This window comes from Corvus cornix, chromosome Z, assembly GCF_000738735.6.
Source record: "Corvus cornix cornix isolate S_Up_H32 chromosome Z, ASM73873v5, whole genome shotgun sequence".
NCBI classification, from domain to species: Eukaryota; Metazoa; Chordata; class Aves; order Passeriformes; family Corvidae; genus Corvus; species Corvus cornix.
The window spans coordinates 50,845,113-51,421,828 of record NC_046357.1 but is presented as its reverse complement, the minus strand read 5'-3'; the positions used below and the strand labels follow the sequence as shown (position 1 = coordinate 51,421,828).

Below are 576,716 nucleotides of genomic sequence, written 5' to 3'. Positions count from 1 at the left end.
ATTTGGTACGTGCTGCACACTTCTCAGAACAGGAACAGAACTATCTGGTCTCTGGTTTTATAACAGCCTCCCAGGATGGTGCTGGTTTTTTACATTGATGGCAATGTTTTAATTCATTAGAAATGCATTCACAAAAGATTTGGGTGGTAAAATCTAAGTGCTGATGAGTTATTGCAGTTTTCAGACCTTTCTGCTAGTCAAGATGGTATTAGTTAAATGTATAGTTTACTTCTTCATTTTGTATTTGGCCAAGTCTGTCATAGTGTGCTGCACAGAGAAAAGCAGAGTATTGCATGCCTTACTTATCAGAATTCTGTTTGTATTGTATCAGAATTCTTTTTGTGTTGTAGTATCATTTATAGTTAGCAACAAGCTTTAATAAAAGTTTCTTCCTGTCAGAGGTTTTGTGGCCTCCAAAGTGATGGGACACAAACCACATGCTTGGAGCCAGAACAGGAGGGTGGACAAAAATGTATGAGTTCCTGTTCTGCTGTATTTGTAGATCCCAGCACTGTCTCAGTTTGTCCATCATAGCAGGTGTGTAAGAGATAACCTGTCATTATGTTACTTACGATTCCTAAACAAGAATTTGTGTCTTGGTTTAAGACAACTTGAAGCAGAACACTCTGGACTGAGGTGCCTTCCTTTATACGTTCAACCAATCCCTTTCCACCAATAAAGAATGAATACAAGTAGATGTAAGGGAAAAGGTAAGTTTACTAACGGTGGGGACAACAGTCAAGAAATAACAGCTAATAACCACCAGATACAAAAGTGCCAAACCTCGCAGACTCCACAGAACAGAGCGTCCCAAAATGCCAGGGACCACCCCCCCCCCGGGGTGACGCTCCACAGCTGAGTTCGTGGTTCGAAGGACAAAGGGAAAGCTGGTGACAGTCTTTCACCACCGTCCCCCTGCGCTCTGCTTATCTCCAGCTGGAGCTCCGGCTGGTGTTCTGCGGATCAAGGGCTGGAAACTTGCGGAGGGACTCCCCCTTTTTCTCGGCAGGAGCAGTCAAGGTAATCTCTCCTGGAGCGGGGACCGATGAATCTGGACCGGCTTGCTGGAGCGGGGCCGCCCCCGCTCGGTGCCGCAGTGTCAGGCGACACCTGTGGAATCCGCCTCCATGGCAGCTCAAAGCTGCCAGCTGCAGACTCTCCAAGACGAGAGAAAAAAGCCAAACGAGAGCACCAAAAGGAAAAGGCTCTACCTGACCAAAGACCAGGAAGCCAACAAGCCAAAATCCACGTGGCCAGAAGGGATGAGCTGCCTGTGAGAGCCGACTTTAAAAGTGCCCACGATAGCACTGCCCAGCCCAGCTTCCCGGCTGCAGGGTCTGTGAGAGACAGGAACAATTTAGGGCACAAATAGATACAGACTGCAATAACATTTTGGGTTACCGATGACAGTTTGAGTCATGCCAGAAGTTAGGATGATACGGAGGCTGTATTTTACGTGTTTCTCTCTAGTCACAAAACCTTGAGGGTTCTGTTTCAAGGAAAAGTTGAGATTCACTTGTCAGTAACTAGAGCTCTTCAGAGACATGAGATATCACAAGGCATGATAAAACCACAAGGACTGGCAAATCTGAATATGCAGTCCTGGAGGCAACTCCAGAATAATGCAGATAAGGTAAACATTAAATTTAATCTGTGGTCATTTCAGACTGCTGGTACAATGCATTACTGTCCTGCCACATTTTCACTCTCTAATATAAGGAAATTGATTTATGCAAGGCATTGTTCATGCATAACAAAATCTCACTGGGTTTTCCCATGTGTGTCTGATCTGTGACATTTAGGTCTGCTTTCCACAGAAGTTTGCATCAACAGGGTTTTTTTACACGGTTCAGTCTCTCCTTCCAAATAGCAAGTAATAGGAAAAGAGAAAATGATCTCACGTTGCACCAGAGTGGGTTTGGATTGGATGTTAGCAAAAATATCATCACCAAAGAAACTGCCAGGCTTGGAACAGGGATTGGAACAGGCTGCTCAGGGAAGCGGTTGAGTCACTTTCCTGGGTGTACTTAAAAGACAAGTAGACACAGCACTTGGGGACATGGGTTAGTGGTAGGCCTAGCAGTGCTGTGTTAGTGGTTGGACCTGATGACCTTAAGGGTCTTTTGCAGCTTTAACAATTCGATGAATTCTATGGGGAGTAGCTATTTTAACAAACAATCATATATGAACAATAGCATTCATGTGAGAACAAAGCATTACTCAATTCTGATTATTGCTTTGTCAGTGCTCAACAGATGTTTTGGGTCAAATTGTCTCTGTTTGTGGCATGTGAGGACATGGCCATAAAAATGCATGTGTTTAATGGTAATTTTTTTGTCCTTTTGTTTAAACTTTATCACTTGTTCTGAATTGTAGTTAGTACTATATGACTTCAGTAAACAATTGGATTTTATAAGCGCCCAGGAATCACTAAGGTGTGTTTGTTTAAGTACTTAATGTTTTGAAATATACACATTTCCGTGTGCCATGACCCTGTTGGACATACAGCTACTGAATAATTGTATACTTTTGTTGCAGTCATGTGATCATTTATGGTAGACAACAATTGGATTCTTATTATTAGTGAATCATTCAGCTGGCTGGAGTGCTTTTCTATGCTTCCCTTTTATGGTTCATAGGAGTTTTTTCCTGTGACAAAGGTCTAATTAAAGAACCAATTTGGTTATGATGCTGGGAGCTGATCCGCTGCATTGAACTCACAGGAAACATGGAAACATCTGTTTCCACATCTAAGTTTCACTTTGGTGCAGCTTTATGCACAGTGTAGACTGCATGTAGAGCAGGGATAGGGGTGGGCAATAAAGTTTCTATTCTATTCTAATATCTTATGTGTCAGTTTTTCTGCAATAACCCTGTGACACACGATATGCATGATTACTTATGCTTTTCTTTAATTGTATCACATTTTCACATGGTTTAGAACATGCAAACAGATTAGCAACTAGTGCACAGTAAAAACTTTTCTTATAGTAAATTCTCTTTAAAAGTGCTGTAATGTGTCAAGTAAGTTGTCCATCTGTCCCAGCACTCTCTCTGCAACATTGCTAGTCAAAAGTGTGATTTAGGAACAGCTTGTAGACTGGGCACTCTCTGTTGTCATATCTCGTGCTCCATTGACATCTTAAACTAGAGAACTAGAAATGTTAAAGACTACATCCAAACCTGTGTCCTTTAAAATCTTTAGTGTATTATTGTGTTTATTGCCTTTTTGAACTTCTTGATACTGTTGTTCCATGGCTACAAATAGAACAATTTCATCACTCTAAAAGAAGTACTTTCTTTTCTCTGTTTTTAAATCCATCTTCTTAAATTTTCACTCCTAAATGAAAGTCCTCCCTTTTCTGTTTGCAGGATTTAGTGAACAGTTCTGCCACCATCTTGCCCAACTATTCCCTAATGGATTTGATTATTTTTCTTGGTAAAGGAAGTACTCCCCCTCCTTAATCATTTAGTTGTCCTATTCTGTGTCCTGTTTGAGATGTAGTGCACACTTAGGGTACACTAAGAAACTGCATTACTGAAAATATGTTCTCATGCTTTCAAATAATCTGATAAAAAGAAACAACATATGTATTATCTACAGAAAAACATAGTGTATAAATATATAATTTAGCCATTGTTATATTTTATGGGTCAGTATTTCTGTAGATACTTTTATTGACCTTTGAGACCATTAGTGTAGAAAAGGACATGGTATTTATAGGATGTAGGTGCTGATACTGTTCCTGTGACAGAATATTTAAAAGAACATGTTATTAGAAGAAACCATGTCTCCAAAGCACTTAGCCTGTTTTTAGCATAGTTAAAGCAGTGAAACTAGGTACCAGCAAACACTTCGAGAACTAATGTAAATGGTCATCTTTAGTAAAGTTAGTAACGTTTTCTGATATGTACTATAATACATAGTTTGATGTGATAGTTTTGACAAAAAAATGTGCATCTACATTGGTAATTCCTGTAGTGATCCTTTCTTTTAACTCAAGGGATTTTTCTAGGAGGAAAAAAAACATTAAGTGTCATAGGTATCTACATCACTTATTTTGGATTACGCTTCACTGTGACTGATAATTTCTTAGGCCGTTGTGTTAATAGGTTAATAATTAACTAGGTAAATATTTTTTTTGAAAAGTGCAGTAACAAAGAAGAAACTAAATTAAGCAAGCTTATTCCTGCTTTCATAAGGGAAGGTTTGTTGCCAAGTAGCCGGAAGGCCAGAGGAAGCAGAACACTACAAAAGCTTGTCTCTGCTCCTAAGGATTTCTCTTCCATTTTGTTGTGGGAAAAGAAAATAACAGGGAAGAGAGGATGTGGAAAATAGGAAGTTCCACTGGAGAAAAAGAAAAAAGGTTAAGGTAAATGATCAGCCTGCTGAAGGCCCAAAGATGGATCTGCAGATCAGATGAAAGGAGTTTGTAGTTAGGTAGTGGAGGGCAAAACCAGCAGAATGAGACAGAAAAAGAGGAGATGCTGGGAGAAGCAAGAGATTTTGACAGCAAAATGAGGAAAAGGAAAAATGAAAAGAAAAATACAATAGGCGCTTCAAGCTTTTGTCCTTACAAAATAAAACTTTTTGAAAGAAAAATAATCCAAATAGGAGTGGAGAAATTAGTAAATGGAGAAGTGCCAAATGTAATGAAAAAATAGAGAGGAAGAAGGAAAATGGAAAAATGAAAGGAAGTGGAAAGAGGGGGGAACACCCTACATTACTTCTTGTTTTCCAATTCCTTTGTTTTATCATACGTCCTTGGGAAATCAGTTTATTGTGATAAAAGAATTTATGTCTAGCAATGGCATATCTTCTGCTTTTATTCACTCATACTGTACTAGGACTAGACCAGTGATCTCCAAATGTTTTTGATCATGCACCTTTATCAGTAAGACCTTTTTTAGCTTGCACCCATAATAGAGGCATATATATTTGTTTATAAACTGTATACATGTACTGTTCTATTAATGTATTATGTACATTATAGAACATATTTTAAAAATAGAAATTAAATCAATGTGGGATAAAGAGGAAACAAACACTATTTTGAAAATATTTTATTTTATTTTATTTTATTTTATTTTATTTTATTTTATTTTGCTAAAATCTGTATTCCTTCACTCCAGTGGATTGTCTGGCACACACCCTGGGGGTACTTTTCCCTGCCACATGCATACTTTGGAGAGCACTGGACTACACCCTAATGCAAAGCCTAAAGCTTTGTGATGAGCTCTGTCCACAGCTATTGTTTACATTTCTGATGGCCTTGGTGAGGAGGATAAGGAGGTGGCCTCCTTATCACAAGATGCAGAGCTGCCTCAGCTCTTCTTAAGTGTTTTACAGTACTGCAGAAAAACAGATTCTGAAACAGCTGGTTAGGACAGTCAAAATCATTGATAAAAATGATCATTCAGCCTGACCACATCTGAATTTTCTAGGTTCTGTTTTCTTATATTTACCAGCTACAGGGAAAAAAATGTCAGTTTTCAAAAAAACCCCAAAAAACCCCCACAACTTACTGAAAACAGTGGCCATGACTTTAGAAGTTTCTAACCCATTTACAGCCAAAGTAGACCTACAACCATTTGATAAAGACATTGAGAATTTTATTTAGTCTTTTATATTGTCCTAAGTTTCTTTTCAAATTAGGATCAGCAAACTGAGGATTAGCAAATGCGCACATTCTTTGAATTAGACCTGCAATCATGCTTTCAGTTGTACTGATAAGATTAAACCCACTGTTTCAGGCATAACTTTATTTACATATGCTGACTCTTGGTTTTCAAATGTGTTTAATGCAACACATTTGAAAGTAGTGTGACATTCAAATCTTTGTTAATAAATTATGCTGGGCTTTCTTGAGAAAGGTAAACCCACAAACACCTGCCTTTGTTTTGCCATTTTCCTGTGTGCTTTCCTGTGGAAATTCATATAGCAAAGGTTTTGGGAAAGTAAGAGCTGTAAGAATATAAGCATGAACTTGTATTTAAAGAATAATTCTTTATAGCTGTTTAACAACATTTATAATTAAAGTTTGTTTAATTCATTTTCTTGTGTCTAGAAGCAGCAATTTGAAGCAGTAACAGAAAGCAAATATTGATAGTGAAACAAAACTATGATAAAATGCTGGATTATTTAAAGGTATTTTCAGACTAGTTTACATTTGAAAGCTTTCTGACATTCTTTATGCCCTCTGCTGACATATACCTGAATTACCAGACAATTAGTACATTTAACATGCTAGTCTAATGAATCTTCGTTACTGGCAGATTATCTAACGCAGTCTGCAGTTCGATGGAAAGGCTCTGGGTTTGAGTGCTCTAGAAATGTAGGAATTTATGCCAGCACAAAACCTGGCAAATTATGTTAACCCTTTTGTTTGAATTTATACTTATATTTCAAATATGTAATTGGATGTCAGTGTTTGGGGGTAGGTTTCTGACTTTATATGTTTTCTTGTAAGAGTCCCTCAGTGCTATTGACTGGCCATGTTAATGACTTAAGGACCAGAATGCATAGATCCCCAAAAGACGTGCTTAATCGTCTTGGGCTGCCCAGCACCTTTCTGCTGGAATATTAGAAGAGACAGTAATGATTACAAAACAGACACTGGTTTGCATTGACTTGGAATGAGAAGATTGCTTGTCTTCAGTTTGCTTCCCCCACGGTGGCATCAGGCAATTCCTCCGTACTTTGTTTTCAACCCACTTTATAAACACAAATCCATCATTCTTTTAATCTGCTGGAGTGCTGGTTGAAGTTGACTCAAAGATAAAAGGGTCTGTATCCTGTTGGGTCTCTGCTATCCTTTAAGTAGTATGTAATGACTGTACTGTTGGTGAGACAATACTGGCAGAGTCATAGGAAGACTGTACTGCATTGTGACCTAGATCATTATCAATCAGATAAAAAAGAAAAAGAGGTGCACAGAGCTCTTTTTTAGATTTAGTTGTAAATAGAATGCATTCCATAGAGTTTTGTATGAGCTCTGTTTTACAGAGGATGTTTATGAGTCTTTTCAACAAGGAAGGGCCAGTAAAGTCTTTACTATACCAATCCAATATATTGAAAACATATGTTGAACCACAAAAAGTCTTGAGTTTATCCCTCTCCCACAACACAAACTAATCCAAGCCTGGTCTTTTTAATTTATCTCCTGTATTTTGAACCATCAACGGACATAAAAGTTATATTGCCAAACTCCAGCTTCAAAACAGAAGCTAAAGTACTTCATTTTTAAAAGAAACCTTAGATTTTGATGTAATCATAGCATTCTAAAGAGAATAAGAGAGTCTAGAGACTGTAAGGCAAATGTTATTAAACTTTGAGCTAATGAAAGAGTCATGAGAGCTGACAACACCAAATGAGCTTGAGTTTCCACATTGATTGATGGTGCTGCTACTTGCAGGACCAATTATGAGGTTCTGCAAGCTGGGTCTTAAGGCTGTCAAGGACAGGTGCCTGAGGTTGTAACCAATGGGTACCTTGCTGTATATAACATGGGAGATCATAGCTTTGGCCTCTATTCACAACTTCTCTGAGTTTAACCCATTTGTATTTCAGAGGAGATTAAAAAGAAAGATCAAATATGTTTGTGTCAGCCAGACATCAAATGTAGCAGTCTCCTGCTTTAGATTTACCCAGTCCATAGTAAGGTGCAGCTAGTGTTATTTAAATGTTCAGAACACCCTTAAGCCACAGAGAACTTTGTGCTAAAAGTTCTGTTCATTCTAGTTCCTATGGAAAGTCTATGAATCATCTTTTTCAGTGCTATCTTATTCCATGGCCATGTGTTGGGGTGTCCTCCCCCTGCCGTGTAGCCCTGGGAGAGGGGCCCTGAGGGCACAGACACGGGGTTTCCCTGCCCCTGCTCAGCCTCGTTCCCATGGGTTGGTTTGTGTTCCCTGCGCGGGCAGAAGGACCCTTGGTCCCGTGACTGGAACAGTTCCTGGGCAGAGCCCCGGCCATGCGGCTGGAGAAATAAACATCTCTGAAACATCTAGCAAGAATCTGTCCATATAGATTTCCTTTCCATGGGACTCCTGGTTTGATATATGCATGTTACAGTAATCCCCACTGTAGCAGCCATGTTCACATCCAAGAAAATGGAATTCACCTGACAGTTCTATTCAGATCTTAAATCCTTCTCTAACTTGAGTTCTAGCTCAAGACTAGTCTAGTCCAAGGAGAGGAGCAAGCCTCCTGTGAAGTTTTGAGTGTTATCAACTGCATATGAAAAAGTCAGCATTTCTTTCACAAAATAAGAAAGAGAAAGGTTGTAGCTGTCTGCCTTCCTCATTGAGGGAACACTTGAAAATATGACTAGTGAAAAGGACAGCATGTATACCAGAATGAAAATGAAATTCCTTTAAAGGGAGGAAGACACTCCATTCCCCTGGTAAGCAATTCAAGTTAGCAAGTAAGTATATGTTCCACTCCAGGTTTCAGTTGGAATATGGCACTAACCAATAGTGGTGAGGAGTTATCAGTCACACTAACATTTTTTTTTCTGATTAGTAATAAAGTGTTTACTAATATTTCCCTTTAAAGTGTGGTTACTCAGTTTCAGGATTAGCACCCATGAGACATACGGGAGCCATTCACATCTCATGTCTTTTGTTGTACCAGATATGCATATTTTGAAACCTAATCGTAGAGCTGCAGGCCTTCCAAGGCAGATATTAAGATTGTTTGAATATATGTGTATAGTATCTTGCAAGAAACTTAGACACTGAATTGTAAATACACCAAATAAAATAGGCTTCCTTTTTGGGGGGATGAGAGATGAATAGTAAACCAAAGCTTAAACTCTGAAGACCAAATAGAGCCATGCATTGAAAAAAAAAGAAGAGTCATTACTACAGAATAATACTTTAGATTTATATATTGCAACATATTCCTGAGTATTTTCTACACAAGATAAGTGGATCGGGTAGTACTTTTTCAAATTCAACAATATTCTATCAGAAGAGGTCCAAAATAATAGCATGCAAAGATATTTGTGCCCATTTGTGTCTAGTTTTAATTCATTATCTGTACATGAAGTCAATATTTTGCACTGGCGAATAAGTTTTAAAAGTGAATGTTCTTTCTGTACACTCCGGCTTTCAGACAATTTATGATTTGTTATCACATTTCTCTGATTCCAAAAAAGTGTCTTCTTTCACTGGTTACATGTGAGAGACTTACGAAGTTGACCAAAGGTAAGCTGTTATCAAAAATGCAAAAGAAACAGGCAGAAGCCTCTTTTAAAGTATTTCTGTTAAAATGACATGCCACAAAGATTAAGTTAATATGTAATTGTGGTGGGTTGACCTCAGCTGGATGTCAGGTGTCCACCCAGCTACTCTATCACTCCCCTCCTCAACTGACAGAAGCCTGTTCCAGCGCAGGATTCCCACGGGATGGCATCCTCCTTCAGGCATCCCCCTGCTCTGGTGTGCGGGTCCTTCATGAGCTGCAGGTGGATCTCTGCATCACCATCAACCTCCAAGGGCTGCAGGGGCACAGCTGCCTCACCATGGGCTGCACCGCAGGCTTCAGGGGAATCTCTGCCGCAGCACCTGGAGCATATCCTGCCCCTCCATCTGCAGGTCTCACATATCCTCACTTCTCCCCAGTGCAATAATTTACATACATGCTTTGATTTTTATCTCCTGAAATGTGTATGATCTAAAACAGTAATGTCAAAAGTTTTAATTACGTAACAAATTAAGTAAAATAACAATCTAGAACCACATAGTAGTCCTTTCTGCATAGCAAGAGATTTGACTTAAAGCATCTATAGCTTTGGGAAATGACTGGATCCCACTCTGTCTTTTTGGTTAGCCAGAACATGAGTGTCTAAGAGTTTATGTCCAATTGCTGAGTGCTTCAACGAGAGGACAAAAATTTTCCCAGTCTCATACAGCTTTTTGTTCTGACCAGTCTGTCCAGCATGAATCTGGTCCATGTGCAGGTGGAGATTTAGTCCAAAGCCTGCGTGAATCTCACCCCTGCAGCAGGGGCTGATGAAAGCTGCTGCATTGCTTTGGCCTCATGTGAATTTTAGTCTGAACCCATGAAAAGGTCTAATCGTTGTATCAGCTCAGCACCATTGGTGATTCCTTATGCTTGTAAAAACCGTAAATATATGGTGGGAAACACCAGGCTTTATGGAAAATATTGTCCAAGTAAGTTTTTTAGACAGGTTCTGTCATACATAAAGCCAGCAAGACCTTTTCTGCACAGTCATTACCTCTGATTCTCTAGAGGCTTGGTTGTGAGGTTTTTCTTTTAGACCCCCCCAATTGTAGCATTGTTTTTTCCCAGGAGTTGGCTTCAGTTAAGTTTTTAATCTCTATTAAGTCTGTGCTCTGCCTAATTTGGAATGGAGACAATTGCTTCGACAGTTGTTATACCTTCACTATGCTCAGCTTGAAGTTTCAGCTAAGAAATCATTGTCTAAGTTATCTTTTCTGTCTGAGTTTTGGATGCATTATGTACAAACAAGAAGTATCTTTCTAGCTGTAGTCTTCTTCTTTCTTTTTTTCCTGTGTTCTCTTTTCCATGCAGCTTGCTGCATGGAATTTTGCAGAGGTAGGACTTCACTATAAAATATTGGTGCCAGTCCAACATGTACATCTGCCTGGCTTAGTAAATATGCTTCTACTGCAAAAAAAATAGGAAACAGGCTAAGGGAGTGGAACCAAAAAGCAAGAGGGAAACATAAGATTGGTAGCAAAAGAACTTGAAGGAAAATTAAAGGGTCAGCAGAAAAGAACTTCCCTGACTGAGTAGCTTTATGTGTACAAAGAATGGCAAGCTTGCACAGAGAATGCTGTCTTGCCTTGAGCACGTTATATATTTTATTAGGTATTTTTTCCTGTCTTTTTTTCCCCTCGTTGCTTACCAAAAATTAAATGACGGTATTTAAGGAGACAATAGGGAACTGATGGCCTCTTTTTTTCAAAGGGCTAGTTTATTACAAAGGTTATCATTTTTGTGTGGCTCCTATTTTGCAATTGACACAAAACAGGAACTTGCTGAACAAAACACGAACAATCTGAAATCCAGCTCCTCCTTAAAAGCTTACTGATGTGATTGTGATAGCATATGGTACTTACAGGTTTTTGGGAAATCCCAAGTACAGTTTAGGTACACAATTACAGATTCGAAACAGTTACTGTTCAGAAATACTACTAAGGAGACATCAGCTGAGTACTCAGTGGTGACCAACAAAGCAAAAAGACTTTAGATATGACTTAGGGAGAAAGGAGAATGAAAACACTTTTTTTAATCTAAGGTACCCATATTCTGGAGTATACTGCAATTCTCCTGTCCTCTTTAAATAAGTGGGCAGCAAAATTGGCAAAAGGAAAATAAAGATTCTGAGAAATGCAACCATTTCCATGAAAGGGACAAAGAAATATGTTTTGTTAATACATTTATTATTATCTCAAAAGAGATAAGCATGAGAGACCATGATGGAGTGTCATGGAAAAGGTAAATAAGGACTAACTTTCAACATCAGAACTACAGGGTATCATATGAAATGAGGTAAGTGAAACCTCTGAACAAGAGAAAGAGATATTTCTCATTACAAGAAGCAGTTCTGCTACAGAGCTCCTTGTCACAGGGCATCATGGATGTTAGGAACTTACATAGTTCAGAAAGCAACAGATTCTTTAATAGAAGCTGGTAAAAAGAAGCATATCAATGGTGACACAAAGCTGCAAATCACTTGAAGAAGGGGAAGTAGTCTATCAAGTTTTGATGTATGTTTACTTTACTTTTTTTAATATATTCTTGTAATTTCTTGTCATCAGCTGTCGGAAGGAGTCTACTTTGCTAGATGAACCTCTGCTTTAGTGTAGAGAGTCTTATTTTAATGTTAATTTATGGTTTTTGTAAAGAAACAGATCTGCAAAACCAGTAATGATCATGGTGTTTTCACCTCAAGCTCTTGTTTAAAGAACTGACTTTAAAAAAAGTAGCATAATTTTTAGGATTATTGAATATCTCAATCAGAACCAAATGCTTAAGGTCCATGTTCTGCAGGACTACAAATGCATCTCAGAGAATCAAAGTATTCATTTCTGTCCGGCAAAAAAATACTTGTTTTCACATTTGGTTGTCATTCATATGAGACACTTCAGTTCCTGGGGCGTTTTTGTAAAAAATACAAAAGGTCAGGATGATGTCCTATGCATGGAATCCAACAGATAACTTTTCCTGTAACTGTGATTCGCCTTTGTATTTGTTCTTCCAAAAAGGAAAAAGGTTCCGTCAGTCATTTGGTGACATGCTGTGTTGGCAGAAAACTGAAAATTTACTGGAAACAACCCCCCCTGCTTTTACATACGCATGTTGTTGCTTTCTTACAAAACAAGGTAAGCATAACTGCCTTATTCTACGACATCACTTAAACATGTGTCAAATGTGTTCCTGCTGAATTTTACAGAAGTTTTTATAAAATAATGAAATTTTGAGGGCTACAATCTAAATGTGAATAGGGAAGCCCAAAGCTTTGCAAGAAGGCTTGTATTAATGAATCATCATGTGCAATAAATGTATCTTGTGATTGATGGAGAGTTCTGTTTTGAACTTGGTTTTAATGCCATGGAAAACAATGTTATCTTAGTGTTGTAATGTTGCAGTTGGCCTTTTGTATTTTCAAATACACAAAGTGTATTCCTACCTACATATGTTTCTTCTGGGACAAAATGAGGTACCAGCAAATACAGGCTTTTAGAACTTTCCATATCTGTTTTTGGCACTAATTTGGAAGTATTACAGCTTTGTTATTTTCCAAATGTTTTAATTATTTTAAAATACGTAATATTCCTGAGCATTTCACCTTTTCAATCAGATACATAATAAATAACCATAAGAGCAGACCACTTAAAATGCATTTCTCTACAGTGGAAGTCAGACACTCCGTCCTTCTCAAAAATTAAAATAACACAATTTTGCCATGTTTAATGGCTTATTAGTATGTGAATGCAGATCAGAAATCTGTGCTTTAAGCTGTGCTCTTCTTCTCATAAAATTCACAGAGTTTTAACCAAAATCATTCTCTTTTAAGAGAAAAACAAAAAATTCAGGACTTAAATTTATCACATAGAAACGTGCATAATTTAAAAGCAATTACACCAGGCCCATGAGATGAAATGCAAATGATCATAGGCCTTTCAAATAGTCTCAACCAAAGTCTAGCAGGCAATTTGTAGGAAATTATGCATGTAACAATTTTTAGTCTGCCTTATGGACTGTGGAACGTCTCATAATCAAAGATTTCTGAGAGATGTTAAAAGGTCTGTAGACTGTGGCTCTTGTCTCTTGAGCACAGCACTCCAAATTTAACTCTCATGGACCTGACTAGCCTAACAGTGTATCTGCTTATATATTGCTTATGGTTCTTGACCAAACAAGCAACTAGAACCAGTAGTCCTTGCAGCTGTGTTTCTGGTCACTCATTTACAAATGAGTTTCCATCAATATCTACTTTAAATGCAAGGCAAATTTACTGTTGCACTTAGCTTGTGAAATTAACATAAATGTCAACCCAATTCACATTAAAATATATATTGAAGTGACTTGGAAGGTGGACACCTGCCGTGAGAAGCTTTCCCAAGGAAAAGTTTTTAAAATACATAAGACAATCACAATCACAAGTTTTTTAATAACGTTGAACTAAAATCTAAGCACAATGAGAAAGTAGTACCTGTGTTTCTTAACCGTTGAATTGATTTGGTAGGGAAATGTGACTTTTGTTCAGATGATATTTAAAACTAATGCACTATGGCTTTGTTGCATTTTGGTTTTCATCCAACTGCACTTTAGAAGTGTAAAAGGCAAAATACAGCTTTCTTGTACTCATATCTGCTTTGTGATTTTGTCGGGGATTTTTTCTTTTTTCCTTTTGTCTCAATTATGTGCTCCCCTTCATATGTTCCATCTGTGTATATCTGCTTCCCCCTCCCATTCTTATTTGTTCTTTATACTTATTTTCAACTATTCTTTTAAAACCTAGTTTATTAATTCTCCTTGTACCCTTCAGTGCAGCCTATGCTCCTTTCATTAACAGAAGCTTTAAAATTATTTTGCTGATTCACTATCAACTTTTGATTACAGAGGAGGAAATCTAAAAGCCATTAAAAATATATCAGTTTTTGTTGTTGGGTTTCAAGAGTTTCTCATCTTTATATGACCCAGAATCTTGAAATTCTGACAAGTTTCTCCACTGTAAAATTTTTGGGAACAGACAAAGTAAGGGAGGAGAATGACAGGTAGGATTCAGCAGAACTCAGAAATAGGTCACACTTTTCTGTAAACCTGAAAAAAATAAATTAGTTGCATATGGGTTGTCTTGACATACAGAAAGAAAAGGGCATTGGCTCTTCAGTGAGCAGGGGAAGATGGTGCACTGAAACTGCTCCCAACTAAATTTGGTTAAAAATTACTTCTACATTCCCCCAATATGCATTTTACACTCTTGTCTTCTCCCTTATTTTATTAACTGCTGTTACCTCTGGTTGAAGCACAGTATGTCAAAGTAAGATCAGGCTTTTACTGAGAGCAAACCTTCCCCCAGCCTAGGCAGCCATTGTACTCTTTCAATAATTTAACTTTTATTTTGCTACATGTGCTAAACTCCCAGAAAGTTAATTAAAAATCTGTGTGTTTTTTATGATAATTTAAAACATGGCTACTATATGGAAAAAGTATTACCACAGAGTACCTGGAAGATATGCCAGAAAGGCTTAAGTAAGGAAAGAAATATGTACATTTGCTCTCTTATCTCAATAGACCAACAGCAGTATTTTCTAAGGACTTCCACGGGAATTGAGAGGACACAATTTTAACTGGTAACTACCAATACTTACTCCCTCCTGTTGCTTCCTAACTCACTCCCTCCTCTCTCCTAGTACCTCTTTTTATTCAGAAGGACAAAAGCTGCTTCATTCTCACTTATTTTGAAATCATTAGACCATAGTGATGGCATCAATCATCTCTTTCAAGTCCATCTTTTGCCAGTTTTAAACTTTGGTTTATACACTTTACCTACCTTTTGTCTGCTGAAACCCAAAGCAGCGTGAAGAAACTAATCATATCAAATGCAGAAGCACTAATGCTTTAGTGTACCATTTGGGTTTGATAGAGAGGTTTCAAATACTCAGGTAATTTCAAAGTCTAATATTTTGCATACTTACAGGGTTAGGGATTGTTTTATTCAAATGTATCCATCACTTAAAGACATTGTAGTTGTTTGGTGATAATTCCGTTCTGTAAGAGATCTACAACTACCTGTAAGGAGGTCATAGTAAGGTGGGTGTCAGTCTTTTCTCCTGGGTAACAAGTAGCAGAATGAGAGGAAATGGCCTCAAGTTGCACCAGGGGAAGTTTAGATTAAATGTTTGGATTTTTTTTTTCTTTTTTTTTTTCACAGAAAGGGTTGTAAAGCGTGGAAACAGATTGCCCAGGGAAGCGGTGGGGTCACGATCCCCAGATGTGTTCAAAAAACCTGTGGGTATAGCACTTGTGGACATGGTTTAATGGTGAACATGGTGGTGGTGCTGGGTTGACAGTTGGACTTAATGATCTTAAACGTTTTTTCCAGCCTTAATTTTTCTATGGTCCTATGATCTAGTACTTTCACAGCTCAAAGATGTTTGGGACTTGCCGGAGACTGAAAGAAACGTATTATGTCAGTTGTCTAAAATATACACACACGTGCACTCCTACACACACACACATACATAATGCAATACATTTTGTTTCAGACTATTTAAGCGTCTAGAAATGTTTTACTTTATGCCCCTATATAGTTGTACTGGCAAAAACATCTACATGGGTATCACTGAAACAAGCTTGTTTTCAGGCTTCTGGCTGAGAATGTTGATCAGCAGTCTGTATTTCTTCTTTCTTTACACAAGTATATAAAAAAGTGAATACTTTCTGATCCTGGACAGAAATACAATAATAATATCTTTCCAGTAGATAAGCAATGCTTACTATTCAATTTAATTTTAGCCAAAGTAATTGGCAAATCTAAGTATTCAGTTTGCATATGTTTGTTGAAAAGAGGCAAAGATTTACAATTATATGTGTTAGAATGATTGTGCTCCTGGGCTGGCAAAGAAAGAATAGAACCAGAGAAACACTATCAAAGCCAAGAGGAAACTGTCTTATTCATACACCTAAGGGCTTTCCTCTCTGTGGTTTAGTGGCAAGGGCAAGTTAGGAACTGTCTCAACACCTTTCGTGTCTATACAGGCAAATCTCTGTCTTGAGTCAATTACTGCTGTAAATCTCAGGCCTGAAGCTCAAGCTGTGCAGCAGAGCTGCAGTCACAGCTCCCTCCTGAGCTAGTTCAGCTGCTTATTCTACCACAGTCCCTGCCCACGGCAGCTGCTATTCAGTGGTGTGACAGTTTGCGGTAAAACCGCTCCGCACCCAGCAGTCCTAGGGTGAAATATTGCAAGCAATGGATTCAGCTGTGTTCTCCAAGATTTCAGACTAATGAAGCTGATTTGCAGTCTATTATTTAGGCGCTAGATGTCTCCATATGCTATAAGCACACCACACAGGCTATGCTTATTCGTAAACAAAGAGGAAATCGCTAGAGCCAAAGTAGGGCAGTGTTCATAGACACACAAGTGAGTTATTACTTTGTATTCATCTGTTTGTAATATTCCCAAGGAAATAACTATGTTGGGAAACGTTTGTATTTCCCGAAGCATTTCATTGAAGCATCTTGAATACGATCAGGGTGTCTTTTTTGGTTTTTGGTTTTGTTTTTTTTTTTACTGTCTCATTAGTAATGAGTGTGGCCCAACCTTGGTGCACGGAAATGGTGGGAGGTCCCAGACTTAAGAGAAGTCCGTTGTCAGACTTACATCAAAGCAGACAGCCTGAGAGGCTGAGGTGCCCTGAATCTTCACAGTTCCTCTGAATGTCTACACCAATTGATGCTCTTTGCTGTGTAACAGCTACAGGCAGGGGTTCTCTGAAATTCAGAACATTTTTTGGGTTTAGCTTGATTTTACTTAAAAAACATTAAAACCTGACACAAAATTTAAAAAAAAAAAAAAAAATCAGAAAGTGGAGTCAGGTTTTCCAGTCAGCTCTTTGCCCTGGTCAGACTGCCCGGACTACAACCGCCGTAAGTAACTTAGTTCAGCCTGCACGTACCGACAGCTGCCGCGTGTCTCTGCTCTCTGCTACTGTCGCCTCTCATGCGCTCCGGGTGTCTCTCCATCGCTCCCCGCTGCCCCTCCGGAGACAGCACACTATCTTTCCTCGCTGCCGCCTGGCTCTTCAACTGCTCTCGTACCTCGCGCAAATTTCACACCGCCCAGGCAGCACCTGCGTGCTTATACTGTGCATTTATTATTATTTTATTATTGTTATTATTACTACTGCTACTATTACTATTATTACTATTACTTTAACTCGGACATCGGTATCTAACGCTGTGTCCAGTATTTGAGCTGCCAGTCAGCTCTTCTCCACACTGCCCAGAGGAGAGCCGTAGGTCAGGGCATGGATGCAAACTACCCTGTGCCTCCACTTGCCCACCCCAGGCCCTGGCGCTGCAGGAGGCGGCACCTGGTCCCCCAGTAGCAGCGGGAGGGCCTAGGCATACAGTCCGGCGGGGGAGCTCCAGGGGAGAGCCGGGCAGCGCAGCACCCGGCGGAGCGCAGAGCTGAGGTGCGGCCGGGCCGGGCGAGGGGCGGGCGGGCGGCCCCGCTCCTCCCCCGGCGCGGGGGCGGTGGGAGCGTGGGAGGCGGGGCTGCGGCGGCGGGGCGCAGCCGCCTCCGCTCGGGGCCCGCGATCTGGGTAGCCCCGCGGGGTTGCGGCCGCTGCCAATTGCGTAAGGGCGGCAGCCGAGGCGGGGAGCGGCGGAGTTAGAGAGCAGCCGGCGGCCTCCCGCCGTCTCCGGGGCGGGGAGCGCTATGCCGCCGCCCTGAGCGCGCCGCCACCGCCCTGAGCGCGCCGCCGCGCCGGGCCCAGGTGAGAGCGCGCCCGGCCCGGCCGGGACCAGCGCGGGGCCGGGCCGTGCCGGGGCGAGGGCCGGGCCGCCGCGCCTCGCCAGCCGAGCTCCGCCGCACTGGCGTCTTTTGTTCCCGGGGCCGGCAGGAGGGGAGGGAAGGAGGGAGCGGGGGCGGCAGCAGCCGACGGCGGGGCGGGGAGGGCCGGGCGGCAGCCGGGGGCGGGTGCGGCCGCCCTGAGGAGTCGCGCGTGCCCGGCAGGTGTGGGCCTCGCTCCGCTCCGCGGGGTCGCGGCAGGTGCGGCGGCGGGGCCGCGCTCCTCGGGCCGCGGCTTTGTTGGCGCGCCTGGTCGGATGCTGCCGGGATCGCGGTGGAGAGCGACTGGGCTCAGGTCCGCATCGCGGCGTGACTGCGCTCGGACTTGTCATAGGCATACGCGAGTGCTTGGGCTGTCGTGGAATGCCGTCCTTGTGACTGATAACCAGCAGCTGCTTTACTTGCCCCGAGGCACGGAAGAAACACTGAGTTGTACATCATCGCAGCTCCTCTAGGAAAAGCGGGTGTGCAGTGATTAATGCGCTGCATTTGTGCGACATCACATCTTAGATGAGGGCTGTGTGCTGAAGATACTACCCTTATTTGTATTTTACATGTGTATTTTACATGTGTATTTAGTGGCACGGTTTCCCTAAAAAAGAAGAGATTTTATGTTTCTGAGTAGTTCTAAAAACAAAATAGGAGCTGGGGCTTGACAAAGACAATGTAATAAGGAGTATAAAGTAGTACTTTGTATTTTTGTGTGGCGTTAGTCTGTTTTAATGAATCACAGAAAAAGATTGCCGTGGCTTGCTGGTGGTGTGAAATGGCCCATGGGTAGCAGTAAGGAGGAGGGAGGTTCATCTTTGTTCGTAGGAGTCTATAGCTCTTCGAGGTGCTTTGTCTGCGTGGATCCTGTGCACTGCCAGCATGGATGTGAAATCTCCTACCAGATCAAGTTTGTTGGGCCTGCTCCTCCTGCACTCTCTCTACTAATACAGCATCCAGCAGACTGTATGCCAGGGACTTGAGCTAGGCAAAGAGGCCAGAGAAGTAAGTTATATGTAAAGCACAAGTAATGCCTCCAGCTACAGAGGGATTCAGGAAGAAAAAAGAGAATGTGGAGGGGAAGAGGACAAAGACAAGGGGTCTTGTGAGGTCTGTGCTAAAATGAGAGTGTCTTCTGAAGTTCAGCATCTCAGCAGGAGCTGTGGTGTGTGCTGTTTTGAGATGTGGATAGATGTTTCTCAGTGGCACACTGTAGGTTTTTTTAATTACGAATATTAACACATTAGCCCCACAGTATTTTGTGGGGAATGTGGTGTTGAGGGTTGGTTGGCAGCTTTTAGCAAGTTCATCTGACTTGTTGTTAGTAGAGACACTAACTAGTAGGATATGGTGGCGTCTCTTGTAAAAATCATTGTTTTCAGAAGGCCCTGTGTAATCCACTAAAGGTCTCCCAGCTGTTACAACTCCTGTGACTGGAAGCACTGGAAGCCTTTTGGTGGCACAGTTCACAAGTTGACAAACCAGGGGAACAAATAAGGTTGTTTTTCCTCTAAGGCATGAATATAAAAATAGGTAGAGCACAAGCTGTGGGACTGCCTTGGTTATTTTGCTCAGGGTTTTTGGGTTTTTTGTTTTTTGGTTCGGTTTTTTTTTTTTGGTGTTGATACATATTGGAGTAGCTTGTATTTCAAATGAAGTTAGGAGGTTTATTTCCTTGATTAATGACAGGGTCCAGCGGGACAGGTGCTTTTCAGTCTGACTTAAATACTTCAACATCCTTACCACCAAGGTTGCAAAGAAATGTCTGCATGCTGATGCCATGAAGATTTTTTGCCTTTTCTTTTATACCCATTATACCTTTTTTACAACTTCTGTATTCTTAGTGCTTTTTGCCTACATTCTTGGACTTGTTTGTTCAACTAGGAGACTAAATGTTTTGGAAGCTCCATAGGTAGGGGTAGTGTGCCCCAGACCCCAAGGTCCTCTCCAGAACACATTCTGTAAACCAAGATAGAACCATCCAGGAGAAGGTTCCTTGGGGAGGAGGGGGGGCTCATTCAGGCCTCTCATTGGGGAATTTTTGATAGATATGCTAATTAGTAAAGACCTATAATGTTATACCAGATCTTTTGGGGGTGCATTGCAGTGTGCATTGGGGTGCATTTGACCTGGACGTAGTGCACCTAAGGATCCTTAAAATAAATACCAAGGTTAAAATGCTTTTTTCCCTCCTAACCATGTTTGACTCTTGATTTTAAGACCAGGAAAAGGCATCATTGCCTTGGACCATCAGGACTAAAAATGTTTTTTAATTACAGATAACTTTTAATATGCATTAAATACAAAGCCCAGTCATTAAATTCCTTTCTTATATGTCCAGCATGTTTCAGAAAAGTTTTATTAAACAGTTTTAGCATACTGTTTTTGTGTGTTTTGAGGTAAGTCAATTCAGCTTCTTGCTGGGGAAGTCTTGTTTGCAGAAAAGGAGCAGTGACTCAATTTTGTCTTACTTGTTGGATAGGAGGGAGCTGTTTGCTTCTCTACATGTGGGAAGGCTCCAGCTACTCTGTGCTAGGATTGGAGCTTCATCTCCTCTTAGTTCTGCCTTGTACTGGAGCTGGGGGAAGCTGGGGAGGAGAGGGAACCTGTCCCCGTTGTCTGCTGGAGGCCGATGCTGCAGCCTCCACAGCTGTAAGGGCACACCCCTGCTACCCCTGCCCCACGGCTGAAGGAGCTCCCTGATGGGTCACATCATGTGTGACTTCAAGGGAACCTGTCCCACAGTGCTTGCGATGAACTGTTCTTCACCTTCTGTGTGCATGCACCAGTGATTTAAAAATTTCAGAAACTAGTGGGAAAATTTTTGCCTAGTAAATCTCACTTTCTGTATATTAAAAAATTAAACCATAGGAGTGTAGTCTGAAGTATATCAGTAAGGTTCATGCTTTGCATTAATAAGGCTGTTCTGTAGAATCACCTACAGTATGCATCAAAACATGGTTAAAGTCTGTATTGTAAATTGCAGTTTCTTGTTTGGAGTCAAATTGTGACTAGACTTGATCCATTCTCAACTTACCGAAAGGGATTTCACTATCAATTTAATGGAGTTATTTTTGGCAAGACAAATGGGAATGAATTGTTTGTAGATGTGGGTGTTTTTCCACAGAAGTATTTTCTTGGAATAGTAATACTGAGAAAGAAAGTGGAAAAAGAGTTGAAAAGTTGAGCAAAGATATGAGGGAGAAAAGCGATGTATTTGCCAATACGGAAAGGAAATACTGAAGGCATTAAAGAATGCATACTTTAGAACTTGTAACTGGTTTTATTGCTTTCTTGTGAAGTAGGTTAACGGAATGTGCTAGTAGCTCTTCTATCCTTTTCGCAAATGGGATTAAGAAGAACATGATAAAAAGAGTACTGCAGTCATGTAAGATGACTAGCTATACCTGGCAGGATGTTGCAGTACTTGGCAGTTGGTTGCAGAGTTCTTGGAGTTTCCTAGAATGGAATTTACTGTAGTCAGCCAAAATACAAATGTAGCCACCAGCTCAGCAGAATGCATACTTAATGGTGGATTACAGGGCTTTGTTTTGCTGTTTGAAGATTGATATTTTGAGATATCCCAAATATGCTGTTTGTGTTTTTAATAAAAGGACAATGATAGAATGTTTTTTCTTTAATAAAATTGTACGAACATATCACATTGTCAGTTGAGAGCCTGATGAAAAAGGAACAGTGACTTAATTTACACATAGTTCTGTGATTTCTGTGATACCTTAGAGCCATGGGGTATGCTAGCATTCACATATACAGTCAAGTTATTCTTCTTTAGTTCATCAGTAGACACACTTTACACAAGACCTTGTGCCCTCATGCATTTAGCTGGCAAGTGCTGTGCCCTTCTGCTGGATCGCCACAGTTCCTACAGCAAAATGAAAATTGTACTATGTTTCGGCTACTGTGTATCAGTTTGGCAGGTAGTGTACACAATCAGGTGAGGGTGTATTTTGTGCTGCTGATCTCAGCAGGCAATTGCAGCAGCTGAATTGAGGGGGATTTGGTCCTTAGAGGAGGAGAGGGGATTTTGGAAAAGTGAAGGCAAAAGACAGTTAAATGAGATCTTAAAGCATAGTAGAAGAGTGACCACATCACATCAGGCAAAGTGGCCATCCAGGCAATTACCGAGTGTTTGACAGTCATGAGTAATAGCCATCTGGTGAGGCTGCTGCATGGTGATGCTACTGCTCTCAGCCTCAAAAAGCTTGCATTCCAAGGACTTCCTAAACTCAAAAGTGTTATTTATCCAATAATTCTCAGCTGACTTCTCTTCTGCACCCTTGTTGCTCTCTGAACCTATGTAAATTCTTGAAGTCCAGAGCATACAGCACTGAGTCAGGTTCACAGACTTCTCAGTGTCATCTTTTTTTTTCTTTCTTGGAAGAGGCATGAAACATAATTTGCATTCTGCCAGCTACTTCTGACTCTATGGACCTGTGTCATATAGCTTCTCTCTTAAGTCATCCATTACCAGGATGAAAAATCCTTTGGGAGTTCGAAGAGCTAAGAGGTGCTGATGTCACAGCTGTGTTCACACTGGATGTGATTGGATGTGATTTGGAGCTCTTAATTATTTTTTAATGCAGACTCATTTAACTTGGCTCATACAAATGCAAGACAGAAGAATGTGGGTGTGCAGCTGCAACAATTCAGCTTTTCAAGCAGCATTGTTTTTTTGTGGTTGATGCAGTTAAAATCTGCAGAGACAGTCCTTCAAGTATGCAGAATAAGGGGTGACATGTCATTTACTGAAGCTTGAGTTGGACTGAAGAAAAAATTCTAAGAACTTAACAGCTTTGCCTAAGAAAGAAAGAAATCCACATGCTGATATGGAAGAGAGCATGTTATGATACCGATTCATGTTTAAAATAATTTAAACATGACAACCCTTTGATGATTAAGTGATCGTATGAGTACACTCAGGAGTATTTTTGCATATGTCGGTTAACCAAAGCTAAGTATTGGATCTGACTCTTGCCCACACTTCCTGTTATATTCTGTGCTTTCATATATGCTTATGATGTATTTACAAGAGCTTTTCTAATTTGGTAATAAATATCTAATCTTACTACCTTTCTCTTTGGAGGAGGATTGTAGGCCTAGTGATTCAAGGTAGTGCCAGAACTCAGCTTTACCTTTCTGAAGTGTAATACCATTACACAAAAAATTTTCCACTTTGAAGTCCTAAGGTGTAGCTGTTTTGGTTGGGATTTGGGTTTTTTTTAGAGACTACAAATACCTGTATTCCACTTCTTATTGTCAATATGAGAAGTAGTTTAAGTGTTTTTCCCTGGTTTTCATTTGGTTTTTTCCCCTACCATCTTACTCAGGTTCTCTAAGGTGAATTTGCCTTCTCTAAGGCAAATCCGTCACTTTCGGGTGAAAGTTGTTGACTTAAGTGTAGCTATTTATTTACTTAAAAGTAGGCTGGTACTCAGATGCATCACTGAGCTGAGGCCAAAGCGTTCTCTAAACTAACCATCACAAAGTCCCTGTGAGGCTAGTGACCACTTTTTTTCTCATGTTACAGGCTTGGGGCCCAAATATGCTGTGACTCATGCAGCAAGCTAATGGCAGATGGGTGATTAAAATGCGAGTTTCCACTCTTGATCTCTTACACAAATTATTGAACATTTCATTTCTGAAAGTGGAACAGTGAAAATGATTCCATTCATTTTTCCTATTTCAGTATGTGCCATATTTCCTAGTGTGCTCTTGGATGTGCTGTATTTAAGTTGTTGATAATTCACTTGTTTCTGCATGGTTTCCTCCAGCAGAATGTGCTATTTTTTAAACAGTGAATGAAAAACAGAGTAGAGCTCTCCAATTTATAAGTAACTTATAAAGATAAACTGTGTCAAAAAGAAACAAAGGAAGGAAAAGAGGGAATTCACTGGAAATGTCAGACACCATTTTAGATACACTGACTACAGTTTGCTGTGGCTTCTGGCTTACATTTCTTTGTTTCAGTGGGCAAGACCTGATGCTACTACAGTTGTATTTGAGCAGACTGAAAATTGCAGTGTCTTCGGGTGAATTAAGAATTCTTGAAGGCTTACAGGATGATGTTTGGTGTCTAGGAACTGGAAAAAAACATGTCCCTGCAGTTTCTGCAGTAAGATGCATCTCTGCAGCACTACAAAAATCCCTAAGTTTTGTACGTAAACTTTCTGCAAAATTACATACTTCATCTGCTGCATCAAATGCTCTGTAAGTGAAACCAGGTGAGTGCTGCAGAGCTTGTTCACACAAACTGTATGTGAAGGACAAAAGCTCAGTTGTCATTGGAACAGGGAACCATTTTTCTTGTACAAATACCATCTGAGCTTTGTCTCATCCTTACTAGTGATCTGCCAAACACCTGCACAGGAGGGTAGGAATGAAATTCATGGCTCTCCTGTATGCTGTCAGCCATGGACATGAGAATGGTTTTATTTGACCATAATTTCATACTTATTCCCACAGACAAATTCTATTCCAGAGTGTCTGTTTACCTATTTCCCTTGGAATGGACTCTTCTGACTATTCTCTCCCCCTCACCTCATCATCCTTTCTAATCCATGGATAATAGCTTAACTGTTTTGCATATCACCTAAACATATGTAGTTCAACTTTCCTTTCTTGTATATAAGTTTGAAATTTGCTTCTGAACTGGAGAGAGACTTGTGTTCTCCTAGAGTTCACTAGACCAGCTGATGAAGTTTATTTCTATCTAAAGGCCTTCTCTCTCACCATAAATATAAGGCATGCTTTCACTTCTGTCTCTCGATGTGTGGTACTGAAGTAATTCTGTGATTCTGTACTTTGAAAGATTCGGTTTAAGAAATGTGGACCTTGGCTCAAGTGGTTTCCAGTGGTTGTGTATCATGGAATTTTACATGTTTTCTAAGTGCCAAGAAATTCACTAAAAATTAGTAGTTGCTATGCAGGTAATTCAGAAAATCTGGTGCAGTAAAGCTTATCTTTTAAGTTTTGTAACTTCTACCATTCTTATATCTCTGTTTCTTGCTGATTTTTGCTCTGATTTTCTTCTGAAAGTGGTGGGCAAGGGAAAAGACTTGGTAGTGGCATGCAGAAAACAGCATATGTGTCTAGATGTCAGTAGAGTTTTTACAGATTTTTTTTTTTTTGTAACTCAGCTAAGATTTTCAGGCTTTTATAAATTTTGTGATTTCCAACAGTTACTTAACCGTAGCAGTGCATCTTACTGTGTACGTATTCTTTCCAGCTTTTGTGCATGGGTGGAAAAGTAGGTTCCTTCCAATATGCTGTTTATTGTCGTAGTGAATAGGTGTAATTTCAGAATGAGGCAGTATGAGAAAATGTGGGCATGGAAAGGAAAGCATGTGGGCACCCTGTTTGGAATCATTCTTACTGGTGAGGTTGAGATTTGTTGAACTGGGGACTTCCAAAGCACTTGAGCATTGACATTAGTATCTCTATTGTAGTTGACCAGCTTGAAGGTCTGTAAAGGTGTGTATGTCATACTTTAGGAGCTTGCTTTACATCACTTTCTGTTCAATAATTTTTTCTACTTAGGAGCTTTTTAATACTGCGTTCTTGTCCCTTTCCGTTTTCATGGGTTTCTCACTGCCCTTTGGTTTTATACCAGACAAGTGCCTCTACCAGGAAAGTAGTAATAACTTTTGTGGTACTATGTTGCATGGGGAAATATTTTTTTGTGTATGTGTTGTTTTCCTCCACCCTTTGCTCAGTCTTTTCCTTAGCAGGAATTATATACTCTGAGGCTAGACAGTGTGATGATAGGTCAGCTGGTGGTGTTTGGTGGCCCAGATCAACAGAAGTGTGTCATTTCTTCTGGTTTCTCTTTTGTTTTACTTTTAAGACCTGTGATCCTTAAAGCATGCTTCAAGAGAAGCATTAATTTCTTTGCACTGTATGAAATAAGCAAACTTTCTTCACTAAGTTTTCAGACAGTGCAGGAGTGTGGGAGTTTTTTAGCACGTTTGACATGTTTTTTTACAGTTAGCACTTGGCAACACAGAAATGTAAAATATCTTGGTATTTTTCTCACTTTTTGGGTGGTGTCAGGTGACGTTTTGAATTATCTGGTAAAAGAAGCCGATTTCCAGCCCCAAAATGAACAGCGGATAAGCATGATGCTTGCTTCCAAGCACACAGTGATGTCTCAGGAGGTTCATATGTTATCCCCTGGTTGTACAGTGTGTACATGTTTCCAGTTTCTGACCATGTGGAGCAATGTGGGCTTGTATGAGTGTGTGGTAGCAGCACATGTTAAAAGTGGTGAAGGAATTCTTGAGGAGATGGGAGATGTTGCAGCCTGTTCAGCAGCTCACTGCTGTCTGCCTGCTGGGATTTGCTGTCCACATCTGTTTGCTCAGATGCTCTGTAGACAGATCCAGGCTTGCAGGTATTCACTGTTTTCACTTGGAAGCTGTGCAAAATAAACCTTTAATTTTTTTTTTTAATTTAAGATGTGTTGCCTGATATGACCAGCATGAGAAGTACTTGTTTGCTTGCTCATGCTGTAAAAAGGGGTGCACGAGCAGAAACCTGGATTGTGTGGAGTAGCCCTCCTCTTGCAAAAGAGTGATATGCAAATAGTGCAGTCATCCAGCAGATGGGTGGCGATACTCCAGATATATCGTGGGCTGAAGCATCTGAGATACTCCAGCTGAGTCTGTGCACTGGAAGCTTCCCTCCTACTGATGGGCTGGAAGCACACGCTTGAGTGTGGCCCTGACTAAAAGCTGTGTTGAATCTTGCATAATACTCTGATGTGCAAGAAGTTTGGGAATAGTATAACAGCAGCATTAGTAAATGGTGTTACAACACATTTGTACAGATACAGCTCTGTATAAATGCTAAGTAATTGGTTTTATGTGGTGTGAGAACTTGACTCTTATTGAAAGCACTGTGAAGCAAGCAGCAAAGTAAAATACTGCATCATCCTGTGTACCACAGTACGATTGCAAAAGTGTGTGGTGTTCTTGTCTGGGACTGACCATCAGGAAGTGATGCCCAGATCATGAGTTCCTGTAGGGGACCACAGCATAGGCACAGGTCAAAGGGAAATGTGGAAAAATTCAGGTGCATGGGAACTTGCAAGCAAATGTGGTGTTTACATCATTCAGGTGTTTGACTATTTTGTCCTGCATTTTACTCTGTAAATTCATTTGCAGAGTAAAATTTGTGTTGTATTTGTGACGCACTGTATTTGTGCAGCCAAATAACTGCATTCTTTGGGTCATAACTGGCCATACAGCTAATTACTATACATGCATTTATGTGGTGCTCTCTGAAGGCTTCCTCAGAGTGGAAATAAAGAAGCCAATAATTTGAATCAGATTATCAGTCTGTCTTTTAAAAAAACCAGTAGCTGCTCGACAGGATATAAGAGATCCTTTTTCAGCAAGAGACTTTCAAATAACACATGAAGAGGGAAGGGAGTATTGCAATGGTTCCTCCTGTTGTAATGGAAAACTGTATGGTGAGTCTTTAGAATATGCTAAGTATCTCCTTATGTCTTAGTTTCATTATTTTTATTTTATAATGGCTAAGACAGCAATTCTGCCGTCTCTTTCCCACCTGTCCTTGGGGTGACCTGTGTTTTCACTTGAGCAGGATAGTTGAAAACCTTTTACAGTTGCCAAAATGAGGTTTGCAAACGAAGCGCAATGCTTTGTACAACAAAAAATACGCTTGAAATATGACACAATTGTTTCCAATGGCTGCTGTAATGAATGTTTTTTTGTTTGTTTGTTTTTTATTATTTCTTTAGAGGTCTGGCAGTACTTTAAGAGGCTTTGGTGGGCAAAATTGTGGTAAAATTATTTTGTAAAACTATTTCAAGTCTTGCATAGCCAATCTGAATTTAGTTGATACAGCTGAGTAATTAACAAACTTTTTAACTGTTGGTATTACACTATAATGAGCTCTGTAGTAATTTCCTCAGTGTCACAGATAAATGTCATAGCTGAAAACTTAACCAAGTTTAAGGTGTTGGGGTTTCAAACCATAAAAAAACCCCTCAATGCTGGATCAGATTTCTTAAAATGTTTTATTAAGAAGCTAGTCCAGCATTTGTTTAGCGAGACATAAGTACTGTCTTTGAATTAGCTGAAAAGCTCCATCTCTAGTCAGCTTTTAATACATCTAAAACACAGAAATTACTTTCACTGCTGAGAGATGACAAGTTGAGTGTAAAAGCACATGAGGTTAAAGCAAACTGTTCCACAGTACACACGACGCATTGGGCAGTTAAGTTTGAGAGCAGAGGATTAGGTTTGGGAAATAGTTTGTCAAAGAACAACAAGAAAATTAATTTGTTATAATGAGCAGGTGCAAGAAGCACTTCTGAAGGACTCGGAATAATTTTTGCATTCTGAGATAGCTACTCCAGTTAATGTTTCAGTGCCTTCATTGTCATTGTGCACACGTCTGGGGGTGCACTGTCTCCCATGAAAGGGTAATCTAGCCTGTTCAGTAGTAACAGCTCTTTTTCCTTGAAACAGTGACATATCAGATTTTGCGGCATGTGGGACAAAAGGTTCCTTTGCTACTTCTCAGAATAAGATTACAGTTCTCACATTCCTCCTTCATCAGCGTGCCTGACACTTCAGAGTATGGCTCAGACTGCCCTTTGTTAATGGAACAGAAAGAGGATCTTTATACTCCCCCATTATCAGTAGTTTTTATTTTTCCTAAACTTTGCTGTTTAATACATGACTTGTGCCTAAATCCCCTTCAGGGTTTGGTTTCAAAAGTTAGGTTTCAGTTAACTGAAACTTGAGCATCTTTATCCAAAAATTCCATCTATAAGAAATGTTAATCATTATGAGGAAGAAAAATTATACCAGCTTTGTGAATACTCTGTACAACACTGTTGACTGGAAAACCAGAGAAAACAGTCAAATGCAGGTTTGTCTCTTAAACTAGACAAGTGTGGTGAGTTAGAACTGCTGCTGAGGATGGGCGAGGCAGTGATGGCACTGGTACGCTTTCCTCTTGATGTACTTCAGAAGATGGAAACAGTACTAGTAACTGAAATAAAAGCAGCACTCACTTCTGCGTGGTAGGTACAAAGATCTGAAGCAGTCATGTTGCTTCCAGACTTCGTGTCCAAAGCCAGGCATCTCAGCAGTGAGAAAAATTACAAGGTTTGCTGAACAAGATGTAGGTGACTTTCTTACAGAACCGTTCCTGATGCACCTTTACTAGCAATTGAATCGTACTGTGAGTAAGTTAAGAGTTTGACGGCTCTATGCACCTCAGCTTATTAAAAGGGTTCACAAAGTTGCATCAGCATGACTAGAAATAAAATAGTATTTGGTATTTTGTATATAAAATTTAAATAGCTTTTAGGGCTTCCAGTGTAGAAGGCAGGCTTGTCTTTTTCAGCTTCTTTTCCACAAGGGAAAGTGGTGAGTTTGTTCAGCTTCTGTGTACAGAAAAAGTACATTTAGACATTCTTCGCATAATTGTGGGGAAGCAGGAGTTGCTAGCTTTGTCATTGTTCAGCTGATTTCTTAATCTCATACTACAAGTTAGCTGTGAAAATAGTCTGTGAAAAATACCCACTGGAACTATGAAGGAGTGGTGTGTGCTGTACTGGGTTCCCACACCACATGCTTTTGAATTTTTGTTAAAGACATATGCTATTGTTCGATGCAGTTATTCCATGGCAAGTGACCAGTAACAGGTGACTGATACTTTGTAAATAGTCCCAGCTTCAGTGGCTGTTCGTGACATATGTGGCTTAAAATTGCCTTTTGTTGTTCTTTTTTTTGTTTTATGCATTTTGATGTGTGTTCTGAAAGCCTGTCTCTTTATTTTTTCCCTCTGTGTGTGTGTGTGCGTGTTCCAGTGACTTTATAACATGCAAGGCACTGATACCAGGGGGACCTCCCCTGCATTCCTCCGTCCTCAGAATGGGAGCAGTCACAGGTCTTCGGGATATGTCCCAGGGAGAATTGCCCCTCTCCGTCCCCCGCCGCCTTCGCAGAGCCATGCTGCAGCAGAATTTACCTCGGCGAGACAAGAAGCCCAGACAAGACTCCCGTCCCTACCAGTGGAGCAGCACCGCCGACAGGCAGAAGCCAACAGGCATAAAAATACTCTCATTTGCTCTGCCATTTCTAGCCTTTCACTTTTTGTTGCACTGGGGATTTTTTTGGGAATAGCTTCAAAATATGCTCCAGATGGTAAGTTCTTTTGCAAAGAAAATAATCCCTAGAAGTTATGCTACCTGTGAGCATAATTCAGTAATTCAGCATCAGGATTAATGTTGAAAGTTAAGTGCAAAAATAGGACACTTACTGTGATTTTAACATCGAAGGAGGCAGAGTTTGGGGGCAAAGATCAGCTCCCATTTTTGTTATCTGTGTTGTTTTTATTATGCGTGGTTTGATTTACTTACATGAAATAGAAAGGCATAGCAGTAAATAAAGATTACTGGTGAGGGGGGAAAGAGGCATGAATGCTTTATAATTATTTTTGTCTGCAGAAGCTGTCTCATAGGTTCACAAATTGTAGACCACACTAAATCCTATCTGTTTAAGCAGTAACTAAGAAAGATAGTAAAAAAATGTTAAAGTAAAATCACTTAAAAAAATCTCTGAGAACGTATGCTAATAGTATGTGTTTATTTTGTTTATATGCAAATTGGGCAGGGACCTTTTTTGATCTATGAGCCCTGATTTTTTGTTTTCAGCTCATTTTAGAAAACAAGGCAGCTTCTGCGGAATTTGGAGAATCTCTGAAATGTGTCAGTGGTTGTAAAGCATCAACAGGTGATGTGATCACAAAGTGTACATCCCTCTAGCCAGTTACTCCTAGAAGATGCTATGAGGTGCAGTTGCTAAATCTTGGTAGTACAGTTTGCAGTATGGGTTGTTTTGGTGAGTTTGTTTAGATTTTTTAAGGCAGTAGTCAGGTTTCTAAAAGCTAAACAGGATTTCGAATTGAAACTGTTGGCTGTTGTAATAAGAGACTTCTCAGTGGCTTTTGACATAGTAATTAAAAAGATGCTGTTTCCAAAGTCAGTGCAATACAGGCTGAACAAATCAGATAAGCAGCTGAAGACTTCAGATACAGTACAAAATGCTTCCAGCTGAAGTGCTCTTGGTGGTGGCTTGCTGATATACCTTCCTTGGATGAAGACTGAGTTTTCCTAATAATTTTGAAGGAAATCAATAAAACCTTAGGGACTAGTAAATGGAAGGTTATTCCTGTTATGATCTAGATTGCTGTTAATGGGTACATATGCAGTAAGTACTTTGGTTACAGACAAATTCCAGAGGAGACCGAAGGGTGACTTACCCAAATGACTCTCTGAAATACTTTAGGGTGGAGCCAGGCTCTTCTCAGTGGTACTGTACAATAGGACAAGAGTTAATAAGAAGTTCCACCATAATATGAGGAAGAACTTCACTGTATGAGTGACTGTGCACTGGCGCAGATTGCGCAGAGAGGCTGTGGAGTCTCCCTCACTGGAGATACTCCAGAACTGTCTGGACACAATTCTGTGCAATGTGCTCTGGGATGACCCTGCTTAAGCAGGGAGGCTGGACCAAATGACTCACTGTGGTCCCTTCCAGCCTTATTTATTCTATGATATTGTGAAACCCTGACACAAGAGAAACTGCTACAGGCACCAGGGAAAGTCTGGCTGATGTTTCAGTCTTGCAGTATGGTTGTTGCAGAAGCTCCCCAAAAGTTCCCCAGCAGGTTGAAATGTTAATGTGTTTACCTCTGACCCAAGCACATGTGGTACTGCAGCGAATGACACCAGTTCCTGTTAGATGTGCTTTTCTTCAGGGCTAATTGGAAATCCGTATTGTCAGAACTTGTAATGGCTGTTTAAAAGGCAGTGGAGGGAATGTGACACTTGGTAGTAAATGCATGTAAATCCTAAACCTCCACCATACTTTCCCTGAAGGGAGGATGCTGCTTGTCAGCGTTTCTGTTCCTGCTTGTCAGCTGGTTTCTTTTTCCTCCTTGCTTCTGTATTCCTGGCATTTACTCCTGACTCATCTAAGGAGTCCTGAACACTGGAGATCAGGGAGAGCAATGGAAATGCAGTTTCCTTCCCCATTTCCCCAGGCTTCTGATGCAAGGTTAGAATGGCAAGCTGGGGAGACTTCCAGGGAAGAGTTCTTCACTCTTGAAGCTCTCAGCTGGACTTGGCCAGGGTAAACAGAATCCTCAGAAAATTTAGCTGCAGAAGTCTGATAAACTTCTGCTGAGCAGAATATAGCACTGATTACTTTTTTCCAGAGGCCTTAAAAGCTACAGATGTGGTGTCTAAACAGGTAGAAAGGAACTGTTTAGTTATAGCTCAAGAACTGTTTCCTGCCTGTCTTTTTCTCCTGTCAAATTTCATTTGCTTACTCCATGAAAAGTTCTAGCATTGGGGTTTTTTTTGTCAGGACATTTTCTCATGAATGGTGTACTTTTCCTCCACCATTTGTAGAAATTTTACTTTTCCCCCCAACTCTAATAAAAGCAACTAAACCTTAAGGAATGCTTCAGGTTCCATTTTTACAGAAATGTTTTGAAGCAGAGGCTTGACTTGAAAAATTTTCAACATGAGTGGCTAAATTTGGCAAGGTCATCACTACCTAACAGTTTCTGGTCTGTGCTTCTGTTTTTATTTAACTTTAAAGGCAATAACTATCATCTGTAAAATCTACTCAGTAATTTTGGAGATAACATATGGTGAAGTTCTAAATATTTTATGTTTTCATGAAACCCACCACAATTGCTAAGGGAGAATTTCAAAATACTTTTGCTAAATACATATGATCTGCTTGCCAAAAAGTTGACCCACTGTGCCCCAAAAGCATGTTTGCATTACAGGAGTGCCTGTTTCTGATTCTGATGGCTTTCTTGCTGGATTGTAATGTACAATAGATTTGTAAACTATAATTTTTTTAGTTACTGTTCTATACCTCTTCTTTCTGATTCAACAGAAAAATACATGGTCACTAGATCTGCTCTTCTGTGAATCACACTAAGCAGAAGTCATCAGGTTGCTGACTCATGGTTTCCTCACACTGCCCTTTGCTACCAGCCAGGAAATAAGTGTTTCTTCACAGTGCTTGTGTGTGTGGTGTCTGGGGAAAAGGGATTAGGGACTCTGCATGAATCAGGCAGTAGACTTGCCTTTATCTGGTGTGTGCTCAGCAGTCTTGCTGATTGCAGTTCTCCTTGCTTTTTGGCTTTCCCTCGTGTTGAATTACATTTTCTAAAAGATGTCTTCATAGGATTCTCCCAAAAGATTTTATTTTGGTTTTATTTTTATAATACTACTTGTATGCCTTTTGCCCTTTCTGCAGTTTGCTAATTTTTCCCCAATGGTAGTCAAATCTTGGTTTATGTGGGTTTCCTGAGTTGGGAGGGATTTGAAATGTGGAGAGTTAATAGCAAAGGAAAAATATTTTGGTTAGCAAAACTAAGGCTGGCTTGTATTAAACTTGTGGATATTAATTTCTTTAGATGCTGCAAGAATGGACTATTTCTGACAGCTTTTTGCATTGAAGGAGCATTTCAGAAGTGTGGGTGTATTTCTCCAGAAGATAGGATGTGAAAAGGTTATTTTGGCTGTTACCCTCAGTTGGCCTCCTAACATGTTTATTTTGGCATCTTTTTGATTGTCTTTTGCATAAGAAAAATATCTTTAATATTTTAATTTTTTAATATTTATTTTTAATTTTGGTAAGATAATCCAAGGAATATGGCTTCCAGTTTTTACAGTATGTCTAGGCTTCCACATTACTCAGATGCTTAATTTGCTAGAGGTGTGTGGTATAAATACTACATTGCTGTAACTTTGTCTGAAATCACGCAAGCCTGACACTTCTTGCTGCTGCCTCTCCTTCTCTGGCCTTGTAGCTCGGTGTTACTGCCTGTGTAGTGCCAGGGTTTCCAGCAAGGATTGCCTGTGTCTCTGCTCTTGTGTAGTTTGTAGCCTGGTATTTAAGCTGACTTCCTGAGGGATACAAATGTTTAAGTTTAGACCCAAGTGTTCTATCTCCTGGGAAACTGCTCTAGGTAGTTAGGTTTTATACTAAGTATATTAAGGGTGTCTTGTCCCTCCTGCAAACTTCCCCTTAAATAATGATTTGGATGCTTAAAAGTAAGAAGGGATTAGCCTTTCTGACACGGTTGAGACCTTGAGGAGGTGAGATTCTTAGATGCTTTACAACCATGTTAGTTATCCTAGTTAGTAGTGTAAGACTTCCAGTGCTCAGCATGGTTGCTCTGTGTCTGACTGCATTCCACTTATCTCTGCTCATCTACTACAGGTGATCCAGCAAATAAGAAGAAAATCAGTTGGGGTTCAAAAGTATCTATGGTCAACAATGTGTGGTCAACAGTAGTTTAATTCGATAAAGGAATACCTTCCTACCCCTGAGACTTTAGCTATTTTTCAGGTGTCTTTTTGGCTATTCAAATACAATGACTGTAGTACTGAAACCACAGAAGGAGGTGGGAGTCCTTTGTGGGTGACTGACTCTTTCTTACTTGTGTTCATCCTAATGCTGCCTTGACTGATATGATGATGCTTGTTTTTTAAAAGTTGAATTTCACACTGTGTTGCAGAGAACTGTCCTGATCAGAACCCTCGCCTTAAAAACTGGAGCCCTGGAAAAGATCCTGAAAAACGAGTTATTATCAGAAAAGGGGATTTGTTTCGTCTGAACTCAGATGCTACAGTACACTCTGTAGTTATACAGGATGGAGGTATGAAATAGCAAGATGAACCTCTTGCTTCAGTGTTTGCATATTTTTCGCTTCTGTGATTACATAAAAATATGTTGAAACTTTATCTTGCAGCTTATTGACCAGTTCCCATGTTTTTTACTTTTCAGCCTGCTGCCAGGTCAGGTATATAATTCAAAAGATGAATAACCACTCTAGTATCTTTTCAGTGCAGCATTGGTGTAATTTTCTGTGCAATATAGTAAAACAAGGTTGTTTAGTAGCCTTTCTGGTACTAAATCTGTTTGTCCTCCAATGGTAACTGTTGTATATTAGTAATCCTATCAAAAGGGCAGAAAAAAACCAGGAATAAACCAGCAAATTCTTAGAAAGATAAATCACAGTTGGTAGCAGTTACTTTCCCAAATACTCCTAAATACATGTAAGAACATAACAACTTAATTCATGGGTGTGAAAAATAAATCTGTAATTTTTCTGTTGTTGTTACTGCAGAACTTGGTTATTTGAGTCTTTCTGAATTTTGCTTTGATGTGCAGAAATATTTCCTTTCCTTTAGGTTTACTTGTTTTTGGTGACGATAAAGAAGGTTCTAAAAATATTACCTTGAGAACTCGATTTATCCTGATAAAGGATGGTGGAATGCTTCATGTTGGAGCAGAGAAATGCCGCTACAAATCCAAAGCAACTATTATTTTGTATGGGAAGTCAAACGAAGGTGCTGATGTGCCAGAATTTGGCCAAAAATTTATTGGCGTGGGCCCTGAAGGAACGCTGGAGTTGCATGGGCACCAGAAGGTATCATGGACTCTTCTGTCAAAGACTGTATATTTCTCAGGGCTGGCCTATGGTCATTATACATTTAAAAAGAATTTTTCCCGAGGACTAAATGTTAGAGTGATCGATCAGGATACAGCAGAGGTTTTGGAAGTGCTGAAATTTGATACTCATGAATTTGCTGAAGAAAGCTTAAAACTCCAGAATTTACTGAGAAATGGACATCCTGGTCGCATTATTGCTATTGCTGTAGGAGATTCAGCTGCTAAAAATCTTCTGGAGGAAACCAGAGTGACTATTCAAAATCTTCTGGGAAGTAAGTTTGTCAGAGGATTAAGTTACAGGTAAGTAATTTATTTTCTCATTTGTTCTGAGTGAAGATGACATGCAGATTCTCCTGTGGGGGATTTTATGAACTTTGACAGTTCATAAAGTATTCAGAGAATTCTTGTTGTTGTACACAGTGCTGCAGTAACAGTATTCAGTTAGCAGTACAGTGCGGAGACTGGTATCTGTGTGACAGACTTCATTACTTACTTGTAATTGCTTGCTTTCACTGTTCATTATAGAAATTAAAACTGGGAGCAGCAAGGATTTTTTTTTTTCTTGTTCTAAGACATGGATAGATAACAGTTGCTAGGTGAAGCTTTTAATTTGTATGACTTTGGAGGAGCAAGGAGTGGAACTAAATGATCTCTAAGGTCCCTTCCAACCCAAAACATTGTTTCTAAGGGTTGCTAATCCCAGGTATCGAACATCTTATTCATACTCCTGCACTGTTGAAATAAAAGTACCTTACCTCTCCATTGAGTTTTCAAAGGAACTGACCTGTAAAACTGTTTTGTAATTGAAATGCAGTTACAAGGTGTTTCTATATCTTTTGGCCATTCTTTTCAGTTGGTCAGGATTTGGATGGTGAGTCAGTAGAAGAGATAAAACAGGAATTATTACAGCAGGAGAGTTGTGCTCTTCATTTAATTGTTGCGAAGGCTTTTTGTAATGTGTGTTCTGAGCTTGGCTTTGTGCTGCAGAAGGTTGTCCACACTACTCTGGGCAACACAAAGCAGTGTGCCCTGGGAGCCAAGAAGGGCAATGGCATCCTGGCTTGTATCAGCAATAGTGTGGCCAGCAGGACAGGGAGAGTTCTGTACTGGGCACTGATGAGGCCACACCTTGAGTCCTGTGTCCAGTTCTGGGCCCCTTACTACAATAAAGAGATTGATGTGCTGGCTTGAGTTGAGAGAAGGGCAACAGAGCTGAGGGAGGGTCTAGAACGTAAGTCTTGAGGAGCTGCTGAGGGAGCTGAGAGCGTTTAGCCTGGAGTAAAGGAGGTTCAGAGGAACGTTATTACTCTCTACAAGACAGGTAGGAGTCGGCCTCTTCTCCTAAGCAACCAGTGACAGAACAAGAGGATGCAACCTCAAGCTGTGTCAGGGGAGGTTTACAGTTGGACATCAGAGGAATTTCTTAATGGAAGGAGTTGTTAAGCATTTGAACAGATTGTCCAGGGAGATGGTGGAGTCATCATCCCTGGGGGTGTTCAGGAAACAACTGGATGTGGCACTTAGTGCTGTGGTGTAGGTGACGAGGTGGCCATTGGTCAAAGTTAGACTTGATGGTCTTAGAGGTATTTACCAGCCTAAATGATTCTGTGATTCCTGTGTTGGCAATACAAGTGAAAAGTATACCCAGTCTCCTAGCTGCCTGTCAGTCTGTTCTTCGTCTTCTATTGAGATGGTGTTGTATAACCTCTTTGTATTGTCCAGTGTTTTCCAGGAAATTGGTCACTTAGTTTTTCCATTCCATTCTTATCCCTCACTGTCCCCTGACATCTGGATTCCAGTTAGTTTCCTCCCTGTGCTTTGGCAGAAGCGGGCTGGGTGTCAGTCAGGATGGCATGTTCTGACCCCAGTTCCTGTCAGGAGTACATTTGTATCACTGGCTGTGTAAGCACAGGGGTGTGGGATGGAATGCTCTTGCTTCTGAAGCAGTTTGGCCAAAAGTGCCAAGACCTGGATGTCCTATAGTAGCATACCACTTCCTGAAAGCAGCAAAGCCTGTGTGGCTTCAGATTGTTCAGGGTGTGGTGCAGCCAGCCCAACCTGTCCTCAGAGGTGTAGGTTTCTGCCCGTGGCCTCTGCACCAGTTTGTCTGAAATGAGGAGCTTCTTCAACCTGTAACTGGGAAGAAGCAGCCTTTTTTCCTTCTCTGCTGAACTGATTCTTGTCTGCTTTCCTTAGTCAGTAGACGCTCTGTAAGCACATAAAATTATTTTGTTCTGCAGTGGAAGATAGGTGAGAAGCTCTCCCTGATGGCTCACTCAGGAAAAGCAGGGTCATTTTCTTAAACCTCTAAAGCTAGTGAAAGGCAGCATGGAAGTGAGTACTCCATTACAGCCCTCTCCCCTTCTCCCTCTTCTGCAACACATGGAATGCAAAATATGCATCAAAATAATTTTATTTTAAATGTCACTATGTGAGATGTTCAGCTTGTTTGCTGCTGCTGCTGAAAAACTGGCTCAGTTATCTACTACTCCTGTGAACATGTTAACTCTAAATTTGGCCTTTTTGTCCCAATCAACAAAAACATCAAGAAGGGTTAAAATAAAGGCAGCTGGATTGAAGGTGGTTTTAATATCTGCCTTTGAATCAACCATTAGCAACAGACTGCAGTCCGGCTAGCTGACACTGTTTTCACTTGGAGTGAATGATTCAACTTCAATGATGCAAAATTGTCTGGCTTTTTAATAGATGATCTCGACGTCTTCCTTTGCACACATGATTATGGCATGACAGAGCAGTAAAGGACAGCAAAATAAAGTTGTTTTTTTGAACTTAGTGGCAGCTTGCTGTGGTGTGTGGTTTGCTTTTAATTTCTAAACACTCACACATCAGTGATATCTTGTACAAAGGTTATGTAACAGCATGCATTTCCTTTTCTGGGTGTGAGCATCCTGAAAGGTGCAAAAGCTATTGCCTGTCCAGCACTGGGGCAACACCGGTGGCTGTTGCGGCTGTGTCCATCCCTCTTGGCCTGATGAAAATGTGGTCCACTGGAGTCCTGACTGCTCCTTTGGGGTGTTGCTGGCTGATGGCAAGGGTCTATGGCAGGAGCATTGGCACTGACTCCTGCTCTGCCTGTGCCCTGCTAAAGCTGTTTGGGAGTAGGATCCTGTGTGGCTTTTGTCACTCAGCTCTAGCGATTTGCTTTTGGAAAAATGTGTATCTTGTTGACTGTTTTACTAAAAATGTGTATGAAAGTCTTCTCCAGTAAGAGCTCTAGTATTTGCCAATTTGTGTATAGGACACCAAATCATTTTAAACTATTTTTCTCTGCAGTTAAGTTTGCCCATTTTCCTCTACATTTTGAAGTTGCATTTTAAAATTAGTTTGGAAGAGCAAGCAAAAGGGGTTTTTATGTCTTCTATGCTCCTTGTCTTTTCCCAGTTTTGTAAAGAATTTTTTAAGGGCCATTCTATTTAAACATTTACTTTTGATTTTCACAGGCAAGCCTGGGCTTTAGTTGGTGTCATAGGTGGTGGAAATTCTTCCTGTAATGAATCAGTGAGAAACTATGAAAACCACAGCACTGGTGGGAAAGCTCTTGCTCAGAAAGAGTTTTTCACAGTGGATGGTCAGAAGTTTGTTGTGAAAGCTTACAGCGAATGGAATGATGGTAGGAAAGTGTTTTGTGAAATCCTACAATTGGGGGAAAAAAAAATACTTTATGTGCTTTTTTTTTTCACTAGAACTGCTGGTTGCAATTTAAATTTTTGAGTACTGCTGTAAGTTGCATTTTGGATGAAATAGGAGGACACAGTTCTTCAGTACTACCTATTTTCTCACTGTTTGTATACAGTATGTGAGCAGCATAGTATTGAGTCTTAAATTTTAGTATATTTAGATAAAGGTAGGAGTCTTGTAAGTTCTGAAACTTTTATTTTAGTAATTTGGCAGTCATGGATGTTTTAAATCTAAGCTTCTTAGATGTTGATTATAGTACTAAAAAAGAAAAAACTTAATGGAAGCCAGAAGAAATGTTTTATTCTTGTTACAATTTTCTATTGCTGTTAGAGTCCTGAACTTCAGACAGCTGTTCAGATACAAAGTTGAATCTGTGGTATAAAAAGCTAGAAGACTTGCCACTTGCTTGCTTTTATCCTTTATTCTTCTTTTTAAATTTAAGCTATCTTTGATCTGAGTTTTTATGGGTAATCATCTCTGTATGTTTTTAGAGTTACTGAACGCTACTGTGATTTCCTCAATTTTTTTATGGTACTCATGAATTTATTTGTTAAGTAGTTGAGCTATTTCATACTACCCCTTTACTGTTCATTACAGCCCCATGAAAATATATGGACTTACATTTAAAAAAGAAATCTATCAAAATACATCTTTTACTTACTGGTGCTGTAGAATTAGGTTCAAGAGTTGGCAAAAGCAGCTGAACTTGGGCACATTCATCATAAGCTAATGAAATTCCATGTGTGTGTAATTTAGTCTGCCAAACTGTTCTATTAGTTGTGCTTAAAAAAGAAAGTCCTCTACTTTGTTTTCCAGGTCCTTGTTTACATCTGTACAGTTTCAAATGGCAAAAAAATGTCACTTGAAGCAAGCAGAGGTAGCTGGACCTACAAATTAGTGCCATATGATACTAGGGTTTTTTGGGGAAAAAAAGACCAAAAAACCCCCAAACATGGGTTTTTCCTGTCACCATTAGTTCTGTCTTTTTCCCTTTGTTTCATCTGAGATCCAATAGGTAAACAGGCTGTAAAGGCATCTCACACTGGCATGTTTGAGGTCAGAGTTGTACTTTAGAGGGTTTTGTGGCCTGCAAAATCTCATACATATTTTACTAGTATCACCTTGAGAATGGTTTCATATGAAGGTGAATATAATCTTATATTTGTTTCCTTTTCTTTTTTTTAATTAGGTGTCCCAATATCAGGCTTCCAGGTGGAAGCGGTGGGTGGAGTAGTACTGAACCTTCTGGATGATGTTAGTAGTTGGGAGCCTGGAGACAGGATTGTGGTTGCGAGCACAGACTATTCAATGTATCAGACAGAGGAATTCACCCTCCTTCCCTGCCCAGAGTGTAACAAGCATCAGGTTAAAGTCAAAGGTATGAGAGCAGTCACTGCATGAAGATCGGTGTGAAATATGTATTTGCTGCTGGACAGGCCCTTGCAGTGGAAGCAGTAAAGAGCAGCCTTTCTCCAGTTGCTGTATGGCTTTGTTGCCATATACACGGATGTGTAATTCTCTTTGCTATGAAGTGGCCCTGTGTGTCAGGTCTGCCTCACAGCTCACCATGCTAACTTTTCTTTCTCATTTTTTCCCAGGCTCATTGAATGCCTTATTTTTTTTTTTCCAATAGGGTTAGGCTTGTTTTCCTTCCCTGGCTCCTTTCTGTCTTTTCCCAAGTTCTCTTTATACATACTTGAATAGCTGTTGTGGTCATTACTGTTTCCCTTGCCTTTAGTGTCATTCTCATCTTTTGAACTGTTATCATTATAATTTTTTCTGTTGTTGTTAAAAAAGTAGAAGTAAAAGCAGGAAGAAAAAAAGAAAATTGCAGTCTGTGAACGTGTATCTTGTTTCTTTTTTTCTCCTTTTCCTCAGTCTCCTTTCTACCACCTCCCCAACAAAATGGTTATAAATTAAGTGGTCCTTCCAAGATGCTGCTCTCACAGGATATCCCCGAGTACTTGCAATCTGTTTTTTCCTTTGGGTGTGATGCACAACTAAATGGTCATGCGTGTTGTTGACCATTTCCTTTTTATTATCTGAGTCATTCTGCTTGGCATCGCAAGAGTCTCCCAGGGGACTGGCTTGCCAGCTGTGCTGGCGTCTCTGTTTTCCTTCTGCTGCTCCACACCTGCTCCATGCTGCCGCCCTCCTCCTTGGCGTCCTCCAGCTTCTGGTCTGGAGCTTTACCTCTCACTCCTGGTGGGCTGCAGCATCAGTGCGTAGCACAAACTAATGCGTGGTGTTTCACAGTGTTAGTTTGCAGCAGCTCATGGGTGTTCTTCTCAATCCGGTTTTGCCCCGTTAATTTCTTCACAGTGCAACTTCCTCTTCTTTAAACTGCTCTTCTCCTTCTTCATTCTCGGAAGTTTTCTGTCAATGCCCTCAGACTTCCCTGCCCACCTGTGCCTTAAGGGACTGTCAGTCTGTCTGCCTTTCTGGCAGTGAAATTTGCTTTTCACACATTTGTTAGCATGGTTCACATACGTTTTACTGCACTGAGAAGTCTCGCGTATGAAAAAAGCATATCTGCATTTACCTTATTATACATCAGAGAATACGCATTTGAGTGAAGCTGCAGAGCTAGCTTAGTGCTATTGAACGTGATATTTCCTCAACTTCATTCTTAAGTGTCATGTTGCATGTTTTAGTTTGCACAGTGTTTTAAAGAGCAAACTTAACTTGAAGATTGCAGTATGAAATTTAAGGTTTTTGTCACCACTGAATAGTGTGTGTGTAGACTATTTCATCTTGAAAATCATGTGCTGTGAAAAAGTAGCTGCTTTTAAAGGTTAAAAAAAAAAACATTTTCACAAGATTTACAATATGGCATAAAATACAAAATCTTGCCTTTTTTTTTTTTTTTTGGAAAGTAAATCCTAGCTAAACTATTAAAAAGATATTAAAGGAGGTAAACTTGCAGTCAGCTTGCCTGTTTCAGGTTCTTTGCCACCCTCAATAAAGTTTTCTTTGTCATAGTAATATATACAGTTTTAAAAATTCCCATGCTACCCTACATATTTGTTCCACAAAGAATGAATTTTCTGTGTAATGGTAAACTTGACAAGCTGAAGAATGTGCTGTCTTGAAATTATTTCATGCATTGTTTTGCTAGGTTTTTAGCTGGTTTCACCTTTTTGTAGAAGGAAAACTAAAAAGTATTGTGTTGTGGGAGCCCTGGTTGCTCTTTCTTCACTGGTTTACTGACTTGCTAGTCAAATATAGGGGTAAAACAATAGTTAAGCCTTAGGGAGAGGAATGCAGACATCTCTTGTCTTTTTAAACCCTCAGCAGCAGATACAGAGTTGGTATAACTCTTAGTTCTTCTTCATATTGTGAAGTTTAGGCTTGTATCATTTTTTTTAAGCCTTGAAAAGATAGTGATAGTCTGTATTCAGGGTATCATTAAATGCATAAATGCATTTTTTAAGGTTTACAGAATCAGATTTTTTTCTCAGTTTAAATAAGAAATTGGTTGGGGTTTTGAAGAAGAGTGTAAAACCTGATTATCTTCTTTTTCCTAATTTTGAGTTTATGCATCTTCAGAATAGCTATCTAAGAAAGAGGAAATTTAGTTAGGAAAGCAAGTCCTTTTTTCTTTTAGGAGGGAGGAATAGAGCATTTTCAAACAGTGTTTTGGCTTCACTTTCAGTTCTTAATTTGTCTTTGAAACAGATTAAGCAGCCAGCATCTTTCTTCTTTTAAAGCAAGTCTGCATCTGTGTTTCACTAAAAGTTTGATACATTGGATTAATTTCAACTCTTCTTTGTTTTTTTCCCCTTCTGTTCACAAACTATTTGATAGAAATTGAGATGCACTTGCAAATAAAATGCTGATATTTTTTGAGGATTAGTTTCTTATTAAAATGAAAAATACCATAAGAAAAGCTAAAAGGGAACAGCATGTTAAGGAGGAGGAACCCATGGGTTTTGTTGCCGCAGTTACCTTGTTTATTTATATAAGTTGATTCTGGTTTTAATCAGTGGTGACTTTTTTTCTTTCTTTTTCCCCCCACTTCAAAACTTGTTGTTGGACAGAAAACCCTCAGTTTCCTCATGTAGGAGAAGTAATTGATGGAGTGGACATGAGAGCGGAAGTTGGAGTTCTTACAAGAAACATCCTAATAAAGGGGGAGACAGAAAATACCTGCTATCGTGAAAAGGAGTGTCAGTTCTTCAGTTATGATACATTTGGTGGACATATCAAGGTCTGAAAAACATTTTAAATTAACTTTGTCATATAAAGGCGTATTAAGCACAAAAAGATGAATGTTAAACTTTAAGGGATTTGAAAACTCACTATCAATTCGTTCAATTGCTTTGTGTGGAAATGACTTTGTTCTCAGCTTTCCCCAAATTAGATTTAACTCCTCAAGACTTAGTCTGCAGAAGGAAGGGGTATAATGCACAAACTGTTCTAGAAATGCCCAGCAGGTGTTGTAAAGTTGTATGGCAGGGATTAAACTGTACAAGTGACATCCATGCATGTGCATCCTATAACATTACAGAATAAAGCTTGATCTCCCTTGTATCTCTCTTCCTTCCTTTCACTGCCTTCCTGCTTCCCCAGGTGATGAGCATTGAATCCTAAAGATCTGTCTCATCTGAGGTGAGCACTAGAGAGGCATGGAAAAGGAAGAAACTGACTTGTACCATGGGTTTTTATATTTAGTTTCTTAAAAATCTGAAAGTACTAAGGTTATGTAAAGGAAACTGCTTCTAATTTATTGTTTATGAATATAAACTAAGCTGAGAGAAAGTAGTGTTATAGAAACTAGTATTTAAAGTTGCGTTCACTTATATTTTTAGATGAAAGATTTGAACAGCAGTGCTTCACTGATGCTAAAGAAGTTTGAGGCCTCAAATTTTAATTGCAAATATATTTGTGCTCATTATATGGTCATCGCAGTTTAAATCTCTTTCTAATGTATTTGCATACAGATTTTAGTTTCGTAGTGGTGGACATAAGAGTGGGAAAGAAAATAAGCCCTTGCCTACTATGTGGCAGCTTTTGTTTTGTGGAAGAAAGTAGGTGGACTCAAGGCACCTTTTATATTCATATAACGTAATGAAAGAAGATAATGACAAGCTGTGAATCTTGCAAAGTGTGACCTTGATTGCCACAAAAGTGTAGATACAGCAGACCTTCAGTTGGCTGGAAGGTAGAAAACAAAAATTTTGGCTCATCAAAGTTAAATTGTTCCCAGGAGACTGTTCTGAATAGTGAGTGTTTGCTGCCAAACCTAGACTTCAGCACAAAAATGAAAGCATTTTTGGCTTATGCTAATCTTACATGCTCAAGCAGAGGGATCCTTGACGTTAAGAAATGTAATAGCTTTTGAACATCCTGGATTTCCTACTGTCACCCCTAAAGGGGGCTTAGTGGCAGTGAGGAGAGGCATTGGTTTGCAATTTTGGTGCTTTTCAATACTAAGCTAGAGATGAGGGATGCCTGGTTTTGACCATCCCTCTTTATGTTAGGCATGCAAACCCGAAGAGTTCAATTAGAGGAGGAGGAAAAAAATACTACTGATTTCCCTAGAGGACACAGTACATATGAAAATTGGTATTTTTGATAAATACTCAGTATAGGTAAGTTAATGAAATGAAGTTACAAAAAAAAAAGAAGTGAGGGTTTGTTTTGGTTCAGTTTCTGGTTTTTTTGTTTGTGTGATTTTTTTCTTTTCCCCCCCTTATGTTAGCTTCTTGCAGTTTAACTGTTGCATTTGGTTTATGCTTTCATAGCAGGTTAGGTGGAAGAAAATGCTTTCTCTTTCCTGCATTACTGGTACAACCCCATTATGATTTTACTTCATACATGGTAACTTTACTGTGAAGTTGTATGATTGTGAGGTAATTTCGTATATATTCCTTAATAAAGATGTTTCTCTGGAGCGCTGTGTCCAGTTTGGGGTTCCCATTGCAACAAAAAAGTAGATGCACTGGGGTGTGTCCAGAAAAGGTGGCGTATGGCAGTATGTGGTGGTGAGTGACGGGGAGCTGAGAGGAGGGATCTTGTTGCTGCCTTCAGGTACTGGTAAGGGTTCAGAACAGCCACAGCAGTCCTTGGAGGTGCACGGTGATATGACAGGAGGCAATGGGACCAGGCTTAAAGAAGGCAAATAATGCTCACATGCTGGGGAAGTGAAAGGATAGAACCAACTGACATCATGAGCATCTCTGTGACTGGAGGTATTTTCTGAGCAGTGTGCGGAGCAGCTGTCTTATGAAGCTGACCCAGCACCGAGCTCTCAACTGGACTAGATATCTCAACATGTTCCTGCATCATTCTGTGGTTTTTATCCAGCCAAGCCCGTCCCAGGTGGACTGTGCTGGTGCAGCTTCATTACAGACACATCCAGATGTGAGTGACTTCTGTTTGGTTGTACCTGTAAGGATATTTAACGTGCCACTTGGTAAAGACCAAACAGTAAAGTGTGGCAATATGTCTGGTGAAAATTCCTCTGTTTTAGCCACGTGGAGATTTAAATTTGAAATTTATTTATGAAGGATGCAGTTTTTGTGAGGCATCTTGTAGAGCAATACAGTAATGTTTGTTCTAACTTTTGTTATGGCCTGTGACAACTGTGTACATCTAGCTCCTGTACATCTGGGGTGGATGATGTATTAATTTAAAATTTCCATTGGCTAAAAAGCAAATAATTGGTTGTTCACTCGGGACTTCATTTTTTTTTAGATTTTGAAGAATTTTACATCTGTTCATCTCTCCTATGTGGAATTGAAGCAAATGGGCCAGCAACAGATTGGAAGTTACCCTGTTCACTTTCACCTCTGTGGGGATGTGGATGAAAAAGGAGGATATACTTATAAAACTTATCTGGAAGGTCTTTCCATTCATCACTGTTTTTCCAGATGTGTGACTGTTCATGCAACTAATGGTTTGCTGGTAGGTGCAAGGAGAGTAAAACGTACTGTGTTGAAATAAATGTTATGAAGAGTATTTAGACACCAAAATAATCCCATCCCTTCTGCAAATCCAGGGCTCAGCAATGGTTTTCTTACTTCAGTGAAAAAAAAAACTACTGCAAACAGTATTTTAACAGTTCTCACCATTCTGATTTTTCAGATTCTTACAGCAGCTAGCTGTAAGACAGCTGTAAGGCAGCTAAGCTCTCCAGACATAGCAGTGTGTTTGTAAGGGATAAATAAAACTGTGTGCTTGAATCATCTGAGCTGCTGATACTGAAACTTCACTCTGCAGCTGTGCCAAGACAGTAAAACTAGATGGTATTTGTCAAATAAATCTCAGTAAGTGCTGTTACTACTGACATAATGAACTTGTATTTCTGCAGATAAAGGACACCATTGGCTATGACACACTAGGTCACTGTTTCTTCATAGAAGATGGCATTGAACAGAGGAATACTTTGTTCCACAACCTTGGGCTAGTCACAAAACCAGGCACTCTTTTACCTACAGACAGAAACAGCAGCATGTGTATTGGGATTAGGGATAAGGTATATGGAAGTTATGTTCCAGTGCCAGCCACAGACTGCATGTGAGTATGTCATGGTGAAAAAGTAAAACCCAACCAGCGACAGCCGTTAAACTGCTGGTGGCCTCTTGACAAAATACAGATGGAAACATTTTTATCTATAATTTAATGAATGTAGTCCACATAGTATTGGTATTTAAAAAATAGTAATAAAAATTAGCATTTAGTCTTCAATAAAAGAAAAAAAATTGGTTTATAGGAATGTTGTTGTTTCGTATGATACTTGGGGCCTTAAAAGTCTATTGAACATTTTCACTGCTGCATAAATGCATATTCCCAAGCTATTGCCACTGTTTTTTCTGAATACTACTTATTTCTTGTGAAAGCTTCTTAAAACGGTTTATCATTGCATGGGATATCTGCACAACATTAAGTACAATACTGTTCACTGAACTAAAAAAAGGGCAATTTTGACTTGTAGATGTGGGAGGTTTTGTGATTTTTATTTTGAATGTGAAGTAGTTACTTCATCAGTTTAGCTTTTTCTGATGTGCTTATGAAAAAGGGGAGATATTTCTGTTGGGGCTAGAGGTTTTCTGTAGTAACTTGTTTCTGAATAATATTTCAGGGCTGTTTCAACATTCTGGATTTCTCATCCCAACAATCATCTTATAAATAATGCAGCAGCAGGCTCACAGGTGAGGCGTGTGGGTGTAATTCATGACAAGCTGCTCATGTTACTGGCATTTGTAAAATCTGTAACATGTACTGCCAGATATACATATATTTTTCTTTTTTTATATATGAATTTTTTTATCTTTGGCAGTGTATTGGCATTGAAAGTGCAGGATGTGTCTAGATGTGCATTTAAGAGATGCTAGAAATCTTCATTGTCGCTGGAACAGAGGCTATCTGAGGAGATCTCTTCTTCTTTGTAGTTAATAGACCTTACAGTAGTTATCGATGCGTATATGTAGAAATCCTTTTATTTTCACAGAACTGATGCATTTCATACTGAGTCTTCTGTGTTTTCTGTAGGTTGTCATGAGTTTAGTGACAGCTCTGCAAGAGCTGTAGTCAGTGGAATGAAAACTGACTACAAAAAGGTGTTCATTGTGTAAGAAACAGCTAAAACACTTCTTTTCTGCTAGTGGTTAGTCAGTTGTTTCCACCCAGTGACTGCTGATACGGTTTTGCTTGTTCTGAACATTGTATTAGTTCAAGTATCTTGCCATAGCTGCCTGTGAAGTAAAGCTCTGTACATATAGTGGAGGAGGGGACTGGAGTCTGTTCTATATTGGGTGAGAGGCTGAGATATGTAAGGTTTTCAACTGGATTTTTCTGAAGAGATCAGTCGGAATAGAAAACAGGAAATGTTGTTGGTTGTTGTTGCAAAGGCTCCAATGTTGGAAGAGTATGAGCCTGTGTGTTCTTAGCCACAGATAACATTTATCTCTAACAGATAGCATTTATATAAATAGGTAATTTATTTATTAACAGATAACTGTTATTAATAAATAGAATATCAAAATACTTAACTGAGTTGAAATAACTAGAGTATTAAAAAAAACTAGAAAATTTTATTCTGCTTTTTGTGTGGTCTAACTTTTGTTGCTTTTATTGTTGTGGGTTTGTTTCTGTCTGTTATGACAAACTTAGCTATTTGACTGTTTGCCACTAGGAAGGATCTGGATGCCCCTACCAAATTAAACTAGTTCTTTTCTGGCCAGCAGAATGTTTTTCTATTTCGCCTGCTTTATGTAATATACCTAGTTTAGGCATTGCCTAAAATTAAAGGCTAAAGCTAAGTTAAACAGCTTCTTTGATCTGGTGCTTAAGTCCTGTAAGGTTTTTTTCTGCCTATGTAGCTCATCCCAGTAGATGTCCCAATATGGTCCAAGCCTACACAGGAATGTAGCCCTCATGTCGTACAGGGCCATGGCACTGGTAGCCTTGGTTGTGCCCGAGTCTGCTGACGAGCCAGACTATGAAAATCCTGCTCCTCACACGCCGCGAGGCATGGATTCATGACGCGTCAATATAACACCAATTAACATAATACCGACTGTGACTCGGGTGGACAGGCCACCCTTACTTAACCCGGAGAAGGTGCATATACGTGTGGGTATGCTCATAAAATAGCAGGATGTGCCTGACAGGAGCAAAAAAACTGAAAAAACTTTTGTCTGTTGCAAAGTTTAGCCGCTCTGATACACCTCCCTTGCATGGATGTAAACTCACTAGGAAAAAGGGACCACAGCTTGCTGTGTTTCAAAAACAGTATAATTCAACTGTGTTCATACAAACTCTGCACTATAGAGCTTTTGCTGGTATAAACTAGGGCAATTCACAACGAAATAATTCCATTCCTCCCCCAGGTCCTTTATTATGCAGTTAAGCCTATTGTAAGGCTGTATAGGCAATAGATGTTTCTTTTGTTTTTGTGCGTATGAGAGAAGAGAAGAAAACGACCCCTTTTTCATATTTCTGAATGCTTGCAGATGCTTAAACAGCTTTTAAGTTTGTCTAAGTCTATTTTTCAAGCATCAGGGGGTGTTTTGGATAAAATTAACTTGAGTCTGCCAAGCACAGATCTGTACTTAATTATATGTGAGGTAAGATTTTTTGGTATTTTTATTAATGGAACATCCATATTTGCTTTGTAATGGTTAATCACCAGAAACGTCAGTGCATCATCATTACACACTGGGATGGGAATGTTACTGTAAAGTAGATTTTCCAGTACTGCTTGGAAAATTAGTATATTCTTGGAATGAAATGCATGAAATCTTTTAAGCCAGGGTGAATTTGCTTTATCCATGTTTCTTGAAAAGGTTGATGACTGTTTCTCATGAGATGGAGCACTCAGTGTGTCTTTAGCTACCATTTAACCCTTTAATGTGCCTTGTTGGGTGATTTTTTTTTTTTTTTTTAAGGGCACACAGCCTGTGGTCAGGCACAATTTTTCGTGTCTGTAGGTGTCTGCTGTGCAGGTGTTGTCATGATGTCACCTCTTGAGAACACAGATGTATGGGTGTAATTCATGACAAGCTGCTCATGTCACTGAAAGGGACATTTTGTGGGTCTCATTTAGCAGATAAATCTAGCTTCTTTAAGAACAGAGATATTAAAGTATAGAAAATGAACAGAGACTAAAATTATTACTGCATGTTATTGGCACAGTGCCCCGAACTGGCCAGATTTCTTGATGTGCTTTTGTTCTGTCTTCTGAAAGCTCTTGTGGGTTTTTTTGGCTGTGCCATTTAAATTTTCATGGGAGCAAGGATGAACCAACCTTAACAGACTGGAACAATAAGGAGAGGAGGAATTATTTTGAGTATCTTACTGTGAATAATATTCTCTACTAGTAAAGGAGAATCTAGTGTGTGGGATGGCATAACTGAAATACAAAAGTTACATTAACTTGGACACTTTTCTGCTTTGAAATACTAGATATGTGGTGTTAAAGGGCTTCACTGAGAAGTAAAACACTTTTTAGTTCATGTTGTCCACTAGAATATAGCCTTATTTGCAAAATCCCACTTTTTCACTGATTAAATAGTTGTTTGGAGACTTTATTTTAAAAATATATGTTCCATTGGGTGCACTTCTATTGGGCTATGTTTTTATTTGCTTCTTTACTGAAAATATCCAAGTTCAACTTATTGTACACTTTTTCTGTGCATAGATGTATCAGCACCAATAGTAGTATCAGAATCACTTACAAGTAGTATTATTCTCTCCTCTCTTGCAGGATGCTGGAATATGGTATTTGTTCCACAGGGTTGCTACAGGAGATTCTCATAGTTTAGCCATTGAAACCAAATCAGAGCTTACACCTCTAGGAATCTTCTATAACAACAGGGTTCATTCTAATTTTAAGGTAATGTAGTATGTTATTTAAAAAAAAAAGTGAAGTTTTTATTTCTCAGTATTCTATATTAGAACTTGTCTGTTTGCATTTTAAGCTGATCAGGAGAGAGTTTGTGCTGTGTTTGAACTTTACTGTAGAACAATTTATAATCAGTGTGGGTGTATTTTCTAGTTGCATTTTGAGTATTCGCTGTTTCAGATCCTTGTAAGATACAAACAACTAAAATCAATTAATACTTCTAATAAAATACTTTTTCTCTGAAGTAGCATTTCAGATGCTATTCTTTATAGCTTTGTTTCCTACTCTGAAGAAAGCTGATCCTTGAAGAATCAAAGTTTATTATAGTAAGGATTCATCTAATAGCTTGCTACAGTAGCTCCAACTTCTTTTTCTGAGTCTCCAGTGTATAGTAACTCAGGTGTTTGCATATGGTGACGCAGTCTCTGGCTAGAGATTAAGCTTCAATATTGCCTTCAGGAGCTCAGTTATTTGCAACAGTTATCTTGTGGAGTTCTCAGCCTACAGTCATTGAGGAGTGTTTTGTTAGTATGAATTTCAAACCTTTTCCACATCTCAGCTGAAGTTTCACTTCAGCTGAAGTCCTTAAAGTATTTCATTTGGAATCTAGCTGCTGTGTGTATATATAAATACAATGACATTTACAAAGCCACCTAACTCTAAATAAATACTTATTTGTGGTTGGTTGCTGCAGGAGAGTCTCACAGTTTAATGAAACCTCATAGAATCATTATTGGATTTTTTTTTGCCAAGTGGAACTGATGTTGCTTGACAGTTGGTTGTCTGGGATACCAAGAAGTGATGCAATGTTTTATGGAAGCTGTGTTAACAGTGTGTTTGGGACCGTAGGGCATTTTTTTCAGATTGGAATTAAAACATACTGAATAGGGAAGTGCATTGTGAAGAAAAGAGTTTCAGCTAGTATCATCTTTAAACAAGGGTAGCAGTTTGTGTGCTAAAACTCCGTGTTGAAAGAGAACTCCACCAGCAGGTCTGAGAATCTGCTTGTGTATAAGACTCAATTATAATCATAATTTGGATCAGAGGTGAAAGTAGTGTAGGTATTTGTATATAATTCAGGTAAAAGAGCCCAAATGCTTCCTCATGCTATTATTTTCTCAAGTAATTTATTTCGTACTGGATTATTGAGTTTCAAGCTTGTGACTGCTTGGACCAGAATAATCTTTACTATTAAAGGTAGTTTAGTTTTAAAGTGAAATACAAAGGCTTTTTCACAGTGGGTTTTGAGTTTTCCTTTATTTATTTATTTTCATTTATGAGAATAATTTGATTTCGCCACAAGATTGGCTTCCAGATTTTCCAGAACAGCATCTGGTAATAAATGGAAAACCTTAAGTAGATGTTGTGAAAGAAATTAGAAGTGAACTTTGATCATTTTCTTTTTTTTTTTTTTTAATCACAGATAATTCCTTTCCTTTTAGCACAGACTGGTTTATTATATTAATCAGCTAGTTTTCCCTTAGACAATATCCCAGTTAAAGCCAAACTGAAAGATCTAAGAGTTTCTAATATGTATGGAATGCAAAGCTTAAATTTTAAAAATTTCATGTTTACTCTGTCTTTAGTTTTGGATAGTATGAATTTTCTTTCTTTGCTTATTTCAGGCTGGTTTGTTCATTGATAAGGGTGTTAAAACAACTAATGCTAGTGCTGATGATCCCAGAGAATATCTTTGTTTGGACAACAATGCAAGGTAAAGGATATTTTCTTTCAAATGAGTGAAAAATGACAAAGTTTTGAGACTGCTCTCATATGGGGAAAAAACCTTTTAAAGCAATAAAATAATTTATAAATTATACCCAAATAGTAAGTTCATATATGTTCTTTTCCCTTATTTATTCATCTGTTTTGGAAACAACAGAGATGGTGTCTCTTAAAGGATTTGGGTTTCTTCTGAGCTTTTGCTCAGGATGGTTTTCATCCTCTTAGAAGACATTGTTCTAAACATACTCTATTGTCATGCTTAAAATGTTTTCTGGACTTCCTGCTAATAGGAAAAGAATCCTTTAAAACATGATCTTCTGATTTATGACTCAGTTTTAGCTAATGGTTAGAAAAAGGCTTCAGTAATCCATCCACTCGCCTTTCCTACTGCTGAATGTTTCTGCCTTTCCTTCTAGACTTGGAAGTCATAGCTCTGTGGTACAATTCTACTGGAGGCTCTTTGCAGAGGTGGTACAATCAACCACATTTTCTTTAGTTTACAAAGTGAGAGAAAGTAATGGAGAGTCTAGGAAAGTTCCAGGTTAGACTGTGCCTGGTTAGTCTTGTCCTGAGCTTCAAATAAAATAGCCTGGGATAGTGGTTAAATGAAAGCATTGGATAACTCTATCTGTCAATATTTTATTGTGTCAACTAAGCATTAGCACTGAAAATATGGGTCATAGGATTATCTTTATTTTCAACTGACCTGTGTTTAGGACAAGGACAGTTAAGTGACTGCTGCAGATGGAAAGAGGAAAGTTCCAAATTTTAATGATACTCAATACTTCATAATTTGGAAACGAACCTGCTAGTTCTGTGTTTTGACAGAAAGCCCATATAACCCTTGTGGTTTACCTCAGTCATTACAAGTAGTCAAGAGGAACTTGAGAGGGTCAAAATGCCCTCTGAGAGCCTGTAGTGTGTTGAGGATGCAAGAAACTCAGTGCATGAGATGGGGTTGTGTTTCATAGCAGAAGCAAAAGGAATGAGGCACTGCATAACTACGTGACGCCCCTAATCATTGTACATGGAACCAGACTGGAGGGGTTTAAGTGTTAATTGAGAAGACTGAGACTATCAAAACCTAATATTTACCTACTTTCCCTTTCTCCCTTGGATGGGGAGGGGGCAGATCCAAATCTGAACAAAAACATTTTATATGATTGGGGCAGCAGACATCTTTACCCACTCAAAATGCTTGTTTGCAATTTTTTTAAATGTATTACTTTTTTCTCTGGGGTCTTGGGGACAATGAAGTGAAAATGTCACCAGTTCTTAATCAGACTGTTTCTTCCTACTATGTAAACTAGATTCCAGTCCTAATTTACTGTACAAGACCATCTTTGTAGCAATGCAATTAAAAAAAAAGTCTCAGGCATGCCTAAAGAGGAAGCACTCCTGTATGTCAGAAGAGTTTGAAACATTTGAAGAACCAGTTATACAAATGTCCAGACTGTGCTTGCGTAACTAATGTCAGCCCTGTGTGTCCTTCCAAGGAGCTTTTAATTCCCTTCATCAAACTTTTACATTAATGCTTCAGTACAAGTGGGGAGGGCAAAAAGAAAAATGGGATAAAGGGAGGCTAAAGGCAGCTAAAGAAACTTAGGGAGACTGAGCAAGAGCCTGTGAGAGTTACTGGAAAAGAGAAGTTTCAGGTTCCTGCTTCATTATATCCCAAAGACTAGTGATTTTCTAGTAACAGAGAGCCAGACCTGTACTTGATTTTAGCTTCTTTCATTCCAAACATGAAACAGAGTGGAATTTGCCCATCAGATGAGTGTTTATCTTGCAGGCTTACTCAGAGCAACATATATGGCACATGTAAAATAAAAAGTTTTCTTGTACTGAGTGTTTATCTTTCCCAGGTTTCGACCTCATCAAGATGCAGACCCTGAAAAGCCCCGAGTTGCTGCTCTGATTGACAGATTAATCTCTTTCAAAAACAATGATCATGGGGCCTGGGTCAGGGGAGGGGATATCCTCATTCAAAACTCTGGGTAGGTATTCGGAAGCAAACAGCTGCAGGCTGTTAAGTTTTCCCCGAAGCTTTGTTTATGAAAGGACGTTAGAACAGGGTTGTAGGAGAGGGTTGATGGTTAACTTGAGGAACTTCTCAATATCATGACCAGCTTTCATACCATCCTATTACTTCAAATAAGTTTATATGTGATTAGATGAGAACCTGCCTTAAACAGCAAAAAAACAACTGTAGTAAAAAGAAGCCTAAGAGTTGGTAAAGATAGTCAATTCAGACTGGGATTTCTGTTGTCTCCCTGAAGCTCTCAAGTCCTTAAAATGTGTAGAAAATTATTTAATTACTTAACACTTAATTACAACAATGCTTTTAGAAAAGTTAAGTGTGTGGTGGTTGTAAGTTCCATTAATAGAAAAATTCAAGCTTTTTTCAATGCATAGCAGGATGTGCTCTTATATTAGCCAATTGTAGGATAATTCAGAAAAAACAACTGATGCTTTGGGCTCTCTTGTAGGTTTGCAGACAATGGAATAGGTTTGACATTTGCTAGGTGAGTACTTTGTTAATAGTTTCTGTGTTTCCTTGCTTAGAAGCTTAGAAAATCTACATGTATTTATTCAAATTAATATAAATACTTTCATAAGGCTGCAGTTTCGGTTTGGGGCCAGGTTGTATTTCCAGTCATGCAGATGATGTTATAGAGGCTGTAAACTGGCACAGCTGCCAAAGTTTCCACTTTAGTTCAACCTGTGCTTGGCTTACACCACAGTTTGCTGCCTCTTTACCAGAAAGGCTATATTTATCCAGGTATTCTTGGTAGTGCATGATTCCTTGGGCAGTATTTTATTTTCCAGCTGAAAGTGAGTAATGGAAAAGAAAGGGGCTGAGCATTTAGCTGGGGTAAGGCCTTTTTCTAATGAAAATATCAAGTAACTTAGGTAGTGAGCTAAAATTGCTGCTATTTAGATTATGACAAACTGGTTCTGAGATTGCAAAAGTGGGCTGTAAATAAAAAAGTGCTGCACTACAATGGGAGTTAGAAATTTTAATGTTTGGCTCTGCTGAACATTTCAAGGAGTTAGCCTCTATTAATGTTAATGATTAAATCTTATTTGTGTATTGTACATGAAGTCTATACTGCTTTGCTTGAGGAGGACTGTTAGAGAAGTAAAAGTAGCCTTGGTATTACCATCTGCTGGAGAGTTGTGGCTAAAGACTTATCTCTGATGTTGCTTTGATAGTGATGGGAGCTTCCCAAATGATGAAGGTGCCAGCCAGGAGGTATCAGAGTCTCTGTTCATAGGGGAGAGCAAGAATTACGGGTTTCAAGGTGGACAAAATAAATATGTGGGAACTGGAGGAATAGACAACAAGACACGCACTCTGCCTAGAAATCGGTAAGTATGTCATGAATGAAGGGAGTAGAAATACAAGAAATACTCTCTGTATCAGATGTAAAGACTCTTCATGGTTGAGCTGTGAGAGATTAAGACTCCATTGAAAGTGATGCTATCTTTTTTTTTAATGCTATGTGTGCAGCTGTGTCACTCTCACCTTTTGCTGAGGCAGGTTCATCTGATGCTTCCACAGGTTACTATTCTGTAGCAATTTAAATTTTCCTACTTAAATGAAACCTTAGTCTTAAAAGATATTTGGGTCTGGAAGAGAGCTTTCAGGTAAAAGAATTTCAAAGGTCAGTTTGGGACTATAGACTGCAGTCTGTCTGTGACAAATCACAATTTGTGACCATGATTCTTCTCATTTCTCTTTGACTTACACTGATGCTTGTTTAACATAGTACCAAGTCCTACTCTTGCCACAGGATAGGAAAGAAGACTGTTTTGGTTTAAGCCCAGCTGGAAATTGAGCCTCATGCAGCCACTCCCCTTTCCCCACCTCCACGGGTGAGAAAGACAAAAGGCAGAGATCTCGAGCTGAGATAAGAACAGTTTACTGGAAACAATGAGGTTAAGGAAATGAAGAGAAATAGCAACAATATTAATAGCAAAAGTATACAGAAGGAAGGTGATTTATGTATTAAAAGAATGCTTACCACTCTACCTGGCACTGGGTGGCCCCCCAAGACAAGGAACAAAATGGCCAACAGACCATCAGCACCCAACAGGTTTCTCCCAGCGGACAAAGTGTTACTCCACTGCTTCCCTGGAAAAGGAGCACTCTCCCTTGAGGAAATGAGAGAGACAGTCCTTTTCCCCCCACCTCCTTCTTCTAGCCATGATGTAACATGGTATCAAGTTGCGCAGTGTATTGGCCTTGCCCACATGGCTCCAAGCTCTGGCCCCTCACATCCTTGGCCAAGTAGGACAAAGGGTGAAGTGGGCCCAGGGCACCCTAGCTTTTTGCTGTTTAGCCATTTAAAGGGGAGAAGTTAATGAGGTGGTGGTATGAGGTACTCAGTCTTGTTGAGTGGAATCACAGAACCACTGAGGTTGGAAGGGGCCTCTGGAGGTCATCTTGTCCAAATCCCCTGTTCAAGAAATGTCACCTAGTGCTCATGTTCCAAAACCACATTCAAGTGTCTTTACTATATCTTCAAGGATGGATTCTCCACAACTTCCCTGGGCAATTTGTGCCAGTGCTCAGTCACCCTCTCAGTGAAAAAGTTTCTCCTGATGTTTAGCAGGGACCTCCTGTGTTACATCTTGTGCCCATAGCTCCTGGTCTTGTCACTGGGAATAGCCTGGCTCCATCTTCTTGGCACCCTCCCTTCAGACGATACTATACATTGAGATTCCTGCCTGAGCCTTTTCTGCTCCCAGTTGAACATGTCTCCAAGTGTTTCTTCCCATGAGAGATGCTCCTGGGACTTAATTGTCTTTGTGGCCCTTTGCTGCACTCTCCAGTATCTCCGTATCTGCCTTGTACTGGGGACAACCACTCTAGCTGTTGCTTCACCAATGCTGAAAAAAACGGTATCACTCCCCTGAATTTGCTGGTAACACTTCTCACAGTGCAGCCGTGGATACCTTTTGCCTCTTTGTGGCAAAGGCACATTGTTTGGCTTACGGTTAATTTGGTTTCCGCTGGGACCCGTAGGTCGTTTTCACTGACACAAAGGGTTGTTGCTCCCAATGTGCAAGGCCTTGCATTTCCCCATGTTAAACTTCATGAGGTTCCCATCTGCCCATTTCTCCAGCTTGTCAGGGTCTGTCTGGATGTTGGCACAACCCTCTGGTGCATCAGCTGCTTCACTCAGTTTTGTGCCCTCTGCAAACTTGGCCCACAGACTATACTTGGCCTAATCATTCAGATCACTAGTGAAGGTAATGAACAAGACTGGACTCAGTATTGACCCCTGGGGTACATCACCAGTTACTGGTCTCCAAGGAGACTATGCCATCACCTTCTGGGCCCAGCTATTTGTTTTCTCATCCAGCCCATACTTCATGAGGATCGTATGGGACACGGTGTCAAAAGTCTTTAACTGCAGTTTTGGTACACTGTGTCCACTGCTCTCCCCTCAAGCTACCAGGCCAGTCATTTCATCACAGAAGTTTATCAGCTTCTCCTTGGTGAATCCATGCTGATTATTCCTGATGACTTTCCAGTCATTCAGGCACCTGTAAATGGTTTCTAGGATTAGCTGCTCCATAATCTTCCTGGGGGTCAAGCTAAGCCTTACCAGCGTGCCATTCTCTGGGTTCCTTCTTCCTTCTTCTCTGGGTTCCTTCTTCCTCAAGTTAGAAGTGATGTTTGCTTTCCTCCAGTCTACAGTCACTTCCAGTTGCTGTGATCAATCAAAGAGTAGGTGGTATTACTTTTCTGCTGTATTTCTCATATTGGAAAAGGGGCACATTTGTGAATGGCCAGTGATATCTCTGCTAACAGGAAAATTTAAGAGTGGGGGATTTTTTGACTCATTAGAGAAGCGCAGAAGCCATATTTCCTTTACTAAAATCTATCTTGCGAGTCGTTCTCTAATTGTTGCTTTCTTGATTTCTCTGAGAGGAAATGTATTTGACACAGATTCAAGCATATCATGCGTTTTGTTACAGGATGGTATAAATATTTGCTTGCATCAACAGGACATTTCCAGTCAGAGGCTTTCAGATTTATGATGGACCTATTCACCTTACCAAGTGCACATTCAAAAACTTTGTGCCAACTCCAGATAGATTTACCAGTGCAGTTGGATTCTTGATGAAAAATCCATGGCAGATGACTCCAAAAAATAACATTTCTCTTGTGAAGTTTGGTCCAAATGTAAGTTTATTACAAGTTTCCCTTAAGCCTTGTAAATGGTTTTCTTTTCTTGTATTTAACATACACAGACAAGAGCTGTAGGTCATCCTTTCTATGCATAACTACTCCAGAGTTTTTATCCTGGCTGGAGTTCACCCAGAGTGTATCCTTTGTCTCCTGAGCAAAAAGCCAGTACAAAGAGAGGTGTAGGATATGTTACAATAAATGATTCATGGCTTGCGGTAAAGCTGAAAGGAAATTTTTTTAAAGTTTGGTACAACCTTAGTAATTAATTTCATGCAGTAAATACTAACACTGTTCAGAAGCAAGAGCTAGCCTGAGCCTATTACCTGAGCCATTACCCAGCATGTCTGTTTTGCAAGATTCTGCTATCTTTGCCTAGAAGTTTTTAATCAGCTTTGTCAAATTTCTGTTTTTCTGCAAATGTACAAATGTTAGTCTGTGTTTCACCTGGGGAAAAAAAAAAATTTTACTGTTGTTGTCAGGTTTCTTTGAAAGCCTTCTTTGGAAAGCCTGGTCCCTGGTTTGAAGAAGGAGATCTGGATGGTGACAAGAACTCAATATTTCATGATCTAGATGGTTCAGTGACTGACTACAGAGATACCTATGTGGGCCGAATGGATAATTACTTGATTCAACACCCCAAATGCATTAATATCACAGAGTGGAGTGGAGTGGTTTGCAGTGGGAACTATGCACAGGCTAGTACTTTTGGCTTTGTTGGGGCAAATCTATAATATGAACTCTTTGCAGAGTCAGGTAGTGTAAGAAATACAAAATTACCTGTCTTCAGATTTCAAAATTTTTTGCCTTCTAAAAATGCTTTTATTAATATTACACTTTTCAGCCAGTTGTGTATGTATCATGCTTCCTCTCAGCAGACTCAGGATACGGTATTAGGTGCTGCAAGATAAATATAAACATGTATGTTTGCCAAGAGTTCTATGTTGCAGCAGTATCTGCTAAAACATTTTTGCATTGAAGGTGTCTTCTTCCACTCAAGTTCTGTCTCCTTTTTTTTCACAGAGTGGATTTTAAGGCGTTTGGTTTGTTGTTTTGTTTCCTGGAGCTGTTAAATACCGCCTTCTGAATACAAGTCTTACAGGCTTGATTCCCATTCTGGTTCCTGTTCTGTGTGGCCAAGTGTCATAGCTGATTCTTTTTTTTCTCCTACATACCTTTTTTGGTCTGTAAAATGGGAAAAATTTATAATAGTTTTTTAGATAGTACTTTTATTCAGGAGAGATCTGTGTACTACATAACTCAGAACCTCAAATTACAGCATTTTGGTTAATAACGTACTGACTGTGCTTCACTATTTCATTTTCTTTTGCAAAGAGACCAAATCTACCTCTTGTCACCCTCTTTAATATCATGTAGGTTTATGTCCAAACCTGGAATGGACAGAATCTTTCCATGACTATTGCCCGAGATGAGTATCCAGGCAATCCCATGGTTCTTCGAGGTATTAATCAGAGAGCAGCTGCCTTCCAGCAATACCAGCCAGTAGTGATGCTCCAAAAGGGCTATACAATACATTGGAATGGAAGAGCTCCAAATGTCACATATCTATATCTCATTAACTTCAACAAGTATGTTTACTTTCTTTTGTGGCTTTGATCAATAAGGCAGTACTGAAGTTACGTCCTACAGAATTACTGTGCATGAGTTTGCAGCCATCTGGAAGACCAGAGCTTGGGTTTGGGATTTTTTTCATAATTACAAATACTAAAGTATGAAAAGTAATTACAGATACTAAGTATGAATAGACCTGCGCCTGAAGTTAAACACTTGTCCAGTACATTGTCTTTAAGCAAACACCTTTGGAGAAGAAAATGTACAAATAGTAAAGTTTGCAGAATTGCAGTTGAATAGCTTATCATACCTGATTTTGTTGGCAGATAAACTTATTAAATATCTCTGAAGTATATAATCAGATATATCCTGAGAGAATCAGAGTTACAAAAGTGTTTAATAAAAGTCTGTGCAGATTCAATCATCTGGTTGGGGATTTAGGAGCTTTTTGTATTCCTGTTTCTTTTTCTTGGAGCAATCTGTTTGCTCTGTATTGACACCTAAACTGTTCGTACGAGGACTCATACATTTTATTTTGGTTTTAGGAATGACTGGATTCGTGTTGGTCTTTGTTACCAACCAAAGACAGATTTTCTTATAGTATTGGAAGCCTTTCAAAGGCGGTCATCTGCTCTGTCAAGCAAGGTGGAGCGCTACACGCCTGTATCTTCGATGATGGAGCTTGAAAAGAATCGATCAGACAAGAGGTTTTACTTTGACAACAGTACTGGGTAACTCTTGTAATTTGACTCTACTGGAAGATGTTGTTTAACCTTGAAATGTCCAGTTTTATAATGTTAAAAGTAACTGGTTGGGACACCTGCATAAGAGGAAAGCTGTTGAGAAGGACCCCAAAACCCTTTGGAAGAATGTTTATGTGTCTTTAAATCTCCAAAGTACTGTGGTTGTCATTGAAATACTTTTCAAGAGCACCACAGTTGCCAAAGATATTTCCTACCCTATGTCTGGGGAAAATACAGTATCTGTGTGCTGCCTTTTAGGATTTAATTTCTTAGTCTTTAGAGAAAATGTGTATTTTCTTGTTAAACTAAAAATTCTAAAAATTTCCAAGAAGCTTTATCTTCCAACATTTAAAAATTATATTTCTGAAAATCCTAATCTGTTTTCAGCTGTCTCAAAAGAATTCAAAAGTCCTAGTCTCTCTTTCAGAAGTACTTCTGACAGAGGTCACTAAGACCCTTCTGAGAGGTTTCAGATAAAGTCAACTTTGAATAAATTAAGTCCTATGTACATCACTTGTGTGTTTTGCAAACGTTGCTTCTAAATTTATAATTTGTTATCTTATTTATTTTGTTCCATTACCTGCTGCTGTGCCTGTCTGTAATAAATACACAAATGAATGTTTTGAACATTTATATTGCTTTGTGTAAGAGCTGCTCTGATAACAGTCTAGTATGTAATAGAAGAACTACCAGTCTTCTGTGAACATTATTGAACACAACACCCTAAATTGCATTTCCAGGCATTTGAAGCAGCACAACTGTATTCTCCAGTGCTGCTGGGTGAAACTGAGTATTTCTGCTGTGTGTCTGCAAAGATCTGTGATCAAGGAAAAAATCCGTGCTCTGCAATTTGGTTTTTGTTTCCTGCAAGCCACTGATCTGAGGACTGGTTCTTCTCTGCAAAGCATCTGCATTTATATTGATGTCTCCTTTAATTGTGGGGAATTTTAGATAACTCTAGTAAACTGTAAATACTTTGAAACATTTAGATAGTAGTACAGAAGTGAAAACTGTGGTTTCTCTGCTTCTGAAAATCATGAACTACAACTGTTAAGATTGAATATAAATACCTATATTTCACCGGTTAATTTATATTATTTTTCCCCTTTCTGTGTAGATTACTATTTTTATTTCTTCAAGCCAAATATAATAGGGATGGTCACAGTTATTGCTCATCTCAGGGATGTGAAAGGATCAAGATTGTGACCAAAGATTCATCAAAAGGGATAAGTAATTGCATGGCAAAAGCTTACCCAAAGTACTACCAAGTACCAGCCGTCATAAAGCAGATGCCAGAAAAAACTACTGTACCATGTAAAAAATGTGGCACAACTCAGGTAAAATAAAATAAGCAGAAACTTTCATGAACTGTTAAATTGGTGATGCTGTCTACTCAATTCAAGTCCAAATTTCAGTCTTTCAGCACAGAATACTGCACTTAGCAATTTGCAGTGGTTAATCTTGCTTAATTTAATCTTTTAATTTGCTTGTTATCTTCTTGGACTCCTTGAAGGCTTGAGGTCCTTTCTGTAGCACAAAGGTTTCAGGGGTTTTTTTCTTCTTTTGTTCAACTCTTGCTCCAAGTCTACAGAAAAGGGACGTAGGTGGATTGGTGTCTTGCACTGCAGTATTGTCTGTGCCACATGGAGAGCTTTGCTGCAGAGATCTAGATGGCCAGCCTTCTTTCTGTTTGAATCTTTGCTTATTAGCATGAACTTTAAATTGTTGCAGCTATACAAACTGAGAAAAATATTGAAATTATGGGATGAAATAGGTTGCACTATGTATCATTATATTTATTAGGATTACTAGTACCATAAATAATGCTGCTGACAAATGGATACATTTGCTTTGGAGCACGGGCTGTCTGTTGTAAACTGGCATGATAAAGTGTTGAAGAAACATCAGTATGTGTACTTAACTTTTTTGTTTGATATCCAGATGGTATTCACCAGTGATCCTCACAAAAACTACCTCCTTGTGCAGATTAATTCATCTGATGAAAAAGAGTCAAGCAAAGGTCAGCAAGCATTTATATATGTAAGTATTCTTTATGATTTTCTTCTTAAATATCACCATAGCAGTTTGTATTATAACAGATGTACAGCTCTACATAATGCAGACCTCAGTTTTCTTCACTTGAATGAAAAGATTGGTTCATTGTTTAAAAAACAAAGTCAAAAAGCTGGTGTTTCAACTTTGGAAAGTGAGGCTTCAAAGCTCCATTTTTATATTTGAATCCTACCTGCTGAAGAGAAAAATGTTCCCTTTAGAGTTTAAAATGTTCAGTTTCATGTTTAATCTGTGTTGGTATACAGTTATGGCTGGTTTTGGAAATAAACAGAACACATAACCAATTTGTTAGTTAAATCCATTTCATTGAAATTGTCCTTGTGCAAACAGATTAGCAACTTAATGGGATGGGTCACACAAGCCATTAAGCTTTGCTAAAGTCCTCTAAGTGGCTATTACTAAAGAGTCAGTAGATTTCTGTATTTGTTCTGATGTGGCCCAAATAAGCCCAGTGATGTGATACTGTATAAAAAGTAGTTTAGTTTGCTTTTCCATTCAGATGCTGAAGTAGACTTGCACATGATGGTGAAATAACATTTGCAGACACCCTCACACCACAGAGCTTGGTCTGCACATGCCTCACATTCTGCAGTGGCACTGATGGCCTGACTGAACCTTCAGTTATCATGACACAGGAGCAGCTTAACCTTTGCAGCTGCAAACTTCTCCAGGAATGTGTGTGCCATATCCAAAGCAGTAAGAGCACTCAGTGGGAAGAGACTGGGCTGGAGCTAGCCTGCTGCAGGAATCAATTAACTGTATTATTGTCAAGGGCGTTCAGTATCTGAATTTTAGCTTCCCAAAGCAGGAGCAATGAATGAGGCAGGTAGTAAGTCAGGTGGAAGGTGCAATATTCCTATAGAAGCTACAGACTTAAGATTCCCATGCAATTTCCAAAGTCCCATTAAGCAGTCTCCTTTCAAAGGGAAAATTGAAGAGATGGTAGAGAGAAGCAAGTATTTATAAGGAAATTACTGTGTCTAGACTAGGATAAGATTAACACTGAGTGCAGTAGAATTGCTGTTTGCTTCATATTAACTTCCTTTTCTCTCTCTTTTTTCTTCCTATTCAGGTCAATGATACCATGTTTTCCTTCAAAGATAATGGAATACTTACTATTGTGGTGGATGCCTGCACTGGCACAGTGCTGGGAAACAAATTATTTTCTGGAGTAGACATTAGACGTGTAGATGGATATTTAAAATCTGGAATTCCACAAAGGTATGTGCAATGACCATTCATTTCCAGTATGTCCTGCAGGCTGTAGCTCTGCTCTCTGACAAGGATTTAGATAATGATGAAGAGATAATGGTACATGAGCACTGAAAGTGAACAAAACACATGTCTAAGTTGAGGCAAAAGGAGAAACATAGGAGCAATTTATTGGATAGTTTAGCCTTATTTAAGAAAATTAAGCAGATTTTTCACACTTAAAATTTTATGGTGTTGCCTTTTTTCTCAAAAATAATTTCCTTTAAGAAAACGTCATGTAATAACACTGCTTAAAACAAGAATAACTTTTTGTTTAATAAGGACACTGTCAAGGACTATGTGAAAGATGATATACTATTCTCTCCCTGTAGGGAGAAAATTCTTTAATCGCTAAATAAAGACAGAAAGTTAGTGTCAGAAAAAAAATCAGCATTTTAAATTTCTAATTTTGTATCAATATCTAAACTTGATTTTTTTGATTCAAAATATTAGACTGTGTTTAAATAACGCTTTCCAATGATTTTGAAGTTAAAGTCAGTTTAAAACTAAGAAATTCTAAGTACTGCTTTCAGAAAGGGTTGACTATTTCCATGTCATAAGTACTCATAAGGAATTGGACTACAAGGACAGCTAGCTGTAAAGGCATGTAGCAGAATATTAAAAAAATGTGTTTATAACAAGTGCTGTGTCTTTACTGTTCCTGTTGCAGGTCTATCATTCTGCTGAGCACAAGAGGTGATGTAGCAATTCCTAATAATTTAGCAGAAGCCTTAATGTCCCTGGGGATGGTGAAACCACCTTACCTTCAGAGCAATGGTTGGTGGAAATGTTGCACATTTTTTTGGCACCACCTTGGTCTTTGTGTTGGCGTGTGGGTTTCTCATGGGGTGTGTGAGAAGGATGCAGCTGGTGGTGGGTGGTTGCCAGTTTGCGCTAGTGTGGCTGCTGTGTGTCAGCTCTTGTTGAGAGAGGAGGTGGGCAGCTCTTCAGCAGATGGGGCAGAAAACCCCTTCACCCCATTGTGTGAAGCTTGTTGCAAACAGAAGTAACGAGCAGTTCTTTGTGCCTATGGATCACACAAAAAGAGTCCCAGGCTTTTTTTCCTAAAGCCTGTATGTTGTGCCTCAGTCAGAAAATCTATCTTTAAGCAATATCCTGTGCCTTCCTTGAATTTCCTGTTCTAAAAATACTTGAAGCTAGAAATGAGAAGCTATTGGTAGTTTGAGGGATTATGAGTTTATAGGTCAGATGGGATACCTCTCATCTGTTTAGAGTGATGGCACAAGTTGTCTGAGAAGGCAGGTTTTATAACTGTCCAATTAGCTGTGTTTTCAAATTAAGATTTCAGGGAATTTAATACTAAATATTGAAAAAGGAAATTGCAAAACATTATTTCCTTGTAAGGTGCATGTGAAGCTGAGTGTGAATTAATGTCCTGAATAATGTGGGGGAAGGAATTTCAGAGGAGCATGCCTTTTCCTACCTAGCCAGTCCTGTATTGTGCTGCAGTGAGCTTGGTTTAGTAATGCTGAGCTGTTTTTGTCACAGGAAGCTTGGCCTTTCTGGGCTTCAGAGGAAACATTAAGCCATCCTGGATTAAGCTGTTGACCAGTCCTGCTGGGCATGGGCTCGTTCAGATAGAGAAGTATATCCCTTTGCAACTGGAAGAGTATGGCTGTGCCAGAGCAATCAAAAGCCGTCGGAAAGACCTCGAGCTTCTGAAGAAGGCTACACGATCTCATTAAAGACTAAGATGTACATAAAATCTGGGGAAAAAATGTGAACTAACTTATTTTTTAATTTATGGCATTTTAAACTATATTGTTATCCAAGTAAATCATGTTGTTGTCTGACAGATGTTTGCCAGCATTGACTGCTTGAATGCCAATCTGTGCACCTTCTAGTTGTACAAAATATTAAAGAATTTATTAGTATTTGTATAAACAGGTTTCAGAGATTTTTCAGATGTTTGTATTTACTGTAAACAAGTTCCTTCTGTTTAATACTCCTTTTATATGTAAGAGGGTATTCATAAAAGCCTTAAGTTTTTAATAACAGGTGTTTGAGTGCGTTATGGGTTACTTGAAAGATTAACTTCAATGCCTTCATAAACAGCTTGAATTGGTCATTATAGCTTGTGCATTTTTCCCTCAGCTGTTTAGGTGTTTCCTTAGGAGTTTATTTATCAGTCAGCTTGGTTACATTCTCAGTCTGCTTTCCAGTGTGTTAAAACCCAATTTCCCCTATGCATGCAGCTAACTCAAGGGATTTTAACTGCAGTAAAAATTTTTGCTTTCCTGTGTAAAAGATGCAGGGAGGAATTCAAAGATCCAGCCTGGGGCTAGGTGAGGATTGTGTACCATTCAGCAGAGTTTTACAAGCCTATGTGTACAAGCATGGCATGCAGAGCAGGAAATTACTACTGTTCTTTAGGATCACTGTTTATTATTCCCTCTAAATATACAGGTGTGTGTGTAAGAGTTGCTTTAATAAACAGTCTAGAAGTTAAGGCTGCAGTCTTGAGTACAGCTTGACTTCAGCTTAGTCTTTTAAAGCTTTTACCCAGAAGGGCAAAGCTGAATTACTGTTATTCTCAATTTGTTAGGAAATTAAGCTTCTACTCTTGCAGTGGTGGTTTTTTTGGTTTGGGTTTTTTTTGTTGGTGTTTTTGTTTCTTTGTTTGTTTTTGTGTTTGTTTGTTTTGGGAGGGTGTCGGTTTTTCTTTAATTATTTTTAAGGCTATCTCAGCTATAACTTCTAAGTAAATGGAAAGTGCTCTCAGTTCATTCAGTCATACCTTCTGCCTTAACTTTGATTCTTTTAGTATACTCATGTTGTTAATTCCTATTGACTTTATGTTAGGTCCGTTTGATTTCATCTGGTTTTGTTGCAATTATTTGGCTCTTTCTGGGAATAGTGTGAAAATCATTCAGAACAGCAGCACAGCTGCCCTTTTTCAGGATCCTCATCTTTGAAATTAAATTTCAGGGACTGTAAAGATGCATTTCATAATAGGGAACAATAGGTGCCATAGGGCTAAAATGTAACCCTAGTTCTAATAAAACTGACATATTTCCTTCTTCTTGTATATGTTCTCATTCATTCGAGCTGGTATAATGTGTCCACCATTCAGAGATGCTTTGTGCTTTGAATTCAAAATAGAGTGGCTGTTGGAAATTAACTATATGCCTTCTTCTCCAAAGATGTTGAGAAACTGTGGGGATTTTTTTTTGTGCTTTAAAAGGAGAGGAGGCACAGTATCAAACATATTACTCTGTTCAGTTAAAATATGCTACCTCAGTGCTACAGTTGAACTGCCTGGTCTAGTGTAGTTTTCTAAGTAGAGAAGGGAGGGGTAAGGAGTAAGACACAAGAGTTGAAGTTAGCAAATAAATGACCGATACTATTTTTATTGTAAAACCAAGCCAAATGGATGATTGTGTATTTTGCAGTTGTTCTGATGCACAGTTCTCTTGTAATGTTTTAAAAAAAAAAAGTCATTTTGTTAGGGGAAGCTGTGATAAATCTTTAAAACTAGATGTAATGTTTGGTGGTGTTAAAGCAGGGCAGTGTGATTTAAATGCTCTGAGTGCAGTAGTGATAGTGTTTGGGGATTAAAATGGCTTTAAGGCTTCCTCTATTCTGTGGGTTATACTCAGCAGAGAAACAGTGATGAGATAGTGACCCTCAGGCTTGTGAAGTTGGCCATTATTTATGATATTCTGCTGTTCTAAGCGTCTTGTAAAAATTGTTCTTGGAAGTGTCAAGGGTGTTCTGATGTAGGGCTTACTGATGAACAATTGGACCTGAAGTTGAAGTGTTTGTCTTTTGTGTAAATTTAAACACTTGATAAATAGCATAAATAAATTTTGTACATCTGACAAGGCAATAAAATTTTGGGTGTCTTCTGTTCTTGGATCAAGTAATTTTATAATGTGTGCTGTGTGAATAATGCGAACTACCTTATTTCAAACACCAGTTTACTTGTAAAGTTTGGGGAGTATAAACCTACTCTTCATTCAGAGACCAAGTTAGCAACACTGGAAAGGAGACACTGATGGTGACTGAAGTTATGGGCCTATCTTGAAAGTCAGGTATCTCAAAGCCTGTCTGAGCTGCTGAATCTAGAGTCATTTCAGCTTGGGGGAGCCAGGCGTGCAGCATTGTTACTGACTGAGGGGCATCCTGTCCACGTCTTTAACTACCTGGTGGGGGAGTAAAGAAAATGAAGCCAGCCTGTTCTCAGTGGTGCCCAGTGGCAGGGAAGAAGAGGCTGTGGGCGCACATTGAAATGCAGACAATTCCACAAAAACAGAAGGAAAGTTTTTATGGAGTAGGTGGTCAAGTGCTGGAATTGATTGCCAGAGCGCCTGTGGAGTGTTTTGCTATCGAGGAGCAGCTTTAACTGACCTGCTTTGAGACAGCAAGTGTCCTGGGCCCTCTCCAGCAGTGACTGCCAGCCAGGGGATGCTGTGGTTGTGGCAATTAAAGCCAGTGATGCACCTTGGCCTCTCTTTTCAACCTCACAACCTGCAAAGGCTGAGCCAGACACTTCACCTCTGAAGTTCTGTGAGCCCCCAAACCCAGTCCAAAAGACATTGTAATTGCTTCTTTATGCTCAGGCTTTGTATACACATTGATTTCCATTCCTTGCTCAAGTGATGGCGTCCTGCAGTAAAGAAATATTTTAAAAAACCCCAAAAGAATAAACAAATTACTTGGAACCAGTAGTCTAACAAGTGTACTGTCAATAAGGCCCTCTCTCTGGCCAAAAGCACCACTGGAAATCCACTGTATGAGGGATGAGAGACCCACCCCCAAAGAGCTGGGATGATGGCAAGGACATGCCTAGGAAAACACAGACTTAATTTTGTGTGTTGTGGGACAGCAGTGACAGCTGAGGCCCCAGATAACTTCTGACCCAGGGCATGAGTCTTCCTGTTCAGGGCAAGTCCCATTATTTACTCTGCTTCCCTTCAACTCCTTTTCACCTTGTGTAGGAAGGATGTAGATCTAAGGATAGTCATCTAGCTCTGACTGAAAAGCCCAGTCAGCTGGGTTTGATGCTATCTGGATCTGTAGCTGGCCAATGAAGGTCTTAAGAAGGTTTGTCATGGTTGTATTTGTTTACGGTAATCCTGGTGTCACTTTAGTGCCAGAAAATCTGTGAAAAGCAGTAGCTTTTCTGCTTCAAAATGTGAGCTTTACACAGTCATTATTTTTCCACCTCTTCTGGTCATACTTGTTCTGACACTTATGGGAAGGTTTTGACCCTTCTTAGAGTTGACGAACATATTTTCTTTCCTAATGCCATCTCTTTGGCCTCTGTCTCGGGCTAGTTCAAATTCTAAAATAATACTCAGTATTGAATTACGTAAGGCCACCTTTGACTTGAGAAAATTCATGAGGTTTTTAGTTGTATGGCTGGGGACTACTGCAATTTTGCAGATTAAATTTGTACTAACAATTGTAACTTGCTAAATTAAAAAAAAAAGGCTTCGTCTGATCATTGACTTGCACGACTGGGAGTGATGTGACTGGAAAGTCGTAGACATCCCCTCCTACATTTTTTACATAATGAAATTCTGAAAAAAAAAATTTAAAATTAGTTTTTGGATATAATAGGAACAATTTTGGAGAGAGAAGCCACTACCACCGCCTCCCAGTACCTGAAGGTACAGGATTGCTGGAGAGGGACTTTTTATAAGGGCATGAAGTGATAGGACAAGGGGGAATGGCCTCAAACTGAAAAAGTGTAGCTTCAGGTCAGATACTAGAAAGAAGCTCTTTACTGTGAGGGTGGTGAGGCACTGGAACAGGCTGAAAGTTCTCTGGATGCCCCATCCCTCTAAGTATTCAAGGCCAGGCTGGATGGGGCTCTGACCAACCTGGCCTAGTGGAAGGTGTCCCTGCCCATGGCAGGGGAGCTGGAACTGGATGATCTTTAAGGTTCCTTCCAACACAAGCCATCTATGAATTCTGGGAGAGAGCAATCTCGAGATCTCCTGAGATTAGCCTAGCCTTTTTGATTCATCATCGTGTGCTCTTAACCCATAATGAAAAAATTTAGAGTCTTTTGCTTTTCTTGAAAGGTTTGTATCTGTAACGTTTGATACACTAGTGAGAAGTTGGCTTGGTCAGATCACAGAGAAATTTCGAAGTAATCAGTCTGTATAAACTTTCCCCTTAAAGGCGAACTTTTAAACTTTGATTCCTGTTGTATTTTCAAGTACAAATCAGACTTAATTGCCTTTCCTGGAAAGTGAATTCTTTGTTTCATCTTTTTCCAAGTTGAATAAGTCGACAGATGAATGTTCTAATTTATAGTCTTTTTTTGAGGAATTGTTCATACAAAGACCTGACTTTATATATAGTTTATTCTAAATGGAAAATAAAAATGAAGTGGTATTTCTTTGCTAGAACTTCTATAAGCAGCTGGAAACACAACTGTCTCTTTCCATGCAGCATTTCCAGTGACATTTTCAACAGATACACTAAAGTCAGTTCAGGGTGTGTTTTGTGTAATTGGTAGCTTTTGGAGATGGATCTCAGATGATATCATCTTTTTAATATCTGTGAAGTTCTTCAGCAAAAGATGGTTTATTCCATCTGTAGGGTGTGAACTATGATCTAACAGTTTTCCTCCAGCTCTGGTGCAAATGACTGGTGTATGTTCTTAGTAATAGCAGACAACACTATAGTTATCTGTGGTCTCATTTCTATTTCTGAAAAACTACTCTATGATGAGCATCACTCAGTAGAATATATTGCACATTTCTGCTTTTTAATTTCTTTTTTAGTAGTGTAATAGGAATTTCCACATGCAGCATGTTTTGGTTACATTCTTCTCTTTAACATTCATCTATTGATACCAGATTTTTCTGTCCTTCACTACAGTGAAATTCAAAGTGCTAGAAGATATGAGTATCTATAATTCTGTGAATCATAGCAGCATGCACAATTACTGCTGGGTTGATTCTGCTAGCTAGCAGACAAACATATGGTAAGAACTCCTTGTCAGGCTTTAATAGCTGAACATGGAAGAAAATGAAGATATAAAAAAAATTGTTTGCAGTCTCTTTTCCCTATAAACCATTCACACCTTTCTCTTTTTGCTTTGTAGGGATCCTCGCCACTTTCCTCCCAGTCCTTAAGGTCTGGAATGCTGCTCTGGTTAAGCATCTCATTCCCACAGAGTTTTCCATTTCTGGTATTTCCAACGTTTTGCTGCCTGCAAATTTTTCTGGGTAACTGTCAATCCTTTTCCATTAAATCTATTTACAAAGTTTCTTAGTGGGTTGGACCTGTCCTGTTTTCCCACCCTTTTCTGAGTTTCAGAATGTAGTCTGTCTCTTTGTGGTGGCGCATCTCTCCTGCTGCCTCCTCGAGCTGCATTGACTTCAGAAATGCTCAATAGGCCTCGGCCCTGATGTGGGAAATTACTGTGGCTGAAGCCAATTCTCTTGCGACCCTAAAAACAGTGGTGTCCAGTGGGACCCTTTGAACTCCCCTGGACAACTGTGGGCTGTCACCAGGAATCTCCCTTGGAGCAGGCACCTCTTGGAGCCCATGAACAATACTTGGGGATCACAGCGAACGGTGACCCCAACCTCCTCACAGCTCAACCCTTCACCCCTTGAGAAGGCGTGAAGGCATCCCATGTGAGTACTTCACTGAACTTGGAGGGAATTTTTCACAGGTATACACCTTGTACATACTCCTCTGGGTCTGTGTGCATACAAGGGTGAATACACTATAGCAAATGTGCTGTGAATGATACTCTCTTAGATGCTTTGGTACTTCAGATCTGTAAGTTTGACCTGTAAGGGATTTACTGCTGTGCTTGTAGTAAATTCTACAGAATAATCTGTCAAATTGTTTAAGTTAGGCTATTGATTGAGTGCTGTTGAGTGCTGTTAAGTTTAAGTGACATTAAACCCTTTAGGCCTAAACCTTTGGTCAAGTCCAAGACTCATTTTGGCAAGGGCGTCTACTCTGAACCTTGTTATTCGATAGGAAAATCTCCCTTACTCCTTTTAATCCTTACTCTTTCCCATCCTTACCCTTTTCTCATCCCAAGCTTCTGCGTATATAATTTAGAATGGATTTTATTTTTAGGTTGATTGATTCAGATTTTAGTCTGATTTTTCTGAGTGGTCTAACTATCCAGTAAATAATAGAGTGAACTTTGCCAATGAACTCTTCCACACTTTCACTTCTATATTAAACCTACTTTACCGATACCTTTGCCAGTGCTTCCTTGAGCAACCCAATACACTCCTTCATGACACTCTAAACAGAGTCATCACTCAAAATATACTTCTGTCATAAAATTCTCTGCTCCTTGTGACTCACATCATTGCAACATGTTCAAAATCAAAGAGATGCATAGAATTATCTTTGGCAAATAGGCATCAGGTGTGGGGACACTGCCTGTGTCCCAGAATCACAGAATCAGTCGCCTTGGAAAGGACCACAGTGCGTCATGTGGTCCAGCCTCCCTGCTCGAGCAGGGCTGTCCCAGAGCACATGGCACAGGACTGTGTCTAGACAGTTCTGGAATATCTCAAGTGAGGGAGACTCCACAGCTTCTCAGTGTCAAACTGAAGGAATTAATAGCTTGGAACTTGTGTAAAAATGTCTTGTGTGCAGTGTTGCTTGCTTAGCATCAAACAGGCCCTTTTGTAATCTGTGAATCAGGGTAGGTTGGAATTTTTCTGTAGCCATCACGTTGAATGAACCAGATCAAACACTTTGCAGTGCAGATGATGGAATTAGAATGAGTGTCAATATAAAGCTTAGAAATGTTGATATCCCCTCTTTGCAGGAATAATTGGTTGTGGTTTTTTCTTACACTTCATTACTTTCTTACTTCAGTCACTTTGCACTCTTTACCCCCCACATGCTCCCACCCTGGGCCGTCCTACACAAATAACATCATGGTTAGTAGTGACATACAAGCTCAGTTTCCAAAATGGAGCTAATAAATAAAGTTCACACTGATAAGCATATGTTTAACTGTTATTGATTTTATAAGTAGATAACAACGGTCCTAAGTTAATTGCAATTTCTAGATTTATGCGTGTTTAATACCTAAGTGGGTAAACAACTGTATTAAGCTGTTTTCCAAAGAAGATCCTAAAAATTACAAAAATATTTTTGTGTGCAAACAGTTCCTCTGTTTGCCTGTGAAAGCCTGAGCTGTGAAAGAGTAAATGATATTACAAATTGTCTAGAACTGAGGTTGTTAAGGAAGGTCACTGCTGGAGGGCCCCAGAGCACAAAGTCTCAATACGGAGCTTAATAGGGAAGCAAATGTTCTGTTACGAGCACAGTGTATGGTAAATTTGAGTAAAAATCCTGTTTTCTCTCACACAGGTGACTATACATACACTGTAACCAATATGTGAACCCACACCTACGGTTAACCAAATTCTGGTCATGGACTTAAAAGATTCAAACACTCTGTATCTTGACTGTAAACATTAAGAGTTCAGAAATGTTATGCAAAAATAATGAGGCTGTACTACAATCAGCCTGCAAAGTGAAAGTACCGAGCAAGATGAAGTCTCTCACTAGGCAGAGACGCAACAATGTAAGTACAGGTAAATCCTTGATCTCTAACTACAGTAATTACCCTGGCCATCTTTGTAATTTTTTTTGTCATCCAATAAATGCTTAACTTGTGAACAATCAGCTGTGTGAGGTTAAGGTCATAGCAACGAGTGTTTGAATGCTAGTGTGGGGTTTTGTTCATAATTGTTGCAGGAGTAATTTGGCAATTTGTACCTTAAGCAAGTGTTTAATTCTGCTTTTCTTTTTGTAGTCTGTTAACTCTTGCTTTAACTTCTACTCCTTGTAAACCAAGTTCTTATATTGGACCTGTGAACCTTCTTCATGAACAATTAATGAACCCAACTGCATGCAGAGAACCCACCAGTAAGATTCAGAGAAAAAAAAAAGTAAACAAAACCCCCCTTTCTCCATGTAACAGTGGGTAGCGAGGTGTGTGGGGGGATTGTGTGTGTGTGTTTTCACCGACTTTTCACAGATTTCTCTGCCCTTCCTTGGCACTGATACATTGCTATAATATGGCTAATTTTTCATGGACAGGTAAGTTACAGGAATACAATTGTATATAATTTTTTGGAAGATAGGAAGCCAATTATACTGGTACGAAGCATATGCAGTCCATATAATAATCCACTAGGAATGGGATATCCAGATCTTCAGGTCTGGTTTTGAAATCCAGTGCAGTAGTTATATATAGAAATATTTTATTTCCAGCAAAGTCATCAAAGCTCATCCTGAAGGCTTCTTTCAATGGGGGGAAAATGTGGGGAGGATCACAGAATAGAGAAAGAGGGTTGATTCATCATGGAAGAGAATTAGGTTAGGAAAGAAATGTCTGTAAATATTGGCATGATTTTTCTTTTTCAGATAAAGTATGTTGCAAACAGGAATAGGTTCCTGTGCGGGAAACAGCTCTTCCGTGAAAGGGGCAAGGGAACTGAGTGTGTTTGGCTAAGACAGTGGCAGAAGAGGCAAAACAAGTACAGTGGCTACTGATTTCCTTCCTCTGATTGCATGATTCATTGCAGAACTGCAGAGAAGCAAATTCTCCAGCTTTCAACGCAGTTATCACATCTGATTCAGATAGAGTAATGCACACTCTCATCCTAGCAGATACTTAGATCAAAAGGTAACAGATATGGAAAAGCAAATGCAGTCAGATGAACACATTTGCCAGCAAAATAATTTTCCCAGGAATATTACCAAAAAAAGGAAAGTTCTTTTCTGAAGGAAATTTTTCAGGAGGAGACTGGCATCAGGCTATGGGCTGCTTTGACCAGTAGAATTTACATTTTTGTGCCTCCAGTAAGGTCATGCTTGTGAAGCAAGAAGTGCTGTGATCTGCAAACCCCAAATTTACTCCTACTGATTTTACAAGCACTGCATCAGATGCAGAAAAAAATCCTCCATGCTTACTGTGGTCTCATACTCAGAGAAACTATACACAAACTCACAGAAGAGAAGTAGAGGTGTCACACCTGCCTGTCTGGAGCCAGCAGACAGAGAGAAAGGGTATGGCTGAGAACTTCAGAAATTCAAAACAATCTGTAGCCTAATATTTCTGGAGTGAAACATTTTGGAGTGAGGCTTCTTTGAAACACAACTTTTCTTCAGCCTTTCAGGAGTGTTAGCTAGTACAGGGTATCTCAGACCCTGGGAGGCTTGTGCTTGTTTGCAAAAGGTGTTTTTGGCGTGAGTCAGCTACAGCCTGTAATGGTGAGGGGTCACTTGCTGGGGTATTGGCAGCTCCAGCGTGCTTGGAGCCAGAAGAGGCAGTCCCAAATGGCAGGGATTGTGGATTGCTTTACCACTTGGCATCTGTCCAGCAGATACTGCAATTTCAGGAGATCTCCCTGCCAAGCAAAGCAAGGAAGAAAGGCTTGCCACCGCATTAACTGGTTAAGATGAATTTGCTGTAATAAAAAAGGTCACTTTAATTAATGGTTTAGTGTAAGCCTCTAAATTGAAATCATGATGGAGGGAATTAGAATAACCTTTGAGTGAACTTAGTAGGAGCTATCATTTGAGCATCACAATAAGAAACATAAAGCCTGCATTGCCATGGGCACAGATTAAAGAGTACCTTGGATGGGAGTGCTGGGGAAATGAAGGAAGAATTTAAAGAGACAACACAAGTTATTGAAGAAGAGGTTTTTCTTGCCTCTTAGCTCCCACTCCAACTTGAGCATTAAACTGCAGATGTTACTCACAGAAAACCTCCAACACGTGTCCATCTCCAAACACAAACCTGAGAGCAGGCTGTTGAGTAAAATCTGAGGCTGACTCTCAGCATGACTGAGGATCATGATTTAATCAACCAGCAGAGAAGTTCTCAGGCAGCTCTGCCATAGCTCTCACACCATTTTACATTGTAATTAAAAAACACAACACCTCAGAAGCTGTTGCTTCTTGTATAAAACATGGGAACAATGCGGTGGAGACAGGAGAAATTGAACTAGGTTGGGAGATAGGAATCTGGCTTTCCCATCTAGATAGCTGGGGGTTTTTTTTTAAAAGCTATGCCTTCATCAAACATTAGTGTGTGGATTCTGAAGACCAGATACGCATGGCAATAAAGATAGTTTCTGCCTTTCAGTAGCAGATCAAAAGGTACAGATGGAGACAGAGGACAGCAACTGCATTGGGTTATTTGGTGCCAGCTAAAAACTGGACAGCAGCCTGCTCCAAACATGCTTGTAGTTGAGCCTGTGGAGTTGTTTGTTCCTAACCCACGGCCTACACATCTTCTTTAAATACTGTGCAGGGGCTCAAGCCCCATGCATTTCCCAGCACACCGTATCAGGAGGGGCATCTGAATCCTTTTTTCCTTGCCTGTTACAGAGCTCTTCTTTCCAGATCCACTTTTTTTAAGAGATGTCAAATGCATAAAGCTCATTAGATGACATTAGTTCAGACTTAACCATCTATTAGGTATTTTTCTCTCTCCTGTTCTTAGCCATCGTTTTTTCCCTCAACCACTAAGAAAAAAGGCTCAAGAAACTGGCCAGGAAACCTGGGCTGACCCCGAGAGAATGTGTAGGAGTCAGGTGGGGACCCATCAGGTCACTGGACTGGCCACCGTGAGGGGGCTTCCGTCCCAGCAGTGACAGTCTCCGGCGGTGGGAGTCTGACTGCCAGAGTCTCATGAATGGTCAGGCTGAGAAGGTCCCTCAACAATGCTCTCTGTGGTTTTTGTTGTGAGTTGTGCTGCACAGTTTCCATAGCAGAGCAACAAAGTTGGAAACAAAATGTTTCCCAACAACATTGCTGTGAAGGGAAAGCCTAAGGTCCCAAATAACTCTTCAAAACTACTTTTTATCATTCATATTTGAATAGGAATTATGTTATTCTTATGCCTGTTTGGGTTTTTTAGCATTATTTTTTCCCGTAGAGCTTGCTTTACATTTCAGCAGAGGGCACTGTGACCATGCTAAGAATTCAATCCATTGATTGGGTCACATGAAAACGGAAAAATATTATTCTGTTTTTCCTCAGCATCAGTCCTTAAACCACTGGGCTATACATGTAGGATTTACTTATTCTCCATTTTAATCACTGCATCTTCACCATAGCTAAAAGACAGGAAGCAAGTGAGAAAAACTACTTATTGAATTAATATATTTACAAATAAAACAATCTCCTCACTTTTCTGTAGGGAAAAATTAGCTAAGTAAAGGCTGGGACATTTTTCCTCTAGGGTACCATAGTTCTCCCCAGTACAATGATGTACTGAGTAGGCATTTTAACAGTACACTGTAGGCATCTAAACAAAGAATTTACAGCAGCTCTGTATCAGAGGATATGAACACAAAGGGCAAAAACATCAAAGCCAGCACTGTGTCCCTGCTGTAGCCCAAGGTACGCTGGCCACTGCACCTCCAGCACCTCCAGCACCTCCAGCACTTCCAGCACCTCCAGCACCTCCAGCATCTCCAGCTGCCAGGCTGGCCCTCCTCTGTCAAGCACTGTGAATAGAAAGCAAAGGTGTTGCTATCAGTTGCACTTTGACTGATCCTATTCATTCATGCACAGAAAATGCCAGTAAAAGGGTAGCAGTAGAGATCTTTCCTATAAGGCAATTTAGATAGCTGATAATATTCCCTAAGAGATAAGTCAGTCCAATCTTTCAGGAGTGTGAGTACATTTGTATGAAAAAATGAAGTCAGGATAACAAAAATAAACTAATACAGGCTAGTAACACCATCCTTTAAATTTTCTGCATTGAGTTACTAATATCCAAAAATTATGTTTATTTAATGCTGTTTTATCCAAAAGTGGTATTTGTATTTCTCACAGATCACACATGACTTGGCAGGACTGCTTTGAGCTCTCCAGATAAGAAAGCTTATTCAAGGTATCTCCATTTGGTTTTGATGGTAGCATATGCCTGAAGAAAACCAATTTCTTAAGAATTACCTTCTTATTTTCCTTTCTTCTCTGGATTAAATAAGATGTTTTTGCAAAAGACAAACATGAGCACCTCATGGTTTAGACATCAGGCTTTTAATCCTGGGTTCTACAGGATGCTGTGTTGCTAGACATTTATTATTTTCTGTGATGTGTGATCCACTCCATATGGGGGTCCTGCTGGTGTTGGTTCTGATCCATTATACAAGGCTTGTAGAAAAAGACCTTGGGAAGGCTAGGAGAGACCTTGGGAGACCTTGGGAGGCTCTTTGTGGTTTACAGGTGTCTAATGCCAGTACTGCAAACAGGTAATACAAAATGGGGGCTTTCATGTGGGCTGTGTGGTAGAGTCCTGCCCTGCTGGAGTCATATGTCCTAAGAATATTTTCTGGCCCCACGGATATGCAATATATCTGACAAACACAATAGTTATGCACTGTTTTTAGCCAAAAGCTTATGGCACATTTGCCCACCACCTTGTTGACAGGTTGCCTTAACAAGAAGCTGTCAGCAGGATCCTTCTAATGACACAACTTTATTTCTTCAAAATGCACGGAATAAAAAATCTACCTGTTTGTAGAAGTCACACAACAGTGACCTCTATCTAATTATTGTTCCTATTCCACCCACAGAAAGAGTTGCAGTAGTACAATTTTTCTGAAATTTTTTATATCTTTGATTTGAGGGTAAACATAACAGATGAGGCTAACAGGATCCTCAGTGACAATGTGAGAACAACGCCCATTTTTTTACTTGTGCTTTTCATTTGACGTGTTACCACCCTTGTTGCTTTCAGAAGATTGATGGGTTTTACTGTGTGACTCCATTTGTCCCCCACTGCCCCACGAAAATAACTTCTGTGCCCATTCTGCCCTGCATGGCTAAACCAAGCAATTTCAAAAATATACTTACCCCTGTTTGTGATTCTAAATGATGCAATTCCCATTGCATTTTAAAGTCTCTCTTTGGTGTCTTCTTGCAAGCCTGGAGGTAGTGCAGGTCTCTAAGAAAGCAGTGTTGCCTTTGTACGCTGACATTTACAATATAGCTGCTACTTACTACTCATTCTTTTTGTCTTGTAATATACACAAAGAAATCCTACACTGCCTTTTACTTGTCACCCCCAGGCTTGCATAAAATGGGAAGCATTGAAAATAAGGTTAGATGTTTAACTTTTTCAGAAATTTTTAAATTATTTAACATTATGGTGAGAAGAAGGAGGAAAAGAGATACACTCTGCGTTTGTACTGGCTTGAAAAGAAACAGGTGATGACCAGAGTGATGAGAATAAACTATGGCATGACTGGCATAAACACTTCCCTTCATGTGAAGATGGAATTTATGTAGCCATATTTTCATTTATATCTATGGATTTAAAAAAACCCGAAACCAAACAAACATTTTTAAATTGAATTCTAATAATTTGTAACACATCCATTGCAACAGAAATGAGTTAGAACTCCAGTCTGCCAGTGTAAATAGCATTTCAGTCATGTAAGGTCATCCCCTTGTATTTTTTGTGGATAAAACTGCAAATTTCCCCCATGAAAGCTCAGCTGTGTCCTGTAAGACTTCAGCAGACTGCAGAAAAAAATGAGTTTGCTATAACTGCATTTCATGGAGGTGTGCCCTAGATGAAAAGCTGGTCTGAGAGGGGGCAGTATGGAAGATAAGAAGCCGTGAAGCAGAGCAGGTACAGGAGACATGGGAAACACATGTGCAGGTTAGAGTGGCCCCATCAGCCACAGGGGCAACTGGAGGGCCATAAGCAGGAATGGGGGAAGTACAGCATTGCTCACAGTGGCCATGGGTAGCTGGCCAAGCAGATTTCTGAGATTTCTCATCCACACACTTGTGGCACGCTTCTGCCATGGCCATTGGTAGACAAAGAAGACCCTGCAGGGCAGAAGAGAGGGTGGGGAGACTAAGGTGGCAATGTCAGGAAAGAGAAATATGATCTGGTTCATCATTTGTTCCCCATCAGCTCCTTTCTTCTGCCCATGTCCTTGGTTTCCTTACATAGTCCTCCTTGCAGGGGTGGCCTCTCTCCCTGTGTCCATATCAATCACGCTAGTTACACTGATGACTCTGGACAAACTGTTTAATTTAAACCATCAAGCCTATTTGATTCTTGCCTTGCAAATGGTTTAAATGGCTCCATTCTGAACTTAATGCTCTTCCCTTTAGAAATGTTGCAGGCTCTCTGAGCATGACTAGGTTTTGATTTAAAAGTGATAAAAGCATGTTACTAGAGTGTAATTACTTATTTCATAATCAATTTTACCTAATTTAAGTCAGATACCTCATATTTAGCATTGGCTGTGGCATTGCATTTAAATCTGTGCACAAATCCAGCAATTTTTGCTGATTTCATTCTGGTCTTCTCCATCTTCCAATCTTTAATGCTGATTTTTTGTTAGTCTGCTCAGCACTGGTTTTTGTTGCAAATTTTTGTAACATCTGCTGCTGTGTACACGCACCTAGTCTAGTTATTAGAAACTCTCTGTATGACAATGTATACATTGTATACAACGTATACATACATTTCACAGTGTCATAAAAATGGAGGTAGCTGAAAATTGCATACCTGTTTTCTTTATGCTGAGGTGCTAGTAAGTGTTCTCAGGCCCTGAATGTTGTGATCTGACTTGTTTCTCCGAGAAGACATTTTCTTCTCTCAGTCTAAGCTGGTTACAAGGCAATCAAGTCTTTATGAAAATTTGTTGAGATGGATATTTGTTAAAGAGAAGAATTGTCTTTGTGCTTAGGCTTGGAAACTTTGACCTGAAAAGAGGGGTGTGATAAGGTGTGATAAGGAGAGTAAAATCTTGAGTCAGCCCAACAGCAGCTGCTTACAAAAGTATGTCATTCAAACCCACTAGTTTACAATCTAAGCACATGTTTAGCCCAGCAGGCAACACTGTATAATAAACGCTCTCAAACACAGTTTACAGCCAAGAGCAGCAGACTCTGTTTACCTCAAGACCCAGCTTTGTTACCCTGCAATGCTGATGGCATGAAGATCTCCAGGCATGTTGACAGAGAATCAGAGAATCACAGAACATCTCAGACTGGAAGGGACCCATAAGGCTCATTGAGTCCCACTCCCTGGTCCTCCAAAGATTACCTAAGACTTAACCATATGACTCAGAGTATCCAGATGTTCCTTGAACTCTGTCAGGCTTGGTGCTTGGGACCACTTCCCTGGGGAGCCTGTTCCAGAGACCCTGTTCCTTCATCAGGATCTGATGAAGTTATTACATTTCAAAAAAACCTTTTGGTGGAAAAGGCACCCATTTTGACATGGGCTGCTTTGTAACATCTCTGTTTCTCCGTTAGTTGTTCTTGTTTTGCAATTCATGTTTTTATATTGCAGCAAGAGTTCTGATGGTTACTTTCACCAGGAGAAAACTGTTAAACAAGTAGTTATTACAATACAAGTATTTTAGAACATGTTACTTTCTGCAGTTCAGATACTGAAATACAGCCTGTAAGACAGAATAAAAATGTATGCAAATGTTTAGATATTCAAAGATACAAACACTTGGCAGGATGCTGGTGGTAACTTTGGCTCTCAGTCCTCACATTCAGCAGGTACCGCAGGGGCTCTTTCGGGCCCTCATTTGCTCTATTTTAAGTATTATTGGATTCATGAAATTATCTCCTGTACATGGGACATAATTACATGAAAGGGTTTGTATCCAAACTCCAGTTTCAGTCTTTTGTTGGTGCAGAAGGCTCTTCTCTGTTCATCCTCAATCCTCATGTATCACATATCATGTTGATGAGAAAACTTCCTTTCCCGAAAATAAATTTTTCTGTCATATCACTTTGCACCAAGTAAATATATATTGAACTGAGATTTTGGGGGGAAAATATTTTGGAGCAAGATTTATTTTTCATCAAATACGTTTAAGCTAGTCACGTTAACCATGTATGTCACTATTCCACTGCCTCTATTTATGTTGGACTTCATAAGTAACTGATTTTTTCTTATGATTTATTTCTGGGGAACTTAGAGAACAAATACTTTTTCCTTTTTCCCACCTTTTTTTTTGATTCTCTCAATTTTCCATTATTTTTCTATTGCTCTTCCTTTCTTCTTGTTTACAAAGGCGGCACAAAATAGACTTATACAGAAGACTGCGTTCTATACCTAAAATCTGACCTACCAACAAAAGTATTGGATTGCAAATTGTGCAGGTATTTGCAATACACAGGTCGTGCAAAGGAGCAGTATCAGCAGCCCTCACGTGCTAGCATTCTTCTATCGGGTAAGCTAACCTAATCAGCTGCAGAAGGAATTGAAGCTACTGCTCTGATATTTGAATAAGAAAAGGGAAAGGAGGCTCCAGGTGCCAGGGTTTAAATGCTGACTGCCTTTTGCTCCTCACCGATTTCCACAGATTACAGTCAGACAGCCCTGTGGGTTTTAATGGCAGTGACTCCATGACCATCCTCTTTTCCTTCTGACACGGGTGTCATGTTGCTGCTCAGCTCCTTGGCTGCTCCACCTGCAGCCCCACTGCTGCTTTCTGCTCACAGCTCCGTACGCTTTGACTCAGGTGCAATATTTTACCTGTACTGCAGCCACACTGCTGTTGCTGTCTCACGGCCTTGCCCATGGCCAGCCCTGTGCTGTTGTTACACCAGATTCTCCTGGGAAGCGGCTGCCGATGGGATGAGATTCATTCCTCTGTTTCCCTACCCTGCAACTGCTGCTTTGGCTTTCATTTGGAGACATAGGAGACCCAGTAACACACCAGCACAAAGCTAAACAGAGCTCTGCCAAATGTCCCTGTGGCCTGTAAATTCTGCATTCTTTGTGTCCAATATGATTGATACATCCTTCTCCCTAAGCTTTGTTAACTCCCACCTAGGACTGAGATCATTGAAGCATGTCAAGCCCTAAATTTTAACAAAGTAGTTCTACCAACAAATAATTTATCTTTTGAACACTTGGACATTAAAAGCACCACCAGCCAGCAGAGACTTTAAACAGGCCATGATGAAAACCTGTTGTGTTAGTATGGGAAAGTGCTTTGAGGTAAATCATCTGCTGCATGAGGGAGGAAGGACACCTCTTGGGAGGATGCTCCTCTGAGGACACCACAGCACTTTAGCTCCCTGCACTCCCCTCTCCCCAGTCCTTTTTTTTTTTGCCTGGTTTTCCTCTGAAAGTAACTTTGACCACTAGAATCATTAAATGCCACCAGTTACAGACCCTGCCAATATGTTTTTGTGCACGGAAATCTGTCTGAAGACATTTTGTATAGCAGCTTTCTCCCACCATTGTGAATTGTTGTGAAGAGTGTATTTGTGAGAGGCTTTACTTAAATTTTATAAGAATTATAAATATACTGTATTTGTATGTCATGCTTTTGCTGTGCCTGCAAAAGAAATACAGATTTTTGAAGCAAAATATAGTGCATCCATTGGAAATCCATCACATTCAAGCTTGTTATCTGGTTAAATGACACGCAGCACTGCTGCTCGCACTGGCTAGATTTAACACGTTAGCTTTGTAGCAATGCTTCTGCTCTTTCTCCTGCTAGGGGCAGCTATCTTATCCTCTCCTATGTGTTCCTTTCTATCTGTTAGAGTGCTTTAATAATTAGTACTTTAATTTGTGCTAGTGAAACCTTTTGCAACTCAATAATAAAAACAGTAATTTTGTTTAAATTTTTGTAGGGTAATCTTAATTGGTTTCAGTATAGCAATCTGCTTTTATATAAATGAAAAGGTACACACAGAAACACACATATATGTCTGACTCATCAGGTTTTTTCCTCAAGTACAAGTGTATGTGTAAAAAATTTTGTGGTGCAGCTATAGAAACCCTTTGAAAATTTGGCACCTTGTGCAGAAATTATTGAACTATCATTCTAGATAATCTGAATATGTTTATATTGCAGAATGCTTAAACTATACAGCTCATCACAGTCTTCTGTCTTTTACAAGCTAATAATATAATTTGAGGTCTTGGGTGAAGACAGAAAGGTAACACAACATGATAGTCTCCATTTGGTCTGATTTGAAGGTACACTTAGGATGCCTTAAGAGGCCTCCTAGAAACAAAGACCAGACAGGAGTAAAGGATTAAAAGAGGTAGTTATTTGAAAGGCCTTCAAAGGTACACCCTGGGGACCCTGAAGCTATTCTCAAAAATGGAGCCCAAGATGGACCCCAGATCACGAGTTCTTCACTCTTTTATAGGTTTGGTTCATTTGCATAGCAGGGTTAATTCTCCAATTAAAGCTTCAGTTTTCCCCTCAGCTTAGCCCCCCCCACCCCCATTAGCGGCTCTTTGGTTTATAACTTTTTGTCTAGGACACTCTAAGTGTCCCTGAAAAGCAAGGTCGCAGAGGCTTTGTTATGTTGAATCAGGGGGATGGGAAGCAGAAGAATTAGTTTGTTAGGAACAATGCATCTAGCTTGGTCAGCATACCAGCGCAGGAAGAAAAGATAAGAGACCACTGATAAGGGCAGGGGGAGTCTGGGACAGACATCCTGTGCTCAACCCAAAACTAGCTCAAACCAGTCTCGAAGCTTGAACTCGGGCCAAGGTTATAAAGAGCATGCACAGGGAGGAAAGGTGAAAAGTTCAGGATGATGAAGACTCCTGACTTCATCGAAGGAAGACCCTCGGAGACCCCTACCAAAGCCACCAGACCACACTGCACAGGCGCAACGCGGATGTAAATGACTTTTGGGTTCATTATAATACGAAGCGAGGCTGGGCGGGGCTAGGTGATGAATATGTATAGGCGTGCTGCGAAACTTAATGAATATGGAACTTGTAACCTGATAAATACCGAGCTGAATGCAGCTGTCGGCACGCTTGGCTTTGGAGGAGCGATCCCCCGTGCGTCCCAGCTGGAAATAAACATACCTACTTTACTGCTAATTCTAGTAGTGGAGTCTTTTCTGCTCATCAATGTCTACCTCGCATGAGAGAGCAGAAATTAACAGGCTACAAGAAACCTCAGAGTCACACACCAAGCAGTACAGAATTTGAAAAATATAAAAGTTAAAACCTAAAACATCACTTAAAACATTACCACAGAAAGAATATCAGGGAGAAAGAACATGAATGGCTTCAAAGATAAATCAAAAATTTCCAATTCTTTTTTCCTAGTAGATTTTAAATATCAGGAATTGCTACCTTGCGCATGGCTTTTAGAACTTTTCACTCTAATTAAAGTCATGAGATTTCTAGGTATCACTAGTTTTTATGTGGGCCCAAACCTTGAGTATGTGGTATAAGATCTATACATAAATGTTTCATGCATAAGCATTAATCAGAGTTATATTGCCAGTCCGGTTCTTCCATGGACAAACTTTCTTTGTTTTGGCTTATTTTTCTCTCTCTTTTAAAGTAATTTAACAAGAGCCAGAAAGCTGCATGCACTATTTCACAATCAGCATTCACTGTCTTGTTCTAATTTTTCCATAGCACACTGATAATCACAGCTGCATCTTATGCACAAGAAAGTTTTGGTTTCCTGAAGATATCTACCATAAGAAGGAAAACAGTGGAAATGAAACAGCCATAATAGTCTAGGTATGGGAGCGAGGCGAAGCTTGTGGAGACTGGTGAATAGTTTTGGCGGAGGGAGAACATAAACTACGAGAAACAAGGCCCCTTTGGGAGTCAAGGTTAGAGCAAAATGTGTTTACTGTCTTTCAGGAAATCTTTGGTTACCTGGAGAAGGAAATTTCTCTTCCTCCAGAGGTACTCTGTGAATAGAAAAGCATGTGCTGCATTGTCTCCTCTGGAGGGAATGAGAGGCCTTGTGTTGCAGTTGGCACATCCTCACACTGCACCCCTTCCATCACTTTGCTCACACCTTCTGAAGATGGTTTGTTTTCTGTACAGCTCCAGAGGTTTGATCTGACTTCCTAGTCTGGTTTTTCCACATGGCATGCTTATTTCAATTTTTTATCTCTGGATGTTACATTAGCCATCTTAAGTAATTTTATGGAAGGAGAAGGGATCTACAGTTGTTGTGTGGGAAAAAAAGGTGGCACTTTGAAAATAAATGAAGTATAAAGTAGAAACATCTGAAGACAAATGTCTGATACATTTCTTCATGCATTAAAACCTTCCAGATCAGTGGCATTTTTATATAGAATACTCTATAAGTCTATAATAAGGGGGACCCTTATTGTGGATCCAACTCTTTGTCCTCTTCTGTCAGCTGATTTTTGGTGCAAATTAACTATTTTCAACAGCACAATCTAGTTTTCTCTTTTGGGGTTTTATTCTACAATACCTGCAGTACCAGAAGCACCCTCTATCCTGTGACTAGATGCTGGAGAAGGCCAAACCATTTCCAATCTGTAATTAGACCTCACTTCTCTATGATCATTTAATCAGCAGAACCACATATGCAAAAGAAATATTTTTATGCCTAAGCATGGTCATGACACAGTGGATCTCTTATCATGCTAGTAAAGTACAAGCAGAGGGAACAAAAATGAGAGAGATACGGCATAAAACTCACAGAAGCCACACATTCTGGCATGCTGTTAAATAAAAGTGATCTTTGTGAACTTTTTTGCATGCAGGGTGATTTGGATAGCTTCTACTCAAAGACTGTCTTTTCCAATCCCTCCATAGTCATAAAGTAGTGGCAGGGAAGGTTCTTAAAAATATACAAAATTGATTGACTCTCTAGAGAACTAGGCAAGTACCTGTAATTAGTGTACAGAATGATGTTGAAATGTTATTAAATATTTTTTTTAAAAACTCATTCTGATCTTGTTAAATGGCCAAGTACTAGCCTAATTTTTTAATTAATCCATTATCAAGTAAGTTGTTCCATAAATCTCCAACTATTAATTTGAAGCTTAAATGAAAAACACTATTAATATTTTGTCTGTGTCCTCTCGCTTATGATATTGAGAAACATTTCTCTGAGAACAGATGAGCAATAAGACATGTGCAATCTGGGATTTCTTGAGGGATGCATCACTGATAATGCCAGCCCCTCTTGAAGATTTACTGCACACTGATGATGGGTTAGGACAGCTGCTTTTCTTGCCTCAGCCATGGGCAGTATTCTCCTTTTGCCACTCAATGACAAACCATAGGGTTTGAAAATGCTTTGATATCTTTTTGGAAGTCTGAATGTAAGAGTCTGTATGTGAGTGCCATTAAGAACCAACATGCCATCTAGCTGGCTCTTAAGTCTTGGTCCAGACTCATTTCTTCTTAAAGGATAAATTCGGTACATATTAAAACCAGGTAACATTGGCTTCGCAAGCAAATTTCTCATTTTAAAAGAATGGAAAAAAGTGAAAGATCATTAGTGACTCATGTTGTCTATCCAAGGGACTGTATTTCCTACTAGTTATGCAGTTGGAAAAATGAAGTATTTGAGCAATACAAGGCTCTGGCTCTGTTCAGAAGTGAGAACAGAATTTAACTTTCTGGGTCAAAGGACAGAGCAGCCCAGATAGGCTTTCTTGGGTAACACAAGCTATTTTGCTTTTGCTCTTTTAATATACATATTTTATTTGAAGACTTTAAAGTTACTTTATAAAGCAACACTACTTCCATGCTAGTGCTAGGAAAAGAAATCTTTCCTGCAGTCACAAAAGAAATAGAGTCTGTAATGTCCTTGTGCATCTCTTCTCCCACTGAAAGCACTGAGAATATACAGAGGTCCTGTCATTAGGAAAAATGTGAAATTCAAAACTGCATTGAGCAATTTATATTTTCCTTAATTATTAAAAAAGTTATTTTTTCTTTTTATACAAGATTAAATCCCAGTACAAAGGGAAACACACAGCTTTCCTCACTATTCAAACAGCTCAAGACACTTAACATCTTCAATCTCATTTTGAAAGTGTTTTGTGTTATGGCTCATGCACATGACTATTATGTGGATAATTGTATTAATAAATTTATTACTTTGATTATTTTAATTGCCTGGAGATGGGTCTTATGAATCCCAGACCCTGGGCTCTTCAGCAGCACACCCTGCCTTGTGCCTCCAGACTAGTTATGCTGCAGTAACAGAGACTCACAGACTAGAATAATGTTCTGAGAAGAGGCCTAGAGGTTTCTGAAATGTCGCCATAACCTCTGTAGGACACACATCATGCACGGATGGCATTCTGTTCCCATATGGCAGTACGAATGTGTCATTGGAGAAGTGGTCAGCTGTCATTAGCTAAAGAAGAAGCCAAACCCTCTGGCTGAGGAGGCTGGCTGGTGCCTTGCTGCAGTGAACCCCAGCTCTGCTCTGATCTTTCACACTCACCCGTGGCTCTGAGCACAACCAGCCTTGGGCAAGGCTCCTAGGAAAATAGAAGGAACGCCTGTCGGCTGGTCTACACGCAGATTTGGGGATATGTTTATGTTGATTTAGAAAGGTTTGTAGTTCTTTGGTTTGCATCAGTGAATTTATATTATCATCATGTGGCTTTCTAACACAATGGGTGATTGTTAAGATTCTCTGTTGGAAAATAAAATATGGAACATTGGCTAGCTAAAGAATTCCTCTTGCCTGCTGTTCTTCTGTTTGCCTAAGATTGCTGCAGTTTTTTATGAAAAAGGACACACCTTTAAAGTAAATCCCAGCTGTAATATTTTCACTAACTTTAAGGAAAGGAAGGGACAGGGTAGTAGCCTGGAGTTTTCACTGAAACTAATACAAGTACAAGCTCACATTGAGGGAAAGGCAATTTGAGGCCATGTGAGGAAGAAGCACTTGCCATTTAATGGATCTATCAGTTTCTCCCGCAGAGGTCAGAAAAAGACTCAAAAATGCATTTCTCTTTGCCATACTTCTGTATTTTTGAATAAGGCGAACTTGCAAGCTAGAATAAATGTCAAGGGTTTTTTGTTTATGCAGCAAAGAAAATTGGCGTAGCTTACTGATGATCCAAAAAGCATTCTTCAGAGGTCAGGGCAGGCAAAACAGCTGAACAGCAAGAATGCAACGCTGGTTTTTAAAACCATAATAAAGCCTTGGTCTTCCAGTACACCTGTTTGCACCTTCTTCATGTCATCTTTAAGTGTTCAGAGTAAGTTAGAGAGCTCTTTCCCTCCTGGTGCAGAGTGAACGCTAGGCAGGGGTTGTGTGATGGCATGATGAAATGTCTTGACAGCCTCAAGCCAAAGATAAAGGGATGGAGTAAAGCATATGTCAATATTGATAGGATTTTCTTTGAACTTAAGAAATCAAACTGTCAAGCTGAGACAATCTAAGTGTAAAAAACCTTCAGAAATCCTTCTCATTTTTCTGTCAACATCACCACCACCTTTGCAATCCCCAGGAAGACTGGTATGTTACAGCTTTTATAAAACTGTATTACGGTACAACAACAACAACCCCCCCAAAATGGGTTTTGTTGTTTTTTATTTTTTTATTCACTCAAGTTTAAACATGAGGATGTCCCTGTTTAATTTTGAAGCTCTCTGAACTTCATGGCAATTTTAGGTCTCAGCTCTCTACTCAGCTTCTCCTCCATAAAAGCCTGCCTAGCTAGCACTTTCCTTTCTTTCAAAATAGTGAGGATTCAAGTTTGGCCTCATCTTCAGAGTGGAACTACAGTACCTTATCTACACCCTCAGCTGTGTTTTTCTCCATGTAGCTATATTGAGTGGGCAGCTGGAAATACTGTAATATGTTTAACTGAGGAAATAAAGTGGATTTCAGCTTAATTATTTTATATTTACTTTTCTTGTCAAGTTTAAAATGTCGAAAGATAGAATCTTTTGGCCTGGAGCCTGACCAGGCCTTGCCTTCAAGACCTACCTACTTTCAGAACATCAAAGATAAAGGAAGAGAGAAGGATATTCATCACATCTAAATGAATTTCTGCTTCACTGGCATGTAATTTAAATGTGCTCTCCTGTTACAGGGGTTTTGCTTTTTGATTTTCATTACAGATATGAGCTATATACTAGTTGCAGAGTTTTAGCTCTGTGTGTCTGTTGGAAACAGAGATCTGATATGAAAATAGAGGTTTCTGGACAGAAATTATTGTTTTAGCTTTATGGCTCTGTAAGAACACCATATTCAATAGTGTCTTAAATAAAAGGTATTTACCCTGCTTGACCTATAACACAGTGTGAATCAACACATACAGGTAACCAAGGGCAACATCAAATCACAGCCAAAATGCTGAGGGTAGATTTATGTCATTACCTCACTAACAATGCTGGGCGGGGAAGGAGGCTCTTTTTCCCTTGGGACATGGGCTCTTATTCCCTGGGAACACAGGCTCCGTGTTCTCTGGGCACACAGTCTCCTGTTCCCTGGGGACATAGGCTCTTGTACCCTAAGGACACAGGCTCTTGTATCCTAGGGACATAGGCTCCCTGCTCCCTTGGGTCACAGGCTCCCTGCAGGTAGAGGAGGAACAACATTAGGCATAATAAGTGGCATTTTTTCATACCGGCATTTTTAGCATTCCCAGCTGCAAGGTCACTTTGAACAAAACTGTTCCTTCCTCCTCACCAAATCTTTTGGGTTTAGTCCTTCTCTCAACAAATATTAAAGCTTTTCCTCATTCTTTTTAGTAGCGCTTGAAATTGTCAACTATTCCTGTAACTTTTAGCTCACAAAAACCTCTTTCTATGTGTAATCATACATTCATGCAGCATCAAATTACTTTTACCTGCTTTAGGTTAATTTTACATTTTTTGTGTCTTTTTAAACATTTATGAGTGTTTCTAGAACAGTATTTGTCATGTGGAAATTACTGCTGAGTTTTAGGCTTGGTAAACAAAATTGTTTTGACCAAATTTGTTCTTAACAGGATTGCAATATATGGTATTTTGCTACATGCTACATCAGAACCCAACTGTATGGTGGAGAAAATGAAATATATATGTTGAAACTTGACAAGAGCAACAGGCAAAGCCAAAAGCCCTTGTCTTTTGTATCTCTTGAGGCCTGAAGGAAAAACTGGCTTTTCAGAATTGGCAAGACAAGTCGCCATGCAGGCAGGGAATTGCAGTGTGAACAGACAGGGTACAACAGCTTTCATTTGCTTCTCTTTACTCACATTCATCTTCCAGCAAGCTCAAAGGTTCTGTAGAAATTCTCCTTGTGGCATACATAGCTGTGTGTTCAGCTCCTGTTTTACCACAGTCCAGGAGTTTGCAAACATTCAAATGTCTGCAGAAACTTCAGTCTTTTTGTGTTGAAGCTCATTTTTTTGCACCCTCATTTTTGTTCTTGTCTGGAAAAGATCCCGGCCTTAGCTTTTTCCCCTGTTTTGCTTTTCTTTCCAAATGTATTGAGAATTGATTAAATTAGTTATAATTGAGTTAATCAGAACTTCAAATCACACCCAAGGGTTGAATTAAACACATCTTTTTCCATGTGTCACAGACTCCTGACCAGAAGCTGGATTTTGATGTCTGACTCAGCAGAAGCAGCCACAAGAGATTCCGATGTGCAAGCTGTTTACTCAAGGAGCCACAGCATGTTAAATACTAAACAAAGAAGTTAGGCAGAAGACACAAATTCAAAGGGAGATATTGATAAAAATAGTCAAACTGCAGATAAGATATAGTGCTACAGTGGAATCAAATCCGAGGGAGCAAGTGGGTTTGTGGTAATCTCAGAGCTCTGGGTATCCTTGAATTTCATCTGTGAGCTGCAGCAGGGCTGTTTGGTAACTACTGCCATTAGTGTGATACCAATGAATACTGTAATCCCAAACAGGCCCAATGTGTCAGTGTTGCAAAGTGCAGTAGAGTGTTGCTGGCTTCCCTCCCAAGCTTGCTGTGCTATGCTGTGTTGGATTTTTTGGGCAGAGAGGATACCTACAGGATCTCTCTCTTTGGAATCCAGGAGTGTGAAGTCTTCAACAGCTACACAGGAAACCTCATTACTTTCAACCACTTCCTGCAGCTAATGAACATGCACAGAGAGAACAACAACAAAAAAAAAAAGACACAAAAAATATAGGCCTGAAAAGGCTGTATTTGCAACAAATAAGAAAGTCTCCACAATTTTGTTTTCGAGTCACAATAAGAGGAAAAATGTGTGAACTAATGATCTGGTTTGAAATGAGGAGAAAGAGCTCAAAAAGGATTAAGATTGCTTTTTTCAGAAACCAGGCAGAACAAAACAAGTTTGCACTGGTATCTATGGGTCCTGCTCAGAGTCAGTTAAAATAATAAATGTCATTTTCACATCAAAGTTTTATTTCTTAGAAAATGTTCTTCCCCTCTTCTGTTGACAATTCTTTTTTCTCACAATACCTCTCTTGAACATCCCTTTCCTTTTATGTTCCTATTAGACTTTGAGGGAAAGAAGGTAACTTTCAGGTAAAAGTATCTTCCTGATTTTCCACCATGCTTATATCCAGAAGGTAACATATTTACCTTCCAAGGAAGAAAAAAAAGTGCCAAGAAATATGAAGACTGATTTTTTTTTTAGATTAGATCGGGCAAAGTCTGTCAGTAAAATTAGTTTGCAAGACTGTAGCATATCCAGTGGGTCCTTCCCTTTGGAAGGGCTCACTGTGGGCTCTGGGCTTGGCAGAACTTAATCTGGAGGCAGAAATCCTTCTCTGAGTGCCACTCTCTTGTGACAGAATGCAAGTTCAACAGTTTAGGTAACTCCAGCTGTGAAGCTGTATATTTCATAGAATCACAGAATCACAGAATGACCAGGGCTGGAGAGCACCTTAAAGATCCAAACTCCTGCCTTGAGACCTTCAGGTAGCAACCTCTCTGCAGATATTTGCTGACTCTTTTGATTATCCCTGTTCACACCTATCCTTGCTTCCTCTGTGCAGCTGATATCTGTGTCCTGAAACCTTCTTTTCTGCCCTCTTCCCTTGTGACACCCACGAGTTTGCATCGGCCTTCTCTTGCCTTTGTTTGTGTCCCATCTCTGTCAGGCTATGACCCTGTAATTGGTCACTCCTGCACAGTCCTCCCAGGGCTGAGGCAGAAACAAGGGGGTTAGTTTTTCCTGCAGCAATAAATTTGTTGAGCTATTTCCTCGGAAGCTAAGGGACAGGAAGCAAGGAAGGAGGATGAGCTAGTGGTGACAGGTTAAGCTTGTAGGGGGTAATTCACAGATTTGCATTTTTTTTCTGAGGTTCCAGTGATTCCTTCTTCATATGAGCTATCAGATAGGATTAAAAAGAGACAGGATAAATAATGCATGGTGTTATTCGCTGAAAAAATATTGCTAAAATTCACTTCAAACAGCATACTCTATTATATACTCAGATTTTTCAGAGCCCTTCCATTAGTGCCCATTTAAACATGTAATATTTTCCAATTAAATGTGTTGGTAGGAATTATTCATTTTAATAATTAAAGCATTTTCAGAGCTCCCTGAAGAGTGTTACCATGGAGGATTGGACCCTCTGCTGGGAACACTCACAGCATGTTAGTGTACACTGTAGGCCAGCTGCTTAATGTCAGTCGTGCAGAAGCATGAAATTCAGTCCTGAGGAACAGTAGCACTGGTTGCATATAGCTGTCCTTTCCGTGGCTTTACTAAAGTCGTATTTTTGAGGCAGTTTTTGAGTTCTGGGGCTTATGAAGCACCTTCAGGTAGGCTGCAAGTCTGTCTGTCTCCTGCTGTACCTTATGGTGATGGGTTCCTCATAGGTTTGGTCCTTTTAGATTGTTCATCAAGGACAAAGTGAAGGCTTTTATTCTCCAGTTATTTGCCTTGTCTCACTTCTGGAAGACTGCTAGCCCTGACTACTGACAAGCTGGTATTGCCCCTCCTTCCACTAAGTCATGCTCTTGGCATGGTCCTCTTCTTTAATGACCAGAAATTAAGACATCTGCTCCTCATGGGTAGTGAAAATCTCGTGACATGCTCTGCAGAGGAGGGTTTGACGTGGCATCCCTGGCCAGTATTCCCATTTGCCACGGCCATGCAGTGCATTGGTTGGCTACCAGTGGGCTTGTGTGGCTGTCACCCTCCCACTGGAGATGGCTGATGCTCTGTGCCTGTGTGTGGGCACATGAAATGAGATAGACAGACTGCAAAGTGCTCTAGAAACAAGACATATGATACAAAATTAAGTTTTGCTAACATCAGAAGGTCTCTGCTTCATATTCAAAACTTAAGTTAAACCAAAAGAAACCTGGCAAACAACAACTGAAAATGAGAATCACAAGGTCCATGTATCCTACGAATTTAAGAAAACTGTTTCTGTTCTTGTTTTGTATAAATAAAGAAGGAAGAGGATCAGGGAACAGGTTAAGACACCTTGTTGTTTCAGCAAGGCATAGAAACCTGAAGGGAGACTTTTTTTTTAGCTAAACCAAACAACTAAAGCAAAAAAAGAAAATTAAAGAGGCAAAGTGTCACAGAAAAGTTGTCAACAAAATCATTTAATTGTTGTTACAGATCTTTTTGCACTACTTCCTTATCCACAGATAGAAAAATCAGATTAATTAGAAATACTGATACCTCTTAAAAACGTGTCAGCAATCCAGACCACCTACATTGTCCTAGGGAATCAATAATGCTGTGAAATATTCAAATGTTTTCTTGATCTGATTTTCAAAGTTTTTTTCATGCCCTTATATCCTTGGAATGCTTACAAATAAAATTCACAGTTTGTGTCCTTCAGGCTGTGATTTGGAGATGTATGAAAGTTTATCAACAGTGGGAAAATTATCTGTGGTCAAAGATAAAATATTCTGAATAATTTGGCATTGAAAGAATCCTTAAAAAAAAGAGTTCTGAAACCAGCAGAATCCACTGGCAAGATCTGAGAGAATTTTTCATCTTGAAAATATCAACCTAATTACCTGAAACAAGCTGAAATCTAGACCAAATAATCAGGGCAATTATCAACCAGAAACCAAACTCTTGTCTGAAATTGGAATAGATTCTATTGAAAGGCTTGAAAGTTCACAATAGATAGGAACATAATTTTCTACCTACATACGATATATTTTTATTCACTGGAGGGTAAATGTAATAATAAAAAATCTTTCTGCTAGAAAGACCTTCTCTGCAAGTATAAGTAAGTTTAATTGGTCTTCTTTTCTGATAGCTCTTTTCTTTTCCCAGGAGAGTCAAAATATGGAAATGGATTAGCTGTTTACTTGTGGGATTTGGAATTCTTAAACTTCTCCTGTATTATAAGTGATGGTTAATGTGCATACAGTATATAAGTGGAAGTGTGGTTGTATATTTTTGTATCCAACAAGAGCCATTGTACAGTCAGTAATGACATAAAATCTTGCCCTATTTCGCCTGACAGAACAGGTGTTGGCTGACAGTGCACCATGGCAGCAACCAAAGCAAGTCAAGTCCTCGGCTGTCTCCCCTGGGACATTGCTAGAGACAGAGACAGGATCATCCCAATCTGCTCAGTGCTTTTCAGGCTGCACCTGGACTACTGCATGAAATTCTGGGCTCCACAGCTCAAGAAAGTGCAGAAGGACTGGAGAGAGTCAAAGAATATTATGAAGATGATCAAAGGCCTGAGGAACCTTACCTGAGGAAAGACTGAAGGACCTCTGCCTCTTCTTCCTGGAGAAGTGACTGCTCATGGAGACCACATCACAGTATTTTGATGCTTAAAGGATGGATAGAAAAGGAAAGGAAAGTCTCTTCATAAGTGGGCACATGGAGAAGGCATGACACAATGGGATTTGCACTGGGAGAGATTTCATACTGACATAAGAAAGAAATTATTCACAGTGAGAACAACCTATCACTGGAACAACCTCCCCACGTTTGTGGTGGAGTTCGCATTGCTGAAGGCTTTCATGATGTCTTTGGACGGTGCCAGATAATCTCATACAGCTTCCTTTTCCCACAAATATTGGACCGGGCAATCCTTTGAGGTCCTTACCAATCTGGACTGTTCTGTGATTCCAGAGGAATCAGAGAAACATTCAACAGACCAAAAAAAATTGTTTAGATAAATCCACTCATGTTTTGTTTATTTTGTATGTATCGAACCCACAATTTCCTCTAGAATGTTATCTTTTCTTCACATCATTGCAGAGTTACTTGAGTGTACAGGAGCAACCATGTATTTTATACTCAGACTGGTGTCTGTGAGACATCAGACAGAGCTAGATTTACTTACCAAATATATTCAGTAAGGATAGCCAGGATATAGCTCTGGATCTTCTCTTCTGTAGCCTGAATAAGTGTGGTCTGTATCTGTCCCTTTCTTCAATGTTTCTTTGCCAAGGAAGTGACAGTCCATAACTCTGCATAAAAACTGTGTTTACCTGTATTTTAATATCATTTGGTAATTCTTATGAAACTAAGTCTGGAAAGTGCTGGCACATAACACTTCATGTTCTTTGTGTTCCTTAACTTATCATTGACATTATCTGGTGAAAACAGATTGAGCTTCATAGCACTGAATGAAGTAACAGACAGTAAAACTGGCTTAAAATAATTCTCATTTACAATTATCTGTATTGCTAAAATGATGTGGCATTCATTGATGAGAGTAGTGCAAGCAGCTAACATCACCTACACATCTCAGTTTTAGCCTTGAGCACTGATTTGCACAATCAATTTCCATCTTCTCAGTGACTTGCCTAGCTGTGCAGTTTGTAGCTGGGGAGCTCATTTAATATATGTCCTGGGGTGACGTTGTGAAGCTGCTTTATTCCTTAACTGTCTGCTCAATGCCCAAGGATGCTGTGCCTTTAAGATGGACCGGGGGGGGGGCAGGGCCGGAGCCATGGGACCAAGTGCGGGGCGGTTGAACGGTTCAGCCCAACGGCTCAGGAGCTCCAGGGGCTCGGCAGGGCTGGGGAGGGAGTGCGCCGGGAGCGCTGTGCTGCTCTTTGGGTTTCTTCTGTGTTCCAGCTAGCTGGGAAAAGGTTCTGTTGGTTTCCCTTGTCCTTTTTTCCCTTCCCTTCCCCTTGCCTCACTGCCTCCCTTCCCTCCTTCCTGGTCCAGGGGGCCCATGGGGTGGCCCCGGCTGGTCCGAGCCCAGGTGTCTGTTCCCTCTCTGGGAATTTGTTGTATTTTGAAGTTTTGGGTTTTTTTCCCTGTTCTACCCTGTTTTGTTGGTGTGTTAATAAACAGTTTGGTTTTTCTACTTTCACTTGCTGTGACCCACTTGTCTTATTGGTGTAGGAAAAGGGGAGGCCCTTTTCCCTTCAGAGGAGACACTCATTCTGGAGTGTTTCCTCCTGAAGTTTTGTCTCCAAAACCAAGACAACACATAAGTTAACTGTTATGGAACTGAAAGAAATGCTTCAAACTAGGGACAAAAAAAAGCAATTGGTTTATAGAATTTACAAAAGTAAACCACAAAACTGTCTTACTCTTTTTTTTAAATTTTCTCTGCTTTTATTTTCTGAGTACTGCAGCTTACTTCAGAGCTACCTCTTATGACAGTACTCACTGGTGCCTCTGAACTGATGTAGCGAGGTCACAGGTACTTGGTCTTCTTGTGAGCCTCTTTTCTAACGGATGAGCATGAAAGTGGCCCCGTGACAGAGGAGTCCAGACTGACATCACTTAGGCAGCCATATGTTGCTAGTAAGTATGGTACAGGAGCACCAGCAGCTGAGTACTCAAAGCTGACTAACAAAGCAATGACCTCCCACCCACCTCTGGAAAACAGAACAGGACAATCAAACATTGCCTTCTTCAGAGTCCAGGGGCTTATTCCTAGTACACATCCCAGACCGAGACGGCTAAATCTAAAATCAGATCCTTTTCTATCCAGTACCAGGACCCCCTGCTGCTATTGTCCTAGCTGTCAGTATTCAATCTTTGGCATGTCATCCTCTCCCCTGTGCCTGTCATGACCACAATGAACTTCCCCAGTTCAACACGCACTAGGCTTTCCCTGCAGCTGAGACAAGATGGATTTCAGTGTCTCTTGGTTCAGACATGAGCAAGAAAGGCTCATCGGAAAGGGTGACAAGGTTAGTAACCCTCCAACCTGCATCTGGGAAGATCTAACTGCTTGAGAAATTACTCTTGAACCACTGAAGTTAACAGCACAGTATATAAAGGCAGACCAGCACTCATTTCACTGCTTCTGCCTTAATCCATCATAGCATGAACTACAGCCAATGAGGAATGAATTTCCAAAAAGTTAAGTCCACAGGACCAGTTCTGATTCCATGGGAACTCCTGGTATCTAGTGTCCTTTTGTAAGCCCAAAGCTTGCAAATGCTCTTGGTTTATAATTAGACCTTCAGACACATGAAGATGCATAAACTGTGACTTGGCTGAAACATAGGCAATAAACAAGCTCAGTGGCTGATAACAAATTTAAATATTTGGCAAAACCATGTATGTCCCTACAAATATTTTGCTTATCTTAGGTTCTCCACAACTCTTCGCCATGGGTTCCTTAAGGAGTCCAGGACCCCCAAGCCTACAAAGAGTTTCCTCACCTATGTGCAGTCTCAGTTTCTCTTCTTGTCCTCTCACTTCCCAATATTTTTCCTTTGACAGTCAGTCACATCATTAAACGAGAGCTCTGTACCAGGAAAGCACCTTTATTTGTCACTGCATTATCACTTCCTGGCTTGTAAGACTAGTAGTCATATCTCAAGCTTTGTGTAACTTAAAAAACCCCAAACATTATTTTGGACACCAATTTTCCTTGAAACTCCACCTGTCCTGTTTACACAAACTTCACCTCAGTGGGAGCTTTTCAAGAAAAGCGTGAGTGCACCATCACAGCTTGCATGAATGCCATTGTGTGGGAGAAGTTAAAGATGAAAAGCTTATGTTCTGACAGAATCAAACTGAATCAAACTGCATCAAAGAGACTTTTATAGCAGGCCAGTAAGATACCCTTAATGCTACTGCACACTTTATTCTCTTTCTTTCACAATCAGAAAGATGACAGTGGCACCACTTGTTGGCCAGAAAGGACAACAAATATGGGAAGTGTTTGTGGTGGGAATTGGGGAGAAGGGAGACAATCAAAGAAACTTGTCCTTCTTGCCAGCTCCTAGTCTCAAGCAAAAAATCTCTGAAGTTTGTCTGTGAAGGCTTTGAACCAGGTTGTCAGGTGCTGCCAGAGCTGGTCCAAGGAGACAAGATGCTCAAGCAAGAGGCCTTGGTCATACTGTAGAGCTGAAACATGCTTCTCTAATTCTCTTCTTGGTGTCTTTCCTGACAGCTAATGAGATAATTAGAATACATGTATATATAGTCATTACTTACACCTTCCCCCGACTTTGTGGTGCAGATCTGACCTGTTTCTTCTCCACTCACCTCCCACTCCACCCACCTCCAAATGGCTACCAATCTGTGACATTTTTTGCTCATTTGTTAACAGTTGTGCAAGCTGGCCTTCCTGTGCATGGAAAAACAAAGTGGTTCATTTCCTCTCTGCATTGCTACCCCATATGCACAACATCAACATGAGGCTCTCTTGAAAAATATTACTATAGCAACTGGTCTCAGCTGTCTCTCAGCAAAAGCACTCAATACTATATAAAAGCTATTCAGCTCAACATATTAATACATTTGACCTCATTTCCAGTTTTGCTCCTGAAAAGAAAAAAAGTTTTGAAATTAGAGAATTAATGAAGTTGCTGAATACGTGGTAACAAATGGTAAGACAAATATATGAATAAGCAGTCAAAAAAGAATCAGTATCTTTTACTCTCAAACTCTTACTTCAGGTGAAACATTCCACTTCAATTTCCAGTGTTCAATAATCCTATTCTAACAATCCTTTTCAAAGCTGTTTTTCACTGGCAATAATTGGACAAGCTATGACAAGGAAGACTAAGCTTCATGAATTCTTGAGGATTTTTTTGATTCTAAGTCAACTGCTCAGCCTGTCTCATGATATTTAGTTACATGATTGCAATGAATGTTTCTTTGAGCACATGAGGAGTCAGAAAAAGATGTATTTTTAGTTTTAAATCTAATATATGACTTGGCAGGAAAAAAGCTTTCTTAATGTTGTTACTGTAAAGTAAATACTTCTAACTGTAGTTGAGTATCTAATAAGATTATTTCAAAATTTTTTACTAATTACACTGGTGAATCAAAGGCTTTTTCAGCTGGTGAAGATCTCAAAAAAAATGTTGTTTCAGACTTGCATGCGCGTGTGCGCATTCACATACCAAACATAATTTAAGAAAAACAACATTGAACAACACAAGAAAAGCAGAGATTTATAAAACGGTAGTATAAGGAAGATTGTAACTTACTTCTACATGCCCAAGCTGCCAGTGGTCATTTCAGCAAATCTGGAAACAGTAGCAAAGTCCAGAGATAAATACAGTGAATGCCTATGTCTGCTTGAAAAGGGAATTGATTTTTGTGTGACTAAAAAAAAGTAACAGAGTGATTTATGTTAAATGTTGTCTCCTTGTTGTGTGTTACTTCTGCTGTGTTATGCTGCCATTGCATGCTCCTCACAATAGCAATGTGATTTTAGCAAGGTTTATGAGGTTCTGTGGGGTTACCCTGCTGCTTGCAGGGAAAAGAACCACCCTCATTTAAAAGCAAATATAATTTTGAGTTCTACACAAGAGTAACTATTCATAGCATTACGTTATTTTCATTTAAATCCAGAGAACAGCTAGTGGCAGTCTGTGCTTTCTTTCTAGAGTTTACCATGATATTTTCTTTCACATTAAAATTCCAGTGGCTACACTATAGTTAAGCCATTCTCATTATTATCTTGTACTCTATATTCCAAACAACTTAAAAGTCAGTCCACCAAAAAACGGAATTTTAAAAACAACCTCTTAAACACCCTAGAATGCTTTATTTTTTTTACTACACTGTAGAGATATATATATATGTAAAGCTGAAAACTATTTCTCAAATAGTAACACGTTCACAAAATGTTTGAAACCCTGACATTGCTGCATGACTGAAAGAGAAAAACATCATAAATCATACCATTGATTTTCTTCTATTGCTACAAATTAGAAAACTTTCAGTTGTAAAGAGCACACGTTTTGTCTGGAAAAATTCTTAGCATTGATTGACTTTAGACATATATGAAGTGGGAGAGGCAATGTATATTTTTGTATTGTAAATTTCTAAGCTTGTACTATAGCTTTGTATGTTAATGAAAAGTCTTCATGATATAATTTTTCTTACCAATCCTCCTGTCTTTTGTTTTAAAATAAACTAGATTGTAGTTGTTATTCTCTCCAGGATGAAATTTGGAGTAAGGTCTGACTCACACCTGCTGTTTTATCCACATGTTATCTTAGCTGTCAAAACCTTTATTGGAAGAAAGTAGTATGAGTGAGATGAAAAGGATAAAGAACCTTGTATGTCACCACAATAATGTCTTTCTTGGCTTTTTTCTTCAGTAATAATGTGATTTAGAAATTTTTACTTTTTATCGTAAAAAAAACTAAGTCTGCAAATAGACAAAAAACAAGGGCTTTGACTTTATTCAATCTTTGGGGAGAAAAGGGAGAAGAGAGGAGAGAAGAGGAGAGGAGAGGAGAGGAGAGGAGAGGAGAGGAGAGGAGAGGAGAGGAGAGGAGAGGAGAGGAGAGGAGAGGAGAGGAGAGGAGAGGAGAGGAGAGGAGAGGAGAGGAGAGGAGAGGAGAGGAGAGGAGAGGAGAGGAGAGGAGAGGAGAGGAGAGGAGAGGAGAGGAGAGGAGAGGAGAGGAGAGGAGAGGAGAGGAGAGGAGAGGAGAGGAGAGGAGAGGAGAGGAGAGGAGAGGAGAGGAGAGGAGAGGAGAGGAGAGGAGAGGAGAGGAGAGGAGAGGAGAGGAGAGGAGAGGAGAGGAGAGGAGAGGAGAGGAGAGGAGAGGAGAGGAGAGGAGAGGAGAGGAGAGGAGAGGAGAGATTTTTTTCTTATTTGAAATCCAATTTGGCATGAAAACTCTATGTATGGTACACCTTAGCCCCTAGTTTAAAGTCAGTTCACATTGATCAGCAAACTAACCCAGAACAGCAAACTGACCCAGAACAGCAAACCAACCCAGAACAGCAAACCAGCCCAGAACAGCACTGCCTAAAGTTAGTCAGGCAGAAAATGTCAATGTGAACAGGACTTTCATCACACCTTTCAAATGCTACACTCAAAACTGCAGAGAGGTGTATATACATGCTCCAGAATAAGTTCTTGGATGGACCTGGTCCTGGTATTCTGCTTTTTCAAGGCAAAACCCCCAGACTAACTTAAAGATGTAGAAAGTAGTGTTTGGGTCTAATTGTATGTAATAGCATCCAGAATTTCCTTAAAAGCAGACAGCACTGGTTCATCACTTTTCTCTGCTGTGGAGATGCACGCATAGAAATCCAAACATGTGTGAATCCATGTTGCCTGCTGTGGGGTGCAGATCAGTGGTAGGTGCCTGTGACAACCCAGGGACATCCCAGTGCAAACAGGCTGAAGAAACATTCAAGGTCTGCTGGGACAAGGGGATAGTTTACAAGAACAAGTGTTATGGAAGCAGGAAATTCTGCTCCCCATTTCTGGGACACCTAACATTTTTGGTCATTAAGGTGGCCACTGGGAAAAAAAGTCATAGCATATGTAATAAGACTTCATCTGGGAGTGAGAATCTGTACCTGCTCTGGGACATTTGAGCTCACTGCTGCACTGAGCACTGTCCTTAGTTTCTCTCAGTCCTGCGTCAGTCTTGACTCATGCACTGCAGTGAAGTGGTTAGGATAACAGCTGTGAGATGGAAGAGAAGTTTTAGATATGTAAAAGCAGAGAGAGGAAAGGAATTTGGTTTTGTTATAGAAGAGGTGACCCTGCTTACTGATGGAAATGTTTTCCTCCTTGCAAGCTCTCAGTGATTACTTTAATTGAGGGCAATTTGACAGCATGTTCTGAACAGAGAGAGGTTCCTGCTAAAAGGTATTTATACACAGTCTGAAGTACTGGTTATCTAACAGAGGGCGTTGCTATGGAGGCAGAGGTCAGAGTGCTTCTGGCTGAATGTCATGGTCAGACCAATGTACAAGACCTGTACCCAAGGTTCTTAGGCCTTCCTATTATCTAGAAGGTTCTAAAGGTATCTAGAAAGTTAAAATAAAAATTGAGGCATTTAAGGAACTTTGTCAATATTTGGAGAGTGACAGAGAAAAAAATCACAGGTCTGGGTTTACTGAGTAACTGAACTTTTTCATATTTGATAAAGTAAAATTAAATAAAGTCACATACAATGCATGGTAAAAAAAGACTCCTTCTTATTACTGTTTCTGCTCAGAGTGTTATTTTTTATACTTGTACTCTTACAAGTACATTCTTCAGTATTCTGAGACCTGTCTGAAGTCACAATTAAGCAAGCTTCAGCTTGAAAAAATTATTTTTTCTTTCTCTGACAGTGAGTTGGAATTTCTCACTGCTCCTTCACCTGCTTACAAAGAGGTGAAATGATTTCATGAGTTTGTTGCTTTTGGGGGCAATAAGCAATGCTTGAAAGCAGAGCTCAGGCTGTAGGGGTGCTTTGTCTGATAGCCCGTGCCCCTCAACATGATAGAAAACAGTACCTTCTCAGTCTCTCTATGACACTGGCAAAGCTGATTCAAGCCCTTATTTATACAGCCATAAATAAATAAAGTGAATTGTTAAGCAACCACCGACTGTTTTATTGTAGTTTGCCATTAGTGTGAAAGATTTGCCAATTTATGCATCTAGCAAGTAATGATATCAACTAGGAAAAGAGGAAGCTCTTCTCACAGGGGAAAGCTCCTATCCCTTCCTGAATTTAACATAATGTAAACAGCAGAAAATTAATCTATAAATAAGCCCAAGGAACTCATCTGCCACAATGCCTTTCACACCAGTTTTAATAATCACGGTCAGTGTCATTCATAGGTTGTGTTAAGAACCAGCTGGGATAATTGTCACTTGGCTTTGAATCCAACATTAGTACTAGAATAAGGAAATTGATCATTTTGTCCCCGGTGACAGGTGGCAAAACTTCTTTCCTCCCCAGGTATCGATAAACCCCCAGGAGTTGCTGCAGGAGACGGCTCGAGGTGTACAGTGATTAGCCTTCTTTTGCACTCCCCAGCTCTACAGGCAGCGATGTCAGAGGAGGGGAGATAGCTAAAGCCAGTCATAGGAACCTGTTCTGGCAATAACAACATGCCAGAACTCTTAAACTGCTGTGAGGGCTGATTTTTCTCCCTCCACCCCTGCTTTTTCCACCTCCCTGCTGTAGAAATGCACCAGCGTTACACTCTGCTGATAGACTTGAACCTGTCACATCTCCTACATCTCCTAGAATGAGTGAAAGGCATCTGGATTTGTAGCACCTCATCTGCAGAGAGTTGGCTGCCCAAATGAAGAACAAACAGGTGAATTTGGTGAGTTTCTTGTTCTATTTAAATGTGTTGAAATGAAGTAAGAGGTTTTTTTGAAAAGGTAATTTCAGACGTGATTGCTCTTTCCTAAGTCTCTAGAGTGTGGCACGACTAGGAAACTCTGGAAATCTACTTTAATAGTTCCCTCTGAGATCAGCTGCAGACTGGAGTAGAATGACTGCAAAGCCACAAATGCCTGAAAATATCACTCTTCTTGACTGATGCAGTGTCAGGATACTAGAGACATTGTATCATACAGCAATTAGCTGTTTATAGATTTGCTGTTCCAGAACTGGCAAACAAAGTAATGAATACAGAAAGGTTTCAAATGTCTTAAATAAACTGGCACTGTCATGGGAGGGAAAAGATGAAATTCAAAACTAATACCCAGTTTAATATAATATAACTTCATTAATTAAATAATAATGTTTTTAAATAATAAGGACAAAATGAAAAAAAGTTACATTTTTAAGTTATGAAAGAATACTAGTGTCTTGACTTCTCTGTTCTGATTGTCTGATGTTTAATTCTTGTACACAGAGTGTGTACACAGAGTGTGTACACAGACTGCCACTGTTTTGATCCTTGTTACCTATAGAATTTGTCTACTTTTCAGCAGCATTTGTTGTATGGGGTAGGAAGTATCCAGTTGATTAAATGACAGTTGGTTTCTGCACCCTGTTCTGGTACCAATATGTAAATGCATTTCAAGGGCTGATACTTAACTCTGTTGAGAACTTTGACCAACTGGGATTGGTTTTGGATGAGTGAGATGTTTTCATCGGGGGTTTTGCTTTGTTATTGTTTTGGACCTCGCAGTTCATTAGACTGAAGAGACAAGGGGTTTTTAGGTGCAATAAAATTTTTTATGTTACTTAGGTGATAAGAACATAGGATTTGCTTTCTCTGTGAAATGTATTTTACACAGAACATATCCTTCTGTGACTAAAACTATACAAATAAAAGAAATTTTCCCAAAGAAGGCTAAATTGGAAAGGTGTTCTGACTATGGTAAGTGATCTCACTACTTCCTAAAAGATTAACTGTGAAGTGAAATGTCTTGCTTCCTCTACTTTCCATGCTATGACTTTGGTTTAGAGGCATTCTAGGTGAGGTGAGTACTGAGAGATGGTGTCTGACAGCAGTGTTATGGGTGGGGGCAGAAGGAGCTTCTTTGGACAGAGCAGGGACTGAGTAAGTTGAAAAAAAAAAGTATTATACGGAACAACTATCACAGCCCTCTGGCATAGAAGAATGGGGACCTGCATTTTAGGTTTGTGGCTTGCTGTAAACATTCAAGTTGATTTATTGACAGCATGAAGACCTGTCTTTAAATGGCTGGAAATGATAACATTCTCATTATTGGGAGAAGGGACAGACGAAATGTGAAATGGATTCTCTGGGTCTTTTCCACTACTATTCAGGTTTAAGAGCCCAAATATTTTGAGATGCAAAAGGAGAAAGTACTAGGTCTGTCTTGCTTGTGTGCAGCTTCAGAGGCAGAGATGCAGAGGCTGTCATATTTTAAAGCATAGCACAGGAGATGAAGATATCCAGGAGTATTCCCACAGCAAGTGAATAATGTAAGATCTCAAGACTTCTGAAGGACTCTTAAAAATACATGCTGCTAATGTTGTTAGCTATGCTAAGTAAACATGTACGGGGAAGAGGGCTCGGGGAAAAGTTAGGACTGGCATTTTGGTTTGCAGTTTCTGGATCCCGAACACAGTTCTTTAGTATGGTAAAATGATACATAAAAATTATTTTAGAGATCTTATTTTTTATAACTCATTGATAGAAAAAACTATTTTTCTAATCCCCCTCTCTTCATGCAATTATAAATGTACAAATACCCTTTGAACATCACTGGCTTTTCATGAAGTTGTCTTGTGGAGATGTGATACACTTTTTGTGTATTTTTATATTTCCTCTATTAATGCAAAAAATTGCACAAACTTAAGGTATCTTGATTTTTAATGCCCTATTCCTGCTAATCTCAGTGTTCTCTGCAGCAATCCTGTGACTATTTTGTCACAAATGGTGAAGGGAATACATACATGGAGTACACTATTGCTAAAACAATAAACGCAAGTTCACTTGAGAACAAAATATTAAAAAAGAAGAAAATTAAAAACCAATGTTGTCTGATAGCAGGAATTCTTCTGAAGGACAAGACTCCTTTCAGAAAGACATCAGTACATTTTAAAATGGCTAGGAATGTAATTTGGAAGATATAATTTATAATAGAGATTAAAGGATTAATTGTTTGCAGGTTTTGTTTCTAGACATTGAAAATGATAGTTCAGCTGTGTAATGGCATTCTTCCCAGCCTAATATCTTTACTGTGAAAAGAGCAGGTGTAGCACCCAGCTGTACTGATGTATTTTTGATGTTCAGTGGTACTGTACAGTATTAGCATGAACAGTAGTGACCCTATCTTCATACATACACCCTAAAGCATATTGAAAACTGTTATTGTTGTTTAAAGGGTGCATCTTGGAAAAAGCCCTCCTGATGGTTGTAGCAGTATTGGCTGAGAACATGATTTTAGAACTCCTCCTGTTGCATGATATCTCTTCCCCAAGAGGTTGAGCTGTCAAAGTTGGCCAGGGAGGATCAAGCTGCCCAAGGTGGCTCTGGTAAAGCCTTCTTGTAACTAGCACAGAAGAGAAAATGATAGGCTTTTCAGCAGCACTGTGCATCTTTAAAGTAGATTTCTATTGCTTTGGCATCTTGGAGTCTGTTTCTATTGGTGACCTCCAGCTCCATCCCTGACCAAGACTCAGCAGCTCACAGGGGGCCCTTCTTCAGAAAATCACCCAGCAAGGTACCTCAAGGAACACATTTTTAGTGCAGTCAGGGCCAAAAGCATGTGTGAATTAGACGTCACAACACTTTCCACCCCAGATTTTAAAGGGATGGGTGTCTCCCTGACCAGCGCCAGGTGGATCATTTTCTAGACTGTTGGCATAGCAGCCTATTTGCTTGCAGTAATTGTTAACACTAGCATTTTCCACACATCCGCGTATCAATCTGCTCCACTTTCGGACACTCTGCTCTGCTGGATGAAGGACTGCCTTTCTGCCTTTGGAGTGCTCATTGCTGCTGAGGTATGTTTCATGGATCTTCAGTGCATACCAGATGATATCTCACTGGAAAATAAATGCTCTACCAAGAAGCTGACTCACTCTCTCAGCTGGAGGGGTGATATGCCAGTGACTGGGTCAGCAGAAGTTTGTTATGACTGAAAACCAGCTGTAGTGATGGGTATGTGAGTGTGATGTGGGAGCTGCTGGTTCTCTTGAGAAGCAGGTGTGAAGTCTTCATGGCATGTAACACCCTCTCCTCACTTTTCTATGAATGGCTGGTTACTGATGGCATTGCTGCCTGAGAAACCCTGTTCTCACGGAATTACTCCTGGAATTACATGAATTGTGCTGATCATGAATTGCTTTTGTCTGTTCATTAATTTTGTTCAGGATGAATAGGACAGAGTCTTAGTGGAGAATGTAAAAGCTTAGGAAGACACTGATTGAAAAGAGAAAAGGGAAGCAGCCTTTATGTGGAGCATAAAGTATAGTGAGATGCAGGTGGATTTTGGTTTCCCTTAAGTGAGACCTTCTCTTAAAAGATCAGGTGCATGAATTTTTGAAGTATATTTTGGGGACTGAATACTTTCTATGGAAGAAATGCATGTTTGCTAGGTTTTTCTGATCAGCTTCAAGTAAAAGACATCCTCTGACTATCATTTTAAATAGGGTGGGTTGTCTTGTGATAGCTGGCTACTCTACTGTGGTTTCAAATGTGCTATATGAACATGACGACAGAGTCTTGCTGAAAGGGAGACTGCATCCAGGCTTGAGGGCCACTCCAAGATAGAGCCAATGCTTCTAGAGATGAAGTTGTCTCTCTAAATAAATTTCTGGACCAGAGTATCTTTTAATGAGTTCAAAATTGAGGGTTGAAGTATCTAAAATGTGATTATTCCTTTAGTTTTTCTTATGTTGTTCTCCTTAATTGCCTATAGCAAAATTTTGGGGGTTCCCACAAATACTGAGAAAGGTTATTACAAGATGATGAAGCTGTTGTCTCATTATGCTGCCAGGCCTTTAATTCATATCCCCGAGATGCTGAGACCTTCCTAAAGACAGAGGGCTTTGGCTGGTGATTGCAATTCGTTGCAGTCGTGACATGTAGTATGTGAATTGTGATCGTGAACGTTGCTGACCGGCTAGTCCGGAAGCCCCATCACACTCCAGGCTGCAGGACAGAGCCGGGATGAGCTAGGATGTTACTGATCCGGCTTTGCCCTCTGGTGGTACTCACTTGAAAGATTCCCTGAGCTCGAGAGAGACAAAGGCTCTGAAGACCCTGAAAAGGTCTGAGGAAACAGCAGGTGTGTGTGAGGGGTGTAAAAGTACTAAAGGAAGAAGGAAAGGTCTTGCAGACATCAGTACTATGGATGTCAAAGAGGATGGCAAGGAAGTCAGAGGCAGGAAGGTTCAGTGCTCCTTCATCGAGGTAAGCCTAAAAAGAAGGAGCTTTTCTAACATGCAGTTCCTCACTGCTCTGACCAATCCTTCGACGTGAAAAATGCATATACTTGAAAAATATCACAACTGTTGTCTTTTTAAAGGTCAGTTCCTAACTTGATGATGAGGATACACCCCAAAAAGACTCTCCTGTGTCTCAGTAATGGAGAGAACTTTGGGGAATTGGGAAATTTAATGAGGCACGTCCTCTCACCAGGCTTCAGAAAGCTTTGAGTAATGCTAAAAAGCTTTCATGAAGTGGCCGCTCATTTAACTGGCAGATGCGTTTGAGGGGAGACAGCTTTTTTTTATTTTTACTACCTGGGTGTTTTATGTGCCAGAAGTTCTGCATGTGTGTGAATAAAATTTCTGTTTCACCCCTTGGAGAATAAACTAGCAATTATTTATAGCCTATAAGGGAAAGAAATGCAAAATGCTTATCTGAGAACACAGTTGAGGTGTAAATCAGGTGTCGAGCAGCAACTAGAATAAGGAATGTTGCAGTTTGAGGAGAATAGTTCTCTTAGGCAATATCAAAAATAGGTGCACATTTTGAATATCTAGATGTAGCTTTATTTAATGTTTTTGCTGTTTTTCTTTCTGCCTTAAATTAAGGAACAAAGAAATGAATGCTTTTCAGGGAAAGGATGGATTTTTTTCTCCTGAACAAAAGATTTTTAGTCTAGAGAAAAAAAGTTTGGAACAGTTGTTGCTATACGCAGTCATATAAAAAAGCAAAACAGATCCTCCCTTTTTACTTTTTTTAGCATTTACAAGCAGAAGGTTGCCAGTAAAAAGAAAATCAATGTACTTACAGTTGGATATGCAAATGTAGGCATAATCACTGCAATAATTTTGTGGAAATTTCTACTAATAAATTACTAAATAAAATCTAGGGCATGGCACAAGATTATGTATTTGGACATGTTTTTCATCACATTCTGAAATAGCCTGGGTATAGTACACAGGTCTTGCTTGGACATTGCAGTTATTGTATCCTGTGGCATGGACTTTCAAAGAAAGAGCAAGAAAATAATCCTTCCTATCATCTGTATGACCACATATACCTCCCTTCTTGCAAATATTTGTTTTCTTTTATGTTCTGGATCCTGGCTTTAATTATTTAAGCCTTGCAAAGCACAGTGCAGGAAATGGACAGTATGGTACAATTTTGTTATTCTGGCAGTATCACATCACCTGAAACCAAGGATCCCTATGCTCAGAAACTGGTGTCCTGAGAAAGATGTCAAAGCACTACTAAAAAGCCAAAGGCCATAAAACTCTGGAAAGCATTCCCCTCACACAGATCAGCAGTTTGTTGTTTTTACACCAGAAATTACAAGATTCCATGTACCCAAAATGATGCTCTCCATTCAATTGCAGCAGGGTTCTCGTGATATTTTGTACCCATGGTATAAGAAGGAATAAATTAAAACCTGAAATATACATATTTGTGAATATTTTCATGTCAAATGACATCTTTGTTGCTCTCATCTTCAATTCTGCTGGTGTTCAGCAACAAAAGAAAAAGTACTTTTCTGTTATCTCAGTGTAAAGGATCCACATTGCTATCAATTCTTATTCCAACATTCAGATTTTTGACACTCTATTTTAGTAAATTTGGTTTCTTCTTAACAAAACCATGCCTGCAATACCCTGAGATAAATAATTACTAGAGATATAACCCATATAATCAGAGTTGCTATATTGGTTAGCATCTGTATATTTGGGAAAAATAATTTGCATGTTTTAAAATGTTAAAATTTTCCAGTTTATTGCATTAAAATTCTGGACAAAAGCATGAATGACTTCTTTAAATAGTCCGTTCAAAACATAGCATTTATTTTTTTAAGAGAAATAAATTCAAAATGCTACTCGCTTTAAAAACATGCTTCTTCCTCTTCTTGAAGATGAATAAACAAAGTACTTCTGATTCTTCTTCTTTCTCTTAAAATTTCATGTGTTTACGTGGGCATTTTTCTCCTTCAAAGGATGAAGGAATATAAAGATGATCAAGAAGTGCATGAATATAGGCTTGTAAAGCAGGCGATAACTGGATTTCTAAAGTTAGATGGTAAGAATAACACATATGCTGTGCTTTGGGAGCACTAGATTTGGTAGCTAATATTTAGCCAATTCACTTCAAACAAAAATACAAGCTCTTTCTACTTACTATTTTATATCACTTCCGTTTTCTTAGTAGGTGTCTTTTAAATCACTACTAACAGTGGAGAGCTTTGTTATTTACAAGAAAGACTTTCCATGTTTAATGTATAGCATCCAAAACCACATAGAAATACATGTGAAAAAGGTAGAGAAAGGGGCAAATGAGACAGAGTAGATAGAAAATAAAGAGAGATGAAATAAAGAATTGAACTTAAAGTTGGTTTGGTATTAGGATGTTTACATCTTTATATCTGAGCTGTTGGAGGGGTAGAAGAATTAAAATATGGTAAAAATTGTGAATAACAAAAATAGCTTATGACCAACACTTGAGTAGGCGTGGGCAAGACAGTGAAGAAGAGAGAAAATAGAGACTGATACTGAGACCTGGAAGACCCAGACAAACACTTTGCTAATTGTGATTTGGTTTGGAAAGCCAAGTGCGTTCTCTCTACTGCAAATGCCTACACCCTTCTATTTGGTTGTAAAATCCCTTGCCATTTTCTTTAGCCCTGTTCTTCTTTCACTTCTGCTGGTTACTGTACAAAATAGTGTAGGAACTGTAAGTTCCCTAGTAGAGTCACTTAAGCTTAGTGATCATTTCCACATCATAGTTTAAGACATCATCCTGCATATTCCACCCAAGTATCCAAAAGCAGAATTGTCACAGTTCCCTGCTATTGAAAAACATTTGCGAAGACTTGAGAAGCATCTTATAGCTCAGCTGTTTAATCACAAAAGATTGCAAGTAGATTATGGGTTGGCATTTATATAGCATGTAAAGGAAAACTTCCTTCTCTGACAATCTGACTTAAACTGTTGTCAGCTTCTTAAATATCCTAATAGGTGTAAATCTCTTTGTCCTCATATGGTTCTTATTTTGTGCAGCTTTCCAGTTCATACCCTACATCTAATAAAGGGTATAAAAAAAATCTTATCTTTGAAGTATTACCAGTGTTTTGTACAACTCTGAACCTTTGGCTTCAGGATACTTTTGCTGATCTGAAATTCTAGCAATTCAAAATAGTCATGAGCAATCTGGAAAAGACTTAAGCCTGTTATAAGCATGTTGATAACAATAGTTTAGCTGTATTCCAGTTCTAGATGGCTTCAGCCCTACACAAGACTACAGAGATGATAATTTTCAAAAGATTTTTTGCAGTTCTGGGATAAAATGTCTTCTCCTTTTTTCCTGTACTGGAAAGGCTGACACAGAACTCAGTCACACTAACTAACTTAAATACTGTAAACTGTTCCTATTTTTGAATTTTTTTAAATTTTAATTTTCAGATCAATATTATGGTCTTAGAAACAATACTTTCAATTTGAAACTAAAGAGCCTTAGAAAAAACTAGATTTTTATTTTTTGTCACTTTGGAGTAGGGACAAAATTATAACTGAGGACTACACCAGCAAGGAGTGGATAAATAGATCTAGAGGTGCCTGAAGCTGCTCGCCTGACTGTTCTGGCTACATTGCCAGATTGTTCCCTGATCTGTTCAGATCTGAATCTCGCCAATCCATTTTCATGCCAAAGCAGGTTAAGAGTTGTGTTCCAGATGCTCAAGGATCTGGCAGGTCTCATTTAGTTACTCCTCATAGTAGTTATCACACAGACTTGCATGATTAGAGCCTTTCCAAAATACACCGGGTTTGAGCAAAATTTTCTAAGGTGTGTGATCACTAGAGATCAACACCACCAGTCATATTTGGAGTGTTTTCTCTGCCCAGGCTAAAATGTCTTGAACAACCCCTGGGAGAGCCCTGCTTCATGATCAGGAAAATTATTTGAGCAGGGGGCATGTCCTGCACCTTCCTTCAGACTGTGTAGGGTTGGCTTTATAGGATGTAGGATGTCCATGGGTGGGTTTACTTCCTACTTGGGTGTTTTATCGTAGAGATCCCTGTGCTCTCCTGGATGATGCTTTATCCACAATTCCACAGTTCTCTGCCTCCCTATAGAGGTGCACATTTTTACTTTCATGTTCTCTTTTAATATCCTGGTACAAACTGTTTTAGAATCCGGGAATGGACTTTGCCTCCAAGCAGAACAAGTTTAGTGAAACAAAGCTGGCTCTTTCAAATACATGTGCCATGAGGTATCTTCACCTTACTTGTAATAAACTAAAAAGCCTGTCAGACACAATACTGCTATTAGCTTCAAAAAATCCTCATCACAGAGGGTCTGGCATACATTCCGAATTAGACACTAAAATGGGTTTTGGAGCATTAAGTCTTTTGTGACTCATTAACCTGTTAGACAAATCCCAGATGTAGTAAAGTAACTTTTAAAAAGCTAAGCTATTTCTGCTTCAGGTAAAATGAAGATCTAAAAATCATAATTTTTTAAGTTTGTAAATTTTGGGAAAAGATAACTGTTTTATTAATATTAAGGATTCTGTTAAGTACATCAAACTGCGATGTGATATTAATGCATAATGATGTGAGCATAGCTGTTTGTCTACAAAGTAGGCAGATGCTGGAATAACACTTGAATCCCCTTGGAATGGGCTAAAATCTAGTAATAAAACCAGAAGATGAAAAATAAGCATATGGAGTGGCAACACATTATCCACTACTCTATGCTTTAACTAGAGCCAACTATTCAAAGTGGAAAGTTTCAGCTGTGGTGTCACAACTCTACATCATAATAATAAATGTGGACATATGAAATTTCCCATTTTCTGTGGCAACATGTTCTGTCACTTAAACTGTAAGCACACAATTACTTGTAGGTAAGACACAATAAAATGCAGTGAAATGCTGTTAAAAGAAATTTGTCTTATATGGACTGGGATTTTCTCTTATAACTTCTACAGTGATTGCAACTGTAAATAACTGAAAGCGCTTATTTAGGTCTAAGTATAAGAGGGAGGGAGAGAGTTCAGATCTTCATATAATTGGCTGTGAAATTTGGATAAGGTTTTTAAAATTTTAGTCAAAAGTGCTCAGTCTGCCTGCTGAAGAATGGCCTTGCAGGCAGATTGTTTTCCAAGTTGTGTTGCCAAATGAAGTCTGGGTAAAAGAAGTTGCACATAAGCTCCATTTATGTTGGATAATGCCACAAAATGTACTTGCAGATGACGCAGTATACTTACAGCTTTTTACCGGCTAGGCTCATAGTTCAATGCCTTAGAAAGCCTCAGGCAGCCTAGAGAGGTAGCACAGGCAATCCAGCATTTCAGTAGCTCTAAAACTGGCAAAAAGGTAGCTGCAAATCTGATACCACCACAGTAAAAGCAAAGCGGGAAAAGCATAGGTTTGGGTTTGCCTAATTTCCCGCAATTAGAAGCTTTCAAACAGAGACAGACGACACACAGATGTTCACAGAAAGGGTGCAAGCCAAAGAGGGCAGGCCCCCCCTTGGTCCTTTCTTTTATTTGGAGAAGGGGAAAGGGGAGGACTGGGGGCAGACCCGGGGTGATTGGCCAATCAGACACTGCTAAAGAGTCTGAGTTACATTTGGTTTTGCCTGCCCTTGGAACAAAGGGGTTCAGAGCACACGGCAGAGGCAAGTGTCTTGGGGAGGGGGAGGGGAAGCTCAGAACAGGCAGCAACATGCAGGTTTTCTAGTATGGCTGGGTTTTGGGTTGTTTTTTTCCAAATCAGAAATTTAGACATTTTTAAAACTGAACATTTGGGGATGAAGAGTTTTCTTATAAATTGGTACTGGGCATGCAATGTATATTTCAGGTTTTCTGCTCTCCTGCTGTTGAATAACAAAGAGAATGTAGTTGAGCAATTATGTTTCTTTCAGCTTTAAAACAAATGTGTCTTTCAAAAGTATTTCTCTTTCATTCTATCTATTAAGCTTGCCTGCAACCTTTGCATTTGGGTGGGGTTTTTTTCTCCCCCTTTCTCCTTTTTGTCTTCCAACACACAGCAGTAAGTTTGTCAGCGGCAGTTAATAGAGCAGTGTCACTGCTAATTTTGGAGAGCCCAGGTGGGACCAACAACTTTGCAACATGCTCCAGTAGTCGAATTTTCCTCTTTCTGACATCTTAGTAGCAGAAGGAAACAGCAGGTGATTCTTTCACATCAGAAATGGAGGAAAAAAAAGGTGGAAATATTTGTCTTGATTTTGGGATTTGAAATGGTAGAAGAAGATGTTAATTGGAAAGGTCTCTCCCACCTTCCCCCTTCTCCCACCTGAATAATAGGGGGTTTTCTGCCTCCACCCCAAAGCACATGGGTTGTTGGATCAGGGTTAGTAAATTAACATGGCTTGCTGAAGACATTCCTAGGGGTGGAGAGGACGTGAGTATCATGGAAACAGCAATCATACCGAGGTGGGAGGGAGGTCAGAGCATCAGTGGATTCATCTACAGGTATATACATCTACAGGTATATACATCTACAGAGCTTGATGTAGATAAGGGTTTATACAGAGGCATCTGTTTCAATAGCTATTATGATAATCAGTACCAATTTAATATTACCTGGCTACAGATTGTTTTGAAATCACCAAAGAACTGTTAAATCACTACATGTCATCTCTAAGACTGTAAACTATACTAAAAAAATATTATATTCTAGATGATGGTTGTTGGAGGCTAGGAATACTCATTGAGAGCATTGAGGCAGAGATAGAAACGAAGTCAAAGTATGTGACTGTTGCATGCAGGGACCATGAGAAATGACATGCATTCAGGTCAGAGAAGATGGTTGAAGATGACCCTTTAATGCCAAAACCCCATCCTTTTACAGCATGGATCGCAAAAGAGAAATTACATGATTGGCCCCTTGGCTAGCCACCCACCAAAGTGAGTGGCTGAGCAGTATAACCACCCACTTCAAAACATTATTCTCAGTGAACCAAAACCAATTCCACTATGTTCTCACAACAGCCCTGCACCTGCAAATGTTTACCAGATAGCAAACCGTCAGACAGCTAGCTTGCGCGAGAACAGAGACTTTCACATGAGACAGTAAAAAGTGGAGAATTTTTCTCTGGTAGCCTTCTCAGCATCTACAAAAGTACACTTTCCTAACTGAGCTGCATGCTATTACTGGGAGAAGTTTTCAGCCTGGAAGTGCTCATTCCCCACCCTGAGTGAAAGCTGCCTCATCCTGTTGGAGCAGGTCCAGAAGAGGGCCACAAAGATGACTGGAAGGATGGAGCACCTCTCCTATGAGGAAAAGCTGAGGGAATTGGGATTGTTCAGCTTCCAGAAAAGAGAGTGCTGGAGAGACCTTATCGTGGCCTTCTAGTATTTTTAGGAGGCCTTTAAGAAAGATGGGAACAAATGTTTTAGCAGGACCTCTTGCAATGGGAGAAATGGTTTTTAACTAAAAGAGGGTTAACTGGGAGCAGTTACAAGGAAGCAGTTTTTTCAATGAGGGTGATGATACACTGGCACATGTTGCCTAGAGTAAGTGCCGTATTCCTGGAAACTCTCAAGATCAGGTCGAATGAGGCTCTGAACAACCTGATCTACTTGAGGATACTCCTGCTAATTGCAGGGGCCTTGGACTAGATGGCTTTTAAAGGTCCCGTCCAACCCAAACTATTCTGTGATTCTGTGACCCACCAGCTAAGAGCTCTGCAGTAGTAGAGCGTCACCTTGGTGGAGGCAACAGGGCTGAGCAGAAAAGTCACAACAGACAAATAATAGACCTGACTTTATAATTTTCTCCCTAGGGGAGGCAAAGCTTTAAGGCACCTACAAGTAAGGGCAGCTTGGTTCTGCCTTGCTGCAATTCTATACACTCAGAACTGGAAATGAGAAGGCAAAAGGCTGTGGGGGCTCTGCCTGCCCTCCTCTCCCCTCCCTTCTTTGCTCTTTAGAGCACAATCTTTGTACAAGAAGAAGTGGGAAACAGCAAACAGTTGACGAAATAGTTGTCAGGTATCTTTCTGTAAAGTCTGGATACTCTCAGGAATTCTTACTAAAAAAAATGTATATGGAATGAGTTCATTATAATCACAGGAACCTGTAGGCCAACTTCTAAAAAGTGTCCAGTAGCTAATGACCCTTTGGTCAAATATATCATGTTGTTTACTTCTGTCATACTTAGGTTGTGCAGGGTTCCTGCTCCTGGACTTGTGTTGAGGTTTTAGTTTAGTCCTAGTTTTTTTCCTGTTAAAGGAATTTTTTCCCATATGCATGTTGCTAGGGGACAAATGGCCATACTTAAGGGAAGACAAAAGACCTGGCTACTCTTTTGTTTTCACCTGGGTGTGGGGGCAGTTCACTCTCGGCGTTCTCGGGGAGAGGAGCCTGGTTCTTTTCGGCCGTTTTTCTTTCTGCGGAGAAAGATCCCAGGACCCCCGGCCCACCTTCCCAGTCCAGCTGGAGGCCGGGCTGTGGCTGCCCTGCCCTGCCGCTGATTGGAGCCTTCGCTGTGTTGTAGCCGTGCTCAACCTGCCCGCCCAGACCTCCGGGGGGTTCCCCGCTTGGATACATTGTGTCTGCCACCCGGGATCTGTGCTCGTCCCTGACGTTCCAGCCTGCCGCTCCAGCCTGCTGTTTCCTGAGGCTCCAGCTGGACACCGGGGCCAGCTGCCCAGGGCTTTGTGAAGCCTTTGTTCCATCCCTTCCCGGGATCCCAGGCCACCAGGGCCGCGTGCTCCCCGAGCTCGCTCCGGAGCGCCCCCTGCAGCCGCGGGGGAACCATCGCACCTGCCCTGCTCACCGGGAGCCGCCAGCGCCCCTGCCGGCTGCGAGCGGAACTGCACCCGAGGGGAAAGGGCCTGACAGCCGAGAAGGCTGGGACTGGGTTTGTGATTGTTTGCTGTTACTGCCAGAGTTATTGTTGTTTTGTTTGACTGGTTATATATATAATAGTAAAGAACTGTTATTCCTATTTTCCCACATCTTTGCCTAAAAGCCCTTGATTTCAAAAATTATAATAACTCAGAGGGAAAGGGGTTACATCTGCCATTCCAAGGGAGGCTTCTGCCTTCCTTAGCAGACACCTGTCTTTCAAAACCAAGACAACTTGTTAGGATGGTATATCATTAATGTAACTCCTTTTCTGCTTCTCTTTCTTTCTTCTGAGTACAGACTATTTGCCACTGATTGGAAGTAATGGGGAAACGTATTTACATTTCCACTGATACGTATTTCCTGCATCATTATTCTCTTTGCTAGCAACAGCTCTATTTCTTTTTAAATGATCTGACTCATTGCTTATTTTCCATGTACCTTTGCTTAGGAAAAACTTTGTGGGTCCTCCTTACTTAGGAAGAAACATTGTGGTCTTAGGAAGAAACACATGCTCCAGCATTTCTTAGATCCAGTATCTCTTGTAACTTCCCATACAGAGTTTAACCTGCTCATCAAAAGAGTGAATTACCAGAGTTCCTTCTACTTCTTCCAGAAGAGGTGAGGAGAGGGGACAAGAGTGTCCTCTGGCACAAAAAAAGGGAACACCTCATGCCTATGAAAGCAGATCTGTGGTTGACAGAGGTTTCCATTTACCGTCATACTTTAGGAATCACAGAGACAAAGAAAATCAGCGCTATGACATAAATGGCTTAACCAAACCCACAAATGTTGGTGTGGCCCTCTAGAAAAACCTGTCCTGCTGACACTGTAACACGGCACTGAAGCTCAAAATACCTGTCTACATACACCATGTATCATGGCCCTCCAGTGCTTCACATCAGAGAGCTGATCCTGTCATTTGTACCTCCATAACTGCTGTCAGGCATCTGAGTCATGTTAGTCTCCAGACAGTCTGTGCTCACAGGTACAGTAGGATGTGTCCCGGTCTCTCTGTGGGCTTAGCCCACATTAAGAGGTTAAAGCTGAAGCAAATTGCTGTATATTTACCATGGCCTGCAGCTGAAAACACAGGCACTCACGACAAGCCAGCTTCACGAACCACAGCAAAGAGACCACATGCTGAAATTTAGCCTAAAAATGTTCCCCAAGGAGACAAATTTGGACCTGTTTTCTTGATTTTCTTCCACAACGAATTCTGGTTCCTGCTGCTGCAGTCACTTTAAAAGATACGGAATCACTAAAATCCTGTTAAAAAAACAGCGGTGGACTTCTCCCATTTAAAGATACCAGCATATTGCATCCTTTTTCTCTCCTACTTGAATGGCCATACAAGTAACACTTTTGCTATTCACTGAAGTAGCTATTATACTAAAATAATAATTTTGCCTTTTTGCCCAAAGTCACTAGCCATGACTCCCCTTTTCTATGTAGTGTATCACTCTTAATTGGCCAGTTAACTGTATCCTTCCCTTCTTCTCTGTGTTCTGAGTGAAAGGAAATCACAGCTCTGGGTGTATGTCACAATGTACCAGGCTGTTATCTCCACTGCCATTTAATTCTCATGCCTTTCTAATGCTCTTTTAAGAGCTTTTGCATATGATTGTCTTAACCTACATTTGCAAATTTTACCATGTTATAATAAAAATATTTCAAACTCTTTGCTTCGTTCTGTTGCTCCTACACTAATTGTTAAAATAGTCACATTTAACTTGCATTCAAGGTTAAGTGACCAGATGCATAATTTTCTTTTTAGTCTTTCAAGAGTTTTAACATAGGCCTTACTGTGTGCCTGAGATTAATCTGTGCTGGAGGTCAAGAAAATATGATTGTATGTAGTTGTTATGATAAAGATCTTACTAATGAAAAGGAACTGGGGAGGGCAGGGAAGGAGAGGTCATACTAACTCAGAGCTCATCTGTTTGGATGAATGGATTCTTCAGGTTTAGATTCACTCAGATACTTCAATTATCTTAGTTCTTTGTATTCTAAATCAATTTTAATATCATGAGACAAGCAAACCTATATTTTTCAATATCCTTTTTTTTTTTATGTATGTGAGTGAGAATTATCTTAGTAAACTCAGTACAGCTGCTGCTCATTTTGCCCAGACACATCTTTTTCTGCCTTTTTTTTTTTTTTTGAAGCATACTTTTTGGCGAGTCCTATGCACAAACATGGGGAAAACAATTTACCAGAAGGCTATTAAATTTTCAATGTCTTTAATATGGAAAGATAATCTTTAAAAGCAACTGGTTTGGAAAAGGACCAGCCTGAAAGAGACTCATGCTGATCCAGGTGCAAATGTCCCCTACAGTATGTGACCCAAAACACTCTGCAGTCTCTGTGAGAAATGTTCCTCTCAGCCAGCAGGTATCAAACCATATACAGTAGATTTTTTTCCTCAAATGTGGACTGTGGCAACTGGCACTCTCATAATGTATTTTCCTGAGAATTCTAAGGGAGTTTCTTAGATAAATTTAGTGATACTAAGGTTCTTAGTCACTGTAAGTCATACTTAGTTATATTTAGTCATACTAAGATGGCATTCTGCCTTTTTGTTACTCGGTCGGTATAAACTCCTAGCTCCTTTCAAGAAGGATTGCTGTCCTGCAGCTCCTAAAAGTCGATGATAGGTATGGAGGACCCTGATGACATGTAACTTTCCGCTTTAAATCAAGAACAGATGAGGTTTATTTCATTCATTTTCCTGTTTAAGTCCTTGCAAGTGAGGGCAGAGATCTTACAAGAGCAAAGCATTAAATATGTAAAAGAGTGGGGGATATAAAGATGAAATTGAGATCTCGTGTTCTGTGTTTGTAGAAAAGTATTTGAGAAATGAATTAAAAAAAAAAAATTACTGGAGCTGTGCTGAAGGCTTCCAAATGAGAAGTGTGTTAAATTAGAGTAGCTCAGTCAGTGCAAAACAATCCCCATGTTGACTACTACTTAAGTTTAAACAGTTCTCCATTTGAGGCCCATTGTCACCACCCTAGTGAATGCCCTTGCTGATGTCAGTCAGGCTCTGTGCTCTCGCTAGAGGCTTTAACTTCACCCACACCCTGATGTAGAAATGAAGATCCTGCAGCAGAGACACTTCCTGTAGGCAAAGGAAGATGAGAAAAGAGGAGATCTGAGGCACAGAAATCTCATGAATTGTTCTTGTGTACAGCTTGTTCTGTGTCATTTCACAACAAGTCCCAGAGATTTTAAGCAATAAAATATGTCTATGTAATGACCTACTTTCCAGAGATACAAATTGGTGGGGGGGTGGGGGGAACGTCCTCTTTGCTTCAGCAGGAGATTGCAGGAATCATCGCTTTTATTAAACTTACTGAAAACAGAATCTATAAGTTTCTCTGACTAAAAGCCACAATATGGTGCCCTTTACTGTGGCATTTGACCAAGAGTTTTTGGGAAAGCTGTGGGAAAATTTCACTTTTACCAGAGTTAGCTGTTAATCGTAACAGCTACACTGCTTCATTTTGCACCAGTAAACAGGCTCAGCAGAAGAAACACAGCCCAAGTCATCAGAGCTGGATTATTTTCACCACTTGGTTTTCAGCTGTGAGCCTAAAAATGCCAATATGTATGCAATTTTTGTTTAGTTTAGTTCTTTTGATCGCTCATTCCTTTCTCTTTCTGCAGCTGTAGGAAGGATAATCTGTTAGAAACATTAAAAATAAGTGGGTGGGATTGTAACAGGAATTGATCTGTGTAAACACAAAAGAACAACACAATGTATTAGTTGTGTGTGTGTCTACATGGGTGATTATTCTATATACAGAACTCTCTCATCTCCTATTTTCCTTTTACGTGTCTATCTTCTTTCTTTTTTTTTTCTCTTTGGACTGAAGTCAGTAAACTGTATTCCTCATGCTTTATTGCCAAAGTTAATTTTCTTCTAAATTAACAAATAAAAATAAAAATTAAAAGGGCGTATATGTCATAGAAGAAGAAAGAATGCAACCATCTTGAAATTATTAAAAAAGCTCTCAAATCCAGTCTTTAAACTCCTGTGAGTGCCTGGTGCTTCACCCCCACACACCTTCTGCACACTGAACATCTGTATAAGACATCTGGAGTTTTGTCAGCTTTGAAATATCTTTCTCTGCACATCAAACATGGGCTCAGATGTATTCTGGTGTGTATCAAGTTCTCCATTATTGTTAGTAACACAGAAACCTCCCATAATACCTAATTATAGAAGGCTTAAATTTCTTAAAATTTTTGCATGTCTTCCAATTCCAACCAAACTTACAAAATTTTTGAAAATGTTCTGTATCACTAAGTCACCCTCATCTAGTCCCAAAAAACATGCAGAGTACAGAGTTTTTTGCATTATTCTTTCAGCATTATAAAGTATGGCAGAAGTTTTGCAGTCTTCATGAATAGAATATCTTAATGTTCAATATAACAACATCTTTTATATTGCATCTTGTGTAATGGCAAGCTTGATTCTTTTTTATTTTGCTGCAAAAGACTGCAGTAAAATGCATGTTTATTTTACTGCAAACTCCTCTCCTCTCCTCTCCTCTCCTCTCCTCTCCTCTCTTTTGCTTAAGTATAGAGAAAAAAATATGTTCACAATGAGTAGTTTAGGTTTTTTGTGGGTTTGGTGGTTTTTTTACCTTTCGAGGGCTTCAGCATGTTCTCAGATCAACATACTAATTTTTTGTATGGGGATCAGAAGAGGTCAGACTAAACTATTTGCTTTGCACGCTACCATTAGTTCCCCAAACTGCTCAGCTACAGAGTCATAAATAGATGTTATTCAGAACAAGAGCAGGTGGCTAATTAAAAAAGTACTGTAGAAGGTGTCAGGGAGTTATGCAAATCAATGTGGGGGTTTTTTTTTGCCTGATGTAAAATAAACGCATAATTGTATTAGTAAATTTTTATTGGTATTTAGCAGAATCATTCAGTAAAATTAAAAGCAGGTTTATCACCGCTGATTAATGGATTTTCAAAAATAACTTGTGCTATATGGATTCCAGTGTCAGTGCTTGCTGGCATGTCTTAATCATAGCTTCACCATAAGCTCTCCTCTGTATTTTGGCAGGAGATTGCAGGAATCAATCCCCCAATCTCTATAATTGCCATGGAGTGGTTTACTGGCCGTACTCTGGACACGTAGGGCAATTACACTACCAGCAATGCAGTGTTAACCATCAGTTGCTCTGATTTTCACTTGTATCTATTGAGGAGTATGTACACAATCATTTCGGTCATTAACAATTTCAGAAACACCAAATATCCCTTAAAGAACAAATACCCATTTCACTTCCCTTTTTTATAGGATGGGTATTCTGGAGCATACAAGACCCCTTGAAGTCTGAAAAATATCACTTTCCTTACTCCTCTGCACCATGTATTTATGACAGCTCCTCCCTGGCATACCATTCTTCTCCTTGCCTCATGTAAAATTCTTTTGGCTTGTCTTCTTTATTCATGTGGTTTATCTTCCTTTCTTTCATCTCCCCATCTTCTCCCTCGTGGCCCCAAGCTCACTATTGTCTTAATAAACTAAGCTAAAATAGTACTGTCTTTCTGAATGTTGTCACACACCCCCCACCACCTCCCTTCCTTATTTCAGTAGATTTAATACAAGATTAGACCTGAAAGAAGTTAGCCTCAGTGCAATCCCTTTAAATGATCATTTATAACATCTGAATGGTTAAAATAACTTCTCCTAAGATGCTACTGGTGCTAGGATATATTTTTTTTAAAAAAAACAACCTAACTGATTAATTTTGTATCCTGCTTTTTGTATTCTGGCACTCTCTGGAAGAAAACTCTCACATGGTACATTTATAGCTCCATACCTGTAAAACAATGAATTGCTCCTTTTGTTCCACCCTCTACCAGAAGATCTTGTTCCAGCTTCATTTTATGTACATTGAACCAGATCCTTACACTCACGTGAACTGCTCATTTTAAACACTAAAATTCCTTGGCTGAGCGAGGTTTTAGCAAAAATAAAGATGACCATTTTTGCAGACTTTAAAGTGGAGGACTCTGGCACAGATTCTGTCCAGCCCAGGTCATCAACTGGCTACAGGTACTTTTGGATTACAAGTTCTATTTTCTCCCTTTCAAACAATCTCCAATATCTATGCATGCATGTTGCAGGAAAAGCAGTGAAAGATAACACAGCATGAAATCTTTTGGACAGAAAATGTGATACTTGTTTATGAAATCTTTAAGCAAGCTGGTTTTATGTATTCACACTTGTTCTGTCATGGTCTTCATTCACTCACTCTATTAAACACACACACACACACAGAGGCACTTGCAAGCACCAAGATGTGTGTGGTCCAAGGGGACATGCAGGTATTTCCATTCATACCAACTGCATTCATACACCAACTTTAATATTTCTGTTAAAAATCTACAGTGTCAAATGGTGAAGTATTTGGGGAAAAAAAAGTCTGGAGAACTTTGGTTTTTGTCTTTCTACTGTACAGTCTATGTCGTAAAGAGAGGTTAAAAGTGATTCATCTGTATTTTAATGTAACACATATCTCTGCTATAAGATCACACTGTCTGTGATTGCAGACAGTGACTGACTGTCAGTCATTGCACACAGTGACTGACTGTCACTTCGGTAGAAAATAAGGTTAGGTTATAGCAAACATTCCCCTGTTGATATAACTCATCAGTATTTTTGAGTATGTGATCATATTAAAAGACACAGAAGTCCCAAATATGGGAGAGAATTAAGCTGCTAAAAGAACTTGAGTACCATGGTAACTATTATTTCCAGAATTCACAAGTTACAATTGGAGTTAAAAAGGTATCTGTCACTAATTATGGAAGGTACCTTGTATAGGGTAATGAAATAAAGTCCAAGAAATCCATTTCTAAAAATTTTTTAAACTCAGCCCTGAAAAAAATTTTTAGTCTGTACGCTTAAGACTAAAAAAACCTTTTTACTTGTAACTGCATTAAAAGACCAGCTTTTTCTTGCAGTGTAACATTTGCTAGTTTAAGGCTTATAGATAGATCATTAACTAGAAACAGCCCCAATAGGTCCTTTACTGGCTTTGAAGTGTGTATAAAATACTGCTTTACTCTACTCATTATTTAAATACCCCCAAAGTGCTACAATCAAAGGAATGGATACAATAGAATGATGTTAGTGGGTTTATTTTGCAGAAGTTTGCAAAGGTTCAAGTGCTAATCTATTTAAACATGTGTATCGCTCCAGAGGTAAACGTACTCAAGCACAGCAAGTAATTCTTGTATCTAATAACACTTTAACTGAATGCAATATACAGGACCAGCTTTCTCATCTAAAACACTGGTGATATGAAAATCAGACCTTTAATAGCTGGCACATTACTCCATGTAGCAGTACTTGCATATTCAGCAGTACTTCAGGAAGCTTCAACAAAATCACTAGCAGTTCTACTGACTTTGAAGGTCAGTATAGGTCCCAGTGCTTTTTTTGGGCTAAGATCTTAATTTTATTTGAAAGAAAATATTATGATGATCCACTCAATAAAAGTCAAAATCTTTATGTATGTGAATAATAACTGAACTATTAAACTCCCATCTGCCAGGTGTCAGAAGTAAGAATTACATTAAAGGATTGTGAAATTCCTCTTATGTAGATTTAATAGCTAACGGTGGCTGGATCATTTCTATATTAATCCTCTTCAGGGCTTCTCTTCTGCAAAGACTGGTGCTTGGTTGCCAGAAGAATCAGTTCTGAGGTCATTGCCATTGCTTGGCAGTAAGACTGGCAGAATATCTAGAAGAACAAAGGCAAACCTTCAGAGATGGATAAGCATTATGATGTGGTTATCTAGAAAAGGGAATTAATAACTTTCCTGGGTGAGATAAACCAGTTCTATCTATCAGAAAAATATACACCTCATTCAAGCTTGGGAACTCTCAGTATTGGAAGGTTTTCTATGGAAAAGGGCATTAAGGTGGCCCTCACTAGGAATTCTCTTTTAGACAAAAAGAAAAATGAGAAAAAAATAATTTCTGTTTACCTTCAAGATTTCCAAAACTTTTGAACTGAATGTCTCTACTCCCTCCTTAAAAAAATTGGAAGGGCATTGCAGGGGCCACAGAACTGCTGTACACTGTACAGGAAAATCTGATAAATTAATCGAAATATACTGTCCCTCTCTCTTTTCCCAGAAACTTTACTTCCTTACTTCCAAATTGTTTTCTGAATTGTGTAGTGCTCTGCTACTCAAGTATTTGTATGACAGATTTCTACAGAGAGAACACAACAGTGAAGTATGATTTATGAACAGTGAACTATGAGTTATGATTTGGGGCACTAATAGTCTAACAGGGAAATGGAAATGCAAAATCAGAGCAAAGACTCAACGTTGAATAGACTAACCTGGAACCCCTTCTGTTCCCCTTGGTAGTTTAGTGTTTTATTCCTGACAGCCAACTACATGGTCATCAAAACCTCTTACTCACAATTTGAGTCGCAATTAATTCAGCAATCCAAAATTGTCACAGGATAGAGTCCAGCATTACCACCTGTTTCAGGCCAGTGTGTCCCAAAGCTTTGCACATATTTACTAAAATATAATTACAAGAGTGGGGTGCAAAAGGAATAGAGATAAATTTGCACAGGAGCACCTTAGTTGACTATATATTTTTTTTTAATTGAGAGGAATTGATTGAAAGATAGCTTGTAGGAAGGCCATGAAAACTACCCTCACAAACGCAGATGTTTTTCTCCATGTTGGTTGTATGGTAAACTAATATACCTGGGATCTTTAGGTAACAATATGGGGTGACTAATTTATATGCTGAGGAAACCCACTCAATTTTCAAATACTGACTTGGGATTTTAAAGCCAAGTAATTGTACTGAGACTAATCTCACTATACCATTGTGCCTTACTTGGTGACTGAAGGATTAATACTATGAACTTGTATTTGCACAAAATAGTTGTTTAAGGCTAGGATCGTCATTCAGCCAGCTGGTGAATGTATGATTTAATACAATGACTGTGTAAAGATAAACTGTAGTTCTTAAAGAAAGTGTCATTTTTAAAACTATAAATCTTATTCTCTTGAAGTTTTACATTGGTGAAGAAAAATTCATTTGTATCTAATAATATGGCCCAACTTTTGATACAGACCAGGGTACTTAGCAGATATTTGTAACCAGATCTTTATAATTGCTGGTATGCTTGAAGCCCAGAAAGCCAACCATATCCTGGGCTACATCAAGCAAAACGTGGCCAGCAGGTCAAGGGAGGTGATTCTGCCCTTTTAATGTGCTCTTGTGAGACCCCACCTGGAGTGCTTGCATGCAGCTTTGGGCCCTCAACATAAGATGAACATGGAGTTGCTGGAGCAAGTCCAGAGAAGGACCACAAAAGCTCAGAGGGCTGGAGTACTTCTCCTACAAAGACAGGCTGAGAGCTGGGACTCTTCTGCCTGGACAAGAGAAGGTTCTGGGGATTCATATTTGCAGCATAACAGTATCTAGAGAGGGGCCCCACAAGAGGGTTGGAGAGGGAATTCTTCAAGGGCATGTAGTGATAGGACAAGATGAAGTGGCTTTTAACTGAGAATAGGTTTATATTAGATATTAGGAAGAAATTCTTTGTTGTGAAGGTGGTAAGACACTGGAACAGCTTGCTCAGAGGAGCTGTAGGTAGCCCACTCCTGAAAGACTTCAAGGCCAGGACAGAGGGGTGCTTCGACCAACCTGGTCTAGTGGAAGGTGTCCCTGCCCATGGCAGGGAGGTTGGAATGAGATGAACCTTAAGGTGCCTTCCAACTCAAATCATTCTGTGATTTGATGACTAGCTATATTGACTTCTTTACTTGTCTCCATTAGTTGACAGTTGCATATTTTAAACAAAAATGCAAATTTTGTGAAAACGCCAGGGTGTATCTTGATATTTTATTTTAGGCATGAGGCCTAAGAGTAACATTGCTTCCATACATATCTGAACTCTAAGGGCCCCTCTCCTGAAGGCAGAATGAACATCTGTAACTGCACAAAAAATTGCTCACTTCTTTGGGTTACATGCAAGTTTCATGGTCTAAGCACAAACATGTTGTGTCATAAAATGTTCTCTTTATGCTGTACCACCAAGTGCCAAATATGTCTTGAAATGAATATTCAATTTAACATTTATGTAAAAAATAGGCTAAAATCCAAGCTGAGCAATTCTTTGTTTTTTTCTGAATTTGTTGCCTCTTTTTTTGCATAATGAACGGCAGCCCTAGAAAAAAATACTGTAGAGTATATGTTCATGGTGTCTGCTCACTTTCTAAGGTATCGCGAATGTTTCTGACAATATTGTAGTGGAGACTGTGAACTTTTGATGTGAACAGATGGGAGAAAGAAAAACTGAGTGTAATTAAAACTTAAATGTTGAAAGTTTGATCTTGCAGTCTGTGCTCAAAATGACTTCCCTGTGTAGAGAGAGTTAAGCTTGAATAAACACCACACTAAAGGCTTCTAAGAAACCATAAAAATTTTCCCATTGTTTGTCCTTTCATGCTTCAATGAGGTGACCAGGAATAGTTTAGAAAAAGGAGTTATTAATCACTAATGTTCTATACTGCTTCTTCTAGTGGTGACCCAGAAAACAATCTATCTGTTCCCAGTGTCAAGGGTGCTTAAACACTGCAAAGCAAGAATGATCAAGTGGCTAAGGCATTAGGCACAATTAAGAAAATGGATATTAATAATACCTGATTCAGTTTTAAAGTTACTGTGACACACCAGAGGTCACTTTAACTTTATTTTCCAGACATAAATTGGCAACAGTGCTTTTCTATTTAGTCCATATCCTACGATGATGACTGAGATAAACATAAAAATATATTTTCATTTTCTAGTGTTCTGGTAGAATAAAGCTCTACCTCCACAACTTTCACATCAAATGGAATAAAATAAACCCAAAAAACCAACCAACTCTTTTAATCTAATGTTTAGTCTGTTTTGTAACAAGAAACCTATTCCTATTTAGTTTATAATGTCTTTTTTTTTCTGTCAACGACACAAAAAATATTTAATTTAAAAGGTTTCACTTATAACCTTCAAAACCCAGAGACTGCTGTTGATTTGTGCTTTAGAAAACAAATTGTACTGTGGTAATTTCCAATAATTTCAATAGAAATAACTTTATGACCTAAATCTGGAATTTAAGATATTTTCACGGCACATTCAGACTATGTGAGTTTCAATGCTGATTTTATTGTCTGACTTGCAGAAAAGTGTATGAACACCATTCTTTGTGCAAGCAAGCTATGACTGGTCACTCCTTTCAAAATCAAAATTGTGTTGTGTTGGAGTCTTGCCTCATTCTGAACATGCTTTGGCTGAACTAAACAAGCATTTCATTACCATCCACCAAAAAATATTAGTATAGGACTTGATTTATCTGTCTCTCCACAAAATTGGAAGGTATAAAATAAGAAGAAAACCACCTGTGTTAGAAAATAAGAACAGTAAGAAGCAACTGTAGTAGAGGACTTCTGAAGACAACTCCTGCCACACTTTGATTCTAGTGTATTTAACTTTCTTAATTAAAATTCTGTGAACTGGAGAATAGAAAAAATCTTCCATAATGCAAGTTAAAAAAAAAGAGGTGTATGACCCACTCCAAGCAGTAGATACATGAAAGTAACTACAGCATTTTTCCCATTTTAAGGGAAGTGTATCATTCACATCAGCTCTTGGGGTTTGTTTTTTTTTTTTTTCCTATACTTGTACAAAATTTTGAGAGGAATTTGTTTCCTAAAAAGAAAGAAAGTTTAGCAGAGTACTTTCCCTTTGAAAACCTGTATTTTTATTTTAGGACCCACACTTTGAAAAGGAATCTCATGAGTTTGAAGCAAAAGCAGAAGTACTTTCAAGCCTGAAAAGCCCAAAAATCACTTGGCTGTGCTCTCCAATGTCACAGCAATGGCAAACTTGTAAAGATGACAGTCCCACGGAAGACTCTCAGTAACAACTCTGGCAGTACCATGCTGCTGTGACAGCAATCTGAGTGTGCCTAAAGCAGATATACACAAATAAATTCTTCACTAAGAGGACATCAAAAACTGTTCTCAGAAACATAGCCAGGAATAGCACATATTTACATGGTGCTTAAGATTGCTTTTGTGTTTCTTATACCACAGTTATGAAATATCCACAGGGCCTTCATTCACAGGCCTTTTCTCAAGACATCCTTGCCAGACCCAAAGCAGCTGGGCATCAGCTTTCCTGATGTCACCCCTTTGTGCTAGGAGATGCTAGGATCTCTGTATTCTTCCCAGGCTTCCTGCCACTGCCTTCACCTTCTGTATACTCTTTTTTACATTTGTGTTTTGCCCTGATCTCCTTGCCCCAATCTCCATGAAGATCTCCTGGTTTTTTTGCTTGACTTCCTTGCTCATCAAGATGGGCTGCTCTGGAGTATGGAGGAGGTGATCCTTTCCTTGAATAACAACCAGCTGTCTTGGACCACTCTTACCTTCAGGTCCTTGTCCTATGAGACTCTTTCAAGCAGATTCATGAAGAGGTCAAAGTCTGCTTGTACCTGGATGTAGTGTGCTTCCAGAGGATATTGGGGTGGCTGAACCTCCCCTGTGAGAACCAGGACTGAAAAATGTGAGGCTGCTTCCAGCTCTTTGCAGAGAGCCTCATCCATATGACTGATGAGAGTGGGAGGATAAGCTTGTCCAGCCTCAAGAACAGAGCCTACAGGGAGTCTAAATAGCTGCCTCTGTCTGCTGAATGGGAAGGAGTAGATAAGATGGAGCCAGGCTGTCCATGAAGTGGGATGATGAAGCAACAAGTGGAAACAAACACAGGCAAGAACAGGAAAAATTCCAGTTAGGTGTAATGGAAAACTTTGTGACTGAGACCATTCTTAAGCACTGAAACATCGTCCAAAGAAGAAATGAAATCTTCAGTTCTGGGGTTTTTCACGACCTTACTGGACAAAACCCTGAGCAAGCTGATCTACACGAACCTAGTTTAAGGAGACGCTTGCACCAGGTGACCTTCACTGGCCCCTTCCAGCATAAATCACCCTATAACTTTTGTCTTATTAATGGAAAGTGAAAAGAAAGCTTTTCATCAGCCTTGAATGACTGCTCCCAAGCCTCTCAGTAGTTCAAAATGTTCCAAACAGTTCAGTGGGTCTTGGACTCTGCTCAGCTAGATCTAAATCAGGCAAATGTCACCACTCTGTCACCACCTATTGACATGACTTCATGTAGTTCTTGAAAAATATTTGAATATACTAATGAATGACTGTGAAGAATAAGTTTGTAGGTGGAATAAGAAGGGCTGAAATGAGGACATCAGGCAACTGTACCCATAACATGCAGTCATGTCCTTCTCTGCTAGGGATGAAAATACTTTCTTGCCAGGCACACAGTATACCTGATAAAGACCATAACAGCAGCATTTAGAAGCATACATGGAACAGCCTTATGGTGTGTATAATACACACATGTGTATACATGTGTATAGGAAGTGGAAAACAAACCTGTGTAGTGGTCATTAAGCAAAAATATTGCTTTAAAAGTTGTCAGACCATGCAACTAGTTGAAACCTGCGACAGTTTATATCAATGCTGCTGGGCACTCAGATTGTCAGGTTCAATCTAATTATGGACAGAAGTAAGAAGAAGGAAGCTGTTTTCTGTGCTAAAAGTTTAATCCTAACATCAGAGAAAAACAATATTTTGTGTATTTGTGTGTTAATTGCTTTTCACAAAATTTGACTTTCTTATGTTACTCAAATGACCTGTGCTGTGTATTAGACTTACTGAAGCTTAATTGCTTTTGGCTATAATTTTGCTCTATTTTAGCTTGAAGTTTGTAGCTTATTTAAAAGAGCCTTTCTACTTTTTGCTGGGTTTGCTGTATTTATTTTAAATAGGAACATTTTTTGCTTTTCATATATCTTACATGGCACTATGAGCTCAATAAGTAGTATAGTGCTGTTTGTGTAACTAAAGAGGTGAAGGCAACATACTTCATATTTCAGCTGGCTAAGAATTAAACAAGACTAGTGACAAATCAGTAACACAAACATGTTTTTATCCTGTCCTTTAATTGTCTTGGAGATTCACAGTCTCCCAGCAAGACTCCATAAGAGTATGTCTTCTGTGTTTTATGTAATTTGACTTTTTAACTTGCTTACAGATTTTTGTGGGATTTTAAAATCACTAGATTCCCCTAGAGAATGTTTAAAGGAAAACATGGGGTTTGGGAAATTTGATAGTTACTACTATGAGATACTAAGAGGAGACATCGAGAAATTAATCTATAGATGCCATTAAAAATTATATAGCGATTAACATAAACAGCAAAGATGACCAAATGCTGATGTGCCTCAGAGAGGAATAAATGAAGATAAAAGCACTCATGAGAATAATTCACTGAAATGAAGTAACTTGCTGTTATAGTCACAGGTATTGGAAGAACAGACCCTCCTAATAATGCCTGTCTTCACTGAATGGAAGTCTGAAGTGTGATTAGGGGTTGGCAGAGCATTGGACTACCTAAAGTCACAACAAAATCCTTAATCATTTGCTTCCAACATACATTTATTAAAGAGTTTAACATGTTCTTTGGAAACTCCGACTCAGCTTTCTTGCTTATTATGACATTAGATACACTGTGAGGAAAATACATGCTTTCATAAATCACTTACCCTATAACTAGAATAATATAATTCAATATAATATCATACCATCTTTTTTAAATAGGAAGTTAAGCTACTTGAGAAAGCAGCATGGATACATCTGACTTTGTCAGTAAAATGGTCTTTTAAGAAATCTTTGTAGGAAATCATAAATGTAAATCAATGGTTTAATGCCTGCAAAACACTCACTGTGTTTTTAATCATGCCTGGAAAACAGAGATTAGCTGCCTTGTTATTTCAGCCGTGGGTGCTTGAGCATCCTCTCCCTTTGGGAAGAAAAATCAGCAGTGAGCTTGGAGGGCAGAGATGAGGCAGATTTCTTCTGTGGCACTGCACCAGGGTCCTGTGCTTAGCACGCACAGATGATGAACCCGTGTTCTTGGTCTTAATGCCTGGTAGGGCATAATGAATCAGGACCCTGAGCAACACTGCAGGAAACCTTTCAGTGTTAGTAGAGAGACTTAATTTCAGAGATGTTCCTTCTTGATCTTAAGAAAGAAAAGCAGGCCCCCCAAAGGTGTGTCACAGTACAACAGGTACTTTGCCATCTTTTGCTTGACTCGGTGCTTTCATCGTCTTAAGTGTAAACAGAAGGGAAAAACGCTTGGCTTAATGTGGAAGCTGTGCACTTATGACTGTTGCTAGACATTAAGAATGAAAATATTTTATTATAGGGAAACTACTAATTTATTTCCCTAGAACTGTCAACGTAGTGCACTTAGAAAAAGCCTCCTGGCAAGACTTTGGCACGATCTAGACGGGAGATGAACAGGTGTCACAACTTGTCATGTCTGAGCACAGTACGCCTACCTGGCCCTTTCTCTTTCCGTGCCCGTTTTCTAATTCACGCCGCAGATTAAAACTTCATTTTGCTGCGAGATACGCCACCCGCCCGGAGCCCCCGCGGCCCCTCGGGGCAGTCCCGGGCGGCACCGCCCCGCCCCGCGCCGCCCCGCGCCGCCCCTCCGCCCTGCCCGGCAGCGCCCATAAAGCGCCCGAGGCGGGCCGGGCTCGGCTGCGGGGCTCAGCTGCGTGGTGGGCATGGAGCAGCGCCGGCTGAGCCCCGGCAGAGCCGAGCGGGGCAGCGCCGCCGAGGGGCCGGCGAGCGGCGGCCGAGGGCGCCTGGCCGAGTCCTGGCGGCGGCTGAGCTCCCGGCGCGGCTCCAAGCGCGCAGGACCCTCCTCGCCCGCGCTGCCGGTGAGTGACCGCGACCGCGCTCCTCGTCCGGACACCTGCGCACTCCGGGGGCTGGCCGGGGGTGGTGAGAAGAAACCTGTTGCGCTCTGGGAAGAGGAATCGCCTTTCCCGCGCGCTGAACCTGACTTTGTAGTTGTTAACAGGTGCGGTTCCCCGGTTCGGCTCCCTCCGTGTGCTCCCTGCGGAGCAGCAGCTCGGCTCGCTCCCGCCGCCGCGCCGGGGCCGCCCGGGAGCGCAGCTGGCGAGGTGGGAAGTAGCTGCCTGCGACTCGTGCTCGCGTTGTGCAGCTGAGGGGACAGCGGTAGCAATCATAAGCGAAAGACCTGAAGGCAGGTAGGCAAAAAACACCTTCTTGGGAACCAGCGGTTTTCCTCTTAGGTAGGTGTCCCCTTGTTTGTGTATCTGCTTTCAGCCAGATCGATGGGATGTGCCGGGAATCTCTGGGTGGGTAGACAAACATTTTAATGGACATGCATGCTACAGCATAGATTACAAATCAGGAAGACGAACATCTTGGCCAGACATACGGGGAAATTGAGGTAACAAATTGAGCAGTCAACAGAAGGAGTGACATTTATTAGAGCGCTTGATGGTCTGTCTCTGTGGGATCAGAATCCTGTAGGTAAGTGCTGAACAAACACACACAAACACAGATTTTGGAAGATTGTCCAAGGACAATCTCAGTCCTCTTGTGCTTAGAAACAACATTGTGTATGCCTACTTAAAGCAGACTGTCTGAGGTCTGGAGTGATACACCTTATTCAAGAGATCAGATGTGTAATTTTGAAAGTAAACACATATTTATAAGCTTTTGACCTGGGTTGAATGGTAGTTGGGTGAAGAGACCTACGGTATAAAGGATGTCATGGCAACAGGAAAGCATCACACAAAGTAACAATATTATCTGGTGGAGGGGAAACAGGAGTAGTATTGCATTCATCTGTACCATGTTGTAGATTAAAATACTACTGTTTTGGAGTGGGGTTTTTAATCATACACGAACTTCTCTTTGCAATAGATGGCTTAAACCAAGATAAGGATTATATTACCAGAACTCATCAGAAGAATGTACAATGCAGTTGAGGGTTGGTGTTGGCTGGTTGGTTTGTGGGGGGTTTTATTTCATTTTTTGGGGTTTGTTGAGTTTCTGTTGTTCTAAACAAAGTTGTTGTTCTTGTGGCTTACAGCTGAGATGAATTCTTACTCCAGCCAGAACCCTGAATGAGATTCAGGTTGCAAGTGTTTCGCCAGAATTGAAAGGTTGTATTAATCTTTGCTTAATCTTTGCTTTTCCAGCATCTTTCTGAAAGTATGAGTAACTTTTCCCTATTTTCTTCTCTAAAGCAATACTATATTGGTGTTTTTATGTTACTGAATTTGCATTGCTTTAAACCCACTAAACTTTATAAAGTGGAGGACAGATGGGAATGACAGATTCTGAATTTTTTAGTTTGGTAATTTGTAGGGGTTTTTTTTAAATTTGTCAGGTTTTTTTGAAAACGTTTTTTGTTGAGAATGGATGACTATTAGTTTTTCTTCATTTATGCATGACTATTTTTTTTTAATGAGAGAACAGAGTTTCTGAAATCACATTTCATCACTAAGAATAATTCACTTGGAATAATTTTGCAAAGCAATGCCAGAACATACTAATTCTTAAGACATTTCCCACCAGCACTTTTTTTTTTCCTTCCCGCTTGCACCCACACTATCCCTGAGGGAAAAAAAAAGTGTAAGATTTCAGTCCTTGTAACATTAGTGTTTTGGCCTCATCTCCCCAGCTTTGCCCCCTGGATTGTATTTTTGTTTTAGTAACTTCTGTTGATCAGCCACAGTTGCTTTTTAAAGGTTGTCACTTGTATGAGGAGGATTTTTGGGGGTCAGTGCTGAAGTAGGAGTTTGGTGGAAGTGATGCTGTGCATGTGTACTATTTGGTTGTGTTTTTTCCCAAATCTGTATTTTCTGGCCTTTGTCTTCTTTCCACACTTGTAGAAATTGTTGATACTGATGTTTCACACTTACTCATTACTTGTTATATTTTCTCTGAATAATTCTAAGAGTTGGCTGCTGTTTTATTACTTTGTTAATTTCTGAAGAATAATTAATAGTCTTACTTCTTTGCCCACAGGGTGGGGAAGGGGGGGTTGGTGGAAGGGTCAAGATGGAGGGGTGTTAAATTTTATTTAACTTGTTCTGGTATTAGTCCTTGAGTTATAGAGGGAGAGTTGCTACACTGGCAGGAGCTGAAAAAGTGAAGGATATTTGAGCTAGAAAAGGTTTGCAAGAACCAACATTGCCTATAGCACACACGTGGCTGAATCCAAACAATATCTAACTGTAATTTTTGTTTAGAATAACCTTGGTTTCTTTTTGAGTAAAGGTGTGACATATTGAAGGAGTGAAGTATGTTATAGCTTTAGAAATTAAGCCTTTTCTGCTTTCTTTCTATATCCATCATCTGCTTGTGCAACTCTGGAAAGGGTGAGTGGAACCCCTGTGCTCAAACTGATAAAAATTTTGCCATGCAAACCAACAGAACACATTTTGGATCACGCTGAATTTCTGCCCATAAAGGGAATTGTCTGGATGTTTTCTGCCAGTACCTTGAGTATCATTTGTACTTATGGCCTCTGAATTATGTGAGTTTTCCAACCCATTTTAAGCAGATGCTGGACAGTGTTCTAGATCAATAAAAATGGAGATAACTAGCTGCTCTGCTCTACAGTTTCTGATCACAACAATTTTTTTTTCTCTTTTGTTCAAAGATAAAATTGCTTTTGATGTGAAATCTCCCCCAGGATATTTACAGTAGTTCAGATACAAAATGACAAGTGAGAAAAATATGAACACATGAAATAAAACTTTATTTTGCTGTGGCATCAGTGAAATTGTAGCTGTGAACCAGGTCATTGGTCCTGTCTTGGATACTGAAATTCAGATGGTCTGAGTACAAATGGCTGATGAGAAGTAATCATCTCCCTTTGTGGCAGAACTGAACTGTGTGTGTGTGGATGAGGAACATTATATGTACAGGTGTAATCCAGTGAATGAAGAGCTGGATTTGTCCTGGAGCAGATTGAACAAAACTTAGCTTGACCTCTTGAGTTTCACATTTCACTTAATGTATCAAAAGTACCTTTGCCATGAGGCTGGCCAGCCTTGTGAGGAGACTGAAACTAGCAGTGACATGGGAGACCCATTACAGGCCTGAGTTGTTTGAGAAAATGGTGGAGCAAGGACAGAAGGGAAAAAAAGGGTGTGGGGGGAACAAGGAAGAGTCTGGGCATGTTAAAATAAGGTGCAAGGTGTGTACCTGACTGGACACTGCTTGGGATTTGAGCGGGAGGGGCAAGAGCTCAACCTTTGGCTAGAGCTGCAGCATTGCTGGGTGTACTGGTTTGGCCAAATTTAGAAATATATGCTCTGAGAGAAGGCACAACCACCCCTCCCCCACCAGGTTTGGGAAAAAATAAATTTTCCTCGAAGGAAAGTGAAGAAGATAAAACTATTTATTTAACAAACACACAGGAAAGGAAAATAATGTTAAATGGTAAAATCTTTCGCTGTGGAGGAAAAACCTGGGAAAGTGTTAGAGTTCTCCCTTTGGTCTCTTCAGAGCTGGGGCTTGGCCCAGGGCCAGGCCCTCTGTGCTCGGTGGAAAGTCCTCCCCATGTGTTCTGATGTTAAAGCAATCAAGCAGTCCAGTAGAAAAGGGAGAAAATCCGAAATTCCAGAGAAGGAAAAATTCAACTGTCAGTCTCTCTCCGGAGAGAAAGCAGCTGAACCACTGGCCAAAAAACTGTCCTGGGAGCAGCAAGCCGGGTGCTTCCTCCCTCCCCTGCCGCAGCTGGGAAAACCAATTGCTATCTGTGTGTAACCTTGAACAAGCTGCAAACTGCTTTGAAAAAGTTTTGCTCAGTTTTTTCTTTCCCCCTCTCAGGCTCAGTTTAGAGGCATAGAAAGGCACAGGAATTAATTTCTGGGCATAGGCAGCAATATGGGATACACATCATAAGGTCAACCCAAGACACTGGGATACCTGTGATGTGGTGGGGTGGTGCTGTAATCGATGGAGACAAGCCCTTCAGGAGAGGCAGGCAGGGAAGAGGAGAAATGGGGCTGCCCTCCATGTGAAGGAGCAGCTCAGGTGTGTGGGGCCAAGGTCTGTATAGAGCTTGTGAGTCAGGGTCAGAGTGTGCTGGCATGTGTTACAGATCAATGACCAGGATAAGGAAGCAGATGGAACTTTCTCTGAACCACCTGAGGCAGGCTCTGGGCCACAGACCTCCATCCTCTTTGGGAAATGTAATACATCAGAACACCAGCCATCCAGGAGATGGCTGCAGGTTAAGGAAAACATTTTGTTACTGAATGGTGCTTGAGCAGCACACTGTGTCCCTGTCCATAGAAGGCTGACTTGTTTGCTCATTTGAGCTATTGTATGATTTTTTTTTCAATACAATAGCTCAAATGTGGTTTCTGCTGTCAAGCAGAAGCAATGTTCTTATAAGAACTTCTTGCTGCTGTTTTAGATGAAGGCAAGGTGATGCAGGTGCTGTTATTGCTGGTGATGAGGAGCTGTCTGCAGGCCCCTCTCCTAAAATGAGTTTGTCCTGCAGCCAAGGAATTTGTGTGACACTTCAAATGCAGCTTGAAGGCCAGGTCATGTGTGCAGTCCAGCACAGCACGGGCCAGGGTGTACTCGGGTTACCTGGTGTGTGGATCTCTCCTTTGTGTGCCATGGTCTCCCTGTCAGAATCCCCATAGGTGAAGGTGATACAGTGACAGCAGACACGGATAAGGCCGGTGCTCACCACCCATGTCTGCCAGGCCTGTGCATTCAGTGGCTTGGCTGAAGGAAGAGAGGAGCTGTAGGCTGAGATTGATGGTCAAGTAAGAGATCACTCAGGAGCACTTCACCCACGTGTCCCTGGGACCTGTCAGGCTGCACCCCAGGGTGTTGAGGGAGGTGGCTGATGTCCTTGTACAACCAGTTTCCATCAGCTCTCCAAGGCTGTGGAGATAAGGGAGAACCCCAAAGACTGGAGAAAGGCAAATGTCACACCCACCTTCAAAAAAGGCGTAAAAGCCACCATGGGGAACCACAGACTGGTCATTTGGCCATCAGTCTGAGGTAAAATCACGGAAGGAGACCTCCTAGAACCCACATCTGGGCATATGGAGGAGGCAGTGACAGGAAACAGTCAGCAAAGATTTACCAGTGGTCAGGTTATGCTGGACCTATCCCTTCTGTGGCGTAACTGGGATGAGAGGAGAGCAGTGGATGCAAACTACCTTTGCTCTAGCCAGGCTTTTGTAGCTGGGCTGTGACATTACAGTCTGGGAGGGATGATGTACTGGTGGGGGAGGACCAGTGGTGGAGCTAGGGCCCGGGGAAAGTGGTCTTTTTCTAGCCTTGGGGGTTTCACATCCCAGCTGGCTGAAGCCCTGAGCAGCCTGATCTGTCCTTCTCAGCAGCAGCTGGGACTAGAAACCTCCCTAAGTCCCTGCCAGCCTGAGTTTCCTTGGGATTGTGTAAATCAACATCAGAAAGTCCTCTGAGAATTAGTTTACAAGATGCACACTAGCACAGCTGGTAATTGTTGCTTGTACTTTGTCTGATTGAAAATCTTAAAAGTGTACGTACATTGGTTATCAGAAGTGAGAACACACTTCTTAGCATAAACAAAAATGGTAGCTCTAGCCCAGACCAGGGACTGGTAAAATAATTTGTTAGTACTTTGAAATACTTAGAGAATAACACTTCACCTGGCTGATGTCCCTCCTGCATGGGTGGAGGATCACCCCTCTCTGCAGCAGCCTGCCTGTCCAGCCCCAGCTCCTTGCTGCCTCCTCCTGCCAGAGAATTCAGCTTGCAGGAGATAGTTAAAAGCAGATGTCTATTACATTTGAATGCAGTACTTTCCTGGTGGTTTTGTTGTCCAGAAAGCTTAGCAATAAAGGGTCCAATAAGACTGGAAATGAGAAATCTCTGTCAGTGGTATGAGTGGGAGGTGAGGGCTTGGGCAAATAAGCCTACAAGAGGTGCTTGTGCAGGTTGCAGGTCAGATATTGTGCTGCTGTAGGACCTGCATCATCAGATGAGATATGATAAAGTTTACTACTGATTCAGTTTTACTGTCTTTGAAGGAAATATTTGTTTTTATTGTTAGTTTTTTGAAGTTCTTGGTAGTAGAAGGGAACCTAACTAAGTCTGGACATGAACATGTATGACATTTGTCATGTATGACAAATTGTTCATTTTATCTAGCTTTTATTTTAGGCAGATGCTTCTTTTTCTTAATTTTTGTATTTATAAAGTTGTTTTAAAAATTTTTATATACTGTTATAGCAGAGTGTTTTCATGGTTTTTTTTAAATTTGTTTCTGTGTGCCATGGATGAGCAACATTTTTCCTGACTGCTTATTTGGATGCTTTAGTAACAGAGCTAGAAATGACTATTTAAGTTTCAGTTTAAATGAGATTTCCTGAACCTAAACATGATGTTGCCTTTTTTAGACTCTCTGCTGAATATATTGCCTAGTGTCTCCCTGCAGCTGGCCTCCAGTGAGGAAACCTGTCAAGAAACTTTCTATAATAGACCAGTCCTAAATACTTGTCTGAATAGCTGATCTTGTGTCTCTTCCTTTAGTGGTGGTGGGAATGAAGTTATATTCTGTGCATTACTTCTTTGGTGCATGTGTGGACTAGTCGGTTAAGTAGTGTGGTTCTTGAAGGCTAGAAATTCATTATGATTTAAGGGATCAGGTTTTTATCAGAAGTGAAAATGATTTTGCTTGCCTGTTAACTTTCTTGTGAAAGTGCTCTCTAAGGTATGGACTTTGTACTACCTGATGCTGGATGAACATTCATAAACCTCTGTTTTTAGTATGAAGTGACTTTGAAATAGCTAAATTTTGTGCTGCAGGAAAAATTTCAGACTTTGGATTTAAATAATTCTGGAAAACCCTTATGAAAGACAACCCTCAGAAGTCCCTCCCATGCTAATTTTTTCTATGGCTTTAGCTTTCAAGAGTAATATTCTGTACCTGGTAGAGCAGAGTGTACTATTGCTGTCTACAAGTCACTGTAAAGCTATAATGTGATTTTTAGCACTAAAGATAAGAAAAACAGGGAAAAAAAATTCAAAACCAAATGAAGAGGGGAAATGAATTCTCATTAAAATAACAAAGCAGCAGTTCAATTTCCACAATTCTCATCTGCTTGTCTCCCCTGAAAAGACATAAGGGATTATTATATTGAAGGCAAAGTGTGTAAGAAAATATGAAGAACTGAAGTTATTTTGCTCTTTTTCTTCCTTTCTTATGGAGATAATAATCATTAATTATTAATATACAGCCTATTCTGTATCTGAAATGAAAGTACATGTATTTCTAAAGAAGGTGGTGGTTTAATAATTAGAATGATAGAGTCAAACTCCATGAGCAGAATTTAAAAATAATTCATAATTGAGGATTTCTGACTTTATCCCATTTACTTCTTTGGGGCCTGATGATTTTTAAGTGGTGGCTGACCTCCCTTTTTATTAAGAGATTGTTTTCAAACTGACTATCCAGAATCAATAGACGTCTTTTAAATCTTGAGCACTTGCAGTTGTATGCTGGATATGGATAAACTGTGAGTCTAAGAGTTGTTGATACAGAGGTGCTGTTTTCCCTGACCATTCCACAAAAGGCAAAACAGGCCTCTGAAATCTTGGTTTCATGTAGGGTGTTTTATCTGTTATCTTTCTGTACATTGGCTCAGATGCTTGGAAATGCTATAATTAATTAAAAAGAAAAATATTTTTAAATTAGACAATACTTAGGAGCAAGTGTAAAAAACAGTGTAAGGAGCTAAGAAAGCTCTAGACCTGTGACAAGGAGCATGAAAACTCCTGTCTAGATCAGGAGACAAGTTCACTCTTCACGACTTTTTTTTTTCTTTCTTCTCTATGGTTTTGTTTTTACCATAGGAGGCAGTTACTGTGAGGCATGTATGTAGGGTCATGGAATTTATCTGAGGCTTATGAGATGTTTTATTCATCACAACATAATGCTGAAAAGTACTTCTTAGTCTGTTGGAGATGGTAATATTGGTTATGAAAGCAGGGGCGCATTTTAACTTGCACAACTTGGTCTAACACTGGCTGGGCAGTGATAGATGTGTCCTGTTATAACCTATTTTCTCTGCATGTAGCTGAAAGCAGCTCTTTCCAGATATAGTTTATTTCTCCTGATGAGGCAGCATTTCAACAATCCTGTGACATTTCAAAATGAGTGTGGAAAAAAGAAGAGTCTTATTTCCTGGTATGTGTATTTTTTTTCCTGGTATTCTCATGTTCTTTTTGCTTTTAGATAACATAATTGCTTTAATGACATAATGGAAGTGTTTTGTGAAGAATATTCAAAATAGGTAATGTCCTGTTACAATTTTTTTAAGTTTGCTGTGAATTGCAGAGAAACTGACATGTTATGAAACCCTGTGAATCACAGTGACTGCAGAGGTAAAAGGAGAGAAAATTAGAATATTTTGTCTAAATAAACAAGTAAATGAAAACTTTCTGCTTATTACTTCTTGATGTTAAGTGCTTGCTTTCTAGAAATAGTGTAATAAGAAAAAGCATCTGATAGTAATATGCTAATTCATTACAGCTATTTATTCTGTCTTTATTTATCAATATTTCCTTTGAGCAAATCATAGAATATACTAAGTTGGAAGGGATCCATCAGGATAATTGAGTCCAATTTCTGGCCCTGTGCAGGATATCCCAAGAATCATACTGATGCCATGATGATTTTTTGCCTTTTTTTTAATGCCCATTTTATACCTTTTTATAACTTCTGTATTCTTAGTGGTTTTTTAGCCTACATTCTTGGGCTTGTTTGTCAAGCTAGGAGACTAAACATTTCAGAAGCTTCGTAGTTAAGGATTGGGATGCCTCAGACCCCAAGGTCCTCTCCAGAACACATTTTGTAAACTGAGATAGAACCATCCAGGGGAGAGTTCCTTGGGGAGGGCTCATTCAAGCCTCTCATTGGGGAATTTTTGATAGATATGGTAATTAGTAAGACCTATAATGTTACACTCGATCTATTGTGGGGGTGGGCATTGCAGTGTGCATTGGGGTGCATTTGACCTGGACATAGTGCACCTAAGGATCCTTAAAATAAATACAAAGGTAAAATCCCTTTTTCCATTTTAACAGTGTTTGATTCTTGATTTCAAGACCAGGAAAAGGCATCAGTACCATGTGCCTGACAGCATTGTCCAAAACCTTCTGGAACTCAGACTTGGTGCCACTTCCCTGGGGACCATGTTCCACTGCCTAACAGCCCTCTGGGTAAAAAAACTTTTTCCTGATATCCAACCTAAACATCCCCTGACACAGCTTCATGCTGTTTCCTGGAGTCCTCTCATTGGTAATGAGAGTGAAGACATCAGTACCTCCCCTTCCGCTTCCTTTCATGAGGATGTGGAAGACCACGATGGTGTCTCCTCTCAGTCCCCTCTTCTCCAGACTGAACAGACCAAGGATCTGAGCCACTCCTCACAAGGCTTCCCCTCAAGGCCCTTCACTGTCCTTGCAGTCCTCGTTTGGACACTCTCTAACAGCTTAATGTAATTTATATTGTGGTCCCCAAAACTGCGCACAATGTTCAAGGTGAGGCCGCCCAGTGCAGAGCAGAGCGGGACAATCCCCTCCCTTGCCCAGCTGGTGATGTTGTGCCTCATGCCCCCCAGGACATGGGTGGCCCTCCTGGCTGCCAGGGCACTGCTGACTGATGTTCACCTCACCATTGACCAGGACCCCCAGGTCCCTTTCTGCAGCACTGCTTGTTCCCCAGTCTATACACACATGCAGGGTTGCCCTGTGCCAGGTTCAGAATCCAGTACTTTCCCTTGTTAAACTTCATATGGTTGATGATTGCTCAGCTCACTAATTTTGTTGAGGTGTCTCTGCAGGGCCTCTCTGCCCTTAAGGGAATCAACACCTCCTTCTAGTTTAGTGTCATTGGCAATCTTACGTAATATTCCTTTGAATTCTGTGTCCAAGATGTTGAAGGGAAGTGGGCTGAGGATGGAGCCTTGTGGAATCCCACTAATGAGCAGACTTCAGTCTGATGTCACCTAATTCACTCTAACCCTTTGTGCCCAACCCATGAGCCAATTGCTCACTCATCAGGTAACATCCGGCTGTGTGCCGGACATTTTGTCTAGAAGGAGAGACAGTATCAAAGGCTTTGCTGAAGTCCAGAAAGATTACATCTACTGGTTTTCCTAGATCAACTCTGTAGGTTACCAGGTTGTAGAAGGAAATCAGGTTTGATAGGCAGGAGTTCCCCCTCATGAAGATGTGCTGGCTGTCACTGATGACTGTGTTGTCCTCCCAGTGTTTTTTCAGCAAGCACCTCCCAGAATAATCTTTTCCATGACTTTATGAGGCACTGAAGTGAGACTGACAGGCCTGTAGTTTCCAGAGATTTCCTTCTTGATCTTTTTGGAAATCAGAACAATGTTTCCCAGCTTCCAGTCAGCTGAGACCTCTCTGGATTCCTAAGACCACTCCAAAATCATTGAGAAAGGTTTTGTGATGGCATCAGCCAGCTCTTTGAGTATTCTCAGATGAATCTTATCAGGCCCCATGATTTGTAGGGACCCAGCTAAGTAGTTTAAAAGTAGAATTAAGGTGAATCCAACCTGGAATGTTGAAATTGTTTTCTCATTGGAAGAGCTGATTGGTCAGAATAGATTTCACTATTTGCTCTCACTTTTTTTTCCTGTTTTGAAGATACTGCAAATTTGGATTCTCCATAATAACTAACATTATGTATTCAGATTTCTCTGGTTCTGCAATGTAAGCCAGCTTTTGTTGTTAAAGATTTCCCAGGGACCAGAAGTTCTTAAGAGTCAGATGTGCTACTGGGTGATTTCACTAGTGGTCTCTCAAGAGAATGGGATAAAGAAAAGGAAATGCATGTGACTGGATGACAGAATTTCAAAGGGCCCGGTAGGAGCCTTTGTGTCTCAAAAAGTGGTCATAGAAAATGACTAAGGCCGTAGTAGTATCAGAAGTTGTGAATGAAGCTTGGAGACAAGTGGAAAGTTACTGAGGCAACAAGGCAGGCAAGTAGAGACTTTAATGAGCTTAGGGAAGGTGGATGCAGTGAGATTCACCTCTCAGTATGAGCTTATTTTTTCTGCCATTCAGTTATCAAAATTGTGACAGGGCTATATTTGATTCAATATAACTGTTTTGAAGATGGCAACCCTTTGATTTTAGATGTGCATTTGGGTTTCAGTGAAATATTTCCCTAATGTTTAGGTATTAGAGTTATTTTTAAGGTTAGTATTAGGACATCTGTCAATCTTTTACATTTGCAATGGAAGAACACAGATATTGTGTTGTATGGAAACACAATTTAATCAGAATTCAAGCATTCAGCCCATGTGGGCTGAAAGAACTACAAAGGCTCAAATTCATTTTTGATGCAATATGTTTGAAGTTGGTGGGAAATGCTCTGATGCTGAGCATATAAACCTTTAAATACAAGAATATGAAAATCTAGGGATCCTATAAAGTTTTTACGGGTTCAGAAAATTAATTCACATAAGCCATTAAGAAGGCAGGCTCCCTAGTTATGATTGTTCTCAGTTAGTAGAGATTGTACAACCTTACTAAAAGACAAGGTGTTTATTTCTTTGAAGTACTGAGAAGACTTTAGATATGTCTTGTTTCACACTGTTGCATCAAGCATGCCTTGATGCAAACACAGCAGTAATGATTTATTCCTCTGTCAGTGTTGGACTGTGACTGTATAGGTGCCATTTCACATTCCACCTAGGGGGACATTACTCAGACTACAGTACAGTTACACTGCCTACAGTTGCTGAAAATCTAAGCTGAATAATTAAGAAAATGCAGAGTACAAGAGGTGGGTTGCAGTGCACAACAGTCTTAATGGTGCAGAAGAAAGTGGATTCATTAGCTGAGATAGTGCTGTTAATAACATGAGTTTTCTGCAGTGCTTAACAAAAGTTACAACTAGCAAAATTGCAAAAAAAATCACAGAAGGGTATTATTGAAAACCTAACCAATGAATATCCATCTGTTAGTAGATTCTCAAGTAAGTACTGAATTTTGAGTCAGTAAGGAAACACACAAGTGATTTTGGTTTATCAAAGGTTTTTCTCATTCTTGTGAATAAGATGCTTCTAGGCTACAGAGAAGCTGGTTTGGATTTTGTTTCCTTACAGACACAAGTTAATCACTGCATGCCAACTAAACAATGACTATGAGATAGAAGCACAATTTACTACTTGCATCTTTAACCACATGACTGCTGCACTGCTGTTTCATTGTGCTGCCTCAATGAGAGGGCCAAATAGAGAGCCAAATATTCCCTCAATGAGAGAACAGCAAAGCAGGAACTTTGTACAAAGATGTCTGTTTAAGCAGAAGTTTGCCTTAGCTGTCTAATCTGTCCTTTTGGAAAGGGGATGAGGATAAAAACCAACATCCTCACCCCTGCATACTTTTGGAGGGGTTTCTAATTCGAAGAGGAAATTGGGTTCCTGTGCATGGTGACTTAATTTGGCTTAAGAAAAAGTGCAGCTCATCTATTCTGTAGGTTGCTTTTTGCACTCACAAAAATATTCTTGTGCTTCTCTTTTCTCATCATAAGCACCTCTTTTTTTCATGTTTCATCACATGTGGACTGTCATGAAACAATTCAGTCTGCTTTTTAAGGAATTAGTTGTATTTAATTGTATAATTGTAATTAATTGTATAAAAGATGTCAGGTTTTTCTTGGAAATCAGTAGTCTATCTGTGTGTGCCTTCTGTGGACTGTTCTCCTTGCATGTGTTAGCTGTCCTGTTCTTTCCTTCAGACTTTCTGCAACACTGAGACTGCCATCTCTATGCATATTTTCTCTTTCCACTCCAATTTTCATATATATGTATGTGTGTACAAATGTGTGTGTATATAGATATCCATACAAAGTATTTTTGAAAGATGAGTCGTAAGGATGTATTTATATTGTGCTATTTTTGAAGAATAAGCAGAAGTGCTATTAAACTGAAAAGCATTGATGGGCTCATCCCACTTTTTAATTGGGTTTCTTGTCTATAGACAAGTACAGGATGCCTGAAGCAGTAGCTCGTTACCACAAGTGATTCAATATCTCCCACCCACTAATCTTTTTTTTTTTTTTTTTTGTTCTCACTGCCTTTCCTCCTTTGTTTCATTTTCTTAGAAACAGCAGTGTCGTTAATATGATGCTCAAACTGCTACCTGGCTCTTTCTGAGTCAGGCAATTTGAGGCGTGGGCTGGGGCTTAGAGTTGTCTCAGACTCCACCTGCCAGAACTGAAAGGGCTGGTGAGAGTATCTGGTACTCCTATGTCTAGTCAGGGGTCTTATGACATAAAAAAAGCCATTTAATGTTGAAACTGGAGGCAAGGCTTAAAAAAGTTGCCTGTCCAAATATGTGTTCTGCCTGGCTTTTTCCTCTTTCATTTATTTATTTTTTAACTTCTGGCAAAGGTTAAAAAAATGTCGTGACAAATTTGTGTAAGGCCATTTCCTGGTCCGTTTCCAGCTGCTCATCTGGCATTGTAACAGGATAGTAAGTGATTCTCATTTCTAGGCAGAAATTGAGATAGCCTCTGATAGAACTGGTCTTATAGTTAATATTATTATTTTGAGGGTAATCTTTAGTTTTGCACTGAAAATATAAGGTATATTCTATTTGCATAAAATTTAAAATATTTTTAATTTCCTATTGGCAGTGACTCTAAAAAAAATTAAATCCTACAGTCTTATAAGAGTGTTTTGCTTCACTTAATAATGTGCCATTAGAAAGCTATAGCTGATTGTGCCTGCTGTGCTAATGACCCTGCTGCATATGATGATGTTGCTACAGGCAGCAAGGGAGATCATGGTTTATTGCTAGGTTTATTTGGATGGGTGTTCTATTAGCAGCTGCTTATCAGCATAGAGTCCATGGTAAAGGAAGGAACACTTAAGTCAAATTGATAAAGCTGAGGATCTTTCATTGCTCCAGTAATCTGAGTAGATGGGATGCCTGTACTGTCATAATCAGATCTAGAATAATGAGAGTATGGTCTCAGGTTCATTCTGTTAAAATCATTAAGTGTTTTCTTAACTCATTTTATTATGGCAGCGCTTCAGCTGCTGTAATTGCCAGGCCTCTGGATCTTCCAGAGGATCTTCCGATGTTCCCCTTAACTAGAAATCAATGATCTGCTGCCAGGTGCGGAGGAGATGATGAATCTCAAATTTTGATGTAAATCAGCTGTTAAAATGTTGATTCTGCTGGAATCAACTGTTGTACTGTTAGTGTGATAGTTGTGTATTCATTCACACAATGCGTAAAATTGGTGTTAAGGGCTGGTAATGGACAAACAGCTGATTCAGTGCATAAGGAAGTGGATATGAAAAGTATAGCTAGCAGGTGTTACCTGGGCATGTATTCTACTTGCCTCTACCTGTCCTTGTTCAGTGGAATTGTTTTACTTTTTAATGGTATTTTCTAGATATCCCACAGCTACTGTCTCATTCAGAAATCCAGTGTATCTGGGGTACACATGCAGGTAAGGAATCTAGCATATGCATGGTAGATCTGCTAGAAAACAAGTGCTTTGAAAAGTGGCTTGTGTAGATGTGGTACACTTGCACTTAGACCTCTCTGGGCTTTCATACATGTGAAATATGTGGCACAGCATGTCAACTGTTTTATTCTTGAAAAACTTGCAGTCTAGGACTGTCCGTTTCCTGCGTTTCACATGTCGGAGGAAAATAACTTTAAGGGATGGGACTATGCAATTACACGAATTTATTGTTTTAAATAACAAACGCATCAGTCGAGGCGTGAGGTTTTACAACACCTCCGAGTAATGGCGACTAGTCACAAGATTTAGGATTACATCGTAATTTATAACTTTCTAATCCAATAGATACTTAAAATGACACTTTGTTTTAGATTAGTGACCTATCACCTGTGGCACTTCTCACTGCAATGCAGCTATGTCTTGACCAATAACTTCTCATGTCACGTACACACAGTTGTCTCTCTTATACCATCTACATTCTTAACTTAAACTATATAAAATCATACTATTATATTTTAAAACCCTTCACCAAAACACCCAGTGTACAATTTTACTTATAATGATAGGAACACAAGTTTGTAATCCTTTTGCTTAAAGTCCACAAATCTCTGTCAATTAAGCCAGACCTAGTCTCTTCCAGGGTTGTAAATCAAAGCCTCCTTTAATTGCAGGAGTTTCTACTCCTCTGTCTCCCACATAGGACAGTTATAGTTCTCATTGAATAAAGAACCTTTTGTTCATTCCCAAATTTTAAGCAGTGACTGATATATTGGGAATGCGTCCTATTTTTTACACTAAAACTCCTGGAGGGCTGATGTAATATGGAAGAAATATGAGATTTTAACAGTCTCACAAATTTTTTGATACCAAGTTGCAGTAATGTAGGCAACTGCTCTTTTGATTTCTTGAATACTTGCTCTGAGATGTAATAGTTGTAGTCTTAATTTCAGTTAGTTTAAAGTTCAAGGCAAGCACCATTATTTTCACTTTGATTTTAGAAATATTTTTGTGCAGATGACTTTCTCCTTGTCTACTTCAGTATGGTACCAGGAGTGTGAGAGGTCAGAAATTCTGGCTTAATAATTTGCCTTATTTCATTGCAAGAGAGATCATAAATGAACTGCTGAATTGTTACCCCTACAGAGGCAAGATGAAATTAGGAAAGGAAATAATAATTAGCATATATTTAAATCATACCAGTTCAAAGATGATTTTTGTGGAATGCTTAAAGGGTCACTAAATTTAAAGTGTATGGATGTTATAGAAGTGTATTTGACTTAGTTAAAAAGAAGCGCTTGGAGTAAAAGTTACTCTTATATATTGCTAGTTTTTCATTTGCAGCCTTAGAAATATTTATGACAGAATTCTTTATTGAATTTAGAACCTATCAGCAGATGACTACAACACAAGGATAAAAATTCCAATTAATCTGTTCTCATCATGTAGCTAGGTCTGCCCTTTCAAAAAAGTACTATAGCTTTTGGGAGAGAAGAGAAACAAACAGAAAAAGTTAATGTTTTTGAAGGGCATGTCTCATGGCTATTTCTTTTCTCTCCACAAAGAGAACTGAAATTTTTGTTGAACACAGTCATCCATTTGCCAGACATTGTGGGATGTGTCTGGAGAACATTAGCAAAAAAAAATCGAGATCTTTCGTTGCTGTTGTAGAAAAACACACAGTTAAGACATGAATAAATTTTACAAGCTAGAGTCTACCTATTGCAGCAAGTGGACTTAGAAGCAAAATTTGTAATAAAAAAAGAGCTCAGTGCTTCAAGTCAAATGTTTAGGTTCTTCAATTCTGAATCAGTTCTTTATGTTGGAATGAATCTTGAGTGTGTGCAGTGTAAACTTGTACATCTGATTTTTGCATATCACATAAAATTTTTCACTGAAATGTAATTCCACTTGATAGCATCACATGAGAACTGATTCACGCACATAGACATACAAGATTAGATTACAGCTCATAGTAATAAAAATTTGTTTCAGCCTTGTTGGAAAACAGCTCCTAACTTGCAAATAAGTCTTGAACAGAGTCCTCAGGAAGAGAGCAGAAATAGTGTTGTAGTGGTTTGGTCCAAAATACTCATTACTGTTTATCTGCTGTGAGATAAGAATTAGGAGAAATGCAAAGCAGGCACCAAACTTGAAAGAATATAAAGAAGTTTATTAACAAACCTAAAAGAGGGAGGAAAAAAAAAATTATACCACCTTCAGAACTCTCCTCCTCCCCCCACCTTCCTCCCTTCTCCCACTGACAATGTGAAAAAACAACCCTTAAGATGTTCAGTCTGTTTACCACTGCCATAATAACCTTGTTCAGTCCATTTAGAAAGAGAAGTCTCTTCTTGCTCATGCTATGAATGAAAACATTATCACAACGAGACAGCCGCCCACTTCCAAATATTGTTCAGTCCATTTAGGAAGAGGAGTCTCTCTGCCTGCGTGTGAGTCCTTTCCCCCAACTTGCAGCTTTTCCTGCAACTGCTTTCGAGGGTCCACTCTTGAAGTTTTTTGGGGTACAATTTTAAGGTTGAGCCTTTCAGAAACAAAAACAGAGGCCCTTCTCCTTCCCTGGGAGCAAAGGGTCTTCATCTTCATCGTTAGGACTATCTCTGGGAGCATCTCTAGGGACTGAGGTTTTCTCCTTTCCCGTTTGGAGCAAAAGTCCTCATCTGGTCCATCTCTCCCTGTCCAAACTTCTCATGAAATTACAGCTGCGTCAGCATCTGCCTATCTCAGTGCAGGTGCTTTTGCTTACGAGTTGAACACTCCCCCCCCCATATCTTCATGAAATTACAACAGGATACTCTGATATATTATAGCTTCACAACAGAATTTCAGCTTTAAGCATCTCCTCTTTCTCTTCCCTCAGGTTTTCAGCTCTTCACAGCAATAAAAGGGTTAATCTCACCTCGGCCTTGCAGCTTTGCAGCTGGAATGTTGAATTTTTCTTATCGAAGTGGAGAGGGGGGAGAGCCAAGCCACTCTGGCTGCCCACGGCAAGGCAGTGGGGGGGGTTCCATGGCTGGAACAGGTCCATGGCTTCAGGATGGCCGTGGCCCGGCCCAGCCTGGCCCAAGCAGGGCCTGGCCGGGCCCGCTGGCCCCCGCACGGGCCCTGCAGCCACCTGTGCCAGCGCCGGAAACGAGAGAGAGCTCTGCCCGAGGTTTGTCTATTCTTAAATGTGGATCACAGAGGTGATCACAACTTTAAGTGGCTGAGAGAATTGTCCATATTCAAACTGGCCAGCTGATAGGTTCTATCAGGTCCCAGAGGAAACTGTAAGCACCCCTTAGCAAGGACGTCCCTTCCGGGACTATGCTTGCTAACCTATGACACTGATTCACACACATAGACATACATGATTAGATTACAGCTCATAGTAATAAAAATTTTGTTTCAGCCTTGTTGGAAAACAGCTCCTAACTTGCAAATAAGTCTTGAACAGAGTCCTCAGGAAGAGAGCAGAAATAGTGTGTCTAAGCAAATATTCATCTTCTGGATTTCAAGGGACCTATGTGAAGAATGTGATTTCAAAGCCTCTTGCCTATCATTTCTTCTGAATTTTTTGCTCTTAAAAGTGCTCTACAGCACTACAGGGGCTGGACTCCTGCAGAACTTCATTGTGTTTTCTTCTATGATAGAGGTTATTTTCTCAGATGGCAATGATTTATTTCATGAAGTTCTGTGTGTGACCACAACAACTCTTGATTTACCCTGAGTAACATGGGCTATGGTGTGCTGCCATCTCCACAAAGTCTTCCTGCCATGACATTTGGAGAATTTTGATTCCTCTTCAGCTGCATGCTCAGCTTGTTACTACAAGCCAGTTGGGCTATTGTTGCTTAGCCAGGATGGTACCTGGAAGTAAAGCGTAAGACTGTTTTGTTGGTGGTCAGGGAAATAGTAATAGAAGCTAAACACTCAAAAGAAAGAAATTCAAAAATTATTTGCCATTTCTGAATTTGGTTGTACTTTGTTTGCTGATATACTATGTGACTCGACAGTCTACATTGTGCAAAACTTGCCTTTGTCGTAAATACTAATCCTGGCATCATGTTGGGCATGTGTATCCTTGAATACATGGAGCTGTGCCAGATTATCTAGCACAAGAGAACAAGGGCTGATGCATGAGAGAAATGCAGTCTTGACTCTCATTTGGTCTTAGATGCATCCAGTAACAATCTAGAGGGGACTTAGAAAATTCCTTATTGGTTTCCAGATGACAGATAACTGTTCAATCAAGCTTTAGAAAATCTGTGGCTGTTTGTCATTTTAATTCTACCCTGTGATTCATCTTAGTCTCAAGAGCTCACTTGCACAAGCATGTTTTCACCTCTTTGGAGGATCAGTTTAAGGAAACGCCTGTTGTGGTAAGAGATGTTCTTCAGAGACCTGCTAGAGGAGATAACCTGCTGAGAGCTTGTTTAATGTGGACAAAAACTCAGCTAGTTCCAGTAGTCTGCCCTGAAACCAAAAAGGGCTGAAATTCATGGGACTTGTGGAAGGTATCTCTGCATTGTTTTATCTGCTTCCCCATTCTTCAGACATCTTTTTCACTCAACAGCCCTTCTTTGAGCTTACTCTAAAAAAAGCAAATCCTATCTCCCACCCCAGCCGCCCCACTCCATTTTCTTTTAGTACGTGGTTAGATAGTACAGTTTACTGATACAGAATTTCAAAATTACTTTCTCCCCTAGAAGAATATTTCTTGATACCTCCTAGGCCTTGGTGGCATATAGTTTTATTATCTAATCCCTCTTGTCACTGAACAGCTGTTGAGCATATAATCTTGCCCTATGTACTACCAAGTGATCTTTGTTCTGCTGACTAACCTGGATAGTCATCCAGGTATTTGTGTGACTGGTACTTTCCAAAATTCTGTCATTGAAAAATGTGACTGATGTTACCAAAACAGTTTTTTACATGAAGGCATTTTAGGAAGCTGTGGAATAAGACTGGGCTTCAGAATGATACATGAGGAAACCTGCTGGTAACTTCTCTCTTGTCTGATGCATTTTTATTCATAACTGTCCTTTCATGTAGTTTTGACTTTCTTTAACAATTTAATCTCCTGTAGTTTATCTGATGTCATGCTATGTGTCAGTATGTCCAATGTTTTATTACAGTCAGAAGAGTAAAAAATTATTTTTATGCTTCCCCTTTATTCAGAAATCTGGCTTTTTTTATCCAAGGAGGCTGTTTGGTCCATGCAACAAGCTTAATTTTTGCTGGACTCCTTACAATTATTAGTCCTAAATGTAATAGAAAGAGCTAGCTGCTTTTTCTGCACAACTGTTTAGTTTTTAGTTTTGGGGAGGATGATTTGGGAGTCTCAGGACTACCAGCTAACAGCATTAGTGATGGAGTTTAATCCTGCATTTACCTGTGTAAGAAGTTTAATTTTATTAAAGAACCAGGGAGACCATAGTAAGAATGAGGTGTCATTTATGTTCCTCAAGCAGCCTTTTGATTGTCATTTGCATTAAAATATCTAAAAACTCCCACATGTGTATCTTTTAAGTCTTCTGCTTCCAGTGGAATAATTTATAATTAAAAAATAGTCTTGAAACCTGACATATATTTGGCTTGACATTGCCGTTACATAAAATTCTAGACTTTTTGTAAATGCAGGCACTGTCATTTGTGATCCAAGTTTGACAACTTAGTTGAATCTTCCTACTGAAACAAAGGTTTTAAGCACTGAATGCATTTGACAAAAATTCTGCTAGCAGAGGATGGCTCCCATCCTCTCTTCTGGGGAGACCTTGCTTTCAAGTCTCCTTTTTGAGTATGTGAGTGTTCCTGGGAAGAGACCAGAGTAATTCTAGTCAGGGAGACAGAAGAAGAATTTTTTAAAGGGAGCAGATGGAAGAGCTTAAGTTGGAAGATCTGAACAGTTCAGGTGGCAAAGGGGGTTTATGTGCACAAGATAAACAAACAGAGGAGTCTTAGAGGACCATTATGACAGCACATGGTAACATCAAATATAACATCAAATGTAAGTGTGTGGGCAAAGCCTTGATGTGTCAGTCTCAAACAACATGAAAAACTCAGGCTTTTTGTGCTCCAAATACACATGGCAATCAATATAATTTACAGGTTTTGTCCTCATAGAAACTACCTTATTTATATAGCCAGAGGGGAGGGGAGAAAGTAACCTTTGTGGCCCTTGTGGCTGGTGGCAGAACCTAGCATTTCAGGAAGTTGCCTTGAGAGCCTGATGAAGTTAAACTGTGTTCCAGGTTCTACTCCCTGTTGTATTCTAAATGAAATACAATTTACATCTTTGCTTCCCTATGGTCACCTCAGTCATATCAATAATGTTCCTAGATACAAACTAGATTTTGTAAGATTGCATTATTTCCCCTGTTCCTGGCAAATGTTTGCTCTTATGCAACTCACTGCCACAGGTTTCCTTATCAGGGTTCAGGTTAATCAATGGTACAGCAGTAATTTTGACCGCTGTGTAGAAACACTTCTACACAAGGTTTTTTACACTAAGCAAGCTTTAACAGAAATGCTGGCGGTTGTCAGAGGTTATCTCTCTGGGTGTCTTTATCACTGCATGGATATAACTTGATGATTTGTGCAGTATTGGTAAGCAGAATCCTCTCAGAAGTCCTGGGGGAATGTGCTTGATTGTGGCTACATGATCTCCTAGTGGTCCCCTCCAACACTGAACATTGTGTGAAAATATCGAACCGAAACTACCTCCCTTACAACATTTCTCCCTCTTACATCTTTTTCTCAGCCTTGTGCTCTGAAGGCAATTTTTGTTTAAAGAAATGTCAAATAGAATTGCATTAATTGAATGAGTGGAATGGGCAAAGGGCAGAAACAGTATAAATTAGTGCATGAAATTATAATTAATTGAGCTGAGAAAAGTCTAAGATTCTTGTTTCAAAAGTTGTACAGGAGCTTTTAGGATTTCTATTACTATTTTAATTTTGATGTGTATGTTCTGTGTGTTGTTATATGCATCAAGCTACTGGAGAATTTGGAATAAAGATTTCAAATGTTAGGGCATTCTTAATTTTCCTAACTTTCCTCTCTGTATCTACTTGCAGTCATAAAATATAGTCAATTAAAAATTCCTGTATTACCAAGTGTTGTTACATACTTAGCTTTAATATTTGTGTTGTAAAGTAAATATGTTACATACTGTTTTAGAAGCACTGTTGCTAAATAATTATGAATATTAATCTGGTAGCACACTTCTCCAGAGCAGAGAGTGCCTGTTAAGGGCTAGTTGCAAGCAGAAAGCTCATCAGTGCATTATGTAGTTTAATTTAACCATCTGAATTACCTTGGCATTGCAAGAAATATTTATGTGATTTTAGAGTCAACTTAAGGAAGCTCAGCTGCCAAGATACAAGTTTTAAAGAAATCAGATAGTGAAAAGACAAAACACTGCTCTAAATGAGGAAGGTTTGAGGCCAGGTTGGGTGGGGCTATGAGCAACCTGGTCTAGTGTAAGGTGTCCCAGCCCACAGCAGGGGTGTTGGAAGGAGATGATCTTTCAAAGGTCCCTAACAACCCAAACCATTCTGTGGTTCTATGAATGGAGAGCAAAGCTTGGGAAAATGTTCTTTTGGTCCTGTCACTAAATAAAGTTGATGTTCCAATATCAGAAGAACTGAAACACAATTCTGCTTGGTTTGTTTTTAAATGATCAAGTTATGCCAACTACACAATCCTTTGAAAATAAATTCTGAACTAGTTGCACATGTGTGTTTATAAAAAAGGAAAAACAAACCAAAGCAATGAAAAAAACAATAGCTGACTGTTAAAGCTATAGTTTAGGAGAGATAGACTAGGTCACCTTCCATGGGTAGTTTCTCCAAGTAATGAAGGGCTGTAGTTAAAACAATATTACAGTAATATTGCATTTATTTTCAAGAATATTAGAGAGGAGATGGGGCTTTGTGGTTTGGTTTTGGGTTTTTTTGTCTCACTCCAAATGATTAAATACCAATTTTTGCTTTCTGGAGTATGAGAATATGCGTTATTTATGTAACAGAGAGGGCAAAAATTCAGAAGAAGATTTAAAATGCTGGCACTTTTTCAGGAAAAGACTAAAATCTAAACACTGAGCAGGTGCCTTGTGTAATTGGTGGGTTTGTTCTTTTCCAGGGCTTAATCTTGATATCTATAAAGGGATATCAATAATGCAAACATATATCTATGTATAAAAAAATTAGCAATACATTTGTAGTCCCCATATATTGTACAGATTACTGAATCATATCAAAACCAAGTGGAAGAAGCTTAGTTATTTGCATATTTTCCATTCTTCCTTACGATTGCCTCATCTGGAATGGGATCTGCCAGAGTCCTTGGAATCATTAGACCTCCACTGAGCACATGGCAAGAGGGATGTGACGGCATGATTTTCAGCACAATCTCTCACAATCACAGATGTGTTTAGACAGTCCTGTCTGTCATTCATACCATATCTGAACAGATTGGGCCCCTGAAAAAGTTTCTGTATTTCATTCTGCAAGCTGGCACACCAGAAACCAAATTCCACGTTGTAAATTTGTGCTATTTCCCCCGTGAAGGACTCATGGAAGGGTTACTTTGAGCTGTGCTGCAGTGACGTGTACTCGAGCACTGGCTTCCTCTGCTGACGACCCAAGGATCTCTGAAGTTATTAAGGGAGATAACAGGCCCTTTTGTGGTTTTTTTTAATGAACTTGTTCTACTTAGAGCATAGTGAGATTCTGTTCCTAATCTTCTCTGCTGTGTCAGGACTCAAATCATGGGACTCACAATAAAGGCAGAGGAGCCAGGTGTTTCAGGCTAACACAACCAGACTAGAGCTGTTTTCTTGCCTGAAATAAAAAGATGACCTCTGTTAAATGACTTTTTTTATAGCTTCAACATGATGTAAATTGGATTTTGAACACATTTCCTAAATGTGGTATGAAAAATTTTGTCATTTTAGAGAGACAGTTTTTGATCTTGTGGGGTCTAGATAAATACCTTGGAAAAACTGGGCTGTTGTTGAAGACCCAGTCAACTTTACCTTGGCCTAACTTTTCACAGTACCAACTTTCTTCTTCTGAAATGCTTCCTAATTTAGAGTTTGCAAAAGATCCTCAAAAGATTTATCTAGAAACAATTTTTGTTCCTATTTATCAATAAATAATCATGAAATGGCACCAAAGTCAGCGTGAGTGTGATGTTGGGGAAGTTGATCTGTCCAGCCCTCAGGTCAGAACAGGGTCAGCTGCAGCAGGTTGCTTAGAACCATGTCCACTTGACTGTGAGTTATCTCCAAGGACAGACACACCCCAGGACTTCTTTGGACAAGTTGTGCCAGTCCATAACCATCATCACCACTGCAAAGGCTTCTCCTTACTATTAATTTCCTGGACCTCAGTGTGTGCCCATTGCCTCTTGTCCTGTCACTGTGAACCACCAAGAAGAGCCTAGACCTGCATTCTTTTCTCTCCTCATCAGGTATTTATATATGTGGATAAAATCACTCTGAGCTTTTTCTTCTCCAGTCCAGCCCTCTCAGCCCCTCTTCCTATGATAACAGTTGTTTCAAGCCCTTTGCCACCTTAGCTCTTTGCTGGACTACCTCTGGTAGTTCCATGTCTCTCTTGTAGTCAGAAGTCCAGAGCTGAACATGGCACTCCAGGTACAGCCTTACCAGTGCTGAGTAGAGGTGAAGGACCGTGTCCCTTCACTTGCTGGCAGTGGTCTTCCTAATGCACTCAGGATGACTTTGGTCTTTGCTTTGTTGTCAGCCAGAACCTCCATGGCATTTCCTGACAAGATGCATTCCAGTTAGTCAGCCTGTGCTGGAGCTTGAAGTTATTCCTCCCCTGGGACAGGACTTGGTACTTCCCTTTGTTGAGCTAATTAAGGCTACTGTCATCCTGTTTCTCCAGGTGGTTGAGGTCCCTCTTGCTTGCAGCACACCCATTTGGTCTATCAGCCATTCATCCCACGTTTGTGTCATCTGCAGGTCTAATGACAAATAGGTCTGTGCAGAGAAGAACACTAGTTGTCTTGTTCTAAATTGCTGCATGAGAATGACTTCATTTCCTTTCTCAAAATGCTTCAAAATGTTTCAATTTATGCTGTTGCTAATGTGATTCTGTGAATTAATTTTGTCAATATCTTCAGCTCTGTTGGATACTGTCAAATTCCATGCTGAGAAGGACAAATCCTACTTCCACTGTCAGCTCAGAAGTCTTTGAATATGTTATTGAAACAGTCAGTCAACATCTGAAATTGTTAATGGTTTTCAGAGGTTCCAGGAGACTGATCATCTGATCAGATGTCCCCCTATCAGATCTAACCAATTTCTGAGCTCTCAGAGCCTGTAGGTTACAGGCTAGGAAGGAGGTTTCTTCTCTCTGGTCAGTAGCATGCCAGTGCAATGCCTTCTGTTCAAAATTTGATTGCTTGTTAAACTGCAGCAGGCTATATGAAATAGCTTTTTTTATTATTATTATTTTCTTTAATTTTTTATTTTCCTTGAAACAGGCCATTAATTATATGGTATGGAAACATTTGATGTGTATGTGATTTGAAGTGTGATTTTGATTTTTATTTTGAGTAAACAGTAGAACAACCCTTTTTTTGTGGTATGTCCTTAAATATAATCAAATATGTGGGTCATGAGGAAGGATATTCAGGGATTTTTTTATATTGCTCATGCAAGGAGAAATGAAGAAAACATGTCTAGCAGTAATTTACGCTGAAGAGTATGTTGTAATTCAGTTTGAGAGGTATGTAATACAAACTTTCCTTAGCAGCCCTTATTTTTCTTTCTTCTTAGAAGTTGAAGTCTGCTCCTCTTAATTTCAAATAAGCAATTCTAAACCAATTAAACTAAATTGCAGTGAAAGATTCATTGCAAATTCTTGGGATATGCTCCAGGGAAGTCTTTAGGTTACATCCTTCCTTTGTTTTCAAGATGAGAGATATGGTATTATGAGTTATCATTCTTTGAATAGAGAAGTGAGATTCTAATACTCAGTGATTCTTACTCCTGGTGAAGAAAAGAAAATATTTTACTGCATTGAATAGCATCAATTTGCACAAGTATACATGAAATTAGACTAGGCAGTTTTAAGTAAATCCTGCCATTTACATTACCTTCTTCTTGTATTGCCCTTTGATTGCGGGATTATTTCAAAGCTAAATGAAATTGCCTGAAAACATGTGGCTACTTTTATACTCAGTGTTTGCTTGTGCGCACTGCATGGCATTTTGCTTACACAAAGACACATTGCAAATTCAGTATACCATGAAGTAAGATTTTAGGTATGACCAGTCTTGCAGAACTTGCTGTTAGCTTTCTAACAAAGCAGCCCAATCTGTCTCCGTTGGCCACTGCAGCCAGCAGTGGATGTTGCTACTGAAGTTCCACTCCAAATCCAGCTCAAGGCCAGTGCAGACTGCTGCTGGATTACACCATGGCCCACCACTCCAACCCCCAGGGGAGCACTGCAACCTCCACCCCTCCCTCTATGCTCCTTCTCTTTGGGCATCTTTGAGGAAATATCTCAATGACTCTGTAGGGAGCTACCCTGTGCAGCTCCTGAGAAGTCTGGAGCCTATTTACATTTGCCCTGGGCCTGATATTTACAGTCAGTTACAGATAAAACACGCCTGTCAGCTTCCTCAAGGGCCTTCGCGCAAACAAAAAATGTAACTTCACAGGCTTTTTTCAGATAAAGTACTGGAACCTGCTGACTGGCAGATCTGCAGGAGAAACATGGGGAAAATGAAACCTATTCATTCAGGGGCTTCTAATGACTGCGATGAGAGTGGTATGCCTGTGGCTAATGCACAAAACAAAAGAAATGGCCCAAAAAATCATTTTGAAATGTAGAAAAGTGGAGAGAAAATAGTATGTGCCATGTTAATCCATACACTAGTGAGGAATGAAAGGATAAAATGTCTTAATGAACCCAAAGTAAATATACTAAACTGCAAATATTTCTTGAAGCTTTTTGTGTATCCGCAGGTATTGGCAACCTCATTTAGGACATATTTAAGTATTGTTATTTGACTTTGTTGACAGGTCTTTTTTATGCTGGTTAAAAATGTTGAAAGCTTCCAGCAGTAAATATTGAAACGAAAGAGTAGGTGGAATATGGCAGTGCAAGCAGGGTAAAAATTTGATATTGTAGTAGGCAGGGGCTTGTAGCCCTGTATCTCTGTGCTATAAGCAGAGAGGAGAAGTTAGGGAAAAATTAGAGAAATTAGTCTGTGTTGAATTCAGATAACAATTAGTGAATGAAGGAATGTTTCCCAAGTTTTAAAATTACATTTGCAGATTTTAAAAGATTTTCCTATGTATGTGCAGTTACCTTTGAAAATATTTTTTTCAGTGGGATGCTCCAAGATGTGCATGGACTCCATGGTCATGTATGATCCTGACTTGAGATAAGTTAGAATTGCAAATGTAACCCCAAAATAATCATTGCAGTGCCCTTTTTATATAGCGGAAAGATCAAGGTATTTCAGTAATAATCCCACAAAGGAATATTATTGTCATTACTTTAGTAATGAGATTCCATCTATGGTTTAGAAGCAATACTCAGAATTATGAGCAATTTACTGCAATCTGTGGGGAAAATAATATCTTTTTAATCCGGTGATGTTTTTTACAGCATATTGTTCATAAAGGCCCATAAAAAGCAAATGTTTTTCTAACAGTGTTACAGTTGTATTATGATATTTAAGACAATTATTTTTTATCCTCTGTAACCAAATACACATACTTTTAGGAGATACCTGGTTTATTCTGTTTTTATAAAGACATTATTGCAAGAAAAATTTACAATGTCAGTTGGGATGTTATACATTTTAGTGATAGAAGTCTAATTCTGCAAAACAAGTAAATCATTACAAAGCAGATGTAAGTTGGGAAAACCATTTGCAGCCTACTTAGTTTTTTCAAAAGCAAATGTGTCAGTGAAGATGACAGGTTTTGTGTGCACTAATGAAGTGAAGACAGTAGTAAGTGAAAGCATATTCTTCTGAAATATAATAAAGGTGGCTGGTGCCATCTTCTGGAGGTGGCAGTGATGATTCAGACCACCTAGGATTCTAGACTGAAAAACGTGGGGTTTTTTTAAAGGCAGTTCAGGATGTTTCAAACAAACAACAACTGTGTTATCTACAAAGTATGTTGAGAAGACACTGCACAGCTTGGTAGCACTTTCTCTGCCTGGGACAATACAGGGTGCTTTTCCAATGCTGGTTTTCCAAGTTTACAGTAAGCCCTGAATTCACTAAGCCTTGAATCAAGATAGCTAGAAGCATTTGTCTCTAACTCACAGAAAATGATCTTGTGTAAGTTATCTAACATCTAACACTATATGACTGGAGCGTTTTTGTTTTGTTTTTTTGTTTGTTTTTTGTTTTTTGGTTTGGTTTTGGTTTTGTTTGTTTTTGGGGGGATTTTTTGAAGGTTTGCTATCTCAGTCCTTTGGTGTTAGAGAAGTGTTCTAGGGTAGCTTTCCCAGGAGCAGCCTAAACCTGGAGCTGTGAGTGTGTACATGTGGCTGAATGTCAAGCCATGTAAGACCAAAATATGATATTCTCTCCAAGATCACTGGCAGGTTTTGTCTTTCCTGATGCACCTCTGATTAGGTGCACCTTTACTTATTTGTTCAAGTGAATGGATGATACATTCGACATTAAGAAAATCATGTCCTGTCTGTGTTTAAATGCTTCAGTTTACTCCTCTTTCTTCCATTCTTTCATTTCATTGGCAGCTGAGGGGGAGCTTGTCTTCACAGTACAGTGGTGAACCCTCCGTAACAGGGTCATGTCGCTTCTGTAATTCAGGCCTGCTATTGGCAATAAAGGGGCTTATAAAACAAAACAAACAACACAAAACACCAGAGGAAGACTGGGAAGGATGTGGCTCTGTGTCTTGGGTATTTTTACAATCAGAGTGGAAGATTAGTCATTTTCTAATCTTATTTCAGGCTTCACTTCAATTGAGCCTCCTTTTTTTTTTTTTTTTTTTTTAAGTTACCACTTTCATAGAATATATTGATTCTATCTTCACTTCTCACTGTGTTTTTGAGAGACAGACAGTAGCATCTTGATGGGGAAGCTGCTATGTTTGGCTTTTAGAGGAGGTACAGGGTGACTGAAGCCAATGCAACTTCAGAACTGCAAGAAAATATTTGCTTTGGTTTATGGACAAATGCTGCCAAAAGATGCACCCAGTAGTTAATACTGAAGTGAAATAATAGATGGATTTTTTTTTTTTTTTTGAAAAGCATAGTTTCCTAGATGCTTGTGTAGCTTTGGAGTTTTTAAAATTTCTATTTCAAATTAGTTGTCTGCTTGCTGTCTTCCCTTCGGTGTTGCTGTGACAGGATACTGCTGTGCTTCATTGGGTACTGGAAATCTACTGAAATAGGGGACAGAATATCTTACGTAAGTCACATCAGGGAGCCCACAATTGCTCTTTTATTTTTGTAATATGCAAGTATCTGACTGGTAATAAGAGAGTTGTTGCTAATTACCTTTCTAAGTACAGTGATGTATTTTCCCCCTCCCCCTAGATTATTGTGTATATACCTTGTCCTTAATCTCTGCATATGTTAGTGGTTGCACAGAGCTCCAAGCCCCCATTTTCCTTTTTGATAAAAGCAGGAAAGTCCCAGTAACACGGCTCAGCCATGCATAGTCGCACTCCTGTCCTGTAGGCTGATTTTGTGGTAAGGTGCCAGATGAAAGCTAAATGCAATATTATTTAATTAAAAACAGGTTCTTACTTACTTGTCGCTTTCTCAAAAGGTGTGTTTTTTTCCTTCAGTAGAAATTTGAACAAGAGGTGAAAAGACAATTTCTTTCCTTTGTGTTCTGAGGGAGGAATGGAACTCCAAAGTGCTCCTTGACTGTAATGTTGGTGTGTGCTCAGATAGTGATGACTTTAATTGATTTGTCTGAGGTTATAGTATAATCAGAAATATGTTCACACATTATTAAATAAATATTATGTAAATGAAAGCTACTGAAAACAGTGTATGTGGAAATATGAAAAATTGTTCTGCTTAATGACTGCTTTGACAGCTGCTACAAATGGTGCTTTCAGGTCAGATGACAAATCAAGTTACTTAATTCCACCTTAATAAGTATATATGCATAGAGGAGTGTCACCTCTGTACAGCCACACCAAGAGTTTGTTCTAATTTTCCATTAAAACACATCGTTAATATTATAGTTAGAATATATTGTAGTATTTGTCTGGTAAAAATTGCTTGTGTTATACAGGGCATCTATATTAAAATATGCATACACTCTACATATTTATTAAAAACACACACTTTCCTGCATATTTAAAATGCTTTTGCTAGGTTTTTTTAAATTTGCATCTTCAGGGAAAAATGTCACATTCTTCTGAAAGTACATGTTCAGTTTAATTATAAATGTAGTAATTACAGTGTTTACTTTTCAGTAGTATTTGGCATTTTATTAAAGAATACTTGTAACTGGGAAATTGTTCCAGCTGCTCATCGGTGAAAACTGTTCATTATGTTTATTTGCCCCGGTGCAGTAGGCTTAGGTTAAAATAACAGGTTAATTCTTTATTTTGAGAATTTGACAAAATGGGGAAACTTTGTGAATGATGTCATCATGTTCTATCTCAGGACTGCAATGCAAAAGCTTTACCTTATTGCATGACCTAATCCCACTCTTCTCCTCAGAAATATGGCCAAAATTTTGGCATATTTGTTGCTTTCAGCGCTTCCTATTCTATATTTTGTTGTCCTGGCACCTTCTGAATCACTCAGATTTCACATCATTCCTGGTTTTTAGTTCAAATGTAGTTCAACTGCCTAAATAGGGGGAGGTTGACAATATTTATCACTACTTCTTTCTGCTTTAATGAACCACCTTCAAGTTCATGCACAAATTTTTCTAACTTCCTATTTCACCTGCTTACTTTTCATTATTCTTGCCTCGTCACATCATAAATGAGGATTTGGCAAGCTGTTTCTCCTACAAATGTGTTGCTACCTCTGTCTATGAGCACAATATCTTAAACATTCTTCCTATTAGTCCTTGGGCACTCAGACTTAACTGCAGTTAACTGTATCTGTAGTGCTCCGTCTGGATCTTTGTAGATACACAGACAGATCGATGCTACATTTATTTATTTAAAAAATGCTTCTTTTTAAATTCTTTTTTTCCTACAATTTCTTGGATTTCCCTCTGAGCATATGTTCTGTGGGGAAGAACAAATTAGCCCTCTAGTATTTGTACAATATTTGGTATTCTGGGGTTTTAAAAATAAATGTGCTTGGCAGTGCCTGCACATAAGAGAGAAATCTGGTGCCAAGCACCTACAGTTTAACTAAATCCATTTTCTGTTTTGTTTCAAAGTATGTAGGGACAAGAGGCACTTAAGCATTGAAGGAATGTGGTCAGGATGTAATTCTGACATCACTAAGTTTGCAATGCTGCCCTCAAAGAAGTGTTGCAGGATACATGTTATATGTTTAAATGCATACTTTTACAGGCCAAGACAGTTTCTCATCATACAGTTCTGGTTGAAAATCTTGAATACATCCATTAAAACCACTGGAGTGGTCCATGGGCTTATTATATCTGTCTAACAGAGATCACTGTTCAATCAAAAAAAGCTGAGTTGGATTCATTTTGGTTTTAGCTTTCTCAGTGAGTTCACTTTCAAATTTTGGGCATTTAGGAATAGGTATTTTAATATGAAAGCTAGATTAGCTCCTACTTTGGAGAAGGTGTTAAGGCATAGGGAAAATAGACAGTGCTGAGGATGGGGCTTTAAAATTAATTTCCAGCACCTAAAGAAACTAAAAGAGGTCAGGAACTCCCTTATAGGAGAGAAAATCCTGCTCTGTCATAGGATACAGTGCACATTCTTCCGTCAAAGAAGCATGCAGGTATGGTTGACAAGATTCAAGACCAAGAGGAAATGCAGGTGCTGCCTTGGGTTGGGCCAAGATTTGTGCAGTATGTTGTCAACTCCTGCTGATGTTGGGACAAGATCAGAAAAGCTGAGATCAAGTGGGCTTTCTGTACAGAGAAGGAAATATTGTATTTCAAAGACCACACTCTGGACTGTTCAAAAATTAACTATTTCTCAAAGAATACAAAATATAATTTCAATTTTATCTTTTTCTCTCAGTGTTCTTTCCTTTTTAGCAGGAATAGAATATTTGAATTCCATAGTAAGTCTTCATTCTTGTGGGGTATATAATTTCAATTGAAAATATTGATACAGCAAACATTCAGAAGTGGAAAACAGTGAGAGAAAAATACCTATTGAGAATCTTGAAGGTCGATAGTAATTTTCATTCCTGTTTATCACAAATTGCCACATCTCAATGAAACTGACAGAAAGAGTTCTTTTATTGGATTTTACTCAATTATGCTTCAATAGCCCACAATAACTGTAATAATACTTAGAAAAATTATATACAAACTCAATAGAACTAATGTGGGACAAAAAAGCTGATATACTGAAAAAAAAGAATTTTAATGCAGACATCGCTGCATGTCTAAGTGATTAAGCCAGTGAAAGGAAAGCACCTGTTTTCAGTGAAGTTTTTTCAGAAACGTGATACAGTTGAGAATGGACCCTCTAATTACCAGAATGGGATTGAATCCTGTTCAGCAGTTCAGGTAAATGCAAGCAGCTTCTTCCAATAGGGGAAGGATAACAGTTCTGAGTTTGATCTTTTACCCCTAACATATGAATAGATAAGTTGCAATCCAGAAGTGTGTTGAGTTTTTGTGGTGCTTATTATTTAACCTTTGTTAAAATCAGTGGTGACTTTAATGACTATAACCAGATGTGCATATTCTTAATGAAAATTAATTGTGAGATCAGATCGAGAGATCATTTTGATGAACTTTTTTGTCCTGTCTAGCATAGGAAATGTGCTAGGACGTGCTCCATCAGGCATTGATGGGTGTTTAATCTACTGTTTAAATGTCACTGCCTCGCTGATGTTCCTGTTCCTCCTTCTTAAAAGTAGGAGGAGTGTATGTTCTTAGCTTTTCAGGAGCGATAATCAACCCTAATTGGTGAGTCATAACATTCTGCTGCAAGAAACAAAAAAGAGAAACTTAATTCTTCTGCCACTAGAATTGCTCATTCTCTAAGTATTTCCAAAGTTCTAATAGATCAGTGCAAGCATCCCTGTCCTCTTAATGCACAGTTTATCTAAATTTTGCGAGTCTTCAAGAGGCATCTGCTACTGTCAGAATCACCGTTCCAGTTCCCACCCATCTAGCATGCCTCTGATGCAGTGGAGGCGGGGAGTCACTGGACAGCTGAGGTCAGTCAGGACAATTTTGAGAGTCCACGCTGGTTGACCAGTATATGAATATCATCCCAAAGCTGCTGGAAAGTTTAACCTTTTATATGGATTTTTAGATCCTTTTGTCCTCTGGTTGAAGTGAAGATGTAGTGGACTACAGAAGTATATTCAAAATCCTGATTAAGACTATTAAAAAGGAAAAGTTATGAATGTTGGCTAAATGGATGTATAAATCACTGTTTTACAGATACTGTGTCTTTTGCATATCCAAGTTTTAATCAATCTCTATGTAGCATCTTGGTTTTCATTGCTTGTTTACTTCTCAGATGATACCATAGTTTTTAGTGCAATTACAAACACCTACTTAAAATCTACAACCTCTACTTCTAAAAAATTACTTGTTTTCCTGATGTATCTCTGCAATGTTTCAGTCACTTATTACATAAAATATTTCTATACTTTTTTGAATACTGGAGATAATTATCCTTTTGACTCCTGTTATTTCTCGGATACATTGCTTTCAATGAACTAGTGCATTTGATTTAACGAATTCTTAAAATAGTCTTGCATCGTAATCAGAAACTAACAAAACTGAGAAATAATGTGAACAAAGGATGTGTCCAGGCTGCAGATGAGACTAACGTACCTTGAATTAGCTTTATTAAAAACTGTTGTGGAAGCTTTCTGAAATAAAATGCTGACCTCTGTAGACTGAGATAACCCATGTAGAGGATATGATTTTTCCCTTTTCTTTACAGCACATGCTTGCAGGACAGTATGAGTTTGTGGAGACAGTTTTACTCTCAGCAGTGACTTTCCAGTATCTGAAACTGGTTGGTTGTTTGCTGCTTCAGGTAGGTGTGACACAGATCACATATGTCACTCCTTGCTTAATCTGAGCTGGATGACTCTGGACCTTCCTGTGTACTTCAGATTTCTCTGTGGCTCCTCCTATAATCTGTCATTGGTATCCAGCTCCACTTAGTGATGGTGAACAGCCAATGTTTCTCTCTTATTTTGCAAAACTTGTCAAAAGTAGGTGATACCACTGTTAAGAAACACAGTGCTGAAGTTAGATATTTTTTGGGGGGGAAGAGGTTTCATTAACTAGTCTAAACTTTGATGCTAAAAGAATAAAAATTTAATTTTGTTACTGCCAGGAAAAAAAGATGGAGGAACATTTCACAGGACTGCATCCAGATGGTTTTTGAATATCTCCAGTAAGGGGGAGGCTCCACAACCTCTCTGGGCAATCTGTTCCAGTGCATGATCACCTGCACACTAAAGAAGTTCTTCATGTTCCTTTTGTTCCTCAACTTCCGGTGGATCCATTTCTGACTGTCTTTTGTTTTGTTGCTTGGCACCACCAAGAGCCTGGCTCCATCCTGGTATCTTCCCCTCAGATACTTGTGGACATTGATAAGATCCCCTCTCAGTCATCTCTTCTCCGGTCTAAACAGACCCAACTCTCAGCTTTCCGCAGAACTGTAGAATCCTTTAGGTTGGAAAAAACCTCTAAGATCATCAAGTCCAACCATTAAGCTTTTCCTCATGAGGTGCTCCAGTCCCTTAATCATCTTTGTTGTCCTCTGCTGGACCTCTCCAGCAGCTCCCTGTCTCTCTTGTCCTGAGGAGCCCAGAACTGGACAGAGCATTCCTGATATGACCTCACTGGCCGCAAGGTCCCACACTTCTGGCTCATGGACAGCTTGTTGTCTGCCAGGACCCCCAGGTCCTTCTCCACAGAGCTGCTCTCCAGCAGGTCCCTTTCTGTCCAATGCAGCAGAAAGGCTTGTCAGAGAGGAACAACAAGCATGGGCTCTCTCTCCAGTGTCATCAGGGGCATTTTTTGCATTTGCAGCTGTTACGATTTTTAAAGTCCTAGATGTGCTCTCCTCAGCTTTCTCCCTTATGTACAGAACAGTTGTCCCCTCTTTAGTCTCTCCTAAAGGGCAGCAATTCAGTTCACTTTATCAGTCCCGTAATTATGGAATTATATTAGGTTTATGTGAAATGCACTCTACATTTCAATAAAATTTAAACTTCGAACTCATAGTCCTTTTCCAACATTTGATAGTGTTCTACATTGCTGGGTCTTTTTCCTCAAAAGATTTCTCAGATGAAATATCACATCACTCTCTGTTTCTCTGATCTATTTGCACATCAACCGTTAGGCATTTTTAAACATGTAAGTACTGTTTTTAAATACTAAGCTTAAAATTATTAGTATCTGTGAAAAAAATCTCTGAGTAATTTACTCATACTTTATACTATGCAGAACAAGCTGGGTGCTTTCCACAGTTGGCACAGTGATCAAATTTTAGAGAAAGCAAGCATATTAAAAAGAAAAATGACCGAAAATAGTCCATTCAGGATACAAGTCGGGACAAGAAACCCATTGGTCATAGACTGTGCAGAAAGAATGTATAGCTTTACATTCTGTGCTGTGAAAATACTGTTCTACTACATAGCATTTTTTTCTTAAGAATTTGGATGAAAACAAGAGCTCAGAAGGAATGTTGGGAATATTTTAATCACTGTATTACATTTCTTATCAGGTATTTAAAAGCATTAAACTTACTGGAAAAATTTTGATTGCGACTGGTTTTGATAAAATAAATTTGACTGAGACCTGTTAGGTGGCACATCCTTAGTGATCTAAAAGCAAGTTCTTAGAATGAAGTTTTCACTGTTCAAGGTTTAGTGACTGGGTATATTGAGTTGCTTGTCAGTTTTCTTAGTGTGGCTGATACAGTGGAAAGGCTCCTGCAGGATGTCCTGCCCTGGACCTTCATGTCTGTTTCTTGGCATGTGTTGTAAAGAACTAGCATGAACAGGAAACCATTGTGGGAAGTTAGGGGAATTAGAGGCCTGTGCAGGAAAAGGGAGAAGTGTGGATTCTCAAGCAAAAGTAGCGTGCTGAAAAGCAAGCATGAAAGTTGTGGTCATAGTTATGGCAGTGTTGTGTCCTGATAGTCACTCAGTTCTGAAAGGAGCCAGAGCCTCACACTGCCTGCAGGCAGCGCTGCTTGGCAAGAAGCACCCCTGTCTCTCCCACGGCATCTCTGCTTCAGTTAGGAGTGCCTCTCAAGGTTTTAAACAGGTGCATGCTGTTCCTTTGCAGCTCTCATGCTTATATACCTTCCCCATCTTTTGTCATAGGCATGATGTAAGGACTTAAAAACATGGGGTTTAATTATCCCTCATTAATTTTGTGGATATCTAAGTAGAAGAAATATGACGGTGTAAATCTTCAGGCTACTTGATCTAGCCTTAAAGGTAGACTTGCTTTGAGCAGGCTGTCACTGTGAGACAAGTGTCTTCAAACATAAGGAAAAAACTGGTTTTATCATTCCATAAGCTGTATCGCTTAAGTAATTTGATAGAGGTCAGGCTGTCTGAAATGGTGTCCTGTATACAGAAAAAGTGCAAGATCTTGGGTCTTAACAGCACTTCAGAATTTGTTTGAATTTATCAGAAGAAGAAATTGAAATCCAGTCATCTAATAAAAAGTTGCAATGGAATTTTGTGAAAGTGAACAGCGGGAGAAGCTCTTATGCAAAGGAAGCTGGTAAGGGGGTGTGTGAGTCTGTGCATGTTCAGTTTCTAGCTCTAGAACTACTTTCAGAATGCTCTTGTATTATATAAGACACGAGACAGTTATTGATATTGTATAATGCTAATTGTGTTTATATTATTTTATGGCTTGTCAAAAGGGAGGAAACTCCTCCTGATACTTGGCTATGTTACAGTGGCATGGAGCACTCATTGTTTACGTAAGAATGCTTTAATACTTTGATAACTCTCTCTAACAGAATTTAACTTCTAAACATAATTTGCTTGGACTAAATGAGAACTAGACACTTCGAAGATTTATGATTAAGTGACTTTCTTGGACAAAATACAGTATTTTCCCTGTGGGCATAGTTGTTTATTTGTTAAATACATGCCTTCGTTTAGTGTAGAATAGCCACATAGTAACTATTCTCATCAGTTCTCTTTCTAGATTCTGCTTCTTTTTTTTTTTTTTTTTAAATAAAGTTTATCTGTAAGTGGGTATGTCTACAAGGTTCAGTGGAGTGGAAAACACAGTGTCTGAAACTAAGGGAATACCTCTACAGGAAAAGAGAAACTTGAGGGCCTGTCTGTGCTTCAGTCTCCATTCAAGTAAGACCATGAAAGGACCTCCTTGACTTAAGGAATTTATTAAGCCTGGGTGCTTGACATTAAATGAAAAAGAGGCTGTACTGACGAATTGTTTTAAATTCAGCTTATTTACATGTAGTTCAGTGTGTGTGTAAGTATGTGGGTATGTGTGCATGTGTTTGTGTGCACACTTAAGATCTCCTGTGTTAGCAATTACAATGTAAAAATCAAAACCAGTCAATGTAAACACATTCAGATCAGAACAAGAAGATGAAGTTCAATTCCTTTCAATGGTGCAAATCAGTGAAAACGAAGTCTCCAAAGCTTTTTTTAAGCACAGTTTTATATACTCCACAAAATCAAGCTATTCTCCTGTGTCTAGACACGAGTTCTTCTTGGGCAGAGTACTGGAATAGACTAGTTATGTGGAAGTGCTGAATTATTATGGGAAATCCTGAACAGTAATACTAGGTGGACAAATATTTCCTATATTTTTGATGTCACAAATACTGCTAGGAAGAAATTTCCACAAGCAATTTCTTCATCTTGTCTTTCAAGATGCTTTTAGTGCTTTGTGGTGGAGGAAAAAGATGATATCTACAGGTGGAAAGGTTGAATGTATTAGAAGGAAGGGAAAGGCATAGAGGGGTCCCTAGTGTGAACCTTTGTTTTATTTACATTTTCCCATGGTAGAACAAGTCAAAGCAATATGGAGCTCATCCCAAATTCTTGCAGAATTTGAAGGAGGATCTTCATATATGGGGTTCAGAGGAATTTACATTTGTTCTATACCAAAAAGCATCTTGTTTTTCTCAGGTCACATTATCATTTTTCTGTCTTTATATTCCAGTCCTGTACCTCTTCCCCATGTTCTTACCACTCTCTTCAATGCACAAGCAGCTGCACCTGTAGTCAGAATCTTTCAGAGCAATTAACATTTAAAGCCTTGCTCCTTACTACTGCCTGTTCTCTATGTCAGTCTTCATGGTGACTCTGCCCTGCTGATTCTGCCAGTCTTTCAGGCTTATCAGCTGCTGGGTAGGCATACAAGTAGCTCACCAGATGCTCTTACTTGTGGCTCACCCACAGATCTGTTGCCCTATCCAGTTTTAACAAGCCTTATGCAATGCTCACCTTTTGTTTCTCTGCCTTTTCTTGTTAAAATTCAAAGGCCTCCTTGCTCTTGCTCTCTTTCGATTATGCTGTTTTATACGTTATCCTGGGCCTTGACTGACATTTGTATCCACCCACTTCCCTCCTGTTGTCTGAGAAGCTACCTCCACAAGTGTGTAAGTGCAAACATTTAGCCATCTTGCCTTTTTGTTCCTTATGTTGTTTTTCCTCCTCTTCCCTCCCTCCTTCAGGGACAGCTAGGTATGTGTCTCAACATGTGGTGTATATACTTAATATTATGTTTAGATGTGCTTGTTATTCCCTTTAAACATGTCTAAACAGAATAATAAAAAGTATGGCTCTTACTCATCAATTTCACAGTCTGCCTGGATAGATAAATAACTGAATTTCCACAATGTTTCAAAAACAAATCTTCCATAGTCACCTACTGAAATATATTGGGATTTTGGAAATCCTGTATTAATTGATGCTGTTTTGATTGCATTTGAAATGTGGAATGTATATGCATGTATACCCCACCCCAACCCTTCAATATTAGAATATATTGTCTATCTTCTATTCCATTTTACTGAATTAGAAAGCATAGTTTTAAAAATGTTTATACAAAATCTCTTAACATTTCAAAGCTACATGCTAGTATGACAGTTCCATAACAATTTTTTGAAAATGAAGACGTACACCTGGAACACTTCTCAGGCTCTGACTAGAGTTTCTTGAGGGCCCTGCTATAGTTTGCTGTAGATGCTTACATCTGTGGGAGGAAGACAAGCCAAGTTAGCATGCTTTACTACAGCAGAAGTATTCTTTGTCTGCAAAAGAGGCGGTGAGGCCTTATAAAGGATGAGACCTATCTGTCAACAGCAAAACCTTACTAGCCTACTCTAGGGCAGTCTAGGAGATTAATCTTTTAAAGAGTCACTTCCCAATAAGGTATTGTCTTAATAGCTAAGATTTTGGGCCACCTGCTGATAACCAGACAAAAGTTTCTTTTGTACAGTGAGAGAAGTTGACTGTGCTGAAAGAAAAATATTTCTAGTGCACTGAATTTATTAGGGTTTTTCTCATTGGTCTTTTTGATTGTGTAGTGTCATGATTTCTTTGAAGTCCAAAATGTTTTGTTTTGTGATTGACAGCTATTTCTATAGCAGCTGCTAGTGATTTTGTAAATGTTTTGTGCTAGATTTTCTTATGAAGATTCTGACACTTATGTGTAAATCACCCCCTTCCTCCCAGTGATACCCTCATCAGAAATTTTCTGGTTATATACGTGAGCCTACCCTGAATTCTTTTTGTTCTGGGGAACATCCTTGTAGATTGAAACTGATGAAAATAAAAACCTACAAGAGTGTAACTTGTTTCCAATATAGCACAAAAACAAAAGAAAAAATTCTATTTACACGGAGATCTGTTGGGTTTTTTTAAAATATCAGTCAGAATTTCATGTAAATCAACATGCTTTGAATGGATGAATTTTGAGGTGATGTTTTAATTATAGATGTATATATTCTCTGAACTTCTGTTGTGTCATTAACATGTCTGACATATCTCTTTGACACCTCCCATCTCCCTCAAAACTCAGTTCAGATTAAATTTATCACTTCATAATCTTAAATTATAGAAACAGTTATGACAGCCTCATAACCTTTTTTTGTTTGTTTCCATATAGCTTTGAAAAAACCACAAAATCCCCCAAATTATAGGTTAAATAAGAAATTCCTAGTAAACAGAAAGTACTTCACCACTCAACTCTCAGGTAACTTAGGGGTCAATGAGAGATTTGTTAAATTTATTAGGTTCACTGTATTTTGTCTCATACTTTGTTCTAAGGAGTCCCAAATGGGATGTAGCTATCCATTAATTTATTCACTTTCTGCTGAATTCCCTTCCTTCTTTTCATTATTTAAAGAAAATATGTAGTCCGATGATGTGCAAGTTAAGTCTGAGGAAGATACTGAATTTGTCTTTATTTGAAGTCAATAGTAGATAATGGTATTATTGTATGGTGGTAAATCAGCTGATGAAGAGATACATGCTTAGATTAGTGTTCCGAATTCTTTCTCCAGAATCTGTGTTTTGAGACATAGGGTTAATTAGAACTATATGAAAACTGTATGTCCATAGTAGGACACTGCAAAATCAATTAGTATTTCAGTAACAGGTTATGAAATGTTAAAAACTGCTGCTTTTGACACCTCTGAGGTGCCACATAGTGCAGAATAGCAAATACTAATAGTTCAAAAGTGGTCTGAAGCAGTATAAAAGTTAATCTGCTCACATAATATATACTGATAGCACAGGGGTGCTCCTTTAGGATATTCAGTGTTGTTATGGTAAGCATTCTAAAACAACCTCCTCTTCCTCCCTTGTATTTCTGGCCTGGTTTGGGTTTTCGTTTTTTTTTAATGCAAAATACCTAATCAACTGTTTGAGTTAAAATCAGCAGCGCTGTATTTTACAGTGAGTTCATGTTGTTCACATTATGGAATATAAACAATTATGAAGGAATATTAACTCCAGGGTAATAATTTCCTATAATTTGTGTCTCCAATCTTTGTAAATAAGCGAATTGATCTTTTTCAAGAAACCTAATTTCTTTATTATCTCTGTAAATTTTATATGCAGATACCTGGAAGCGAAGAGCAGCTGGAAAATTACCTTTTTAATCTCATACTTAAATTCTTGGTGTTGAATTACAGATGGTGTGTTTGTCTGGCGAACACATGCCAGTATGATTAGGGTCTTAGGAACTTTAGAGAACTTCTGCTTTGTGGTGAGTGTACAATAAAGCTGTTAAGTGTTCTTTCTAACTTTAATTTAAATCAAGTCTGAGGCAGATGCCACTATCTTGCTATGTTCTGCAAGATTGATAGAGTGAGGAAGGAGCCACGAGGCCAATGGTGCATGCTCCATCTTACAGCTGCAAAGAATGTGACCCTTACTGCACTTGTTGCAAAGCTGGGAATAGACTAGGATCTGAAAATTAAATTATCCAGATCCAGAGTATTGTTGGACAGGCTCACAGATTGGAGAGATGACCGATCTGACTGCTGTGGACTAACGGAAGCAACTCAGTACCACACAGCCACTCACTCAATTCCCCCTCAACCCCAGAAGAATGGGGAGAGGAATCAAAAAAATGGCGTAGAACTCATGGGTTGAGATAAGAACAGTTTAATAATTGAAACAAAGTAAAATACAGTAATAATACTGCAGCTGCTGAAAATGATAATAAAAATAGGGACAGAGAGAGAGAGAGAGAGAAAAACCTGATGCAAATGACCATGCAAAGAAGTGATGCACAATACAACTGCTACTCCCGAAGTGATGCCAGGCCTGTCCCAGCTGTACTCTACACCCCTTCTGGGTAACTCCTCCAGTTTATATACTGGGCATGACATTCCATGATGTGGGATATCTCTTTGCCCAGTTCGGGTGGCCGGTCCCAGCAATACTCCCTCCCAGCTTTTTTTGAAGCTCCTCACAAGCGGAATGTGAGACACCGAAAAACTTCTTGACTTAGAACAAGCACAACTTAGGAACAACCAAAGCATCAATGTGCTTTCAATATTATTCTCATACTGAATCCAAAGCACAGCACTGTATCAGCTCTTAAGAAAAAAATACCTCTATCCCAGCCAAAATCAGGACACCAACCCTGTTTTACCTTTATTTTATTGTAACTGGTGAGCTGGTCCTAAACTGAGAACAGTGTTTCTTGATGGGATACAGTCTAAAGTTTAAAACAAATATTTACAGATTTTCCCTGTGTAAGTATTTCATATAGATTTAAATACAGTTTTTCTGTTCTGCCTGGAATAATAGTCCACATTTTTTTTTTCCAGCTTCTGGTTTTGAATTTTCCTTACACTTCAGCAAAGATGACATCATGGTAAGATTGAAGTGCTCAAGTCACATGTTAGAGCAGCAACTTCAATATAAATTCTACACATGAATAAAGTGAAAGCAAAAATTCTGAGTGTATGTTTCAAAGTGATTTTTCTCGAACACATAAAATTTTAAATGTAGGACTCCATTAATTTGATTAACTGATTTAATGTAACATTGATTCAGACACCAAGCCTTTTCTACTCTGTTTTCAGTGGGCTTCAAAGTTTTTCTTCCTTAATATTTGCTCTGATGGTTGTTCTCTCATGGTCGTTTCAGGGAATTCAGTATTTTCAAAGGAGGAAGAGAGTGATTCTCTTAGTATTTTATGTTTTTAAAAATTTACTCCGAATTGCACAATTCATGTAATTCCAATAAAAATGAAGTCCTTGGTCTAAAGGAGTATAACCTAAAATGTGAATTTCTCATATTTGAGTAATTCTGTGATACAAATTTCAAACTTAGTATTACATTGTGAAAAGTGCAAATATGTGTGTCTCTTTGGTAAATGGCTATAAAATTTTAGTTCAGAGAATTTTAATTTCTATGAATGTAACTGAGGTGTGCCTTCATTACATTCACTCCTGTTCTTGTGGAGTGACATATTACACTGAATAATTAGGCTTTGGATCACAAAGTGCTAATATTAGAGACAGTACTTTTTACAGTAACATTTTAAAATATTTTTATTGGAAAACTTTCAGCAGTAGTTCCTGTAGATGCAATGGTTTCCCTACAAAGCATCTTTTAGATAAAAGATTTCCCCTCTTAATCATTTTGGTAATTTATTCCTTACTTAGCCTCTAGTAGAACACTTTGACTTCATACATATATTCCATGCAGGGAACTCTGTCTGCCCCTAGAGATGTAGACTAGTTCTATAGTCCATAAATAAGTGACACATGGCATGGGCGAAAAAACAAACAACCCTCCTACCGTCAGAACAGCCTTTCCTGGCAGGCAGGCTGTCCCTTCAGAGATGGACTCAGGTCATGACCAGCACCAGGCTGGTGTTGAGGATAGATTTTTTTGGATAGATTTATTTCTGCTTCATGACCACAAAAAAAAAAGTGTCCTTCAGTATCAGTTTTCATTGTCATTTTTCTTTCTGATGTTGACACACGGAGCAGGTTTGTAGATCATGCACTTAGCCCCCAGCAGGATTTTAGCTGCCTGCGGAGTGTTATATCCAGGGGAGCTGGATTTCTATGGCACATGGTTGTTAAATTTCGCAGTGAGTTGAAATCCTGTCTCTTTCTCTGGGTACCTCATCCCTGCTGAGTCAATCAGAACTAGCCGCACAATACTTCCCCTGCTGCCAATTGCACAGAGGGTGCAATAACCCGTGAAATAACGATGTTGTGTTGAAGTTAGGCATTCAAGAGCAAAACTGTATCGTGATGGTGTATATTTGCTCTCTCTTTATCCTGTGTCATAAACATTTAATAGCTCACGTACATACTGGTATGAAAAACAGAGATGTAAGTAAATTCTGTCTGGAATTGCTCAGCATCTTTGAGAACTTAAAAAGATTTCCAAGCTGTAGTAGGGAATCTAGATTCTGCAATACAAATGTTGTTTTAGTAATGTAAAATATACTTGTTCCCTAAATAGATTTGCTAAGGCAATAAGGTTTTGGTTTGGTTTTGTTGGTTTTTTTTTTTTCACTAAGATACACTCTTACCACGATCAAAAGAAAAGACTCCTCTTATTTTGTACTTTTAGTGTAAGGGAGGATATTACTTTGCTGATATGGTACAATTACTTTTCATTCATTTCATGCTTCTGTGGCTTCTCCTGGGACAGAGGCTCATCTGTATCTATGCCTCAGCCAATAATTGCTGTTGTTGCTCTGGAAACATCCAGCTTTATTTTTAAGGAGTGTAGTGCTCTTCCCTCTTGTCTCTTTTCAGCTAGCAAATTCAAGACTTTTAAGTGAAGACATAATTGCGTGTTTTGGTTCTTGAGTTGTCAGATGAAGTTCCATTTTGATGACAGCTAGGTATTATTGACTGAAGAGGAATTAGGGAATGCAAGTTGAAAAAATGCCTGAAGGAGACACTGAAGGAGCAGAAAAGCATTTTGTTTCAAGAAGTTTGTTCAGGTTCCTGGGTGGAAAACCCAGATGTTTTAAGTATCATCCATAAAGTCTGAAGCTGGTGGAGCAGAGGAGTTAAGGGTTTATTGAAAGGTTATGAATACTAAATGAAGAGAAAATCCAGACACTCTGATCAATATGTAATAGAATTAAACATCCTGAAGTGTATGCTGGAGCGTCATTTTTCTTCAGTTATATCTTATGGAGTGTGTAGAAACCCTGCATGAAAAATGAAAAAAGTAAGAGTTTGAGTTGATTTCTTTCTCATATTGAATAGCTGAAGGAAACAAACCCTGGAGATAGTTTGTAAAATCGGAGTAATTTTATTTATTTGATGTAGGTTTCTGTAAATATAAGGTAGATTCTTGTGAGTATATTAGTATAGCAAGAGTTATTATCCTGAATGTACAGATGGATTATATACCATGATTAATTTTCATTTGGGACCATCAAAAGTAGGCTGATAAACCTTTTTCTCAAGATAAATAATGAAGACTATTTGAGGCAGAGAATTCATTAGCTTCGTATGGTCTAATAATTAATAGGGAGGAAAGGGCTGTGTAGAAACAAACACAAAAAACTTTACTGTATTTATAGTAATAAAAACCACATTTTAAATGTAAATGGACAAAATATATTTGTGAGCTTACAGACAACCAAACAGAATAGCTCTGAGAGAAATGACCTCATTTATTTAGCTCTTGAGACACAGTTATCGCAATTTAAGGAATATTTTATTTTACAGCTTGAGAGAACCTTTTATTACACAAATTAAGCATGTTAAATATTAAAAAATGAGTCTTTGAGCAATTATTATATGGTCACAATTGAAGCAGATACAGTTTTCTACCCTTACATAGAAGAATTAAGATTTTTGGGCAAAATAGTCAAGTGCTTGCAAATATATTTTGGTAGAGGTACCAGAACCAGCAGAGTTCTGCTACCCTGTCAAAAGTTTAGAGAACTGTGCTCGTTCCTGCTGTCTTCATGTAAAGTCATTCTTTGTGTATAAGCAAAAGTAAGGGTCTTTGGATCAAAACAACTTACCTGTTCGTCTTTCTAGAACTTTGCTATCATTCTTATTTTCACTGTTTTTTTTTTCCTTATGACAAATTCTGCAATGCAGAAAATGTAATCCACTTAGAAGATTTTTGGTAGATTTAGATAAATTTAGGTAAGCATTTAGCAAATTATTTGGTTTAAACTAATACATTTGAAGTAATCACAATACAGCAGCTTTCATAATATGGTTGCATCTAATGTATTTAATTAAAATTGGATCTTGAGAGCTACAGCTGCTGTGTTCCATATATTAATTGAAATTATGAGGAACTAATTAACAGGAGTACATGCACAGGTGGAAAATTATATATAAACAGGGCTTCTGCTGCTCCAAGAATAGAAGTCCACAAACATTTTAAATTTTTAATAGAATTTTCAATATTCCAGTCTAGATCCTAAGGTTATTTTTAGTTTTGTGTTGGTTTTGGTTTTGTGTACTTTTGTGGTTTTTTTATGGATTTCTTTTTGGTTGGGACGCAGGGGAAGTTGGTTGGTTTTGTTTATTGGTTGGTTGTTTTTGAGGTAGCATGAAAAGAGGTAACAAAAAAGAAAGTAGTTTTACCAAACAATGTTATTGTTATAACAGGGGTGTTGCTGTGGTATTTATCTCAAAGAGCTATTTTTTTTTTAGTTAAAATTACCATACATCAAACAAATAAGTTGAAGGTGCTGCTTTAATATGTTTTTGTCTTGACGATGTGCTATCGTCTAGTGTGACTCACAGCTATTTGCAATAACCTAAGTCATTTACACAGTCATATGCACAATATCTGACTTGGTGAGGCATCTGGCACTCTCTGGGCTGCAGGAAATTTTACTGGAAAGTAAGATTTTTCATGTTTCAGTGCAGTTGCTGTCTCTAGCAACCAGCAGGCACAGCAGTCTACATATGCCTGATACCTGTCTCAAACTCTGAGACCTGGACACTTGTATACCATACAAATACTCATTCCCTGCAGTTATTTCTGACTTGAAAATGGTCTGAAGTTGTATTCCTGTGACCCTAATGTGTTTTCTTCCTTTCTGGTTTTGAAACAACACAGAGCTAGCCTGGTATTAACACCGTTTGTCATAGTTCCAACCATGTATGAACACAAGAGAGTCTTAATGACATGAACGGTTTCCAGTGTTGATACCATAAATACATTGAAAGTATGCAAAGGTGAGTTTAAATATCTACAGAGCAATTGTGGGATTGAGTTGCCTGTCTGAATTTGCACAGAGAAGAAAAGGGATTGACAAAACTGGTCAACTTAGAGCCTATTGATTGTTAAACAAATTTGTTTAAGTGGTTGAACAACAAAACCGGTGGCATTTCCTGCCACCAATGTCAGATAAACATCCCAATTTGACATGAAGTTCACTGAGATGGGTTTGAGTTCAGAGCCCTGGACATCTGCAGAAGTCTGGTTCTTTCAACACTGAACCACCACAGTCAAACTCAGAGAATGAGTACAGGGAACTGATAGCTCTTACCTAAGACAGAAACCTCAGTAAATGTGAGCAGTTCTTGGAAGAGCAACTGACACTCTCCTAACCCAAGTAAAGGGTGTAGAGGGGAAGATTTATGAGGAGTTGGGCTGAGGTCACTTGTTCAGCCTACAGGAGAGGAGACTGAGGAGAGAGGCCTTATCACAATCTACAGCTGCCTCAGGAGGGAAGGAGGAGGGACAGACACTGATCTCTTCTCTGTTGTGATCAGTGATAGGACCAGAGGGAATGGCCTGAAGCTGTGTCTGGGAGGTTAAGCTGGCTATCAGGAAAAGTTGCTTCACCCAGAGGCTGTTGGGCACTGGAACAGGCTCCCCAGGGAAGTGTCACAGCACCAAGCCTGACAGAGCTCAAGAAGTGTTTGGATGAGACTCTCAGGTACATGGTGTGATTTTTGGGGTAGTCCAGTGCAGGGCCAGGAGCTGCACTTTGGTGGAAGGGACTATGGGTCCCTTCTCACTCAGGGTATTTTATGACTCAGTGATTCTATGACTCATATCTTGGAGATATTAGGTTGGTGTCTTGGTTAGGAATTGGTCCAAGTCTTGTAATAACAGTTCTGTCTTCAACTGATAAGTTAATGAATATGACTCTTTGCCTACGTTGTACTTTTCCCTTCCATTCTAAATTGTTGTAAAAGCAGCAGATGAACTAATTAGAAAAATGAAAGATCTCAGCTTAGAATATCTGGATAAGCCGGCATTTTTAAACTGAATTTTATCTCAAAAAGAAGTATGTGTAGCAAATTGCATCTAAAATACATGTTATCAAAAACTAGGGACACCTTGCAGCTTTATTTAAATGCTATGCAACAGATACAATTTGCTTCTGACAGATGCTGATTTGCCTTAAATCCTAATAGGCTGTAGATTCCTTTAGGAACTACACTAGTACAAAACAGAAAAAGAACATTTCACTTGGACTGAAAAAACTTTATTTCTGGAATAGCTGGACACCAGGCACCCCCCAAAGCTGCTCTGTTAGGGACTGAGTCCAGAGAGCTGGCCAGATAAACGACACGTACACCAATACAATTTGAACATCGTTCTCCCTTTATTGTTCAACTATGCCACCTTATATCTACTTTTGCAAAGATTCACGCCCAGTCCCTCTAGGCACCCTCTAATCAGCGGGGGAGCTGACCAGTGTATACCTTGCCAGGGACTCTCAGGACTGCCTGCAGCCAGGTGCTTTCCAGGCCTGCCTGCAGCCAGGGGCCTGTTCAGGGGCTTTTCCTCAGCAACCCTGGGTTGTCCAATCTTTCCAGGGGTATCATATGCCCCTGTTCCATAAGGAATCCCTCTACACTGCTCTATCACTCCTGTTCCTCAGCTGGGCAGGGGAAAGAAAATATAATGAAAGGCTCAAAGGGCAAGACAAGGAGCAGGAGAGAACAGTCACCAGTTGCCATCATGGACAAAACAGATTGGAATTGGAGAAATTAGTTTAATTTATTACCACTCAAGTCAAGAGTAGAATAATGAGAAATAAAAACAAATACTAAAAATATGTTTCCCCCACCCCTCCATTCTTCTTGGGCTGAACTTTACTCCTGATCTCCTCTATCTCCTCCCCACTGGGGGATAAGGAATGGGGGTTGTGGCCAGTTCATCACATGTTTTCTCTGTTTCCCGTTTCTCACCAGGGGGAGGACTCCTCACACTCTTTCCCCTATTCCAGAACAGGAACCCTCCAACAGCAGTCAGTCTGTCATTAGTTTCCCCAGTGTTAGTCCTTCCCATGGGCTGCAGTTCTTCACAAACTGCTCCAGTGTGGAACCCTTCCTTGGGGGCAATCTTTCTGGGACAGGCTGCTTCAGTGTGGGTCCCCTGCAGGGTCGCAAGTCCTGCCAGCAAAGCTGATCCAGGCTGAGCTCCTCTTCCCATGGGGCCACAGGTTCTGCCAGAAGCCTGCTCCAGCCTGTGCTTCTCACAGGGTCACAGCCTCCTTTGAGCATCTACCTGCTCTGGCATGGAGTCCTCCAGGGGTTGCAGGTGAACATCTGCCCTCCTGTGGTCCTCTGTGGGCTGCAGGAGCACAGCTGTCTCACCATGGTCTTCACCATGGACTGTGGGGGAATCTCAGCTCTGGCACCTGGAGCACCTCCTTCTCTTTCTGTACCAGCCTGGGTGACTGCAGAGTTGTTCTTCTCACATTTTCTCACTGCTCTTACATAGCAACTTTCCCCACTTCTTAAATATATCATCACAGAAGTGCTACAATCATTGCTGGTCATCTTGGCCATGGCCAGTGGCGAGTTTGCCTTGGAGTTTATTAGCTCTTTTGCTACCAACACTTTGCCACACAAACTTAATACAGCCCATCTTGAAGGCTAAGAACAGTGGCATAGCGCAGTGGTTCTATTTCATATTCAGGTATAAGGAACCTGAGCATGTAATTTAGTGCCCAGAATTTGATGGGATGTGAGTATCCTTCACTGTGTACCAGGAAGTCTTACTGATACTCAGACTTCTGGTTCTGCTGTGTTTTACAGGAAAATGTAATAAAAAAGTAGGAAAAGTCAGCCCTGTACTCTCATAGCTATGTTGGTCCCACAGGTACTAGGTAGCCTAGAGAGTGGTGAATGCAAAATGATTTAAATGATGATTCTACCTTTTGGTATTGGGGGTGTTGACAATTTGTCTTGTTGCCTGGATTTGGAAGTTTGGCAGCCCATGTAATTAAAATTTTACATCTTCAAATATTAAAGCAGAACGAATCCAAAATCTGTTGTTTTTAAGCTTCATATGCAGATATGCTTTAGGCATGCATGCCTTGGTAAAACTAAATTCATAATGTTGTAGATGTACTGATTTTGTCATAAAGGCTGTTAATTGTTTGGGAAGGTCTCAGTGAAGTAGCACCATTTTTTATGGGATTGTGTCCTCTGAGTGTGAAAAATTGTAGTGATGTATATTACAGTATAATGACGGAGAGAGCATACTATCTAATGTGTGGACTCTTAGCCAGATGCCTAGAGGTACATGGATGCATTTTCTTTTGAATCCTTTGCATTTATTACTTGCACAAGTATTAGCTATCGCTGTGACTGAAAGACACTTCTTTTCCTACTTTTTTTCATTTTATTTCTTCATGCATTTCACAGAACAGCGTAGTATAACAGCAGCCACATTTCTTACTTTCCACTTGTCCAAGAGCATCTACTCTAACCGGCAAAAGTAAAACCAAGACACTGCAGGAACTGATGTGTATTGCAAAGAAGATAAGGGCAAAAAATGTTATGCAGTTGGTTTAAGCTGCATTCCGCCCCTAAAGCCCTTGTAGCTAGTCAGGGATAGCCAAAGCATTATGAATGTGTCCAACCTTAGCCTTACCCTGTGTCCTTATCCATAAGCAATTTGTTGGAAATACAGTCTAAGATAGTGTCCTGGGTTAGTTCAATCTACAGAGCACAGCAATACTATTATTGTCAAAGAACTCTTGTTCCTTTGGTTGCTGAAGTAAGTAAGTTTGAGTTGGAGCTAGAGCATAACACCTAATCTCACTTAAGATCTTAGCTGAAATAAAGAAAAATTTTTCTCGAATCTTTAGATTAAAATATATATGTAGTGCGAAATCTAATCTACAGCCGTCACATGGGAGATTTTGTGTTTAATGACACAACAGAGTTTTAATGTGCTGTGAGATTTGTACTGTGATGTGTAACAGGTATTCATTGACTAGAAGCTTATTGATCATTTATGAATATTTATATAATCAATTGAATTTAGGTTATATGTTATTAGAGTTAGTGTGCAGGCACTTGCTGTGCTTCTGTTATTTTCCTGATGAAAATATACTTACATGTTTTGAAGCAAATATCTAGAGTATAAGAAAAGATACCTTATTGAAATTTCAGGTTCAACCTAGTCAGTGAACTGAGCAGTTACATTATTGGAAGAGAAATAATCTAAAGTGCTTGGCTTTAATCAAGCTCTTTAGGCTCATTTGCATTTTGAATGTGGAATTGCAGTATACTTCTCTCAACAGTATTCTCCAAGTATTAGATATCTGACAACAAATTTCATGTTTCTGTAACAGTTGTTTCTGCTTAACTAGAACTTTCTTCTAGGGTAGGGACAGAAGAGTTTTCTGTATTTCAGATCTAAAGGTAATAGTGATTTCTAGAAGGACAGTAGAATATTGCATAGTCACTGACTATGCAACTATCTAGTTGCTTTAGTCCCCTAAGTGTGGAGTTAAAGAGCTACTGATGATTCATATAAGCTCTGTGGGGTAATTAGAATCATGAAATGGTTTGGGTTGGAAGGGACCTTTAAAGACCATGGAGTCTAACTCCCTATGACAGGCAGGGACACTTTCCACTGGACCGGAATGCTCAGAGGCCCATCCAGTCTGGCCTTGAACGCTTCCAGGGATAGGGCACCCACAGCTTCTCTGGGCAACCTGTGCCCGTGCCTCACCACTCTTGTAAAAAATGATCTTTCTCGTATCTAATCTAAACCTGCCCTCTTTCAGTTTGAAGCCATTCCCCATTGTCCTATCACTACGGGGCTTGGTAAACATCTTTCTCTGTTCTTTTATGCTCCCTGTTACATTCTTGAAGGCCGCATTTGGGTCTCCCTGGAGCCTTCTCTTCCTGGGCTTTATAACCCCAGCTCTTCTTCATGGGGCACCAGTCAGAGGTTTTTATTCTAACAGTCAGGTGCTAACTAACAAATGTCTTTCTTGTAGTGAGAAGTCCAGAGATGGATTCAGTACTCCACATGGGGTCTTGTGACCAAGTAGTAGAGGAGCAGATTAATCTCTCTCAACCTGCTGGCCACATTTCCCTTTTTGTGAAGCCCAGGATAAGGTTTGCTTTGCAGGCTACCAGAGCACATTGCTGGCTCATATCTAACTTTTCATCTGCCAGTATCCCTGAGTCCGTCTCTGCAGAGCTGCTGTTAATCTGTTCATGCCCCAGTTTGCATTAAAACTGGTGATTACTCTGACCTGGGTAACAGACACTGCACTCGGTCTTAATTAACTTCTCAAGGGTCACATGGTTTCTCTTTTCAAGCCTGCTCAGGTCCATCTAATGTCATCCCTCTGCTCAAACTTACCAGCAGTGCCAGCTCAGCTTTGTGTCATCCGCATGCTTGCTGAGGCTGTAGCTCAGTCCCTCTGCCTATGTCTCTGATGAAGATTTTGAAAAGCATTGGTGTCAGTATGGACCCTTGAGGAGTACCACTCATTACCAGTTTCCATTTGGACATTGAACCATTTCCTTCAACTGTTTGGATGTTACCATTCAGCCAGTTCCTTATGCATCTAATAATTCACCCATCAAATCCATAGCTCTCTAATTTAGCAGCTAGAATGTTGTGTGGGGCCATGTCAGAGGCCTTTCAGAAGTCCAGGTGGATGATAGCTTCTCTTCTATTGTCTGCTGATGCAGTCAGTCCATTGTAGAGTCTGTCACTTAGTGAGACATCATTTGCCAGTGGTGAGGCCATGTAGACTTTCTCTAATCACCTCCTTGTCTTCCAGATGTTTCAACGATCTTCCAGGAGGATCTATTCCCTGATTTTATTGGTCTCTGAGAGGAGGCAGACTTGTCAGCATTTCCCAGAGTTCTCTTTTTACCCTTTAAAAGTGGATGCAATATTTCCTTTTCCCCAAACATTTGGGGCTTTGTCTGACTGCTGTGACATTTCATGGGTGTCTTTGAGGACATCCATCAAGCAGAGGGGTAGCTTTGCATGCTGTTACTCTTAAAAATTGCTGGGCAAGGCTTTTTCTGACAATTTCACAGAGATAGCTGTGTTTCAAAACACAGTAAGAGAAATATTGGAGGTGTTCATGCTCTATGTTTAAGGAAATCTCAGACATGCCTCGAGAACACACTTTCCTTTCATTAGCAGACATGATACTGTTAAGTTCTTTAGATTTTTTTTTTCTGGTTCTACTTCTTCTCCTCCAAGAAGTAACAGACATGTAAATGTACATTAGTTCTGTGAAACTTACTTCTGCAGTAGTGGTCTTTGCCCCACTGTGTTCTGTAAGCAGGCTGTACTTTTGTATTTTAATGCTGCTTTTAAATGGTCATGATACGTAACACATGGAGGGAATTTACTGCCTTTGAGGACATCATCTTTATTCTGCAGTGTCATACCTGCCAGAATTGAATCATCCTCAAGCTGAGTGTTCAGCAACTAATTTTGTTTAAGAAAATATTTCCATAAGTTTTGTGGGATGGGGTGTTATTTTATTAACAACACTGATATGCTTTAAAATGTTCTTATTTGCAATGCATTATGTTTTATCATACATTGCTCTCTGACATGATCATTCAGTAGTGCTGTAATTAAAAGGTTTAATATTGGAAAGACTGCTCCTATTGTGAAGGCTTTTAGGTGGTTTGGGGATTTGTGCAGGCTTAAATAAAGATAATCATGAACTGAATTTCTTTTTATTTTTCTAGAATTAGTTAAAATTTTTGTTTGAATATTTGTCCAGATTAAAATTTAGCATTCTGCTACTAAAAGTAAGTAAATATTAGTGATGGGCAAATTAAAAGCACAGATAAGTGCTGGTCATTTTTTTGCAAGCTAATACTCTGAATTATTCACTAGTGCACTAGAATAATTCCCTTGAATTAACTAATCAGACATTAGCATTAATGCTGATCCCACTTAATTTAAGAAATATTCCTCTAGTTATTGTTAGAACAAAACTTCCAAATCCTGAAGGAATTATCTGGTTTTTTCTGCCTACTATTGCCTACTAGAGGTGCATGATCTCACTTTATTCTCTGGTTTTCAAAATAAAATCTGAGTATGTTATGCCAAAATTCAGTTCATTGGTAGAAAGCCATTGTTTCCAGATAGTGCAAACCTGGGTTAAATTGTAGAAAGCATGAAGATGTTTCCCAGAGGCTTTGTAAATTCTGTGTTGTTTTTCTGTTTATTGCATAACTTCAGTATTGCATATAATTGATTGTTGCTTCTTCAATAATGATGACAAAAATCTACAGTGCCTGTTTGTCCATTTTTTTAAAAAAAATTAATTATTTATTTTATTTATCACCTTTGCACATACTGACAGATCTAAAAGTCACTTCAGAAGCGAAATAATTTGTTTTGGAACTGAAAAAGTTCAAAACAAAAACACGCTTAATCATGTGGCAAACCTGTAGCTATTGGATCCAGGGTTAAAAAGATGCTTTTCTCCATCCTCTTGTTGTGTCATGAAGTAGCACCATTAAATAAGACAAGTTCTGTTCAAAACCAAGGATGGAAAATGAAAACTTTTCAAGTGGTGAGGGGGAATATTCTGAGCAGCTAGTCTGTTCACTTCACTATCATCTTAATGCTTTTCTGAAGCATTAAAATTATAAACAGACTTGTTTATGAAGGCACTGAAAATTCCTGCCTCAACTGCTGACTGAGTAAAGGGAAGGACAAGGCAGTTTTGAGAGTCAGACTTGGGTTTGGGGTTTTTTTGGTTTATTTGGGGTTTTACATTTGGTTAGGGGTTTTGGAGGGGCTTTGGTTAATGATTTGATTTTTTTTTTTAATGAAGATTTTGTAATACTTTTCCTCTACTGGTACATGATCCCTTTACTTAGCTTATATTTTATTTTTGATTGTCTTGTAGTAACAGTTAAATAAGATTTTTATCTCTTGTCCTCAAAAGTTTTTTTTCTCTTGAGAAAGTCCACCTTTCAGGGTAGTCAGAGTAATGACAAGGAGTTTTGTGTGTATAGTGATTTCATACATTTATCTAGCAATTAACTGAACGTCCTGTTTGGCATAAATACTCCATATATGGGAACAGTGGAGCTATTTGTAACTTAAACGTCATTCTGAACAGCTCCTCCAATGCTTAATGTTTCACATTTTAGACAGGGGGGTGACTGTGCTAGCTGATGAGAATCTAAGTGGCAGTGCTCATGGTTCATATATTCTGAAAGTACAAAATAATTTAGTTTCGAAATTATGTGATCTAGACTCCCATTCATGTTAGGACCAACTTTGAAAACTGAATTGAATTACTCACGGACATGGAGTTTTTGCTCATTTTGCAGGATGTACTTGTTCTAACTTTTTACTAGCAGCTAGGAATTATTCTGCCGCCTGAGTATTTTAAATTTCATTTTCTGTTTTAAAACAACAGGATAGCACCTTTTATACAGAACATTGACTTTCTATTGGAGTCATAGCAAGAAACTTGTGGGATTCTGCTTTCACAGCTCGAATGTTTCCAAGCAGATCCGTGCTGCTGATTTGCCTTTATCGTGAATAGAGCTAGAGACATCTAGTGGTTAAAATGAAAAAAAAAAAAAAACAAACCATCGAACAGGTAATTAATTGTGCAGAGCTGAAACTTGCATTAGCTGTTATCAAAGTAGCACTGCAAGGAGCATGTGCAAAATGTCATAATATCAAAATAAACACTGATAAATAATTAGAAATGTCAGTTTTGTTTTGAATGAATGGATTTAGTCTATCTACTTATTTATTTTGAGAATATTGAAAAGTTTCAAAGTAACTGGAGTTGCAAACAGACATCACCTCAGATCTAAAATGCATATGTTAAGTTTTTCACTTTTTAGTGACACAATGAAAATTGCTTCACAGAATAAAAAAAAATCATATACTTGTAATTTACAAAATGTGTCAACTGCACACACTTTTCATGTAGCAGGTCAGTGTAACCTGCTTGTGCTGTAGCAGTGCTCATGATCCCCTCATGGCCACTTCAAGGCAGACTTCAAGACCAGGGGTCCCTCTCCACGTATCTCCATTTTCTCTTCATGTCTGAGAGAATATCTGTACAGATATAGTTCTTAATTTGTCTGCAAAAATAAGTTTATGTCCTGAAGTACTTGAAAGTTTTGGTTTATCCAGTTGTTACCAGTCATAATGCTGCTAGGAAAACCTGTCCTCCCACTAATTTGGCAAAGAGATCAGCTCCTCTTTGGATTCACCTTATATGTCAACTCTTCAGAGTAATAACTAATGTGATTTCTGTAATATATATAATCTGTAATATATATTGCTGAGGGTCCTAAGTACTCAAAAATTATTTTAATTAGTTTGACTAGCCGAAATTATGGGGGTTTATGCCTTCGAAGTGTTTGAGTATGTAAAGTAGTTTCAAACAAATGTATGTACTGTCACCCAGACGGTGCACAAATTGTTTAAGGGGAAATTCTGTCTGGGTATAACGAATAAATCTTTGCCATGAAAGCAATTAAGCACTGGAATAGGTTGTTGTGACTTCAAACAACTCTCTACATGGTGGGGACGTAATGAAATCCATCTTCATTCATGAGTCAGTTCTGATTATTAAAAATGGACAGGTAATTTTTCTTCATTTTTGTGTACCTTTGGCAGTACTGTACTGCCTCATTTCTAAAGTATCTTACCACATAAAGGGCTGCTTTGTGAGGTTGATGATAGATCTTTATTCAAGTTTTGCTAGAAAATATGAATGACAGCCTTCAGGTGCCAGTATGTAAGTTTGTGATTTTGGTTAGCTTTAACTGTCATCCAGTGTTGGAGAGGATGAAAGTTTGGTAAGAAAGTTTCACAGGTATGTAGGCTTGGCAGAAAGATCTCTGAATGTAGAAACTGAGGATGAGATAGAAATGAAAGCAGGTTTTGATATAGAATAAAAGATGTTTTGCTGAACCAGTGATCACTGAATAACTGAGAAGGCAGAGGTTGGAGATGAGCTGGAAGGAGATTTTTATGATTAGGACAAAGGTATGTGACTACAAACAAAGACATGTTTTTCACCAAATAAATAAGTCTCAAGAAGGGCATATGTAAATAGAAAACATGTTTTTACCAAAAAAGAGAGATATCAGGCAAACAAGACGTGTCGATGTGGCAGGTAGAAGAAAGGTCTGAGAATTTTCCACTGTAAGCTTAAATTGTAACTTACTTACTCTTGTGATAGGATAATAATGACTATAATATGGTGATGGTAGTAGTTATGATAGGCTATAGGCAAATGTAAAGGTATTGTGTATGGTGCTTATAGGTTGTTATGTATTAAGATACTCTGCAAAGAAAAGTATCTAATGCTTTGTAACTGGAACAGCAAGTGGCTTCAGGTATGCTTACAGCTGGAGCTGGCAGCTGTAGGGCTGGCTCTGGATACCCACTCCCTGAAATGCTGTAACTTCGCCTATGCAATAAACAGCTTTCAAGAGAGCTGCCTGAAGTCCAGACATCCTTCGTGAAACTCTCTCTTATAATCCAGAAATTGTTTCTGTTTTACACTGGGAAAAAAAAAACCCCAAGGAACACTGGGCTTTCTGTGGAGAGCTGAGATAACTCTGCTGTTGATGGAGAGAAACAGAGTATTAGTTCTTTGTTTCATTAGGACGAAAATTGATCAATTAAATACTACCCTTCTTATTGTTCTTTTCCCACTTCTTGGTCCAAAATACTACTACTTACCCTTAAACTTATTACCAGTCTCTTTTGGAAAAAAAAACCAAGAAAACCAACCCAGCAAAATTAGGGCCCCCTTTGTGAGTTTAGAGGTACTGTCAGTTTATTTACTTGTATGTACTACTTGGACAAGCTAAATTAAATGTAAGAGGTACAAATTCTCTTTTGCAACTCGTGCTCATTATATCACAACTTTCCACTGTGAGACTTCCACTAACAGGAAATATTTTAGAGATGAATAGCAATTTTGTCCTTACATTAATTTCTTGACCATAAGTTTAATCAGCTCTGTTCAGTAACAGTCTTTCATTAGCAATCTTATTTTATGGCTGAAGATTCTTGTAACTTTATCACTGTTTACAGTGTTTTGTAATTTTTTTAGGAACTGGTGACTAATAGATCATTGCTTCCCAGCTCAAAAGCAGGTCTGATATGAAGACTGCTGACAAGACCAGGTGCTGAAGCTAGATCTAATAATATGTTTGCTTTTATAACAACACAGAGAAGCCGCCAGGAATTAAAAATACTGCTTGGTAGCTCTTCATTTCTTTATGTGATTTGGTATGATTTTAGATGGGCCTCAGTACATAAAGCTTGTTGGTTTGGTTGGGTATGATTGGAGCTTTTTAGTTTGGTTTGTGTTTTTTTAAGAGACCAAAAAAGATGTGGGTTTATTTGCAATTTGCTGGTGGCTATGGCAACGCAGTGGTCTGCACATTTTAAATGATCTGTTATTGTCTGCTATGTTTTCTAGCTGAACAGTTTAGTTCTAATCCAATTATAAACTGGACGTGGGAGCTGCCAGGCACGTATAAATAGGGTTTCTTTTGATGTTCACTTTGGTAACCAAAGTTTTATCTGTTTCCTTGCACATCAGTTGCAGCAATGCTGTACAAACAAAGATATTTACTAGCTTTTGATGAGTTTATTAATGTTGCCTCTTTAATGAATTCTCTTAGGCTATTCTATTTCCTCTGTTCCATGGAAAGCTTCCATGTGCCTAGAAGAGTGCAATAGATTTTGTCTTGCAACTGTAGTGAATAGCTGCTCATAACCAGTGAGAAACCAAAACATGTAGTGGCTCTCTTAATCTTCTGGAAGTCTTTCTTTGTATTCCTTTTGGCATGGTGTATCAACATATTAGTTTGAGTGGACAACCCTTTGCTTCATTGATGAACTGGATGTATTTCCTTCACTTGTCCATAACTGATGATAGAGCCTTTCATAAAGCCATTGATTTAACAGCTCCTTCTTGGTTTTAGTGTTTTGTGTGAAATATCTGATTTGTTTCAGCACAACGAACATTTATTTTACTTCCAGCTTTTGCTGTTTTAATTTTACTCACCTTTCTGGTTGCTGTTTTCTGGAGTTTGAGGACTTTAGTTTCTTCCTGATACTTCAAGGATTTCTATAAAGATGCTGTAGATGAAAATACAGAAATAAACAAGTGGATTGCAGCAGTTTTCCTAAAGCGTGAATATTCTTTCTTGTTTTGCTTCTGCTTCTAGCTATTACATTGTGGTTTACCTGTACTAGAATCTACAGTCAGAAAGTGTTCTCACATCAGTGCTGCTATAGTCTACTCCAGCTGCTTCTTCACAGCGTCATTAAAATGTGTTTTTAACAATTGGGTTAAAATTATATTCTTCTATGGTGAGCTGTAATTATCACTGACTAAGATTGAAGTGATTTACAATGCCTAAAAGGACAAAGAAATGTTCTGCTTCAGAAAGGTGGATTTATAGCTTCAATTTTTGTGCAGATGGTACAACAGATGTCTCCTGTCAATAGCTTCTAAACTTGTAATTCTGCTTTGAACTTTTCTACATATGTAGATAAATATGGAAGCACTTTCGGGGTTTTTTTATTGGCACACCTTGAATTGGGGAAAGACGTTGATCTATACAGGCAAGGTGAAAGTTGCTTTATGTTTATAAATTATTTTTGCTGCTACTTTACATCTTACCGACTAACTTCACAAAAATAGAGACAGCTTGCCTAAAACATCAGTGGAAGGTTAAATACCATGGCAAAATATTCCAGGAACACTTTAAAAACAATCTGTCAAAGCTTTCTTCAGAGACTGGTAAAGCAGACTGTTTTCCATTCACTGAACAGGTTTCCCACAATGTGATTTTTCCATCTGATGTGATGATAAGAGTTCAGACTGGAGTTCAAAATTCCAAATATGTTTCAATTTGTACACTTTCATAAATGACTAGTTCTGCTAAATATAGTTCAATTCTGCACATCTTGTAGGTTGGATAAAGCTTATTTAGTAGACCAGGATGGTTCCCTGTAGGTGTTATGGTACCTGTGTTGGCAGGTAGGACTTCCCACATGTATTCTCTGTGCTGGAGGAGGTGGCACCTGTCAGCAGGCCAGTAGAGATCCATCTGCTGTCTGTACCCTGGCCCTCCTGGCCCAGTGTGACCCTGCCACCAGGGGGATAGCACATCTCCAAGCCATATGCACAAACACATTCAGTTTAAAAGTGCTTCATTTAGTTAAAATCACAACTGTTCAGCCTGTCAAAACAGAGGTTGTGCCACTCGACAATTGCTTAGACTCTTAAAGATAAGTGTCTGTATTTATAAATTTGTGTAAGTTCAGAACTAATCCCTTTTTTTGCTAATCCATTTTCCTTTTTATTTTGTTAGTGATCTTTGTAGCCAGAGTGTGACTCTTCACTCCAAAGTTTACTCTTTATATGTAGAACTAACTCAACAAGTAGGTGTATAGAAAAATGTGCAGGAAGTCTCAGAATCCTGTGAGAGCATCACTGGCTGGGTACAAGGGTGCTTCTTTGATGCTTTAAGAGAAAACATTGATGGGAATCATGAGAGATGACAGTATAAAGAACAGAGTATTGAAGGAATTTGTGGTGAATGACTATGAACCTGGAGGCAAGCATGTAGCAAATGGGAACAGAGAGAGTGGTTGTAGCTGATGGTTAAAAAACCCCAAATAAACAAAAGAAAAAACAATGTTTCAAACATTAAGAAGCCAACAAGCCAGTCACTATGTAAATCTATTTTCTTCTTTTGCTGAAGTTTTGGTAAATTGTCTGATGGTACTTGTAAGGTCTTCTTAAACCAGAAGTGTAAGACCTGTGGAAAGTTTCATTATTATCAGATCACTTCTGATTTGACTACACAGTAAACTAGAGCTGTGCAGAGAGATTACAACAATTTTATTTTATTTTATTTTGCATTCAAGTAAGGAACTCCAAATTATGAAATGGTCATTGAAGGATTTTTTCGTTCATCTTAGATGATATTTGTAGAGAATTCATATCACTCTGTACCATTATGCAAAGATAAAGAAAAATATTTTCAAAAAATAGATTTTCCCTTTTCTTCTTTTTTTTTCTTCTTCTTTTTTTCTTAAGTTTGGTTTTTATGTTTATTTTGTTTCAGTGTGTTTTGTTTTGGGGGGGGGGATTTGGTTGTTGTTGCTGGGTTTGGTTATTTTTCTTTTCCCTTTTTTTTTCTCCGACATAATGCTTTGGAAATGCTGCAGATGTATTAAGTTTTGAAAATTAAGTCATCTCATTTAAAGAAAATAGATGTCTTTGTAACTACAGAAATGGGTATGTGTTTCAGATGGCACAAGTTTGCGTATGAAGCTGTATGCAACTATGACTAGAATAGCTAACAACTGCATTGGTCTAATGGTATTAAATATTTAAATGTTGCATGCAAGCATTCATGCACCTAGCTTGCTAGCTGGGAAATTAATTTGTGTTTCTCTTTGTCAGTTGAGATTTGAAGCTTTGTAGACAAAAGCTTTGCTGTTATGCTAAAGAAAAGAAATAAATTACAATTTAAGAGTCTCAACTTGTCAGAAAAGACCTTCTTTTTTCTTTTCATTTTCTCTTGCAAAGAATGAATTCTGCCCTGCATTACATTACATTATGTACTGAAAGAATGCAGTTCTTCACATTTTTCCATGAAAAGTTATTGAAGTAAATTGAGTACATTCATAGGCTATGGTGATGTGTGTACTACTTATCTCTGCAGAGAAAATTGATTCTGAAAAAATGTGTATCTGTCTCTATATGGTAATAGAGACATTTTCATTCTTTATACAGGTAATAATGCCTACACTATTATACCTTCTTGAAAGCATGATTAACTAAGAGCATTTTATACTGGACATGCTACCCAAATGCAAAGCTGCCCTACGAGATCTCTCTGTCTACCCATCTGGATATAGATATACGTGAAAAACATGAATCCTAGCTGGGCTGGGGACTCTGCCACTCAGACACATAATTTGGTCTTGATATTTTAAAGTATATTTGTGAACTTCACCTTGCTGCCTGGTTACATTCTAAATGTAAGTATTAGTAAAAAGAATTTTTCTTGAATACTTACCACCAGCCTGTTAAGTCTTTTGAAAACTGTGTATACTTGCGAATTAGTTGCAAGTCAAAACAACTCACGGTGCATTATTTTATTTATTGGTGTTCTGCCACGCACCTACCGTGTTCCTGTGGCTGAGTTTTCCTGATAGAAAGTCAGGTAGGATGATTCACTAAGAGACAAGACAAAGAGAGATTTGATTTTCAGGTCTCTGACAACCTTGCTAGATCTAGACCATAAGGGAAGGGTTGAGACATTTTAAAAAGATGTATAAATGAGAAGGTGGGAAAGAAGGAAAGAAAATCAGGAGCACTTTCTGGAGGAGGTGTTTGGTACATACTCATCTCTTCTCTGCTGGGTTAGGGAGCCCGCAACTAGTAAATAAATTGAACTTTTAGTCTTATAATGTGCATGAGCCCAGTATTTGTATTTTTCCTCATAGAGTAAACTTGCAGGAAGTTATATTCAAAGTTAAATTCATGTGGTCTTGAGAGAGGATCTGTCAGTCATCAGGAGACCTTGTTTTTGAAGCTGTGTAAATGGTCCTTTCCCTCCTGTACTCAGCAGATGTGATATGGTAGCAAACTCCTAGTGCAGCTCCTAGAAAGGCTCCTCCAGAAGTTACATTTTTCTTCCCCCAAAATGGCTTAAATTGTTTCTACATTTTAAGAGAAAACTTTTCATTTATCTTACTGTTTCAGTATTTCTGTGACATACTACAGCAGACTTGTTACGTGTCCTTGCAAACCTGCAGTGCTAGAAATTGCAGTGGTTTGTGCTTATCAAACACAATGGCAGATGAACTTTTTCTGGAACTTCCTCAGGAAGCATCGTGCAACATATTTCCAGAAATTAGATGTCCATGTTGTTTATTTTAAGATTCAGGGAAGAGAATGGTATCCTTAGAAATTGCTTGTGCTGACAGACACAATTGGTTACAATTTTTTTGTTTTCTTCGGAACATATTTAAAGTAGATCTTATGTATATAGTTTTTAGTTAATACTAACTTTTACAAGCAGATATGCTTTTTAAAATCAGTACTGTGGCTGGTTTAATGGCATGCAAGTTGGACTTTTTAAAATTTGCTTTGTTTTTTCCTTTTTTTTTCCCCCATGTGTATTGCATAAAGAACAGAAATATTCAGAAATTTTCTCACCTGTGTTTTGTGCCGACTTCTTGAGTGAAATGTTTTTGGAAACATTAGTTTTGATATCCTGATACTGAAACATTATCTCTTTTCTAACAGAAACCCACTTGGCAGCTTGTGTGTGTCTGGTTGACTTGGGAACAGTATTTCAGAAACAGTCTTGACATAGTCACACTTTATTGAATGTTCTGGCATTGGTGGCTCTGTCATTTTCATTTCTTGACCTGTGACCTGTCTCAGCTGCAGAGTCAAACTCTAAATCCCTAGGAGGTTCCTTAGAGGTGAAAAATCTTGAGGAGAATTCCTTGTCAGCCACTAAACCTTTTGGCTAAGAGGCACCTTCCTGGTGTGTTTGCAGTGGTGGCTTTGAGGATACTTTGATGAAGCCAGTGTTGAAATATTTCATGACATTTTCATCAGCAGACAGAGAAACTCATGGTTCTCATGCTGGCCTCCTGCCCCTCTCTCCACTCCTTATCTGACTGGGAAATTCTCCCCGTTCACAATGGTGCTGCAAGTAAGGATACAAAACAAAACTTTTGACAGTGGTATGTTTAGCCTATTCTAAAACCTTTTTAGAGCTGTGGCTAAGAAAGACGAGGTAAAGCCCTCTCATTCATACACTGAAGATGCTGGTTGCCAGTTCTCATTCCTCTTACAGTAACTAACCCTGATCTCTTGTGTTTTCTCTGCTTCATTCCGATTGGTTATAAGTCAGTGTACTCATCACAGTTACTGCATATTAATAATATGTAGAATTACACATAAGGCCCAAATCAACAACTAAAATCGCGAAGAAGTTGTTGAGAAAGTAGTTTATACAGATAGGCTGCTTAAAACAAAGAGAAGAAGCTTTTTTTTCCTGTGAGTGTTAATAGAAGAATGGATGGAAGGGATCTATTTCCAAGAGAAGCTTTGGGTGCTTGTCATTGAGTTTATAGAGATGCTGAGCAGGCAGTGCAGTTGGAACCATCCCAAATGTGCCCATCCATACCCTGCAACCTTATATTAAGACCACATCAAAGCACTGAAGTCCCCATCACAACATTCCTATTCCTATTTCTATTTCTCAATGCACACATATTTGTAGGCATGCGTTCATTTTAAATCCAGTAATTTTTCTGGTTTTCTCCAGCAGGAATGCATTTAAAACTGAGATTTGTGCTTATACCGGAAAACAGTCTGGTGTAAGACTGAATAGACTATCCCTGGGAGCATCTGTTAGCATCAAATGTTAAATGAAAAGTTAAAAGCGTTCAAATTTTGCTTTTCGTTCCTGTTATGTTGAAATCAGGATGTAAAGAAGGTGGAAGGAGGAGCCATTTGAAATAAAACAAAGCGCTGCAATGTTTTTTTAAGTATTTCTGAATGGAATAAATGGTGAGAATAAAAATATGTAAAATTAATAACTTCTTTTAACCAGAAATATTAGATACACAAGTCTACAAAGAACTTGTAACAAGCTGTTTCAAAAAATAACCAAAAATCTAATGTTTAATACCAACATATTTTAGTTTCATTGGTTTATACAAAGTGAACCTAAATTCATTTTAAGGGCATATGTTACTACTTAAAAGATTAAACTAACAGTAACAAACTGAGTATTGGACAACTCAGGTATCAGCACAGTTAAAATCTATGAAAGAGACTGAATATTGTGGAGAATATATTTAGTTTTGCAGTAGAGATAAAACCTAACCTTTTGACAGAAAAACACAACAGCAATACAACAGAAACTTCAAAGAATAATGTTAAAAATATAAAACAATTTCGAATATATATAATACTGTATCAGCAGTAATTAAAGTGGAGTTTTAAAAGTGCAGTTCTTGAGATTTTTACATCATAATTTTAAGTAATTCAATAATAATTTAAAAAAATATTATTTTTTCAGTCAAATAATTAACAGTATTTGACTTTTTGAAAGTACAAGATCATTTACCTTTTTGCACTCTACATAATACCACTGAAATTGTGAACAGGGTCTATTTAATTTATTGCAGTGTACAGAGCAATTTCTAGTAGGTAAATACAGTATAGCCAAGCACACAAAATATGTAGACTTAAGGCAGAGTAACATTTGTAAATATATAAGGTCATATGTTTGTACTGAGAATGTCAGTATCTTTCCACTCACCTATTTTGCTAAATTATAGGAGGAAAACAGCAGCAACTGTTTCACTCATTTAAAATATCAGTAACAGTAATACTGACACAAATACTATAGAAAGTATATTTTATATCTGGGAAGACTAGCTACAGAGAATAATCTTTATTTCTGGCCACCACTACTTTTTTATCATTGAATAAAAAGCCTTTATTCCAAGAGAAGCAGAAGTTGGAAATACACTTTTACCTAGCGCTAGCAATGAGTTGCACATTCATCTTATTATGGCCCAACAACTGCTTTCTTATGAAGTTTTAAGATCCCAGAGCCATTATATCAAGTTTTTTTATTACTATTTCTATAAGAAGTTATTGTAGGAGAAATATGAGAGGCACATTTATATATGAAGAGAGACTTCATTTTATAATCATGCAACAAATGCATGTGCTTGTAGGATAAGATCATAAGGATAATTATCATTGGCATCGGCTCCAGGAGGTCCTACTGCCTGCTCAATGCATATGAGGCAAACTCATCTTAAGGTATGTCCTAATATGAGAACAAGCAAAGGCTTCAAACCTTTTATTCCCCTCCTTCTTTTCCAGAAGACTCTCATTAGGTTTAGTAAACGTTTCAGAAGCACAATTAGCACTTAGCTTTTAATAAGTGCTCCAAATGATATTCGCAGTTCTTACCTGTGAATAGCAAGAAATATAGTTAGGGCCTAAGAATGAAGTGTATGTTACTGAATGGCTGTACCAAAGATCTCATTTGCTGGCTGTTGCAGTGTTAGGTGTTGAACATATTCTGAAATGATATCTCAAGATTTAAAAAAAGGCTTTGGTGGATCAGTCCTCTCATACAATACTTGGATTGTTTCCCCTCTGTCTTTTTATTCTTTTTCTGTTACACAAGAAACACTGAAAATAGAATAACCACTGGGTTGAAATTAAAAGAAAGAGAAGTTTCTTAACCGCATGTATACAGATTTCTTTCTTTATAGCCAGAGGAACTTTTCTAAGAATTTCCCAGGGGTGGAAATACAAGGAGCAACAATACTTTTTCCTGAAGACAAAAAAGTGTGTCCATGTGACTCTTTTCCTTTTGTAGTCTGCCCCATTTATTGTTTTTAGTATTATCCATCCAAACAGTAATAACTGAATCACAAAAAAAGATGCTGTTAAAAATGAAGAATTTTATTTATTAGAAGTAAATAAATTCCTTTCATTCTCTATTAAATCTAGTAACTATATTTCTAGGGATATTTCTATGTCTGAGACTCACAGAAACTTTTGAAAATGGACTCTTCTGCTAAACATTGATTTTTTTTTTTTAATCTCTGAATTATTCCCACTAATTCGATAATTTTTAACATTTTTTTCCTCCTTCGTGCCACTTATCACTATCTTCCACAAAGGTACTTTCATTTGTGCAATTTCCTTTTTAGATTTTGAGAATCTGCTGATAAGTAAGCAGCTAAGTTACTGGGAAAGACATGGTAAAACTGAGCAAGCAAAAAATCATTTGATGCCTGGTCATACTGAATTTCTGTTTGATTAGTAGTGGGCTTTTGAAGAAGTGAAAATTAGGGATTGTGCGAGTTGTTGCCTCCCATTCCCCCTTTTTCCTCCTATTTCTCCACCCAATTCAAGCTGCGGTCTGAAAACAGACCCCTGATGATTTTTCATTTTATTTTGGCTGGGAAAAAGCCTGTGTGCTACTAGCAAAGTGCACCACTCGTCTGCTGTTCTATTTTATTTTATTATCTTTTTGTATCTCATTCTGTGTAAGTGTAGAGATGACATATTTAATTTCTGTTGTCCTAAATATTTATATTGAGGTTGAACTTCTGCTTACCTGTAAGAACTGGATAACAGAATACTGGTTTCCTGCAAAATTTGGCAAGCTCCGAAATTCTGACCCATATATATATATATATATATATTTACATATTCTCTATGTACAATACAACTTCTTTTGCACCACCAGCTTCTAAGATGGTGTTTCTAAGTTTTAATCTGTTTTCTGCTCCTGTGTCACGTATGGTTCTGTTGTTCTTGGGCTGAGGTTGAAAGATACTTTAGACTGCTTAAGAAATGCTAGCTCATTTTTACAACTGGCAGAGGTCATGTTCAAGAAAATAGGTTTATTGAGATGAGAGAACTGAATATAGACAACTTTTAAAATTTTCTGAATAAATAGGACAGAGGAGTGCTGCAAGTACAGAAAATGAAAACACTGAGGAGTACCGAAGTCATCGCAGCAATCATGACTCACTTGACATAGCATGGTCTTGGTTCAGTAACCAGTATTGTATTAAAATATATAGGTTTAGACTGCCTCTTTCTCACTGGAACTTTTTTAAAGTGCTAGTTCTGTTAATTTCTATTAATTTTGCCACAGCTTTTATTTGAATATTTCAGAGTACTGACATGAGCAGTTGAATGTCTTATAAAATGACAAGAATGTGTAAAGTTCCCTTCAGCAGCCTTTAAAACAATGATACAAGAGAAGTAGCTATTTAACAACAACACACAGTAGCTTGGGAAATGTAGAAGAAAATTTGACTAAGGCTGTGAGAAATACTGATTCTTCCTTTAAAAGTGGACTTCACTGGTCACGTGGATTACTGTATTGAATACAACACAGGAACATTACTGTATTCCATGGACATCTATCTACACTGTTTTGTTGAACAGCTGCTCATACTTTGCTTATAAAATGGAACATTTAGATCTTCAATCAATTTGCATCTCTGTTTGAGATTTTATGTTTATATGATAAAAGTCATGCTGAAGTGGATTCTGAAAAACATATCTACACCAAATGTGACCTTTCAGAATCCTTTTTTTCTGTCTACTGCAAATGCTTTTGTTCTGATTCCTAAACTTTTTAAACACTTTCTCCTAATACACTGGTAAAATAGCATTCATTGTCATGAATGTGCAAATATTCAGTGCAAATCAATTATTTTTTGGTTTGGCCCACATATAAAAAATTAAGCGAAGTGTGACAGTATCTAGTTTTGTTCTTTTAAAAAGCTGAAGTTCTAATCAGAAGATAGGGCTCTTAAGCTGCTTTCCCAGGTTACTCACTCGCATGAATTTTTTTGTGTCTTGTCCTAGAGTTCTTTTTAGTTCTGTTGTTACTTTTAGGACAACATTTCGGCAACATAATTACCAACTCCTTCCAACACCCAAGGTTTTTTTCCCAAAGAAATCTTAAGGTAAATAATTAATGTGTCTAATATTTTGCAGAAAAAAGCAGCGAGACTGAATGAAAAAAACAGTGGAATTGGGGCATAACTGTTTCTTGCTTCCACATAAAGAAAATTCAAAGTCAGCTTTTGCTAAATTCATACTGAAGTAAAATATGAACTCAATTTCCATATGAGAGACTTGGGTAGGTGTTGCATGTTAGGCAGAAGGAACAACTTGTTCTGTTATCATGCAAATAGAATTTTGCTTTTTGACAAAATGCTTCACAGCCAGATTTTATCTTCTTATTCTAAGCTTCGGTCAGAAAAGAATACACCCACTCTCTGCTAAATTTTCCCAAGATTTCTGTGATATTTACCCCCTCATATTGTCTGTGTGTTGCACTTTTCAGCAAAAATATCTGTGCATGGTAATGAATGTCGATCAATTGATAACAACACTGTGTAGTGAAAGATTTTAAGAAGCACCTAATATTTATTTATGGAAAATGATACAGCTATGACAATTTAACATACAGAAATATATTTAGAACTATCAGTAGTGCTAAATTATTCATACTATATCAATTTTCTCAGTATTTTAATTTCCAAATTCACAACTACAGGAATGAAATTAAGCTTTTCTGTCTGGGGAAGACATTTAATGTACTTTGACTCACAAAATGGAGTTCAGGAATGGAGCTAGTCTGAATAACTTCGGAAATATGTTGCTAGTTGCAATGAGCAGGGACATCTTCAACTAGAGCAGGTTGCTCAAACCTCCATCCAAACTGGCCTTGAACACTCTAGGGATGGGGATACATCCAGCTTCTCTGTGGATGTGCCAGTGCCCCGTCACTCTCACAGTAAAGAATTTATTCCTACTATCTAATACAAATCTACTTCAAATCTGCTTCAGCTTAAAGCCGTTCTCCCCTTGTCTTATCTCTACGTGCACTTTAAAAAGTCCCTCTCCAGCTCTCTTGTAGTCCCCTTTAGGTACTGGGAGGTGCTCTAAGGTCTCCCAGAGACTTTTCTTCTCCAGGCTGGACAACCCCGGCCCTCTCAGCCTGTCTTGGTAGGAGAGGTGCTCCAGCACTGTGAGCATCTTTGTTATCCTACTCTGGACTCACTCGAGCAGGTCCACATCCTTCCTGTGTTGGGGTACCCCAAACTGGACGCAGCACTCCAGCAGCATCTTACAGAGGCAGAGCAGGGGGCAGAGTCATCTCCCTCACCCTGCTGGCCACACTGCTCATGCTGAAGCCCAGGACATGGTTGGCTTTTTGCCCTGTGAATGTGTGTTTTTGAGGCATGTCAAGCTTTTTGGCCATCAAAACCACCAAAGTCCTTCTCCTTAGGACCACTTTCAATCCATTCTTCTGCCTTGCCTATACTTGTACTTGGAATTGCCTTGACCCAGGTGCAGGACCTTGCACTTGGTCTTGTTAAACTTCATGAGGTTCACACAGACCCACCTCTCAAGCCTGTTCAGCTCCCTCTGAATGGCATCCCTTCCCTCCTTCCCTGCAGTGTGGATCATGCTTCTGAGCTTGGTGTTGTCAGCAAACTTGTTGAGTGTGTGCTTGGTACTGTCCATGCTGCTGACAAGGATATTAAACAGCCCCAGTGCCATCACCTGGGGAACACTGCTCATCACTACTCCCCGTCTTGATTACTGAGCCATTGGCTTCAACTCTCTAACTGCAACCATCCAGGCTATTCCTTATCTACTGGCTGGTCCATCCATAAACCAATGCCTCTCCATTTCAGAGATAAGGGTGTCGTGCAGGACAGTGTCAAATGCCTTGCACAAGGCCAGTTGCTCTTCTCTTATGTCTTATTTTTGTTTCTTTAAATCAATACTACTTAGGCTTGAGCATTTCTTTAAGTAAAATTAATAGTTTAATATAAAGAGCAAGTACCTCTGCTGTTTTTACTTTCAAGAAGAATGACACAGCTGATGTTCAGATAACTAGCTTATTTATATATGGTTTGACCTTCTATTAAGAAACGTTGCTCTGACAGATTGGAACATCTGCCACGATCAAAGACTGGCCCACAGAAATGCTTTTAGATGATGGAAGGGGTCTAGCATCAAGTTCCTTTGGCAACCTTCTTACACTTTTAACCTCTTTAATACAGCAGAGGTTTATTTACCTCTGAAACCATGCTGTGGGATGTGCAGTTAGATACAGAGTCTCAAGTCCTGTAAATAAGCGTTTGTATTGAAGGTGAGCTCCTTACAAAAGGACCATGTTTTTATGGGATTGTTCTTCTACAATGGTGATTCATTAATTTGAATGATACAGGTTCAAAGCTCCTAAAATATTAGCTGTATAGAACTGTGAGTGTGTAAGCTAGATAAAGCTTAGCTAAGCAAACTCCTGTTTACTATAATGGAACTGTTGTTTGATACCAGGTAGTTCGGATGGCCAAACTGTAGGATGTCCTGTGTTTGTGCTAAAAATCTGCCTGTTGTATTTTTCATCCTCCTCACCTCTGGTGCTCCTTTGTTCTTATGTTGATCTTTTTCCTTTTTTTTTTTTTTTTCTTGTGCGTGCGTGCGTGTGTGTGTGTGTTTTTGTTGGATTGTTGGGCTTTCTTTCCTGCATTTATTATGTATGCAGTTTGCTCTGTACTAAATCCAAAGCAAAAAATTCTGTGCATGTATATGAATATTATTTTTTCAGAGTGAACATCAGTGACAGGTTATCTGTTGTTCTTCAGATCTCTTATCTTTTTATTTTTCAACAAGATTATGTTCTTACTCCTGTGCTTTTACAAACTTGACACTTAAAGCTGAAACTACATGACTCCTCCAGGACTTGGTTCATAAATAGTCTGCTGTTCCTTCCATCTCCCATATTCCAAAAAGAAAATCACTGCACCTGCAGAACTGGTCTGTGTTTACAGCACTGGGCCACTGGGGACTGCTTACAGTGATGCCACGTCTCTGGCAAGAAAGCATAGACTTCCTCATTACAATTTCTTTATTTACACAGCATTTCAGCTGTGTAATGTGTTGAACTGACACTGTAATTCTTATAGATGATGAACCAGATCTTCAGTTCAGAGACATATAGTGGTTAATACAACATGTACATAGTTTGTACAAAATGTAAAGTCTATAAACAGAGAACCTACCACTTTCTTCTTCAGCTAATATTTATCTTTTAAAATGCTGTTCAGAGTACTTTGGTACTTCACTAATAGGTTTTTCAAAGTGTAAGGCCTTACTCACTGTTTCTCTAGGATCAGTATCTGTCAGGTTTCTTTTGTGCTGCTGTAAAATATAATCAGTATTGGTATTTTTTAGTTAAAGTAAGTAGGATATAAGCCTTGTCTCATAATGGAGCTTTTGTAAAGGTTTTTGATTCCTTCTTTCCCTCTTTCACAAGTGATGAACTTTCATTGAACATGATATTCTCGGGATCTGCAATACTTCCATGGCATCAACTCAGTCTCTTCTCTTTCCTTTAAAGGCTTTTATTAGAAACCAGAATAAAAGTTATGCAACAGAAGAAATAATATGAAAGAAACAATATAAAAATGCAAGAAATATGATCCTGTAGCAATGTAATTTATACAATATACCAATCCTTAAGAGTATTTTTAAAAGAGATTCTAAAGCCTCCGTAACTTGCATTCTACAAAGAAAGCTTTTGGATAAGAACCCAGGGGACTCAAGAACCAAGCAAATTACCTTTAACTGGCTTATATGACACTTAGCTTTACAAGCGATTCTAATTGAAAGACAAAGGGGTATTAGAATTAATTTTTAAATTTATTTTTGTGTTATTTTGCAAGTTTTAGATACTGAATGACATGCTGTGCCATGATTTTAATGAAAGAGAAATAAGATACAACAGAGTTAGTGGAGTGTATCTGAAGTCATAAGGTGGAATAACCTGTACTTCAGTTAAATTTAAAGGTAAGTATTATCGAAACATCCTTTTTTACTTTTTTACTTTTGCATTTTCAGAACTTGTCCAAGACTTGTTGTAAGATACCAAGGTTTGATATCTTACCACTAGATGTCATTGCAGTTGAACCCTCTCGCCCGTTTTATACTAATTCTATGCTGCCTTCAGCCACTGGATGGCATCTTACTATTGATTTCAGGTGCCAGGATTTTTAAGAGCTGATTCACGCAAAGCAGATTATTTTAATATTTCATTTAATGCCACGGTGTCTCTAAAAGCCTGTGTTCTGTTTTCAGACAACAACAAATAAGGGTGTTTGAATTTGAGACTTTTAATGAGGTCAGGAAAGATAAAGCTCAGAAGAGAATAGGGGAGATGTACATTTCAGTAGCTGTAGAGTAGTCTTGCTTGGGGGGAGGTTTCCTCTGTTTCTTGTGTTGCAGTTTCTGTGAGGGTTAGGGAAATTGTCTCTGAAGAATTCTCTGGACCTGTCAAAGAAATTCTATGTTTATTGAAAAGAGTGTGCAGTGTACTGTGCTTACTGTAGTGTGTGCATCTATGTACTTGCTCATTTGTCATCTACCTAGAACAGTAAGTGTAATAAAACCTCTTTTATTACTAGGACGGATAAGAAGGCAAAGGCTCTTTTACAAGTGTAACCTTTCAGCAACAGAAACATTTGAAAAGCATTTAGGGTTTGGTTTTGTTGAAGGATCTAAGGTTTTTCAAGGGTGGGTCCCTTCACATTTATTTCCTTTGCTTCTTCTCACTGTCCTCACTTGCCTGATTTCCTGCAAGCTCACATGGTACTAACAAGCAGACCAGGGAGTAAGACCCCAAAGCCTCCCTGCTGCAGCACTGTCTGGCCAAAGTGATGAGATCTCCTGCTCCCAGCTCTGGGTGTTCCACCCTTGCTCTAGCTGTGTGTGCAGGTGAGCTGATTGTGCCTAATGACAGTCACCTGCAAGTTGAGAGATGGTTGGCTTCCTTCACATGTAAGCGAAGCCCATCTGGCTGATTACGGAGAGGGAGGTTATGCCAGCTCCTTCCTCCCTTGAGAGGCAGCAATGAATTCTTTTCCCTTGTCTTGGCTTCCCTGTTAATCTGTGCTGCTCACTTGTTATGTTTGACTGTAGATTAACCCTATGCCTAACTGGGTGAAGTTTTGCCACATGGCACATGGGATCTTTCTCAGGCATATTGCTCTACAGCAACAGCTTTGCAAGAGCCTCTGCTTCCCTAAAATTGGAGTCAAGGGGACACTGGGGCTCCTCTTGGGTACCTGTGAGCACTGACAGGCTCTGACTCCTAGCAAAGGTGAACAAGAGGAGTGTGCACTGCTTTTATCTCAAGCCTGTTTCTGCTTATGGAGTTATTTTTGTAACACTCTCATGTTAAAGAATCATTTTATTCGTTGTTTAATATTACATCAGAGCAACTTTAAAGCCCATTGAGATAGGGGAAGATGATGCTTAGGTCTTCACACAGATTTTAACAAGCCCCATGGGCTACAATGCTAAATTCAGCCTGGCTTTTTAAAATTCAAATTCACAGAATCTATTAGTTATACATCTGTATTTCCTTCATTTACCTGCAGGGAAATGTAAAAACCCCTTCCTCCAAAGACAGAAATTCAACTTATCACTTGCCTTCACATACACGTTGCTTTAAGTGTACTTTTAAAATGTCTCTAAGATAGCAAGCAATTTAATTTCCAGCGTGAAACTAATCTTCTTAAAAAGTTCATGTTGATAGCTAGTCAAGGTAGGTGTTCTTAGTAAATAAGGGTGTAAAAAATGTCATATGCAGTTTGCTTTCAGGGACTTTTCTTACACAAAAAAAGTAATTATAGAAGCAGAAATAAAACTTACAGCCTGCTGTAAATTGGCATAGGTTTGTAGTCTGTTGGTGACTTTACACTTGAACAAGACCAAAACATTTGATGTTTTTAGCCCACACTGTTGTGTCAAGAGTCTTCAGGTCCACCTGTATGTAAAGTACATTTAGCCAGGCAGGAGTTTAGAATACAAAAATAATTGGAAAAAAACCTGCTATGGCTTTGTGGTCTGGAAGTGTAATGTACTCTGGAAGTCGCGTGTAAGACCTTGGTGACTGATCACCTGCCTTTAAAAAACAGAGCAAAGGAATTCCTTTTAGCCACTAAATAAAATACACTTTAACCCTGCTGCTGGAAACCAGGTATTTTTTCCATAGAGTAATCATGGCTGTGACTTCCTTTCCCTAAGAGTTAAAGTATGGTCTATTTTGCAATGATTTGTGTGTTACACCTAGAAGCAGGGGAATGCAGTTACCCTTAATTATTAACAGGAACACATCAGTGTACTTAATGGGAGAGGTATGAATCTGTCAAGTGCATCTCTTCATGTTTGAAGAGCCAGCATAATTGAGAATACCTGAGGAAATCAGAGGGATATTATGAAGCCTCAGTGGAATGCTTTCAAGCAAAAAGTTTCAATGAGCTGAGTGCATTAATTAATGAAAAGTTAAACAAGCAGACTGAATCAGCAGTTCAGTCACCGATCATTTTAGTCATAAGATCAAAGTAACTTAATCCATTAATTTATGGATTGTAGTGTAGTATCTGCAGTATTTCCAGTCTTCAAACAATTGAGCAAGATTTTGCTAATCCAGTCTCTTACTAAATCTAGAGTGATTTACTTTATTTTAGGCTGGTTGCTTTCTCCATTGTAGAGCCATAACCTGGCAACTCCCTTTGTGGCAAGAATGACTCCTTAACTTCTTTTTCTGTGTTCAGCTTTCCCATGCCCACTGCTTGCCACTCCAGCCCCAGCTATGGCTTCTCTCCCTCCACGAAGTCCTCTGTGCAGTACCAGTCAGAGGTGGTGTTGCACTGGGCAATCCAGGAATTATGCTGCTGGATCTTTCAGTTCTTCTTCTCCTGCTCCAACCTCCTGGCTGGGATTCTGCAGCACTCAAGGACACCATTCCCATCGTGGCAGATGCTGCATATAGCAAGCAGCTTTTGGACTGAAGGCCAAGGCCTTCCGGTCTGTTTCTTTGACATTACCGAGGTGTCTTGGGAGTGATGTGAGCTCTCTGTAACAAACTCTTTTTCTACTGTTGCTAACTCTTCAGCACAGGTAAATGCAATCTGCTATTTATTCTCTTCCTCCCCATATTTCTAAAACCTTGTACCCAATAAAATTGTATATATTTGTTTCACTGCCAATTTTAGATGGTAGATTTCATTTTTTGGAAATTGAATAAAGATTTCAAGAAGAAATGCTGGGTTTCCAAATAAATTCAGAAGAGACCAGAATTTTATCTGTTTTACTTTATTTTTACTAGCTAATAAACAGTTAAGTACAATAAAAAAATAACATTTATTTTGAGACAGAGATACCAGTCAGTGAATTGAACTTAATAATTGAATTCTCTGTGAAAGTCTATTCCGTGCTTTTTTGCAGCTTTTTTTTCCTTGCAGTTGTTCTGCAACTGCTCCACTATTTTGCTATAAAGAGAAACACAGAAGTAGTATTTGAGGCTAAAAGAGCTATATTTAAAATCTGGGATTTTGTAAGGTCTGAACATTCCGAGTTTCTGAACACTCCTACTTTGTACGATTTTTAAGGAAAGTTCAAGGTTTTAAACCATACTCTAATGTCTTTGGGAAACATTTATGTATACTGAATTCCCATCCGCTATGCAGGGTTAAATAGCACAATAAATATTTTTTACACAGTCTCACAATGCGAAAGCATGAATCATAGGAAGTTAATAAATAAAGATGAATACTTCAGTTTTCATTAAGAGAAATCACTTGAGAGCTCCCTGTGAAAAAGGGACATGGAAAAGAAATCTGGATCAACCCATTGTGTAGGGTGTGGTGTTTAAAGGTCAGAAAAATATCTTTATTCTAGCAACTGCTTTATGTTTGGTCACTGTTTTCATTTATTATCATGCTGTTTGATGTGCACCACACAGGACTGCGGTACTTCAGTGTCTGCATGAACCCAGTGTGTTGCCATACTGAATTATACTCTGGAAAGCAGCAGAGCTAAGGAGCTTTCAGGCAGCCTCTACTGTTCTGCCATGTTCTCATGCACTAATTCATAACAAGATGCCCTGAATGTATTCCATCAAATTTGATTTTATCATGTTCAAACATGTTTGCTGTTATAACCTTGAAACATTTCTTCATGTTGGTTTTAAAGTCCCTTGTGGGTATTGTAACTGACAGGTGCCACCATATTAAAATGGAAAAAAAAAAGCTTTTGCTAAACAAATAGGACACACAGAACCAGTTCTATCATATTTTTGACACAATTTGTGATTTACTGAGATCCAACAGTTGTTGTAATGGAATTTGTGTGAGAATTATTAGTTACTGTTTTCTGGTGCCTTTCAGAGGAAAAAAATCCATGATCATTATCTGCTAGCTAATAAATGAGAAACTAGGGAATTAAAAATCTCTTTAAAATATGCAGAGAAGAAAATGTGTCATTTGCATTAGTCTTTCATGTTTTATATGACTAAATAGTAAGTGATAACACAATAGTAAAAGAACCAAACCAAGCCACACTCAAAAACTGATTGCAGTTTATTTATTCAGGTAGGCTGTATTCCCTATATTAGGTCTTTTTACACAGGACATTGAAACAGTATCCTCAGATGAGTATCTTACTAGGTAATTACACTCTACATTGGTAAGGTTTCTCTGTTCAATGTCTTTCCCCATTTTAAATTCACTGAACACACCTTTTTACAAAATCTGTATCAGTAATGCTGTAGGAGAATTAAACTTGCTGGCTAACAAGGGTGCCTATTTTTTTCTGTAATTAAAAGGCTTTCTTAGGTGCATACATTGTGTGACTGCATTTATACTTCTAGGAACAGAACTAAGACTCCAAGCAGCCTGAGACAGTGTTGTTACCTTTATGACAACTGGCACTTATTGAAGGGCTTTGTGTGATGGTGCTTACAGCCAGAAAAGCATAATTCCTGTCCCAAAGATCTTTCTTTTTCTTTCCTTTTAAGGCTTGACTTTAGTGCACCTTACATTTCTGCAGTGAATCTTACAGGTACCTAGGGCTGCTTGGGTTTTTATGTGATTCTTTTGCAACTATTGTCTCCTTCCTTCTTAGGAATTTCATATATTCAATGCATTCCTGATAGTACAGGTTTTTTTTCCCCACATAAATGCATTTTCTGGCAATACTGAAAATACAGTGTTTGTATGATTTTTCAAGGATGCGTGCTGAAGCTTAGCTTCAGTATTGGCAACTGTCAGGATTTGTGGGTAAATGCTTTCAAAACCAGTGACAAAATTTACTTCATACAGACTGTTTTGAGTAGCTGCTCTCATGAGGTTTGGGAAGTGTGTGTTTCAATTGAGGCTTGGCTTTCTGGTTCCATAATTTAACTGCAGTGCTGTTTTATGCACTTATAATGCAGTTAAAAATAGAGGAGCAAAATCTAATGTAAGTGATATACACAAACATACACTGTACCAACTCAACTAAGAACTAAAATACCTTGTCAAAAATAGCTATTGTTTCCTATAGAGGATTTCCCCCCCCATGCTAGAATATAGATTGGCATTAAAGACCGTGAATACACTATATTATACAGTCATCTCACAAAGCTCAATCCAGCAGCTCCTCAAAGAGAGAAGTTGGGAGGTGATTTGACAAGTGGCAGGAAAGACATGGTAGCAGGTTCTAACAAGCAAGTATGTCAGGAGTTGTGGTTGAAAGATGGCAAGATTTCAGCTAATAAAAACACATCTTTGAAACAGTCAGAGCACTGCCCTTTGCAAAATATTGGAGTTTCCAGAAGCTACTCTGCTGCCAATTTTTAAATCAGAATTAGATGTTTTGTGTCATATATGCATTTCCAGGAAGCAGTGATTCATTCCAGAAAGAGCTGCTGTTCCTGTACATACAGGAAATGGAACTGAATATCCTTTTCTGACATTTCTAGATGCAGCATGAATCTGTCTGAACAGCAAGGCCTTGGTGCAATTCTGGTTGATTTCAATAATTGCACATAAAATTACTATCATTGCCCGCTTTTCCCTCTCTAGATGGGATTCAGCTCCATTAGTTGAGATATTTATGCATTTGGCAGGACTTGTTTACTTCTCATGTTCTTATGGGCGTTGTTTCATGAGCGGGAGAGTTGTTTTGGGGGAAGCCACCACACACAGGATGCTGCCAGAACAGACCCTGCCATGCACAGAGAAAGCCTAAGCGGCCCCTTTGCTATGAGTATCACATTCACAACCAGCACTGAGACCATAAATTGTAGTCAGGTGTCCAAGTTGTATCAGTGCTTGCATCAATCCACAGGGCAGAGGAGTGGTGAAAGAGTTCGTAGAGCAAAAGTGAAGCACATGTAAACACACTTTTAGATGGAACAATTGCCTTTACAGATACTATTACTCCAAAAACATGATGGTTTCTTGGATAGAAAATGTGATTTTACAAGGCAATAAAAATACTTTTTATGAAAGCCAGCTTAAATGCATTTTTAAAACATGAAATGGAGGGAAATGCTAAACTAAAGAAAAGGATGATCCTCAGGGATGACAGCACTGTTTGTTTAAAAGAAACAATATGGTTAGAGTAAAAATTCCAGTTTGAGTGGATAGTATTGTAATGCAAGATATTTTAAACTGCTCAGAAATTCCCTTTTGTGTTAGTATCAGGACTCTACAGGGCATTTATTTTAATAATGAATATTTTGTGCATGGTTGTCACATTGTTTATAAATATTTATTAACAAATTTTTGCTGTAGTGTAGATCCAAAATTGTTCAAGTTTTCAGGTGTCAAATTTTGGGAGATCGGCCAATGTCTGAAGGGTTTTTAAGTGTATGTTCAATTGATGTTCAATTACTGACACTTCTGGCTCTGATTCTCGTTTCAGGAAGGTTCTGAATTTATTTAAATTTCTATTTTTTGAACCTTAGAACATATCAAGGCTGAGTAAAGCTACAATAGATAATATAAGGGAAATCTAAAATTATAGTGGATGTGTGCAGGTTGTATGTAACTATTCAATTTAGTTGTTAAATATGCTACAGCATTTGCTAAGATAACTGTATTTTCCTGGCCCTTTTCAGTGGCTGAAGTAATATACTGGCATTATTTATTTATGCAAAGGGATGGCAGAATCATCCCATTAGCAATTACAAGCTACAGGAAAGGATTTTTTTGAAAAACAGACTTACGCTTCTCAAGTTTCATAAATACTTAAGGGATGTGGCTAGTTTAATGAACTCATTATCTGTTTTGGATCATGGCTTTCACTTTTAGATTTTTTAAAGAATCTTTACTGCAGCTTTTCACTCTGAAGATATGGGAAACTATTTCTGTTAAACAAAACATATTCCACCTGTCCCCAAGTATTTTGCATTTTAAAATTTGTCTCCTTATGGATAATGTGCTGTCTTTCTGGTCACTCGAGCTAAGGAGGATTTGCCTAAGTTTTCTGAAAAGCTGAACTCTATGTATGCCTCAAGCCCCTTGCAATAAGATGGATCTATTTAAGCATCTATATTCTAGTCAGCTGTTTTATGTTTCCCTTGGATGCTGAAATGTGTTAATTATTTTTAGTTGCCACAAAGATTTTATTTTCAGAATACAAATATGTATCAAAATGAGAAACTGACACAGTGTGAGATCTTAGGATTGAACTTACTGATGCAAAGAACTGGTGACTGAAAGGCTGAATGAACGCTGTTTCTGTGTAGGATGGGTGTTTAATACATACTTACTGTTCTCAATTTGAAAATTGTTCATGACCTAGGGTTTGCAGTGTTTCTAGTAGCAAATCATTTTCAAGGTTACTTCAAGTACAATATGATACCAGGATTCATCTGTTGGTGGGAATCAGGAAAGCAGAAATGGTTTTGAAAATTTCGGGATTCATGCTGCTCTATGAAATACAGGATTTCATATCTTTGCTATTGATACGCTTCTTATCAACATGAACTGCTATAAAACACTTGGTTAAAGAAACAGACACTTTCTATTAACATGTAGCTTACATGTGGGAAAAATGGGCATTTGTTATTATATATATTATTTATAGGTGAACAGGGAAGTCTCTCAAAGTAGAGATTCTTCATAACTTTGGGTGTGCATGCTAATTTGTTGGTTTTTTACCTTCTCATGGCATTCACACATTTGATGCTTGTATTTATTGTGGGAATGAGAGGAATGAGATGATGCTGAGCAGGATATTAGTGGTTTAAAAATTACTGTTAAAAAAAATCATATTCTGTTTCATATGCTTTTTCAGTACTCTGGATTGCTCTCATGGCATGTCATTCTTTACTTTTATCAGACATTGTAATACTGATAAAGTAAGTGATAAAAATGCTGTGAAGTTAAAAATGAAAAAGAAAAACCCAAAGCATTCTCTTTACATCACATAAATGAAATTAATTTTTTGGTATTATTTATTTGTATTTTCTGCAGGTCATTATAAAATTACTTTTATTCTATGGTTGGAGCACTAGGGCATATTAGATAGATAGATATTAGATTGATATCATAGATAGGTATCTAGGAGAAAATTGATAAAGTACAATAAGCAACCTGTATGGAGCTCTTACATAATAGAAATAATTTCATCTCAGTACTTCGGTGGAGCACATCAATAAAGCCTGATTTCCCCAGCATGATTTCTGTATGATGCTTATCACGTTTCTTTCTCAACTCCCAAAACAGTATATGTCTAGTGTGTTCAGTGTCCCTATACACTGAGCAAATTTATGGATATTAAGGTCCTGATTTAATGGTATGTTACTGATTTAAGGATGTTATATGAGATGTACATCTTTTTCAGTGGAATGAGGGAAATGATACAATGCAGAGATGGATCCCATCTACAGTTGTCACAGAAACCTGTTAGACTCTGAACTTCGCTCTACAGAGTTTCTCTTGTGAATCAAGAAACTCTCTCGGGGTCTCAGTGGGTGGATGTACAGATGTACCCTGTTTTGCAATCAACTTATGAAATCATTTCTTCCTCTTTTTAACAGATTACTGGGAAAAAATTTTGCGTTCATAGCCAAGCATGAACTTCCACTAAGCAGGTGTTAGATTTTGTGCCAGCAGACTGTCTGCTGCACGCTACCGGTAAATTTTGAATGATGAACCACCAAGTTAAGAAACATGGTAGTCTCAAAACAAAGTGATGCAGTGTTTCAGGAGAAGCTGGGGCATGACATGAATGTGGTGTATCTGTATCTATTATGCATGTATCACTATTATCAAGATAATAAGAACGCTTCACTTTTGCATTCTGTTTGCAGTGTAAATAAAGATGAAATAAATACTACAAGTTTAGTAGAAAAAGTCTGTGTTAGTGCAGAAGATCTGAGAACTGCATAGGCAAGAATTTGAAAAATGTTCTTGTCTTTCTGTTATTTGGGTAGATACGGTTAGATTGTTCACCTTTTTCCTGATATGAAATAATACTTTGAGCTAGAATATATGTTCAAGATACTCTGAAGAGCAGGCAGAGATCAAAAAAGTAATGATGTGGCCGGATTCCCTCTTTAGATCATTCAAAAGGAGGAGGAGGAAGAGTTATTTCATGGATAAATGTCCTTAGTTTAAACTTAGAATGTACTTTGTAATCCTTTTCATCCGTGTACCTGTGGGTAGATAAGAAAATAGAGATCTATCTGCTGCAGTTGTGCCATTAGAACTACTGTTATTCATCCTTTTGTCTTAAAGTAAGGAGTACTAAATCTCATTATTGATTTTTAGGCTGAAAACAAAATACAGTTTGTTTTTCTATTAATTTTCTTCATAGGACAATTAACAATATGTGGGGTTAAGAGCTTTGGTGTTATGTCTTGTTGTGCTGCTTTCTTTTTAGCATACCCTGAATTTCTTCCCCACTTTCCTTGGTTTTTGTCCTATTTCTTTTTTTGCTGATTTCAGTACAATCCTTCCCAATTTCCTGCTCTTACTTTGTTGCATTTTTATGAAGTTGCTGCTTAAAATCCCCATTCACAGATTTTAGTATTAGTCATTCAAATACATGCCAACACATTGTTCCATCCCCACCACCAACCCAAACCCCACAAAACTGAAGTGAAATGTATTGGAGCTATAATAATGAGTGAAAAGATGAAGTGAAAGAGTGAAATAATGAAGTGAAATTAATATAATTTATTACTTAAAAAAAAAAGAGGAAAAAAAGGGAAACTTGGAGTATTAATGGAACAAATGCAGTTAGGTTAGGCGGAGGAGAGCTGTAAGGACGTATTTAAAGAATCCCATAAGGAATCTTTAGAGTAGGGAGAAGTTGTTTTTGTTAGGGAGAAGGTACATCCATGTTTGCAAAGCAGCAAAGAATTGAAAAATGTCTGAAGAGTTATTCAGTGGAGAGAGAAGTCTATCACCTTGAGGCAGATCAAGAGATCAAAGTGTGGTAAGTTTATAAAGTAGGCAGTGAATACCAGTGAGTGGACCAGCACACAAGAAGTGTTTAATATGGTGCAGATAATGTAGCTTCCCCTGAGGCATTCAAAGTACCAGTACCTCCTGTTCAATTTCTTACAAGACTCAGAAACCCAGCCATTTTGTTGTTTTTCAAGACTGAGAGTTTCTCTGAAGAGTTTAATTGTCCCATTGAACCCCATTTTTACTAATTAAGTTTTACTGTATATACTGAAAATAATGTGTATTATGTAGACTATATTTTTACTGTCAAGTAAACTATCTTTTAACTACTGAGTGCAGAGTGCTCCATTCATAGTCTAACTTTTCAGGTCAGGTGCAACTAACAAGTAAGTAAATAGTATTGATTTCTTTTGATTCCACTTAATATTGTATGAAATTTCAGTTTCCGAAGAGCTCAGAAGTGTATTTTGAGTATAGAAATGAGGAAAAATTTAGTACTTTAAACAGACCAAGTTAGTGGGTTTTTAAAAAAGGAAAAAATGATAAGAAGTAAAATATTGGCAGACATATTTCTTCTTAGAAAAGATCATTCTGAAGGAAGCAAGAGCAGATTTCGACTTTTGAGCCTTAAGTCTTTGAGCATGGATGCAAGTGCTTGACCCTAAATATGAAAGAAGGTGGTTTGGTCCTGAGCATAGCAGTGTTATGCTTGTGCTTAAGGTACTGGATGGGGGGCTGCCAGGATCTGAAAGGTTTATTGGTGTGAGACAGTCAGTTTGTCTCGAGCTGGAAGAAACCAGATCGCATAAAGTTGTGAAAGCTAAACTTCAAGCTCCCAGGTTCCAGGCACAATGGACAGTGGGTGTGGTGATGTCTTTCCCTAAGAGCATAGTGGAATAAAACATTCGAAGAGAACATGTTAAATTATCTCTAGCTCAGAAGACTGTTGAACTTTACAGCAGAGAGAGGATAGAAAGATCCTTAAGGGAAACCTGTAAGCACCAACTCTTCCTAGGGTTTTCATATCTCCTGGTGAGAAAGGATGTTGGGCCAAGTAGTGTAGGTCAGCGTGACTCTATTTAGGGAGGGGTGTAGGTTTAGAGACGTAGACGTCTGAAACTTTCACCTGCTTTGCTACATAAGTTTGTCTTATCATATGCAAGAGACTTTCCAGTCCCAGATTTTTTATCCATTTTTAAGGAGCATATGCACTGTTACACGTCCTGATTATTGCTGTCTGCTATTTAAAGCTCCCCCATGATGCTGTGAAGCTTCCCGTGTTTCTTTTGCTCCATGCTAATAAGACTTTTGTTGCATTCCATGTTTCCTACTTTAAAATCTGCTGCCTGAATCCTGTGCAGTGACTGAAGGTGCTTGAGTGTTTTAGTGCAAAGGAGAGGGAGAAAGTGATAGGGAGTTGACGTGGTCAGTGGATACTGCACTGGAAACAGTAAGGAAGTCAGGAAAAAGTACTGACACATCTTGAAATTGTTTGCCTATTGCTGTTTATTAGGACTCTATACATTTGTAGGAGAAACCTACAAATTGGTTAGACTTTCCAAATGAAAGCAGCAAAAAATTTAACATCTGTTAAAAAAATAAGAGAGTAAGAGGGAATAAAGGTGTTGAAAATATGAATTTGACAGTTTACTTATTATTCTTGCTTGTAGAGATGTACTGAATTTTTTTTTAGTTTAAGAGATTCCTTCAGGCAAGACCCTTCTGACAGTAATTATCAAGGGCGCCTACCCTTCACTAATATAAAATGTGAAATTCCTCAGATTGCGTTCTGTTCTTTTTAGGTTTCATTTTCTCATACTTGTTCAGCTTCTCTTAGAAAAAGGGAAAATTGCCTTGATGAAGGATTATGTGATTACCAGTGGTTCTGTTATAGGGGAGGCACTTTGTAAAAGTCCTGTCTGACAGAGATTCAAATTAGACAGTTCTCCCTCTTAGTGGGTTATCAATAATGCAGTAAGAAATAGGTATTTTTACTGTCTTTACAAATATTTGGTACACTAAAAGATTTTTTTTTGCTAGTGAAAACTCTATATTTTAGTCTTCTCCTGTATTTCTGGCCATTGTAGCTCACTTTTTCTTTCTGATTCCTGAGTAGTTACAGTCACTGCGTTACAACAAAGTTGTTCTGCATTTACAGTCTTCCTGGGACAGTCTGTGAAGTTTCCTGTTTTTAATTCTTGAAAAAAATATAGTAATATCTGAGCATTGTTGTTTTCATTATGACCTATGGCAGACATATCAGACAGCTGTGTTTACAAATTCAAATTGCAGTTTAAAGTCTAAGACTTATGGTAATCCTTCTCATCTAATCAGATACTTATTTCAACAAGATTAAACTGTAGAACTCTTTACTCACCATCATTATTATTTCTGTAGATGTCTATGCAGCAATAAAGTAGGTTAAGAATTTTTTGGTGAAATATCTTTCCAGCAGAGAGAAATTTTTCAGTTAATTTAAACTAAGTTTGACTTTTGTTTTCCCTACTGTAGGTTCAGGTAAACGTTGATCCTTTTTTGATATGGGCTTTGTGTTGCAGTCTTAGTGGAATTTCTTTTTTTAATCTGGCTTCTGGTAACCTATAACTTTTACTTTTGCTAAACATTGAAATACAACATTTTTGGGTATGCTTAATAGGGTAGAGACCTAAGATATTCCACAATTTGCATGCTGAATGAATGATGCATTTATGGTGATGATTGTTACTGTTACTTTCAGCTTCTTAAAATAAATCTCAGTGCTGAGGTACAAGTTCATTAAACAGATTGCAGTGGCCCTATTATAGAGTTATAATATTTTGAATAGTAAATCTTGTGTCTTGTGACTCTCAAGTTGATTTTGAAGTAGAAAGACAATGAGTAATAAGTAGCTAAATGATAAATGCAGAATTTGGAATTAATATTACGACATGCTATACATACCTTCCTTAATATCTTTCTGTGTCAAAGATATGAATTCTAAAAAAGTGGAAATAATATGTCTTAACATGCAAAACCATTTTGTTTAACATGTTGAACTTCAATAACCTGATTTTTTCAAATAATACAAAAATAAAATGCATTGATTTTTGTAAGTGGTTTTCACTACTGAGGAACTACTAGTCAGCAGATGTTTCAGAAGTGAGCAAATTTTGGTTTTGTTTTTTAAAGTACCTCTCTCCCTTCTCCTTTTGTTACTTTCCTGCCATGAAATTTTGATTCAGGTTGATCCTGCACCTAATACCCACTCACCTCTTATCCCAAGAGGAGGTGAATACTAGAAAATATTTTCTGCATATGAAAAGTTTAGCTGGTTATTTTTGGTCTTGCCAAAAAATAATCATACAATATAAAAAAAAAAAAAAAATAGTTGCTGTTTTGCCCCAAACAATTTTTTAAACTATGTAATATTTGTGGATAACATAATTCACAAAATATTACATAGTTTAAAATAGTCCGATGTATTTCAGCTTAAATAGGACTGTCAAACAAGAAAAAAGCATGCACTGGTTAGGATTTTGAGCGACCTTTCCAAGATTTTCATGTCAAAATTGCTCTTAAGCTTAATTATTAAACTCACCCAAGAAATACATATTTAATGAATTGCTAGAGATTTGTCTTTAAAATGCACTTGTTCAAAGAAGTAAAAAGAGCAGTGGCAGCAGGCCTGGATTTCAGAGTAAATAAACAGAGCAACAGGAATAAGGCTTGCAGCCTTATTTTCAAGTATGCTGAATATACAGCTGTAACTCTCAGTGCTTGTGAGTTGCATGTGAGGTTGCAGCTGAAAATCAGGCTGTAAGTGAGCTCCAGGAAAAAAAGGGGAAATGGTGTTCACAAACTCTTGTTTTCTCTTTTAGTAGGCGTTGATATTGTGCCACTAATTTTTTTAACGTACTGCTTTAATTAACACTGTTTCCTGAAGCCTCCTGTTCCTGTTATTTTTGCTACTTTTACATAGACAGAAGGTAATATTTTTCTCAAGCGGAAGCAGAAAAGACTACTGTGCAAAGGCAGCAAATGTCTTTCTCAAGTGTCAAAAAACAAACCCCCAAGTGCTAGGAATGTGTGAAAGATGTTTGGTTTTCACAGCTCAGACTAAGCACGTCACTAGTTTATCTGTGAACCAGAGCACTGTAGAAAAGGATGCACTTTTAGTAGATGTGAAGTCAGATGGAAGCTTTTAGTAATTGCAAACTGTATCATTTTGAGCTCAACATAGCAAAGCTTGGGGACGTAGCTGATGCATAAGGTTAAGTGGACATGTTAAATGAGTATTGTTACCTATTTTCCAGAAAACACATCTGATCTGATGCTACACTGACATGAGTCAGATTCAAGTGTTTTCAAAATGCTTGGATACAGCAATCATCAGGAAGAATTATGTTTCATTTTATAAGAACCTGGTTAAGATTTAAAGATAATTATACAAAAATAAGTGTTAATTTCCAAGTAAGGTACACTAATATTTTTATCATGATGAATCAAATCCTAATTACATGGAGCATCTCAGGTGAAAACCTACTTGGAGTTGGTATAGACTATATAGGATAAATAACTTCTCTTTCACCTAATAATAATCTATTATTCAGAGAACTATTGCAAAAAAAGCTGGCTTTTAAGGTTAATATTTCTTTTTGATGCGGCTAGGTTAATTGGCATAAAAGCCATTGAACAATGGAGAGCTCTAATGGGTGTCCATGAGCATTTCTTGAGTGCAGTGAAGCTGGTGTCAGGCTTTTGAAATAGCGTATCCAAGTGTCACCAAAGTTGTAGGGAACACTGAGACTTGCTTAATTTACAGTAGTGATGGAAAAGATAAAATCATCCAGTATGACCCAAGCCAGACAAATTCATTCACAGATAAATCACAGCAGAGTTAGCTTGCACTGGATGATCTTCTGCAGGTGGAAAGCACTGCCAACAGCCAGAAGGAAATTCCTTTTTGGTTTATGTGCAGCAAGAATTATTTCAAATTTGCAGAGCATAAAATGAAGCAGAAGAAAACTCTTCAAATTATCCTTGATAGTGTTAAATAAATTATTTAATTTAATGGTAAATTGCAATGAAATTTGAATAGCAGTCCAAGATGATGTGTTTGTGATTCGTCAAGGAATTACACGTGCACAGTTAGTGCTCTGCAGGTAATTGAAAACCTTTGGTTTTCTGTGATATTGATAGGTCATGTGATTTGTGCTGCTTTCTTGAAGATTGACAAAACCACCATTTTTCAAAGGTTTCTGTTTCTGAGTTCTCACTGGAGTTGTATTTCAGTCTGTCAGATCTTTTGGGCTTTCTGTTTGTAACTTAACTAACAATTCTGATAAAATAATTACTGTCAGTGTATCTGTTTTCACACCTCTTTTTGGTTTTGTAGGGTTGGTATGGTAGTGGAAGGAAGGTCTCAATCAATTTGTAAGGTGGATGAGGCTTAGAAAGTTGTGATTGTGAGGGGCCAAATAAGAGAAAAAAGTTCCTGGATTTTTTTTTTAGGTTACTGCCTATGCTGCCTATGTTTTTTTTAAACATCACCTTTTTATTTGCAAACAATTTTTAATATGAGTATCCTTGAAGAAACATATATTTGAAACAATTGTCATTAACTCTTCATGCTCTGTCCACAAGGCACTGTGAGTGTCCTGGTTTAGAAACAGTACCCTCCAATTTAGTGCTCCCCTCCCTCTCCCCCCACCCCCAAGACTCCAAACTACACTGCTGGTCACCTGATTCCCCTTCCCCTCTGTTTCCCCACCTCCTGTGCGTGGCTGGAGGCACAAAAGGCAAAGATCACGGGGTTCAGATAGGAACTGGTAACAGCGATGAAATAAGAAAATGAACAGTAACAGTATCGATATTAATAACAAAAGTGTTCAAAAGAGAGGGGGTCATTGACATGGAAAATGTTCCCTGAGCCCAACCTGACTCAACTTGCAGCCAGCAGCATCCCACCCTGAATGCTCCATCCCCCTCGCTTGTTCCAGGCTCTGCCCCCTCATGGCTTTTGCAAGAAAATAACCCTGTCCTTGGCCAAAACCAGGACACTCTGGCAGTAGTGGTGATGGGAGAACTGCACAGGCTGTGAAGCACCCTGAAATACGGAATGTAATTCACAATATAAAGTGAAACGTAAACACATGTAAAAGTGTTTCTAGAGGGACCTGGGGAAAGTATGGTCTAAGCTTTGAGAACAGCATAGGTTGGTTTTAAATAACAGCACTGCTTAAAACCATTTAGAAGTATAAAAAAGTGAATTAATTTTAGGGATTTTACATCCATATTTTCATTGAGTGCCTTGATTTTATGCCAGTCATAATTAACACCTTATAATCTCTGAAGTAATTAATGATTTAGGAATGAATATAGATTGATGCAAAGTTGACGATTGAATTAGGAAAGTGGAACTTGCTAACGGTGAAGGACACACCAAAATTCACCTCCCTTCACCGTAAAACCCCTAAAGGAAAAAGATGTGTTCATAGATGTATCATATGTAAAAACAGTAATTTGAAAAAAAAGTCAACAAGAAAGCATGAGGAAAATATCTAGAGTTTTTTGAGAGCCACTCAAAATCAGTTTTTTGCATCACCACTTCAGTGGTGGTGTTGTATCGAACACTTGAGAGAGAATATAAGAGATCCAGGATGTTTCATAAATCTCTCACAGGAAAAGAGTTCAACCTACCATCGCAGACTTTAGAAGCAGGGGAAAAGATACAGCACTAGGTCATTTAGGCTAACCATGTTTCTATAAACTTTCTAGTGAGACCACTCATACTTTGGTGCAATTCACTGTCCAATAGTGTTCAACTGATAATTACTGAGTTTTTGCATTTTAAAACCCCATCACATTTCTCCTAATTAATTTGATTTTATTTCTAAAGGAAAAGTCTTGCATATGTTTCATGCCCTTTTCAGACAAAAAAAAACCCAACAAAAGCAACACTACAACCCAGCAACAGAACAGTCTTTCCTAGCTAAGCATACATATTGAAATGTTATCATTGAAAAAGGGGAGATTAAACAAGTTTATCAGAAGAGATTGAAGGACTTTATATAGAACAGCGTGCAGATTTGTGTTACCACGGTGGAGCATGAACTCTTCAAAGTTGCTGAATGTTCTTATGTGAGATACAAGACCAAAATAAAACAGTGTAGCTGTCCTGGTAATACATAAGACCTTGAAAACAGTAATCATGCCGACACACAGGAACTTTGTCTCCTGGAAATACTGATTTTCCCTTAGGATCCATGAATGTTTGATCATATGACTAGAATTAATTTTCTTGTCTAACCCAAATGACATCAGCTTATGGCTGTCATCTAGCTGCTTTCCATGCTGCTGCAGCATCTCTCAGCTGCCAATCTCTTTCCAAACCAGAGAGGGAGAAAAGGTTTGGCAGGAAAAAAAACTCTCCAAAGCTCGAGGCTCTTGGCACACTGCATGTAATCCAGGACAGATGGGTCAGGCTTTGAGTTAGAGCACAGACATGGGAATTCTACCCACAGGAAATTATGATTCTTCCATGCTGTAGTAGTAGTACTAGTAGTACCAAGGGAAGCTCATTAGGAATCTGGGTCAGTTGTCATAGAAACAGTATGCATAATTATTTTTAAAAGATAGAGAACACTTTAAGTCATATGAGAAGCAGAAGAACGTAGTGATGTGAGGGCTACTTAGTAGCTTAATTCCTGTTTTCCAAGTTCTGATTTGTGATTATTTTATTTTCAAGGTGAATTTAGGAAATATCCTTTCCTCTACTCTTCCAGAGAAAGTCCGGGTAAGAAGTGCAGGGATGGAGTAGGGAAGTACAGAGAAGAGTTCTGTGTGAGAGCCACACAGTCCAGTAAAGGTGCTTAGCACCCAGCTGGAATGGAAAAATGGTTGACATGTTATTGTAGGCACTGAGTCTACTTCAGCACCTATTTAGCATAGTTCCATGTTTTTCCTTGTTACTGGTCCACCTGTTAGATTTAGAGATCCATCTGTCTGGTTTTCAAAGGTCTGAATAACACAAGCTTCCAAGACCAAAATGAAATGGAAAAATGTTGAATGAAAGACAGGTGCAATTTAAAAACTTCATCTAGTATGGAAGTCTCCCCAGAATGCCACACTGGATGCTGGAATCCTTTGCTCTGCAGGAAAATAAACTAGCAGTGATAGTTCCAATGCTATTGGCACCTAGGTGGGTGTTCAGTTCAAACTAAGAAGAATAAGCGAAACAGCATTATGAATACTCAAGGAATTTATCCCTAAAAAGCATATTGATATAAAAATATAAGAAATAAGCTTTGGAATTTAAATGAGGTTAAAAAATGGAGAGAGAGTGGATCAAAGTACTTACATCTAAGAGGGAAGTCAAAGATTTATCAAGAAAAAGCTGAATGTCCCATGAAAGACTAATTCTGATTCAGACTGTGGGATAAAACATGGAGTGAGAAAGGCCTTTGTGGGGAGAAAAAAAATCGCAGCATTTCACCAAGCAGGTGCTTTGACATGCTTCAAAGCACAGGCTGTTTGACTCTGCCTAGTGTGGTTAAAGGCATCATCATCATCATCTCTTCCATCTCTCTGGTGCAGGAAGAGAATGATGAAATGTGCGAGGAGACTTGTGCCGAAATCAACCACTACCTCAAACTGCTGCTCTGAAAAAAATGACTGTGGGAGGTGATCCTGATGGATGGGGATTGAGAATTGGAAAAAAAAAAAAAAAGTTTGTTAAAATGCCATCTTAGATAATGTGGTTTTGAGGGACTTTTTTTTTTTTTTTTAATTTAAGCACAGGCTAGTGTTTAGAAGAAAGCGACTACAAGGCACTTATATACAGCCTGCTGAAAATCTGAATGTTATTAGCAATTGCTGTTATATTTTGGGGGTGTCTTGACATCAGGCAATTGCCTCAGGTCTCCAGGATGCATTAGATAAAAACATAATATATGTTAACATGGTCTCTGAAAGACTTGAGTCTCAGGTCTTTTTTGTTCCTAATGATCTTTATACAAAGAAGAACTGACTTCTGAAAACATTTTATTACAATATGATAGGTAGATACAGAGAGTTGCAGGTTTTAAAAAGTTGCACAGGCATTATCAATATTGTATAGAGCAAGAGTTTACACAACTCCACTACTTTTATAGCATCTAATGCATGTGTGGGGAAATCCTCCAAACTCTCATTTTTTCTGTGCTAGAAAACACACCTCTCTTTCCTCTTGACTGCCAGGAGAGCCCAGGTGATCGGCTGAGATGTGGCACCCAGCTGGTGTTATTATTGATGTACCCTTCTTCCTTCCTTTCTTTTTAATATAAGTTGCTACTTTGTTGCTTTGCTATCTGTCCCTTAAAAGAAAATGTTGTATAGGGCAGCATTAGGGATAAATAAAGTGCCTGTTCTGGATTTTTGTTCTGTTGCTGCTCCCATTGCTGCTACTTGTGCTGTTAGCAGAAATATTTACGTGGAACAATATGTGAACTGCTATGGCCATTCACCAAAAAGTGGCTTTGCCTACTGCATTTGCTTTCTTTACTATTTTTAACATTTGGGGTTTTCAGGTTTTTATTTGATTGGTTTGTTTGGGTTTTTTTAACCAGGAATACTGTAGACATGTTGTTTTTAAATAGCTTCCATAGGTGAATTTTCAAATACTCCAAATGTTTGGCAGTCATTAATTATTTATGTGGTGCAGCCTTGTTAATGGGAGCACTTAAAATGAATAATTGTTAGTGAGGTACTTCTGACATATCATTATCATTCCTTCACCCTATAGTTGTAATTTAAATTGTTCTTAATGTAAGTACTTTGCTATAATCCCTTTGAGTTTTTAGCCTGTGTCACCATGCCTCTTACGTGCAAAATTTATACATTTTAACAAAACTTGCTAGCAAAACAATAGCAAGGAGCTTTTAAACCCATACTGCCGTTATTTTCTGATACCTTTCAGACCTTTTCAGGTTATTTCTCTATCTGGGCTAGGGAAATGTGTATTTATTAAACAATAATATTGTTATGATTGTTGTAAAATTTCTCATTTGACTTTCTTGTAATGCCATGTTTACAGAGTAATCTTTAATGCCATGTATCAAAGTAATCTAAGATGCTCTGGGATGTTACCTCTGTCACTGTATTTAACCAATATTAAGGATTTTTCTACATTTTAGTTAAGATTGTTAAAAGATATAACTCCACTTTTTTGTTGTTGTTACTGTTTTGGTTTTAGTTTTACAGTTCTACTTGGCAGAACATTATTAAATTATATGTCTTCTGTATTATTAATTTACTTCTTGTTACTGGGCCGATCTTAACAGCAAAAAAAGAAAAACTAGCAGCAAAACATTTTTTAAATACAGGAAGTGTAATTAATCTAGAAAAAAACCACAAACTCACAGACACCTACAATATCTGATACTATATATAGAGAGAAGAATTGAGATTTTTTAATAACCAGCTTTAACCAGCTCCAACTTGTAGCTGAAATTAATGTTTCCCTGAAAATCTTATCCTACAGATTTTCCAATGGCCAACTAGACTAGGCTGAGTCAAGCAGAGGAGAAAAACATGTTAGCTGTAGAGAGCCAGGGCTGATTCACTGCTTTTAATGATCCCTACGGAGCCTCCTACTCTTTCCATATCACATTTCCTAACCGGACATAAACTTTCCACTCCTAAGTGAGCCATATTGATTGTAATTTGTTTATGAGAAAGGGAGCTTGGTAGCTTTCCCATTTGTGACAAGTATATTTGGTTTTAACTGTGACAGCCATTAGTAGTCTTCAGTGTCCTGGAAAGATTGAGGTGTTAATGCCCCTTCCTGATAATTTAAAAAAATCATTTCCTTTCCTTTTGGTACCTAGGTACACAGTGAATAATTTTGATGTGAGTCATAGAAACATAGAAGGGTTTCAGTTGGAAGGGACCTTAAAGATCATCTCATTTGAATCCCCACATCATTAGCAGGAGTGCAACCCATTGGACGAGGTTGCTCAGAGCCCCATCCAACCTGGCCTTGAACACTTCCAGGGATGGAGCTTCTCTGGGCAATCTGTGCCAGTGTCTTACCACCCACACAGTAAAGAATTTTTTTCCAACATCTAATACAAATCTCTCTTCTTTTAATTCAAAACATTCCCCTTATCCTATAACTGTTTGCATAAGAAGGTTGCTCTCCTTCTTTTGTAAGTTCTGTTTAAGTTGTGAATTGAGCTGCATCTCACCTTGGTGAGATGGCCTTTTGCTCTCCTCTAAATTTTGTCAGCTTAGTTCTCACCATCTATCTTTTGGAAAACATTCTAGAGATTCCAGGAAGCAGAACACAAACACTGAATGGCAGAGTTAAAGAACAGCCCTGCAGGTGCATGTTCTGGTGAAATATTAGTTCAGGACAAAGTACCTCACCCCAGAAGCCTATCTGTCTGCAGTTTTCAAAACAAAAGCTCTTGTGAGAGGTAACAACCTCTTATGAGAATGGCAACATCAATGTGAAAAAATGACCGGTCCTGTGGGCACATTTTTATATACCCATGAGCTCACCTGTATTCTTTTTGACATGCAGTTGATCTTAGAAATCTTCTAAAGCGTATTCATTCAGGGTAGGTGGATATACTCTGGTCAGAGGGACACGTATGACAGTACAGTTAGTGTCCTGTCATTTCACTCATCCTGTTCCAGAGCACTGCAGTCTGAGAAACAGAAGCTGAGGGCTGTAGCAGAGCTTAGTGCAGACAGTTCTGCTAGGGTGGCAATATTGCTACTCTCTGCTTTGAAGGCTGCTATATCAAATTGTATCACACACTGCCCCCAGCCGCTGACAGCTTCTCTGGTATGTGGTTCTGTAGCTGTTCCAGAAGGAGCAGGGCCATGGGTGTTTTCATGTTTGGCTGTTATTTTAGCTGCCTGTCAAAACTTTTTGAAAAGAGCCCTTGCAAGAGATTGGGTAAATGGAGCTTTTTTTTTAAGCTCAGGTGGTTGCAGTGCAACTTTGTGAAATAAGGCTATAACTGTAGTCTTGGTTACTCTGGTACTGCATTTAAAAGGCTTGCCTCTGATGATGGAGAATTTCAAAATATCATAGGAATTCTGCTGCCTGGAAAGTTAGAGGAAATATAAACAAAATCACTGTTTATTCTAGAGTTGTGTATGGAAAAAAGGTGGGTGTATTTTATAGAGCAAGAGGCTTTCTAATTAAAAATGCTCTTGGGGATCTGCTGCTGATTAAAGTTGCATAATTTATTGTTATTTCTAAACAAATAGACAGTACTTCAGACTTATATTTTGCTACCTCAGTGGGGGGTTTTTTGAGTAATAATACAGTGTTGGCAGAACAGCTAGACATTTTGTGAGATAATTCTTGCAGGAGTGTTTCAACAGCATGCTAACAAATCTTGTGAAATGGGAGAAAAACTCATTTGTATAAACAGCTTATGTCATGATACTGCGTAGATGTAGTGTTACTTGTTAATCTCTTTCGTAGCTTTCTGAATTGCTTTATCTGGAAAGCCAGTCCAGCATGGTCAGGGACCCAGGCCATTGCTGTTCAAACCATACGGACCATGGGTTCGGTGACTTGGTGTTGCTGATCCTCCCACTGAGCAATCCATACATGGGACTCCTTACATGCCTTTCACTGCTTGTGCACAACGGTTTGCAGAGTGGGGGCTTTTATCTGCTCCTCAGCATACTTCAGCATTCAGAGCACTCTGATTTAAATGTAATGAATGCCTCCACTCTCCTAAAATGCTGAAGAGAAATGTGTGCAGATAAAATTAATTTCTATTGTCTAGACATGAATGCTGTAGCCAAGTCACTGTCCTTCAGGGAGGAAATGTTGAGGATTGGTTTGTTTCTTTTTTGTTTGTTTTAACAATAAGTGAACACAAGATGGTTTTTTATTGTTTTAAGTATTATTATAATTTTATTTTTACGGTCCTCTCATGCTGTCTTCACTGTTTGTTTCCAAATCATTCACCCAATTATTAAACAAGTGATCTTTGAACTGTATAAAATTCAACAATATTCCAAAGTTCAATATTCATGGTCATTTCTGCATATCCTTTCCCTATGACATACGAAGTTAATGTAATCCTCCTACAATATCCAAGAAATTGCCAAATAAGCAAGTCATGAAACAGATCAGTAAGTCTTCTTATTAGGCCTAAATCCTTCCCAGAGAATGATGTTCTTCTTGGGGTTACAGGATAGTTTTATTGTAGCAGAAACTGAATTCCTGAACCACAGGAAACACTGAAATAGTAATTTATTCTTCAAAATAAGAAAAAGATATGTATTCTTTCATTTTCTTTGAAAAACAAATAGTAAAACCTATATTCTTTCAGAAATCAGTATGTGTTTTAATTTCCAATTTAATATTTGTTTTTATATTTTTCTTTTAATTGTTGTAATTTTCGGTTATGTTATTTTATTTTCGTTTGACCATGCACCAGTGAAAGTAGCAATATTTCCACTTGAATTTTTTTTTTTCAGAAAACTGTGCATTAAATAATGCAATACAGGAAAAAAATAGGTTAAGGGGAGACAAAGGTTGATTTTTTAAATTTCAATTCTGTGTTTTATAATGCATACTACAAAAAAAGAGAAAGGTTTTCAAAGTATAAAGGGTCTGGGATTTGTATAAAAGTGTCACACTTCACAAAATAGGTAGTTATTAAATTGTTGTCTAGTCTTCCCTTTCTGCCGTATTTTGTCTGTTCATGTTGCCAATATTTCGTACGCTTTAGTGTGCTTAGTAATGTGTGGTTTTGCTATGTAAGTTGTATTTTAAGATTTCTTGGTGTATTTTTAAAATGAAATTAAGCTGTAGAACAGCCCCCCCTGAAGCTGCTATGTGCATTCTCAAAACTCGTGCTTCACCATGAAATAATACTGGTGGTTTTGCAGCATGAACTCATAGTATAAGTATTGATTAACTAAGGTTTTTGTACAGAAGGGCGTTACACTGGGAAGCTCCATCCTGGGAAGGATCAAAGAGCCACAGTGATGAGAAATGCTTTGAGTGCAACGTAGCTGATGCTGAGAGCAATATGCAGGTGTAGTGGGTTGAGCCTGCGTTGATGGACAGATTTTTAGACCAGTAACACTTCTCGCAGGACATTCTGCTTTTGAGTGCTGCAAGTGTGCTCTGAAGTGCCTTGCAATAGTGAGTGACTATTAAAGCATAGTGGTTAGAAGTCAACAGATGCACGTTTAACTTATCTTTGTCTTCCTTTCGTCATTGAAGAACAGAAAGAAATGCAGGATTTTGTGGGGAGCTAGCGGGATGCAGTCTCTGTAACGAGAAATTTAAGAATAGGCTTGCAAAACAGTGACAGACATTGACAACAGGACTGGAAGTTCAGCTGTGACCTCCCTGAATCCGTCCTTTGCCCCATAAAGCCTGTATTTCAATATCCTTATACAATTTTTTGCTTTTCTCTGCCCTCTTATGCCTCCTGTCTACTGCTCCAGCTTCTGCCACTTTCTAAAGCTGCTAATGAAATCTGTGCACTCCATTCTTGAAGAAATGAAAATTTTAGATGAAGAATTTTAATGTTTGCATCATCTGCTTTCTTCCTTTCCTGTCTCATCTTTCATGTAAACACGTGACTCTGCAATTTTGTCTGAAAGAATTGATGGTGGGGAAGAATTAAAGAGAGAGAAACGCTGGCACATGAGTAAAAGTGTTGTGAAAATTGGGTAAATCTCTTTTGGTCATAGTTGGTCATATGGTGCTGTTCACTGGGAATTTGAGTACCAGGGCCAGAGGGAAGGGATTCCTTTCAAGCCCAAAGAATGACAGTAGCAGAAAAGGTCCCCTATGGAAGTTGTGCTGATACTTGGTGAAGATTTACCCTTAGAATACTAAAGAGATTCTATTCGAGAAGAAAAAAATAATTTGCAGAAGTTTCTTGATGTTTGTTTGTATTGTGTCAGTAGTCCAAATCATATTAAGATAAAGAGCAGCTAAAATAACCTAACAAAGTCATGGGATGACAAAAATATCTGTATTTTCAAATGTCACTGTATTTTTTTTCTGTGTCCTTCTTCGACGTTTCAATCTGCTTTAGATATAACATTTAATTTTAGAATTTGTTCTCTAAATATCCTGGGTGAGCCTTTCTATAATAGGACTCTGACATATTTTATAGTTAGGTGTTCTTGCCCTCTTCAAACATTTATCATTGAAACATATTTATAAAGAAGGAGCAATATGATATGTTTGCAATTATTTGCTATTGCAAATGCTAAGGAAATTATTTTGGTTAAATTTTCTGTGTGCTAGAGATGCTTTAATCTAAGTGGTCTAAGAAATTAAGCTCTGTACAGAAAAAAAGGCTATGGATTTTTTTAGATTGCTAGGGTATTTTTTTCTTTGGAGGAATAGAGTTCCCTAATGAGATGAAAGGATTTGAAGACTTTTTATCTCACTCGAAGACTTTTAATTTCATTTTTCTCAAACAGTGTACACTTGAGCGAAGATAGCACCTTTCCTATATCCTTCCTTAGTTTTTCATTAGTCTGTGTTCTTTTCATTTGCCAATCTATTTTGATCTATAGCTAATACAACCACAGTTCATTTAGAGATAATTATTGATAAAATTCAGAATTCATGCATTTATGCATCAATAACTGATTTTGTTAGGAAAAGACAAAATGACAGTATTCTGGGCTAGGTTGTAGGGGGGATAGCACAGATTGTCAATCTGCATTGATTGTCAGTCAGTGTAACAATACCTCATGTTGAATGTCTTCTCTAAAAATAAATATGAAAACCTAGCTACTTACGCATGTCTGATTTAACAAACAAGTGAACACAGAACTGGTCAGAGGAACCACAGTCCAAAGCATTTATTTGTTTGATTTACAGTAATTCTGATTAAAATTCTCTGCCTGAAGAGTCATTTCAACGTGTTACTGGGGAGATGGCTGAGGAATATCACAATTTTAAGATTAATTTAGTAAAGAAACACTGTTTAATAGGTGTAGTCATAACCTGTACAGAAACACTTGCAAAGCAAAAGGTAGTGACTTAATATTTGAGATAGATTTTATCCATTTGATGCTTGTCATTTGGTGAGGAATAGTGTCCCTGGTGAATATTCAGTTTCACTGCTCACTGGCCATTTCTCAGCTAGGCAGTCAGCTTGTCTCACACAGTGTTAGTTATGGGAATTCAGTGAAGGTGTGCAACAGTGTTGCAGCACTGACAGTAATCTTCCTTAATTCCAATGTTCAGAGAGAAAATACCACTACATAAGAACTGTTAGTAAATAGGGATACCAATAGATTCACACCTAATTACACATTTAAAACTGAAAGCATCTGACAAACTATATTTAGCATCAGAACCATACTATAATCTCCAAAAAAAGAGGTAGAAGATAATGTTTAAATCCCCAAATCCAGTATCATCTTCTCTTCATAGATAAAAGATGTCAGAATAATAATTTCAATAAATACTGCATTCTGACACAATTGGGAAATTATAGCAAGTGGTTTATACTCTGAAAAATTGTATGCAAAGCTCCTTATTGACTGACTCAGAATTTTAAGTGTTTCCCTCTGCAGGGATTCCAGCTTGCTCTCTCCAGATCAGGAGGGGTTTCTTGTAGATATCTGTGGAGGAGCGAAGTAAGAAAATTTCCCAGAGATTAGGGTATTCTTACAGGAGTACAAACAATATCAAAATGTTTTATGAACTCTTCAAAATATCACTGATAATCTTCATTAGGAAATTACAACAGAAGCCTGTGTGTATCCTCAGTAAATCTTGCATAATCCCCAGTGTATTGTGCATGTTGCAATCCATGGAAATACACCGAGTATTTCCTGACATCTAGTTCCAATATATCTCCACAGAAAGAAGAGCAGGATGACCTCAGCCCTATAAGTTAGGAACTGAGCAAAACAGAGAGGCAGAAGGAGGCTCAGAAAAGGCAAAAAAATCAGATGGTATGGATAAAGATTCATTATGGATGGATGAATGTGCTAAATAATTTCAGCTGTGGACAGATTTCAATGCCATCTGAGACCAAAGTTAATAGTTTTGCCTCTAAATAAAAAATGTGGAAGTGCATTTACTTTTAGCTCCAGCAGATGAAATCACTGCAGATAGGCTGATACTGCACTGCTTGCAGTGATTTTTCTTTTCTTTCTAACACAGTATGTTATTTAGCTTGAAAGACTATTTTCCCCTGCAGAAGAAAACTCCTCCTGCATTATTAGTCTTCATGCTTTAAAAATGGATGCAACAGGTTTTGTTTCTAGCAGACCATTAGGGAACTTTTTATATTACTTGTATGTGAATTTCTTCAGTGTATGCTGTCAGCATGAAAGTATGTAGACCTGTGTTTCAAGCAACTGTGGGACATGGTACCCTACAGAAACTCCATGACTTTGTACAAAGACCAGAGGGGAAAAATTATTCCCCTTTTTAATGGAATGGAGAGAGACCTTATAAAAGCTGCACAAAATGTACCATTCGCCTCCTGCATCTACTTCAGTTCAGGATGTAAACCACTTGTTACAACATGAGTGGAATTTTTTTACTAAGTGTTTATAGAAGTGATTTTTTTTGATAAAAATAATATCACATATAAAATATGAAACAGTCAAATAATTTCTCCTCCACACACATAACTGAAATATTGCAAACAAATTTCCATGAAGCTTAAACCACCCCTCCCCCCCCTCCCCCCAAAAAAAACCAAAAAACCAAAAACACCCACACCAAAAACCCCAAGAAAAAAAAAAAGCCGGAGCAAATTTTTGTAGGATTACAGCTATCATAATCAGTATTTAGACCTAAGAGATTAGACATCCATCTAAAGAAGTAAATTGCATTCCTCACTGCCAACCACCAGTATAAGTAACATGGCTGGTTTGGGCTGGAAGGACCCCCTGTATCTTGGATTGTTGTACAGTACAACTTTTAATGTTGGACTTGCACTGTAATTCTGTGGAGCTTACTTATGTCACTTCCTCATTTTCTTACCTTTTTACAATGGACTGTCCAGTGCTTTCTCTTGTTGTTTATCTGGTGGTGGCGATGAAATGCTGGGCTTCGAGTTCTGTTTTTGGTGGGGAAAGGAGAGAGTAGAGCCTTCTTTACAGCCAACTTCACATAAAATAATCCAGAATAATTCAGGCATTAATCCTATAACTTCATTAAAGGCATATAGAACAAAGTAAGTGTGCAGGGGGAATAGAAAGCATAACTGCAAAGAACTCTTGAGATGATCATCAGAGAGCTTTATGTGCCTTTTACTTACTAAATAGTAATAAGTAGTACCTAAATTTTTCACTGAAAGGAGTTTGGAAACCACTTCATAAAGATTTTCAGGACAGACAGGAAAACGTTATTTCTAGCTGGAATGAAACAGAAATGTTCACAGTTGCAGAAATAAACTCATTTAGTTATTGGCTTGATATTCATCTTTTATTTTTTCCTTTTGTGAATCCAGATTGAATTTGTAAGAGAAGACAGAGAAGAAGACATCTTTAAAAATCTAATTATCAGTATGGCATCTATTGCAGAAATGACAATCTTGTCATGTTATTAATAGGCAATCCATGTATAATGTTTATATAAGCAGCTTATTGTAAAAGTTATGTTCACAACACATAATGGAAAAACCCAAACAGCTAAATATATTTGTTCTTAAAAACAGAGGCATGGATTTCTCTAGGACGCTGTTACTATTATTCCAGGCTCCAATGTCTTTCAGACATTAGTTTGGTTTTCTGACTCACCGTGCCACACTCTTTCCTAACCTCCAGGGAATGCATGCCATGCTTGAGATGCATGGGAGCTGCCTTGCTGAGGCTGGCAGAGAGCTGTGGAGCTGCAAGCTGGCAAAATGCTGCAAGGTGCCCTGAGGAAAAGTACTTGTACACAGACTCCTGTCATATTTCTATCCCACCACTCCGATGCAAACAGTGTCCAATGCATGAAAATTGCAGTGGGGTATTTTTGTTGTGCTTATGTGGGACACGTGCACCTAAATAATATGGTAGCCCTAATGTCTGCCTACTGTAGCATTGAAATCTGAAACAGTGACTTGTACTTAGTGGTAAGCACAGTCTTGGCAAAGCACCAAGTGTCTTGCCAGGATGGCTGATAAAATTTTTCAGTGACTGCCTTCTGTTCCCTGGTGTCAACTTGTAAATCTTTCATTGCATAAAGAGATCACTCTTTCCTTTATGTAAACTTCATCCACAGAATGTGTGGGCAGTGCAATGTTCCCTAACTTCACAAGTTAATATTTGGGTTATAGTTTGAGCCAGTATCAGTGAGATGTCACTAATTAAAGTGAAAAGTTAAACTTCTCAAAGACTGTAGAGAAAAATCATGATGTCTAGTTCAGCCTTATTTTTCTTATATAACCTGCTCATGTCTAATGAAAGTTCTTATTCCTTCAAGGAATATGCCTTCCCACATGTTATCTGGGAACAAAGGCAGCAGTAAGCTACTTTGCACAGATTTCATTTTAAATAATAAAACTAATGAGGTCCTACCTTTCTGTGGGGGCAAAAGCCAGAAGTTATTACAGTGGGACTCTTGCTTTTGTATCAGCTTCTCCTTTTCACTAAGGAACTAACAAGTGATTAGTGTGTATCCTGAGGACTTTTTTCTTCAGAAAATAAAATAATCCTTTATATAACAGATTTTGTGCCAAAAAAACCTGTTTTCTATCCATCCTTTTAATCATCCATCTATTTTAAAAAACTCATAAGCAGTTGTTGTAATCAGGGGAAAAATATTGTTTCACAGGATTCAGCAACTGAAAGACCCTGAGTAAATACCTGAGATCTGAGTGCTCTTGTACATGGCTATTTGGAATGAGCTTTTACATATCTTTGGTTTTTCAGAGTAGCTTGGGTGTTTCAAGAGCCAGAAGGCTGACACTGTTTAAGTCAGCCATGGAAATCTATCTCCAAAGGAAAGAAAGTTAAACATATTAATTATTAAATGCTTTCATCTAGATTCTTCTTAAAAAATTTAAAGGAGATGTAGGCCATCTAGACCTGACAAAATAAGAAATGACCTTCAAACAAAATGCTAGCTGAACTAGAAACAGACTAGAAATAGAAAGAAAATTTTCCTTATAGGGAGGAAGATCAGAGGAGAGTGTTGATTTCTTCACACCTCTCTGGAACAAGTTGTATTTCTGTATCGCTGCAGATAATCTGTACGGACAAAGTCTACATGGATGTCTGTCAAAGACATCTGTTAGACAAATGAAGCAAATCACTCTTTTAGAATTAAATGCTATTTTAAATTACCTTCAGAAATTCTCTTGGACTCCTTTATCATAAAAATTGAGGTCATAAAAATCAAGTGGCTTTCCCTTCTAATTCTCTGTTTTCTGGGTATTTCTTTGTCTGTGTTATTATATGTACTGTTGGCTGTGTAAGCCCCAGTAATCAAGAGAGAAAGAAGAGTAGTCTGAAATTTCAATTCCACATTAGTGTTCCTAAATTATTTTGTTCCCTTCTATTTAGGCACCTGTTGTGGTTCAACCCCAGCCACCCCCTCGCTCAGTCTTCCCCAGTGGGATGTGGAAGACAATCAGAAAGTGGGAAAACTTGTGGCTTGAGATAAAAGGCAGTTTAATAGGCAAAGACAAAACCGTGCATGCAAGCAAAACAAAATAAGGAATTAATTCACTTTCCATGGGCAGACAGGTGTTCAGCCATCCCCAGAAAAGTAGGGCTCCGTCATGCGTAGCAGTGGCTTGGGAGGAAAAATGCCAGCTCTGCGAACATCCCCTCCTTCTTCCCCAGCTTTACACACTGAGCATGATGCCATATGGTCTGGAATATCCTGTGGTCAGTGTGGGTCAGCTGTCCCAGTGTCCCCTCAAAATTTCTTGTGCACTGCCAACCCACTCACTAGTGTGGAGGTGAAGCGCATAAAGGGCCTTGGCTCTGTGCAAGCACTGTTCAGCCATAACTAAAACATCCTTCTATTATCAATACTGTTTCCAGCACAAATCCCAAACACGGATCCATATAACTAGCTGCTCTGGAGAAAATCAATTGTATCCCAGCTAAAATCAGCACAGCACCACAAAAAAAACCAAACCAAAACCAACCAAACCAAAACCCCAAATAAATCAAAACAAAAATAAAAATAAAAAACCACAGTAGAATCCAAACAGAATTCTATTACATTATAATGAAAATTCATTTTTTGTTAATAAGCACAAATTAAATAGAAAAAGGGATGAGTCTTCTAGCATTTCTTTATGCTTCGTTTTTGTGTAATGTGCCAGAAGTAGGCTAGGCTTTTAACAAAGAGTAAGAAAAAATTCTTGTTACATCTTTCAGATGGCCGGCACAAAGGAAATGATGGAGTGGTGAGGCTTACATGTAACTTGCTGCTTTCCCTTCTTGAAAAATTTCTTTTGATCCACTTAACTTTGACAACTCGTATTGAGAGCAAGACTGTAAATGCACAAAAGAGAGAGAAAGTGGCTTGCTAATTACACATTTAGAGCTGAAATATGATACACTATGGACTCAAGATAATGTAGATCCTAAGTGGTAGATTCCCAGTAATATGATTTTCTCAAATACAGTTTCTCTTGTACACATTTTCATTGTCTGACACATTTCAGATGTCAGTCTATTATAATCTGCTTAGTTTCCCTCTTACCTGTACTGTATTTATGTTAATCACTTTCCTGAGAATTGTTTGGTAAAACAAGAATATTTTTCTAGGAAAAAAATGCATGTGAATAGAAGAGTACAATGAAGCTTTTCTCATTCTTGCATATGAAAATGCTAATTAATACTTTATAAGTCATATCCAGTGTATGCTGGTATCTCCAGTGGATTGGAAAATCCTGCCGCTCACTGTTCCTCAGCTCTCCTGCTCCCATGTTCGGGAGCAGAGGATTCTAGTGGGGGTAATCCAGTTTAGCAAGGTTACAGATACAGTGTCCAACTCTGCCTTCAAGCATCAAGGGGAGCTGTTTCTATAGACTTCTTACACAGGTCTTAAGTGCCAGAGAATCTGTACACCACTTTTATCTTTTTTAAAAACCCAGCCTAGACAATTAAGACTACGCTCTCTTTTCAAAAGCATTAGCACACTTTCAAGCATCTTTCATTAATTATATTTGCATGCCTAGTTGCAACATTTGCTAGGGAGAAAATTGAATCTTTTATGTGAATGTCCAGAATGTTGAAAATACTACTACTGGACAGTGAAACGTTTAAAACCAACAAGTTTTTCTGCAGCCCTTGTACTTGTCCATAACTGATTAGCATGAATCAGTAAAGTGTGATTGGCATGCGTGCATGTTTCAAAAAATCAAACTTCCTAATGGCATTCGTTTTGTTTTAATGGATATAAAGCATATATCTATATGTACCATATGTCTCAAAATACATACAGAGGCAGTAAACTAACTCTCTCTGAATCTTTCTAGTTGTTGCTCTTGTGAAACTTGTATGCCATATGCGCAACTAGTTCCTTTTATTGTGGAGGTCTACAAGGCTATATTTGTATGTACAAAGCTGGTTTTGTGCTAGTGCAGCTTCAGTGCTTCTGTAATAAATACCAATCCAATAGAAAAAGTGAATTAGGAATGTCTGGATGATGCTACTCGTATGGTTTAGATTTAAGTAGTCCTACGAGTAATGGAGAGTTTGACTTAATGATTCTTATGAGTCCCTTCCAGCTTGAAATATTCTCTAGTTCTGTAATTCTGTGAATGCACCAATGTGAGGTACAGAATTCTGCAGAAGATTCTTTTTGTTTCATCCATGTTTGTTATGTACCAGAAGTAACTACTGTGTCTCTCTTCACCATGTCCACGCTGAGCTAGGAGGAAGGAGCTGAAGAGAAGCTGTAGAATAGTGCAGCAGTTTGGGGTTGTCCTGTGGCATTCCTTTCACTCAGTGGTGTATAATATATTTACTGTCATGTAGCTAACGTAGTTTGTGCACACACACACACACACACACACACAAGTAAATATCATCAACATTGGACTGGACACCATGCAGTCTTCACAAAAAAAAATTGACTTGCTAAAGTAGTTTGCTTGTTACCTTACCACAGGTCAGGTAATCAATAACCTGGAGACTTAAAAGGTTTCAAGTCCTTTAATACAGGCTTACAAGGCATCTTCAAGTGCCTTACTCATCTGAGCATTAATGCAACTTCAGAACATTTGGATGGCCAATGATAGAGATATTCAGGAAGGCAAAATACTCCATAAACTAAAGTAGCCTCTCATATCACAGTAAGAGACTCAGTGAGCCAAAAGTTCCAATCTGTTTTGAAGTATGTTCCTGTTGTCAAGGCAGAGTGCTTTGTATCGTACACTGTCGCTGTTATCCCCAGTAACAGCAGAATCACAACACAAATCCAGGCTGTAAGGTATGGCCGAAGCAGAGCTAAGGCCTCATTTAATGAATAACTCATCTTTTATAGTGTGGTTCACAATAAAGAAATTACGTGATTGGCTTATTCACTCACCACCTCTCAAGGTGATAGGCTGAGCAGTAAGACACCCATTTCCAAATATTATTCTCACAAGACTGAAAACAATTCTACAGTTCCCATAACAACTTGCAGGTGTGGAAATGATCTACATTCTTACAAGCTGCTGTAAATCCAGTTCTCATGAGAATGAAGGCTTTCACAGAGAAGCTGTGAGAAGCTGGATTTCTCTGTTTCTCAGCTAAAGCATGAGAAAGGAAAAGCTTCACAAATGTTACAGAGGTGGAAAATTTCTCTGCTCCTGCCTTTTAGCATCGACAGTGCACTCTGCCAGCAGCTCTCTTTATGAAGTGGGAAAAACGTACAAAGGTGTCTGCAAACTGAATGTCTCATGGTAATACGTCATGGAGAAGGAAGCAGTCTTTTAAGTAGTGACGTATAAAGCTATTCTGTTTCATGCATCACACTCTTAAAATCCACCCAGGTAGCACCAAGACACTTCTGCATTCTTCTCCTGTATGACAAGTGTTCCCATTTTCTGCACTGTTTTAAACTTCTCAGTAGATGGAATCTGAATTACATTCTCTGATCTGAAGAGGCTTTAAAAGGCACAGTTTTACTATTAAGATTGAATGTGAATATTTGCACATTATCAGGCTTCTTTCAGAGTCTTCCATATAAACTCTTATTTATATTCTGTTAATAATGACAGATTTTGCAGTATGTTTATTCTTAAGAAGTCAGTGCTATGATAATTGTCTAGGTGTTTGACCAAGGAGAGTGAGGCCTTACACACAGAAATGATGTTATGTTGTTGGACTAGGTATCTGTAAGTCATAACTCCCAAAAGAAATGGGGTATAGGGCACAAACATTAGAAGCTTAATTATTATCCTGTTCACTCATCAAAATAAGTTGCTGAAGGGGACCTGGGCAAACTGAAAATTTGCTTTCCTTCCGAACTGCAGCTGTAGAGGGATATATAATCACAGATGTTCTGACCAGTGTTACTCCTCCTAAGTATTTTCTCATGCCTGTTGAAATTGAAGGGAGTACTCATCCAGGCTCAATAAGCTTTAGGTTTGACCTTTGATTATCATCTTTGTGTTGTTTTTCTGAAACCATGTAATCAGCAGTGGGATGAAGGGCAAGCTGCCGTAAACTCTTCTTTATTGCATTAAAAAAAATTTCTTCTGAAGAATTTCCTTTTCCCTACAATCTCATAATTAGTATTTCTGCAGTGTTTTATTTAGATTCCAAGTTTAGTTGAAAATAACCTTTTAAAATGTTTGTGATGCTGGAAGTTAATATACATATGCTACACAGTATTTAACATAAAGGCATATCTGTGTATAAGTAATTTGCTTTTCTTTGCAGATTCTTCCCATTTTTTACAAAGTTAAGACTTTTCTAAGTTTTTTATTGAAACTTATTAAATGTCATACTAAGATTTTTTTTGGTATCTCCACATAACTGACCTCTGACCCTTTGGGATTGTGTAAGTATTTTCAGGACTCTGGATCGTGCTGCTGGTACAGAAAGGCTAAATGAGTTTGGTTGGAGACTGGATAATGTTCACAGAACAGAAGCCACCTTCAGGGTTTCTAGGAATGTAGGCACCATCTCAAATCTAGGAAGCTGTAACTGTAAGGGTTCTAGGACACCATCACCCCTCAACATTGTGTGTATTTGCCCTATTACACTCTTCCATAGGCACTGCCTTCAGCAGATGTAGGATACTTTGGTCTGTCTTTCTGTTCTTATGCTCTTCATGTCTGTGTGCACATCGACGTGGTGCCCACACAGTCTGTAACGCCGATCTGTGACTTCATAGAAAATTCCCACTTTTCAGTTGTCATCCTTGAAATTTGAAATGTTCTGTATCACAGTAATCTTGGAGTGTTGTAGAGCTTGTAGAGTGTGTGCTCTGATCGGTGTTACTGAAAAATGCCTGCTCAAATAGAGAATAATCAAGCTGACTATCCAGCACATATTATTTTGATACTTTAAATAGCCTCGGTCACTGAACACAGTGCAACAATTATTAGTTGGACAATTTGTCTTAGATATGTGGCAGCCGATTGGAGTTACGGGGAAAAAAGTTGTTTCAGAAAAACTGGGGGGGGAAAAAAAAAACAAACACTTCTCCTCCTTGAAGTGTTTAAATATGCTTCTTTATTTTTTTCTTTACTTATTCTCTCTGCAAGTGCTTCTCAAATTCTCTTTTTGCTGCCTTTTGTTTTTAACCTACCAGAGTTTATAATCCTTCCTATTACCCTTTCTCAAACATGAGTTCAGCTTTTTAAAGATACACTCTTATTTCTAACATCCTCTTTTATCCCTCAAAGCAGACTTTTCTCAGCTTTACCCTAATGAAGTTTTTGGCTTTTTCTTCTCCTCATCAAGGAAGCTGAATCAAAGTATAATTTTGAAAGCTTTTCACTACCAACATTTTGAATAATGTCTTGTGTGCTACTGAGGATTGCTTTTTGTCTCAGGTTTTCTGTATCATTCTGCCTCAGCTTTAGACTTTGTTTTCATAAGGACTGAACCTAATTGGAGGTAGACCCACTCATCTTCTGTTACCACATTTCTTGACCTCCTAAACACACTGATCTCTCTAAAAAAAGTCACAATCACTTTTCTTATCTTGGTAAGATAAAAATAAAATTGTAGGTGTGAAAAAAAATGCTGCTTTGCTTATCTTAATTTTACAGAGAAAGAATTAATGTTGCAACCATAATCTATCTCACTCCTAATAATTTAAATTCTAAATCTTAAAAAAATTATATTTCTGGACACAATTCATTCTGTCTATCTAGATATACCATCAATCCACTAAGCCAACTAGATAGTATTTGGGGAAATTTAAGTAGACTCAGAATTCTCCTTTTGGCACATTTCTAGGTTCCTTATTCACGAAACATTAAATGCATATTACTGCTGGTTCTGTGATTTTTTTCCTGAATAGCAGACTCATACTGGAATCTGAATTTGCTCCTTCTGTTCCCATCCTTGTGCACAGCAATGTAGCAAAGCTAGCTCATCCATGGACACTGATTTACCAACCTGAGTGCTGCTACTGGTGATCATTTCTGGTTAAGGTGAGATTCATACTCTTCCTCACATCGGTGAATTTCTAAGCCATTAAATCCTTACTTTAGAATACAATCCAGAGCTAAAACGGAGGTTTGAATCAAGCCTGCAGGGTTATAGTGGGTGAAGGCATCTTGTAAGCAGGCACATAGTGCTCACCCAGGTCCTTGAGAGTACATGCTCTGGCAGCTGTGCCAGACAGGCTGTACTAGCACAGGGAATGGTGTGGGAATGGTATTTGCTGACTAGTGGTACAGTTCATACACCAGGGCCAGTCTGTAACTCACAGGAAGCTGCAGAGCCCAAAGATAACTGCAGAACTAGTTAGTTCTATACTCTTTCAGTATAAATACTTTTTGCTCCTTTGAAAACATTAAATACATATGTATATACAACATATATAAGGCAAACCACCACTTTTTACAAAGCACCATCAGTGACTATTTGAGAGCTACAAACTGAAGAAGATCTACAATTTATAAGTTAACTAGGGCTCTGATGTGAATAAAATCATCAATATTATTTTTCACTACATTTTTATTAAACAACTGCTTAATTGTAATGGTAAACTTACGGGCTTCCACTTATATTTATTTATCCTCATTCCTCTCCTCAAAAAAGTCAAAGCACATATAAATCCTCCTGGTCTTTATTACCTGATAGCTATTTAATAAACTGCAGCAATCTCTGATATTGAAACCTATGAAAGCTCTTAGCGTGGCTGCAATGATCCTTTTTTAATTAAGGTGTTCAGGAGAAGGTTTGTGGACTCCATGTCTAAGGCATAAGTTGAAGTTCTGCTGTGTGGTTACTTGTACATTTCACAGCAATCTCTTGTGTCTCTTCTGTCACCATTCTTGTCTTGAGTAAATTTTTGCATGCTGTTTACCTTCCAATTATAAGGATTATGGGAAAGGATTTATTTACTGGATTAATGTGCTTTCCTTATCTGTGGCATACAGGTTTGCTGTGCAAAGCAGTTGTTCATATCCTATATACAAGTCTACATTTCAAAGAAGGGGGACATTGAGATGATTAGGGATTTTAAAAAACTTAAATTTGCTGAAATTTGTTAATTTTTAGGATGAAAAACCTGAATGAACATAAATTTACAGTCAGTAAAGTGCCACTATCAAAAATTCTACCATTTTTGTTTTTCTAGACACTCTAAACACTGAGTTACTGAAATCCAAACCAAATCAAGCCAAACCCAAAAAATGTTCCTATGCAAAGCACTTCAAGAGTTGAAATGGACTTTTTGTAAAGTCTACCAGTTGCAAAACGTGGGTTTAGTTTGCAAAACAAGAACAACAAGGCCTTTATTTGTGTGAATGTACCAGACTCTATCTCATCTTAGACCTTATGGTCCTGCAATGGCAAGAGGCAGAAGGCACACTACTCCAGGACTCAGATACTATTTCTGTGAGCCAAGGAGTGCATTTTTCTCTTCAAGTATTCATCCACAGACTCTGAAGGTGTGAAAACAGTTCCTCTATGTAAAAACTTTCAGCTTCATCAACAGGAACAGATTTGTTCTTCAACACTGGACCTTATCAGTTAGAGTTTTCCTTCCAGCTTGAGTGGAAGACTCATGTTCATGGGCATTGGTCCTCAGGAGAGCCACAAAACACATCTATATGTACTGGAGGCACAGCACAGAATGCATGAGTGATCCAGGAGGTTTCTGGAGTGCTCTGATGACCATTTGATGACAGAATTAATCAAAGGTAACATGAATGAACAAGCTGCTCTTGACAAAGACACAAAAAAGAAGTTCACAGGAGGTAAAAGTTAGGTCACGTGGTCCAGAAGGAATTCAGAGACACACTCAGAGCATGCAGGGATAGAGTTAGGAAAGATGAGGTCCATTTGGAGTTGAATCTGGTGAAGAAAATTGAAAGGTAACATGAAAGCCTTTTATGGGTGTATCTGCAAAAAGGAAGAAGAGAAGAAGTATGGGCCCACTAGTGAATGGGGCAGAGAATGTGATGACAGAGGAGCTGGGAAAAATGTATTTGCTTTTTTCTTTGCTTTAGTTTTTACTGGTAAGTCTTCCTATAAGGAATCCATGGCCACACAGACCAGTAGGAGAGTCCATAAAAGTCCAGAAGAGTTACGTTAGAAGATGTGGATCAAGTTAGGAAGCATTTAAACATATTGGGCACACACAAGTTCATGGACACTGATAGGAGGCATGTGCAAGGGCAGAGAGAGTGGTCTGATAGCACTGTCAGAATTACCTGTATGGAGCCCTGTATGGTAACCTGCTGGCCCTGCTCTGTGTCTGTACACTCAGTGCTCTCAATTACTGCTTAGTTATAACAGTGAATGAGCATTTTTGAGAATCAATGTTCATCAAAAAATCATGACAGGAATGATTCTATGAGGGACCTTAATGATAATTTAGTTCCCCTGGGCAGTGATACTGTTCACTAGACTAGGTTGCTCAGAGACCCGTCTAACCTGGCCTTGAACACCTTCAGGGATGGGACACTCAGTTTCTCTGTGCAACCTGCTTTAGAGCCTCACCACTCTCTTAGGAAAAAATTGGCTCCTAATTTCTTACCTAAATCTACCTTCATTCAGTTTAAAACCATTTGCCCTTGTCTTACCACAAATGCCCTTGTAAAAAGGCAAAAAATTTTTGAAGGTTTTTTTATTATTATTGACTGAGCAAATTATCAAAAAACTTGATCAGTTGATCAGACAGATGGATTTTTCTTTAAGAAATTAAGCCGTCCCATTTCAGTTTTTGTTTGTCAAGTCTAATTATATATATTAGTTCCATATTGCTCCCCATATATTGAAATATGTCTATTGATACTTCAAAAGCAGTTGTATGATTTACCAATGTTCTGTTTCTTGAAAGTCATCATAAATGGTAAAAAATTAAAGTTAATGTATGCAGTGCTACTGTCATGTGGAAAGAGGAGATTTACTCAAGCCCTTAGTATGTGATTATCTGTCAGTGCCCCAGGAAAGCCATGACCTTTGTGCCTGACCAGTCTGTCAGCATCCTGTTATGGGCACCCTTCACTGAGCAGCTCACTAGATCGGGGTGGTTCAGGGTCCCAGACCAACAGAGAGACCCCTCCTGGATCTCCACATCTTTGCCCATTGCTGGTGACTGCCACCACCCTTGAAGGATTCACACTCACAGTTTACAGAGTAACACTCATAATTAACAAAATTGTGACAGGTAAGGTTCGAGGATTGCTAGGGATGGTATCTGACTACAAAAATGTATTCAAAGCATTGCACTAATTCAAAGCAATATACTAACAAGCTCTAATTCCCAGTAAAAGCTAGCTGGAGTTAATGATCTGGTGCACCCAGAGCATGAGCTCTTACCAACAGGCATCCCTATGGGAAAGACAGGTTTAGCTTGTCAGTTGATTCCAGCAGTTACACTGGAGTCTTCCCGAAGTTCTTCGCATTCTTACCTCACTTTTATACTGTTTAAGTTCAGGTGGAGCTTGAGTGACTAGGATACACATCTTACTCAGTGGGGGGTAGTTGTATCCTGAGGGCAGATATCTCAGGATAGCACCAGAGATAACCCTGGCAGGGGAACATGTGTCAGTGATTTCCTCCACAGCTGCTCATTCAAGAGCAGGACATCTTCCTTTATCTCTCCTGGTTTTAAGCTGCTGTGAGGGTTATCAGCAGGACTGAGTTCCCCTCTCTGCAAGGGTTTTGACAGAGCCTGGCCCTAGTGTCTCCACTCTGCTCCACCATCCATTGAGACCCTCCCAGACTGTGTGTCTGGCAGGTCGGGTATGCCGACTGCATTCCACCTGGGAGCAGCAACTGTATTTTCCCCTAAAATTTCCATAGCCTTTGTCATTTTGATGTGGTGTTGCTTGAAAAAGGTCTTCTTCCTTCTTTAATTTGAGTTGATTAGTGGCAGCTAAGAAACTATTTCAAGTAGAGTCAGATATAACTTCACTAAGTTGGTCTTTCTAACTGAGATGAGCAGGGAAAGTAGCACTAAAGCAGGAAACTGGACTCTGAAATTTGTACTAATAGCATTTAATTCTATCTTATATTTCATTGTGTCCAGCTCTTATCATGTGGCATTGTCCAAGGCTGCTTCGTAAGAACTGTTAGATGGGAGCAATATTTCAGAGTGGTCTTTGTAAAATTGTAACTTTCAAGGTAATTTTTTAGTATTATTGAAACAGTGCAAAGGAAAAGCTCTTCATCTGCAGTGTAGAGGATAACTCTAGACAAGGGTAATAGCTGTAACTTTTTAGTATCTTAATATTGGCACAAACCACTGATTTTCCAGTTCTTAATGTACAATTGCTTGACACTCTTTAACCAACACCAAAGGAAACACATCAAGTAAGCTTGCTTGGTAGTTTCAATTAATGCATTTAAACTTCACAGAATTTTATGTAGCATCACACTTCCATGGCATGGCATCTGTTCTTGCTTTTAACTCTCTTAAGTATTTATACATGATGGCTCTTGAGCCATTTCTGTCTGCATAAAAACCATATACATCAATTGTGCTGGTTGATGGGCATATGTTAGGTAATATATTTAATAGGCCAAAAAATTAATTTCCATGGAATACTACTGGCTATCAGAGGAATAGATTGTTTAATCAGTTATGATAAACCTACCATTGAGAATATGAAGAATGGAAGTTGAATAACAATGTTCTAAAATTGCCAAACATACAGCAGTGTGTAACCTTTTTACCACTGTAAATTTACTTACCACTTGACTATAACTGACTAATAACAAATTCAAATACAGTTATGTTCAAATATGGCCTTTGTGATGCCTCTCTATATGTTTTTTTAATGGGCTTTTAGAAAGGATGAACTTTTCTTTAGAGGCACAGGTGTCTAGTCATGCTGGGGCAGCACAGGACATAGGACTTGCTTGTACACACATAAAGTAGCTGCATTCCCAAGATTTCTAGTAAAAATGTAATGTCATTCTCTGGCAAATTATTCACTCTAGCACTTTCTCTTACGTATCATGTGAACTACTACTTATTTGCACATTATTTTAACAAAATATCAGAAGATACTATTAATGCTGGTGGTTCTTGATTTCATTTCTACTGCACATTTTCTGCTTTTCATGGAGAACTGGAGGAAACTGAAGGCAGACTCAAATTTTTACTGTATTGGGTTGGAAGGTTTCTGTTGGTATAAGTGACATTTCATTACATAAAACATAGTACTAGATTGTAGAGAATAATGTTCTCTAATATGAAACAAAAAGAATTTGAGTGAAAGGTTTATATGCTTATAATGATGTTTTGTAATTAAATCCTTCCCATAAAAGTATTATCTTTGTTTACCTAAGGCTCTGGCAGTACTTCTGAATTGCATGAACTGTGCCCACAAATATTTATACAAGTGAATAAAATTAAATTTGGCTTATGCAGAAAATTAGCTCTGAAGTTGCCGTAATACAGTTAAGAGAAAAGGGCAAAGGTTCTGACCCTCAGGACAACTATGTTGCACATACAGGCCATTGTTGCAGGCAAGAAAAGGGAGTCATAGGGTAATTATTTCCCATCTATCAGGAAATGAGGGAGGAGACAACAGGCCAGAGAAGACCACAACTGACCAGCAGGGGACACATGCAGGGTAAACATGCATCTCAATTGCTGGCTCTCTTTCAGGACCATGTGCTGCAAAACTTGTGCCATCCCCATATCAGGTTAATTTCTGTTGTTTTTCTGTCACAGAATCACAGAATATTATGAGTTGGAAGGGATCCAAAATATTCATCAAGTCTACCTCTTAAGTTAAAGTCCTGTAGAGGGATCAAGCCATGATCTTCGTGTTTTTAGTATCATGCTTTAATCAGCTGAGCTAGTGTCAGGGTATACCATCATAAGAATTCACAAGGTGTAGATAATGGCTAGGTTGCAGTCCTTGAAGTTCATGTCTTGGGCTTTCAGAAGAAACTTGTGCTGTTGCATTTTGTGGAGGTGTTGAATTTCACTTTAATCTTGTTGGCTAGCCCTCAGCTAGATACTTCTCACTCGAGATCCCCCATGACCAGAGCCCCCAAGGTGCTCGTGTGGGTCTAGTATTAAGGAATTCACACAGTGCCAGGCTGCCTGGTGGTGTATCACCCAACCATTGCATCTCTGAGGTCAAGAACTTTTTCCCTTGGCAGACAGCTCAAGGAGAAGGCTTTGTTATGAACTTGTCTGCTTTTTTTGCTCTCCTGGCTTGCAATCTAAAATAGTAGGCTCTGCTCAGAAAAAAAGGTCATAGAGGCAGTAGTTGTTAACACCACTTGAATTCTTAGCAGTGTACTCAACAGTTATTGAAGTGATTGTATCTCTCTTCCCTCGAAGTCTCTTTCCAAAGTAGGTAATGCATTTATTTGACAGCAAAATGCTAGGGAAGTCACTGATACTTGTTTTGGAAAAATCTCATGAACTATGTTCCTATTGTTTCCATGTTGTACTTGGAAATTGCCTACTGTGTTAATCTATTGTGTAAATAGTATACTATAACTCTCAAGTCAAATGCAAAAAGAAACATGTGTAACAGAGATGTTATTTTAGTAATGCTCAGTATAGTGAAAGCAGATCCTTTTCCCTAGGTATGAGAGAGAGAAAAAAAGTAGGCTGTGTGTGCCCAAAGCAGTCCAGATGGAACCCCAGTAGGAGACATACTAGTGTAAATACAAGTTTTGTTTATTTCAGGCAATGTATGCTTCACATTTCTGTTATATTTCTTTGCTTTCCTGATTATGATATGGTAACATTCAATTACTAAGTCTTCAGAGATTTTTTTTCAATTTTCAGTGTTCTTTGTGCTAAAGTGCTTATACATTTTCCCTGTATTAAAAATAGGTTTATTTTATAGGTTTACAAAACTGGCTTCAAACCACGACATAATGCTTTTGCTTTCCTTTATGCTTCAGTATAGTCAAAATATTATATATTATGCTGAATAAAATACCTCAGATAACAAACCATCTTATCTTGCTACATTCTTCAAAGTAATTTATGTAAGCTGTGCTGTAACAACTTTCTAGAGCTCAAAATATAAATCTAGGTTGTCATGGATACACGCATGAGAAGGCTTTCTTTATAAATATGTTAGAAGTCTGACAATTTATTTTTAGTAGAATTTTCAAAAAGGAAAAGAAGATGTCGTATGTAACTAGGGCCGTTATTGGTTATTCTGATTGCACTTGAATACGTTTCTGTTTCTTCCTCTTCCTTATCTCAAAATGTCTTCCAATGCAAGGAGGTTTATGTGGATGTCAAAATGGCTGATAAGGGCGCTGGGCTTTTTCTCTCATCTGTTTTACCCCGCTTTGTACCAAGTATGCCTGAATTGGAATTCATATATTGCTTACCACCAGTTAGAAAGTTAGAGTTTTTATCTAGCACAGGGTTAAGCAGTGCTTTCAGGACTGAAAAAAATTCAGCTGGCATTTACTCTCACATTAGTTAAAATAAATACACTAATTACGACATGTAACTGGATAATCTAAATAATTCATGGAACTTTCAAGGCAGGAAATACCTTCTGGTATCACATGTTCTATTTTGCTTCCTCTTCCCTGCTACATCAGTAGTGAAAGAGGCCATGCCCTCATATGTGATTTTCTGTGACTGGTCACTGTAAAACAGAAAGTTATAAACCTCTAATGAAAAATTATAAGGGAAAACAATAATTAAAAAAGGAAAAATAGATTGCTGAGAGTAATTCTTTATCATAAAAGTATACTAAATAAATTGCTCTTTTAACACATTTTATCTGTAGATTTTGATAAAATGGAAAATAGAGAAGATACTAGTTCAGAGGTCTGAAACTTTGTGTGTATTAATATAAAGTAAAACAAAACCTCCAAGAGGGTAAGTGGAGGATTTCCATAGAATAAACACAAAATATTAGGAATTTTCTAAAATGTCACAATTTTTCCAAGAGTACCTAAATGTTCATAGCTCCTGCTTGTTGCATGGACTTTGGGAGAAAAACAGATTGTATTTAGCATTTGTGCAGTTCTTTCCACAGAAGTACTGTTAACTAAAAAATTCCTAAAAGTTCCCCATATGAAAATATAATCCCAAGTGCTCACTTCTTGGAAGATTGTGTCAGACATCAAATAATTTTGAAAAATGGTTATCAAAGATGTTGATACAAATACCCGTTCATTATTATTTTCCAGGAAGTTTTTCTCCCAAGAATTTCTAACTTGCTTATGTCTGTCCAGCTTAAACAGAGAGTTTTTGGTTTCTTCTCTTCTAAATTAGCTTAACTGCTGTAGTAAAATAATATGTAAATCATAGCCATAGATGAATCACAAAGTCTTTCTTATGAATCTGAAAAATAATTCATGGCTTGTGTCCTCATTATAACGGATGCTTTATACATAACACAATAGAGGCATCAAGTTTAGTGCCAACAACACAAGAAGAATCTGTTTGTTTGCCTTCTGGGAATCAGCCGTAAATCACAGAGCCAAAATTTCTGACCTGGCATGTTAAGGAAGTGCTAAAAACATGAAAGAGAATGAAATCACACAATCCTGGAGCAAATCTGTTATTTTTTAAGGTTGGCAGGATAATCATTGTTTGATAAATAGAATATGGGATTACTACATTAGGAAATTGCTGTCTCTCAAATTTGTTTTTCAGATTCTAGTATGACAAGTCTAAAATACAATATACATGTGCTGTCTTGGCATGTGATTTGAAAACCTTGTTAATAAGGATTTGTAAGTATCAGTAGAATCAGTAAAGCTGTACAAATCATGGGACTCAAGTATCAGAGCACTTTAAAAATAACAATCATGCTATACCTGTTGGATGTTACAGAACAGTCTACAATGGAGACATTGACCTGACAAAGTCTTGCTGGGTAAGCCAAAAAGCTCCTCCAGAAAAGCCTTCCAGCAGCTTTATATTGCCAGTGGAATCTGTCCGTTAAGTATTGGTTTGAGTGGCTAGAATGCTATAGTAGTGATAGGGGAGCCATGAGCATGGTGTAGTGTTAGACAATGCTTGATTAAAGGCTGTTGCAAAAACCAGATGCATAACTGAGTGACACTTTTAAAAAAAATCCTCTTTTATTTTCTTTTGCTCTATTTCTCTGTCCCTGTGGACTTTGCTGCTCTGTCCCAATAGTTATGTGTATTTTCTTTAGAGAAGTGAAGAACTATGGGCAACTGATCTCCTTAAATAAACTAGTAGTTAGCTGTCATGAGTAGTACTACAGTTGTGCTGGACGAACAAGAAAAAAAAAAAAGATTCTTCTACAGCGCAGTTTCATATTCCAGTTTCACTCTGCTGTCTGGTTTAAGAGTTTAGAGCTGCATGAATAAGGGATTGTTGTTGCTATTCACTTAGTATGGGAGTTCACAAAAGATTTTAAAATTGTCATCAAAATTAACACATTTTGAGCAGATTTTTTGGAGTATTAAGTGACGGCTTTTCAAATTATTTGATTTGTCTATAAACTGTGAAGTAAATGTGATGCAATGTAAAAATAACAATGAAGATCTAGTTTCTGGATTTTTAATTTCTGTGGTTTCTTTTGAGCAAGGAACTAAGCTATACATCTGAGCAGGAAAAGGGTCCAAATCCTATAACAGCAAAAGGGATTTAAAAAAAAAAAGCAGCCCCAGGAAGTGGTTAGGCAAATGCAAGCTGAGACTACAGCTTATTTGGGACAATTGATGTGTTTTTTACTGTTGCCCTCATCTGGCACTTTTTGTGTCACCCATCTGTTGTGTCTGACTAGGAAACTAGTTTACTGTCTCCAGAGGCATTGACTACTCTTCCCACAGCTTTGATCAGTGATCAGTCTAAAAGCCCCCTAGCTTTGTTTTTTTCCCAGTGTGACACTGTATGCAAATACATGATAATTGCAATTGTATATGGAAAACACCATCCAGAGTTTGTTGCTGTCCAGATGTGTTTATAATAGTTCCAGTGAAAATGTAGGTGTAAAACTGCAGATGTTTGTTGAGTCCAGGATATAACAAGAATATGTGTGGACTTGGTATGTGCCTTTAGAAATAAATGAAGACAAAACCCACGACATGCTGAAAATAGACCCAATTAAAGTTACCAGTTTTTGAGAGTGTATTTTAAAGTAGACCACTGGAGTCAATAGTATCTACTTGAGAAGATAAAATGGGACTTTGAGTAATGCTTCTTGTTGCAGTATCTTTGTCCAGAGGAATGGCCAAATGAGGCCATTCCTCATATGTTTAATCTCATTAATATCTCAGCCTTACACAATTTCTTGTGTTATTCTGTGAAAGAAAATCACAAATTGCTCAGGAGATGCAGAGGCTCTGTAAATTGTCCTCCCATTGCCTAGCAGAAGACATTGCTGCTCAAAATGTGTGTGGAAAACTTACTTACAACTCTAGTCAAGCTTTATTTTTTCATTGAGGCTGAAATTTCTGTGAAGGATTTCCTAGCGAAAGTTCAACTATACAGTTAGTTAATTCATAGTACCTGTGTAGCAAGCGCAATTTTAGCTCTTTGCTGTTATTTGCTAGCACTATACCTGTTTGTGTTACATTGATTTGGCAATCTTCCTTGCAACTGCTTCTGTGGTGCTGCTTTCTGTGTTTCTTCTGGGCCATCAGCCACTGGCTTGTTTCCTCACAAGTGTGAGGGTGCCTCTCTGTGGTCTTTTCAGTTTTGGTGACTGAACCCTTTACTGACACAGACCCTTCACTGTAAGGGCTTGGTGGCCAGATTAGTTCCCCAAACCAGTATGAATAGTGGTACGCAGCTAACTGAGTAGCTGGGGGAAGTACTGAAGCCAGTGCAGGATTGGCTGTCTGCACTGATGCATGTAGAAAATTACAGAAATATAGTGAAAGGGAATACTCAGGAAAGCAGACATGTCAGTAATGAAACACTGAATGTGCTCAACCCATCTGAAACAAGTGGTTGCAGAAGGCTTCATCATCAGAGATGATGTCTGCTCTAGGGTAAGGCCTCTGCCTTTGGGAGGAGGGCAGAGGTTGTGGGGGTGTGCAGAAATGCAGTACCTGTGGAAAATACCATTTGGTTATCTTGGGGTTTTTATAACCCCACAGTAGAAGGCATTAGAGATTTTTGTAATTCGTTGCTACTTTCAAAGGGTACTAGGATGTTTTCCAGTTCTGAAGTACAATGAGCCAAAGTGAGGCAGTCCCCCTTGTTGCATAGTGTGTCTGTCTGAGTCAAGTGAAGTACAGAAGTGCAGGAGAGTTGTTCTGTAGGGTCTTCGTTGAAATACGTTAACAGGGTGAATTGCTCTTGTTCATGAAATATTGTATTTTTCTGCATTTTCTTTAGCAAAATAATCAAGACTAGAAAACACTATACCATGATGACTTATTAAATTTGATATCTGAATGGGAAATTTTAAAGAAAATTATGTTACAGGTCAAAATTGAGAAAGTATTTACACAAAGTTAAATAGTGCAGATAAGAACATGATGGCTAAGATGGAAAGAAAGTTTTAGCATAAACATAAATCTGAATGTATGAGCATCCTTATTTCTGTCATATGCTGCAGAGGTTAAAGAACTGACAGCTTGCCTACACTTGAAATTCTATTTAAACTAAGATAGATTGCAATTTAAATGCGTTATTTGTACCTAAGTAACAGTCAACCATGGACATTTCTAGTCCCAAAATATAAGTGTTATATGCCTATGTGTTTTAATCTCCTTCAAAGATAAACTGTAAAAGGCTTCAGCCTGCAATTAAAGAGGAATGTCTGGTGTAATACACCACTCAAAAGATACAGCTTCGATATTTAGGGGTAGGTAGATTACAAATACTTGGAGAGCAACTGAAGGTAAAGTGGTGCAAATTATCAGTAGCTGCAGGAGTGAAACCACAAATAATGATGGAGGCTCCTTGTGACCATCTGCTTAAACTTACATTTTCTGTGTCCATAGTCTGAGAGTCCTCCACTTGTGTATTTTGGAACTGGGAACAATCAAACAGAGTCTCTAGAAAAATACTTACGACAAGGGTGCATTGGGTGTGCTGCACTGTCCAGTTCACCTGCTCTCTCACAAGTCTGCTTCCCCTGTTCTCTGCAGTACTGTGGGCTGTGATACCTCTGAGATCTCTTGTGGTAGCCCAGCTAGCTGCTTTCCAGGCAAAAGCCAGATGCTGATCAGTTAAAGTTAATCTCAAGGTAGTAGGCATATAAAATAATCATATTTGATATTCATCACATCCCTATAAAACTTGGGATAAAAGAAAGAATTTTTGGTTTTCAGTTAGTTGCCAAAAGGCATGATTTATAGCTACATACAATAATGTTTATATATATATCCTTGAAACCATCTACAGAATTGTCATCATCTATAACAAATTATTTAATTAATATTTAATAAGGAAATAGACATTACATTACATTAGTATGTGTGTCTGTGTCTGGGGAAGAAGGAATTATCAGCATGTGGCAAAAGACCTGTGAAATACCTTGGCAGAGATAACAGCAGAACTACCTCAGGCATGCAATGAATAGAAACGATGTGACAGCAGTGGATTAATTTTATAATTTAATTATCAGTTGAATTAAGCATCAATAAAATTTGTGTCCCCCAGAAGTTAGGGCAGGCACAAAATTAAGTACAGTTTATCCAAACTTTATGACATAAACTTATCTTTCTATCCTCTGATTTTTGCTAGAAATCACATGAAATGAACATAAACAAATTGAAATATGAGTGTGTTGAAAAAAACACTTGCTGTTATTAGTGTAGCCTTACATTAATTCATTGATGTATTTTTCATCCTTGTTTAGCTTACAGACCTGCAAAGTGACTGGATACTAAGGTGACTTGTGCTTCTTGACTGTACCAATAGAAGGATTTGTTAGCACTAACTTTGAAACGAGAGCTTCTGAATTCTTTTCCTATTGCCATCCTGCCATTTCCTCCACAAACCTAGGAGATGGCCAAAGTGTGTTCCAAGGAACTAATGCCTCCACATCATCACATTTGTGTGGTAGTCCTATGGCGGCCACTGCAAGCAAAGGTAGCTCTAGTTTTAAATGCAAGGGTAACCCTATTTTTTCTAGTGTTTGCTGTCCCACTGGTCCAAGAGCAAGGAAGCCTTGACGAAGTGGCTCTCTAGCTACACTGTGAAGATGTGTCTTTCTTCTCACGTAAATTGTATTAAGGCCTTTGGTCCCCACAACATCCTTCTCTCTAAATTTGAGAGATATGGATTTGATGGGTGAACTGTTCAATGGGTGAGGAATTGGCTGGATGGTCACGTCCAGTGGTCAATATCTTGGCCAGCATTGGTGACAAGAATTGTCCTCCAGAGGTCTGTAGTGGCACCAGTACTGTTTAATGTCTTCATCAGTGACATGGGCAGTGGGATTGAGTGCTCCTTCAGCAAGTTTGCAGATGACACCAAGCTGAGTGGTGCAGTGACACACTTGAAGGAAAGGGTGCCATCCAGAGGGACCTTGAGGAGTAGGGTTGTGGGAATCTCATGACATTTAACAAGGCCAAGAGCAAGGCCCTACACCTGGGTTGGGGCAACCCCCAGTATCAAAACAGGCTGGGTGATGAGCAGATCAAGAGCAGCCCTGCCAAAAACGACTTGGGGGTGCTGGTAGATGAGAGGCTGGACAAGAGCCAGCCATGGGCACTCACAGCCCAGAAAAAATTCTGTCCTGGGCTGCATCCAAAGCAGCGTAGCCAGCAGGGCAAGGGAGGGCATTCTGCCTATCTGCTCTGTCTCTTGAGACCCCACCTGGAGTGCTGCATCCAGCTCTGGGGGTCACCAGGGCAGAGGGACACCACAGAGATGATCAGTGGGCTGGAGCACCTCTCCTGTGAGGAAAGGCTGAGAGAGTTGTTTTTTTCAGCCTGGAGGAAAGAAGGCTCTGGAGAGACCTTCAGCAGCCTTCCATACCTGAAAGGTGCCTGTAGGAAAGATGGGGACTGATGTTTTATCATGGCCTGTTGTGATGGGAAAAAGGGCAATGGTTTTGAAACTGAAGGAGGTCGATCTATAAAAGATGTAAAGAAGAAATCTTTTAGAATGAGGCAGGTAAAATACTGGCACAGGTTGCCAGAGAGGTGGTTGTTTCTTCATCCCTGGAAGTACTCAAGGTCAGGTTGGACAGGACTCTGAGCCCAGGTTTACTTCAAGATGGCCCTGCTTATTGCAGGGATGTTGCGCTAGATGACTTTTAAAGGTTGCTTCCAAACCAAACTATTCTATGATTTTATGATTCTGGTCTATGATGTACATGGGAAAAACAGGTGTGATACCATGGGAAAACTCTTCTGCCTGATTTTATCCACAGGTAGGCAGTGGCCACATAGAAGAGGTTTTCTACCATGCTGACCAATACATCTCTCTGGTTTCCTGGTCCTGCCCTTTCTGTCTTTCATTTCCACAGCATCTCTTGTACCATAAAGGAATTGTTACTTGGACAGGATTGGAGAGTAGTGTCTGGGTTTGCTTATAATACCTTCCTGTTTAATTTTGCTCTCAGGTTGAAAATGTTGGACATTGCTGATGTGCTAAGAGTGGTCTGGATGTTAATGTGTTTCTCAGAAACTTTTCATTCTGTAGCATTTCCAGAGGTATTAAATTTTACCATATCAGAGCTTTCTAAGTGTGCAATTATTATCATGTTAGATTGCAGGAATCCAAAAAGAGGTGGTCAAAAAATGCTTTCCATGAAAAATAGGTTTACAAAGAATAGAAATCTCTGTGTTTAAGGAAGCAATGGAATTTGTCTTCTGTTTGCTTTGCCTTCCTGTGGTACCAAAGGTGCTCCTTCACAAGAGACAAAGAAATAGAAGTGAATACTGATGGTGCAGTGGGCATTCTTCAAGGACAAAATGTTTTAATATGAAAGTGGCAGCTCTGTGTTTTAAATCTAGCAAAGCAGGACTTAAATTCTAGTGGGACTGCTACATCTTTGCATCTCCTAGGAAGCCTCAGATTGTAGGAGCTGATCTGATCTGAGCATATCTGATCGGATATTCCAACAGGAATAGGAGATTCAAACATTTCCTGACATTTCCACTGAAGTGGTAAAAAGCCCTCCAAACCACCCCCCCCCCCCATCATATTCCAATTTTTTACTACTATTTTTAACCATTATTGTCAGAATATCTGGGAACAAAAAGAAGCTTTTCAGAATTTACTTCTGTACTTTCCAAATCTTCACCATTTATGCTTGCTGAAAATGGGGGTGGGGGAGTAGGTGGGTGCTGGGAATATGAAAAAAATCTCCTTGCTTCAGTTTCCTCATATTTACATTCAATAGCCATAAAATCACTCCAGTATTGCTTATAGATTAAAAAAATACATTAAAAATAGAACTAATTAAGGCTTGGCCTTATGGACAAGCAGTTTAAGTAGTCTACCCAAAGGCACCCAAGGACTTTGTGGTGAAAGTGAAGTTCCTATCTCATGATAATGTCCTGTCCATCAGAGCTTCCTCACTGCCACTGACAGAAGTTTATATTCTTGCTCTCACCTTGTGCAAGTACAAATGAGTAGGCAAGGTACAAGGCCATGGAGAGCAGGCATGTGAAAAAAACTTGGTGTGTATTAAACACTTCAGCAAATAACAACTCTCATCCCTAAGGTACTGTTTGCAGAAGAAGGCAATGATAGAGCTCATCTCAAAGACGGGAAGCTCTTTGGAAGCTAGAAGATACATTGGGCTCACTATTTTTAGTTTATTAAAGCTATCTGTTATGTTTCTTCATTGTGTTCAGCTCTCTAGCATCTTCAGAGAGTTATTACTCTGCTCATTGAAAAGAAGGGCAGCATGCTATGACTCCTCTGTCTTCTTTATGCCTATCACAAAGGCTGAAAATTTTGTTTTATGGCAGATGCCTAATGCAAAATGGACATGAAAGGGACAAGGTAGTGATGAGTATGGTACCTTCCCAAGAAACTCTTTCCTGAACTTCAAAGGTAGAAAAAAATTTTAAGCACTCCTTGAGGGGATGTGGGATAGGGGGAAGCCGTGGTCGTCTTGAGTGTTCTGAGTTCTTGGTTCTGATTCGAGTCCTTTTCTTTCTTTTAACTATGAACCCCAAAAGCTTAATCATTGCATATAATTACCTTTATAGCTGAATAAAGTTATCATGCCGTACATCTTCTAAGGTGCATTATGTTTTAAGTCAGGATTATTTTCTTCTGCCTGTTTAATGTTGTCTAATTTATACAGCCGTGGAAAAGCAGTTTCAGATAATCATATTTACTTAAGTTTAATTCCACTAACAATGCAAGATTTTTTTCCTCCTCTCATAAAAAAATACATTCAGAGCTCAAACAAGAGACATTTAAATATGTATCATTTAAACTAGCTGCTCAGCCACAACCAGAAATTTATCTGCACAAATTCTATCACTGAATCATGTCTTCTGTTGTCCTACCCACTCCATTCCACAGACAGCTCATGGTCCAGTCCCTGTATCTTTGAGGTTCTATAATTTTGCCATGTACGGTGGGGTGGAACAAGTGAGACCTCTTCTGGTGCATAGTTAGTCTTGCACTTTGTTCTCGGACTTAATATTCTGGGCAGAAGATTTTTTAGCCCAACCCTGACGTTGAATAAGAACCTTCAGTTCCTGAGGGTACAATGAAGAGGAGCTGACTGGTATGCTTATGTTCGAAAGAAACAGTAGTCTTCATCTCTTTGCTCTTCACTTGGACAATTATTCAGCTTTACTGATGAATGTAGACACAATACTAAGAATAAATTATAAATAGAGGAGAAATACATGTGCTTTATGGGGATTAAAAGAAAATGTGAGAACAGCAGATCAGTGAATCCTATCCAAGTAAATTGAATGTATATTTCCTAACCTGAGTTATGAGAGATTTAAACTTTACTGAGAAGCAGGTGCTTTCGTCCATAATCAGAGTAATACCTGGTCATTACCAGCAAAATGAAAAATCACCATTACTTTATAGGATGTTTCTTTTACACTTCCTAACTCTTCCTTCATGTAATCTTCAAGGCCTACCAAAAAAAAAAAAAAAAAAAAAAAAAAAAAAAAAAAAAAAAAAGTGGGAAAAAGGTATTTCTTCTTTGGCTGGAAAGCTGCCATTAAGAACATCTCCATTATCTGGGAAGGCCATTTACTGCCCCAAATGGAAACATGTTTTGCCATACTTGAATTGCCCCCCAAGCAATATTACTTCATGGGTTTTCATGTCTTTGATAGAATTATTTAGAGCACATATTTAATATTCAAATGAGCCGAATTGGCTTGGGTTTGTCTGAGGGGTTTTTTTGCCCGGATGTGTATGTTACCACTCATGCTCTTATAGTACAGCTTCTAACCACTGCCACTGGCCGCTGGCACACCGATACACTGCCAGATTAATTAAATGCTTTCTAGGTTCATTGTATCAGTATATCCAGACAATTCTTTCCCTCCCACCCTCCCTCAGTCTCTGTTGTCTGAGCGTTGGCCCCACCTCCCCTCATGCCGGTTTCCCTTTCCTCGCAATGCTCTGGGAAAGAAAGTGCAGGTACCCCTCCCTTGCTTTATTTAGATTCGCTCCCTTGTGCCCTGCTCTCGGCCCGGGGAAGCGCATGAGTGAGGCAGGTGGCTCGGCTGCGAGCGCGGCCAGCCCTGCTGCTGCCGGCGGCGGGCGGGAGCGGCGGCTGGCGCTGCATCCCGGTATTCCTGCCGCCTGCCCCTCTCCGCTCCCGGAGCATCCTGCCCCGCGCCGCAGGCGGATCGCCTGCATCCCTCCGGCCGCCTTTGGCATGCACGGACACTGCCGTCCCCGCGCAGGAGGCTGCTGCTCTATGCAGGCGGCTCGGTGGCTGCCGCTGCCCCCCCGCGCCCAGCCTAGCCCAGCCCAGCTCAGCCCAGCCCATCCTAACCCAGCTCATCCTAACCCAGCCCAGCCGAGCCCAGTCTCTGCCCTGCGGCATCGCGGGCGGGACGCGCCGAGCGTGGGATGCCCGCGCCCCGGAGGGCGGCTTCCGCGGTAGGCGCTGTCAGGGCTGCGGCTGATCTCCCGGTGGGATTTGTGGACAGTCATGAGCCAGACCGAGGCTCCCCGGCCACTCAACTGGACCATCCGGAAGCTGTGCCATGCCGCCTTCCTCCCCTCAGTCAGACTCCTTAAGGTACGGTGGGAGCCCGCTTTGCGTTCGAGAACCGGTGTCTGCCGCTGAGCACCTGCCTGGAGGGCTGCAGTCGCTGTTGCTGGAAAGTTAATTTAGGAATAGTCCCAACTTTACTGTTAATTACCTTGCCTGCTACCTTTAAAACCCCTTGTGAGCACCTGAAGGTGCCAATACTGTGCATCCATACTTTATTCAGTGTGTTTGTTTGCCCATAAAGGTCTGTGAAAGGGGTAAAAAAGGAAGTAAGGGACGCTGGATATCATCTCTGCTTCTATTTGCCTTGTCTTATCAAGATGTGAACTTCTAGGGATGAGGAAGGTGTCTGTTTCTAAGGCGTGTTCCTTTGTGAGCAGCCCTCCGCTATCTGTTCTTTGGGTTACCTAGCCCCTAGGCAATACCTGAAGATCCAGTACGACTCAGACCAACTTGTAAGTGGAGCAATATGTAGGTGGAGAAAAATTATCTTAGTTTGCTAAAAGCTGTACATGGGAATAGGATCAGTTAAAGACTGGCAGTGCTAACAGCATCAGTGAAACTTTCTGGGTTTCTTTTATTTGTTTAAACTGCTTGTCACACTTTTGAAGGTGCTTTTGGAAATGTTTTTAAATGCGCTTTCCTAGGAAATCATTATTTTCTGTTTGAAAAAATTATTTGGGGTTATATACTGTGGAGGGCTCTTATTCTCAGCATGCCAAGTACCATTACTAACGTGTGCCCCACTGAAGCTGTTTTAGAGGCATTTGCAGCTGGAAAACAAAATACCTTGAATCAACTTTTTGATGAAAAATAGGTTACATTAAACTGAAAAAAATAGGTTACATTAGCCTGAAAAGTCATCTTTGTTCTTGGTACATCTTAATTCGATTGTGCAATGAAATTTTAAACAATACACTAATTTCCCTGTAGGCTTTGTTTTATAAAATTGTTTATTCATTGCAGTATTTATCTCATTTTATCATAGAGTTTGATAGTTTGGCTTTGGAATTAGTCTGCAGCAAGGTAAAGCATGGCTAGTGTGACAGTGTATTAGATGGTAATGTTTGATAGAACCATTTGATTTTGTGTGAGTAGCTTGGAAATTAGGTCAGTTCTTACTACTGCAACATGCTTGAGCAGTAGTGTAGCATATGACATTGCACTTAGCAGACATATGTTGTATGTGTAGTTATTGTATATACGATTCACGAATGACCATACTGCGTATCCTAGGAGGTATTTTTCAAATCCTCACAGGAAGGGGCTACAGTTGAAAAATATTGCTGTTTCCAAACCAGATGTATGGCTGCTGGGGGGTACATTGTGAGCATCTCCAAAGAACAAAAGAAAGTTATATTTTGATTTTTCAGAAATCCAAGTTTTATCTAATGCAGAACGAAACAGAAGGCAGTGTTGATTTTTTCGTAAAGGCTTCCCCCCCCAGCCCCAGAAGCACTCATGAGAATGGGCAAACTCTACTAGTCCTATGCTTTTAGGAGAACATAATTTTGCTGAGGTGTGAGAACTCGGATGTGGGGAGTTTTACTGTCATTCTCAATACCAGTGGGTCAGAGGTGAGGGGGCATAGATTGCAGTATTTCTTTTCTGGCAGACGAATGTTGCCCCATGTGGATGGTTTCTCATCGTTACATATGAACGATGTGATTAATTATTAAGAGAGCTGACTAAAAATGATTTTCTGAAGCTACAGATATAACCTGTTAGGGAAAGATAGTGACTGGACCCTGCAGAGTTAAAAAGAGCAGGGAAAATAACCAGAGATAAGCAAGCTCTGCACAGAGGGTGTGCGAGGTGTGGGAAAGACCACAGCAAAGAAGGTGGGACTCTGGCTCCTCTCTCAGCTCACAAGCAGTGCTCGTTGATTGGAGAGAGAAATGCATACATCAGCATCTTTAAGGCTCCCCAAAAAAAGCTTAAAATTTGGCTTCTTGTCTTTGTCTTTTGTTATTTAATGTGTTTAAAGCAAGTGACTGACATAAGAACAGGGGCCCATGGTCTGAATTCCATCAGCCAACCTGAGGAAATTCTCCTGTCATCAAGGAAAGAGTGTAATAACAGCAGCATTAAATTACCAGAAGAGTTGTATAAATATTTTCCTATATACAAAGTATTTTTTTATACTTCATGTTTTCCTTCACAAAATAAAGAAGAAACTTTTTCTAAATGAAAGGTGCTCCTCTAAATCCGAAAACATTGGAAAGGCAAGTGCAATAATCTAAGCTCATTTTTTTTAATTGCCCAGTTTCCAATTGGATTAAGTGGTCTTAAGGGCTAATGCAATATTGTTTCTAAGTAGACGTTCACTAGACCGTTTTCTATACAGCTTTTCTCTGTAGACAATGCTCTCAATAACAAACTTTGGAAAGCCTGATATGCTATGGCACATTTTTATTATTATATGCTTTGTCTGTCATTGTCAAACTCTTTTTCAATATACATTGTAAATTTAATTAGAGTAAGAAAATATAAAACACTATTACGTCTTTTTCATTTCTATACTTTATTTTACTCTACCAGAACAAAAGAACTAAATGACCATTAAGTTCCAGGATAAGCTTTTTCCTGAAATTGTGAGAATGAGAGATAGCAGAGATTTCCTCTTTTGCACACATACAAATTCACTGTGACATTACCTGGACATTTCTAATAAAGGACATGAACTTTTCAAGTACTTCCATGATTTTTCAGTAAGAATTTTAAAGTTCTTACCCTGTGGATACAATTTTAAATGTAGCATCAGTGCTTTTAGAGTGATGGATCTAAATAAACATTGAAATCTAGGACTGCATGAAGGCAAGGCTCTTTGTTTGGTCTTGAAATTACTGTTTTTTAAATAGGTACCGAAAGGAGTTATTCAGCAGGTAGGTTATGTTCTTGTTCCACCCTGTTGAAATGGATGAGCAGTGCTCAGCTGCATGAACTGAGATTGGATAGAGCTCTGGCCACAGTGGTCTCATTTATTTTAGATAAGCTAGGACCATTTGTAGATGCATCCAGTTTGTGCTTTTCTTCGAGGCATGTGTTCCTGTTTTAACCCACTTCACAAATACCCTCATGTTTAGGTGCAGTTTTATAATCCTATTTTCTCAGTTTTTCATTTTCTGACAGGCACATAGAGTACTAAGAGCTGTATTGGAAGCACAGATTGAAACAATTTATTGGAGAAGATTTTTACCACTTGTGTCATCAGCTCATCCTTCACTGCTCCCATTTTTTTCCTCTAATAGGTTACTTCCTGTAGCACATTCCTTGCTGGTATTTTTTTGTAGTTGTTTCAATATGCTTAGAAGGTGCTAACACACTGCCTAATGCCTTCCTGTCTGAAGTAAGGACTAAGAAGTGCTTTGAGCACATAGGCAGAGAGGGTGGCTTTGTGCAGAACTGTCATTCTCCTGAGATGCTCAGATAAGATTTAAAAAACCCAGACATTTTAGAACAATGTTTTGGGTTCTTAAAAAATGAATGAATGAATGACATCATGCAAAAGACTTCACTCAGAGGGCACTGTGCCCTAGGAGAGGCTGCAGATGTATTTCTGCTTGAAACAGATATATGCCATGCGATCAAGAAATGGGCAATATGCTCAAGAAAAATAATTAAATAAATAAATGGCAGTAGAAGAGGACTGAATAACAAAAGGTCTGTAATGTGCAGTAAGTTTTAACCCCACAGATTTATAGATGTGTATAAAACTGTACAAAACTTTTGAAAAGCAACAAATTACACACCTTTTTTTCTTAATAAGACTAGAAAATTTTTTCATAATGAATCTGGCTTGCATGTAAATAACTAGGCTTGTAAGGCAGGAACTTTGGAAGGACCAGAGGAAAGGAAACAAAGTCAATCACAAGAAACACTGGGGGAAATGTTTTAGCTCTTCTTTCCCAGCATGCAGCTTGGCAAAAATGCCAGCTCAGCTCTACCAAACAAAGAAGAAAATTTACCTGACCTGGGCAGTAGTCTAACCTAGCTCCTGAACTGGTGGAAGATTAGAGAGATCAGATGCTAAATTTCTGACCAATTGAAAAACTAGATCTTCTTTTTATTAATTATTTTTATTTAATTACCCTACCAAGAATGCATAAGGTAACCCAAGGGAAAATTAAAAACTTGAAAAATAGCTCACTGGAGTGAGACACAGTGTCTTTTTAATGTGACAGTACATACATATGAAATTCTGACTGGGCTGATCTATGTGAATAAAAAGGGTGGGCAATACTTCTGCTACAGCGAGTTCGGTTATGTCTGTAAAGAAGGTGTCTACAGGAATAAAGACTGGGAAATACCAGGCAGGCTTCACTAAAGTACATGGTGAAATACCACACTGTTCAATGGCTTACATCAACTAAAATTGTATTGCTGTTTGATTACCAAATGCAATTTTATTTCAGGATAATTTTTAAAAATCTGTTTTGGCAAATTGAGTGAAGGATATTGCTTCTCCAGAATGTTGGAAGAATGAAGTGTGTTCTTTATTAAACACTAAGTTTTTATACTTCTGAAACCCCTACTGTGAGAAAAAGTGTTTGTAAAGAGAGAAGAAAGTTGTATCTTTTGGAGGTAATTTTATTTCTCAAATGGATTGCAGAAATTAAAAAAAAAAGGCTATTGGACTGATAGAATAGTCCTATATTTCAGGAGAGATACTTTTGATAAAGGATTTTTAAAAACCCTTGAAAGGTGGATTTGCGTGCCATAGTCGTGAGAGGATAATGTTAGATTGTATCATGGTCTTCAAACACAGAAGCATAAGCTTTTTATGCTATTTTATTTACTATCAATGAGAAAATGAGCAAAAATCTAAACACGAAGGCAGTCAAAATGTTAAGAGTTTTTTTTGCTCTTTGCTCCTCTTTTAATGTCCAGTTGACAGTAAGGTCTTCTAGCTTATGTTTAATAGAAGAGAATTCTGATTATTATTTTAGTTAATTTACAAAATCCACCTTTCAAACTGCAACAAAATGAGAGGACAGGTTTACTAAGTCTTGATTGAAAAATTGAGATTCTTGAAACAGATCCTAATGCATACAGTTACCATTACTGGGGTGGTGTACCAAATGTATTACTGCAGTAATGCACATTACTGGCAACAAAGTTAGAGTGGTAGTTTACCTGTATCTGCACTCGGCTTACTGAGTTAAATAGTCATAATGAACAAGCCAAACCAGCATAGAGAAAGTATCAGTCAATGTAACAATCTTTTTATAAATTCACTAGTAGAAAAACTAGTCACACCTCTGTGTATGATGGGATGCTGTGTATGGTGTGAAATACAGATGAGTATTATGCCTGCATGTAAGTTTTATTCAGAAAGAAATTATTTGATAAACTTCTGTGTCTCTGTCAGAAAGAGCATAGTTGTATCTATCACCTTTGTAATACATGTTGCATCTTCTCATACTGATTCATGGGTTTTCTGGGGTGTATTATTTGTTCTTAGAAGCACAACGGCCGTATTTCCAGCAAAGAAAAAGATTCAGCTTTCTGTTGTTCTGTTGGGCCATCAGTTTCATCATTTAAGGATGGCAGGAAAGAGACCTGGGGCTAGGGCATTGCTGTGTCTTCGCAGTCTCTCACTTTAATGTAAAAAAATTCATCTTACACCCCAAACTGAGGGAGCAGTGGGTGCTGCAATGTAGCTTCACTATGCCTTTGCACAAGTGTGCTTCCATTACTCTGCTCAGCTGTCAGCTGTGCCTCTAGTGCTTCACATTCTATAACCAAGCAATGGCAGAATGGTGATGGCATTTCACAGCTGAGGTTGAAGAACTGATAACATGCCTTTTGGAGACTGCACATTCTCAAAAGCTGCTTATTTCTTGAAGTCATGCTTCTCATCGGCAATGAGTTGAGCTGATCCCATTAATGTGGCAACTGGGCATGTTCATGTGTAAGGATTTTCTGACAGATTATGCCAGTTCATTTCTTCTGAAAGCAAACAAAATGTGGAAGTTGATAATGATTTTTCCATTTTATATAAAGAACTCTGTGGTTAATTCTTTGGTGCAGTGTACATTTTTTATGTCATCCAGGGTGAATCAGAGCTTGTTAGCTGTTTGCCTTATTGACTGAATCTTTTCCATGAGTATGACTTGGGTTGATGGCCACTGAATTGGAAGACATGTAGCACCAAATTAGTATCTACAACAAGAAATATATTCCCAATTAAGAAAAAATAGAGTGAGGGATAAAAACAAAAGAGCACAGTGGTGGAAGTCATGTTTCCATGGGAAAACCTACATGTAAGAGGTAGACACATCAGTGCCATTTTGATGGCAGAGGCTGTAATCTACTGATGTCATGTAAAGGGAAAAAATAGTTTTGATTTTCAAGTTGGAAGGCGCTCTGTGAATGCAAAGTTTATTATTTCAAACCAGAGAATTTTAGCAGATAAAACCAAAAGATTTTTCTTTCTGGGTATGTCACACCATGTGAGTGCTTTTTTTTAAAAAAAGTGATAGAAAAGATAATGTTAAATTTTCAGTCTTGATGCAGCAGCTACAGTACAAAAATACCTGGCTGTTTAAAATAAGGAACCTGCAAGTGCTACAGGTTTTTATCCCTCTTGCAGCTTGATATTATTTTCAGTGTTTTCCCTAAACCCAGATTTCATTAGTGTCTCTACCTTCATCTTAGTGCAGTGAGGTTTTGCCTTCTTCTGTGCCACATGGCCAATGGGTTACAGCAACAAAGATGAGGTATCAGAGAAGTACTCCAGGATTTTACGTTTTTTCCGCACACAGATGGTTTTGCCTTGATCTCTGCTTCTCATGAGGTTCAGCCTCTTCGGGTGTGGGTACTTAGAAGAGGTTGCAAGTGGCACCATTTCTCATTGGCCTTTAATTGATAATGTATGAAACATTGCATTAAACTTGCTTATCAGAAAGTAAATGCAAGATTCCTAATTTGTGACTGAATAAGAGATGATTTATGGCCATTTCCAGAGAAATAATTAAAAAAAAAAAAGGTAGTATTTTCGATATAGATTAATAGAAGAAAAATTTAAGACTTGTTCTGAACACAGTATTGTTTTAAAATAATTGTAAAATGCTAATAAGTGTAGAAATCATACAATCAAGGGGTTACAGGTACAATGTGTTAGTAGACTCTTGTGCTAAGAGCGTAAGATTTTAATGTTGTTCTGCTATACTGTTCCCGTTTGAGAGGGTGCCATGTGAAAAATTCAGGGCACAAGACCATAAAGTGAAGCTGAGTGGTTTTATTCCACCTGAGTTGCTAACAAGACTATGCTACCGTCTAAAAAGAAATGCCCTTGAGGGTCTCTGGAAATTTATGTCAAAGCTGGTACTAAAGCATGAAATAAAATCACTTCATCAAAAATATCTTTGATCCCTGCAAGTAATATAATGACATGAAACAGTCTGACAAAGTGCTTTTAACAGTGTCAAGGAAGTTACTGAAGAAGATATCAGGATTCTATAATGTAATTAAAACAATCATCAGGCTGACTTTACATTAGTGAGAAGGTGATTGAGTGTAACACTGTTTTTCGTTTACCCTTTTCTTCACCTGTTGCTTGTAAATGTAGACAGGAGAGATAGCAACTTACTGAGCCATCATAATTAAGAATGCAGGGAGGATGAATTGTTTTGTTTCAGAAGGATGCCATTTTTTTAACGTCCTGCTGTATTGCATTGGTGTGGCATGTTGCTGCTGGGTCCGTTGTGATGAAATATCACAGCTATTTTGCAGTGCAATGGCTGGATGTTCATCTTTGCATATAGCTGAAAAGAGAGACTGAAACAACTGGATAAACTAATTTCAGGGTAAGCTGAGGACCTTTCAGACTGACTTTTCTATGACTGTATGTAGAGTTTTCATAGTGTTCTGAATAGCAGAAGGCATTTTCCAAATACATTCTTACTAAACTTTCATGTTCAGTACTTCAAATTATTAGGTGGTGTCTTATGCAGGAGATGAACGGGTTTGATGAACAGTATTTTTTCTGGTTGCAAGTTGAGTACTATCACATTAAAATTGAGAAGATCTGCACCACCCAGCCATAATACTACAGCTTTTCTCAGTTTTTTCTCTCTACATTTCTGCCCACGTCTCTGCTGGCCCTCTTCCTGAACTGCATTATTCAAAGAAGTTATCAGATATTTGTCTGCTTAGCCCATGCTCAGAGAAGGAGTAGGGGTGCCAGGTTATGATGGCAATAATGGTGACAACCAAATTGCTACATGCAATTCAGCTTGACTGCGTCAGCCAAGGAAGAGGTCAGCTCCCTGTGGCTGAGGGATGGATATATCAGGTATCAAGATTGCCCAAAATGCTTGTTAGACAAGCAGAGCAGTATTTAAATGTGTCTCTTTGGGTTTGGATGTGATGGCTTTAATTTTGTACTCTCCTTGATACAGATGGTTGCAAAGCGATACTTCTTGGAAGCCATGTGCTTTTTTTAATTATTCAGTTCAAATCCAAAATTGTCTTAAGTAAGAATATGGTGGCAATTTTTTAGAGGTCCTACACTTACTTTCTTCTGTGAGAACAGGATAAATTGAGGTATGCTTTGAAAAGAGACATGCTTATTCTACTCTGCCCCTAGAACTACTTCAACATGTATAATTTCTTACAGGTGTTTTTTTGAAGTTCCTAAAGCTGTAACCCCCTATAGGCAATCTTTTCAGTGACCCTATCTAGGTTATCAGAAATATGTTTCTGAGGCATCTCCCGGGATCTTTCTTGCTGCACTTAAAATCTGTGATTTCTTGTTTTGTGCACTATGAGCAGAGGGGAGAGATGTGGCAGCTTTTTCTGCTGAAAAATTCTTGTGCTGTGTTTGGCAATTGGCTAGTTTAATGATCCATGACATATGGTTCTTTGTTATCTTCCAATAAAGATTATTAAATTATTTATTCCACTGCATCCTCCACAGAAGTTAGACTGAGAGTCCCTTGCTGCTCATCATTTTCTCTCTTCTTCTAGATGTCAGGTATCTTGCTGAAAAGACCAGCATGGATGTGTGAGACTCCTGCTCAATCTTCCATTCTAATCCTAGCTCTATAAACTGGGGAAGGGTTCATAAGGAAACTGCAGGTATCACAGTCTTCCTTCATTTCAGTGTCCTGAAGAGACTGAATAACATTTCTGTTAAATTGCCTACACCATCTTTCTGATTTAACTGACTTTACAAGAACGTGAGTTGACTAACAACTATGTCTTCAGGGAGAGTTTTGGGAGAGCTCAATCCTTTTCTATTTGCACAGCAGAAATGTTCCTATTTCTTCGTGTAGCAATAAAACCAATGCTTTCTAATGGCCACATTAGCAAAGAATTTTTAAAACTCAATGTGGGGGACTATCAGCAGTACAGTACTTATTAAGATGCTGAATTTCAAGCATATGTGCTACCTTTATTACATACAAATGAGGGAATTTAATGTGTATGTGCATTTCTCTGGAATAAAAAGGTGATTTTATGCCTTCTAACCCAATTGGAGGGGATGGGGGGACAGAATAAAAAAATCTTTTCAGAGATATCCTAGTGGGAAATGAAATGTGATCAGCTTATATTATCTTGAGACGTGTCGTTATTTAAGAATAATTTAAAGATAAAAATCTGACCTATCAAGACAAAAATATCCTGTGCTGTTCTTTATTAATCTTAACTGTGGGAGCTTTAGCTTATTCAGGATGGGAAGAGTAAATTGCTCAGAGGGCTGATTCCTCTTGCAATCTGATGACTGCTATTACTAACATATAAAATCTAAGGATGAGGTTGTTTTCTTTTCGTTACTTTTATTTCCTAAGTAGTGCCAATTTTCTGTCTTATTTAACATTCAAAAAATGGTTACTAAAACATCCCATGATAAAATGGGTGTCTGTAGAGTTAGAGCAAATGAGAAGAACTACTTTTCACCCAGTATTGTAGTCTGGCACGGATACGACTACAATAGGAAGTCTTTAAGCAAGTACTGAAATGAACAAATAGTTTGCACAAAATCACCTGACAAATGTAGCATCTTGGCACGATGTGTTAGCACAGTTATTTTCCATTAATTTATTTCCAACTAATCTGAAATCCAGTTGCATCAATGGCGACACACCCATTTTTTGGGTTGTGTGACCCTTATTTGCCAGATAGCAGAGCTCAAAGCTGGAAGGAGAAACTACAATAGTCCAGGATATGTATAAAGCACACTATGTTATTTTAGTTCAAGACTGAGTATGTTTCAGGTTTTCTCTGCTGCAAATGCATGTGTGGATAACCAATGCTGCAATTTTTGTTCCATATCAAATATCATGTACACTCTTCTAAAAATAAATGAGGAGAGCAAACACCTGAAGCAAACTACTTAATTTTATCAACTAAATATGAGTATCTGCAAAGAAGTGTGTGGAACATTTATTAATTAAATTGATTAGAAGCATAACATAGAAAAAATGGCTTTTTTATTTTCTTTGGGCAAAAAGTATATGTTCACTAACCATGGCAATTCTAGCCCTTGGTTACAGGTAATCAGAAAATGAGATTTTATCATAGTAAAACCACATTAATGGTGGAATGTTGGCTCCTGTTGTTTTGGAAATGCATAGTGGAGTATTCTACTTTAGCTTGTTTTGTGGAATACAATTTATTCAGATCAATGGGATCACTTTATGTGACATTGCTTCAAGCATTGATAACTACATTCTTTGTGACAGTCATCCCAAGCCTAATTCTACTCTTAGCACATGGTAGTAAATGCTCATTTGAAAGTCAGAGGTCATTTCATATCAGGAAGGATTTCTCTCCAACAGTGGTTTAAGTTTGCCTGATGTGGCTGTTGACCCTGGTTCACCCTTTCTTCCTTGGCCTTAGACAAAACAAGATTAATACTGCAACACAATCTGAGCTAAGATGGCATGTGTCTCTTCTGCCATAGCATTTCTGCCATAATGCTGTTGAGTGCAATGGATGTATACAAACAGTCTAGAAAAAGGTGTCTGCCAATGAAAAATCCCAGTCTGGAAGTATGTATCATCATGATTAAGACTACCATTAACATCTTCAAAGTTGCTTTATAGTGCCTTGTTTTTGTGTGCTTGGAATTAATATTCCTTGAATTTAGATTTATTTTACAAAAGCTGCTGAGTCAACATACTCTGGAAGCAACAATCTCTATTAGCAGTAACAGCCCATTACCTGTTTCCTAAAGCTGAAGAAATCAAACTTACTAAGATGAGGAACTTATAATGGGTCTATATCAAAACTGTTCCTTTAAAATTTTAGCTCTTTCTGGGTTTCCTGTCTGTGTTTCCATGATACCATAGGCCGGTCTTCTGAATTGTACATTTGATACCTTTCTCAGAAACTCAAATCAGTTGCCATTAAAACATTTGTTTCATGCTGTGGGGACTTTCAGCTGTGCACTGGCAGGCCACAGGCAGCAAAATATAATGCACTTGTTTCAGTGTTAATAAAAAAAGCCAAACAAAAAAAAACCCCAACCAAACAAACAAAACAAACAAAAAAACCCCAACCCAAGTTTCTGTAAGGGATGAGATACTGATAACTCATTTGGGTAGTTGATATGTGATCTGAATATTCTGTGAATACATAAATGGTAAAGCACATTATGCTTAAAGCAGTGGTTATTAATATATCCCACCTCTTTGGATTACATACATATTAGCAGATCTCTGTTCATACTACTCCCTTTTTTTAAATTCCATTCATAGAAGTGGGTTATTTAAAAATAAAAAAATTGAAGTAGGTTGACAAGAGAAATATTGATGAGACTCTATAAACCAAATAAAGTAGATGAAAATAGAAAGTTAAAATTAAAGAAACATCTTCGGATTTCATGCACAAAATAAAATACAAATACATTTTAGAATGTTGTATTACTAATATCAGTTTCTTGCAGAAAGTTTATCTAATCAAGTTAATCCTTTCACTATTTGCTGTTTGCTGTCCGCTTCCCGATCTCATTCTGGGGAGAGCAGATTACTAATTCCTGATTTGAGCTAAAATTGGTCAGCTCATCCATGTATACTTGGAATTATGAATTTATAGAATATCTGGGATTGGAAGGGACCCGTAAGGATCATAGGACCATTGAGTCCAAACCCCTTGGTCTTCTCAGAACTTTCTAAAACTAAACTACATGAGTCAATCAGTCAGTCCTTGAGCTTTCACAGATTTAGCCCTGACCACTTCCCTGTGGAGCATTACCCAGTGACCAACCAGCCTCAGGGGGAAGAACCTATTCCTAATGTCCAATCTGTACTTCCCCTGAGGAAGCTTCAATCCGTTTGCTTGTGTCCTGTCACTGTTTACCAGAGAGAAGAGATCAGTCATTCTTCCTCTGCTGTCCTCCTTGAGGGAGCTGTAGTCTGTAATGGGGTCAGCCCTCAGCCCCTCGTCTTCAAACTGCACAAACCAAGTAACCTTAACTGCTCCTTCTCAGTCTTATCTTGAGGGATCTTGCCCCATCTCTTGCTGTAGGGGTGCTCTCCACCCTCCCCAGTTTGTATATACACCCAGGATTATCATTTCTCAGACGCAGAATCCAGCACTTGCTCTTGTTCAATTTAATGTGATTGCCCAGCATTGTAGTCTACGCAGAGTTCTCTCTAAGGCCTCTCTATCCTTGAGGGAGTTTACAGTTCCTCCTAGTTTAGTATGGTCAGTAAAATGACTGAACTTACATTTGGCTGCTGCATCCAGATCATTTATAAAAATATTAAAACATTACCTGGCTTCCCATTTGCTATTTTACTTTCAACACTTGAAATAGTGGTGGAAAGTGGAGTTCGTAGTGAATAGAAAGGTTGAACAGGAGGCAGCAGCATGCTCTTTCAGCAAAGAGGACCAGTTGCATACTGCAATCTCACAGGGCTGTAGGCAGCAGGAGTCGAGGAAAGTGAGTGAATCTGAAAGATCCTGTTACTCTAGGATACTGTGAAGTGATCCCACCACTCTATTTGTGAGAACATATCTGAGTGCTGTGTCCTGTTCTGGGGTCCCCACAACAGGAGGTATATGGACTTTCTGAACTTGAGTCTGGTGGAGACCACTAAACTTGTCAGGGAGTTTTGCACATGACATGCAAAAAAGTACTGGGTTTGTTCAACTATAGGAAAGGAAGCTAGAGGGGAGGTCATATTTCTGCAGTTATATACTTAGAAGGAGGGTCCAGAGGAGATGAAGCCAGAGTTTTTTTCCAAGATGCTGAGTGTCAGGACAAGAGTAATGGGAAAAAGTTGTTATTACAAGAGTGTGTAAACACTGAAACAGGTTTTGCAGACCTGACAGCCTGATCTAACTGGAGCTGCCTTGTGATTTCTACCTTCCTGACTTGATTTTTCAGTTAAACTTTTCTTGAGTTTTCAAAATGGAGCAAAGATTGTTAATCTTCAAAGAAAATTTCCCTGGCGTCTGTTCTGTTCTAAAATGTGGACAAAGATATATTTTTAAACACTTAAGTAGTGCAGAATAGCACTGCAACTGTGAGGCTGTAATCATAGAAGCTTCTTGATTTCAGAAGTTGTCAGAAGAATCTTCTGAAGTTACTCTCAGTGCATGGTGCCAGCAGATACAGTAGGGGGGAAGGGTGACAAACTTTGTATGTATTCTGTAGTTGTAAAGCAGAGTGGTTTCTAAGTACACATTACATTGCAGTTATGTTCTGGAGTTGTTTTTGCAGTAATGGCTTTGCAGCTTAGTGTCTCACAAATTTGTTTGGATGGCTGATTGTATCACGATTGAAGAAACTGATTTGCAGCAACCGGCAGCTTTCACAAAGTTCAGAGAGCTGCTGTGTCTCTGACTCTTACACATGCTAGCAGTTGAGCTAGCAATTTTTATCAGCTACATGCTGTCAAGCTATTTGTTTTCTGTGACCTACTTCATTTCAATTTGAATATTTACTTGTTTTGCGCAGCGATGCACAGTGAGGCTATCCATCATTTCTTTGGCAGGACTTCTTTTGATTCTTTATTAGTAGGGCTAAGGCACCACTCACAGCTATGGTGGAAGAAGCATCCCTAAGGATCCTGAGGCAGGGTTTTGTCTTCAGGCTCCATCTATCTCCTTCCCAGAGAGAAGCACAAGGATCCTTATTGTCAGTTAACCACGAGGTTGTGCTGCTTCAATCGTGGCTGCAAGGGTGGTAGGAAAATTATGCAGGATGAGGAGGAGCAAAATGTCTGGGATCTCATGTGTTTTAGGTCCCTTTTGGATGCTTCTGCTGTCTACAGCAGAGGCAGTGGTTGATGTGGAACACAACTGGGTAGAAACTGGAAGGCCACAAAGCTCTGAGAGGCAGCTCTGACAGAGGCCTCAGGCTCTGGGTCAGATTGTCCCCAGTCATCCCAATATAAATGGTCTCATTCTAGCTGTAAGCTGTGGTGGGCTCACTACCCCACATCAGCTTACACCATCAGCTTCATGATCTGGATAGGGATTGGGGCAATCAGAGCTCAAGACCTTGGACAAATCCTTGCATGGGGATGCAAAAGTGATCAGATTTATTTGTTATTTATTTGGAGGAGGGAGCAGCAGAGCACCAAGAGGAGCTGTGGAAGACTTTCTAGTCTCACTTGAATCATTCTGAGTGTTTTCTTGGTAAAAGAACTGTAAGCAGTCTAGGAATCTGAATGGTCCATTAGTTCCCTGCTATCCTTCCCATTTTCTTCAGATGGACAATTTAAAAACCTTTATTTCTACAGTTTTCTACACATTGTACATTTACACTCAGTTAAAGCATACTTTGGGGAAAAAAACTGTTTTAAAACCTGAGCTCTATTTTCCTTCATCTTCACTGAAGAAAAATACATAGTAGAAATGTTTTTATGGCTAATAACCCCCCTTGGAGAGTGCACTGATATGACTAAATTTTCAAGTTAAACCACTAAGCAGCCACTAGACTGTTGTCTTCTCAAAAATCTGCACAGTGTTTGAAGTATTAATCAAGGTATTAATATGGAAAATACAAGGAAATGTGTTTCTACTTTAGTGAAATTAGGAATTCATTATTTTTCTTCACCGTCGACCTCACTGTTCCTTTTTCAGAGGAAAACATGAATGATACCTCTCTGAAAAGCTAAAGAAATATTTCTTCAGTATTGACACTGGAAATCGTACCCATCAGTTGCTGTTTGTAGTGCAGGCTTTATTTTTTATTTCCTGGTGTTACATATCCATCATCTGAAGTAGCTTTCTTTTAAGCCTATTATGCATTGGTAAACCAGTGCTATGGAAGACTCACTCAACTCCAGCTGTGTTGAATGTATTCACGTTACATGGCTTGTAGACTGTGCCTCACAGCACTTTAGAATGTTTGTGGGTACGTTGTGAAGGAGGGCATACAATGTAGGAGATCACCAGTGTAGGTATCAGTCCTGTCTTGTGAGGATATGTGAAATAAAATCTGTGTCCACCAAAGGGAACAAGAAGGCTTCAGAAGTCTCCAACTTGCTAGTAGCTCTGTACTGAGCTGCTGAAACTCAGACCTCTTGACCCAAGATGCTTTGAAATGCTCTGGAAGAATTATCTTCCTTCCATTTTCCCAGCAATTGGCCAGACTGCTTTCTCTTACTTCTTTTCTCCTTGAAAGATGCACTGGTGCCTAACTGGAAGCAAAGTATCAACTCACAGCCGCTTCTTCTCAAGGGTCTTGGAGGATCCTTTCTGAAGTACTGTAGTAGTGACCCCTGCATTTTTTCGTAAACTAGAAGATACAGTCATATAATCCCACTTCCGAAGCATGAAGTTTAGTCCCATGTTAAGGTTATGCAGCTATATCCATCTATATGACATGTGAGTTATTCACCAGTTACTCACCAGGCCTTGGGCATCAATGATGCTTTGAGCTCTGCTTTAACACATGACAAAGGGTTTTGTGAAGACTGGAAATGTTTTAATGAAAAATAATTGAGAGAAACATGGTTATCTACAATCTTCTGAAGGTCAAATCATATGATTTTGGAATGGCTTTGAGTTATTTAAATATTATAGAAACTGATCGCATTTTTCTTCTTAAAATATTTTCTCAACAGGAGCTGGAAACAAAAACTCATTGCATTGAATTAGGATGGTTTACTCTGTATCTGGATGAAAAGAGAGAAATAACTACCTTTCTTAGTAAATATATGGTCTGTTGTATGATAAAGTATAACAGTGCTGATACAAATCAAATTTAAAAAGCATCTTGGATTCTTAATTAACTTACTGTTTGGATCATTCATCATGACTAAATATGATGTGCTCTGTCATCATTCCCATTTGCAGTTGTTGGTTTAAGAAATACCATATTCATCTCAATATTTTATAAATCCATGTTTGGATTTTTACTCAGGAAAAGTAGTGGGAACATAGAGCAGTAGCTTCTCAGTTTTCGATGCTTTCACATTTTATGAGCCAACAAATTTGAGATTGACTAATTGACTGAGAAGAGAGCTCAGGGGAGGAAAGTAGGTAGCATTAATGATTCAAATGTAAGTCTACAAGCTGTGAGACAGTGAGTTGAACCAGTAGATGGACTGTGTCAATTTTTCTGATGAAACATAAAAAAAAATAAGATTCAGCTCATTCATGTAATCACTAAGAACCTACAGTTATGGCCTGGGCAAATACACTGTTTGGCACATTACCTATCTAATTTGGAGTGAGGAAATATTTCTCAGCTTAGAATGACCTGTATTTCATTGATAAGTGTTTACCTAATCACCTGCATATTCTAGCCCAGACCTAATTCTTTACTGTGACAGAACACATGGTTTGCACAAATATTTTTTCTTTCTTCGTGTTGTTACTAATTTTTTTTGAACATTCATAGGGAAAGGTGATAAATGTAAGTTACTCTTTCCATAGCCATGCAGAATAAATTTACAAATAAAATATTACTAAGTATAAGTCTCTATCCAAAAAAATTAATTTTCTGATACAGCTACCTTAGATTTTTTTTTAAGTGTGACAATTAGATACATAATTATGAAGCCTTGATTAAACTAAAATTATCATCATAATTCAAGAGCTCTACTACTATTACTAATAATAATCTGCCTGTTCTTAATCCTTGCAGCAATTGTAGCAAAATACATGTATCTGAGATTAATAAAACAACATTCCATGTTTATTTTATTCAGTATCTGTGCATAAGCAAACAGAAGGTATAAACACAATGACCTTAACCTAAACACTAATTTTGTCTTAATCTTGTAATTGCTGCAAGCAGGTGCATGATAAAGGAAAAAGAGTTAAGAGAACATGTTGTCACCCTCTTCAGAATGACTTTTAGTTAGGAAATGGTTATGTCACCCCAAGAAATGTATTAATAACCCTGATGACAGTGGTATTTTACAGTGGGGTCTCCTGCAACATGTATCGGGCAGCAAGGTCCATGGAATGAAATAGGGACTGATTCGTGATAGATGTTTTTCAGAGATCTTTATTCTCCAGCTGCCTGGCTGGGGTCCAGCCCAAGAACCCTTAATCACGGGACCAGCAGGGTCCTTCCCGGGCAGGGGAACACAAAACAACCAGTGGGGAACAGGGTTAGGGTACATGTGACCAGGGAGTGGGGAAACCCTGTGCCTCTATCCCAGGGTCCCCTCTCCCAGGACCACATGGCAGGGGGGAGGAACTGCAACACTTCACCCTTTTGTTTTAACGAAAAGAGATTTAAAACTTAGCATTGAAAACAGCTGGATAAACATAACAAGAACAGTTTCAAAAGAAAACAGGCCACCCTCCTGAGTCTCTAAATGTCCAAACAGATTTTTTCTCTGGAACATCTTAGGGCTGGCAAAAGGGAGACAGGACTCTCTGAGCATGCTTTGTGGGGAAACTGAGGCAGGAGAGGGTTTCTTCCATTTGTACCTGTTGGAACTCTAAACAACGACAGTTAATTTCTTCCCTCCCCCTTTTTCATCCTCCCCTCGGTATCGGAGGGGAATTGTGGGGAAAGGGAATTGTATAGGGAAGCCATGGGGTGAAAAACAGATTAGGAATAAATTGGGGATGGGGTAAACTTAGGAAAGGGTTCATATTGGGTACAGGGTAAAAGGGGAAAGTAGGCTGTGAGTAGGGAAGTTTCTGGTACGGATGTTGTTTACAATTTTGTGCATAACGACTGCCTTTGACTGGAATACTCCCAGGCCCTGTCACTAGGGCCACCTCTGGGCCTTTTCTTCCTTGCACAATGTCAAATTGTACAACTTCTCCATCTCCTACACTTTGGAGGTATTTTTCAGGGTTATCCTTTTTAATGGTAGTTCTGTGGATGAATACATCTTCCCCTGTGTCATCTCATGTTATAAAGCCATAGTTGCTTTTGACGTTGTACCATTTCACAGTTCTGTGATTTTCGTTGCTATAACTGCTCCTATCACATGCTTGCATCTGGCTGCTGGTCCCGCGTGGCTGCCGCCTCACCAACTCCGACGTCTCGGCCGGGCCCCCGCGTTGCGGCTGCTCCGCGCTCTCCGAGCGGCGCTGCTCCGGCGTGTCTGGGCTCTGCACGGCCCCGCGTTGCCATCGCCGCCGGCTCCGTGCCCTGCGAGCGGTTCCGCTCCACCAACTCCACGCTGCTTTGAGAGCGGCCCTGTTTCGGCTCGGCGCTGCGCTGCGCGGCTTCTCGTGTCGCTGTGGAAACCGCCGCTTCTCCGAGCCGTGTGCTCAGAGCAGGCTTCCACGCTGACCCCCAGTTCCTGGCTGCTCGTGGGGGCCGCCTCTCTGCTGCTCGTGGCCCACGGCACCCGTGGCACCTGCAGCATCGCTCCCTCACTCACGGTCGCGCGGCCGGGGACCCCCGAGACAGGGATGGGCTCCGCGAGAAGGCACCAGCTCCCAGGGGGCCGGGCGCATCCAGCGCAGGCACCTCCGCCAGCACGGGCAGGGGAGACCCGGTGGCTGCAGTCACATGCCCCTGGGATGGCCGCCACGCGGTCTCAACCATGCGATGATGGTCATCTTCTTCCATAGAGGTAATGGGACCATGCACATGATTCTCAAGAGCTTCACGAATCACAGGAAATGCACAGAGAAGTTCTATCTCTAGTACACGTTTTGATTGAGCCTTTATCTCATCCAAGAACTCAGTCCAAAAATCACAGTTACCAGTTTTAGGAGGACTAATGTCAAAAAGTAAGTCTCGAGAAACAAAAGAAATTTTTGAAAAGCCAGTCAAAAAAATGTTCTAGATATCCCAGAGCAAGTTTCCTGTTTTGCTGTGCCAGGATTTCTTTAATTTCCAGATACATTTCTTCTGTGGCTTAGACAGTGACATTTCCCACGATTCTTCCATAGTCCAGAGAGAACAGCCAAACAAAAGCAAGAAGAGAAATCCAAAGAGTTTACTCACAAATCACAGTTGCTGTCTCTAGGGATCGATATGCTGCCTGCATTTTCTGCCATTTGTTGCAGTGGAGTCTCCTGCAACATGTATTGGGCAGCAAGGCCCATGGAATAAAGTAGGGACTGATTCTTGGTAGATGTTTTTCAGAGATCTTTATTCTCCAGCTGCTTGGCTGGGGTCCAGCCCAAGAACCCTTAATCATAGGACCAGCAGGGTCCTTCCCAGGCAGGGGAACACAAAACAACCAATGGTGAACAGGATTAGGGTACCTGTGACCAGGGAGCAGGGAAACCCCGTGTCTCTACCGCAGGGTCCCCTCTCCCAGGACCCCATGGCAGGGGGGAGGAACCGCAACATAGCCCGTTATTGAATATTTACCCCTTCAACTCTCCTCCAAGTGCTGAGTCCTGATTTCACTCAGGTACCTATACAGACAGCATAGAGGCCTAGTTTATTAGAAAACATGCATTGTTTTCCATTGCAGTCTTGGCTGGTTTTGACTCTCATAGTAGGATGTCAACTTACTTTAATTTATAGTCCTTGCAATTTTCTTGACTGGAACCATATAGTGGCAAAAGAGAAATTAGGATAAATTAGGACCATAATTCTGCCTCTATCCTTCTGTAGACTTTGGATTACCTCTACCTGTGGCACAAACATCTTGTTGTTGTGCTAGGATATGAACCCATAATATAAATTTGCTGGTAGAAAAATGAATGATGATTTTAAAATAAAGTCCATGGACTGTTTCAGGGCTAACACCATAATAGTTTGTTTTGTTTGTTTGTTTGTTTTTAATTGATAATGTACTGCATAACCTGATATATTGATTCCTTCTCTTTGGGCCTTGTACATAACTCAAATTGTAGTAATTATTCAAAAGTATGAAATAGGAGTGCATTTCTTAAAAGAAGAGAGCGATTACAACGCAACAAAACAAACAAACCAAAACACATGATAGTGCCTAAGTCTGAAACATATTTGACTTCTTTTCATCAATTCATACACTTTAGAAGGTTTTTCTCCAAATTAATTATGATCATGTGTGCTTCAGGAAGCTAAAGTACAAGGAGAGAAGAGACTAAAATTAAGGTCACATAGTAAGCCTGCAACAGAAATGTGATGCTAAATGAAATATGATACCTCTATAAACACCATTGCATACATTCTTACAGCAAATGTGCACTGCACATTCAAATTTAATTTACTCGTGTGATAATATATCATACCCAGTTTTTAAGATGCAGAATAGGAAACATTACCCAAGCTGAAAAATAGATTTTTACAAAGTAGATTCAGCTTCAATTTCTGATTGTGAGATGGATTATTTTTCTTTGTTGGAGGTCCTTTGTCTAAGCATGTACAATAGTTTTTTTTATTTATTCAGTTGTCTGAATTTTCATAAGGTAAAGTCATGCAGATGTATTTTTTTCCTTTCATTTGTTCTTAATATATTGTTCTGGAGATGAAGCTGTCTTTTTCCAGAATGGTGTTGTTAGTCTGATGCATTTGTGTGGTATCTTTAGACATGGATGGATCTGGCAATATTTCATATGAATTCTATGGAATTCTGCTCCAAATCCTCCAGAGATGATCAGAGAAGGTGCTTGTAGAGACTATGCCAAGGTCCCATTCAAATAGTGCTAATTTTTCAGTCTCTGTGTCTGGATTAGACAGTTACTCATTAGATGTAGTCTTATTTTGTAGAATTTATTTGATCTATTTTTGTGTACTTATCTGAAAATAATTTATGACCAACTGAAAAAAATTACTTTGAGCCGCTAGTGAAAAATTTTTCTCTCACAAGTCTGGTATGTGTTATTTTACAGGAAACATGTAATGAAAGTACGATATTTTAGTGGACTTCCAAACATCTTATCCTTTTGGTGCATTAAAGTATATTTGATACTGAATTCACCTCGGTTGTGATTGTTGCTTGGGTGAAAGTAGTGAAGACAAGGCAGCTTCCATGATCTTTTTATGACAAGAAATTCTGATTTTGAGAGTGATGTAATTTTTTTCACTTCCCTTTTCATAGAATTGTTAAGGTTAGAAAAGACCTTTAAGATCATCAAGTCCGACCATCAACCCAACACTACCACCATGTTCAAAATTAGATCATGTCCTCAAGTGCCATATCCACAAAATTTGTGAACTCTTCCAGGATGATGACTCCACCTCTTCACTGGGCAGTCTGTTCCAATGCTTTACTGTCCTTTGTGTGATTTCGCGGCCCCCCCCCCCCCCAAATATCTAATCTAAACCTCTCCTGGTGGAAGTTGAGGCCATTTCTTCTTGTCCTGTCACTTGTTACATGGGAGAAGAGACCAAAACTCACTACAAAGTCCTTTCAGGTAGTTGTTGAGAGTGAGAAGTCCTCTCTCCCCATATCCCCCACCTGCTTTTTTCCAGGCTAAACACCCCCAGCTCCCTCAGCCACTCCTCATAGGACTTGTGCTCCAGACCCTTCACCAGCTCTGTTGCCCTTCTCTGGACTTGGTCCTGCACCTCAATGTTATTCTTGTCACAAGGGACCCAAAACAGGACTTGAGGTGTGGCCTCACCAGTGCTGAGCACAGGGGCATGATCACTGCCCTGGTCCTGCTGGCCACACTGTTGCTGCTACAGGCTAGGATGCCATTGGCCTTCTTGGCCTGAACCCCACCTGGCCACACTCTGGTTCATGTTCGGCTGCTGTCGACCAGCACCTCCAGGTCCTTTTCCACTGGACACCTTTCCAGCCAATCTTCCCCAAGCCTGTAGTGCTGCATTGGATTGCTGTGACCCAAGGGCAGGACCCAGCACTTCACCTTATTGAAACTCCTACAATTGGCCTCAACTCATTGATCCAGCCTGTCCAGATCCCTCTGTAGAGCCTTCCTACCCTCCCACAGACCAATGCTTGAACTCAACTTTCTGTCATCTGCAAACTTGCCTCACAAGGGTGCAGTCGATCCCGTTGTCCAGGTCCCCTCATCAGTTAGGATGTTAAACAAAGCTAGCCCTGATACTGAGCCCTGGGGAACACCAACCTGGGGAACATTTGAATAAGTCTAGTCCAAATATAGTGTTACTGATCTCAACTGGCAAGGTTTGTAGGCCTTTGATTATTACTCTTGCACTTTTTGTGTAAGGATCTGTGCTTCTGCTCAGATCAGTTGGTTAATTGCTGTTCTGGAGGCTGACAATGATTCCAGTTCATTGGGTTGCGTACAGCATATGAAAATGCTTCTTTGTTATCACCTGATGGAATATCATGAGACATTGCTTGAAGAAACCCATTTTTGTTTGATTTTCTTACCTAAAACCCTATAATGTGAGGATTTATGACATCCCTTGACAATTGACTTCTGCCTTCAGTATAAGAATGCAAATCTCTGCAAATCCATAAATTTCCTTTATACAGGATGTTTGCTTTGTGTGGAATGGTTTACTCTTACAGAGCATCTTTTCCATCCGAGTGACTTGTCTTTTCAGGTTACATGCACTTTATTGCACATTCATAGTTTGCATTTTTTCCTGTAAGCCCTGTAAATTAGGCATTCCTGCTTGTCTACTCTATAACATGAGATTTATAAGCCTTATTTTTGTCTTTGCCGTGCCATCATACTTTATTTACAATAGAAATATAGAAAGTTATTTCTTCAGATCATATTTTTTCTGTAAAACTTATGGTTTTTTACTTTGATTTCCATATATTAACATTTGTCTGCTAAACTAGTATTAGGTTGTCTTATGGACATACATCATATGATGAGCTGCTGTATTTGAGTAGAAAATATTTGTTTGCTTCTTCTGCACGTGGAGTGTATGTTCTGTTTATATATTATGGCACTTTTTTTCTTTCGATATTTTTCTAGCATAAATTTTTTTATTGTTAGAGTCCTCAGTAGGCCTGAACAGAAAGCAGTTTCCTTATCCCGCCAAAGCATTGATACTTCATGAAGTATTTCTACTCCAGAGCAAACCTGAGATCTCCATCTCTTCACATGATGACTCCTAGGAAACCTCAGTTCAAAAGGTCCTCTAGTCAATATTCAAGGATGGTTTCAGGTTTCCTTATTATGTGTTCCAATACGTACATGCTGGTAAATTCCTGAAGGTTATCCAGGTGAGGTCTTAACAAATTGCCTTGTCATTTAAATTTTTTTTTATTGTAATTAAAACATAATGAATTTTTAGGACAAATTTTCTTTTTATTTATTTAAAAATAAAAAATTCATATATAAATCACTGAGTAGTTGCACCTTCAGTCAGGGAAAAAAAACCACTATAAATTATTAAATATTTTGAATGTCTTTTTTTTTCCATTTGAGATTAATTTATATTTCAATAATTACTTTCCTTTTAGGATATCTTTACAATTTCCAAAAACTAAATTAAATTCTGATTTATTAAATGGAAATTAAGAACAGGTGAATGATAGTAAATCAGTACTTTAGGACCCAGTTCAGCTTAGACAGAGCAGAGAGACCAGGCCACAGAAGTTTGTAGTCATATCACGCAAACCTTGTATATGATGTAGGCTGCTTCTTTTTCTGCCACTCCAGTGCTGTGCCCACTCTCATCTTGGTTAGCATTCTTTTTGCTGTTCAACAAAGAACAAAGGCGCCAGACATTTAACATCCCCTAAAATGGTTTTAGTCCATTATTTCAGACCAAACAACTGTGTTTTTCAGCCTCCATTGGGAAGCAGCTTTTAAATTAGGGATAGTTTAATTTTTTTTTCTTACAATTTTTTTAAGGAGTGCTCTACAGCTAGGCCTACCCACTCTTCTGTTTCGAAACTCGTGTCTGAGAATGTCTTCCAGGTGTGTGTGACACCTTCTTTTATAGTACTAAGCCAGCAGTTTCAGTCTCTAAAAAGGACAAAGCATTTTGTTTACATGTCTCTGCAGGAGATCAGTGGGATGTTTTCTGCAAGAATAAAAGGGGAAATAACAGGAATAGGTTTTGGAAAATGGCAGGACTTCATTCAAAGCCCAGTGCTTAATGTTTTAAAAAACACGTAGTATAGCTCATTCACCTTTTCCAGTGTTTGTTTATACACCTGCCTTTAAGCCTGGTCATTTTAATCTTGCAAAAGCTAATGGCCATTGAAAGGGCAGGAACTTTCCTGCTTCTTCAATTCAGCTGCTTTTTCTCCACCAGCTGTTTCACTAGTATCAGCATTCACAAGTCTACACCCTGACCTGGGTAGCAACAGATCCAGCTCAGAAAGAATTTCCACTTTTACCAGCACAAGGGGAAGCAGTGGGAGTCAACTACTTTGGAGATGAGGAAAGGATGATTGTCCTGTTTGGATTTTGGTTAGATAAAGAAGCATAATAATTTTAATGGATGTCTTTTTAATGACATATTGCTTTTGGAAGCATATTAATTCAATACAGTCAGTGCTTGATACTAGCTACTTCCTTCCTTCATGTGATCCTCTGCACTTGGGGGTTTTTTCCTGTTTCTGCAGACATTAGTGGAAATCACATGCTTCCTCTCCATCAAGAAAGAAAAATCAGTCTGCATTATATTTGTGGTACCCTGTATTGTTATTTCCTTCTAATGGCAAACAAGCCCAATATATTCTTCCTTTCACCTCCCTCCTTACCCCATACTCATCTTAGCACTGAAATACTCCAGGGGTTATTGCATTTCTGGAGCCTTTAAGTTCTTCTGGTTGTTCACAATATCCATTAGACTACCATCAGCAGCAATAATATTCAACCCAATGCATTCTTTACATGTCTGATTATCTAAATGAAGTATATTCCAATGACTGTGTACATAATTGACTAAGAAAGTATTTTGCGATCCTTGCCTGAAAATTTCTGTATTTTAATGATGTGTTTTGATTTGGGGCTTTTGCACTCCTTAGCTTTCTCCTTGAGCAGAAGTAGTCAAAAATTATGTTGATGGGGTCAGCAAACACAATGCTATCGTTGCCCTTATTTTTTAATTGTGTCAGTATAACTCATCATTCTCCGCTTAAGTTTTGACTTTTAAATTCTTCTGAAAACATAAACCCTGGTAGGCCAAGCTGTTTACTGTCTCACATCAGTCTTACACAGCTAGCAAGTCAAAAACATTTGATGTTGGTGTTTGTATACAGTGCAGCTTCATAATAAATATATTTAATCAACTTAAAACCTGAGAACCTATCTTCCTTCTTCTGTTTTTATTTATTTTGAGTACAAAAGGTGGGCACACACTTCTGTATACAGATCTATTGTGCAGTTTACCTATAAGTAAGTTCAATATTTAAGTGCAGTTCATCCTGTACATGTTTATCAGTAATGAAAGTGTTATTACAAAGACTGAATAAGCAATCAAGTCCAGATGCTTCTCTCTCTCTCTAAATCACCTTAAATTGCGGCCAGCGGGAGGATCAACAGCAGTGCTTGTATAGACAAGCAAGCATATGGCAGATGTTAAGATGTTAAGACATCGCTGTCTCAAAACATCATGGGCACAAATAATTGTTTGAAAGGGAGAAGTAGAGTGACAGGTGTATCTACAATAATGCCTTTATTTCCATAAGGCATGCAGAGATTTTTGTTTTCTTTCAGATAGGAATTTTTACCTTCAAAACTTTCTCTTCTATTCTCAGTAAATCATTTGGTTTTAAAAACCTGAAAAGACCCTTCACTAAATCCATGTGAATTTGCACAAGCCATTTACAAATACAGACAAATGTTTCTTCACTGTGTTGCTGCAATACATGGTTTTTTATCTTCCTGTGCCCCTTTTCAAAAAATATAGCCTAAGGGCCTTAGACCCCCTAAACAAACCTGAAGATAATCAAGGTGGGGTTTATATCCTGACAGGGTGGAGAAATTACGCCATAGCCCAGTGTTAGAAAATATGGACAAGGAGATTGGTTCCTCCCCTGTGTCCATGAGTGACTACGTAAGTAGGAGGGAAGTGTGAGAATGCAGGCACAGTTTTCTGTCTGATGTTAGAAAAATGAGAATTCTGTAAATCTTGATTTCCTGGTAGGAAAGATGCTGGCCACTGGTAAATACTGCTTCTTTCTTTTTTTGCCCCCTATTTCCCTCCATCATCCCCAGAAAGGAGCATTTGGAGCCTTCCTTACTCCATTTCTGTCCTTGAAGAGTGAGGGGAGACATCCGTCTAAAAACACTGGAGGTCCTGGAGAACAGAGGGAGTGACTAAGGGCAGTCTTGCAGTGCATACCCAGGAGTGCCAGAAACCTGAGTAGTTTGGGAACTCTCTTAAGTTTTGAAGGCTGGGGTTTGTAGGCAGGCATCCAGATGCAGTTTGGCATGCTAGATGTTTTTTACAAACACTGACATTATACAAATGCATGAAAACTACAACTCAGCAGGATGTTGTGATGGGCATTGTACAAACATAATATATGAATGAGCCTAAAATTATTGCAGTGAAAGTGCCAAGAAAGAAGCAGAGGGATGCAGAAATTGGGTGTTTGTATATTAACCCATACCCCAAGCTGTAACACACAGAGCGATGCAGCTGAAACCCTGCTGCTTTCCCTACTTGTTTAAAGAGCTGGTGATTTCTGATTCTCCAGGGGAGCTGTAAACTGTATGTGGTTACTGTGAAACTTGGAACTGTCTACAGAAATGATTTACTTGAAAGTACCGTTTCAGGGGTTTGTCTCAAAATAATGACATTGTGCATTCATTTTAATATAATACAATACTTAAACTATACATTAATGCTCACTGTATTAGTACTGGTCCAACTTTAACAGTTGTTGCTGTCATTGTGCTGGTGTATTTTATTAAAATATTTATGAAAATATTTGTTAAAACATTTTTTTAGTGTTTTACCTATCCAGTGATGCTGTCTTTCTGTATTTCAAATCGTCTGAGTAACAGCTTCTTTGTAAGTTCATAATCTTGATGGTCTTGAAGTCAATTTGTCCTCATTCATGAGATCATAATAATTTAAGGATCCCCGCCTTGTTGTCTGACTGACTTCTTTGCAGAATATAGATTTTTAATAGTGAACCAACCTTTGTTACAACTACGGTGTATCTATAGACTGTAGAAAAAAAGACAAATGTGCTCTGAACAGTCTGCTGTGTTGTTTAGTCTCTGCTCCTCCAATCTTGCCTGGTGAAAGCTTTTTTCTTTGAGTCCTGTCAAACTTCCTTTAATGTTGATGTTTATGGGAGTTAGACATCGTGTGAATACTCTTTTTGATAAGAAAGTATAAGGTCTTTTCTACAGCCAACTTTCAAAAGTAACTACTGTTGTAAGTGTATGAGCAAGTTGCAGAAGTGCTAGATTGTCAGAAGAAAGACTCATGCCTCATCTGGAAGTAAACAAAATAGTGGTGTGTTTCACCTACTGGAAGATAGAATATTATTGTGTGTCTTTTCTGAGGAGGAAAAAAAAAATAATTTCATGTGTAATATCTTCAAGTATTTATGAATTTGTAGCAATGACTTTGAAAAGCAGCTACAGTGATAGAGTATAGAGGTGTTATCCCTGAGTTTCATTGTGTTACCTAATGAGAACACTCATATATATATATATATATATATATATATATACACACACACATATATATATATACGCAAATATATATAATATTTGAATATCATCTTATCAAACAACTAGAAATTAAGATTTCAAGATGACTTGTTTTGTGTGTGCGGAATATCTAGAACAGGATTTAAAATACCACTTAAGTGAGGGATACTTAAAGAAGTGTACCTAAATGATGATTACTTTTTTTCATTCAATAGGTAGTTAATGGCTCCATTTCCAGTAATCATTTTTTTGAGATCAAATATAGGCTAGAACAGTTTTCCGAGCTCTCAGTTAAGGAAAATAGCTGTATTCATTGAACCAGTATCTCCTTAAAAAGTCATCAGTGTCTTTCTGAATTTACAGTAGTCCTTAACGAAAAATCATCTGTTGCCTCTCCGCAAAATTTGCCTGTACTTCTTTATATCTGTTGAGTTGCTTAGATCTCATTTATTTTTATAACAAACCAGACATGAAATGGTTATCCTTTGTGTATGTGGTGTACTATGCAGAAAGGAGCATGAAAGTGTCATAACTGTATCTATATAGAATTCAAACACAGCAAGTAGCTATGCTTCAACTGTAGCTTCAAACATAACAAGCAGCAAAGCCCTCAGAATACCAGCATTTTCCCCAAAAATCCGTGAGTTAAAATCACTGGCAATCTCTTCAACAGCCTGTAGAGTTTCTTCAGGGTTAGTAGAAACCAAATTTTTGCTTTCCTCCACTGAAATGCTGCTGACTTCACCGGATGCAAGTAGCAAGATAAAGCAAACTGAATACACTTTCATCCTTCTGAGGATTCTCTCTCCATTGTCATTGCTTTATTTAAATAATAAAACACAGTACTCTACTCTCAGAGTGGCAAAGTCTGGGTCATCCAGATGCATTTCTGCTACTATTACTATTTACTACCATTCCACATCATTCCTATATATGAGGAGATTTTATCACTGTTGCAGATACCAGGAGCTCTGTTTGCATGTGTGGTGAAGCAGCCTCTTTTTTAACACCGTCCTTCTTAGAACTGAACTGAGACTTCCTCTTGGGGGATGTCATCTAAGAGTACCTGCGCATTAATCATAAAGGAAGTTCTTGCTTTCTAGTTTCATGATACAAAATGAAGGTTTCTCAGAACTGCATTCAATTTGGAAAGTGATGAAATGGATAAAAATACACTGCTCTTGTTAAAAGCTAGCATATTATGACGTATTTCTGACACCTACAACTTACCTATGAAAGCTTATTAAATCTTGGGCAACAATAGTGCAATGTCAAGAATTTGAGGCAAATTTTCTGCAAATACAAGAGTGATTCTATGGTTGTATTATTTTTATTCTAGGAGTCAGCTAAATATTTTACTGTTTGTATACATACAGGTTCATGAAGTAGAGCTATTTTAATACGTGCCCTTTCATTTTGAGCAGCAATGAGTTTTCAGCAATATTGAATTTGGGTTTCATTCAAATTTTTAAACAGTCTTTTTGGTGATAATTGTCTTGAAGACAAAGCAAAATGGCTTCCTGAGAGCAAAAGGGCTTCCTGAGAACAGAGGTTCTATTATCCACATCGCTCTATTTCTTAATTTCAACAAATGATGAAGCTGATTATTTGTTTTCAGGGAACAAATGTAAATGGCTATGTTTTGATCTACTTTAGAGATGGAGCATTTAGCTTATAAGAGAAATTTCAACTTAAGTGTATGAACATGAATACTGACTCTCTACCAGATTATCTATTTTTGTGGAAATGAAAAATGTAATTCAAAAGAATTGACAGAACATAACTAGACTTCAGAATACAAGCGATTGTTTATCATTTTCTACTGCAAGAGAAATAAAATTTTTAGTTCAAGTCACAAGCCTTCAGATTATTTTTTTTTAATTAGTTTACCAGAAAGGAGAACAAAAAAAAAAAAGAGAGAGTAATTTGTAATATATCACATAGCTGAACAAAAACTTTAAGTGGTATTGAGCTAGCAGGAAGCTGCTTCTAGTCAAAGCAAATGCTGATCTCTTGATTCTTCAAAGATTCCACATTGCATAGAATAAGTCATTATTGAACCAGGACTTAGACTTCTTATTTGTAAATGTGAGTTACTGCCATAGCCATCTGTGGATATGTCAGGAGCAGAGCTGATAGCAGAGAGAAAGGCAGACAGCTTCCATAAAAGCCGTGTACAATCTCATACTGTGGCAATGACAATTTTGTGTAAGCTGTAAATTCCTGCTTCCCTATTGGTCATTTTCTCTAACCCATATATTTCTTCCCCATGTAGAAACCACTGCCACTATAGTAGGGAAGAATGCTGATTGCTGAAGTTGTTTGAATGGAAAATAAAGGAGACATCTACTCATTATATGCCATGAGTTATTCCTTCTATATGCACAAATCTTTCTGTTTCCATCTATCTGAAGAAACTCTGTTTTATTGACTTGTATCCTGTACTACACATCTCTCTGTTCATTAAACTCAGGCAGAATTGCAGTGGAATTTAATACTGCAGTATCTATTAATAATCCTCACAATTTAGTTAATTTATACTAATTTATAACTAGTATTATCCCAACTAATGTCAACCAGACAGAATAATGATATTTTTACAATATTAAAAAGTTGTAAAACATTATCTCAGTATTGTTCAGGCTAAGAACTCCATTTGCAAAATATCCAGTCTTTCCATTTCTTCTCTGCTGAATGTTCATACCTTCATGAGAGTGGGAAGAAGCACAGGATTTTGCAAGCAAAGCCAGACACATTGTGCAGTACTATGAGCAGCTGTACTGAATCTAGGAGATCTTGAGGTTTAGTGGAACCAAAAAGACTACAGCTGTTAAGACCATAAATAATCAAACTTCTCACTGGAACTGTTTCACTTTGTACATTTATTCATTTGCTGTGCTATGTTAGAGCAGCAGGAAAAGTGTTTCAGTCAGGATGTTGAAATACAAAACCTGAGATCTCTTTATGACTTAGATGGGAACTATCTTTGTTCTTCTGAATGATTCTTTTGTATATTAAAAAAATGAATTAGGTATGAAATATGGGATCATCAAAATAAGGCAACATGCAGTTCATAAGGAAAAAAAATCAAAAGTTGAGGGAAGACTCAGGAAAGAAAAAGGTTTGGAATCCAAATGAAAGGTCTGAGTAGCTTTTTTGTCTCTATCGTGGGTACTGGGAAGAAGAATTAGATGTGCAAGTCAGTAGTGTGAGGAGAATATACTGAGCATTAGCTCTCTTCCATCTCTAAAAGTTCCAAAGAAAGCAAGGCTATAAGATGCTTTTAAAGTCTTTTTTCTAAACTTCATTGGTCCTTTATTCTGGAAATTCTTGCTTCCCCTGCTGTCCCTTTTCTTTTACCCAAAACTTAGTGATGATTTAATTTCCCACAGAAATCAATACAGGTTTTAGAGAAGGTTAGGGCACTTTTTAAAAATTACTAGCACAGAAATCTTGATGATTTTGTTCTTAATGAAAAAAAACCCCAAACTGATATTTCAAAGACATATAGAAACAGGAAAGCTATTTTAATTGTTTGTTTCATGAGTGAAAATTAAATCCAGAACCAGATGGAATTAGAAGTGAGCTGCTAAAGTGACCTTCATGTGAGTTGAAAGTGTATGCATCTCTTATGATCTCTCATAGCATATAAAACATACAGCAGGCAGCAATACTGGAACACATCCCTCAGTCAGCCCACCTCACTTCTGCTGTTCTCACTCATATCCTGGGTTTTTTTGTGTTTTGTTCAGTTTTGGTTTTTTGGGGTTTTTTTTGGCAAGACAGGCTGTGCTACGTAAATATTTACATGTTTCATTCTCATTCTTTCATGGCATTCTGAATAACACATAGAAAGATACTGTGCATCTTATCAAATTTTTTCCTTTTCTCTCTCTCCAGAGGTCTTTTCTACAGAACCTTTCAGTGAAAGATGCTCTCACAAGTGCTTAGGCATTTGAAATATTGTTTGAAATATCAATTTCTGTTTAATAAATGGAGTACTAAGCACTGATTGACTTACAGGCCAGACTGTGTCTGGAGGGCTACAGATTTTGGATGTAAATATGTGTGAGATGGCTTGATACCTTATTGCTGACTGGTGTCCGTAGAGGACTTTGCAGTAGTATTCTTCCCCTCTCACCAAATGCACGTGCACTGGAGTAATCTCCTCCTCAGCCACTGAAGGGATGCTGACTTCCACAGGAACAGCTTTTCTTGGTTGCTCAGGGAGGTAAAGGACATTATCCTAGTTTTAAACTCCTTTTTTTCACTTTTGAAGAAGCTGGTATCTTATCCACTGGGACACCAGTGTAGGTTATAGCACAGTGTTAATCACCCAGCAGGACAGGCTGAATACCCCTTGCACAGGATTTGAGGAGAGTGAAAGTACTGTGCATGTAGTCTCCTTTTGTGCATCCACAAGAGCTGGGCTTGAGTGGATTACAACATCTCTGGGTGTAGAGTACCCAGAGGATTGCTAAAGCTGCAATTAGCTGCTCATCAACAGCACTTCTTGTACACATTTCTAGGAATGACTGTTCAGTGTATAAAGGATTGTTCATGAAAGTCCTACATTTTCCTTCCTTTCATTTCCTAAACAATGTGGCAAAGCTCTTTGTGAAGTGAATCATGCTGAAAGTTTGGAGCCAGCAGTGAATCTGTAGTACAGAGTCCTAAATAGATTCGGGCATAAAGAGGCTTAAGTTTGAGACCTCTTAACCTGTTGATATTAATCCTATGTGTTTGTATAGCTTCTCTGCTTGTGAGTACAGGTTGTGTTTGTGAAATTTTTCCTAAATATTTAAATGCATTGTGAGTCTGAATGTAGAAAGTGAGGTGCAAGTTATTATGTGTTAAGGTATATGAGTGTCAGAAAGCAAAGACACGTTCTAAACAGCATCCTGTCTCTGACTAACGCTTCCACCTTTGTATAACTCTTCAAAATATCTTACAGAAGATATAAATGGAAAAGTTTCAGCTTCACCCTGATTAGTAAATGTCTGGCATATTGCAGAAGCATAATCGTATGCATGTATGGCAATCATGTCTAACAGAAGAGTGAATGGTACAATTATTTTTAATTATATCTAATCCTAATTCTGGTTTTCCATATTATATGGAAAAAAAACACTTTTGGTTAATGATCGTTACCTTTTACTCGATTTAAGTTTCTCTTAATATGTCAGTGTTTTTTTCAGTTTTCACTTATGATTTGTGATATTCATGAGCATTTATCTTAATCTCTTCTTCAAAACAGGTAGTTCAGGTTCTCACTCTCATACGCAATATGTCTTTTCCATACTTAGTTCAGCTGTATCACAACCGGGAGTTTTGGCATACAGTAAAAACTCTAAATGAAACCGAGTGAGCCACCTGTGTTTAATCTGCCTCCTCAAACTCGGCCTTCACTATCCATCTGACATGACTTCTTTATAGATCTGTCTGACCTTCATATGCATGTTTATCAACTAGTTGGCTGCTTTTTTGCCTTTTTTTTTTTTTTTTGAAGGGGGGAGCTTTTTTCTTCAGTTGTAGCTGTGTTTTGGTTATGATGCAGATTTGTTTCAGAAGCAGTTCAATAATTCTACTCTAACTGAAGGTAGGACTCAAGTCATCCCTTGCCAAAGTGAGAGGGTTAATTTTGAATAAGTGGTGTGTATAAAAGTTTTCTCTATGCATTATTGCTTCTGCAGGGGAGGTTTTACAGTCAGATTCGCAAAGTTTTTGCAACAGGGTTGGAAAAAGCAGTGGAAAAAATTTATGATATGTCATTGCTTCTTCCTGCACATAGACTTATGTGATTGAAATGTGTTACATATAAATTATTTATTCGTATTTACTTGTAAAATGGGTGCTCTTCTTTTCTCTCCCCTAGTGTGGGTCATCATCAGAAGTAGTGGTGAGGGACTTTCTGTCTTGGAAACACAGGAAGCAAGTGTTTTCCTGCCTCCTCTGCCTGCCAGGGCAGCAGCATCTGCATGATTTCCCTGAGCTCTCTACCAGCAACTCGTACTCCAATTTCATAATGCAGTCAACAGCCTTCTGCTCCTCAGGGAGTGCAGCCCTGGCAGTGCTGGCTGCTTAGAAGAGATATGCACGTGTCTCTGTCCTGTCCCCAGCTGGCCCTGGGAGCCCCACTGCTGGCTGCCAGAGCTACAGGCAGCCAGAAGCTGCCAGCACAGCTGCCCTGTGTTCCCAGGAGACCCCCTTCTGCTGGGACTCCTCAGAGAATCTCTTGCCTACACTGTTAATCAGGACCCAATTTTTTTGTAACATTCTCTCCCCCCTGCTTTAGAAAAAAAAAGAAGCAAAAATTCAACTGTGTGTGTGAAACATTGCAGATGTTGTTATTTGGGCTCAATGTTCAGATAGCATCAGTGAAAGTACTGTGTTTTGTTTATCTTCTGCCAGGGTAGCCCATGAGGACATTAGCAGAGACGGTGCTGGAGACACAGCTCCTAAGCCTGTCACTTTCTGTGTCAGTGGAAGCTGCACTGAAGGGACTTGTCAGAGGAGAGCTAGCTCTGCGAATTAGTTTGTAACAGTTGGTTGCTTCAGAAAAAGGGAATTTTCTTCACTGCCAGATCCCACCTCATCAATATTGTATTGCTTTCACTCTCCCTGAGAAGCCAGAGTAGGCATAGTACATCTCTACCCATTTCCACTGTACATCAGAGAGTTTTAATGTCATTATACTGCCTAGAATGGAAGTTGCATTAAAAATGCTTTAGGAATTGGGTTTCCTGCATCTTTTTAATGTTACTGCACTGGAAGGAATGATTGCAATTAGTAACAGCATTAGGGGGAAAGCAAGAGCTAATTTTCTTCTTTCACCAGAAATTAAGGGGGTCTTATGTCTGAAACAAGTGGCACATGCAATGGAAAAGCTTACAGAATTTAAGTAGTTCTCAGTTATATTTGAATATTTGGGCTTAGTTCAACTGTATTTCCTATATCAATAAAGAAATAGTGTTTTACCCATAATTTAGATAAATGTTTTGTTTGCTGTGTCTGGCAGTGTCTTTTTACATGGAGATAGAGCACATATTTAACATCTTGTTTCACATCTGTACCAGGACAGAGAGCAGATCTGGTGCCTCCTCAAATTACTAGTTTTTGTGACAGGAGAAATGGAGATAATGAATTTGGAGGATCTGGATTTCTTTTATAATTTGCTGTAATGGCCCCTTCCAAAACTGCTGTGCTTCATTGCAGGAGGCAGGAGGCAATGACCTCTAGAAGTAGAAAGAAAATCAAAGCTGATGATTCCCCTGAGAGATTATTCAGATTCTCTGTCTTTACTAACTAAGCAGCAGTTCATGTAATCTATCTGAACTATTTCTCTCTTAAATAGTACACTAGGGACTGGAAAAGTGGATGTTTTTTGCATACTTAATCTCAATCCTACCACAGACTAAGCACAAAGAGGAGAAAAAAATTCACTCTTTGTCTACCCATTTAAACTTTTGGATTTGGGGGTTTTTGTTGTTGTTTTGGTTGGGTTTTTTGCTGTTTTTGGTGTTCTGTTGTTTGGTGTTAGGTTTGTTTGGTTTTTTTACTACAATGTATTTACTTATGTTTAAATACAGGGGACTACTGCTGTCATGCCAAACCCGGAAACTGTGTCTGATTCAGCTTGCGCTTCCCTAGTGATTGCTTCAAAGCATGCTCTTCCCCCTCTTAACAGGCTACCAGAGAGTGTTCTTGGCTGCTTCTTGATTCTGTACAAAACCTAGTGCTCTTACCAAGACAAGGAATGTACTTGTTAGTCCTTAGAAATATGGGAAAGAAAACACATACTTGTATCAATACAGCTACAACTTAAATGCAGTTGACTACAATTCGGAAATACCGTTAACTGTGCAAACCAAATTCATATTTGCAACATATCTTGCGTAAGAAAACAAACTATTTTTGCAATTATAGTGTATGTTTATTCTAATATGTGGATCATCTCATGGCAGATAACTTTCAAGCCTTTCCCCTTTAAGACAAAGCAAAATACGGAACGGAAATAGTGCTACCACCTGAGAGCCCAATGTATATTTTGCACAAAAAGTCTCCACATTTATTGCTTTCATGTGCTGGTCTAGCCAATTGTATTCGTTTTCTCCACAGATTTTTGCCTTTCAGGATTTTTGTTTTTTCCCCCAAGTAAAAAATTGTATTTCTTATGGTTAGTGTTAATCTGAAACCACCTGGTAGGCTGAGCCAGACTCATACACACTAACTATGCACTACCCCCAGCCTTACTGGTGTTTCTGTATCCATGATGACTTGTGCCATGCATGGATTTCAAACTGTCTGGTGATAAAAACCCTGAATGTCAGACATATAGAAGGTCTTCTCCATTATCTGTTACCAATGGTATTTGGAGAAGTGCACTGATATTTGAATTGCTGCCTTCTTCCAGGGCCACAGACTTTTCTTCTGTCTAGATTCATGTGTATGAGGAACTTTACTTAATGTCTTGAGCACAGTGAGAAAGAAGTTCTTCACTGTTGTAGATATCTGGGGTTCATCTGGTCCAGGTTCCTGGTAAGCAAAATGAATTTCAAAATAAGGTCAGATTGCTCAGCTGAGTTGTGAGTACCTTCAGGGAGGTACTGCTTGGGCAGTCTGTCCTAGTGTTTATGACCCCAACAGGGTATTTTACCTTTGTACATTAGGAATTGTGCTTATTGCTACTTGTGACCACTGCCTCTTGTCCTTTCACTGTGCCTCTGAGCAAACTCCAACAGTCTTTTTTACATGTTTCTTTTTGTTGTGGAGCACATCAGTTACCTCTTTAATAACCTTCTTTAGTCTCCATAAACCAATTCCCTTATCTGCTCCTCATATGTCATATGTTTCTGTACTGAACTTTTCATGTGCTGCCTAATACTGAACGTAGCTTCCATGGAGCAGATTAATGTGAATATTGCATATCAGGGTTCCTTGTTATTACTGATTTAGCTAACCAAATTGTCACAAAGAAACAACATTTATGTAACTAGTAATTACAATTCAGATTGTAAAATGAAAAAAACCCTGGCCCTTCTGTTTTCTTTATTTTCCTCACAGTTTTCAGCTTGTATCCTCTGCCTTATGTGTAGATATAATTGCCATGTCTGACCACCCAGCTTCATCAAGTCTATGACCATACCATTCAGTCTTGTTCTACCTATGATACCTGTGTCACCTAAATTCCCCCCAGAATCAGGCTGAATGGCTGAACCAGACAAAAAGCTTGAGTAGTTTTTGTGGACCGGAATCCCCTAAGGCTGCTTCTTTTGAGCACAGGAGTTTGGGTATTGGCAGAGCATTCTGTATCAGTTTATTGGTACAACTGCCATTAGGTCATGGTATTCCTTATGGTTTTCATGATGAGCCAGTGGCAACTCTGCCTAAGACAATAACCTGGTTCACCTTTGAATTACACATGCAATCTCCCAGGGAAGTGTGTTAACTGTAATTAGAGCAGATCCTGAGAGTACCGAACACAATTCCACAAGATCTTATATGCAAATTTATTCCATTGACTTTGAATTTGGACGAAGGAAATCATGCCGAAAGTTTCGTGCCAAACCATCCTGAGTTTTAAATTTGCATGAGTTTGTAGGCTATATGGAAGAAAAAGTGTTCTTACTTCTGTGGATTCCATTATTTTCCCAGGTCACAGACACTCTTATAAGGTAGCCACTGATAAAACATTTTATTGTTAGATTGTAATTTTTAGCACTGAGAAGAACAAAAATAGAAATGCTAAGAGCAATAGATTCTGTCTCAAATTCAGTTTGGAGTGTTACAGAAGTTTCTTCAACAGACGGGTTCTTGTCAGCTACTTCCTATTTTGTTTCCTCTCTTATGGTACCTCTGAATCACTTTTAAACAAAGTTAATAGTCTTTGAATGTGGTGTGGGTGTATATCACTTTCTGTGATATAGAAAATGCGGTATTTCTGAGTATGTATATGTACACAAGATATATTAAAAAAACATTGTAACAAGCAGACCTGCCTTAGTTGCTGCGAATAGAACATAGCAAAGTACTCAGCGCAAGTTTCTTGCATTCCTTATCTTTCCCTTACCTCCCATGACCCACAGAGATGGAGAAGTCACTTACGACAGTGTGTACCAACACAAGACCACCATGGTTTGGCTGTTTGTCTAATTTGTCCTGAAAAAACATTGAATAAAATGCTTTCATCCCCAAGCCAAAGTCAGTAGCTCTCTCATGTTTGTGCAGACACAGATTGGTTGATCACTTGGGTCATAATCACAGTCCCAACAGGAACTGCTGAATTCATTATTCTAGCTATAAAGGAAAATCCCAAGCTTTTGGAGTTTGGCGATTTCTCCCACTAGATTCAACTCTCAAGGAAGACTTAATTGCCTATGCAAAATTTATGACAGCAGAAATTAATTTCCATGTCTGTGCCTCACAGTGATCCTATTCTTTCTTGTGTTTGCAAGATGTGGGAGAAAAAAAAAAAAAAGGATTTTTTTTCACATTGGTTGGCCACATGACATTCATCTGATTTTTTCATTCTTAAAGATGGTGCTTTTATGGCAAAAAAAAAGTGGAGCAGAAAAAATTGAACTGTGCCTAAGTTGCTGTTTTTTGATCTTTTGAGTTGGTCTAGTTAATAGACCTAATGCAGCTGAAAATGAACCATTTTCCCGTTCTAAGCAAGTGCTTAAATATGAACTGAAAATCACACAATAAGGGACTGAAAGTTGTTCTTCTAATGAACATTACAGCTAAATCTTACTTTCTTCTATTCTGCTATTTAAAACCACATGGAAAAAAAAATTCCTTTGATAGATGATAACTGCGTTCCAGTAGTGGATCTGCAAAACATATATTGTTTATTTGCTAAGCATGAAGAATGTTTCATAAGGCATAAAAGCAGTCTGTGCCTCAAAGAACATTTTAATCTAACAACACAGGTGTTGAGTAGGCAAAACATGTCAGAGTCCCCAGCAATAGATAATTCGTATTTTTCATGAAATTTCTAATTAATATAATTTATTCACTGTTTCTGGGCTGAGTTGAAAAGATTTTGACTAAGTACTCACTGAGACAAGAGTCCATTTACTACACTGTATGAAAAGATACTTAGTATCAGAAGTGTTTAGTGGGGTTTCATCTGGCGTCATCAGATCAATGAGTGACTGAACTACTTTGAAATTACTTGCTTTACTGAAAAGCTAGATAATTCTTTGTACATGAAGAGGGAATGCTATTTCCTATTGGAAACAGCAATTGGTGTTGAATGTATTATAAATTTCAACAGTCCCTTCTTGCTATGATTTTCTCTTTCATATCTGCACTAGATAGGACTAACAATGCTATTTGAAGTCAAGGAGACTGCCTGTTGGCTTCCTGTAGATACTGATGTTTGGGATGCTAATCCAGAATAGAATATGTCTAACTGCCATGAAAATCTAGGCTTTGTTAGGCAGGCATGTGAAACTCTTGCAGCTGCAGTCGAGGGAAAGGTATGTTTTAAAAAACAAATCTCTCTCTGTGATATCAAGTGTTCTAAAAACAAAAAAAAAAAAACAAACAACCCCATAGTGTTTGCTCTCTTGAGTGCCCAAGATAAAATGCATGTTGGCATGAATCTGTCTCTGGCAGACAGATCATGCAGCTGCTGATTTCACAAGTCTTGTGAAAATTGATTATCTGTGAAGCTCTCAGACACCAGCAAAGATAGTTGCAAAAAATCATTAGCATAGACTGTTTCTCATTTATAGTCTCATGCAAGAGAGAAGAAAATGGATATCTACTGATTTCCATAAACAGTTCTTGTGCATATAACTGAGAAATAGCTGTGTGCTGAAAGGCTGAACTTTCAGCCTGTGACTGTGACTGGAACTTGCCAATAGTTATTTTTAAAATTCCATTACAATTTCATGATGAAAATGCATTGTCCTACTGAAATTTCATGATTCATTGCGTTGTCCTACTGATGTATGAAAAGTGTCTTCGGCTGCAGGTGTAGAATTGTCTTCTGACTTTCTCACTTGAAAAATTTTAGAACTCTAAGATAGGAGAAGTAGGTTCAAAAGGATAGTGAAAACCAGCAGCAAGGATGGGGCAGACTCTCTTCCATGGACTAGGGAGGTACTGCCAGTGCAGCTTCCCCATGCTTGAGCTGAGAGCACAGGATGGTGGAGTTGGGACCTGGATTACTGCTTCAGATTAAAAAAAAAAAAAGAAACAACAATAGTACCAGGAAGTTGGATTGAGTTGTATCCACCCCCCCAGGACTAAGAAAATATTTTTCCACATGTATGTGAGTGCTATTCTGGGTTCTCACCTTGCTCTCCTAGTCCAGATTCATGCCACAGTGAAATGGCTGCAATAGTGGGAAAGCTTAAGTTTCATCCAGCATGAAAGAGGCAGCACTGTGTCAGTACAAACTCAGGAGTTATTGGCGTTAGGGGGGATGATAAACACGTGTGTAAGGCTTGTTCTGAATGCATGAGACTTGATGGATCTGGTATTGGCCAGTGGATTTTATAATGTAATACAGGAGTTCACCCACAGGACGAGTGAATTCTTTAGTTTAAGCCTTCTGAGGCCATGCCAGAATACTTGCCTTCTCAATGTGGGAAAGGGGAAAGTGCTTAATATGCTAATGATGTGTACTTTTTTTTACTTCTTTTGTTCTTTTTGTGGCTTTTTATGATGAAGGTGATGGCAATAATCACCTTCTGCTTTTTGTGGCTCTTTTTTTTTTAATCAGGAGAAGTGGAGCTCTAAAGAAAATGATCTGTTAAATTTTTTTTTTTTCTTTCCTGAAAATATAAGATACTAGCCTTCAGAAATAACGAAATATCTTCCAAAACTTACTTTTTGAATAGGAATAGGAAATATCTTGTGCTTAAACATTTTGTAGTTTATATGAAGGGAGTTTAAAGTACTTTGCTTTATGTAAAGCCATTTTTTATTACATTCTTGATAGTATTAAAATCATCTGTAAGCAGCAGTAAATTTATTAGGTTTTATTTTAGCACCATGTTAAGCCCGTGCTTTGTTGCAGTGGGGATCCTGCAACACGCATATACCAAACCAGGAGTCCCGTGGAAAGGAAATATATATGGACAGACAGATTCTTGATAGCTGTTTCAGAGATGTTTATTTCTCCAGCCGCATGGCCGGAGCTCTGCCCAGGAACTGTTCCAGTCACGGGACCAAGGGTCCTTCTGCCCGCGCAGGGAACACAAACCAACCCATGGGAACGAGGCTGAGCAGGGGCAGGGAAACCCCGTGTCTGTGCCCTCAGGGCCCCTCTGCCAGGGCTACACGGCAGGGGAGGGACCCCAACAGTGCTTGTGAGTCAAAATCTATTATACACACTCTGATCCTGCTTCTTTTCCAGTTCTGTTTTCATGCCTCCTACTAGTATCAAATAAAAAAAACCCAAATTGATATAGCCCATTAAGAGGCTGGCAGTGAAATATAATTCACTAAATACAATTGTATTAATGTGTAGAAACAGCAAATGTGTTTATATCTCCTCTCCCAGCCTATGCATTCATTTCTGAATCCAACTTAGCAGTTTAATTCATGTCACATCTCAGTTTCTTGCTTAGGTTTTAGCACACTGAGGAGCTTTCTGGTGGTACTTTTATAGCTTTCTCATTTCCTCAATTGGTAGGTGTATAATAATCATTTTAAATTAAATTTCATGGTACCAGCCACAACCTCTAAGTTCTCAAATCAAAACATATGGCAAATCCCACCTTGTGCTCAGTCAGGAGAGGGGAGGAAAGACTGTTAGCAAATAGAAGAAAGTAATTTTTTTTTTTATGATAGACAGTTATCAAACACAGTTTGGTTTCATTTAGAGCTATACAAGGGGTATTTAGCACTCAGATTCCCTTTATTTCAATGAAGTAGTATTTTTATGTGGAGAAGATGTGATGTCTTCAAGTTGACACACAAGTTTAACGTAAAGGTGTGATCCAGTGCAGAAGTCTCATGTAAAGTTTGAGGTTGGTGCCTCAGTACACTATCCTTGTGTCTGAGTAATCTGCTTGACACCACAACACATGTATAAACAAACAAGTTGTACAGCCAGTTTGAAATAATTCTAATGTTTTCTGTAGATATGCCTGTGTCAAAGTATCTCGTGATCAGATCCGTAGGGACACAGAAATAGGATGCGTGCCTTGGTATGCTTGGTTTGACTGGTTGCAGTGGCTTTTCATGTTGTCCACTTGCTGGGATGCTGTAGAAGCTAGAAAACATATATTGAGGCAGTAACCACACTATCTATGGCAGTACCCTGCAGCTTCTACTGTTTCTTCTTTATAGATGATAAGGAATTTATCTATCTTTTTTTTGTTTGTTTGCCTTTTTTTTGGTTGAGGGTTTTTGGTTTTTTTCTTTTTTTGGTTTTTTTTTTTGTCTATTTGTTTGTTTTGGATTTGAGTGGGGGTTTTTATTGTTATTGTTGCTTCCAGTGTTGAATTAGCAAGCAAATCTCATTGCCCAGGAGTTTGAAAATTCAAACAGACAAATTTACATATGTTCTCCATGGAAACTTGCCATTATAGGAAATCACTGCTGTTCTATGAGAAAGAAAAACAATGTTTTGGCTGATTTTAGGAAAAACAAGCTGGTCAAACTATTAGTGATAAACAGACCATTCAATCAATTTGGACTTTTGTGTACATATATTTTTATAGGTAAGATAATTATTTGCATGTATCAAGTGCAGTGACTGTACCAGGGTAAATGATATCAGCCAGGAGACTGCTTACTAATGTTGCATCGGAAATTATCATTTTAGACACATAATAGGATTTCTGCACTTTGAGAGAAGAGAAAGTGAATAAACAGGAAATTGAGAAGTTTAAACTATGGAGCCTTTCATTCACAGAAGACCACTGTGAATAGGATATATTATGATTTTCATATCAGAGCCAGCTTTGAGACTTCTCTGTCAGAAAAAGTAGGGCTGGTAGTATTTTAGAAAGAAATTTAAACAGAATTTTCTGTGGAAATGAGACATACACGGTAACAGACTTATTTGTTTGTTATTTCTATATGTTAGGTTTGTAACAAAAAGAGTAGTTTGTTCCACCTGTTTTCCTTAACCTCTGGCTTCCTGCCCATTTTTCATGGTTCTAGTTCCAATGAGTTTGGTCACTTACCCTACAGAAGGTTTCCTACTAATTGGGGTGTTTGACCCAGTCATCACCACGACTGAATAGTACTTGCAGGGGGTTTGCTAGGAAAAGCTTGGTCGTATTTTAGGCCACAGTTAATTGCTTGTAGCAAACATACTGCTGAATGTGTTTGCTGTAAGCAGGAGGTAGGAGAAGACACCAAATGCTGAAGGACAGCACTGACTATTTGGGAAGCAAGGTGCTACCATTGTTAGAGTTTTGTCTTTATATGTGGTATGTCTCTTGATTCTCCTAAATGAACTGTGAGCTTTTAACACAAAGAAAACTAATATGGGTTGTGGCTTCATATCCCTCGTTTTGCTTGTCGATAATAAATGTTGATGCTTGTTGATGCTTCTTGCATGCAGAGAGCAGTATGTGAGAAGATTTGTGATTCTAACTGACTAATACTGTTGAATTCAGTTTTGCTGTAAATGGCTGTGGTACTCTCAAAAGCCTTTTCCATTTTACGATACTGAAAGAAAGCAAGAGGAAAAAGTTGTCTTCATGTACATTTTCCAAGGACAGTTTAGGCCCCATGATGAGTGGTTTCCATGTCAGCTGCTTGGCATATAGATTTGCCATGCCCACAGATGCATGCAAAATAGGGTCCCTTGCTCAAGGGAAGAGTTGGAAATGGAGTTTAATGAGAAGGCAGAGCACACTGATGAGGCACAGTCCACATCAGTAAGTGTCCTGACCACGCCTGTTTGTGCATGAGTGATCCCTGTCACCCCCCTGTTTTTTGCATGCTCTTCTGTCTCTCCTCCATGCTTATTTGCCCCCCATCCAGCATCATCCCTCTGGGTTCTTCTGCTGAACATCCCACAATAAATCTTTTACAAGTCCAAAACATTCTTCTGAACATGAAGTTCCATGGCTGTCTTGGCCACTGGCCCCCAAGCCAATGTGAGGATGCAGTGACAATGGATCTCAGGATTGTTGGTGGGGCAGGCTGCTCTCCTGCTCTCATGTGAGGAGCCCAGTCAGGAGGGGTCATCAGGGATCCCCACCTGACTTTTCCTTGTCTTATTTGTGTTTATGGAGAACAGCTACAGAAGCAAAATCTGGATTCTTTAGAAAAATCCATTTCATTGAAAACCCAGCTAAATAATGGACTACTAGCAAGCAAAGTGCTCTAAAAATATGTGATAACTAGGGCGTGAGGCAGAGAGGGATGTGGTTTCTTGATACTGCAAGGGCTGATTCCTGCTTAGGGACCACCTGCAGCTGATGTGCCATCCAAAACCCAGCTGAAACAGAGGGCCCTAACCTAATGGGAAATGACTCCAAGAAATTTTCTTGGAGAAGTTCTCCAGTTAGGTCCAGTGTGGGATATGCCCAGCCACTGCCCTGGAGGGATGTCTGCTGAGATAAAAGATTTTGCAATTGCCCAGCAGGACTCCCTGGAAAGGCAACTACTTTTGGGTCATGGCGAGGAAAGGTAGACCCACAATCCTTTGGGAGACCCTATGCAGATCATTCTGTAACCCATTGGTCTGTCCCAGACCCTCTGTAACCCATTGGTCCCCTTGCTGATCCCCTGTATCCCTATAAAGGCAAGCTCCCTCGAGCCCCTCGAGAGAGAGCTCGTCCCTGGCTTCCCTTCGCCGGAGGGGACCCACAATAAAGCTCCCTTCGTGCGGAACCAGCCACACGGGCCTTCTCGTCTCTCTCTCTGGTCTGGCTTGGCCTGGAGGCTGCCCTGCAGAGCTGAGCTGGAATCACGAGCTGATATCACTAAAGAGCTGACAGCCTCTGCAAGGGCTCCTCTGCCAGCAGCTGAGAGGAAGAAACAGACCTCGGGAAGGCGATTCCTTTCGGGACCATCTCCCCGAACCGGTCATCTCTTCCTGGGTCACAGCCTCAGACCCCACCACCAGCTGTAATAGTCCAGTAAGTAAGTGTTGGTAAATCTCACAAAAATTCTACATTGGCACTGTGACCATAATGTTTTCAACACAATTTAGTGAAATGACTGAATTGAATATGATAGAGATTTTGATTTTCAGTAGTTAAATTAATATTTGATGACCATCAGATCTGGAAAAAAAAACCCCATTAGCATTATTTCATGAAATATTATGTCTCTAGTTGTAAATATTTACCCGTACTAAAAGTTGGATTTTCTGCTGTCCAGAAATGCATGTTACTCTTAGGAAAGTACAGTAGTAGTCATGGGACTGACAAGACTACTGAAAGACTCCTGGAAAGTACTTCTGCAGTAGTAGTAGTAGGGTAGTTTTTGGTTAAACATAAGCAGGGCTTTATTGTGTGGATGGCGAGGCACTGGCACAGGTTGCCCAGAGAAATTGTGACTGCCCCATCCCTGGAAGTGTTTGAGGCCAGGTTGGATGGGGCTCTGAAAAGCCTAGTCTTAGAGGAAAGTGTCCCTGCACTTGGCGGGGAGGTTGGAGTTAGAGGATCTCCAAGGTGCCTTTCAAGCCAAACCCTTTTGTAATTGTATACTATAATACAGTATACTACCATAGTATTATAAAAATTACATTTATTTCCTAGATTATGTATATGTTGTTGGCAATATTTTCACAGTGCTTCTCGGACACAGATCTTCTGTTTAGTAGTTCTTAACATCTCTTAGGGATGAAAAAAGAGTGGTTTCATTTCAGTAATGATTTTCAGATTGGGAAACTAAGGCAAAATCCAAAAAGATCCAAGTATGATTATTCAGGAATTTGCTGGAAGAGCAGCAGTTTAAACCTTCAATCACCCCTCTGAAGGTTCAGCCATGCTGTATCTTAGACACAATGACAGAAACACCCAGAATTTCCTTTTGCCAGAAACACAGTTAATGTAACATGGTTTAAGTCGAGAGTGACCTCCAGTGGTCAGACCTATTTTATTTCTGACTCTTCAATCTTCTGGGCAAGCAGCAGTAATCCAAGTATAGACTAGACTAATTTAGCCCTTTTTTTTTTTCCCTCAGCATCTTCTGTGGAAAAACAGATCTTGAAAAATGTGTGTTGCTCGAAAAACTGTTCAGTGTCTGTGAAACCATTTTGGCATCAGGACTGCTTTGAAATTCCTTGGTTGCAATTATTTCTTTATATCTCTGCTGATTTTAATCCATAGATTGTATTTTTGGATTGATGATTAAAGCCTCAAAGGGCTAAGAGCCCTCTACTGTCTGTCTCAGACCTGCTGAAAGCTTGCAGAATGAGATGTGTGTGTGTCTGTGCACGTCTTTATGTGCATATTCTAGTAGTGATCTTCAATGCTTTCCTCTTTCCATTTTATTGTACACTTTAGGAGCAAAGGTTCCCCTAAGGGATACTGAAACGTGACCACATATATCAGCAATAAACCGTTCTGCTGAGAGCATTGTGTCTAAACGCTTTCCAGAGTGTCTCATGGAATGGCCACCCATAAAGAGAGTAGAAAGATAGTTCTGTCAAATAGGCTATTTATTCCTTTAAATGTCATTAAATACTGCTTTCTTTTAATCAGATCTAGTCAGTGCCATGTGTATCTCCTAAGACCTCAGTGGCTTTTCCCTTATCAAAAGGAGCAAATCTCCACAGATCACATATGCAGCAAAAGCTGCTTATCAAATAATGCTAAAATCAGGCAAAGTGAGGACAACAGGGGAATACAGGGGGGACAGGACTTAAAAAAAATGCTGGATAATAATCTTGGATCTCTTGGGAGTAAACTGATGACTGAAAATGCACATGGTAAGAGAGGAAACTGTTATAGAAGTGAAAAAATAGGAACTCTGGTATGTTTAGAACAAGAGAAAAGCTGATATTATCTCTGTCAATGAGCCATCACCAACCGGTGTATTCTCAATATGACAGTTACATTTCATGCCTTTTTATTCTTTATCCCACAGCTGCTTATTAATGTGTAACTTACTGCTTGTTACCAGGCTGACCCTACAAACTCAACTGATAGGTATTCCTGTTAAAGAAACAATTTGTCAAGTTTATAATTCACTTTGTATCTATTCAATTAACATGGGGTCACTCAATTAACTAGGTCTGGACTAAAAGATAGCTGAGTCAAATTATTTAAATAGGCTATTTTATTTTAGCAACTAAGTGTCTGGTCTGAAATGAAATTACATTTCAGAGAGGTGACATATGAATTTATTTTAAGACAAGAGGTATCTCTGTTTGAGACATTACTTTCCTAAAAATCTACTGGTTTAATTAGGTGTATAGAACATCATTCTTCTAAGCAAGACTAGCAGATAAATATCATAAATTTAATTTTTACTGTAGCAGTGAAATCAAACGTCATATAAACATAAGTCTAAGCTTGGACACCCATGCTACTAATGTATCTAAATTCATATTCAGAGTGTGCAGGTTAGGTATTTTTTTAGTTTATTTTTGTTTCCAACAGTTCTATGGGGGTTTTCACACTTTTTTTTTTTCCAACTTAATTTAAGGGAATTGATTTTTGATTACCTTCAGAACATCTGGAGGGTCAATTTTCTTTTCCTGTTTTGGGTAAGCTGCCTTTTTAAAGCAAGGCAAGCAGTGGCTATTTCAAATTAATTTTGAATATTAAATTTGCATATGTGTTGGTTTATTATCTTTTGGGCTGGTAAAATGGTCCAAAATAGTTATAACAAAAATTATTGTCTTGTGTATGGGTGCATTAAAATAATAGATCCGTATTTCTCAGCATGCTTTACCAGTTATTTCCTCTTACATGTATGCCTAGAAAAATCAGTGCCCTTATTTTTGGAGTGAGCTAATGCCCTCAGGAAAGTACAAAAAACAATTTTAGTCTGCTGTTTTTGTCGTACAGAAAATTGAAAAACATCACATGGTAAACACTGATTATTATTTCTGACTGCGAGCCCAATCTAATCTTCCAGACTAAAATTTTTTATCATTGCATTTTGTGGCAAAATAGTCATGTTTCATTTAAGGCAGTAATAATGTAAGCCTAATAATTGCAATGACAGAAATGTAGTGTTGCATGCAATATTCTGCATTCATAGAGAGCTTTTTACTCTGGAAAATGTCAGTGCATTTTCCACACTAAGTATGTACTACGGCCATATTCATCACTGGAAGGGGAAAATACCCATCATCTGTCATAGCTAACACAAATCAAAAGTCAACTCACTAAAGCTATGCAAAATACGTAGGGTCTTATCACTGATGGTGACAACACAAAATTACATTGTATGGCATGTTGCATTGTCGAGGACGTGATGACTTAGGAGTGCTAAGTAAATAAAGTATCAATAAATAAATCAAAATATAATAGATGTTTTTAATGTTTGGGATGAGTAAACATAAAATTTCATGGTGAGACTAGTAATTTCATGATTAATCTAAGCAAAGATGTTAGTTATGCACAATGTGAACTCAACATTCTTCCGGCTGAATATTGTGCACTGATAATCAGTGGGGTATATTCGAAGCCTTCCTTTCTAGAACTGACATTGTCTTTCACCATCAGTTAGAGAGGCTTAAAAATTCCAACTGAAACACAGGTAAATAATTGCACCTCCTTGGTGAGCAAGTTGTGATTGCTTCCGATGCCAAAAATAGCAATCCAGGCAAAGTTTGAATTTAAACCTGTCCTTTCTTCACTTGGTATGGGCAAAGTCAAGTACAGAAGGCAAAGTGTAACAGCATGGACATGCAAAGTTTTCCTTTGTGCAGCTGAAACTCATCAGGTTAAACATTCTTGCCTCATTTAAGTCTCAAAAGGATAAAATATCCCCCTCCCTTTCAGCTTATTCACTCCCTCACAAGGTCCATCTTTGCCTGCCCAAAGTCCTCATGTTACAGTCTTCTCCAGCACATTTCTACTAAGGTCAACTTTATAGTTGATTTTACTTCTCCAGTGCCTTTCTAATCTCGCTTCAGCTTCCGTAACCACATTCAAGTGGTTTACAGAAGTAGCTGTGATACTGTTTACTTTTCTTCATTATTCATCTTAAGCGGTTTGAGTTGTGTTTGTGTGAGTGTGGAGTGTAGAGATGCTGGTTTCTTATGGCTCAAATCACTTAAGTCATGAGCTTATATAGAAGTGGAGGAGGAGTAAAGGGACAATTGTGTGTTGGGTAAAGCTTAAGTTGTACAACCAGCAGCCTCCTGAATAATGCATAGGAACTGTCAGGATGGGATCCTTCAATGGATTCTGTGGTAACTGGGACTCTGCTCTATACATTCATATTTGCATGCATTGCATGCTGCAGTAGGGATTTAAGATGGAGGGGTAAAACAATCACTCATTCATTAAGACCATAATGAAATCCTATTATCATCTAGCTGTATTAGGTTTGCGTGGCAGGATTTTTATAACAGGGCAGCTGGTGGGGTGGCTACTGTGAGAGGATGCTAGAAGCTTTCCCCGTGTGCCCTAGAGTCAGTGCCAACTGGCTCCAAGACAGACCCACAACTGGCCAAGGCAGAGCCCATCAAGGACAGTGGTAGCACCCCTGGGATAATGTATTTAAGAAGAAAAAATACAGCAGCGCAGTTAGAGGAGAGAAATGAGAATACGGGAGGGAAAGAACTCTGCAGACACCCAGGTCAGTGGAGATGGACAGAGACTTCCCTGCTGCCCATGGTGCAGGCCATGGTGAGGCAGCTGTGACCCTGCAGCCCATGCAGGTCCATGGTGAAGTGGAGGACCTCCTACTGGAGCAGCAGGGTGCCTCAGGAAGGCTGTGATCGGTGGGAGGCCCATGCTGGAGCAGGTTTCCTGGCCAGACTTGGGACCCCATGGGGGACCCATGATAGAGCAGGCTGTGCCTGAAGGACTGACCCTGTGGAAGGGGACCCATGGTGGGGTAGTTTGGGGAAAACTGCAGCCTCTGGGAAGGACTCCCACTTGAGAAGTTCATGGAGGATTGTCTCTTGTGGGAGGAACCCCGTGCTGGAACAGGGGAAGAGTGTGAGGAGTCCTCTGTCTGAGGAGGAAGGAGCAGCAGACACAGTGATGTAGTAACTACAGCCTGTTCCATGTCTCTTTGTGCCACTGGGGGCAGGAGGTGGAGAAAACTGGGAGTGAAATTTAGCCTGGGACAAAAGGAAAGGTGGGGGGAAGGTGGCTGAAGTTTTATTTTTAATTCTCATTATTCTAGTCTGATTTATGTAAATATATTTGATTAATTTCCCCAAACTGACTCTGTTTTACCCCAATGGTAATTGGTGACTGATCTCTCCTGGTCCTTGTCTTGCCCCATGAGCCATTAGCTACATTTTTTCTCTCCTGCCCAGCTGAGGAGGGGAGGCTGATAGAGCAGCTTTGGTGGGCACTTGGCTTCCAGCCAGGGCCAGACCATCACATTAGCGAAAAAGGAAAACAGAGCATCTGTTTTTCAACGTTCTTTGTATAACGTTGCTGAGGGCCCTGGATAGATGCCTACTCTTCTCCCAAGAAGTTTTTTATATCTGAGCTTGTGTTGCCTAGCTGAAGAAAAAGCAAATCACTGCATTGGCTACTTAGTTCCTCCATACAAATAAAGAAGAATGAAATATAAAGAGTTAAATTAGTTGTTAAATAAACAAAGATAGTTCCATTCTTAAATAGTTAAGCCGGGATTATATTAGCTTTCAAAAAATCAGAAGTATGATCTGGAGTCCTCGTAATTACCCTATCCCTCAAATATACTCATATATACAAATATACGTATGCTAGTCACAAGAAACCTTAAATTTTATTCTAGTAATTTTATGTCAGATTAACAATGGAGGCAGAGAAGAGGCATAATCAAAGGCTGTAGTTCTTGTGACCTAGAGAATGGATGAGAGACAGTGCATAGCTTTTGTTCCACTCATTAATTGGATGTAATCAGTTACTACAGTTTAAGAAAGAAATCATTACAGTAGCATCTTACATCTAAAATGAGTTATTCAATGTGGGGAGTGTGCAGTCACCTTTCAACAAATGATCAAATTTCAAGGACAGTCTTATCACAATTATAAAAAAACTTCCAGCACTTCTGCTGTAAAATTATTTCCTTTCATCACTAGTATTTCTGCTGGAAATCTCTGAGAAACATCAAGAGGGTAAGCAGTGCTTAGTAAAAATGAAAATTAGGAGACATGATTTGTACTGAAAAGATTAGTGTGGTGAAATTGCAGATGTTTGAAGTGTTGCATTGCATATACAGATAGATAAATTACCTCTCTTCCTTCCAGTTTAATCATTTTAGTTCCATCTGAGATAACAGCATGTTATTTGCTTTGGTGTTATTACACTGATCTTGTTGCAACTGCTTGTTTGCCAGTTTTATTTTGGCTCTGGAGGAAGTAATGGACTTTAGCATAGAAAATAGTTTCTCTGGACAAAGATGTCTCATCAGTTAATATAGGTGTGGCTCCTTTGAAGTAGATCTGATCCTGCTTTAGTCTTTGCATAGTCAGTTTTAGCCTTTTTTGAGGCCATGAGTAGGCAGTCTCCTGAGGTCCCTGTAACCTGGTGAACTCTGTGATATAACACTGTTAAAGCAAGAACACAATGGTTACACCACACCACTGCTGGCTACTGTTTTACTCTAGGTCTGTTGTGGTCAGGCTCATCTCATCTCTTCAAGCAGGAACAAGACCTCTTTGATATATCTCTTCCGTATTTGTTACCCATCAGTGCACAAATGTGCAGCTACTGAAGCTAGATGCGAATGAGTACTGAGATGTTTGTTGGAGCAGGAGCACAAACGCAATACTGAAAACAAAAGTAGAGAATGCACAATGAAGTTAAATAGATCAGTTCGGTCATGAAGAAGTACACATTGCCTATCAAAGCCAGATTTTGTCCTTGTCTTTGTAAATAGTTATTAAGATATCTGTATAGCAAATTTGAATAAAGTAAGTTGGCGTTTTTTGCATGTTTTATTTAAAAAATATTTTCACTTGAGCTTGCAGATAATGATCATGCTTTAATGGGGGAATTATTTCATATTTCCTTCATCCTATTCAAATTTGTTTCAAGACATTCCTTTCCAAAATTACTTCTCTGGAATAAAAAAAACAAGACTAATATATACATTTTAAATTGACATGACTATGAAAAAGCCTCAACTTTTATCCACTTATAAAACGGTATATATGTGATACGTTATGAAACTGCATTCCTTGTTTTCATGATGTTTGAAAATTCATTCTAGAACATCTTTTTCTTTAAATAGTAGGAGGTCTTGCAGAAAGCAAAAGGGAATTTACGTGTCATAGGAGAGGGCTGTTAAGTGGTTGTCCTGTGTTTGAATGTAACTCCTGTTATGGCATCTTGCATAATTAGCATAAATTTCTACATAGAAAATAAGATCCACAATAATTTTAAATATAGAAGCTAATTATTTATCTTGTTAATTTTAACAGATACTTGCTAAACTTTCTGATTCCAGATTTATCTTCTGATATCTTGTTTTACATTTTTACAACCATCTTTAAGAGACCTTGTTCTTACGTCTCTACCCATTTAAGATACAGTACTCCTTTGTTTTTTTGCACTCTTCCTCTCAAGAATCACCTACTTAAATGCTGTTGATACATGAATCCAAAATTCAAGGTGTGTAGGATGGCTACAGATTATGCAGCCACAGTGTTTTGGTGGTATTTCTGTTTCTCTGCTGGCTTCTAAATGCTTTAATGATAACACTTAAATGTAGAAAGCCCTAACTATTTTTGAACCCTGAGTCCTGTGCCTCTGCAAAGGACACCAGTGCACTTTCAGTCAGCGTAGAGGTTGAGCAATTTCCACTTCTAATTTAAAAGAAAAGAATAGAAGATCAGTGCATCTGAGGTCTCTGAACTGACAGTGCTTGCAGGAGATTTCAGGTACAAAAACAGTGAAAGCATTTTAGCAAGAGTTATCCTTTCTCCCTTACTGGTGCAAGAGTTATTTAAGGTGGTTCAGTTGAGTCTAATGACTAATTGATACAATTTTATCCTGTTCTTAGTTCAAGCCTTTACAAGGTGAACTCAGCGCTCTCTACAAGGTCAGTCAGGCCAAATCGTCTACGGGGAGATTCTAGATGGGGAATTGGGATTTTGTGCTCTGGCCTAAAGGGTGGATGGTTTGGGCATGGCCAAGGTGAAGAATCTAAACTGTGTTCAGTTGGACAGGGCTGAGAAATGGGGCCTATGTCCAGAATGGCACTTTTTAAATTTGTTTGAGAATTTTTTTGGCTGGTTTTGGGTTTTTTTGTTGGTTTTTGGTGATGGTGATTGTTTGTTCTGGGTTTTGTTGTTGGTGGTTTTTTGGGGGGAAGTTGGAGTTTTGGGCGGGGAGGGATACAAAGCAGAACAATGTCAGTGGATTTTCAGGATTTCTTTAAAATTATGACCTAGAGTCCTATATCTGATTTTCTGAGGCAATGCATGTTTGTAATGCATACTGACTGACTCTTTGAAATGATGTTTTTCAAAAACTGATTTTTAAGTTTTAAACTTTGGTCTTCAGAAAATAGTATGCTCATTCAGTATTAATGCCTGAACATTTTAACCTCTCAGAATTGCAAATCACAAAACAAGCAATAGGGATAGTTCTTTGAATCTTGTATTCTATTTCCCTTTTTTTTTTTTTATTCCTTCCCTACCCCCACCTCCATTACCACTGCATCATCTTCATCTTGATACATTTTTTCAGGTATCTCGTGTTAACTGTGGGTATTAATTCCCCTTTCGCTCTCTCTCTTTCCTTTGCAAACAAAGTAATCTGTCTCCTTGAGCCTGACCCCACATGCAAATACATCTCTTTCATTTGAGTCTTCCTTTTGAGGTGTATGGGGCAGCCCTTTTGAGCACTGGAGAGTTGTTCCCATTTGATCTTTTTCCTCTGATCAACCTGTACCTTGCAGCTCAGCTGAAGAGTCCTCAGATCTTCCAGCCTGTTGAGACACACAACTTTCCCTTGAAGTGTGCAAATGACTGGGTATATACAGGAAATTCATGAAGGCATTTCACAATGACTTATTAACATCCAGGCTGCAAAATTCACACTTCCAGTCCTACAGTTCATATAATCCTTCCCAGCAAAAGGCATTTGGTTGACTAGATTGACGATGTTTTTCTGGGTGACAGTAATAACAACTCCTTACCTTTCACGAAATCAATTCTTAATAGGAGCACAGCATAGAATATAGTTACACAATGTGTTAGTGTGTCCATATTTCATCTGAGAAGATTAGTTTCTAGTCCAGACTGTTGAACAAAATTAATTTAGGGAGTATTTCCATCATTTTAAGTGAGTTGCAAGGTTTGCGTGTTTGATAGTACTTTAATGGTGTCTCAAGAGCTGATTCAAGGCAGGTGCTCCGTGCAGCTTTAGTTAGTTGAATCATTACCTTACTTCTTAGAAGGACTGAGGATGTAATGAAGAAAGACTGTACCCTTTCAACACCCACTTATGTCACTAAACCAACAGAGAGCAGTAAATAAATCTGAATTCTAACAACGTTTCCCAAAAGAAAATCTTGAGATTGCAAACCAGAAATTGCAGTACATGTTAACTGGCAACCTTCCGTAAACTTACATGGCACCCACTTGTACTGCTTTTGTTGTCAGGAATCATTGGCTGTTCTCTCACTTATAAGATCAATGAGCTCTTTTACAAACACACATGAATTTCAGATTTCTGTCCAAATAAATTCACATAATATGTATTAGAAAATTTGTCATAAATTTAGCAAAATGTGAAACCAGTAACTCCATCTATTTAGCAGAGACTTCAGAGGTAAAACCAAATCTTTCTAACATTTTTTTCAGGTGATCATGTCAAGGCTCATGTCTTGACTAATGTTACACATGTAGAGATAAAGTCCTAATGGTTTTATGCATCCTTTAATATATTTATGTGAATAAGGATTGAAAAAATCAGGGGTATAATCTGTGTTGTTACCAAAAAAAAAAAAAAACAAAAAAAAAAACCAACCAAAAACCAACTACATTTGGAACAACACACCTCACATACCTCTGTTTTTAAAAAAGCTTATTGAAGTGCAGAGCTATGCCAAACATTAATTTTTTGGAAGCTGTCTATCTGCTGAACTTTTTACTTTTTACTTGCCTTTGTCTCAATTATTTTTGCAGTTATTATTTTGTTCAAATTTTCTTCAGACCTAGGATGAAGGTTTTTAAATTCATGTTTGCTACAGAATCTAACATAACCGTATGTCATTCTTTCTATCTCTATTGTTTGGCATGAACACGCCTTATATATCTATAAGGGTTATTTCACTTTTTTTCTGTTGATAGAGACATCACATTTGCTTTATCATGAAAGTTCATGAGTTTTTATTGTTTGATCTCCAACTGTGACAGCTGTGACAGACACACTCATTCACCAAGTAAAATTCACATGTGAACATTTCCTCCTCATCCTCAGTCTTCTTTTATTTTTAATTTGTTTGTTTATGAAAATAGTGGAAATAAACTGTTCTTGCCGATGAACAGTCTGATGATAAATGAACAGAAAAAATACATTTTACTGTCAGAGACAGTGAAACTGTTGTCAATCAATGATGGGAAAGGTGGTAAGCCCAAAAAAAAAGGAAGATATTCCCAGACATCCCTGCTACAGCAAATAGGCTGCTCCCATGACTGCACTGCCAAATACCATGTTTTGAACTGTAAATAAGTTAATTGTATTTTGACCTTTGATATAGTATGCGGACTCGCTGTCCTAGTTTACAATACTTAAAGCTTTAAAAACTGTATATGTATCAGCTTCAGAAAATTTCATCTGGCTTTTCTTTGTTTTACTCTCTTCCATGAACTTGTCAGAAAAGAATACTCTAAAATTACTTTTTTGAGTCCATGTGATATGTATAAGTAAAACTAGAAGATATCAGGAAATAAAACAATTAAGTGTTCTGAAAACAAGTAAGTTTAAAAGCCATGGAAGATTTAAAGAAAATGAGGAATTACAGTCAAAATTCTGTTACGTTTTTCTTGTAGAGTTGTAAGACAGTAAATGCTATTTTTCTTTATTTGTTCTTGCGTACCTTGAAAGCACTTAGGTTATTTCCTTGGTGGGAAGGAGTGGAGAACATCAACTGGTTTTTTTTTTTTAAGAATGTGCACAGAGGTAAAGGTAGGAAGAATATTCTGTAGAAGTTACAAACATAGTGCGCAGCATAAACAATCTACTTTCTGGGTTGTTGCGGGTTCGGTTTGTAACCGGGCAGAAACACCAATTTAGTGTAGTGGTTTGGTCCAAAATACTCATTACTGTTTATCTGCTGTGAGATAAGAATTAGGAGAAATGCAAAGCAGGCACCAAACTTGAGAGAATATAAAGAAGTTTATTAACAGACCTAAAAGAAGGGGAAGAAAAAAAAATTATACCACCTTCAGAACTCTCCTCCTCCCCCCACCTTCCTCCCTTCTCCCACTGACAATGTTCAAAGACAACCCTTAAGATGTTCAGTCTGTTTACCACTTCCATAATAACCTTGTTCAGTTCATTTAGAAAGAGAAGTCTCTTCTTGCTCATGCTATGAACACATTACCACAACGAGACAGCTGCCCACTTCCAAATATTGTTCAGTCCATTTAGGAAGAGGAGTCTCTCTGCCTGCGTGTGAGTCCTTTCCCCCGACTTGCAGCTTTTCCCGCAACTGCTTTCGAGGGTCCACTCTTGAAGTTTTTTGGGGTACAGTTTTAAGGTTTGAGCCCGTTCAGAACAAAAACAGAGGCCCTTCTCCTTCCCTGGGAGCAAAGGGTCTTCATCTTCATCGTTAGGACTATCTCTGGGAGCATCTCTAGGGACTGAGGTTTTCTCCTTTCCCGTTTGGAGCAAAAGTCCTCATCTGGTTCATCTCTCCCGGTCCAAACTTCTCATGAAATTACCGCTGCGTCAGCATCTGCCTATCTCAGTGCAGGTGCTTTTGCTTACAAGCTGAACACTCCATCCCCCATATCTTCATGGAATTACAACAGGATACTCTGATATATCATAGCTTCACAACAGAATTTCAGCTTTAAGCATCTCCTCTTTCTCTTCCCTCAGGTTTTCAGCTCTTCACAGCAATAAAAGGGTTAATCTCACCTCGGCCTTGCAGCTTTGCAGCTGGAATGTTGAATTTTTCTTATCGCAGTGGAGAGGGGGGAGAGCCGAGCCGCTCCGGCTGCCCACGGCAAGGCAGTGGGGGGGGTTCCATGGCTGGAACAGGTCCATCGGCTCCAGGATGGCCATGGCCCGGCCCAGCCTGGCCCAAGCAGGGCCTGGGCCGGGCCCGCTGGCCCCCGCACGGGGCCTGCAGCCACCTGTGCCAGCGCCGGAAATGAGAGAGAGCTCTGCCCGAGGTTTGTCTATTCTTAAATGTGGATCACAGAGGTGATCACAACTTTAAGTGGCTGAGAGAATTGTCCATATTCAAACTGGCCAGCTGATAGGTTCTATCAGGTCCCAGAGGAAACTGTAAGCACCCCTTAGGAAGGACATCCCTTCCGGGACTATGCTTGCTAACCTATGACATGGGTAAACCAGAGAGCCTCTTTTCCTTACATTTTCTGAGGACTAAAAGCGGTATAGATCAGAATTTAGTACTGCATCATTCACCTGTTCCAGAAGTTCCATAAAATCTAGAGGTGTGAACAAGTACTGTGACAACCTATTCATCAAAAAAAATTAGATCTTCTTGTGAGTGTTCTCATAAAGTGCAGTTAGGCAAAGTGAAGCAGTAATGTGTATGCTTTGAGTGTGACAGTATAGTAAATGAAGCTCTACAAAAATATGAGACCTAATTATGTAATCATTCAAGTGAATGCATATTCACTGTACCAAATCAGACTTAATTGCATAAATAATAGTACTTGTGTACTCACATTTCTAAATTGGAAACCAAGAGTATTGATATTATGGAAGTTTTAAACTAACACTTCTGACCACTTTCTAAGGAGGAAGACCTTCTCTCCTGCATTCATCTAGAAGACTTCCACACTTTAGCACAGCAAATTTTTCCCTTGGTAGTGAAAATCGACAACTTCCAAAAAAGAACTTACCTTCTTAAAGTAATTGAATTCTAAAATTTTGTAAAGCATGAGATTTTCTTAGTTTCTCTGTGTCTCTCTTTGAATCTGCTAAATATACTAAAGTTTCTCTCTTCTTTTTACCTAGAACTGAAATAACTGTGACATGAAGTCAGGCAGGCATTACCTTTACAATTAATTCAGATCTTGAGTTCTGTTTTAAGGTGTACTGGAAGTTTAAATATTTTGGATGATACAAGCCATGTTCAGCTATTATATAAAGTCATGTGAACACAGTATTTTTCATCCAAAATACATTGTGGAAGAAAGCCTGGAACATTATTTTTTAGATCTTGCTCTCTATTCTACCTTCCAATCTCACCGCCTTTGCTGACTTTTCTTACAGTAGTCTTTCTGCTTGTGTGAAACCATTTACACAGTATTTGTCCTATGCTAACTGTAATTCAGTTATGTGATTTCCCTGCTGTTCAAATGAATTTGAAAATCAAAGGAATCTGTAATAGATCAGAGCTCTTGGAACTATATTTCTGCTGTTGAATAAAATTAAGTGCTTTGTTCAAATTTCTCTGGAAGTCAGCATTGGTAAATAACATATAAGCCATTGCTTTATCTTTTCATGTCCCAGGAATCGACTTTAAAATCTTCTGAAAAATTGACAGAGTTAATTAAAAGGAACTCATTTTGTTTCTCTTTTGCATTCAAGGGATTTTTTTTCCTGATTCTTTGTTAATAGGTCTGCTGTGTGAACATGAAATACTGACAGAAAGCCCAGCAAATATCTTTCCAAGTTGTCACTAGGATCTGTCCAAAGAGTATGACTAAATGTCAAGTATCAATCAAAAAATAAAAGGTTCTGTTAGACAGAGACAGATACTGAGCTGATGAGATTCATGTTCTTTTGTATGCCATATACAGACAGGCTCGGGGAGTAAGTAGCTACTGTGGATACTTAAAATGGCCAGAAATTCTGGGTGTCTACTCTTCCTCTTTTAATTTACCTGTCACATTTGTTTTTAAGGACAGAGAGTAGAGTAAGTAGAATTTCAATCTTTATGTCTAAATTTTTCATAGTTAAGAGTTGGCCTGGAAGAGCACAGCACTTTAGTTCTGCCTTGAGTGTACTCATACCCTCTTAGCTTTCTTTGCAGGTTTAGGTTTGCCCTTTCTCTTCGCTTGCAAGATTCTTTCTTTTTCTTCACTTGGAGTAAATTCCAGCGTCAGTCTCACTTATTTCCACTGTAAAACTGTCATGTCTGACAACTGAACCTCCAAACAAATTTCACACATTGTAGGTAGAGCTTGCTGGCCTTGTAAGACCTGTAGTTCAGGACACAGATTTTGGTGGTGCTCTATCTGTACAGAGTAGGACTGAGAAATTGAGAAGTCAGGCTTCTTTACATATTTATAACTTTCCTGCCTACCGCCAGTCATGAATAAAGTACCTTTGCAGATCAGATTTTTAGGTAGATTGGTTGTCTTGCAAACAGAAGTGTTATCTTCTAGAACTTACTATTTTTCTTCAGAAAGACTGCCTGCAAGATGTTCATATTGGGCTAACAGAAATTGCAAGGAGGATATGTGTTACTTGTATAGTGTCCAGAGAACCACTGAGTGGTTTGGTTCGGAAAGAACCTTCAAAGATCATCTAGTCCAATTCCCTTGCTATGGACAGATAGATGAAAGATACGAGGAATAACTCTTTTTCTCTGTTCATACTATAATATCTATAATAATATCTGTAAGTTCTGGTTATTCCAAATAAAACAAACCTATAAATATAAGACTATTATGAAGAGAGATTGCATTATAAAATATTCATTACTATGTATGTAATTAAAATTCATGCAAATTCTGTGATACCTTAAGAAGTTAGATCCACTCTTTTCCAGCCACTCGTGTACCAAGCTGCCCTCCATGTAGGATCATACCCAGGGCAGTGTTTATCCAATTGTGGAGCTAAATGTCTCCAGTGAGCACTCATATCTGTTTCCCTGTGTAGTTTTTAGGATGTTTCTTCCTTTTATCTAACCTAATACACAACCTTGTACTCAGTCAGAGCTGGTTCACTAACACAGTTAGTGGGTTTGCTTTCCTTGTGGCCCATAAATTCTGCATTCTTTGTGTACATTATCAGTGATACATGCTTCTCCCCCAGCTTTGTTGATCTTCCCCTAGGTCTGAGATAACACCCAGACAGCAGTACCACCTTTCTCTTATCTCAATTTCCTGTAACAGGGGCTTAACTTGCAGTCCAAGTTCCAGATATCCTTGGAGGCGTATTTGGGGGTGGGCATATTAGGGAGTCTGTCCCATAACTTGGGAGGTCTTTGTTTGACCAGTGATATGCATACGAGCTTTTTTACACAGTTTGCCAGAGTGGGAATTTTTCTCTGGCTGCATTAGCCACTCACCAGATCTTGCCTCCACCTTGCCTGGAGCTAGTGCCATCGTGTCGCTCCATTGTGTGCTTATGGCAGAGTCATTCTGTGGCCTTAACAGTGTTTGAGACAGGCAACTGTACTCTTTAAATCCTTACACCTTCTTATGCTGGTGAATCCAGAGTTGGACACAGTACTGCAGGTGGGTTCTCATGAGAGCATAGGGGCAGAATCCCCTCCCTCGCCCTACTGCCCACGCTGCTTTTGGTGTCTTTTTCTTATAGAAACATGGTATCGCTAGAAATAATAAAACTTAGGCTAAAAAAAAATTGTTTTCAAATGCTGTTTAAAGAAGAGTTGATTCTATCCTCTTCTTCCTTCTGATTTTGCTCATTCATAGGTCTCTAAATTCCTCCAGGATACAGAGTTTTTCAGCTTTCGGACCATGCAGAAAAGCCATACAGACTTGTGGATGCATTGAGATTACAAAGAAGAATGGGACATTTTCAGCTCTGTCACAACAGTGCATGGTACCCATCTGTCTACAACTGAAAGTCATTAAAATGTATAGGTTCTGACCCAGAAAGCATAAAGCTAGTAACTTTGTGATATTCTAATGATTACAGATGATTTAATTTCCTTCTTTATTTTATGATGAAATCTGGCATGCTCTGTAATCACCTTCCATGGAAAGTATGGCTGCATGTTCTGAAAATCAGGTTTAAAGTATATATCAAATAGCAAGAATCCTCCACAATCATCTTATATTGCATCTATTGTGGAAGAACTATCTTGACAAGAGCTTTGATAAATCACCTTCCAGTCTCCAGTAGTGTTTACGTTTCTGTTGCCTGTATTTCACTTCTGGCAACTGGAGTTAGAGATAACTCTTAAAAGTTGTCATGTTCTTTCCTTCCACAGAAAAGAAAAACTTAGTCAAGGTCTGGCTCCCTTTTTACACTCTGTTGCAGTACATGGTATCAGTCTATTTTTAGAATTATCCATTTAACTTTGGCCTTTGAGATATCTGCTTGAAAAGAAAATGGCAATGCAAATATAACTTCTCATGATAAACAGTGCATGGATCATTTTGCCACTGAGTCGTGGATTTTCAAATCTTTAATACTTGGAAGACTTTTGGGATCCCCTCTGGAACGCTTCCCACCACAGTGCATTTCTTGAGGGCGGGAAATGGACTGCTGTTAAAAGAGCTGTCAGATTGATAGAGGGGGAACTGACATTGTGTATGTAATGAAGATACAAACTGTTTTGGCACAAAATTTTAGCACTTTCAAAATATTCTACACTTTTTGCAATCTTAAGCCTCTAAGGAGTGTTTTTATGTGCTTTGTTGATGTTAGATAACTTTGAATTGCTTTGAGATAGGGATATCTGCATTTTGTGGTTAACCCCGTTTTGTTTCTTTATTTTTTTTCCTGCCTGTGGACATTTGTTCCATTTTTCTAACAGTGTCATTTAAACAAGTGTTTCTGTAAGCTTTTAAATGAGTTTCCCAGATTTTCCTTTCTTTGGTGGCTGACCTTAGTCTTAAAGAAAAATTTAATTCAATCTTTTTCTCTTTTGAGGGCATTTGTCTTTTTTCCTTCTTCTCCATGGATCCACTGTGCCAAGTAGTGGATATGCTGCTTCTGCACTTTTCCTACCATTGCCAGCACCTAGGGGGTCACTTCCTTCTTCTCTACAGGCTATTTTAGGACTTCACTTCTCTGTGACTTCTTTAAAGCTGACCAGTGTGGGTAAATGCAGTCACTTGGGTCAGAAGTCTTGGATATAGGGAACAGAAAACCTGACCGCATATGTCTGAGAAGCCAGGCTAAAAATAGGAGGAATGCTTGACTGATTTGTTTTACTTTCCAGTCTCTGGAAGGCCTGGGTCTGAAATGAATGGAAATTTTATAATAGGACAGTCCAAGAGTTTTCTGGAATATCCAGCAGTGTCACATACCAGCTCGAGATCTATTCAGGCACTTTCTGCCACATTTCCTTTAGAAACTTCGTAATTTTTTTGCATTTGTGGTCTTGGAGACAAGAAAGAAGCAGAGAAATAATGAATTTCCCACAGGAATGCAGAGTATCTTACATCTGAATTGGTGACCAGGTTTAGGCAAAATTTATTTAGACTCCATATCCACACTGGAGACCATTGTAAAATTCATGTTTATTGGCTTCACATTTTCTGAACGTGAAGTTTACTTAGCTTATGATAGTGAATCCTGTACCTCATGCTGAGCTTAGAAACTGGTTTCAGTCAACAGGATCTGAGGATTTGACAAGAAATAGATAAATATAAGGGAAAGACACTCTGATGACAGATTCTGGGATGAGGAGTTCCTGTTAAATTGTGTTAGATCAAAAAGGTAGTCACACAGTCAACTGAAATTGTTGTCTCAAACAAACACAGCTTCATTGTCTTTAGGGTATATAAAAACAAAATTGAAAATTAGGCAGTTTCGAAGCCCCTGGGAAAGGGAAATTGGTAGTACTGATATTTGGGGTGAATGGTTCAAGTCCAGACAGCACCCTAGCAACTGAAACAGTAACTCTTAAAATAAATTACTCAACTGAGGTACTTTTCAGCCTCCCAAAACAGAGATACTGGAGTTTTCAGAGTGGAAGAATGGCTGTAGTGGTTTGGTCCAAAATTCTCATTACTATTTGCCCTCTGTGAGATAAGAATTAGGAGAAAGCAAAGCAGGCACAAAACTTGAAAGAATATGAAGAAGTTTATTAACAGACCTAAAAGAAGGGAAAAAAAAAAAAATCATACCACACCTTCAGAACACTTCTCCTCCCCCACCTTTCTCCCTTCTCCTATTGACAATGTAAAAAGACAACCCTTGAGATGTTCAGTCTGTTTACCACTTCCATAATAACCTCGTTCAGTTCATTTAGGAAGAGGAATCTCTCTTGCCCATGCGATGGAGAAACTATCACAACGAGCCAGCCGCCTGGGTTGGTTCTCTGCTCGCATCATGTGAGAGTCCCCTCCCATGACTTGCAGCTCTTCCCACAACTGCTTTCGAGGGTCCAATCTTGAGCTACTGGGGTACCATGTTAAGGTTGAGCTGTTCAGAAACAAAAGTTCTCTTCACCCATCTCTGGGAGTATTTCATCTCTGAGAATAGAGGCCCTCCTCCTTCACTGGGAGCAAAGGGTCCTCCTCATCTTCATCTCTAGGACTATCTCCGGGAGCATCTCTAGGAACAGAGGTCTCTCCTTCCGATTTGGAGTAAGAGTCCTCATCACTTCCATCTCTCCCTGTTGAAACTTCTCATCAAATTACAGCTGCGTCAGCATCTGCCTATCTCAGCGCAGGTGCTTTTGCTCACAAGTACAGTTTGAACGCTCCACCCCCCATGCCTTCATGAAATTACAACGGGTACTCTGATACATCATAGCTTTACAACAGAATTTCAGCTTTAAGCATCTCCTCTTTCTTCTCCCTCAGGTTTTCAGCTCTTCACAGCACCAAAAAGGGTTAATCTCACCTGGGCCTTGCAGCTGGAATTTCGCTTATCGCTGTTGGTCACATGATCTTTGCTGGGCAGTGGAGCAGCTTCAGCTGAATCTTGGCCACACTGGAAAGGGGGAGCCGAACTGCTCTGGCTGCCCACAGCAGGGCTGTGAGGGGGCCGCAGGTGGAACAGGGCCCATTGGCTTCAGGATGGCAGTGGCCCAGCCTGGCCCAAACAGGCCCTGGCCTGGGCCCACCAGGCCCTATACGGGCCCTTCAGCCACCTGTCCCAGCACCGGAAACAAGACAGAGCTCTGCCCAGGGTTTGTCTCTTCTTAAGTGTGGACCACAGAGGCAGTCAAAATTTTAAGTGGCTTAAAAAATTGTCCATATTCAAACTGGCCAGCTGATAGGTTCTGTCAGGTCATAGGGGAGCTGTAAGCACCTCTTTGCAAGAACATCACTTCTGGGACTATGCTTGCTAACTCATGACAGTGGCAGACACTGAATTACATTTGTTCTTTGGCAATGCATGTGAGTGATATTTCCTACCACCTTGGGCCTGAAAGGTTTGTTCAGGTGATAGTAATGCATTCAGAGGTGGTCTTTTCTTCCTTCATTAATTGTGCCAGCAATTATCCTGTTATCAGTTGTTCTTGTATGCATTTGACCCAAAAGAGATTATGAGAGACCAAGCTCAGTGCTTGCAGTGCATCCACCTAGGAGACTGGAGTGAACACCTGTGTGTCTGAGAATATAAAGTGACCAAGAACCTAGAGTACCCAATCCCATACCATCCTGGAACCAATCAGTTTAGATTCAAATTTCCTATGGCTGAGGATGAAATCGAAGTTGAATTATTCATTTAGAGAGGTGAAGTGGCTTTACCACTACAGTTCTCTGTGAACATTTTTTTCATCTGATTGCATTAGACGAAATCTGGCCAAATTACTTAACACTCTTTTGAATAACTGGGGGGGGGGGGGGGGGCAGTTCTGTTCATTTACTGTAGGGCTTTGTTTATTTTCTGTAATGGCTAAATTGTTACTCTGTTTTAAGACTGGATGTCAATGACTGATGTATTTCAGTCCTCCTGTTACCTAGGTTAATGGACTAGCCTCCTTGAAAGCACATGTGTAGTTTTGATTTGCAAATAAAGATCTCTTAATGAGGATGTTTTTTACTCAAGGGTTGAGCTTCTTCCTGGTTTCAGATATTTTGTACCATTATCAAGGCACTGAAGAAAGTTTCTTCTGAACTTCACAGACAGATGCTGAATATTTGTGTAGATATAGTCAAAAGCTTGTAGAATTTGGTTACTTCATGTTTGCATCTGCAAATATCCTAAGTCCAGAAAGGCAAATGTAAAGCATGAAGCTGGAACAGGGAACAGACAACAGAGCAAAGCAAGTTGTAAAATAAAAAGCTAGATGGAAAAACCAAAGTTATGAAAGGGAATTCTATGGAGAGGTATTAGTCAGGAACATAAAAAATAAAACTTTCAGAAAGAAAGATTTCAACTTTTTTTTTAATTAAATTGAAAAGTTGGGCAACATATAAGTGAAAAGAGAAACAATGAAGTGACAAAGCAATGGTCGTCATAATTACTCTCCTATTCACTGCTTTTCTTAAATTGGAATGACTCAAGGAAAGGACTGTGCAGTCATGTACAAATGATCATGGAAAGATCAAAGACAAGAGGAAAAAGAAACTGGGTTTAGATGGCTTTTTGTTGTTTTGTTTAATTTTTAAGACAGCATGATTCCAAATAATTTTTTTTATTTTTAGAAAAGACCTTAAAAAAACCACATCTTGTCCCATGATTCATTATCACCAGCTGATTCAGCTGCTTACTTTTACATCTGTCACCTCCTCCTCTACAATTTGAATAAAAGACTCAGTGTAGACTTGATAAAACAGAACAGGAGAATAAAATTTAGATGTTTCCTTGCTAGCTCCATGGATGCTCCCAAGAGTCATTGCATGCAGAGCAGCAGCTGGATGTTCATTGTGCTGAATCAAGTTTAATGAGAATAGAAACTGTATGTACTGCTCTAGAAATTGCACTGGGAACAACCTTCAGACATTTTCAGCACCATAATATTTTGCAGAAGGAATGAAATTGAATCTGTCAGTTCTGCTTACATACATATGAAAAGAGGCTTTGATTGTTGCTTGATTAGAATAACATTTTACTTACGGTCCTTACATGCACAGCATTTCAGGTTTTCTGTACTCTGAGAGAAAAAATTCTCGCTTCCTCTTTGTAGTCTTTTACTGTTCATTTGGTGTACATTATCCAGTGAAGTATTTTCATGGAGCAACACCTTGTGAAAGGCTACACTGTGTTTGGTTCACATGGTATACTTACTAAATGGCTTCAATTTCCTGGAAACTTCTGTAATATTTGGTGTTAGTATCCTGAAGTAATGCTTATGATAAAATTGATGGTGTAAGATACTGCTGGTTAAATTGAAACCTAGTCTGTTCTACCTGTAGTGTAGCTGTTAATTACAGTATTTCAAGCCCCACAGATAATGCTGCCATCACAAAACCTTTCTTTCAAATCGTCTTCAGTGAACCCACTTAAATTTAATTTCTAGAGAATTTATAACTGTAGGTGGGTACTTGAGGTAATAGCAGAAGACAGATTTTTTTCCTTCTAGTACATGTAGTGTGTTGTTATAAAGACATGCCTGTGGAAGGATTAATTTTATTTTTCAGGGGTTTTTAATTCTTTTATGAAAAATGTGATTGGGTTGAAGATGGGCCAGATCAGTTCTACTACTGAGGATAATCCTTATGAAACTGAACTAAGATAATTCCTGATTTGTCTAAAATAGTGGATCAGTGTTCAAAATTCAGTAAAATGTCAACAGATCTTCACTTTGCCATGCCAGACCTTTGTGTCCCTTACTGGAAGTTTCACGGGTATCTAGTGTTTGGTTGAAACACCTGAAGAGAGACACTTACCCACAGTCCTACTTTGAAAAGTTGGTGTTCTGTGCTCATACTTTCAATTTCAGAAAAAGAACAGTGGCAAAGCATTTAAATAGAAAGGACAATGTCACTACAAGAAAGTAATTAATTTAGTTCCAGGCAAAAAATGTTTCAACGGAAAAAATAGTTTTAAGCAAATTTTATATTAAATTCATAGCTTTGGTTGTGCTCATGAATCTCAGTCTCCTTTCCCTGACAACAGTTTAAATTAAGAATGACTTGATTGAAATAAATTGAGTTTCACAGACACAAGTAAAAGAATAATCCATTGAATAATGATTATTCATAAGAAGTAAGTTTAAAGTATTTAGGGAGGACAGACAAATGGTGGGAAATACTTAGTTTTAAAACATAAGTATGCTGAATATAAAAATATAAAACTACACAAATATTAACTACAAATATAAATTAAGGGCATATTATTTAGCTATGTATTTGTGATAAGAAGGAATCATTATGATCAAGAATCCATGTAGGAGGGTCATTGGGACAAATGTATGGTTTGGACTGTGTCCCTGACTTTTCTGTTGGTGTCTTTTGTAACAGTGCTGTGAGGCAACTCTCATGGAGTTTTATTTGCTATTGCCTTTGCTCAGGTCTCTTCTTTTGGGTAAAAAAGTGGCAACAAAAACTTAACTGAATCACATCACCAGCATGTTGTACTAGCTTTCCACTTGAAAAGTAAATACATGACAAGTTAGACAACTGATGAATTCCCTGTTAGTTGAAAGGACATATTGCTGGCCTGATAGGGCAGAAGGGGAAGAAGAGGGGGTTGTTTGTTTTGGACAAGGACCTCTCCCTGAAGTCATGTCCGGCATGTTCTATTTAAATGCAGAATCTGGAAAAGAAGTTTCGTCTTTAGGGCATTTCTTTTGTTTTGGTGAAGCCTTTTGCAGTGGGCTAGAGAGAAATAAAATCTCAGTGGGATGACTTTTCCAAGTTTGGCAAGTGGCAGGAACATGATGACATTTGTTTCTTAACAGTGAAGGAAAAGTCCTTTACTCCTCTTCCTGTGTGGGAAGCAACTGTATTACTAGCAGTGTATTTTTTACAAACTAACAAGAAAAGCTGCAGTTTCTTGCAGTGAAGGGAACACAGTGTGACGTGCTGTGTCACATTTCTGTTCCACATTTTCCCAGAACTGCCCTGCCAGTAGGACAAGAGGTTCTCTTTATTTAAGGATGCTGTGGGTAGGTAGCAAGATCTGTTTACGTGCTTAGGTCTTCATAATGCTCTTCAGGAAGTATATCTTGGAAAAATAGAAAACGAGGGAGGATGGAAGCAGACGCTGAAATTTTGTGTAACTGATCAACTAAAAAGAAATCAGGTGTTTAGTATTCATTCTGAAGACTGACTTTCTTTGCTTCCCCTTGGAGATTTGATTTCAATTTTGTTATAAGAGATTTATCTGCTGGATTAAATTGAAGAGCAAAGACTTGCCAGACTTATAGTACATACATGCATACTAAGGAAATGAGAAAGTGTTAAATTCAAGACTTTTGTTTTTCATAAATGTTGCAAGGCAAGCTAAAACAGTGGTTTGGTTTGGTTTGGTTTTTTACTCTGTGATGCTGTAAAAAAAGGGTTTTTTTAATTTTGTTAAAATTGGCAAACATGAAATGACTCTTAGTAAGAAATTTTGGTAATTACTGACATGACACGAGGTCACTACTTGAAAGGTTGAATTTTTCCTATCCGTAGTAATCTGCTTGTCATACAACAGACAAATGACGCTAGTGTCTTGGCTATCCAAATTAGAAAAAAAAAAAAAGAACAAAACAAACAAAAATCCCAAGTGACATCTGTTTGAGGTAACACAACCCCTGAAATAACAATAACACATACCCCCCTGAAAAGTATTTTCTGAGCTCAGCAGTGGCACCACAGTCTCCCCAGCCTTCCAACTCACCTATCTACTTAGAGAAGCTTTGCTTATTGCCGCTGACATCCCATGCTGGATTCAGTTGCAGCTGGGTTTTGGCTTTCCTAACCTTATCTCCAGATGCTCAGATGATGTCTCTGCGTTTGTCCCAGACTGTGTCCATACATTTTAAATGCCCGTTCTTTATTTGTCTATATGGAGACTATCAAGAGCAATGCAAACCTGACCAAACCACAGTCTCTTCTGTGCCATGAATACTGACTCAGTAGAGAGTGGAACACTCCCTTCTTCATGTTGCAAATTTTCTGTTATAGGCAATACATAGATAACACTTCAATATATTTACATATTCTTGCAGAATACAGTAACCCTCAAAAATATATTTTGAGGTGTACATATTAAAAAAAGTGGTTAACTGGTAGCTTTTAATTTCCATATTTTGGACATTTTGTATAGATACCCAAGGGAGCAGGCAGTGGATTTTAGAAGGTATTTGAGCTTATTTGAGTTTTCGCACAGGCGAAAGGTATTGCACAGTTTTCTGCGATCAGGACAACATGTAAACTGACCTATTGTGCCGTTCCTGTTTCCGTCTCAGAAGTAACTGGTGTTGCTTTCTCGAGGGGGAGTATATGCTGTTCTGCATCAATATTTTTCTATGGCTTGATCTACTTGTTTTAAGTGACAGTCTGCTCATCAGGCAGCTGTCAGGGCATGTGTTTGCTCTGCAGTTGCAGGTAGTTCACTTGTGTCTGGCCTTCTAATTTTCATACAATCTGTTAAACTGTTTTTATTCTCTGTGTCACTGACAGCAGTAGTTTATTATTTGATACTCCAGCCCAAAACATGCAGAAGGTTCTGGAACCATCTTAGAAATTGCATTAATTCAGGTGCAAGAATGTGTACCGAGTTTATGGCAGGAGAATATGATAACAGGAGGCTTTAACCAGAAGCGGTAAAATGGTAGCCCTAAAATGTTCTTTAAATGACAAATTAAGTTCTAATGTATATTGTAGCAATTTTTATAAGGAAGGTTGTAACTGTCACAGTGGTAGTGCTCAATTTAATAATCAAACAGCTCTAGCAGCAGAAGGTATTTACCTTTAATTTAAAAAACATGTACACGGAGCATGTGCCTCAGTCCAGGCATCTGGTCATAAATACTTAGGAAATCTTTTACAGAAAACCAGATGTAACTCTAGACTATTAACAGCCAGGTTCTACTGAAACTAAAATGCATTTATATCATACACTGTCTGACACAGTTCTGGAGAGCCATTTACTGCTTTTCAGGAGTTCTGTAATGTGCAGTTGTGGTCATAGTGCCGTAGTGTAGTGTAGTCATAGACTGCATGGTGTTTAGATGAGGTCTGATTTGCTCATCCTGACAGGTGATCCCCATTTACTCAAAAATTTCAGGCAGCCTCTCTGTTGACTCTCCCCATGTGCAGCTCTTCTTGGCTCACTTACTAAGAAATACTTGTGGCCTGCAACAGGCATTATTCTTCTAGACTGACTCTTCATTGGGTGCCTTTTCAAAGCAGAAGGGAAGGCTTCACTAGGAGGGAAGCTGCAGAAAGCAAATGTTATTAGAGATGTTTATTTTGAGAGGCTTGGGAGTAGGGATGTTTTCGATCAGTTTGTAAGAGGATAACTAGGACTTTTCTGCTCTTGTACAAGTAAATAGGACTTTAGGTTTAGTTCCATACCGGTTCATGTTACACCGCTGAACATATCATCTCTTGTTCTGGTTCCCTTCTTGGAGATTATATTTTGTGTATCATTTTCTAATTCAGTTTTCAGTAAAGAATAAAAAATGTAAAGATATGGTGAGATAAGACTGAAACTTTTGTGGGGCACTGGAATTCGAGTGCTCAGCCTGCTGCTGCCTGGTCTTTCCCACTGCCTTGCGTGAGATAACTCAATGTCATCTTCATGGAGGCAGCAGTAATGTGAATATGTATATTTTTGGCTCTGAACAAGAAATGCTGATGTTATATATTCATTTGTGGCAGTCTGGTATCTGGAAAAAGAAAAGCATACACCCAAACTGAAAAATATCTTGTCATGATCAATGGTTCAGGCTGCAGATTTCAGGCTCTGTCAGGGAAACGTGTCAAGGACATATGTGGACAGCTCTACCTGCTACTGAAGAACTAGGATGCTCCAAAATGGACGTGTACTTTTGTCTGTAGGTCTGACCAGAAAAAAACTATTTATAAAGAATAAGCTGATTATTGACTTTTTACAGAAATTATTGAGCTAATATAGTTGGCAGCAAACGGGTAAGCTGTCAAATGTCTGCCTGGGTATTTTCAATGCTGGAGCATGCTGCTTCTTTAGTTCTCCGGTAGCAAACATAACTCTTGTTGAGGTACTGTTTCACCTGTGGTGGCATGTCCCTCTGCTCTTTTGGGGAAGATGAGAGAGAATCCTGCATTACCCTACTACCAATTTCTAGATCAAAAGGACTGAATTAACTTCCTGAAATCAGGATGGTAATCTGCCTGCTCAGAAAGACTGGAGATGTAATTTTCTTTTGTAATTTTAACTCAGATCACTGCAGATATCTCTGTTGACACTGTTGCAGTTGAGATAATCAGTCTCACACCATTTTGAACTTTCCCTTTCCATCCTAATTTTGTGATGCACTGAATGCTTGATCTAAGCCAAAGATTAGTTTTGAGGTTTGCTTTATTTCTTTACAAACTGTTGAAAAATCTTTAGACTTTGTGTACGTTGAGCAATGACTCTTTTTTCTGTCCTGCTTCTGTAATAATCTGTAACTGCACCAAATAATAAGAGTGATTTTAGAAGAAGTATTTCAAAAAAAGCTGCTTTTTCTGTAATGCTCAGCATATGTCTGGCCTGCTAGATTCACTGGCTCTGTGCTGTTGGTCTTATTAGCATATTGCATATTTCAAGTCCCAGGAAGCACTAGCCACAGAAAGAAAATATTGTATGTGGTAAACTTAATGGTGGATTAGCTTGTTTTCCCAGAATTGGATGAGAGGGTAGAACTAGCTCTAGAACTGAAACAGTGCACGTTTTGAAGCATCTACAATCCTTCTATGTCTTTTTTTTTTTTTTGCTGTTGTTCTATTTTAAATTCCCAGTGGCCCTTAATCTCCAGCACCCCCCCCCCAACTCATGTCTCACATGTGCGTAAATGTGGAGGTAAATCTACTGAGTAGCAAGTCTTTATGAGATCCTTCTTAATCAACAAAGGTTGGAACGAAGAGAATAATGTCTGAAGAAGTTAATGGGTTCTGTTGCGGTTTTTTTTGGTGGTGATGAGTCAGAAGCAATTGAGAGATCAGAATGTCCCAGACTGCAAAATCCCTGAGATAAGTATGAGCAATTTTTACTGAACTTTTCCAGGTAAACTTCCATTTTTCCTTCTTGAACATCTGAAGATTCTTTTTATCAATACACACTTAATTTTTCTTTATAAAGAATACAATACTCTAAGGGAGAGATGGGTGTGGTAGAAGGGATAAAATTCCAGCCTGTGCTTTCTGAGTATAAAGATGTATCTCTAGTTAATAGAGGGTGAGGTTTTTCTCTGCCAGGATTTAATCCCACCAGTAATAATGATTGGAAAATAATAAATGCAGGATTGTAACTTTTAGGAAAGGACAGTTTAGGATAGTTGGTGGTGGATAGTTTTTTGTTTATTTGGGGGGCAGGGGATGTTTAGGTTCTGTTGCTTTATTTTATTTTACAAAGCCTTGCAGCAGGTTGTATTGCCAAACTTGGAAGGCATTTAGGAAAAGGAAGTTTGATGATCTGCAATGGTCTAAAGGATGTTTTTAAAATACATGTATGGCAACTGATGGAGAAACAGATGCTGAAAAAACAGAGCATTATTAAATGCAGAATGTTTTCAATGTTAGGAGCATGGAAAAAGTACCGAGTCTTTATCAACGTTGTTCTCTGAAATAGTCTTACAATGAGAATTGTAGATGTGAAGCCTGTGCTTCTGTAAGGACCCATCCCATTATTCAGTCAGGGGATTATGTGGTAGAATATCTATGATAGGTACACAGGGCCTGGGAACAGCGGGATGGTTTCAGTCACCGAGCCCAGCTCCCTCTCATGTCAGCATTAATCCTAGAGAAAATCAGTACTAACCAGATGTGCAGATTTGAAAGGAATCCACTAATTACGCTGTGACTCCTTCAATCACCAGCTTGTCTGCAAAGTCAGCCATCAGTTTTCTTAATCACTATTTCCCAAGGTGGTCAAGAAAGGTTAGTTCTTGGAGTAGCTGTTGTTAGACCTTTTTATTGGGGGGGAGGAGGCAGATTTTATTTGTTTCTATTTTGTGATCATTGAGTTTATGTAGAAATGGCAGGAATTCAGAATTCCTAAGTAGTTTTGTCTGAAGGACTTAAGATCAGTGCTCTGCAATCCCCTGGGAACAATTTGTTTATTTGAATTGAAGGCAACACCAAATATCTACAGCTCCTTTCATGCTGTAGTCAAGAGTCCTTATTACTCAATTATATGCTTTTATGTTCATTTTATGTTAATTCTTCTTCTTCCATCCCACCACACATTTGCCTCCCCTTATTTCTGTTGGTTGGTTGTTTTTTTTTTTTTCCAAGAGCTTATGCTTGGAATTACTCTTGCAAATCCATTTGCTCTTGCAAAATCCATTTCTTTCGTAGTTTGTTTTCTTTGGTTCATTTGTATGTTTTCATGGTAGGTCACCATTTTAATTGTACAAGCTAAAGCAACCTGTTTAATCAAATTTCAATCTTAAAACCAAGACATCTTCAGCCATGAGCATTGTACTTATCCCACCAACAGACTGTCTCCTGCTTCAGGGTCTGATGTCAGGGCAAGTAGAAGCCTCCTAAGTACTAACTTTTTGTGGCTTGAAGGTTTGGGTCTTGGCATGGTTCCAGCTATTGGCTGCAATTTCAGTGTTCTTAGTTATGGTTCATTACACCTCTTTTTTTTCCCTCTCTTAATTAATAAGTATTTCTCATTGCAAACTGCATAAACTTGGACTGAAAACAGTAATTCTAGTAACTAAGTTTTCCATACGCATCTGTAAAAATCTTGTGTTGTAGTCTTGTGTCTTTTTTTTTTTTTAAGAACCTGAACACAAAAAATCCCCCATCTGACAACACATGCTTTGGTTGGAAAAAAGGTCTTTGCTTTTGAGAATTATCCTTTTCATTGATTCTTTGATCCAGGTTTTCCATTTGTACCATAATAAGAGGTACTTTAAGTCTTTCACAAAATACATGAGTACTCTTTGTTGGTTTATCCTTTTTAACATCTTTTTCTCAAAGGTGCATCTTTTCTGAGGCTTTTCCTGCACCATTCTTCATGTAGCAAATGTAATCAGACTAGATAATCCTAAATTTAAATAATCTGTGACATTAGTGTGATATTACACAATCCTGTTTAGCCCTGCTCCTGTTGTCATTTTTCGTTGCTGTCCTCTTCTATGTCTTGTGTGTGTGTATGGGCTATTTAAGCTGTATTCTTGAAGTGCAGTTCATAGATCTTCCTTATTCATAAGACTTGTGTTTTGTTGATGCCATGTAAATTTTACATGGTACCCCTATCTAGCCATAATAAAAATTTGCTGGAGTAAATATGAAAAATGGCTTCAGGAAGAACAGTTTGAACTTCTTTTTCTTACAGTGAATTCTGCTTTTATTCCACTTTACCCATTTAACAAAGAGAAAATTATTCCATTATTCCTAAAGGAATTGTCTAGGGCTTTGCATAAATAAATGTGTGTCTTTTGAAGCTCAATTACAGAAATTCATAACCATACAGTAAAGGTCATTCATTGAATAAATTCAAAGAAGTTATCAGTTATATGGATTCCAGATTTAATCTAAATTGATCAAAACAGAGTGGCAAGAAACTGTGCTTGGATCTAATGAGGTCTAGCCAGGATGTTTTAAAGGATGTGTCCTATCTCATTGTTCTGGTTTTGGCTGGGATAGAGTTAATTTTCTTCCTAGTGACTGGTTTAGCACTGTGTTTAGAAGTTATTATGAGAATAATGTTGGCAACACACTGATGTTCTAGTTGCTGCTAAGCCCTAAATCAAGGAGTTTCAGTTTTCTGTGCTCTGCCAGTGACTAGGCACACAGAAAACTGGGAGAAAGCAGGGCCAGTAGAGCTGACCTGGGCAGACCAAAGAGGTATTCCATGCTCATGGACTGAGATGGTCATGCCCAGCACATAAACTGGGGATTTTGGCTGGGAGCTGTAGATCACTGCTGGGGGCCAGGCTGGGCATCTATCAGCAAATGGTGAACAGTTGTAGTGTGCATCACTTGTGGGGTTCAGGGGGTTTCTTTCTCTCTCCCTTTTTCATTATTCTTAATATTACTTTGATCATTATATTTATTTATTTATTATAGTTTTCTTTATTTCAATTATTAAACTTTTCATATCTCAACCCAAATGTTTTATCTTTTTCCTCTTCTCCTCCCCATCTCACTGCAGACAGGGCAGAGCAAGGAGAGTTAGTGACTCCGTGGTATTTATATGTCAGCTGGGGTTAAATCACATACATTTTGGCTATTTATAGAATTTTTTCTTTTTGTGCTGCTAGTTATGATCTGGAGATAATCTTGTTCCCCTCTGTTACTCTTAGTCCTTAATATATGATTTCTTTTATTTCTTTACTTAAGAAAAATGTTTTGTTTTGAAGACCTGCCCAAGAGGTGCCAGCTTACTTGACTTACTCTGAGCTTGCATCTATGAATTGCCTTATATTCACCTTCAGATCTTCTCCCTTCCCACAACTGTACTGTCCTTAAGGAAAATAGTAGTCAGTGAAAATTCACTGTCAAACTTCCTCACACATCTTTCCAGGGCTTTTATCTAAATAATTTATATGCGAGCACCCAGTAGACTAATTAGATACCTTTGCAAAATATTCATCTTTAATTGACCTCATGTAATACACCTTTGTTCTTTCTAAGATAAACATAACATTTTCATTTGAAATCTGTCATAAAATTCCATATTATGCAGTCTCACATATTCCCTGGGAAGTCACTCCTGGTGACCCTCAGTTTGGGGTCCAATATTCAAAAATCTTTCCTTTAGCTGTAGGTTTCAAAGGTTGTCCTAGTTTTACCTCTGAGGGTAGATTGGTGTACCATTAAAAGCAACTAAACAATTCACATGCATTAATAATGTTTAAGATGTTCTATTGTAGGGAGGACTTGTTTAAATATTGGACAATTGGCTACTTTGGGGTCCTGTTTAATAAAATGATCCATTGCCTCCTTGTAATTCTTGTGTCAGAGGTAGGAAGAAAGTTTGCATTTTAGATTATTTTGAAGGCCAGAATTCCACTGCGTTGAAACTAATATACAAAATCTTAACTTCGTTTGAATGAATTTTCGTAAAAGACATTTATCCCAATAAGAATCTGTTTCACCTGTTTCTACACGACATTTCTATGAAAGGAGTTTCTAGGAAAGAAATTAAGGGGTTTAATAAGTTTCTTTTTCAATTGTGCTATTACTGAGCTAGTAACATTGCAATTAAATGTAATTTGAAGAGTTCATCACATTGTAAATTTTGACCACAACCTCTAGCGATTTATTTGTGATAAATTGTTCCTTGTTCAAATGATTCTATTTTTAACTGAACATTCTTTTGTTAGCATGTCTATTCTGTTCTGTTAGTTCATGAAGAAAGCAATGTATAGAGTTTTAAAATATTATGAAAGAAGGAAATTTCCTTTTCCTTTTTTTAAAATCCATCTAGTACCTGGGCTTATTAGACTTGTCTGTCCCATCCCAGCCACTGCATATTGTGTGTAGCTTAATGACAGGGTGAGATGTAGCACTCTCAGGGAGCTCACAATGCCTGACTGGCATTTTGACCCTGCTGAAGCAGGAGTCCTAACTGGGCACCAGCTTGTTGGAAGCAGAGATATAGCTGGAGACCTATATGTGCATTTTGCATGAGGTTTTTGACGAGGCAGCAAAGTTTGAGGGGATATTCTGAAAACTGGCATCTCCGTGCCCTCACAGGAGGCCCGCAGGAGGAAGCAGAGCCTGCAGAGGGGCTGCACCCTGACCTGTGAGCCTGGGACCTCCTGTGCCTGCAGGCAGCTGCTGTGAGGCCAACAGAGCAGGCAGTGCCACCAGCCCTGTGAGCAAATCCTTTTGTGGTAAGCAACTGCTGCAGCAGCTTCTGCTTTCTTCTGGCTGGTCATGTTGTTAACAGGGGAAAGGAGGTGTTGCCACAACATTGTATAAGAGCTGAATGTAGAGGTTCTAGAGAGCATCTGTATGGCAGAGGGCACAGAGTGGTCCCCTGCTTCCTCTCCTGGCAGCTGCATTGAATGCTCTTCCTAAAAATCAGGCCAGCACTTCTTGTTTAAGATGAGGAATGATTATGTGCAAGACAAAGCATACAGCTGTTAACTGCTCCCAGAATTATTTCTGTCAAGAATCATCGAATTTCTATATTTTACAAATGCTGTTTTTCTTGTAAGCCTTAAGCAATAAAAAGCCTTTAAGTACAAAGAATAAAATCCTGGAGAATATTTTACAGACTTTGTACACCATTTACTTAGAGAATCCTGCTTGTAGTTTTGGGTTCTTTTCTTCCAGGATTCTTGATGAACAGTATAGACTTCTTGTATCACTTGCTGTCTGTTCTTGAGTACTCGGTAACATTTCTCTATTTCTGTTAAATGCTAGGTTGTAAATTGGTTTTTTTGCATTTCTCCCGTACTCTTTATTCATTTTGAATTCCAGATAAATGTGGCAGCTCTAATGTGTGTCAGGGTAATGAACCTTACCATGATATTTTGGTAAGATGTCAAATTTAGCTGTTAGTTTGAGTCTTTGGGGTTCTAATTTGTGGGCCCAACCCAGCACAGAAAAAAAAAGGTGTTGTGGCTTTTCCTTACTGTGTCAACTGAGCAGGAACACGAGGTGAAAAATTAAGAGTGCAGGCAGTCTGAAAAACTGTAAAAAGAATGTGAAAGAAATCCCTGTTTGGACTAAATCAGTGGTATTCCTCCAACTTAATCCCTTTGGGATGCTTGTGTACACAAAAGTGAATCACTAAAGCCTAAAGGTGTTTCAGAGAGGGAAACAGAAGAGGCTCACAAAGCCAAAAAGATGATTGAGGAGAGAAGCAAACAGGAAATAGTGTTCCAGTTCTTCAGCAGAGTTTGAATTGCTCCTGGTGTATTGAGATCACCATTACTTTGAATAGGCATATGCTTTTCATGGTCCAGTAAGAGATCACAGAACCATAGAATAGTTTGGATTACAAGGGGCCTTAGAGATCTCCTAGTTCCACAGCCCTTGCCATGGGCAGGGACACCCTCCACTACACCGAGCTGCTCACAGCCACATCCAGCCAGACCTTACACACTTCCAGGGATGGGACATTCACGGCTTCTGTGGTCAGCCTGTCCCAGTGCCTCACCACCCTCAGAGTAAAGAATTTCTTCCTAATATCTAATCTAAATCTGTCCTCTTTCAGTTTAAAGCCACTCCCCCTTTTCCTATCACTCCATGCCCTTATAAAAGGTCCCTCTCCACCAGTCTTGTGGGCCTCCTTTATAGACTGGAAGGTGCTCCTTGATCTCCCTGGAACCTTCTGTTTTCCAGGCTCAATAACGCCAAGCCTCTTAGCCTGTCTTAGGGATGGTGTTTCAACAATCTGATCATCGTTGTTGCCCTCCTATGCACTAGTTCCAACAGGTCCACATCCTTCTTATGTTAGGGCCCCAGAGCTGGATGCAGCACTGCAGGTGGGATCTCACCAGTGCAGAGCAGAGGAGCAGAATCCCTTCCCTTACCCTGCTGCCCTACTTTTGGGTGTGGTTGGCTTCCTGGGCTGCCGGTGCTGGGTCACGTCTGGCTTCTCATGCACCACCACCTGCAAGTCCTTCTTCACAGGGCTGCTCTCAATCCATTTCCTACCTAGCCTGTTCTTGTGCTTGGGATGCTTGGTTTGTGTCCTTCCCCCAGCCTGCTCACATCAGCATATTATACAGCATAGATCCATTTGTCTTTCTAGTTATATTTTCTTGCAAATAGTAGATCTACATGTTATTTTTCATTATTTTCAGCAGCTGTAAGTAGAAAGCTGCTGCTGCTACAAAGCAGCAGAAAAAACTGAAGTGTATTGTCTTAACTAATGCTGATATCAAAAGTAAGAAGGCTTTGGGTTTTTTTATCGGAAAGAACTATCACAAATACTCTAAAGCGGTAGATAAGGATCTAAGTCTGGCCTTTTAGATGAATTTGCCAGGGTAGTTACAGCAAAAGAACACTTTGGAAAACTGTAATCTGTGGTGTAGAAAATAGTTCAAATTATTATTTTTTAAGGCTGTGTGAATTACAGATTTTTAAAGATTATCAAACCTCCAGACAACTGATAAATAAGCCAGTATTAACAAATATTTACAGTCATTTAGAATTTCATTGTTATTCATTAACATATTTAACAATAGTCATGAAGTCCATATCTGGGAAAAATCAGTGCATCAGAGTTTAAAGAGAGCTGCTATTACAGGCATTTATTGTCTTAGCACACCTGTAAGTGGGATGTACTCAGAAACAAATGGAATAGACCATACCTCACTGAATATAAGGAATTAGTGCTTTTACTGCAGGTCTGTAGTCTTAATCCAAAAATCTTTTATTTTGAGCATTTGTGACAGCTGGTAATTAAGTATATTTAATATTAAATTGTAAATAAAGTCTTTTCTGTGCAGAGGTTAAAGACATTTTGTCACATTCCCAAACAGTGTGGAAAGAATGTAGCAAGTATAATATTAATAAAAAAGGAACATATAAGATTTATCTTTTCTGGTGATATACATACTTGTAATAAAAGCTGGGGGAAGTAGCATATTTCATTAAAACAGATTGCTTTCTGTAGAAGGAAAATAGGAAAGTTATGAGGAAAAAAATCAAATTTATAGAGAAAAAAAAAAAGCAAAGGAAAAAAATCAGAACAATGGAGATCTTTAGCAGAAGTGGCAATTTCACAGAATCACAGAATGGGTCAGGATGGGGCCACAGTGGGTCCTCTAGCATGACTGCTCTGCTCAAGCAGCATAATCCCAGAGCACATTGCGCAGGATTTTGTCCAGAAAGTTCTTGAATATCTCCAGTGAGGGAGACTCCACAACCTCTGTGGGCAGTCTGTTCCAGTGCCAGGTCACTTGCAAGGTAAAGAAGTTCTGCCTCATACTCAGGTGGAACTTCTTGTGCATCAGTTTCTGTCCATTGACTCTTGTCCTATTGCTTGACACTACCAAGAAGAGCCTGGCTCCTTGACACCCTTCCTGCAGATACTTAGAGACACTGATGAGATCCTCCTTCAGTCATTTCCCTCTAAAATTTCTGTTTTCTCCAAAATTTAGAATTACTTTTCTAAAAATTCTTCAATAATGTAATTTTTAATTTTTTTCATGACAAACACTTCATAGTGTATGATCTGGTACAGCATAAGCAAGTGATAAAAAGCCAGTATTTGAAAGCATACTGCATTGCACATATAGCATTGCATTAAGTTAATGAGATTTAATTAGCTAAAATGAAACATTGTCAATTTAATAAAAAATATTCTGAAAAATGCATCTTTTTAAAGATATCTTTCTGAGCAGAATTTTAAAAAGTGGCTTCATTTTTACTCCATTAGTCTTGCTATTTCTGGCAATAGAAAGGCAAATCAAAGTAAAGGCTGGTATACCCTTCTTACCTGTCTGCTGGTTAGATTATTTTTTCAGGATATGGGAAAGAGAAGTCAACATTTGCTTAGTTAATCTAAATTATTTAGTGCTTCTTAGAGTCAGAAGTGTAATATTGGTGTTCCATTACTATCCCCCTTGAAAACTGTCTCAGTAAAGTCTCAGTAAATCATTCTGATGATAATGATTGATGTTGTTATTGTTATTATTATTACCAGTTTCATCAGGTCAGATTTTATGCTGGAGAAATAGCTGCTCTTCAACATACTTAATTCAAGGGCTGGAGGTGAGGGAACATTCTTCCAGAATTTTAAGCCCACTTTACATCAACTGACAAAGAAAAGACACTGAGGGTAAGAGGAAAAGTACTGGACTGCAGGTAAAAGTGTTCTCAGGGCAATAGCAGGACTGAATTTCTGTTCTGTACCACAGTGAATGTTTGCATATGCAGAGAGGCTTAATGTCACCCACCCACATGGGATGGGAAGGGAAAACCCTGCTCCTAAGCATGCTGGTGGGTGACAGTCCCTCTGTGACAGGTGAAAAATTAAACACCTGCAAGCTACATTTCTATTCAGTCTCAAAAGCTTTGGAAGAAATCACTTTTGCTGTAGAAGAGTATTAATAATTCCTCAATATCTATTTTCTTTCTGTATCTGTCACAACTTCTTACGTTTTTGTTGGTTTTGGGAAGGCTTTTTTTAAGCATTGTATCCCTTCATTCCATTAAGAATGTGGCAGTCATTAATTATTTTATGGGCCATTTGTATTTTATCAGGATTTTAAAGTCTATGTTAATATATATTTTCTTGACATATACAAGATTACCACAGGGACATACATACAGTGAATTGAAAATTTTCTTAATTACTGTAGTAGTTTATAATATGCTAATTCAAAATTATTGTAGCCCTAAATTAGGCAGGGAATTAGCTAAATCATTAATTAATGATTAATTAACACTGAAAATCACAGATAACTGGTGATCCATACAAAGTAATGTGAGGTTTCCCCTCACACCAAAATACTAAGGAGATTTAAATGTCTTATACCACAATATACTGCTTGGTCAGTCTTCACTTCAGTAAAAATTCAAAGAAGGAAAACTCAAAACTGAGTTTATTATTCTTCAGATCCTTTTTTTTAAATAGAAATATTTTTGTACTATATTATAAAGAAATACATAAACCTCTCTACTGCAATTGATTTTGTAGCCTTGCCTAAGGCTCATTACCAGCTTAGCAGGGTTTTAGATTCAAAGGTCTGTATTCCTGCCATCCAGCCACAATCACAATGATGTGATAAATTGCATATATCTGCAAAGTGCAAGAGCAGTTGGTAATGTTAACTCACTTGCAATTCTTTTTTCACAAGTATTTCTCATAGGATAACTTTGTCTTGTCAGGAGAATTTCTACTTTGTCTTTTAGAAGTTTTATTGAAGAAGTTAGTCTTGTTCTGAAATTATTTGAAAAATGTAGTTAATAATGTGCACCTTTTAGATAATTTTATTTCTGTAATCTTGTTTTTCTATTAAAAAAGCCACAAACATTTCCTTTCAATTTATTCAAGGTTTTCACAGACTCCATGCACTTGCTGACAAAGCACTGTTACAACAGTCTGCTTTTTTTCAGAAATATTGATCTCCTTATTTCTCCTTATTCCTTCATGTGGAAAGGATTCCATAGTGCAGCTTCCACACATACATTGAATTATCACTGAGAAGTTTCATGTGCATTTGGCTGTTTCTATGTAACTCTGTGCCATGTTAGAAACAGTAACATGGGGTGTGCAAAGGAGCAGCTGCTTTAGTTACTCTCTTAATGGCGTCATCTTCCATTTGGTGTCACTCTTGGGGGTGGTCCTGTGCAGGGCCAGAAGTTGGACTTGATGATCCTTGTGGGTCCCTTCCAACTTGGCATTCTGTGATACTTCTGGCAAGACTGGTGATTCCCTTTCTTAAATTAGGCTTGAGCATCTTAAAATTCAAAACCTCACATCTGGAAACTGATGTGAAGGAGCATCTTTCATTCTTGGTGGGTTGGTTGCATGGAGTGTTGTGGGTCTGTATCTCTCAGTCAATGTGTGTGCATTCTGGCAAAGAGTTTCTGCTTTGATAGAGGAAATATTTTTTCCTCTTTCCAGACAAAGATTTTTATCTCTGTACTAGCATCTTCATACATCATCATAACTCTGTAAGAATATAAGTAAATTCTGAGATCCCTTTTCATTAAATAAATATAAATAAAATTAAAATAAATAAATATGTATAATATATAGATATATATGCATATTTGCCTTAGTGTTACACATGTGCACTTGTGCTGCTTTGACCCTGGCTGGGTGTCAGGTGCCCACAAAAGCTGTTCTATCACTCTCTTCCTCAGCTGAATAGAGGATAAAAAAATCAACCAATGGCTTATTATAGTTGAGATAAGGACAAGGAGAGATCACTCAGCAATTACTGTCATGGGCAAAAGAGGCTCAACTCATGAACATTATTCAATTTCTTGCCAGTCAAAGAAGAGTAGGTTCCATTCACCCCTCCCTTATTACTGGGCTCAATATAATTTCTGAATTCACTGTCTCCCCTGAGCAGCACAGGTAGATGGGGAATGGGGTCTGAAGTCAATTCATCCCACCTTATCTCTGCCACTCCTTCCTACCCAGGGAAGACTACCCACACTGTTGTCCTGCCAGTGTGGAGTCCTTCCCACTGGAAACAGTCCTCCCCAAACTTCGCTAACGTGGGTACTTCCCACTGGCTGCAGTTGTTCACAAGCTGCCCCATTGTGAGTCCCTCCCACGGGGTCAGTCCTTTAGGAACAGGCTTCTCCAGTGTGGGGACCTTGTGGGGTCACAAGTTCCGTCAGCAAACCTGCTCCTGTGTGGGTGCTGCTCTCCACAGGTCCTGCCAGGACCCTGCTCCAGTGCAGGTTTCCTGTGGCATCACAGTCTTCTTTGAGCATCCACCTGATTTGGGATGTGGTCCTCCACAGGCTGCAGGTGGATCTCCGCTCCCCCAGGGGCTGCAGGAACACAGCTGCCTCACCATGGGCTTCACTTTGGACTGCAAGGGAATCTCTGCCCCAGTATGGAGCACTTCCTGCCCCTCCTTTTCCACTGACCTTGGTGTCTGCAGAATTCTTTCTTCACGTATTCTCACTTTTATGGCCGCTGTACTGCAGACGGTTTTTTCCTTCTTAAATACATTATTGCATCTCTGTCACTGATGGGCTCAGCCTTGTGTTGGTTGGATTGCAAGGAGAGACCACTGCTAACTAAAAGGAAAAGTTGCATCGGTTGTTACGAGGTAGACACATAATTTTTTTATTTCCAGAAAAATGTTATCTTACACTCTAGCACTCCTCAGGTGCTAAGAGTCTGCCACAGGAGCAGACCAGTTACCTAAGGTGTTAAATCTCAGACAGCAATGGACATAGCCTGAGAGAGATGTATCATTTAAAAATCACTAGCTTGTAGCATAGAACTCCCCTAGAAACAAGCTTATTCTATTCCTACAAGTTCAGGAAGTGAGAGTCTAGCCCAGTTATCATAAGCAGGTGCGTGCAATACCCCTCAATGCCGTAAAATTTTGTCTGTCATACTGTCATACTCCCAGAGCACAGCAGTTTTGATGCATTCTGAGAAGAATCCAATGTGTTGTCTGCAGTGAAGCATCACTGGAGAGACTGCAAAGAAATAATAAGCACTGGACAATTCCTCTTGGGTGTCTCGCATAGATACACATAGATATTCCACATAACAGAGTGGAATGTTATTTTTGAAGGGCAGGAATTGCAAAATGATTGTTATTTCTTCTCAAAATTTTTGACAAGAGTAGACTGTGATTAGGTAAAAAATTAAAGTCTTCCTGTTCTGAGTATGCAGGAATACCTACTGGTTACAGATGATCCTTGAATTAGAATAAGCAGTTTTACCATCACCCTGTGTAGCATGGCCAAAGTCAAGGCTTTTGTCCAGAAGTTACCAAAGGTATGGAACAAACTCATTTCTACTTGTCAAGTGTATTACTTTATTTATTTTTTTTTCTTTTTCTGTTTCTCTTTTTTTTTTCTTTTTCTGTTTTCCTTTTTTATTTTCTGGCTCAGTATGAGCCTGCAGTGTGCCCAGGTGGCCAAGAAGGCCAATGGCATCCTGGCCTGTATCAAGAACAGAATGGCCAGCAGGACCTGGGCAGCGATCACGCACCTGTACTGGGCGCTGGGGAGGCCACACCCCAAGTCTGTGTTCAGTTCTGGGCCCTTCACTTTAAAAAGGACGTTGAGGGGCTGGAGCGTGTCCAGCGAAGGGCAACGAGGCTCCTGAAAAACTGAAGAACATCTCTCATGAGGGACACCTGAGGGAGCTGGGGTTGTTTAGTCTCAAGGAGGCTCGGGGGGGCCCCATTGCTTTTTGCAACTCCCTGAAAGGAGGCTGTGGTGAGGTGGGGGGCCCGTGTCCGCAACTGTGCCTGCTGTGAGAGGACAAGAGGAAATGGCCTTAAGCTGAGACATGGGAGATTCAGATAAGATATTAGAAAAAGCTTTTTTGCTGTTAGGGTGGTCATGCATTGGAATAGGTTGCCCAGGGAGGTGGTGGAGTCACTATCCCTGAAGGTGTTCAAGAGGCTTCTGGATCTGGCACTGGATGATGTGGTTTAGGGGTTTAGGGCAGGGCTGCATTGGTGGTTGGACTGGATAATCTTAAAGGTCTCTTCCAAACTTAGTGATCCTATGAGTCTATGGCTGCTTTATTTCACTGTTTAAAATCTCAGAGACTTCTGGCATACCAACTGCTTTAATTACCAGATAACAACCATAAATGTATAAATATTTATGTACATTTATATATATCTTATAAATATATAAAGAAGTCACTGAATGTGTCATCCAGTTTCAATGCCTTTCTATGACTTGTTCTGCCAAATATTTTACTTATAAATTATTTCTCTTATTATTCTGCATAAAAATAATTCAAACTTAAAAAATAAGCGAGGCAAATAGGAAGTTTTTTTAGGAAGACTATAACCATATAATAACTCTACCACCTGCCCTACAGATATTTTAGTGGTAAGTACTAGGAGGTTTAATACCTTGATCAGTGATCACTCACCCTTCAACAAGGTATTCAGGTTTTGGGCAGATTAATATTTGTGCTAAAATCTGTGCTTCCCTAACTGTAAACAGTCTTTTGATTATTTAGGAGAATGTACTGGGAGCAAGGCAGAAGAAATCCAGCTCATAAAAAAAAAAAAAATTAAAACTTACATAATTCTTCAGGTACCTCAGAGCACAGACGCATCCAAGCTTATGTAACTCAAAGACTTCCCTCTGCAAAAAGATCACACAATCATTTAATATGTACCAACTTGTAAACCACTATTTCCTTTTTTATACTATTTTGTGACAATTCCACTTCCTATTTTTAACATCTGAAGGTAGTGCTTGAGAGTGTTTTTTTGGAATAGCTGTGATCTGTTAAAGGTGAACTTCCTTTCTGGTCAAATACAGCCTAAAAGTGGAGTATGTGTATCAGAAGGTCCCCACAGAAAATATGTACTAGCATATTTTTTGATGCGTGGCAGCATGTCAAAAAGTTACATCTTCTGGGCTTGGTACTGGCTGAGCTCCACTTATGTGACTGAAGTGAGAGCTCGATGCAGTAAGTGCCTTACCAGATCCTTTTATTGCTTGCCCTATAATCTAGGTAGTGAATCAGTTAGTAGAAAGCTAACAAAGTTTTCGCAGGCCATGTGTAACAAAAATACTGAGCTGTCATATAAACAGATATAAATCAATAAATGCTGTTATTTCCAGGGTAATAGGCAAAAAAAGCACTAAAAATTAAGAAAATGGAAAGTAATTGCTGTATGAGAATGGATATGAAATAAATATTGTAGGTAATATGAATTGCGTATTTCAGAGTGAGAGCTCACTAGGCAAATCATAGCCTCAAATACTCTCAGCTTTACTTTTAGCTGGTTTTGAATTAAGGAAAGTTGTATTTATCTAGTTGGGTGATGGAGCACTGAAAAAAATGGACTACTTCACTAAAAGGAACTAAAATACAACCTTAAATTAATCCAAGGTAAGATGGCTCTTTATAAAAGAGAAGAGAATTTTTCCTATCTGGCTTTATCTTCTGCTGTGCTTCCTTGGGAAGCAGAAACAATGCCCAGGTTGAATCTTGAGAAATACCTGGTGCTATAAAAGTTTGGTGTGCTCTGCGGAGTTCATCTGAGCAAAGGAAATGTTTTCAGAAATATTTTCCAAAGCTCAAATTAATTCTTCTCATTCTTTAGTTGAAGTCTCTTGAAATCCAAAAAAGAATCATTGGCTTGCATTGCTTTAATTCCTGCTTTTATTGTTCAGATCACAGAATCACAAAATAAGCTGATTTGGAAGGGACCCACAGGGATCATCAAGTCCAGCTCCTGGCCCTGCACAGCACCGTTCCCAACAGTCACATCATGTGCCAGAGCGTATCGTCCAAATGTTTCTTGAACTCAGACAGAGTTGGTGCTCTGACCCCTTCCCTGAGGAGCCTATTCCAGTGCCCAACCACCCTCTGGGTGAGAAATGTTTTTCTAATATCAAACCTAAACCTCTCCTGACACTACTTCATGCCATTCCCATGGACCCTGTCATTGGTCACCACAGAGAAGAGACCACAGAGAAGAGTGTCTGCCCCTTCTCTTGCCCTTGTGAGGAAGTTGTAACTGCAGTGAGGTTTCCCCTCAGTCTCCTTTTCTCCAGGCTGAACAAACTAAATGCCCTCAGACACTCCTCACAAGGCTCCCCCTCAAGACCCTTCACCATCATTGTTGCCTTCCTTTGGACACTCTCTAATAGCTTTATATCCTTCTTGCATTGTGGCACCCAAAGCTGCCCCCAGCACTCAAGGTGAGGCTGCCCCAGTGCAGAGCAGAGCAGGACAATCCCCTCCCTTGCCCGGCTGGTGATGCTGTGGCTGATGCCCCCCAGTACAGGGATGTCCCTCCTGGCTGCCAGGGCACTGCTGGCTCATGTTCAGTTCGCCATCAACCAGGACCCCCAGGACCCTCTCCACAGCACTGCTCTCCAGCCTCTCATCCCCCAGCTTGTCCGTACGTCCAGGGCTGACGCATCCCAGGTGCAGAATCCAGCACTTTCCCTTGTGAAATTTCATATGGTTGGTGATTGTCCTGCCCTGTAGTTTGTCAAGGTCTCTCTGCAGATTATGATCTGGTATATACAGAAAATGAACAGCACTTAACCTGGGTTCTGAGTAGACTCCCTGTAGAAGGCTAATCGTAAAAATCCTGGTGTCATGATAGAAAGTTTTAGTAACAACACATCAGAGGGTGCTGGACCATGAAATGCAGTAAAGAAAAACTTCGGAGTAAAAGGAAGTATCTTAACATGATCTGATGCTAAGTACTTCATGTGGTTAAACCTTGGCCTCATACTAACTGCTTGGTGAAATCTGCAAAACTGCTTAAAATTTAAATGAATGCAGGAGAAAAATTTACCTGTCTTGCTTTCTGTGTAAGCAGAAGCATCTCTGCTCTGAGTCAAACTTGATTAGTAGACCTTTATGAAATGCATCTGCTGTGTTTCAGTCATGTTAGAATACTAACATAACTCTTTTATCAGAATGCAGATGTAGGGCATCTTCTATGATGCTATTATTAGGACTTTCAACTGATTCTGACATACACAGTCATAATGTATTTTCTTTGATCATCTATGGCATTTGGGAAACTGCTCTAGTGTACCATTTTCTTTCTTTCTTTCTTTTTTAACTTTTCACTAGCAATTTTCCTTTCCTTATCTTGGGTAAATTTTTTTGCTTAAGATCATGGTGGGAGTTGGGGGAAAATTTGGAATTCGCATTTTATAAAAACTTTACTACTTTAACATCTTAGAGAGTCTGGTCTCTATAGAAACATGAAAACCACAAAAGTCTCAGGAGGAAAAGAGGGTGAAAATTTCATTTAGAATTCATGTGAAATAAAAAGAAACTGAAGCAGTGGTGGGTTTTTTGATTGTCACGTTCTTACTTTATTGGATGTGACTCAAATAAGGATTTTGTGTTTTCTAGGAGTCAGTGTCGATGCACCTAGAGTAGGTATTTCAGTTTAGGCATGCAGTGTAATCCCAAGTAGCTGAATAACTAAATTGGGAGTGAGAAGAATGATCTACCATGAATCACAGTGCACCCTTTCTGTATAGTATCAAATGGTCTTGGTCAGGTGGCATTCAAAACTATTATTTTAATCAGACCCCCCTAGAGGTTTGGGGTTTTTGAAACTGGGTTTTTAGTCAGCTGAACTAATTTTCTTTGAACAGTTGCAACTACCTGAAGAAGCAAGATTTTTTTAAAAATGAAAATGTATTTATAATAAGCATGAAGAGCTCACCTCATGTAATTAAAAAGAATTGCTTGAAATTTCACTGCTGTAAGATGTAGCATGTCCTTGCCCTAGATAAGGGTGATTTTTTCTTCCATTGTAATGCCTGTTGTTCTCAACAGGAAAAATGCTTCTTTTAATTTTCTCTTTGCATAGTCTTTGCAGTCAACTATGTTGGTTTTTTTTTTTTTTAATGTGTTTGACTTTTAAGACCCTGATAGAATCTATGCAATTTGCATTTGCTTTTTAGTCTTAATAGGTGTATATGCCAAAAGAGATTTTATTCTTTCTTCAGAGCTTTTATATTGTTTGACAGCTCACAAACAGTGTTCTAGTAAATAACTAGTGTTATCTGACACTGATATTTTCACAATGTGTTTCTAAAATAGACCATAGTCAGATTACATTTGCAAAATAACTGGTAATTTGTTTATGGTGGTAAACATTTGCTGACTTCTACAATTTAAGAACAACTTGCATTCATAGGGGGAATTAGTTCTGCTTGGCCATTGTTTCTCAAACAGTTACAAAGTGTGAAACCCCTTTTTGAAGACACGTGCATAAACAGGGAGGCAGTCCTGTTCTGGGAGTCCAAGTGACTTGCGCATACAAAGTCCAACACTAGGACTGTAGTGCCATCTGCTGAAAAGTAGTGAGGACCCACTAGTACCTGAGCAGAAGTTTCCAAATAGCCCCTTCTATCTTGGATGGCAAATTCTCACATCTCTTATGCTTCTTTGCCTGTTGACAGTTACCACTCTCTTACTGACTTACCGTGTTTCTTTTCTTCTTGTACTGAATCTCATTAGGGATCTCAATCATAAAACCATTTGTGCTGCAGTGTTCAATGGTGTTTAAGTGGCAAATTCAGGAAACACAGGACGCAGACTGAAAGTGTTTCACACTAATCTGCCAGAAAAGCTTTTTCTGCAACTTCATTGTGCTCTCAGATACCAAACATGGATTTAAAAGAAAACTGGCAATGTAAATCAAGGGATGGTTTCTGCTTTCATCATCCCTGGTTTTGTTGTTTGTTACCACCACTGTGGATTTCTTGTTTGAGATGGCATGCTTATATTTTGGGGGTTTTTTTGGTCTGTGCTCCATGAAAGCACTATCTACCTTGATGATAAGGTCTGGATTCATTTTTGTTATAGTCTTTGCACTCAGTTCTTGCCACCCTTTTACTTTCAACTGGCCACAGCTACCTCACCCCCAAAAAGCATGGCTGCAGCCTGGAAGGGACCACACAGTGCAATGCCAGGAGTGATGGAGCAAGTCTGGGTATGGGCACTGGCCTCCTGACACAGCAGGGGCAGCATCCTCCCCATTATAACAGAATGAAAGAAACTCTCTTTGTCAGAAACGAGATTACAACCATTACCAGTGGGTGGTGGGTGGCACAGCTCTAAAGGTGTCTCTAAGGCATGATTTTTAGTGTTGTTTCTCTAAACCTAAGGACAATAATAACATCAGTCCTGTGGGAGCAGCTCAGGGTCTCTTTTACTCAGAGCTTGAAAAGTTGTTTTAGCAAAGGGATTCCTGGGCATTGCTCTCACTTGCCATGATACCTGTCATAATATTCTTTTCAATAAGATAACCTTCACTTAATCAGTAGCTAGGAAAGAGCTGACAGTGGGCTTTAAGTTGATGAGTAAACTTCTTAGTGGCTACAATTAAACAGAGTAGGGAAAAGTACATGCTTATAACAAAATGTGGGGTATATTTAAATGCTTACAAGGGAAATTGATGGTCTTCAAAAATATGAAAGACAGTAGTTTTGCTATTTGCGATCTGACAATCTTAATCTTCAGTTAGTCGTAATGGTTTGTTTCTGTCTGTATCAGTTCAAATGAAAATATGCAAGGAAAACATTGCAAGTCTCTGTCAAACAGAAACACAAGACTGTAAGGTTCACTTTATTGGAAAAAATATATTTGTGCCTCTTTGATAACAGAAATCAGTCAGTCATTTTCAAGACTTTTGCATCTGTAAACTTTTTTGATTAAATGTAATATTGCCCAAGCAGACGAGAAATCATAGCAAGAACTCTAGCACATAAAGCAGTATAATATAAAAGGCATCCAAAAGGACAGGCAGTGTTAGAAGTCCTGTGGCAAAATACGTATATTCTAGGACCAGGAAACAATGTTTCATATGTTTTGTTGTAATAATAATACTGATGTGAAGTTCTCTTTGAGTATATGGACAAAGAGCAAGACATTGTTAAAATATAGCAGTGTCTTCTAAGGGGCTGAAAGATACCTAGAGACACAGTGGTGCGAAAAGTCACGAACAACAGAAAATATTTGTAGAGATGGATCAATAACCGTAGTGGAAATTGATCCCTTGGGTAGCCTCTGATCATGCTGGTACCTTGTGGAAGGGCATATTCTATGTGAAATAGACTCTGCCTCTTTGTTAAAGATGACCTTGTAGCTTAACCTGACCAGAGACTCATGCTCTGGTTTTGTAGGAGTTTACAAGTTTCAGATCTTGATTTTAATCTTTCTTGGACTGGAAGAAATATATTTTCTTTCTATAAAGATAATAAGCACATGCGTGCATCAACCCTCCTCAGGAAGATCCTGGTTCCTGTGGTAAGCAATACATGTCCCCATCTTATTTCAGAGACAGGACATACTGAAGGTAGAAAAAGCTGTTGGCCTTCCTAATCCTGAGGTCAGCCAGATTCCAGGTCACCTTTTTGTACCATTACCTGTAGAACTGGAGATTTCTTCTCACACTTTGCCAGCAAAAGTTAGCAAAATACACCCATGAACCATTATAGCATTGTCTTAAAAATATTTTGCCAGAAGGAGGTGGTTAGTTTTAATGGCTATGTCAGCAGATGGTCACTGTCATTTATTTTGTTTTCAGAGCCTTTTATTTTTGAGGTGCTTGATTAAAATGGCTTGCCTGCTGTTCAGTTGTTTGTATTGAAATAATACTTCATTTTGCTGCTCAGAGATCCATAAAAGAGATCACTGGGAAGAATGAGTGTCACATCAATGGACTTCTTATCTAAACTCCCAAAGTTTTTCTAACTCAGACTTCTCAGGCATAGTGCTAAGCCCAGCTTAGCCACTTTGTCAGAAGCAGTTTAATGAACAAGTAAGAAAAAGAACAATTCAACAATCCGAACTTGATGTGCTGTATATCCCATGCAGCTGGAGTCAATAAAGTAAACAATTTATTCTAATTAATTTACCATCCAATTCATAAAGGCAAAAATTATTTCACCAGAGAAGACATTGTCTATTTTAACTTCAGGCCTTAATACTAGAGTGGCCAACTAAGTTTACAAAATGTCCTTCCAGTATTCAAAATCTGTATTTTAATAGCAGTGCAAAAAGGCTTAGATGAGAGGTGTAGTGCTTGATGGGTCAAAATGCTTATTTGTATGAAGATGTCACTTGATCAGTTTTGGTAAAATATATTTAGAAATTTATGTAGATAATGACTTATTTTTGCTTCTTGTTTACTTTATCTGCAGGTATGTATACCTTGCTCAGTAAACTTACTGAGTCCATTTTCTGAGCATTCAGCTACTGCAGGATTTTTTATGATCGGATTTTCTTGATGAGAAAAGTTCTTGCTCATAAGTGATAAATTATATGATTGCTTTTTAGAAGCAAGACATCTACAGAATTACTCTCTCTGTATTTTTTCAGTTTTCATCCTTATGTGGCTTTACTTCTCAGGCACATTATACTTCTGACTTTAAAACCGAAATTGTGCTATGTGGTCAGTAACGGTCTTGACATCAGTGTGGATAGCTCCAGAAAAAAGGAAAACGAGTGTTGTTAATTCAATTTCAAAGGTGTATTTCAATTTTGGTTTTTAGTTTCTTTTCAAGTTTTAAATTTTAATTTGTTATGAGCTGTGAACTACTTTTATCAATTTCATTTTTCTTCTTCTTCTTCTTTCTTCTCCATTTAGTCAGCAATTTCTGATGTCCGTAAAGGCAGTTATTTTGCTCAGGAAAGCACAATGCTGCTGAATATTTTCTGCACAATGTGTAGCATAAAAATTACTATTGTCACTATCAGCTATGGAAATACAACGGTTAAGATTTAAGACATATTCAATAATTAATGATTTTGCTTACAAGATGCCTGAAATATTTTCATCAGGCCATTGTAATTCAGGAGGAAAATGCTTGATTATGCTCTGAAATACATTTCATGTTTGAGATGTTTGTGTTTAGTTCTGTTTCTAGAGAAACATTTGGATTATTTTTCTTCCAAAAACGTGATTTCTTACGGACACACACAGCTGGAATTCTCTAGGAACCTTTTGTACCTGTGCTCCAGAAAATTATTTAGTCCTCTGTAGCAATATAGCAAACTTGAGATGTCTGTTGTGAAGGGAAGGTGTTTGATCCATGGAAGTAAATAGCAGTTAAAACTTAAGTGCTGTGCATCTCAAATCTGTAATGTGGTCACAAGTGAGATCTACCTATCCAGGCAAAATAAAAATAGCCTGAGAGTAGTGTGTGTACATATATATACAATAGAAAATATATTATATATATATATATGTATATATATATAAAACTATTATATATATATATATAGTACATATAGGATATTATATAGTGTATTATATAGTATATTATATAGTATATAACTGAGAGTAAATATATTGTTAATTATTGAAATTTTTTTTATTTACTGCATGTTACTGTTCCTCAGCTGTTCAATGAATAATTTAATTCAGAATTGTCGTAGGACTAGGATTGACTTAAACTTTTAAGATGATCAAGAAAATGTATATAACCAAATGTGCATATACACTCTTCTACACATTTTGATCGAAATAATGTTAATATAAATTAAATCTGGGACACTGAGTAGGAAAAGGCAAAGGTTTTAAAATTATTTTGTATTTAGCTTCTGTTTGTCTGTCCAATGTGGTGCACTATTGCAGTTGGTGCTGAGAACCTGCATTAAAGTGATGTTCACTTTGGACATTTTACTTCAGCCAAACTTTTGACCAGTCCCCTACATGCAATATGTTTGTTGTGAATGGGGTTGAAACTGTGAAAAGAAAAATTGCGCACTTGACTGCGAACACTAAGTGGTCCAAGAACTGCCCTTTCTTCTGCCTCCTGCAGATGGTGGTATATGTTGCTGCAACCATGGTAACATGTTATTTATTCTTGTTCATGCTTAGTTTCTCACATTATTTCTGTTTGTCCCTGCACGTTGCGGAGTTACATGGCAGTAGCTGTGGCCTGAACCTCTTCCTGACTCTGAGGAGGCTGAAGTAATATGGTAGAGAAAAAGAAGAGTGAGGGGCAGGGAATATATCAACATGTAGATACTTCTTTGACCCAAAGACACTGAATAATCAATGGTTAGTGCAAAGCTTTCAGATGTAGAGCAGCACAGCTAAAAACTTTTGTCAAGAGCCAGTGCCTTGACTTCACTACCCTTGATGATATTTTGCGAGGTTGCCTGTATCTGTGTTGAAGAATGCTGCTGTCACCCTGTCAAGGAAACCTTGGCACTGTTGGCGTGTACAAGCCAGTGGCTAAAATGTTCAGAGTGGCCTGCAGGTGTGAAAGTGGCTGTTGCTATGCAGGCCTTGGGAGAGCACCAGCGAAAACTTAGGGACAGCTCTACTGCCTGTCCTGGGAGGACCTGTAGTCCCTGTGATGTTCATCAGGCTGGCTTTAAAGGAGGATGCTGACACCTCCTTCCTGTGGACTGGCAGGATCATCTGGAGAATGTGGCTACCCATCCACATTGTGGCAATTCTATGTGATACCCTGTGCCCTGGGTTTATGAGTGAATACCCAAACCATGGTGTAGTCCAGGTGCTGAAGTGCTACCAGGAAGCCCCAAATCCTCCTACCTACTTTCTCCATTCTCAAAATGTGTAAAATTTGTTCTGGAACTACAATCGCTGGCACAGGAAGTTGTTGTCATTAGCAGTGGCCAGAAGCACACCACAAAGAGGCGATGCAGGGTCAAGGAATGCAAACGATGATGATGATCTCAGATGATGAGATCTCCTCCAGACTCTCCAGTGTAATAAACCTGAAGCGGCAGTCGTGGGTACACAGGCAGGTATCTGTTGCCAGCAGGATCTATGGTGTGCTTACGCCAGGAGGTCTGTTCAAAATAGGCACAGCAGGGGCGTATCTCCAGAGTGTGTCTATTGGCCCAGATCACAAGTTCAGTGATTTTTCTTTCCTTGAAGTTTGTAAGATGTTTTCTTGAAGTTTGTTGGATGTTTTCTCAAATTTTGTTTGATCTTTTCTCTTCATGTTGTTCAGGTTAACTGATCATTTACCAACTTTTTTTCATAGTGTTGCCAGATTATCATATTACCCAGTGTTAGAGAAGACTTTGCTCTTCCCTTCACAACAGCTTACTAACTCTTCTGCTTGCTCGGGGCCACAGACTGCATCAAGCTGTATCTTTTAGGAGACCAGTGGGATTGATTTTGCCATCAGGAAAATATTAAGAAAAGGAAGAGCAACAAAACCAATGGGTTGTCAATTGATGATGGCAAAAGAAGGCAGAGTGGGTACATAAAGCAGGAGAATTGCCATATTTGTTATATTAATGAGATTTGGGCCTTAGGAGGGTCATGGGGTGGTATGGATAATCATATGAAAATATGAAATAACCAGTGCAGTTTTGTTTGTTTTACATATGCAGAGCACTGTCACCTGTTTGTTGTAGCAGTGGAAGGTTTGAAGATACCTGCTGGCACATGCAGTGTGCTTTGTGCCCCAAGGAACTTCACACTGATACAATCCACTCACCAGCCTTGTGTCCCCACTTGGGGCTTGCACACATTTGGAAACCACAGAGAACAGGTCCTTCCATTTCCACTGTTTTCCAGAAGGAATATACTTCATACTCACTGAAACTGGTTCATATCCCAGACTAGCAAGGGAAGTCATATAGGCATTCACTTCAGAAACTCACTAGAGGTCTAAGTGCTAATGTTGTTACATAATAGATGGCGAAATATGGAAATGTTTTCTATCTTTTGTGTTTGGTTAGGTGAATTTTGGGAAAAAAATGTTTGCTTGGAGTTTTGTTTGTAAAGCTGACCTTGAATAATGTGAATTTCCAGAAAAAATCAACAATGTGGTTTTAAGTTTAACAATCGGATGGGTATTACAGCTATTCTCCACACTAAAAGAGGATGGAAGCTTGCTGTTTCTCAATGAAAGCTAAAATAAAATGTGGCGTTGGTAGGATTTCAGATGAATTGAAGAGGTACTGTTTAATTGGTATCATGAGGCCCCAAAGGCTGTTTCTGTTGAAATTGCTAACAGCATGGCAGAAAAGTTGTTTTCTTGCTTAAGTACTCAAAGATCCAATATTGTTATTCATCCATCAGTAATATACTGAAAGCATGTCATTTAATGTTTTTAGTTTGCTTTTCGTCTCCAGAAGACGGTTTTGCAATCTCAGCAAGGAGGTAGAAGAGAGCAATTGTGAGGGAAAAATTGCATTTCTCTTGTCTGCCCTGGAAGATACAGCTTTTTTAGTACCCAGACAAAGGAAGAATAGGGTTGTTATGACTTGGAATTGACCCATGCTTAAATTCATCAGTGTAAACTTACGCAAAAATGTGTGGTACTTAGCAAAGTGCATCTCCACTGCCCAATCACAAATATTTTTTTATAGAAATAGTAATGCAGCCATTCAGTGCTGCGGAAGGCACTGAGAAATAATAAACAGAAATTCAGAATTGAAATGAGGCTTTATCACAATTTTTCCCTCTTTGCTTGTACATATATAATTATTAATGACCTACATTTCTTCAAAACTGAATTTTACTAATTACTGGTACATCTTTTTGGCAGTGAGATAAAAGTTATACCTATTACCATAACAAAGTCTACAGATGAACACCTTCATGCTTTATGCAGAACATTTGATGGAGTTATTTTTTGCCTGATGTAGTCTCTAAATTCTACTTTTACTTTGGAAACGTGAATACAAATAGTTCTATTCATGGCCCTATTGTGAAAGTTCAGGATCCGTAATTTTCAATAACCAAGAGTAAAATGAGATCCTATAGAGACTATCACTGAGCAGAGCAGTCATCAGGCCCAAGTTCTCATTTAGGATCTGGGACATCCTTCTCCAGCTCCTCCTTTTTTCTTTCTTTTGAGTGGTCCTGGTTTGTCACGTACATATAATGGCTGTAATCCCCACAACCAAATTTGTCAGTCATTCTCTACCATAATAATCTGCTGAGGTTTTTAAAAATCTGGTGATGGCTAGGATCTCATTTAATCAACAAAGAAAAGTCTGATAATTGTTTTAAGTGCAGAGCTCTGCTACACTGCAGACTATATGCAAGTCTCCACATTGTCCAGGGTCAGTGACCTAGAAGCAAGAACTCCAGTGCTAACAGAGGGACTTGAAATGTCAAGAGTTTCAATATAGAGAATGCAACAGAGTAATAAGATGGAGCTTTTTGCATGTACCTTGATGCTTACATTTTGCTTCCTAAAAGGATCTCCAGCAAAAACCCTTTTTGGTCTTTTAATTCTCTGTAAGGAATAGTTTAGTAAGAAGCAACTCTGTAAGGGAAAACTGCAAGAAGGCATTAAAGCCAGTAAATAGGCAGTTTTAAGGTTTCTTTGTTAATGATATGCATTTATATATTTTCAAGCCCCAGACTTAGAGCTGGCCTTTATTCCTGGTAAGCATTGGAAGAAAAAGATTATGAAAATTGCTGACCTGTAATTCAGATGTCTTTACTCTACATATTTGTATGCTCTAATAAAAGGGCTCAACTCACGCTGATGCATTCAAGCCAGCTTTCCTCTAGCTAATATGAGTGCTAAGGTTAGACCAGCACAAAGATTGGCATGGCTCACTGCTTGAGTGTTTGGTCAGGATCAGTATTACAAACCATACTTTACTTTGATTTCAGTGTTTACATGACTGTTAATACCCGAGTTTGCAAACTTGAATCGTGCTTTGTACTTCTGCCTGTTGTCAGGCTTTTGGCTATGCTAGCAATATATCCCTGCACTGATTCATGGTGGAGTAACATTACACTCCTGACAACCACTGCCTGTTTCTCAGTCACAGCATTGGCCCTGAATTACTCCTTCCACCACAGTCCACCACCAGCGAACATTTCTTCCTTGTGAAGATCCTCCACGGATAAATTTCTGAGACTGTAATGAGTGCCACAGCCTCAGGCTGCTCTTTATTCCGAGACACTTCATCTTGAAAAGCTTTCTCCATCATGTCAGGATGATTTCTTGCTCTATCTGAAGAGGTGATGACATGCAATCAGTGACCTCTGGAAAAGGATACAGTGAGACATGTTGTGTATACTCAGCACATCCCCAAAAGTAGTTGTGAAATCAAAGAAAAAAAAAAGGAAAAAAATCAGTTATATGGCCTGAAGTCTTCTTTGAGCTATAGCTTTTCTTACTGTGCTACAGAGTTTTCTTCATATCAACAAGCAAGGAGATCTGTTTACTAGACAAACCATTACCTGGATAGCATAGAGGAGTTGCCATCACCCTGCATCACACCCTTATCACATCGCTAGTTGTTATCTATGCAGATCAGTGACAGTCACTCCAAAGCCTCCACACACCCACACACCGTGTGCAACTGAGCCAGGATGATGAAAAGGTGACACTTTGCAAAGTAATAACCAATGAGCAGAAGTCAAGGGAAAATATTATCTTTTTTTATTGAATTACAGAACAGGAGATATTGGAAAGGACCTTTCGAGGTCATCTAGTCAATTCCTCCTGCTCAAGCATGGTGAGCTTCAGCAGGTGGCTTAGCTCTGGGTCTAGTCAGGAGCTGAGTATCTCCAAGAATGGGTATTATATAGTCACTCTGAACAACCTTTTCCATTGTTCAAATGCTCCAACATTTTTTCCTATGTTTAAATGGCATATTTATGTCCATGGGGGTTTGTTGCCTCTGGTTCTGTCTATGAGCACCACTGAAAAGAACCTGGCAACATCTTCTTGTCACCCTCCCTTTGCATATTTATATACATTGATAAGACCCTCTCCTCTGAGTCTTCTCTTCTAGAAGCAAATAGTCCCATCAGTCAGACTTTCCTTACAGGAGAGACGCTTCAGTCCTTTAATAATTTTTGTGGCCTTGAATGAAGTCTCTCCAGTATGTCCATGTCTCTCTCGTACTGGGGAGACCAGAACTGAGCTCCGCACTCCAAGTGTGGAATTAGGAGTGCAGAGGACAAGGAAAAGATTACGTCCCTCCAGCTGCTGGCAACACTGCTCCTTTGTTGATGAAGAGTGATAAATTTTACTTTGCATTACACATGCAAGATACAATTCAGCTTCCTTAAGCAAAGAATCTTTATGCCATATGTGCCAGATGGGGAAAGGATATGTCTGAGGGCAATATAAAGCATCCATGTTAGCCTAAAATAAACACTGCAGAGTGCCTCATGGTTCTCTGCTATGTATATGATGTTTGTAAACATATTCTGATTAAATTGGGGATGTTGATTCAGTATTACATGGTAATGGTATATGAATGGAGATGAATTTCTGACCATTGAGAAAAAATACTCTTCAGTTGTCCTGGTAAGAAGGAATGCTGAAGGAAACATTGAACGGAAGTATCCAGCAAACAGAACTTTTTCAGACTCCACCATTCAATGGCAACCTCTGTAGCATAAATTATTTAGAGCAGCAGAGTTCTACTTATCAGGAAACACACATAACAGGTGAAAAGAGGAGCTGCTTTTAGCTAGAAGCACAGAAAACAACCAGATTCTTAAAAGAATCAGTAAGCCATGTATAGTGCCTCTTCCTTGGAACCATGCTAGGCTCATTTGTTGCTACAATGGCTTATGGGATCCCTGTAATGCTTGCATAGCAAGCTGTCTTCTGTCACAGAAACTGCCCTGAGCTAATGTGAGCCGGGTCTATGACATGCCATCATGATCAGGATTTCATGTTCTTTTCAGGACAATCAGTTAACTCAGAACTTGGATAGGTCCTTAGGTGACTTTCATCTGGAGCAATTTCAAAAATGGCATATTTCAATCTCTTTCTTCATGTGACGCATCTAGATTTTTATGAGTTTTAATATCCCCTTCTTGAAGTACATGTATGCTATGTATATATGTATAATACATAATACAGTATATATGCCTCTTTCTTTTGGTGTATCCACTCCTAGCATGGCAAATGACCAGATTTCTACCTGACCAAGTTGCCTAGTATTGAAGAAAAAAATTTTTAAATGCCATATGTATCAGTGCATATTTATGGTATTTCATGTGGACACATTTCATGATGTGTCTCCCGTGATGTGGAACCTGGAAGTGCCACAGGTGTGTATCTCTGTGAAACATTTCCTTCCTACCCTGGGATTCCTATTGTAGACCAAGCTCTTGCTTTGCTGTGATTTGTTAAAATAAAACAGAGTGTGTTAGTAATGTTTATGCATGCCCAGAGCATAAACATTAAAAACACGCAAATATCATCCTAGAAGTCGCTGAAAACTGGCTGTAACCCCAGGTCTTTGTGTAACTTAAGATCTTCTACAGCATGAAAGAGCTGAGCTAATAGAAATCCAAGGCCAAAGAACAGCATAAATGTGGTCCAATTAGCAATAAACTGTGTGGCTGGATGTGACTGTGTGTTTGTTAAGGCAAGGAATGTCTGTAACAACAAACAACTGTCATATATCCTGGTACTGGCAAGAAGAAAGCAAGGTGCAACCAAAAGTAATTGACTGAGACAGATAAATCCAAGAAAGGTTTTGGGAGACAGATTTGTGGCTCAAAACAGGCTGTGGCTGTTAACAAAGATATCAGATTGCAAGATAACATTTTTATAGTATGGCATCAGGTGAAATAGATGAAAATCAAGTTCTAATAATCATTCTGGTGCTATCAGTGCAGTCTTGTGTTCCCACTCTCCACTTCTGCTTGTCTTTCTATTCACTGTCTAGACTAGGCTGAGCTCTGAGTCCCTGTATGTGTGTGTGAAGTGCCTGCAACAACTAGATTCTGTTTTCAGACAGTGGTCCTATGAGTGAGTTAGTGCAATCTAAATTATTAATAATTCAATTAATATTGCATAACTAAGTATACACTTTCAACACGATGCTTCCTGTCTATAAGGCTTTCAAGAAATAGTATCCCCAGCTTCCTGAGGAACAAATGTGAGATAAGCTGGTTTGCTCAGTGTAGCGTAAGAAATCAACCAGAGAAACTGACTCCCAGCACTATTTTGTGAGTGGCAAGAGGCACAGATGTACTTTTCAGAAGGCACTGCTTTTTGTATGTTCCTTCGTAGACAAGACTGCTTTAATTTTGATAGAGTCTAAAAAGAGCTAGTAAGTTTCTACTTTTTTCTGCTCTTCAAGTAATGGAAATAGTATTTGTTGGACTAAATATTGCTGAACCATTGACCATCTTCCACTACTGTATTGAAGATTATGATAATGACTGGAGAATTATGTATTTTAAAGTATTATTTGATAAGAAAATGCTTGTAGGGGATTTTTAATCACCTGAAAAAATTGATACTATGAGGTACAGGAAAATAAAACCGCTCTAGTGAGTTCCTTCCTTCCAGAATCTCTCACTCTCATATTTGGATGTCAGTTTCAGGAGGAAAAGGCAGTTATTGTAGATGACAAAAGGTGTTATTATTAAACATATATTTTTATCACCCCAGAATTCCAAATTCTGTTTGTAAACTGTTATATCTGTAACTGCTAGGTGCTTATCATTGTAGAGATCAAATAAAGAAGGCCCTGAATAGTTTCAAGCTACTAGAGTTTGCTTGATGATTTCTTAAATTATTATTTATGATGCATGTATGTCTTCCTGTCATCAATTGATGTCTATATAAATGGAACCTGCAAATGGAAAGTGTGAAGAAAGAAGGGCAAAGCATTCTCAGCTCAATAAGCACATTGACAGGGGAGAAGGAATAAGAGTAAAGTATTCATGTTTTCATATACAATTTTCAGTCTTTTTTTTTTTTTTTATGAAGTGTTATACTGATTAGGCAACAAAAGCAGTACTATTTTATATGCAATGAGAAAGACAGGATGTTACTTTTTTCCCAGTGCTTTGGCCCTAGTCTTCAGAATGCTGTTAATTATTGAGACCTGAATTACTCATAATTTTCAGCTAAAAAGCAGGAAATTATGTGTTTGCTCAGCGTAAGAATTCCATTGTTTCAATAGCAACTAATGATAGACTTTTTTCAATTAGCAAATTCAAGAAGTAATAGATATTTAAAGTCAACAGTTTACTTCTTTTTCCATGTGAAAGGACTTAATACTTCAAACAAAGTAGATACACAGAAAATGATGTGCAATGTGTTTGCATTACACACCCTGACTTCAGATAGTGAAAATCACATAAAGACAACTGCAACTTAAAATTTTATTTTCCCTGTCCACATTTTATATGATTGCTCTTGTAATTCTATGTTATTTTTTCAGAAAATGATTAGTCTTGACATAGATTCTGGTCTCTGTACCAAAATGATGCAGAAAACTGAAAGACTGGGTAGGGGAACTATTTCCTTGTTTTCCAGTTCCTCTATTTTTATATACTTCTGGCAGATAGAACAGGGCAGGAGGGCACTCTGCTGGTGATTAAATAGGGGAGGTTACATGTAAGGGTGAAAATGTTTGCAGACCTGCTAGTGTTGGTCAAAAGTCTCAGTGGTACACTGTTCTTGGAGAACTTCCTGTGAATAGAAAGATCTGGAAGCAGATGCTGAAATTGTTACCTGAAAATAATTGGAGGAAGCTACTGGATTCTTTTGTAGGTTTTTTTGGTTTCGTTTTTTTGGTTGGTTGGTTGGTTGGCTTTTTGGGTTTGATTTGGGGTTGTGGTTTTTTTTGTTGTTTTTGGAGGGGGGAGTTTAATGTATCCTATAAAGAAATCTTAAATGTTGTTTCAATATCATCATATTCATATATCATCATATATTCATATTCTAGGTCTTGTATCTCTTTGCCATAAGAAATCCTGAGGCAAAGCTTTTGTTTGAGAACAGTCCTCTAAACCACTGTCATCATATCAAATATGTCTTCCAGTTATATTTTTTGATAACTTTTGGGAATTAACTGAGGTTGGAGAAAGAGATTGCTGTAATTGATACTTATTATTTGTAAAAAGTGACATTTATATTGCTATTGTGTGTATTTATCTCAGAATGAAACGTAGGTCATGGTAAAGAGAAAAAATCTAAACCTCAGTTAACCACAGAAATGTATGTGGAGTGGGAATTAAAAATGATGGGAACAACCCCATTCAGAATGTGTCTCGTTGTTGTTGCCATTAAATCTTATGTGTCAAGTGAGGAATTTCAGAGCATGTGGCAGTAAGCTGTTGAACTCCCAGGAGACTAGCTGTTTCAGTAGCTCAGACTGCTGGAAATGCAAAGATTTGTGATATTCCTGACTGTAGATGAAACTACTGGTGAAACTTCTGGATGCAGTTCTGGCAGACCAGTGTTGACCAGGTCTGCAACTAAGGACAAGATGGTCCTTGCCTGGAGGAAGAAAGTAAACAGCCATAGTGACCAGCTGCTTTGAGGTACTAGTCCAAGGAGGAAGGAGAGTTGCTGCTGAGCCAGGATAATTTAGTTTCCCAGTTAGGAGACAGTAGCAGTGGGACAAGAGCTACCTGAGGGTTGTTTTAATCACCTGTTTTTGCCAAATGGAACTAATTTGCCTCAGGCATAGCAGAATAGCAGCCTAATTATATCAAGACTATAAACAGAATGGTACTAAGGAGGCTGTTCTCAATTTTGAGTGATAGATGCAGTCTAATAATCAGAGTATGCTAGTGATTCAACAAGACATTATAAAGATGGTGATGACGCAGTGTTTACTAAAATGTCTTCTAGTTAAAAATATTAAAAACAAAATATAAATTATAGAGAACTTTAAAGTTACACTATATTATTGTAGTCTTATTTCTTCAGGTAATGTGTTCTACAAGATACTCTCAAAAGTAAAATGGCTTTACAAGTCTCTCTCCTTTTTACTCTGTATATATATACTTCATGATAGAGTGTGTCTGCTGCCTTGCATCAAACCCAGTAGCTATCTTTGTGCACATCGCTTAAGAGACCATGGAAATCCTGCTTAAAACACAAGTGACAGTTGCCTTTGGAATTTGAAGACTTTTTTTTGCAGTTGATCATCTTTGTTAGCTCTCCTGCAGTGTGACAGGAACCCTCACTCATGTAGCTCTGCACTGTGTCTGTCTGCCCAGCCGTGTTTGGCAGACATGAAGATGCATCTGCACCATCACAGAAAGGTTGGAGAAAAAATCATCAGGAGTGGACTATCCCCTATCCTGTACACATCAAAAAACATTATTATTTGTGCTCCTAGCAAAACATCAACTGTATATTGCCAGAATTGTGCCTGCTGTGTTCACTTCATAGGAGAGTATATCGCAATCTGCAAAGTAGAGCAGCAGAGCTACGATAATCCATTGTGATTGTTGCTCATATAAAAGTTATTTAATTTTTATTTAATCCCTCCCCTGTGCTCACCTTCATCTTTGTCAGTGAACCTAACTATAACAGTGCTTAAAATCCCAGATTTGTTTGGAGATTTCTTTATTTTGCACTCTAATCAGTTGATGGGTTGAACACTTGATTTTTTTTCTAAAGGAGATTAATTTAGCTGAACCCCTCCAAGTCTAACAGAAACACCACCCCTGGTGAAAGCTGGTGAAAAAACTGCATAGAAGTAATTTTCCCATGGAAATAACACTGTTCAATTTCTATCTGAACAGTGGAACAGTCAAATACTGCAGTTTGAAAGGGTTACCCTTGGCAGCAAAAGCAGGGCAAACGTATAGTTTGTCAGACTATAAGCCAGTTAGCAATTAAAGGCAAACTGGGGTACATAGGGAATATTAGATGATTCATCAAATAAATCTGACTACCAAAATAGTTCTCAGCTCTTCCTGTTACCAAATAAACAAGGAAACTGAAACAGTGTTTCAGGGAATATAATCAGAGCATCTAGTTTTATTCAAAAGCAGAAAAATTATCAGAAATAGAAAAGGTTGAATGTAAGTACCCAGTGCACATATCTAATTTGCAATTCTGAACATTTGTTTAAGTTTTATAGAACAGAAGGAGGAAAAAGACAGGACGAATGTTATGTTAAACTTGCAGAAAAAAGCTAAATAGCACTAAACATAAATTTTCTTTAAGGATACTTTTAAATATGGCCTTTCTCTGTTTAAAGGTAAACTAGCAAATAGTTTTCAAAGTAACTGAAATTTTAGTCATGAAGAGCACAGATGTATCTTCAGAAAATGATTTACCTGATTTAGAAATGCCCTCACCTAAAGAGACTTTTCTTTCATGCGGGAGAATTATATTGACCTAATAAGAGTATTTAAGATTGTTTATAAATCTTGGCTTCTGACTGATACGCTAAGCACAAGCTCTTATGTGCCAAGCTGCTTGAGCCATGGATTTTAAATTTATTTTACATACAACTCTCTTACCAACAGAATGTAAAAGAGAAACAACCAGAGCCCAAGCTGCATTCAGTCCTTTAGCTTTTTGCAGAGCAAAACAGACCACTGATCTGCTATTTATTTTTGTGTGTGAAAAGTTAAAACCTGCAATGTGACCTATGAAAGACATTTGGGTGCCTGTTGCCTTATTTAAAGAAGCACTGATAATGCAGCATACTTATAATTTTTCTTTGATGTTTCATAGGAGTAACGTTGTGGTTCTTTCATATGCTTTAAGCAGATGATTCTGTTTGCTGCCCATTTACAAAACCCTGATTCATATTTAACTACACAGACTCACAGTCACTGGTGAGAGCCTTGCCTCTGTCTGGACTGAAGGTTACAGTTATTGAGGGTTGTAGACTGAAGGTCTGTATTTATTACCTTAGGGAATATCTACTGTTCAAAATCAGATGTAACTAACATCACACCATAGCCACCAGTCTGTTTCAAGGAAGTTATGTTCTCCTCTACACAAATATATACAGGGATGAAGGTATGTTTGTAGGTAGGTACCCATCTTTCCAGAGAAAAACTTCATCACTGTCATGCATGAACTCTGCCCTTTTTGCTGGTTTGGTTGTCCTGTCATTACATATTGCCAGCATTGGTCTGGTGTTCTATGTGCAGCCCAGGTCTGCACAGCTGTGCCTGTGTGTGTGTGTTTGTTTTTCATTGAGTATGATGGAAGCTGCTGATAGCTGAGGCAGCATCTCTGGCAGACAACATTTGTTCTTTATAGCCTTTCACATGTGATAAAATCACAGCACATTTACATACCTCTGGCCTAATGATTTCAATATGAAATATGAAAGAGGCTGAAATGAAAGTTGAGAATCCTGAAAGGAGGCTCAGAGACAAAAAAACCCCCTGCGCATTAGGGACGATACAGTGTTGGCTTTCTGCTCTTGTAGTCTGCCATCCTCCATGGCACTCATTAGCTAAAGCTTTGCTTTCTGGCCTATTAGGTATTCAGTGGAGCCTGCTGAGCCACCAGGAAATGGTGCAAGGGGTGACCAGGGACCACTGACTACAGGTAGTGTTCAGCCAGCTGTGGACTGCCCATGTTGCCAGCTTAGAGGCTGACGAAAGTTAGAAAACAGCAGAACAAATACAGCGAGCAATAAATGAAAAGAGGTGGTAGATAGTTTAACTCGTAAAAACTAGTAAGGGGAAAGCAAGAGAGATGCTGAGAATGTTTTAGGAAAAGATGAGGCATAGTCTGTTATAGGTAAGGGAATGAATGAAAACCAGGATGAGGGGGAAAAGTTAGCAAAAAATGTATTAAGAAGAAGTCTAACTGCTTAAGGTTACTTTGTTATAGAGTGTATCAAGTAGCATCCCATTCCACTTACTTTAAACTGCAGAAATGTGTCAATTGGAAATGATCAAGGAAAAGTTACTTATATTCAAACAATTTCCTTCAAACTTATGAGTCAAGATGGTGTTGGTTGAGATTAAACTTTGTAGCAATGTTTTGACACGTTTGTTCTGAAAAAGCTAGAGATACTCCGAGTAAGGGTTCATATTTGTTTCCCTGTGTGTGTTACATGTTTCATTACAGTTTAATGGATTAGCATGAATAATTCCCTATGGCAGTAAATTATCATGCTGTCTAGGGAAAGTATTTGTTTCCCTCCTTTCAAATGATGTATTTGTCACCTGCTAAAACTAATTAGTGCATCTTAATAGCTGAAAGAATTTATGAAATCCAAGATTGTATTTATAGTATTGCTTAATCACTCTGGCAGACTGAGGGCTTCAGGAAAGCATTTGTATTTGGAAAAGCATTTAGATAAAATTCATGCCATTTTGAGGCTTAGATTCATGAAGACAGAACTATTGAATTTGGGTATGTATCAAGCTGTCAAATCAAAAATCCAAGTAACTGTCTTTGAGAGTTGTTTTTGACTCAACAGAATTTTTTTATTTTTGCTTTTAAGGAAAAGCTGCAAGCCCATGTGTTGTGCCAAAGATGTGATGAGAAAGTAAACTGTATGTCTGATATGTGGAACAACAGCCTCCCTCCACATGTCCTCTGAATTTTCACTGTAGGTGGAAACTTGTCTCAACAGGGAGATTCCAACCCAGTGTTTGTGTGATGGCTTAGCAGTGTCACAGTGGGAGAAGTCAGAGCTGAAATACCAGAACCATAGGGCATGGAGTGGCTGCAACACCCATATGTTTCACTGGGAACTGAGATCATTAACATTTTCCAGACCAGGAGCTCTAGGATAACAAAAGCAGTGACCTTCCAACTAATGTCCAGTATTATTTAGTGTTCATATCAACAGTACATACTGCACAAAGTTGACCCTTACATTTTATGAGAATCATAATTACTGTTACTGAACCAGAGCAAAATTCAGCTAATGCTCTCACTTTGACTGCACAGAGCTTTCTGAAGTCTGTGCCAGAGGTAGTTAAAGAATGGTTCAAACAGACATTTCTAAGGCCTTGGAAATATCTGTGGGAAATAAGCTGTTGAGTTTTCTTTACTGCTATAATGTATTCAAAGTGACACTACTAAAAATGGGTTCATCTTTATGGTCCTGTAGACCAATGGAGGTATTCACAATTTGCAACCACTGATTGCACAATTGTTGGCATCACTTCTCCCCTTACAGTTGCTTTGCAGAAAGCCATATAATATTATGTGAAGGCTTCTAATATCTATGTTTCATGTGGAAAAAGCCTCTGAAGAGACTGAGAATGAATGAGAAGGATAAGCTATGTACTTGAGATGTACAAAAAGAAGCAATTTTCGCATACTGCTTTATGTAACCAAGTTGAAAAGACAATTGAAGTTGCTGGAAAAGAAATCAGCAGTAAAAATGAAATCACTGACTTCCAGTGGTCTTGATTTTAATTTGACTTAATGGTTTTTACTCAGATGTACTGAAACACTACAGATGTCTAAAATTGGTCTTCTGCAATGATTGTTAATTTATATTTTGCTGTTTAAGGCCTGCTCCTTTGATTAGCTGTAGTTTTGAAGGCATTTTTTAATCAAAAAAAAAAAAAAGGAAAGAAAAAAGAGATTGCTTATTCACTAAGATGCTTAAGCATTTGAAATAGACCAGCACTCACATTTTGCATGTTCCTTTTTAGCTATCACAGTTTGGGTAAAAAAAAAAAAAAAAAAAAAAAAGAAAAAAAGCACAACAACAAAAATGGACACTGGCATCCTATATCTGCATGTGCAGTAGTAAATCTATCTTTGCAAGGCTGACCAATTCAGCCTTCCAAGGCTAGTTATACATCTGTTCGATCAATACTAATCTTTCATAATGGAATTAGGTTTTCTAGCAGTGCACTCAATAGTCTCCATTAATTAGTGTATTTTGAAGCTTTTAAAAGCCTAACTAGGTTTTAAAAACCTAGTATCTTCATTTAGGTTTTCAGTTATGTATTACTTTTCTTCCCAGTTCCTCTTAATTTTTCTTCAACTCTAACATAACTTCCATGTCTCACAATAACTTTCTTCCTTTATAGTGGAGTTTCTTTTAAGTAGTCTTGTGACATAGGGAGAGGAAGATGAATGTGAAAGATAAAAGTGCTTACAGCTTATCCCCACTATTTTCTAATTTAGGTAGCTCAGGGTGGAGGTTCCTGTTCACAGGCTGGGCAATCACACTAGTTATTTTGTCAGTGGTAAACTGTAGCTCAGATCTCCATTGGAGCTAGAAAAGCAACAAACATGAGTTTTTGCTCATGACAATTTATTTTACAAGCTTGAAGCTGGTACTGCATGGTTCAGATACACATCCTGCTGACTGTGCATTGGAAGCAAAATTGCCAATATTATTTCTTAGCTTCTTTTCTCAAAAGGCCAGCACTCCCACCTATAATAGACTTTACATTTTGTGGTGAAAATTTTAGCCATCAGCAGAGCAGTCTGAAGAGAGGGACATGACCTTTTTTTAGTGTTTGAGATTGTTAAAAAAGTAGCAGGACTGTGTTACATGAGCTGCAGTGAGGTCATGAGGTACTTAAGATAAACTGGAGATTAGTAAATTGCAGTAAGTTGCTGAAATTTTTCTTTACATAACTTTGTAAAGGCACCACTAAAATAAACTTTTCCTGTAAGAGACACCTTTGTTATGATTTCAGATCTTAAAGCAGCAGATCATGTCCCTGTAATTGCATTAGTGACAGTTTTTTCAGAAAATCATTTGAAGTACAGTTCATTTGTAGGAAAATAAATTGATGTGTCCTTTGGCTTGTTAGATTATTGTAGGTTGGAGGACACTGATGGAGGGAAATAAAGGGAAGTGGGAAGGACTTGGTATCCATTAAAGTCTTGTGTGCTGTTGAATTAATCTTAATGCACAGTGTAAGACAATTGAACTCATTTATCTAAATGTGCATAGCGAGTAGAAATATCAGATAAGGACTAAGCATTGTGATTTCACCCAATTTGCTAGGCAGAGGTAAACTATATGAGGTCTGATGATATTACTTCATTTTCAGAAAAGCATCAGATACCTTCCTTTTGAGCATGTGAGGCAGCTCCTGTGACCAGCAGCCATGAGAGCACAAGGGTCCGTTGTGCAGCTGTACATGACATGAAATTGAGTAGAAAGAAACAGGATAGAAAGCATCCCATACAACTGGAAAAAAAGTCTTATTCTCTGGCAGTGTTGTGAGTTAGCTGTAACAGCTGTAAAATATCTACTACAGCATACTGATTTTCCACAAAATTTCTATTTGAAGTCTGTGGCTTTCTAGAGGACCACCATAGAAGGATAGCTTTGGACAAATTCTTTCTTGACTTGTTTGTTTGTTTCTTTGTTTCTGTTGTTGTTTGCTGCTTATTATATGCTGCTTTTAAAATGTTAAGGGAAAGAAACTTAATTTTAAGGATACTTCCATGATTTCTGGAAAACTCCATAATAGCTAATTTGGAATGTTTTGGTAGTACTAGTAACATAGGTGTATAATAAGCTGAACTAAAACTTCTGAACTAAAGCATCCCAAATGTTTTGCTGCTTGAAATATTGAACCAGGTTTGATAAAAGATTTGCATTTTTTTTTCATAATCCTAAGCCAAGAAAGTTGATTTCTGTTCCAAAAATAGTTACAGACACATGGTGTTCAAGTTGTCCTCTTGCAGGATTCACCACTTTTCCCTTGGGGTCTTTCTGTCAATGTGTTGACAGTGTGATAATGTGTCTACTGCACATCATGGAAGTGAGAGCCCAGAAATCACGGAACAGAGGGACAGTCTTTACACATGTAGAGTCCATGGGGAAAAAGATGTTTACTCCATCATTAAATAAGCAATGAAGGCTTAAAAATAACCTTCAGTTTTCTCCCTTGACACAACTACAAAAGTTTAATTAATTTCTGGTTGCAGTTAGAATAAATGCAATATAGCTTTCCCCCCCCCAAGCCAGTTACCTGAAAGGCCCTGCACAAAGGCTCTATAAATCGTTCATATTGTAACTCAAGCCTGGAAGACTTAATACAGCAGGAAGAACATTGTATGTTTGGTTGCAAAGAAAATTAATTTTTCAAGATATTAAGCCTGTCTGGGCAAATAGTTGTGTCTTGTGTGTTTTGGATCAAATTCACCTTTCATGTAAGCACACAAATCTCACTTCAGTTGAGAGAGATTGAAACTGAATTTGACTCACTGTGTTTAGATCCAGATGCCAATCATTTATACATTTAATCACAAAAGAAAATCTTAGATTGAAGGCTTAGGATAACTTTTCAGTGTTTTGATTGATACTAATTGCAGGGCTGTGTTTGTCTTGAAAACTAGAATGAGTAGTAACCAGCTTCTACATGTTTTCTAATTATTAGTGAATTACCTAAGTTTTTTAAACTTTTCATGTTGTGCTTAGATTCAAATCATTATATGGAATACTTTTAGCATGCAGTAAAGTGGATAACTAGTATCACAGAACAAATAGCTGTAGAATGTAGCTGAAGCTATGGTCTGAAGCTGTCCTGATTAATTAATAAATATGAACTTAAGGTTTTTAAAAAACTGAAATATGTCAAATGTCAAGAAATGGTAGAATCTTTACTGCCTTGTGCACTAAAATCTATGTTAATGTTAATGTTTTGGGAATACATAGTTGGGTCATCTATGGTTAAATTTGAATGCATACGTAAATATGTAAAACCCCCCAAAGTTCCATGATGTTCACTTGCACTGTATGTATTTCCATTTGGTAATAGTCTGACAATGATTTGCTACTAGGAAATTCCTTCTCAGGCTTTAAGTAAATGTTTGTGGGTGGGGATGAGTCAGTGATAGATTTTTCTATGTTTGGAGATGGCACGTCTTGAAGAATTTATATTAAATATAGTCACCTTACTACTTTCCATGCCACTTGCACCTGTACTATTGCATTTTACAGTCCTTCAAAATGTCAGGACTGTAGATATTTATTTGAAATAGTATTTTTCAAGCTGTGGGTTATAGTCACTGGAGACTTCAATGAAGGTCATGTTGATTTAAGTCTTAAAAGAAGTCCTTTTAATTTTTTTTTTTTTTAATGTTGACTTATTGCTAACTGTAGTTGAGCTCCTTCAAATAAAATAATAAAAATCTACATGATTGGCTGCAAATTCCTGAGATAGATATGGCATTGATAGCTACCTTTGATTTCTGACAGCAGCTGAAGTCTAACGTAGGGTTGTGGTATAACAACTGCAGACAGTAATCACAGCCTTGATCCTCCACCTCTCTGTGCCATAAATACCCCATATAAAATTTAATCACAGGGTCTTAGCCTGTTGAATTTGATAACAGGATGATCTTCCTGATGACACAAACAGTTAAACCAAGCAGCAACAGCCCTTACAGAGGCATGGAAAATGTGCCTTCTGAATACTGACAAAATATTTCAGAGTGAAACAATGTGCTTTGTATTATCAAGTACTGCTAGTCAAAATTTTTTAACTTATATCAGCTTCAAGATTCTTCATTTTAGAAAATGTTTGGTGGGGGGTTTGCAGAGGGGTGGAGGGGTGTTAACTCTTTACTTTTTAATAGCAGTTTATGGGATTCTTTTCTAACAGAATAAATCTGTAAGTGTCCAAACACTCATAAAATCCCACTCAGTTATAACAAAGCTAAATATGTATAAGTAGGGACATTCTTTTTCAAATTTGTGATATTTGCTCTTTTTCATTGTTTGCTTTTTGCATTCATTTAACTAAGGATAATAAGTGGTCTATGCTTAATTTTACAACTCGGGCGTCTGAGGCTTACAGTGAACACTGGTAGACTTATATCTGCACAGAAAAGGATTAAGTTACTTAAACTGTTTAAAAATCTGCAAGGTATGGGATTTAAGTACAGTGTAACTACCACTAGAAGTGATAAATGTTAAATTAATGATAGCAGAGTAGATTTATAATTATGGAGGGAGGACATGTACATTTAATCTTTTCTTGCCTATGAAAAGGTTCAGATTAAACAAAAACCCATCGCACTGCTGGGGGAATTGTTCTTTCTCCATTGTTGCAATAAAAGAGATGTTGAATTTATGGGTAGTAGTAAGAGAGAAATCTGCACAGACTTGCTTGAAAGTATACCATGGGACACAATTTTCTTTTAAAAGATTCATAGATAGATTATTTTTCTGTGATACTGGCACAGGGAAAATGCTTTAGAAAACCATAAATGAAACTTCCAAACTCAAAAATCTACTCTGGCTCAGTTTGGAAAGCTCATAGCAGTGGCAAGAGGTTTCAAGTATTAGGTAGCCTTTTGGTTGCAGCTAAGAAAGGACTTTAGGAAAGGCACTTAGGAAAGAGTCACTTCTAAATGCAGTTGTTAAAAGAGAGGGTGGAAGTAGGTTTTATTGTTGTGGTTTTCATTGTGTTATGCAGAACAGAATTATTCCCCTGAAAAAGCAGCTGTGGAGTGCATGTGAAGTGGTAACCCAGTATTTCCTGGGTCATTTTAAAAGAAAATACAGAATTTGTTTGCTTTCCTTTCTGTAGATGGACTCCATCTCATCTTATCAGGAAAGTGTTCTGGGCAATGCTCTGCTTTTGTGCTTTGAGCCAAACAATTTTTACCCTGGAAGATCCCTCTGGCACATGTATTGATTTGTCTTTTTTTCAGGTATTGGCAACTATTATAAACAGAACCTATTCTGTACTTAGAGAACTAACCCTTTCCCAAGCTGTTGTTACAGGGAAAGTCTGCTTGATGGTGGTCTCCAAAAATGCTTGATTTAGTGTCTTCAGCTGTACTAGCTAAAATGTTGATATTACAATACTTGCTTTGTGGTAAAAATGTCAAGATTGCATTAAAAAGCAAAACTGAGAACAAATTTTTCTCATTGCAAATGTACATTACTAAATAACAAGTCTGTTAGGCATATATCTTTGTAAAATATCCTCTTTTCTTTGTTTCTCTATACTTTCCCACGATATTTGAAGTCTTAGACGTTAATGGGGATGCTGTAGGGGAAATGGAGTAATAACAATCTAAATGAAATATTCAGAAACTTAAGATGTGTTAGTTTTCAACTCCTGTGACATCCTTTCATTTTTTATTCTGTGTTGTTAACTCTTGTGACTTTTTTCCCTATAAAAAATAATTTTACCATCTTTTAGCTAGCTAGCTGTCTGCATATGAATATAATATAGCAAGCCAGGTGACCTAGATCCATACAGCGTTGCCATACAGAATAAGGCAATAGACTTACTCTTCATTAAATGTCTCTTGTCAGAAAGAGACATTTAAAACAAAGGGCAGCTCAGATCTGAGGTTGTAGCTTCCAGGTTTTAGACTTACTAAGTCCTTTGGGTATGGAGTTTTTAGAGGTGTCTTAATTTTTTTATTATGTATGATATAGACAAAGGAAATACAGCTTGTATTATAGAATACAGCTATCTGTGCTGAAAAGGAAGCCTAAATCAAAGAATACTGTGAAGCACTTTTCAGCATCACAGTTAGCATTTTACATACCCTTTATTTGGACAAGCAAACTCTGCAGCAGCACTCATTCTCTTACGAACTGCAATTTAGTGAAAACAGACACATAAAATTCCAGTCTTGATTAAGTGATTTCATGAGAAAATAACGCAGAGTTGAGCATTTTTCACAAGCAGACCTTGTGCTTCTGAGGCTTACAGTGTGATTTTCATAAATGCAAGCTTCTGACTCTTCCTTACCTTTAGCATTTTGCAGACATGGACAAACAGAAAATACTGACACTTGGGAGAATCCATGGGGAACTTTAACAGGGAACCATTTAGATTTATTCCTTTTGGTGAAGGACCCAGCTTTTAGTGGTTGATCTGAAATGACTGCTTCAAAACATATTACACCGAGAGCCATGATGCTGAATTATTGGTGTCTGAGTTTAATCTTGCACATTTCCTTTGCTATGAAGTCTTTGAAAAGTATAACATGAAGATCAGTAATTAAAGAATAGGAGTCTTGCAAGGTGTTGCAGTGCAGATGCTTACTGCAGATGAGTGATTTGCTTTCTAGTAACATTCAAGTGTGAACACAGAGAATAGAAGGTCTGTATCAGATTTGTGGTTGTAATGAGAAGTTTCCAATTCCTGGAAATGGAAATCAGCCACCTTCATGGGCACCATCCCCATAGCCATCTCCCAATGTCTCCAAGACCTGGAGGAGCAGAGAAAACCCAATTCAGTTATGCTCCTCTCAGATCTCCTTTCTTTACTGCCACTGTTGATTTGGGGTTTCTGATCTGATGTGCCTGTTCTAATGCGGAAACCTGTGCCCTTGGAGCAGTGACCTTCCCAAACTGTCAATGAGTTCTTGTGTTTTCTCTGTGCGTAATTATGATCTGACAAGTGCACTTTGAAACCTCAGAGATGGAGGGTTTGTATTACTTTTTGTCTTTTGAAAAGGTGTAAAATCGCTGCAGAAACATTAAAGAGAAAAAGAGAGTAGCATTCCCAGTTGTGTTCCAGTGCAGTCTTTCAGATTGCTAAGGAATCAGGTTTCCCTCCATATCAGTAGCCACTCTGGCTTGACCTGTCAATTCTGTCTGCAGACTTTTCAAGCAGATGTGGCTGATTTGAGCCTCATTCATGGTGTGAATCTGTAAATTCCGCAAGCTGGATGAGATGAACTAGATTTTAGTTGTCATATCTCCTGTTGCAGACCCTCTTCTGGAGATGAAGTAGCAGACAGATTAGTGCTGTTAATGACATGTTAATACATGAGTGTTGCCTGCCAAGGCCTGAGGGAGTGACATTAGAAAGCACTAAATGCAGTAAATGAAGTCTGATATAGAATGTATTTCCAGCATTGACATAAAAGCAGACAAGTTCAGGCCCAAATTTGCTTCTGCATTTCAGTGATGCTATACCACTGATTTCCATGGCTTTGCCTATCAGAAACAATAGTGAAGTTTGGCCAAATGCAATCCTCATCTAATGTTTCTCAAAAGATGAAACTAAAATTCGGGTCCTCTTGCATTTCCATATGAAATCCACTTAAGTCATCTCTACTACAGTGTTTCTTTCCTCTCTTGTATTTGTCTAAAAATAGTGGAAAACATCAATAGTTTCTACTACAACCTTTTTGTTATTACTTCCAGTTTTACTTGGTGTGAAGTGTCTCATTTATGAAATACAGGCTAAACTGTTCTTAGGGTATGAACTTCTAAACTGGTAAACCTACCTTGCCATAACAAGTTGTCTTATTTGGAAGTATTGTGAATAAGGTAAGCATAGCAGAGGTTGACAACAGCAATAGTAACTAATTAAGTATATTTACTAATTTTTTCCTTTGAAGCTGGTACTGGGCAGCTTTCACGCTTAGCAGCTCCTCGGAGTGCTGCAGCCAGGGGGGTGGTTGCAGGCTATACCTGTGGAACACAGCCACACAGCAGCCTCAAACCTCCCTGCATACCTGGCTAGAGCTCTGTGCTAGAGAACAATCAGAGGTATCCCTGCGTAACTCTGATCTGAGCCTTTCCTCACTGCCCTTGGAGCTCAGCAATAATTCTTCTGCTTGGCAAAAATAGGAGCTGTTTTGTCACAACTCTCATAGAAGCAGAGGTATTTTTCCAGGTGTTTTTAATGCAGTTGCTTCTGGTGAGTTATTTTCTTTCATTTAATCCTCTTTTCCAAATCTTACTAAGAATTAGGTTTTTCTCTTTAAGCAAGAATTTCCAGTGTACAGACAGTGTAGTAAAATTAACACAAACTGTTACTTTTAATTGAGTTTTAAATTATCGTTCCTTGAGAAGTCAAGAGGAAAAATTAATGAAGCAGACATCTTCATTTACAATCTAAAATTTTCTAAGTAATCTTTTAATAAATTGGTCTTGCATGAGTAACTAATATTCTTTTATGAGTTACTAACATTCTATAAGCTTTTATAATCTCTCTTAATATTCCTGCTCAACTGAAAATAATATTGTCACATTAAAAAGCTAATTACGGGAAACAATCAAACTTAAAATAAAAATTTTAAGTGTTCCATAGCATTTTTTTCTGATTTTCTTTTTCCTTTTCTGATCAGAAAGAGGAAATAGTGACAGATTTTGGTCATACATTTAATAAGGTGTTCTTGATGGTGGTCTTAATTTATTCTTTTTAAAAATTAAACCAATCTGAGAGAGGGTCTTTAGAATCAACATAGTTTCTAAGTTTGCTGAACCAGAGGTATCTCTGTAAGTTAGAAAACTGCCGTCTTAAAATATGTAAGGTAAAAGCCCTGTAATAATATCACCATTAGTAGATCAGTGGAAACTTACTATTATTTCACTCAATGTTATTTTCTTGTGTGAGAGAGCAAAAATTAAAGAAACTAATCCACTTCACTGAACAGCATTTAGCAGAGCTCAGAGGCTTCAATTAACCACTGTTTAATAAAGGTACTAATCTCTATTAAATGAAATCCTTCAAGGGTTCACTCTGAAACAAAGCATAAGTAGTAATCAGAAAGTCCTGATCGAGGGGCCTGCTGGGGCAAATAGCTGGAATGTGCTGTGTAATCAAATTCTAGAAGATTTAAACAACAAAAAAAAGAAAAAAGGGGAAATTTCTCAACCCTTTTTAAAGTAAAAGGTGATTGGGTTGTTTTTCTCCTGGTCACTAGATTTTAATATTCAGCATAGTCAAAAAAAGAATACTACATTGAAGTCTTTATTTCAAAGTCAAGTCAAAACAAGAAAAGTAATTTAAAACCGCTTACATGCCCTCCTTGTGAGTGACCCTCATCATACAACTTTGCAAATAATAAGATCTGCTTCTTAACAGTTTTTTTTCCTTATCTATACTATGAGAATTCATAAAAATCAGAAACTCTAATTAATCACAAATTACATGTTTCATTCCTTCCAGAATCCTCTAGAACATTGCAAGCTGCATTCAACATAGAGCACTGGGGAGCAGCAGGGATTTTTTTCCTCAGTCACATGTATTTGAGTGTATAGAATTGAATAACCTTGTAGAGTTCGAGTTTATTACTATAACACTGCACTGTCTTTTAACAGACAATATTTGATTGGTATTAATTTAATGAAAGACCCGTAACACCTTGCTTTCCAAAGTGTTTCCATCTCAAGGAATAATGTTCTTCAGATATGCTTGTGTTCTGATTTCTGTCATTGCAAATCTTAGAGTAAGTCTCACAGAATGAAAAAGTGAAAAAAACCACCCCAAACCACCTCAGCAAAACAACTCCCAAAAAAACCCAAAGGAATTCTCTATTGTAAGATTTCACATGAATTGCTCTGTGACCAGGAATTCAAATTCCAGCTCTGTTATCAGATGAGCATAATGGCCATTTTGGCAGTCTTGTGTAACCCTTCAGCAACCCCTACCAACTTCATGGGATAACAGGATGAAAATTGTACTTCCAGTGCCAGTGGTGTTAACATTTTACACTACATGATCTAAGCCATGTCTCACACCGCAGCTCTCTTTCTCTTGTATACCCTTCCAAGTAGGAAGCATCGGCTGTGACTACCCAGACTGACCAACTGACTCACAAGGCATACTAACACCTATTTTCTTAAGCCTATAGCTTGTAGTGAGGTCAGGAAGGGTTTAAGGAAGTCATCTGGCCTTTATGAGGGAGACAGAAGACGGACTGACTAGCCTGTAGAAAATATTTCGTTAAAAGTTGTTCCACAAAATCTGTCTAGTCACATGAAAATATTTTTCTAGATTCTGGAGGAAAAAAACAGAAGATAAGATCTACCAAAAAGTAGAGACAGCTCTCTTCTTCCTGTCTTCATGTTCAAATCCCAGTGGCTTTCCAAGCTGTTTCCTGTGATGGTACTAAAGTAATCTTAATCCTCTGCAGATTGTATCATCAATCAACAACCTTTGCCATGACTATTCATTTCAAAATTTTGTGGAAGAAAGAGTAAATGGGGCTTGGTCCCACAAAGTGGGGTTATTCGCTGATGAATGTTTACAACTTTTTTGACTTTGAGTCCAAGTCTCTTTCCCAAGCTTCAATAAGAGTATTCATGTTGCTGTTTACTTCTACATTGGTGCAGTGGGGATCCTCCACCCCAGTTGTGTTTTGTGCTTATACATGTATAGATAAAGTTGCAGGAGTTATTGCATACCAAAGAAGAATGATTATTTTGTTGATATCATTTCTGGGAGCTGGTAAACAAAACTAGGACAAAGAATCACCTGTTGTTGCTAAAAGCACAAGAAGGTATGGTAGTAATGTGACAGCGTGGGGCTTGTTTTCCTCATTGTCAGGCTCCAGTCCTTCAAATTTTCTGAAGTCACGAAACTGTGGCTTGCCCAAAAGCAAGAATTTGCAGGATTTGAGATTTAATGAGGCCCACCTACGTTCTCTATAAAATTCTAATCCTAATATTAATTCAAGGATTAGAAATGAAACTGTAGGACTGTCTTAATAACCTTGTTAAATCAAAGCCAGAACAGCTGAAAGAAGGCCTGTCAGTAAACTTTTCAAACATCAAACAAAGTTCCTTCCATAAATTAAAATATAATGCAAAATCCACTGAAATATTTGCTGTTATCTATAATGTGGGTAGTAATTATATGTTGGTACACGGCATGGTTAATATGATTAAATTTTGATATAGATCACCTTCAAAGTAACTTCTTACACAAGAATTTAAAATATAAATCCTGCTTGAGATTTTATATCATGTCTTTTCCTTACAGAATTTTGCAGATTTAGCCAAGTCGCAAACTTACAAAAACAGAAATACTAGCTGATTTTTTTTTTCAACATTCCTTTTAAAGTAAGACCCACTGTCAGATCAAACAAGAAACATGAGAAGTACTTATGTAATTTATATTTCCTGTGACTTTCTTATTTTCTTAGCCTGTGATTTAATAAGAATTTATGTCTCAAGGCTGTTCTTTTCCTTCTAGTTTGACCCTGGAGAAAAGTCATGAAACTTCATAAAATCTTATTTGGTCATTGCCACTTTATTATTAAAGAAAACTATGTGTTTGCTTTTGCTTAAGCTACATAGTTAGGACTAAACATTGGAAGAAAACAGGAAAAATGGATTTGTGTGTGCAAAAAGAAAAAAATGTGATAAGACTTTAATTACGTGCATCTTAGAAAATGGGTGTGCTTTTACAGTCTTGTAAAAACACTCTTTACTTGAGTCACAGAACATTTGGAATAACTTGCATTGAATATAACTTATAAGATTTTATGTCCTTTGCCAGTTAAGAAAGTGCATGCTGAAGAACAACCTCTGAAATGGCATAGTCCACAGGGAAAAATAAAAATAATCATTGTATACATGGAGCTATATGGCAGAAAATACCTTGAATCTTGCACTTATATAAAATTGGGCTCAAAATGTGATAGACTTAGGTACTCCTTAATTTTATCTCTCTGAAATGTTCCTGTTTTCAGGATGTTATAGGGCTTTTGGTTCAGGTAGCCTTACTACTTTCATCTGAGAGGGAGAAGAGTTGACAGCTGTCACAGTAGTCACAGTGGTCTTTGTTTTCCATTTGAAGTTGAATCAGAATAGACTGATGACAAAGAGAAGGAAAAAGCAAAGTTACATTGCCAAGGGGAGTACAGGAGCAGTGATCAGTAAAGGAGCAGTGATCAGCACTGGAGCATCAACCTGGATGAAAAATATCGTAGTGTAGTAGAAAAAGGCCTGCAAGTTCTCTCATGTAGTTGTGTTTCTAACTGACAAATACTAGGAAGATAAGGAAAATTCCTTGACCAAAAAAAAAAAAAAAAAATTCCTTGTCTCTTGACCCTGACAGCTGTATGCATGATTATAGAATTCTTATGGGCTGAATATGATCAAAAAACCATAAATATGCCACTAGCTTTTGCATGAGTGATTTTAACATGGATGCAGCAATGTAGGTTACAAAATAATATTTAATCTAAAACCTTTTTTTGAAAAACTACTGACTTACGTAATGCTATAAACATTTTGTCAGAGGTATAGAATATTTCTGCTTCTACAAGGGTCTGTCTTAAGTGTTTCAGATTTGCTGGATTGTGGTATTTTAAATATGTTGCTTGGATCATCACACAATTGCACACACTTCCCTCACAACAGCATTGTTGTTTAAAGTGTAAGCAAAACGAGTGGAAACAATTTCTCATACTGCTCACAATAGCTGAACCAGGCTTTGACAGGGTTTCAAACTGATCATTCACTCCTATTGCTTCAGAAATTCTCATATTCTTGTATTTTGAAATTCATAGTTTGCAGTTATGTAAATTTTCTGTAGGTAATATAATAAAAACATCTTTTTGTAAGAAAAATGTACCTATATATTATTGCTATATTCCTGATTAATTCAGGAACTTAATCATTAGATCATACTTTAGTTGTGGTTGTTTGGAGTTTTTTGGGAGGGCTTTTTTGGTTAGTTTTTGGGGGGTTGTTGTTTTGGGGTTGGTTGGTTTGTTTGTTGGTTTTTTTTGGGGTTTTTTTTTTTTTTTCTGGACTAAAATATTGCATCAGGTGGACAATTGAAACTTGGAAAATATTTTTCAGGAAAATCAAATATTAACAGTTTCTGGGACTTAACGGGGAAAAATGCTTAGTATACAGATAAGCCTAGATTATGAAAATTCTGAAATATTATAATGCCAAAATCACTAGGAAATAAAATGCTATAATGCCAAACTTCATGGGAGTTTTTCTAAAAGAAATGAAACTTACTGCAGGAAGCGAGTTTCCTTTTTTCAAAAACAGGTTTATTGGAGATATACTGTGTGTTTGCTAATGCAAATGGCAATAAGATGTTTTTAATGAATACATTTTTGGGGTTTTTTTGGTTTCTGCCCAAAGTCAAAGGTCACTAAAGGTTGCATGGCAGCAGGTCTGTCAAGGACCTCTGGACATTCTCCAATATTTTCCTTCATGTTGTGTCAGACAAGGCAGAGAAGGAAGGTGAGGATGAAGAGGAGGAGCTGTTCATGCAGTTGTGTGGAAGGATCCAAACCTTCCAAAATTAGGTTTGTGGGGGAAAGACCGGCTGTATTGCTGGGTGGAGGAGCTATTGCAGAGACTGAAGGGCTGTTCCCTCTTCCCCTGCTCAGTGATGCTTCTGCCTTCTTCCTGAGATGCATCTGCCCTTTTTGTTCTGACCATATGTGAGCAGGTACCAGCAACAAAATTGAAAATAAAGCATTTACTTCTCATTAAGTATCATATTTCTGAATGCTTTTCCATTCACGCTTTGTACTAATGTCAGAGTAATAGCTGTGATTTGGATGTAAACTCTCAAGCCTAAAAACTTGTTTGTACTTCCTCCATTCAACATCATGTTTGGTGAAAGACAGCAATTTGAGTCAAAGTCAAAATACCTATTTTGAAAATGTGCTAGGAATATTTTCCTTACATCTGATGACAGCATCAAAACTTGCTAAGATTTTACTTAGTTTTGTTTCAAGTGATAAATCACTGGCATCTTTTGTTAAGCTTTTCCCAGTAATATTTAAGAGTTAGCTAAAGTAGTACATTTGTTTTCAGTTCTAATATCACTGAAATCAAAGCCACAACAGGTCGTATAAGAAAAAATTGACATCTGAAACAAATTTTGAAGCTGCTCTTTATAATGCAATTCGAATGGCAAATGAGAGAGAAACATTGTAACTTAATTCAGTATATGTTCACCATCTCTTGAAAAGAACATGTATAAACAAGTTAGCATTAAAAGCACTCTTGTCAATGCCACCATTTGGCTATCAAAGTCTAAACAATACATGGGGCTTGTCACATGCCTCAAACATATCTCTGTTATTTGATGTTTCCTTGGGCAGAAATCAGTAAAATCTGGGGCATAAAGCATTGGGAAAAGAAAAATAAGAAACACCCATTTTTCTAAGGTAATAGGCCAGAAAATTAAATAGCTGCATCTGTGCAGGATTTGTGCAATTTAGTACCCATGTTTTGCGTAAGATGGCAAGAGTGATCCAGGAGGCTTCCAACACAGTGTGCACACGCTGAGGAATCTGATGCAAAGATAGTTACAAGAATAGTTTAGAGATGCTCGTTGAAGTTTTACCAGAGTCTGGGGACATCTGATGTGGTGTGCCTAGGAAGGCTGGAGGTGGGGAAACCGTGGCCTCAACCAAAGCCTTATGACGAAGGATGCCTGTGGGACTGAATTATTCAGAGGGCTCAAGAGGGACTTGTGAGTAACTGCAGGGATGTTAGATGAGATTAAATGTGAACAGGGACAAAAAATTGGTCCACTTGAATGTTTAGGCTTGGGGACCATCCTGGAATCCTCATTCGTTCAGACCCTTTTATGCAGTTACGTACAATTTAATTTTACTTCCTTCATGAGCTCAGCACCCACACAGTGGCTAACAAAACCACCTCAATCTAATGAAAGAGCAGACAGTGTTATAACTGTCATACATTTATGGGGTAGAATGACTAGTTTAGAAATCAAATAGTTCAGACCAGAATTAGATTCAGTGCATAACTCCTACGTGTGCATTTTAACCTCACGATTTTTATTAGACAGCATGAGACCTTACTTAATGTGAAAGTTATTTTCTTTCCTTAGTTTGAAGAGTTAGGAATAATGCTGTACCCTTTTAGAGTCCAGAAACAAGATTAGTAGTTTAAAAGATAAATAATCTGCCAGTGCCGAGTGGCAGAAAAATATTTCCTGTGTATTTGGCTTTCTAGCCATATATTTGCAGCTATAGACTTCTATGATAGCATTTTTCATTATGATTTTTTAATATACATTTGGCATAAATTAGAACTTCCTATAGGTTTATTACTGCTCTGTTAGATTTTGATTAAAACAGCTTGATTTTTATAGCAGTTTTTCACCAATAATACTGTAAATTCTTTACCACTCTGAAGGGAAGTATTGGGGTTAAACTAGATACTTCTTTGAAAGTATACCACAGTGCTCAGTTGTGGTGGTCAAGAAAACAAAATCAATCTTTCATGGGAGTTATTAGGCAAGAAATAGATACCAAAGTACCGAATGTCCACTTGCCACAACACCAGTCTGTCGTCACTCCACCATTTCTGCACAGCTCTGATTCCTCCCAGAAGGCGGAATCAATTTGAAAAAGGTTTGGAAAGGGGCAGCAAGGATGATAAAAGGTAACAAATGGTTTCTGTGTGAGGAGATACTTGATAATGGTTTATATCGGAAAAAAACCAACATCAGAATGTATCTTGAAAACCATGGCTGGTAAGAAGAGGATGTATGGGAATTGAGTGTTCACTGCCTCTCTCAGCAATGGGAAACAATGAGGAGTCACATTCAAAACAAAGCGAAGGAAGTGTTTCCTTCTGCAGCAAGGAGAGAGATGTGAAGGATGCTAAAGGTTTGCAAGAAATCAGCAGGCAAGTTGGTAGGAGAAAGACCACAAAGGGTTACAGAATATGCAGAAATCACAACTATCCAGGAAGTCCATGAGCAGAAAATAATTGTTAGCCGAGAAGTTCTTAGGGGAAAGTATTACACATATTTGATGTGTTTTCCCTTTTTTATAGCCCCTGTTAATGACACTGGTAGAGACCAAACAGAGGTCTAAATAAACCCATCATCTGATCAAGTAAGGCTTTCTTAAAAGAAGGGGTTTATTTGCTTGCTTAAACAACTTTAAACTCACAGCAATTTTGGTGAAATCATAAATATGTATCTGAAGAAACCTCATAAATGAAGCTGATAGGCTTCATTCTTCCTTTCATATGCTAAAAACCATATGAAGAAGACACTTTTTGAAAGTGTTCTTCACAATATACCCTTCATTTTAATAACGTTTTCTTTAAAATTTTCCCCTTACAGTTCTACAGATCTTGAGGAGACCTGTAGGAACCCAGATGTCTACGCCAATTTTGGATCTAATAACTCTCCTGGGTTCTTTTTAAAATACCTGTTAAGTTTTTCAGTTAATTCATCAATAGCATGGATAATAATGACATATGCTTGTTCTATATAATGTCTGTATAAAGCATAAACACACAGTATGCACAGTAGCATTAGCAGGTACATAGCATTTTCATTTCTGTGTCCTTGCAGTAAGAAAAATCTCAGATATAATTACCAAAATCATAAACCATTGAATGAAAAGCTCATGATTATTTTAAAAGTATTTCTTCTTAGTATGGTATAAAAATTACATCTGGTAAACAAAGCTAGCAGATAATTTCTGTAATAATATACTGTAATAATAAATGACTGCATTCTACGCCTTCCTATTCTGTACTGAATACAACTTGATTTTCAAGACAATTCAGCATTGTTTTTTGTAACAACTCTGATGATAAAGTGCTTAAGAAGCCTGTTAGAAAAAGAACAAAACATACATGAGTACAGCTCTAGTGGGTAAAGGCCAGATTGCCAACCTCTAAGATGCTGCTAGTAATAAAAGTCTGTTAGAAAATGAAATCTTTTGGGACAGCCCAATGATTCCTGAGTTAATGTCCAGACAGGTAAATTCCTAATGCTTCAAAAATGACATAAAAGTGCTTATAGCGCTTACAATTGCACAGTGTTGAAAAGAGGGTTAGAAATTTGTCCCAAGTGCACCTTGTAATAAGGTTATACTGAAGCATTGCCTTCCTTTGTGCTAATATAGCTATAGAAGGTTACAGATACAGGGTTGTTACTCAGAGACAGTGGGATTTGTAAATGTTCCCATTTGGTTAAGGAACACTAATCACATCAGTTTGCAAAAGCACTGATGCTGCTGTGTCACCATATGCTCCTCTAAACCCTCTCTGTAATTTGCTTCGGTAATACTCTGTTGCCTGTCCAGCTGCTCTGTCCCACTGCAAAGCAGAGAAAGGCTTTTAACACCTCTCTTTCCCCAGGGAAACCTGTCTTTACATATTCGCCCTCACCTTCTATGAGGAATCAGTACTGAGTTCATTGCTAACTGCTGTTTTAATAATTTGTTTCATAAATAGTGAGCTGGGTTGAAAATTTAAAGAATGTGTATGTTAGTATCATGAAATAGGCAGCATCCACCTCTGAAGGACTGTTTTGCAGGTGTACCATATTGAAAAAAACAGCTATCTGTGTGTATTGGCTCGTTCTTTATTACTCCTCAAAATACAGAAGTATATATGGCACTGGAAGTTTCATTGCCACAGAGTCCTAAGTTAATGAATTTTTAAATGAGCTATGCACAGACGGTTGTAATTACCTGTAGTATGAGTTGTATATGCCAACTCTACTTAAACCTCTACCTATAAAACATCGTAGTGCCACTGGGTGACATATGGGAGTTAATACCACCATTGGTTCTTTCGTTGATTTCTTAAGACACAAGATGTGGCTTCTGCTCCATCTTACTTTGCAAGCTGAAACCTGAATCCAGGATCAATCTCCATAATTTTAACAAGTTTAAATGCTGAAGTTTCACTTCAAAGTCAGCTAAGATTTTTAACCAGTTAACTCAGTCATGCAACCTTCCCTTTCTTCACCTCACTCTTTCACCACCCTCTCGACCAAACCAAATTCCCTAGTGTTAAAACGCAAGCTGTCTTTACCTGCTGACTCCCCATCATACTCTTTACCTTATGGAGCTGTTTACTAGCTGCTTTCTTGGCTGCAACTTCACCTTTGTTGTTCTCCACAGACCGTCTTTGGTCCAATCCTGTGTTTAGGAGATCTCACAAGATAAGCACATGGTCTCTGGTTCAGAAACCTCACAGGTCACAGGTTTGCTGGAAAAGAATTATGTATATGTGTATATATACACACATAGTGTGTGTATTTACATACTTAATAAATACGTTAGTATTTACAAAATGCATGTGTGTATTTTACAAAGAGACTTAGGGAACCAAGAGACAAAAGCAATCTCATGGATTAGCCAGCCTAGCAGAAGCTTCTTCACCATGTGTGATGGTGTAAGAAGTTTAAAAGTTGATGCATATTTTCAGCCTTGGCCATTCTGGGCCCAGCAAAGCTAATGTACATGCAGAACAGTTTAGTGCTTGTGTATTCATCTTTAGCAAGGGTGGACAGAATATTTTTCATGCATTAGATGCACCCTTAATGATAAGGAAAGGCAGGGATATAGGCATATGTAGGATTTGAGAGGAACTAATGCAAACATAGTGGTGGTGGGGAGGTGAGAGAAAAAATACTTTATATCTTGAAAACTCTTGAAGTAATTAAACATATGTCATTGCTGGATACTAAAAGGATAATTAAAGTGGTGTTCATATGAAAAGATTGTTCATCAGTGTTAATATCAAGAGGATACAGTAAAAAGGAGTCCCCAGATTTGTAAATATTCAAGTTTTGGTTTAAGTTACCAACTTTTAATTATGATGAAAACAATGCAGCTGCTTGTCTCTGGAAAACAAAGGTTTGTGATTATGAAAAGTTATATATACAGTGCATCAATTGTGGAGGGAAACAGTGACAAGACCCCAGTTTCTTTGGAAAAATGCCATTGTTGATTAATTGCAATATATTTCAACTGTGTATATATTTCTCACAGTTCCCCAATAAACACACTGCTTTCATTCTTTGGAGATTATGTTTCTCCTGTGTTCTCAAGCTCTTTCCAGTTTAGTACAGTGTTTCTTTTGATGGATTGGTTTTCCTGAGTCAAACTTAAGAACTCAGAGCATCTTATCACACTTTGACCACCTCACTTTCTCAGGGGCAAAGAAGAGAGGGGGAAAAAAGCCCATCAAGGCTTGTGCCTGTTAAATCCAAGCTCTCAAGGGATTTGTTTTTCTTTTGGCGTCAGATTAGATGTTCAAACCAAGTGGTGTTGTAGGGCCACGGGTGAGTGCCCACTGAGCCCTTAACAAGGCTAATCCCACAGCAGCACATTCCAAGCAGCTAATGGGTGCAAGGGCTGTGCTGGCTCTCACATCGCTGCGCTGCGGGCAGAGCAAGCGCCTTGTGCGGGGGCCAGCCGCAAATGTGTTATTAGCAGTGACTGGCCCTGCCGAAACGTGGGCAGCTGATTTTGCTCCGGGACAGCCTTAAACACCAAGTTTGATGCTCAGGTAAAGAAAAGAGAGAAATGAAATGTTTTTGGTGGGACTTTGCAGCAAGGTTAATCAAGAGAGAGACTTACCCAGAGAGCTAAGCTGTGAATAAACGAAATTCAAGTATGGCGCTTACTTTATGACTTCACTGTGGACTTTAAATTGTCTTATTAACCATTACTGAAGGAGTATTTATGAAAGGAGAAAGAGAAGATAAGCTTCTTGCTCTACTAGTTTTGAAAATACTTTGCTGTAGTTTTCTAAACTTTTTATTACTTTATTAATTCACATTATAAGTAAGAGCTTAATGCCGACAGTTTAGTTATGAATATGTTGATTTCCTGAAGTTATTCTGTTGTGAAGACTCTACAGCAAGTAACATAATTTATTATATCTTTGAACTTTATAGTTCATTTCAAATTATATCTGTTGCAGAAAGATAACTGGGGCAGTGAAACCAGATGCTTTCTTTTAAATTTGGAAGGACAAGGAATTGTGAGATTAGTAAGTCACGTATTTTGTCATCACACCTCTGCCAGGTAGAATAGTATATTGCTGGAGATCTAAAAACTGGAAAGTATATTTTCCTGATGTGAATAAAGGAGATTTTAAACCAGACTATTATTTTTGCAATATTATCTTCGAAGAAGTGTGATGAAATTACATTTCAAATAAAAATTATTATTATTGTTATTATTTTTTTAATGTAGCTGTGTTTCTTTTCTGCTTGCAAAGACAATACGAGAAAAGTAGGAAAACAAATTTTAAATGTCCATTTCTTTGGTTAGGAAAGCTTGCTTTTATACCTAAAGAAAAAGTTTCAGTGAGGTACCTGTTATGACACCTTTTTGTACTGGATCTTGAGATAAATTTAGCTAGTGAACACCTTTAGAAAAGACACAATAGTTCTGTGTAGCTAGGAAATTCACCAGGTAAATTGTTTGCAGAAAAGTATGAAAATAATAATATGTTTAATAAAGGATATTTAGAAGTTATAATAAATTAAACCTCAAGGTAGTCTCTCTTAGGTAAAGTAAAACTTCTTTAGCTTTCAAAATTTCTATTTAACTATATTTTGTTTAAACAAAACAAATCTTGCCCAATCTTCTGTAACACATTAAACTTCTGTTTGCTAACATGAGAAAGATCAGCCAAATACAGTTTTATTTAATGGTTTTAACTGACTTTTTTTTCTGATTGTAAAAGTGATGTTAGGTATCTGCTATGCCTGCAAAATATGAAGTCTAGCAGATTTTTTAAATAAAAAAAGCAAGGAAACCAAGGATAAAATATTGTTAAATAGCACCAGTAACCACTAGAACCAGCAGGGAAATATTTTCTGTGTAAAAAGCGAAAGAATAAATTCTATATATTGGGACTGGTAAGTTGTAGATGTAGCTAGAAATTCTTGTTGTGGTACTTTATAGTTTGTGCTAGTGACATTCACTGACTCCATGAAATTTCTTCAGTTCACAGTGATTTTCACAAGTTTCAGAAGCAGAGGGTTCTGGTTTTAATCATGGAAAATGAGATACAGATTGAATTGACAAGGTAACATTAGATAGTGATGTAGCTTTAGTTAGTAAAAGTAATACATACATACCCTTACTTATATACTTATATACTCTTACATAGTAAAAGGTAACATCAGTTAGCTAGGTAATGTTACATAGGCAATTTCAAATGTTCTCTTTTCATAGAGGCTAGATGCTCATATTTCCTTTAAAGTGTTTAAACTTCATTTCACATTACTTAATTTTCAGATAATTTTGACATAGCTCACAGTTTATAGTACTGTCTATGCTGTGCAGTTCAGTGGGTAATTTTATTATTTAAACATATTATGTTAATCTGTTTTAAATGAATTTTCAAAGGAAAACTTCAACTCATTTCCTTATTAAAAGAAATAAAAGAATTCTATCTCTGTCAATGTTCTAGGGAGCTTGCCAGAACTCATATTATATGGAGTGAGGATTTCCTAGATAATTAAAAATATTTCAGAACTATGAAAGTCTCTTCTTTCCTGTTTTGTGTTTGTTTTTGTCTTTTCCCTTTTTCTTTCCTACCCATCTCTCTTTTTGTTTAAAAAGATTTCTTGTGAATCTGACAATTAAGACAATGCTGAGGGACATTTCTTGCTTTTCTGTAAGTGATGGACGATCTTGAGTGTTATGAACAACCATAGCTTCACTGAACTATTTTAGAGACTACCTGCCAGTCATCTGTTCCAAAGTATTAAAATTTTTTGTGTCTTGTTTCAGAAACAGATCTTTCTCTTTTTTTTTCTTTTTAATTAAGTTGTCCACATAGAAACTGAAGTTTCTGCCTCTGTGTTAAACAGCACTCTCAGTGCTTGTGTAAAAATGTATTGGGTGGTTTGGTTGGTTCAGTTGTGGGGGTTTTTTTAGTTAAATCTGGCTTAGTTGTATCGCTGGCATGGAAACAGAGGGGTTTTTACTGCATATGTGTAGGGTCTTTTCTGCCATGGAGAAAGGCTTAGAGTTTGAGTTGATTCTTCTCCAGGGATTCCTTCCTCTGCTATGAGAATATAGGTGACAGCATCAAGGTCATTGGGCTAGTGAATAAGAGAACATTATTAAAAGCTTTTGTTGGGTCCTTAGCTCTGGAAGGGAACCATACTTCTAACAGAATGTTTGCTCTCTGCAAAATATGCCCTGCTTAGCTGAAGAGTCAGTGCAATTTTCTCTTACGCTTGAAGTTTTTCTACAGTTGTACGGTAAGTTGTATATAATAAGCAAACACAGCTCAAGGTATTTCCTTTGTCTTTTTTAGGCACAGAAATCATGGATAGAAAGAGCATTTTACAAGAGAGAATGTGTTCATATCATACCCAGCACCAAAGACCCCCATAGGTAATTGCATGTTACTGCTATGAAAAATGAAAGTTGATTGAAAAAAAGTCTCTGTGTCTATATATATTCATGCAGGGGATATGGATATAAATATTTTGTAAACTTACATGTTCAGAAGGTAGTTGAATTACCTCTGGAGTGATGGATTCCTATGGGAATTATTAGTTTACATTTCAAAACTTACCTCATAAAAAAAAAGATAAATCAAGGGAGGATTAGCATCTGTGTTTAATTTTCTTATCTTCTTAGTTCAATATTCAGTGCATTGAATATTTACCTAAATTGGATGCATGACACACCACACTGTCAAAAGAAAGTAGATGCATTAGACTGGCAATTTAAAATACATGCTAATCCATGCAAAAGCTGATCACTTGTCCTGATATTACCTGAAGAAAGCAGAAGGTGTTCTTTAATTTCTTTTTGTACATATTTAGAACAAAGCATGACTTTTTTTGAAATATAGGAGAGTCCAAAGTAAACAAGACAAAGAAAAAAAGGTAATATGTGTACTATATTGTTTCCATATGCAAAGGCTTCGGGAAAGGAGTCAGCAGATTTGAAAAGGGGTTGGGTTCTTTTTGTAATTTGTTTTCCTGTTTAGTTTATACACGCACGTGACTTGGGTTTTCTGTTTGTGTAATGTCATAGATGTTGCTGTGGGCGTCTAACAGGTCAACACATTGGACAGCCTCCGAGTGCCTCCGTTACTCAGAATGAGAAAAATGAAACCAGGCTTACTCGCAATGACATCCAGTCGGAGAAGTGGTCCATCAGCAAGCACACGCAGCTCAGCCCGACGGACGCTTTTGGAACCATTGAGTTCCAAGGAGGAGGCCACTCCAATAAAGCCATGGTAACTGTATTTTTCTCTTAGATAAATAATGCTGCTAGATAAAAGTAAGCATTCATAAAAAATGAACAGAATTCTTTCTTAACTTCATGCTAAAGTATTATTGAGCCTAAGACCGGAATGTATGTTCTTATGAGTGGGTGAACAAAATTAACTGTAAGAGCTGGAGCACTGTGTAAGAGGACCTACCTTTATGAAGGCTGAAGACACATTAATGTGCTGCTGTCTTAATTTTATTCTAGTGGCTACTCATCCCTCTTTTTCTGAATAATTTTTTAATTCAGATATGATTTCCCATTGCTGGCTGTGTCAGCAAAACTGACAGATTTTAAACATACCAAATTACTTTTAATATTCCTCCAGACATGTATCAGAAGATAGACCAATTAGACTCATGGTTCATATTTCAGTGAAGTAAGAGGCCCCAGGAAATGTCTAGTCTAAGAACTAGGAAATCCCTTGAGCAAGAAGTTTCTCCATCCCTATGGAGTGATACCAAAGTGTATTGATCTGAAGGCTTTGCTCCACTAACTTGGAGAGACCTTTCCAGAGCACACACTAACCCATGCATGTATTTCTCCTATGTAATATTACATTAAAGGAAGAATCTCTCTGACCCTATCTGAACTGCAGAACCTGGATCTTTGGGAACGACAGGTGAGTTTGTGCCTAGCACTTCATGGCCAATACACTGCTTTGGCAGTGAGGGCAGACGCTGAACTCCTGGGCGCTCTGCCGAATAACCTGCCCAGCAATCCAGTACTGTCTTCTGTGCATGAATTCTTCCCAACAGGTGTCTCAGATCTGTCATAAAGAACAGAGATTAGAGACAATGAAAATCTCAGGTCCTGTGCTAGCAAGAGCAGAATATTTTCCTCAGATGTGTACACAGGTGCTGTTGTTGGAGTGACTACTTAAATGGATGGTTCTGTTTGTGCAGATGGATGGCTTCTTTTGATAAAAGAAAGAAAGCACTGCTGCACCAAGAAACAGAAAATTAGGTAATTTCTCTCAGAGTATCACAGACACCATATGTTCAATTGATAACCAATCACCTAAAAATCTGCAAGGCCAGAGATCCAGAGATACAGTAGTGAATGTTATTAACCATATATGGATACTTTGCATAGAATCTGTGTTTATGAGAAGGGATAATCACTAGAACTTTTTCAGTGATGTTCTTGAAGATAGCTATAAAGCAATAAACAGACCTGCCCAGACAAAAGTGGTCTTGGAGACCCAAAAAATGATGAAGGTTTTAGGGAAGCTGTTGACACCAATACTCCTAGAGGATTGATCTTTGCTGGGATTCTGATGTCCTGGCATAGTGCTGGAAGAGACAGGTCATGCTCTAAGATATGTACTGTGTGCTCAAAGAAATGCAATTGAGGTGAAACTGTGGAGATAAAATTGGAAGTCAGCATAAAGGAAAGAAAAACATTGTCACAGAGTGCAGTCAGGAGTGAAACCATGAGCAATTTAGAAAAAAGAAAAAAAGAGAAGGGAAAAAAGGGACTTAAAATCAGAGAAATCTAAATAACAAATTAAAACTTAGGTATGAATACAGACAATTAATTTATTGCTGGAAAAACTCCAGATTTATTTTGACAGACTAGAATCAGGAAGACAGTTGCACCTGCATCTATTTGTAATCATTAAACCCCACTCAAAACAGGGAAAAAATTAAATTCTTCATTAATTAAAAAAATCTGTAAAATCTCCAGAAATTTGATTATCCCACTAGCGAGAAAAGTTCTTCAAATTAAATAATTCAGTAAATATCTCTTGAATCAGTGTTGTGCTTGCTTACCACCAGTAAGAAAAATACCTCTCATTAGACCAAAATGCAAATAAGGAGGCTTGCATAACCATTTAAATGGAAACAGATTAAAGAGTTTTTTATAATGTGTTTGCCACAGAAAGCAGCATGAAGATATCCTTGTGTTTGTATTTTCAGACCCAAACATTATTTTAGGGTAAACTGTAGTCAAAAAGCTGCCTAACTAGTTGTTGCAGTTTTATTATTAGAAAATTAAACTCCTACCTTTGCATTTACTGGGTACTAGGTCTTTCCTATAATAACTAAAACTTAACAAATCAAAAGCTTTCTGTTGAAGCCAAGAGTTTGCTCAATCAAAGAAACCAACCAACTTTGCCAGCAGAGGAAGGAAAAAGGAGACATTATATTGAATAAGGAACAAGTACATAATAGTACTTCGAAATATTCTTGTTTGACGGTACATTCTCGAATCCAAACACAGAGCAGCTGATCAGCATGGATAGGGGAAGAAAGATAAAGGGGAGAAAACATGATAAATTTATTCCTTTCTAAAAATGTGTTAGTTCTTTTGTAGGTACTGGCTACCAAATAACAATATGGAATGAAAGCTGGATTTTGATGACAGTCGTGGCAGGTTTATATTGTGCCTACTGGCTAATAAAATAACCTTATAAAGCAGCAAGATTTGGCAAGCTGACCAAATCAAGGAAAACTTCAAGGGAAGAATTTGGCATTAAATTTTCCACCTATTCTCTATTTTATTTCCTGAAATGGATGCCCACATATTACAATTACTAAGCAAGGGAAACACCGAACTGAGCAGTATTTTCTTGGTCTGTACTAACAGCAAAATTGTTAATTTTTTCTGAATCAGACTGCAAAGAATTAGGTGGGGTTTGTTAATAGGAACCATAACCTCAGATTTATAATCGGAAAACCAGGAGTCAATTAATGGAACAGATTAGTGCATGTAAAACTGACAGATAATTATTTTCTCCATTTGAAGTTAAAGAATTAGATTTTAATACAAAATGTATACTAAGTATAATTACTTTTCATGATACAATATTATATCAGTTGCCACCAGACAATAACAATCAGATCTTTAGCTGTGGAAATGAAAATTATACTGAAATCATAATAGAATAGATTTGAAAAAAACAGCAAAGATGTAGGCTTACATATTATCAATAGAACTGACTGGGCCATTAATTTCATTTCCACAGCCACATGGAACAAAAATTCCCAAACAGCATGACTTTTGCTAATGCTGCGGAGTTGTTAAAGTATCTTCTGCAGCTGCACTATCCTCCTTAAATCAATAATGTGAATAGCTCAATAATTTGTGCAGGAAATTACATAGAAACACATAGCTGAGCTTAGGTAACACTGGTTAACAAGATCAGTTACTAAAAAGGCCTTTCCTTCAGTCTTCATGTAACCACAGATGATCATGATCCTGTGGAGTTTAGATCTCTGTCAATCTCATATTTTCTTTACAAGTGACTCACCCCATTAATATGTAAGAAATGCAATTAACAATTTTGCTTGCTGGCATTTATTTTGTTTTTATAGCAGATTTTCGAATTTAACACCTGTAAAAAGATGTGAGAGGGATGTGGGTATACATAAATTTTACTAATAGCTTTTGCAAGTAAAATTGAAAAAAATATGGGAAAGTTAATAAAATATGATCTGCTTGCACTAGTTGGCTCTTTGTTTAAGAGTTTAAGAAGTAACATGTTCATCTAAATATGTACTAGCATTTTTTTAAGTCAGAAAGCAATAATCAAACTAAAGTGATTCCATTCCAATTATGACCAATATTCTGAATTTTTTAAAGTATATTCTGTTCATCAGTGTAACAATTAAGACAATCTTGCTGTGATGCATTTTGTGCTGTGTTTGTGACCAAACTAAACCCATTTTTTTAATACACTATCTGTCTTTACACACACACTCACATACACAAAAAACCTTAACATTCTTTCATTAATTGCTGGGCCTATTCATTAATTGGTGGGATCATCTATAAACTTCTTTAAAGGATTGCTCTTTACAGAACTAAAATTTCTTTCATCATGGGTTTTCAGAGTTAAATGGAAGATGGCTGTTTGAAAAGCCTTTGGTGAGTTAAATAGATTCCTCCTCGATGAATGCATTTCAATGATACATTTCATATGCAGAGTAAAATCCTAAAATAAGTTTGCAGCTGCAAAAGAAAGGAAGTTTACATCAGTGTTATCTGCTTAACTTTTCTTATGGTGCATGGAAACATGAAAGAACATCAGTAGAAAATTCCAATGAACATTAACAGTTATTTGGACAAAATTGCTAATATTCAGGTCCTTAAAACTTTATTAAGGACATTTGGAAATCAGTCACAGAAAAAGGTATTTTTCTTGGTTTAAAATGCATTGAGTTTTATAAAAACTGTATAAAAAGGATGCCAAAAATCATCAGGGGTTTTGAGAGGAAAAAAGAGATAATCCTATAACTTGCATAAACCATGAAAAGGCAGCAAATACTATTTCTGTGATAGTAAATTAATTCTTTAAAAATATTTACAGAATTTAAAAGACAGTGTTCTACATGGAGAAAAAGGGGAAATAACACAGAAAAATCTTTATCCAAAGCCCATTTAAATCAATAAGGGTTCTTTCACTGAGTGTTTGTGGAATTTAGATTAGGCCTTAAGGTGTTAAGAAGAAATAACTTATACAGAACCAATCTGTTTTCAGTCTAAGTAACAGGTTTTTTGTTGAATTCAGTGAGAATAATATTTAATTTTTTTTTTTTGTGAGGATCACACTTTGAGGCAATCAGTCTTTAATTTCAAGACATATCTGTAGTGATAGAAACATACTTAAGTTACGAAGAAGGAAACACAGGAACAACGTAAGAATGCAGGTCACAAAATGTTTTCTGAATAGTTTTACTTTAAGAAATACAACAGAATTCTGAGTCTCTTTAATTTATTCACTGATACTCTCATCTGCAATCATTCACCAAGTACTTTAATGAGACAGCTGGGCCTAAGTAATGAATAGAAATTCTACTTCTCGGGAACTTTTACTTTTGCCCTAGGGCACTGGAGTCGAACTTGGAAGTGTCTGGCTGTTTGATTAATGGTGAGCACAGGTATGTTGTAGAGAACACATGACAAAAAAAGTGAAGCAACAATTGGCAACACATGCACTCTTGCTGACTACTACTGTACTAGTTTAGGGATCAAATGGGCATTACAGCTCCAGCTTGATGCTGTGTCTTTTCACGTTCTGTGTTGATGTCAGTCAGGTCAGCCTGTAAGTTTAGTGATCCAGAACTGTACTTTTGCTTTCTAGCTTGCCCTGCTTTGCTGACACATGAAAACTGAACTCTTGCATCCTATCCATATACTTCTCCCGTAAAGAAAGGGCTAAATAATTTCCCATTAGAGCTGAGAGTTTCTACAGCTGACAGGTACACCAGGCATGGAATTTCATAGCACAGCAGCATAGTGGTTTGGCTTAGATCTAAATTTTGTATCTGCCTCCAGAGGCTATCACAAGACAATTCAGGAACAGCAGAAATACTCATTAACAATCTAAGCAAAAATTGATAGGGCTAAATATTCTGTTACGGTATTGGAAGAAACTAATTTTTATTATGGACAAAAACGGCTGTAAAGGTGTGATTCATAAAAATAGGACGGAAGAATTCTCTTCTAGTTACTAGCTAACATGTTAAGTAATAGAAAAAGAGTGATTTCAAGTATTCCAAAATTTCCAAAAATTGCTTCTGTAAGAGCAAAAATTATTCAAATAGTCATAAAAATTGAATGCTATGAACAGAAGAAAAAATCATGTTTGGCACCATTGCCAAAAACTTCTAAACCAGTAAATCTTACCTCTGTTGATGTAAATTTTAATTTACATAAAGAAACCTTAGAGATTTATTTTTCCTTAAATTTCCACTTTGTAAAGTAAAATTTTCCTAAATATAGAGGGGTTTGCCTGCAGAGCAAGCAGTTGTTTCTAGTAAAAGATGCCTACATTTCAAATAAATGCAAGAAAATACTTCTAACTTTCTGCTTCACCTTGTAGATTTGTATTTATTGGAATTCAGAGGTCTTCATGTATAAGAAGAGTAATACATAGACTTAAGAAGGTAGGGACAGTGAAATCACACGTTTTGAGGTATTAAAAAAAACACTGAAGAATCCAAAAAAAAAAAAAAAAATCACTGTCCAGGTTAGATAATACACATCTGATGCCATTTGTGCCTTCATCTTAGTATCATCCCAGATGATGCAATGGCATGTTTTTCACATATTTTTATGGTCATTGCCAGTATGAATTCACCTTAATTATTTTTTTAAGACTCACAGTCTTAAATAGAGTAAGGTACCAGTGATTCCAAACCAAAGACTCCAAGTTTGACCAGCAGAGTTTTCATGTAGGCCCCATGAAAGATGTTGGTTATGAATGCCTCCAGTTGCCCTTTGCAACCTCAGATCTCCCTTAAGACATTAAAAAGGGAATAAGGATCATTCTTCTTATACCCCCTCTAGTGTGTTAAAACTTTGACAACCCTCAAATGCCAATTTAAAAACTATTAATGTCTCAATCTGGTCAGTGGGATCAAGTGCCATACAAGATTTTATCCCACACTGGAAATTGGTTGAGCAGCTACTTAGAAGGCAGTTTATTAATCAGCTTGACAGACATGAATACTGCATTTTCTATGTCCAGTAGCTGTTGTGGGTTTGCCTGGCTGCTGCAGAGAACATTACTGCTGCACAGGGGTGAATGTACATTCCCAAGTTCTTGCTCAGCTTTTGGTTGGCCTGTGCTCCCCCAACTAATTGTGCAAACAGGCTTCTGCTTCCAGAAATGTTAACAATGGATGTTCCCTGAGCAACAACCCATTCTTGCAAAAAATCCTGTCTATTAGCAGTTTCCTCTGGAAAATGTCAAGTCCTTATTTCTTATTCAGCTAGAAAGGAATCCACTTTATTATCTTATGATATTACTAAAAAAAAAACAAACTCTTGGCTAGAAATACTGACTGGACATGTCAAAAAGGGACAAAATGGTTACATAATATGTATGGATATTATACTACCTGGCATGTTACAATAAACAAGTTAGAACTGGGTATTCCTCAGGCAGAAAGCCTGGCTGAAAGCCTGTATACCAGGCTGAAAGGAGTATACACCTGATGTCTGTGATGACAACCCATCAAGGGAAAGACTGCTGAAGTTTCTTTACAGGCATTGATTCAATCAGAATTTTGACAGATGAGTGCTTTCTGTAACCTATTTTATTTTATTAAGAGGATCCTTTCAGATCTTAGCAGCTATAGAAAGAATTTTTTCCTATTTCTGCTCTGTAACTAGAAATCAAAAAAGTTATTACCTGCCCTGTCACAGGTTTTGTGAAATAGCAGCAGAAGGAGCAGGAGAAAGGCTTGTGAGAGAGAGAGAGAGAGAGACACGTATTTGTGCGACATGGTAATGCTGTAGAAATTTTGAAGGCAGTTGTTATCTTTGAGCACACACAGATGGGCATGATCTCCCCTGGCACAAATTGCTGCACACATAGCACAGAACAGCCAGCAACTGGAAATGCATTAATTTGTTTCACAGCAGTTTTAGGATCTTGTAAGGCAAGATCATGAACCTTTACAAATTGTACTTAGTTCAATTGTACATTCTTTCACCTGAAAAGCACCAGTTTAATAGTCTTGCTCAGTTTACACTTATGTGTGCTTGAAGAACTGAGCTTGTTTCTGTTTTTTCTTACCTTTTGAGGGTTTGACTTCATTAATTTGAAAATGAGGTACAAGTAAATACACAGTTGTGGCTCTGACTACCTAAGTCATCTTTGGTAGACCTCTTACATTCTTCGTCCAGTTTTTGTGTTTATGAATTGTAGACATTAGTCTTTCAAGCATTGCTAAGGATTTTGAAACAGTCAATGTCTTAATTTCCTAAATGAAGAAAATTATGCAGCCTGTGAATTGCAAGTGTTCCATTATTCCTAGTTTTCTAACTAGGAAACTTATCATAAGGCTAGCAATTAGTTACTGTTTTTGTCATAAAGGTTGCCTTTTTTCAGTGATCTATTGGACATAGATCATATACATTAGAAACCAGTGGGTATAACCAATCTTTTTTTCTCTACTCTCTACTATTGCCGTTGTTTCTGCAGTATGTGCGTGTGTCTTTTGACACAAAGCCTGACCTCCTTCTGCATCTGATGACCAAAGAGTGGCAACTTGAGCTCCCCAAACTTCTCATCTCTGTGCACGGGGGCCTTCAGAATTTTGAACTTCAGCCAAAACTCAAACAAGTCTTTGGAAAAGGCCTTATTAAGGCTGCTATGACAACTGGAGCATGGATATTCACTGGAGGAGTAAACACAGGTAAGAGCAGTATTGAAATAAAAGCACAGTGGCATCTAGGAGACTTCATCACAAAAAGAAAAAATAAGAATGATGGGATTAGAAAGCCATTCTGTGTTTTATTTTATTAGTAATTCCTGTACTATATGAAAACAAGAAAATGCCAAGTTCATACCAACCTGGCAGCTGGTATAAAACAGAATAAAAAGTTTGCTAAGTATGAAAAGCACACTGTGGAGCTGAAAATAAACCCTCCTGTGAGGTAATTGTACTAGTATATCACCAAGGAAGACTTTGTAAGATCAACTGTAAGCTGCAGGGAAGGACTACTAATCAAAGTCGTCAAACTCTTATTTTACAAAACTGAAAACACTTTCATCCAGAAAGGACCTTTGTTTTATTTAATCAGGTGACCCAAATTATTAAAGGAAAAAAGTTCTGGGTTTTTGATGTGTTGTGAAACTTTTTCCTTACTTGTAGAGAGATCAACCTAATTTTTTGCTATTGCATTTTCATCAAGAGGGATATCTGCCATTTCTAGTCAAAGAGCATCTGTAATACACCAAACAGGTGTCCTAGAGATAGCGGCTGGCCCAGTTCTGCTAGTGGACGACAGCATGTATGCTTTGGGAATAAGCTGCAAAACATAGGTTCCTAGACAAAAAGATTGGCACTGACATCTTTGTTACCCTCCCTAAAGGAGGCAGAAAGGAGGAGAGATTCAGGGAAAAGTGGAAGAAGTTCTGCTAGAGAGAATTGCAACAAGTTTTGGGCTAGGACATGAGCTTGTAAATTCCTATGTTACTCTCATTTGCTGCAGTAGCAAAGCTATAATTTTTTTACTTTAGTAAGAGTGTATCTTCTTGCTGTCTCTGGAAAACAATGTAATCATTCTAATGTGTGTTAATTTTGGTGCATTCTGGATCAACTCCTACATGTTTGAATATAAATGCGTAATAGATGTCCTGGACTTGGTATCCAGAGCACATCAAATTTAAAACAATATTCAGTTTTATCACAGCAGCTATACAAGTAGCACAGAATCATAGAATATGCTGAGCTGGAAGCAACCGACAAGGATCAGAGTCCAGCTCCTGGCCCTGCACAGGAGAGCCCCGGGAATCAGACCATGTGTCTCAGAGTGTGATCCAAACACTTTCTGAACTTTGGCAGGCTTGATGCCTGAAGAAAGCAAAGAAGAGAAATGTTTGGACTGTTAGATAAATAGATGCAAATGTAATATGCCCCACCTCTCTTCAAAAGAAGGAATAAAATCAGGTTAATGTTGATCTGTGCCCTGTGGTGGTAATAATATTAGTTGTCAGATACTCTTGTCGTGATGATGGCAAAGACAGATGTAAATTTTATGTTAAAAGTACATCAGAAAAATGTACATGTAGTACACCTCATGCAGTGGATTACCACAGCAACTGTAGAAATCAAACTACAGATATTTTTTTTTTTAAAGGACAGACTATAACACTTGGCAAATGCACAACTGCTTCCTACCATTTTTCAAATCATCATAGTTGCAAATGCCAAAACAATGCAAATGTACCAGGAAAGTCATCGTAAATACTGTTGAAAAGGACTCTTTTTCCTGTAATCAGAAACAAACTAGACAAAAAAATGTAGTTCAAGTGACTCTCTGCTGTTTTAAAAGCATATAATTCCAGAAGCAGTTTTGAAATATCAGTAACCTTTCACTGTCTTTAATTTCTGGAGCAAAGCAGTCGATTGCTCCAGGACTAGGTTTTCAAACTGCATAGCTGAAAATTATTTGTGAAATCATAAAAATTGAGAATTTCTTAATACAGTCTCTTTTGTTGAAGATGAATTTTTAAATTGGTTTCTCTTTAGGAAAATTATAATTTAAAAGTCCTGAAAAACTGCTGTTGGACTGAGAATCAGTGATGTGGGAGAGGCAGTGCATACCTGGCTATAAACATGGCTGTTTTTCTGAATATTCATGTCATGCTGAAAGTTGATTATTCTAAATAGCAGGAAATTTTGCAGTCTGGACAGATTTTCTGCTTTAAAACCTTTGGGCTTTAGCTCATGGCAGGTACAAGGTTGGGGTTTTTTTAAACTTTCCACCACAGGAAGAATACTAGACTCTATGACTTAGAGGATCTGCTAGGTTGTGGGGAGTTTTCTTACTTGGGTCATTTACAGTTCAGAAAACTACAACCAAAATCATAACAATTGTGTGACTGTTGTAATTTCTATCCAGTCACCATGAAGTTGTGAAATTTGAGCAATATGGAAACTCAGTAACTGAGAATCAGATAATATCTGCAGCAAACAACGGGTCTGCTTCGGTGCAGCCACGTCCTAAAAACAGTTGTCGATAGACATATTTCAAAAGATTATTGTATTAAAAGAAAGGAGGAATGACACTTGTCCTTTGCACAGAGGTACCACTGAAAGACCGCCAAAGCTGGTCTAGGGCAAGCAAGAAGCACTTGGAAGAATGCTTGGAGCAGTCATTCTCTCTGTACTAGTTTCTGTTTTCTCACTGATTCCCAGGGTGGGTTCTAATACTCTGCTGGAAGCTATCTCAGGTGACTGAGTTTGTTCGGAAAGAGTGGCAAAATAGCTTCATCACAGAGTAGCATAATGATGTTTTCACATTTCCATCCTTGATGGGAGCATTTGTGTACAAGCTGCACTTCTGAGGGAGTTGGGGAGTGGGGAGCACAGTTAATTCCTATGCTTCCTTCTGTGCTTGGAAATACACAAATGCTTGCATGCACATGTAAGCACAAGTGCAGATAAGTAAGCTGCAGTCAACCGTCAGCATTTCTATTCTTCTTTCTAGAGCTGTGTATTTTTTTCTTAATACTTCATTTATTAATTTTTGGATTCAATAAAATGGATTCACAGAAATACTCTAATTATAATAAACAGGAATGTATTCATAGTTTTACTAAATTGTAAGGATAGGCATAGGTATTCCCTAAAAACAAGTCTATACTAAATCCATATGATAATGAACAAAAAAGACATAATTATGAATTTCTGTTTTATGCTGTTTCTTTGCCAGGGGTCATTCGGCATGTTGGAGATGCCCTGAAAGATCATGCCTCAAAATCTCGAGGGAAGATCTGCACCATCGGTATAGCTCCCTGGGGAATTGTGGAAAATCAGGAGGATCTGATTGGCAAAGATGTAAGACCGATATAAATATAGATGACCTTCAGTATCTATAAGTCTTCCAGCTATTTATCCTGTCCTCTCCATCCCTCACTTAGCAATTCCTCTTAGAATTATTGTCTGCAGCAAAAAATCAATATATACACAGGTTTTCCATTAGGGTTGATGGCAGGTTTTGACACGGCAACAATAAAAATTCCTGCACTCTATGTTCTTTAAAAAAAAATTATGAGGAAAATTCATTAAAAGCTATTCTTATATTGAAAATATATCAAAGATTCATCCTTAGAACTTCATGAACCCAGCAGAGTGCTTAAGAAAACACTGATTGCAAAACTTGAAGTCTGATTTATTTTCAAACAATAACTTCAATGTGATGCATTGGTTAAACTCAAAATTGTAGACCATCCTCCTTAGAATATATCTGCTCCCATACACTTTTTATTGATGCAATTTTGAAAGGTCTTATTGGGTATTGTAGGTAAGAGCAGACTTCAAATAATTCACCTCCTGAAGAATGGGGCTGGTGTTTCTCCTATTCCTTCACACCTTTCTTCTCTTTTAAAACTATACTGTAAAACAGAAAGATTAACCCCCTGATTTTAAATACATTAATAGTTTGCCTATTCTGGTTATTTATTACCTGAAGCTTTTCTGAACCCATTTTTTTCCTCACATCTGGTTCATTCCTAAGAAATCTGGCTGAGAACCAGTGGCTAACTATAAGAGATACAGTTTTCAATCTACAAAAGAACTTGTTTCTTGTCTTCATAAGTCTAACCCATTCTTCTCTGCATGTTCTGTATCCATGAGCAAGTTGGGAAGGGGAAGAAGATTCAAGTATCCGTTAGGTCAGAGGAGCTACAATGATTATGAAGAAAATTATCCAACTGCAGTTCATTGCAATTCACTATGAAAGTACAGCTGTTAGGGGGAACTGTATTAGCATGGGGTTTTGGACTCTAATACGCACAAACAAGCGGGATGGGACTTTGCCACAGTAATTCTGAGCCACTAATGAGCTGTGAGGTGCAGAGCAGAAAGTGATTAGCAGAAACAGCTAAGCACAAGAATGAGTTGTATCTTCTTAAAGAAGTGTAACGAACACATCATTTTCAAATAAACAGTCTTTAGTGATTAGGCACAGGGTTCTGGAAACATTGCAGGAACAAAGAAGTCAAGAAAAACCAGAAAATTAGCCATAAATTTTGGAACATTGCTATTCCTTCATTACTTTTTTCCATCCATTGGAAAGTTACCTACCTCTGTTTTCAGGTAGTCACCACCTGTTAAAGGGGATCTGGAGCCTTCTTTGGCAGAAAGAGCTAAAAAAAGAAGTTGATTTCCCAGGTGTTCCAGCCAAGTGGAATGGCTCCTCCGATTTCTGATTACTTTAATTAATGCTTTCCTCTAAATATCCTTCCAATTTAACCGGAAAACAAGAAGTTGTATGGTAATTTTATTATTAAAAAAAGCAACTTTTAAAAAAATGAACTTTCTGATTAAATCAAGAAAGAATACTTACTCTGATCTTCAGACAGAAAGTGAAACAAGTTTAATATGAATTTACAACTAATTTGGATAAGGTCTTCTATTAATGCAGACACAATTTTATCAGTAGGGTTACAATTACAGGGTCATCACTAAGGACAAAAATATTTTCAATTATACCTTTGATAGACAAAAAAAACCTTTTCCTCTCAACCTCCTTCCCCCTAATAGTTTTATAAAATTATTGGTCAGTGGCATGATGTAATGCTGAAGCACTTCTGGTTTTATCCATCTCTGATGCGCATGTAATGATACCGCTTTATGCTTACTGATACTGAATGTTGTCTTCCACTTTATTGCATCATCATGCTGCTTTATGAAGACCTTAGTCCACTGAAATATTTGTAAGTTTTTCACCCTCTAATTAATCACAAAGCCCTTACAACTATGTTGAACAGAATACAATACAGCTTGAGGTAGGCCATTTACGTCACTAAATCTTCTTAGTAAGAGTCTTTACAAAAATTAACTTTTCCTTCTCACGGTTTTCCCGCCCTCCCCTCTGGCTTTCCTTAGTTACTTATGCCTCAAAGGGCTTTCTCTCTTATTCAATGCATGCAGTTTCTTTAGAAGCATTTGGTGAGGAAGCTGTTTTGGAAGCTTTTTAAAAATCAAAGTGTGCTGTATTGACTGGCTCATTAGAGGTGAATGCTGTGAAATGAACCGAGAAGGGGAAATGTAAATAGCACCATAAGCATGTAAAATGAATCATCATTAAGCAAGAAGCAAAGGCCACAAAGGATTATACAAGGGGGGAAAAAAGGCAACCAGTAGTAAAAGACTTGTTGAACTCCAGCATCAATGTGGATTTATGCCTATATGCAGTATGTCTAGTTAAATTATGATCAGAACTGAAAAATTATCATAACATACCCTTCCAGCATCAGATAGACACAGAAGACTGTCATAGTCATGGGGTTTGGAGGGACAGGGCGTGCGCAGGGGGAGCTGTGGCCATTGCACATGCCCCAGTGCATGTGGCCTCCCTGTGCCTCGTGGCAAGTGAGGCATGCTCAGCAGAGGTGCTCCTCTGCTAATGCCTCAGCCTGTGCCTGGCCTGTATGGATCCAGCAGTCCTGGCTGAGGGGTTTAATTATATTTACCAGCCCTTCCAAATGAGCCAGCCTTGGGCAATCGCAGGGGCTTTCCGCATAAAGGAAACTGACCAAGTCAAAGGAAATATTATTGCTGTTTGCTCTTTGTTATATTGTGATGATTAAAGATCCCTGAAGAGACATGTCTTACTCCAGTACTATAAAAGCAATATAGCAGAAAACAGTGCAACTCTTAACACTCTCAGATTCTAATTTAAAAACAGAGGACACAAGGGAGTTAGTTGCCTAATTTCCCCATATTTTCTGATAAAACTGAGGAAGTGGCTTGCTCAGTCTAGTAGAAAACTGTGATTACAAACAAGTTTCTTCCTACCTACAGAACCATTCTCCCTTCTAAAGGAGTACACTTTGTAAGTCATTGTACCATGCATGTCTTTACTTCCAGGGTCTGTTCAGTCCTCATTTGAATTTAATTCCAAGTCACCTCAGTAGGAGACCAGGGGCAAAGAGGAGGACTGGCATATTTGTAGCATATATGGAGAATTTGGACCGTGGTATTTCCAGGACCCTCTGAGTTAAGTCAGGAACTATTCTGTTCCCTGGTGTGCTCCAGAGCAACGAGGCTGCACAGATGGCTCGATTTGAACAACTGCTCAAAGAGTAGCTGCTACTCTTTGAGAAGCAAAGCATGCATCTCTTTCTTTTTCCATAACTACTTTGAGCACACAGTTTGTCTCAAATTCTTTGCCTTCACATAGACTGCTCAGATTCATGCACTGGTTCACACGGCACTTGCCTGCTCGTTGTCATGGTGAGTTACCCTGAGAGATTTTTCAAGTGCTGTCCCTGTGTTGAGTGTCATGTGCCCACAGGGAATCTAAGCAGAGCAATGCTTCTCATTCAAGTTTGCTGCCACCTCAGGGTGCAAAGGCAAGGACTGGGGTCAGCCCAGCCCTTCACCTACTGGCAGAATGCCCTCAACCCATACAGCAGGAGTACTGCTTCACAGCACAGCTGCTATTGCATTCATTAAACTGTATTTGGAGGGACTGTCTTGAGCATAAACTGTTTCTTTCAGCTCTGCAGAAGAAGATGTCAAGGGACATTATTCCCTATTCTCTCTATTCTCAATGCAAGGTTGCATGGGACTTTGAGAAATCTGGTCTAGTGGAAGGTGTCCCTGCCCATGGCAGGGGGATTGGAACTGGATGGTCTCTAAGGTCACTTCCAGCCCAAACCATCGTATGATTCTATGGCTGTAAAAAGAGGAGGGGAAGACAGCTTAAAGTCAAAGTTTTTTCCAGCTATTTAACTTGCCTGTGAAGTGCAAGGGGTTGAAAAGAACAGAGTAGAAACTACAAGAGTCAGAAATCAAAGATTTGCTGACTGTTGTGGAAGTGCAAGTAACCTCAAGGAAGTAGCCTCAAAGCCTAGGATGTTCTTGCCTTCTTGAAGATTTTGCTTATCCTATTCTCAGGAAGAGTCTGACAGTGTGGTTTGAGAAATTTTATTGTTAAAAAAAAATTCAGATGTTGAATTGTGCATGCTTTGAACAGTTCAATTGAAAATAATTGTAGTCTCATTTTCACATCCATAAAATCTATTAATAATGTGATTCCCCTTGTAGCTAAACACAGAACAAAAGCCTTCTAATAGGCTAGTGTTCTAATCTGTCCTGCAGCAGCATTACTGAGTCAATATATGAAGGCTTTGGGACTGCAGCTCATTAGAACTGCAGATCAAGCTGTCACAGTTAGAGAGTTTTGAGCTGTGGCTCTGAGGAACAAACCACAACCTGTCAGTGGAATTGCCTGCACAGTGGCCTGTGTACCAGTTTGGCCAAATTTAGAAATATACTCTGAGAGAAGGCACAACCACCCTTCCCCCACCAGGTTCGGGAAGAAAATAAAGTTTCCTCAAAGGAAAGTGAAAGAGATAAAAACTATTTATTTAACAAACACACGGAAAAGGAAAATAATGCTAAATAATAAAGTCTCTCGCTGTGGAGAAAAACCTGGGAAAGTGTTAGAGTCCTCCCTTTGGTCTCCCCAGAGCTGGGGCTTGGCCCAGGGCCAGGCCCTCTGTGCCCAGTGGAAAGTCCTCCCGATGTGCTCTGAGGTTGAAGCAATCAAGCAGTCCAGTAGAAAAGGGGAAAAATCCGAAATTCCAGGGAAGGAAAAATTCAACTCTCAGTCTCTCTCTGGAGAAAAAGCAGCTGAACCACTGGCCAAAAAACTGTCCTGGGAGCAGCAAGCCAGGTGCTTCCTCCCTCCCCTGCTGCAGCTGGGAAAACCAATTGCTATCTGTGTGTGACCTTGAACAAGCTGCAAACTGCTTTGAAAAAGTTTTGCTCAGTTTTTTCCTTCCCCCTCTCAGGCTCAGTTTAGAGGCATAGAAAGGCACAGGAATTAATTTCTGGGCATAGGCAGCAATATGGGATACACATCATAAGGTCACCCCAAGACAACCTGTAATCATACAATGAACGGGCAACTCAAGGGATTCCTCTGCTGTCAGACCTTGCTGGTGTCCATTTATTGAGAGACAGGGTGGTTATCAGTTTAAAAGATCTGCACAGTTTTAGTTTGATTTTATTTGCTTCTTAGGGATGTGAGAAAGAACCTTCCTTTTCTTTCTGACAGAGGCATGGGGTACATGGTTTCTGTATCTGTAGAAGATAGCTATTAAACATGTTCCAGCAGTGTACTGATATTTGTTGTCATACTCACATGTAGAGTAAATTGTTATGAATGAGGCACCAAAAGAAATCTGAGCCAGAGCTGTTCTCACGTAGTGCACTGCCTTGCTGTTGGCCAGCTGCCCGCTAGGTCTTCTCAGACTATTCCCTCCCTTTCGCAGGATGAACAGCTTAGAGAGTACCCTTTGCATGACAGTTTATAATGGCAAAAGTTTGTGGATTTTTTTCTTGCCAGCTAAAAGTTGATCAAAGTTAGGCAGACATTCACAAGTGAAAATTATGTATAAAGGGAGATCTCTGGCTAAAGAATTGCTAACATTTATTATTATTAACATGTATTATTTTTAAAGAATTATGTCTCAGTTAGAGATCTCTTTAGAATTACAAAGGGAGAAAAGCTTAGGAATAAATCAATAACTTATTATATTTCTGTCTGGAAGCATTTATGTCAAATTTTGAGTGTATGCATTTGTGCATTAAAAGCACAAGACCTGAAAAATGAAAAACGTCAGAACTCTGAAGAAAATTCCTTGCAGATAAAGGATAGCCCAGCTGAGTTTTCTAACAAGACATTACAGAATTTCTTCATCTAGGACTTCATTTTTCAGATTTTCAGTTACATCTCTCCAAAAAGACAAGATACAACGGCAGAAAGGCAGGGAACAGTATTGCTAGAAAACCTTTGAAGTATCAGCCAGGATGCCTTGACACAGCACCATTTCTTTTGCCATGTTGGCACAGTCTTACTCATGTCAACAGACACCCACCGAAGCACCTGACAGCCTGATGCAGCCCAGTGCTACTATTTGGTCTGTCTGGTGGATATGAGTGGGGTAACTCTGTGGCAGTTTACTCAGTCTGCTGCACGGTTTCTCCTGATGAAATCAAATAAAAGAAGTGAAGCAAATTCCCCATTGAACGGAAACTTTCTAAAGCTGTTGTGAACACAAATGACTGCCTTTTTACTAATGCATGGAGTGGGCCAATACTTTTTTCCAAGAAAATTGAAAATGTGGTGTAATATCATGTGTACACCTCTGCAAGAGTGGAACTCACCTGTGTGTCCGTACAGTATCTCCAGTGCTGGTGGCTCTGGATGAGTCAACACTGGAGGCATGAGGCTGGGTGGGGGTCTGTGAAGGGAGAATCAAAGATTTTGGTCAGAGCAAGGTGAGACTTTACAAAAATGCTCTTGCTCTGTCAGCACCGCGCAGGATATACAGAGTGTGTGTGTGTGTGTGTAGTCACCCAGACCTTTGATCCACTGACCATCAGCTGGATTTTAAAAGGAAACAGTGAACACTGATGCTACTGAAACGTTACCATGGAAAACCCTTTAAGCCATGTCTGCATCTGAGAGAGCAGTGTTAAGGTCATTTTCTACTGTACACATAAACGACAGTAATGCTCAAGTGCAGTACTGTAATTTTGATTTTTTCTTTTGTTTCATCTTGTCAGCTCGTATCTTGAATTGATTTAGTTCAGAGGTTCTTTTCTGTTTAGTATACCTTCTTTTTCCTCTGTCATTCAAATGCAGGTGGTCCGACCATACCAGACAATGTCCAATCCCATGAGCAAGTTGACAGTGCTCAACAGCATGCATTCTCATTTCATTTTGGCTGACAATGGTACTACTGGTAAATATGGAGCAGAGGTGAAGCTTCGTAGACACCTGGAAAAGCACATTTCACTTCAGAAGATAAATACGAGTGAGTAACATGTTGCTTGTATTTCTTGCTTAAAATTGCAATTGTATAAAAACCACTCAGCATAAAGAAGCAATAATTCTGCATATTTGGGTGAGTAGCTCTACTGTCTATGGTGAGCATGAGCTAAGAAAAGCAAATAATGATGAACAATGTTAATAAAATTTTATTTTAGAGTGCAGTGGGTAGAGGCACAGCACAAATAACTGGATTTGTTTCTGCTAAGTTTCAAGCAGTATTGGTTAAGGTTCAGATTCCACTTACGTCTTTGGTAGCCTCTCTTCCATATGACTGTGTACAGTTAGGTTGTCCTTCATTCACTAAAGAATAAGGTGAAACTAATACAGTTAAAGAAAAGGGTGACAAAAAGTAAAGGAGAGCTTTTTTTTCATAAATGTTTTGTAGGTTGAAGAGCCACTGATATTTTTTGGCTGTGGGAGTGTTCCGTAGAAGTGCTACTATACCTTTGCACTTTGCTTATTAGTTTCTCCTAGGGAGCTGTCATTAGCCAAAGCCAGAACCAGTATGAGGTTAGGTGGTCCTTTCACTTCACCTTTTGCAATCCTGATGATATCACATCATGATCAGACAGAAGCCTCAGTTTTTCTCTCAAAGTTATATTTTTTCTTTTCATGTATCACTTTCCTGCCTAAAATAAGGAATAGTCACCTGAATAAGCATTTCTGCTTGGATAAAATAAAATACGATATCTCAATGTTAGTAAAATTATCTCTGTAGTGTACATGTGCTTGATGTAGTGTACACATGCTTTGAGATGGGGACTTAATTTCAATTCTGTTTTTGGTCTCACAAACGTCAGGGTTGTACCTCCATAAGATTTCTTTAAGAATGAAAACAGATAGAGTTTTTCAAAAGTGATCATATGCACAGCCTTTCTGCTGTGCAACAACTCTCTTTAAACATGCAGTTTTGAGGAATGGTGAAACTTTTTGTGACGTAGGCATGTGAAACTGGAGTGAGACTAGGAAAAGCATTTAGCTCTCAGACATCAGATGACAAGGAGTTACAGGCAGAACCAATAGGGTGAATATAAACTAGTATGTTCTTCATGCTTGATAAAGTTTTCTGCATGATTAGTATAATCTTTGTTTAAATTGAAATGATGTTCCATTTACAGCCTTCAACACCATTGCATGAACTACACGCACTACAGGCTTACTGTTTTTAGGATGTCAGAGTTACATTGCTTGTTCTCAGAGAGCACTATGTAGATATGCACAAAATGTGTGCCTCATAAGCAGTGGGTGCATGCCTAGGAGCTTCCTTAGCAGATGAAGATAGTATAATCTAATCCTAACTCAACCAGCAACAAAAATGCACATTTGAAAATGGCGTGTCATGAAACTATGTGAAATTGTGGCATAAATAGCAATTCTTTTGAAGGCATTTATGAGAAAAATGTGAGCTTTTACAGTTTACAGCACAACGTTTTGATGGCAAAATCTTATCTTAAAAAATAAATCTCTTTAGAAAGACTTAATTCAGATTTGGTCAAGAGGCTTATCTTTTGAAAAGTGACTGATGGATGGAACTCCAGATTTGGTGGTTCAAGTCAAATGCTTGCCCGACTTCTTCAATCACAAAAAAGGAAGGATTTCTCTTTTCTGGTTTCTTTCTGCAGTACCCCAGACATAGACAAGAGTAAGCATTCTCCTTTTCACTTTCCTCTGTGACAGAAACTCTCTACCATTTAACAGCTCGCTCCCTCTCTGTCTTATAAACACAAAGATACTTGGATCTCACAACACTTCCTCAAAATAGAAATGTGAAAAAGTGTTCAAAAAGAAGACTGCCGATAAGATTTGTACATCTTGTTTCAGTGACATCCAGAATGTTTCTGCCATGTTTTGTTTTTCTTTGCTTTAAAAGAGGGTGATTGAGTCCTGCCCACCCTCTAGTTAATAGGAAGTTAGCCATATGGGTGAGAAAGACCGCCTGCCTTGCTGGGTCAGCTAAACAGATGGCCACTTTCCGATGCTTTCCTTTACCCTTATTTATAGCAGAGCAATGTAGATCCTCCATCCTGTGCATGACAGGGCATTGCTGCCAAGGGATTTTTATCCAAATGGGAGTCTGTGCAGCCATGCATGTATGTCATTACTTACTATATTCCAGTTGTAAGCATGTGGAATGAGGGAAAACACTGACAGAGTCACAATTTTCTTTGCTGAAGAGTCAGGAAAGGGTGCAATTTTTAGTTAATCACTAAAAAAAGAGTCTGCTCTAGCAAACAGAACAGATTTAGGAACTAGTAAACAATTGGTAACTTTCTATTTCACAGCCTGTCCCTGGCCAATAGTGCTGAAAGTAGATTTTATTCTTATTTTTAAGCCTGCCTGAGTTTTACATGCTAGGCTTGTCATTTCTTCTTACTTATTTTCCTTTGCTTTAACTATGTCTTTCTCCAGTGCAGTGATAGCTCTCCTGGATATTTGGGGTCACATGCTGTTCACAAAGGGAAGCTTTAAACTTGTTCTCACATATTGAAGACACAGAAAATAGCTTTCCCTTCAAATAGACTAGGACAGTGACAGTCCCTTTTATAAAATTTAAGACTAAATTGGGGCATCAAATATGTCAGATAATTCTGAAAGTCTCAGCTGGTTTTGTTCCTAATATGGGATCATTATCAGTCATTCAGCAGTATCTAATTTCCTGAATAAGTGTACTATTAAATAAGAATAAGAACAGGAATAATAATAAGAAGAATTATAAGAATAAGAATAATCTCCAATTATGTGCCTTATGAACACTAGGAAGAAGATTTTATTGAGTATTCATTTTCCACTACCTTTTCAGGTTTTACCACTTTCATTGCTCTTATTTTGTCCTCAGCAAATACTCAGGAATTAAAAAATGCTTTTCAGACGAGCAGAGGGTGTCATCTGTGGCCCTGAGCCTGCAGGTTCAGCATGGAGTCACTCAGTTGTGCAATTACCTAGAGGTCAGTTTGACAGGTTTTTCTTACTTTCACAAAGACTATTTTAACACAGCCCAGCAACCATCTCTTGAAGTGAGCCGCAAGTTGTCTCAAAGACCCGGAGTTTCAAAGTCCATCATTTTGTAGTATAAAATTCTGAAAGTAAGAAGAGCTCTTCTGAAAGTGTTTCAAGATCAAAAGGAAATAGTCAAAGTAATCTGATCAGAAATGTTTCTGCTTTCCAATCCACACAAACATTTGGGTCCTGGACTTCTTGCAGAATTTTCAGGGCACAGAGATCACTTGAAGATATACACTGGAAGGAAGGAAAGATATCTTAGTAACTATTTCTGTCATATAGTTTATTTGTATAGCATTACGCAGTTAATTCAATAGTTCATGTGAAAGTTTTTACATTGAAATATGGAGTCCATCCTATTCCAGAAATACTGCATTAATGAGCAGAAGATTCTCAGGACAAGGATATAGAGACTTTTAACATAATAAAATTTCCCAGCTCAAGTGGGGTGATTTTTTAGAGATGCAGGAAGTGGAGGGCAGTTGTCTTTCCATCTCTGATGCTCTGCTTACACCGTTTTGTGGCAGGAGGGGCTCTACAGTGTGTGAGGCTGATGTAATCCACCACAGCCAGTTTACTGATTTCTGATTCACTGCTTCTGGAAGTGTTCAAAAGACTAAACTCTGTCTCATTGCCTTGAGCACAAGACAGTTCACAGCTGTTTGTAGCATGACAGGTTACATATAGACTGATCTCTGAGGGTCCCAAATCTGAGTCTCTTCTCAAAGAGGAGTATTTTCAGTGCTGAGTATGTTTGTCTGTAGCTTCATTTAGCCAAACAGATGATGTAATCTATGAACAGAGAAAGCATATAAATGAAGCATCTAATTACTAGAGATGACCTATTGCAAATTCTCCAATTGTAACATTCCTAGGCACTAACAAACTATTTTTCCAAGGTGTTGTAGAATGGCCTGGTCATTTGCTAAGATGTACATCATTACCATTTCTGAAGAATATTGCTGAGTCATGCAGTAGGCACATCAGTCACGCCTTGAACCAGAAATATAAAAGAAATCTGTCTACAAAATGTGCGTTGGAAGTTACAAGACATAAAATATTCATTCCTACTATTCCACGGATGGTTAGATTAGAGTAATTGCCAGTGTAGCAACTCAGCTAATACATTTGATCTGAGGACTGTTAATCATTTTCAGACAAAGTCACTCCAATAGGTTGACATGCTGTGGGTTTCACTCATTTTGTGATTAGATGGAGCAATGCTTTCTCATTAACAAGTGTGGTCTAGAATTACTTCATATTACATAAAAAGGGCCTTTACCAGGACTTGCAGAATCTTCAAAAATCCTTCCTAAAGCTTCTCCCTTTTTGCTCCGCACTCATATTCGCATTTTTATTATATGGAGTTCATTCCTTCTGTTTGCACTAAGGCCTTCCTTTCACATGATATAGTTGTTGCTATTAACTGAATTGCTACTGCTGACTGAAATATTCTCAAGTCCTTAAAGAGCTTACAGCATGGTTGCCAAGCACTTCCATCACAGATGCTTACTTTCCTTCATATGAATACTCTTACTGGAGCAGAGGCGCAAGACAAGGACACAAATAATTTATAGATATAATGATCATTGAACATAGCCTATGTGAAAGTTTTTAATTTGAATGAAAGGTGTTGTAAATTAATTAGAATATTGTCAGTTTTTCTTTAAAAGAGCATGTATAATTTTGTCAGCAATATCAGAATCTGGACATGACACATAGCATAGCACAGCATGCACTACAGCATGTTCTTGTGTATGCATAACCATTTGGGGAAACATACAGTCATTTTCTGTCTTTCATGTGCATTTCATGACTTACTCCACATATGTGCCAGTAATTAAATTTGTGTTTAGCATGTGTTAGGAAGGAATCTGTCAGGAAACAATAATGTCGTGGCTCGAAGAGCAAAATAAATAAGCTTAGTGTGATATTTGCATACCTGACAAATGGCCTTGGAAACATACTGACCACATGCTAATGACATTTTATTTTTAAATCCAGGTATTTTACTTATATTGAAGGCTTCATCCATCAAAATATTAAAATCTTGGTCAGAATACCACCAGACTTTTCTGTTCTCTGTAACTATCTGACAGAGATTTTGTGTTCTTGACATTTGCTTTGGAAATGGATGGAGTCCAGTCAGTGAGGCAGTGATGTTCAAATTGGAGTTAACAGCTTCCATCATAGATTAAAATGTAAAAAGATCTAATATTTCCTCTAATGATGTAAAGGATTCTCCCTTACTTGTTAGATTTCTGACATTTTATAGTATGAGACATAACCTCAGAGAAGGAAAGAGGCAGGTGAAAAGAATGAAATGAGGCAAAAGGACTACACTAGCATGAGGAATGACGATAACAAGCATATATAATGTCACCTAGCCTGCAGGAGTCCAGCCTGTGCTGATGAGGAAGAAAGACTTTTTTCTTCTATTGAAAACTCTTTTCTTTTCATAAAATTATCCACTACCTTCTTCTTCAGAAACAGTTATGCAGGAAAAGAAAAAAAAGTAAAGAAATAAGAAAGCCCTTTTTCTGTATTTTTAACAATTCCATTTCTAAGAGAGCCAGAAATAATGTAAAAATGTGGATGTGTAACCGAAAACATATTTGAAACTAGAATGTTGAGCCAGAGGATGTAAAGGCAGTGTATGTGTAATTGGAAATAGACCCCTTCAAAAGGTCAGAAAGTTTGAAGTAGTTTGCTTTATTTTATATATTTTTTTAACTTTTTAATGTTTTATAAATGTTTTAATCAATACATTCTTTAGCCTTTTTGAAGCTTACAAGAACCACTTTACACTGCTAGGTCAGTTCGTACACACTGAAGCATATTGGTATTTATTAGAAAGTTGACCACACCAAGTTCTTAGGTTATGTAGATCCAGACCACATAGCACTTAATGACGAGTTTTACTCCATTCATTGTCATGCTGCAATTATTCTAATTTTAAACATGCCATTTGGTGCTGAAGGTTTGCTCTACCTCCACTACATGCTATTTGAGAAACAGACAGACCCTAGGCATTGGGACCTGTGTCCTTGTATTTAGTCTTTCTTCTTCATGGAGCCGGTTAATGTAGCTGAGTTTTAGTAGGCCTGTGAGAAAAAGTTGCCTCTGAGTAAGGAATTGATGGATAAAGTTGGGTGATTTGATTAGATAAAGAAGGCAGTTTAGACAGGATAATATGTCAACAATACCTGTTCATGTGACCCGTGGACTTCCCTTTGTCATCCTATGCCTGAGAATATATGAAGGGGGCTGGGAAGGCAAAGGGACGTTCAACTGTCATCACTGGCATCTTCTCTGACCATTACATCATCATCAAATGCATTGGAATTCTCATTTGATTCAGATTTTTTCTTCATGTTCTGTGCAGTCCTAGATGCATTTTCATAACTACATAGCTGGGAAGATCTAGGTGCAGACTACTTTCTAGGGGAGGAAGTCTGCTGCAAGACTGAAAATTTGACTCCTGTGAAATTTCAGTAAAACCTAGAACTCTCTGAAATTTGACTCGTTTCAGATTTTGCTAGAGATTGGAAACTTGGGGTTATTTCATCAAAAGCATCATGATGTTTGTTGATCAGGCATTGGAGACAAACATATCTCATAAAGGGCTGGGAAAGCACTAGGTTAAATACCATTCTTGAAGCACACAATACACCCATGCAAGTGGATCTATAAATTCTGTTCACGGACTTGACTTTAAACTGATGATTTTTTTTCAAACATATGTTTTTTCACAAATAAGTATATGATTTATACAGAAGAGAAAGAGTACAGCTCATTTCAGCTCCCTAATTTTTGGACATTTTAGATTTATTGAATTCTTAAAGCTGGAAAACTTAGAAATATTATTTTAGGATGAATCCATTTTAACCAAATTTTTGCTGTTCTGTATCTCACCTGCTGTAGTTTTCTAAAACAGGTGAGAATAAGGGATAATTTTCTGAGATTATATAGTGTCAAATATGTTGAAAAATAAGCAAAATACAACAAGGTAAAACACTTCAATATGTAATATGAGGTAGTATAGAATTTGATTATGTTACAGTGTGATTGATAACTTTCTAAAGTACCGTGTACAATATGTGGCTGTGCTCACATTCAAAGGGAGCCAGAGAAAGCTCCAGGGAAGATCAGACAGAATGTGAGAATTTCTGAAGCTGTAGTTGCTCCTGCGTGTCTTAGGCCATTGCCTGTGGGCGATAAGCTCCAAGAAGGGTGAAACCAGTTAGGTCCTCTGGTACTGCCCTAGCAAGCATTTGACTGCAAGGACAGATATGGCAGGTTTTGACTGAAATCTACAAAGGTTCTCTCTCTGTGTTTGTGTGTGTGTGTGTGTGTGTGTCTTTGAACTTGAAGTGCCAGCTTTGAACTGTGTGTTGCCATTATATAGAAAGTAACCAAGTGGGTGGTTACTTGGATGCTTGTGAGGCTCACAAATCCCAGAGTTCAGTCTTACATAGACTGCTCCCATGTCATGTTTCCTCTGAGAACTCTCTGAACTTTGTCCTTTTGCAAAGACAAGTACGAAAATCAAAAGAAGGTACCACAAATCTTTTCTTGTTACCATCCTTGATTTCCCTTTGAGAATTTTTTTGGATCAGTCCAGTATTAAATGAAGATATGGTTTCAGGTGTCAGGTACACAAATTTGTCTGTCAATGACAGGTCTGGTACAATGGCAGATTCATCAACAGGTGGATTTAGAGAGGTGAGGAAGGAGCACTGAACAAATGAAAATAGTGAAAGTAGTAAGGTAGGGCAGAAGTGAGAGGAGAACAGACTGGGACAAATGTAATACGATCATACTCTTAGCAAAGAGGAAAACTAAAAATAGAGGAGATGAAGGAAGATTATGGATTAAAGAGAAGGAGACAGAGAGGAAGTGAAAATGTGATTGAGCTACCAAAGGGAAATTATAAGAATGCAGAATGGAAGTGAGACTAACTAAGGAGCAAGGAGAACAAATGCAAACTACAGAGGAAAAAATCAAAGATGAACAAAATAAAATTCATACTACTGATTTTAAATTTGGGAAGCAGGAAAATAAAAAGGAAATTATAGCAAATGATATTCAACAACCCTGTAGTAGAAAAGTCAAAAAATAAATAGAAAGGAAAAAATAAGTCAAATTGTTGCGCACTTTCCTTTATTAGGAATTCTTTCTAATAAAGAATTAAAATAAAAAGCTATTCCTTTATTATTTTAAATAAATTTCCACATTTATTAGTAGTGGTTGTGTGTCATTCCACCACACATAATCCAATAGTTCTGTGAATTTCAGAAACACAGCAAACTTTCTTAGACTTTTTTGTACTGGTTTATCAGATCAGTTTGATTTCTCTAGACACAGGGCATGCAACAATTCACCAAACAAATGAAAGCTCCCCTTAATTTCTGGATATAAAAACTATTAAAGGTATTCAGAAAAGAGTAGAATGCGGTTTTTTTTCTACTTTGTTTTGTTTTGTTTTTTAATCAGTAAGTTTCTCTGTTTTTGTTACTGAACAGTTCTTGAAGGATTAAAAGAAATACCCACCTTATCTTTGCCGTGTCTGGAATAAGAGGTTCTGCTCTAGCAAAGATGCTGGAGACAGTGGGCAAAGAAAAGGGAGAGCTGACTGCAAAAAGTGCAGCTATGTGAAATTAAGCTTGAACTAGTTGTGACATCTGGGAGATGTTCCTGTACTTCTGGGTAATAAGACTCAGCATTCTTTTCCATCATCCAGTGAAGGCAAGACACATTTCCTTTCCAGTTATTTTCACTTAATAGTTAATAATGTAATTGCTCTAGTGGTAAATATATTGCAGGTGTGATTTGCAGAGCTGGAGCATGCAGATATATTGTATGTGCAGGTGATCTTACCTCTTTGCTATTTGCTATTGATATTTTAGCCAAAAAGGTTTCATACACATCAGGAGGTGTTTCCAAAAAAGGCTGGAAGGCTGAAAACAACTGCCTAGAAAAAAACCCAAGTTGTAATGTTATTTCAGTGTAACCTAATAGGAAGGATCTGGATTATTTTAGGATGTTCTCTGTTACACTTAGCCTTTCTGAGCCAGTTGGGTCCAGATGGAGTACCACATAGATATCCAGATGTGAAGCAGACATATTTGTGTGGTCAAACCTTTTAACGACTGTTGTAAATCCAATACCATTTTAAATCTCTTTAAACATCACTTACCATGTGGTTAGACATGCTGTATTAACAACCAAAGAGCAGTATTTGTTGACTCTGTATTACTGTAAGGCAAATATTATTTGAGAAATTAAAAATTATTTTCCTCAATCTTTTAGGCTTACACTAGGACTTCTGCATATTAAAATTCCAGGTCATGTTTAATTGTTTATCCATTCTGTGTAGGTAGCTTGCAGTAGGATATCCAAGCACTATGCAAACACTTGGACTGAAATGTTTCTGAAAGCCACAGATTTTGTGTGGTGTGTTTCTTTCAGCCGTTGTTAATACATCACACTGCTGCGTACTCTGCTTGTCCCATGAAGCACAGCAATAGCCTAGAAACTGGACTTCTAAAACGACTTCTTGAGCTAAGGACTTAATTTTTCATTAACTTACCAGAACCCCCAAATTATTATTGGAGTTTCAAGACGCCTTAACCCTCTCAAAAAATCGTAAGGGAATGGTATTTTGCCATGTTTCAAATACGAATGAATAAGGCTTATTAGTCAATATCCCCTCAAAAACCATAGTTCATCATATGTATTTAGGTTAAAACTAAGATCATGTTTGATCAAATTGTAGTTTAAAGCTGTCAAAGTTCTTCTAACTGCATCAATATTTTTATTGAACTTCACAACACTTTCATCAATCGTCCACTGACAATTAAATGAGATTTTCTACTAAATACCTCAGATAAACAATGCTTGCATTAAAAATTCCTGAAGTATAACCTCATCTGTTGAATTAATAGCCTGTATCTGGGAACACGTCATCTGTTCAATGCAATTAAGGGTTTTTTACACTATGGAGCATTTGTGCAAAATGGTCTATGTGCCTGTCCATGTGCCGTGCACTGGCAAACACTTGTAGGAACTCTAACATGGATATACCTGTTGATTCATATTTTTGGACTTGTTTATTTGTCAGTAAGTAAGAGACCATTGAGTTTACCGCTAACAGAAGCCATTACCCTAAGAGAATTTTGCAGTTAGAAAGGTAGTTCTTGCCCACAAGTGGTAGATCTTTTGCAGGGTGCACACAAGGTGAAGGTCTGAAACAAATCTAAAGCCTGTCATAGGAATTTTCTACTGCTAAGAGTCCATTGTCTCATTATCTGAGATAGGCACGTGCAAACCCAGGATATGATGACCAGTGAAAAAACCCGCTAATTTTTGTGCCCCACCATCCACAGTACATCTGGGTGCAGGAAGATTTAGCAATCTGTGGACCGTAGGCCTGTGCAAAACTTTGGAGGCTCCTTGCTCATGCAATATACCTGCTTTCCTGAAGACCTGACGAGCCCTTCCAGCTCAGTGATGCCTCTTACATCCCTGCACTTGCCTAGGGTAGGCTCAGGTTTTCTAGGAAGGCTGAGAATCCTGTTTCTACATTGCACAGGTGATCAGTGTGTGCCTTGTTAGGAAATGACATTGAGCTGTCAGGTTGTCTGCATGTGCATCCTGTGAAGGTTTGTGCAGGCTTATTCTGCCCCTTCTCTGGGACAGTTTGGGCTCTCTCAGTATGTACACAGTGATTCTGTCTTATGTGTACCTTAAGCCCAACGTTCCTCCATTGCCTCCAGCTTCTGGAGATCTTGCTATACAGCTGCACGTTGTGCATGAGGTGTGACACAGGCTCCCAGCTGTACGCCACTCCTGTGCTAGCTCTGTGCAGCAACTCCTCCAGCAGGACAGACAGAGGCCCCAGCATCCCAAACAAATCCAAATAATTATGAAACTCTCCAGTCAAAATTTCCAGGTAGAAAAAGGAAATTAATATAGGGCAACTCACACCAACATATCTGACCCCGATGAAGGAGCAAAGGTGGCCTGCAGGAAATCAGCTCAGATGTGCCTACCACCACCCAGTGTTAAGATACTGAAATTAGAGACATTTCTGTCAGGGGTAGTCAACTAGAGCCTCTGTTTTATTTGACTGAACTCAGGGCTGAACTTACAGATAGTATACAACATAGCGATATATCCCAGTTACTCTTATAAGCATGCTTAAAAACATGAGTAGTAAATGCATTTTGTAGTAAATGAGGTATTTTATTCACTTGTTGGTCTATAAGAACGTGGGTAACTCATACTTAGCTCTTCACTAAAAGAATTAGTAATAATTTATAAGGCAGTTATACATTATTTATAAATATACTCACACAATATAAAATATTCATGTTTTTCCAAGAACAGGGAAAACTAAGTAGAGCTTCTGCAAAGCATGGTAGATATTTTTTAGTGCCTTTTCACACAACACAGACATTATGCAGCTTTCCTTCCTTCCATTTCCAAATTTACTCATTCCTTCTACTTTATTATTTTAATTCACGTATTTATGCATTACTGCTGTGTCAAGGGGGAAATTATGTTATTTTTTTTTTATAACAGCATGAAGGCCTAAAAGTGCTATTTGCTGCACATTGAGAAAAATGTTCTGATGTGTACATACCTTCCTGGAATCAGCATTGTTGGAAAGTCTCACTGGCTCAGCTGCTGACCACAAAGGCAATAACACAGTAATGAAGCTTTAAGTTGACCACATAAATCTTTTAGACAATATTGCTGTCTAATTTCACCAGCAGTATCCACAATACCTGACACTGTGAAACACTAAGCAGTCTAATCTACCCTGCAAAAATCCGTACTTACTGAAGTACTCAAAATACAAGTTCTTAGGAATTAGGAATACTGATGAGCCTCAGGTCTTTGGTACTCCTTTTTTTTGCATGAATCATTATATTGAGTAAAAATAATAACTTTTTTTCTGTATTCTATTAATGCAGTCATGAGAGGCTACCTTTAGTTTTGAATATTAAGAATTCAGTATGTGAATTGAAGAGCTTATTAAATAGTAATATGCCAGTTAGTATGAGATGTTTCAGACATACCTGCTATTAAATACAAACTAAATATTTCTTTTGAAAATCTGAGGGAAAAAACATCCCCTTTCTACTTAACAAACTATTTTTAATAACACAGAATAAAAATGCAGAGACCACTCTTAAGTTGGAAGACCCTTGATTTTGCAATCAGATATTTATCATCTTGAAATATAAGTACAGTTAGCTAAATATCACAATTATAACACAATAGTTATTCACAGCCATTTTCAAGTCCACAGATATACTGCTAACAAGACTTTTCTCCATCTTCCAAAAGGAAAAGGAGGAAAGATTTTTTGAAACCAAAGCTCATCTAGAAATGCTGAAAAAACAGTGAATTAAATAAATTTAAAAATAAATCCTCCATGTAACTCTCAGTTGTCCATAATTTTTCAGACATTTAAAAATAATTCACCTGAACTTAAAAGGTTTCCCTACAAAGGGTATTAAAAAAAAAGCAGAGTAACATGTCATTTAATGCCTTCTAGGAAACAGAAAAATATACCCATATATGTGAAAATGAATTGTACTTTCTTCTATGTTTGGGAGACATCACCAAGTGACAGAGAGTCTTTCCTGATAACACTGCATTGCCCTGTACCAAAAAAGTTTCCCTGCAGTCTTATATTGGGCAGTATTTCAGTGGAGTGCATTAATGCTACTCTCTTTCCAGTTAATAAAATGTGAAACACACAATTTTTAAGGTTGCATACTTTTACAGTACTTACTTAGTGAAAACAACTGTGTTGTTGAAGATAGCCAAAAAAGATGAGTCCTATCCTTAGTTTTGCCCAGATTAGGGCAATTTTGTGGTAAATTCCACAAAAACACATGAAGGGAAAACTTCTTCCTTGTTGATTTATTGGAGTGTCCATTTTAGTGCTTGGCATAAAGTTCCCACCTTCCAGATGTGTGCTAGGAGACAGCAGGTCCGGTACTGTAGTCCAGTTTTATATCAGCAAGGTTTTGTTTTGGTGCTGCCTCCTTTCTGACAATCTCAACTCGAGCAAGAAGCTCTTTTTGTGGTGATGTCCTTGACATTGTAAGGAATGTATTACCTTCACATTTAGGACCTCACCTCACAGCCTGACATTATCTTTCCAAATGAAGTGTCTGAAACCAAAGGCTCCCTGTGGATCTATCAGGCACTGCCAGCCCCTTCTTTGCAGACTATCATCTACTGTGCATGCACAAGCTGAAATAGAACTCTTACAGATCATTTCTGATGATTTTATTTCTGAGGAGATTTAGTAGGAAACGCATTTGATTAGCAGTTAAAGAGAGGTCCATCAGCTTTTTTTCAAAGTCAGAGGTTCTGTCTTGCTGGCATCATATCCCAACATTCTCCAAATTGTCCCACTGTTACATTAAGGCAAAGCACAGTCAGTTCTCAATTTCAACATATATTCAACATAGTTGTAAATGCAGTGTTCGTATAGTCAGTCAGTGTCTTCAGATGCACTGAAATTTTCCTGCAGACCCTCTACATTCATTTCTAAATTCCTAATATGTAGCAGCAGGGAAGCATCCAGGAATTTTTAGTATCAAGACATCTAAAAGTTTAATTCAGATCTACTTTGCATTTTGGCTGAGAGTTATTGAGCTGCAGACATTCTTGGTATAAGTAGCTAAGTATTTTTTCCAAAATGAATATAATGTCATAACTAATTTAAATATGATTGGGAGCATCACAGAAAGCTGAGGATGTGGTAATTCCCACTAACCCATATTTTGAAATTCTGAGGTACTCAAGCAGGCATAATTTTTTGTTTTTTCACTGTGTCTATTGACTTTCTTTCGTGCTGTGGATACCATCACTGCTCAGAAATTAATTATCATAAATCTGTGGAAGTTCATAACATTAGGAATCAGACAGCTATAGTCTGGAGAACTTTCCTGAAAGACAGAAATGGTTATACTTTGAAGAAATATCAGTAAAGTATTATTAACTAATTTTAAATATTATTTCTAATTTCAGAAATTAACTGGAATAATTTGCCCTCCAAACTAAAGAAACAATAGTTTTTTCAAAACCAAAATTATTTACAGTGAACAATGAAGATTAAAATAAAAAATCATCTATTTGCTGAAACTCAGAGAGAATTTCCCAAAGGAAAATGAGATATAGATATCAAGTTTGTTTTTAAACCTTTTCTATTTCACAGAGAAATGTACAAGAATGATAAAAGATTTGAACTTCGATTGGGAACTTAATGTGTATGATAAACCAAGGTTAGCATGAGTTTGGAGGTTTTTTTAACTTAAAGCTACAAAGTTTCATTGAAGTCTGAATTGGAGAAAAGTCGTTTTATTTTACTAGCCTTGAATTAAAGGATTGTTTTCATGCTGAATATGTTTCTAAAGAACAGAAAAACTGCCACCTGATCAACCACAGTGAAACACAACTGGAACACTTGCAGAGAACTTTTGTATTCCAGGCAACTCTTGTGACTGTAACAGCTTAAATTTAAAAAAAAAAAAAAATTAATAAAAAGTTTAAAAAAATTTTGAAAGGAAAATCAAAGGTTGCAAGAGGAATTGTAGATATGTTTTCAAATGGCCCAAAAAGGCAAAAATAGTTCAGCTGCTTAGACTAACCATAATCACTTATATTATTAGAATTATTTAGCTGATCCGTATCAAGTAGAAGACACAGGAAATGAACAGACTTCCAAAAGAAGGACAGAACCTGCTTCAGGAACACTTTGAGATACATAAGGCAACTGCAGCTGTTATGATTAGTGAGCATCAGAGCATCATTTCAATACAAAAAGCTTTCCCTTTTAGTCTTACAAGCGGGCTGTAAAGACTTCACTCCTCTGATAACCAGGAATCTTCTGAGATCCATCTAAAACTGTTAACTTCTAATGGCTGTATGTCATGGCAGTATTCAGTCATGGTGTCTTTGCCCCTCTAATTTTCTAAGGAAGATGACCCAAACTCACTGAATCTTGTCTCATAAGGTGAAGTTTTTATTCCCCATACACTCCTTTTGGCTTTTTCCTCCATTCATTCCAGTTTGTTCTTTCTGAACAAGGCTGAGCATAGGTACAGATAGCATTTTGCATGGAATTTCCTGAGTGGCTTGCATAATGGCACTGAATTGCCCCTGTTTCCTACTGAAAATATTTTGCTGTGTGTATTCCAGGATCGTAACTTTTCCTAGTGGTCTTGCTATACCAAAGACAGTTCTCTTGTCATCAGCTTTTCTAGTATTTCCTCCTAATGAGTTCCCAGTTTACAGAAGGATTTATTAAACACCAAGTAAATGACTTTCCATCTCAGATTGTGAACTTCCTCATTTTCTATTAATCCTCAATGTCATCCATACCCATCCAGACATGACTAAGAGTACTTCTTAATATTATTTTATTAGCAGGTGTCTAGATTGAGTAGAGCAGCAATTCAGGGAAGTCCTTAATGTTATTAGAAAAAATTAACCCTTGAGCTCTGTGCAAATCGTTCTGTTGATCACCTTCTTATATTCCACCCTCCTTATGCTCTTTCACTAGCCTACATCTTATAATTCTGCCTGTAGTTTTCTTAACATAAATAAACACCACACATTTTACTTAAGGTATATGACAGAAAAGCCAAAAACTAACACTAGATAGAGGCATAACAAGGTATGCTGAGAATTACTTCAGGAAACATGATGTTTGCTTACAAAATGGTTCAGGAAGTGTTAAGAGTATTTTCCTCTTAAATATATGAACTAGGTTTCTTTCTTTCTTTCTTTCTTTCTTTCTTAAAGAATAATTCATCTCGTTTTTGTCAGTAATTCAAGTCCTTAAAATTATTGAAAATCATTTGATCTATTAATATTTCTAGGGGGTCTAACCAGATTTAATGTTCCAGCCTCACAGGCTTACCTTTGCTTCTGGGAATTGAACTCTCTCCAAATGGAAACTTGAGCAGACATATTAACAGTTGTTACTGTTGGCTTTCTGCAACTTTTTCCAACCCAGCTGTTAACAGCGTAGGACAATCTTTTTATTTTCATTTTCCCATGAAATGTCAGAATTTTGTGCAGAATGCATATAGGTTTTCTTAGAAAAAGCTATTTTAAAAGAAAAAAAAAAAGTCAGGAAAAAAATGCTAATAGAAAATTTTCAGCTCCTTCTATTGCTTGAGTCCTTTTGAATGTCCCCAGTCTCAATTGGTCAAGAAGTGAATACCAGAAAAACTTCTTCAGCTGTGTTAACACCAGCCTGGTGTCAGATTGCCTTTCTCTAAATCCACACAACTTTCCTGGCAGTCTGTGCTGCAAATTTGCAGAGGGTTCCCATGAAATTACATTGAAACTGCTTAAAATGAAGATTCCTCTCGTTTGGTTAAGCACTAGTTCAGCTCTCTTTGGAGCAATGTTCCCAGTATGGGGTCTGCAAATCAACAAATATGCTGCAAATTGGAGAGAATTCAGAGAGAAACTGTGAGGCTGACTAGAACTGAAAAACTAGTACTAACTTGTAACAGAAAGTGTTTAGTTTATTAAGAGAAGGTTAAAGGGCTACCTAGCTGCAACCTCCAATACAGCAGGAAAAATACCATAGAGGTGATTTTGAAACAGCAAGCAAAACTTTTGGAAGACCCAAAGAAGGGAAACTGACATCATACAAAACCTAGACTACAAGCAAGAATAGAGTCTTGATTATGAACATGTTAGGAAGAAATGCAGTAACTTCTTCATGATTTCAAAACAAGACTTGATCTTTAAAAGAAAAAAAATCATCATCTATTTAAACATAACTATTGTATTTAAAACAGAAGATAATCCTAGAAAATACTGGTTTATGTGGTGGAACTGATGAGATGACTACACTGGTCCCATCTGTCCTTAAAATATCTGATTCTCGGAATGCATTTTCTCTAACATAACATTGTACAGTCATAATGCAGTTATTTCAGTCTGATATTTTTTTCTTCTGTCTTCTGTTATGTTTTGTTTGCCTTGCTGGCTTTGCATTTTTTGTTTCTTTTTTGTTGCATTTTTTAATTTATTTGTTTTGTGTGTGTGTGGTTTATTTGGTTGGTTGGCTGTTTTGTTTTGTGTTGTTTTCGTTTGGTTTGGTTTGTTTCTTTCTTTCTTTTGCTCCAGGAATTGGCCAAGGGGTTCCAGTGGTGGCCCTTATTGTGGAAGGAGGTCCCAATGTCATCTCCATTGTTCTGGAGTACTTGCGAGACACTCCTCCCGTTCCTGTTGTGATATGCGATGGCAGTGGCCGAGCATCTGACATCCTTGCCTTTGGTCACAAATACTCGGAAGAAGGAGGGTAAGTCATTTCATAGTGTATGTTCCTTCCCTATCCACGGGTTCAATTCAGTGATAAAGTAGAGCACAGGAAATTACTAACAATATTGTGCAAAAGCAACACCTACCTCACATGGCTGTTTCCATCACTGATATGGGTGAAATATTGAAGGTATTCAGAACAAAACAAAACAAGCCTTGAAGAACCACTACAGAAAGTCTACAGAATAAAACAGGTGTAGGAACTGTACCATACAGTTGACAAGTACAAGTATGGTATCTTGCACTTATGGGCCAAAGGATTCAGTCCAAGGGCAAGGGGAGTTACTTTCACCACCTTACAGATACATAGAGTACTGCTGCCTTCAAGTTCCATTTAGCCTACATGTTCACATAAGCTAGTTTATATTTGCCCTGCCTATTGAGCCTGTTCCTGCACACCTGTCTGTATTCACACTACTGCTTATGCATTGCTCTGTATTTTGCTCTGTCCCTTTCTTTGCAGACTCAAGGTGAGGCAAAAGTACTGTTTAGTTTTTATTACAGAAGACTCAGCTGTGCTTTTGTTGAATCAGGCTGTAAGCATGCTCTGTAGGTTCCAAAGTGAATATTACTGAATGACCAAATCCTTAATATATTTTGTTCTTCTACTGTGCCCCTCCCTGCCCTCAAAGATTAAAAAAAAATTAAATAAATAAACAAGCATAGAGTCACAAAATGGCTGAGGTTGGGCACGGCCTCTGGCTGTCCTCGGGTCCAACCCTCCCTGCTCAGGCAGGGCCACATAGATAGAGCCTGTTGCCCAGGGCCATGTCCAGATGGCTTTTGAATGTCTCCAAGGTTTGACACTCCACAGCCTCTCTGGGTGAACTGTGCTAGTGCTCAATTATCCACACAGTTAAAAAAAAAAAAATTGGTATTTCCTGGTGTTCAGAAGGAACCTCACATGTTTGAGTTTGTGCACATTGTCTCTGATATTTTAACCTGACACTACTGAAAACAGTCCATGTCTTCCTTTCACCCTCCCCTTTTGTGTTTATATACATATATATATATATATACACACATACACACACACACACACACACACACACACACACATATATATATATATATATATATATATAGACAATGTCATGTCTGAGCTTTCTCTACTTCAGGCTGGACAGTCCTAGCTCCCTCGGCCTTTCCTCATGTATGAGGTGATCATGTATGAGATGACTTCATCATCTTAGTGGCCCTTTGCTGGACACTCTCCAGTATGTGCATCCCTCTTTTGTACTGGGGAGCCCAGAATCAGGCACATGACTCCAGATATGTCGTCTAAAGTGCTAAGGAGAGAGGAACACCTGCTTTGACCTACTGGCAGCACTCCTTCTAATGCAGGCCAGGATACCATTAGCCTTTGTTGTTCCAATGGCACATTCCTGGCTCATGTTCAAGCTGGGGGGTCCTTTTCTGAAAGCATCTTTCCTCTTGGGATGCCTTTAGCATGTACTGGTACATGGGGTTGTTCCTCCTGAGGTGCAGGACTTTGCATTTCCCGCTGCTGAACTTAATGAGGTTCCTGCCAGCTCATTTCTCCAGCCTGTGATATGCCAGAGGGCAGCAGGACCCTGAAATACATCACAGGTTACTGACCTTCAACTGATCACAAACCTCTGGGCCCAGCTATTCACCCAGTTCTCAGTTCACCTCACTGTCTCCTCCTCCAGCCCATACTTCATCAGCTTGTCTGTGAGGGTCTTACGGGAGACAGTGTCAAAGGCCTTAGAGAGGTCTACAGGAGGAATATCCACTCCTTGCCCCTTATCTACCAATCCTATCATCTCATCAAAGAAGGTGGTCAGGTTGTCAAGCATGGCTACCCCTGATCATCTTCATCTCCTTCGTGTGACTGGAATAAATGGTGCATCGCAGCCCCACAGGGGCTCAAGGAGAAGCTGACAAGCCTGTAGTTCCCTGGATCCTCTTTCTTGCTCTTCCGTAAGACAGGAGTGACCATTGCTTTTCTCCAGTCCACAAACATTTCTTCCAGTTGTCCTGATTGTTCAAAGATTATGACTTTGCAATGACATCAGTCAGCTCCCACAGCACTTGTGAGTACGCACTGTCAGGATCCATGAACTTGTGACCTTACCATCTTCCACTTCCTTCCTCCAGACTTTCCTCCAAGTGTCTGTGGCCTGAGACTGAAGAAGACACTTAGTACTTAATCTTTTTCCATTTCCTATGTCACCAGGTTCCCTGCCCCATTAACTGAACTTGGAGGAGGCGATTCCAGAATATTAACCAGCTTTCTTGCGCCATTCTTCCCTCTGGTCGTATTGTGAGACCCTTTGAAGCAGATTCGCAAAGGGGCTAAAGTCTGTTCATCTCAAGGCCAGGATCTTGGGACTTGTTTTTTGCCCTCTTCCTCCTCTCAAAATCTGGAACTCCAGCAGCTCATGGTCACTCAGCCAAGGTTGCCTTTGACCTTTACATCCCAACAGAGCCCCTCTTTGCTGCAATGAGGTCCAGCACAGCATCTCTCCTCATTGGCTGCTCTATTATTTGAATCTGGAAGTTCTTCTTAGTGCACTTCAGGAACCTCCAGGATTGCTTATGCCCTACTGCGTTGTCCCTCCAGTAGGTATCACAGTGGTTAAAATTCTCTATAAGGATGAGGGCCTGTGCACATAAGTCTGACTCATCCACTCAAGTTTTTGTGGAATTTACCACAATATTGCTCTAATCTGGGAAAAAATAAGGATAGCACTCATCTTATTGGGCTATCTCCAACAACACTCTTGTTTTCACCAAGTACGTAATTCTGTGCTTGATGGTGGAGCTCCTCCAAGACCACAGACCTACAGGAAAAAAGGCTATCTCTCCTAGCATCAAGAATTGAGCACTGCAGCCTATGACTTGAAGAGCTGCATCCACTACTGAAAACTCCATGTGCATCAAAGCCTCTGCTCTGAGAAGGGCAGCTCCTCCAGCCCTGGAGAAAATTACTCTCTAGCGTGTCACCACCATACCTAAGGCTATTTTTGGTGGAACAAATTAAGGTGAGGACCCCTTCTTTGCATCCTCTTGCAGAATCTGCTGCACAAGCTTGGCTGTACTCTTGGTCTGGTTCTGGGATAGGCCTTTTCCAGGCACCAGTTAACAAGGTCTTGGCCCTGCCTCATAAGGGATCAGTTGCAAGTAAGGCCAGATCAAGGGCAGCCTAGATTGAGCACCCTAGATCAAGGGTAGCAGTATCTCCATTAGAAAATGCTGGAGCTTTCTTGGTCCACAGCCTTGTGGCTGCCCTAACCTGATCCTTACCTGACAACCACAAGCACCCTCAGAGTGTTTCCAGGTGTTCCGCAATGATAGTGGACTTTGTCCTCTCAGAAGTTCCCAGAGCAGAACTCAGTCTGATGCCCAGAGTAGAAAATAACAAATGAAGAGTAGATTTAATAATTTTGGAACAAAACATAAAAGCAGAAGCAAAAATCCCACAGATTCTCATAACTAAGAGCTGTTTCATGCTTACATGCTTTGTTACAGCTGCAAGTAGCTGCAGTAATCTTCCAGTTGGGATTCCCTGGGGACTCATTTTTGTGTGTGTTAGAATGTGAGGGGGTATATCTATTAACACATACAATAAGCAAATAATAAAATATAAATTTGTAAATACTGAGCTCTAGACCAAGCACTATTATGTGTTTTAGAAATGTGTGATCATGAACTTACTCAACCTAAAACTCCTACTGGGAAAAAGATAGTTTTCCACAAATACTTAAATCCATTTTATATTCAGGTTCATGCTTAGTCCAGAACTGCTTCTGTGATAGGTATGGATGTGTCAGGTCTCATTGAATCTTTGAGAAGTTGTTTCTCTGTTTTCAGTGACCTCACTGATAATGCACTTCATGTAACCTTACTCAAATATGCTTTATTCATTTATTTGCTATGTATGTCTACTTTGTCTGTGTTCTGCTGTCATCACAAAAAAAATACAGCAAGAGAATGAATTAATTTATTTCAATATATAAAGGGGACTTCTATGAAAGAATTTTTACAAGGACCTGTAGTGACAGGACAAGGGGCAATGATTTTAAACTGAAAGAGGGTAGCTTTAGACTGGGCATAAGGAAGATATTCTTTAAAGTGAGTGTCTTGAGGCACTGGAACAGGCTGCCCAGAGAAGTTCAGGGTGCTCCATCCCTGGAATTGTTCCTGGCCATGTTGGATGGAGCTGTGAGTAACCTGGTTCAGTTAAATGTGTCCCTGCCCATGGCAGGGATGTTGGAGTTAGATGATGTTTAAGGATCTCTTCCAACCCAGACCATTCTATGGTTCTGTGATTTTATGATGCTGTGATTCTATTTCTTCATCACGAACTCCTGCCTGTAAAAAAGGCAAGTTATAGTATCAATAGAGGCAGAACAAGCAATTTCTTACCTGACGCTCTCATACCTGGTTTTGTGAAAGGTATTATTCTGTCTCACTAAGGGTCTTCTTATTGTGGGGGTCCCATTCCAGATTGTGTCCTGCAACATTATCAACCAACAAAATTTTTCATTTTTTCTGTTCACCTTGCTCTAAATAGAATGCACAAATGATGAAATTCGTTAAACTAGCTAGTGGAAATCTCTGTGTTCATCCTGCTTCAGAAAACATCAGTCTGGCATGCAGTGATATTTTTAATAATACCAGAAGTAAAACACCTATATAATTTATATTCATAAAAATATTTTATCCAAATACATTAGACTTCAGGTACAAATTGGATCCTTTTTTCCCCTCTTTAACCTGTGTTTGAATAGTGGTTAGCACCATGAGGAGAATACCAAATAATTGCCACGTTAACTGAATTCAGATAGTAGCTTTTTCTTTTGGATAGAATCTAAGTAGGTTATACAAAGCTGTGTCTATTAAACTCTAAATCAAGGTAATAAATCTAAATTGCATGCAAACTTTAATTCTGTAGTCCACTGTGTAATCAGACTATCAAGTCAAAAATCTATTTTAATTCTGGCTGCTGACCAGAAGTAGGGTGTTCTCTGAGACACAGCATGTCTTTCAACTGCTATGGACTGGGTACCTGATTTAAATAATTCAACACTTACATCATTAATGCCAGAAAAAACTCACTTGCATGTTTATATTATTATGCTGGTTTTACACAGCCTCAAATTCTTACTCATGGCAGCCCAACAAGGATTAATTTTCTACACATAAGAATGTGTGCATATGTCTACTAAGCACTGCTCTGAGCTCTGTGTGTTTTTAAGTCAATTTGGAAGTTTGTTTCCATGGGGAAAATAACTATGTCTGGAGATGTAGGAGAACAAATACATCTCTCTGCTTGAGTTTTGATCACTGTTGTGCCGATCCATCAATTTAAAGAAACCCTTTAGAGTGTTGAACAATCACCTATCTGCCCAGTAGGTCCTTTTGTATTGGGTTTCAAAGAATCGTGATGTGCCAGCCTTCCTTCCTTGTTGTTTATTCTTCCTAAAACATTCCATATAGCAGAAAAATGAATGATTTCTTATATTAAGGAAGGTGCGGTACCCCTTTACAATGCCAGTGCCTCTGCATCTTTGAAAAGACAGGAGACATGCTTCAATCTGCCTTTTTAAGGGCTAATTGTAGGTTTTCCTCATGACGAGGCAGACATTCCACTCCCCTAGGACAGTCTTTGGGCAGACATTTTCACTGTGAGCGCAGCCTCAGTGGAGGAGGCTGCCAGCACGTCCCAGAGCTGTGCCCGCGCTGCCTCACAGGAGGTGCCGCCAGCAGCTCTGTGAGGTACCATGAGCACTTCAGAAGGAATGGTGAAGCACATCTCGAAGGGAAAAAAGACTTTAGGGGCAAATCAGTTTTGAGGTCTCATTTTCTCATCTCTCTCATTGACGTTTTGAAGGGAGGTAAGGCACACGTGGAGTTGTCCACTGAGCTGAGGTTTCAGCATTATGAATATCAGATATGCAGAACTAACACTGGGGGTGAATTTAAGTTTATTATGACTTTAATATCAGGGACTACATTTTGCCTTGGTCTGGAAAAGTCTGGAACAAAGTTTTAGGAATGCAATAGGTGGCTACATTTCAGTACAAGTAAATAAAATTCTCAGAAGTAATTTAGTAGAGCTGAGTAAATTCCTGGTACCTTTTACATTTTAATGACAAACAAGCTATGTCCACAGTACAGCTTAAATAAGAACGCATCTTAAATGCAACATTCCCCATGTGGTAAATTGGAAGAATCATTTGGCTGCTTTTCACTATTGGCCTTGATTTAAAGGTCAGGTTTTCCAGGATCTGAAGCACTTATTTTTTCTTTTACTTGAAAATACGATGAACAGCATCGAGGGGTGAGAGCATAAGATAATCAAAAATATGTGAATTTAGTACTTACTAAGCCCTAAGTGAATATCTTTGTTGGTAGTAACTCTCCTCCACATACAGCGGGAGTATTTTGGACTGTATATTCGAGAATGGATGCCTTTCATTTCATTGACTTACATAAAAGCAAAAGCTGAAAGTAAAACAACTGCAAAGTGCATCTGTATAGGAATATTTTGAAGCTTTTAATGCTCAGAGGCTTTTATTTCATTATTAAATACTGAATTAAAATAAGAAAAATGAAACACTAGGTTAAAATTATGTCACTTCTTAGAAAAATATTTCCTTACAGAATGAGAAATTACTTGCAGTATTTGAATGTAGTCTCCAAGTTGAATTTGTAGCTCATTAACTACTCTATCAGTTCTACTCCTGCAAGCATGAGACCCTTAAGAGCTCAATATAATGCCATAAAAATGTACTTCTTGCCTAATGTTCACAAGGAAATATCAAATATTCTCTGTGCTGTAAATGAGCATCCTCATATGAAAATCATTAAGGACTGCCTTTGGATTGATCTTTCTCTGGATTCACTGTGGCATAGTTTTTAGGCTTCAAATATGAAGAATATTATTTAAATCTCTTTTTACTAATAGGCAAAATACAGGAATTTTTCACTTTGAGCAAAAGGGATCATAATGTAAGAGTGATATGGTTCTTCGGCATCCCCCATGGTGTCCCCCCATCATAGGGGATCGTGGATCCAAATCACTCTTGAATTAATTTGTAAAATTATTTTCACATTGCATAAATTCATATCATTACTTTTCTCTTGTAACAAAGTACTTTGCAAATCAAAATCTGGACAGAAGAAAATCAATTTGTTCACCATGGGAGGGTTGACATAGTCCTCTCTCTTTTGGTGGGGGAACAACCTTTCAGTAAACTGTAGTCAGGGAAAAGTGATGTAGAACAACTACCAGTGAAGGTCTGCAGTGAAGCTGATTCCTCATAAAAGCACACAGAAATCACCCCTGTTTGAATACAATGAAGGAATAATTACATTTATTTTCTGTCTCCTCTCATAAAAATGATATGCAAAATGTGTGGATTTGAAAATGTGTAAGCAATTCAGCCAGTCCCACAAAGTTACACAACTGTATCTTTTTTGTAATTCCAGTGGAAGAAAATATGAGCAGAGACTCTGGTCATGTTTCTTACATATGGTGTGATTGTCTAGAGTACAAATCATAATTAAAACAAAAAATCCTCTAAGCTTCCTATAAAGAAGGGCAGGGAATAGTTTTCATATACCACTGATATTTTATGGATATTTTTACTTTATCCTAGGAAAAAAAATACTTCACAAATGAAAAGTTAGATTATGTGCAATTCATTGAGTGAAGTATATTATTTAAAGACATTTTAAAAAATCTATGATGAAGTTGCATTTTGAAAGTGAGCTAGAGCATAATCTTTGTAACTCTCTAGTACATTGTATGATTCCAGTACTAAAAATCTTTGGAGAAAAAGAAAGCTAAACAAGTTAGGTGGTGGACTATAGGCCACATCTTTCTCCAATGATCACTACAAAATCATATGCCATGAGTTTGAAAGATTAAGTGAAATGTCTCTTATGTCCTCAAATATTAAGTATAGCTTAAAAAAAACATAATTTCTGAGAAGGGAGTAGGCCAAAATGTTGTCATCTGTCTTCTGCATCAGTCAAAGCAATGAAAAAAGTTTTGCTTCACTTTTCAATCATCCAGTATATCTTGGACAGAAACAGATTGTTGCCTTTTATTCTTTGTGAGTTCAGGTTTTTGAAGTGGCCTCTCCTGATTGATCCTAAACAATGAATCATAGGACTACAGAATAGTTTTGATTGGAAGGCATCTTTAGAGGTCATCTAATCCAACGCCCCTGCCCTGGGCAGGTTCATCTTCAAGTAGATCAGATTGTTCAGAGCCCTCTCTGACCTAGTCGTGAACGTTGCCAGGGATGGGGCACCTACCAGCTCTCTGGGACACCTCTTTCACTGTTTTATCATCCTCATTGTAAACATGTTTTTCTTTATATCTAATCTAACTGATGGTGCATTTTCTGGGGTTTTTTTATTTAACCAGCAGGTCTCCACTCATCTATGATGGTCTCTCGCCTTTTTTGCCCTGTTTCTTTCACCTGGGGATGGCTCATTCTTGTGCTTTATGGAAAGTGTCCTTAAAGATCTGCCAGCTCTGTTCAGCTTCTCGAAGGCAATTTCCCAGGGCAGTTTTGCTGCCCAGAGAGCAGCTTCCCAGGGGGTCCTACTGACAAACTTCTTGAGCCTGTGCAAGGTTTTTTTTCTTAAAGTTCAAGATCCTGACTTTTCTGTAATGCCATACAGTTCAATTCTGATAATCTGATGTATAAAAACTAAGGTTGGCATCTTCTGAAAACAGGCAAACAAAACAAACCCACACACTCTTAGGAAACAGTTATGAGTAAATTTTTGTTCTGGAAATAAATGTAAATGTGTATTTTTCTACTTTAGATGACAGATTATTGACATTAGATACCTAAATTCCATCAGCAATCTAGAACCTCTGGGAAAGAAAAAAAAAGCTGAATACACCTGGACTGGTAGGAAAATGGGCATGTCTTACGTATTTAGGGAATGAAAGAACAGTTTCAAACTACATGAGGAAGGAAAAAAAAGAACGGGCTAAACTGTTGTTTTGTAGTACATTTTGTTTAGGCAGGAGCAATATTTTTTCCATGGAAAAGTGGAATTCAGGGAATCATGCCATCAAAATGCCCCAAGCAGGATTTTACTGACACATTGCAAAATAGTTTTAGAACTGAAGCCTAGTAGAAAGATGATAAAAATATGGTCTTCTTCTGACACTGTTCAGTCTATGCTGACTTTGATGGAAGTAATAATTGTAGTGTTTCAGTCTGGTGAAGTGGGCCCATCTCTTTTTCCCTGAATCTAAAACTAGAAATCTGTGATTTTAAAAAGCATGTATTTAAGGTGTGTGTGTAAGAAATGTGGTTGTGTTTGCAAAGGAGATAAATTATCACCCCACCTGCAAGTCTCAGTTGTTTTGCTCACAGTACTCTTGAAATTACTGGTTTTACACAAATTTGATTTGGTGTCTGCATCATAGATTTAGCCTTTAATGGCATGGAAGAGTTTGTGTTTGTCCCAGCTGGGTTACACAATTGGGAACTTTGATTTGATACCTTCTAACGCGTACAGATTCCTAAGGAATAAAAGTTGTACAGTCTTGATATGACTGATTTCAGTGCACACAAAGCTATGGTTACTTTATTAGAAAGACTGCTATTATTGTTTCTGTTTCTGATTACAATCACTTCAAGGTTCTGATCTCACAAAGGTATTGAACAGGCTTGATGTAGATTTGCAGACCAAGGAGATGTTAAAGAAAAACATTCAGTGAGGCTAGATAGCTGCATAAATAAAATTATGACTACAGGAAGTTTCTGAGCAGCAGTACTTGAACAGATGTTTTACCCTGTAGTTAGGGAAGCACTTCTTTCTTTTTTGGGGTTTAAGTTCTGTATTTTTCACATAAAGTTTGCTTTGCATGCTGCTTAAACTTATGCTAATATACAGTTTCTGAGAGCTTTAATTAGAGAAAGAAAAGTGATGGTTGCTCAGGACACAATTCTGCTTTCACTCAATGCAACTTTCTCTTGCTTTCTGTGTGTTAGCCTGAAAGAGAGACAATTTCTAAAATGAAATTTCAGATTTGGATTCTAACATTTTTTAAGGAAAATCAGATTATTATAAGAAAGCAGGATGGTTTACATTTCAGAAACTTTGGAATTTTTTTCCAAATTTTTTTGATTTGAGAATCTTCCAAGTTCATGTATTTTTTCATATAATTTTCATACTCTTTCATGTACTTCACTTTCATATATATTTTACAAAGGGAATTAGGTATTTATATGAATCTTTTTAGCTGCTCCAGTTGATGATTTTAGGAAACTTATTCATTGTGAATAGCCTCTTTTTTCTTTCTTCATTTGATGGAAAATTGCATAGTTCTGAACCACTTTTAAATACAGGGATGGCACTATTTTGTTTAAATTTGATTAAAGCAAATTTACAACACATTTTTTTCAAGAGCATAAAATCAGAATTTATATCATATATGACCTACAAATCTGCAACTCAAAGTATATTAGTGCTTGTCAGGTTATGAGTATTTCCAAGCTGTCTCTCTTTAGCATGGAGTCCTACATCTCTAGCTGTACTCTGACATCTTGTTTCATGTCTCCATGTGCTTGTGACATCCTTGCTCCTGTACAGGAGGTCAGGTTGTCTTTCCCACACAGCAAGTCCTCTGCTGCCAGCTCCACTGTTATCCACCAAGAGGGCTGGAAGTTTTAGCTCATCATGTGTTGCCTTTCTGTGAGGCAGGCGGGTTACGCTGCAGGGAAGGAGTGCTTGCCTAATGCATGAGCAGTAGATGCCTTCTTGCTGCCTCTCCAGTATCCCAGGAGATAGCACATCTAGGGCCAGACTGCTCCTAGATGAAAACAGGAAGTGCAGAAGTAGACTCACCACTCAAAGGGAGTCTGTGGTAAAGTAGAAGACAGCAGGAGAAGCCAGGCACAGAAAGAACATATGTCAATGTGTTTGGATTAAAATGAGTTTACATAGGGTTTTAGACAATGCCGTCTAAAACCACACAGCATGGTCTAAAACCCTATGTAAACTCATTTTAATCCAAACACATTGACATACGCCTTCCAGGCTTCTTTGTGAAGCCAAAGTACTATTCAACAGGAATATTTAACAGCCAAAATCAAATTCTGTATGCCAGATCTTCTGTATTCTCCCATATGCTTCTTTCCCATTTCCATTGTTGTCTCTTCTAACAACATGGTTGCTGTGGGTATGAGGACTAGATAATGAAATTGGATTTGAAATTCAGTTGTGTAATGAATATTCTGCATGCCTCTTCACTGCAGAGAAGTACAAGCAACTTTAGCCAACAGTATGAAAAAATCAGGGATTCGGTCATGGTTCTCTCAAAGCAGCTTCCATAGGCTAACAATGGCTTTTAGATACCTGCTGTTGCTGATATTTCTCTGCAGTTGCTGCAGGAATAAGTATTTTTTTGTCTTCTGGCCTAAAATATGATACATGAAGATTCTCTGATTTTCACTCCACTGGATGACTTATCCCATAAAATATTCCAACTTAGCTAATTTGAAACAGTCAGTTACAATTTTTAAGTGAGAAAACTGCTGTAGTGTAGAAGCATCAAAGGATACATGTTCTATATTTGAGCCCACTATTTTGTAACATTGACATTGAGACCAGAAATCTTTCACCTGGAAAAGTCCTGTGGAATAGGCTATTTTTTATGAAGAGATAGGGTTCAAGTACTACTATTTCAAGTACTGTTACTATTTATTTCTGCTGTTGGGCCACTTTTTGCAAGTACTGACCTTAGCACTGAGGAGGAATATAAAATGGGTTCTCTTGAACTCCTAGAAGATCAACATGACCAAAATCAAAATGTTTTCTTTGAGTGCAGTGAGGAACAGAGAAATGTGTTTGTTTTCTTGCGAGATCCTGTGTAACATCAGTAGGGCGAGTTGATACTGTTAACATTTTCAAGTTAAAATTGAAACCACTGAAAACATAAATCTTCCCAGTTTCATAAAATTCACTGTGAGTTGAATTTTCTAACTCACTGATAGAAAGGAGTCTTCAGTTCACTTAGAAGTGTTGGTCTCCCTCAAATTTAGACTGTCAGTGTGTTTCTTGTTTTTGTTGGGAAATCCCACAGAGCTGATAGTTTGAATGACCTTCTGTCATGCAATATGTGGGAACTGATATAAAAACTTTGTAGATGAGGGACCTCAGCACAACCAACATGTTTTCCTAGAACAGTGTTTTTCAATTTTTCTCTGATGGTTTCAGCAATTCCTGGTCTTGAATCCCGCCCTAAATAACCTTCAGTGATCTGTTGACTCTTATTTTTTCTACCTTTTTCCCTGAAAACATTTGAAATTGAGTTAAAATGTTCCCTCATGTCTGTTTTTTTACTTAATCTTTTATTTTTGCATTTCAGACTTATCAACGAGTCTTTGAGGGACCAGTTGCTAGTTACCATCCAGAAGACTTTCACATACACCCGAACCCAGGCACAGCACCTCTTCATTATCCTCATGGAGTGCATGAAGAAGAGGGAGCTGGTATGTTGAGTTCTATGCATGGTTTTGATCAAGTCTTTTATGTGCCTGTTGGAAGGTATCACAAATCTGATCTCTGTGATCCAGAATCTGAAATGATATCATGCTGGCTTTTGTTTGCTTTACTCAGTATTTTTGCATTTAAAGTGATTAATGCAACAGATCTCTTCCCTTTTGTAAATTCCTCTACATTTCCTTTGACCACATAGAGTCCAGCTAGTAGGGTATGGATATTACTACTTTTCAGTCATTCTCAGGTGCATCATGATTAAAATTCTACCTCACTCAACTACAGAAGGCAGAAGAAGGCATAATTATGTATCTGTCCCTGTCTACTATAAAGATGCTTTAGAGTTCCACAACTATCACTAGAACTATTGCCTTACTATGGAAATACGTGACATGAAAGGAAAGCAGCTTGTCTCTGAAGCTCGTGTTCTGCGGTGGCAAGGCTATGCCTTGCATACATGCTTGTATTCTCTTGAAGAACACAAGTTCTTTCAATAATTTCTGGGAGATAAATGAGGCTGCTTTTGCAGAGCTATTTTTGAAGAAAAAGCACATTGAAAAAATTTGGGATTCATTTCTGTGGACTTTTATTTGTCACAAATTGACTGGACAGACATGCTTCAATTTTCTAACTTCATATTTCTTCTAAGATCTGGATTTGGTTCATATCACTGCTTCTGGGAACTCCAAGCTGATGAAAGTTCCCTAAAATGAATTTGCTGTAACATTTCTGATCAGTGATTAGCAGAGAGAATTTTCTTTTTAATTATTTTGTGGATATTTCTGTAGCATTAGTGGTAAAGGTAGTAATAATAATAATAGTACTAGTATTAGTAGTAGTAATAATAATAATAATAATAACAACACCTACTTGTAGACCATTGTTCTGCATATAGACATAAAAAATATATTTCTAGATAGAAAATAAAAGAGTGAGGAAGGGAGGGAGGAAGGGAGACAGGAAGGAGTAGAGGGGCACAAAGGCAGGAATGTAGAAGGAATGAAGGATAGAAAGCAGAGGCAGACATTGAATTATCTAGACTAGAAAAATGCATTTCTTGATTGTTCCAGACATCTAAATCCAGAACAGATTGTCAGGCTTTGAACAAACCCTGCTACTGAAAAATAACTGTGAAGATTTTGTCTGCAGTATTCACATTAAGATTTTTATTCCAAGCATGTTTGTGTGTTTGTTACAAGTTTCTTTGCAGATATGCAACATCCGTCACCACTGACATTCTCTACCTACTAATCTTATGAAGAGCTATTAGCCAGGAGATGGTGTGCCCAAAATTAAGTATTCTGAAGTTGAATTTATAGCACTAGCTTTACCATATATAAAGAGAATACATTAGAACAGTGGCTTCTGTCTAGTACCTGAGTTGTACTCAGCTAATTCTAACATTGGTATGCTAGAAAGATTTTATGTCTGAGGTGTGGTTGCTAGTCTAACAGTGTCCTGCAAAACTCACAACCTTATCTGTGTATGTAAAAGAGAGGTGGTGCTCATGGTGCTGAAGGCAGCATAACCAGAGGAAATGGGTGACCTTGGGGCTGTGAAGTACTCCCAGGAGTGAGTGGTGACTTCCCTGTTCCTACAAAGCCGTATGTTTCATATTGCCACATCTGTCCCAGCTCTTGTCCTTCCTCAAGCTTGACCCTCTGCTTGGTTGTACATAGGGCAAAACACTGCTTGATGAACTGACCATCGTTTGTCTGATCAACCCCTCAAAAATTAGAAGGAAGATGCAACAGATTGTCTCAGAGAGCTCAGCAGCAGCTAAATTGATCATAGCTATTTTCCCTATGTTCGTGGTCACTGTGCCTGCCTATCTGATTTTGTGGCTGCTGAATTGATAGAGAACAAAGTAGACAATGCAGGAGAGGCTTGTCTTATTACTGTGTGCCACTAAATAATTGAGTGCAAACAGGGTGCAGGCAGGAATATGCTTGTAAAGTACATCAATACAGCTGAATCACAGATGAGGAGAAAGAAAATAAAATGCAAGTAACAAATGGAAGGAACAAAAAGCTTTCTTGGAAATAGTTGTTCCTTCTCTACCTGCTCCAAATGTGTGAAAAGACTCTCTTATATAAATCTGACGCAAGTGTTGTAGCCAGGGAAAAAGCATAATCATAGCAAAAATTACCCCTTTTCTCAGAACATGAGATTTTTCAAGTTCTGACGTTTTGGATTTCACTCCTAAATAATGGTCTCCAAATTGTGTGCCCAGGAAGCATCATTATGTGTAATGTTCCATTTACTTGATTAAGTTTAAATTTTTTGTTGAATAAAATCTGAAGTACACAAGCTGAATGATAAGGTGAGGGCCTAGAAGAGTAGTGATCTAGGTTTGTTAGATTTGTAAGACACAGCAATTTTCGCTTCTCAATTCAGTGAATATTTCTTATGAAATTGTATACTTATCTGAATTGACATTACAAACATCAGAGTTTTGTTCAGAAGTGTATTTGGACCAAGGCGCTTAATGAGGGCTATGGTATAAGAATCTAGTTAAAATGAAGTAGGCTAATACATGTCTGTGTACATATAACTGTAGCTTACAAGGGTAGGATAGTATTGTATAGATTATTTATGGAGATTCTCTATTGTCACATTTACATATAATTCTTTTTAAAATTTTATGCAAAGACATTCCTAAAATAGGAGCATGAGGGCTCACCAAAGCTAAGTAGTCAAGAAGCAGGCTAGGAGACTTCACTTCAGGTCCTCCCTGAAAAACACATTGTGTTGGATAATAGCTCAGAAGTCTGTTTTCAGCTTTCGAAGGAGTACTTACTTCTGTCTCAGTAAACAAATTAGTCTTAATATTTTCCCTTAAAGACAGTAATTCTGGTGTCTGAGTTTTCTGACAGATACAGGCTGCTCTATTCTGTTGGGAGCACTTCATTTAGCAGCTTAGACTGGCACATTGCTGGAGTGCTTTTTTCACAAATCATGACGTGAGTTTCTCAGAAGCCAGAATGTGCTTTCCAGCAAGCTGCGTGGGTCTGTCTGTGGAGCTTCATTGGGCGGCCACTGGGAAAGGCCACTTTGGCAAGCCAGAAAGGTCTGTGTCTGAAAATAATCACACTTGTGGCAATGGGAGGCATTTGTCATAAAACTAATTATTCCAAAATAGTGTTTTGAGAGTGAATAACCTAATCTTTTATCCATTTAATAGAAAATGGAAATTGCTGTGAATCAGAATAGGTCCAATCTAAGCACCTTGGTAATAAAAATGGCACATCAACTCCAGCAGTAAAGTGTGCTGGTGAAGTTTGTTTGGCCATTTTCTGCTAAATTCGTTTCCTTGAATATTTGAAGTTTCAGTGACTACATAAAGCAATCTGATAGTGTCATTGCCTACTACTGCATTACAAGAAGGAATTGCAGAACAAAGAGAGCTTGGTTGCTGGGCACATTCATTCATTCCTGGAACACATTTCCACATAGAGGCAAGAGATACAATTTGATTAGTTTCCTGCTAAAAGAAAAACAGTAAAATCCCACCTCCAGCTCATGGCAGCAAATAATAGATATTTTGTTCTTGCCTCTACCGTTCACTGTTATTCATGTACCACAGTGTATGGTTGCTGTGGCAATCATGATGGCTGCTCAGGGACAGTGTAAACTTTACTTCAGCTTTGTAGAGGTGATGTGTATGGAAGTAGGTAGTTCCAGATGACTTAATGTGTAACTTGCAGCTCTGGTGCTGTCAGATTGAAACAAAGCAGATGTCATGCTGTTGTAAATGAGTGCATTGAGCTGAGATCAAGACAACCTGCATCATGCAGGTGCTTGCTATTTATTGTGCTTTTATTTCAAACAGAGATGGATCCCAATTTTCTTAAAACTCAGAGTGCATGAGAAGGCTGCCTTGCAAGGCTGATATTCAAATCCCAATATTGCCATACAAATGTAGGGCTTTGACTCTTCTTAATGGTTACTTACACAAAGTACTGGGAAGCTGTTAAGTCATTGTTATGCCCTGGTCCACTTGGGAAAGGTTGTTTGATTTACTCTGAGCAGTGCATGGGAAAAATATCAAAATTCTTGGGAGGTTCAATATCAAACTTCTACTTGCAAACTTTAGAACATAAAGGTAGAATAAGGTACTCATCAAATTTGAAAATGTAGCAGGTTTGGTTTGAAATGCAACAGTATAAAAGCATTAAAATTAACACTTGAGAAAATTTACAAGGGAAAGAAAGTGAAAGAGAGGATAAGATTAGAAAGGTGTATATTCACCCCCTGTGGGACCAGAGACAAGACTTGATTGTTGCAATTTCTGTTGGTTGAAGCAATGTTCGCAGTCTTGATCCGTTGGGGCTGGGGGAAGCCCATGAAACAGAAAGTCCAGTGGGTTAATACTACACTCAGGCTCGGTGGGAATGCCCAGGTACCTCCGCTGGAACGGGGAGTTTTACATAGATGGTATACAACTGTGGATCATGGGACACAGCGTTACAGCTGCCTCTTAATTTGGTGTAGTTGAGCCAATTATCAGAAGGGATGAATGTGGAAGCTGAGCTACTTGTGGCATGATAAAAAGCACTATCCCACCTCACAGGGTGTGCCTCCTTTCAGCCTCTTCCCTCATCTTGTTCAACACCCAGCTGTAGTGTCCAGAGATGGCTGTGCACCCCCTCTGCACCTGGGCGGTTACTTGAAGAATCATCAGCAAAGCATCCTCTGCTTTTGCAAATGGTCAATTGTTTGAGTCATGAACCTCTAACATTCCAGTATCTCACAGTGATTTAGCAGTTTCTTTTCTATATGGACTATAAATAAGGCTTACTTATCTGTGACAGCTTCACTTCTGTGTGACTGAAAGGGCTACTGTTGGAAACCTCTGCATGTTTCCAGAAGAGTATATACAGGGAAAAAGTTAACTTGATCATATACTGGCTGCAAAAATCATTGTGCTTTTCAGCTGGATGTGCAAGCTTGTTGGAAAAGGTCTGTGGACTCCCACAGCGGGAGGAATTGCAATCCAGCCAATATGGTTGATAAAGGCAAGCTCCCTTTATTAGCAATCCATAGACACTTATATAGTATCCCAGCTTGTTAACTCTTAAGTGGCTTAAAACCTATCCAAGCGCATTTCTGCTTCTACATAATTAGACTACATTGGCAAGCTTCTACTAGTTATGTTATGATTAAAAGAATTCAGAGTTCACCCTCCCCTCTCCGGGTTTTATCTGCACAGCTGCAAATCTTCAAACTCCCTTCTTGTTCCCAGGCCTGTTTCTCACACAGGGATTTTCTCATGGAGACAGTTTCTCACACTAACCTTTGCTTGCAGGCCTATTGCTTGTACAGTTCTTTTATTGATCCCATAATTCTATCAATGATCCATGTCCCTGATCCTCTAACCATTTCCCAACACAAGCTCAGTGAATTTATATGCTAATTAAATAGTTGCTGCAACTGTTTATTAGCATACACTTTGATCTGAATTAAATAATAGCTAAATCAGATGGACTTTTAAGAATTTACTAGCATATTGTCACTTGATTTCTTTGGCCCTTTCCAGAGGTTAGAAGTTCATTTAGGTCTGTTTTTTTCAAGAATTTTTCTTCAAAAACAGTAAAATAACTTCAACTAATGCTTTTTAATGCTGATATGCTGATGTAATTTTTTTCTCTTAGAGAGGAGGCTGAAGAGGGCTTGGTGACTTCTCAAACAGTAAAAGTCAACTGTAGTTCTTGCAGGAGCTTAGTTGCTGTGAACAGCATATAATTTGGCAGCAGGCATTTGGAGCAGGAAAGGATCATGTAACTGCTGACCTGCTGGTTGCTAGAACAGCTCTTGTTTCTCCCATGGAAACATTCTGTGAGATTTCCAGCATAAAGTGTACTAAAGATAATTCGTCCTCTGTGTCCAAACTGATGTGCACATCCACTTCAGGATTGAGTGTGGAACTCTAGTTTTTGGTGAAGATTAAACCTCCTTTCCAGCCCATACAAATCAATAGGATTAGTCTAGTACTTAGGTTCTACCTCTGTGTTAAGATAATGAGGAGTAGTTTTCAATCCTGCAAACCACACCTAATTGCTTTTTTGCTAAAGATCTAAGACTTTATTTTGTGTTTTCAGCTGCCAAGAAGCCGCATGAAGTTAGCTGAAGTTAGTCATTGACTCCACAGAGAACAAAAACTAATCCTAGGAGTATTTTTTTAATTTCAGTAATTCAGAGAACAACTTTCACAAGAAAAGAAGCTATATACAAAAAAAATAAACACCAGAAAACTTCCCAAAAAAAAAGAAAAAAAACCACCAAACCAAAATGTTGTAATGCTAGATTTAGTTTAGCAAGCTGCAGCTTTCCCTGAGAGCTCAGCAGAGCTGCTTAGGGCAGTGCGACTGTTTTCACCCTCCTGTGTAGTCCATTTTGGATGGCTCCGCACTCTTGCTCTGGCTAGCTATCCTTGCAACACAGTGATGGAAAAGGAGGTGAGAAGGGTCTCTCCATAAGGGTTTCAGAGGATCTTTAATCTTACATCTTGTCCCAGCAATGCCCAGAGGCAGAGAGAACCCATGAGCCGGCTGCAGGCGGGTTTTGTCAGATCACAGGGGCGGTACATGGGCGGAGTTGGGGTACAGGAGCCAATAGGGAGAGCCCAAGGGAGTGGCCAGGACTAGGGGCAAGGAAAAGAAGGGGGGAAATGTGGGATTGAAGTGCATCTGGGTAAACAGAGTACCACTCCAAAAAACCAAAAGACAGCTGTTGTATTAACTAACCCTGGAAAAGTTTTTGATCGTACCATTTGCTTTTCAACTACCATCAGACGAGGTAGAGCATCTGCTAATAGAAAGTACAAAAATGTCAGACCTACCACTGAAGCAGGAGTGTGTGCAATTTTGTCGCTTACTGGGTCCATCCCGAGCTTCTGCTGGGCCATCTTTGCATCTGGAACACATCTGCAAAGACCAATATTCCTTTTGTTGCTTACACTCCATAAGCAGACATTTTCTGTTTTATTTTGTGCATGCAGTGAAGTCATCTGGTAGATACTAATGCAACTTACTACCAATCTTTTCACTTTCTATCTTCCTACATATTTTGTGGTAAAAACTGCAGCTACAGAAATAAAATTTAGAATATTGCTATTCCCTCTAAGAACATAAGCTTGGGAAAATATCCATTACCCCATTTAGGCTATTAACAGGTAATACTGGGAAATGCACACTGAATTGTTATACAGCTCTGTAAGGAAATTGAAGGCAAAGCAGTACTTGGTGACACAGCATCTTCCATATTAGATAATATAAACCAATTTCTGCAGTCAGGGAATTGGAAGTGTTCAGTGCAGTTTGTGTACTCTCTCCATGATACTGTTCAGAAACCTTTCTTACTGCCAGGCTCTATTGTGTCTGGGAAGTCATAATTTCTTTCGTCTTTCTTAGAAAATAAAGTTATCCTTTCTGTGGCTTTACATGGGGCACAGAGACCCATTAATTACAGCTATGATATCTCAGTCACAGACAAGGAGCTCACTGTATGAGATGCAGGGTTCCTGTAGATAAAGCAGGAACTGCAAATTTACTGTCAAACAGGAATATCTCACACTAAGTGATATGCCTTTTCCAAGTATTGCCTATTTAGTCTCACCAGCAAACCAGCTAAGAAACTAATGGTTTGTGGCTATTTCTGTGCTTGGTCTCTGTGTGTTGCAATGACACTGTCAATATTAATACTGATTGGGCACATGACTGCATCATCTGTAGTAAAGCACCCATGTCCTGTCAGACTATTTGAAAACTGTTGCAAAGGAAAACTAGAAATTGAAGTTTAACATGGAACAACAGTCCCCAGCATTAATACTGTTGCCACCGAATCAATTCACTTCCTTCTAAGGTCAGCATTTTCAGTTCAGATTAGAAGACATATGTGTGCATGTAAGTCTTGAAAGCAGTATTTTTTAGGGCCATGACTTGCATGACACAATTTTTCAGCATAAACAGCAATGGAAATTACCAAACTGAATTCTTGTTTTCTTAGAGTAACAGAATATCCATCTCAGTGATGAACTTTCTCCGTAACTTGTGACTTTTATGTTTCAGAAGAATATCTATTAGGTCAGTGTCTTGCCAATACCTCCAAGAACTCTCTCTATAGTAGAAGAGTTGCAGGAAGTGATCCACATTACACTTGCTCCGCATTTCTTGTCTGAATCAGGGTAATGGAAGACCTTGGATTACACCAATGTGTGAATGAAATTGTCTATCTCAACAGTTAAAACCATTTCTCTCTTTTTGGCTGATCTTAACAAGTTTCTACACTGCAAGTCTACATGAAATCTCATTTCTGCATAACTTCACAGTCTGTGATGTGCACAGCCCAGTGATTTAAAGGGCAACATCTGATTTGTATTACCCTGTATATACGCTTTGTGACCTACAATTTGTATTTACTCATATATTGACAACGTGAAAATCAGGGACTGGTAATTCAGGCAGTGAAAAGTCTTAATGTACCTGTATGAAACCTTTTGTGTAGGGGACAAGAAATGGGTTTACTACCAAAACATTTTTGGACACTAATTCCACTGGAAAATATGCACATTCTATTCCAAAACGTTGGTAGTACTGTAAGACTTAAACAGTATGTGCACATCATAAAACATAAATTTTTTTTAATGGGACAGAGCTGTGAGATTTCATAACCTGTCATTGAGGGTGCCTCTGATGTTCAGTCTGGGAAAAAAGGTACCAAATACAGAGGAAGCCAAACATTTATACTAACTTCTGTCAATTGATGGCTCCTCAATTGCAGAATTGCTGCCTTTCTTATAAGCACTGATTGTTTTGCTTGTTTTCTGCTTTTTACTAGACATGGAGTCTGTGAAAAATCAAATTAAAACATGAAATCTTGCAGTGCTGGCACCATGAAGAAGGAGCTGTAAAATTTTAAAATTTTGCGACCAAGATTCAGACTTCTCCCCTCATATCTGCTCCTTCATATTTCCTCATTTGGAATTCTTTTTTGTACCCCTCAAAATAGCAAACTACTTAATTTAGGTTTTCCCTCAACACAATTCTCTCTTATCTTTCTATTCCTGAATTTCCTCTTATTTGGCCATCCCCCTTCTTCTGCGGTATGACCCACTGACTCACCTGCTCACTTTGATCTTTGTTATGCCTCCACATCAAGCAGTGTATCCCTGTGTTATATAGTATTATTCCTTCCAAGAAAAAGGAAATGCTTTCCCTACTTATCTGAACCATTTTGACACTTTTCATAACTGACCTCCTTTAATGTTTTATTTTGTCAAACTCTCATCAAAATTTTCATTTTCGGGGTATTTTTCCTCTGAAACATTTAAGTAGGCCTAGCTAAATTATGAATGTCAACATGTAGTCTGGAAGAAATTGCCTATTTTGTTGAACCAGCCTGTACTCTAAAACAGGAGACTTTCATGTTGCACTCACAATTGTATCTGCCTTTTTTTAGGAAAGAAGAGGTTTTATTCTGACTTCTGTAACTGAGATGCATAAGAAAAGTTTATATGTCAGAGATGAACTTTAATGACACTAAAAATTTTTCTGGAGGTAGCTAAAAAAAATCACTTTGAATATATTTTAAAGCACCATGTAGTTTCTCCTGATGTCATAATGAAATGATGATGAGAAAAAATTACATCTCTAAAAGAATGAATAATTTGCAGCATTCTTAGAATGCTAAGTTTGTAAACCAAGCACACTTGATGCTCTCATGACTGCTGTCCGTTTTTTTTCCTTATTCTTCAGCTATCCATTGTCTAGTCAGCAGGCACAGTCAATTTGAGGTTTAAAGAATTATTTTTCTTCTTCATCTCATCTGCTTCATGACAGAGGGTAAAACATCTTTCTGTGCAGATGTGCGCATCACTCTCCCTCTGGTTTTGGTGGTTTTTCCCTCTCCAAAGAAATACATGCTAAAAATCTGAGCATATTTCAGATCGCTCTTCATGTTCTGAAGAGGTTGAGGTTAACCATACTGTAAAAAAATAAATATTCACATGTTGTAGAATAAATGCCAAGTACAGCCTTGTGCTGCGTAGCTATTCAAATTTAATCCTGGCCCCTTACAATGACCCCAAACAGAATAAGCTCTTCTATCTCTGTGGAGTTTTCAGAATAAATGCTAGGAAGGAAGTACTCACTTTTTGGCTAGTAAAGGCACAAAAAGAGGAACTGCAGTTGATTATTTTTTTCTATTGCTCTTGCTTCTCATTCTAGGGGTAAAATCAACTCTGCCTGTGCAGAATACAATCTTGTGCATACTGTCCAATGCACGGCAGCTCATACTGATGAAAGTTCATAACCTATATATCCAGCTAGTCCTGAATATGGCAAACAGCAACACAGTTATGATGGCTCAGGATGCATTCTATAACGCAAAACAAACTTTTGTGTCTTATGACTTGCTAATCTGGGCACTAGCACTGCTTCTGTCTGTCTTCTGCACAAGTCCTGTCCTCTTCACACATGATAGGTCTACCTCACCCAGATGAGAAAGGGACAGAAGTGTGAACATTTATTGAGGGTAAAAGAACAAGTTTGAAGAACTCAGAAAATTTTGATTTAGGACCCATTTCAACCTACTACAACCAAAACCTTGTCCTCTAAAGCGTCTCAGTGCTCCTGCAATTTCAGGGATTGTCTCACCTGTGACCATATTTTCCTTCTGTTTCACAAATCTTCCCTCCTCAGCATTTTTTTGAGGTATCCTTGTCTTAGCTGTTCCTTTTATTGGTAGGTGCCACTATGGATTGTGTATGGACAGCTATAAATTATATGTCTAAGATAACCCTGCATGTACATTCATAGAGAACTGGGGAAATCTCACATGGCAGTGTACTATCTCTGTTTCTCAGTGTGAGTGATTTCTGAAGGTCTATTTGGTATTCACTGCTCTCAGGTAAAATAGTGTTACCTGACTTTGCCTCTAGGAGCTCAATGCGATATCAGCATGAAGGCAGAAAAACAAAAGAATTAATGAAATACGTAAAGCTAAACTGGCCCTGCTGAGCCAGAAACTGTGTACAAGAAAAGGAAAGAAAAAGTAGTATGTCAAACAAGGATGGAAGAGGTTATAAACAGAGAGCAATGCAGTTTTAAAATAGGTGGTTTTGGTAGAGTCCAAGGTCAGATAATACTTTCCTTCTGCTTCCCCTCCTGCCTCCTCCCACCTTGCTTTCTATCCTGCTGCTCTTCTTTACTCCGTGTTCTTGGTATTTACTTGTTTTCTACCTGCTCTGCCTGAAAATTAGGTTTCTGCTCTGCTGGACTGTAATTATTGCTGGCAGCTATCACAGTGTGCTGTAATCCTGCTTGCAGAGAAGGTCCGTTTTGGCTCAATGATTTCCTAACACATTTTCCTAGGCAGAATGAGGATGCACCTAGTTTATTTTCCTGGAAGTTAATCCTGTTCACATTAAAATAGTTCAGTGAAATCTGCAATGAGGTAGAGGGCAGACCTTCCCAGGTTTTTGTTGCTGGGTTTGTTTGTTTGTTTGTGGTTTGTTGGTTTGTTGTTTGGCAGGGGAGGCTTAGTGGGGGGCAGGGGAGCATGTGTCTCTTCCTCCTTTGAAGGGTAAATCTCATGCATTTTACTCAGGAAGGTTTTGTGGAGGGAAATGAGAGGTAGGTTGTGATAACAAAAGTTTGACTGTTGGGTTCCAAGCACCTCCACCTGAAAGGAGTCCAGCTGCCCCCAGCTTTGAAAGTATCTGCTACTGTACTTTGCAAGTAGATCACTATGGGCACACCAAAAGAAATCAAGACATTTAGCAAGAATCCAGAGGCTGCCTATCAACCTCTTTGCAGCTTGTTGGGCAACCTCTGCTGATGATTCATTTGCCTGTTTCAGGTATGTCTGTCTGAAGATCTGTCTCTTCAGTGCAGTGCAATACAATTTCGTGTTTGTACAGAATGCTAACACCAGCTTCTATTATATATGTAAATAAGAAAAGAAAACTATTTGTTTAAAAATGCTTTCTGTTGGAAGTCACAGTTGCTCACTGAGCTGACTAAGAAAATTACCTGAAAAAGTCATTTCAAGCCTGTAAGTAATGTAAACACTGAGGAAAGAAAGGAGGAAATCAGCAAAAGACCATCCCCAAAATACCTAATCGGGTGGCAGCAGAACAGAAAAAAGTGTTATTTTAAAATCATTTAGTTTAACTCCAACAATTGAAAATACCAGCTACAGAGATAATAATGTGGCCCAAATCCCTACAGGAAAAAAAAAGGAGTACTTGATTTTGTGGTTTTCTTCTTTGGATGTAAATTGGGTTTTGGCTCAAAAGAAACAGCTGAGTAGGCTAAATGGTAGTTTTACTCTCTAATACAATGCTCCTATGAAAACCAGGAAACATTTTCATAGCTACAATGTGAAACAGAGCAGGATAGAGAAGATTTCTTCTTAAACCAATCTTCCCTTTTTTACAGCAATACAGAAAAATGTCTAGTGGTAGTTTGACTAAAACTGCAGCTCTTACCCCCTTGTTTCCTTTTGGCATGTAAGCAAGTGCTTAGCATATATTACTTTTTAACACAAGCATCTTGGGGTTTATTATTTTCTAATGAAATGTCCTGGATTCCATATGCACACCTTACTAGGTTGTTCTTCCTTCTTCATGTTTTTTCCACTAAAGTTGTCCAGAGGGTGCAACTCAGCAACCGGCTTAAATGGTCTACAGTAGGTAGGTGGAAAGCTCTTGGGCACTTTCTCTTCACTGAAAGAAGAAAGGCTTTTACTTTTTCTTAGCAATGAGTTATTAAATGGGTTTCTAAGTCTTTAATTTTCCATTATTTTTGCATCTACTGAGATGGAAGACATTCATCCAGAAAGAGGTAGCTGGGAGTAGAGCTTACTGACCCAGATATTTTCCTTTAGCACAGCATGTTTTTTTAGTGTAGTAGCTTCTGTATCCCATTCTAACAGGGCTCCAGCCAATGTTCTCTTATAACAGCACCAGTGTGTTGCTTATCAGTTCTCTGCAGACATTCACCCATGAGTGTACTTGTGAGTAGCACTGGCAGGTTGTGAGATACGTTAATGACTCCTGGAGTTAGGTGACTGTTGGGGTCTCCTCCCCCCCGCCGTGTAGCCCTGGGAGAGGGGCCCTGAGGGCACAGACACGGGGTTTCCCTGCCCCTGCTCAGCCTCGTTCCCATGGGTTGGTTTGTGTTCCCTGCGCGGGCAGAAGGACCCTTGGTCCCGTGATTGAGCAGTTCCTCGGCAGAGCTCTGGCCATTCTCCGGCCAGAGCTCCGGCTGGAGAAATAAACATCTCTGAAACATCTAGCAAGAATCCGTCCATATATATTTCCTTTCCATGGGACACCTGGTTTGGTATATGCATGTTGCAGTATCCCCACTGCAACAGGTGACCTCATTGCAAACATAAAATTCTTACCTGTTAACTCGGGGGAAAGAAAACACCAGAACAAGAGGTCTCCAGCAAAACAGTCAGGTTTTTAAGACCTAAAGATATTGGACATTTCTAAGTGTAAATTCTGCATAAATACTTCAGGACGTCTGCATTTCTTCATGCCTCTGACTACAGAAATTAAGGTTGCTATATGTATTTTAAACCTTGCATGCTTGCAGAAAAATGTCTTTATCAACCAGTCAATATCTGGTGCAACGTAAAAAATCTCTCAGTGTCAAGGAATAACCATGAGAGGCATCTGTGCTGGAGGAGAGATGGCCACCCAGCCAGCTGCTATGGATGGATAGCTCCAACAGCCCTGTGTCTGCAGATGTATATAAAGTGGTTAATTCACACTCAGGTTTTCTGCTGTGTTCTGCTTTTCAGCCCAGACTGTTTTTTTGGGGTTGGTGCTCTGTTCTCACTGACAGCTTCACACAATAGGATTAGCTTCAGTCGCTCCTACTTGCTGTGGATCTGCCTGGACAAACATTCAGTTACCTCAAACAGGAGGGGTGCATCTGCCACAGAGAGAAAGCAGCTGTGGACAGCGACGGTAAATCTAAACCATAGGAAGAGGCTGGACATATCTGTTTACTGTCTGAAATATTCTGTGCATTCAGAAAAGACCGAAGTCCACAGTGCCAGCTGAGTCTTTGAGGTCCTAAACTCAGAGCATTTTGAAATTAAGCTAGCATTTGGTTGAGAGCCAGCTGAACATAAGCCAGCAGTGTGCCCAGGTGGCCAAGAAGACCAGTGGCATCCTGGCTCATATCAGCAACAGTGGGGCCAGCAGGACCAGGGCAGTGACCATCCCCTGTGCTCAGAACTGGTGAGGCCACACTTGAGTCCTGTGATCAGTTTTGGACCTGAAGTTATGTCAGGGGAGGTTTAGGTTGGATATTAGGAAAAGGTTCTTCACTGAGCGAATGTTTGGGCGCTGGAACAGGTGCAGGGCAGTGGTCACAGCACCAAACCTGACAGAGTTCAGGAAGCATTTGGATGCTCCTCAGGCATATGGTGTGACTCTTCTGGATTTCCTGTGCAGGGCCAGTAGCTGGACTCCATGGTCCTTGTGGGTCACTTCCAACTCAGCATATTCGGTGATTCTGTGAGATGCTGAGGCATGTCCAGAGAAGGGCAGCAGAGCTGGGGAAGGGTCTGGAGCAGAGATCTGATGAGGATCAGCTGGGGGAGCTGGAGGTGTTTAGCCTGGAGCAAAGGAGGCTCAGGGGAGACCTTATCACTCTCTAGAACTACCTGAAAGGACGTTGTGGTGAGGCAGGGATCAGTCTCCTCTCCCAGGTAAGAGGTGACAGGGGTGGAGGAAATAGCCTGAGGTTGCTCCAGATGCAGAGTTGGATTGGATATTAGGAAACAATTCTTCACTGAAAGGCTTGTCAAACACTGGAACCAGCTGTCCAGGGAAGTGGTTGAGTCACCGTTACTGGAGGTATTTAAAAGATGAGTTGATGTGGCACATGGTTTAGTGGTGGAATTGGCAGTCCTGTGTTAATAGTTGAACTGGATGATCTTAGAGGTCTTTTCCAAACTAACAAATTCTATGATTATGTGATTGTAGGAAGTATCATATTTTTCCTTGGTTCTGTCTGAAATTCTAATTTGATCTCAGACATGATCCCAAAATTATAATTCTAGTATGAGTCTGAGGACTCCTTCAATTTCCATTTTTTTTCCACAATTATTTTTCTTCTTTAATTTACTACTTTAATTATGCTAGGCCTCTTAAAAATAATAATAAAGCAGTAGTTGATGTGGAAAGACAGCCTTTTTATTCTAATGTAACTAATTTACATAGTTCCATTTTATTTTTAATACAGCAACATTTCATTCTGCTGAAGTGGGTTTATTTTTCTGATGCATGCAGAGAGGAGGGTTGAAAAAGAAATTGGAAGTTTAAGGTTATATGTGGTCCAATACATGAAAAGTACTTTCTTTAATTTTCCTGTGGTGATAAGCTGTTCAGTGCTTGCAGTTTATATGATTACTTTTTATTAAGTTGGGAGTTCACTGATCATGTGCTGGTTTGAGATGCTGTTTGTTCCACCTCCAAACTCCGTTGTCCAGTGTATTCAGTCCCCATTGTGCAGACTGCCTCACCTGAGGCTTTAAAGACAGAGGAGGACGTTTTGCCATTTCATGCTACCCCCAAGTTTGTCTTCTGTGGCATGGGAAGCTCATCATGACCATGTACAGCAGAAGGTCTGATCTCATCAGCTCACATACTGATTATGGCTTGAGATGAGACATACATAGAATTGTGTATTTCTACTCACATTACCTGTGGGCAGACTGCCTGCACTGCAGGGAGAGCTTCACTGCCAGTCATTGAGGAAATAGAAAAAAATTAGGAAAATTATCATGCAGCCTTTCTTTACAAGAAAGTAATCAAACCCTGGAATAGGCTCCTGGAGAGGGGCTTGATTCTCCATGCTTGTCGTTGTTTAAGAGGCATTTGTACAATGCATTTAATACTGTGCTTTAACTTTTGGTCAGCCCTGAAATGGTCAGGCAGTTGGACTAGATGATTGTTGAGGGTCTCTTCCAACTGAAATAATCTATTCTGTTACTATTCTATTCCTATTCTAATTCTATTCTAATCTTATGACATTCTGGAGTTGTGGTATGGGGATAGACATCAATTAGTTTGCCAGAAGTATCTGTAAATTTCAGAGAGAGAAAAAACTTCCTTAAAGTATCATTTATGATTTGTATCAAGAACACTTTGAAGGGTCAAACTAAGTCTAACTTGGAAATAGTGTACTTTAACTGGGGAGGTTGCCTAATGTAAGTAACTTCTTACATTAATTGTTTTAGACATCACCTAACTCAATTGACTAATTGAGCTAAGCCAGTTTCCTGTTACTTTATCCAGTTTGCTTTTTAGCCTCTAAGATGCTACTACTTTCACTGATGCCAAAGCCTCCGAAAGTCCTGGAGCTCTAGGATCAAATGAAGGTAGAATAGGTGCTAAAGGAGGGCTGCATTGGATTTCCTGGGATACTCTCTGCGGCACTTTTCAGCTGCCAAACTGAAGCATATCACTGAAGTTCTGCTGTGTCCTTCAGACTTTGTTTATCTCCTTCTGTGATGGTAGATGTACCTGACGTCTGCTCTATATCAGATGCTGCTGCAGTTCAGTGCTGTATGAGTAGGAATCTAGGACCATGGAAACAACATACATTGCTTAATATGAATTTAAAATATGTTTATGCAATTCCTAATTAAAGGTGTCACTCTAAAAAAAAGGAAATGAGGCAGTCCATACTTAGAGAAGAAAAAACAGATAACAAGCATTCAGATCAAAATGATGATATAGTTTTCATGAGTAAAGGAAGGCACTAGTAAAAACTGCAATCTCTGTTGCCTCATAAGAACCAGAGGTTCAAAACCAGCTATTGCTATGGCAACAAAAGGAGCAAGGGGATTTACACTTCTGTATGTTTCAGTGCAGTCTTAACCAAGAGTGAATCTGGCTAGAAAGAACAGCTGCCCTATATTAATTCTTACTATTTATGAATTGTGTATCTCGCCTCACTGCCTCAAAACCTTTGAGTGATAGGTCATTGACCATACATGGCTGAAGACATTCCTAGACCTGTTAGAAACATAATTCTTAGATTATTTATCTAACTCTCTCCTATATAGAGTTTAGAGGTTTCTAATATCACTTGAAAATATCTGTTCTGTGCCATATGCCATCAGTTAGGTCCACACTCATAATATACCTAAATCTTCCTTGTAATCTATTGGGAGCATTTAAGTCTAGTGTCACTCTAATACAAGAACATTTCTTCATCTCCAATTTCACCCTGTGACACTGAACACCTTTTTTCCATATGATCATTAATACAATTTCTATCTTATCAAATTTTATGTCACAAAAAATACTGTATGTTAATCCTATTTAATAAATTTCTCATAAAGTGAATAAAGATTATCTCATAGCCATCAGGACATTTTAAGATTCAAGTCACGCTGCCCTGATTTAAGTTATTTTTTTTTAATTACCCTGGTTTCAATAATTGTATTGTCTTTTAACATTGCAGATCACAGTTTTTCGCATGGGATCAGAAGGACACCAGGATATTGACTTAGCTATCCTGACAGCACTACTAAAAGGTAAAAGAGTTAAACTCCACAGTGAGTCTATATCAATCCAATTTGTGTCTCTGATGTACTGAAACCTGCATTTATTGACAGAATCTATCAAGATGGTAAACCTATACTGTGAAACTGAATTTTTGCATCTTTCTCTATCTGCTTTATACAAATCCAGCTCTTTCTTTAATGTTGAAATAGCTACTGCTTTTCCTTTCTGAATTTTTGTTTCCCACCCACAATCACTAATGTGTCACAAGAAACATCAGTGGTGACCCCCACACCAGTTACTTGAGAAGATTAGTATTCACAAGAAGACAGCCAAAGAACTACTCAGATTGCCTTGGTAGCTAGAACTTCCATTTAGATAAAGCTGGCTCTATTATCAAAGTAAAATGTTATCTGTAGTCATTCCTAGGAAAGTCTGGAAATAGTGTGAGGCTCCTTTCAGCCTCCACTTGCAGAGTTAAGAACTCAGCTATTGGGGTGGTTGGACTTTTTGTCTTAAACTTGGCTGGTTGCTACATCTTCCTAAGCCATTACAGGTGGCATTTATGCTCTTAAAAGGTTGTCTTAAAATAAATTTGCTGTTGCTACAGTTCATTATAGACCCTGGTCTTGCAAACATGCCGTTTAGCTTAGCTTCCTTCAAAATATTATATTATCTAGTACTTTAGCATCTGCTTACAAATACAGAAACAAGTGAGATTTTGAAGGCTCTGAAGCACATTGAACTTCCCAAATGAAGGATAACTCTACTAAACAAGAACTGGGAGGTTCTAGCCCTCCATTTGAATGGTATTCCCCAAAAAGGGATTTTCACAAACTGCATTTATCAATCACCAGGGTCATCTTTTTTCTGTCTGGACTGGTTTGTGCTATGTAATACCATGCTGATTTAAAAAAACAGAGAATAAGACATACCAAACAAATTTAAAGTCCAGCCAGAGAAACGTAAGGGAATGGACTTCCAAAGGTGACTGGGAAAAGTTACGCTTCATGAGGCTCTTTGATATTAGCTGTCAGCATGGTATTGCCACCCCCACACCTGAATAAGATAGTACAGGTGTGGCAGACCTGAATTTGAGTCACAGCAGAAAATATAATAGATTTACTGGATATTCAAAAGGTAATGGGACCTACTCCTGTATGTTTCAGGGATTAGTTTTCTTCTCAATTTCTTCCTGTTCACACTCACAAAAGCTGTGTGAAGAGAGCAGGCCTGAGTAACTTTCATCTAGCCATGCAAAGTAGCATTTTACCTTCTGCATGATTTTTAATCCCATTTTAAAAGTTTCACTTCAAACATTTAAAGCAAAAGTATGAAGAAGAAAAGTAAACTAGCGCTGGCCACTTCAAAAGTATCATTGAAAGCTGACAGCTATCAACAAAGCAAATGAGCTAGAGTTACTTTGCTTCGGTAGTTTTTGTTTCTTTAGGTTTCTGTAATATTGCTTTCTCCACTTTTTTAGATAATTTCAATCAAGACACCAGTTGTTTGTCCTGCAGGTAACATGACTATTTTGCTGCTACTAGTTTGAGGTGTGTTTTAACTACTTACATAATTAAACCTCATGGCATTTGGAACATGTTCACACAGAAAAAATATAAACCAAGGTGACGAAAGAAAAAATAAATCAATTCAAAATAAGGATCAAGAATTGTATCCATCACCAAATTTCTCTTTTTGGTCCCTTGGAAATAATATAATTTCAGGTTTCATTTTTATCTTAAATATAACTGAATCTTTTATTGTCCTCAGTGTGAAGTTATTCTCTTCACATTTATTCTTAAGACAATCCCTGGAAGTACTGCTCTTGTTTTCTATTGATAAGGCAAAGAATGCCTTAGAGTTGTGATTCCACTTTTTCTAGATGTGTTTTCAAGGTCTGTATCCCAACATAGATCCCTGGAGTCTTCTGAAAACTGGCTCTTGGAAGCTGAAGAAAATAAATCACAGGTCTATGAGGGATTGTTTTCTATTTGAAATGTTCTTTTGCAGTATTTACATGAGCAACTGTTTTGAGGTTGCAGTCTCAGTATATGAGTAGTCCTCCCTGATCTGGAATATCCATTTTGCTGTGCCTAATTGGTGCTGTTGGCCCCTTAGTAAAATAAAATTACCTTTCCTCTTCATGTTAAGGGTGCAAGTCATCATAAGGACGTTTTTTTAGCTCAGGAAGTGCCTGGATCTGTGTAAGTACTTTTGACATCTCCTTTCATGCTTGTCTGAGAATCTTGATTTGAAAATCTGCTGATGGCAGCAGCACTTGTTTCTTGCTCGAGAAAGAGCCAGACAAACTAAGACTTACACCTCATCTTCCCTGCTCCTCAGGACTTTCTGATTATGAAGGTATTCAGTGAAGATCAGATTCACCAGGTGCCTCTGGTCCATAGAAGCCTCCTGATCACAAGGCATTTAACAAATATGTGCAAAGATGAGATCTGTTGTCTCGGCCAAGTCAGTTGTCCTTATTTACACCCTGTCCTTGTACAAGTGTTCTGGCCCACTTTGAAAGAAATACTGACTTTCTGTAAATGTACCTCATTAGCCTGATGGATACTTGGGTTTTTCATCAAAGTCTAAGGTAGCAATGCTGGACCACTTGTCTATTGATTCTTAATAAATAACTTATTTGTTATAAGTAAAATAAATTTAAATTATTTTTTTATGCTGTTGGAATTTACATGGTGTTGGAATTTTCATGCCATTGGAAACTTACTTTCCACAGTTGCCTGTCTCTAAAATTAAAGAAAAGTAATAATTATAATAAGTAAAATAATAAGGAGATTTGAAGCCTGGGTCTGAGTTATCTTGAAATTCATAAATTTAAATTTTAGAATTAATTTAGTCTTCCTACTCTTCAGTACTGTGTGAAAAAAGGGGCAGCACAATGTATGAAACTGGTGAGTGATTACCAGTAACTTTTTCTCTGTCTTCCTGATGAGGAATTTGCTGCTCTTGATAGTGCAAGAGGAACATATCAGCTAATGAACCATCCCACCCTGGTGTGAGTGATTTGGTCACGGTGGAGGGGGACAAGGGTTTGGAAACACAAAGTGTCATTTCCTATTTGCTGTGTAAAAGTTGTGATGAACTAATCTCTTTTTAAACCCACACCAGACACACTGCCAATTCAGGAGCTTTCCTGGGCAGCATATTCCCCACGCCCCAAACTCAGCACCGCAGATTATTTCCTTGTTTGTTTTCACTTGTTTAATCTTGTCAGCAAGATCTGTCTTTCTTGGAAGTGGTCTTCAATAAACTACAGAATGGCATCCAAACTGGTTATCAATTTACATTTCATGGATGTCACAACAGCATATGGTTTGCAAATGCTTTTTTTTTTTTTTTTAATGTTGAGAGACACAAATGTGGGAAGTAAGTTTCCAAAGGCATGAGTTTTAGCAGGCAAGTTTATCAATGCAGTTTAACTGTTTGTGCTCTCTTAACTTGAACAGTTGGAACTCACATTGTAATGGATTTTGTCCTTTTGCAGCTGCTAGCAAAGCAGAAGGCATATGACAGGCAAGTTAAAGACGGCATATGGAGATGTTCTAAAAAAATACTTGTTTTGAAGTGGCATCAAAGATCCTAGTTCACGAAGCTGTTGCAATGTCTGGAGCAGACTAGCACCAGCCATGGCTCAGATGGTGCTCCAGAAGCCTCACCAGTGCTATTGTCAGCACTGGGAAAGAGGTGCTCTGTGGTATGAGCATGTAGTGATATTACTGCCATGTAACCCTCTGAGATGAGGCTAAAGCAGAGGTGATGTCTCTGCATACTTTCCAGCCTGTGAGTAAATCATGATTCATGCTCACTGAACAGCCATCATGTAGTATCAGATGGTCTGGGATAGTCTGCCAGCCATGAAATCACAGGCACAAAAAGGTTTCAGAGTTAGGTCAGATACGTGGTTAGTGCACCTATAGCTGTTTTTGCTGTCTGCTTTTATATTATCAATTGGCTTCTTAAATGCCAAGATGATTCGTAGCAAATGCTGTGGAAACACAGCCTTTGCACCAAAGAGCTGCTGAAACAGAAGACAGCATCAGACCTGCTGAGACACAGAGCAAAAAGTTAATTAGGATTGCTATTTTCCTAATCTATTTCTTTTCTTTAGATGATGATTCAGAGAGGACACTGACATGCTTGGGTGCACTTTGGAAATGTGTCCCACAACAATTTCTGTCTAGGTAGATCAGTTTTGTGTCATTTCAGCTTTCCAGATTCCTGTGCACCAAGATCATGGGCTATTCCAGAAGAGTCCTTCAGGGGTTTATGTTGGTCACAGTAAGCTTTAGCTGGTATATAAAAGCCTGTAGTAATAAGTATATAAAAGCTCTTCAGTAATCCTGCAAGTGCACAACACTCACTGTCTGATGTGTACCCAGGCTCACCAAAGATACAGTGTTGAGTTTATGGTCCCAGGCTTTATCACCAAGGAGTATTGCATTTTTGGTCCAAGATATTGAGTAGAGAATGTGACTTTTTACCAGAAGAGTCTATGCAAGATACCCAAGCAGTCCTAGGTGGCAGCCTAAGAACAGAAAATTAACATCTGCATGGACTAACTGCTGTCCCAGCAGTCTATCTATATCCAGAGATATCTATATCAAGTACTGCCAAAACAATGAATTGCATCTCAAAAGCAACTTTTCTTCTAGGAGCAGATGAAAGGAGGGGTCACAATACAGATGCTGTCATAGACTTAAAACATTCTTTTGAGGAACATATCCTACAATCAGCCAGACACTAGAATTTACTAGAGTAAATATTATAGAGACATTGGTCATATTACTTAAAACATTATTTAACGCAATAAGTATGATATGACAATTAAAATAATGCAGTACAATAGGTTATTTACTGTACCTTATTTCTTTATTTCCCAAATATCTTTGGTTTTGATTTGGGTGCATTAAAGTGGTGCTCATGAGTGAGATGCATCCCTAGAAAGATCACTTTTTGGATTCTTCCTACTGACTCAAATCCATGCTCTATGGCACTGAATGCAGTCAAGGAAATGATTGAAAGGAGACAGTGTCTTAAGAAGGCCATCTCCTGTTTTTTCTCGGAATTTTTCTATATATGAGTGGAAACATTCATACTTCTTAATACTGGGTAAAATTCCACCTACCGAATACTTCCTTTTTCATGTGAGACAAAGGCCATCAGTTCTATCCTAGAATAAAATCAAGTAAAAGGCATCCACAGCCCGTATGCTGCTCTGTACAAACATTTATAGCTTTGATTTTCCTTCTCCTCCTAAGTAACATCAGTGTTATCCACATTCACCTGAAAACACCTCAAGGAAGACAGGAAAGAGGAGAAGGAAGCAAGGGCTTTCCAGCAAGAAACTTTACTCTGGAAGCACCCATCCCACCAAATGCACCAGAGTCCCAGCATGCACACCTGTACTTCCCAGTCTGCACCCTAGCTGATAGACTGGTTCAGACGTGGAGTACAGCATCCCCTTGAGAAACCACACATGCCCTTTGACTGCCAGATATCTGCAGTGCTCTGTGAGACAATGAAATCAAACATCATGGCAACAAGCACTGAGAAGAGCATCAGCTCTGGGACTGCACATGCACCCACAGGAAAGCTTGGCCACTGCTGGCAGCCTTAAGCACAGTGAAGGGAGATGGGAAGGACACAGGCTGGACCATGGCTTGCTTTCCCCTCTGCTCAGTATTTGCAGCAATGAGCATGCTCAAACAAAACAATTTTGATGAACAGATGAGCAGGCCCTATGCCAGCTGCTCTTTCCTGTGATCAAATGCACCAGAAGACCCTCTATTCATCTGCCAGCTGAATCTTTCCTAAAGCATGAAAAGGCCCAGGATTGCTAGGGTCAGTTGACACAAACTGGAGAGCACTCCCTGCTAGGGCTCAGAAGTTACTCATCTGGAGCCTCAGTGATTTAGCTTGACCTCTGTCTGAAGTGGGGGCAGTGTAAGTAGCCCACTTCCCTCCCCAAGTCCATCTGATCCACTCTTGATCCAAAATGGTTTCTAACTAGACGGCACCCCTGGCTACCCAGACTGTAGGCTGTGGGAGGAAAATCAGCAACTGGAGCTCCCTCATCACATGTGCAAAATGTTGTCAGGCTGTGGGATCACTGTCACTGCCCCCCAGTTTTAGAGTTCATCCATGTGCCTCCTCCATGGCTCACCAAAAACCTTACCTGAGCACCTGCTAAAGCTCTCACTTCTCCTATAGGCACATGGTTGGGGGAGATCTGATGAGAGGATCTCTTGTTTGCATCAGAAGGGGGAAGAACATTATTTGCTCTCTGTGTTAAACTTACATTATCATATTCTCTGCAGGTAATTTTGTTTTCTGTTTTTATAAATAAATCCTGGGATGTTGAAATGTAGCAACATTTTTGCCTTTTCCAAAGGTAAATATTTTCTGTTCTTGAATGCTGTGTGTTGCTTGTGTAAGAAACTCCAGAAGTTTCAGATGTTGGCATTCCCCCTGAGGTCTCTTGTGAGAGCTTTTGTCTGTGTTGTAGCACATAGCAATGAGAAGTTGTGTCTTATGCAAAGGGACATTCCTGGTACTTCTTAGCCACAGAAGTCACAGAAATATTTTCACTTTTTTCTTCCTCCTTTATTTGTTTCAATTCTGTTTTGTTCCTGCATTGTTCACCTTTTTATCTGAGCTCATTTCTGTATGAATGTGATTTGGATGATTCACAATCCACTATCTCCCAAACAATCACTGTAGGTATTGACAAGTATTTGGCAATGTCAGCAGTGAACTGACTTCAAAGTTGAGAGTTATGAAATTAAACTACAGGCTAGGCTTCATGAAGGTTTTCATTAAGGTCTTCATAGAGAATTTCAACAGCCAGCTTTATGTTTTCCTTGCCTCCAATTTCAGAGTCCACTTTCAACTGGAGAGCGTGGGTTTGAATAGTACAGAAATGGGGACAGAAATGCTTTGAAGTAATGAAAAGCTGTTACTTATGCTCACTCCATTATATCAGTATAAGAATTAATAAAGACACAGTAACAGTAGAGGTATGAGTTCTTTAAAAAATAAGCCTTTATACAATCACCTAACCACTGCAAGCAGATATGTAGTTAAAAGTCAAAGGGCCCTTTATTTATTTGGTGGATTAGTTCATTCAGGCCAGCTCTCCCTGTGACACTGAAGCACAAATGCTGTTTTATTATTGCAAATCAGCTGAGAACTGTGAAATATTAAAAAAGCACAGCAGGACAGGAATGTCCCACAGTGTCCATTATAACTGCAGGGAAAAACATACCCTCTCTTCCAAAAACAAACAGCTCCAAATCCATCTTATCATCCACATAGTTTCTGGTTTAGTTTGGATGTATTATACCTTGACACCAGCTTTATAGAATGCTTTCTTACTTGGATATTTCATATGTGAAGGGAAATTTGTCCTACCAAGACCCCTCAGTACAAACGGGGGAGAAATTCTATGCTTCTTACCAAGCGGAAATGCATAAGATGCCAAAAAAAGCACAACTACTGAAATGAGGGGTGTCTGTACGAGTTGAATCTACTTGTAATTGCTAGAGGCACGTGTGTGTGTGTGTATGTGTGTGCGCTCTCAGTGATATGTGTGGGGGTGTGTGTATTCCTGCAGCTCCATCTGTATCCTGGCTTGTTCTCTTGCTTCCTATCCAATAGGAGGGAAACCAGTTTAGTCCACCACGAATTCCCTCTTCTGATATCACCAGTATCTGCTGTATATTGAAGGGGAATATGAGGAAATAATTAATGTTTAGAAGACAATCTGAGAACCACACATCCAGATTTGAGAACCAATTTTTTTTACAGGTGCAATGGACAGTTTGGTTTTGTTTTAGTATGAGATCAGCTGCAGAAATGACATGGACATCTGTAAGACTTTTCAAGAAGAGGAATTACCATGGAATTATGAGCGTAATGTCTTATTTCTTTTTTCTCCCTGCACCCCTGTCTGTATACACAGGAGCTAACGCATCTGCTCCCGACCAGCTGAGCCTAGCACTAGCCTGGAACAGAGTAGACATCGCCCGCAGTCAGATCTTTATTTATGGGCAACAGTGGCCGGTACAGTATATATATATATATATATATATACACAGCATCTTCTGTTGAAAACGCTTTGAACCCTCCAGAGTATTAAATCCATTCTGTTGGCAATGGTGGCTTTAGTGTGGCTTAAAACACACTGGGTCCTGCCAAACACATGGTTCCCAATCACAGCTGCTGAAGGCAGGCACAGTTGCAGAGATGGTAATGTGTTCTGTTGTCCAAGGAAATGGTGACATCTAGCGATGCCTTAAGAGTAGGAAACCATACCTCTGAAAAAAACGGGAAGTACCAGATTTATACCACCAAGCATGATTCTGCAATCTGAGAAAAACAAGTGTACAGCCGTGTTTTAGTGCTAGGCTATAAATTCAAGGAAAGTCAAAGCATCTTTTTTCTCTTCAAGCAGCATGCTTTTGTATGCAAATACTGAATTTAAGGTTATGATTTGGCATAAAAATATGCCACACAGATGTTGGAAGTCAGGTAGACTGCAGGAGCTGATCAGCAGTGTCGCTGCAGATGGGCTGTGGCTCCAGACCTCAGGTGGTGTTAAGTTTGTGCCCACTGCTGTTCTGCATCTATCTGCCTGCTCTATATCTGTCCTATTCTGTGCTCCAGTTGCTCCCCAGCTCACACCATTCCCAGGGAGCACCAGGGGCATAGATTCTCTTCAGGAGTGGTAGGGCTGTAAATGGAGGGGCTATTGAACACTGTGTCAGGCAGAGGAGGAGGAGGAGTCAACTCCCAGATTGTGCTGCAGCTTTTACAGGGACAGAAGTCACCCAGACAAAAAAACGAGAAAGCCTCGATCTTTACCTTTATCTCCTCAAAGCCCAACTTATCTTGTCTCAGAAGTTTCAATGGGACCACAATAGTCATTACTGTGACACTTGTTTCATCACTGTCATTAAAATTTCACATGCTGTCATTACATGAGCATTTACAATTCCCCATGGAAAAATTATAACAATGGGAAGAGCTTCTGTTTAAGTATCCTTGCTTTAAATGTAGCTTTCTGCAGCTTGCTGCCCATAAAAGCTAGTACAAAAATCCTCGCCTTTGCAGTTATGGAGTGAACAGGACTATTTATTTTGTCTATGATATTGTGCATCGTATCATTTTGACATGTATGTCAAAACGTAAGAGGGATTTTAATGGCACTAAACTGGCCTTACTGTTATCGCTTCATCACCACATCATAGCAAAAATTTGCATAAATTCTGCAAACTGAAATAATTTTGCAAGCTAAAAGCTGGAAGGATGAGGTAATTTCTCATCATTCTAACTCCACCTGACCTACAAGAGATAAGAAGGAGGGGTTTTGTGTGAGTAGACCTCTTGCATTTGGGCCTTCAAAGGAATGCAAATTGTGAAGCTATTTCTGTTTCCTGGGTGTTCAAATTTCCCTGAGTTTCCACACCACAAACAAAAGAAAACTCTAGAAAAAACAGAACTGAAGTGATTTTGTGTGCCCATAACAAATAAATCCAATACAAATAAAATGTTTGACAGGAAAAGAAATAGCAATAATAATGACATGGTGAATAGGGTGGAGATGTGGTCACCAGTTTTCTGGGTTCCAGTTCCTTTGTCCTAATCTGTTTTTCCTAGAGTATGTTAACTAGCACTCTGATATTAACTTTTGAAATGCAGCCCTGAGTCAGAAAAAGCTGTTACAGATTAAAACCGTGATTATCCCATTTCAAGCATAGAAGAGCAGCCCTCAGAATTTTGTCAGGATTCCCTGCTTGTGCTAGAGTGACTGAACCAGCTGGATGCAGCCTGCCACGCCCAGGAACAGCTTCAATTAATCACTTGCTTTGCAGGTGGGCTCCCTTGAGCAAGCAATGCTGGATGCATTGGTGTTGGACAGAGTGGATTTTGTGAAATTACTCATAGAAAATGGAGTAAGCATGCATCGTTTTCTCACCATCTCCCGGCTAGAGGAACTGTACAATACGGTAGGGCCAACCTAAGGCAAATTTTCTGTCTCTATATTCACTGTTCTAGCTCCCACTTGTATTGTAATGACATGATGATGATGCACAAGGCAGTCAACACCTGCTGCAGAAATTTTTCAGTAGTCCATATTGTCTCTCTTGCTTGTCTCTCATATAATGTAACATGTTGTGTCTTGCCCACATAATCTGCTGTATGGATTTTGTAAGACATGAACTAAGCCCCACACAGTACCAGCTAATTGCTTGTCATTGTAATTCCAATGACAAGCCTAAGATTTAGGCAGGTGGCATTGGCTGGAAGACACTAACTGGCAAGTTAGGACCATACAATGGTGTTATATGACTCCTGACAATATGGTTTCAGAAAAATCATCCAACTCTTAATCAATCTCTGTTATAGTGAAGGACTTTCCCATGCCCTCACTGAGTGTTCCAAAAATTATACCTTCGACTTTTAAAAACCTGTTTGCAGGTTTTTAATCTTTGCCATTAAAATGAATAGAAAACTGCACAAGTTCAGTTTGCTTCTGAATTCTCAAATGCAAAACACATTCCAGCATTCACCCAACTTAGGTAGTAGTTCAGAAAGTTCAAACTTCCTATGTGTTATGAAAAAAGTCTTAAAGCACTGTCTAGTTCTTAGAATTCCCAGTTTTGTGTGTTGGAGAAAGTCTGTGATATGAGCGTATCTCTTTTCAAAAAGTTTTTCTTCTGCCAGGTTGTTCAAAGCCCTTGCCGTCGTAAGCTGCCACACTGGGCTGTTATCCAGAGGTGTTGCACACTGATGGTGACCAGAAGTCAGTCTTGCAAAAATATCAAACATGAAAAGAATTCATTAGATTTGGGCAAAATGTAGAGAAACAGGTATCCATGTCACCCTAGAGACAAATTCCATCTGATCTTTGATCAGCTTACACTTTGCCTATGGACTAGCACCCAGGTATTAAGAACAGAATGCCTGTGAGCTTTCTTGCAACAGGGATAAGCAGTGTAGTTGTTGTACTAAAGCCAGCTTTTACAGGGAATAAGTTTGAGGGAAGTCTTCAGTTCTAGAGCTACAAAATTGAATTAAGTTATTGCTATAGAAATCAGCATAAATTTTTTCATGCACAAATTCTGAAAGATCCGGGCTGTGAAATGCCTAAACTACCAATTATAATATATGATCAAATGCATCCATAGTAGCCTTAGCACCAGAAAAATCACAAGGCCAGTTAAAAAATACCATATTTCAGCATGAGACCTAGGAGTGACCTGTGAAGCTACAGACCATTGAATCTTACCTCTGCCATGGCAAATTTGTAAAAATAGGACAAATTATAGAATTCACAGACAAGGGAATCAATTTTATGTCAACAAAGAGTTTACCCAGCTTCTGTAGGAAAATTTTAAGCCTTAGAAATCCATTACCATTTCTGCAATCAACATGCAGGAGAATAAGGATGTTGCACTTGGTCCCCTTTTTTTCTTGCAAAACTGTTTGACAATATTTTAAAGCTTCAAAGGCTACTAAAGAAGTATAGCCATGGCATAGAAGATCAGGGACACTTTTGGTTTAAAAACTACTTGAATGTTAGAAAACAGAGAGAAGGAATACATGGTCTGTTTTCACCACAAAAGGACATTATGACCAGGGTCATTGAAGAAGACCCTGTCCTGGGACCACAGCTGTTCAGCTTGCTTATATAAGATCTGAAAAATGGTACCTACAGAAGAGACAATAATGTTCACAGATGATTTAGAATCACTCAGGGTAGGAAAATCTGAAGCAGCATATGAAGAATCACAGGTAAGTCTCATCATGCTCAGAGATGGGTTTATGTAAAAATAACTGTTGAGAAGTGCAGAGCAATGCATGTATGGAAACATCGACTCTACACATGTGCAATGATCTCATCCATCATCAGCTACGACCAAGAAGACCTCTCATAAAAGTCTCTTAAAATATCAGCAACAGTCAAAAACAAAGCAGAAAATAAATTAAGATATAAAAACAACAACAACAATGATAATAATAATAATAAAATTGAAATTGCGGTATTCCTCTTCAGAATATTTTTGCAATGCCAGCTGGAGTCAAAAGAAGATTGGACAAATTCACACACTGTGCATGCTGCATTCACATACATGTGCATTCATGGACAGTGGCTTTCAGATGAGACAGGCTCAATTGCAGGCTCAGTCTCTCTGAGCCGTCAGCGATGGAAGTGTGCAGGAAGTGCTGAGACTAAAGCAGCTGGTTTTCTGTCCGTTCTTTCCCAGAGGTAGTGCATGTTGTGCTGTGCTCCTGGCTTTTCCAAGCCTAACCTGGTACACAGGACTTCAGTTTTCATCCAATACAGTAGTTCTTATGGTTTTCTTATGCAAGAGTTTTCTACAAAAGAGGATTCAGGTGAAATAATGCTCTTGTAATTGTTTTGTGGTTTTTTAATTGATAGCACTGCACAATTTAAGTTCTCTCAGCTGCCTGATTTCTAAACTACTAAGGTGAGAAAGTTATCCTAACATTTACATTTTGTGCAAACTATTTTTTTCTTCTTCATTTGTCCTTTGCAGAGACATGGACCATCCAATACTCTGCATCATCTAGTCAGGGATGTCAAAAAGGTAAGAGCCCAACAGACGGTAGGTTGAAAATAATGCCATTGCTTTTTTGTAGCTAGATACAGTCTCAGTTTTGCATGAGCTTTCAGTCAGAGCCTTCTCCTTCCTGCCAGTACAGAGTGTCCTGTTTGTGTGCTCCAAATATGAACTTTTTGCATACTAAGCACAATTAGCAAGTTATTTGGCTTGCTTTCTCTGTGGTTTTAGATGCTTGAGTAATAGTGTGTCTGCTGCCATAATTGTAGGCTCTTACATACTGTGTGGATTTATGCTATTATTTGTATTTTTCCATACCTGCAACTGTTATTAAAGCTACTTTCTGTGTTGTTAGTTTACTTCCAAGCCTGTAAAATAGCTGTTACCTGTGTGCTGGATCCTGCCTTGTTGAAACAGTTCCTCATTCTGTATTGTGTGGTATGTTGTAGCCGTCTTCCTCAGCAGAAATATAAAAAATGAGTAGTGCTACTTTCCCCTGACCCTTATCATGTTAATTTCAAGAGCCCTGAATTATAAAAATCCATTAGAAGAGCAGGACAGAAACACTGAAAGGTATAGTGGCAGAAAGGAAATACCAAATACCTTTACCAATGTGCTCAGGATTAAAAATGTTACAGCACAGCAGCTGCAATGAATTGAAATCCCTTATCCTTTAAATATATGGATCAGGTAAGGAGATTGAGTCTGCAAACAACCTCATCAGCTTGAATATTCTCCCAAAGTACGTGCAGATTACAACCTTGCACGTTATGTAAGTCAGACCTCAAGGGTACCATACTTGAGAAAGGATATTTCTGTACATGGGACTAGATAGAAAATTTTAAAAGGAGAGGACATTTTTTCTAAGAGCACAGGTTTTAGTGGTTTCTTCTGTCAGTGACAGCTGAACAGAACTGAAGTCAGCTAAGGGAGGAGAGTGGTAATGTGCCATAGAGCATCTTTTTATTAAGTAATTCTACAGAATAATCAGTAGCATGTTTAGGAAGGTTCTGGTGGTATTCTTTGGTTAGCGTGTTAAATGGCGTCACCATTGTCCAATTATGAGTGACCATTGAAAAGTTTGAAACACCTACAGAAGAAACCATGCACAACAAATCCCGTTGGAATGAGCAGAGTAAAGCTAGAATATATTTAGAATGGATACTGCTCTTGAAGCCCAGGTTTCCAGAATAATTTTTTTACTAAATACGCAGTCATTTATGTAACTTTTAAGTATTTGAAACAAGCATCATCTTTCTTCTAAATTAAAGTATTTACCTTTCCAAACTCCTTCTCTCCCCCAGAATCACCTTTCCACGTCCTTTTTCAAAGGCATAGCAAATTGTATGTTGAGTAAATAAGTAGTATCAATCTTTTTTCTGAGCCTCTAGCCAAATACGTATTTTTAAAGAAACTCTTGGAAAAAAAAGGCTTCAAGGTAGTCAAAGATGATCTGTACTCACAGACGTATATTGATAGATAATAAATAAACTTACCCTATATATGATGACATTATTTGTTCCACAGTGACTTCTAAATATTAGGTGATGGTTATCTTTCCTTAAATTTATCTTTCTTTCCTCTGAGCATATCTAAAATCTTCAGTAATTCCAACTACATTGAATCAGTTTTATGAACATAGGTGAGGACTTTAAAAGTAGACAGGCTGGTGCAGCTCTTTAGCACCTTCAGGAAAAAAACTGCACCTCTGGGTCCGTATTTCTCATTTTGTCAGTGATGAGGAACAGCCATGGTTCACAGGGAGAAGTGACAGCTCACCATAGCCCTGCCAGCGGAACAGATCCCTTACCAGTCAACCAAGCCATAAATCAGTCAGCAGATCCGACAACAGTTTAAATGAAAACACCTCCTTGGAAATAACTTCTGAATGGACACATCACCATTTGACAGTTAGATGGCCCAGCATGCATAAAAAAAAGACAGACCATTCTGCTGATGCTAATTTTTTGAGTTTATGTATATTTTGATGCCATATACCTAGCCTCTCAGATTTAATTACAGCATCACAGAATATAAATACAAAAGTATGTCATACATCAGCTTGAGGCAGCACCTAATCTATATGAAATACACAATATGAAAAGCACACTGTGCTTTTACACGTACATCTCAATTTTAAAACCTGCACTATTTAAAACTGTGTATGCTAAAAAAAATTATTTGCATCTGGATCATTGTGGATTCTCAGATAGAAAATGGATGCTTAAAAATTGTAGAAGCAGTAATTTACTACTATTGTACTATATAGCTGTATAAATCAGTAGGATGGTATTTTGTTTTGTTGTGTTTTCTTTTGTTTGGTTTGGTTTGGTTTGGTTTGGTTTTGTTTGAAAGACAATCTTGCCTGCTTCATAAAGCAAATAATTAGAACAACGGAAGTCACATTATCACATTCTGTTTGTGGCAGCCTGTAGACACACATGCACACACATGGACACACACATATTATTTTCCCACACAACAATATATTTTCCCTTTGGATTTCTAAATACTGCTGTGAAGACTGATAGCCTAGGCAGCATATTGTAAAGGCCTGGAGGCACAATCTTAAAGAATTTACAGTAATCAAAATGTGCATATATTTTGCATGTATTAACAAGACAAATTATGATATAATGACTCTGCCTCATATCACCTTTCAGCCCTCTCAGTTCCGTAAGTACATAGTGGGACCAAACTGCCTGCATTTTTTGCCTCATGGCCACTTTGACATCTCCTGTCAAAAGTCCAGAATTTAACATGTAAGTTTGGCTTCCTTCCATTGACCGTACCCAGGCTAAGCAGAAGGAATCAGAAAGTGGCCGTGCTGGACACCCTGTCTGCAAGTGGAGGTTGCCCTCTACAAATTTAAAAAAAAATAAAAATCCCTCCCTGCCTCAACTAGATGATGAAGATCAGTATAAATTAACAGATGGATTTTTTTTCTCTTATGCAAAAAGTTGTATGTAATTAACAGATCTCAATTCCACTTCAGGATTATTTACATTTCCAGATTTGGGGGTTTTTTGTACTACTGCTGTATGCCTGCATTTCCAGAGAACAAACTAGAAGTATACAGAATTTTGACAGTAATATTTTTTCCTCAGCATGCAAACTCAGAGGTTTGATACTTGGTGACACAAAAATGCACTTGAAGTGAAAAAAGTACTACAACTGACTAGCTACAGTTTAAAGCTGAAGTTTCTTCAGGAGAAGAATAGTGCATTAACATTGAAGAGTTTTCCCCAACATTAGAAGATCAGATGATTATTAACCAGGACACCTATCTTACCTCAAAATCAAAGTTTCTCCTCTGTCATTCTTTACCATCTAGACTGCAGTAGAATTATCTCAACCAAATTCTTGTTCTTGGCTTGTTCTTGGGGCAGTTCTGTCCCACTTGCACCACTGTGCTTCATTTACAAGCGTTCTTAGCACTGCCAGGCTAGTTCAAGCTGTCTGCTGATACAGAAAATGCTTTGGCATGTGTGTAACTCCTCTCACAAGGATGGTGCTGTTTTCTTTACTAGGGCTTCTCACTTTGGAAAAGTAATGTTTATGAAATGTGTATTTTTGCTGTGGATTTGGGAATTTTCTTAATGAAGCGTTTCAATATTATCTGTGAGGTTTAGATGCATATTATATCAAAGTTACTCTAATGGAAATTTTTTTCCTAAATTTTTAATTAAAAATTAGAAATCAGAACTATATAAAGGAACTCACCCTTTGTAACACATGTAGCACCCTGATGCCTCTTGCTCTTTCTTAACTGCTCAAATATTTTTTACCACTTCATAATATTAAAGCATTCAGTTTGAGTGAAGGCCTTAAGATAGAAGGACTCTGTTGAACTACAATCCTGCCTTGGAGCTGCAACTCCCATTTCTGCTAATGCTTTCATCCTTGTTCTAGTAGAATTATCACTTTACAGATTCTGGAGAGAGAAGAACATTTTTGGCAGAAAAACCAACCAAACTAACCTAGAAGAATTTAATTTTTTGATTTAATTTTTAGGTTTATTTTTCATTTTATTTTTAGCTGTTATTTTTCTTTAAACTGTTCAGCATATGTGTTACCATGTACAAATTATCTAAGCTAATACACATTCCTGCAAACCACAGTAATTCCCCCACCCATCAAATTAGACAGGATTAGGAAGGTTGCAAAAGGATGTGCTAGGGGACATTGCTTAAAAATGGTTGGCAGCTCAATTTTTTCCACTAAATTTGCTTGACTTTCTGTCCCTTTGAATGCCAGCTGATTGCTGAGCGTGGTACACCAGAGCACTGCCTCCCTCTCTCCCTCCTGAGCCTTTTCAGTGTGCTGCTTGTACCGTGGTAGCAGGGCTGGAAACAAGCCTTGCTCTTCATGGCTGAGGCAGAAAAGGAAGAAGGATATTTGCATCCACTTTTTCTCTTCTGCAGAACCAGTTGCCATCTGCTCTCCATTAGTGTTTCTCTGCTCTAATCTAATAAGCACATCTCCAGAGAAGCCAGACAGATATCTCCAGACATGCAGATATTTCCAGCAAGACATGACAGTCATAAAATTGCTCCATGTGAATTACTGACCTTCTTCTAATGAACACATAAAAAGAGCTACAGGCTCACTGTAATTGGTGCTGTACATCATTATAGAAAATTAGATAATTTTATTACTGTGCACTGAAAACTTTTGAAGCTAGGAGTTAAAGTTTTCTGGTCCTTCTGCAGTGTTGACTATATAAGATAATTTTTTATTGGAGTAATATTCCTTTTTTCTAGGCTACTATTCAGAGTACACAGAAGGATAATTTATCTCTTTTTACACTTTTTCTCTTTTTATTTTGTAGTCATGTATTTTGCACAGTGACGTACAGAACAGAGACTGTTCTGTAAGTCTGAAGGGTTTCTTAGTGAGGTCTGTAGAGCCAGGTGATCTATTCACAGTTTGCTGAATCATGCCTTCTTTTCTGGTAGGGAATGCTATCTGAAACATGAACTGTCATCCAATCAACTCAGAAGCAGTGAGTTACAGAAGGAAGCAAACTTTCATTTGGGTTCATTCCCTTCCCGTTAGTCCTTTCCTCCTGTAAAGGGATCAGAGTTTTCCTTGAGGAGTTCCACTGGAGGGAATAGAAGAGCAGGTGTGCCCACATGGGGTTTTGTTCCCCCATTGCCAGAGACCCCAAGAGACTTGACCGGCACATCAGTGAGTGCACCCCAGCCTGAAATTGTTCTGGCCTACGAGGTGCCCCATTGGGTTTACTGCAACGGGAGAACAGAAATGCCCCATTAACTCAAAGCAAGTTCATGTGCAGTGAGAGACAATCTGTTACTGAAATTTTTTTTCACAGTTTTGCAAGCCAGAAGTACTGGAGAACTCGTAACCTTAGTGATGCCATTTTCAGACTTGACAGTGAAGAGAAGGAGGATGTGTGCAAGGGAGTTCACCTTAAGAGGACAGTGAGATGTGGATATATTTGTCATTCTTCTTCCTTTCAGGTTGAAAGGTACATGCTGAAGACATCATATACATATACATAAACATAGATATATAAGAATATCTAACAGAGGATAAGAAAGGAAAAGAAATGGAAGGACAAGTATTTAGGCATCTTTTCCAGGATCCTGCTAATGACCCTTGCCACAAACTCAGTTCATTTCTTGTGAGACAATCTCCATGGCTCTGCTGGAAATTACGTAATTAGATTATATGTTTAAAGGGGCTTTTAGTAATATATGTCAGGAACTCAAGTAGTAGATATCTAGAAAAATTGCTAGGCCTGTAGTTTTCTTCATAGACAAACCCCGAAATAATTAGCCACAGATATTTTGTTTATTACACCTTCCATACATACAGATGCTTTCCTCATTCTCGGTGTGAAACTTACGCAGAGGTGTGTATTCTTTGAACATTACTCCAAGACTGAGTGCTGATAGACTCTCCTAGCCCCTAGAAACTAGAAATAATAGTAGCTCGTGTACTGTGTAAGTCCTTTAGAGTTGTAACACCACTCCTCCTGCACTTTCTTTCCTGGAACATGGGAAGGAAACACTGCAGAATGGGAAGGAGCTGGTCCCATGTCCACAAAAGATGCTGCATTATGTCATTTCACCATGCCTTGACAGTTCAGATGAGGCAGTCCAGAGAGATGCCAGCAAAGATGTGAGATGCCGGGACAAGTTGTGGGTAACAGCTGCTGCAGAAAAGGTGCTATCTTGGAGAATTAGAGTCCATCAACTGTGCCTGACTTTTCAAGTGTGTCGATCCTCATGTTTTTGTTTCTGCAGTCATGTTCCTTGTTTTCCCAGCTGAAGAATATGAGTACTGTGTACTGACGTTATCTTCTGTTACTTCCAACAAGTTCTTCACCTTATTTAACTTATGTCTTCTTTCCAAGCGAGAATATCCAGGTTTCGGTTGGATCTATTTTAAGGTGAATTAATTAACCAGCATAATAATAAATTCCTGCTTTTACCTATTTAATTTGTTTTATTCTAAAACCATTATAAAGTATATTTAACAATGCCAGTAATAAGCTTTTTTCCTCCCACCATCCCTATTTTCCTTGCAGGGAAACTTACCTCCTGATTATCGGATAAGTCTGATTGATATTGGATTGGTGATAGAGTACCTGATGGGAGGAGCATATCGCTGCAATTACACCCGAAAGCGGTTCAGAACACTGTACCACAACTTGTTCGGGCCCAAGAGGGTAAGAAACAAGTTATTTGCCATCCTCATGACTGTACCAACTGGTAGGGATTACCATAGCTTCTTACATGCTTCCAGACTGGTGGGGTCCAATGTACATGCTCTTCATTCTACAGATTGATTTCCATTATGTACATTGCAGTTATCTCACCATAATGCATCACAAGCCAATCACAAGCTATGGTTTTTATTAATTTAATGAAAAATTGTTGCATTCTGCTGCCCATCTGAAACCAGCACATAAAACAGTCTCCTCATAAAACAGTCTCCTCTGACTCTAAAACCTGTAATTATGAGTATTCACAGCTTTTAAAAGACAAGTCATTGACCTGCAAAATGATAGTATAATTCTAACTCCTGAGTTACACTTGAAGAACTTGAGCATTGTTAGATGCATTTCCTGTCTTACGGCTCATCTCCTGATTGTGATGTGAAGATTTCAGGGCAAAGAAACCCATAACTCAAAACTTAATTAATTTTTTTGGATGTGGCTCCAGCAGTCATTGGGCTCATGGCAAAACCACTGTTAAGTATTTTTGTGGGTTCCACTTTTGATGAATTATAACACTGTGAATACAAAGTAAGGTCTTTCTAAAACACAAAAGCTGGTTTTTGGCATCCTTATTACTGCTGACCCAATCCAGCATGAGTAGAAGTCTGTTCAGCTCCTCCCAGTAAGATTAGTAGCTCCTTCTTTGTCTATTTTTGCCTCGCATTTCAGATTGTAGCAATACAGAGCACTGAATGTAGTAATAAGAGCTATCAATAGCAACAGCTCTGTGAAATGGTTGTAGATGGCTACCTGAAACGGGTTTGTTTCCTTTTGCTTTGACACTTCACATTTGAAAGGGAAATGATTGTAGCTGCTGGGAGAGACTTCCTTCCCGTAGTCACTCCATTGAGAAAAGCATTTGAGTAATGATTTCACCAATGCTGAACCAACACTCAGAGCAGCACCACAACAGCCAATAAAAGTGTTCCAGGGTAGTGGCCAAAACACACTTGTACACCAGAGAAATCCATTCATGCCTTATCAGTGGTCCCTATCACTTTCTTGCTAGAACAGGCCCTAACCAGATGTAATTTGTACCTGAATCCAAATGTATGTCTTATGTTGTGGTTTTGGTGAAATAATGTCAAACTCAAGTTTGAAAAAACTACATATATGTAATTATTTGATTGGGGGAGTGGGAGGGGGGGTGTCGGGGAGGTATATGTATATATATAAAATACTACATTATATTACATTATGTATATATTATCTATATTATATTGTATATTTTACGTCACTCTACGTGCATATGTATATACAAATAGTTGCAGCTTTTCATCACTATTCAGTGAGAAATAACATATTTCTAACTTTTTTTGTACAGCCTAAAGCCCTGAAGCTGTTGGGAATGGAGGTAGGCAACCTGTGACAAATCTTGATGTCTTTTCCTTCTTTGACAAATATAAACTATATCCAGATAATGTTTAAATTCACTGTAATGAAAGCATGAATTGTATTTTTCATCCAGATAGCATATTTACACAAGGGACAGATTAAGAAACATTTCTTAATAAAAGTCCAGGAGATAGATAAGGAAAAAGAGTGCTCTAGCCCACCTATGGATCTTTTTTTTTCATGAGGATTTAACAAAATGTTTCAGTCTGGCAGGACAAGCAGAATTTCAGTCAGATAGCATCTAACTTTAAAACGTGTTCAGAGAAATTAAACACTTGCAGAGAATGATGCAGAAATCTTCATGTAGGCCAAAGTTATCTCAGTTTTATTGGCCCTATTGGCTACACCAATGCTTGAAGGGGACAGTAGTATTTTCATGTTTGTTTATTTTATACAACAACTTTCATTTTGCTATCCATAGACATGGGACAGAATAGGTCGGCTCAGGTGATAAAAGAAAAAGGCTAAAATAGGAAAGAAACTGAAGACAATAAAAACAACAAAGGGATTGAGAAAGAAGGAATAAACATGCAGAATAGGAGTAAAGAAGGCAGATTGCTACCTTTGTAAGGAGGTGAAGGGAGAAAACAAGAATAAGCATAGAGGGAGTCTTCAGCAGATCAGAACATTCTCTGGATGTGTACTTTCTGGAGTGGAAAGAGGCAGATGCATTACAGTAGATGTTACATTTGCAGTGAACTCTTAGCTTTATTTTAGTGGTGGCTTTTCCAAAATGTTTCTGGATATTGTGTGATTGTACCCTGTGTTATTAGGGAGCAAGAGCAATTCAGAGTGACAGTCCAAGGCTCTGTTTCCCTGATTACTGACTTCTTAATTACAGTGTATGCACCAATACCTTTTTTATTGTTCACCTATGTTAAATATTTTGTACAAAAAATGATGAAGGGACTGGCCTGCAGAAAATGTGTTTGCCATCTTAGGTACTGATTTCAATGAATTGTGTGAATTGATTCATTTCCTTCACTGATGAAAAAAATTTCTCTGCAATTCCCACAGGATGATGTCCCTTTGCGTCGAGGGAGAAAAACAACAAAGAAAAAAGAAGAAGAAGTTGATATTGATATGGATGACCCTGAGATCAATCACTTTCCCTTCCCATTCCATGAGCTGATGGTGTGGGCTGTGCTGATGAAACGTCAGAAGATGGCCCTCTTCTTCTGGCAACATGGGGAAGAGGCTATGGCTAAAGCACTGGTGGCCTGCAAGCTCTGCAAAGCCATGGCCCATGAAGCATCAGAAAACGACATGGTGGATGACATATCCCAAGAGCTGAACCACAATTCCAGGTGAATGTCCTTCCATGTACACTTTCCTAAGGCGGGGGGGGGGGGGGGGGGTGGGGAGGAAAGAGGGAAGAGAGACTTCTGAACCTGCCTAAGATTTTCATATCGGTACCTTGCTTTTATTTCTAACTTGTAGGGGAAGTGCAGTCCCTTTAGAGAAAATCTAAATGGCTTTTAAACAATCTAACTGCCAGAGTAGCAAAGTTGTTACCAATATAACTTCTGAAATGAGAAGATGTCAAGACAGTGAAATATCTATATTGTTTATGTGTTCTCCCTGAGGCCTCAAGAGTCAGACTGCAACATTTCTCTGTGCTTATTCAGGATACTCTGTACATACCAAGCAGAAGAGTTACTGAAATCCTTATAAGATACCATTCAGACAGAAGTGTTAATTAACCAAGAGATCATGCTTAGGTGAGCAAGGCAAGATACTAGATATTAAAATTTTAGAAATTTAGGATTTTAGAAAGGATATTGGATACTCCTTCTTCCAGGAGACTTGACCATGAAGCCATGGGCAAACAGAAGAGAAACAATCCTTTAAGCTGCAGATAACCAGATGATTTCAGCTAGAAAATGTCAGGGGAGGCGGGCAGGGAGGTGGGAGCAGACAGCTGGTAGGTGTGGGTGCTCATCACTGCTAAGTTGGGGCACTTATTTATATGCCTCACCTTAGCCACTCACATATGAAAATGTGGGTTTCCGTGTGTACAGTCAACATCACAGTTTGCATGATGGAAGGTGATGTGCCCCGTGCAGCGACTGTCAGTTGCAGACAGGTGTTCTGTGCACGAGGCTGTGTGTGCTAATGGGAGTGAACAGATGTCCCTCTGTTGCAGGGACTTCGGCCAGCTGGCGGTCGAGCTGTTGGACCAGTCATACAAGCAGGACGAGCAACTGGCCATGAAACTGCTGACCTATGAGCTGAAGAACTGGAGCAATGCCACATGCCTGCAGCTTGCAGTGGCAGCCAAGCACAGGGACTTCATTGCTCACACTTGCAGCCAAATGCTGCTCACAGACATGTGGATGGGTCGTCTCCGGATGCGAAAAAATTCTGGCCTAAAGGTCATTCCTGTTTTAAAATAAAATTAACATTCAGAGAATTCTAATAGATGATGACAGGGTTCGCAACAAGTCAGTAATAACTGTCTAAATTAACCCTATTTCAGATGTTTATTTGCAGTGACATTAAGCAGGGTTTATTCTTCCTGTGTTCAGTTTTCCAGCAGGGGCTTATCATAAGCCTAAGTTCAAAGCACACAAATTAGTTTTCTTCATAACCTTTCCTGAAGTCCCCTCTGATATCATTTATGAGAATAAGAATTGAGCTAGGAGGTTAGTGTGTCACCCTGCCTGTATACTTGAGGAGTTAGTCAAGAGTTTTAGAGATAAAAAAAGGAAAAGGAAGTGTAAGTGAATTAACCATTAGTGAAAGGTGCTGATCTGACAACCTTCCCCAGAACATGCCAAGCAAGAAGCACAAATTCCCTTGCAAACCCTCGCAAATCTTCCTGATGGCATTGGAAGGGACTACTTTAGAGTGTCTAAAGAGTAATTCAGTTTTCAAACCTGTTTAAGCTTTACTTCCACAGCTGAAAAAACTGCTAACAGTGCAAAGTGAATTCTGAGAGATGAATTTGAGTCCATGGCATGTTTCACCTTCACCAAAGCACTCATCAGTCAGAACATACCCAAGAATTGCCTCTTCCTCTCAGATCACTGAGAAATATTTTTAGTGAAGGGATTCTCTTTTCTGCACTAATTGCCTGTGTGAAAAGTGGTAATTGCTCAGCTGTTTTGCCATGTGAAAAGACGTTCAGTAATGGCAAGAATGCTTAGGAGTACCTGCATTGCTTTTATACTGGCTCTTAATCCAGTGCCAGCAATGAATGAGAACAAGTGGCTGATAGCATTCCTATGCAGGACCTGTGCATTTGTGTTGTTCTGCTACAGATAGAAAATATTCTCACATTTGAAGCCATTCCTACTACCTATTTCCTGAACTCACAGGCCTGTTATCCTGCAGAGGGACAGCTGCTTTGTTTGTTGTTTGGCTTTGCAGATATTCGGCCTTGGTACGTGGAGAGCAGTGCAGCAACTGATTTCCTACTACATTCACTCCACTTTTCAGCACACATTTCTTAAGCCGTAAAACAGACCTTTATTTCATAATGCATAATGGGAGGTAACACATTCAGTTTCCTTTCAGCTTCTTGTAACACCAGGGCTTCACAAGGATATTTTACTCAGTTTCTAGTCTGTATTTTATTTCACTGAAGCTCATTAGCAGAACTTGTTTAAAGCTAAAGCAGGCTACAAGCTACATAAGCAAAAGGCAGCATGACAAAGAAATAAATTTGCAGGCATGAGTCATGGTTTATTTGCCAAGAATGGTTTTGTCCCTTTGAAACTGACGAATGGCAGGAAGAATTAATATAATCCTTTAGACTGTTGCCAGGGATGTATAGCACCAAGGGAAGGGCTAGGGGCAACTGTTAATTCTGCCTTCTCTTAAAAATAGCCTTTCTGTGAAGCCAGGTCTGCCTGTAACCCCCTCTCCCTGGGCTCATCCTTTCGTGAGTGCAGGAGCAGTGGAGGAAGCTTTTCTGAGGCTGGGTACAGCATTCCCATACACTAACTGCTCCTCATTGAGTACTTTGAATGTTTCCTACAGCACAGGCTTCTGCTGTTATGATGAGCACAAGCAGCCTCCCTAGCCTGCCAAGAAGTCAAGTATCTGGTTTCACTGTCATTCAGGGAGAGATATATAAGAAAATCATTCTCCATGAAATTGTAGCATAACCAGGAAAAGTTATTGTGCTTGTGAATACAGACTTTGCTTTGTATTACAGTGATATCTATTCAGTTGTACTAATGTTTGAACCCCAAGTATTGTTCATTCTTTATATATCCAAACAAAGTAATTTTAGTGGTTTCTACACTCCTGCATTGTAAGAGGGGGAAGGTAGAAAAGAAAGAACTGGCATTAACATTACACAGCTGCCTGGTTACTGAAACAAAATCTAAAGGGACTGCAAATCTAGGCATCAGCATTTGCCTTTGCTGGCTTTGCTTTATCTCCTCAGATCCACACACAGTTACACTTTGACTACCAGTGTGCATTAAGCATGGACACAGAGAGCTTGAGACCTACTAACCCTCTCTGTAGAAGTAAATACTCTCTGTGTGTCATTTATACTGATGTTTTGTATTATGTATAATGCAGGTATTTGCAGGTCTGCACACCCACATGGTCCCACCTACTCTTGACCTCATATAATATTTTGTACCTACATTCTAGTATGTAGCACTATGCATCTGATGATGTGCAAGCACATAAAACATTCGAGAGCATTCACAGCAACACTAGTAGAAGTTAAATGCTTTGTTTCAATGCTCTGGTGACATACCCCAAATGACAAATACTTTATTGTCATAGAAACTCACATGCACATGTATCTTTCTTTTCCTAAATATCCAAGGGAGTTGTTCCATTTGATGCTAAGTAACCATTATGACCATAATCTGTTTTCTGTGATGATTATTGTTATCATTATTATTGCTTTAGGTAATTCTAGGAATTCTACTTCCTCCTTCAATCCTCAGCTTGGAGTTCAAGAACAAAGATGATATGCCCTACATGACCCAGGCCAATGAGATCCATCTTCAAGAAAAGGATCCAGAGGAACCAGAGAAGCCAGTGAAAGAAAAAGATGAGGAAGACATGGAACTCACTGTAAGTGCTCACAATAAATCATCAGCCTCAGTGCTGTCAATTTGTTATTCCTACCTCTGTAGGCATTGCAGATCATCTGATGGCTAAATATAGTACATAATAGGATACCACTCTTCACACTCCCCTCTCCTCCATGGGACTCAAACCACACAAGTTGCCATCATTTTGTCTCCATGTTGCAGCCATGCATGGTGATGCTGTGCTGTAATATCATCATACTTTGATTCGGTTTGATGGCATATTGTCTGGACTAAGTGAATGAGATTTCAGAAGCACTCAGTCTTGATAAATGACCTCTCTAGTGGAAACGGGCTCATCTTTGGCTGGAAATGCCCAAAGATTCATGGAAGCTAAAGATTTTTTTCCTTTTAGTTGACTTGACTAGGAGAGTAAGCAAGTGTGCAAACAGGCCAGAGAAATTATGAAAACTTACTCTAAAATTCTTTCTGTATTTGTGGTCATTGCCTTTCACACAAACACACATCCAGTTTTTAATCCATTGAAGACATTAGCAGGCAGCTAGAGAGCTCCACTTCTACAACTGCAGAATTGTGTAAGGAGGGACTTGTCAGTATTAATAACATAGCCTTTGAGGAATAATTTTCACTACAAAGAATAGACAACTAAAGCTCTGAAAACTACACAAGTCGTCTACATCCAGTTTCTTGTTCTCACACTTCTTAGTTTGGGCAATTATCATACAGGCTATCACATTTGCCTTAGTTTAATTTGGTTTGCATTTGTTTGGGCTTGATTGTGGTGTCTTTGAAAGGCTTAAAACTCAGCCCCAGTTGGTCAGAATAGAGGCACAGAAGTAAAAGGGATTTGCCTGATTAAGTTAAAAAACAAAAACAAAAACAAAAAAACCCAGACTGTTTCCCACAGGCAAACAGCAGGAGCTGCCCACAGGAGCCCGACTGCAGGCAGGCAGAAGGACCTGCCTACAGGACCCAATATGCAGGCAAGCCGAAGGAGCAGCCCACAAGACCCACCTACAGGACCCGTTTGCAGGCAAGAACCTGGCTGTTGGGAAGGACCAGAAGCCAGAATAGCAGCAATGGGGCATTCTCTGCTCATTAGCTATTGATTGCAATTTACTAACCCTTGGCTTCTGACCCACTTATGAAGTGCCTATTCAAATCAAATAAGCACTTGGCAAGCTGCCTTTTACCTGACAGTGGGGAGAAAATTGGGGAAGATGTGTTTTCCATCTCACTGTAGTTATCTCAGCTCCTAGTTTCTTGTCTACAATACTGTTTCTTTTTTCCCTTCCGACTCCTTCTGCAAGGAAGTGACGTGTGCTGTGGATCTGCTTGTCCAGGTGAACCTTAGATGTTCCCCCTCTTCTCCCTTCCATGTGCTGACAGTCCTATTGCTCTTTTCTGTCACTGACTCTTCCCTTAATTCCTTCAAATTCAGTGTATCATTCTAGTGAAGTTTCAGACACTTACAACCTTTTATATAAAATAAGATTTGTTCCTGTGGAGTCCAGCAAGTTTAGAAAAAATATCTTTGGTACATCACTGCTCACTTAGTATTTCTGCATATAATCTATACCATACTGTAGAACTTCTAATACAGCTGCTTTACTCAGGTGCCCCTCAATGGTGAGGAGAGATAAATTGTTAGCAAAAAGGTCTTTGCATGTCTATGGTTAGATGCCACAGGCAGCTACATTTAGTTACCTGACATGTTTTAAGTATAAGAAAATACTTTAGACTAAAGTTTTGTGTTGTTCCAGCATTAGTCAAATGGTCTGGCATAAGGTAGGTCAGGTTTCTTTTCCACTGACAGAGGATGCCTGAAGGATGGTTTGGGAGGTGCCTTTGTGAAGTTTCCCCTTAGCCATGGTATCCTTCAGTATATTAAGGATACCTTATAAATAGTTCAATAAGATGAATAATTTCTTGTGCCGGAATATCATAAATGTTTAATCCATTGCTGAACTTGGAATCAATAGATCAGTCACTCACCCTAACCTGAGCTTTGTTCAGCATAAAGATTAACAAATAAAAGTGATGTACTAAAAAATCATTTTAATCTTCAAGTTCCTTTTCTGGCAAGTAATATATTATTGAAATAATCTTCCTGATTCTCCTTCTAATCATTCCCAATGAATACCTCTCAAATCTCTCTATTCCTGTCATGTTACACCCATATTCTCTCTGCTAAAATGAGGATAAAGAGATCTCATCTAGACAAGGTCTGTTCATTGAGTTCTTGTGAAGTCCTGTGTGTCTTGCACTGCTAAGCCCAGGTGACTAAAGATAGGCCCATAGTCAGTTTCTTCTTTTGCACTGCACTTACGCAGAGAGCATGAGGTACAGGGCCACGGTGATCTTTTCACTATGTTACACCTAGTTTGCACAGAATAATTCATCAGCAGACTGCAGCAACAGTGAAGTTAAGTCTCCACATGGGTGCATCTGAGTGCAAGTATGTATTTGCTTTATGCTTCTCTTAAAGGGTCTGATGGGTAACTGAACATATGGATACACTATGAAGATGTTGTGTTTATTCACTGTAAACTACTTGTTATTCACAGCTGCTTTTCACTTTATAGCAGATTCATGAGCGTGATAGGCCCACATTTCTTTAACACCTAGATGCTAAGAAACAGGCTTATAGCAGCTACTCACAAAAACACATTTGAATACTGCTCTCCTCAGTGCTCCTCAGCACCAAGAAATTTACCACAATTTATGCATGGAGCTGCCAGTCATTTATCCTGAATATTAAACACAGAGGAGTAGAAGGGCACTAAAGTCTAAAGGCCAGGGGCATTTTTGATTTGTACAGTGTCCTAATCAAGGCCTTAATTGCTGAAATTTAGGTCAGTCAGAAACCCCAGAAGTCTACCTCCCTCCCAAAATAACCGTGATTCTGGAAACCATAACTAGGATCATCCTTAACCGTATTCAGTGCCTTCTTATTTGGGTATTAGAGCTCCCCAGTAAATGGTTTTATTCCAGAACATATCTAACTCATCTAAGTCCTTTAAAAGGTGTTTCAGTTGTTGTTTTGTTCATTTTGCTCTGATTTGCCACAATAAATAGGAAGTTTGGACTTCCATGGGCATCACCGAGTTGGTCTGAGTTAGAACTTTTCAGCAGCAGCAAAGCTGGTTCTGTTGGCCTCTGGGATCACATTAGTTCATCTGCAATATGTATGCTTAGCCTTTTCTCAATGGCAAGAAATAACCAAATATTAATTATATCACTAAAAATACAGTTCTGAACACAGGAAATTCTGAAGATCCGTGTTCTAGTGCCCCCAGCCCAGCTCACCCTTCCCAGTGGAAGATGACTCTCACAGCATCTCACATGCCAGCAGCAAGGCACCCCTTCCGCTCATCTGGAAAACAGAATTGGGAGACACTACTGGTGGTCTCTAGGCGGAAGTGCTGACTCTCTCCATGAGTAGAGGTTCTCTCTTTCTTCAAGGAGTTTGGAAACCCTCCATACCACCACCACACATGTGCCCAGTCTCTGTTCTTTGCCCTGCTCAGCAGCCAGGATGACTGATCTCCTGGCACTTTAGTCCTGTTCCTCTGTCCTCACTGTAACCACCAAGCACATACAAAATCTAATTTTACACATCTGTAAATCAAAGGCATTAAAAATTTTTTCTACCACTGTTTCAGGGCAGAAAACAGTAATCCTAGAACAACTACCATGGAGGCAGCACTTTCACACATAGTGTAGGATCCAACGGGGTGTGCTGAGGGAGGTGTGTCTGCAGAGCTGTGTATCATTTCCACACCAGTTCTCTGTGAACTGGGGTAAGTCGCTATATAGCATGTAGATTTCACTCAGGATGAAATTGGAAGAGGCTGTATTCATTCCAGCAAGACTGAAATTCCTGTGTTTAATTATAAAACAGATAAACATAGTATAGGATAATTAACATATATTAACACAAAAATGTACAACCCAAAACTCTCCCCTGATAGTTCATTATCAGCAAACAGTCCTCAATTACATAAAACAAAGTCTGGCCCAACAACAACAACAAAAATAAAACAGATTAAAAAAATCTCCATGTAGAAGCTATGCAAACATCAATCCCTTCAGGCTAAAATGATGCAGTTGTACTGTACTTTACAATGAGGCTGAGCTGCTGTCGAGCTTACCTTGCATGACTCATGGTGAATCATGAACGAAATCATGTATTAGAGAAAGAGATGCCGCCCACACCGAGCAGTGTGTTGAGTTGCTCCCACCCTACTGCAACCCACTCCAAGGAAAACATTTGTTCACATTTGGCACTGCAATTATTCTGTTAACACAGTTACTTAGGTTATTTCTGAATGTTTCTAATAGGGAAGCTTTTCAGTTTGTTAATACTGAGGTATAATTAACAGTCGGGAACATCAGGTCAAACCTAATCCCTAGCCATCTCAGAGAAATTCCCCATCTGTAGCATGGGGGAGGGGAGAAGATAGTATTATATGATACAATTAATTAAAAAATAATTCTAACGAGATAAAATTAAAGCATCATTATCAAGAAGAAAGCAGTAGCAAACAGGAAATCAGAGTTCATAAGCTAAAGCATATATCCAGATATTGAAAGAGCTTTATCATAAAAACATCCACAACTCAGTGATTCCATTGAGAATTAAGTCTGTCTCAGAATTAGTAAATTTGTAAAATTGTGAAGGATTTGAACTCTGTAAAATAATCCCGTTCACTAAAGCGTGGCATTGATAATTCATTAAAACAGCCAGCAGTCATTTTCACTCTGCTGCAAAACTCCTGAGCACCAGAGGACAGCAGAGACAAAGCCTTGGGAAAAGCTACAGAAAACGCTGTAGCTCCAGATGGCAGCTTTCCCTGAACAGCATCAGTAGGTAGAGAGAAGCAAACAAATTACCCTCTTGGGCTATAGCATTCCCAAAGCATTCAGATCATATTCAACTACTTTTTTTCCCCAAAAAAAACCCCAATCCATGATACAGATCAAAGGATCACTTTGATTTTGTGGAGTTTAGGTAATGATATCTTCTGTGGAGGTTGTGTAAATTCTGCTACTGTAGTTATATTCAGTAAGTCTCATAACCATAAGAACTCTTCTCCTCTGCTTAACAGCCACTTTTTCTTCTTCCTTCTTTATAAAAGTCTTGATGGACTTTCAAGGTGTTTTACATGCTCTGTGAGAACCAACAGGAGGTACCTTTAAATTTTTAATACATCATGTTTTATCTGTATTTATGGAAATTAAAAACCTTCAGCCATTAAAGATAAAGGAAATAGGTTAACTTTGTCAAAGCAGGCTATAGTTTTTGCAACAGTCCCAGCAGGTTGGTTGCAGTGCAGTATACTTCTGTCCTGAATCTTTGTTGTATTTTATTGAAAATGTGTGTTGTCAGATTCAAGAATATAAAGGTCCACATGGAAAGTAATAATACCAGAGGAAAAACTAACTGCATTAATGAAATTAACGAGAAGGAGTCATATGGGACCAAGCACAGTCCTAATAATGTTACAAATATCTACACTGACTGAAAAAATTTATTACTACCAATTACTATTTCACAAGAAAAAGACGTATATGAATAGCTCCACATGAGGCTAGAAAAAGGAAGAAAAGGGTAAATTGTGATTCTTTCTTTTAAATATGTGAGAAGTGCATCACCATTTCCTGCAGGGCTCTAGAACTTGATCAGATAGCTCACCTGAAGCCAATTAGTAAAGTATGTGCTGAACATCCTGTTGAATCAGAGAGCACAGAAGGACCTCCACAGAGGCAAGAAAGATCCTTTTATAGAAAGACATAATGTCTGGCATCTAATCGTTCCCGTAGTTTTCCACTGTTTAAGTTGTAGATGAGGACAATGATCTGAAGCAAACTTTCATGGATGGTGAAAGTTTTCTTCAGTTAACATAAAAGCACAAGAATGCTTTCACCTACTTGGAGAAAAGCATTATAGAAGCATTTAAACAAAAGTGTCATCATGCAATCCCTGCATACTTAGATATGTCTCAATTCTTGCAAATATTTCATGTACAGAGGGCTACATTCCTGAGGTGCATCCACAAACTGAATAGTAAGAACTTGCAAAGGGCACAGTGAGCTAAAATCCAGCCTTAGTCTATTGTTATTAAATAATTGCTTCAGAATGAACACTTATTAGGTCACATTACACTTCAAATACAAAGGAATACCTTTTAAGCCCTAATTTCAGTGATTGTAGTTTAGTCCTTCTACTTCTCTGCAACTGATAATGAAAATCAACAGTAAACAAATAAAACATCACCTTCTTTTGACTGTTAGGTTTGCACTCATAGATGAGGACTTCTTACATGTGTGTTTCTGGAGTTCAGCATAGCTCCTCAGTGGGTCTGAATTGCAATGGTAACAGTGACATCAAGCTTAGCAAAGGCAGTGCATGAGCAGTCTGGAACTTCACTATGGAAGAAGCTACAATCATGTACATGGGTATTTCGATTCAAGGCCTTTCTGCTGCAGTGAGATCTACTAGTCAGTCCTCTGACATCCATGTAAGCTTCACTGTGGGATCATGGCCTGGGGCAGGTCCAGTGATCCGACGTAAAAAGTGCAACTGTCTTCTTTGTTTCTCGTTCAGCAACTGCCAACTCGTCTTTTCCCCTGCTGTTCCCTCTCAGTCTCAGCCTTATGAACTTCTCTTTGTTTAAAACCAAAACTTATGTGCTTTCTGTCTGCATCTGTTTATTGTAAAGAAGTACACCAAAAAGCTGTTGTCAGGTTAAAGTGTTTCTGTCTGTACAGAAAAAGGAGAAATATTCTCGACATCTTATTTTTTGTTCACTAGTCAGGAATTTCACTCTCAAACTGAGGGTTGAGGCTAAAGCTGTAGCTTTCCATTTTCAAAGTATTAAGCAGAAGCCTTCCTGCAGAAAAAGATAATCTGAAAGCAAAGCATTTTACACCTAGCTGTGGTCACCTGGTTTTATCTAAAGATCAAGAGCAGTTTCCTGTTGACATTTCAAAAAATAGTGTAATTTTTCTTTCACAAAGAAAGAAACACAAATGTATCCTTTCTTGTAGGCAATGCTGGGACGAGGTAATGGAGAGTCCTCAAGGAAGAAAGAGGATGAGGAAGTTCAGAGCAGGCACAGAATGATCCCCATTGGAAGAAAGATTTATGAGTTCTACAATGCTCCCATCGTGAAGTTTTGGTTTTACACCGTAAGAAATCTTTCCTGTTATATTATTAATGTCTATAGAAATACTGAAATTGGGCTGAAGTAATTTAAGGTGTTTCATTGAAGTCTACATTTATATATATTGGAGGACTTACCCATATATAGCTTAATAAAAATATTTGGTGGAATTCTGCTAGCACTTGCAAACCTTTCTAAGACTTTTAAAAATCATCATTTTGTTCAGGAAGTTAATAGCTAAAATTGGAATGATTGTGTATGCTTTTCTTTAAATAAAATGGTAAACAGAAGTTTGCTGTAGTGCTCCCAAGGAATTCCATATAGGAGAATTCAAAATAGGATTGCTTCCAATAGTAAGCCCAGTCGGAGGCTGGTCTGAATCAGAATTTGAATTATATAATAATTGATAAAAAAAAGAGATAGAGCACTTCTTTCCTTGGAATATTTTGATTTTTTTCTGTTTTGACCAGTCTGCAGTGTCTCTCAGAGAAAATGTGCATGTAGGTACCCACAAGATATCAAAGACATGAGTGACAGCTAGTGTACATTTTTCAGGGACAAGTTAGGTTAAATCAGTATATTCCGCCTGTGTTAGACCGAAATGAACGTTGCAGAAGGAGCAGAAAAAAGATTATATCGTATTTAGACTACAGTTAAACAGTACCGAAAACTTCACAGGGTTTTCTCACAGCTAAATTAATAACTGCTGTATTAAAGTTACTATGTGGATAAAAAGATTTTTGACAGTTAGTCTTCAAGATTAGATATTAATTATTCATTATCAAGCTGGAAGCAGGGATTAGAAAGTCTGCCTTAAAGTTCTCTTCTATATCAGGTGCTATCTGATATTTTCATTCAAATCTTGGATGATGGAGTAGAGATTAGTTATTATTTTAGTTATTATTTAGTTATTATTAGTTATTTTGCAAATTGCACTAGAATGTAGAAGAATAAGACTACAAAGATCGCAAAGTAATCCTTTAAGTCTTCTTGCCTGGAATATTCCATACCAGTTCAGTTTCTGTATCATATGACAAGTGTGGACTGGTTTGAAGGACGCAAAAAGGATGAATGTTTCAAGAGGTTTGTAAAGCTTGATTTAGGGGGAGAGATTAAGGAAGTGTGAATGTTTTCTCTGTTAAAAAAAAAAAAGATCTGCAGAAGGAAAGTAACAGTTTTTAAATATGTGTAAGTACCTCCAAGTCCTTGCTGAATAGGACAAAAAATAACACCCAGATAGTTCTAGGTAAGAAGTTAGGAAACAGTTTCTAACTGGTCCAAGAAGTACTGTCATGAACTGTGTGAGAACATGCTAGATTTTGCATTATTAATGATTTCTAAGCTATCTTATCAAGATATATGTCCATTATGTTACACTGGAATTAATCCTGCCTCAGCCCAATGGAATTGGCTAGATGATTTCAGGTGGGTTTTCCTCAGTTATATTTTCCATCATTCTGCTGAAAGCCCAGCAAATCACAAAGAATGGATCCTCCTGCAAGTGACTTCTCATAAGAAAAATTGCCTTGCAGACACTGGGATAAACTCACATCGGTTGAGTCTTAGATGCGGTGGACACCATAGACTAGCAAACAGTTTAATAATTTGGAGTAATTTACTGCTCAGCTCTGTGGCCAGTGAACAGGAATCAAGTCCACAAGTCCAGAAACTACTAATCAGCTACCTAGTCTCATTATCAATTGCAGTGTGTATTATGCACAAACAGAAAATTCTTTACACTGCAAATGGAAAGAAGCATCCTAGCTTTCCCTGTTAGTTCAATTTTGAAATGGGAGACAGAAATCAATATTGCATTTCCATTTAGACTTGTTCCTACAGTTTTATGTCCCGAGGCAGGTCTCAATCAAGGTCATTTATTAAAACTGTATCTTGGAAACACTGAACTTGGAGAGCAAGTTAAGGTGGATTCTGGCTGCCGTGCTTGACCTGTTGTGTATATTGAGAACTCCTGGAAACTAAAAGCAAAAGAAGTTTCAGAGAAGGGTTAAAATTGCACAGCCTATCGCAATTTTACAAATACACAGGCACAAATATTATTCATGTATTTCAAAAGAAATCATTCAAATTTTACATTCCACATTACAAAATGCATGTAAAAGGTCCAATGGCTATTGTATACCACTTAAAACAATTTGATTATTCTGCCTCTAATTTGATTATTTACCTACCTCTATTACTATATAGCTGTATTCACTTTCATTCTTCAATTACACAAGAGTGAATTAAATGAGATATTTGAATATGTAACATTTGGCTCAGCAGACACTAGACAACTTTTTCTCAAAAAAAGTCCCAAAACAAACCAAAAAAAAAAAAAAAAAACCACAAACCAAAACCTAACACAAACAAACCAACAGACAACCCCCCACCAACTTTAGCCTTTCTCTCTAGACACACAGCAGTTTCAAAAGTCAACTATTCTGTTGCATTGGAAACTATGACACATACGTTACATCTCACAGATTGCTTGAGCAGAAGAGGATGATCTTCCCCTACTGTTGCCTAATATCAAAAGACAGAAGCTCTTGCAACAGTGTTAAAATAATAAAATAAAAAGCAGACTTTTACTGGAAGCTTACAGGTGTCCAGGTGGTCATGTGCACACGTGGCATCAGATTTCTATGACTTTTGTAAGTTTCACAAATTAGCATAACTAACAAATATTGTCCAATTCGAAGAGTGGTTGTTCACATAATTTTCCCTGGGTACTGCCCCGCTGGAGTTCATCCAGAGCTTCTTTGCCCCATTTGATATTGTGTGTCCTCAGATTCTCAATGCCCTTGTCAGGCTTCTTCTTCTTAAGAATAAGACTAAAACAGTATTTCAGGAATGTGTTAGAAGGTTAACTTATTATGCAGAAATCTAAGAGAAAGGGTAGTAAAAATACTAGGAGCTATATAACTATGTAATAGTAGTCTACAAAGCTATGAATATATGAAAAATACATAAAAAGCAAAATCTTTAGGCATAACTACTACTAGCATTAACTGAGAGATTAGCAGGAAGTAAGAAGGCAGGTTTCTACCTCTTCTGAAGAGGAAAGCTGCTGAGGAATTGAGCCCCTAGTAAGAGTCATCTTCTAAACATCAAAGGAGCTTTGCCCTAAGTTTTGCATTTTGGGACCACTTCAGTTTATGATCATTTAATTATTGCAATCAATCAGAAAAGAGGAGGGTGATCTCCTTGAAGCATTAACCTGTTGGTACAATTTCCATGTTTGTCCTCTACCACAGTGAGTATTCCAGTATTTTCTGTAGAATGGGAGTGCATCCATAGATGGGCTGGGTGTGATCCAGCCGTGCAGCTCCTTAGCAGGCACTCCTTTCCTTAGTTTCTTCAGGTACTGCCCTCAACCGTGACAATGGCAGCTCCTAGCTCTTTGTCAAGCCAGGTAAAAGCAAGGAAAAACAGGGTTCAGCTACTTCTGTAGTAGCACTTTTAAAGAATCCTGAGTACCAGCATGAACAGCTACACTGAGGTTTGACCACAGTGTAGCTGTGGAAGTGTCAGTGTAGCCTCCTGGAAGGAAAGAGCAAGTTAGAAGTCTGGGGAGGGAGAAAGAGGGTGTCACTCCCGATATGAACAGCTTGTTTCTTGGGTTAAAGTGGAGACGTTTCAGAATAATTTTACTCACAAATCAAGATTCTTTTCTCTTTTGTCAAGTAAAAATGTTTTGCAGTTTTGAGTACGTTTGAATTGACATAAAGAAACCTGCCAAAACCAAAGCCAAAAATTGCCAGCATTTCAAAAGAAAACCAGGAAGAAGCAAACCTAGTTCCAGTTAGATTCTTGCAGTTTCTGTCCCCTTTGTAACCTCAGTGTCCTTATTCTTCTGCCATACTGACTGCAAGTGCTCACCAAAGGCTGCTGAAGTAGATCAAAGTAGATTTCCTGATAATTAGGAATCAATAAGGTCTGAAAGGAGGAGTTAAGTAACAGTATCACCCCGCTTTTTGCTCTGTGTTAGAAGGTGTTATTTCCACTAGGGAGGTGGGTATCCAGTTCTGCCTGTCAAGAGGTTCTGCTAACTCTGGTGTCACCCTACGTGTTGGCCTACATCAACACTGCTCTCCATTTCCTGTAGGAGTGGCAAGGGAAGACCAGCCTCCAGACCTGAGCATTGCAATCCATCATCCCTCACAAACTGAAAGACAAATGAGTTCATTTCCTCCTCTGTTTTATGCAGGCAAGAAGTCGTGCTTCAGTTATCTGGTTCCTCTGTACTGATAGATGCGGCCAATAGAAAGAATTCTCTAAAGTGTCCTCAACCAGCAGCTGGAACAAAAGCCAGAACTCTGTGGCTTTTACACAGAGTAGAAGTGACGTTCTCTAACAAATACAATAGGACTATAAACTCTATTCTGTGATGTGCAGAACAATGAAATAATCCTACCCAAAAGTCTCAAGGCCCTCTGTGGTTGTTTCAGCTTACATGTGATCCCATGTACACAATAGCTGTAGCACACAGTTGAGAGAAAAAACTGAATTCAAATATAGATGTATGTAATACAGCTTTCCGTCACAATGACTAAATGTTCATGCACAGAACTGAGTCATCTTTTCTATGACTTATATTTAGCCTTAAGATGTATTTTTTTTGTAGGGCAGCTGTTTGAAAGGCCAAGTAGACAGGCAGGTGGATTCTGGCTTCCGCAAACCCCAGCCACACCCCTGCTACAGCCCATGCTCCAGAGTGACACTTGAGTTTTTCTGAGCTTTATGAACTTGATGATGCAATTTGCCTGACTTGTCTTCTTTTGACAGACCATTTAATTACATTCAGCATGCAGAAAAAAAAAAGGAAAAAGAAACTAAAAACTTAATCTACACTTTCTTCTGGATCAAAAACTAAGCTGGAAGGTGAATATATTAGGAAGGAAAATAAAAATATTCCCACTAAAAAATTTGCAAAAAATATAAGGCAAATGAATGCATGGCTATGCCTGGCTCCTTGGTGCAGCAGTGTGAGTAGGAGTAGCAGTGTTTTGGGGAGGAAACATCCTATAGGTTAGGTCAGTACTACATTGGGTAGGAAAACCTCTAATAAAGCCTAAAATCCTCTGTACTCGGAATGTCACTCAGCCCAGGTTAGGTGAACAGGTGAAAAAAATACAAAGGAGGGGTGTTAGAGGACTAAAGACTTTTAGAAGCAGATGAGGGAGAAATCTTCATGTAGGTTACTTAATTGGGTAGTTGACACAGTGGTATTAGAATTGCCATCACTGTGGGATGATCCAAGGAAACTGCATTAATAAAAGTTTTTTTGAGGAGACAGATATAGCTGGAAATATGTGCATGTGTTTTGCAGATTCCATACAGTACGCCATCTAATGTGAGCTTTTTCAGACAAGCCAGGACAGTCTTACTGTTCTTTTGTCTGTGAAACTCTGGTTACAGTAGAATCAGGAATATCAAATCATATCCAAGAAACTATCTCAATTTTATTGATACTGATTTTTTTCTTTACAGCTGGCCTACATAGGCTACTTGATGCTGTTCAACTACATCGTGTTGGTGAAGATGGATCGCTGGCCATCTATTCAGGAGTGGATTGTCATCTCATACATTTTCACTCTGGGAATAGAGAAGATGAGAGAGGTAAAGTCACCCCAACCAAGAAAGACAGAATAAAAAAGGAATAAGTGTGGAGTTTGGTTGGTTTTTTTCATTTTAATATCTGATTTTATTATTTTTCTCAGGCTACATTTTTATGAATGAGCTTACAAAATTGCCCTTTTTTTTTTCAGAAAGGCGGATGGATTGTTAAAATAAAAAAGCAGTAAAAAGATCTATCTTCTTTAATTTTAAAATGAACAATTCCTTTCTTCTTCTTTCTTCTTCTTCTTCTTCTTCTTCTTCTTCTTCTTCCTCCTCTTCTTTTTTCTTTTTCTTTCTTTCTTTCTTTTTTCTTTTCTTTTCTTTTCTTCTTTTCTTTCTTTTCTTCTTTTCTTTTCTTTTCTTTTCTTTTCTTTTCTTTTCTTTCTACTTTATTTTTCTCTCTCTTTCTCTCTTTCTTTCTCTCTTTCTCTCTTTCTCTTTCTCTGTTTCTTTCTTTCCTTCTTTCCTTGTTTCCTTCTTTCCTTCTTCTTCTTCTCCCATAAAATTTCTGTGTCCAAATTTCAGTGTGATGCTCATTAAATAGCATTCACAAGTGCGGGGTGATCTTCTAGCAAGTCTTAAAGGTCAGCTAAATTCCTTGAAATGTGGCTTTTGAAAATTTTTATTAATTTGTCAAGCAATAGTGTACATCTCCTAAGGGTGCAACAGCAGACACAGAGCAGAGACAGAGAATTTAAGGTAGCACTCAGTCTGAAAAGAGAGCAAAGTGGCTCTGTTAACCCTGCCTCTTGTGGGCTCTCCCACTTGCAGCTAATGCTGTCCCCTTTCACGAGCCAAATGTGCATTTATTCCACAGTGACACCAGAGGCCCAATTCAGCCCTAATGTGAGTGAATGCGAGTCCCATTGACCACAGCTGAAATAGCACATTTGTACCCCTGGGCTGAATCTGTTACCAGTTGAGTTTGTACATTCTGAAGCCAGCGCTCTGGAGGACTAGACTTGGTCATTTGTTACACATTTTAATACAATTTTTTTTAAAGCTTCTTTAGATGTAAATTTTTTTGTAAAAAAAGTCTTTCTATATTTTACCCTCTGTTCCAAGGCTCTAAGTAGGGTTAATAAATTTGAAAAACAGAAATACATACATATATTTCTTCTGATTTCATGAGAATTTTAGACTGAGCGATCACTTTGTCCTTTAAAGTATCTTGCACATAGATAAATGTTAAGAATGGTTGAAATGGAAGATTTCTGGAAAAAAAAGCCCAGAGAGTACCTGAGATATTTGTATGATAGGGGTCTATCAGCTTTGCTTTTGGCCTGTGTGGCATCTGTCTGTTTACTATAGATTTCTTCAAGTTGAAATTAAGACAGCTCAGCTCCTTTCTTCTCAATTTCCTCTGTCCTTCAGATCCTCATGTCAGAGCCTGGGAAACTGCTGCAAAAAGTCAAAGTTTGGCTCCAGGAGTACTGGAATGTTACCGACCTCATAGCTATCCTGCTGTTCTCTGTTGGGATGGTTCTCCGCCTGCAAGACCTGCCTCTCCGGAGTGACGGGCGCGTGATCTACTGCGTCAACATCATCTACTGGTACATCCGGCTGCTGGACATCTTTGGCGTGAACAAGTACTTGGGGCCCTACGTCATGATGATCGGGAAAATGGTGAGAGCAGTTGGCAAACCCCTTCTGTGTTTGACTGTGTGTTCTGGGCTCAGTGTCCATAGCCAATGACATTGCTGCAGAGTTACCTGGATTTTTTTACACATCAGTGTTTTCATGCAAGCTAGAAATCAGTGCCTTCTTGAATCAAAACCTCCAGAATTGAGGCCCCCCAGAACTGAGGATTAGATTCTTCCTGTTCTATTAGACGATGTATTGTTTGTCTTTCTCTGAGATCACTCTTCAACAGCAGAGCCACCCTACACCCCTCTGTGCCTCATTTGCAGAAAGTACAAAGGAGATTTGGTAATTATAAAGGAAGGTGGTTTGTTAATGTTTAAAAAAAAATTGTTCAGATGTTTAGTACCCTGAGCCTCTCTAATAATCGTGGTGTGTTCACTATATGGTTATAACTATAATGGTTATGATTAAGACTGACCCTTCTGTAGTTTGATCCATATCCACATGCTCCTCCATCTCTTAAGTCCAGGTGTGTCCTTGTGACATGAGAAATCAGTTTGTATAAGTGTGCCCTCACCACATCAGTTGTACACACCGTAGCAGGAATATGAATAGCTTGTGTAATAGTAAATGCATGCAGGAGTAATCAAGAGTCATTTGCTTCCACATGCATAACTTTTGATTTTTCAGTTTTTAATTTTTATGTTTCAATAGAAATGTTGCAATTAAGCATCTTTTTGCTTGAGTTAAAGAAAACGGCTGAATTTACAGATGCCTATGCACACATCCCTAATATTTGGATACCTGCACACACAGCTAATACACGTGTTCATGTTTCACGTGCAGTTATCCAGTTTTTCTTGTGTAAATCATGTCTGTTTCATGCATTTTGGGGTTTGAGAGCTGGGGTTTTCCAGATAGATTAAAACCCCTTGAAGCTGGCTTTAAGTAAAAGAAAGTAAACTGAATATTAACTCTTCTAAATGGAATACTACTGCTGTTTGCTATGTGACAATAATCAGCAGGTCCAAAGAGGCTGACTGTTGTAATTGTCTTACAATGGCCCTTAAAGAAAAATTCATCCATCCTCACCATCATAAGAAAAGGGGACGTATATGAGTGCATGGACTAAAATATCTCCTTGATATTACATTAGTCACAACAGGCTCAGTGAGCAGGTATAAAACTGAAATGCAAAATATACATCCAGTTACACTCCCTACCTAACAGGTGACCAGAGAACTGTTGTCTTATCCCCTCAATTTGCCAGATTTCTACTGCAAGCCCACAGTGGTGGGTTTGACAAAGAAAGAACAGGTTAGTGAAAAAAAAAAGAGAGAGGGAGAGAGAGATTGAGGGAAACCATGAGAGAATGAGATAGTTGAGTTGTTATGTCCTGAAAAAAAGATTTTGGAGTGTCCTTCCTTCAAGAAAGCCTGTAGGTTGTTGACATGAGGTTTTGCAGAGCTCCAGAGTAAAAATACTCAACAGTTCTTGTTGGAGGTTGTTGAAAAAAAACCAGCAGGACCAGAGAAGAGAATACAGATCAAAGGGAAAACACTGTCTTAGCAGGTTTCTTTCCTGCTGCATTTGGACTATCTTTCCACCAGTGGATCTGGTGGTCACTGGGGGGCTTACACAATACACATTGTGTAAAACTTCTGAAAAAACATCTACCTTTCTACTCTGCTTTATTTTTCAGAGCTACATGCACTAAAAGTTTCAGTGCTAACAGAGGCAGTGTGAGCAACAGTTCAATAATAGAGTGGCCACAAATAACAAACTTCTAGTAGTCAGTGTTACAGGTGGCTTTCTGTCTCTACTTTTTGTGGAAAACAAATGCAGGAAAATCACTAGCCTCTGTAGGCTCAGCACCTGCATTAAAAGGTGTTGAATTTAGCTGCCAAATTGTTCTGAAGCCCTGGGTGACTGTTAAAGGAGGCAAATTATTCTGTTTTATGCCTTCCTGTTACTTGGTTTTCATAGTTTGCCCAACTTTCCACGCACTTAAGCCACTCTGACACATCCCTTTTGCCCACCATGCAGTGCACAACCAGTTTGAGTTACACACATCAGCCTCTCACATCTATTTTCTGACCAGCTTACTCTCTTGTTCAATGTCCAACTCATGCACTCCCTGGTAGCTGCACCTGCTGGCTCCAGGCTGCTCCATGGGCTCTCATGTATAATTTTGTTTAAATCATGTCTCTCTACCTCCTAGTGTTCTGTCTTCCAAGTGGTGTTGAAAGTTCAGTTCAGCACTGTGCAGGACATCGACAGAGTAAGCACATCACAACTACTGAGATCCTCAACAGAGGATCAGGCATATTTAATGCCTGAGACTTTTTCTTGAGCTTCTATCATAAGTTTTAGACTCAGGAGGAAAAGGATGACTTTTTCTCTCTTTCCAGTGTTGATGAACTTTCTCTTCACCTGCCTCTACTCTGCAGTCAACAAAACAGATGTAATAAGTTTTACCTCTAGCCACTCCGAACAAATATGCAAGTGAAATTAAGCAAGGGGCAGGAATGGGTTCAAGTGGTTTAAAAGCAATAGGCTAAAGCAAAGATGAAGATACAAGGAGGAAACTGAATGGCCAAGCTTATTATTATCTACTGATTTCAGTAACAGAATATGCTTGTGCTTTTCTGATTTCTGCCCAGTGATAGATTTAATTTCCTTCTATTCAGGAATGAAATGAAATTACTGTGGAATGTCAGGAGAGTCAGAGGTATATAATTTCCTTTAATGTGTGGAAATATCTACATTTTCTTAGCCTTTCTGCAAATACAGAAGTTGAAATACAGCCAACTTCTTCATAAAATTGTACCAAAAAAAATACTGTGTTTTATCACTTTTTTACACAGGCGACTGATGAATTCTTCAGAATGATTGAAATGGCCATTGCCCTGCTAAAATAGCAAGTGTAATTTGACACCACAGGCCAAAGGACCTGATACAATGCTCGTTAAAGTCAGTGGAAACTTGCCCATATATTTCATTGTATTTCAGACAAGTTACTGAGTTTAGAAGATACCCAACTGAAGGAGGGAAAAGCTAATATGCGTCTTGAATAGAGAACAGCACTGAAAATTTTATTTCTTGCAAAATGAGGTCAAACCTGTGGGCTTCCTGGTCAAAAACCCTTGAAACATTTAAGAAATTGCCTTAACTTGCCTCAAAATGCTCATTATATTTACTTGTTTGTGTGACATTTTAAAAGAGTTATTACATTACATCATATCAAGTTATGTATTGCTATCTGAAACAAAGTTTGATTAGACAAGAAAGGAGGAATCAGGTTTCACCTTATGCTTTGTTCCCTGAAAGCAGTAAGAACTAAATATGCTTATGCAGTTTTCCCATTTCAGGATGCTTTCTGAAGTACAATAATCTGGAATTTGTCTTCATGAAGGTATATTTTTTTGAGAAATTAATGCCCTGAATTAAATAGGAATGTTGATGATTGACTTTGCTGGGTTTTAATTATTTAAAACATTTCTTTTCCTCTCTTGTGTCCCCAAGGTTTTTTCTTTCTTTATTGCATTTTTTATGGACCTCAAGACTTCTGTATTCTCCTGCTTTTTTTTTCACTTGTCCTCGGTTCCTTCTTTCCACCTTCCTGATTCTCTCTTACCTGACCCCTGCTCTGCTGGTGCCTTTCTCCTACAGCTTCTCTCTCTAAACATGAGCATACCTTTTCCTCTTTGCTACCTGTAACACTCTTTCCTCTGTTACATATTTCCCCAGTGTTACTTTGACCTCAGGTTGCTTTAAAATTGAACAACCCCTGCAGCAGTGCCAGATCCATCTGCTGCAAGTGGGTCCCTCTTCCATCAGCTCTTGTCATGAGCAGCACAGCCCTTGGGCTGCAGCAGGTCCCCCATGGAGCCATAAGGCCACCAGCTGAGGTGCAGGTTGGTTTCATGGCTCTCTTGCAAGGAAGGCTGAATTCAGCTGAGCCAGAAAATGCAGAGACTGGAGGGAATAAAACTCATAAGGTTTAGAGGATTTGTAAGTTGAGTTTTGTCTAGAGACAAAAGTTATGTCCAGAACTATGAAAAACAGCTCAGTTGTAACAATTCTAAAGACCTGGCAAGTCTTTAAGTAAAAGTTTTAAAGGGATCTTACCAGGGACTTTACAGGATTCCCAATTTTTTTTCACATTCACTTTGGTTTGTAAAGCATCTCTGCTGTAGCTGCCTGATGCCCATTGTTCTGCTCCCTTGAGGGCCTTTTCTAGAACAGGGTTTCTTCTAATCTTCGGACTCTATTCAGCATCTTGTAGGATTGCTGTCCCGCTTTTTTCAGGAACATTTTGAATGGGTGGATACTGTTTGCAAGCACTAGTTAATCTTGGGCATGTGCTAATGAGGCCCTCAACAGTGGAGGAGAACAGAGCTCACTGTCTGTTATCTGATTGGGTTTTGTTAATATGGCATTTGTCAGACTCCCCCACCAAGCAGATTTTTAGCCCAGGCAGTATCACAGCTTTCCTTTCTCACTGGTTACCACCATGGTGTCCCTTATGTTGCAGTAACAGGCTGTTCTGCCACCCGTTCCTCCGTATGTTAGTTGCGGCTCCCTTTGCTCCAAGACTATGAGTACCAGTGAATAAAATTATCCATGTCAGTCCTTTTGCTTAGGTACAGTTGCCACTTGGTGCCTATAAACAATACATCATCTCACGACCCTTGCCCAGACCAGGCTGCTGATTCCAGTGAACCTATATTCTTGTTGAGGCAACTGGTGTGAACAGATGGTACTTTGTATTTTCAAGCCTATTCATAACATTTGAATTGTTCTTAAAAGCGACACTGGGTAAAACCAAGGACATAATAATACCACTTCACTTCTTTGAAAAATATTTTTTTTATGTGTAAACAAGAATGGCTTTTCAAAATTTGTTTTTAAAAATTCTGTTTCTAAGATTCACAGATTTTTTTTTTTTGCAGCATATAGTAATTAGAATATGGACAAATAAGTTCCTCTAATTCTTGTCCTTTCTCTCTCTCTTTCTCATTACATTCAGATGATAGACATGATGTACTTTGTCATCATCATGTTGGTGGTTCTGATGAGCTTTGGTGTGGCAAGACAGGCAATTCTTTTCCCCAATGAGGAGCCTTCATGGAAGCTGGCGAAAAACATTTTTTACATGCCTTACTGGATGATCTATGGGGAAGTGTTTGCAGACCAGATAGACCGTAAGCAAGTTTATGATTCTCATACTCCAAAGTCAGGTACCCAGCTTTGATCAGATGATGTCCTATTAGATCATGTGTGTTTGCTCAATAAATGGCTCCAGATAGAGGAACTTCTTCAACACAGAGAATGGTTGCAAAAATATTTTTTCAGCTAATATTGGGGTGTCAGTTTCACAACATGCTTCTGACATCCCTTTTAACTGGAAATCTGTAATGCTACATTATCTTGCATATAAAGAAGATTATAAATGTGTCCTTTTTACCAGCTTGGTAACAGGAATCTCCTTCCAGGTATCCAGCATGAATTTGGGGGTATACCTGGGACACAAAAAGTCACTTCTTTTTTTCTCATCCCTTCGTTTAATTTTAGACTTAAATACTTTTTATCTAACTTCATATTGAACATCATGTCTAATAATTGAGGATTAGACCTTTCAGCACCTGTCCTTCATGAGGATCTAATCTGATGAGTTTTCTTTTCTCTGTTACCTTCTCAGTGCCACCTTTAAGCTAGACCCTGTGATGCAATTCTTTGGGTCTAATAATTAGATCCATTATTAGAATATTATTGCATTTATTATTAGAAGGTAAGACTGTGCTCACACCAATGCAAACAGGAAAAGAGCCAGTATTTAAATATATTACCTCCTCAGGATTCATCGGGTAGGTGATCAGGAAAATGCTGGTTTTCTGTTTAGATTCTGTTTAGTAAATCTTCTGGTGCCACTCGTTGCATTACCACCAAATGAGAGAGGGCATCATGAGAAATTATGCAGTAGATGACCAAACTAAGAACCACAATGTTATCTTTTGCAAATACTGTCATGTAGCTGATGTTTATCATTCCTACTTAATTGTGTGTAAGTCTTGGCAGCATTTGGAAGTCAGTACCTTTTCCAGTGGCAGATGGCTTCTATTAAAGCTCTGTTTAGGACATTGTATTTTATTCTATGTACCATTTTAGGAAAGGGCAGTATTTTCAAAATTTATTTGTTTCTTGTTTGGTATTGATGAACTTTGAATGAAAAAAAGATGTTTCTTTTTGCTGAGCTGGTTAAAAGTAGTAAATGTATCTATATGACAAATAATATCCCCAATTGAATATAGTTGCAGATGGATAGATGTATATGTATCCCATGGCAGATATTTCAGCAGTTTCATGTTCTTTTTCCTGGCTAGCGCTGAATGTTATTGTGCATACAGATGAAGCCTCCTTTTTATCTTTACTCCCCTACTTGGTTTTCAGAGGCAGCATGGCATGCAAGGAAATAAGCAAGTATCTATAATGACAAAATTTGTCACTATGTTTCACTTTTTACCCAATTCCCTCATTTTTATCATTTTCCCTTTTCTTTTATTTTTAAAAATTCATTAATTCCAAAGGCATAATAGTTGGGGATATAAAACTTCATCATGCTCCGAAAGCATATTAGAGAGATAAATTTTTGTATCATTAACCTATGACTTCCTTCTACAAGCAGAATTCTGTCTGTCCCTCTACAAGTGGCCATTTATTGATATTGTACTAAGTAACTACCATAGTGCAACAAACGTGGAAATTGGCTGAATAAAGTGTTCTTGTTTTGGTTTTTTTTATTGAAGGGCTGATTACAGTTTAGAACCCGGAACCTTAAGAAACTGAAGGGTCCTTGAATGAAGCATGGTATTTAAGTATGAAAACTGGGTTGCAGGCTGCACATCCTTGCATGAGGATTTGAGATTAGTCTTATGTGTTATTCAGATGCACAACATTTAAACCATGAAAAAAGATGCAGAGTAATTACTTCTAAAACTTAGAGAAAGCAAACTTCCTGGCGGCTTCAACTCCAGCTTTTAAATATAGACATGTTGTTTTTCTACCTGTGTCAAGGAAACTCGGAGTTGCAGCAAAAGTGATGATGTCAAAATGAAAAGCAGCACCTACTTCCTCCTTCCTGAGAGGCAGATGATGCAGGGAATTAGTATCTGCCACTCTTCCAGCACAAAATGTGTACAGTATGTCATGTCTGTCTGATGCTCAGTTGTCTCAAAAATGTTACCTGTGGAATAGACTGGGAGCATGAGCAATGGTTGGTGATGATGTTAACACAATCAAAATGACCCAATGGACACCCAGAAGGTTTTACTGGTATACTCACACTTTTTCAGTATTTAAAAATTTGCTGTTATTTATATTTTCCATGTTGTTCTAAGCTAAATCAGCCACTGTACTCATGTTAGAGTGCTACAGTGTTTGTACTTTCTCAAATAAGATAAGCGTGTTCTTAAATTGTTATGCTACATCTAAACTGAAATTTAACTCTGTGGCTTAGAGCACATTATTTTTTAATCAGTATTATTTTAACAAAACAAAAGGGTTGCTTTGTGAATTTTGTTTGTATTTTGGTGTTTAATATTGCTACAGTATAAGCAAGTTTGGGTTTCAGTAAAAGTGCTGATCATGGAGAGGCATGTTGATTTGAGCCACTTTCCTGGAAAACATCCTGGTATCTGAGAAATGTACAAAAATGTGTGCTACTCTAACATTTCTAATTTACTTTATTTTTGAAAAATTATTTTTATCTATTTAATTAATTATTTTTATTTTATTTGTGAAGCATGCCATAAAGGCTGACCAGATACAATGTCTGGATCCACCTCATCAGCTGGCAGCCTATTCATCCAGTGGGTCTACTCTCATTTTTATTTCAACATACTGCTAAATGCCTTGCTCTAAAAGAGTGTGTCATATGTATTTATATTTTTTACCCATAATTTCTGTATTCATATCATTTTTTAATGGAAAACATGTTATCTGGAGTATGTGTTAGTGTTCTGTTGGTATGTGATCTCATCTTCAACTCAAAAGTGAGGACAGATTATATCCTCACTTCTGGGATTATGAATACATTATTCAGTGGTGGTACTTATTGTCAGTAATGTCCACAAATACTATATACCTACAAATTTCTGACTAAGAATCAGTTGTAAAGGTGGGGGGGAAGGAGAGTAAATCTTTTAGCTCTGTGTTCAAGTTTTCGGGTAAAGTCAACAAAACCAGCAAAAACAGTCTCTAAGTAGCTCCTCTGAGACTGACAGTTCATCACAATATGACAACTAAAAAATCTAAAAATCTTGTCATATTAAGCAGGTGCTTCATATAAAAAGATGCAGAACTAGAATGGCCAGCTTCAGTAATTCTTGGATGGAGAAGACAGTGTGAGAAGTAAGAACCTCTGAATATGCCTAAAATATGCTGGGGGAGGAGCCACAGACAGTAACACGTGGAAGAGTGACTGCTAGCAATGGAGAGATCCTGAGTTCCTGGTGCTCTTTCAGTCCTAGCTATCCATTAAGTCCACAGCCCAGCTCCATATGGCCTTGGGGAATGGGGGACTAGAAAAGACAAACTTTACTATCACAGTGCAACCATAATGGTCTTCCTCTAGGTCTTTGAGCAGGAAATGAGTAGAGTATGATCTATAAACAAAGGAGGTGCAATTGCGATTTATTGGACCATATTGCTCCCACAACTAAATCCAGCTATTCAGCTAATTCCTTTTAGCTGATCTGGCACTGACAGAAGGTTACACATACCATGTTGTCTACTCAGGAAGTTTTAGCAATTACATGAAACAGTCTTTGAAGTATGTAAAGATCAAGGAATAGTCAAGCTACTTAATGGAAAAGTGGAACCAGTCAAAATATTAGTCCAAGTGAAACATCAGTAATGACTGAAACTACCTTGGGCTGCTGAGTTTTGACTTGGGCCTAGAAAACACCAGCTAACAACTCTTGGGATTCAGATAAAGGCCTAAACCGGAGAACTGAAAGCAGGCAGTAAGCTAATCAAATTTATGAATTATTTAAAGGTCAGGAAATGAAAAATTAATATATTTCAGGAAAGGAATAATAATAAGAGCTTGATAAATTGAAAAAAATTAGACTGATATCAATTATGTAGTTAAGTAAAGATATATTATTATCCACTGATAGCTGGGGGAGGAAGGAGAATCTGAATCAGGGAGCTGGTGGTGGCACACGCAACTGTCTCACTGTTAGGCTGTCTTTCCTAATCCATCTGAGCCTTGTGATGCCCAATGGGATCCATGGGGAAGCAGCCAGCCATGTAACTGCTTTAGTGAATGCCTGTCCAGAAGTGGATTTCCCACAAACACTGTAAAATCTCTCCCTCAGTTCACCTCACTTTGGCACTTGTGCTGGCAGTTTTAGCCAGAAAAATCCATAACACAGTTTTCACATGTGAAGAACTTTGTTTTCACCTTACAAAACTATCCATCTCTCCAGAATACTATGGATACAGAAGGATATAAAAAATACTGAAGAAGAAAGGTGAGCTTGCTTGGTAAAAAAACATGTAGGTAGAGGAAATAAATGCCAACTTGGAAAACAGCAGTCATCTGTAGAAGATGAACATCAGAGCTCACATTTTCCTGTATTCAGAAGGCAAAGCAACTGAACCTGCTGATAGTCAACATGGCTTTGGATTTTTTTGGTTTGAGAAGTTTTTCAGATTTTCCTGGTGTCTCACAGGTTGGATTTCCACCTGGATTTTCTTACCAGCTGACAGTACTTCACGTGCCATCTGGAATCTGAAGATCAGTCTGAGTTGTGTTTGTTTCTTGTGTTTACTCCTTTTTGGAAAAATGTACCTAGTTTAAGAGAAAAAGATGGGGCCTCCTTCTCTTTCACTTGTATTGGAGGAATATCAAGTAACCAGAATGCAATTGTTTCAGAAGATGAGAGACAGTTATACACAGGTTTTAACTGTTCAATGAACTTCAGAGGAAATTATAATTACTACAAAAGGCTTTTTAAAAATTCCTTAAATTTCATAATCTTTTAGATTTGTTTAATTTTTATAATTCTTGAAAATTTCTTAGTATAAATGAAAATTACATACTTAACTCATTTCATGCTTTTCATGACTTGATAGGAGCTTCCTACGAGGCCCATCATTTGCATGGCACATTCTGGAATCAGAACAAACATAGCAGCTCTGTACAAAATAGAATAAATCAAACCTGTGGCAATACTTTTAACATTGTTAGACAAAAGTAGTGGATAAGATTTTTGCATGGACTACAAACAATTTTGAAAGTCTCTCTGGCCTAGATTGTAGCAGTATTCCCCTAACGAGCACTCCTGATGTTGTAACTTGGATTCTCTTTGGTTGGCTATTTTTAATGGGGGGAGGAGGAGAGTAGGAGAAGGAAGAAAGCACTAGAGTAAACAAGAAAAATGCAGGGATTTACTATAAATTATTATTAAAATAGCAGCAGATTGAAGAGACCGTTCAAAGTCACTTTTAATGTGGCCTGGGGCAAGAAGCAACGTGTAACATCAGGATGGTGTAGTTAAAGAAACTTTCTTGAAGTAATGAGATATTATTCAGCTCCCTGGATGTTTCTACTGATGAACAGAGCAATCCTCTGAAATTTGTAGTTCACAGATTTCAGTATTTTCCCCATCAGTGAAGAAGTGAAGAATTCTAGCAAAGGCCACTTAATATTTGGGGGGGGAGGGGGATATTTATCAGCCTGGTAAGCTGGTAAGGTTGCTTAGACATTTGATTTTAAAATTTTAAAACACTTTCACATCCTTTGGGTTCATTGTGGGTCAAAATTGGAAGGTGCGTATATACTCATAAATAGGGTGATGAAAGCATTAAAAATATCCAGATTTTTTTTTAATTGTTTGTTATTTGGTTACACTTATTTGTTTCTACTTTATTTAGAACTGTGAGTGTAGGAAAACATTCCTCAGTTTCTTCTGATTTTAAACAAATCAGCTTGTATTGTAAAAGTGCTATCCATTTTTATGTGAGAAGTTTTCCTCAAAGGCAAAAAGCTATTCAGTGACAGAGCTGTTCAATTATGCACTTTGGTCTCTTCATTATTTCCCACACCTGCTTTGGAAGGGTGCAGCTGGGGGAAGAGTCATGACACAGAAACTTGCAAGCATCCTTTGCCAAGCCCTCCGCCCAATGCAAAGTAAAAGTGAGCAGTGCCCATGTCATTACAGTAATTACAGCAAGGAAACTAATTCTTCCTGAGCTCTGTCTCCACTTCAGGCCTGAAACCCACAGAGGGTTGAATTACTGGTTTTTTACAACTGTTTCCTGGACAGGAAAGAGGAAGGGTTAGGTATGTAGCAGGAAAGGCCCAGCAGGAAACTGTAAGTGGGAGTCAGGAAGGAAAAATAAGCATGGAAAGAGATTGTGAAAAAGGAAACAAGGGATGCAAAAAGTCAATACATTTACAGGTGTCAGGATGCAATGTTTGAAAGCTGAATGAGGTTAATTTGTATAATTGAAGTTAAAACTCCAATCATTTACTATTTTCTAAAGCCTAAGTTCAGGACATAATGTCTGGACTTTATCCAATGGCCTGCAGGTATCAGAGTGGTTGGGTTTTTCAGCTACCTGAGATTGGCATGTCGTTATGTTAACAGAATTTTCTTCAGTAAAGCATTTCACTAGAATTAAGTATTCTGTGGCTTGTGTTAAAGCAAGGCTATAATGTAAAACAGATGAGTCAAGTTTGCATACATGTTAATATTGTGCTTGGAAATATATTACAATATATTACTGCAAGTATTACAAAAATTACTTCATTTCTCCAAAAATAATTAAAATGTTCAAATGAACACGTTTCATGTTACACATGAAAGGCAGTGCAGATTCCTCAGGGGCGAGGCACAGCACGTGAAAACTCTGGCTTTATGGAAGCCTAGCATTACCAGCGTGGAGCAGTGGGACACCGGCGCCGATCAAACAGGCACCCGGCACCGCAGAGCCCTGCTTGGAGTGAGGCTCCAGAAAAGGCAGCGCAGGGGTGGGTAACGAGACTCGTGCTGAGTAAGGAACCACGATCATGCAGCATTCTGCTCCGCTCGTCAGTGAACCTGCTGATGGAATCAGGTGCTGTGGTCTGAACTCTGAGCCCTGCAGCCGTGCTGGCAGCCGCGCAGGTGAATGTGCGGATGGAGTGGGAAGTGGGAAGTGAGATACCCCAGGTTACTGTACCAAGGAGACAGGAGTGCTTGGGACTCTGCGTACTCAGGTGGGGAGGCCAACTGTCCCATAGCCAAATCTTCTCTCAGCTTACAAACAGAATTCTAATTTCTCAAATTTCTCTTTCTGGTTTCCTCAGAGTAATTGTTCTAAAATGCCCTTAATTAACTGGGGGGGGAGGGGAGAATATTGGAAAATTAATGTCATAGTTTAAAGATGAAAGATGTTCAATGATGTGCCGTGGAATGACTTCTGCATTTTGGACACAGTTCATACATTTTCTTATGCAGCTGAAGATGTGACAATTAAGTGGTGGCTTAGCTCTCCATAAGTAAAGCAAGAATTGAGTATTCCCATGTTATTTAAAAACTGTACCCACAACAGAACATTCAAAAGAGAAAAACTTCTGCAAAGCTTCAGGACAGGCTGAACCGCAACGGGTATATAGAATAGATCATTTCTGTGTAGGAAATCTTATTTGGCCATCACTGGGTGGCATAAACCAACAGAGATTACCCAGTTGTAAGCACGTAGAGCTGGAGAAATATTTTTTGTCTTCTTAGCTAATTTTTTTTTTTTCCAGATTAAATTCTATGGTTTTTTAGGGAAAAAAAAATGGGATAATAGAATTGGAACCAGAATTGGAGCTGAGTTTTTGATCACATTGGTCTAAGGTTTGAAAAATGCTTTTCAAAATTTTCTTATTACTTCAAAATATATTATTTCTTCTGTTTTCAGCACAAAAAAAGACAACAGGTTTCATCAAATGATACTGTGATTGTTCCATCACTGGTGAAATCATTATGGGTTTCAGTTCTGTGCTGTATTGGACTTTGTAGATCTGACTCAATATATGAGCAAGCTAATGTTTCCACACAAACAGAGATGTAAGTCCCAGATTGAGTGCTGGTAGCAAGAGGTATTGAACAGTCCAGTTTCTGCTGGGTGAAGGCTGAGGGCACAGAGCTCCACACTCACAGCAGTGCACTGACGGTGTTTTGAATGTCTACATGAAACTGCTGCTTGGACCAGTGTGGAAATTAGCACCACCTCAAAATGATCTGCAAAGTGATGCTTACTGAGAAACAAAGAACTGCATATTCTCAGCCTGTTCCAGTAATAAAATGTGTTTTTGTAAATAGGAAGGACTGGTGACACCATGTGTCCAGAAACAATGGAGTTGCTGGTAAAAAAGCAGTGTTGCTTGTATTTGACTTGGTAATTTTTTTTTTTTTTTTTTTTTTTTTTTTTTTTTTTTTTTTTTGGTGAGTTGAAAGTTTTTGGAGGGGTCGTGTAGTCCTGTATCCCATATGGTCACAATATTTCTGCATGTAGTAGGTAGGATCTATGTGCAGTGCCCACAAAGTACCAAAATCACACATAATGTAATATGATTGCCAGAACAGACATCCACAATTGAATTTCAGGCTCAGTGAACCAAGTTCAGAAGGACTTTCTTGAGAAGATGCAATGCATGGTACTGGAAATACAGATTTGTTGCCACACAATAAAATTTTATGTATGACATCAGCAAACTTTGTTTTCCATGAAATCAGTAGAAAACCCCCATTGATATCAGTAGGAACTGAGACAGTGCTGAGCACTTTAGAAATTCCTCATTTAACCTTCTTTTTGATGGAGATGGGGGGAAGCTAGCTGTAGTGCTGTGCAAAATTTACTAAGATGATTTGTATACGTAAGCTGCTTGCTTCCATTATTTTCTTGAAGAGCTAATTATGAAGATACATAGAACCAGTAGGACTGAGGCTAGAAAGACATAAACTGAACCCATGCTTATAAATGCAGATTACCCATCACTGCACCTGAAGGCATGTTAAAACACAAGCAGGGAAAACTATTTCACCATGTTTTCTCTCCCCTTGCTTCAGTTCTACAACATTAATACTGAGAACATTGTGATTCTGATGCATTTGCGAAAGAAACAGGTGGTGTCTCTGCTGCATACATGTCCCTTTACCTGGTACAGTAAAGACTTGATAATCTCCCCCACTGTTTCTAGGCATGCAGTCAAGAGTCCTTAACAGCAGAAAGTCATTATGAGTATGTCCTAGAGGGGCTTGAGACAGTGCAGTGCTCAGCAATTTACTTTCATGGACTTCCTTTTCCGTTTTTATCACATCCCTCTCAATCAATAAAAAAAGAACAGGTTTTCACCATTAAAGAAATAATATGCAAGCTTTCTTGTAGGATTAAACATTTCAATAACTTCATTTGCACAGCCACTAATTACCACGAGAGTACCATGGTATTTTGTATTATGTATGCAGACAGGCAGCTTACTCACACCAGGCATGTCTCCTGCAATTTTTCAGGGAAATATCTTGATACCCATGGCACATAACACACAATAACAAGAACTGCAGCCTGCAAAATCTGTGATTCCAAGCATAAACTCCTGGGAGGGGGAATGTCAATGCCATTGTTATTTGGAAGATATTGCCTTGGCAGACAGGATGTTATAAATATTTAATATTTCTGCAAAAACTACTGAAAAAATAAGATTCATTCCCATTTTGCATTTTTTTGTTTTCAAATTTTGTTCCCAGCACCTTGTGGTCAAAATGAAACCAGAGAAGATGGCAAAATAATCCAGCTACCTCCCTGCAAAACAGGAGCATGGATCGTTCCTGCCATCATGGCCTGTTACCTCTTGGTAGCAAACATTCTTTTGGTGAATCTCCTCATTGCAGTTTTCAAGTGAGTGAAACATTGCAAAGTATAGACTTGGGGAGGGTGCACATTGTTCACAGCCTATGAAGACTGCTGAGCTTTGGCTTTGGCTGGGAAATATATTCCGAGGATGTAAGGGGGAGAGGGAAAGTAGGCTTGTCCCAGGAAACGAGGGAAATGCCAAGTTTTTCACACTGTGCTCATTTCCAAGGACAGACACCTAATGGGAACCAAGGCAAAGAAGCCAAAAAAAGTTCCATTATGGCATCATTCACTCTCAACAGGGAAAACAAGAGTAAAAATACTTCCCCATCTCAGTGGGTTGTTTTAAGACTCGGGGGTTGTACAGCACAGACACACGCAGTCATAAGGTACTTCAAAAAGGCTGATTACCACTCTGCTTTGCCCAAACACAAACTTACTCTTTTGTTCTGCTTCCTGTTTTTGTGACAAGGAAACATTTGCCAATATTATTGAAATGTATCTAGTTATGATGTTGTCATATCATCTTTGGCGCAAAGTACCCAAAACCATTTTCAGTCTGGTGTCATTTTCCTCTTCTTGTCTTCTAGCAACACATTTTTCGAAGTCAAATCTATATCAAACCAAGTTTGGAAATTTCAAAGGTACCAGCTTATCATGACGTTCCACGAAAGACCTGTTCTACCACCACCTCTGATCATTTTCAGCCACATGACGATGATATTTCAACACCTCTGCTGCAGATGGAAGAAGCATGAAAGTGACCCAGATGAGAGAGACTATGGATTGAGTAAGACTTAGATAATGCACAGAGGGAATTTTCCAGTGCCTTTCATAATGGCTAGTGTTTGACATGCATGAAGTCAAAATCCAGCACCTTGATAGCCTTCCCAGCAAAACAACAACTTTTACCTTCAAAAACCATACCTGAATAAGTTAGTTTTACCTGATTTTCCCAACCCTTCATTCTCTTTGGAATGTTAAGGAGGCTGGGTTTTTCTGGAAATTCTTTGGGGTTGTTGCCCAGTTTGTTCCTTCAAAGCAAAATGTTTGTTTTGCTGTTACTAGGGGTCAGTTGTTGTTGGAATTTGTCTCGCTCCATCACACTTCCAGCTTTATTTTTGAAAATACAGAGAGAGCATTCCTACTTTTTGAGCAAACAGCACATACTTCCCCTGAGCACACATTTTGCCTAGACGAGCTGCGAGATGGTGCAAAGTGATTTTGTATACACATTCTCTCCTTGACTCTGACTCAGATTGGAGAAGTGGTTTCTCAACATGCTTTAAATGAAGTCCCATAACCATGATGGAAAACCTGCCAGATTATTTTGATAACACTTTCCTCTTCTCCATCTAATTCTTCAAGGCAGAATATCTCTACCTTGCCCAATGTACATGCCAGAGCTAAGGGATGTGCAACTCTTCCCAGCATTAGCCCATGCCACAGCCCATTTCTCTGTGAGGAGGGAGCAGGAGTCACGTGTGGCACTGGAGATGCAACCAGATGGCTCTCCTCCCACTCCCATCACACTGCTGCTGGCAGATGTCAGTTCTTGCCACGTCAGACAGACCCCTGTACTCCCAGGCTCTTTCCTAGTAGTCTGCTAATCTCATTACATATCTGTTAGGTTACAGGTGGGCTTTGGCTACCACCATCTGTCCAGGACCTGACCAGCAGCTGTGTTTAGATCTCATGTAATCAAAACATATTCATGTTTGCTCAGCATTTGCCTGCTTAACTGCTTCTATCTCCAGAATCATATATAACTAAAGCCACTAATTCCGTAATTAGCAGCATCTATCTGCTTTCGTATCAAAATGCCAGATAAATTTGAAGCTTTCTTTTGAAAGTTTAGTCCATGAATTTCACAAATAAGAGTGTAGTTAATTTCACATGTTAATATTTGCCAAATTCGTATTTCTCAATTTTTTCCCACAGAACTTTTCATAACTGAGGATGAATTAAAAAAGGTCCATGACTTTGAAGAGCAGTGCATAGAAGAGTATTTCAGAGAAAAGGATGACAGATTCAATTCCTCCAATGATGAAAGAATCCGTGTCACTTCAGAAAGGTGCACTTTTTTGTTTGTTCTCATAAGTTGATCTGGAAATGTGTTTCTGTCACCAGTCTCACTCTTCCTTTTTTTTTTTCTTTGAAAAGGGAAATGAAGTAGTTTTGGTAAGTCTTAATTTAAAAATAAAGTGATAAAATGTGATGAGTTTATTTTCTCTTTTTCTGGGTTTTTTTTTCTGAAGTTAATGTGTTCAAGGCCAAGCTGGATGTGGCTCTGAGGAACCTGGTCTAGGGGAAGGTGTCCCTTCCCATGGCAGGAAGGCTAGAACTAAATGATCTTTATGGTACCTTCCAACCCAAATCATTATATGATAAGTTTTGTAAAGGGACCTTTTATCCAGTTGTAATAAAATATATCCGATGCAGTGAGAGGCACCAATTATGCTTACACTTCAGTTCCTAAAGCAGAACTTTAGGGCACAAGGTGTCAGAACAAAATGGAAGAGTAAATTAGAGTTCCTCAATGAAAACCATGACTTTAGGGTTTATCTGTGAGCCATTCAGATAGGGAGCAAGCCTTGTTTCAGGACAGCCTGGCTAGGTAAGCTAGTTTCATTGGGACCAATGGCGACATGGATTTTAAATGGAACAAGACATTTCACCTACAGCAATGTGCAGAGGAAAAGAGCAATACAGTAATTAAGTGGAAGTTGCCAGTCTTCAAATTCACCAGTCCTAAAAATTTCTAGGTCTATTGATCTTCTGTGGTGCTCACATGCTTTCATGGAAAACTGCTGAGCTCATTTTTAGAGGACAGAGTTTGTGTTTGATTCATAGCACTTTTGCCAATAAATATTTTAGGGTAATATCCTGTCAGATATTTATAAAATTTATGAACCAGTGAATACTCCAATCCCTGAAAACTCCATTTTAATTTGGATGACAGAAGTCAGGCAAGTTGTCATTTTCATCATTTACACAGATGTAACACTCTTCTCCTTATACATAGTCTTCCAGCACTGCCCCTGATTCAGCTATGCCTAAACTATGTTTTCTGTAGGCAAGGAAACATGCTGTTAATTTGGTTTGGAAATAAATCTATCCCAGAGCAGGATTAGAAGATACAGTATCAATTAAATATCTGCATTACTGAAAACAAAAGCAGTCCTAAAACATACATTTTAAAAAACTATATTAGAAGGGAAGTTGGTAAGGCATGGAATGGTTACCTCATAAAGGATGGCCAAGTAATCCAGCATTACTGGGTCTGGAAGAGACAAATGAGGGATGAAATTATAGTGGTCTATATAACTATGAGTGCAAGGCAAAGGTGAGCAGAAATCCATTATTTGCTGTCACACCCAGAACAAGATATAGGGGAGCAACAGAAAAATTTATCAGGATCCTGGGTTCAAAATGAACAGAAAAATAGGTGATCTTTTTTTCATGCAGTAAGTAGTGTAACACAACAAATTTTGAAAGCTGGAGAGGTCTAAAAGAAGCTGATGATGTCAGCTAAAAGGCTACATGCATTCAAACAAGACTAGACAAGCTTATGAAAGAGAAATCCAGTAAGGACTGCTAAATGCATAGAGATCATGTTGAGCATATAAAGTTCCTGAGCAGAAAAGATTTAGAGACTGGAGAATATGTAGGGGGAAGAATTACACATACTTCACAGTAAGACAGTAGCTAAATTGGTCTGTGGTCCAACTGACTACCTTTTTTTCTTGTGTTCTGATAGTCTAGTGGCCACAGAACTGTCCTGAAAATCATAGATGCAGGTTCAAATCTCTGAGTATAGGTTTTCTTTTGGTGGCCAAGGAAGGAAGGGGTATGTTTGAAGACCTGTAAATAAGAAGTAATCTAGCTGGGTCCTCCCCTACATCATGCAAGTGTTGTAAGTCCTTGAAAATGAAAACATAACAGTCTGCCTTTTCACTCTGTGCTAGCCCTATTTTATAGGAAAAGAGCCCTTACCTCTAATTTAGATGAAAAACTTAAAGCACCTTGTTTCAGAATGAAGTTCATGAATATGAATCCTAAATGAAGACAAGCATCTGAGCCTCACAGAAATAGCTCTTTAAAAATCCATTTACCTTAGTCAGTAGTTTAATGTGGAGACTAGTGTGCCCCAGCTCTGTAACAGAGACACAAGCAGTGACCCCGTGGGGTGCAGAGGTCACTCCCAGGCCCAAGTACACTAATAGAGCTTTCAGCAATGAAATCCCAGCTGAATGCAGTTCTTATAATAGGTCTGAGGAATATTTAAAATATGCTAGAGGAGTCAGGGCTATCTGAGTATCATACATAAACACATTTTAGAAAAAGGATGCCTGGGTCTGTTATTTTGCCTGCAGTCATGGCCAAGTCCTCTTAAATCTAAAACACTTGTATTGGTTCCAGCCAGGACAGGGTTAATTTTGTTAATTTTTGCAGTAGCCAGCACGGAGTGTGAGGACCCTGAGGTTGTTTGATACTACCTCATGTCATTGCCAGGGGCAGGGGAAAGGGACTCTTGCTTCTTGAAGAGGAGGGATTCCTTCTGGTCGAGAAAACATGGTGGATGGAACAGTCTGGTACTGCTTGTTACCAGGGCCTTTTCACTGTAAATAATTTCTTTTTACACCTTTTGTTGTAATTTTTTTGCTGTTACTGTTTGTTTTCTTATCTCATTGCTATTTCCAGTAAGTTGTTCTTATCTCAACCTATGATCTTTGCCTTTTGTGCCTCCAGTTGGAGCAGGAGAGGGGAAGTGGCAGCATGGTTTCTAAATTGCAGAATACCATTCCTAAACCATGACAACACTAAAAGTATTTTTTGTAACCTGTGGAACGTTCAAATATATAAAATCCAGATTTGCCCTTTAGAGTTTCCTTATAGAGTTAACATTGCACAAGTAACAAGATGCAGAACAAAGAAAGCAGAGAAGATGCAAAGCTACAGTTTCTCTTCCAACATCCATTCATTAGCCTGTAGAAATAGACCAGGTATAATACCCATGTTAAAGCCATGAGATACCAGTTTAGTCATCTGTCCAATTAAGTCAGCTTTATGTGGTATAAAATTGAACCAGAAAACCCCACAAATGTGAGTGAAGTTCTTCCTAAAGACCTTTCATTTTCAAGAAGCTGAGCATGCTGTTAGGCTCAAGAGGGAAGGGCTAGGACAAGCCCTGTGTGACATAACTGCACCTGGACTTGCACCTGGACCAGTCACTGCCTTCCCTCGCCCCTATGCATGTGTGATAATGCTCCCCCCTTGTTTGAGCAGCTCCTACTTGCAGCTGGGTTCATCAAAGTACCCCAGGTCCTGTTAGGAGAAGGAGCAGCTGCACACCCTGCTTACAAAGCCCAGTGTACCTGGAAGAAGGAATAGGGGGCTAGCACTGGAAGGGAAATGTAAGATGGGAACAGAGTCTTGCTTCCAGTCTCAATGGGTCCCAGAGACAGGTTAGGGGCTCAAGAAATCAAAACAAGAAGAGATCCTGTTTCTTGATGCATTGACCTGGGTGTCAGTGAACAATTTCACTACGCAGTCAGTGGCTGTGCTGGGGCAGGACCACGGTGTCTTGTCTGATTCACCTGCAACAAGCTGCTGTTTATACTCTCACCTTGGAATAGTCCACCCTCGCATTGTGTGGGCCTGCTTCAGTTCAAGAATCTCTTAACTTCTCTTGTAATAAGGGACACCACAGATGTCTCCAGATTTGATGTCACCAGACAGAATCCCTCCTTTACCTGATCATTTCACATTCAGAAATTAAAAGCGTAGAACAGCACTTGATGTTTGTCTTTCCTTGACCTCAAGTACTAAGCAACTCAGAGGGGTAGCTGTTGCTGGGAGAGTGGGAACTACAGGCAAAGTTTATTAAAGAAGCCCTGCTGCTGACTCTGATGGGAAGAAAGAACTCCACTGTGTATTTAAACTCCTTCACAGAAAGGGGGTTAAATGAAGGTCAGTCCTTCCTTAGCCTTAGATTTTGGCAGCAGTTTAAACTTAAGGAATCACCTTCTCTGGCAAGTTCTAATGATGGCAAATCAGGTATATTTATATTTAAATGAATTATTTATTAAACAGACAAAAGATAACAGATGAGAAATCTTGATCGGAATTAGTTACTCCAAAGTATATGAGTAAAAGAACTCCTAGTAGATTACAGCATAAAACAGTGCACTATATCAAGGTACCTATATTAAAGCTAGCAAAAGAAGCAGTATTGATTAGGAGTTGAATGTAACTTACCACCAAAATGAAGGTAATGGACCTAGGTGCCTTCACTTTAACCCCTGGGGAGTAACCACGAAGTAGGCTCCTACTCGCGGGAGAAGCTCCACACATTTCCAGGAAAACGTATACAAGATTTCTGCATTGCAAAAGTTTTGTGTGGCTTTTATAGTCACAAAGTGAGTGGCTGTCAGTCAGAAATTCAGCCTATCTTGCCAGATCTCACTTCAACAGTAAGATTTTTATTGGCAGTTGGGAGATGCCAACTAGTGTTGACCCCATGGCATCAAAATCATTCAATACAAGACAGTTCGTGCTGTTTCAGTTATCTGACTGGCTAACAAACTACAGATAAGCTCTTGTGGGGGGTGGGATGCTCTGCTACAGTAGCCCACTAGCTGGGATCTCACACAGGCATGTAGAAGTAGCATCGGGTTACTGATACGTATCAGAGGGAGTTATGGACTAAGTGGAAAAATATAAAGCAGTACAAGGCTGTAAGGCGTTTTCCTTGAATATATTTATCAAAGCAGGCATGGTGAATCTCCTGGAGACCTGTGAGGAAAGCAAAGTTGGACAAATTCACTTCATTGCAGTGAAAGAATCACATTTTTGGAGAATCTTTCTTTCTAATTACTGTATTACATCTTGACCAGCACAAAGCATGCATAATATGATCGAAAAAGACTGCACTATTTTTCTTGATCTGGCATGAAGCCGCTGAAACAATCACTTTAGTAAGCATTTGTTCCATGTGGAATCGTCTCAATTCTTTTCATACCTGTGCAAAATTTCTTGTTGATTTCAAAAGGAGCAGAGTCACATCATAACAGTATTTGAAAAGCAGATAAGCTGGTTAGAGCAGATATTATTAGGTCATCTTTGGTACTCTGTTGTATCCATTAGTACAGCACTTTATAATCTGCAGTGCAATTACACTTACAGCATCCGTGTGGACGATGACATAGCTATTATCTTGATTTCAGAGCTGGCAGGCTGAAGTGCACAGAAATAGCTTTATATTGGTAAAAGGGACCTACCAGGCCCACCCCCACATGAAAAATGACAGCAGGAAAGGTCTGTGACTCTGGTGGCGTCTCTCTGTGGGCATAAAGAGTTAACTGGTCTTAGGCTCCAGTGGGAATGCAGCCATGACAACCCAACTTCCTTAGCCTGCAAAAACCACTGCACCTGGGAAAACTGGCTGGCTGCTTGCATCAGCACTTACCAAAAGATGTCAAAGAGGGCAAAGTACCCTGTTACAGGCTTGATAACTGCTGTCTGTTTTATTTTTAAAAAGCATTCCACCATCACCTATCACAAGCTCAGTGGTATCTCTGTAAGTGACTTTCATGTCAACAGCCTTTGTGGCCGCTGAAAAAGATTTTGAAATATAAATGATGTCTTAGAAATGGACATAGGTCCACAAAGAGGCTTGTGAACCTAATTCTAGCATTCGATTAAGAGGTCTACTTCTAAAAAGAGTGCCTTACTCCCATTAAAGAATTATTTAATTAAATTATTGATGAACTGATGTGCAAAGGTTAAAAATAAATAAGCCAAAATGAATGCCAGCAAAAGTCATAATCTCCCAAACTGTAATTAAAAAGGCATATCACAAGTAATATAAAATCTTTGCCAGGTTCTGAGTTACTGAACATTATCCTGGTAAAGTCCACATTTGTTCCACTATTAGAAATTTTTGAGCTTCAGCAGCACACCTTGATGCATGTTTTACGCATAGCCTCCTCTTTTTCTCTTCTCATTCTGTTGGTATGGCTTTGCACTTTCTAATACATTGAATAAATCTTGCTGCAAGGAAAAGCACAGGTGCAAAGGAGACATCATAGATGGATATTGTGAGATTTGCTAAAAGGTTTATACTTGCTCCTGAATACACATGGAGAAAAAAATCCAAAGCAAACCTTGGGCATTCTTACTTTGAAATAGTGTTTTAATTCAAAACTATTCCTAAAGGAAATACAGGTCTGGCTGTCTATTCACTGAGTGCAAGAATATTCTCCCAAGAATATGGGAAATAGAAAAACTCACTTACTAAAACATTTTAAGGACCAGAATATGTCTGCATGTCTCCAGACCATATCCTTCTATGTTCACAGTGTTTGGCTGATGTGATTTTATGATGTTTCTAATAGGTTCACTCCCAGAACATGGTGCTGTTCTGTATGATGAATGATTACAGAACTGAACATCAAATTAATGCAAGAGAATATCACTAATAGAATAAATATTTGTTAAACATTCTGGAGTTGCCAAATGCAATATATATAACTAAGGATGACAAAGCTAATATCTTTGGGATTGGAGGAGGCCATCATCTTTCAAGCTTTCCCTTCATGAATAAAATTAGATAGTCAGGTCTCATGAAGTGTAAACACATGTTTGTATTTTTCAGTTACCTATGCACATCTCTGGTTACCCCCAGTCTCCAAATCCAGACTGCTCTGTCCTTATCTTGTTACATTCCTCTATAAATTTTCCACTACTATCAATGCAATCACATTTGTCATCACTTCCATAGCAACAAACAGACCATGTAACTCAAAAGTCTCACTTTGCCTTGTCTGACACTGTGCCACTGACAGCAGCTGCTAGATCCCATTCAGGGAAGGCAGAACAAATACAGGAACATGTATCAGTGAGGTTTTATTCTAGGTTCTCCTTGTGATGCATTAGTTGTGTTCAGTAGCATTGTGTAGTCCTCACATGAATGTAGGACACAAAACTTATCTCACTATGGACAGTTCTACTCATATACCAAGTGGCTATGTTGGTATTAAAAACTATTTCACTTGTGCCAAAGCAGGAAAGAAAACACAAATCAAAACAAAACAACAACAAAAACAACAACAACAACAAAACCAACAACAACAAAACACCAAGACCATAACTGGATTATCCCGTTAGCTTTAAAGAATGTTACAAATTCATCCCAGTTCTTGGTAACTGTTGCTGGGGTGAAAGGTTTTTTGCCAGATGTAATCTGAGCTGTAATTCTCCAGTAAAATCCAGTAAAATTTTTCCTTATGTCTGACAGCCCTAAAATTGTAATGTTTTATCTGTTCATCATCTTGGAGCAATTGTAGAATCTGAATGTGGGGTGAAGGACTCAATTATTGGCTAATAAATACTTCAGAAGTATAATTGCTTTTATAAAATAGCAGTTCAGATAAGTAATAACATGAGTGAAAATCCAACTGCTTCCCATATAAACTGCTCTCACTATGAAATTACATCCTGTGCTTGCAATAACATTAATCTGTTTTGTTGGAGAAGTTGGTAGAACTAGAAACAGGCTGGTGTCTAAATGATAATGAGTAGAATGAGATTCCTTGAAGCTACCAGTTCATTTCTTAGCAGTGATTACTTGATCATTCATCTATTGAAGAGTGATGATAGCAATACAGTTACTGCTGCACATTTCATTTGTTGTGCTTGTGCCTTCAGAACTCACAGACTTCAGCAGGAAAAGCCTGTATTTCCCAGGAATATGAGACTTGCTGTAGGGAGCCGAGTCACACTCCTTCCTGGCCTTTCCTCTCCTGTGTGGGCACGTTCTGTTTTTCATCACCACAAGGTAGTCAGACTTCAGTGTTTTACCAGGAAAAGTTCTGAGCACTAGGTAGCAAGGCATTAATGCTGTCCAATATTCATTCTTTATTAAAATCTTTCCTTCTGTACAAATAAGAGCAAGTTACAGTGTTGTCAGTTCCAAATCACTTGTCTTGTTGAAAAAGTAACTAGCAGTAGTAGAAGATGATATTTACCTCATCAGAAATCCTGGCAATGATTTGTGTGCCTATCAACTATGACAGTGTGCGTAATAATATTTGAGCATGAATTGCACTAACTGGCATAGAGTAAGAGACCTGTGAAGAAAAAGTGTGGAAATCATGCCATTTGTTATCTTTTGCGTCTTTGATCATTTTGCAGTGTCTACAGCAATGGGGAAAACCAGAATTATAACCTACCAGACAAAGATAACTCCATGAGCTTGTTGCTTTTAGTACTTCTTCAACAGAAAGAGGAAGTCCCAGCCTGTCACTACCAACAGAGAAAATAATTGTGCTAAAGGCAATTTCATCATGTAAAATTTTCAGACTCCCTATAAATCCTTCAGAAGACAAGTTTTAGAAGTCAGAAAATTGAAGTGGTTAAAAGCCACTGGCATAAATTTGTACACAATTCCCTAAAAATTGAAAATATTTTAAAATGTGACAGATCAATGGTCTAGAAACGACATGCTTTAATTAAAAATACTGAATCTTATTACCTATTACTTATTATTGCCTATTAATATTCTAATCTAACTTTTTATTTATATATTATGATAGCATCTGAAAAATAACTTTAAAATTCATCATTCAATCTGTAAGCTATTAACACAGGCTACCCAAAGCACAATCACAGTAATGGAGGAATCTTAGAGCACATACCCTATTGCAGGCTGTATTTGGCTTGATCAGTGTTTCTCCTCTTTGCAGTTTTCATGCATATTTAACTTGATATTATATAAATTCAATAAAATAGATGATATATTTTTCTATAAATCTGAGCTAAAAATTAATCAGAGAACAAATAAACTATCTCCTTAGATCCACATAGCACGAGGTAGTGAGAATCTGGGGTGAACCCCAGGAAAAGAATATAACACTGCCTATCTTCTATGGCACATTGCCCTCTTTCCTTACTTCATTTAGCTCTGCATTTAACTGTGATGGTCCTGCCTGTGGCACAAGTGGGGACAACATCATGCTATAAGTGTTATTCATTCATAATAACCTACTTAGAAGTTTTGGAAGCAGAGAGGCACTAATTCATAGTAACATTTATGTAATAAGTCCTGTCCCTGAAATGAGGCACACCCAAACCCCCCTCCACATTATACAGCTGATGCCCCTGTTTTAACCCACTGGAGCAGTTTCCTGAGTGCGTGGTATTTTTTTTGCAAAACCTCTTTTAGCAGGATTTTGAAACAGATAACGTGGTGTACATTGCCTCTGGGGTTTGAGACATATTTGTTTCCAGCTGGTTTGGTGACCTATTAGCTGAACATCACTGCTTTTTAGAAATTAACCTGTTTAATTCTTCCCTTTTTAAAGGGTAGAGAACATGGCCATGCGACTGGAAGAAGTAAATGAGAGAGAGCACTGCATGAAGGCCTCTCTGCAGACCGTTGACATCAGGCTTGCTCAGCTGGAAGACATGATGGGACGAATGGTGACTGCCTTAGAAAAAATGACTGGCATTGAGAGAGGTGAGACGACTAAGATACGATCCAGGACCTCATCCGACTGTACTGATGCAGCCTACATTGTGAGGCAGAGCAGCTTCAACAGTCAGGAAGGAAATGCCTACAAGCTTCAAGAGAGCATTGATCCCACAGGAGAGGAGTCCATGTCCCCAACATCACCTACAATCACACCCCGCATGCGAAGCCACTCCTTCTATGCAACAAATATGAAGGACAAGTGTGGGTTGGAAAAGTTGGAATGCATTTTTAAGGAAAGATCTCCAAGCCTGCATCGGGCAATCAGTTCCCACTCAATTGCAAAAGAAGGAAAGGCTCCATTAGCCCCTACCAGCACTTTGTCAATTGCCCCAGACTCCAGAAGACCTTCATCTTGTATAGACATCTATGTTTCTGCCATGGATGAGATGCATTCTGACACAGAACCTCTCGAGAGCGCCATAAATATTCTTGGTCCTGAAGATGCAGCTCTGCCAGCTCACATAGCCTCTTCTCTTTTAGCTAATAGTACATACATTAGCAGTACACCTGGTGAAAAGATCTCTGGCAGGAGTCTTGATTATGAAGAAACCTCTGGAATAGAAACAAGAGCACTTTCCTCAGACTATTCACAAATCACAGACTGCCAAATCCCATGGGATTCAGACCCTCCCTTGTATCATACTTTAGAGCGATCTAAAAGCAGTCGTTACCTGGCTACAACTCCATTTATTCTGGAGGAAACACCAATTGTGAAATCTCACAGCTTCATGTTCTCTCCTCGAAGCTACTTCAGCAGCCTTGGCGTCCCGGTCAAAACAGCAGAGTACACAAGTATTACAGATTGCATAGACACGAGGTGCGTGAGCGCTCCCCAGGCCATTGCAGAGAGGGCCAGTTTCCCTGGAAGTCTCAGGGGCAAAGTGGAAGACTTGGGAAGCTGCCACCCAGAGAGAGAAGCTGAACTAACACACCCAAGTTCTGATCATGAGGATATTGAGGTCAAAGACAAGAAGGGAATCCCCTTATCTCCTCAAGACAGCAGTGCTGCAACAACTCTGCCCAACAGCATCCCACTTCCAAAAATAGAGCGAGCCAACAGCTACTCTGCAGAGGAGTCCAACATATTGTATGCCCAGCACACACGGAAGAGCTACTCCATCAGCGATAAACTTGACAGACAGAGAAATACAACAGGCCTGCGGAACCCCTTGGAGAGGAGTAAGTCCTCAAGGCCAGAGAGCAGAGGGGACAACCTGTCTATGAGGAGACTGTCCAGAACAGGAGCTTTCTGCAGCTTTGAAAGCAAACACAGCTAGGCTTAGACAAAGCTCACCAGCTGTCTAAGGGACATCTGCTCTTCAGTCTGTTTTTCTTAGCAGAATTTTAAAAAACCCCTCACATCACCCTGTGTCGAGTCCAATTGGCATTAGCCAGCAGTCAAGAGAGCACATTTTCAATCTCAGCATCACCACTGAGGTACTGCATCTTGACCCAGCTGACATTTGCACTTAAGAAAAAAGGGAGGGAGGAAAGCTTTACAAAAACTTCAGTAAACAAGAGGAATAACAAGCCCCATTCATGAAGTCAGAAGAAATAAATGAATAGGTCCAGATACCTGCCTTTTATTAGAGGGCATCCTAAGATCATTTATCATTATTCAAGTTTTTAAGATGCAGGAATTAACTGGCAAAAAAGAGATGTAAAAAGTAGATGTTCCAAATTTCAATCACAACTTCTTTTTCATCTATGTCACCATTGTGATGACTGGTGAAAAGCATTTGTTGTTTCTGTAGGAGCTGGCAGCAAACAAACCTAAAGTCTCCCAAGTCCCTTGCATCCCACACTTGTGGAAATGAAGAAAGATGAACACAATAACAGCTATAAATGTTCACTTGTCTCCTTTTGTATCAACTTCTAGTGCCACAGAAAGTTTATATTTTCAAGAGCGGAAAGGGAAATTAATTGCCTTTTTTACTGCTTAAGTGGAAGAACTTAAATGGAAGAAGAATTTATGTTAAAGTATCAGGTGATTTCCTGTATAAAACAGGCGTTCTAGATTCTAGCACAGCTGAGCAAGCTCAGGATGAATGTAATTAAGTGGAATAGTATATATTTATTTTTTTACCACATTTGTCATCAATATGTTGTCTCACTAAATCAAAGGATGTGATGATACAATAAGAACAGGATGATCAGAGCAGAGCATAGTAATAGTGTTCAGTTCTCACTGCTCAGTTTAATTATGTGTATAAATTGGGGAGATTCATCCACCATGCTGCTACCAGGTTCTTCTTGCTGTTTCATTTGAGCTGCCGATTTTTCACATCATCCCCCCACCTAAAAATATACACTTTTTTTTTCATGTGAACATAGCTGTATTTGGACTTTTTAAAGTACAGAAGTTTTATCAAGAAGTCTGAATTCAGATTCATGTAATTAGACTGAAGCTGCTTAAAGGAAAGTATTTTTAGCAGAGGACTGGAAAACACTAGAATTTCTATATGCTTCTAAGGTAAGTAAAAGAACCAAAGTGAAACTGCAAGTGTCTGTAAACATCAAAAGCCATCAGTTGTGAGTAGGCATCCACCGTTCATGAGCGTATCACACAATGACCATTCGTAGTAGGAGAAAGTGTGTCTGAACGGTAGTGCAGTTGATGGGTTTTGGTTGAAGACAGTTGTTACTCCACTGACCCCACCCACATTCCAAGGGTCCACATTGTCAACCAGAGTTTCAAACTTCTCATGAGAAGGTGTACAGTTGTCATAGGTGGAAGGGTATGCAGACGACTGGAAAAGGGTGGAGAAGCATAAACTGCAACTGAAAAAAAAATTCAGATTCCTTTATGAAGGTACAACTTTTAAGCTTTTAAAAAGTTGACACTAGTGCTATTAAAAGTATCTCAACAATTACCAATATCTGTGTAGAACCAGCTCCTTTTTGTTATTAAAAATGAACATTTGTGAGTGGGGTACATATTTCACATTATTTAAATGGGAATAATCTTTCAAAGGCAGCTTTGAGAATACAAGCTGATGTTTTCCCACTGAGTCCTCACCCTGGGAGACTCTGAGCACCATCTGAAGATCGAGTCCAAAAGGCAACTAATCCAGACAGAAAAATAACTATTCAGCCTCAAGAAAAGAGGTAAAGAAGGTGAAAACATGTCGTTAACAACTCACTGCGTTGGAAGGTTCAGGAAACAAGGAAATGCAGCAAGGGGATGTTAAGAACAATGTGTTTCATACTTCCTGCACCAACGTGTTCCTTGCTTTCTTCTGTTTGATCAGGCTTTCAATGAACTAAACTCCACCAAGACACCGTGTTTATGCAATTGCCTTGCAGCCCATGTGCAGCATTACGGTCACGTGGCGATACCAAGAAAGGTCAGAAACCTTTCTGTGCATTATGAAGCATGCTTGTGGCAGGCTGATTGTTGAACAATAGCAAAATGCCCAAGGGCAAAGGAACTTGTATTTATCAATATGCTTCAAATGTGCCAACCTTCTGTTAGCAGCCTTTTCCTAAGGCTTCTCCAAATCTATCTATCTATCTATGGAGAATAGAGGGGGATATTCTTACTTTGTTTTCTTTGTTACTTTTATGAATGTCTGCTAAAACTGTTGTGGACTCTTTCATCTTCATCGTATTACTGGTCTACTCAAGAGGAATTTCAGATTCATTAGAAATTCCTCGACAGCGTTAGTGAATTAGTTCAAGGCATAGGGCTCTCCTCTGGGGTAGATTTCATTGGTTAGTTTGTCAGGGTAAAGACATTTGCCAAACCCAGAAGCTGTATAAATGTTTAGGATACAGCACCTTATTGATCTGGAGCACACTTTCCAGGTGAAATAAAACAGAACACTTTATTGACCTCTTAAAATTTGCCATTATTTATAAAATGTAAATGCAGATGTTAAAAGTGTGATTGCAGGATGTCAGAACACTACTTTTCCTGAATGTTTCCCATTTATTCTACAATGTGGTGTCTACAGAGTATATTATGATGGATGTTAGACTATTTTATTTTCACCTGGTTTTTACACATTGCATCAAACTGCTCCTTCTTGAATTTGATGATAAAGCACCCATTTCTTGCAATGGGACCAGACTTTCCATTCTCAATACTATGACCATTTAGTGAGATAGAAGTCTCATCATCTATCATCATGTAGCTATAGCATGTGCCATATGACGTATTCTGTATCAAAGGATAGCTTATGAAATAGACACATATATAGTTGTGACATGTGGTAATATTAGTGAACGTTACAGGACAGTTTTAATATCTCATTACATGGTCTTGTTTGTAAATCTGTAACATTCAATAAAATAGCACATGTTGCATCAAACATTAAGTTCCACTATCCAATTATTAGCTTACATATGGAATATGCATTACTGGTCACAGTGTGTAAGTTTGGTATGTTCCACACATTTCTTTGTATAGCTCCACTTAAATGTCTGTATGAGCTGGTGTATGAAGCTCTAATGAGCCACTGTGGGCTACGACAGATGAGTTGTGATGGTGTGAAAGATGAACTGGCATGTTATGCAAAAGATTATAAGATAAATGAACTTTAATAATCTTTTAAAACTCAACTGAGCTTAGCTGTTTGTTTACATATGCTGGTTGACTGAGGAAGCAGTGTGCAGTATTTTATAAATATTTTCCTATAGTAATCCATTCTGTTGTTTCCAGTTTAAGTGATTCTATTCTACAGTTGGGGTATACACTTGTCCTAGGTATTGTATTATAGCACATTATTCTTTCACAATAACAATGTGATATGACTGAAGTAGTTTCTCTTCCTTACAGTCCAGTCTTTTTTTGTGTCAAAGAAAGTGCATGCATTGTTCCATGAGTTTCTTTGGACTGCTAGGAGACTTAACATTTTGCTATTGCCTGCCTGTAAAGATGAATCCAGTTAGGAATGAATTCAAACTTTTGGATGTTTACATTATTTCCATTATTTTTGATCTTTAGCAAAGTAAGTGATTTTTTTATTATTTTTAAAAGACAATTGTATTTTATGAAATTTGAATACTCAACACAAAATGCGAACCTACAGCAGTGCTCAGACATTTGGCTCTCTCTTTTTTTTGGAAGAGATCAGGTGCTACATTATTTTCTTAGCACAAGTGCCAGTTTAACAAATGGCAGTGAGGGGATAATTTGAAAATATAATGAAAAACCAAAACATCCATTCATCTATATACAGAAATCTCTCTGGGTTCCAGACATAGATTACTCTTTTATTTTAGTTTTCCATTTATAGATTTTTTTGGTTAAAAAAAACCAACAAAACTGATTTGTACCTTTTGAGGAAAGGATAGCCTTTTGTCAGGGGATAAATATCTTAGTTAGGTATATTTTTTGTATGAGAAGAAAATGATTTGTTTCTTAGAAACTGTCAGCACATGGAAAATGCAGCTACATGAATAACTGCTCAAAAAAAAAAAGTGCTGGTAGCAGCACACAGCCTTAGTCCAATGACTGCAGTGGGTGCAAGCCAGTATCTGTCCTGAGAGCAGAAGTTATCAAAAGTATTAGAGTGAGCCAGAGAAACAAAATTCTTTGTAAACTCGTGGTGCAGGTTTTCAAAACAAGCATAAATGTCTTGTTATGTTGCTCAGGTTAAACACTGAAGAGGATCTGATAATCGCCCAAAGGGAAAGTGTGAGCTGATTGTTCCTGGATTTCCCTCGGAATGTTTAGCTAGTTTTGATATCTTTCCCCTGCTTAAAAATTATAGTATATTTGCATTTTTGCACAAATACGTATAATTGGTTCAACAAAGGCCACATTTTCAGTTCTGTTGAAAGGTATTACGTATAGATCATCTTCTTCAAAAGAAATAGGTAAGATTCTTAGCATGAATTTTCCCTTCAACCACTTCAGATAAAACAGTCCAAACCAGGATGAGAAGTGAAGCATTGGGGGTGTCTGCTTACCTGGTGAAACCCTTTGCTGCTCTAGATGGAATTCACTGTCCTTGCTGCACATTGGCATAGGAGCAGTAGTATTGGATGCAGAGGGACTTTGTCTCAGCATCCTGTTTATAGCCAGTCATACAGTGAACACGACAGGTCACAGAGGTCATACAGGCTTCTCTTCTCCATGATTGACTACAATTATGGTCTTACCAATCCTGGTACAAATCTGCAGAAAACCCACTGATTTCAGTGGCATACTCCAACTTCTGTCACGAGATGGATTTATTCTGCATTTCTAACTCAATATTACTTTGAGTCATGGCATGTATTACACTAAATAAATCATCTTCAAGTTGGAAGTCTAATAATGGAGCCATTGAGCCAGTCTGGTTGTGAAAGTCTCTGACCTTTTAATTTTTGCTGTATCCTTTCAGATCATTCATAGAGCCACACAATACTTATTTCAAAAGGCTGTTAGGTAAAAAAAAAATTTGATTATTGAATTGCTGCTGTTTCTGCTGCAGGGAAGTGATAACTCTTGTTTATTTTAGTATCTGGGAGGGAGGGGGAAGGGACAGAAGAGGGAATTGAATGTGAAATACAGTTCTATGTCTGCACAAGAGTAAATTGTATTAAGTTGTATCTTTTTCCACCACTGCAGTTGTTGTACATGACAAGAGTCTATTTGCTGCTACTGCTGTCTGGAACAGTGTTTGCAATATTCTATACTAATAGCTATTTAATCGTTTATTATTTGGGCTATCATTTGTAAGTGTATAACAATCATTTATAAAGGGATAAAAATTACTAAAATGTCATTTTAAACTAATTCCTACTAATACAAAGCTTTTCAAGTATGATTTGTCTAAATGTACATAACTAGGAAAAATGGTCCTTTCCAAAGGTCTACTGGATTCACAATGCACTTTTAGACTGTGTTTAGATGCATAATAAAAAGCAGAAGTTGGCAATTACTACAGTAGAACTTTCTGAAATTTCTGTAACAATTGTTTTGCAATAAAAAAAGAGCTGTAGATCAAAACATCTGTTCTTGCTGGAGCATTTATTTATGGTCATTTGCTTTCAAGGCAGTAAAGCAGTGATGCAACAGCAGCTGCTTTTCTCTAAGATCTCTCACTGTTCTAACTTTACATATTTAAAGGAAACCAAACATTTATTCTGTTATGCACAGGCCTTTTGAATGTTGCAATTTATTTCTGCCTCTGAGATCAGGTTTCATTCAGGTGGCCCTTATTCTGGCCAATATCAGAACCAAGACAGAAGTACTTCTCAGTGGGTTTATTTAAAAGGAGGGAATAATTTCTTTGCTTTGTAGCCACCATTCCAGCAAAGGGGGAACATAAGCACTGATTGCAGAGCCGCTCTCAATTGCATGCACATAGCCTGGAAGAAGCGTGCTCCTTTATATGGCAACTGGGTGGTATTGCCTGCTCTTGCAGCCAGAGAAGGTTCATGGAAAAAAAAGGGGGCACCAAGTAATCCACTAGTACCTATGGCCTCCTCTGAACCGGTACCTCACCTTGCTCACAAAAGAAATCATTGTCTCCCTCTTCATGCAGGCACAGCCAGCTCTGATACTTCTTCACAAAATGCTGAAGAAACAGTACTGGCACAAAATCTGCCAAGGTCAGAATCATCTGCCTCCACAAATAAGCCTTCGCTGAGATTATAAAATATTTTAGCTAAATGAAAAAGAAGTACAGAAAAACCTACATCCAATTGAATCAGAAAGATATCAGATACTCAAAACAGTTCTGCACACATCAGTCATACTTCAGGAGAGGAGTGGTTCAGAGAAATGTTCTTTATTTCAGGTATCTAAGAGGGAAATGCTAAACTTCTTAATCAGATTTTATTCCATCCTTTCTCAAGGACTGCGATTAAGTGAAGACTGGGACCTTTGAAGCTTTCAAAAACAAAATTAAAAAATAAATCTATTCCAGAGAGTTGTCATTATGCATCTCTCCAGGTAACACTATATCTCTAGTCTCCCTGGGATTTTTCACAGTAACAAACTTCACCTAAATCCAGCCAATTAGTAAGCAACAAAAAAAAGCAACAGCAGTAGCCTTGATTTTCATTCCCATGAGCTGTGATTTTGTAGACTTTAGGGCAGTGATCTAGTCTCTTAATCTCATTAGTACACAATGGACAAGAACTCCATTTAATTTACACCGTAGCAGTCACCCTGATGTATTACCCTCATGATGGCATGCAGCACAAGCTTAGACTTACACCAGCCCTCACTGGTTTTGCATATAGAGCTTGAACTTTCACCCTGTTACACTTCTGGAACAACAAAAAACGTAAACTCACATGATGCCATTTTGAAATATTCAAATAACTGATTGCAGTCATAAATATAGTATATTTGGATTATACTTTTAGGAGGCAATAATGGTGAGAGAGGGTTGTTTATGTGAAATAACAATAGCAGTCCATGAACAGTTATAGACATCACGCTGTAGATGATACAGGCTATTGTTGTAGAGAACTATGGGTGAAACTGCCTTTGCTAGATTGGATTCCAAACCAAGAAGTTTGACAGCTGTGGCAAGACTGATAATGCTCATACCATCTTCTAAAACTTAAAACTTTTTAGCTATACCTTTCCCCAGTTAAACACATAGCCAAAGGTTCAACAGTCACATGTACATCACAGAATCAGTCTCTGGGGGTGATAGTTGCCCTCACAAAATATTCCAGTGGGTTTTTTGTTCATAGTATGCAAGATGAGAATTTTCTTAAGAAGCTTGAGAAAATAACGTATCAAGGCTCTATGGACATTAGAGAAAATGTTAACACACAATCTTTTCCTTTATTTGAAAGATGACAAAAAATCAACTATCAGTGTAGCATTTCGCTACTCACTAATTAAAATCTTGGAACTACAAACACATCTTTAGCAATTAATAAATCTTATGAAAGTAACTAAACCTGATTGAAGAATTACATTCTGCAAGAACTCCTTAGAAATATAGAAATATTCACAAGTCTGAATTATAACCCACAACTGCTGAACCACAGTAACTGCACTGTAATTTGTGGAGGAGGGGAGCAGATGAGGGGTGTGTGCACATGACAAACAAGGAAGTTAGTCTCAAAGGAAGATATGAACAATGAACTCTAAAATTCACATCACTCTCACACTATATGGCCAGATTCCACCTTTTTATTCCTGAGTGGACTTTTGGGGAGCAAACTTGGCAATTGTCAATACTGTAAGTTTATGATTGATCCATGTTGACCATGTTATTTATTTTGCTAAGACCGTAGCATATCCCTCAGAGAATCATAACTTAGACAAACAATTTACAGCAACAATGGCTAATCTGTGCTTCTTGTAGAATAAATAGTCCACATCTCAGAGGACCCAATGAGTGGTTTTTGGTGAGTGTCTAAAAGGATATTGTGTCTTTGCTCCAGTTTTATCTGAGGGATGGTGAATAGCTGCCCTGTTGCAAGAAACGGCCAAAGTTTCAGAAAACTTAGCCTGGACCTCAGTCCCCCATGGATCATTTTCTCCCTGAAACATTTTGGCTTTCTAACCAGAGCAGATTGCCTGCATCTCTACCCCAATTCAGCTTAGTCAGAGAGGAACAGCAGCTGCAGTGGGAAGTACACAGCAATGCAGGGACATTCCCATTCCTCGCTGTGCAGTCACAGCTAGGGACTACATTAACACTACAGTACTTTAAATATTTATCTGAAACTTTTGTGTACTTATTTAGATTCTTAATAAGTCTAGAAAATAAACTAGGCCTACCCTACCACTGGGTGAAGTGAAATATTGAAAAAACAGTCTTTCAAGTCTATGATGACAAGAGGCCAATCTCTTGGAATCATTGAGAGAGATGGAAGGATTATCTTAGGTGGACTTTAGTCTTCTAAAATGTCTGAGTACTTTCAGACCATACAGCACCATGGGCATTTACAGGGAAACAAGTTCCCTTAACAGTAGCTGATCCTACTCACCTCGCAGCAACTCCAAAGAACACTGTGTTGCCAGGAGATGTCTCAGCATATCAAGAATTTTTTAGCTTCAGAAGAAGTTGCACAACACAAAAATATATTCAAATATATTAATCAAGAAAGGATGAATACTAACGTAAGTTGCTGTTCTTTGGAAGCTTAGCACTGGAATTTAATTAAGCACTTTCCAAGTTGTATACTACAATGCAATCCAAAATAATGCACAGTATGCATTATTTGTTAAAACTGCTCTGAAAATGTACAAGAAACAGCCAAGAACTTCATCGTGCCTCTACTAAGAGAGAAGCATTTAATAACTGCTCTGTTATGTTCTGGTGGAATCAAAATATTTTAATGTGTTTTAATAGAAGAAATAATTTTTAAAAGGCAAATATGTTTTAATAGAATTTATGATCTAAAGTGATTGGGAGAAACCACTCACTCTTTGCTTAGGTTGTTCAGATAGTACAGGAAGTAACAACACACTTGATCCAGGGAAGATTGGCCAAATATGGTGCCATGTATGTTCCAGTTCCCACACCTCTATGTCTGTGTAACTCCCCTCCCTTAGAAATACATTCAGGGATGATCACTGTGCCTCAAACCATTACCCTAAGAGCAGGATGACCTGACAGGATAGTACACAAGAACCAGAACCTCTCTATCATACTGATTAGGTCATAAGGTCCCAGTTCCATTTTGGCAATATGGCATATTAAGTACTGAAATCTGTGAACTTTGGTAACTGCCAGATTTGGCAGGGGTGTGTGAGGGAGCTGTACCCAAACCTAAAGATATTTATGCAGAAAGACAGAGGCTGTCAAAAGCTGGATGGAGGGATGCTGGAAAAACGTGTGTTTCACAGGGTAAGGAAATACATTATTTCAAACGCTTTCTCTTTGTCACCTGCACTCCCTCAGAGGCAAGAGTGAGGCTCATCCACACAGGCAGCAGTGCAGGTGCTGCACTCCTTGCTCAGCGCTCTGCTGCACCCCAGCCTCTCCCGCGCTGCCCCGCGCACTCCGGGCCGCCGGCTCTCCCTGGCACATCCTCACACCGCCCTGCTGACACATTTTGCCATTTCTAGCAAAGTCAGTGGCCGCTGGATGTCACTGTTTGATCTCCGACAGAAAGACACACGGACACTTTTCTCTGTCTCGAAATAGAGGAACTGGCATCCTTGAGAACACAACCAAAGAAACAAACCAAATAAATCCAACCAAAAAGACACAGCTTACCGGCCCAGCCCAGGACAGCTGTTTGTGGCATTCCTTCCTGGAAGAGCAGGTGATACAGGAGCAGCGCGGAACAAGCAGGGCCCCTGCTCTAAGAGGGATGACACTGCAATGCTGCTATTGCTGGCTGGACCGCGGGGAACCTCGGCTGAGGTACTCGATCAGTTTCGGGTCTGTGAACTTTGTACACTTAGAGAAGCGATGAGGGCTTCTTTCCATATGCAGCACTAGGAGATGGTAGGTCATTTTGGCACTGGCCATCTAAGGTAGAAGCAGAACATTCCCCCTCCAGTCCTTTCTCAGATTATCTCATCTCCTCTAACAGAAATCTGTGTGGCAGACACTCAGCTTTCCACTTTTCCACTTTTCATTCTCCCTGCTTGAAAGCTGCACTTGCAGACCACTCAAAGTTTGGAGACACTGGATTAAAGCAGGTCCTGCAACCTGGATTTGTTGCTCTGGCCTACGAGGTGTAAAAATGTCACACGATCCTGCACTACTGAAGCCACAACACCTTTCCCTGCAAAGGCTTGCCCTGGCTTTAAACCGGGCCTGGGCGCGGAAAGGCTGAGAAGTGAAAGGTTGTCTGTATGAAAATATTTTTCCCTCAAGGGACTTCCAGACATCTGTTGAGCCAGGGAGCCACAGAAAAAGGCTGTAGTGACCATGTGCTGAGCACCTGGCATCTCTCTTGCACTGGGGTGTGCTGAGGAGCCCTGTCCTTGGGGGTTGTTAATCAGAGGACAACATCCCTGAAGGACAGGGAGATACGATAACTGTGTCCTTCTCATTTTCTGAATTTCTGGCACCGTGTTCTTGTGTGCTGTAAGGCTGAGCACTCGGCATGGATGGAAGTCAGTGGGAGTTGCCTTCTGAGCAGCTCAGGAGGACTACAAAGATGTCCTGAGGTTGTGCAAGGAGAACATCACAAGGGACAAATCCCAACCGGAACTGGATGCTGGGGGAAACGAGAGGACAAAGGATGAGAAAAGGCTGAGGTACTTCATGCTTTCTTTGCTTCAGTCTTGAACAAGACCAAGTTGTTCTCCAGGTACCCGGGCCCCTGAGCCGGAAGACAGGGGCAGGGAGCAGAACAAAGCTCCCAAAATCCAAGGGGAAATGATTGGAGCTACACCACTTAGACACATACAAGTCTGTGGGGCCAGAGGGAATTCACAGGAAGGTAGTGAGGGAAATGGCAGAAGTGCTCACCAAGCCACTTGCCATCATTTACCAGCAGTCCTGGCCAACTGGAGAGGTCCCAGGCGACTGGAAGTTAGCAAAACTGATGCCCATCCACAAGCTTCACTTGGGCACTGGGGAGGTCACACAGCAGATCCTCTTCAGAGCTATCACACGGCACGTGCAGAACGACCAGGGGATCAGGGCCAGCCCACAGGGCTTCCTGAAAGGCAGGTGCTGCTTGACCAGCCTGATCTCCCTTTAGGACCAGGGGACCCACCCAGTGGATGAGGAACAGGCTGTGGGTGTGTGTTGGGTTGACCCTGAGTTGATGGACAGTCTTTAAGACCAATTACGCTTCTCACAATTTACATATTTAAACCGCACAGAAAGGCGGGATTTCCCCTTTGGTCGGAGCTCGCCTGCTGGAAGGTGGGGGGCTCCGAGCCTCCCGGCCCCGCGGGGCCGGGGCCACTGCCCCTTTCCCCCTTTCCCCCTTTCCCAACGCTGCGGCACGGACCCTGGGTCACTGGGGGGGGGGACTGTCCCAGAGCCGCAGGCAGCTCAAACCAGCCATGGACTGCTCACAGCTAAACCCATCCAGCGCGGCTTCTGGGGACAGGCGGGTCCCTCTCCTCTCCATGCGGAGCCGGCGGAGTCAACGGGAGCCGGCAGAGCCTCCTGTCTGCAGCCAGCACACTTCGTGCCGAACTGAAGAAGACACCACGCAGCCAGCAGCACAGAGGGAGCGAGGCTTTCCCCACCGTAAAGCCTGAACAAGAACACTCTTCAACATGGCGGCTTCAGAGTCAGAGAGAAAGAGAAGTGAGTCCCGTGGGACGGAGCTGGAAATGGCAACGGGAGAGAAGAGGGCGGTGCCGCGATTCTGGCGCGCAGCTTAAAAAACCTTCTTGCATGCCGTGGTAAGAAACTGTAATACTACAAACTGTTTGTCTCTTTAATCCATTTGGAGAACATGGGGGGATGGAGTATCCTCGTGTGCCTGTGAAGTTTATGAAGAGTGCCTATGCCAGGCTATATAGAAGTAGTGAGAGGCTGTTAGAGACTTGTGGCGAAGAAAAGCCTCTGTGTGCAGGCCAAAATAACTCATCCTTAAAAAGATGAATAACCCCATGTGATGGCCCATGTTTTGTAGTATGAAAGAACTATGAAATTCTTCATGAGAGAGATGTTCTACACACAGCAGACTGTTTGTTTCCGGGCGGGTCTGCTATTAGTGGCAGTTTGGGAACCACGTGCAGCTGAAGGAAACCCTTTTTTCCTTAAGCATAAGAGAGAGACTTTTCAAGAACTGCAGCACTGACTAACATCCCATGTTCTGTTATCCCCTGTGTGAGCTGGGTAAAAGGAGAGAAGTGCTGGAAGGAGGGGGGGGGGGGGGAATTTACTTCAATTTGTTTTGTTGTTTTCTCTTTACTTTTAATTCTGTTAGTAATAAAGCTCTTTCATTGTACTGCAACTGTTTAAGGTTTGTGCCTGCTTTGCTTTTCTCCTAATTCTTATCTCACAGAAGGAAAATAAGTAAATAATGAATATTTTGAATCAAAACCACTACATTTAATTGGTGTTTCTGCCCGGTTTCGAACTCAACCCGCTACAGGGTGTTGTCTACCTGGATCACTGTAAAATCCTTGACGGTTTTTCCTACAGAATTCTCTGGGAGAAAGTGGCTGTGGCTGCTGTGGCTTGGAGGGGTGCACTGCTCACTGAGTTAAAAACTGGCTGGTTGGCCAGGCTCAGAGAGTGGTGCTGAATGGAGCTGCATCCAGCTGGCAGCCAGTCTCCTGTGGTGCTGCCCAGTCCTGGGGCCAGTCCTGCTTACCACCTGTGTTGATGGTCTGGATGAGGGCATGGAGTGCACCCTCAGTGAGTGTGCCGTGACACCAAGTTGGGCAGGAGTGCTGATCTGCTGGAGGGCAGGAAGGCTCTGCAGGGGCCCTAGGGAGACTGGATTGATGGGAGGCGGCCAGTGGTGTGAGGTTCAACAAGCCAAAGGCTGGACGCTGCCCTTGGGCCACAACAGTCCCCTGCAGAGTTACAGGGCCTGGGGCAGAGAGGCTGGAAAGCTGCCCAGTAGCAAAAGAGCTGGGGGTGTTGGCCCACAAGCAGCTGGATATGAGCCAGTGTGTGCCCAGGTGGGCAAAAAGGCCACTGGCATCCTGCCTTGGATTAGCAGTAGTGTGGCCAGCAGGACCAGAGCAGGGATTTGTCCCCCTGTACCCGGCACTGGTGAGGCAGCACCAGGAATCTGGCCTTCAGTTTTGGGCCCCACACCACAAGACACCGGGGGGCTGGAGCAAGTCCAGAGAGGGGCCACAAAGCTGGGGAAGGGCTGGGGGCTCAAGACTGATGAGGAGGAGCTGAGGGAGCTGTGTCTGTTCAGCGTGCAGCAAAGGAGGCCTAGAGGGGCCTTCTCACTCTCTAGAACTACCTTAGGGGAGGTTGTAGTGAGGTGGGGGCTGGTGTCTTCCTCCAGGGAAGAGGTGACAGGACAAGAGCAAATGGCCTCAGGTTGTGCTGGGGGAGGTTTATATTGGCTCTTAAGAAAAAGTTTTTCACTGAAGGGTTTGTCAAGCGTTGAAACGGGCTGCTCGTGGTGATGCCATGAAGATTTTTTGCCTTTTCTTTTATACCCCTGTTATACCTTTTTTACAACTTCTGTATTCCTAGTGCTTTTTCCCTACATTCTTGGACTTGTTTGTCAAGCTGAGAGACTAAACATTTTAGAAGCTTCGTAGCTAGGGATCAGTGTGCCCCAGACCCCAAGGTCCTCTCCAGAACACATTCTGTAAACCAAGATAGAACCATCCAGGGGAAGGTTCCTTGGGGAGGGGGCCTCATTCAAGCCTCTCATTGGGGAATCTTTGATAGATATGCTAATTAGTAAAACCTATAATGTTATACCCGATCTTTTGGGGCACACTCGGCGGAGTGCATTTTGATGCACATGACCTGGACGTGGGCACCTAAGGATCCTTAAAATAAATACCAAGGTAAAATCCCTTTTCCCCTTCTAACCGTGTAGGACTCTTGATTTTAAGACCAGGAAAAGGCATCAATGGAAACACTGAAAACACCGTGCCTGGAGGTATATGAAAGATGTTTGGATGTGGCGTTTAGGGACATGGGTTACTGGTGCACTTGGCAGAGTCAGGTTTTTGGTTGGACTGGATGATCTTTGTGGTTATTTCCAACCAAAATGATTCCATGACTCTGTGATTCAGAAGCACAGGGCTCCAGGAAGTTACTTGGGCTTTGGTGCCTGTGGTCCCCTGAACCTGGGCAGCATCGTGGCCATTGTGAGGAAACAAGAGCTTTACTCTCCATGCTCTGAGCCTGCAGGCAGTTCTGATCAAGCATCTGTGCAGCTGATTTGGATGAGGGAGTTGATCTGCCAGAAGAATGGTCTTCTCTGGGTTGTTGTTCTCCTGAATGGGGCAGTGACGTGACTGAGTTCAGAGAGTACAGAGTGTGGGGTAGGGAGGAGCAGGATGTAAGGTGAAAAGTCATGGGACAATAAATTTTTTTTGTCTGTCTTCTGCATTCATTCCAACTTGGAAGAGGTTGCCCACAGATGTGGGCAGGCTTAAAATAAATATCCCTGGAAGTATTTAGAAGATATGATGCTGTGGTGCTTTGGAAGAGGATTTAGTGGTGGAATTGACAGGTTTATAGTTCAACTTAAGGATTTAAAATGTCTTTTACAACTTAAGCAATGCTATGACTCTGTGTGGACTGCTGCATAATCCTAAAAATCCTGAGAAAGTATCTCTGTGATCAGGATCCAAATTACCCAACAGAGCATTTCTCCACCTGTCCTTCTGCTCCAATATACAAGAACTAAGAACCTTCTTTTCACAATATTCATCCAGGACATAGAAAAACTGAGTACCATCCCCCGTCTACATCAGCACTGTCTAAGACACATCCCTCTCTCTCACCTCCCCCAAAAGCATCTCTTCAGTTTTCCATCTGTGAGTGTTCTTGGGCAAAGTACTCTCAGCCAGGACACTGTTAGAAGCTATTCCTTGAGCCATAGGGTCCAAAGCTACCTTAAGATATTCCTATAGTGAAATTTGAGTCTCAGGCAAAGAAGATATCACAAAATGTTGAAAACCTTTCAAAGTTCAGAGTGCTTTTTATATGATGCATTAAAAAAAGGGACACCGATGATATAACCAGCTGCTTTTCCTGCTCCCTGATGTATCACACATTTTTTGAGTTGGCTGATTTTTTGCCTCCTCATCTTGGAAATCAATAGAAAAAAACAGAGGAGGAAAAAACTGTTTACTGATTCCCCAGTGGACTTCATATGTTAACCAAGCTCCTGGTTACCTGATAAAATTTTGTATAAAAGGTAATGGGTATAGCTCCCCCAAAAGATTTTGGGAATATGCTGACAGTTATGAACTTAGTGCATTAGGCAAACTCTAGGCAGGTAAATCCATGTAACTTTTGTAACATAGTTGTTTTAAACAGTATGATAAATTGTTTTGAAGGTCCAGTGCTAAATCACACTCACTTTCAATTTCATGTTTGCCACCGGAACCATTGTACAAGAAAAAGGACTGATGATGGATTTTAATACCCTACAACAGCACATTTTCAACCAGTCTAATAATATGGAATTTGGTGGGGTGTTACTAGTATCTGTTTAATGCAGAGCAAAAGCTTAACTACAGAGAAAATTGACTACTACATAGCTTTTGACTACTGCATCTATGCAAGCAGCTGAGCAATTACAAGAGTCACAGGTTTATTTCTCTCAGGGCTCTGAGCCACATAGGACCACCTGTAACCTACCCAGTTCTGTATATAAATAATAAATAAAAATAATAATAAAAAAGGAGACTAACCAGGATTGCAAAGGAATATTGAGAATCTCTTGTTGCTAGTTTATCCTTCTGAAACCCCAATACTCAAGTCTAAGCAAAGTTCACTTAATTTTACAGCAGAAAGTTGGATAGTTCAAAACACATCAGTTCCTCTGCCTTGCACTTTGAGCTTTCCTCAAATATAAATTAGCTAAAGCAGGAAACCAAATGACAGAACTGTTTCACTCAATACTCTTCACACCTCATATCTTCCTCCTTTTGCAATCAAAATATCGAAAATAGTACTAAATGAACATTCAGAAACATAAAGTAAGCAACGCCTGTTATGCTCCTGTGTACCAGTTTGTGTTCCTACTGTGACGAGTAGAACAGCCACAGATTAATTGAAATAGGATCAGAAGGTGCATGTTCAGGCTAGGACTCACTTAGCAGTATGGATATACAAATAACAAGTAAGTCTTGGTGAAAGGGAACATCTGACAGGAACACAGAGATCAATATCAATAATTTACTATCTAAATGAAACAAAACTTTCAAAAATAAACTACACAAAATACTGTCTTCCCCTTGAAAAAGAAACGTCAGTACTGTGCTTTCTGAACAGTGTATCAAAAATGCAAATAGAAGGAGAAACATATACTTTGAAGATGAAAGTCTCACCTTGTTTAAGGCCAAATTGCTCAACTCTTGCTGCACTGAAGCAATAAAGTTACTTAAATTGGGTACTTAAATAAAAAACAGCAAAACTTGGCACAAAAAATGAAATCAACCTGACCAGCAATACAGTGGAATCAGTGATGTTTGCTCTTTGTTCCAACCATCTAAACTCACATGACTAAGAGCCACCTCAAATTTCTCTTAAAAGTATGTGTCAACCTTGCTTTTCTTATGGCTTTCCACAGAGAAAAAACCCACTACAGCCCACTTCTCACATAAACTAGTGGAGCATAAACATGTGGGCTGCAATGATTCATCAGAATTTACATAGTAGCTGCATGCAAGGTTTCATCTCTTTTCAACGAGGCAAACCAGCTTAATATCCTTGAACTGCTCTGTGAGAGCTATTGTTAAGAGTATCAAGGCAAAACATTGCTGCAGCTGCCAGCATTAGAGTTGCAGTAATCAGGGCTGAAAGAAGACGAGTGGTAATTATCTTCTACTCCAGTCGTAGCAGCAAACTGCAGGCATATACTTCTATTACTGCCATTATTGATGGCCACATTTCTGAATCTAACATCAGACTTCTAAAACTTACTTGTGCCCACAAATTATTTTAATTCATAGCTGATTATTAGCCAGGTCTGTAATAATGAAGGGGAAAGGGTAAAAATTTGTTTCTACTTTCAGTCAGCATTTTCAAGCAACTTCCTGAGTGTAATCTTGGAAATAAAAGAACTAGAGCATTTACCTGTTGAGACCCATACACAGATAGTACGCTGAGCCAAACAGCAACTCATGAGGCCAACACGGATGTGCAGGGTGAACTCTGCTAACCAGCTGCGTCCTGGCAAAATTAGTTGACATGGAAGATGGGGGGCAGAGAGTGTCTGATTAGGCAGCATTTAGGTGAAATTTCACCTGTAGCAAAGCACTGTACAAAATATCCCAGCCATCCAACTCCCAGCAAGAAAATATTAGGTCATCCCAGAGTGATAGCAGCAGTGCATGGCACAAATCGACTTTAAGGTGCTACAGAGACCAGAAGATTTGGCTACAGTCCCCTGGGAGAGTTGGCCTCCCCACCTGAGTACGCAGAGTCCCAAGCACTCCTGTCTCCTTGGTACAGTAACCTGGGGTATCTCACTTCCCACTCCATCCGCACATTCACCTGCGCGGCTGCCAGCACGGCTGCAGGGCTCAGAGTTCAGACCACAGCACCTGATTCCATCAGCAGGTTCACTGACGAGCGGAGCAGAATGCTGCATGATCGTGGTTCCTTACTCAGCACGAGTCTCGTTACCCACCCCTGCGCTGCCTTTTCTGGAGCCTCACTCCAAGCAGGGCTCTGCGGTGCCGGGTGCCTGTTTGATCGGCGCCGGTGTCCCACTGCTCCACGCTGGTAATGCTAGGCTTCCACAAAGCCAGAGTTTTCACGTGCTGTGCCTCGCCCCTGAGGAATCTGCACTGCCTTTTGTTCACAACATGTGCAATTAAGCAAACTGAGGGGCTTCAACAGGTGAGGCTCTGGGGAGTTCACAGGTTGTTTGCTCTAAGTTGCATGGTCACTGCTCTCCTAAATGGGGGCAGAAGAAAAACCACCCTTCCCTTTCAGTGAGGAGGCATCTCCAAGGAAAAAAGAGCAGCTGCCAAACCAAAGGTTTAGCGGTAGAAATGGAGAGCTGTAACAGAAGCGTTAAACACTACTTAAGGAGGGTGCTTTAATAAGCTTGTAGTTTGTAGGTACAGACTGAGATTAGAGGGTTAAGATGTGATTAGAGTCCCATTGCTTTTGTTGCCAGTCTTTGGGTCACAGGTGAGTTTTACAGAAAATTTCTTGCCATGCTGTTGCCTCAGGTGCATTCATTTGCACCAATGTCACTACCATGAACCACCACACAGCCCACCATGTGGCCTCAGTAAGTAGATTGTTGATAGCCTTTCTTGGCACAGATCTACTTGGCTTTTGATGCACAGAAGGAGCACTGTTGTGTTGAGTGCTTCATAGATCACTAACAATCTTATAATAGTTGTCATCTGCACTGGTATCTGGTATGGGTGTGGTCATATGTGTTTCTTGAGTACCACCTCTTTCTGTACAGATGGTGGATTATGAACACCAGCTGAAAGCATCATACCACTATCAGATCTTCCCATTTTCATGTTAGAAAAGGACTCTTCAGAGCACTCAACTCAGACTTCTCCCCTTCCTCTAAAACCACAGACACGTTCATGCATTTCTATAGGCATCTGCATTTGTTCAACATGAACCTGCCACCAAAAAAAGCCCAAAAACTTAATAGCAGGATAAAATTATGAAATTTATCCTACAGCTTGAAAATATTCACTTTGTTTTTGTAAAAAAGCACTGGAAAATACACAAATATCTAAAATCCAGGAAGAGAAATGTCCTACAAGTAAATAGAAATTCTAGAGTAAGCTTTGAATTGTTACAATTTTTAAGGTAGTTTTGGCCAATTTTTTTATCAATACAGTAGTTTATTTTTCTGAAGTTCACCTCTCTTAGCATGCAGTACATGGACTTCTTGGGCAGACACTGGTCTTTTCAGAATCACTCTCTGCTTGAATGATCTGTCAAATATCTGCAAAATGCTTTCTTAGATTTTGACTAGTTGCAGGCAGCTCATTCTCTCTGACCAGGTAATAAAAGAACAGGACTCTTTAAATTCTTTGACAAATTGGAGTATATCCAAATCTTTCTCTGGGAAATTAATTTTCATAAATATGAATTTGAGGCATGTTTTTTTAAAAGATCATGCAACTAACAATTGAAACTTCTGCTTCAGTTAAGACTTCAAGGGAAACCCTTACCTTACAAAATGCACAAGCTTTTAGGTGACAGGATAAAGTAAGTCTTCTCTCCAGTCAGGTCTAGGAAATCAGAAGTTCCTCTATGTATTCCCTTTCTGCACAGTAGATTTGTTCAAATACTTTTCCCTCCTGCCCCAAATCAGCCATAGCATTGGTTTAAAGTATGAGCAGCTATGCTGTTTTCTCATCAACCCCCACACATCTTTCTCAGTCTGCTCTCGAAGTTCAACTTCTCATTATGTCATTATGACTTTTTCTGTGACAGTAACTTTAAATTATGAAGTTCATTAATTATTTCCATAACGACTTCAACATGAATAAATACTGATAGTATCAATTTACCAAAAGGCCTGTAATTGTGAAAACCCAATTTGGAAAACTTGTCGTCCAGACTTCTAGACCTCTGGAGTGTTTTATACTGAATTTAGGTGTGCTTGGTGTTTTTTTCTACATCTGTGAACATATGTTGCCTTTACAAATGGCCTCAACCCATCTGTCTGGAGAACAGGGGAGATTTGGTGACTGTGGAGATTTAATACACAACAACTTAACCAAAACCATCACAGCTTTATGGCAGAAACATGAACAGACCCCAGTCTTCTCCATCAGATTTTCTTTTCTTTTCCTGGAATCTCCTGTGTCAATCAGGACCGCTGACCGGAAGTTTTCCATGGGAGGTATTTTGTGACAGAAAATGTCCCTTTAGGAAAATTAAATACTATTTAGGATGTAGAAAAACTGCAGAAGCATAAACAGTCCTTCTTCAATAGCTCACCCAAAACCAGACCATTTTCCTCCCTGTCTGTACATGCTGCCATCTGCCTCCCCTCCAGCCTTGTCCACCTCCTTGTGAGCTAGGCAGGGGAAGGGAGGCTTCATTTAAAAGCACCAGGACTGGAAGGATTTTGTCATCATCAGTTTATGCATCAGGCATCAAGGAAGCAAAAAAAAAAAAGAAGTTCTAATACTCATTCAAGAAGAAAATTTCTAAAAGCCACATCAAAACCCAAATCCATTTCTCCCCACATGAAGTGTTGTTAGATACCAATCAGCTTTATTCAGACTCCAGAAAGAAATGAAATCTGACTCCAGCAGACAATGTGTTCCTTTGCTGCACACCTCTTATTCATCCCCAAAGCAATTCCATCTCGTGCACAGTCTGAGGCAAAATCCCATGGATAATATGGTATATAATCATATAATTAAATCTGCTGAGGACACAAAACTCAGAGGTCTAACTGAGGCTCTATGGGCACCTCAAAGTGCAGGCCATTCATATGTAGGATATAGAATTACAGCATAGATGGAGCTTGCAGTATGGGAGATTTATGCTTGAGCTAATAGAGTGACTGGTAGAAGCTGGTGTCACCTACGGGGTCAGAAGTCAGGATGGGGTGCCAGGCCTTCTCCTTTCACAATTAACAACAGGCAGCCTAACAGCTCCCCTCCACCAGCTCCCCCACAGCTGCCCCTGCCCAGCTCCCAGCCCCACCTCTCTCCTCCATCCATTCATCCTTGTCCCTACATCCTACTTCTCAGACATCGAAGAAGGCTGGGAAGACGAAAAATGATTCTATGAGCAATAGCTCTGAGTCTCAGGTAGTTTACTTCAATTGCAAGAAATTGAATTGCTAGAAAGTGAAGGCTCTCTGTGTTGCCAAAAATCTGAGAGGGAATATGCCTGAAAGGAATCTTTCTTACCTTTAAGTTCACATCAATTCTATTTCATTTCTCTTCAGCAGTGCTAATCCTGGCCTACCTTCAGATAAAAAGAGAAAAAAAATTAGGTCAGAGTTTGAATTCGCATGATACACAGACTCTAAAAGGAGATACACAACTCAAAATTTACTTTTTGAACAACTGAAACTGGTTTTAAAGAGTTCCAGTAGATTCTGAGAGCCCTTAACTCCTGCACTGTTGTGAAAGACCCATATAAAAGCCAACACAATATCCTGAGGAAAAGGTAAAAGGTAAGTTAATCTAGAAGTTACAACTAATATAGAAATGTTAACTAAACAGTACAGCTGGTGCTGCAACTGAAAGAATCTCATCTTTATTTATTGGCAGCAATATGGAAAACTATGTCAGAAAGAAAACAGGACTTTCAAGTTGATTGTGACCTCAAATTTATGACCTGGTTTTAATGTTATAGCCCATACTGAAAGCATCTAAACTTGTCCATCAGTAGACTGGGGGCTGCCTTCTCCTCTGTTCACTGCTGTACAAAATTATAAACTACAATAGGAAACCACAGAGTGGCTAGGGAGAGAGTTTAAGTCCAAACTTGCTAATGAAACCACAATCTCATAAACTCTAAAATCCGAACTTCCACAGTAGACAATTACCTGCTGGTCTGAGGCACATTTGCCTTGCTGTCATCACAGACTCAGTAGTGACCAGCAATCAGAGGAGAGGATCATATATTGTGGATTTGACTGCACAAAAACGACTGCCATTCTCACCTCTAGATCTTGTATTTATTTTCATTTTCATGCCCCTGCCTGTTCTGTATTTCCCCAGTCAGTCATGATGCCAGCCTCCCTTATAGGCTGTTTTCCATGCCTGGGAAGGAGTTCTAAGGGATCTCATTACTCTATCAGAAGTCCTTTAAGGTTATATTCAAGGGTCAATACCTACAGAAAACTCATTTAGTCAGGTTGTTGATGGAGTGACCTGATGCTGTCAAATTTCTTCCTTCTACTTGTCTGTCTGTTTCCTACACTCCCTTATCATGCTGGCTTGTAAAGTCCGTGCCTGGTTTTTAGCTGATACCCGCACAGGTGCTGCATAGAGAGGTCCTCCTCCCCACCCTGGGCTCCTCACCTCTGTCCTAACCCAAGCACAGAGCAGGAACAGCAGCTCTGCTTCACCCAGAGGTGACTGTGAGCAGCAACAGCCTGGGACGCAGCTGTGTCTCTCCCTGAGAGGACCCTGCAAGGAGTGCAAGCCCAGGCAGAGGGTATAACCCATGGTTTGGGTAAATGACCTGGTATCTTGTTTTTGTCTGCATGTAGCATTTGAAATAGACAGGGCATTCTATCCTCCTGTTTGTTGCCTCTCAGAGGGGTTAAAGCACAAAGTGCTCAGTTCAAGTGGTACTGGAGAAGCCTAGGAGCCTAAAATAGCATATTTGGCGGCAACACAAAAACCGAATATCCAAACATAACAAAGCTAGGCATAAATCTATTAAGCATCCTGTTCTCTTTCAAGCACATTTTGTCACCTGCTCTATGTACAGGCTGTATCTGATCCATAAAAGAGCTTTGTCTATTGCAGAGCATGACAGTTATAGAGGTCTTAATGACTCTTTTTCATTCTTGAAAAAAAATGCAAAATTAGTTTAATTTTCAGGAAAATCAGCCTTTTATCTGAAACTGCAAATTATTTAAAAGCTATTGGACTGTACTATGTACCAGGAGAAAGAAGGCAAATAGCCAGAGTCTCTTCTGCCTTTTCTTCAAAACTTCTATGCGGCTGCCATAAAAACATTCTCAAAAATGTCCTTTTCAATGACTCTAAGTGGAAGACACCTTCCACCTGCTGTCGCTGTAAAGGTGAGATACAAATCTAGTAGCCAGACTCGTAAACTATTACTACTTTAACTTTTGCTTGGCCAAACTAATTCTAAAAAAGTATTAAAACTTCTTCTGTGTTATCTCTGGGGGGAGTGGGGGAAGAAATAGTTTCAGGTAATTGGAACATGATTTTTTACATATACAGTTTTGCTAAGTAAGTCAAAGATTATATTCACCATAGTTGAGCAGCTTTGGTTCAAAGTTCACATCATGATACAGATAGCGAGCACTTCTTGTAAAAATTCCTAAGTTTACTTTATCATTGCCAGATATTTCAAAACTAGGCATCTATATTCACATTCAGACATTTGAGTAAGTTCCCTGATTTTCAACACTTGCTGCACCACCACAAGCAATTCCTACTGGCTCTTTTGCAGCTTCTTCTCAGGATGAAGAACTCTTCACAAGAAAATTCTGCCTTGCCAGACCTGTTTAATCTGGTTTCACATAGATTCCACAGAATATACATTATATATTCAAAAAACCTGGAAGAGATTAAAAGCATCCCTATACCCATATACAGGAGTTTTTAAAAAAACCAAAATGTGACATGGTGTAACACTGCTCAGCCTTCTGATGCAAGTTTGCATGAGCTTCCAATGACTGATCACAAAAGAAGTTTGTCTGTCTTCTGGAAAAGAAGAAGACGACTTCGGCCAGACCTATATGCTGTCATTAAGGCTAAAGATCTCATGCTAAAGCTAAGGCCTAGAGATGACTGTAGGGAACGGATGCAAGAACTGGAACAGTTCTGAATAAGGAATTGAAATGAGGATTAGTGATCCATTCTGATGGGCTAATTATATGAGAAATTTTCATCAAGTCATCAACTATTGTCTCTCAAAAAGCACATAGAGAGGAAGATAAAACTCTATAATAGCCATATATAAAGTAAGTTTGCACATATATTTTTATGTGCACATAGATATTTAACATGCATATGCATACATGTTTAACATCTTAATTACATTTTTGGTGTTCCAATACAAACATTCCCCACTACAGAAATAAAATTTCTTACTGTCAGGTCTTAGGGAAATTGTTCATTTGGTTCCTCCAAACAAAGCACAAGGGGGAGGGACAAGAGCTGTAGATAGCCATCAGTACCCTACTTGCCCCTACAGCAGACAAGGATTCAATAGTTGAAAAAGCCAGGAAAGAGGGTGGACAAACTCTTATTAATGGAAGCACTGAACCCTTACATGAAGGGAGCCAGATGACAGAGCAGAGCTATTCTGGGAGAGAAAGGACACAGTATTCTGATCTTTAAGTGGCATCAAAGGACATTGCACTGTGTACTCCCCCAGGATTCCGCGCATCTGAGTTCACCCTGACCACAGTGCCTCGCGCTGATAGCACACAGCTGGGTCCTTCCCAGACACAGATAGTAGCCTCACTTCTGAAAAAGAAAAGAATTATGACCTTTTCATTCATTTACATCTCTGGACCTGCAGATAGAAACAAGGGGCAAGATAGAAACAAAGAGCATTGATCACTTATCCTTTTCTGCAATTCTCCCTTCCATCTGGTTATTTTTTACTGATGCTGTAATACATGGAAGGCAGTGTTGCCTTCTCTCTCATCAATGTGGAGAGCATCGGTTGTCATCACCATAGAGATGACTAACTGCAAGTGGCTGTCTACCCGGATAGCTCTACCTCCAAGGCAGAGAGCAACACACGCAGAGGAGGTGGTTGGCCCACCCAGCTGGAGGCCTTGACATTGGGAAAAATAACAGCTTGATGTGAGCAATCAACTGAGCTGATAATTCCCTCTACCTTGAACAGTCTTGCTCCATGTTAAACAGTGGGGCCATTCTGGTTTTGTGCCAAATTAATTATGCAAAGACAACTGAAAACAGAGAAAATAAATTTGCCTACAACTTCCCAGCTGGGAGGAAACTTGACAAGATTGTCAGAAATGGTTGCAACACTTCCCATTATTCCAAATAAAGTGATACTGGAGGAAAATAATTCATAATGAGTTCTTCCACACTGCTGCATACAGCAAGCTCAGAGCTGTTTGAGACCTATAGTCTACTTCCAAGGGTATAAAATTTGAGAGTTGCTGCCCTTTCAAAAAAATTCACTTGGAGAAGAAACATTTTCCTTACAAAATTCAAGTGCCACAACACCTTAATGAATAAGACAAAACCCTCTGAATTTAAAGAGCTATCAAGTGGAGTAATTAGGGATTAAATTAGTTTGTGTCATAGCCAGTAATCAGGACTAAGCAAAATTATTATGACAAATAGTCTCATCTATCTGAAGAATATAAGATCTTTGCAGGATTTGTGTAAATTGGGAATCTAAGGGCAAGATATTATTAAGTCTTGGAAAACTGAGCCCAGGCAATTATATGTGCAGAGAAGGACATGAAGGCAAAGCAGAGTCGCAATGAAACGTGCCAACTCCTACTGCAGATGTAAAAACAATCTATCTGATGAAAAAAACCCCAACCATCAGAAAAAGCACTTGTTGCAGCTAGCAGGAATACCACATAACAACAAAACATAATAAAACAACAGTTCCATGAGGGCATAATCCTATTTTTACAAACTGTCAAGAAGAACACAAAATATATAAATCCATAAACACATATCAAATACAGTTATCTATATATTACATGCTGGAAAGACAGCTGTACCTTAAACCCTGACTTCTTGTCCAGGGCTTAAGTTCAACAATCCCTGGCGCCAGAAACCCAAATCCATGTCCTGGAGGCTAATGTGCCTAATCAAAGACCCTTAGCCAGACCACCGATTAATTCCAGACCTCTGTTCCACTTCTGTTCACCTTACATCCTGCTCCTCCCTACCCCACACTCTGTACTCTCTGAACTCAGTCACGTCACTGCCCCATTCAGGAGAACAACAACCCAGAAAAGACCATTCTTCTGGCAGATCAACTCCCTCATCCAAATCAGCTGCACAGATGCTTGATCAGAACTGCCTGCAGGCTCAGAGCATGGAGAGTAAAGCTCTTGTTTCCTCACAATGGCCACGATGCTGCCCAGGTTCAGGGGACCGCAGCACCAAAGCCCAAGTAACTTCCTGGAGCCCTGTGCTTCTGAATCACAGAATCATGGAATCATTTTGGTTGGAAATAACCACAAAGATCATCCAGTCCAACCAAAACCTGACTCTGCCAAGTGCACCAGTAACCCATGTCCCTAAACGCCACATCCAAACATCTTTCATATACCTCCAGGCACGGTGTTTTCAGTGTTTCCATTGATGCCTTTTCCTGGTCTTAAAAATCAAGAGTCCTACACGGTTAGAAGGGGAAAAGGGATTTTACCTTGGTATTTATTTTAAGGATCCTTAGGTGCCCCACGTCCAGGTCATATGCATCAAAATGCACTCCGCCGAGTGTGCCCCAAAAGATCGGGTATAACATTATAGGTTTTACTAATTAGCATATCTATCAAAGATTCCCCAATGAGAGGCTTGAATGAGGCCCCCTCCCCAAGGAACCTTCCCCTGGATGGTTCTATCTTGGTTTAACAGAATGTGTTCTGGAGAGGACCTTGGGGTCTGGGGCACACTGATCCCTAGCTACGAAGCTTCTAAAATGTTTAGTCTCTCAGCTTGACAAACAAGTCCAAGAATGTAGGGAAAAGCACTAGGAATACAGAAGTTGTAAAAAAGGTATAACAGGGGTATAAAAGAAAAGGCAAAAAATCTTCATGGCATCACTACGAGCAGCCCGTTTCAACGCTTGACAAACCTTCAGTGAAAAACTTTTTCTTAAAGAGCCAATATAAACCTCCCCCAGCACAACCTGAGGCCATTTGCTCTTGTCCTGTCACCTCTTCCCTGGAGGAAGACACCAGCCCCCACCTCACTACAACCTCCCTAAGGTAGTTCTAGAGAGTGAGAAGGCCCCTCTAGGCCTCCTTTGCTGCACGCTGAACAGACACAGCTCCCTCAGCTCCTCCTCATCAGTCTTGAGCCCCCAGCCCTTCCCCAGCTTTGTGGCCCCTCTCTGGACTTGCTCCAGCCCCCCGGTGTCTTGTGGTGTGGGGCCCAAAACTGAAGGCCAGATTCCTGGTGCTGCCTCACCAGTGCCGGGTACAGGGGGACAAATCCCTGCTCTGGTCCTGCTGGCCACACTACTGCTAATCCAAGGCAGGATGCCAGTGGCCTTTTTGCCCACCTGGGCACACACTGGCTCATATCCAGCTGCTTGTGGGCCAACACCCCCAGCTCTTTTGCTACTGGGCAGCTTTCCAGCCTCTCTGCCCAGGCCCTGCAACTCTGCAGGGGACTGTTGTGGCCCAAGGGCAGCGTCCAGCCTTTGGCTTGTTGAACCTCACACCAGTGGCCGCCTCCCATCAATCCAGTCTCCCTAGGGCCCCTGCAGAGCCTTCCTGCCCTCCAGCAGATCAGCACTCCTGCCCAAACTTGGTGTCACGGCACACTCACTGAGGGTGCACTCCACGCCCGTCATCCAGACCATCAACACAGGCGGTAAGCAGGACTGGCCCCAGGACTGGGCAGCACCACAGGAGACTGGCTGCCAGCTGGATGCAGCTCCATTCAGCACCACTCTCTGAGCCTGGCCAACCAGCCAGTTTTTAACTCAGTGAGCAGTGCACCCCTCCAAGCCACAGCAGCCACAGCCACTTTCTCCCAGAGAATTCTGTAGGAAAAACCGTCAAGGATTTTACAGTGATCCAGGTAGACAACACCCTGTAGCGGGTTGAGTTCGAAACCGGGCAGAAACACCAATTAAATGTAGTGGTTTTGATTCAAAATATTCATTATTTACTTATTTTCCTTCTGTGAGATAAGAATTAGGAGAAAAGCAAAGCAGGCACAAACCTTAAACAGTTGCAGTACAATGAAAGAGCTTTATTACTAACAGAATTAAAAGTAAAGAGAAAACAACAAAACAAAATTGAAGTAAATTCCCCCCCCCCCCCCTCCTTCCAGCACTTCTCTCCTTTTACCCAGCTCACACAGGGGATAACAGAACATGGGATGTTAGTCAGTGCTGCAGTTCTTGAAAAGTCTCTCTCTTATGCTTAAGGAAAAAGGGTTTTCCTTCAGCTGCACGTGGTTCCCAAACTGCCACTAATAGCAGACCCGCCCAGAAACAAACAGTCTGCTGTGTGTAGAACATCTCTCTCATGAAGAATTTCATAGTTCTTTCATACTACAAAACATGGGCCATCACATGGGGTTATTCATCTTTTTAAGGATGAGTTATTTTGGCCTGCACACAGAGGCTTTTCTTCGCCACAAGTCTCTAACAGCCTCTCACTACTTCTATATAGCCTGGCATAGGCACTCTTCATAAACTTCACAGGCACACGAGGATACTCCATCCCCCCATGTTCTTCAAATGGATTAAAGAGACAAACAGTTTGTAGTATTACAGTTTCTTACCACGGCATGCAAGAAGGTTTTTTAAGCTGCGCGCCAGAATCGCGGCACCGCCCTCTTTTCTCCCGTCGCCATTTCCAGCTCCGTCCCACGTGACTCACTTCTCTTTCTCTCTGACTCTGAAGCCGCCATGTTGAAGAGTGTTCTTGTTCAGGCTTTACGGTGGGGAAAGCCTCGCTCCCTCTGTGCTGCTGGCTGCGTGGTGTCCTCTTCAGTTCAGCACGAAGTGTGCTGGCTGCAGACAGGAAGCTCTGCCGGCTCCCGTTGACTCCGCCGGCTCCGCATGGAGAGGAGAGGGACCCGCCTGTCCCCAGAAGCCGCGCTGGATGGGTTTAGCTGTGAGCAGTCCATGGCTGGTTTGAGCTGCCTGCGGCTCTGGGACAGTCCCCCCCCCCAGTGACCCAGGGTCCGTGCCGCAGCGTTGGGAAAGGGGGAAAGGGGGAAAGGGGCAGTGGCCCCGGCCCCGCGGGGCCGGGAGGCTCGGAGCCCCCCACCTTCCAGCAGGCGAGCTCCGACCAAAGGGGAAATCCCGCCTTTCTGTGCGGTTTAAATATGTAAATTGTGAGAAGCGTAATTGGTCTTAAAGACTGTCCATCAACTCAGGGTCAACCCAACACACACCCACAGCCTGTTCCTCATCCACTGGGTGGGTCCCCTGGTCCTAAAGGGAGATCAGGCTGGTCAAGCAGCACCTGCCTTTCAGGAAGCCCTGTGGGCTGGCCCTGATCCCCTGGTCGTTCTGCACGTGCCGTGTGATAGCTCTGAAGAGGATCTGCTGTGTGACCTCCCCAGTGCCCAAGTGAAGCTTGTGGATGGGCATCAGTTTTGCTAACTTCCAGTCGCCTGGGACCTCTCCAGTTGGCCAGGACTGCTGGTAAATGATGGCAAGTGGCTTGGTGAGCACTTCTGCCATTTCCCTCACTACCTTCCTGTGAATTCCCTCTGGCCCCACAGACTTGTATGTGTCTAAGTGGTGTAGCTCCAATCATTTCCCCTTGGATTTTGGGAGCTTTGTTCTGCTCCCTGCCCCTGTCTTCCGGCTCAGGGGCCCGGGTACCTGGAGAACAACTTGGTCTTGTTCAAGACTGAAGCAAAGAAAGCATGAAGTACCTCAGCCTTTTCTCATCCTTTGTCCTCTCGTTTCCCCCAGCATCCAGTTCCGGTTGGGATTTGTCCCTTGTGATGTTCTCCTTGCACAACCTCAGGACATCTTTGTAGTCCTCCTGAGCTGCTCAGAAGGCAACTCCCACTGACTTCCATCCATGCCGAGTGCTCAGCCTTACAGCACACAAGAACACGGTGCCAGAAATTCAGAAAATGAGAAGGACACAGTTATCGTATCTCCCTGTCCTTCAGGGATGTTGTCCTCTGATTAACAACCCCCAAGGACAGGGCTCCTCAGCACACCCCAGTGCAAGAGAGATGCCAGGTGCTCAGCACATGGTCACTACAGCCTTTTTCTGTGGCTCCCTGGCTCAACAGATGTCTGGAAGTCCCTTGAGGGAAAAATATTTTCATACAGACAACCTTTCACTTCTCAGCCTTTCCGCGCCCAGGCCCGGTTTAAAGCCAGGGCAAGCCTTTGCAGGGAAAGGTGTTGTGGCTTCAGTAGTGCAGGATTGTGTGACATTTTTACACCTCGTAGGCCAGAGCAACAAATCCAGGTTGCAGGACCTGCTTTAATCCAGTGTCTCCAAACTTTGAGTGGTCTGCAAGTGCAGCTTTCAAGCAGGGAGAATGAAAAGTGGAAAAGTGGAAAGCTGAGTGTCTGCCACACAGATTTCTGTTAGAGGAGATGAGATAATCTGAGAAAGGACTGGAGGGGGGAATGTTCTGCTTCTACCTTAGATGGCCAGTGCCAAAATGACCTACCATCTCCTAGTGCTGCATATGGAAAGAAGCCCTCATCGCTTCTCTAAGTGTACAAAGTTCACAGACCCGAAACTGATCGAGTACCTCAGCCGAGGTTCCCCGCGGTCCAGCCAGCAATAGCAGCATTGCAGTGTCATCCCTCTTAGAGCAGGGGCCCTGCTTGTTCCGCGCTGCTCCTGTATCACCTGCTCTTCCAGGAAGGAATGCCACAAACAGCTGTCCTGGGCTGGGCCGGTAAGCTGTGTCTTTTTGGTTGGATTTATTTGGTTTGTTTCTTTGGTTGTGTTCTCAAGGATGCCAGTTCCTCTATTTCGAGACAGAGAAAAGTGTCCGTGTGTCTTTCTGTCGGAGATCAAACAGTGACATCCAGCGGCCACTGACTTTGCTAGAAATGGCAAAATGTGTCAGCAGGGCGGTGTGAGGATGTGCCAGGGAGAGCCGGCGGCCCGGAGTGCGCGGGGCAGCGCGGGAGCGGCTGGGGTGCAGCAGAGCGCTGAGCAAGGAGTGCAGCACCACCACCTTTCCTTCCCTCTGTATTTCCTCTGAAGGGTTTACAGCCTGCCACTGCAGCGGTCCAGTTGTGTTGAGCCCATCTGTCTCCCCATCCTGGGCAATGGTCATTTCTGCTCATAAATCCTGGGCCACAGCCCATATAACATGGCTGCTTCATAGAAAGGAAGCAGCCTTGTACTTTTGGCGTAGTTATGGCACAGCAGCCTTGCAAACATGAGGAAAGAGGTCTAAAGCAGCTTTCAAGGGCTGTGGATAAGATAAAATCATAAGATTGATGAAATGAACACAGGAATTGATAAGAAGCAGCTGCCAGTGTAGTGCTAGGCACTAATATCTGAGAAAAGCCAAAGGCCACTGCAGCTGGAAGATAAAAGATGAAAAGAAGGAGGAGAAGAATATCTGAGGGACAAGGACAAGGGCAAGGGGTTCCTATATTGGAAAGGGAAGGAGGAAGACAGATGTGTTCCAACAAGGCGCCACAGTGGGAATCTCCTTCTCTGGCAGGCCCCACTCGTGCATGGCCTTACAGCCTCTAACAAAGCTGCAGTGGTTGCTTCAGCTCCAGTGCACTGTTGGGCATCAAACGGTGCAAATCAGACCAAAAAGGTGCTGCTGTGCGTCCACCCCCTTTTGGACCAAGGCTTGGAGCAAGTGCAACCTGGGAGGTTGTCCTTGCATTTGCTGATGGCATCTGCCAGGATGCAACCTGCACAGACTTTAAAGGGCACATGGCATAACCTGTCTCACAGTACACAGGGAAAGAATTCCAAAGTGAGAGTGGTGGGGGTTTTCTGCATGTTTTCACATTTGACAGGCAAGAGGCTTATCTTATATTCAGGGTAGTACAGTAGTAAAACAAGAGAAAAAAGGTTACTGCTCCCTCAGGTTGAACTGCAGACTGCAAGAGGCTGCATCATTTAGCTACTGAACAAGCTAAACCCAATATTTTTAAAGGATTTTATGAGGTGATTAATGGACTGGAACACACTAAGGATATAACATATCAGATATAAATCCCAATTTACTACAAAAAACCCCTAAAAAAACAAGCCCAAAATATGCAGATGGTGTCCAGATAGCTCTGAATAATAAATGGAAAGTCACTTAAACTGGACTAGGTGGTGACTTTAGCTACTGTGAAGAATACCATACAATAAGTCCATGGGTTACCTCTACACTCTCCATAATGGAACCAAATCAGAGAAAGGTAAAAAAGTCTTCCAAAAACTGTGATGCTTTCATGAAATCTAGGCACTTATACAAAATAGCTACCAAAATCTCTCAAGACTTATTCATTTTGATCCAAGATTGGCACAGATCTAAACAAGGAAAATGCCCAGGTGTGCTGCTAATCCCTTTTAACAAAGCTTTCACAGAGAAAACCCTAGTAATGCAGTCCCAAGGAACATGTCCATGCTTCTGAGCCTGCTGACACATTGACCTGCTGCAGGCTGAAACTGCTTGATTTGCTCCTCTGCACCTCTCACGGGCACAAAACCTTCCCCGAGATCTGCATCACAATGGCACAAAACCTCTGACAGATACCTGCTTTAAAGGCACTCTTATAAAAATAAAACAACTTGTGGGGATGAGGTCTTTGTCAAACCTTTGGTCTTTTCTTTCTTAGGTGGGGTCACAGCACTTTCGGTTTCCTTTGGGAAGGAAACATAATTATAATGTTCAGGGCAGGGAGAAGAGTAAAGGAAAAGTACTTATTTAACAATGGCAGGAAGTCAAAAAAAAAAAACAAAAGTGCCATAAATCTGTTTCTGTAAAAGCAATGTCTTTTCTTTTTCTACATCTTTTCTGAAAGTATGTTTGCTTAGGGATGCTGATTGCCTTGCATTTTGTTTTGTTTTGTTTTGGTTGCCTTTTTTTTAACTTATAAAGAAAACACACACACACAGAGATTAAAAAAAGCAAACAAAAAACCCCCAACAACAACAAAAAACCACAAAACAAAAACCACTAAAACAAAACAAAAAACCCCATACCCCAAAACAAATTTAAAAAAAAAAAGCAAACTCAAACAACACTCCACCTTGAGTACTTACGATGAAATAAACCCTTTTGGAACTTCCTTCCCTCCACCCCTCCTGCTGTTCTTGTTCCCTGCCTCCGTTCCCGCCCCCCGGGGTGTATCTGCGCGGTCCCCGGTGCACCGCGGGCTGGGGAAGTTCACTCGCAGTTCAGGGGCGGGCAGGGAACACTGTGTTCCCGGCACGGCGCTCGGGCGCGGTGATGCACCCTCGGCAGCACGACCCGCGCTCCTCCGCCCGCCCGTCCGCCCGCAGCCAGCCCAGCCCTCTTCCCAAACGTGCGGTGCGAGCGCTGAGATTCCTCGCCCTCGCTTCAAGTCGGGTGGAGAAGGTCCTTTCCTTCCCAACTCACCCTCCACCGAGTTTAGTTAGAGTGAGAGCATTTCCATGCAAAGCATCGTGACCTTGGAAAGGTGGGAACACCTCCCCCTTTCTGCAAACACCACTCGTACAAGGACTAGATGAAGTGTTCTTGCTTGTCACCAGAATCTGAACTCCAAGACCGCACCCTGGGTCCACCACTGACTTCTGACTGGCTTCAGAGAGAAATGACAACATAGAAGGGGAACACCTCTTTCCCCCGCAGGGCTGCAGCCAGCCGAGCGGTGGGGGTACATCTCTCAAGAGGGAAGGGTCCCTGCATGGGTCAGGTCTCCTCCCAGCGGTGAAAACTGTGGCCTCCTCACCACACCGCCTGTGTGCTGGTTAAGGGACCACGAATAGGAATGTATGTATTGGGCTGGGTTTTCCGAGAGGTGGCTGCCATGGGAGGAGCAAAGTGTTGACTGCAGGGATGCTCTCAGCTGTGAGAGAATGTTCCCTGCTGACCTGTGTATGTAAATGGTGGTGATTCATTGCTTCAGCAGTCACTGGGTCTTGTTACACTCTAAATGAAGGAAAGTGAGACTTGTTCTGCATTCTCAACATTTAATCTGGCTTTTTTTTCCTGTATCTGAAGAAGTGCCGAGAACTGGAAAAGCCACGGGCATTCCATATACATAAGAGCACTGAGCCTTGTTCTTGCATGATAACCTGTAATTGAAACCTGGGTATGAAAAAAGTGTGAGTCCTTACAAACACAAAACCCCAAACTGACTCTAAAACTGATCTATACTTTTCTGACAGTTTCTTCCTGGTGTAAGGTTATGCCAAAAAAATGAAACCACAGATCACCACAGTGAAGGCTGAGAGGGAGGAAAAGCCATGAAGGAAGAATGTTGCTTGTCCTTAACAGTGTAGGTAATAATTGCAGGCTAAAGGTGCCTGATAGGGAAGGCAGGCAGGAATCACGAGGCTATGGAGAGATGCAGCTCAGGCCAATGTGCCATGTGGATTACTGTAAGGCGCAGGCTTAGGCTCTGCTACTGGGCTGCAGGCTGACAGCTCTATACACAGGGACACTTTCCAGAGTGTGTGTTGAAAAGTTTGTGGTATTTGTTGTCTTTTCAATCTTACAATGCCTGCTAGTAAGCAGTTTCCTTGTTGGCTAATAAATGGAGCATGCTGGAGACAAAGTTATCTCCAGCTTTGCCTTACACTTACCAGATCCATCAGCAGGTTAAAAAAACAACAAACATTACTCATTCCCAGTATTGCCCTCTAATAAAAATACATCTCTGGCCTGAACACATTGTTTCTTCATTCCTTTCCTCCAGGACTGAACTTCTGGCTCACTGGTGCACGAGTTTCAAAAAGGATGGTGAGAAACTTTGAAATTAATAATGAAATCTACAACCAAAAGAAAATATACAAAGTCCAACTGCATAGCATAGGCATTGAGCAAACAGCCCTTGGCCATTGTTACAATTTTTTTGTACAAGTATTATTTTTACATTGTGACGTTTTTATATCTGCAGAGATGAAAACTGAAGACAACTGGCTTCCAACAGAGTTAGCTGGGTCATTATGGAGAAACTGAGAGTTTACTATTTTCTACAAAGCCATGCAGGATTTTGCATGACTTCCAGTACAAGTTCCTTCCATTTTTTTCCTTATTTGTTCCATGTTTCATCTGATGCCATTATTTATTGTGAACTGGTAGCCTTTTGCCCCATCTCTGACTGTCATGTTTCCACCAATTTCTGCAAATATACAAAAATACTTTGATCATTTTAAGATGGAAAAATATTCTTCCCCAACCCATCCATGCTTCCCCCCTTAACTGAACAGATTAAAGTCAGAATCCGATTATTCATAATTAATCTCTGGGCATAACAATGTTTTTATTTCAGCTTCAAAGGAATGATTTCACAAGATTTTTTTCTGTATCTTTTATTTTTCATAGCTAATATGCTGCCCCAATTCTTCAGACAGTGGTGAAATGCAAGGTTTTTCCAAATTTTTTACATATTGGCGAAAGAATTGCAGTGAACACAAAAGACAATTGCTGCCTTCACATAAGATAAATTCAGAGATCAATACGTACCATACTGTAGCAAACCTATGTTATCATGTATGTGTGTGCACACAACACACACACATTTTCCACAAACCTGAACAATGGCTGGAATAGCTTCTGCAGTGCTGCTAACAGGAAAGACATTTATGGCCTACGGAAGATCAACAAGGTCTCATTACTCACATCCATTTTTCAGCCAAAAATGTAGCTATCTAAAACTGAACTGGAAGCAGCTTTTACCTCTCAGGGAGGATTTGGCAAGTCTTTGCAGTCTTTGCATTTTGTCACTTTAATTTTCTAATTCTTGCTTTTAGTTTCAATGGCTTCCAAAATATTTGATATGCTACATACTCTACAATTGTTCCCTTATATCCTAATGTTGAACTTAGAAGGCAAGACAAAGGTGTTGCATATTTGGATCTCACTCTGAAATGCAGCTGAAACGCTTTCTAAGCCCAAAAACCACAAGGTGGTAACATGTCTGAAGCTAAACAATGCTAATGCAAAGCATAGTTCCCCCGTACTGGGCACTGTGAGGCCACACCTCGAGTCCTGAATTCAGCTCTGGGCTCCTCATGACAAGAAAGACATTGAGTGGCTGGAGCATGTCCAGAGAAGGGCAATGGAGCTGGTGAAGGGTCTGGAGCACAAGTCCAGTGAGGAGCAGCTGAGGGAGCTGGGGATGTTCAGCCTGCAGAAAAGGAGGCTCAGGGGAGACCTTACCACTCTGTACAACTGCCTGAGAGGAGGCTGTAGCAAGGTGGAGGTCAGTCTTTTCTCCCAGTGAAAACGTGACAGGACAGGAGGAAGAGGCCTCAAGGTTGTGCCAGGTGAGGTTTCGATTGGATGTTAAGAAAAATTTTTTCACTGAGAGGGTGGTCGGGCTTCCAGGGAAGTGGTTGAGTGACCATTCTTGGAGGTATTTAGAAGATGTGGGGATGCAGCAGTTGGACATAGGGTTTAGTGGTGAACATGGTGGTGCTGGGTTAAGCTGGACCTGATGGTCTGCGGGGAAGTGATGGTAGCACCACACAGTAAATGAAAGGGTGTGGAACAAAAGGGAATGTTAGAGGCTGGATTGCAGAGAATGCTGCGAGTAAAACAAGGGTGTTTGAACTTGTGTGGCTTAAATGAGCAAACTCATCAAGAAACTTGAGGAATGAACTGAATTGTTCAGAAGTATGATTGCACCATCATGCATTGGGTAGATTGGGGATGGAGATGAAGGGTGAAGAAAAGGAAAAATCTGTGGTGGTCACCCAGAAAGCAACATTACAGGTTGTGTCAAAGCACTAACAATAAAAGCAAGTGTTGAGACTGGAATGCCCATTCCTTTCCTCTAGGAGGTGAGGCCAAACATTTCAATTGCCTTTCATGCAACAAAATAGAATGGAAGAATACCTTTCTTAAATCACCTAAACTTAACATGTGCCATTTCCAGTCTTCCATTCATAACACTTTATTTAAAGAGTTTGCTTTCCTGATGGTGGGGTATAATCCTCCATTTTTCCTATGCTCATGGCTGAGCTCCCAGACTTCTTTTGGCAGTCTGTTACTATAGAGACAAAGTAAGAAATATATACATCTATCATGTCACAGTGCTAGAGAACACCTGGTGGCAACAGCTGAACAAAGGAAAGATAGAGCTGTTGCCCTCCCCAACAGAGTTATATACACATGGTTATAGCAGGTACTCCAAAACAAGAGCATCTTTTATCAATCTGCATTTTCCAATGGGACCAGGTGCAGCCACAGTGGTGAAGTGGGAGGCTGTGCAACGATACAGCCTTTGAAGATGGATATACGTCAATCTAAATGGTGCGAAGGACTGTAGAGATGCACAAGTACTGCCTGGTAGCACAAGAATATGTGCTATAATACTCAGTGCTAATCAGGGGGTAGAGTTAGGTTTACAGTCCCCTTAAAACCATAGCTTGGCTGATTATTTATCTCATGACATCTGTGCTGAGCTGTAAGGTCTTAACAAGCAGTTGGCTGTGATCCTGTAGCTCTATCAGTAAATCTGCCCTCTCATCCACTATTCAGTTTTTTCCCTGTAATTAACTAATGCTCTCTCAGGACAACTATTTCTCTGCCTCTCATTTTCACCCTCTAAGTACACTCTCCTTCATCTTTGGTGTACAAATGCTGAAGAAGTTTATGTAAGTTATTAGGACTGTAATTTTTTTTACTTTAATGTTCATGCTGCAGACAGGAAATAAATATCTTACAAGCCTCCCACAACTGGTGTCTGTAAGCATATCCAAATACTAATCCGTTCTGACACTGACAAGGGCAACAACCTATTAAAAGGGTGAGAGTACTACCTCTCAGCAAAGCTGCAGCTCTTGATGGTACTGAGTTGCAAAGGAAAGCTTATCTGGATTTTTCTGTGAATGGTTGAACAGTCTCAAGTGATCCATATTTTTGTACTAAATCAGAATGGGGTTAGCAGGCTTACTCTCACAGAACCATGAAGTAGGAGATCTAAATATGAGACCATGGGGAAATAAATGTCCATCTTAGTGTCAATTCATATTTAGACCATAGTTTAGCCACCCACATAAAATTATATTCACTGCAACTTGCATTTTGTATACCCTAGTAAGAAATTACAAACAGACCAATTATCCCAAAGGAACATGACATAGATTACAATGCACGCTCAGAGACACATTTCAGTTTCCCTTCTCCCCTACGTTTATTTATTTTTGTGCACAGTGAGGTACCCTGGCCTAGTAAATACTCTTGTTCAGCAATTGCCTTGATCATTAAAAGCTTTAGGAGTTTGTTCAGCCAAGTGCTAAAAGCTTACATTTCTTCTCTTCTGTTTTTAGGGAGATTCATTCTTAGCATGAATATTCCTTCTTAGCTGCAGGAATAAAAATGAATGTATGACAGCTACAAAACATCTTTGCTATGGAGTACCTTGCAATTAAGTTTTGTGGTTGATTTTTTTTTTTTGCAGTGGTTGGTTGGTTGGCTGGTTTTGTTTTGGGGTTTTTCTGTTCGGCTGGTTTTTTTCTGTCTTACATTTCCACAACATGTATATCAGACACAGCACTCCCTGCATAACTGTAAGCAAAACTGGTTAAATTTAAAGGACTCTGTTACGTATTAAAAACAAACTCTACTAACATATGTTTATGTGAGAAGTTTATGTATTTTATAGATACAGTATTCATATAGAACAGCCCAAACATTTGGTGGGTTAGGTCTCAGGTCACAACCATTTTAACTCACTTACATGTATTATAATCAAGCCTATCTGTTCATCAGTCAGCATCCACATGTAAGTGTGGATGAAACAAAGTACTTACTAGGTTTTACTTTCTTTTTGAAATAGAAATCCTTTACTATAGAGGAGCAACACCTTTAAACAGCTGCAACACTTACTTGTTCCACAGTAACCAATGTCAGTTTATAGTTGTAGCTGTCTGCATAAAGCTCCATGCTTATCAAACAACTCAGTCTTCTCCAGCAGGAAGGAAGATGCATTGTTGGTACTGGTTTCAGTGTCTCATCAAGACCTTTATTAGTAGCTTGCTGGCTTAGAAAGGAGTGGATGGTGGAATGAAGGGGGATGGATGTACACACAACAGGCACAGAAAATATGGTGGTAGAGGGGAGCGTAAGAAATTTGGAAGTTAAAACTGCCAAAGGCAGCCCTGCAGTGCTGCAGAACCATCTCTATGCACAAATCAGGAAAGAGAAGTGTTAAAACTACTTGAATATCAAAAGCACATAGGTGTTTTTAATAAAAAGCACTGTCTACCAATGCTTGTCAAGATCTCATCAGCTGAGTCATGATGGCTCTGGCCAATGGCTGGACAAAAGAGTCCTAGAGAATAAGGAGATAGTTAAAAAAATAATTTCAGTAATTCAAAAGGCAGAATTGTTCCACATGGATCAGAATGAAATTAGAATTAGAATTAGAATTTACAGGGAATTAGAAATCACAGAGTGAGGAAGTGCTGTTCAGCTGTCAGTGCAGAGAAACCCATGTCCATATGAGGTAGCTAGAAAGCTGCTACTGTACTTCTCAGAAAGAAAGACTGGAAGTTGAAATCTCCTGATCAAATTCCAGCATAAATACTTACACTCTGGACATATTTCTGCAGCTAACTTAAAAGCATTTCTCAGTTCTTCCTCTACATTCTTATGCTGTTTGAGAATTGACTTCATTCCTGTGAGCAAGTAGTTCCTTTTAGCACAGGATGAAATGACAGGATGAATTCCCACGCCTTCTCTTCAAGTCTTTGGAGATTCCTCATGAAGGCACAATACAGAACAAGTATCAGGATCTCTGCTAACTCTCTATTCACCTGGGCTGCCTCTCGGAGACCCAAGGGGTGCTGGTCAGTAAGGATCTTTATTTTCCAAGTGCAAATTGCAAATATGTTTGGGTCAGGAATACAACACACATTTGCAGAATTTTTTTATACTATCTGTAAAACAGAAGTTGGCAGTGCATATTCATGCCCTATTCCTCATGATTTCTCATAGTTCTTGCCTTTATTGCATTTTGTTAAAAAGTAAAAAATGACTGCATGAAACAGCAAAAGACAAACTCTGTCAACAATTCCATAAATAATCCACTTACCAGGAACAACATTGTGGAAGTAACAGAGTCCATCTGGAGGTTTACTTCACTTTCAAAGAGCAAGTTTACTTCTAGTCCAAGTAAGGCTTAAGAAACTGAAAAACTTCACTGACTGCTGGCATTCGAGATACTGCATATTTTCAAAAAGAAAAAAAAGGATAGCTCATACTAAATTGTCATATTAATTTTTAAGGTTCCATTAACTTCCATTAACTGACCATTTTGATTGGTCAGTTAGCAGTATTCACTGAAACAAAATGTTGTTTAAAAATACATTGATTAAGGGTCATTATGTATGGAACCTCTTTCAAAAGGTGTGAGGTTTCATCTTTCTTATTCATAGCAATCATTATGCCCTAGTGAGTAACTGAATACCTCAAGGGATTAATTTAGAGAATCAGCACCAGATTTATATTTGTCCTGGAAGAAATTTTCACTATGTGCTGTTTGTGAAAAACAACAACACCAAACTCAAGAGCAATGTTTATTGTTTGTATCACCTAAAAAAAATTGCATTCCATTCTTCTTGTGCAACAGTGAAAAAAATAGAAATGCTGTTTATTCTAAGTATAGTACTGTGTTTGTGCAAAAGTACAAATCATTCTGAACATCAGTGACAACATCAGCAACACACAGTACTTAATAGGAATAACAACTAAAATTCATGGAAAGATATCAAGTAATCAACAGACATTGTGACTACAGAAAAGCTGCTCAGGGATGTATATGCCAACTTTTAAGAGAATTCTTGAGTGAGCTGTTCCCAAAGGGGGGACATTTACCACTGCTAAGGCTGTGCATTCCTGCATGCCAGGAGAAGCTGGAGAGCTGTATGTGTAATTTAGAGCTCCACTACCATAATCCAGATAAGGCAGGTAGTCTTTGTGAATGTTCCAGTATTCATCTAATTTGAAGAGAAAAATTGTCTTGAACTGGTATGGTGCTTTATCAGAGTGCTTCCACATCTCTTACATTCTTGGAGGACAGACTACTCGACAGTGAAATAATATTATCTGTGAAATGTGGCAATCTGAAGCTGTTTGACTGAGAACAAAGGTTACAATGACAACTAAAAATTGGGGGTTTTAGACCAACTTTATGAGAACAGTGGATTGCAATCCCAAAAAGCCCAAGGTTTGTATCTCAACAGAGTAAGAATGTGAAGATACTACATGATCTTCTATACACAAACTTCCCAATGGCACCTGTGAGCATTTGCAAGGTCTTTAACAATTGATCAAAATAAAACGCAATTTACATCTGCTGGAAAGAACTGTATTCACTCCAGTATCAATATCTATTCCATGAAGTACATTTATTTCATAAGCTAAGAGGAGAAGAAGATAATTAGCGAAATTCCTACTCGTACCTTCAGCAACCTGAGAAGCAGATAAAATCAGCTCACAGATTGTGTTCTTATTGGCACCTGCTGAATAGTATTGTTCTCTGTGAACCTTCTCTGGTACAGCAGACTGAAAGTCAGCAAATGCTTATATGTAAAATGGGAAGAAAACGATTTGTGTTGATGTTGAAATAGGCTTCCCAAAATCGTATGTACATGTAAATACACCTGAGCGCACATTTAAACATTTTTCCTGCCTTTGAGAGTCAGGGGAAACCTCTGGGGAAGGAATATGTATTAATTTCTGCAGAAATACTAAAACTTCTTTTGCTATCATTCAATATCAGCCAATGCTGCTTCAGGAAAAATAGAATAACAAATATTTACTTACTTGATGGAATGAATGCTGAAATACTCAAAACATCTGCTGGTATAAACATCAACAGGTAAATTGAATTTCCATTCACAATCTCACACAAATTACGGCATTATGGATATTAAGGGGGACAGCACAGTCATTTAATGTTTTCTCTATAGGCAGATGTTTGCTGAAATGGACCTTTATTATTTGATCTTATATTGAATTCTAAGCAGGACAAATTATGTATCTGAACAGCTGAATCTTGGCAGATTCAGCAACATGGGCAATAAGTCCCTTGCAGGTGTGAATACTAGGTGGGGCTAAACAGCCACTGCACACCGTGAAGTACTATTTAACTACCCAGATAGGTAATTTAAATGAATATTTATAAATATTTATAAATGTTCATGTGCAACACTGGCAGCAAGCTAATTTTATTGCAACCAGTGGAAGCATGCTTAAATGTCTCTGGACTTCAGGATGTTAAATCCAAACTAAACAGGCAAAATATATGTTTGCATTAAAGGCCATGGGAAAACATTTCATATTTTCAATTCTGCTTCTGGCGGGTGTGACTTGACCAGAAACACGCTATACATAACTGGACTTCTGATTCACATGCATTTGTGAGGGGAGGTTCTCAGCCAGAGTAAACCTGGAACATACAAGGAGAATTTTCCAGGTTCTGCCACATTAAGTAAAGGGAGTCTCATGGCAGTAGATGAAATTAAGAAAGACTAAATAATAGACTTATTTTGTCTCTCTTCCCCACTCCTACAAAGAATAAGAATGAATATTTACTGTTCCTTGAACAGTATTAGTGAGACAAAACTTTCTCACAGAAAAAGTTGGTGTAGAAGACAAAATTAGAAATGGTACTGGAAGGACTGCTTGATTTATCCTGCAAAGCTCCCTTGTAGCTGTCTTGTTCATTTGCATCACTCAAAAACTAAACCTCTACAGCTGTTACACAGTTAAATTATTTGGTTTTGAATGTCAGCACCATTATTTGTGCAGTATAAGGCCACCATGAAGCCAGTGTTTTCCCCAATTCTGTCTTTAAAAGATTTGTTCTCTGTGTATCTTGAAGTAAACAAATTGGCTTACAGTCAGCTAGACCTACCCAGCCAAGGCCTGGCTACTCATCTGAACAATAAACTGTGCCTGAAATGCTGAACAGTACATTGCTAATCTTGAAGTCCAACATCCTGACCTTGTCACAAAGCTCTGAACCCAGAGCAAGATGTGCCATTTGTCAGATTCAGTGCTGAACTTGTAACACAAAAAAAGTTAGCATTCAACTAAATGCTATGAGTACCAATTCCTGTTCTTCCTAGGTTTCATACAAGTGGAAAACATATAAATATTTGCACGGATATGTAAATAGATGCATTAGAAAGAAGGAACACACATTCATAAGAGTTCATGCTGTGGAAATCAAGTGTCTTTTATGTCATCTGGTTGCCCAAGTCCTTGATCAAATAATTAAATTCAGCTAACTGACATCTTGGTTAACATTTTTTTCATTCTCTGTACATTTCTTTTCCTCTGCTTACAGAACCAGGCAAGTCTGCAATGCCAACATGCATGGCGATGCACCATGGGGAAGTCATACGCCCACAAAACAATTGTTTAAACTTGAAGCCTGCACTGCATTTATGATGGCAGAGATCTTCCACTGTTATAGGCACTAGTATTGTATTTGGGAAGAGTTGATGGAAATTATTTGGTGGCTTTAAGAGTGGAACAGGAGAGGAAAAGGGGAAGGAAAAAATGAAAGAGGAAAAGGAAAGGGAAAGGGAAAAGGAACTCTGATGCTGTGATGCAACTGCAGTGGCAAATGTCTCAATTCTTTTGCATTGACAGGAACCTGCTCTGCCAGTTACTGAGGCAACAGCAAGGCATCTCATGCTATGTGTGCAACAATATTTATATGCTTCTCCTGGCCCTGTGGCAGGGCAGAGTTCTGAGGTGCACTTGAGGTTCCATACTCAATGGAAGAGAAGGGCATGGTAACTCGGGCTATGCTGTGCAACCATGCTCCAGCACTGCCTGTGCTCCAAACTAGAGGTTATGCAAGCACAGTGAGCACAACTTAATATCCTCTTCACACTAATTTAGTGTTAACTACCCACACTGGAGTTCACTTCTAATATACTATCTTGGAAGCCAGAGCAGAGCCTGTTTCTGTCTGCCCTACAACAGCAGCCTTGGAAAGGCTTTCAGAGCAAGCATACTAAGTAGCAGGACATTTTGAGCAGCCAAGAAAATACTAGTGATTACACAATTACCTTTAGCCACACTCCTCTCTGGAAATTAGGAGTCTTAGTCAAGTCAGTAAAAGGCTTCTCCCAACTCCCAGTCTGCAGCCTGGGCCACAGCCCTGGTGTGTTCTGAAGATGTGGCTCTTCCTAGAAGGTCAGTCCTTAGAGAAAACTGGAATTTCCTATTTCCTGAGGAGACTGACACCCACAGCTCTTACTTTGAAACCATGGACTGAGGCTGGTGGGCTATTCTGAAGATGGTATCCACCTTTCTTTTTAAAACCATTAACTTTGAATGAGAGAATAAACCTCTTTCTTAGGATGCTCAGGTGGAACAGGCTAAGTTCTGAACCCCAGGCTTCAATCTAAGGGCTGCTTAGTGTTCTGCAATGAAACATAAAGGTATCACAAAGCCTGTGAGCTGCTTTGAAGCTTGTTTAAAGCAATTTCTTAAACTCTTCCCTAGGCTACTGCCACAGACAACACAATGGGCCTGGCAGGTTTGCTACAGCTGCCTTGATGTTCTTAGCAGGGGCTGAAATCTAGGCAAACTTGCAAACCAAATGCTTATTGATATGAAAACCTAACTGTCCAAGGGAGCATGCAGGAGCTCAGAGAAATTTAAGACAGGTTAGGAGTTTACGCTCTTTTAGCATTAAGAGTCAGGGAGTAGGTATTTTTGATTTTGAATTTGTATAGTGTTTATGTGCCCATATGGTGTTCCACGTATGTAAAGCCACCTCTGTCTCTCTCACAAAACAGCCAAAATCAAGTTAACTAAAGCTCCTTTGCCACAGACTTTATCTTAAGCTGATTTCAGAGCAAGGCTGACTAGAAGAGATTTTACCTAAACCCAGTACAGGATAAAAACGTTAAAACAGGAGCACAGAAAAGGAATGGCAGTGAAAATCAATGGCTGATTTTCATACAGAAAAGTATTTTGTAAGTTTAAGCAAACAATCCAGTATTTTTTTCAGCCTAGGGTTATAATAGTATTTTTTATATTCTGAGGTGAATATAACAGTTAAGATAATGTTAAAGAGCAAGTTAACATTCTTAACTGATTCTTAAACAAAATACAGACAAACCTCAAAATAGGACCTACTATCATAATATTTAAGTACAGCTTTCCAAGATAAAACTTTCTTTAACAGGGATATCTTCTTTTAGAAAATATAATGGACTAGGAGAATGGGTTTAAGGCCAGAGACATCTTTCTAGTCTCTCTATTATCCCTAGAGATGATTTATGATAATGTGGTGCAAATACGCAAGCACAGGCATACTCAAGCACCATACAACTCATGTTGTACTACACGCACAAAGGCTGTGTAGTAAGTAAATCCTAAAAGCAGAAATAGCACTAGAGGCATGAGCTGTAGAATCCACAAGACCCCTTCACCAGCAACAGTCAGCACAGAAGAATTAATATGAGGATATTATTCCACAGTACCCAAAATTATGAAAAGAAGTTAATAAATTGTCCTGGTTTAAGAGAGTTGAGGGGGACACTTTAAAATGAGTTACCTCTCCTTAGTTTTAACCAATCCCTTTCCACCAATAAGGAGAAACAAATATGAGTCGATATAACTGAAAAAATAAGTTTACTAACAAGCAAAAGCAGGCAGCTGTGGTGACCCTGTGGAGCAGGGTTGCTCCGTTTGTCCCAGCACAGTGCTGTGGCTGCAGACAGGTGTTGCAAAATTCCCACTTGACACAGATTTTGATTGTGAAATGCAGCTTCTAGAGTTGGTATTGTTGCAAGCAAAGGCAGGAAAAAGCCAACGGGCAAAGGGAGCAGTGGGAGAAAGCCTCTGCCTCAGTGCCTTGACTTCTAAAGAGACCGCGGCACCCCCAGCTCCTGCCCCACTCTTCCGTTTTGTGGCTGCAGGGTCTGAAAGGGACAGTAACAATTTTGTGCACAAATAGATATAGAATACAGTAACATCTGGGTTACCCAGGGCATATGTTTAAATACTTTGCTTTTTCTGTCACATACTCCCAAATATTGACTCTTAACCTGCATTGACTGGACCTACCCAGCTATCAGATCACAGAACCACAAACTGGTTGAAGTTGGAAAGACATCCAGAGTGGAGGTCATGTAGTCCAAACTCCTGGTCAGGCAGGGCCTCCTACAGCCATGTTCCAGCTACTTTTGAGGGACAGAGTCTTCAGAGCCTCCCTGTGCAACCAGTGTCATTGCTCAGTCACCCTTACTTGTGAAAAAGCATCCTGATGTTCAGAGGGACCCACTTGTGCTTTAGTTTGTGCCCACCAATTGCTCTGTCTGTGTGACCTCCCTTCAGATGTTCGTATACACTATTAAGATGCCCTCCGAGCCTTCTTTTCTCCAGGCTGAACAGTTACAACTCTCTCAGTCTTTTGTCACAGAAAGGTGTTCCAGTCCCCTAAACATCTCTGCAGCCCTTTGCTGGACTTGCTGCAGTAGGGCCGTGTCTCTTTTGTACTTCGGAGCCCACAGCAGGACCCGGCACTCCAAACGTGATATCACCAGTGCTGAAGGGAGGGGCAGAATTCCTTCCCTCCACCTGCCGGCAGCCCTGCTCCTAATGCAGCTCAGGACACGATTTACCTTCTTTTCTACAAAGGCAAACTGCCGGTGCCTGTTCCACTTGGTGTCTACTAGGATGCCCAGCCTCTCATTGCAAAGCTGCTTCCCAGACACTTTGTCTGGAAAGAATGTCTTCTGATGAAGAATCAAACTTCTAATGAAAAGTCTCACAAGTGAACTGCGTAACACCACCAGCAGTGGCAATTGCCACATTATTGTAAATTTAGTTGCCAGTACTCTTACAATTACAGCATCCAGCATGTCTCCCCAGTGTTACAGGTGAGAAAGCTCCACAGCCAGTCTGTGCTAATGCTTCAGGATTTCCACTGCTGGAGGATTTGCAGTAATAGCAACACAGTGGTGAGAGATTGATTGCAAAAGATCCTCACTTCCTCAGGAGAACCGTCCAGGGAGAAAAATACAGGCATCTTCAATTTCAACTCCCACTTCAGGAAAGTCTAATGTAAAGTCAGGCAACACCCACCGACTCTCCCTGCCCCCTCCCGGCCCCCCTCCCCCCGCCCCAGCACCCTCTCCCTGCGCCTTTTTTTGTTTCTGATGAAAAACAGCAACAAAGGGTAAGGAAATTGGATACATTAATAAAATACTGTATTGGAAAATATTTTTTAAAAATAAGTATGGTTTTCAGGATGTACAAGACGAGCATTCTCTGAGTTGTTTCCCTGCCTCTCATCCTCCCTAAAACCTTTTTGTCAAGAGCCGTTGTGCAGAAAATCTTGGATGGTTAAGTCAAAGGAGAATAACCTGCTGTCTTTGCTTTGCAGAAAATTAGTTTCAGGAACTACGCATACACACAGGCCAGGAGACACGGTAACACGAGGGGTGTTGGTGCTGTGGTAGAAGGGCGCTGCAGCTTTATTGCAGCAGGAAGGTGACGCCTCATCTCTTGGCAGCGCCTCAAGTTTTGGCTGTGGGTTAATGTGGCACGGTCTCTATTTTTTTCTGGGTTAATGTGACATCTCAGTTTTGACAATGGGTTGGTGAGGAGTTAATGTGACATCGTCTCACTTTGAAGGCCCTTCACTGATGGGTTAACTCGGCTCGATTTAACCCATTCGGGTGCCTCTGCAGAGAAACGCCACCTTTCTCAAAAATAAATCCACAGCCCGCAGCAAAGGAAGCCACAAGCCAATAGAAGTCCGGAGGACTCTGGAAGCGGATAAAGCGGGACCCTGAGAGATGGCGAGGGGACACCGGTGGGCGGGCAGCGGGAGCCGGGTCAGCGCCGCGCCCGCCCGTCGGGGCAGGGTGCGGGAGGCGGGCATGGAGGAGGCGGGTACGGGAGCGAGCGAGGGACGCAGGAAGGGAGGAAGATGGAGGAGGCGGAGGGCATCCGAGGTGAGGCGAGGCGGAGCTAGTGGCGGGGACGCCCGTCCCTTCCCGAGGAGAAGGAGGAGGATGGGCTGTGGCTGGAGTGGGGGGTAGGTGCTGGGACAGGGGTATCTCTGCTGCACACGTACCGGCGCGGGCGCGGCGCTATTAATAAACCGCAGGTGGCTGTAATTCCGCCTCCCCAGCTCCCAGGAAAAGTGTGCTCCCGCGGACTGCCGGCCCCGGCGCTCCCGGTGCGCTGCCGGCTCCCCGCTCCCCGACAGCTCGGCCCGCCTGCCGACTGATGATTCGCTCGGACACCTCCCCACCAAGACAAACAAACAAACGAACGAAAACAATAAAAAAATTAAATTTAACATACATTTTGCATGTTTATTATTTAAATACGCACATATTGTATTTATTATATATGAATATGACGTAGGATGCATACGCCTATGTAATAATATATATAATATACAATAGGTATACATTTATTAGATATGAAACTGAAAACAAAAATACAGTATTTTTATATTGTATATAATATCGAACATTTTATATTCTATATGCTGTATATTTTTATTTTCTATACGTAATCTAAAGTATACCTATATATAAAAAAAAGTGAGGTTTTTTTGGGTTGGGGTCGGGGTTGTTTTTGGAGGCAGAGGGTTGAAAAGGATGACGCCGTTTTCTTGCAGGGGCCTCGCCGCGGTGAATAAAAAAAAAAAAATACTGATTAGAAAAAAAAAATCGCAACAAAACCCAACGAACAAACAAAACAATAAGATGAAATAGCAGCGATAGATCTCGGCGAGGAAAACAGCCGCAGAGCCCGGTGTGGCGGGGGCGCGGGTGGGGTGTGCGTGGGGGGGCTCTCACGTGGGCGGGCGGCGGGCGGGGGGCGGGCCCGGCACCCCCGATCTAGGGCAGCTCGTTCCGTGCCGGAGCGCGATGTTCCCGCAGCGCGGGGATTTCTGAGAACTGGGGCTGTGTCCTCAGCTGAACCCGGCGCCGCGGCCCTCGCACAGACGCGGCGCCTTAAAGCGGCGATGGCGGCGGCGGGCCCCACCGCGCCGGCGCCGCACGTACGCCTGCAGCCCGCAGTGCGGAGCGGGGCTGCGGGCGATGCTGCCCGGAGCCCCAGGGGCTGCGACGGCGCCTGTGACGGGCTCCAGCCTTCCACCCTCGAGGACTTCGCACTATCCTCGAAGCACATGGACTGCACTTCAGCTCATTGCTTTTCCATCCCTCTCCATTTTCTGCCTTTTTTCTCTTCTTTTGCAACACCTCATCCAGAGAGTGATCTGCCCGATGGTGCTTACTTATCACCTGTATCACAGCATCCCTTCCCTGTGACAGCCTTCCAGAGTGAAACAGCAGAGCTGCCACCAACTCTTGCACCAATGCTAATTAGGAAGTTTTGAAGGCCTTGCATTCAGCAGCACTCAACAAACTGATCTGATGAGCTTTGACCAAGTGCTGCCAACTGAGGCTGACCTCTAGTCCACATTCCCCACATATGTTATGGGCGTTCTGCTGCCAGCTCATTTTTCACTGGATGTCTTCGCTACAGTCAAAGGTAGATGTTCCCAAATTAACTCTAGTCTAGCTTTCTACTTTTGAACTTGAGACTCACACACCCATATGCACACTGAAGGATGGTGTCTGATGCAGGCTGTAAAACCCATCTGGGATCCTGGGTGCATACTCAAGCAGCTAGCCCACGCTAAGTTCAATGCTGCCATGGCTACACCACTATCAGCACCCAAACCAAGCTGAAATACAGATCCCTGGTGCCCAAGTGGGCTGTAATTTCATGGAGGCACAACATCCCCTGAGTACTTACCACCTGCAGAGGTAAGATCCAGAAGGGAGGAGCCATCCTGCTACAGAGGTTCAAGATCAGCTGAATTGCTCACAGTCCAGCTGCAATTCAAGAGGTGTTAGAAGGACCTCAAGACCAAGACCACAATCCATCCTGTCATGCAGAATATGGGCAGAATTGGACCAGAAGTTAAAGGTAAGAACAGAGAAACATAGTCTCCAAGTAGTAAATGGTATGTCACAACAGAGTAGTAAACAGGAAAGGAGAACAGCTCTGTATCCACAATGCTTTTGTCTAAAGGAAGTTGAATTTGAGACTGATAATCCTCATACTACTGGATTTTCAGGCCTGAGAAGTGTGTCCTGTCAGCAGCCTTCTACTGTGTAGCTGCTTTTAAAATGGAAGGACAGTTTGCTAGCAGATACTTACTGTCTTGCAAGCCTTTATATAGCAAGCAACTCTGCTGAATCTTTCTGATCTACAAAAGCTGAATTTGAAGATTTCTGTTGCATCACATGGCTTTATAAAGCAACTTTTTGTCTGCTCTGTGTGTTCAGTGACTGAGAGTCATTTCTTCAAAAGGTTAAAGCACTTCCTTCCTACCACACCAGGTTTCACAATGGGAGTTGTGGCAGTTGTCTGGTGGAATAGGTTGCTGTATTTCCCTGACAATACATGCAGACAATCTGGGCAATGCATTGGTATGAAAGATACCACACGTGTAAAATACTTTACAATGTGTTCATATTTATATGACTGCTGAATTACTATTCCATCATGTTGCCAGAATATCAGTCATGAATTTTCAGCATGGTCACAGGCTTTAAGAACACACATCAGCAAACAGGCCATTTATCTTGATATATAATTTCAACCATTTCTAACTATTGATCAATCCCTCAGCATCTTGTCAAATCATTTGGAGCTTATGCCATGAGCTTTGGAGGATGGAAAAAAAGCAGAATCTGGAATACTGTTTGGAGCCTGTGACTCCAAAATACTAGGAAATATTAATGCAGAAGAAGGATGGATTTCTTCATTTTGTCTTGGCAGAAAGACACCATCAGAGAAGAAACCTCTGTGCTCCATAGAACAGCCCACAAAAAGCAACAGAACAAGGTTTGAAGCAGAACACCTGATTCAGACTGTCTTTACAAGACTATTTGCTCCTCAAAAGAAAGTCTTTTTGGCCACAGTGGCACTAAAGGTCATAACACAAATTGGCTTTTGGAGCAAAACCACTTGAGGGTTCCCACAGTTTGTGTCTCTCCAAGAGTGCCTGCCAGGTGTGTGTCATCCTCATCCTCCAGAAAAAGGGTGCAACGTTTTAGGCACAGGGTCAGGATGCACAGGATGTGGGGTACGTGGAGTAAAGGATAGTTGGCATGGCTTTCATACTGAAAAGTTCTGGGTTTGAAAACAGAAGACATTTTTGAAAGCATCAGAAATAATAAACAGCTCTTCTTCCCCCGCAGCCTTACATCTCTCATAGAACCTGTGCCCATCCCTCTGGTGAGGAGAAGAGTCCTTCTCCTTGACAAACACACAGACTTGTTCTCCCTCACCTTCTTTGTAGGCTCTTGAGTG

The 576,716-nt window shown here is 39.1% G+C and overlaps 2 protein-coding genes and 3 long non-coding RNA genes across 11 annotated transcripts; 3 read left to right on the top strand and 2 right to left on the bottom strand.

The window, feature by feature from the left end:
* Positions 1–16,909: 16,909 nt before the first annotated feature.
* On the top strand, positions 16,910–68,095 carry CEMIP2 (cell migration inducing hyaluronidase 2). Of its 2 annotated transcripts, none has more exons than XM_010393071.4 (24): positions 16,910–17,153; positions 29,933–30,269; positions 34,672–34,812; positions 35,348–35,909; positions 39,071–39,240; positions 40,498–40,686; positions 43,349–43,518; positions 46,008–46,217; positions 46,624–46,829; positions 47,395–47,464; positions 50,521–50,649; positions 52,284–52,372; positions 54,249–54,380; positions 54,873–54,908; positions 55,600–55,755; positions 58,405–58,582; positions 59,068–59,283; positions 59,963–60,174; positions 60,703–60,888; positions 62,018–62,237; positions 62,842–62,940; positions 64,046–64,194; positions 64,895–65,001; positions 65,734–68,095. In XM_010393071.4, the coding sequence occupies exons 2-24, from the start codon at positions 29,945–29,947 to the stop codon at positions 65,928–65,930; spliced, it is 4,149 nt and encodes a 1,382-aa protein (XP_010391373.3). In that variant the 5' UTR covers positions 16,910–17,153; positions 29,933–29,944; the 3' UTR covers positions 65,931–68,095. The 2 variants fall into 2 exon arrangements, with proteins under 2 accessions (XP_010391373.3, XP_039422819.1); XM_039566885.1 differs by lacking the exon at positions 16,910–17,153 and adding an exon at positions 17,797–18,004.
* Positions 68,096–133,494: 65,399 nt separating this feature from the next.
* Positions 133,495–531,325, top strand: TRPM3 (transient receptor potential cation channel subfamily M member 3). 5 transcript variants are annotated; one of them, XM_039567684.1, is made up of 27 exons: positions 133,495–133,650; positions 391,098–391,177; positions 391,829–392,033; positions 400,005–400,218; positions 403,244–403,368; positions 410,195–410,366; positions 427,562–427,736; positions 440,133–440,256; positions 457,759–457,831; positions 465,787–465,887; positions 467,699–467,833; positions 470,390–470,440; positions 476,796–476,831; positions 476,970–477,110; positions 478,486–478,515; positions 479,574–479,863; positions 480,703–480,931; positions 483,435–483,602; positions 484,488–484,613; positions 490,634–490,774; positions 496,240–496,368; positions 497,743–497,994; positions 502,985–503,159; positions 512,742–512,892; positions 513,438–513,637; positions 514,789–514,921; positions 524,214–531,325. In XM_039567684.1, the coding sequence occupies exons 1-27, from the start codon at positions 133,495–133,497 to the stop codon at positions 525,658–525,660; spliced, it is 5,259 nt and encodes a 1,752-aa protein (XP_039423618.1). In that variant the 3' UTR covers positions 525,661–531,325. The 5 variants fall into 5 exon arrangements, with proteins under 5 accessions (XP_039423618.1, XP_010391374.1, XP_010391375.1 ...); XM_010393072.4 differs by lacking the exon at positions 133,495–133,650 and adding an exon at positions 260,418–260,616; XM_010393073.4 differs by lacking the exons at positions 133,495–133,650; positions 476,796–476,831 and adding an exon at positions 260,418–260,616.
* LOC109143679 lies at positions 133,666–142,467 on the top strand. Its single transcript, XR_002043985.3, has 3 exons — positions 133,666–133,983; positions 134,838–134,910; positions 141,850–142,467. It is a non-coding gene; the product is annotated as an uncharacterized LOC109143679 (long non-coding RNA).
* On the bottom strand, positions 507,432–520,803 carry LOC109143678. The gene is made up of 4 exons (XR_002043984.3): positions 519,109–520,803; positions 516,093–516,130; positions 508,063–508,132; positions 507,432–507,811 (listed from the first exon to the last, which is right to left on the bottom strand). It is a non-coding gene; the product is annotated as an uncharacterized LOC109143678 (long non-coding RNA).
* A 14,258-nt stretch (positions 531,326–545,583) lies between the features above and the next one.
* On the bottom strand, positions 545,584–558,655 carry LOC120411564. Of its 2 annotated transcripts, none has more exons than XR_005603963.1 (3): positions 558,440–558,655; positions 546,738–546,795; positions 545,584–545,736 (listed from the first exon to the last, which is right to left on the bottom strand). It is a non-coding gene; the product is annotated as an uncharacterized LOC120411564 (long non-coding RNA). The 2 variants fall into 2 exon arrangements; XR_005603964.1 differs by lacking the exon at positions 558,440–558,655 and adding an exon at positions 554,004–554,040.
* Between the last annotated feature and the right edge of the window lie 18,061 nt (positions 558,656–576,716).

What these genes read in the sequence shown, in the direction of transcription:
- CEMIP2 (XM_010393071.4), top strand. Translation starts at nt 29,945, where the DNA reads ATGCAAGGCACTGATACCAGGGGGACCTCCCCTGCATTCCTCCGTCCT. An exon ending in TACTTTGACAACAGTACTGG is followed by an intron (nt 60,889 to 62,017) that starts GTAACTCTTGTA and finishes CTTTCTGTGTAG; the next exon opens with ATTACTATTTTTATTTCTTC. An exon ending in GTCAGCAAGCATTTATATAT is followed by an intron (nt 62,941 to 64,045) that starts GTAAGTATTCTT and finishes CTTCCTATTCAG; the next exon opens with GTCAATGATACCATGTTTTC.
- TRPM3 (XM_039567684.1), top strand. Translation starts at nt 133,495, where the DNA reads ATGGAGCAGCGCCGGCTGAGCCCCGGCAGAGCCGAGCGGGGCAGCGCC. An exon ending in CACTGGAGGAGTAAACACAG is followed by an intron (nt 400,219 to 403,243) that starts GTAAGAGCAGTA and finishes TTTCTTTGCCAG; the next exon opens with GGGTCATTCGGCATGTTGGA. An exon ending in AGGATCTGATTGGCAAAGAT is followed by an intron (nt 403,369 to 410,194) that starts GTAAGACCGATA and finishes ATTCAAATGCAG; the next exon opens with GTGGTCCGACCATACCAGAC.